At 35.8% G+C, this 481,795-nt stretch overlaps 3 protein-coding genes and 1 long non-coding RNA gene across 9 annotated transcripts in view; 2 read left to right on the plus strand and 2 right to left on the minus strand.

The window, feature by feature from the left end:
• Positions 1-292: 292 nt before the first annotated feature.
• LOC145673397 (uncharacterized) lies at positions 293-345,852 on the plus strand. The gene is made up of 23 exons (XM_081743057.1): positions 293-441; positions 22,403-22,466; positions 25,525-25,608; positions 27,080-27,202; positions 46,547-46,794; positions 62,821-62,983; positions 66,748-66,959; positions 69,555-69,702; positions 71,199-71,303; positions 75,798-75,908; positions 187,182-187,436; positions 190,827-190,988; positions 217,770-217,957; positions 222,708-222,840; positions 228,606-228,701; positions 235,295-235,402; positions 249,874-250,014; positions 261,398-261,532; positions 282,462-282,583; positions 307,177-307,372; positions 324,280-324,347; positions 328,501-328,738; positions 345,214-345,852. The coding sequence occupies exons 1-23, from the start codon at positions 412-414 to the stop codon at positions 345,216-345,218; spliced, it is 3,135 nt and encodes a 1,044-aa protein (XP_081599183.1). The 5' UTR covers positions 293-411; the 3' UTR covers positions 345,219-345,852.
• LOC145673396 (uncharacterized) lies at positions 102,912-167,139 on the minus strand. Of its 5 annotated transcripts, none has more exons than XR_014128749.1 (5): positions 166,537-167,139; positions 154,879-155,007; positions 125,006-125,277; positions 121,152-121,332; positions 102,912-105,316 (listed from the first exon to the last, which is right to left on the minus strand). It is a non-coding gene; the product is annotated as an uncharacterized LOC145673396 (long non-coding RNA). The 5 variants fall into 4 exon arrangements; XR_014128752.1 differs by having other exon boundaries at positions 125,006-125,273; XR_014128750.1 differs by lacking the exon at positions 166,537-167,139 and adding an exon at positions 166,378-166,525.
• Positions 291,602-293,257, plus strand: LOC145673321 (uncharacterized). The gene has a single exon (XM_081742917.1). The coding sequence runs from the start codon at positions 291,602-291,604 to the stop codon at positions 293,255-293,257; it is 1,656 nt and encodes a 551-aa protein (XP_081599043.1).
• Positions 345,853-359,831: 13,979 nt separating the features above from the next.
• Positions 359,832-481,795, minus strand: part of LOC145673398 (uncharacterized) — a 125,171-nt gene continuing 3,207 nt past the window's right edge. The window contains exons 2-16 of one of the 2 annotated variants that reach the window (XM_081743060.1): positions 473,801-474,790; positions 463,780-464,006; positions 456,227-456,343; positions 446,421-446,642; positions 440,434-440,599; positions 435,728-436,070; positions 432,868-433,033; positions 421,023-425,285; positions 417,656-417,872; positions 397,546-397,744; positions 394,897-395,173; positions 390,336-390,529; positions 386,787-386,992; positions 369,859-370,140; positions 359,832-364,498 (exon numbers count right to left, since the gene is read on the minus strand). In XM_081743060.1, coding sequence (XP_081599186.1) covers positions 362,322-364,498; positions 369,859-370,140; positions 386,787-386,992; positions 390,336-390,529; positions 394,897-395,173; positions 397,546-397,744; positions 417,656-417,872; positions 421,023-425,285; positions 432,868-433,033; positions 435,728-436,070; positions 440,434-440,599; positions 446,421-446,642; positions 456,227-456,343; positions 463,780-464,006; positions 473,801-474,779 — 10,035 coding nt within the window. In that variant the 5' untranslated portion in view covers positions 474,780-474,790 and the 3' untranslated portion in view covers positions 359,832-362,321. Of the gene's footprint in view, positions 364,499-369,858; positions 370,141-386,786; positions 386,993-390,335; positions 390,530-394,896; positions 395,174-397,545; positions 397,745-417,655; positions 417,873-421,022; positions 425,286-432,867; positions 433,034-435,727; positions 436,071-440,433; positions 440,600-446,420; positions 446,643-456,226; positions 456,344-463,779; positions 464,013-473,800; positions 474,791-481,795 lie in introns of both variants that reach the window. The other variant, XM_081743058.1, reaches the window with a different exon arrangement.

The following is a 481,795-nucleotide window of genomic DNA, read 5'->3' on the forward strand; positions in this document are numbered from 1 at the left end:
TTTTTTTTTTTTTTTTTTTTGCTGTTTTCTACACTGACATATAGCAAACTATTGCACTTGTAGAACGTCTTATATAGCTCTCAACCAGCTAACCATAAGAATATTGATGGTTGTCTAAAATTTCAGGATACGAAAAATGGAAGTGTGAATGCACTTTTGCTTGTGTGTATACATTATATTACGTAATCACTAAAACTAAAGACTGTAAATTAAGATCAGAAAGTAAACTAGAAGATTTATGCAGATAACGTTAATAAATAAGACTGACCTCTGTCTGTAGTTCATTTGTTTTTGCAGTCACTTTATCAGTTTAGCAGTCAGAATGCAGTGCGTTATTGCCAAATTGACTAATGAAATAGTACGAGTCAAACCACCAGTCAAAGTACATTGTGCAGTTTAACAAGAACAACAATGTATTTAGTCTTAAGGATAATCGTGCAGGTATGTGTGTTATTAAATACTTTAATTAACATAGTAGTACAGTTGGTGCAAATAGTATAACCTTATATTTTCATGTATCGCGTTAAATCTCATTCAGTTATTTAGTCGCTAGAAATTAGGCTAGCAAAAATATTATTTTTTCTACTATCACTGGTTATAATTTTGTATTAAATCGAAAAGTGTTTCTGACGTGTTGAATGAATAATAAAATCAATACAGAAATGGGGCGTTCAGAACGCTAGAGACTGAAGTTTAAATACTAAAGTTATGTTGAAAAAGTGATATTTGTTTTAAATAATGGAAAAGTGAACACTTCTGTTTGCGTTACAAGTGTTTATTTATAACATTTGGATATGAATATGTTCAGCATTCAAAGAAGCTTCAGGTATAGATCTTAGATATGACATACTTCCGAAATGACCTCGATCTACCTTCAAATAAGATTTGTTCATGCCACTTCGATTAAAGTTTTTGTTTACAAAGAAGGCAAGAAGAGAATTCATAAGTTATACTAAAATAGAGCATCTAAGGAGCACCTTAAGTTAGAAACACGAAACTCGGTAGAGTAACTCTCTATTAACTCTTAAATAAGCGTGCCACATTTTGTAAAGCAAGTAGGTTAGTGCGGAGTGTTACATACTCTCTTTAAATATTTAGTATGTCTTAGTTAATAATAATATTTTTGAATAGATCTATTTCAAGGTTAATCTTTCAAGATAAAGTATTTCCTCTTAAGAGAATGACTAACCAAATATTAATAACTTGACCCCTAATAAATCAAGCTGTAAATATATCGAATATTTTAATGTTTTCTTTGTCTGTGTCTTCCGGTTTCCCGTTCTTCACTTGGTGTACTTATGCAACCTCACAAAGTATAGTTTCCAAACGTCCACCATCTTGCAGCTTCTTCGGATATGGGCTATACCACTAACGAATTCCGTGTTCTCTATGTACCCCTTTTCGTTTAACCAACGTGGAGCACTTCTTTCTTTCGCAGCATGGCCGGGAATCCCTCAGTTCCTCTTGGGAATCTTTTGCGCACGTATTGCAGCGTATCCAAACATGCAAGTTTCAATAGAGAAGGTATGGCTTCCTTAGTGACGTTTCTAAGTGCACTCCCTAGGGCCTATTGTTTTTGAACTATTGGCCTCTGAAGTTCATGTTCCTACACTTCCGATACGCTGTCACTCCGCAACGGGATGGAATTTTCCCCACGTTCACTAGAACATTTTTGCTTCGTTTTGGATGTACTATCTTCCCTCCAAGTCTTTTCCCTTAGTTAAAATTCACCCTATATATATATATATATATATATATATATATATATATATATATATATATATATATATATATATATATCCATAAATACATTAAAATACGTTAAAAATATAAAACTGAAGTGCGGCTATGATGTGAATATAAGCCTATTAGTTCTTAACCCTTCCAGCAGATTTCCTCACAATTGCGAATGCTACTTTCAGTTGTCAAAAATGCCAATCAAAGGATTTTAGTACAGAAATTAGGTACAAGCACGTTTCTGAGTGTCTGAATGACAATCTGTCAGGTACTGAATTGCCATCTGTTGAATATATTGGAAATCACAACGTTTAAAATTAGTGTGTTCTCCACTCACAATTGTGAGGGTATGTGCTGAAAGGGTTAAATCTATAAACGAAAACACGAAATTTAAATTAATAAATAAGTAATTATACAAGTACAACTAACGAAAATATGTATACACGACTCCAAGAGTGCATTACCACCTGCAATTCTAATTTTCCAGCTATAGCAGGCAACACACAAAGTTCAGCGGTTGGGTTGGTTGCGAATTCCAAAGGCTTTGGACCAAACCTCAATCTTGTAACAAATATATCAGAGTGGCACACTGCAAATAAGAAATAAAACAAATTCTTAAGAATAACAATTTTGCCATCGCGACGGATTTAGATGCCAAGTTCTTACTTAAGCAGTACAAACAAGAAGAATGGCAAGAAACAGATATCAGAGGAAAGCATTTCTCTCCTTCCCGATAAAAAAAGAATCTCATAAAAAAGAAAAAAATATATATTATGTAAAGATTTAATCTAAAATCCCCACCCAAAATTTTGAAAGTTGAAACCCGAAAGGCAAAAACAAGTAAACCGAAATGAATGAAATTGTGAACAGATTTTGCAGACGTAAAATAAAAATACGGATTTCGTATTTTCCTGGAGAAAACGGTTGGGTGGGGCACGGGCCCCTCCAAACCTCTCATCACGATATATCAAAAGTGCTAGTAACAGTATGTCAGATGTGTGTAAAGGACATGAAGAATTGCAAGGAAACTTTTTAATTGACAATACGCAAAAAATAAACGAATACCTGTTGGTTTTTTTTTATTTTCTGGGCAAAAACGGTTTTAGGGGGCACAATAACCTACCGAAAATTTTGAAGCTTGACGCCCGAAAGGCAAAAGAATTGAACCGAAGCGAATGAAAATGTGCACAGATATTGTAGACGTAAAGCAGGGAATACGGGTTTTGTATTTTCCTCGAAAACATGGGTGGGTGGGGAAGGACGCCCACCAAACCTTTGGTTACGAAAAAAATGCTAGTAAGAGTATGTCAGATGTGTGTAAAGAACAAGAACAATTGAAACGAATTTTTTTGTATGTATTTTTTATACGCAAAAAATAAAAGAATACAGTTTTTTATTTCCTGCCGAAAAACGGTTTTAGGGGGCAATAGAACCAACCACAAAATTTTGAAATTTGACGCCCAAAAGGTAAGAACAAGTGAACCGAAGAAAATGAATTTTACACAAATATTGTAAACATAAAATGAGCGAATACGGGTTTCGTATCTTCCTGGAAAAAACGGTTAGGAGGGGCACGCATCCTCCCAAAAATTTGATCACGAATAATCAAAAGTGCCAGTAACAGTATGTCAGATGCGTGTAAAGGACAAGAAGAATTGCAAGGAAACTTTGTGTATAGACCTTACGCGAAAAATAAATGAACACGGGTTTTTATTTTGTGCGGAAAAACGGTTTTAGAGAGCAGAAGCTCTCACCTAAAATTTTGAAATTTGATTCACGGAAGTCAAGAAGAAGTGAGGCGAAGTGACTGAAATTGTGCACAGATATTGTAGACGTAAAATGAGAAAATACGGGTTTCGTATTTTCATGGATAAAACGCTTGTGTGCGACACGGACCCTCTAAACATTCGATTACGAAACATCAATAGTACTAATAACAGTGTCAGATGTGTATAAAGGACATGAGAAGTTGCAACGAACCTTTCTGTATGGACAAAACGATAAAAGTAAAAGAATACGTTATTTTCTATTTTCTGTGTAAAAAAATGGTTTTATGGGGCAAAGGCTCCAAACCAAAGTTTTGAAATTTCACGAACGAAAGGCAAAAAGAAGTGAACCGAAGTAAATGAAATTCTTCACAAACGTTGTAGACGCAAAACGAGGAATACGGGTTTCGTATTTTCCTGGAAAAAACTTATGGGTGGGGCACGGACCTCTCCAAACCTTTCATCACGAAATATCAAAAGTGTTAGTAACAGTATGTAAGATTTGTGTAAAGGACATGAAGAATTGCAACATAACTTTGTGTATAGTCAATACAAAAACAGTAAGCGAATACGGTTTTTTATGTTCTGCGGAAAAACGGTTTTAGGGGGCAAAAGAACCCACCCCAAAATTTTGAAAGTTAACGCGCGACAGAGAAGAAGAAGTAAAACGAAGTCAATGAAATTGTGCATAGATTTTGTAGACGTAAAATAAGGACACGTGTTTCATACTTTTCTGGACAAAACGGTTGGGTGGTGCACGGACCCCTTCAAACCTTTGATCACGAAAAATCAAAAGGGCTAGTAACAGTATGTCTGATGTGTGTTAGGGACATGAAGAATTGCCAAATAACTTTGTGTATGGACAATACGCGAAAAAAATAAGCGACTACGGGTTTTTGTGTTCTGCGGAAAAACGATTTTAAGGGGCAAAAGCCCTCACCCAATATTTTGAAATTTGACGCCCAAAAGGCAAGAAGTGAACCGAAATGAATGAAATCATGCACAGATATTGCTCACGTAAAATGAGGATACAGGTTTCGTATTTTCCTGGAGAAATCGGTTGGGTGAGGCACCGACCCCTTGAAACCTTTGATCACGAAAAATCGAAAGTGCTGGTAACAGTATATCAGATGTGTATAAACGACAAGAAGTATTGATACGAAACTTTTTGTATGAACAATACGCAAAAAATAATGGACTGTTTTTTGTTTTCTGCGAAAAATGGTTTAAGGGGGCAAAAGAACCACCCCAAAATTTTGAATGTTGACGTCCGAAAGACAAGAACAAATGAACCGATGTGAATGAAATTGTGCATAGATATAGTAGACGTAAAATGAAGATACGTTTTCCGTATTTTCCTGGAGAAATCGATTGGGTGGGCCACAGACCATTCCAAACCTTTGATCACGAGAAATCAAAAGTGCTAGCATCAGTATGTCAAATGTGTGCTAAGGATATGAACAATTGCAAAGAAATTTTGTATGGACAAAACGTAAAATATAAATGAATACGAGTTTTTTTATTTTCTATGAAAAAGCGGTTTTAGGGTTAAAAGAACACCCCAATTTTGAAAGTTGTCGGCCGAGAGATATGAAGAAGTAAACCGAAGTGAATGAAATTTTGCGCAGATATTGTACACATATAATGAGGGAATATGGGTTTCGTATTTTCCTGGAAAAATGGTTAGGTGGCGCACGGACCCTTCCAAACATTTGATCACGAAATATCAAAAGTGCTAGTAACAGTATGTCAGATGTGTAAAGGACATGAAGAATTGCTACGACACATTGTGTATGAACAACACGCAAAAAATAAACGAATACGGGTTTTTTATTTTCTGGGGAAAAGCGGTTTTAAGGAGCAAAAGCTCCCACCGAAAATTTTGAAATTTGATGCCGGAAAGGCAAAAAAAGTTAACCGAAGTCAATGAAAGTGTGCACAGATATTTTAGACATAAGATGAGGGAATACGGGTTTCGTATTTTCCTGGAAAAAAGGGTTGGGTGGGGCAGGAACTCCTCCAAGCATTTGATCACGAAATGTCAAAAGTGCTAGTAACAGTACGTCAGATGTCTGTAAAGGACATGAAGAATTGCAACGAAATTTTGTGTATGAAGAATAGTCAAAAAATAAACAAATATTCTTTTTATATTTGGGGGAAAACGGTTTTTGGTGGAAAAGCCCCCCATACAAAATTTTGATATTTGATTCGGAAAGACAACAACAAGTGGACCGAAGTGAATGAAATGTGCACAAATATTGTAGAGGTAAGATGATGGAATACGTTTCGTATTTTACTCAAAGAAAAAACTGTTGGGTAGACCGAAACGTTGATAAGCGGGATGAGTGGACGAAAGCAAATGAAATTTTAATTAGATATTAGATATGAAAAATATGGCCTTCCGTGTTTCACAAGTGTCGTATCTTTATCCGATTTCTTCAAATTTGGCAGATTAACTAGAAGCACAAACAGTATAGCGTATTTTATAGTATTTCAGGAAGCACCTTTAATCCTTACAATGTTTTAGCGCATAAAGGAAAGCACGTGATGATTTATTTCCAGTTTTCTCATCTTTCGAATTTGAAGCAAAAAGAATAGGGACATTTGAGAAACTCGAAAGGCCTTATTTTACATAGGGTCTATATAATATCTACACACAATTTCGTTTGCTTCAGTCCACTTCATCCTGAGTTATTACGGTGATATTTAGTTTTTTTCGGATGAGGCCTAGGCCCAAACACTATCTTTCCGTAAAAATTAACACACGTTTCATATAATGTTTTGCAAATTGTCCCTATACGAAATTTCGTTGCAATTATCCATATTCTTTAGAAACTTCTGACGAATACTTTAGATATTTCGTAATCAACGGTTTAGAAGGTCCGTGTCTAACTCAACCACTTTTTTCCAGGAAAATACGAAACCCAATTATCTCATTTTACGTCTAAAATGTCTGTGCGAAGTGTCATTCAATTCGGTGCACTTCTTTTCTCTTTTGAGCATCAAATTTCAAAATTTGGGTATTCTCTCTTGCCCCTAAAACCCTTTTTCCGCACAAAATAAAAAAACGAATTCGTTTATTTTTTGCGTATTGTCCCTACACAATGTGTCGTTCCAATTCTTTATTTCCTTCAAGCACTTCTGACATACTGTTTTAGCACTTTCCATATTGCACGATCGAAGTTTTGTAGGGCTCTGTGTCCCACCTAAATGGTTTTCTTTTTTTTAGGAAAATAAGAAAACCGTTTTCTCTCATTTTAAGTCTACAATATCTGTGCACAATTTCATTCACTTCAGTTCACTTCCTCTTTCCTTTCGGGCCTCAATTTTCAAAATTTTGGGTGGAGACTTTTGCCCCCTAAAATTGTTTTTCCGCAGAAATTAAAAAACGAGTACCTTTGCTGTTGCACAGCAGAGACCACATACGACCTCCCGGCTACTCAGACAGGCAGCGGTAGCGAACTTCAGTGTTTCACGGTCTGCTGCTAGAAGACGGCTTAGGACAGCGGGTCTTCATGCTTGTAATGCTGCAAGTAAGGAAGTCCTCTCAAAGGATCATATTCAACTGCATCTTAAATTTGCAGAGACGAACAGGCATCGGAATTGAAACGATAGGATCTTCATAGATGAATGCGTGCATGACCAGTTGTCGTGTGTAGACCAAAAGGAACCAGGCAAGACCACACATTATGTCTACGTGTTATGTTTGTGGGTTATCCTGGGGTTTCTTGATATCTAAGGGGTTAGGAGTACTCCATCATGTAGAGGGACGTCTAACGGGTAGACGGTCTGCGGAATGTCATGCTGCCATTCACCCGTCCATATGTCTCGGGTAGTTCAGAATTGGTTGGCGAAACAGGGCGATCTGCATGTTCTAGATTGGTTCCAACGGGGTGCGACATGACCCGATCAAGAACGTGTGTGAGGAACTTAAAAGAATACTGAAGGAACACTGGCCTAATCCGTCACCCACCACGAAAACAATTATGGAATTTAATATATGATGCCTGGGAAGAAGTTTCTGAGAGTGAGCGTTACCTTCGGACTCTCATTGAAGTGATGCCTAGAAGGATCCAGGCGATTGTTAATGCCAAGGGACATTGGACACCCTACTATTCGGATAATCAAAACAGCCCGTTTCAGGGCTAAAAAATATATTCCAGAAGATTTCTAACTTGATCTGAGTGCACAGGTTTCAATCACTATATAGACGAAACCATGTTCAATGAACTTAAAAGGTTTGCTACTAACTTCTGTACGTCTGTGTGTCCGTTTGTCGGTCTTTCTGTTCGTCTGTCAGTTATTTGCGATTTTTTTCAATTTTGGACCCTGCATCAAAAACTATTAGAGAAAGTTATTAAATTTTTAGCGTCACCCCTACCGTTCTCGAGATGTTGGCCAAAAAATTGCCGATTTCCAGATATTTAAGGAGCCATATCTCGGGAACCGTAAGTCATAGAGAATTCATATTGGTGTTGATCAATATCTAAAAGGATGGCAAATATTTTGGTATCAAATAGTAACCAGTGTACAAGGTCCAACTTGCCACTGTTATGGCTAATGGCCACCAATTAATATTTGTACCAAAATGTTTACCATCCTCTTAGGTATTGACTAACACCAATATCATCTCTCTATTATTTACCGTTCCCGTGATATTGGCTTAAAGGTAGTTCCGATTTCGGGAGATCTAAGGAGCCATCTCGGGAACCGTAGGTCACACAGAGATCATATTGGTATTGATCAATACCTAAGAGGATAGTAAAAATTTGGGTACCAAGTAGTAACCGGTGGCCACTGATTAACTGTCTACTGGCCAACTTGACACCGTTCCCCAGATATTGGCCAAAAAAGTTCGAATTTCTAGATATTTAAGCAGCCATATATCGAGAAGTGTAAGTCATAGAGAGATATTTTGCTAATTTTTGCAAGAAAGAGAAGAAGGTGCATATATAAGATTTACTTTTACATCTAGGAACAATGACAGTTATCCTTCCTGCTCCATCTCTCCTTCTTTTAAAGTTCGTTCTGGCAATGCTCTTGGAGCATTCTCAACTGTTCTTTAAATCCCAGCTATAGGGGAGGTTAGAACTATGCTGCCGAAATCGGTTTTCGAAAAACTGAAAACCGGTTTATGAAAAACTGAAATTTCATAAAACCGAAATGTCGGTTTGAAAAACCGCATTTGGGGCTTCGGTTTTGAAAACTGCTTTTGCGGTTGCGGTTCCCAAAACCGCATTTGCGGTTTCGGTTTGGGATACTGCATTTGCGGTTTTCGGTTTTCAGAAAACCGCTTTTTTCAAAAACCGAAAACCGCAAATGTCACAAAAATTTGATAGCACTAATTAGAACTGCAAATACCTTGATTTGAATCTCAGCGCCTTTTCCCTAATCCATGGCATCTCTGTCAAGATTTACTGGACAGAAGTATATTCTCCTTACCTGTGTCTAGGAAGACCACATTGGAATAGCTTGCAAGTAACATTCTTGAACGAAAGGCTACAGTCATGTAAAAGCAGACATTATCAAAAAAATAAACCTCCATTTTGGTTTAGCACTCTATCATTTTTCTCCTTAATTCTTTCACAAATCAATAGCAAACATAAGAAGCGATGCGCAGTTTTACTTTATTGTTATTATTCAATACAATATTTTACAATTCAGGTAATGTTATAATGATTTTGTCGTTTTTGTTCTCTCTTTATCTTCAACGTTTAGATCTATTCCGGACTTTAAAATAAGTAATACGATGTAACAAATTATAAGAATCTCAGTCAGATATTGCGTGATGCAATCAGTAATGCATGGTATTCTAAATCAGAAGATCGTTGTTTCGAATTCTGGTATGGGATCGTTGAACGTATTGTCCATAGCTTCTTTGAATTTTGTGCGTAATTCTCTGTTAATTTTGGTGAAATCACATTGATTAACATTAATACTAATAGTAATAATAATGATTTTCATTACTATTATCTGCATGAAACACCACAATCCCCTTTAATGTTTTTATTCCTCACTCAGAATTAGACTTCATATGAAACGCACACGGGGACATGGGTTACATTTGAATGGTAGGTGCTATTCTTTATAATTTGTATGTTACATGAACACAATTGCGAAGAATTATATTGTAAATTTCTTACAGTGTCCGCTAACAAACTTTAAATATGTTCTATTTCTGAAAGATCTGTTTAATTACCCCATACTGTAAACATCGACAACACCTAGTGGCCTATATGCTGGTAAACGTCGATCGTTGATATACAACCGTACCAAAGTATCACCTCTAGTGTGCCATTGGCGGCATGGTTCGTCGGGTTTAAACAGATATCTAGAGTCGGGGTGTTCAAGTTACCACCAAGAAACAGCGAGGACTTCATTTTGGTCCGCGCTCCATGGATTCGTCGCGAAGAATCGCAAAGGGATCGTCACGAAGTACCACCAGTCATGTGCAGGCAGTTATTATTACATGTTATTTTTCCTGACGAATTGTTTATAAAGTGAGCCCCGGGGGTCAAGAGTACCCCTGCCTCTGCATCATGAAGTAAAAAATCTTGAGATCAGTGTGTATAATTGTATGAATTTAAGTGCAAACTGTCGCCGATTATTAGAAAGTTAATATGGGAGAAATATTAAATAAAGTAAACAGACACGCGTCATTTTGTAATAAAATTAAGTGGCAAGTGCATTTTATATGATCCGAAGCTATTATTGTCGAATATACACGATTAAAGCAGCAGTGATTGGCCAAATTAAAAAGACTACAGCCATTTAACTCTCTACACGCGGACTTTTCTTCGTCGCCACCGTAGGGAGTACGGGTTTATTATTTTCCTGAAAAAAGGAAAACCGTTTAGGTGGAACTCAGACACCTCCAAAACTTTGATCGTGAAATATCAAACGTGCTAATAACGATATGTCATAATTGCTTAAAGGGCATGAAAAATTGGAACGACACATTGTGTAGGGACAATACGCAAAAAAAATAAACGAATACGGAAAAACAGCTGTAAGGGGCAAAAAACGACCCAAAATTTTGAAATGTGAGGCCCAAAAGGCAAGAAGAAGTGCGCCGAATTGAATGACATTGCGCACAGATATTGTAGACGTAAAATGTGATAATTGGGTTTCGTATTTTCCTGCAAAAAAAGCGGTTGAGTGAGGCACGGACTTACTAAACCGTTGATTACGAAATATCAAAAGTGCAAATAAGCATACGTCAGAAGTTCCTAAATAATATGGATAATTGCAACGCAACTTCGTTTAGGGACGATATGCAAAATAATAAGTTAAACGTGTTTAATTTTTGCGGAAAAACAGTATTGGGGCCTAGAGCCAATCCGAAAAATAAGTAAAAATTACAGTAATAGGGCAGGAAGGAGTGGACCAAAGCAAATGAAATTGTGTGTAGATATTATATAGAACCTATGTAAAATAAGGCCTTTCGTGTTTCTCAAGTGCCTCTATCCGTTTTACTTCAATTTGGCAGATCAACAGCAAACTGAAAATAAATCATCAAGTGCCAAATTTGAAGAAATATGATGGAGGTACGATTGTGAAACACGAAAGGCCATATTTTACATATCCAATATCTAAATATAATTTCATTCTCGTCGGTCTACTCCTCCCGCCACTCAACGCCTCGGCCCACTCAACAGTTTTCTTCCTTTCAGGAAAATACCAAAAACGTATTCCCTCATCTTACCTCTACAAGTTATGTACATATTTAATTCATTTCGGTCCACTTCTTCTTGCCTTTCCGAGGCAAATTCCAAAATTTTGGATAGGATCTTTCTCCGAAAATCAAACAAACGTATTCGCTTATTTTCTGCCTATTGTTCATACATAAAGTTTCGTTACAATTTTTCATGTCCTTTACACACAACTGACATACTGTTACTAGCACTTCTGATATTTCGTGACCAAAGGTTTGGAGGAATTCGTACCCTACCCAAACTTTTTTTCCAGGTAAATACGAAACCTGTATTCCCTCATTTTACGTCTACAATATCTGTGCACAATTTCATTCAATTCCGTTCACTTCTTTTCGCCTTTCGGGCGTCAACTTTCAAAATTTTTGGTGGGAGCTTTTGCCCCCTAAAACCTTTTTTCCGCAGAAAATAAAAAGCCCGTATTCATTTATTATTTTCATCTTGTCCGTACACAAAGTTGCGTTGCAACTAGTGCTCTCAACGGGTCGGGTCGGGTCGGTCTTCAATTGACCCGAATTGACTGACCCGAACCGTGATCCGACCTGATTGACCTGACCCGAAAACCCGGCCCGAGCTGACCCGACCCGACCCGACCCATTTGAGAGCACTATGGTCACGACACTGGGTGAACGCCAAAATGCACTCCCATTGGGAATTAAACCCGGACCACGTGTACCGAAGTCTTACACGTTAACCACTAGCTAGATCAAGCGGAGGATTTGTATATGCATCTTAATGAATATTTGGCACTTTTGAGGTTTGTTTATTTCTTTTTATAACTGATACCAATATCCAAAGTGGGAGAAATTTATTTTTTCTTGCTTTAGTTCTATGTGACGAAATTTTTCTTCAAGGTCAGTATTCTCACCTGCTCGGACGGCAGGGGGTCTTCTAGGAAGGCAGTAGCAAGAGGCTCTTGGCGGAGACAAAAGGAAATCGTTTAACTACAATGATAAGGGTTGAGGAAACACGAGAACACCTGTGATTTTTTTCCAACCTTTCAACTTTCATTCCAAAATAGACTCTTTTGATTTCGTGACCCGTGCCACTTTGATTTTTCTTTCTCGGTAATTAAAACGTATTTTACAGTATATATAGTTGCACGTAAGAAGATACATAGTATGAATTTTGTAATTTAAAATTTAAAAATACAGTATGATATTTAATTATAAAGTACTAATTTTATTTCATCACTTTCAGCCCAACAAATGAAATTCAAACATTTCGCTCCCTGGGTCTTGGACATCAATACTGCGTCTTATTCTTTTTCTTGCACAGTCAAGGCTTGGTCCTGCATTTCGTAGTCTTGGTGATCTTTCACGCTATACAAGAGCCAAGAATGCTCGCCTCATCGGCACAAATGAAGACCAATTGCGATTTTGATTATGGTCTTTCATACTATACGGAAAGCAAAAAAATACGCTCACCGCTACTTGGTGATCACCAAAACAATGCCAAGAGCAAGATTACTATGCAATTCGTCTTGCATATCCAATATTTATCTTGTTCTTGTATCGATGTCCTTGGGCTTGGTGAAATAAAATGAAATATTCAGTTCAAGGTCCCTCGATTCTGCACCGAGGCTAAGGGATATGGTGACTATGAGAAATGAATGAAATGGTGGAATGAAGAAAGTGGGAGGAAACATGAGAACCCCGAGAAAACCCACTACACGGCGTTTCTCCACCACAAACCTTACTTAGCACAAGCTGGGATCGAACTATGGACACCATGCACAGAGATTAATTCTCTACTACTGAGCCACCGCAGCCCTGCTTGGGCTTGGTCGTCCATATCCAATCTTTCTTTTGGCCTTGCTTGAACAACTTCTAGTTTTGTTCTAAATCCAGACTCCATATTGGCGTAGATATTAATATTACAGTCGATTGGTAAAAACCGCATTTAAAAATTAAAGTACACACAAGTACAAAAATAAGCATTTACGATAAAACACTAGCTGCAAGTGTTCAAAATAGATTTATGGTTTCTATAAAATAAATTAAAAATTGCTATTTTTTAATTATGCAACTAGTGAAAAACAGCAACTTTCGACTCCAGCCGAGTTTAAGCTCAACCTAAACTCAGTTCACCAAAGTGAACTGACCCGACTGACCCGACCAGACAACCCGACCCGAGCTGACCCGACTGACCCGACCCGATAACCCGACCCGAATGACCCGATCCGACAGCCCGACCCGAGCTGACCCGACTGACCCGACCCGACATGTAACCCGACCCAACTCGTTTGAGAGCACTAGCTGCAACTCTTCATGTCCCTTACACACATCTGACATACTGTTACTACCACTTGATTTTTCGTGATAAAATGTTTAGAATGGTCCGTGCCCCACAAAACTGTTTTCTCCAGAAAAATACTAAACCCGTATCCTCACTTTATGTTTGCAATATCTGTGCAAAATTTCATTCACTTTGGTTCACTTTTTACCTTTCGGGCGTCAACTTTCAAAATGTTGAGTGGCTTTTGCCCCCTAAAACCGTTTTTCCGCAGGACATAAAAATCCTGCATTCGTTTATTTTTTGCATCTGATCCATACTCAAAGTTATATTGCAATTCTTCATGTCCTTTACACACATCTGACATACTGTTACTAGAAATTTTGATATTTCATGATCAAAGGTTTGGAGCGCTCGGTGTCCCGCCCAACCCTTTTTTGAAGGAAAATATGAAACCCGTATTCGCTCATTTTATGTCTACAATATTTGTGTAAAATTCATTTTCTTCGGTTCACTTGTTCTTACCTTTAGGGCGTCAACTTTCAAAATTTTGGGGTGGGGTCTTTTGCTCCCTAAAACCGTTTTTCCGCAGAAAATGAAAAACGTATTCGTTTATTCTTTGCGTATTGTCCATACTTAAAGTTTCGTTGCAATTCTTCGTGTTCTTTACACACATCTGACTTACTGTTACTAGCACTTGATATTTCGTGATCAAAGGTTCGGAGGGGTCGGTGCCCCACCCAATCGTTTTTCCCAGGAAAATACTAAACCCGTATTCCCTCATATTACGTGTACAATATCTATGCACAATTTCAATTATTTCGGTTTAACTTTTTCTTTTCTTTCAAGTGTTCACTTTGAAAATTATCGGTGGGAGCTTTCGGCCCATAAAACCGTTTTTGCGCAGAAAATAAAAAAGACTATTACTTTAATTTTTTGCGTATTGTCCATACATGTTTCGTTGCAATTGTTCATGTCCTTTACACACATCTGACATACTGTTACTAGCACTTTTGATACTTCGTGATCAAAGGTTTTGAGGGGCCCGTGCCCCACCCAACCTTTTTTCCAGGAAAATACGAAACCCGTATCCCCTCGTTTTATCTCTGCAATATGTGTGCAAAATTTCGTTCACTTCGGTTCAGTTGTTCTTGTCTTTCGGGTGTCAACTTTCAAAAATTTGAGTGGGGCTTTTATATTAAAACTTTACATTATATAACTTTTTTTTCTTTTTTATGAGATTCTATTTTTGATGGAGGAAGGAGAAAAATGCTTTCCTCTTATATATGTTTCTTGCCATTCATCTTGTTTTATCTATTTAAGTAAGATCATTTTGTTACTTTTAATGTCATCCAACTCCGTCACGATAATAAAATTGTCATTCGTAACAATTTGTTTTATTCTCTTATTTGCAGTTTGCCACACTGATACATTTGTTAGAAAATTCAGGTTTAGTCCAACGCCTTTTGAATTCGGAACCAATCCAACCGCCGAGCTTTTGAGGTTTTCCTGCTACTGCAGGAAATGGAGAATTGCAGGTGGTAATGCAATTTTGGATTCGTGTATACGAAGTCAATGTCTTTGATACATTAACTGCGGCTGATACATTAACAAGAAGCGGCTCATATATGAATGAACAAGTAAATTTAATAATCTCGTTAGTAATATAAATTTACTTAATACGTCTATCAAATATTAGTAATACGTAATAACTTGTTTAGAAATCCTAATTGCTATTTGGATCTAGTCGCAATAATTGTTTTAACTCCGTAATCGTGACTACGTATGTCAAAAGCGATAGTCAGCTACTTGAAATCCATCATGCATTTCCGTTCTATGCAGTAGGAAATTTAAAGTCAATATTTGTGAATATAAACATGTCATAATCAAAATTATTAGCGAAAATCCTGCGTCTTTGTTGGCCGTCAAACAATAGAGAACTCAGCTGTAGTGTAAAATGATATTACGTCGAAAACTTAGTATATTCTTGACTTTTTATATCTATTCAGGAAAAGTATTCTCAGCATTAGAAAAGTGTTTTATTTTCGTTAATTATTATGAAACCCTTAATGTGGATATCCTTAGTCTTTTTTAAGATTCACGTTTCCATATTATCCAACTTTGGTACCGAAGAACGAGACCATATTTAATGTTCGACTATAAAACATAACCGTATCTAATTAACATCTATTAGTCGATTAGGGAATAATTAACTGTGCTTAGCACTGTACGTTTGACTCTATCGTTATAATGGCTATTATATTTTTTTTTAAATTTTCATTATTATTTATTTATTTTCTCTTTTAATTTTATATTTTATAGACTGCTATTTGATACAATAACTTTGTAGCTACTTCTGCTTGTATAATCAAGTTGCTTTCAATTCATTATTATTAATCTATATATTTTTTGTCTACGTCTGTCGTTCTCAACCTAATTCCTATCACGACACCCATTTTATCCGTCCTCCTGCAAGCGACCCCGTTATAATTTCTGGTTTGTAACAAGCTTGTGTTGGATTTTTTTAGATATCTGTTGCGGAGATCTCACGATGTTCATCTATTTTCTATAATAGTAGAATTCATTTCTTGTATTTAGTGAATACAGCAACTTCCCTAAAAGCGAATGGATTAAAACCAAATTTGATCAGTTCATTCATATTACAAATATCGAATCCGATCGTCATACTGTTTCAAAATGGATGCCGTTTGAAAATTTTGAAACTTCGTGACTCCCTTAATTTTGGATCATACAATAAAAAAAGTTATTTCTAATTTTGGTTAAAAAAACTTGGACAGTTGTTAAAAAAAAGTTTTTGAGTATTTTAAATGATTTGATAATGTGCACCATGAAGATTGAACTGACATTGCCGTACTAGTGAAATCACACCATGCTCAGGTATCTCATTAGCTTTCAATTTTAATTGTGTTTCAATATGCAGGTTTTGTTGCATTTGCATTTTTCTGGTATTTTAATATGTAGTTCTTATTAGTTTTATATCGTACTTATTTCATTTAAATTGATTTTCAAACAACTCTGCACGTGATGAAAATGTTAATAGACCTATTTTTTGTTCTTCTTAAAAGTATGTATTAAAATAAAAATATACCTGTCAGAACAAAACTCAAAACAAAACAATAATTAAAAATATTTTCCGGTATTAGATTCTAATTATATTTATTTCTTAAGCTTATCTTCGCGACCCCCACGAAACCCTCTCACCACCCCCTAATGGGACGCGACCTCCAGGTCTAGAAACCCTGGTCTACCATATTATAAAATTGTATAAATTATGTAGTTGTTCCGTCTAATACCTATACTTCTATATGTTGTTATCCATTTCTTCACATTTTCTTAATATCTATGAAATTAATAGTAAGCTAAATTGTCGAAAATTATTAAATATTCATCTTTTATAACTAAGCATTAACGTGATTTTGTTATGTACTTTTCTTATATTAATATGAAAATATATCATTCAATCTAAACTTAGTTCGACTTCCTGCAAACTATTCAAATTCATGTTTATATATCAAATGTTTACTATCCTCTTACCGATTTTCTAGGAAATCTGTAACATTCAATTTTGACCTATGGTATTCCACATACGTTTTTCTAGGTAAATAGGATTTTACATAATAAAAATTTACTCCTTCACAAGTAATCAAACAAGGCTATTACCCTATAAATCCCTTTGGTGCCTTTGGCGTCCTCTTCTAACGTTGTCGGAAGAATAATATGATTTTTTTAAAAAAAATGTAATTCTCATGGGAGTCAGACCCTACGCAATTTTTAAATTCTGAAAATTTGAGTTCTTGCCTACGTAGGAAACTCATCTTACGAAAATTTGTTCTAAACTTAATTGTTAAATATACAATATTTTAAATTTTAACTTAAAGCGACAATTAACTGTTAATAAGTCACTAGATTCCAGAGTTTTACCTTTCGGTTTTCAAGAGGAAAAGTCGTCTTTTAATCTGACCCTATTGGAGCTTTGGTAGAGACACCGAGCGGCTCAACTCGCTACGAGCAAATCGAAAACTACAGTCATATACCCTTAATTAGCTTAAATTTCGGCACTTAGATGTTTACTATTGTAGATGCTAAATCAATAGAAATGCCTTTGTAATCTACATAGGCCTATTTAAATTTCTAGCAGTAAACTTATAGTTTTGTTCTATTCAAATAACATATTTCTCTTCATGCCCTAAACACATATTACATTGTTGGTATGAATTGTCCTTCATAACCTACCGCATTCGATATTTTCTTAAATGTTAACATTACCTTTATTTGTTTTATATGTCAAGTTACATGCCATAAAGACATGAGTTTTCGATTTTTTTCATAAATACATAACTTTGTAAATTTCACTTCGTTCATTATGCTTATCTACCACTATGTCATGCTCTGTCTACATTTTTGTCTTGGAAAGTTGATAGTATTTCTTCTTTACATATTACGTTCTGCCCAGAGGAAATTATCTTCCTTTTATCGTCACTATGACGCTGCGTATTACCTACATGAAATTAATTTAAATAAATTTCTTACCACATAAATAATTTTTATAATTAACCTACGTGATAATAAAAAAAAACTATTTACAATTTCTTTTCGTCACCTATACATTATCATGATTAATTTTTGACTATGTGGTTAAAAATGACGAGTTCCAAAAATATGCACCCTGTTATCTTTCTAACTTCGAATATCTGTTACTCCAACATGGATTTAAAGCTAAGTAAATGTAATTTTCTACTCTTTATTGGTTTCCGTCGTCCGCGACGACTAGCACGAGCCTGTCGTCTTCTTTATACAAAGATAATTGCTTACATTAGCCATCGTAAATTATTAGTACTTAATAATCTAGGTGTAGCAACGTAATTAAATCCATCAATCATAGGTGGACGGGTGATATTTTATGTTTCTTCATCAGATCCTAAGAATCCAATTACACACTACAAATTGGGAATCGAGAAACTCAGTTCTCCTCCATGTCAACCTGAGCTGATACTCCTTCAAACTTGCGCATGGAATGTAACTGATGTTATTATTGAGCACTCAGAGTACTTCCAGATTGTCTGTATTAGTTCAAGATGCATTCTAATTCGAATACATTGCTAATGTTAAATGAACGCACCACTGATGTACTTTGAGGTACTTTTGGAGAACTCCACCAGTGTTTTGATAGCGGCAAAACAGAACCGGGTGTATAAATGTTAAACATTATTCAAAGTAGTAGTTAACATGTACTTTTCTTCATTCTTACTGTGTTGAAGTGTATGTTTGTGAAGCGAATGTTGGCTATGTAACTTTAAAGTGTATGGCAATTCTCAGGAAATAAAAAGATAGGTTTATCCATATCTGACAATGATGGTGATGTTGACCCAATCCAGAAGTCCACTTGGTAAGTGCAGCTATCTCTGATGTACACTATCAATATATTCCAGTAACTTTGTAAATGTTACATTTAAGTCTCCATTACCGCCTCTAATTAAGATTCGTTATGTACGGTTCATTATATACGCTCACAATCCTATCTCCAATTTCAACTCGCCGACTTCGAATATCCCACTTGAACTAACTCTGGCAAAATAGTCTGATGTATTTATACAACAAAGATGTCTGTACATCAGCACGTGGCTCCCAAAATTCGGTTGAAATCACCATACATGCGTATGAGATTTCTCTGAAAAAATATTAGTTAACCAACACCTCTCAAAGATGAGCATCATGTCAACATTTCAGAATTTACATCACTTATATCACGCTGTCGATAAAATGTTTTTGTGATAACAAAAACTAGAATTGCAAAATGCTTACTTTTACATAAAATCTTTCAGGCAATTTACAATATTAAAACATTCGCAGATTGTGTTTTGTGACATTACACATACCAAAACCAAAACAAATAAACTTTAATATTTCTGTACCACTGAAAATGAAAATGCACAATATTTCCAATTAATGGGAATAAAATATTCAGTTCCATTGACGCAATATTGGAATTATCCATTTGATTTCAATTATACTCATAGTTGGATTTGGTTGCTAGAACGAGTATTCCTTCGGAAATAACAGAATCCTCACTTGACATCTTATTAAATTTATTCCTTTGCTTCATGGGTTCTTCTTTATTGACTTTTACCTTTTTCATGTTCAGGTTGAGCACTGTCAGTATCTTGTCCTGATATTTAAAGAAATGAAATGAAATTTAACCAACTCAATAACATACATCTTGTTCATTATAGCTTTGCGAACTTCTACACTATTGATAAAACAAATCTGACAAAAGCACCAAATATGTAACAGTTTCCACAATGTCTGTGATCAAGGCTACGTTATATTGTCAAAACCGTTACACAAGTGTTATTAATATATATTTGGTGTTTTTGTCAAATTTGTTTTATTAATATTGACTATATAACACTATTTAAAGTACTTCATAGCACCAAATGTAACCTAAAATAGCTCGTCTGATGAATAAGTGTAATGATCAATAGCACTCTTACGTGCACTTGCACTATTAGCACGACAATGGGTGGATAAAGGAATACATTCCAGAAGAACTTGCAAATTATGGCAGGATGTTTAAGAGGATATATTTTGAGTTTGATAATAAATTCGCGCGTAGGTCGTACAATGTGGTTTTTCCATATTTTTCTGCATGGGTGCCTGTATGAGTCTTCAAGGATTTATTTCTTTTCAATGGTTATCTGGAGCGTTGTAAACAAAATCAAACCAATACGACGGTAGCAAGGTTTTGTATCGAGTTATATGGATAGATTGTGTTTTTTCTTCGGGTCCCACCGTCAATGACGAGCCACACGATACGATTACAACTGAACATTATGTATGGTGGTCTGATCGTCTCCAACAGCCTGGGTTCGGAAAACAACCATGTCTCCCATAGCCGCAGGGGATAATATACCAACTCTAAATATAAATAACTCGAATATGCAAAGGTTGTCTGGAAAGCAAGTGCAAAGTCGTACAGTACTACCTTGTATACACAATAAATAAATAAACATGGAAAGCACATAAACATATTCAAACCTTACCTGGAATATGTTTTTATCCAGAGCACATTACGAATACATTCCGATACTAAATAAACAACAGAGCACTTACGATACTTATTAATGACCTTATGGATATGAATTATAGAATTGATTTTTAACACTGATCTTGATAGAATACAAAAAATAAGATGATATGAAAGATATCGATTTATTATTAATATTTCACATTCACAACATCACTAAGATTTTACACACTGGTTATATATAATATAAGTATTTTTTCTCGTTGGCCCGTAATTGAACGAAAGACCGTCGCGCTATTCGCGTCGCCTAAATAAAAACGGAATTAAAATTCAATGATTTAAGAATCTAGAAACAATCCAACTATCGTCCCATGGTGCAAAGTTCCAAACTTCTTCACCATCCTGCTGCTTTCATACTTTGGGAGCTTATCACTTGCCCATACTTTAGAATAGGAAGATATATAAAATTAATAAACTAGCTTCTACCTCGTTTTGCTGTTATTTCTTCCAGAACGAATTTTAAATACACTGGTGAAAATTGATATATCACTGCTGGTATAATAATCACTACATAACCTAGAGAAGGGGTTGTCCTGTCAGACAATAAGTATAATTATCTCCACTTCAACATGTCACCCAATCCACTGTTGCCGCCTTTTTGTTCTTTCTCACACCACACGGGCTAGAAAAAAGGTGGAAGGAACAATTATTAACGATTCTAGCTTTTACATGTCAAACGATACTTTCAAATAGTAGCACAATTTCCACCACTAATTTATAAAATATAGGCACAAACTTTGTCATTTTGATTACGCGTTGATGCGTATTTTCTGGCAAGAAATACGCATATCTTCCTCTTCAATTTGAGTACTTAAGAAGCACTGCCCGCCTCTTTTGCCTCAACGCTTTTCTGCAGACAAAGAGAGCGGATTGATACGGATGTTACTAGGATATAGTTCCTATAAAACTACACATTATTATTAAACAATTTAGCCACTTAAACACCATTAAAGAAGTTATATTTCTGTTAATTGAATGACTAATATGCAGACACTGGATAGTTCATTAAATATCAATCAATAACTGATAATTGAACATATTAATACTTTGTACAGCAGACTGCGTAGGTGTGAGTGAGGGAACGAGCAAATACCTTCCCGAATACAGTTCGACGAGAGGTGCTGAAATGTTTTGAGAAGAGAGGCACCTTCTGGGTAGAAAAATTCCATGGTTTCACTCTTTTGCGAATTTCGACTGGCTAAGCACTAATTCCAAGAAATCTCTTGTGAATACAAGGGTTGGTTTAAAAAGTTATAATGATATCACTATATCAACTATTATGAACTGCTCGAATTTAGAAGTGAAAAAACAACTTTGAAGTGATGTAAGACACATTATAATATACTTTCTACATTATAATTTAAATACATTTTCTTTAAAATTTAAGTTTAGTGTGAAGTGTTGAGATAGTACCACGTCATCACTGGAAATTTCCGCAAAATAATTGCTAATAGATTATCATCCTTCAATATTATGATTTCCAAAATTTAATTGAAAGAATTTCAGAACAAAAGCATTAGATTTATATAGGTAATTGCAATAACATACAGTCGCACTTACAGTATTGGGAATAGGGAAATACTAATTCGTATAACGTTGTCAATGAAATAAGTGACTATATGTGCAAAACAAGGTTTATAATTCTTGTCAAGCTCCCAATCAAAACCGTTCCACCTTTACCTACATACGGCCCTGCAATTCCACTTATATCAATGTAAGGTTAATGAATTTACTTAATTCGCACATTTGTTCAGCGAAGTTAAATATGTGAAACGTTATTGTTGCTTGTAGACGTCTATGGTATAGAATTTCTATTTCAATTCTTAATTACTTTTTATACATTTTAGGTCATAATTATGAGGATAGTCCTGATATTTCTTGTCACCAATATGTCGCCCATAATTTATGGAGGTAAGCATACATCAATATTGTGTTAAACCTATGGAGTGGTAGATGATGCTATATGGAACTTCGATCATGAACAAATAAAAGCGGTAGCAAGACAAGTAAATAAGAAAAAGTTAAAAATGCCATACTTGGAACTAGTTTATATTAGTTATACAATTAGCTTTGTTATATCAAGGGCTATTTTGTCATTTGTAATGCTTAGATAGTAATTCCTAATATTTTCCTTACATAATATTGTAACTTTTATTATCGTCTTAGAATTGTAAGAAGGGGAGTAAATATTGTTTAAAGATAAAATAGGATGCAACATATAACGTTTTGATATCATAATTCCTGCAAAGATACTTATTGTTCGTGTTAAAACTACGCAGTGTAGCAAATAATTTCGAAAAATGTAAAAACGACCTCTGATACATTTTTATATTGCGTTGACCGGCATGTCATACCGAGTACTAAACAGATGTTGAATAAATAGGAACGTCAATGGATCTAAAGATCAATTCTGTTATATATATCCGATTGACTTGTTAAAGAACGCAGATGTAGTCTTTCACTGAGCTTGGGAATTGAATATACGTACACGTGATAGTGTACAAGATAACAAGATGCTGAGAATTATTAGCAAATACTTTTCAACAGATTCTGCAGCAATATCTTCCACATTTAAATATATATTTCTTTGAATCTCCATATCTACACTTTTTTTACTGGAGACTTAAAAAATAAACGGATAAATTAATTTTGGAATGAAAGATAGATATTGCTTTAGAAGTTTGAATTAAAGCAAATCTTTCGCGTAATGTACGAAGATAAAAAGAGATATAAGTAAGATGTAGAATCAGGAGTTCAAAATATACGTAGATTGAAATAAATTATTTTATTTATAACAGGACAGTTTATGTTTTTGATAAGAGACACGATGGAAATTTGATTTCAAGTTTATAAATATCAAATCATCAAATCAGATAGTTGTACTAAATCAAACTGAGAATGACAATATCATTGCAGTTGTGGAATATACACTACATATAGAGTACATAAATTCTCTTTCACCCAAACCACAAGAAAGAGAAGAAACATTTCTAACCCTCTCCGAAAGGTGTATAGGCATGTGCGCATAGCTTTTGATTGTTATAAAACGTCTCTAGCTTCAGGCGAATCGCAGGTGATCAACCAGATGAGAGTATCGAGGCTTTTGCTTACCTTCACCGAGATTTTGATTTTGACTTTGAGTTTAGCATCAGTATCCATTTGTGTATGAGCGTCACCATCCTGAAGAAATAAGCATTCTTCACTGAACAGAACATGCCGAAAGAAGGATGGTACAGCATGCAACTGCTGTGTTATCCAGTTACAGTATGTTCCCCTCGTCAGTGGATAATGCTTAACATGCTGTAATTTGTAGGAGTATGAAAGTTTGATGCTTTCAGATTTCTAGGAACATATTCTTCACTGATACTATTTTCGCGAGTCACAAAATGCATCTTCGCAAGGCATTTTAAGTCTGTATTGAAAATACTTATATAAATTTTGTTCTTCTGAAGCGGAGTTGGAACGACCATTCCATTTACCGATAAATATACTGAAAGTTGTCTTCATTTTAGACAATAATATCCCTACACTTTGTATATTTTTGGAATGTCCGGATGGCGACAATAAACTCATTAACAGCTTCTTGTGTTGTTCTGTGGTTGTTCCCAGAGAGTAATACTAATTCCACTGAATGTTCACTACTGAACGTTATCGTTTAATACTCTCAATCCGTACCACTAGGGATAATACCAACAAAGTTTTATTCTATATGGCAACTCCCTATGTATTCTTGCTCCACGCAGTAAACAAAATAAACCACAAATTGTATTGTCACTGTGCTGATTGTTGATTATCGAGATCTAACTTATACCCTTATTCCACAACAACTAATACAAGAACACCAATGAAATAGTTAAACTCCCGTAACAGAAGTCGTATCTGCTGCCATCTAACGGAAGAAACGACAAGATCACTCAGATCCTAGACATCAATGCAACTTATCATTACGTCATTTTGTACAATAATTATTATCTTATACAATTGTTATATACTATGTCTTATATCTTTTACATAGTGTTATAATTTGTCTGTTTTACTGTTTCCCATTTATTATCTGATTTCTGTATCCCACTGTACAGTATAATAATTCTAACTCCCCGTTTTGTTTCCACCTCGTAACTTTCCCTCTAAGTCAATCATTAAAACTACTGAAACAAGCGATTGGCCAACTATTTTAAAAGAATATTCAAAATAATATATTTCATATGCCTAATTTTAATTGATTTCGATATATGGACGCATTATTATATTTATAATCTTAACAAAATCCTTCTTCTACTATGTCAAATTTTCTAAAATTTTTGCTTAGTGTTACTCACACCATTAATCATAAAATTTCAAATTTCTAGCTTAAGCATATGACCTACATCTTTATGAATCAGGACCCCTTCTTCTATATACTGGAACTTGTGGACCAGCCTCAAAATGTGGTTTGTTCGAATCTAGCAATGTTAGAATAATTTGTAAAATATTCCAGGAAACAAACATAATATTTTTCTCGAAGGAATACCTGTAGGCTATGTTTCTTAATGAAGTTCTAGAAAAATCTGCAAGCATATAATATGATAAGATGTTTGCAGAGCCACAAGAAAATCGTGAAAATGCTGTTCATGAGAGATTTGCATGGATTTGAATCGAAAGAGGTTACCGTAATATCAGAGCAGTATTCTACCACGGTATTGACTGTACACTATCCAAAAATCGTATGAAAATTTTAAAGAACATTGACTGTTGTAGTATGCAGTGATATTGATTCATTACGTCGTCTAAAACATAACGAAGTAATTTATATTGTACTTGATTGTTTTCACATAAAAGCAAAGAGCAATATCTTATGATGGTAGTAATTCATGAAATAGATCAAATAACTAACACATTTCAAGATCACACTATATATGCGCTTTTTCAAATCACATTGAATACAAAATATCGAACTATCAGCTAGGCGTTTTATTTTTGTTAATTGCAGATGTCTTTGACGTGACTACCATTTATCGATTGACAGATGTGTATGATTTTTTGAACGCTGAAGAAGATCATTCATGGAATTCAGGTAAGAACGTATTTACTTCTTAATACCTTTTGAGTCCTCGCAAAGTTAAGATTAATTACGTAGCATCACAATGAATCAGGAGTCTCTGCTGTTAAGTTCTGCAAACTTCACTTACGTGAACTGTTTGCCTTTTGTATTACTGCTACAGTGATGAATTGTTTTAAAAGATTTCAGAGTAATCTAAGATAATGAAAATTGAATGGGAATTTAAGTTAATAAGTAAAGTTCAACGTACATTTATATATTTTGTAAAATGGCATAATATATATTTCGTTCCTGTTATGTTTGTTAATATGGTACCTCAGTGATGGTTGCTGGTTGAGCGCGATGGCGATCAAGTGTCAAACCAACATATCCCAAAATAGCCTACTTGATAAAACTAGGTGTATTGATTTAATAGCAGAGAATCGAGGTGGTTATCGAGTAAAGCACAATGGGGTTCGCGTTATTCTGCTAGAAAATGGACTCAAGCAGCGACCAGATAAGTTCTGGTTTATCTCTCTGCTAGGTTGATTTTTCTTTTCTGCCAGGAAACCTTGTACCTACACGTGTTGCTTAGTACGACTAACGTACTGAGAGATTCTTGTAAGCTAAGAGTCTTACATATGCACGTTTGATTGTGTATATACTGATATATCCGCTGCATGATTGCGGCAAGCTTTACTGATGTTTGTGTTTTAGTATTCTTACATATATATCATAAAATGATGGTTTGTGGACGCTATAACATTTAAATTTATACAATTATTCTTAATCTATAAGAGTTTCTAATAATAATTTCCTCACAATATTCGTGATATTGAAATATTATTTTAATGATTATTTGTGAACTACTTTATTGATTATATATATATATATATATATATATATATATATATATATATATATATATATATATATACCGCACATCAAAACTCTACATTGTTAAGAAGCATAATACAGTATATCTACTGTTATTTGATTTCTTTCGTCATTCACACACATGTTTCTAAACGCAACATACACAATTCTATTAATGCAATGTTCCTACCCATGACGCACATAATCCCAACACAATCACAATGTCCCACACACTACTACTTGTAAGTCGTTTTCGTATTGGGACATAGGATTATGCTTAGTTAGAAAGTAATAGCACATAATAACAGAAGATTATGAGATAATGATTAATGTATTTAATCAGAAAAATCTGTTTCAAACATTGTTACCTTCTGTGAATACATGAGCCAAAATTTATATTTTGTTCAAAGACTGTCAGGAATATACACATATTCACTTACATAAGCACTCAAGCATATTTAATATCAAGTACTGAATGCTGACTTTAAAATTATAATGCTTTGCTTAAAGATTACAATAAACAATATGCTAGAAACATGCATAATTTTTATTATCATGTAGCAGCTATTTTAAAAGTTATCAGTATTCGATATAATTACAGCATCTCTTTTTATTTTCTAACTTATCACAGATGATAGGACAACTGCTATATTCTGTACGGGTGACAATAATGGCTGTAAAGGGTGGACAATTGAAAATTGGCAAAGAATTAACCCTGTAGTATCCTCCACGAAAGCACCAATTCTTTATACAGGTAAGATTATTAGTTAAAATATGAATACGATTAAAGTAAAGAATGACATCTCTCACTCATAATATGTACTATAAAGGAATTTGATGTTATCTGTGTCGTTTTGTTCACATCGTCAGGCAACTTTTCAGGTGTGTTTATACTTCATTATAAGCTAAGTATTAGGTCGGTGCGAATAAAGTATACATTTGGACGTTTGGTGGAAAACTCAACGCAGTGATACAACACAGGAATGGATTAAAATCACGCGTCGAACATTTGAAATACTACAAGTCCAGCAAACAGAATGAAATCACCAGACAGCCAAGAGGCAATGCTTTGTTAAGCAGGGTTATATGAAAGTTCACCATGACAAATGATTTTTCTTTATTAATGGAAACTCAGATAGTCTACACAGTGAGCCGCGAAACACACTAACAGTGCATTTGGGCCATAAGTTCAGAAAATGCACCATGGGCTTTTAGTTTATTATACTTCATTCCGGTGACACAGCATCGAAAAATGAAAATTGTAAGCACCGACTAATGTCATGTTTGGAGGCGCTCTTCAGGAACAATGTGAAAGCGGACCCTCAAAACACTGTTTGTCCTATTGACGACGAAAAAAGCGAAATGAAATCTTTGAGTTTTATGTCCCACTGTTATGCTGACTAGGCTAAAGGAGATGGTGATGATGAGGAATGAATGAAATGGTGGAATGAAGAAAGTGGGAGGAAACGGGAGAACCCCGAGGAAGCCCACCCACACGGTTTTTGTCCACCATAAAGTTCGCTTGTCGCGAGCTGGGATCGAACCAGGGACCCCATGCACCAGAGGTGAACGCTCTACCACTGAACCACCGCGGTCCCCCTTATTGCTGACGAGTAAGGCATATACCTCACTATTATCGTTTGAGGGCTCTATGCAATTGTTTACATGAAAAAATTGGACTCATGGGTTCCACGTTAGTTAATACCGGTCAACATGAATCACCGTCTGCTGGTATACAGTTCTTTATGCTTAAGGAATAACCGGAAGAATTTCCTGCATTACTTGTCACTTTTGATGAAACATCAATTTGTTACAGCAATCGCAAACTACTAGGACAATAATTGGATCTTGAAGAAACTTAGGCACGGTTTCCAAAACCATCTGTTGGTACGGTGATTAATGGTGGAATTGTTCTGTCGTATCTTTCTCCGCCAAGACGAAGCTATCACTATAGATCTTTGATGTACTGAACTCTAAGAAATGCACCGCAACTTTGTGTGCAAGCATCCAGAAATGTTTAACTGCATGGTTTTCTTTGCACCGTTCTTCTACATGGTTCTCAAGACGAATCACGAACAAACGTAGATACTCCATTAGAGATGCGCACGAGACAAGATTTGTGGCTATCTCGTCCACAAAATGTGCTGTAAAAGTGATGTCTCGACTTGAAAAATGTATATTTTTCTATTGGAAGAGCTGTGTCTCGACTCAAATTTTGTCAGGAGAATTCTGTCTCGACTCGTCTCGTGCGCATCCCTATATTCCATTACATACAATACGAACTGTTCTTCCCCATAGTATTCCCCTTGACAATTCTTCCACTGACTAGCATCTCTTCCTATATATTGAACACTTTTCACGAAAGGAAGACCTTTCCTGATAATCGTGCAGTGCAATGTGCAATTGGAAACATTTTCATATCGCTATCTTCAGACTGCTTTCTCCACTGAATCCAATTGCTGTTCCAGCGATGACAAGGGTTGCAAATGACATTTTGATTGGCCACATTTTGTAGTTCTCATTTATATCATTTATATTTGGAAATGGCGCATTTATTATCGGTTCAACATAATACTATACCATAATGATCATAGTAGGTAGTAACTAAACATACATAGTAATTAAGTTATACATATTCTGATAAATTATGTTCTTAGGTTATCTTTTTAAATGCAGGTTCTTCTCATTTACGTAACGTAGGTACGTGTGATGACTACTCAGATAAAGATATGGAAAAGTGATACGTTTCTTTATTCTGAAGTTAACCCACAATACTCGTGAGTAAAAACTGAAGTAAAGAATGTAATAATGGAGATATATGTTCAATTCTAACATAATACTACGCCATATATGTATAATGAGTAACTGTAGTTGACTTATTTCACAAATATGGCATGAACAAGTACCTTTCTCTACTAAAAGAGGCTTTAACCTTTAATAGTATGAAATATCTTAACCCAAAATACTTGAAGAAATCACTCCTAAGATTTACAGTAGAGGGTGGTAATTTGTTAAGAGGAAGGACGTAAAGCATATCATGAAATGAAATGAACTTCCTCCGTTTAACGTTCCACGTTTATGCCCATTACGCTAAGTGATAAGCATGATTTAGTTAAGATGCCTTATCACTGCTAATTTAAAATGCCGCTAATTTTACAGTAATTATGTGATATCTTCAAATAGATAAAAGATAATCAAAATGTCGAACAAGATCGCTTTAGACACTATTATTTTGCATGAGGTATCGTTATCAGAAGTCACCTAGTACATTTCCGTTGGCAGCCATTTAAAAATAAATGCCGATTTTCTAAATGGCTGGAAATCCAAAGGAGATAAGTGAGTCGTGATAACGGTATTTCATGCAAAATAATATTGTCTACGAAGCTCTCGTTCCACTTTTTGATTATCTCTTATCTAGTTGAAGATATATAATAATTACTGTAAAATTAGCGGTATTTTAATTTCGCAGTGATAAGGCCTCTTAAGTAATGAAGATGGAAGAATTGGTGGATGATAATGTGGTAGGGAACAGGAGTACCGCAGGAAAAGTCACAGACACGATTTTGTCCACTACAAACTTACTTGGCCGGGAATCGAACCAAGGGCCTCAAGCACCAGAGGTACTCTACCACTGAGCCACCGTGCCCCCATATGAGGATATTATGAGGATATAGCAAGATAGAATGAAACCTAACGGAGGAATATGTATTTTGGGTATTGTCCACGATAGAGAGACAATATAAAAGAGTAAGGAGAACAATGCAATGAAATAACAAAATTGCTAGTCACAAATTAAGATCATATATAAGAATTAAACCTAAGGAAATACAAAATTGAGATACCAATGTTATTAGCAACAATAAAATAAGAAACAGAAATTAAGACAAATGCTATCGTCCCAAAAATTATTTAGTAGCTCTAAACGATCTTTGATAACCAAGTAATTTGGATACTCTTGTTCAAGATATTGTATACTTAAAGGAAAGATGGAATATTTACAACAAACCAATCGAATATGGCAACGTGAACTGCCATAAAATGTCTGCGAAACACAAATACTTATTAATTTTGTAGAAACACGTCAGATATCTGGGTTCACAACAATTAGGTAGCAACTTCATCGCCGTGATGTTGGTGGTGGTGCATTAGGATGAGCTCAGTACTGCGTCAGAAACATAGAACAATGGTGATACTGTAAAATGGACGATTTCAATGATTAACAAAGAAAATAAATTATTAGGGCTAAGTTATGTGGTGTGATCATGACAAAATTGGCAAGTGTACTGGGTGTGCGAGACGGGCATTGTCCAAAGTGATGCGATACTATAAAACTTAGGAAGAAAACCACATTGGCGGGTAGAACAGTGCTCAAAACAAAATCCTAAGTGACAGGTGTCGCCGAGCATTAAAGTGGATTGATAGTGCGAGTACGGTACAAGTGACGTGGTAACGGTATTAGTACCTCTCAAAGTCTGTTGACAAACACAGTCCCCCGCGAGTTACTTGACATGGATTTATGAGACCTGATTGCGCGGGTGAAACTGCTGATAAAGAACCATAACGTTTACCACGACACCACGGTACCACAAACATGCAACATGGCTGGCTGCTGCTAACTGAATATGTGTGATGCGATTGAATGTGTCATCATTCACCTTCGAGCCATAGGTCACATCTATAGCTGGCGGGCACACAAAGAAACGTATAATCCGCAGTATCTCTGTCCAACCGTGAAACATGGCGGAGGTTTTGTGATGCTCTGGGCCGCAATATATTCAAAGGATCTGTACTGATACTCACCAGTCAAGTTTCTGTGTGTGATCATGTCGATATTTTAGATTATCACGTACACTCGAAGAAACAGATAGTTTCCTTCTAAAAATAGGTTTGGCAACATTGCAGGCGCCTGAGGGTTAGAGCTTCAGAAGGTACTTCAAAATAGGTGAAGTATTGGTTTTGGCTATAAGCAGTGGCGTATTTAGGGGGGGCTTCCGGGCTTAAGCCCCCCCGAAATCTTACTTACTATAGTAAAGTATATGAAATATCTTGCAGAATTTTCACATTTTTAGGCAAAGCCCTCCCCGAAAGTTAGCAAAGCCCCCCCCCCCCGAAAGAAAATCGTAAATACGCCACTGGCTATAAGTATTTCCCTCCCAACTTTTCTGTATGCAAAGAGCTGTGCGTGTGTTTTGTATCACTTTCTGCCTGCCCCTGGCTGTGTTTGTAAAAATGTTCTTATTGTTGTTCCCTTTTTCATGTTTTACATTTTATTTGTCATATTGCGTTATCAAAGAACCTTCTTCTTCAAGTGTTTATAAAGTTTGTTAACAGGAGAAAATATATGTATTTAGTTAACGAATGATACGAAATACTAAATAGATAAACGATATTCATCGGAATCTGATGGCCTGAAAGCTTTAAAATTTACAATTTAATTGGAAGGATTAAGTAGAACAAATCCATTTCATGGTAACAAGGAACGAACAAGAAAAATACAACACAAAAGCAACAACTACTATGTAAACAGAGAATTATTTTCAGAACAGTGCTGACCTCATACAGGCACGTAGCCATTTGGGAGGGGGGTCTGTGACATGAAGTATTGTAGTTATCGCACCAGAATTCGATAATTCTAAAGTATTTTACTTGCAACATATATATATTCGTTCGTTTAGCCAGGATTTCGTAATCGGGAGCGTGACCCCCATGAAATACTGTAGCTATCACACCAGGTGCTCGATCAATCTAAACTATTTTACTAGTAACATATATTGGTTTGTTAGAACAATAAAATGAGGATATGTTATTATTTAATAATAAATTATGAAGAAATTTCGAGTACAAAATATAAAACAGTATTAAAAGACATTTTACAATATCTATGTTCCTTTCCTCTGTTCATTCAAACATAACAATTTTCCTTCTATTATGACCTCAACTATTATAAAAATACATATTGAACAATGTCTTGTAAAATATTTTACAATATCTCTCTGTTGAATCAAATATTAACAGAACTTTCTTTCCACTTATAACTTTTTGTTTTCATTATTCCGTCAACTCTGTCTGTTCCAAATGACAAGTTAAAGGAATAGTAGAAAAATGTTCATGAAATAATACGTTTGATACTGCAAAGAAGATATGATAAAAAAAAAAATGTCCACACTGTTATAAACGACGCTATGTTTTCGAAAGCTTGAAATTACCCTGACTTGTAGCAGAAACTCTGCGAATTCTGTAACTTTTCTAGAAAGTTCAAATTGCCTGACTTTTCCAGGATATACCGGTACCGTTCATTCGCTTCCATACATTACAAGTAATTCGGCTAATAAGAAAGGGTAACTAACAAAGGCTTTCTGTAGCTTTTTATTTTTAACGCTGAATCTTCTTTTTCTTGTTTCTTTTTGTTTCATCTTTACTTCATTCTTTTTTTCATTTCTGGTTTCAAAGGAAAGTTGCGCACCCCCCGCACCCGCCATGGCTACGTGCCTGCCTCGTATTACTTAACTATAAGCATCTAGTAATTTATAGGGGACCAAATCGTCAACTAGAAAAAACGGGATAACTTTTTACTTTTGGATAGGTTGCTTTCCTAAATATATGTTTTTGCCTCTCCATTCTCTCTCTCTCCCTATCTCTCACAAAAGTGGCAAAATTTCACTTTTTTCGTTTTAAAACCTATTGAAAAGGTTGTGGAATTAATTAAATAACTAGTAACTATCAGCAACTAACAAAAAATGGAATTTTGAAAAAATTACTAAAAACATATGAAACATTTATCAACATCTATCAATCAACAAAATCTGTCACCAATGGCGCCGATCCTGGGTGGGCCAAGGAGGCCCGGGCCCCCCAAAGCTCATGTGGGCTCTCGCATTGTATATATGAATATACAATATTTGGCATAATCTGAATGCAATTTGTCTTAAAACCCTCATATATATGCCTTGTGCGTCTCAATGGAACCCCTAAATTTACAGAGAAATCGGCGCCCTTGTCTGTCACCAGCAGAATTTATAACGGAGTGTGCCGGGTGTGCCCAGGCACACCCAGATGGTTTGCTTTATTAAAGAAAATGAAAAACAGTTATTTCAATAAAAGAAAAAAATAAGCGGAATCGTTCTTTGCCAAGGGCAAAATTATTAAAAATACAGATTGTTCGAAATATTGAACTCGCTGACTATATTTCCGAATTTCTCCTCTCTTCCTAAATATTGGTGTAAACTTACCTATATTTGAGAAACGTCACAAGTCAATAATGTCAATAATGCCATAAGCCAATAATTTGTGACGTTTTTAACTCAGGGATACTTGTTGCACTTCCATATTGAACGAACTATTAGCGTGACTTCTGACATATCACAACCAAACGGTATAACTACCCTTTAAGAATCAAAGCTACATGTAAACTCATTTTCGGCATATCGTTGGTTGACTTACAACGTTTCTGAAATCAGCGATTCATTTGTGGAAATATTGAAACTGATTCGTTTCTTTCCTGAACGCTCGAAATTAGAAACTGATATAGTACAGGGAAACAATACACTTGTATAACAATAACAACATTGTTTAGAGTAACATATTTGCTGCCAACAATCCTTCCCCTTCATTCTTACAATCAACTAAAAGCTTACCAGTAAACATTTGGACAATGCACTATATTTTTATGTTATTTCATGATAAATCTATAGGACACCAGCGCAGTTCTCGGTCAAACTGCAATAAAAATAAACCAATTGACGTCCAATTAGATGAGTGTAAGAAGGCTTTTATTTCAAAGCAAGAACAAACAAGATTGCAAATCGAGAAATCAAGGAGGGGCTAACAAACATAATTCTTTGTTTTACAAAAGGAGGTTGCCCAGAGAAACATACGACAGGGGCTTATTTCTAGATGTATTTGATTTAATTTCCAAACATTGCTCCGTTTTGAAGGAACAAATAACTAACGGGCCAAAAGATTGCAGGTACTCAAGCACACAAATTCAAAAGGATATAATCCGCAGTTTGAAAAAATGTACTTGTGAGGAAGTTGAAAATGTCTTTACTTGGTACAAAGGTGTGCATTATCGCTGATGAAACCAGTGGTTGTGGCCATCATGAACAGATATGTAGTTTTTTTGGATTTTTTTTAAATGCCAATAAACAGTCACCTGTTGAGCATTTAATGGTTCTTCGTAAGTTATCTTCTATAGATTTACAAACATTTTTAATACGTTAACACTAATAGTCTCTAGTTCGGTGTTGATTGGTTCAATGTTCTTTCAGTAGCTTCGGTGGAGCCTCAACAATCTCTAGGATACTATCTGGGATGCAAAAGTGTAAAGAAAAGAAAAGTTCAGTAATGTACGTTCACTGCTATGATGATTGTTTGAATCTTGTACTTCTGGACTCATGTAGCTCGCCACCCGAAAATAAATTAGTTTCAGACTTTTTCGGAACAATTGAATTTCTTTATTCTTTCATTAAAGGTAGTTTGTCAAGGCATGCAGTTGTGAAAAGTATATACCAGAAAATTTGTGTAAATTTGGAAACATTGAAGTTTTTGTCAACAACGAGATGAGTTGCCGTTCTGAAGCTGTTTCTGCGGTGAAAAGGAACTATTCTGCGATTATTTTGGCTTTGGAAGAAAGCACTGTCTCAAAACAGTCATCAGGGTGATGTGAGACCTAAAGGAAATGAACTAAAACAACAAGTCAGATCGTTTGAGTTCGTCTTATGTCTCACAATGCTACATCCAGTCCTACAAATGATCGTGAAGGTTAGCATGTTACTTCAAAGTCCATATGTAAATTTACTATCGGTCATACCTAAGGGAAGTTCTTGTGTTACGATAAAAGACTGGTTTCAGTAGTTGGAGAACGAAAATAGCTTATTTATTGCAATGCACTCTGTAATACAGAGCTTCTTCTGTATATCTGTCACAATCTGCACATGTGAGAGAGCTTTCTCCAAGCTTATTCAAAGTAAATTAAGAGCAACTCAAACGAAGGATAGATTGGAAGCCCTGCTCTTGTTTGTAGATCAGGAAAGAGCTACATCTATTGATGTAGAGGAAGTTATTGATGAATTTAAGAACATTGTGCGTTTTGATAGACGTCTCTTCTTACAGATTTATTGCATTTAGATGTATTTGTTTGTAACATTTATGAAATCTTTGTATGTGCGTGATTTCTTTGCACTTTAATTTTTTAACTACATACAAATACCTACCTAATTAACTAACTCTATGGACTATGGAACCCGGAGGTTCCATGCCGCGTTCACAAAAGCTCTCCACTGCCTTCTATCCTTAGCTAATTGGATCCAGTTTCTACTTTGTATTCCTATCTCTGGGAGATCCATCTTAATATTGTCCTCCCATCTGCGCTTAGGTCTTCCTGTCAAGACTTTGAAAGTGTTTCCCCTTTCTTCCATTCTAGCTACATGACCTGCCCACTTAAGCCTCCTAGACTTGACGAACCTAACAATTTTGGGTAAACCGTATAAATTATGTAGTTCCTCGTTATGAATACAAATACCTATATCAAGAAATTTTAATGCTATCATTTAGTGATTTTATACTTCTATAAAAACATTAGTGCTGTTAAAGATTCAAGTGATTGTATTACAAAACTACAAAGGCATTTAAAAAGCACAATACCTAATTTGTTTTCTTTGAACACGCTAAAATATGAAGTTCTAGCTACGCCTATGTTTATAACAAACTACTCTCAGCATCGGATTCAACTCCATTTATTTAATTTTTCTTAGTTTTAAAAATTATTTCAGTTACAACTAGTTTTCTTTTTACTTTCACTTTTATAGTCTATACTTTTGTTCCCCTCTCGTAAGTGACAGCATGTTACATCTTAGTCAAATCACGGAAGCACTGTATTGTACTGATGACAGCGCCTCAGTCTTCCATCGCCCGAAACAGAGTAACAACAGTTTCTTTTTCACGTGACTTTCAGCCCTTGCACTGACGTCTGTGGAGTGGGAGTCTTGGAGGGAGAGGCCTAGGAGGGAAAACATCTCTACATCCAATATCGCAAACTTTGTAATGAGTAATTAGACGTTGCTCAGTAATTAGATATATTCCAATATAATCACATAGCTTAGGAAATAATAATATAAACTAGGAAATTTTAGATTGTAAAGTTTTTTTGAACCCAATGTACGTAAATACGGGACATTTTGGCGTCCCAGGAACATTTTTCGGGAACCTTGAATGGTAGTGAAAAAACGGGACAATCCCGTTTTTACGGGACGGTTGGTCACTCTAATCTAGTAGGACTAGATATCCAGTAACAATATGCTGACAACGCATCACCCAACTAAAAGCTCTCTGATAGGCTTACTAATCCAGTAACAACGGCATTGTGATCAATTTGCTGTTCATACACCATTCAACTAAAATCATTCTGGTAGGCCTAGAAACTCAGTAACAATCGCGTTTAGGTCAATGTGGCGACTACACGAAACTCAAAGCAATCCGGTTTTCCTAGAAATCCAGTAAAAGTCTCGTTGGGTAGATGTGCTCACCACACATAATTCAGCTAAAAGTCGTTTTGTAGACCACAGTTCGAGGCTGTAATTCTACTAGTACATTATTATTATTATTATTATTATTATTATTATTATTATTATTATTATTATTATTATTATTATTATTATTATTATTATTGGTATAAAGTACAGAGTGATGGTTTTACGCAGTGGCGGCCGATGGATTGTGCTTTCGGGTGTTGCAGTACGAACGATAAGACACAGAAGATATAAAGTTGACTCATTGACTAATCAGCATAACTTTAGATGCAAATGCTATGTGACATGTTAAATTAAATAAAATTCTGTTTTTAAAAACTAAAAAATGCAGAACATTGTATCCGATTAATCACCTTATTTAATTAGTAAGTTCAATCTTCTCTCTTTGATTGGAACAAATCTGTCTAATACATACTGGTTGAACTCTAGTATTCTAATTGTCAGGTCTTTTTCGATGGAAAGCATAACCAATGGTGATAACCTTTCTTGGGACATTCAATTCCTTGAAAGTGTCAATTCTTTCTCATGTGGAAAAAACCTTTTCGTCTTTTGCTGACACCATAGGTACAGTTAATATTAATTTCAGAAGCTTTGTAGATTCACTATTTATTTTTTCTAGATTACTGCGAACGATTCATTATAGCAAACTCAGTCCCTGACAGTGATCCGAATTCCTCTTCAGCGTTGACTGAAGAGAGTTCGTAGCAGAGATTAGTGTTATAAAAAATATGTACATTGAACACACTTTATTACAGTTTATCCAGGAAAATTTAAAATAAATTGAGGAAATGTATCTGGTGCAAACAACACTACTGTCATATGATATCCTGTAAATTTAAACTGGATTTCTTTTAACACTCTCCTGAATTGCCCTTCGCTTGTTTTGTCTAAGCCTTAATTGCAAATTTGTCCTCAGTTGAAAGCTGCTCAATGTTTTATGTAAGTTATTTACAGAAGTATGGTATACATTTCATTCAGAATTTGTAGGTTATTTACAGAATTAAAGCACACACAATAAAATTAAACCTAATAATTAAAAACGAAACCAGCTGATACAAAAGAGGTACTGGTATATGAATTCCGAATGTCACATATTCATACATCAACACACACACACATGCGAGTAAAAGAAAAAACTACATTCCAAATCATCCGTCTTGGTTGTTACGCAATGCACGATGAACACAATATACTTCCACATGAGGCGAAACAACGCTTACCAATGTGATGTTCTGGAAAGGAAACCTCGAAACCCGCCAAATGAAGAATCAGCATATAACAGAAGAAAATCAAAGAACATCAAAACAAACAGCACTGCCAGTTCTACACCCAGAAATGTTAACTCGGAGGGGTCCAAAGTATTTGAGGGAAGTCCAATACGTCTACATAATATGGAACCTGTCTAATACTGCACCCGAAAAGACGATAAGTAATTCTTACTTACTGTCATCTATATTTTTAGAAAAAAATGATAGAACGATTATTTTTATAAGAAGAGTACATGATGAGGCGTAAAATAAAATATTTAGCCTACATCAATCGTTTCTCTGTTAAACAAGTATAGTTCGTTAAGAAAGTCTATAAATGTTAGTCAAATTTCGAAATTTTTGGGAGGTCCGAACCCTGTGGACCCCCCTCGTGGCTACACCCCTGAGCATTGCTAACTAGTCCCAAATTCAATGTGGCGTTCTCTATCACACAGTTTTATGTGGAAATTATCAAGAGTATAAAATATACTTATTTCATAAAAGAAATATGTTTATACTAAAATACTATCCACAGGGGGGAAGGAGCGATCCTACATACTGACTTATTAATATGTTTCACAAATTACTGAAGAAGAAGCCGTCATTATCAATATAAGCTAAGAATTAGCTTGTAAATGCGGGTCTACTTTCATTTGTTTTCTCCTCTACTAGATATTTTCTTTCTTATTTTGTAATTCTGCAATCACTTTTTTTTAAATTGTCATTATATTGATTTGCTTCAGTATGGTCCCATAATTTAAAAATATGAATGCATAAAAACAAATTCCATTTATTAATTGCTAGTGAAAGAAAGTTCAGAAATCTTATTTAGCGCGAAAAACCTTCTCGTTCACTGGAAACCGTGCTGTGTTGCAGAAACACTGCAACGACCAGTCCCTTTAACTTCTGAGATAGGGGAAAGGAGACTTAACGTTTGCTCCAACTGCCGCGCTGAAGGAATCTGGTCGTTGTATGCTTGCTGCAACACAATGTAAATTAGAGACTCTATGACGGATTATTTTTCGCTTTTTAAAACGGATTAACGGAACGGACAATTACAGAAGTAAAAAATATGTTATTTAAAGTGTATATATGCGAGTATTAAAAATTATTTTTTCTGTTCTTTACTACTATTGATAATATTTTTTTCTTGAAATACTTTGGTCGTTGCGCAACGCTGCAACACTAACATTAGCCGCCACTGGTTTTACGAATTGGATGCTAAAAAGAAAAAGGTATATATAGCAGTTTCCCCATAAATGTGTTTAAACCAAATAACTGAAACTATCCTTTCCTCCCTTCGCACGTCACTTCAGGTAGCCCTTTAAGTAATATTCTCAGGCAGATTATGCTTTTAAATACGCTTAAAGCTGTGTTCAACACTCGGAATGCGATAGAATTTCTCTATATAATAACATATCATATTTCTTTCCAAAATATCATGAAAACTATTTATTTTATACAGTTCAAAATTCGGCCAATTGTTTGTTAGTATTAATATTGCATGTTCAGTTTTACTTTTTCTTGCTAAGGTAATATTAGAGCGCGCTAATTAAAAATTAATTTTCTTCCATTTAAAAGCTGTTTGAATTTTGGCCTACAATTTTTGCAACAGCGCAGAACAGCAGATAGGATGGTAACCAAGTAGGTTTCTTTCATTCTCGACTACAGTTACTAACATCTTACATGTTCTTATTACCGTGATAATTTAGATTTGAACTTCCTATATTTGGGCCGCGAGATTTTGGTTGCGATGTTTCACCCGCAAATCATCAACAAATCAAGTATAACTGTTGTATTGGTTGATCAACTACAAAGTAGAAGTTTGCACGAATGTGGATACATCGACCAATATAGCTTTCTGTGGATATATTTTTATTGATCCCATGCAATTTGTGATCATTCCAATTTGCGACAAGACCATTACTTTTCATGTCTGGGCTAAATTTGATTGAGAGTTTGATAAGATTCCTCAGCGGAAAATAATATTTCCAGTTTGCGACTAACCAGTAGTTGATTCTTTGCATCAGGAGAGTAGAAGTGATAAGCGTTACCAGGTATTTTTCTCTAAAATTATGAAGTGTTATGAACTACCTAGGGATAACAAGAATAAACATATCTTTGTTCAAAAGTGACGCAATTGTAGATTCCTAAAATGTAACGTAACGTTCATCAGGAAACTGAGTCAAAACACTATATAACACACACACACACACACACACACACACATATATATATATATATATATATATATATATATATATATATATATATATATATATATATATATAATATTTCATTAGTAAAAATATTTCATTTGTTTACTCTTGAAATACCAATATCTGGTCCAAATGATCTAGACCCTCAAAAGTATCATAATATTTATTTTGTATATTACTGTTAGGCACACGTCTAAAATGCTTGATTTGTTCTTTCATCTTCCCAGATATTTCTTTTAAAGTTATGTTTTATTTTCTAAAGGTAACATTCCTTATTTTGGAATCCAAAATATTAATGATAATGCCTTTACAATAATTTTGTTTCCTCTGTCGTGTCTCCTTTTTTCAGCTCGCAAGAATCAAGATTTAGGATGAAAAATGGTTGAAAAATGAAAATAGGGAAAGTATACCCTGTTTGGCAAGTCATATTATAAAATACAAGTAAAAATATGTGTAGTTAGATAACGTTGTCTCATTTCTGACAGTGGCCAGTCTTGCCTCCCGCAACCCTTTCTTTTCCGAATTATATCGCAATGACTTTATAGGTAGAGTCTAAATTATTGTCTGGGCGACTTTTCTCTTCACTAAATTTCATTACAAAATATAATGAATACAAATGTTTCTAGTTCAATGTCTCCCTCTCAATGATCAAGTGAAGGAATATTGATGTTTTGCTGGGTGCTCCTTCCATTCATGGCAGTTTCCAGAACACTTAGCAGGTTGTAGATTGCATTAGGATTATAAGTTTAAGATGAGATTTCTAGTCCAGTGCGACATAAGGTAAAGGAAGAGGTGTGCTCCTAGTCCACAGCGACATAGGAAGGTAATGGTTTAGCGATCAGTTGGTGGACTGATGCCAGGTCCCTCGGTGGTTGAGCTTTTATCTGTCTTCTTTGGATTCTTTCGTGAGGTCCGCCTTCTTTCTGCGTTCCTCGGTGTCTTCCGTGCCGATTCTCGTCTGCTAGGCTTGTTTACAAGCAATTACATGTGTTGTGTTGACATGTGCTCTTGCCATGATGTGGGGATCCTTACAATATAATCAAATTGTCAACTAACATAACTTTAAAGATATTCATTCTCCACATTATTAGATGAACGATCTTTTCTCATTTCGTAACTTGTATCCCTCCCCTACCAACTTTCTGAAGATAAGTGAGGAACAATAGTGTGATTGAATCAGGAGAGCGCGTTCATTTCTTCACCTCCAAGAGCAGGAAATGAAATCCTGCGAGATTCTCCAATACCTGAATTTGTGTATATATTTATGTTGTTTCTAGCGCTGTCACATTTCCTTGTAAAAAGTAATATTAATGAACTATAAGAGCTAGTTTAAAAATTAAAAAAATAACGTGTAGGTTAACATCTGGAGAAATTTTGAAATGCATAAGACAAATAGTTTTCATAATACTTTGGAAAGAAGTTCATCGTGTTATTATATAGGCATTGATGATCTTAGCTCAAAACCATATGCCTTAGAAAAATCTTGACTTCTTGGGCTTCTGTTTGTCTCCGTTCGAAGCCAGTGCATGCATAGTGTGCTGGCAAGAGAGGGTTAGAAGTCAACTGCACAATCGAGCGGTGTTGCGAATAGTATATTTACTATTTTGAGCAGATATGCTTAAGCTAAAGGGAAAATATATATTTCTTCTAATATAGATCCTACAGGACAAATGTTGTCTCTGAATGTGAGGCATGATACTATGTTCCAGAATGATATTTTACTTATTCATAAAGTTAGAGCTGTTGCAGAAGGGTATAAGTAACATTATGATTAAGTCGATCACCCCCATTGGCCAATCTCCGGACCTGCACATAATTTAACATCTGTGGTCCGTTCGGTTATATGAATCTGGGGCAAATTTCACTTTTCACAGTCTCGCGGAATTGAGTGTCCAATGGGCTACTATTCCATTTCCTACTAATCAGCGATCCGGAAAACTATTAATTCGACGCTGATATTGGTCATTTCCGATCGTATTATATATATATCACACTCCCCCAAATTGCATGGCTTAACTTGGATTTAAACGGCATCAGTAATGTCACTCTTCATCTCAGTGACTCCGAAAACTATTTATTCGGCATTAATGTATATCATTTTCGATGATTTAATATATCGCTCCCCAATAGCGATTTATATATATATATATATATATATATGATCGAAAATGACCAATATCAGTGTCGAATCCATAGTTTTCGAGGTCACTGAGATGAACAGTGACACTTCTAACGCTTTGTCCCGCAACATTGGGGAGGGGCATATATAAAACCATCAAAAACAACATATATTAGTGCCGAATAAATAGTTTTCGGAGTCATTGAGATATATATAAAATACGATCGGAAATTACCAATATCAGTGTCGAATTAATTAATAGTTTTCTGGATCGCTGATTTGTAGGAAATGGAATATTAGCCCTGAACTTGGATTTGAACAGCATTAGAAATGCCACAATATATATCACCCTCCCCCAAATCACATGGCAAAATTTGAATTTAAACGGCATCTGAAATGTCACTGTTCATCTCAGTGACCCCGAAAACTATTTAATCGGTACTAATGAATGTCATTTTCGATGATTTTGTATATATCCTGCTCCCCAATATTGCCAGGCACGGCATCGGAAGTGTCACTGTTTATCTCAGCAACCCCGAAAACTATGGATTCGACACTGATATTGGTCATTTTCGATCTTATTTTTACATATATATACATATCTCACTCTCCCCGAAATCAAATGGCTAAACTTGGCTTTAAACGGCATCAGAAATGTCACTCTTCATCTCAGTGGCCTCCAAAATTATTTATTCGGCACTAATGTAGGTCATTTTCGATCATTTTATATAACCCTCTCCGCAATGTTGCGAGATAATGGCAATTTTTAATCATTTTTATATGTCTCCTTCTTCGTCATTCCCCAAGTATTGAAGATAAATTTGCATGTAAACGGGATCAGAAGTATCACTGTTCATCTCAATGACTCCGCAAACTATGGATTCAACACTGATATTGGTAATTTTGACCAGTTTATATGTCTCCTTCCTCCCCCTCCTCCAAGTTGTTTGGTTGAATTTTAATGTAAACGGGGTCGGAAGTATTACTGTTTATATCAATGTGTCCAAAAGCTATATATTCGACACTAATATTGGTAATTTTATCATTTTATGTCTGCCCCCTCCCCCACGTTGCAGAGCTGAATTTGATATAAACGGGACCGGAAGTGTCATTGACCAAGTCAGTGACTCTAAAAACTGAATTCGACACTGATATTGGCCAGTTTCAATCATTTCCATGTATATCCTCTCTCCCCATCACGAAACTTGTGGGGGTAAATTTGTATGTAAACAGGATCGGAAATATCAGTGTTCTTCTCAGTAACCCCAAAAAATGTGGATTCGTCACTACGATATTGGTAATTTTTATCATTTTATGTATCTGCCCCTTCCCCCAAATTACAGAGCTGATTTTGTGTGTAAACGAGACCGGCAGTTTCACTGTTCAAGTCAGCGACCCCGAACACTGTAGGTTCGACACTAATATTGGTCATTTTCGATCATTTTATATATTTTTCCCCTCCCCTCCCTGAAGTTGTGGGGCTAAATTTGGATTTAAACAGCATCTAAAGTGTCACTGTTTTTCTCAGCGACCCCGAAAATTATAGACTCGACAATAATATCAGTTATTTCCAATCGTTTTTAAATATCTCCTCTCCTCCTTTACCCTAAGTTGCACTGTCAAAGTGATATGATATAAACCATCCCAGGTCCGAACCTCATCTATCTAGAAAAGTTGATCGAGATCGATTGGGTGGTTTAAGAGTGATGAAGTCACAAGGACAGTCACTTTTCTTTTTCGTTATATATATATATATATATATATATATATATATATATATATATATATATATATATATATATATATCGCTCCTCCCCTCTCCTATGTTGCACCGTCAAAGTGAAATAACGAAAAATCCCATGCTCGAACCTTATCAATGTTGAAAATTTGATTGAAATTGGTAGGGTGGTTGAGGAGATATAAACTCACGAACATAGTCACTTTTGTTTTTATATTTATTGATTTTGGTACATATCCCCTCCTTTCCCCTCCCCTACGTTGTTCCGTCAAAGTGAAATAATAAAAAAAACATCCAGGCACGATCCCCATTCATCTACGTTGAAAATTTGATCGAGATTATTCGTTTGGTTCAAGAGTTATTAAGTTTTGTTTATTTTTTCTATCTTCCCCCTCCTCCTACTCTAAGTTACACATCAAAGTGAATAGGTATAAACACTCCCAAGCCGAAACCACATGAATGTTGAAAATGTTATCGAAATCTGAAAAAAAAAAAAAAATTAGGAATGATTCAAGAAAGTTCATCAAATGATTGCGATCTTGTCCAATAATTAGTTTTTAGATCAGGGGCCACAACATTTTTGAGCGGTTCCTAAATCGAGTTTTCGTCTTTTTTACGGAATAAGCACACCATACTGAGTTAAGTGATACTTTGGGTTTAGTTCTCCAGATATAAGGCCTACAAGAAAATTTTTATTTGAAATATGTTGAATCTTTTGATTCAAAAAACCCACACGGTTTTGAAGTTCCTGTTCAGGAGACATTAATGAATCAGCAAATCAGATTGTATCATGCGTTTCGTTCAACTCGGAAATATCAAAAAATGTTCACAATCGATGAGAGTGTCCTGAATTAGTAGCTTGAGTTTATCAAGATTACTGGCATTGTAATCAAAGACTAGTAGATGACACTAACAGCAGTTGATTCCAAGTATTGTACCAGCGTCTTCTGTATCATGAGCTCAACTAGATTACCGAGAAAACTGTAAGACGGATTGGTCTCTAGTTCGTAGGGAACGTAATTGTTCCTATGATTTCAGGGATTCATGAACAATAGCGTCAATATAAAGAAAGTTTATAATCCTCATTAAGTAAAGGTAAGTATTCCGATAATCCGATCATATTGATGAGATACGAGGCGTGTTTTTTAAGTAAGATCCGTTTGAACATAAGTACACAACGAAAGGTTATTTCAGAAAGTACATACTTTACTCTATTTTTCGACATAGTTGTCAAGTTTGTTCAAACACTTATCATACCTCTCAACCAATTTCAAAATACCCCTCTTCATAAAAACTTGCCGCCTGCTCCGATAACCAAGAGTTCACTGCCGTTTTTGTGGTCCTCTGTTAGGAGTTTCGGCACCCAACGGGAGCACAGTTTCCTAATTTTAAGGTGTTCAGAAACAATTTTGTAAAGCACTGATCTCGACACGTCAGGAAATTTGTTTGAGAAACCTGTTATTGTGAAGCGCCTGTTTTCACGAACCCTCGCTTCAACTGAAGCCACCAAATCGTCTGTAATAGAAGAAGGGAGACCGGAGCTGTCCTCATCATGGACGTTGTCACGGCCATTTTTGAATTCTCGTACCCACTTACGCACTTTGCTTGCACTCATAACAGTACACTTCGCAAATCTGTCGACGAATTTCTGCAGCAGACAGGTTTCTTGCTGACAAAAACCGTATCGCTGAGCGAACCTCACACGCGGCGGGCGACTTGATACCCTTAAACATTGTGAAAGCACAGAACACAACCGTACAGGTCAGCTACAGAGCTGAAACTGAGCACAGTTGTTCCAGAGGCATGCTGGTACACGACGCACACGCTCGTTGCGGTATATGCGCAAAGTACTAGTGCCTACAACAAAACGGGCCTTACTTAAAGAACACGCCTCGTATCATAAAATAATTCTAGATATGTGAAAGAAACCCTTTAATTAAAATAATGATTAACGTCGCGGAACTGTAATGAATATTGCTCAGAGTTATTAGCAGATTTCATTAGAAGAGCAGTAAGAGAACATGACCATTCATTTCTCTTACGAAATGAATCAATACTTTCCATACTAATAGTTAAAGAACATTCTTCTATAAGTAGTATTCTTCAACTCTGTAAAATGTTAATTTCAAAGAACCACCATTACTTTATAGGAAGGATATGAGAACTAGGAGAAAGGAAAGTTGCCTTTTTTTTCTGAACACATATCTACGATTAGACATTCTTTCATAAACTGATTGTTGTCATTTCAGATGGACACAATGACGTTTTGGAAAACAGCAGAACAACTCCAATGCAATACAAAGGAGGACTGTACGCTATCTCTAGCGACAAATTTGGGTTATACCTTTCTGCAGAAGCTGATATATCTAACTCCGACTTGTATTACATTCAAGCTAATGGAGGCAAACTAGTAGTTCTAAAATGTACTTATAGTGAAGAAATTAAGTATCCACTCTATGGATTGCTAGAGAGGAACTGCCTAAAACTGATAGAAGAGGTAATATATATATTCTTTAAAATTTTATTTACGGCAGTCCGTGTTTCTGGGTGATGATGGGGACTCATAGTCTCTATGATGACGCCCCCACTAAAATTAATTCAATCAATACTGAAAGTTAAGTAATGATAAACAAGGTGCACGATAGAAGTGAAGTAATTAATGTTGAAATGTAGTTGAAAGATTGAAGTGCTAATGTTTACTTACCTGCTACTTGCATTTCACGCCTGTTGACATCGTTCGACACTGGAAGAGCTTGCTGGAAAAGTACAAACAGGGGAAGTACAAATTAATAAAGTAACACATTAAAATACTTACCATCATTAAATATAAGCTAAACAACGCTTACATATTCTCCTTACCTAACCTAACTCTTATGCATGAAACAAAACTAACCTAATGGAAACTTATACATACAACAATTTGTCTACTTTTATAAAGTTCTGTTCTAAGAAATTTTCGTACTAGGCCTACTTAATATCTACAGAACCGTCGCGTGAGTTGTAAGCGCCCAGGGCGAGAATTCCCAGGCGCCCCCTCCCCAGGGTGTGCTATGAAAAACAACCAGAATTTATTCTGTACTCCTAGATTTAAATATGGAATGTAAGATAAAAGAAGTTAGTATTATGTCATTTTTTTTTTAAAGTGAATGACTTTTGTAGTTAAAACATAAAAGTTAATGAATACATGGTTTTTGAATTACTGAAATCGAATGCTGTTCTTGGTTATTTTGAACTTGATACATATAGAATATGGTGTGATAAGAATATGTCCAAATGTAAATCTGTATGTTTCACGAGGCAAGAATATCCAATTAACTTTACCTATATATTGACTGGCACTTCCTTGTCCACCCAAAATACTATCAAAGATCTAGGAGTTATATTTTATAGCATATTAACCTTTGCTCAACACGTTGACGCAATAACGAGTAGTGCATATATAAAACTAGGTTTAATTTATAGGATAGGACAGGATTTCTACAAAGACTCAACGTATAAGGTTATATTTTTCGTGTGTGAAGTCAAAATTAGAATACTCTTGTACTATTTGTACACCAAATGTCACTACATACTCTGATGCAAGAGAAAATATATAGTTTATTTTTTTTAATGGTTGCATACAAAAAAAAAAGTTTTCTTTTTAATCCTAAGTATGTCCCCTATGAAGACTTAGGAACGAATTTTAAATTAGAAACATTAGGAGAAAGGAGATGGGTGTTTAAACTGTTGTTCTTACATAAATTATTAAACAATAAAATTGACTGTCCAGAATTAGTTTCAGAAGTGTTATTACTTGTCCCAACAGATAAAACTAGAACAGAAAACACTGGGACATTCATTGTAGACAACAAGAACTAACATATTACATAAGTCTCCTCTGTGGAGAATATGCTCTTCGTATAAACGAAATGATTAGATTTCATGTAGTAGATGTATTTAGTAATGATCGAAAACAAGTTCAAAACAATTGCCAGGCAATAACTTTTGCATAATTAAACATGATATAAGTATGTACACGACATTATAACTGGGCGTTAAGTCTGTTGCGTTGTCCTTATGAAATAAATAAATAAATAAATAAGTAAATTTTACTTAGCCGTTGCCTTGAATTAACTTTAATTTTAAAAACTCATTTACCAACATAATCCGAACTCCTTGAGTTTTGTTGATTTGTCATCCCGGCACAGCCCTGATCAAGGCGCCAGGGCAATCGCCCCGCTCGCCCCTCCCACGCGACGGCCCTGAATGTCTATATACTATATACAATGCATGCAAAATTACTAAAGCGCTTAACATAATGTAAATTCAACCTACTCTTCTAACTTCTGGTTACATTTTTTTTTTTTAAATACAGTATTAACTTATTCAGCTAACTTCCTTACTTACCTCATCAAGTCTTCTTTCCAATGGAGGACTTTGGCTTCAGTGTTGCCAACAAGTTGATACAAAAAGTCGCTAAATAGGAGACGAAATGACTCCAATTTTGGGTGAAAATTTTCGTGGGATTTTGCCTCTTATATATATATATATATATATATATATATATATATATATATATATATATATATATATATATATATATATATGTGTGTGTGTGTGTGTGTGTGTGTAAGATACGTGATCAATTCAAGCCATAATACTATCTACGCTACAAGAACGTATATGAAATACTCAAAAAATCTTACTTCACTTCTACTCACGCTTCTACAGATAATCTATTTGCTATCGTTAATGTATTATTTGTGCCTCTAAAAGGAAGCTCTGTAAACTCATGGACATTAAAAGCTGGAGTTGGTACCCGTTAGAAGGTAAGAGTTAGCAGCAATCAAAGCGGAAATATAGAGATAAATGTTACGTAGCCTACTTTCCCAGCTCGTCAACATCTGAATTGATTCAAATAAGCAAAAGAAAAATAAACATATATCTGAACTGATTGGAGTTAATAGCCCTTATTTTAGGACAAGTTGTTCGCAGCGCCAAAGTCGCTAGATTTGTAAGTCGCCAAACCGTCATCCCAAAATCTCCAAAAAGAGTCGCTAGTCGGAAAAATTATTTTTTGTCGTTATCCTGGAAGGCGAATCCCCTAGATTTAGCGACTTTTCCCCCAAATTAGCAACACTGTTTGGCTTGCTTTATGCACCACAAGAATATATACATATAATATAATATATATATATATATATATATATATATATATATATATATATATATATATATATATATAGGCATATGGCTGTTTTCTGCATCTGGATTTTCATGTTCGATTTAATTCGAATGACAAATTGTATTTCAATAGATTCAATTTGCTTCAATTTTTCTTTACATTGTAACTTTTTAAAAATATATTAGTGTTGGATAAAAATGATTGCTCTAAATTGATTTAAAATTACTATATCAAAGTCGCTTGTTTTTTTCACTTCAGACACAGTAACATCACAGTAGTATTGGCCCCACTTTACCTAACTCTTAATAATCCAATTTTGGGTCCCCACGGACCATAGTGAATGAATCAGGGATGCTTTGGCCCGGGATTACGTCACCTATTGAAATTTTGCTTATGCTTATTCAGGGGCCATGCACGATGGTACGAATGAATCAGAGGTACCTTGGCCAGGCTATGACGTCATTGAATTGGGAGTATTGGATCAGAGGTCATGATGATTCTTTAAAATTACTAAAAATATGGTCTTGATGATTCATTACGTTATGAAATAGTACAGGTTTACGAATGCTTTCGTTCCCTTTTATGGCATAAAATTTGGAGATTGTTATATCTTTGATGAGATGGACTAACACGGGTGCAAATGAAATCTTTTAGTTTTACGTCCCACGCTTATGCCGTTTAGGTTAAAGGAGACGGTGACGATAAGAAAGGAATGAAAGTGTGGGAGAAAATTGGAGCATAATGTTGCCCACCACAAAACTATTTTCGAGGTGCTTTAAATCAGGGACCACATACAGCAGAGGTAAACGCTCTACCACTGAGCCACCGCACCTCTACTGGTATGAATGAATTAGAGGTAGTTGGTTCGAGCTAATATGTTCGTTTGACGTCACTGAACTGGGATTTTTAGCTTGGAACTTATGATGGCTTGTTTCGTTTCCTTTTATGGGTATAAAATTACCAAAACAAGGTTTGATCTCTTTCTTGATGATCTATTACGTTATGAATTAGTAGACACCAGTAATAGTATAAATTAGTATTAGTATTAATATGAAACTCGAAAACTTTGGAGTTCCTCCGTGGCTAACCGGTTAGCGTATGCGCCTTTAACGTGGGAGACCAGGGTTCGATTTCCGGCAGGAGCTCATGCGGTTCGGATTTCACGTTAATTAGTAGGTTCTATTTTTGCTGCTGAACTTTGGGAGGAATACTTGATTTTTGGTTGTTATCCCTTTGATGAGATGAACTAACACTGGTGCAAATGAAATCTTTAGTTTTACGTCCCACGATTAGGCTAAAGGAGACGGTGACGATGAAAAATGAATGAAAGTATGGGAGAAAATTGGAGCATAATGTTGCCCACCACAAAATTACTTTGAACCAGGGACCCCATACAGCAGAGGTGAACGCTCTACCACTGAGCCACCACGTCCCTTATTGGTGCGAATGAAGTAGAGGTATTTGGTTTGAGCTAATGTGTTTGTTTGACGTCGGGCTGATCCTATTTCACTTTTGGGACCCCACATGGACCATAGTGAATGAGTTAGAGATGTTTTGGTTTGGGATTGCATTACCTATTGTAATTTTGCTTTTGCTTATGTTTACTCAGGGGCAGGGATCACTCAGAACACATAAGATCACCTTAATTTACATCAGAAGTTGGGGGGGAGGGGAGTATCGGACCTCGTTCCCTTTGATGATTATCGATTTTGGAGCCTTATTACGTTATATGGAGGTGTATTTAAAATTATTTCCTTAAATTTGATAAGTACTTTGTGATCCACTTTGTTCCGTTTCAGGGGTGAACATGGATACCTTGCAATCGTACCGAGTTCGATTCTTGGTGCTAGTTTAGGAAATGTTGAATTTAACGTTCCCAGCGAAAACGATGGTGATGAGAAATGATAGGACGAAACAGGAGAAAACATGTTCCCCTTTAGAGGTACAAAATTGCCAAAATATAAACGTAAGCAATACGTTGTACCACGTGTTTGGTCTTTTGGCCCAATTTATCCTCTTGGATGAGGTCCTATTACCTTATATAGTTATATGGACTATACAGGGGTTCATTACCTTTCATAAGATATGGGTATATTTGTGCACCCCTTTAAAATTTGAGTGGAGTACTTTGGCCCACACCCTTCAATTTTGGAAATTGCCCAATTTAAACATTTGGTATAATAGTATAGGGCTCCAATATATATTATTATAAATTTGGGTGGTCCACCTCGTTCCTTTTAGGGGCACAAAATTACCAAATTTTACTGCAACCACGTGTTTGGTATTTTGGCTCATTTTATCACCTTGGATGAGGTCCTATTACCTTATATAGTTATATGGACGTATACAGATGTACATTTCCTATTATAAGACATAGGTACATTTGTGCATCCCTTTAAAATTTGGGAGGAGTACCATAGCCCACCCCTTAAAATTTGGAAATTTTTCAGTTTAAGCATATACTACTGGACTCTAATATGTATCATGATAAATTTGGGTGGTTCACTTCGTTCCGTTTTAGGGGTACAAAATTGCCAAAATATAAACATAAGCAATATGATGTACCACGTGTTTGGTTTTTTGATCCAATTTATCCTCTTGGATGAGGACCTATTACCTTATATGGTTATATGGTCATGTATAGAGGTCTATTCCCTATCATAAGACATAGGTACATTTGTGCACCCCTTGAAATTTTTGGGAATGGTACCTTGGCCCACCCCTTAAGTTTTAGAAATTGCCCAATTTAAACATTTGGTATAATAGTACTGGACCCTAATATATATTACTATAAATTTGGGTGGTCCACCTCGTTCCCTTTTAGGGGTGATTTTGTTCCGCTTTAGGGGTGAACATGGATACCGTACATGTGGTGCAATCGTCCCGAGTTCGATTCTTGGTGCTAGTTTCAGGAAATGTTGAATTTAACGTCTCCGCAAAACGATGATGATAGGACGAAACATGAGAAAAACATGAACTTACTTGATTGAGGATTGAAGCAGGGACCTCACACATTAGTGACAAACGCGGCTGGGATGATGTGATTTTGGACCTAATTAGTAACTCTCGTTTCCGTTCATGGATTAAATAAAAAGATGACTCTTTGCTTAAATCTGATTAGTTCATTGTTCGAGCGATTTTTAAACGCCCAGCGTTTGTTGATCAGTAAGCGCTTCATTGATGGAAACAATGTTGCCAGGTTTTGAAAATCTAAACTGCTCCGATTCTTTTTCGAAACGGTTCCGCTGAGTGCAAGAATTTTCAAAACTAAAAACTTTTCAAAAAAAAATTTCGAACTTAAAAATTTCAAATAAAAAAATTTAAACAAAAATTGTCAAACAAAAATTTTCAGACAAAATTTCAAATAAAATTTTGAAACAAATTTTGAAAATCTAAAATTTTTTAAACTAAAAAATAAAATCAAACTTTCTGGAACGAAATTTTTTTAAACTTAAAATTTTCGAACTCGAACCGAATTTGAAAACTAAAAAACTTTTCGAACCAAATTTTCAAACAATTTTTTTTCGAACTCAGAAAGTTTCAAACTTAAAACTTACAAATCAAAATTTCAAACTAAAAAGTTTTCGATCTAAAATTTTGAACTAAAAAATTCGAACTCAAAGTTCTCACTAAAAATTTTCGAACTCAGAAAGTTTTAAAATCAAAATTTGAAACTCAAGTTTCGAATTAAAAATATTTTTGAACTACAATTATCAAACTCAAACTTTTCGAAAATCTTAACAGAGATTGAAAGTGATCACTCGTTTCGCGAGCCGTAAGCCGTAACTTTTAGTAATGTAACATAGTTTACGGTTTAAGATTTATATTGTCTTGAGAACGATTGAGTTCGTTTATGTAATGAACCCGTTGGCCAGCCATAGCCTGATTTCACATCGTAGCTCATGAAAGCAATCTTGTTGTAGTTGTGTAGCCGTGACCATTTTTTCTGGACATATAGCCTGTACGATCACCAGGAATGAAATACTACTTACTTTAGCGACCATTAAGATGTGATTTAATAAATATTAGCCACATTAACACTTGAACTTGTATGAAACGAATAACAGCTTACTGATCAAAGCACAGAACGAAAAAATGCTAAGATGGACAGAATTTCATTCATGTGACGTCAAGCACGGAAGTATTTCCTTACCTCTCACTCCTCTCACTTGAAGGTCAAGGTGCTAATCAGCATTTTCCAGGTTGAATGCATTACAATAAAAAAAAATCTTTCCTTAAGCCCATTTGAGATTTCAGTGACTAAGTCCAGGTTCGATTTTTGGCGTTATTATTACGGGTTTAAGTACACAACCCACAGAAGTACGTTCAAGTCTTATACAGCCTAAGGACATAAACGCTTTCCATCTTATACGTAAAATAGAAACAAATATTTGGTGTTTATAGCTACATTTATGATGATTCGAATTTCACTTTGAACTGTAGGTCCACGTCCTATACAGCCTCGATATTGTTAAGTCAACATAAAACATTTATGGTTGTTCAGATTTTATCGTTCACGTCTTATGCAGTCTAGGAACACAAGATTTACGTCCTCGGTACTGTCAAGAGAACAAAAAAACACTCGTGGTAATTCAGAGAAATGAAATTAAATCTTTGAGTTTTACGTCTTACAGTTATGTTAACTAGGCTAAAGAAGACGATGATGATGAGAAATAAATGTAATGATGGATTAAATATAGTGGGGAGAACCCTGAGAAAACTCACGCACACGGCTTTTTGTTCACTACAAAGGAACTTGGCGTTAGCTAAGATCGAACCAGCGACCTTACACACCTCTGTCATTGAGTTATCACGACGTAAAACAGATAATGATACACTTAACATGAAACAAGCAAGGTCACTGAGTTGAGGAAGATCATTTTGCAGGCCTCAGCTTTTTCTCGAGGAGCAAATACCACAACAATAATTTAAAAACCATTTATGAAAAAGACTGTTGTTTAGACTAACATCACGCACACACACACACACGACACACACACAAACAGACAATGTTGTTTATTACAGTACATACTGATTACATTTTTTAAATACAAATATATTACTTATGTTGATTTCAATGAAAATGTAATTAAGTTTTAGCAGTAGGCACAGACTGTTCGTGCAATACTTTTATCGTATAAAAACTTCACTTAAAATAGTGAACGTCAGCAGAATCAAACTAGAATCCTTTTCGCATTAGATGCACTTGTTCACTTTTATGAAATTGTTTTCCAGCCGGAATCGATCTTCTTGTGAATGTTATTTAATACAAATCACTCGTATTACAGCACCATGGTACAAAACAATATGAGATCAAAACGATAAATCGTTCATTTCTTTTACACAAGGAAAGCCGTAACAGTTTTTTTTCTTTCTTCATTTACAATCTTATGAGGGAAGCTCTTCCACCATAGTAAATTGTATTCAATGTAGCATCATTCACTACTGGCACGATCTTTCATGAAATAAGTAACTGATAATCCTATAAGAACGACGGGAAGCACTCTAAAGGAATCGAACTGAAAACCTCTTGCACAAGAAAAATTGGATTCAATGCAACATTATAGCATCACTAGGTAACACGGTAATCACTATTGCAGTAAATGACAAGTTCAATGTTACAAACACAGGACTGATATCTTAGTAACTAAGCAACAGTAACACAATTTAAAGAGAGAGAATGCAATATGACAGAGCTGAATGATGTTATAAAGAAAAACTGCAAATTCTGCATTCTTCATCTATGACAAAGAAACTATGATACTGAAGTAATGAAATTCAATTCGTTACGAAACTTGTGCAAGAAGCCGCTCCTCTCTTTCGTCATCTTCGCCTTCGCATGTGATTTTTTTTAATGCAATTTCAATATGACAGAAGCTGACTTAATATTTTAAAGTGTTTGGCAATGTAAATGGAAAATTGATTCATTGCTTTTAACAACTAAGCAGACGTTGATTTTGAGGTCCGAGTTCCCAGCTCATAAGATATGAATCACTGTGCTAAACGAAATATGTCCTTTTCTTAAAGTTCTAATCGATCCGGGGTTCGACTCCAGGTAAGGAAACATACATTTTCGTTTGATTTATCGCAGGATGTCTTAACATTTGATGGTTCAGATTTCATCTTATTTCACGTCTTAATGGTCGCTAAACTAAGTAGTATTTCATTCCTGGTGATCGTACAGGCTATATGTCCAGAAAAAATGGTCACGGCTACACAACTACAACAAGATTGCTTTCATGAGCTACGATGTGAAATCAGACTATGGCTGGCCAACGGGTTCATTACATAAACGAACTCAATCGTTCTCAAGACAATATAAATCTTAAACCGTAAACTATGTTACATTACTAAAAGTTACGGCTTACCTCCACCAGGACCAGGAATGAAATACTACTTAGTTTAGCGACCATTAAGACGTGAAATAAGATGAAATCTGAACCATCAAATGTTAAGACATCCTGCGATAAAACAAACGAAAATGTATGTTTCCTTACCTGGAGTCGAACCCCGGATCGATTAGAACTTTAAGAAAAGGACATATTTCGTTTAGCACAGCGATTCATATCTTATGAGCTGGGAACTCGGACCTCAAAATCAACGTCTGCTTAGTTGTTAAAAGCAATGAATCAATTTTCCATTTACATTGCCAAACACTTTAAAATATTAAGTCAGCTTCTGTCATATTGAAATTGCATTAAAAAAAAAATCACATGCAAAGGCGAAGATGACGAAAGAGAGGAGCGGCTTCTTGCACAAGTTTCGTAACGAAATGAATTTCATTACTTCAGTATCATAGTTTCTTTGTCATAGATGAAGAATGCAGAATTTGCAGTTTTTCTTTATAACATCATTCAGCTCTGTCATATTGCATTCTCTCTCTTTGAATTGTGTTACTGTTGCTTAGTTACTAAGATATCAGTCCTGTGTTTGTAACATTGAACTTGTCATTTACTGCAATAGTGATTACCGTGTTACCTAGTGATGCTATAATGTTGCATTGAATCCAATTTTTCTTGTGCAAGAGGTTTTCAGTTCGATTCCTTTAGAGTGCTTCCCGTCGTTCTTATAGGATTATCAGTTACTTATTTCATGAAAGATCGTGCCAGTAGTGAATGATGCTACATTGAATTCAATTTACTATGGTGGAAGAGCTTCCCTCATAAGATTGTAAATGAAGAAAGAAAAAAAACTGTTACGGCTTTCCTTGTGTAAAAGAAATGAACGATTTATCGTTTTAATCTCATATTGTTTTGTACCATGGTGCTGTAATACGAGTGATTTGTATTAAATAACATTCACAAGAAGATCGATTCCGGCTGGAAAACAATTTCATAAAAGTGAACAAGTGCATCTAATGCGAAAAGGATTCTAGTTTGATTCTGCTGACGTTCACTATTTTAAGTGAAGTTTTTATACGATAAAAGTATTGCACGAACAGTCTGTGCCTACTGCTAAAACTTAATTACATTTTCATTGAAATCAACATAAGTAATATATTTGTATTTAAAAAATGTAATCAGTATGTACTGTAATAAACAACATTGTCTGTTTGTGTGTGTGTCGTGTGTGTGTGTGTGCGTGATGTTAGTCTAAACAACAGTCTTTTTCATAAATGGTTTTTAAATTATTGTTGTGGTATTTGCTCCTCGAGAAAAAGCTGAGGCCTGCAAAATGATCTTCCTCAACTCAGTGACCTTGCTTGTTTCATGTTAAGTGTATCATTATCTGTTTTACGTCGTGATAACTCAATGACAGAGGTGTGTAAGGTCGCTGGTTCGATCTTAGCTAACGCCAAGTTCCTTTGTAGTGAACAAAAAGCCGTGTGCGTGAGTTTTCTCAGGGTTCTCCCCACTATATTTAATCCATCATTACATTTATTTCTCATCATCATCGTCTTCTTTAGCCTAGTTAACATAACTGTAAGACGTAAAACTCAAAGATTTAATTTCATTTCTCTGAATTACCACGAGTGTTTTTTTGTTCTCTTGACAGTACCGAGGACGTAAATCTTGTGTTCCTAGACTGCATAAGACGTGAACGATAAAATCTGAACAACCATAAATGTTTTATGTTGACTTAACAATATCGAGGCTGTATAGGACGTGGACCTACAGTTCAAAGTGAAATTCGAATCATCATAAATGTAGCTATAAACACCAAATATTTGTTTCTATTTTACGTATAAGATGGAAAGCGTTTATGTCCTTAGGCTGTATAAGACTTGAACGTACTTCTGTGGGTTGTGTACTTAAACCCGTAATAATAACGCCAAAAATCGAACCTGGACTTAGTCACTGAAATCTCAAATGGGCTTAAGGAAAGATTTTTTTTTATTGTAATGCATTCAACCTGGAAAATGCTGATTAGCACCTTGACCTTCAAGTGAGAGGAGTGAGAGGTAAGGAAATACTTCCGTGCTTGACGTCACATGAATGAAATTCTGTCCATCTTAGCATTTTTTCGTTCTGTGCTTTGATCAGTAAGCTGTTATTCGTTTCATACAAGTTCAAGTGTTAATGTGGCTAATATTTATTAAATCACATCTTAATGGTCGCTAAAGTAAGTAGTATTTCATTCCTGGTGATCGTACAGGCTATATGTCCAGAAAAAATGGTCACGGCTACACAACTACAACAAGATTGCTTTCATGAGCTACGATGTGAAATCAGGCTATGGCTGGCCAACGGGTTCATTACATAAACGAACTCAATCGTTCTCAAGACAATATAAATCTTAAACCGTAAACTATGTTACATTACTAAAAGTTACGGCTTACGGCTCGCGAAACGAGTGATCACTTTCAATCTCTGTTAAGATTTTCGAAAAGTTTGAGTTTGATAATTGTAGTTCAAAAATATTTTTAATTCGAAACTTGAGTTTCAAATTTTGATTTTAAAACTTTCTGAGTTCGAAAATTTTTAGTGAGAACTTTGAGTTCGAATTTTTTAGTTCAAAATTTTAGATCGAAAACTTTTTAGTTTGAAATTTTGATTTGTAAGTTTTAAGTTTGAAACTTTCTGAGTTCGAAAAAAAATTGTTTGAAAATTTGATTCGAAAAGTTTTTTAGTTTTCAAATTCGGTTCGAGTTCGAAAATTTTAAGTTTAAAAAAATTTCGTTCCAGAAAGTTTGATTTTATTTTTTAGTTTAAAAAATTTTAGATTTTCAAAATTTGTTTCAAAATTTTATTTGAAATTTTGTTTGAAAATTTTTGTTTGACAATTTTTGTTTAAATTTTTTTATTTGAAATTTTTAAGTTCGAAAATTTTTTTTGAAAAGTTTTTAGTTTTGAAAATTCTTGCACTCAGCGGAACCGTTTCGAAAAAGAATCGGAGCAGTTTAGATTTTCAAAACCTGGCAACATTGTTTCCATCAATGAAGCGCTTACTGATCAACAAACGCTGGGCGTTTAAAAATCGCTCGAACAATGAACTAATCAGATTTAAGCAAAGAGTCATCTTTTTATTTAATCCATGAACGGAAACGAGAGTTACTAATTAGGTCCAAAATCACATCATCCCAGCCGCGTTTGTCACTAATGTGTGAGGTCCCTGCTTCAATCCTCAATCAAGTAAGTTCATGATTTTCTCATGTTTCGTCCTATCATCATCGTTTTGCGGAGACGTTAAATTCAACATTTCCTGAAACTAGCACCAAGAATCGAACTCGGGACGATTGCACCACATGTACGGTATCCATGTTCACCCCTAAAGCGGAACAAAATCACCCCTAAAAGGGAACGAGGTGGACCACCCAAATTTATAGTAATATATATTAGGGTCCAGTACTATTATACCAAATGTTTAAATTGGGCAATTTCTAAAACTTAAGGGGTGGGCCAAGGTACCATTCCCAAAAATTTCAAGGGGTGCACAAATGTACCTATGTCTTATGATAGGGAATAGACCTCTATACATGACCATATAACCATATAAGGTAATAGGTCCTCATCCAAGAGGATAAATTGGATCAAAAAACCAAACACGTGGTACATCATATTGCTTATGTTTATATTTTGGCAATTTTGTACCCCTAAAACGGAACGAAGTGAACCACCCAAATTTATCATGATACATATTAGAGTCCAGTAGTATATGCTTAAACTGAAAAATTTCCAAATTTTAAGGGGTGGGCTATGGTACTCCTCCCAAATTTTAAAGGGATGCACAAATGTACCTATGTCTTATAATAGGAAATGTACATCTGTATACGTCCATATAACTATATAAGGTAATAGGACCTCATCCAAGGTGATAAAATGAGCCAAAATACCAAACACGTGGTTGCAGTAAAATTTGGTAATTTTGTGCCCCTAAAAGGAACGAGGTGGACCACCCAAATTTATAATAATATATATTGGAGCCCTATACTATTATACCAAATGTTTAAATTGGGCAATTTCCAAAATTGAAGGGTGTGGGCCAAAGTACTCCACTCAAATTTTAAAGGGGTGCACAAATATACCCATATCTTATGAAAGGTAATGAACCCCTGTATAGTCCATATAACTATATAAGGTAATAGGACCTCATCCAAGAGGATAAATTGGGCCAAAAGACCAAACACGTGGTACAACGTATTGCTTACGTTTATATTTTGGCAATTTTGTACCTCTAAAGGGGAACATGTTTTCTCCTGTTTCGTCCTATCATTTCTCATCACCATCGTTTTCGCTGGGGACGTTAAATTCAACATTTCCTAAACTAGCACCAAGAATCGAACTCGGTACGATTGCAAGGTATCCATGTTCACCCCTGAAACGGAACAAAGTGGATCACAAAGTACTTATCAAATTTAAGGAAATAATTTTAAATACACCTCCATATAACGTAATAAGGCTCCAAAATCGATAATCATCAAAGGGAACGAGGTCCGATACTCCCCTCCCCCCCAACTCCTGATGTAAATTAAGGTGATCTTATGTGTCCTGAGTGATCCCTGCCCCTGAGTAAACATAAGCAAAAGCAAAATTACAATAGGTAATGCAATCCCAAACCAAAACATCTCTAACTCATTCACTATGGTCCATGTGGGGTCCCAAAAGTGAAATAGGATCAGCCCGACGTCAAACAAACACATTAGCTCAAACCAAATACCTCTACTTCATTCGCACCAATAAGGGACGTGGTGGCTCAGTGGTAGAGCGTTCACCTCTGCTGTATGGGGTCCCTGGTTCAAAGTAATTTTGTGGTGGGCAACATTATGCTCCAATTTTCTCCCATACTTTCATTCATTTTTCATCGTCACCGTCTCCTTTAGCCTAATCGTGGGACGTAAAACTAAAGATTTCATTTGCACCAGTGTTAGTTCATCTCATCAAAGGGATAACAACCAAAAATCAAGTATTCCTCCCAAAGTTCAGCAGCAAAAATAGAACCTACTAATTAACGTGAAATCCGAACCGCATGAGCTCCTGCCGGAAATCGAACCCTGGTCTCCCACGTTAAAGGCGCATACGCTAACCGGTTAGCCACGGAGGAACTCCAAAGTTTTCGAGTTTCATATTAATACTAATACTAATTTATACTATTACTGGTGTCTACTAATTCATAACGTAATAGATCATCAAGAAAGAGATCAAACCTTGTTTTGGTAATTTTATACCCATAAAAGGAAACGAAACAAGCCATCATAAGTTCCAAGCTAAAAATCCCAGTTCAGTGACGTCAAACGAACATATTAGCTCGAACCAACTACCTCTAATTCATTCATACCAGTAGAGGTGCGGTGGCTCAGTGGTAGAGCGTTTACCTCTGCTGTATGTGGTCCCTGATTTAAAGCACCTCGAAAATAGTTTTGTGGTGGGCAACATTATGCTCCAATTTTCTCCCACACTTTCATTCCTTTCTTATCGTCACCGTCTCCTTTAACCTAAACGGCATAAGCGTGGGACGTAAAACTAAAAGATTTCATTTGCACCCGTGTTAGTCCATCTCATCAAAGATATAACAATCTCCAAATTTTATGCCATAAAAGGGAACGAAAGCATTCGTAAACCTGTACTATTTCATAACGTAATGAATCATCAAGACCATATTTTTAGTAATTTTAAAGAATCATCATGACCTCTGATCCAATACTCCCAATTCAATGACGTCATAGCCTGGCCAAGGTACCTCTGATTCATTCGTACCATCGTGCATGGCCCCTGAATAAGCATAAGCAAAATTTCAATAGGTGACGTAATCCCGGGCCAAAGCATCCCTGATTCATTCACTATGGTCCATGGGGACCCAAAATTGGATTATTAAGAGTTAGGTAAAGTGGGGCCAATACTACTATCACGCACCGTGCACTGTGATTGTTAGACGTCAATAATGTCGCTCGTGGGTTGACATCGAATTGGATAATCTGATAATTGAATTTTTCTTGTATTTTTCGGGCATGGTGGGCCAAAGGCTTAACTTTCGGTACTAATTACCTGAACAATTGGAGTCGTTGAGAGAAAAAAGTAACGTTGTGCGAAGTTGTCAGTAGTAGCCGCAGTGCAGAACAGAGTGTATCAAAAGTTTGACACAATAGGCCAAGTGTGTTTGAGTAAGGATATGAAAAGCTGGAAAGAGAAAAATTATTTGAAGTATGTGGTTTTTCAATCTAAAACGTATTTTTTAAAAAATTTCATAGTTAAATTTGTTCAAAGTACACACTGGCAAGACGCACTATGCTAACTCATAAAACAATGTTGCTAATTCTGCATGTTCTTTCCTTTGTCCTTCATCACCAACAATACAGCATTGCTGCATCTTGTTCGAGGTGTTCTAGGTTTCCTCACACAACAATATGTACGTTCAGGGGCGTAAATAAGAGCCCCCAGACACCGCATTGCGGGGGGTCCTAGTCATCAGGAGGCCCCAAATCATGAAATGAGACGTACAGATGAGGCCCCACTCCACGTTGTCTGTGGTGAGGCCCCTAAGCCTTTAATTACGTCACTGTGTACGTTGCTCTTTGTACACAACAATATTGTAGTTTTCCCATGCTTTTCTTCTCTGTACTAACACTCTGCCGAACTAGAAACGTTGCTTTTTTTTTTTTTTTACATAAGACTCGTTACCATTGTGGAGCTCAAATTGCGGGTACAATTGAAAAAAAAATCCATTAGTTTAGATTGAAAACAAGCAATTTCCAAACCGAGTTGGTCTATAGACCCGAACTTTTGATACATCCATGTGTGTTTATACTTTCCTGAATATATGTTTATATAAATCAACACTCATGTAGAAGTAGCTGTTCATCAAATTTGTGTTGAATTGGAATCATGTTCCACAATTTCTTATTTGTGTGAATAAATATTCTTTATTGTTTCTTCAATTGATGTTGATTTACAATGTTCATTTTTCTTTTCTTTTTTTTTTCAGAATATAGTTCTTCAACGTTTGGCCTTCGAAGCTTCAGAACATCTTGTATTATTTAAAGAAAGGCAAACTTCTCTTGTAAAAATTTCTGACGATAATCCAATTCCAGTAAGGTTCATAACTCTTGCAGAGGATGCAGTGAGAACGAAGATCCAACATGGCTATGGTATTACATTTATTACTCTCTCTCTCTCTCTCTCTCTCTCTATATATATATATATATATATATATATATATATATATATATATATATATATATATATATATATATATATATATATATATACTCACTTTCATTATACGATTACGCTCTACTGTTGAGATAAATATTACATAGCCTCTTCATTCGTCATACAATTCAATTTCGAATTAAAACAGAATATAACAAACATTTCTCTAGGTACAAATAAAGCCCTTGAAAGAAGATATACTCGTTATATATTATGTTACTAGAGAATAATATTTCTTTTAACAAATTTAATAAACATTACTTTCGATTCCTTACTTCATGATAAAACATTAAAATCTGAGTATGTCGCTTTAAAATTATGGAGTGACACGCTTGGCATTTCTGGCAGAACTTCAAGAGCTTTACACAAAATTACACATTAAATTCACAAAAAATATGTCAAAAATTCCGTACTAGATGAAATAGTGGTTAAGAAAGAAAAGTTGTGGTACTAAATAAAATTAGTTTGAAGTATGTATCATTAAGAAGTTCATATCTTCTAATTAGATTTGTATTTACCATAGTTCATTAAAATATATGTATGTTTGCAGCACATATCAACATTTTAATAAATTTTTGGAGTAACCGATATACCATATCTACAGGGGCTTCATTTAGGGGGGCAGGGAGGGGCATTTGCCCCCCTGAGTTTGAGATGTATATAGATTTTATCAATAGAATAGCAATAAATCAGTTAAAAAAGGGAAATTTTGCTTATACCAAGGGGTCTTGCCCCCCCCCCAAGCAAAATCTGAAATGACGCTCCTGTATAGCTAGTGTTATCTTCAGCTCGGTTATCGCGACACCCTGGGGTGTCAAAAAGTTCTTCATTATAAATTCAAAATACGGAACGAATGAAGAACTTGTGATAACATAATAATACATTTCCTTCTTCCTATTCATCGTATTAACTAAATATCGAAATCAGTGTGTCTTCCAGGCATACAGTTGTGTCCGATATGTGAATAAATACTTTCATCGCAAGCATGACACCGACTACGTTGCTGCGACATGATATTTGCCCTCGCAAAAGAGACCATAACGGACCTTAGTAGAAAGAAATCGTAGTAGTTCCGGAAATAGATTACTTTGGTCGGAGGTTAAACATTAGGATTCAGCGACCAAAAAAGTACAGTAAGATTATTTCCCGAGCTACAATGATTTTTTTTTTTTAGGTAATATCCCTGTCCGTGGATTATAATTGAAAGAAATTCTAAGACAAAAAATATAGGGTTACTAAGAATTTTAAGACCTCTGATAAAGTTCAAGAAGATAGTTCATTGTAAAAATTGAAATGAAATCCTTCAGTGTTACGTCCTTCTCTTATGCCGGATTCTAATGAAAGGAAATGAAATCTGATTTTTACGTGCCACGATTATGCCGGCTAGGCTAAAGGAGACGGTGATTGTGAGAAATGAATGAAACGGTGGAATGAAGAGTGGGAGGAAACGGCAGTTTCCCGAGGAAACTCACACACACGGTATTTGTCCACCACAAACTTCACTTGGTGCGAGCTGGGATCGAACCAGGGTTCCCATGCACCAGAGGTGAACACTCTACCACTGAGCTATCGCGGCCCCTTATGCCAGATAGGCTAAAGTAGACAGTGATGATGAGAATGAATGAAATGGTGAAACGATGAAAGTGGGAAGAAACGCGAGAATCTCAAGAAAACCCACGCATACGGTGTTTGTCTACAACAAAGCTCATTTGGCGCGACCTGAGATCGAACCTAGGACTCCACGCACCAGAGGTAAAAGATAGCTTTAGATTATAATAAAAAAAAACTATGTTATCTCATCTACTTGAAGACAAAGCCATCATTTCGATTTGCTGTGCTATAGTAAAAATGAAATTTGAAATAGTCATCCCAATAATAAACTAAACTCAAATATTTTCTCAGGACAAATGAGCTATGCCTTGTTAGATCAGTAATGATATATTTATTTTTTAAAATATGAACAAAATTGCTGGAGTCATTTTTGAGTAATTTTTTAGGAAACTCATGCCAAGAGTAAACTACCCTTTTCTCAATTTTTCCCACAGATATGGCTTATAGCACAGTATAGGATTGTAATTGAAAAAATGATTTACGAAATATAAAGAAATTCGTTATAGTCTGTTTTAAGAGAATCGCACATTTTGATTTTCATCCTTAAGTAAACTAGCCTTAATTTTACGGATAAGAAGAAAATTTGAAATCCAACATTGGAGAGTCACAGGAAAAGCTTAAATTTAAAATTTGGTTGAGATACGTTGAACAGTATGGCCTCTGGACGAGTGTACATTAGGACGAACCGACGAACAAATAAAAAATCACTTTTCACGTATCTGTGGACCATGAAACGTGTAAATCCGTTAATATCTAGATTTTGATTTGTTTTCACGATCATCATACTTTTTTCTCTCCCTTCATCGTTTGCAAGTAAAAGAAAATCCTAAATTTTACTTCAACAGTATATATATTTACCAGGTGATTTAATAAGAATGTACCAGGCTTATATCGCAGCTAATACTGCGCGTAGAGCCTTCAAACAAAGAATTGCATTACCAAATCGTATGTGTAGAATGCAATAAAAATAGTAGTGAGACCAATGGCGTCTCGTGAATACCTCCAACGGGGGACAACTTCAAAATTTGAAATGCAAGTTTAAAACTTTGGAACTACAACTCTCAACTCTGTAACACTGTATAGCTCAATGTCTTCTACGGATTGATATCTTCATCATTTTTATTCAACGTTGTATTTCCAAAAATAAGCACCTATGGTTGATCATAATTTTGGGCTAGATATTATTCAGCGTAGTGTACACTATCATCCTCCTAGTTCATAATAAAAAGTTTAATGGGTGTGTGCCCCAGTATGTTTTGTTTTAATAGGTAGTACGATTATTGTACAGCATGAAGATTTTAAATTTGAAACAGATTTCTATATTTTCTCGAAAACTACGCATCATACCCATATCACTTTGATCAGTTTAATGAGAAGCGCAATTGATATATGTTTCATTTATGGATTATTTTGTTATACGCTAAAAATACTATAATTTTATTGAACAAAATAAAAAAGATCCTTACGAGAAATACCGTCTTTACTGCGGTAATAGTCGCACTTTTTGTACCATCTTTTTAACGCGAAAATCCAACTGCGACTATTACGCGAGGAAACTGCCATTCAATTATCGCTATGATCAAAACAATTTCGAATTTTGATACATATAGCACTGTGTCAACATAAAACGAAGGGTGGACATGGTGACAGATGGGTCACCATGTTATGTGTCAGTAAAGATGGAAAGTTCTTTTGCTGGGATTCGCGCAAGATAAACAATTTCGAAGGAAGTCTCGTTTTCAAAGACAAAAATCGCGTAGACTGAGACATTTATGCAGGGAAATATTTTGGCGAATGTTTTTACTTCAAATTTAAAGTGCTACTATTATGCGAAGGCGACAATTACGCGACTAAACACGGTATTCTTTCTATTCTTAATTTACTATTAAATATACATATGACCCTTTAATGGATGAAACTAATGATCAAAAACTCCATGGGAAGGCAGTAAGGTTATTCTAGATATTTTGTATTGACACAATCGAATTTTTAGGTGCTTTCACATACGTGTTCTGTTTGAGCGTCATTTTAAAATACGTTTCTTAGCATTTGTACAAAATAATTTGATATTTTATATATTCACTTTTAGTTTCTAGTGTTTTCAAGTTGACTGCATACAATGGTTTCCTGCAAAGTCCGGAGTTCGAATGGCTTCCTAACAACATATGTGTTTCTGTCACATACTTCATAAGCATGTCAACTGATAGCTTTGATCATGAAAGAAGAATAATAGTTTATGTAATATATGATATCGATCAGAGCATAGTGCTTGGAGAACTTAAAAACTATGCATATGATAAGGTAAGGCATACTATTAAATTAAATTAAATCAATATGTACTAGGAGAAATATAATAAGTAATTAACACACGCAATAATAAGAAAATTATTTGTAAGACCTATTTCTATTTAGTTTGATAATCCAATATTGAGTGCATCCTACAATCAGATACAAAGATCATACCAAGCAGCTAGAGGTTGGATGATAGACAAGTAAGAACATCCATTAATATTTATGATTTTATTTATCTACTAATTTTTTGGTAGTATATAACAGTAGATTGCTGTTACTTCTGTTTCAAATTTATGATTCTAATATATAGTATAACAAAAATCAAATAATATTTAGTGATCATTCTGAAACAACGAATTGATTTATTGACTTCACGCTGTTTAGAATACATTTATGTACAGTACAATATATTGAAATGTGCTCAGTGAAAGAGAATGTAAACATTAATCTATCATGCCTTCTCTTGGCAAAAAAGGGAGGATTGAAATTAATATGCGCACACACCAAACACAATGGTTATATGACGCCGAGTATTTTCACTTTATCACTCTCGGAATAACGCTAATTCCAAATAATAAACAGTCACTCTAATATACATCACTACTTGAGATGTCACTTATCAACACATGTGTGAAGTCCCTCCTTTCACTTTTTAATTTTGGTTAAAAACCAAAATCAATCTTTTGTTCTTTTTTATTTTGAAAATAAAATCCTTTGCTTCGAAAAGAATACAGATGAAATTCACATCATTCCCTTTACTTTTAAATTTCGATTCAAATCCAAACACATTCACTATAGTATATTCCTTTCTTGATCGGTTAAAAAAAAGTGTTTCGAAAAATATAAAGGTATATTTATAAGGCAAAGTTGGTGGTTAAAATCTCACCGGTACCTTTCAAATTTTGATTCAAAACCAACGTCAACCGTTTGTATTGGAAATATGCCTTTGTGTTTTCCGAAAGATTGAATTTTCTCTTCAAAACAATCAATAACAAAAGAGAAAGAAATGATTGGCTTGGATTTTAAGTCGAAATTTTAAAAGTGGCTAGTGACTAGTGTAGAATTATCTCAACCTTGTTTTGTCAATATCTTTTTGCAACTTTCATTTATAAGAACAATACTGTGTAAAGAATATGCATATGTTTTTATATGTGAAATAGAATTTACATATAAGAGTAGAAATAATAGTATGTAGTGCAGTTGCTTATCACGTTACATTTAAGTAATTTTCAAATTCGACTTACGTAAAATTAAAGTTCAGTAAATATTTACTAAAATCATTACTTTTGTCAATAAGGTGCATGGGATCTGCTCTCAGTGGATTAAAATATTGAATAGCTTGCCCCAGACAAAGGCATTGTTAAAATTTTATTGATAAGAAAATTTACCTAGTTTCTACAGAATGCATTATATTTTGCAACTAGCGCATCTTCATATGTGGATGAGATTATATTTTTATGAAATATGTAAAACTGTACAAACATCTGCTGGAATATAAGTGTGTGATACTACATTTTACTTGATTACACCAAGACAAGAACTCAACATTAAGAAGATTGCTCAGATTCCTCAAGAAGGCTTGAATACCCAATACAACAAAGAAAGTTCTGGTTTTTCGTTTGAACATATGCCTACTTATTATATCTTTTCACAGTTGTTTGTATAGCTCATTTAAGTACAAAATATGCTTTAGTATGAACGATGTTTCATATGTACGCTTGTTTATTTTTTTAGCCTATTGACATATGTGGAGAGTCATTTATTTATATTGATTACTGGAAATTTAATTGTTTCGTTTTTTTCTGATTTGTTCTTTAAATCTGAATAAATGTCACTTACTTCGTGAAATGTTTGAGTTTCTTATTTAAAAATTTTAACACAAATAATAAATTTTCATTAGGATAATATTGAATTTATATATAATACATTTGAGTTTTAAACATCAGTGATATTTAACTGACTTAATGAAGAAATCAGTATAATTACTATATCTGTTCACTTCAAAGAAAACAAAAGAAATAGTTTCCGTTAAAATCAATGCAATGGAGTAAAGAGCAAAGATGGCACAAGTACGCAATACTGACAGATAGTCATAGTGATTCCATATATGTAATACTAAGGTGATTGTATTATACAGTTTAGCGTTTTGTTGGTTACAAGCTAGGTTTATCATTAGTTGTAAAGACTAGAAACGTTTATCCTGTGTTGATCGTGGACTTAGAATTGTGTGTTTTCAATTAAGCAAGCGTAGCATTATGAGCACTGAATATTCGAAAAAGAGTTAATACTTCCAGATGGTAATAGATATTCAGGAGGGTACTGGAAATCCAATATTTTAAATGTTTTTGCGGACAGATTTTGATACTGAGTTGCGATTGGTATTATAGCACAGTCTCTTTAAAACATGAAGCCATAACCTGTACTTAAATATTGCAGAAGCTATGACGGCCTTGAGGTATATAATAAACACATATTTTATGAGATCGATTAAATTACTCGTTCATTTTGCAGTGTAAATTTTATTTTTCCTCTGAAAGTATCCAGAAATGTAAACAAAAACCACGTAATCATAAATCATCATTATATTTATTTATTCTTTTAAAGGGAGACCAGTGGATAGTACAAAAGTTTTGTCGATATCTAGGACAGAGAAAATCAACCGATATTCAACTTCGAGTAAATGCAACTCGCTCAAAGACATCTGAAATATTAATACGTGAGATATCAATCAATCATTCAGACAAGCAGCTCTGTGAGTAGTAATATTTATTTTATTTTTTACTATTTTATGGTGATAATTTGATCAATACATTTATATAAAGTGAGTTAATGGAATTAATACAATTGAACACAATTGAAAAACAATTCATTTTCTCATCAAATCAGTTAATTTATTACCTATTAATCTACAAGCTTAAAAAGTTATTATTTCTATAGCTTCTTCTAACCCAGAAAGTGTGATTGAAATCTTGAGAGCTACAATTTCTTGATATCCCAATGAAGGCTTCCTTATTTTATTTATTTAGTGATCAAATTGAAACCTAAAGAAATCTATACATATAGACAACTTTAATTTTTATTACAGTCTACATTTCAAAACAAGCACAAAACCTTATAACTTATTGTATTTATAACATAATAGTGTTATTTCTTCGTATTGAACTGAATACTTACGCATAATGTTACGTGAGATAATTCTGTTTTCATTCACATTAATGATTACTAAGTACAACTAAACTTTCTTTAAACGTTAGAAATTGTTATATTTGCCTAGTCAAGGACAAAGCTACCCAATCTTTACAAACTTCAGATCATAATGTCCTAAGGAGCTGTTGTTTCAGTCAGTCAAATGGCTGCATGGTGAGACCTTTTTGTGAGAAAGCAAATAGAAATTCATTCAATATTAGTGTCGGCAGAAGCAAGTAACGAACAGTTGGCCAAACCGCAGATGATGTTGCAAGTTTGGTTGTCGATGTTAGCGTCACATCCAAAACCTGATACCAACTTAGAAGTGCAGTAAGTTGTACAAGCTGACTATCCAATACAATAAGAGTGGTCAACTCAAAACCATATCTTATTAGATAATTCGCGTACACTCCTATGTATAGGCTGTTTCAACATATGGTGCCGGTGTCATGTCAAAAGAATTGAACAACAAAAACAACTCGTCTTTGCAAGGAACAAGGAAATTGGACGACAGATGACTAAGAAAAGCTTATGTTGGTTGGATGAATTACCCGTTTGTTTATGATTCTTTTCGTGAAACTTCATTATGACTGAGCCCACTTGCATCCTGTAAACAGTGTAAGCCGATGCTGGTAACTATGGTGTGGATACGTTTAAGAAGCAAGAAATCTGCATCGCAACACAGATCGGAGTTATCCTGTCGTGGTAGAAGCAGCACCACGAAAACCAAAATTTACGGATTTTTCTCCCAAATAAACTCAATTATGATTTTCGTGTAGAGGCTCTGTAACACAAACAGTGTTTCAATAGTTCCTGTTAGATTGTAACATATCGTATTTGCTAAAATATCATATTGTTCTGGCGAGGTGTGTATCTTTTAAATAAATACATGTATCGTAGAAATTTGTACTTAAGATTACATTTCAAGTCTATTCACAACTGATTATAAGAGTTAATCAATAGTATAAGGACTGTTCTATCCAATATAAAACACATTTCCATTTCATACTCTATGTAATGAAGTAATTCAAACTTAGTTTATTTACTTCAACAAACTTCCAGCTTCACCACATCATCTTCAAATCGGCAGCAAAGCAGACATAGAATGTCATTCCAGAACAAATGCTCTTGGTCTCCCTTTCATATCTCCTAGCGGGCAATTATTAGGTAAGAATTGTAAATAAATTTATTTTGGACATTATGTTTATAGTTAATGAAATAAGATAAGTCAGTAGGAAAGTGAAGTGGAGGTTAGCATTAAAACAAAATATATAGTATTTACACTCAGAAGTTCATAAAAAACAAAAATGTGTTTTGCAATTTTTGGTTAATAAATATTTCTGGCTTAAATATTGATTTTGTTAAGAAAAAATTGTTATGTCAATTTCGTCGAGAAATAATTTCATACTGGACTCTTCAGTTGTAAAAGTATTATCTTTAAAACTAAAAACATAAAAAATTACTATTTTGTCACGGTCTTTCCCGCATGGTGAAATACTATACAGCATATTATGCCACAACCAAAGAATAAATACACTAGAATCAAATGCAAAACAACATAATTATTTACAATATTGTTTGCAGAAAATTTAGAGTGTTGTTTGCAGAAAATTTAGAGTGTTACTTTGAGAGTTACCTCACATACAAACTTACAGCTCAAACAATTTCAACGTAGTTAACAACAACTACAGACAATAACTACCCTTCATAGATGCTTAGTGCCTTCTTCAGGTCAAATGTTTCAATATATGTAGCATCCAGTTAGCACGCAATAATAGATTAATCACTATTACAAGTTCACTAATCACTTAACAAGCTTTGACAATTGTTGTATGTGTCGACGTTGTAAACATGTCGAAGTTATGCGAAGTTACTTTATATAATTTTTTTGAGACTTCCACACTGTTAGATTGTAAGATAAACACGAATATTGACCATTCTTGAAAGCATGCTCTAAACTGATCATATATTTAAAGGATAGTAATGAAAATTTTGTCTAATTACAGTACATTATGAGAATTTTAAAAGTGAAAATATATGCATACAGACATCTTTCACGAAACTAACTTAATTAGACGGACTCGGCTTTCATTAAATATACTCTTTTAAACTCAGCTTGTACTTTTTTAAACTTTCTGATGTTTACACTAAAGATATATTTCTACATACGAAGAGTTATATGAAATAATTTACAAAATTTTACATAACATGATAAATTATTAACTTATGCAAAGAGCAATTAATTAATAATTCGAAGAGCAATTATATCATCTTCAACAAGTCTTCGTGTTTTGATGAGCACAATTTGGCAAATCTTCTAACATTTCACCTCGCTGACGAAAATAAATAAGAAACATAGTAATATTTGTAATAGCATCACCTATTTGGGGTCCTCCTCAACCTACCTGATCCTCTCACTTTTCAGGTATTTCGATCTTCCATCAAATCATCATCCATATGCAAGTGCTGATCTTGCCGTATTGTTTAGTTCTGTTCTTCGCAGTTTTTTTTTTCTTAAAGTACCACTTTTATTGATTAATCTTCTATCCTGCAAAGAACTATTTTCCTTTCTTCTGTTCGAGTTTCTGAAAGATCTGATTTGATGCTCATGAAGTCTCTGAACATTCCATCTAGCAATACTTCAAATATATTAAAACTAACCTTTCTTAACAAGACAATCTTTATGAATTTCGAGGTACTCGACTTACGATTCCTTACCCACAAGGATTCTCTCTTTGGTTGTTCCTAATTGTCTCTAATACAATTCTATCCTTTTTCAGTCACACTTTAATCTCTTTACATGGCAAAAAAATACCAACAACAAGGTAAAAACCAAACACGCTCATGCCCACGAAGTTCCAATTGACTCACTAGGAGCATGTAAAAGAACATGAACCTATCCACCGTAATCCACCTATCCATAATTTGTACACACTTTAACCTCATTCTAGATAAAACGTTGCCTTGATTACTTCTTTGCTGTTTGTGCATGCCTTCCAGCATAGCAATTACTTTCTGCAAAATAGGGTGGCGCAAACAACTGTTTTATCAGGTTCTTTTACAATACTCATGTATTTCCACACTTCAAAATGGTGATATATTAACCGAAACCAGTACGTTAGGAAAACTAACAAATTGAAATACCTCTTCTAAACATATCAGTGATACTCGAGCATGGGTGCTGTTAGCTTTTCAACATTTTACCGATTTCGAACATGCATCTACTATGATTAAATATAGGAAACCAGAAATGTGAAAATAACCAATATGCTACCTCTCCATAACTTTATTAGCTCGAGACCAAGATTGGTAGCATTCTTTAGGGGAGTTGTTAACTACTTCCTGAAATATCCCACAGTTAATCATCAATTGTTGAATGTCCTGTATCATTTCATGCTACCAATCTTGTGCACAAGCCAACTTAAGTATGTGTTGTAAACCCAAATGCTACCCATGTAACCTCTGTAAATATACGTGCTTCAATCCTTTGACGCTACTATACAGCAATTGAGAAAAATACAGTTAATGACACCTCCAACATGAATACTTTTCCTTAAAAAGAAGAAGAAGAAGAAGAAGAAGGTTTTAAAGTCCCTCATATCTAAAGATATTAGCAATTTTTTTGACTTTTCATTCCTCATACAATACCTTATTTTTGTGACAGTGGAATCTTCCTCTGATTCTTTGATCAATTCTTCCGCTGACAAAATGTTCATTGAAATCTCACTTACCTATTCCAGGGTCATATACTCTTCTTCAGTTGATCCTTTGGATGGAAAAAGCAGAAGATAATCTGCAGCTTCAATATTGTTAGAGTATACTAAATAAAATTCATATTTAGAAAGCAGCAAAACCCAGCACTGAAGTATAGATAGAGCCACATCATGCGAAGTTTTAACCCCGAAGATTCACTTGATGCATACCTACTCAATCTATAGATGCATTTGTCATCATAACTACCTTCTCTTGATCATCGAAAGCGTCCAGGATTTTCGCGATTCTAACCATATCTTTTGTTAAATCAAACACTTGCTGATGTATTTCAGTCCACTAGCAACGGTGTTCTTTCCTTAACATCTTGTGCAGTGATGGAATTTTATAAGGAAGTGACTTTAGGTGACGGAGTTCTCATCCCCATAAACGATTCCAGATGTATGGTGGTTTGATTTCCAGTATTACTGGTAGCTTACCCATAATAGGATTTATGCCATGTCAGGAAATGTAAAAATCTAGATATTTAATGTGCAAAAAATACATATTTATCTTTATGTACATGCACATTAACATCTTGATATATCCTCAAAGAATTAATAGTCCTGTAATAATACTCTTCCACCAAATCAATACAGCATCCCAATAACAACAAATACATTCCATATCCTGCAGCAAATGATCCGTATAAATATATATGCTGAACAATTGAGACTAAATGAATGCCTGTACTGCTTATACAGTCCCCAAGGAGTGTTGATCATTAAAAACTTCTGTACCTCTTCTATAACTTCCACTTACAGATAAATTTGCCTCATATCTATAAGAGAACAAAATATGCGCATTATTTACTTTATTTAATAGATCTAATATTTGCAGTAACGGTTAGATAACTTTCTCTGTAACAAGATTTAATGCATGTTTGAAGTCAAATCAATTTAAGATTTCTATTCCTTTTTCAAACTACAACCATAAGTATATCCTAGTTTTCTCTAATAGCCCTAATTTACAAGCTGTCGGATTTTTGTTTCCCATTATTTTCTAACGCATCAGGCACTTCATATACTTTCCTAAATATTGGTGTCCCTTTTACTTAATCGATACTTGGAGTTTAAAACCTGTAATGGGTGTATTAGATTTGTCAGAAACCTTTACAAATCGACTATATATGTCCTGAGTAAACTTAATTGGGGCCAATTCCTACAATGTCTGTATTATTCTATGTTATGTCTACTGTAACAGGTTTAAAACCGTTAATATTCAACTTGGTAGGCCTATTAATATGTACAACAAGTCTTCGCTCAAGATAGGTGACTCGTCTCTTTTATCAAGTACTATTAGATAAAGAGACAAACTTTCTCGTCCAAACTTCACGTCACAGGCAATTTGCCATTTCACCTGAATGGGCGATTTATCTGTATTCTTTAAAATACTATCGTAAGACTACAAAATACATTGTAGAGCTCCATCTTACTACCAATAGCGGAGACAATTGCCTAAGAGTATCCCACAAATACAGCTTCTCTATTGTCACAATACTCAAGCGGTTTTCTATACTCATTTTGTACACGTACACGTAATTTCTATCAAAAGAAAACTAATCTACAAATGTCAAGGCCGAAAATCTACCCAAACATCATCGCCATCTGACAAAATCGTCATATTGTAAGTTAGAAACTAACTTAATTAGACAGACCTGATTTTTATCAAACCTCTATACTTTCTAATCCTTCTAAGTTACACTGATATCTTTCTACATATGAAAAAACTGTATGAAATAATTTATCAAATTTTACATGATACTGATAATCACTAACTTATTCACAAACCAAATTATGGCTAATAAACTTTTCTTCTTTTCTTTAGTAAGCCTATGTTTATTTTGTTAAGCACTGCCAAATCTTGCAACGAAACCTTGCATTTCTTTTAGTACAAAAATGCACTTTTCAGAGCCCAGTGTAGGAGTTGAATATCTGAAGGATGGTTCTCCGTCGCAGACTGATTGGCCAAGGCTGGATGGCTGGAATATAGTAAATTTACATGACAATATTGACTCTTGGAGTAAGTATCTAGGACATAAATCCATTTACAATTTGGATACGTCTATTTAAGCCGCAAGAAGTAATATTAATTTTATCATATTTAAACATAGTATATTTTCCAGTTTATTTTGATTATGTATATAATAGTAAATATTAAAAATTAATTTCCTTAAACCTCATGGCAAATTTAAAGACAAATGGTTTTCATCTTTCTTACAAACAGTCAAATATTTTATACCACACTTTCTATTGTTATAATTATTTAGAAACCTTAAGAAATAAAGTCTATGCATGATATAGTTTATATAGTTTTTCGGAAATAATTATCACTTGATATAAATTATATTGCTTCTCTGCAATTTGAAGGAAATACGGCAGCTGGCAAATGGTGAACAGATTAAATATTAGTGATGTAATTTGGTCTAAGTTAATTTAAGTTAATTATATAATTATTATCAATTACTGGACTTTGCTAAAACTGATTGTTTGGGTATAGAGGGCCACGATAATCTGCACATCTAAGCTACTGTAGTTGTCAATCAGATAGCCTGTAAATATAGAATATGATAGAAGATATTGTAATACCAAAACTTTAATAAGAAAAATACTAACATTGTGAGAAGTTAATGAAATGATTCATATATAAGAATTTAGTGGAAGAGTCTAAAAGATATAATACAGAAGTCACATATAATTAACTGTAACTGGATTTAAGACTCTCATTAACACAAAAGATGTCAATTTTGAAAAAGTAGCAGTCGCGCAATGAAATTTGTACGGAAGTGTAGATTGGAGTCCTGCTGACTGTTACTTTAAAAGTTGGCTCTGTCTTATGTAACGATAATAAGAAACACAGCCACACTCAACTTCCTTTGACTTCTTTGTTAATTCTCTTCTAGACCCTTCTACAATACATAAATATATTAATTAATTTATTAACTTCTCGTAATCGTAATATTATTTCTAATTTTTTAAACCCTAAATCTTTAAATCTTCGTATTTCTTGCTTGATAGCATCTAAACTCTCGTTCTTACAACATTTTTTATCATGTCCTATATTTACAGCCAATCTGCTTAACCCTTACGTACTCGCGCTGGGTGTTCACAGACTCCCAAACGGTAACTTTTGTGTTGCTAGCCACAAGTCCTGACGAAAAAAATATTTTAAAAATGTCTCAAAACGAGTACAACAAATCTAATTGCAGCAAGAACTTTTGGAAATATGTCTAGAGTCATGCTACATTGTCTTAATTATTAACAAAATATATTTTTATTGTAAAAAAACTAATATCAATTTGGGGGTCTATTGAACCACCGCGCAAGTACTGGTGTCACAAAAAAAGGCGCGAGTACTTACGGGTTAAGAACTGCAATAGTAATTATGTGAAAATTTTCGTAGAACGTTGTTCCCATCCCAAATACTGATTTGTATCGTTAATTATTAGAATCAATGCTTAAATGAAACTAGATTATTATCACATTGATAAATGATATAGCATCTTTCTATCAAAAAGTCTAAAACAGGTGATATAGATTAAAAGTCACGAGAATTAATGCGTAGTCTTATTCTATGTAGAATAACTTTCAAAATGCAATGTTCCTAAAATTAACAAAAGTGCACACTGGCTTTTAACATTCTTAGTGAGTTCTATGTTATTCTCTATTACGATTCCTCATTTCTATAATTGTGACAGAGCATGATGTGCTTTTCTACCTAACTGATGAAAATTTTATTTTGATAAGTTTAGGGTTTAGGTACAACTGTGAGCAAAATAAATGACGCGTCTCTTTATTCTGAAGTTTTTTGAAAATATCTCCGTTTTCTTTATATGTTCAAAATTTCGGAAGGTTTCACCAGCAGGAAAGGTTAATAACAAACCCGTTTTTAATAATTGTGTTAGATTTTAGCTTAAAATAAATAAATTAGAAGGAAAAACTTTAAATCGACCGAAATTACAAAAATTACCAACTCTGCTAAAGTGGGAAATTTTTAAGATCGTGAGGGAATTCTGCAGTTTAACACGAAGCAGCGACATCTATGTCATTGAGATAAATGTGGATTAAATCTGCAAACCAAAATTTTAACGAAACATTTCTCGTATGTCTTATTATGTGCATTATCTGCGAACTCTACATATATGAATCTATGTAAGAATTAACGAACAGATAGAGATAACAGTTGAAATTGCCTATCGAAAAGGACGAATTGGTAGCACGATCATAATGAAAATCGTGTTTACCGTAGAGCTGGCTCATCTCACGTAAGAAAGTGAATAGCGCAATTTGTTAAAGCAAAGAGTCTGTATGCCGAAGGTAGTTGGTTCGAGTCCCATAGAAGTGCAATTTTCATTTATATTACTATGCTTATTATACTTTTTTATGTGGGAAAGGATCAAATTGTAACATATGTGTAAAACTCATAACGATACAAAATTTAAAAATGTCGTTGTCGCACTTGCAGTAGTGTCCCTAATTTTTGTTTGCAAAGAGTTTCGTAATTATTTCCTCTGTGCTCACTGCTCACTACATGCTCACTGGTGCATAACGAATGTTTTCCAGTAAATGTTAATTCTAATTTGGAGAATTTTATAAAATTTCACAATGTTTATCATTAAATAGTCTTTTATCTACTTTTTTGGACACTTTGATAACAGATTTCTCCATTAAATTTCCCTATATATATTTAATTACAGTGTTTACAATGTATTTGACTTAATGAAAAGTTTTACAATGTATTTGACTTAATGGAAATTGTTTTGAATTTACCACATGAGGTAAGTACCCCGAAGGAGAACTGAAGTAGCTGATATTCTACGTAAAAGCAACCTATTTTAGAATGATAATGCTACCAACTAACAAAATTTAAAATGTAGGAAGGGGTACGACGTTTAATTTGCCCCTCTCTTTTCAGCACCTTCCCAACAGAAAGTATATAATTTCTGACAAGCAGGGCAGACAAAATGAATAAGAAATATATATTTAGAGCATCCTTTCCTCCTTTGTGGATGGAATATCACGTAGCATTTTTTATTCTACCGAAGAAAACCCTAGGCGGTTATGGTTAGGTAACAAAAGGAATACCTATTATATTTATAGTGCCCCTTGACTGTAATATTACCGCTTCTTTATTTGTTCGAGGGTGCCCTACACAACCAAGGGTGACAAAAAGAAAAAGAAAAGTTTCTAAAGATTACAAAGCACTTAATATTTTGTCAGAAGCAAGGCAGTGTATACACGGTATTGCTTTCGTTAACAAGTGTTTCACCCTTGAGTCGCTTATAAAATTAGGCAGAATAAACTTTACGCTCTTTCGGAGTTCTCAATATCTTCTACCAGAATTTAAGGAAGGACGCAAAGCCCCCTTAACCCCCGTCTTGTAACGCCACTAAAATTAAATCTAGCTGATCTTAAATGATAGTAACGAAAGTGAACAGGGTCTTCAGGAGTTGACTTGGACACTTCCGACATATGTTTAGTGTTTCAAGTATCAGAAACAACTTGTTTATAAAAGGAATAACTACTAAAACGATGTTGTATTTCCAATTCAAACATTATTATCATAATGATAACACTTTAATATAAACTACTTTACAGTTGCTTCAATTAAATTAATTTTAACATTTTACATTATCACATCAATAAGAATAACAACGAATAATAATAATAATAACCTATAATCAGTTTTCCTCTCACTATAAGTTTCTAAGTAATATTAGTGGTGTAAAAACTGTTGAAAGTGTATAGAGAAACTTCTAATATCTGAATGTAACAATGATACGTATGAGGACAATGTGTTGAGTTATTTAATCCTGCAATATTAAAGCCTGAGAATGTAATGATTAGATTCTGTACTAAATTTGCTCTGTACTAAATTAGAAGTAAACTTTTTAAATAAAACAAAACATCCATTGTAGGCCTATAATTATGTCGGATGTCGATTCGAACCAAGAACCTCCAGATTACTAGTCAAGCACCTTGACTACTGAACAGCGATCACTACGCGGTAAACGATTCGTCTTTAATCTGACCACGTTAGGTTTCTTTGTCTCCGCTAGCAAAGTTATATTTCTGTTATATTTCTTCGATTCAAAAAGTCTTTCGTATTTGTTTTATGATGTTATAAGTGAATAATCTTCGGCAAAGTTTATATTAATAACTTGAGTTGTTCTTAAACGCTTGGTTCACAAGTTTTTTTTCTTCTCCACACGAAACTACAGATATGACACATTTAATTCTCATACTCTGCATTTGTTTCAAAGCAGTTACCATTACCTGGTCAAAGACTGATGTCCGCCACGATACATGATCCTTCCATCTCATCGCATCATATCTCATCCTTGAGCAAAGAAAATTGATCATTCACCTTCCGTGCAGCCATTATTTTATGTGAAAAAAGGTGTTACGTGGTGTGGAATCGAACCGAGGTTTTTTAGTTGGAAGCCCAGCATGATATCCAGTGGCGGCTTCAGAGGATAGGCACGTACCTACCCAAAAATTTAGAAAAACTTTGAAAGGCGAAGAGATGCGATAAAAAGTAAATAGATTTTCCACTTTTTATATTAATGGTAGATAATTATTTAACAAATAGCATCAACCACTACTGTAAAACTTATTTCCTCCTGTCATTAATCAATCAAATGTGTATATGTATCCATAAGTGAGGGAGCGGCCTACCCAAAATTAAAATCCACCTCTGATGATACCGATACCCCCACAGATTACTCTACCGAAAATGCGTTTTCAACAAATGGTGGTGTGAGAGGATACTTCAGATCAGTGAAGTTTCAAACGGCACTGGTAATCAAGGTAAGAGGTTGTTTGTCTTTTCCAAACCAACACTGTAAATCATCTCCATGATACGGTTGTGTGATTTTACCCTCTTAAGGATTGCCCGTTTAGTACGAGAAGTCACTCTTCGATTCTTCACGACTAACTAAAAACTAACTCTATGGCCTATGGAACCCGGAGGTTCAGTGCCGCGTTCACAAAAGCACTCCACTGACTTCTATCCTTAGCTAATTGGATCCAGTTTCTACTTTGTATTCCTATCTCTGCGAGATCTATCTTAATATTATCCTCCCATCTGCGCCTAGGTCTTCCTAATGGTCGTTTTCCAATGGGTCTACCAGTCAAGACTTTGAAAGCGTTTCTACTTTCTTCCATTCTAGCTACATGACCTGCCCACCTAAGCCTCCTAGACTTGACGACCCTAACAATGTTGGGTAGACCGTATAAACTATGTAGTTCCTCGTTATGAAGCTTTCGCCATTCCCCATTCTCGTTCCTCTTGGGTCCGAATATTCTTCTCAGGATCCTGTTCTCAAATACTTTCAGTCTATGTTCTTCCCTCAGAGTAAGCGACCATGTAAGATTCTTCACGACAGCTTTGTAAAAAAAATCTTTAAGTTGAAAAGAACTTGAACCTATGTTGATTAGCTTTATTACTCAGAAGTCCACCATGTTACCCCTACACTATCTTCCCACAGGAAACTATAAACCAAATAAGTTATTACTAAGTTCAGCCCTGATGTTTGGAGCGAACCGGTAATGTTCTTCCTGTAATGATATTTCTTCCACCAAAGTGCATGCCAAAACTCATTTATTCGATGACCTGGAGACAAATTGGCGCCCACTATTAAACCAAATAACATGCAATGCAGGAAAATTACATAAATATGATCATATTATACAGTAATTTCACCGTTCATATTCAAAAGTACGATAATAATAATAATAATAATAATAATAATAATAAATTATTATTATTATTATTATTATTATTATTATAAATATTGACCTTCACTGTATAGTTTTAACTTTTACGAACTACTTACGTTTTGGTGCGAGTGGACATTGGTTCGAGTCCGTAGGGAACTATTGAACACAGTGATTATTAACATAGTTTAGCCTCAACCGTAAGTCCTGACGTTAGAAGCTTAGCTGTTCCTTTTAGTGTTTCGTAGCAATTATGATTGTTAATGTTTAGTACTGATAATACTTTGTGTTTTTTTTCGTTTTGCTTTTATTCTTGTCCTAATTTCGAAAGAGAAGAATATCCGAACAAATGCCACCATAATTAAACTTATTTTGAATGTAAAGAAAAAGTAAACGTTCCGACGTAGTTGCAAAACGTAAAAAATGGAAGTGGTAGAGTTTGAATCCATACTCATAATCATTAAGAATACAATAACCACATGCCTTAAATCTCTTGACTACGATTTATACGATGAGTAAAATATAACTTATTCAATTGCTATACTGCTCCCATTATATCAAGTTTATACGGATATTTTTCTTTCCTTATTACAAAGAAGTTGAAGTTGTGGAAATAATTTTGATACTTGACGATCACTGACAAAAATACGAGCAAACACTGTGTGCATTCTTTACCATACTGTGAATATAGGCTGCATGTCTTCATTCATCTTTCTCTCTTCATGTCTTTTCTTTATCATGTCTTTGTTTCTCTCTCTTTTCTCTCTATTCATCTTTATCTCTTACTGATTACTTCTCTCTTTTAAACACATTCTCTCTTCTCGCACCTGTGCTGCGTCAGAGCTAAGCCCGGCCTCTTTGCAAAACGTATTGATCAGCCTAACTTAAACACAAGCCTCCCAGTACCCAACGTAGAAATCGTAGTCGAGAGATTTAAGGCATGTAGTGATTGTACTTTTAATGACCGTGAGTATGGATTCGAATCCCTCCACTTCCTTCTTTTTTTTCAGCTACGTCGGAACGTTCAATTTTTATTCTTTACTAATTGCAAATGGCGTTTACATTCAAAATAAGAGGAATCATGGTGGCATTTGTTCGGATTTTCTTTTCTTTCGAAATTAAGACAAGAATAAAAGCAATACGCAAAGACAAAAACTGTTACCAGTACTAAACATTACCAATAATAATTGCTACTAATGACTAAATACGATCTCTTTTACCATCTCTCATGAGCTGTATGAATTATTAACATTTTTTTTAAATCTCCTTCCAGGCGATTCGAACTGACGTCCTTTGTATTTGTAATCTAGCACCTTAACCACTACACCAAGATCATCGCTTGGTAAACGTTTAGTTGTCAGCGTATTTGTTCGTATTTGTATTTCATGTTCCCACTTCGACAATTTTTACTTTTTTTCTCAGTTTAGCACTTCTGTTTCTGGCTTTCTCTTTCGGAATCGTCCTTTATTTCCATTATGCACTATTCGTATTCGCAGTTTTGCCCCTCTGCAAAGTCTTTTTCAGATTAGACTTTTCTTCTTGCCCCTTACTAAACATTTGATTGATCTAATTTCCATATTCACCATGACTGGAGCGCAGGAATGCCAGGCTCAAAAAACAGATGTAGATTTACTTTCCTGACAGACTGTACATGGTTTCAGTATTTAATAAATACGTATTAAGAACATCTTAAAATTCAGAGTATACGAAATGAATGAATTTTCACTTTGACTTGAGATTTAAAGACCACAAATGGATGGTATTTATATTTGAAATGACAAATACCCAATTTTATATTTTAAAAAATCTCTAAAATTAAATAGAACAGTAAAGTTTCGAGAACACAGTGGTTCTATTTTCCTCCTGAGAAATGACGATCGAATTCATGTTGTGAAGTGTAACTCTGATACTTGTAAGTATACGACGGCGCCACATACATATATTCCAAGTAATGTTTCCTATATTTTTTCTTTCTTTTCCGTTTTTCGCGCCCCTTACTTCGGCGCCCGGGGCCGTCGTCCCGCTCGCCCCCCTCCCCCCACGACACGGCCCTGTGGTCAGAACTCAGTAACATGATGAATCAATTTATAAATCCAGAACTAAAGAGTCAGTATAGCGAAACAGCATGGATATTGCAGTTTTTCGTGGAATTGATGAGCTTATCTGCACCTATTGTCATCGGTGAAATGGACAGAAAATTATTAAAAAGTGTCGTAGCGTTGTGTAGGTAATTTACGTGTTGAAATTACATTTAAATCATATAGTGCGAATGGTAAGCTCAGATATTTAATATATGTAATGTTTTATATTGCAGAAATTATTTTACTATTTGTTATTTATTGGCTGAATAGGAACATTTTACAGAACTTAGGCTATAAGGCATACTTAACGCGGAATTAGAATCACAGTGGTTCTTACTACAAATTGAACATGGGTTTTCCGTGCTTAAGTTTTGTACTCTAACCACATACAAACGTGGATACAAACAGATAAGCAGGTAATAAGTAATTATTGAATTACGTATGATATAATCTATAATAGTTACTGCTTCAAAATGTACATCTTTTCTGTATGTTGGCCACTTTTGAATAAAACCTATGGTAGATAACATAGACAGGTCTCACTACATTATAAAGCGAAAAACAACTTTACTGTTTTTATCATTACTGAATACAGTTTCGTCATCAGCCGTGAAAAGTTCGCGAAAGACTTGGGTTCAAGAAACGAAAAAAGGGATTATAATTAGTGCAACTATTAACTAAAATACAAAATTAAAACAAACAAAAACCAATAGTATCAATGTTACAGTTCAACAGAGACCGTTTAGTTATAGAAACAAAAAGGTTAAGGCGTTGTAAATAGAATTTACTTCGAAGTGATATAATAATTGTACAAATAATAATAATAATAAATACATGGATTCTGGCTAGCATCACGTCTACACTTGAGAATGATTCCAGAGAGGATCGAAATATTGTAACGATAATGACTTAAACACGAATGAAAGTTAGGATGATTTTGATTGATTGATTGATTGAAAGGGTTTATATGGGCGCGTCGACATCGAGGTCTTTTGCACCCTCCTCTGACGGGAAAAATGAAGTACCCAAGAACAAAAAAGCATAGTATCACAGATATAATAAAGTAAAAGCAAAGTCTGGAGTACGTAAAAGGTGTTCGGTCATTTATGAATTAAAATGTCATAGAATTCAAGAAATGTGCAAACTCGATACACAGACACAAGGACGGGTTGGTACGCAACAGCATGTTAATCTTCTCTGCCGGGGCAGCTCGGCAATAGGTGCACACACGCAAGGCAGCCCATAATTAGTAATGAATATGACAGTGCAGTAAAGAAGATAAAAGCAAGGAAATGCTATGACAAGCATAAAACCACCATGAAAAAACACAAATGGTAGATAAAATCAGAAATAAATTAATTAAAAGAAATGTGAGAAATGCACTTACAGATCACGCAAGACGTGCAAAGGCTGCAAGTAGGTGAAAACTTGCTAGATCATCTGGACATCGTCTCCAAGCAAGGTAGATAGATCAGCTGGTAAGCCAAAGCGGGCTCGCTCAGGAGCAAGAGGAACACATTCCACAAGAAGGTGGCGGATGGTCAGGAATGCACCACACTGGGTGCAGGAAGGCGGGTTCTGACGACGTAACAGGTAGCCATGGGTCAGATGGCTGTGTCCGATACGTAATCGTGTCAATCGTCGTTCTTTCAGTTTTGAAGGACGAGAACTCGTGGCCCAAACACCAAGTCGCGGCTTGACAACATGCAATTTATTCTGAAGGTGCTCATCCCAGTTTGTCTGCCAGCGCTGAAGGAGAAGACGGTTGATTACAGGGCGAATATCAGAGCTGGGGAGCGGTGACGGATACTCATGTCCTGTAAGGGCAACTTCTTTGGCAACACGGTCAGCACGCTCGTTCCCTGGAATACCAGCATGGCCAGGCACCCAACAAAATTGGACATCGCAACCTGCAAGTCGTAAGGAATGGCAAGAGAGTAGAATTTGCTGAACTATAGGGTGCACAGTTGACACATCCGTGAGACTATGTAAAGCGCTGCTGGAGACAGAGCACAGGAGAACATGTCGGAGATGGCGTCGACAAATATAATGCACTCTCTCCAGAATAGCAACCAATTCAGCAATGAACACAGTGGAAGTAGGATGGAGCTTCAAGCCAGCGCTATGATCATCCGTGACGAAGGCACAGCCAACAGAATCTTCATGCTTCGAACCATCCGTGTAGAAGACAGCGTAGGTACGGTACGCATCCAGAAAAGAGAAGAACTCCTGACAAAATTGTTGATTGCTGGTAACAGACTTCTTAAATTGAGTTAGATGAAAGCTGACAACTGGTGGAAGAACTGTCCATGGAGGAATGGGCAGGAGGCCCAATAGATAGATGGCAGGTACATTGAGTCCAAGAGAAGCCCAAGGTCTATAGCACGAATGCCAAAAGGCCGGGTAGCAGTAGGTCGTGCATGATATCTGTCATAGCGAGCACCAGCCTCAAGGGCAAAGGCCGAAGGATGGTCAAGTACGGCACGGATATGAATGTAATAGCGCAGGAGCAGGCAGTCCCGACGGTGGGGAAAGATGGTTCATGAGCCTCGACATAGAGACTAGGAATAGGGCTAGTTCGGAAAGCTCCAAGCGCCAAACGAAGGCCAAGATGATGAACAGAATCCAGATGACGTAGGATGGAAGGTCGAGCAGAACCATATGCAACACAGCCATAATCCAATTGGGAGCGGATGAGGCTACGATATAGACGCAACATCACCACAAGGTCAGCACCCCACGAAAGATGGGACACCAAACGTAGTAAGTTCATGGAGCGGAGACAGCGGTACTTCAGGTCTCGAACGTGAACAGCCCAGGCAAGTCGTCGGTCAAACTCCAAGCCCAGAAAACGAACATGATCCACATAGGACAATCGAGAACAGCCAAGGAACAGCTCAGGATCATAGGCACAGTGACGAAGGCGACAAAAATGTACGCAGTGTGTTTTGGTGAGAGAAAAGTTGAAACCAGTAGTGGTAGACCATCGGTGAAGGCGGTTGAGCGCTAACTGCAACTGGCGAGTAACTGTACGGAGATCACGTGAGCGACAGTAGATAGTAAAGCCATCCATATAAAGCAGCCCATGAACAGAAGGGGAGAGCTGCGACATCACACTGTTCACTGCAACAGCAAACAATGTGACACTCAACACACTACCCTGTGGAACGCCATTCTCTTGTGGAAACGGAGCAGAAAGAGTAGCTCCAAGCTTCACTCTAAAAGAACGTGTTGGAGAAAATTCTGGATGAAGAGAGCCAAGCCCCAGAGATGGAGTTGCCGCAAAATGCCATATCGCCAAGCGGTGTCAAAGGCCTTTTCAAGGTCAAAGAAGATGGCTATTAGATGTTCTTGATGACGAAATGCATCCTGAATAGCACTTTCAAGATGCGCCAAATGATCAGTAGTGGAACGGAAGCGCCGAAAGCCACACTGAAGATTGGAAATGAGGCCATGGTGTTCAAGAAACCAGACTAAGCGGGTATTGATCATCTCCAAAAGTTTACACAAACAGCTAGTCAAGGCGATCGGGCGGTAGCTTCCACTGGTTGTGGCAGGTTTAGCAGGCTTCAAAATAGAAAAAATGTATGCTTCATGCCAGGCATCGGGGAAGGAGTCTTCAAGCCAGATGCGATTGTACAGGTCAAGATGATGTGGCTTGCCATCGTCAGGCAGGTGCCTGAGCATAACATAACAGATGCCATCAGGACCAGGTGCCGTGTCCTTCGCAGAATCCAAAACAGCAGCAAGTTCAGCAGTAGTAAAAGGCAGATTATAAGCTTCAGCGGTTGCAGAGCGGAACTGAAGTGGCGTACGTTCGCTGCGTTGTTTATAAGTGAGGAATCCAGCTGAGTAGTGAGTAGAACTGGATACATCCGCAAAATGACGACCTAATGCAGCAGCAATTCTGTCCTGATCAGTGACCATTACACCATCGATAATAAGGGATGGAACCGCAACGGAGGAAACATGTCCCTGTAGACGACGAATTTGCGACCAGACCGCTGTCATGGAGCTGCCAGCAGTAAGAGAAGAAACATAAGTGCGCCAGCTATGACGCTTAGCTTGCTTAATCAAATAGCGGGCTCGAGCACGAAGAAGACGAAATTGAGCCAAATTATCAGCTGTAGGAGCACGATGAAAAGTACGTAGCGCTCGACGTCGGGCCAGAATAGCGTCACGAATCTCCTCAGACCACCAGGGAACGGTGCGTTTACACCGGGAACCAGCATAGATAGGAATAGAGTCGTGTGCAGCTGCCAGGATACTCTGCTGAAAGGCCTCACAATGACCATCAACAGTAAAACGAGGTTCTAAAGTGAAATAAAAAGTGGCGGAAAAATGATCCCAGTCTGCTCGACGTAGATTGTAGGCAGTGAACGGAGCAGAATGGATGAGCGGAAGACCATGCACAAGAATAGGAAAGTGATCACTACCACAGAGATCATCATGCACGCGCCAAGTAAGATGGGCTCCAAGTTGAGGACTGCAAATGGAGAGGTCCAAATGAGAGTAGGTACCAGTAGCAGTAGTAAAATGTGTGGGACTGCCATCATTGAGGAGCAATGAGTTTGTGTTGTCAAGGAAAGTGGCAATCTCTTGATCTCGCGGCTCAGTACGAGGAGAGCCCCCACAGTGCATGGTAGGAGTTAAAGTCACCCACAAACAGAAATGGGGATGGAAGCTGTCGGACAATCTGTTCAAGATCGACAGCAGTAAAGACGTCATGACGCGTAAGGTAGATACAACAAAAAGTAACAGGTTGTCTTAAGACGACACGAACAGCTATAAGCTGGAAAGCACTATTCACATGGATGAGAGCAGAATGGTAAGCATCAGAGACCCCGATTGCTACACCACCTGCTGCACGACCTGCAGTAAGCTGATCATGACGATATACAGTGTAACCAGAGAGAACTGAGTTGCTAGTAGAGGTAAAATGCGTTTCTTGAAGACAGAATATGGTAGGATGAAACAATGTCAATAACTGCTTAAATTCCTAGTAGTGAGTGGAATAGCCATTTAAATTCCATTGAATAAGAGACATGTTCAACGAGCATCGAGAACAAGAAGCGAGGTACTGGGCTTGCCTTTTTCACGGCCTTCCACAAAAGTAAAATTATCGAGCTCCTCCTCCACCATATCATCCATAAGAAACTGTCATCACTAGGTGGACTACGTGACGTATGCTTCTGTTTCTTCGCCCCAGGTAGGCTAGAAGACTGGGTGCGTGAAGATTTCTTCGATGCCTTGGTAGAAGAAGCTGTTGAGGAGGGAGAGGCAGCCTTGGAAGCTTGAGCCTGGAGCTGTTTTTTCCGTTCCTTCTTAGTGAGGGGTTTGGTAGGAGGCTGGCTGTTTGACTGCTTCAAAAACTGGGTTATGGAGTGATTAGAGGCAGACGAGATAGAGCCAGCTGCCGGAGCGGCAGGAGGCTGAGAAGCAGGAATGGGCTTAACGATTCGTGGAGGCGAATGATCATTCAATGGAAGCTTCGGCTGCGAAGCGGATGATGATCGGTGCTTCGTGCGGGATAGTCCTGGGTTCACAGAAGAAGCAGTGGTACGGGACGCCTTGGAAGAGACTGGCGCACTGGGAACCTCAACGTCAGTCTGGGTAGCAGAATTGACTGTCTGAGTACCTTGTGATCTGCTGGTCTTTAGAAGGAAAGAGAAACTGGTGCCGAAGGTAACTTTTGGCTGTAGCCTTCGTTTAGCCTCAGCTGCGGAGATCTTCTCGATTACCATCAGTTCACGAATCTTCTTCTCAGCCGTAAAACTAGGACAGTCACGTGACCAAGCTGGGTGGCCACCTTTACAATTAGCGCACTTCGATGGGGCTGCACATGGGGCCGGACCATGAGCTGCGGAGCTACAATTGCCACAGATGGCAGAGGCATGACAAGAAGGGGCTGAGTGGCCAAAATGTTGGCAGTTAAAGCACCGTAAGGATAGTGGTATGTACGGGCTGGCCTTCAAACGGTGGTAAGCAAAGTTCAAATGCGTTGGAAGGTCAGGTAGAGCGAAAGTAATGATATAGGAATCCGTGGGCTGTAATGTACCATTTCTCTTCGTAGTAATTCGATGGACGTCTGTCACATGGCTATCCGTAAGTTCGGCACATATTTCCGCCTCTGGTAACTCTCTCAAATCGAAGCATGTGATGACTCCTTTGCTAGTATTTAACTGCCGATGAGGCTCAACCAGAATAGGAACAGGTCCTAGCAGAGTAGTAGCTAAAAGTAGTTGAGATTGTTTTTCTGATGTCGTTTGAACAAGTAGCGTCCCATTTCGTAATTTACGAATATGTCCAGGAGGAAACGTTCCTGTGGCTATATGATGAAGCTGACGATGAACTATAAAGGGTGACAATTTACTTAAGGCTCCAACTGTGTCAGTTGATCTGTCTTTGATAATTAAATATCTTGGTGCAAACCAAGCTTTTCCTCTCTCTCTCTCTATCCTGGGTGGGTGGTTGATGCGAAGCCATAACTGAAGAAAGCCCAAAATCCTCTCAGCTTCCCCGTCGTGGTTCGAAGCGGCCAACAAGGCTGGCAGGTCCTACCTGCACGACCCTTGTCAGCAAGCTAAGCTGTGACACCAAGTCAAAATGACAAGGAGGCAGAGCCACTTGCACCGCCGACTGATGGGTACTTTTGAGAGGACCCACGTCCCACCGTGTAAGGGGAGGGACCAATGGTTCATTGGAGGTTCCCGCACCGCAGACTCCCAGCATTCCCTTTCAGGGCATCACTCCTTCCGGTCCTGCTGGGTGCGCATGCGCTGCACTCCTCCGTTCCACGGCCCCGGGTCCAACGTCATCCAAGAAAATCCAAAAGCAAAACCAGTCCATAGCAAGGTTGTCTTCTAGAAAGAGCAGTCCATATCCGAGGCATATATTTTAACGACGCTCGATCGCAGGTTTTAAATGCCGGGTGATCGGCCCGGCACAACCCCCATCCTGGAGGACCAGTGGCTGATTGCAGTTCCGAAGAACTGGGCGATGGGGGCGCCACATCCCGACGCCGGGAGGATGATTTTGAGATTTAAAGTAGGTACCCAAGAGCATAGTTTAGTAATGAAGTAAATATTATTTCTGCAATATATAAACATTACATGTAATAAATACCTGAGTATACCATGTGAATTGTTTGACTTAACGGTTTTAATTTCAACATACTAATTACCTACCAAATGCTACGGCACTTTTTATCCACGTTGCTGTAGTGGCTAGAGAGCCTTTGTTGAGGGTGGTCCTGAGTTCAATTCTCGGTTGGAAAGCATTGAAATTTGAAAGCAATATAATGGTTTGGATTTCACTTTAAGCTGTATGTCTACTTTTAATATATAGTTTGGATGCTGAAAAGGGACGCATAACTTCCATAAATAAAGCAATATTGAACACAGAGAATCACAGAATTCAATAACTAGAATAAACAAGAGATAGTGCCACGTGTACACATGAAAGAGCTTTGTATGGAGTGATAGTTTATCAATTTACAGCCTTCCCCCCCTCACACACACATATATACAAAATAGAAGTTCCGTGCACCGGACCCAGGGTATGGATTCAATGTATTTTGTTACACAGAATCCAAATTTTAAAACCTTAGGACGATTGACCATGTCAATTTTGTTTTATGGGCAGAAAGCGTGTATCCTGCCTATCCAAAATCGTTCTGGTTTTTCGCCTGTAACAAAAAAAAAATGACACTGTTCAATAGTCCTAGAGTTTCGAAATTTGAATTCTGTGTAACAAAATAATACATCGAATCCATACTCTGGGGTCCGCTGAACAGAACTTTTGTTTTTTTACAAGGGAAGTATGAATGAGATCATATCGAAACTACCGTAAAATTTCATTCAGAAGAAGGAAGTCCCACAGAAAGACCACACACAAAAAAGCAGCTGCGTTTTCGAAGTGGAATTAACCAAAATGGCAGATTGAAACGTCGCATATCCATGTCGACAATTGCTCAATACGTTCAGTACCACCCCTTGTAAACGGCCTGTTAATAATAAAAAGTCAATAACAACAATGTGGATACATCTATACCTAAGGGGAAGTCGTACGAAGGTATACGTAAGGGTAAGGTGAACCTTGACAGTAGCCATCTTGAAATCCGCCATCTTGAATTCAGATCATTTTGTAAATAGGAATAGGGCAATATGATAAATGATTTTCGGGTAGAATTTAAGCAGAAAAACAATGGTAGCAATAGTTTTAAGATATGTGCATTTGGTAAAAAGTTACAGGCATATTTACTGTGTATGTTTCCATGTGAACAACTCTCGAATGAAGCAGTTGTCCAACAATTTGTAAAATACAAAAATATAGGAAACACCCTCTATATTTTTCCAATTTGTTCCAAATGTTGTTGAGCAAAGCTACACACTTGTAGGACATTAGTCTGCAAATTGGTCCAAATTGGTTGAATAGGGGCGGAGATCAGAGCCCTGCACGGGCCGGGCGCGCCCGATTCCGCCCGGCCCGACCCGTTTCAGGTAATATCAAACTGGACCGGGCCCTAACCGGGCCGGGCACATTTCGGGCCGAACCGGGCCGGGCACATTTCGGGCCGAATCGGGCCGAGCACATATCGGGCCGAGCACATATCGGGCCGAGCACATATCGGCCCGATACTCTGAAAGACGATTCGGAAACTAATGTTGTCAGCCTACTTGTTTTTTCAATGTCCTCCACTACCTCTATTTTTGCCGTGTTTGTACGGTCTTACTGTCAGTCTATGTTAATCGTAATGTGTTTGGGAAACTGACTCTTTATTCAAGACTGTGATGTACTGGTAATACTATTACTATTACTACTTCTACTACTACTATTACTACTACGACCACTGCTAATACTACTACAAGTGCTACGACTTCGCGTCAGAGTTGACATGTCTGATGGTACCGAATTTACCTTCTAAGTACAGAATAAAATTGAGAAATGCTAGTTATTATGGCCGGTCTGCGTAGAATGTGAACCGATGCTTGATCTACGAGGGAGAATAGTGGCTCAATAGAAAAAACACTCACATCTGGTGCTAGAGGTCGTCGGATCAATCCCTGCTCATGCTATGTGAGCTTTGTTGTGGACAAACATCGTGTGCATGGGAGTTTCTGGGGTGGTCCCGCTTCCTCCCACTGTTTTCTTTCCACCAATTCATCCCATCATCATCCATTCAGCCTGAGCCGTAGTTACCTAAAGAACGTATGGTAAAGTCAAGTACTTGACCTAGTAAGTAGAATTTGGTACGCTACCATTGGACCACGGAGGGCAAAACCATAAACTGGCGTGCTCATAAGATCAGTGCAATTTGTAGTAATGTTCAATTAGCAAGGCAAATATCGAATGGTGTTACATGTTCATGTATTGTTTATAGTATGATGCTACAAATATAACAAAATATAATGATCAAATAAATCACCAAATCGCCAGGGTCGATTAGGTGTTCCTGGAACGGTGGCTCAGCGGTTGAGCGTTCACCTCTGGTGTATGGGGTCCCTGGTTTGATCCGAGCTCTCGCCAAGTGAACTTTGTGGTGGACAAACACCGTATGGAGGGTTCGCGGCGTTCTCCTGTTTCCTTCCACTTTATTTACTCCACTATTTCATTTATTTCTCACCATCGTCTCCTTTAGGCTAGTGGGCATAACTTGGAACCACCTACCAAGAAGAATAAACTAATGGATTGGGAAGACAGACATTCAGTCTCTGCTCAATTTGATGATGAAGTAGACACCTACCTCAACATGTCATCATGTGTAAGAGAACTAGATATACTGCAGTGGTGGAAGCAACAAGAACAAACATTACCAAAATTGTGTAAATTAACGCGTCAGTATCTCGTCATCCCTGCTTCTAGTGCGTCTACTGAAAGAGATTTTAGTACTCAGGAACGGAGAAATGCTCTAAAGCCTGAAACTGTTGAATCTGTTTCCGTGCTATTCGATGCGTACAAGTACATACAGTAAAGCGATGTTCATTTTGCACTATTGGTTTCTTAGGAAACCTTATATTTTCATTTTCTTAATATCAACTATCCCTTCTATTATATCTGATGTTAAGAGGCATTTTTGATAGCTGATATCTATACATTTTTCATTCAGGGGACTTTTGAGGTATTTTTGATCAACAATGATATGTGAGTAGTCTTGGTGCTGAATCTATCCAAAACGGGGGTAGGAAGAGACAATAGAAACCCTTTGTATTCGTAACAGAGAAGCACCAGCGGGTTCCCCAGACAATGGGTAGAGAGTATAGTTGTATAGAAATACACTATTGTTTAAATGACATATGATGACAGGTAATATCTGATGTACTATTGTATGTATAGGAGTGACATAAAAGAGAATAATAAAAGATGTCAAATTTGTAAAGATAAATGATTTTTAAAAAAAGCATTGGAAACTTGTTGAACATTGCTAGCTTGTTATAAAGATTAATAGAGCTATAGAATACTTTGCAGCTGTATGTTTTAAAATAATAAAAGAAAAACCTTGGGAAAATTGTTGAACAAGGGTAAATTGTTATAAAGAAATAATAGAACTATAGAATACTTTGCAGCTGTATGTTTTAAAATAATAAAAGAGAAACCTTGGGAAAATCACTGAATAAGGGTAAATTGTTATAAAGAAATAATAGAGCTATAGAATACTTTGCAGCTGTATGTTTTAAAATAATAAAAGAGAAACCTTGGGAAAATTGTTGAACAGGGGTAAATTGTTATAAAGAATAATAAAAGAGAAACCTTGCAGCTGTATGCGTTAAAGATTAATAATTTAGGTGATGAACAATAGCGGATTGTTATAAAGAAAAATAACAGACTTTTTAAACCGGCGGCGGAAACGGGGACGCGGCGCGGGAAGGGGCAGGGCGCGAATGGTTGGGCGCGAACGGTAAAAGAAATGTGTACGCGGATGGTAATAAACTTGAAATAAAAGAGAGGATGATTTAGAATTTTAAAAGAAGACAATAGTATTTACCTTGAACGTATATATGAAAAGAATTTTGGGATTTTTTTTGTTAGTGTAAAAAAAGTTATGTTTTTGTATTGTGATAATGACATGTTTAAATATTGTTTTGAAAAGGAATAGGTGACTTGTATAAACTTGATGGTATTGGAAGACGCCATCTTGCTTGTTTGAATTGCTTAAATACGGGAGTTTTGGAAAATGTTGTATGTATTTTAGCTATGGATTTATCGGAATCTCCAGACAGAATCTCCAGACAGTGTAAAAACTATTTATTTATCATCTTCGGATGATGATGATATTGATATTGAAGAAGATGAAGAATTTGTGCCAGGATCACCATCCTTATTATCACGATCAGTACGATTTTGTAGATCACATTGTACGTGTGGAAATTTTAAAGTGGACAGGAAGTGCATTTTAAATGCTATAAAAAACTGGGAAACAAATAAAATTTTAATTTGTAGTGGATGTTTTGAAAGTGTTAACAATCAAATGGCCGATGAGTGTTTATTTATGAGTGAAGAAGAATTGGTGGAACGAGCTATTGCAACTTTAATAGAAATAGAAATTGAAGAATTGTTTTATACATATGTCAAATAGCATATAATAGGCATATGTACTCAGGAAATGTTTTACGAATTATATTATGATTTGATTGAAGAAAGGGATAAGACATTTTTAACTGAAGTGATTGAAATTTTTAGAATGAAAGACAGAAAACATGAGTGAACTAATGTACAGATGTAAAGTGACCTTTGTGTTTGTATATGTGTAAATAGTGTAAAGACACACAAAAAGTGAAAGAACAATTTATACTTTAAACTTTTAATTATGTATGTATACATATTACGTATTTGGAAAATAATTTTTGTGTATCATGTACTGAAGAACATATTAGTGAAGTTTGTTTTAAAAACTATAAGTGCATACTTACGTTTTAATAATAATATTTTTTGTGAACAATGTTTGCTGCATCTTGAACATGAATGTTTATTTCATCATGATATTGGAACTTTTGCTGTAGAATATTTATCGAACGATATAACTCTTATTGATTTATTTGAAGTGTTTGAAGAACATTATAGTGAAATTTCAAGTATAAACTTTATACGCAAAGCTGGTGAACACTGAATTTGTTGGACAAATTATACCATTTTTTAGAACGTAAACATAAAATATCACCATGTGTTAATGAATACATTATTGACATACAAGGTTTTAAGATTTGAAATCATGAATTTATTATACGTGAATCTTGTTTAACTGTGTGTAATGATATAGTAAATTTGCATTGTTTAATAAAATCACCAGTAGAATACAATGTACTTCCATTAGGTTGTCAAAAACAAATTGAATTGTTAACATTTAACTTACATGGATTAACTTGGAATGATAATTGTTGTTATATTGTTTTACACATACGTAACCTTATATATCAACTTTGTAAACAAGATGCAACCTTTTATTGTAAAGGTGCAGAAAAAACACTTTGGATTAAAAATATTTTTGCATTAACTAATATTTTTATAGCATTGAATGTATTGTATCCAAACAAGAAATAATAATAATTATTATTCTTATGTGTAATGATTGATAATAACATTAAGTTTTTTGGGAATGTAATTTTACAGTATTGTAATGTGATGAAAATATAAAGAAATAAACTTTTGCATTATAATAATTTTTGTTTTCTTTTTAAAAAATTGTTAATGAAATAAATAATTGGAAAAAAATAATTTGAAAATGATTGAAAGTAACATTTGTTTGATATTTATTTTGTTTGGCATTTTCTTATATTATATTGTGATTAGCATTGTTTCACATGTTTGCATTTTTTAAATTTTTCGTATTATTTTACACTTTAAGAAAATATTTAAAGATAAATACAAATAATAATAAAATACCTAAAAAATACCTACAATTTAAAATATACATGCATATAAACATATTACTTTAAAGTAAAATGAAACTTTAATGCTTAAATAATTTATGTATAAACTATTAAAAAAAGAAATGTTTTGAAAATACTAAATTACTTGAACACTTTGTATTGACGTGTTAAAAATTGGAAAGAAAACTTCATGTTCGTATTTTATCGTTTGTTTTGGAAACACTTTTAGTTAAAAAGTATGACTTTACGAATAATTTTTTCCGTTATTTGAACTAACACATTATGTAGAAAATGTTTGGAGAATTTGTTTTACTAAGTAATTTTTTTATTTTTAAACTTACGTATTATTAACAGAACTGTTTTACGAAAGCTATTTATTTATTTATTTAAGTTCGCGCAATAAATTACACGAACATTTCATGTGAACTAATAAAAATGATTTGAAAATAATAAAATGTGCAGACTTGGAAAAAACATATTATTTATTGTGTTTGCATATAGAATACAATTTTATTTTGTTTTGATGTTAGTATACTTTTAAATATATATACATATACCTACCTGCATAATGAAAAGGAAAACACATGGTGCAGTTGGAAGCTGTGATAGTTAATGGAACCTATATTTACCAATGGGAAGTAAATACCAACTTGTAACACGCATGCGCATTTGTTAAAAGTTTATATGCATGCGCAAATTTATTTATTAAAAGCAAAACACGTGTTGCAATTGGAAGCTTTGGTAACCAATGGAGGCTATATTTACCAATGGAAACTAAATATCAACTTGTAAGACGCATGTGCATTTGTTAAAAGTTTATACGCATGCGCAAATTTATTTATGTATACACAAGAACAATACTTAAATAGTATAGTATTTGTGAAGATGTGTAGTAGACAAGTATACCATTCCGAGTATATTTCGCCACGAGAGAAAGAACTTAAACTTGTTAATAGGAAGAAAGTTATTTGTGAAGTGAAATTATTCTATCCTAATGAAGAACATTGTAATTCGTTTAGAAGATTTTATCGAAATGTTGATGAAATACAATTTGAAAAAGTGTATCCTAATATACATATTGAAATTCGTGAATTAGATATTGTAAACTGTAAGTGCAATCGATTTAAAGTAAGTAAGTTGTGCATAAAAGACTTTTTTGAAAATTATGAACTGAATGAACTACTACTTTGTTCTGCTTGTTCATTAAGAATACCAGATGAGCGCCTTCATTTATGTTTATTAGCATATAATAATCGATTAAAACGTGCTGTGTGGGAATTCGTAATTAAGAAGACAACTCGTGACATAGTGTTTGAATTGTACTTGAAGAAACATTGTTTAGACGACAATTACAAACAAAACAAAACGCTTTTAAATAGATTTAATTTATCATATGAATCACATTTTGTGATACACACCTACAGGAAACACACCGTGTGTGTATAATTGTAGTTCTTTTTATGTGAATGAATAGTGTGTGTTGGATTGTATTTCAAGATGGAAACCAGAATATAAACTTGTATGTGAAGGTTGTTTTGAAAACTCGTATTATAGAGCACCATGATTGTATTACTGGTGAATATGAAATGATGTGCTTTAATGCATGGCGTGTTATGGTACGAGGGCGTACGTTTGATGAACTGTATGAAATCTTTTCATCATAACATAATATTGAAATAGATGATTGGACCTTTATTTATGTTATATAATATTTTATTAAACAAAAATTATGTTGATTTAATTACAGAGCTTTTCTTAGAAAAAGATTTTGTTTATATTTTTTATAATTTTTAATTTGTTTCATGTGTTAGTGAAATAAGTAAACGAAGTAAAAGTTATACAATGTAAATACAGTAAATTTGACAACAATACTTATTATAATTTAAAATAGAAAATTTTTAGTATGATGAAATTGTTTACATGTACATGAATTTAAAATTAAAATAGAATATAACATTAAATATTTATTTATATTATATAATTTGCAACAATTTTATTTATATGTAACCATTTTTAAATTATGTGAAAAATAAAAGTATTATTTTTATAAAAGTATTTTTGTTATTTTCATTTGTTTCTAATATATAGTTTCTAGTTTTTGTATACACAAATAGTTTGTAATGTTATATGCAATCGTATTTAGTTGTAATTTTGCACACATTGGAATTTATTTTGTATTGTTTTACATACATGTTTTCATTTTGTAATTGCGCATAAAATTGAATTACATAATTATTTTAATATCATTTTAATACATTATGTAAATTATAAAAAATGAAATAACATTTGTAAACAAAAAAAATAATCATGTTTGAAATACATACATAAAAAAACTTGAAAGGAAAGTAGAAAAGAACTAATGTTTATTTTATATTAATACTTTAATATGATAAGAAATTTTAACATTGAGTTTGTCCTTTAGTATTCGGAAATATTGTTAGGACATGTTTTTACAATGACTTTTATTACGCAAGAGAATAATTATTAATGAAAAAATAAGAAACAATGTTTACAAAAAGTTTATGGAAAACTATTATGAACCTTAGTGGTTTATGCTAATGATATTTTCGTTAACAGTTTATTTTGATATTTCCCTAAAAGTATAACAGTAGTGAAAAAAAAGATTTCTTAGTAAACATGTACTACAAATGCAATAATTTAAAAAGTTGAAATCGCATATTACATAGTAATAAAAATATTAACAAAAGTAAAATGAAAACATAAAAGATACAACATGTACACATAGACATATACATTTACTAATAAAATATAATATTGTATAATGAAAAACAAAAATAATGAAAAGTGTAAAATAGAAAACTAAGTGAAACACGTACATAATTAACAACAAAAATAATGAAAAGTGTAAAATAGAAAACATCAAGTGAAACACTTACACAATTAACAACAAAGTTTTAATAAAGCGAGCAAACAAGTTCACAGCGTAGCTGCTCTTACAAGTTTGTACAGGAATTTTTATTTTTTTGGAACATATTTGGTATGCTCACAGGAAGTGTTTGAGTAATTTATTACGATAGGTTAAATAAATAAGGAGTTTGCACAGCAAACGAACCAACAAATAAAATTTCTTTGGAAGCGATCCCTTAAAAAATTAAGAGTATGCAACGCATACGATTTAACGTTTATACATCAACTAAAAAATAAAAAATAAAATATAGAAACAAAACTTAAAACAGAATGCTGCAATCCAAATTGCAAAAGAAAATTAAAAGTACAACTTTAAAACAGGATGTTGCATTACAAATTCCGAACTAAAATAAAAATTACAAGTGAAGAAATAAAAATATAGAAAGGAAAATAAAAATACAGAAAGGAAAATAAAAATACAAGCATAAAACATACGAAACAATATGTAGTAATATAGATCATCATTTCAGCAACTTTGTTCGGTTATCTTACTATAGTAAATAATATAGTAATATAAATATTGACAAAAATATATATTTAAAAAATACAGGTACACATACAATTAGTAAAACATAGTAGTGTATACTGAAAAAAAACAATATAAAAAGTGTAAAATTGCAAACATTATTTGTTAACAAATACATACATATAAAATTTTAGTATATTAAAAAGAATATAAATACTTTAAAGTTATAAGAAATGGAAACACGTACAAAATTAATAATAATATAAAGTGTGTTCTTACAGCTTTTTTATAGAAAAAATGTAATAATATAACATTAATTGTGAACATTTCCTTTATTGTATTGAAGAAAAATACAGAGAAGTTAATTTTTAAGAAGTAGTCACAAAGTTTTGAATATGATTATACTTTAAATTGTGTTTAAAAAACATTATATTATATGATGAAATATAGTTTATATATGTTTTCTAATAAAAATAAACTGAGTTTTTAATAAAGTGAAGGAATAAAATCGCAATAATGTTTCTGCATGAGTATTATTCAAAATAATAACATTATTACGAAAGGTTAAATAAATAATGAGTTTGCACCGCAATTTAAATATGATCACACACTATGAGTGTTGTGTTAAAAAATTATTTATAACTTCACAACAATTTTAATATGCTGACATTCAACAATGATAAAAAATAAGTTGAGCTTCTAATAAAGCGAACGAATAAAATAATTGTAAGTATGTTACTTTGAGTTTCTATTGGAATAATTTTTAAGTTCACAACCATTTTTAATATATTCGGATCATGTTTGGTATGCTCACACGAAGTGTTCGAGTAATTTATTACGAAAGGTTAAATAAATAATAAATAATACTACAATTACAAATTAAATCACATTATGTAATATTACTGTTACTAAATTTAAAATATGTTAAAACACCTGCGTACAAGAGTACAAACTAATTGCTTTTGGGTACGAGATTACAAACTAAGTGCCTTTGAGTAAAAGATTATAAAACTAAACGCGTTTGGGTACGAGATTAAATTTCACATAAACTGTGTTACATTCTATACAAGTAGTACTGTTATACTACGTGTTAATATTAGAATTAATATTGTTATAAAATTACAATTACTAATGTTTAAAGTTACATTTACCAAACGTGTACTGGAATTGCTGATACATTCTTATGTTTATGTTCGGTTAACTTCGGTAATTTTCGGAACCATTCGTGTGATACATTTACCAACATGTACAGGAATTGTGGATAAACTCTTATGTTTATGTTCGGCAGTGTTCGTAAAACTTCGGGAATGTTTGGTAAAGTTCGTGTTAACTTGTTCAAATTTCCAATTATTACTATTTTATAATAATACAATATTTTAAAAATAACGTTTACTAGATTAATTGTAAATATTTTCAGTTATACAAATATTATAAACCTTATTACATATACTACATATCATTAATGCAAAGAAAACACATTAAAATCCAATCGCCATGTTTGTTTTTTAAAACAACGCCATCTGTACACATAACATTGACATTAGTGTGTATAAGACTGTGCGTGTGTGTACATGTACCATAGCAAGTTACCGAGTGTTGTTTGTTTTTATAACCGGCAATACGCCGCGCATTTTCCGGGCGGCAATATTTTACGCGTCCCGCGTCGCAAAAACCTCTTTCCGGGCGCAAATACCACGCGGCGCGCACCGGTAGCGGTAAAAAAGGCGCGAAAATGGTATTTATTTTAGTAATATCATTTATTTTATCTATTCATATAAAAATATATCCTCTAATAAGCATATTTCTAAAGTTTCAAAAAAATCGACGCCATATTGTTTATGCAAATTCACTAAATTTTTCTTTTAGTTACATTGTTCTATATAGTAGTGTTCCTTAGGTCCTAAGCTTCAAAAAAATACCTTTCTTTTGTTTCTACGACCAATAGTTTGCCATAAAAAGCGAAAAACAAAAAATTACTTTTTGAACAACCCCCGTATTAATTCGAAAAAAATAAAAGTTGTTCAAGTTTATCATGTAAGGTGTCTTTCTATATAGATTTTGACCTGATAAATCGATTTTTGTAGTCCATTTGGTCCTACGATCAATAGTTTACGATTTATGATCATTTAAATTTATTATACGGAAAAATCTTACTGTTTTTCCATCAGCGCCATCTATATAGCAACACATGTCAGTACTAAACAGGCTTTTGTGCAGTTAAAATTAAAACTTATTGCTCCGGTGTTATTTTTACAAACGGCAAAGCCTCATACGTTTACCGACAAAAAATTTTTCTCGCTTCCCGTGTTTTTTCCCGCCATATTTTAGTTGTTCGTATACAGTTCACGTATGTGCTTCAAACATCAAAGACATTTTGTCTTAGGTAAGTATCAACGTTTTAACATTTCTATAATGTGCATGTGCTTTCCAATACAGTATAATGTAGCTCTACATAGGCATATATCATACTCAAAACCTAATTTTTTCCCCTTTCAAATGACAAACATATCTTTAAAGTAACGCTAAATAGTTAAAAAATAATCACTCAAAAGCATTTACATATTCACTTACAATCTCAATTTATTCTCAATAAGCCGCGCGCATAGTCATATTCTGCATACGCCACTATTTTTAACAAACAAATTATTCCTTTTCGTTAATTTAAATCAATCATTTGCTATTCGTTTTAAAAATATATATATCTTACAAAAGTTTTGCAGTTTTGCTCTTGAAAAAACAAGTTGTCTTCCTTTAAAATGTCGTAAATTCCATCCCATTCACCTAACAATAAAAACCGCCTGAAGCATACATACCAAGTATGCTCATTCACGGTAACGCTCTCTTCCCCCGCCTCTCTCTCGCTCGCGCTCTTTCCGTCAAACTAACAACAATAATATACCCTCCCGCTCCCTTTTACCAGTTCCTATTCTGGTCTACAGTCAAACTAACTTTTTTTCTTCCCTCTCTCTCTCGCTCTCTCGCTTTCGCTCTCTTACGCGTTCCATAGTTGTTTCCAATGCTAGGTAATTTGTTTCTCCCCTATTCGCTTCTTGGCGTTTCAAATTGTACGTAAACCATTTTTTTCACCCTCATAAAACTATCCAGGAAATACATGGCACGCGTATTTTAATCTTAAAATCGTCACAAAAAAATCTCAATGTCTTTTTCGCTCATAACAACGGTTATATCCTACATTTGTCCAATAAATAAAAGCAAACACAAGTCATTTTAATATTCCCATTTATGTTCGTTTATGTGATAAGTTTCATTAGTGAAAAATGTACATAGGATTTTCTTTTTTAACTATCATACATATACAGTGGAGTCTTCTATAGTTAATAATTTTTTGCTTTAAATATCTGTTTATTTAATAATACAGTACCCTTATATAATATACGTTTATTGGTAACGTTTGGTAACGTTTATTCAATTAAAATTTGTATGCAAAACAAAGAGTAAAAAACATCATTTCAGTTTCTTTTTATAAGATATTTTTAAAATCAATCCAATAAAATACAACATTCGAGGGAATATGGAAATAATCCCTAAAACTGTGGGACATAAAAACCTATTCAAAAAATCCCATGGAAACCATGAGTTATCTAACAAAATTTTAAAGCCTAACAGCCTTACATTTTTACTTCCCCCTCAAAAAAAATTTCATGAAATAAAAATAAAATAAACCCTATAGCCAAACAAATAATCATTTTAAGTAAATATTGCACTTAGAAAGAAGTTGGTCTCGATCTTCAGTGCTCCTATAATCAGGATCAAAATACTTTAGCAATACGCATGTTATAAAGCTTCAACAGTGTTTTTAAGGGGACAAATAATCTGTATATAATGACAAAAAATATTTTAAAGAAACGGGTAGCAGAAAAGAGGTGTTTTATTTATCTTTCTTTTTGTTAATATTATTTTGATTGTATATAAAACTAACTAACTAACTTTATGGCCTATGGAACCCGGAGGTTCAGTGCTGCGTTCACAAAAGCTCTTTACTGCCTTCTATCCGTATTCAACTGAATCCTACTTTGTATTCCTATTTGTACAAGATCCATCTTAATATTTTCCTCCCATTTGCGCATAGGTCTTCCTAATGATCGTTTTCCTATCATCTACCAGTCCTTGAGGTCTACCAGTCAAGACTTTCAAAGCGTTTCTACTTTCTTCCATTTTAGCTACATGACCTGCCCACCTAAGCCTCCTAGACTTCACGACCCTAACAATGTTGGGTAAACCGTATAAACTATGTAGTTCCTCGTTATGAAGCTTCCGCCATTCCCCATTCTTGTTCCTCTTGAGTCCAAATATTCTTCTTAGGATCCTCTTCTCAAATACTTTTAGTCTATGTTCTTCCCTCAGAGTAAGAAATCATGTTTGACAATTTGATTGCATATAGTTTACGAAAAATTCTTTTTTTTCTTTATATTAGTATAAAAGGAAAAAGTAGAAGGAAAGCATAATTTTAAAAACAGACGAATCAAAATCATAAAGCGTAAAAAGTTATTTTCCAGGTCTGTCAAATGTATAATAATAATATTAATTATAATAATAATAATAATAATAATAATAATAATAATAATAATAATAATGAATATTTAGATAGCTGAATGCTTAGTTGGATTCCAGCTCGCACTACCTAAAATGTGTCTTTTATTTCTACATTTTCTAATTTTATTAGCGTTTTTCCAAGTTCAAAAAGCATCTTTAACCATCAATTGGTAATTATATTTTCAGCAGTCTTCTTATAAGGTTTCTATAGATTTTTTTCCTGTAATTTTAGCACCAAAACATTCTTAAATCCCTGTGAAACTAATATCTTTCGCTGGGTCTTTCATAAAAAATATACAATACCTTACTCCACTGCATTTGGTCGTTCCAGTCTTTCTACTGTCCAATGGAAAACTGAAAGAGAAAACCATAAAAAATGTGGTCGCTATAAAACTTTTCAACCAACCACCTAACCTTAAAACTTGATTTTTCAAAGTTCAAATTACCTAAAGTAAACACATCGGAATTAACAAAACACAGAAATTATATTTACTAATCTAATTTTCTTTTTTTTTCTTTTTATTTTTTCATATTTACATTTTTTTTCTTTTTTTACAGTTTTGGTTTTTTTTAATTTTAGTTTTTGCATTGCCTCGACTCTTTCCACGGCAAGTATTAAAAGTTTTTCTGTTTCCCCATCTATGGGAAACAACGCCCAAAGATTATCTTCTTCCTTCATTTTTTTTCTTCTTCTTCTTCTCCTCCCTTTCTTTTTTGTGATTTGCTGTCTTCATTTCCAACTTTGAATAGAATCCCATCTATTTCATTAAATGAATCAAAAATATCAAACGATGTACATGCTCGTGATCCATCCATCCTGCAAGAAAAAAAATAACTATTATAAATATCAAATAATACTATAAAATTTCACAGGTTATATTTAAGCAAGCGTGCTGTTAAAAATATATCAAAATAAGTATCACCTTATTTTTTTATCTCTCATCAATTCAGGCAATCAATTATATTACTATCAGTAACAATTCACTGTTCTATTCTCAAAATAAATAGCTACTGTACATTCAATACTTAGTTATCACTTTTATAGTTAATCGCTTAGCGCCTATAATTTAATCTGTCAAAGTTATTTCGATATTTAAATATTAGTTCTTAAAACCTGGATCTTCAATACAAATAATGACTTATTATTTTTTATTTGTTCTCTTCTAAACAAGCTGCTATTATTTATTTATTTCCCACCAATAAAAACTCTGGGGAGCTAAGCTCCCTAAATCATGTTTATAACGTAATTTACCTATATTTCCAACAAAATATTTCATTCCTTCAATTATAAACAAACTAATTTTTTCTACAATTTTTTACCTTAGTTTTAAAACTAACCTACATATAACTGTCCACAAGGCCTTAAAAACCAGCAATCTTAAACATATTCTAACAAAATTACTTTGTAACCCTCCCAACAAAAAAATTTTATGTGACTCCCTACATATCCAAAATATCAAATAACATACATCCTTATTACGATTGTACGAACATATTCCTATGATTTAACTTTTTCACATCATTTATATAAAATTCCACAAAAATTAAGCAAGAGTTTTTTCTAGGAAACATTCCTATTTACAATACTAGCAAGACAATATTCAATTATCATTACGTTTTTATTTTACTTTTGCTACACAAATCCTAAAGTAATTTCCTCTAGTACATTTGGTCCATAGTTCTGTTTTTTGGTTAAGTTATCATCATCATCATAGGTATTCTGTCTTTATTCACAGGTCACTTGCCACAGCAAAAAAGCTTCCATGCCCCACGGTCCTCCGCTAACCTTTTCGTCTTCGCGTATGATCTTTTTATTTTAATATCAGCCAATAAATTAGTCTTCTTCACCCCCTCCCTCTCTTTACCGCCATCATACCCTCTAGGACATTGCCTAACAAGAGATTTGGTTAAGTAATCTTATAATAAACTATATTATGTTCGTAAATTTTTCGGAATTCTTCCGTTTCCTTCCACATCCTAAATTATCATCTCCTTTTACCCTAACTCGCATTACCGTGCAATATAAAGTGCTAAGTGCGATAAAAACAATTCAATATTTTCAATAAATTAATATAGGGAAACAAAATTGTTTTCCTAAAAACTAATCTTGTTCATAAGCCTCTCCGTGGCTACAGCCATTAATTGTAGTCTTCTTCGCGCCCTCCCTCTCCCGCCACCATACCCTCTAGGACATTGCCTAACAAGATATTTGGTTAAGTAATCTTATAATAAACAATATTATGTTCGTAATTTTTTCGGAATTCTTCCGTTTCCTTCCACATCCTTAATTATCATCTCCTTTTACCCTAACTCGCATTACCGTGCAATATAAAGTGCTAAGTGCCATAAAAACAATTCAATATTTTCAATAAATTAATATAGGGAAACAAAATTCAGTTTTCCTAAAAACTAATATTGTTCATAAGCTCTTCCGTGGCTAAGCGGTTAGCGTACGCGCATTTTGCGTATAACACCCGGTTCAATTTCCGGCGGGAGCTCATGTCGTTCAAATTCAACGTTAATCAATACGTTCACTTCTCATATTACCTCGCTGCTAAACGGGATGTTAAACTAAAATCAACTCAACTCAAATCTTCTTTATACTTACATTTTAAATACAGTCATGCAATATATCTCATTTGATTTTTCTATACTCATATTTCTATAATATAAATCATGAATTTACTTTCAGTCTGACTAAATATTTTATCTTCTATTCTACATTCAAATCATTATTTTAATAATTATTAAGCAAATCATTATACTTTATCCCCCAATGCTTTCATGTTTCCTACATTTTCATTTTTTTATTGTTTCTGCCATAAGGTCAATTACATAAAGCTGTACAAGACGTATAACGCATCATATATTCCAAAAATAATAATAATATTTAAGTCGCGAGCACACTCCCCCCTAAATTTTTTCAGTCTCCCTTAAATACTGTAATTCTCAATAAAAGTTCTTATATGTATCAATTTAAAATAATTTTAGGAATTAAAACAATTCTTTCCAGATTATTACTTGAATCCATACTAATATTACACGTGGTGTGGGTTTGCCTAATTCTTTAGCTAACAAATATAATTGATTTCAGGACACAACAAATTACTAATAATTCGATTATCTCTTCTGCAAAATAATTATGGTACACTTGCACCTATGGCAATTTACATGTCATAAATGTTCATGGGTCTTTCCAATATTAAAAAACTCTCATCGGGAAACTACTACATAATAACAGGACTTTAAAGCCATGGCACTATTACGTAAGCCTCTATGTACATACAAAAAATACACGCCAATCTACAGTTTTGCAATTACGGTAGCGGTGCCTTTAACGTAAAACAATTCAGTTCAATTCATCACATTAACTCAACTAATTCCAATTCCACGTTATTTTCTAAGTCTTGTCTTACATAGCCTTGCTTTTAAATTTAAAATACAACTAAGCATTGCTTCTGTCTTTCCAATTAAACAATTAACTAAAAGTTTATATTTCATATTCTCTTTCTAATAATAAATTCAAATATTTATTAAGGGCAAGTTGCGATACTTCAATGCTATAATGCACACCTTCGGTACTTGGGGTCCCTCAATCAATCCCAATCCGCGACAAGTCAACTTTATGCTGCACAAACACCGTATGCGTAGGTTTTCTCGCGGTTCTCCCGCTTCCTAACACTTTCTTTATTCCAATATTTCATCTATACTCATCATTACCGTCTTTAACCTAACGCACATAACCGTAATACGTAAAACTGAAATATTTCATTTTGTTTACCATTCATAACACACACACTAACGCCAACTGAACTCTAAGATGAAAATAAGCGTGTTCTCCAAAACAACATATTTATATTTTTTCACAAATAAAGAGGTGAAACTAACGCCAAACATTTTACGCTTTCTTTTTTATTTCTTCAAACAATCTCCTTTTTCAAATGTTAGCGTCCCCTGCAAACACTTACGTCCAATTACTCTCTGTCTTAAAGCAACTTTTCTCTGTAAAAGGCAAAATTCTTTTAAAAGGCTGCCACCTACAAACCCTCTTCCATACAACACAAAATTTACGCAACTATCTCTCTACAAACAATAACTTCTCACATAAAAGAAACTCTACCCCTTAAATACAGCTTGTAGGGTCTAGATATTTCACAATAGCCAAAAAAAATACAATACACTTTTTGTAGGTTCTGCAAAACGAAAACGAAACCAAAGGTTTCCCCTTTTCAGTTTATTATCTTATTCAGCCAGTGCAACAGCTCTTTCCGTGTCTCTGTAAGTATGGCACCATAAACTACCATTTTTTTTCAACTAAAAATCTAACTTTCATTCCTATTGGTATGATAACAAAACGATCATTTTTTTATGTTTCAAAGTTGATATTCAATCATAATTTTCACATGAGTTTCCCATTTTCTCTCACTTTATTTATTCATTTTCTATTACTTCCTGTTAACAAAGTGCATCAAAATATCGCACTTACCTTCAGTACATTAGTATTTTCACTATAATTTAAGCAGTTTCATTGGCGTCCATAAACATATGTTTCCTTCGAATTTTCTTTCAGCTATAAATTACAACATGCTCCTTCATTACTAAGGCGTTCAGCTCTCGTGCTTGAAGTCTCAGCTTCAATCACAGCTTACATCATATACATATCCTAATACACCCATTATAATCATATTCTTTCACTAATACATTACATATCTACAATTCACGCTATACAATATTCCATCTAAGGTGGCAGGGGTTCAATCCCCGACCCCAACAATTCAACGTTGTGGTTGACAAACACCGTGTGAGTGGGTTTCCTCGGGGTTCTCCCGTTTCCTCCCACTTCATTCCACCATTTCACTAATCTCTCATTATCACCATCTCCTTTAGCCTAACCGGCATACACAGCAAAGGTGTGCGCCCTAGCTACTAGGTCAGTGTAAAAAGGCATCTAAGTATTCTCATCTTGCATTTTCTTATCTCCTTTACACTATATCAAAACACTGTGTGCACTGGTTTTTTTTTCGGAATTCTCCCGTTTCCTCCCACTTCATTCCACCATTTCATTCATTACTCATCATCATCGTCTCCTTAGCCTAGCCGGTATAACCTTCAAACGTAAACTCAAAAATTTCATTTTCAATATTCTAACTACATAAAAAATATGTTAGTAATCATCAGTATTATACCCATATTAATCACTAAGTCCACGTCTCATATAGCTTCGCTGTTCAAAACAATGTTAAACTAACATCAAGTCAACTCAAAATCCATTCAATTCATATTGTGTTCGTTCCAATTCTCAAAATACTCATGTTTCTTCCCAACAATATTATTCCATTTATCACATCACTAATAAAATATTTATCTTTAATGTTTCACACATCCATGATTCAATCCTCAGCTCGCACCATATATATTTTCTCACATTTTAATCTATTTTTTCTCAACTATAATATATTATCGAAACAATCTTATCTCTTCTCATCTTCATCTTTTCGACTATATGGCACAAAAATTCAAATAAATTAAAACTCCAAACAAATCCATAACCCCGAAATATCTATATTTTTCACGTAAGTTTCTCACACTCCTTTTCGAAACTACAAAAACCCATTCACGGCAGTAACCCTAACATCAACAATACTTTTTTTTCTTTTTTTCATTCTTTTCTCCCTCTCTTAAACCAATGACATAATACCATTCTTATTCTCAACCTCTCTCTTTTTTTTTTAAAGCAGTACATTCACTATTCTTTAAAGTTAACAAGAATCTTTTCCAGAAAAAGGTTTTTTCTTTCTTTTTTCATACTATTAGGGTAGGTACCATGGTAAATGAACATTTATCTGTCTAACAAGTCAAACAAACTTTTTTTTTCTTTTCTAAAAGGGTTACACATACAGGGGGGTCCCAAGTAACATGACGTTCTCTCAACAGTCAACAATAAATGTCACATACGTTTTCTCATTTTATTCTCTTTTCTTTGTAGCTTTTTCGCTTTCCATTGCAGTAATTTTCCACATCTCACTCTAGGTGCCAAGGTCCTTTACTCAAAAGGAGAGTACAGTTCCCCACATGCAATCCTATGTGCAATCCCTCACTATGTGGCAATGCAATAATTTTTACAAAGTGACATGTAACATTTAACTATCTGATTCTTAAAATCTCTGTCCTTCAAAATAATAAGTGCTATTTCTCCATAGGGTGCAATTCTCAGCACAATTTAAACAAGGTCTTTTACTCCAAAGGAAATCACACTTCGCCCCTCCAACAACCTGGAACACACACATACGAACAGGTGTCTATGTTACAATCTTTACTTCCCATCAAAGGATTTTCTCCATTTTTTAACTCTTAGCTAACATCTAGCTGTGCTTTTAACAATTGTTCTTTATTCACATTTCCCATGTTTTCTAAATACATGAAACTAAGTTATTTGACATGTTTAAAACACTCTTTTCGGACCCCTACAACTACAGCATTCACCAAAACCTATATGTCACTTTTAAGTGACTCTTCTTTCTTTTAATAACAGAATGATGAAATTACGTGACAGTGTTACACAAAGAGCCTATGTTGCACATTCTAACCTTTCCTATTGTGTTTCCCATGTCTCTAAAAGTTATTTGACATGTCTTTCTCACCTCCCACGGTTCGACTATTCTCATACACCTATATGTCACTTGAAAGTGACAGTATCTTCTTTCTTTTAATGACAGAATGATGAAATTACGTGACAGTATTACACAAGGAGCATCTGTTATGATTGCAAAGGGTTTCTATTGTTTCTTCCTCCCCTTGTTTTGGATAGATTCAGCACCAAGGCTACTTATGTGTAGATTTTGTTTTGATTTACTGCCTCGCATTCCGTCATATAGCTCTGTTATTTACTTGTTACGCACCGTTCCAGGAACACTTCATCGATCCTGGGGTCTGGGTGATTTATTTGATCACTGTTTTTTGTTATTATTATTGTAGCATCGAATTATAAAGAATACAGGAACATGTAATATGATTTGGAATCTGCCGTGCTAATTGAACATTACTACAAATTGCGCTAATCTTATGAACACGCCATTTCATGGTTTCGGCCTCCGTGGTCTAATGTAGCGGAACAAATTCTAATTAGTAGGTCAAGGACTTGACTTTCTCATATGTTATTTAGGCAATTACGGCTCAAGACGTATGAATGATGATGGATGAATTGGTGGAATGAAGACAGTGGACGAAAACGGTCTAAGCCAAAAACTCCCACGCTCACGATTTTTGTCCACAACAAAGCTCACATAACACGAGGAGGGATCGATCCGACGACCTCTAGCACCAGATGTGAATGCATTCTACTGGCCAGACTACGCAGACTGGCCATAATAACTAGTATTTCTTCGATTTTTTCTGTACTTAGATTGTAAAGTATGTACCACCAGACATGTCAACTCTGACGCTCGTACCAGTTGTAGTAGTAGAAGTAATAATAATAATAATAATACTAATACTAATAATAATAATAATAATAATAATAATAATAATAATAATAATAATAATAATAATAATAATAATAGCAGTAGCAGTAGTAGTAGTAATAAGAGTAGTAGAAGTACAGTACTTTACAGTCTTGAATAAAGAGTTAATTTCCCAAACACCAGTGGCGGCGGTTGGACGTTAAAAGTGAGGGGGCAAGACATGATCTGAATATTTGTATATAAATGTTAGTTTTCCTGGTTGTTTCTAACATTTTGTTTGACGAAAGGTTGTATAACTAATAGGATACTATATTTTCAGTTAAAATACCGTATATCGTATACAATAATTTATTAAGTAAATTGAGAAGAACAACGCAAGTAGATACTAGCCCTTTGTATTCTTAAACAACGAAAGTGTGAGAAGAGATTTGATTCCTTGCTCATGAACATCTTAAAATTCTGTCTGGAAAATTGTGTGATCAGATTATTTAATAAATTTGCAAAACAAATAAACAGAAAGGATAATATTAATCATAGTAATGAATAATGATGCTTGTTTTGCAAAAGTTATATTGAAACTGAGGATTAATGAAAAACTTAATATTTAATTCCACACATGCTATTAAATGTATGTTATTACTCTTAGAAAATGAAAGACAGTAAATACTACAAGCATATGCTACGACATTTAAAGAAATATTTGCTTTTGCAACTTCTTGAAATATGTTCGTTGCCATTAGGTGCAGATTTCACTTTCTTGAAACACATCAAAACACAACAATACTTACAATCCACACTTCAGTTATACAAAATAAACTTAAAACCTAGAATTATGTTCAATTTACTAAATTTTATTGTATATACACTCGTACATCCTTAAACACAACACTTCACTCGTATATTACACTACAAAACAATGGAAAAGGTAGAAGTTGTTTCTTATCACGCTCTTTTTAATCGATATTCCTTACTTTAGAAAGAAGAAAAGACATTTTAGGAACTGTCAATTTTTGTGCAATTAAAGAATAACTTGTGAAATAGGCCCTACTTTTTTGCATAATGTTCTTTCGATTAGCTTCAAAGCGGCTCACTAACATATCGAGCCCTTGTAAAAAGAAATGAAAGTATGCTGAAATTGTGCTCCAATAGGTTATTTTTGGGGTTATTTTCTGTGGCGATTAAAACGCAATTACTGTAGCTTTCTTTACTCCACGGGAAGACAACCAATACGTATTCACGCAACAGCAAATATTATATGGCAGCATTTTTTCCTATTAATCAGTAACACATACAAAATCGTTACATTTCCAAACGAAACTATATACATTAATTGGTTACTTAAAAAAATTGCGGGGGCAACTGCCCCCCTTTGCCCCCCCTAATCGCCGCCCATGCCAAACACATTACGATTAACACAGGCTGCCAACATTTGTTTCCGATCCGTCTTTCATAGTGTTCGGGCCGAGTCGGGCCGGCCCGGCTCGGCCCGATTTGTGCTCGACCCGTTTCGGCCCGATTTGTGCTCGGCCCGTTTCGGCCCGATTTGTGCCCGGCCCGTTTCGGCCCGAAATGTGCCCGGCCCGGTTAGAGCCCGGCTCGAGATTCGGGCCGGGCCGGGCCGGGTCGAGCCGGGCACAGAATTCAGATCCATTCGGGTCGGGCCGGGCCGTCTTCGGGCCTGGGTTTGCAGGGCTCTGGCGGAGATAGACCAGATAATACGAAAATTTAGCCAAAATCGCTGATAACAAGATCGTTATATTAAATGCTGTATGTGCAATTTTCCTCTGATCTGTCTCATTTCTGCTTTTCTTTCGTCCCTCATTGCAATGTATTGTGGAACTATCAAGTAGGAGTTACATTTCAACAGCGACAACTTATTTTTGGACAGCTGCTTCATTCGGGAATTGTGCACATGGAAACATACACAATAAATATGCCTGTAACTTTTTACCAAATGCACATATCTTAAAACTATTGCTACCATTGTTTTTCTGCTTAAATTCTAGACCAAAACCATGTTTCATATTGCCCTATTCCTATTTACAAAACTTGACTTGAATTAAAGATGGCGGATTTCAAGATCGCTGCTGTCAAGGTTCACCTTACCGTATGACTTCCCCTTAGGTATAGTATGTACCCACATTGTTGTTATTGACTTTTTATTATTAACAGGCCGTTTACAAGGGATGGTACTGAACGTATTGTGCAATTGTCGACATGGATACGCGACATTTCAATCTGCCATTTTGGTTAATTCCACTTCGAAAATGCAGCTGTTTTTTTTTTGTTTTTTGTGTGTGTGTGTGTGTGTGTGTGTGTGTGTGTGTGTGTGTGTGTGTGTGTGTGTGTGTGTGTGTGTGTGTGTGTGTGTGTGAGAGAGAGAGAGAGAGAGAGAGAGAGAGAGAGAGAGAGAGAGAGAGAGAGAGATATCTTTCTGTGGGACTTCCTTCCTCTGAGTGAAATTTTACGGTAGGTTTCGATATGAGCTCATTCATACTTCCCTTGTTAGTATGATTGTGTTACGTGTATTCTCCATATCCAACTTCGCTCAAGATTTTCGTCTATAAAAAGGAACTGACACGGTCAATCGTCCTGGGGTTTTGAAATTTGGATTCTGCGTAACAAAATACATAGAATCCATATCCTGTGGCCCAGTGCACGGAACTTTTATGTATGTATGTATGTATGCATGTATTATTATTATTATTATTATTATTATTATTATTATTATTGTGTGTGATCATGTTATTATTGAAAGCTGAAATTGTCGAAGGTTTCTACCACTTCCGGTTTTAGTAGAGAGAATAAAGTGGAGATGGAATATATTTTCACGAGACTAATTGATTGCAGAAAAAAATTCTCGTTATCTATTACCATTTTTACTCTATAGTGATCAACATTAAAACCAGAAGTAGTTGATTTATACCATTTCTGGTTTGAATAGAGGTTTAAGATAAAACATGATACCCAGCGTCGGTCTGTGGGGATAAACTGCAGGACTGCAGCTCCCCCAACGTAATTTCTTATTTCCGATCCGAGACTTAATAATCAATCTTTATGTGTATGCCCTTTTAACGCGCGTTTTGTTGTTCAATTTTTCGCCTACCTTTAGCAAATTTGTTATTCCACTTCACTCCCTGGGACTGTCAGTACAATCTCCTGGCATTTCTTACCATGTTGTGATTCTACTTCCTCCTCTTTCCAGCATGTCTTTCCTTATAACGTGTGGACTGCTTTCCCTGCAGTCCTTTCGGAATTTTGACAGTTGTTCTGTCTTGAGAAGAAGCGCGTTCTTCTCAATTTGTGTCCGTCTGCTTTGTTCGACGATGCGCGCGTATATTCAGACTCTAGGGAAATCTCCCCTGGCTAATCCTATATAAAATCTTCAGTTTCTGATTTTTACCTGCGAGTGGTGTAATCTCCCTTTCTTTGATTAGCAACGTCGAGTATACTTGTGTTGTTTGTCTGCTGGCGAGATGTTTCTAGTAGACAAGTGATTTATTCTGTGCAATAGTAGATTATATTAATTCTTTGAAAATGCGGTATTCCGTTCCGTGAGTATTTGAGTTGCGTCGTGCAAGTGATCTGGTGTTACTTGTGATTTTTGTCTTCTGTATCAGTGTTCCCAAAAGACAAGTGAAGAGATCTGTGAAATATGGAACTACACAATTAGAATTCCTGCAGTTCTTTTAGGGTGGTCTGTTTCGTCCTTGTCTTCTTGTGAGTGCATTGGTGTTTTGTGATGACGTGCGTGCATTTTCGTGCTTTGTTGTGGTCTGCGTGTTGTGCATTTCACATCTTGCGTCTGTATAGGGAAAATGAATAATTGAGTAGGATATTTAAAATCTATTCGATTTGGTAGTTTAACATTGGCAGAAAAGTGTGAAATTAAAGCACATGGGAGACAGACTCCTGTACTAAACATAACACAAACTGCTGTAAGCCGTCAAAAACAATACACTAGGTGTTTCAATACTGAAATATATAACAAATATGAGTGGATAAGTGGGTGTAAAAATAAGAAACGCACTTTTCTGTTTCCCTTGTCTTTTGTTCGGGATTGACGATGACGCAGCGAACATCGCGTGGGTTGAAAAAGGGGTATCGGATTTGAAGAGACTTCCTGACAAAAGCCATAAGCATCAAATATCAAGGAAGTATGTTAATAATATGTTTAATCTAGCCACACTTGGTTCTGTGAACGTCCAGACTTGTTTAAGTCAAGCCTATAAAGACTCGATAGAACGTCATAATACTCAGGTGGAAAAAAAAAAAAAAAGGACACTCTTTCAAAACTCGTTAACTGCGTAAAATTTTGTCGTTTTCGTGAACTAGCGTTACGAGGGCATGATGAGCGTGAAGGATCGAAAAATTAAGGCGTGTTCATGGAGTTGGTTAAATATACATCTGAACTAGATTCCTTATTGAAGTCTCATTTTGACAGTACATCAGCATTTAAAGGGACTTCAAAAAGTACTCAAAATGAGTCACTTCAATGCATGCTAGAAGTCACAAGAGAAAATATAATAGAAGAAATTAAAGCTGCTGAATATGTTTCTTTCATGGCTGACGAAACAACTGACATTGCAGATATATTTCAGTTTGTTATTGTCTTACGGTACTGTACTGCAGAAGGTATTCCTATGGAAAAATTCTGAGGCTTTTTTAATCCAAATGGCCAAAATGCCGACTCCATTGCTGAATGCATACTTTCTGAGATTAATCAAATCTTAAAACAAGAAAGTAAACTTATTAGCCAAAGCTATGATGGTGCACCTGTAGTGAGTGGGGCTATAAATGGAGTTCAGGCCAAAGTGAGAGAGGTATACCCTAATGCTTATTTTATGCACTGTTTTGCTCATCAATTGAATCTCGTGATAGAAAGAGCCACCAGACAAAACACTAAAGCCAGAATATTCTTTTCTAATCTTTCTGCTATCCCGGATGTTTTTCTCGCTCTCATAACAGAACAGCTGTTTTAGATTGCTGTGTTGCCAAGCGGATACCCACTGGTGGACCAACTAGATGGAATTTTAAATTTAGGACTGTTAATGTAGTGTATGAAAAGCAGGAAGAACTGAAAGAGTGCTTCCAAATGTTGTCAGAATCCGAGACCTCAAGCACCACAACAATTAATGAAGCGTCTGCCTTGTTGGGTTATCTTCAGAATGAAGAATTTTGTTTCTGGCTAAATTTCTTTCACTTAGTTATGGCACATCTAGATATTCTATATAACCAACTACAATGTCATCAAATAGATCCAGCAAAAGTCCAATCATATTTATCTGCCTTTACTACTGAAATTAATAAAATCAGGGAATCAGTAGGACTAATTGATACCGAAACGCAAAGTCAAAACAAAAGGAGAATTGTTTCAAACGCACAATCAAGAAGAGCCGCAGCCAAAGAAGTGTGTGATGTTATTTTAAACCAAGTGAACCTGCTCTTCCATTTTACAGACCACTTATCTATATCTTCACTTCTGCAGGAATCTAATTTTGATCAGTTTAGTGCTTCCTTTCCCGAAGAAATCTTCAATAAATGTACAGAACTCTTTCCTGTGTTTGATAAAGATAAACTTCATACAGAACTTAGTGTAGTTTATGCAAGAGAAGAGTTAAGGAAACTTGATGGTGCTGTGAATTTCCTCCAGTATATTATAAACAATAGTCTTGCTTCCACTTTTTCTGAAGTGCTAAAACCTTTGAAAATATTCATAACGCTGCCCCTAACTACTAGTGAACCTGAACGGTGCTTTTCTACCCTTAAAAGGGTGAAAACTTCACTGAGAAATACAGTGAAACCTGTCTTTAGCGGAATTGAGCGCGACTCGCAAAAATTTCCGTTGAAGTCAGGTTTCCGCTTAATGCAGGTAGACCTTTCCTTTTAAAAAAAAAAAAAAAAAAAATACAATTTCATGCCTTCGATTATGAAAGGTAGTTTAGCAACCCACTCATCAGATGTTTCACTCCTTACATCACACAATTCACCACCAAATTCTTGAAATGAAGAAAAAAGAAAAAAAAACTGATGTATTATGCGGAAACTTTCTAACCAACCATTGGCTGCTTTGAATTCAGTTTTACCTAGTTTCTCAGCTAGCATTTTAGCGTATTCCTGTAATATAGGGCCCGATATGCGGTGATTTTTCGGTTTGACACTAACAAACCACTCCACTCTATTTCACTAATGTCTTGGTTTTCAGTTTCCTTAAGTTTTCTCTTTATTTTTCCATTACTGCAGCTCTCTCACCGCTTCAAAATTTCCATTTTTTTTTTCTTTAGAATCTCGTACACCTGTGTTTTACCGATGTTGAACATCTTCATTATTTGCTTTACCTTCAATTATCTCGCTCACTAGCATGAATACTTTTACCCTGGTGTTATAATCGAACACACCCTTGTTTTACAAGCCTTAATGACTGCTGCTGAACTAATGCAAAAATGTAAATTTAGATATGTATTGGTAAAAGTTGGATTGCAAGCTGATTGACCAGGCGTAAAGCCGAGAGTTGAGAAAAGTCAAGGACAACAATAAACAGAAAATTATTGTACGTTTCTAAATATTGTTGGGTCAAGGAACTCTTTTGTTTCCTTAAATCTAATATGTCTATTTATGAGATTTCAGAACTATACTTGCTGAAAACAAGGGAGAGAGCGTATCGGAAAGCGCAAATGAGAAACAATTACATAATTCTCTCAAATGTTCTGCACATGAATTTTTGCTTCAGGCCAAGATGCATTTCGTTCATAACGTCGCGCATTATACTTCTGGAATTATGAAAGTCCTCTGAACTCTTCACAGCTTATCTTCAGGACACGTGATAGAGATTAAGACTCTTGCTTTGTTGCCTCAATTCCTTTTTTCCAGAACCTTGTTTTGTTAAGTCTTCTTCTCATTTTTGTCGGCTGTCACTAGTCGCTATACGATCGAAACAGAAATGCACCTACAAAAAAAAAAAAAAAAAAAAAAAAAAAAAAACACTGGCAGCTGTCATGCTTCGTAGCTCAAGCCAAAAATTGTGGGGGGTAAATATGAATAGTGGTTGGGGACAGTCAACACTGCCCAGAAGGATTTAGCAAAAGAACAAATAATTTATCGCAGACATTGTAGTGTATATATTTGTCCTCTCACAGGATGTCTAAAAATGCTGTAATCTGGAACTCAGAATTTTTCGTTAAAGGTTTATTTTGCTTTCCGTTGTCCGCATAACAGTTTCCGCTTAATGAAGGGGCTTTTAAATGTTTTTTACTCCAAAATTCATGGGGCCATGAAACCTTTCCGTTTAATAAAGGGTCCGTTGAAGGCAGTTTTTACTGTACAACGGTTAACAGCACTTGCCATGTTATCAATAGAAAAGGAAATGGTTGAAAAGATACCTAACTTTAATGATCGAGTTATCGACAAGTTTGCTACAAGGAAGGACCGTCGTATGGAATTAACTTTTAAATAAGTTAAGTGTTTTATTTTATGCAGCCCTCCTAAGTATAAGTAGCACGAGCTGCCATTGATGATATATATTGTTAGAATGCCGAATCGATTTTTAAAAATGCTTCTTGCTCTGTGCTCTAACCGAAAGTAGTTACGAATTTCTATCACCTCCGGTTTTAGTAGAATGTTACGGATGGGGATGAAATATATTCTTGGAATAATTAATCGACTGCACAAAACTGCGTCTCGCTATCTATGACTTCTTGTTGTATATTTATCAACGTTAAAACTAAAAATGGTTGATTTCTATTTCGGTTTGAACTTATCTCTATCAACGATTTTGATTTCCAAATAATATTGCCTTTCTACATTCTGGTCAAAATTGGTGATCCATCAAGTAACTCTTGGAAGTTTTGGACCCCAAGACTGGAATTACTTGGCTCGAGCGCGCGCACACACGCGCGGACGAACAGACAGGGTAAATATGTAAAGGTTCACCAAAATTCTTAAAAATGGAAAATCTTGATTGAAGTCTTTATTAACCAATGAACAGAAAATTGTTGAAAATTACGAGAATGATATCATGTTCAATTATACATCATATTTTAATATTTCTGTTCCAATGGAACTTCAGAATTCCGAAGGACCTCAATTAAACCGGGGAAAAAGATTAAACCTGAAAAAACCTACATGGACCTACGTGGGTTGAGTTTTCTTGGAACTGGCACCATATGACATTTTTCTTTTCCCGAGACTGAAGTCTGGACTGAAAGAGAACACGTTTTGCTTTAGCTATAATCAAGTCGAAAATAGCAGACCTTCTACGTGAATTCACCGAAAATGATTTTCAGTACTATTAGCTACAGTGGAAGCATCGAATGTACGTAGAAATGTGTAAATGCTAAAAAGAGAATTACTTCGAAGGTGATACCCACATCAGGCCGTACTGTGGTATGTACTAGAACTTCAGAATCCAGAACAATTTTGTATCACACCCTCATATATTCAACAGCTTTCTATATTTATCATAATCTCTTACATAACTATAAATTCATTTCAGGAATCGCAATTGTTCTTAATAAATTATAAGCCACAAAGTTACTAAAGCAAGAAAAAGGAGACTATCTTTAAAATAAGTAAATTATTATTACATAAACTACTAATCTTAAAAATGTATGCCCACGGAATACTAACAATAATTCCAACAATTATAGGATTATAATACAAAGAAAAGATATTTTATTTCTTCTCATATTCACTACACTTCTAATACGTAGTAACACAGTGAAATGTGGACGATGCAATAGGAAAACTCGAACCTCGATCTCTCGCTTGCCAAATGGAGAGGTAAGCACCACCTCGGTAAACGGTAGATCAAAGTTCGAATCTCCACCAACCTAATGTCCAGATTTTTCTGTGTAACTATGATGTATGTTACCTTCTGGCACTTCCATTTCATGAAAACTATGTACAGCGTTCTAGCCATCTCGCAACAGAAGTACTTCAATGACTATTCACTAGTTATTTTTAAAAAATCACCACATATCTCGATTGACACGAATGGATTTTCAGAACGTACATTGCACATATTTATTTGAGAGTAATATATATTAGCAATGCACATTAGTCAGTTGGAAATGTATGCGCTTGCACTGGTGTTGGACGATACTTCGACTACTAAAAACTTACAATAAACATGTAAAATTTTAAAAGCAAAGAAAAAAGAGGTAATGCTATTGTCTAGGCAAGAAAAGAACACACCTTCAGCACCAATACTTTCTCCACGTCCAATCCAGCTGCAATACAGGCACAAAATATTTTAATGATACGTCGGCACATATCATTCACTTCGCCGGCTTGTTCTTGTGGCCAAATTATTTTAGCAGTAAGAGGTTTTCTTGGATCTCTTCCAAATAAAGTACAACAGAGCACTTTCCAGCACCTAGGAAAATTAACAATCAAGCTTTAGTCGTAACATTTTCCAAATAATAATAATAATAATAATAATAATAATAATAAGAAGAAGAAGAAGAAGAAGAAGAAGAAGGAGGAGGAGGAGGAGGAGGATAGTAATAAAATGGTGAATCATAGGCTCGTGATGGATTTTTTTAACCCACTTGTTGGCTATCCCTGTAAAAGAGATAGAGGAACCGTATACCTTTCTTTCCCGGGTATTAAGTCTAACCAAATGTCCCTTCTCTTTCTTCTTTCATCATATTGTTATTACTATTCAATATCTTATATCTGGGTCAATCCATGCTAAGTGATGGAGAAAAAAGGAAAATTACCACTCGATCTTTTCCAAAAAAAAAAATCTAATTTCTTCACAAATGTTTAGTCGGTACAAAAGTACTTCAAAACCACGATTAGTTATTTTTTACAACATCGAATCGCGACGCAGCGGCTGTCGCCATTTTGCGTTTTCTCGATTTCAGGTGTTAACGTTGTTTTGAATATCTCAGCATATATTTGTCATACCAATTTGTAAATTGCTGAACGTTTCCAACTTGTGCAGAGCTAAAACTTTGATCTCTCAACATTTTTACCTAAAACCACTTGAAAGGGGTGAAATCAGGGCCTACAGTACCAACATTTTTGGACATTGAAGACATGTTTGGGAAGAGGAAATAACTGATGTAGAGGTCTGAATTTGTGTGTGCATATAGCCCGGGGTTATAAGTTTATACTCAAAAATTTGTAGATCTGTAGTTGCTCCCAAAGGCCTGGAAAAAAAATCGTAAAGTTGGGGAATTATGCCAATTTGGCATATTTCACTGTCCAATATCTCCTATGGGTGTGGTTAAAAAAATCTGAAATTTTGGGAATAGTTACTCCTTTATTATACCAAAACACACAACAAAGAGCGTATTTTGTTTTTGAGTAGAAGGGGGTCAAGTATTAAGGAATAACGTAGGAGGTGTTTTATTCAGAAATTTAACTGGAAATTCGTTGTGACGTAAAATAAAGTAAGATGAATGGTTAGTCCAGTCAAGGTTCTCTAGTTCGTTTCTTTCCTCTACTTGTGACTCACTGTCTTATCACACCCAGGTGAAGAATGCCACTATCAGCAGAAGGCGAGAAAAGTCAAAGTGCTCACTTGACAAAACGTCCGTAAGTAATCATTGCTTTTGCTGCTTGTTATATCAATGATATTCAATCGTGTTTATTCTTGTTTTAAGTGTCAACTGATGCAGGAGACTGATGTTTCATTTGATCTACATTCCCGAGTCCGTAAACACTCACTCACTATAAACACTCACTGGGGAATGTAGATCAAACGAAACAACAAGTCTCCTGCATCAGTTGACAGTTAAAACAAGAATAAACACGATTGAATATCATTGACATAACAAGCAGCAAAAGCAATGATTACTTACGGACGTTTAGTCAAGTGAGCACTTTGACTTTCCTCGCCTTCTGCTGATAGTGATATTCTTCATCTGGGTGTGATATGCTATTATTCATACCTGACTAATGTGTATTGCTAGCTAGTATTGCTAATAAACAAAGCGCGTATTTTGTTTTTGAGCAGAAGGGGGTCAAAGTATTAAGGAATAACGTAGGAGCAGCTACAGGTCTGCAAAGTTTTGAGTATAAACTTATGACTCCGATTTACACGCACATATAAATTCATACCGCTACGTCAGTTTTTCCTATTCCCAAATATGTCTTCAATATGTCCAAAAATGTTGCTGCTGTAGGCCCTGATTTCACCCTTTCAAGTGGTTTTAGGTAAAAATGTTAAGAGATCAAAGTTTTAGCTCTGCACAAATTAGAGACGCTCAGCAATTTTCATTTCGGTAAGACTAACTCATATGGAGATTTCAAATAGTCTGTAAATGCCTCAAATCGAGAAAACGCAAAATTGCGGCAGCCGCTGCATATCTACGAGATGTTTTAAAAATTCAATGATCGTGGTTTTCAAGTACTCTGATATAGGATAAACATACATGGAAAAATTAGATTATTTGGAGATGGTCGAGTGGCACATGCTTGATCACTTGGAATGAATTGACTCCCAGGTATTTTGCACATTTGGACAAGTTTCAACACTGATTTAGAATATTACTGAGTAACTGTGTAATCCTCACCTCAGAATAGATAAAAACACCTGAAAATTGGCGAAAAAAGGTCTTTGCGCAATTTAGAGAGCCCCCATTGAACATACCCTAACTTGTTGTCAATGCACCAATTCAATCAAAACTTGGAGGCATGATTTCCATCTTCGATGTCAATGTATGGATTGAGTTGCCATTGTCCAGCTACATCCAAAGATATGCACTTGTGAGTTGGTCAAAATCTCATAGACAATTTTGGGCATCTTTAAGGGTAATATCTCAACTGTACACTTTCCAATTTAATTTTTCTTTCTACGTTTGAAAAGAGCATGTTTCACGCTTTAGAAGCTAGTGTAGTCTCAAGAAGTTGTACTTGTGATTCTTGGTGAAAATTTACGAAAGTGCGGTTTACGAGCTCATTGAGTACAAGGCGAAGCCATGTCATCGAAAGTTATTTGTATTGTACTGAATAAGATACCGACAGATATGCATGTTAAATTTACAGGATGGCAACAACATTTACTTGCCACCTGACATTTTCCGATTTTCCAAACTTTTTTTTTTTTTTCTTTTTGTAATTTTCCCTGTTATGTACCTAGATAATTAGCCACAGAGAATTTCCCATGTTCATGGAAAAACAAGATAAAGAAAACTGTCAAAGATGATACGTAAGAATGTTTTTTTTCCTGTTCAACTAGAACAATAAATAATATAAAAAACAAATATATTTTGTTACGAAATTACGGAACATAAGAAATTAAACATCTTCCCTTAAACTTTAATCTATAATATTAGTCACATGGAAGTTTCGTCACAGTAAAACATTCACCGAAAACAGGCATAAAACTAATTGTTCTATATTACACTGTAAGAAACGAGGTGTTGAAACAACACAAAATGACTACCACTTTAGCGTCTTACTTGTGTGTTAATTCAGCACCAAGCACACCGCCTTCTGAGCATATCAGAAATAACTCGTTACTACCTGAGAGAATTTGCATTGTTATTTATCGCTTAACATGAGCAAAGCTTTGCGAAATATATTTGGCACTTATGTCGAGTAACGAATAATGTTCTATGTTCTCTGTAATCGGTCACAATAATATTGTTGGAAATCTGTGAATCGTCTGACAACAGTTACATAGGCAACAGTTCTGTCATCTTTTGTTCATACTTGCTAAGACACAAGAATAACATAAAGAAAATAGATGGAAGCAATGCTATGCTGAGGTGGTCGAGCTGTTAAGTACAAAAGGATCACCTTACTATTTCACTGCTTAAAGCACGTCCGATCGCCTAGTGTAGTTTGACCTTTATAGTTTTCGGTTAGAGAAGAAAAATGCATGTGATGTGAATTATTACGGATGAATTGGGACAACGCAAAGAAATTAAAAAACATCGAGGAAACACATGGATTATGTTCACTAAATATTCACTTAGCCTTAGATCGAACTAGCAACCCTTCGCAATAAACCACTCACTCTACCACTAAGCTACGTTAAGTTTATGATGTTTGTACTAAAGTCTGATAGCACTTCGTACTAATCATTTACAAACCTTAGTTGCCACAAAATGAAGTCTCTTTCCATAATATCTGCCAACAAAGACAACACACTAAAAAGATGAGACAGCTTCACGTCTTTGGAGTGGATTTTAAAATTTATTTCCTCCTCCTAAGCTTCTGCTGTTTGAAACAGGTGAAAAATATCATTTGAATCGAGAGACTCTTCTAGATAGAAAGCACTATTGTTTTGTTGTGTTATGCTTTTATCTTCTTCTAAAACACTTTCCAGCATATCTATTATTTCCGGGAATATCCCCACGTCTTCCTTAAAAAAAAAAAAAAAAAAACTGAAAATTAACAATTTAGCCACAAGCAATTTCTAGAGCCTATTTCTCTCAACATATGGTCCAATTATATATATCAGTTAAGCTTCCGATAATAATTATTAATAAACTTGATATTAAGTATCAGTTTAAAATCATTACTAATCCTATATACAGGTAGTGGACATTGAAAGTGAAACACTAGGTAGAAAGCCGTAATTTGTATTTAATAATTTGTTGGGTGCCTTCCGCGGTCAGTACAGCAGCAGCACAACTTGGAAAGGATTGATAGAGGTCCTGCACCGTTTGCAGAGGGAATTTCATCTATTCATCTTGCAACAGAGTAACAACTTCAACACGTGCACGGAGTAAAGGGAAACGTTTACTCACTCGATTCTCTAGCAAACCACATACAAGCTCTACAATGTTGAAGATCTGGCGATTGAGCGGGCCACGGCAGATGTTCAACCTTGCTGTCATTCTCATTGAACAATTATGTAACAAGTTTAGCAGTGTGTATCAGCCAGTTATCATCCTGGAACACTGCATCACCATCCAGGAAGTGGTCGAACCGTACGGTGTAAATAGTTCTCCAAAACGGCTTATGTTCCTTGGCAGTGTCACGACCCTCTAGAACAATTAGTGAGCCCAAAGTCTACCACGATATTGCACCCCAAACCATCACGGATCCGCTTCCATATTTGACTATGGGTATCAAACAGTCTGAATTGTATGTATTAGACGGGCTTCTCCAGACGAACACCCTTCTTGTTGTTTGGGAAACAGTATACCTGCACTCATCCGAGAATATGACACATTTTTTATCATCTAACGTCCGGGTTTTTATGCTTCTGGCACCACTGAATACGCTTTGCAGCCTTCGGTATAGCAACGATGAAATGGATGTTGGTCTTATGCAGATATCGATGGATCGTTTCCATGCACACAGGTTCTGAGATGTATATTCAACTGTGGTGATTGCTGATGCGATGGTTTTCCGTTTACGTGCAACGTCTTTACGTCCTTTCAAGACAACTTTCGTTTTCCCCTGCAGTTGCTCCGCATGGATGTGGTTCGTTCTTCCTGTTTACATGCGCATAACACCCTGGATACTGTAACTCGTGAAACGTCACAAAGTGTTACAGTTTTGGACACAGATGCAGCTACTAGATGCGCCCTACGAACTGCCCTCTTTTGATGTCTTATATGTCCTCCATTATTTCGCTCTACACACACGATTTGACGTTCACTGACGAAACCATTCTACTGGAGTGATTTCTGGTGTGCGAACATCTTTTGCTATTTGCACAGTTTTAATTCAGGTGTTTCAGTTTCAATGTACACTATATATATATATATATATATATATATATATATATATATATATATATATATATATATATATATATATATATGTGTGTGTGTGTGTGTGTGTGTGTGTGTGTGTGTGTGTATGTGTGTGTGTGTGTGTGTGTGTGTGTGTGTGTGTTCCAACCCCAACGTATAAGATCTAATTGTGGTAAGACAGATACTCTGTTCTTAAAAAGCTTGCTACAGAAAATCTTTATGCAAAATTATGCTAACTTGGTTCTTAGCAAAATTTTGTAAAACTAAAATTTAGGAGAAAAAACACTGCTCGTACACGTATGCACTTTTTAAAAAGAAATATGTAACAAAGTACAAAAGAGAAACAGAGAATCTAAATATGAAAATTATTGGAATATTCGATTTCATTTTCATGACGTAAATCCTGGCTACGAGTGCGGTGCAAGAAATTCACAGAAAGTGCTTTTTTCTTTTTTAAGTTAGTTAGTTAGAAAAGAACGAAAGAAAACAGCAAACTTAAGAGAACCGACTTTTCTTAATTTTGCACTTTTAGGTTTATGGAAGGTTTACAATACGGAGTCTGATCACTAATTAATGATAAGGATAAATAATATTTTGGATTGGTAATACGTAGAGATCTACTAGAAATTTAGAACGTGTCTTGAGAACTGAATACCACGTTGGGGCAGATTAGTTTACACCTACAGTTTCAATCTAAGGAAGATTTGTATTAATAATAGGGTAAGAACCCCTAATATGAGGATAGGCACCTAAATTGAGACCCCTACCTATCTTGTGAAGCTAGAGCTGCAATCTAGTGGAAGCGAGCTAAAACAGAAGGAAATATCCCGCCAAAGCACTGGAAGTCACGTGAGCTCGTTATGCGGAGAGTTGTTAGTATAGTGGAGGCTGGAATAAATTGTGTCCCTACAAAGTTTTTTTTTAACGTGCATGCATCAGGCGCTGAAAATTGTCAAGGTAAATTGATATTCATTCTATCTTTACTGTCTTTTATACCAGTGAATACGCGTATTGTAGCATGTAACAGGTTACGGGTTTTCTTCTATTTATATTTGAGATGGCGTTAATCATTTGTTTATCAGTCGAATGTCTTATTATGAGACCCTTAACGGGTTCAGTATATGAGACTGGTCTCATAATGTGACTCGTATAGTAATATTGGGTCTTATATTAGGAGCTCATTTGTATTGACATTTCTGTATTCAAAAAGTAGCCTCTGTCTAATATTTGACGTTGATGTTCATATTAACGTTAGTTCTCTACTGTGACAGTCGCGTTGTACGTAAAAACGTTATTTACCTTTACAATACATTGTTTTATGTAACAAAATACAAACAATATGGGGCGCTATTTGTGTACCAAAAAAGGAAAAACAACTTCAATTGTTGAAAGAATGTTCATATTTTATGGGACGCATACATTTTCAAAAATTGTTTCAAGTTGCTCATAAATCTTAACTAAACGCACGTACATATTCCTAATTGAAAACCAGTGGTGGAAGTTATTTTTCCTTTCTTTTGATGTAAATAATATGAAAAAATCGTCCTAGTAAATCTTTAGCAACGAGGAGTTTGTTAGAGCCAGTGATTTCATTGGCATCGTGCTCCATTTTGGACACATTTTGTACATATTTGCACATTAAAAGATGTGATCAAAAATCGTTGCTTTTTTTTTTTTTTTTTTTTTTTTTTTTACAGCGCGTATATTCTAAAATTGAAGAAAAAGAGGTAAATTGAAAATATAACGTTCTATATTTTTGTGCCATCACAGGATTTGGATTAAAGATAGTGTTAAATGGTGAATTAATAAAGGAACTTTTTTAAGATTACAGAAAAAGCCGGAATCTCTTATTAGGTGCCCCTCATAAAAATGGCAGTGTAGCAACTTTGGCCACATTTTTCATTATAATTTTTTATTATTATATTTTTACGTATTCCAATCGTTTGTATCTTAAATTAGACATTCCGCAGAGCGTAATAGAAATGAAATGAAATCTGTAAGTTTTACGTCCCACGGTTATGCCGGTTAGGCTAAAGGAGACGGTGATTATGAGAGATGAGTGAAATGGTGGAATGAAGAAAGTGGGAGGAAACGGGAGAACCCCGAGAAAACCCACGAGCACGGTGTTTGTCCACCACAAAGTTCACTTGGCGGGGGCTGGGATCGAACCCGGGACCCCAAGCACCAGAGGTGAACGCTCTACCACTGAGCCACCGCGCCCCCCCAGAGCGTAATAGAGTAACAACAGTATTTCTTTATGTTTAATTAACCAGTTTATAGCTTCCTATCTTTTAGGGTCTCATATTCGGGGTTCTTACCCTATTAGGAGCAAATTCTTGAGACAAATAATTATCTTGCTTAAGGTTTGCGGTCGTTGATTTATTCTATAACGTAACAGAACCCAGGTTCTTTTACCTGTTCATTTGATACAGAATAAATAACCTTAGACAAAAGAATTCGTGCATTTTTCAATGTGCCAATGATTCCAATTAGGAGACTCCACACTGCCAAAGTCCACATCTCACTGACTCTGCGATTACAATAGCTCGAAATATAAGTTTGCATTTCAGGACAATTCAATACGTGTAACAACAGACCCGAAGTGATTCAGAAAATCTTAATCTAAACAGAAATCCTTAGAAAAAGTTCCTCGTGTAGGACGACCACTAACCAACAATGATGCAATAATATAGCAGACTTGCTACATGCATTTACAGTAAACTGGTAAAGTATGAAAGCTGACCAAATGGATGACCTGTGAACAGAAACCACATAACGAACTCCAATGTTTCAAAATATATTTCTTACTACTATCGCAACACAACACATATCACTTTCTGCATAGTTTATAGTGTGTGATGAGAAACTGGTGCTGATGCCACAAAAATCAAAGTCTTTGTTACATCTATTGTGTGCTTGGTGGACAGGCGCCGGTATGGACATTTCCCTTTCTGACCAAAGGTTGTAATTTAAAGACACCATCGTGTAGAATTAGTCTTCAATATACCACATAGCAAAAATCTCAGAAAAATATTTCTTCGTTACGGAGATACAACGCTTCAAACAATGGAAAAATGATCTGCTTACGTCACGGCAGCACAGACACGGGTTTTGGCGTGACGTCACAGGTCTGTATCGCTCTGTGAGTTGCATTGGAAGCTTCAGGGAATCTTTTCATATTACAGTTTCTTACTGCAAACTAGAAATAAATTTAGTAGAATAGTGAAAGGAAAAATGGCAAAATAAGTAATACACTTACTCTATATAAAAGTAAAGTGTTAATAAGACCTATTTTCCTAGCTTGAAATACATTAATGGTAATTTGTAATGTTCTATCATTACAAATATTTTAGATACTTATACACCTAAGCAGGATTACTTTACTATTCTATTACCCCAAAAACATTAGAGTCTAAGCATTATATCAGTTCATGCGCAGATTGAGAATATCTAGACCATCATATTATTTTCTTTATTTTGAAGATTTGTTGTGAATCTTCATGCTATTATACTACGGCTACAAATAAGCACTTTCTGCACAAAAAAGCTCTTAATCCCTTTCAAAATATTCAAATCCTATTACATCCTTTCATTTTTCTATTATTTACTCTGCATATTAGCAGTTAGTCACCTCACACCATTGCTACAACTATTTTTATCTTAATACTACAAGAATCGTATTATATAACTCGTATTATAAGTCAGACACGTAGCCAGGATTTCGTGAGAGGGGTCCAGGGGCGCCCATCAGGGAGGGCAAGGTGGGGCGCTTGCCCCCTACGAGGAAATTGTACTTGGGAATATTGAAAACCCAATTTTACATTCGTTACAGCAAAATTTGAAACTATATTTGAAACGTCGTTTATACTTGCCCCCCCCCTTGGAAATTACACCATGGGCGCCCTTGGAAGGGGGTCCGTGACATGAACTACTGTGGTCACCACACCAGGGGCTCGATCATTCTAAACTATTATGCCGGAATATATATTGGTTCGTTTAGCCAGGATTTCGTAATGGGGGGAGAGGCGAAACATGAAATTCTGAAGGCCAAGGGGCTCGATCAATCTAAACTATTTTACTTGGAACATACACGTAAAATGAGGATATGTTAGGAAGTATTTTAATAACAAACTATGAAGAAATCTCGAGTAAAATGAAAAACGTATTGAAAATGTGTATACAATATTTACGTCCTTCCTCTGTTTATCCAAATATAATAATTTTCCTTTCATTATGACCTCAACTATTACAAAAAGTGCATATTCACTATTATAAAAAGTACATACTCAATAATGTCTTGTAAAATATTTTACAATATCTGCGTTCCTTTCTCTGGTGAATCAAATGTTAGCAGAACTTTCTTTTTACATAATTTTTTATTTCTATTACTTCATCAACTACTGTCTGTTCCAAATGACAGGTTAAAGGAGCAGTAGAAAACTGTTTTTGAAATAACATGTTTAATATTTCAAGGATGCGATGACGAAAAATTATGATAAAAAATGTACACGCTGTTACACAATGGCACTATGCTTTCGGAAGCTTGAAATTCCCCCTGACCAGTAGCAGAAATTCTGAGAATTCCGTAACTTTTCTAGAAATTTCAAATTCCCTGACTCTTCCAGGATATCTCGCTCACCTCGTCACCACGTATTGCAAGTAATACAAATCTTCTCATAAGAAAAAGTAACCAAAAGCTTCCTGTAATTTATTTTTAACGCTGATCCTTCTTTTTCTCATTTCATTTTGTTTCATCCATAATTTTATTTTTGATTTAACTTCTTTAGGAGACTCCTATTTCCAATCGCCTTGACTATCTGGCGTCCACGATTTTTCGAGCCTGAACAAGAGGAATATTGACAGAAATTCATTATGTGTTACTTATATTGTTACTCTGAAATTTCAGCTTTTTCTTTTCAATGATCTCACACGTAATGTTCTAAGTATACAAACATAAGTTTATTTATAATATTTCTCCCCTTCAGATAGGCCCGTATCCACGGGAAGCAGCCCCCCTAAATTTTTACTGTACCCTAAAATTTTCAAGGTAGGCTTGCAAACTAAACTATAATATGGTTGGATTAGCCCCCACCGCCCCCCCCTCCCTACATGTTTGTAGTAGCTACAAGCCTGCCCTTATCTCTAAGATGATTAATGTTTGGTATATGGTGGTACATTTGCAAAAGATTATAACGTGAAAGTGTTGCGTCTTGTGTTCTGAGGTCCACAAGAAAGAAATAAAAAGTCATAAAAGCAAACGTTTGAAGAGTTCAGCCTTTGATAAGTTTCGTCCAGTAGATTGATTCCTCTTATATTGTTTCACTCACTGGAACAGAATATTGTGTTCATTACTCGTCACGACATATTATAAACATTCATTATCAGAGGACACAGTGGATCAATAGTGGAGCGCTCACCTATAGTGTGAGGGGTACCTGGTTCGAATTCAAGCCATATGAATTTGTGGTGAACAACATCGTATCTCTGGGTTTTCTCTCGATTCACACGTTTCCTCCTACACGATCATTCCACCGATTATTTTATAATTATTCACTGTCATTAATCATTCGTCTCCCTTTGCCTACAGAACATATTAGTGGAATATGAAAGTAGAAATTTCATTTTATTTTATTCAGTAATAAGCCACTCTAACTAGTTTATCATTACTGTGAGACTACATCTGTTTATTAGTTGGTCTAAATCTTAACTCATGTGCTCAAAATACTTCAACCAATTTTTGTAAATGTTCACATGGAAATATAAACAATTTGCGAGTATGTTCCATGGGCTAAAGAAAACGACAGTAAGCGCGAAAATATTATGACGAAATAATATTGATAATGTGTAAAGTAGTTCGATAATAGCACTGGTAAATTATCAGAATACTCATGAGCATAATTATCATCATAAGTTTGTGCGTCCTGCGTTGAACTCAATAAAGAATTTAGATTATTTTTACTTGGAGAAATGTTTTTTCATGTATTAATTTCCTCGGGCTTCCCCTTGAGCGCATAACTATCGAATCCACGATGAACTTGCATATAAGAAATTAGCACTCTACTATCAAATAACTATGCTTTTATGTTGTTGATTTTTTTCTTAAGAATGAATAAAATTCCCTTCGTAAGGTCGGTCGGTGACCGAAACATGAGAATATTAATTAGTTTCTTACCTCAGGCTGCAAACAATGTCAATAATATAGCAAATTAGTACACTTCAACTTTGTCTTAAGATATTCAAATAATTGGTAATAAGTAAATAAATAAATAGCTTGCTTTTTAAATAAACCTTAAATTCTGCTACTTTTCTTATTCTTTGTGTTATTAGCAAGTCGTATACATTTGAAAAACATACACTGTATCTTTCGCTAAGCCGTTTCCCTAGCAAGCGGCGCAGATCTTTTCCCCTGTACCGACCTGTGAAGTACAAACATGTGGTCGTTGTTTTAAGCGCACGAGTAGCAGATCGGAATTCAATCGAAAATTTCGACTGGTTAGAATCGTCGCATGAGCGAAAGGAAAGGTTCTCCGTAATCAGCTATCTGAAGTGTTTTCTTCTTTTTTTTCTTTCTTTAGATCAATAAAAAAAATCAGTGGAAATGTCCATTGTGTGATAGTCAAACGATTAACGCGGATGTGCACTGTACTCAGGTATTATGGGTTGAGGATATTGGTTGGTTGAGTTTAGCGTTCCTTTCAGCTACGTGAGATGTGAACCAACAGTTTGGGATGGAATCCGAATCACTGTAATCCGTTCAAATTCAAGGTTTTCCCACTAGAAATCGAACATGGGACTCAAAGTTGCGCAAGCTAGCCACTAGACCGGCTGGAGTGCAGATATAATTCGACAAAAGCGTCCTGCACTGATTAGCGAAAGAGACATTCTCTCATCTTCTGGACAATGCACTCTCATATGGTGCATATGACAGAAAAAGGTTATAAAACTTGACTGAGAATTACTAGCTCATTGATAGTACTCTCAATATATCTTATAATTGCCACAATTTCCACTCCCTAAGTAACCGGCCCTAAGCTACTCGGCAGAAAAACATCTCTCAGGTGCGAAATCAATAGCAATATTAAATCATAGAAGTGTATGTAGTTCATATAATTAAAACTATAATGTAATGGTCTATAAGTTACTGTAAGTAAATATTTCCAAGAAGTTTGTTTTATATATATGTATGTATTATATTTCAATCAGAATAATGAAAACTTGATTTCCTATTTCAGCTAAGTGTTCAAATATTGTACGCAAGTTTTGAATGTATAAACATGTATACATACAATGATCCTTGACGTGTATAACTCATACGTTCAGTCTGTGAACAATGTGATTGATAGAGTATGAACTATAAATAAATGCAATACAATAATATAATGAACAGAAGCTTCTGAAACAGAAATGATCTATGAAGAACGAGATGTATGTCTTTCCGCTTCTAAAGACTTTTCTTTCTATCAAAAGGGCATTGAAATGCATATTTTGTTGGCAGAAAGTTGTATGCAGTCAATTACTTTCAGTGAATAATTTCTATGTAGTCATCAAGGTAAGGGTATTTCATTTCTACTTTCGAAATGGGACTGAACTTGTTTGGTTTCCTGATAATTAGGACATGGCTTTTAGTGAATATTCACAAATAATTTTTGAATAATGTCATTTCCAACCAATTATCAATGACAAGATTCGTATCAGCCTAACTTTCCATATTCCTTTGAAAACTCTGTAAATAAAAGTCACTATCAATGTCAAATCCACTAAAAGAACGAGTTAAAGCGAGTTCTATTACGTGGAAACTAAAAAATATATTGTTGAACAGAAAAACGGGGAAAGATTGAAAAATAATTCACATTTCCCTTCCTTTTGCAGGATGAAAGTTTGTAGGTACCTAATGTAAAGTTTACACTAAAGGTCGGTGTAGTTGGATTGCCTGCCGTCTTGGTGTAGGAAGTGTGATCAAAGTTACAGAAAAGTAGCGTTTCCAAGATAATTGTACCGGATAGAATGAGTTTTCTTTTTTCCTCTTTTCTTCAAATATCACATATTAGACAGGAGCCATGAGTATATTGCTCTGTTGATCTGTGCGCTCTTGACAAAGTCTTTATGTCTCTTGTGCTGCATATTGTCTCTTAGGTAGTACATCTGGAATAGAATGAATAATTATTCAATATACACGCTGGTAAGTGCTGAATCATTTCTTTATTCTTTTCAAAAAAGAAATGATTAGGCTATCTATAAAACTTTTTCGAAGAAGAAAAAAGTATGAGTTACTCACTTGAAAAAGGGCTCCTGAAAGAAATCGTTAGTTTTTTATATATGCTACTAATCTTCCATTACATAATCGGAGGTAAACGACGCAAGCGATATGTCCCAATGCTTGGCAACTTTTCGCTTAGAATTTTATTCATGTTGCGAACGGAGATGCACGTAGCCAAGGGGGAGGGGCTCCGGAACCATCTTTGAACCCAGAAATGAAAAAAATTAAGGAAGGATGAAACAAGAACAAACAAGGAAAAGAAGAATCAGCCTTATAAATAAAAAAAGCTACAGCAAACTTTTGGTTACTGTTTCTTATAAGAAGATTTGTATTACTTGCAATACCTGGTAGCGAATGAGCGGAATATCCTGGAAAAGTCAGGGAATTTGAAATTTCTAGAAAAAGTTACGGAAATCTCAGAATTTCTGCTACTAGTTAGGGAAATGTCAAGCTTCCGAAAGCATAGTGCCGTTCTGCAACAGTATGGTGTGAACAGCAGAGTTTCCTCTGTTGTTCATCTGCATTTTGATATGCAGATACGTGCACATTTTACTATCAAAATGTAAATTTGATTCTTTTGACTATTGCGATTTAATTAATTAAATTATTATATTAAATAATCTAAAGGATTAGTTAGGTATCACACAGTGACATACGGCAGTATTACTATAATATGTAGATGTGCTAAATTGTTATTTTGTTATATATATGAAAGAAAACGTAAAAAAAAAAAAAAAAAAATATGTAAACGAAGAAAAAATATGCAAAGTACTGGAGAGGAGTCGCTAAAATTAATTCTCTTTAACGAGGACGATTTATGAAACATCATCTACTAATTGAAGTCATAATTATTCTCCAATACAGTAAATTTCAATAAACTTTCTTGTTATCGTTAATTACTCCATATCGGACTCCCGAAGAAAACTCATCGAAACAACTTATTGACCGTGCAAATAGCGACTACTCTGTCATGACTCCGTTTTCTTTCATTCAGAAATAGGAAAGAAAGAGAAGAAAGTAGAAGGGTAAAAGAAGGAGGTAGGTAAAGAAGAAAGAAAAGAAATAGGGTATTTTAATAAGAAACAGATTACTGGATAATTCCGGAAATATAATAAGAAGTCGAGAAAATCGTTGAAAGATGAATCATTTTAAATGTTATTAACGACTAATCAATTTTGGAATGTTTCGGAATAGACACATGTTCCCTCATACCACCCAGACCTAGCTCCAGGCACCACGATCATGGGGTTGCCCAGACCTAGATCTGGAAATGAGAAAAGTGAAATTTAATTCTTTGTAATATTATTTCAACCGGTGATTGATAACCATCCAGCATCTGAACTTTGTCCTCTAGAATCGACCACACATATGAATTAGCCAAGAAAAAAAATCAAACTTATAAACTCAATATAAATTTATGTGTCGTATCAATCGAAGTCTCAACTTCCTGAAAGGAAGATGTCGTATTTAGGCTCATCCTGCTATTTTTGTTTCACTCCTAGAGCCGATTTAAACCATTAGTAGCGGTCCTTCATGACCTAGGTTATTTACCTTAACACATATATTAAAACATGACACATATATTACAGATGTTAATACAACAAATGATATCACTAAAATGACTTAAATTAAATCTATCATGCATTCACACGCTCACTCACTCAGGACAGTGTATATATGTTTAAAGGAAACCAACTAACTACAAAGATACAAATAATTTATTACATCCATAGTGAGAAGAAAAGACAAAACAAATAATTATGAAGGAAATATTAAAAGCACAAGTTCTTGGTCATATATTAATAGAATACATAGTGTTATATTTTAGTAAATTTTTGTATATTCAATCATATTGACAAATGGAAAGAAAAGAAAAAAAAATAATTACATGTATCATATCTTAGGCATGCTAAAGCAAAATTATGATTTGCGACATACGCAAAAAAGACACTTATTTCACTTTTAAAAAAATTTGACAAAGAGGAAAGAAAAGAGAAAAAAAAACTTTTTGGTGTATCAGAACTTATATGAGTCTCTACCTCACATCGGGTAATAAAATATTAATGATTTTGAGCGTTCAAATCACAGATCACGCACTACTCGTAGTGTCCAAAACATTTCGCTCCATTTGACTTAGTTTGTGGTCATTTATATATCTATATATATATCTAACTATCGGTTTACAAAAACCATTTATCGTCTATATTTGGTTTGTAACTCGTAACAGTTTATGTCTGCAATCGCACATTACGACGCTTTACCCATCTAGGGATTTTGAGAAAATAACTTTCACTAGAGGATGTTTCTCCTCTTAGACGATCCATTTCCAAACTTATTATTTGAATAGTTTTAATTTATTTATTTAACACAGGGACGTCATGAGACCTTTCTTCAGGATCACTTTCGTATATATGTGTATATAATTCGGATTTTTAAAAACGATCTCCCGCAGGTGTACGGAGTATGAAGGTTTAAATTGAGGATAAAAAAAACTGGTCAAGTCACAGGATACATATGCAGGTGAGAAGGATTCAAGGTGCACTTTACACAATAGATTTTGGGTTAGTCGTTCAGGGATAATATGCGTTATGATGTGAGTTACGTTTAGACCTGCCGTTACTTTCCAATACATGCCATTACATAATTACATAAGGTACCATTTACATTTATTCAAAAGAAAAGGAAAATTACTTAAGTGCACGGCGGTATTCTTAACAAAATCTACATTCTTACATTCGTCGGAGAACTTACTGGTAAACTATAGCAACCAACACACGTTTAGGGGGACAGACACGAGCGCTCTTACATATATTCATATAATACTTTTAATATCATACTTTTACTATAAAATCATATTCGTATACTAAGTGCATATACATCTCGACGTATTCATTTCTCTCTCTATATATATATATATTTATTATAAATGCGCACACATTTAAATTAATCACCCCCAACAATAAAATTTTTACAAGGTTGCAAACATTGTCCAAAAACAAATGACTTCCGACATTACATATGGAAAAGAAAATTGATTTTCTACCTGATACCGCGCATCTATAAATTTTCACTTTTATATAATCAGTTCGTGCTTAAATCATGGGGAAAAAAAAAAACTTTGTGAGGCAGGCACGTAACACAGAGCATTTCTAAAGATATAACTAGATAAACCAAAGTACAATTTCTGGGCCCAGGTTAACTACAAAGTAATCGAAAACCAAAACAGAAAGGAAAGTGACCAACGGATTACAAAAAAAAAAAAAAACTTAAGAGGAACGACGGTGAAAGAACGTAATCGAAGTGTCGTCAAATACTAAGTCTTTATTCATTTCGGCGATAGGTCAAAACGAGATGGAGGACTCAATCACTATCTACTCTATCCATGAATCGTGTCTTGCAACGTCTCAGCTGGTAATTTCAGATCAGAGTTGTATGTTAAATAAATCGTAAGCAACAAGTTCAAAATCGGGGGGGGGGGAAGGTTGGAAAATTAAAAAAAAATCTCGAAGTAAGAAGGAAGAGACAAGGGAGAGAAAGCGGCGCCAACGAAAGGAGAAAGATTAAAGTACTACTCACTACACAGAAGAGTGATCGAATTTAAATATATAACAACTCATAGCCAAAAATATTCACATATGCCGAAAGAGGATGGTTTACTTAAATACGTAAACTAGGAGGGAGGCCCTGCTGCCAAGGATGCAAGTTCTGTGTCCATCAGGTCCCAATCCCACAAGAATTTGCTTGTAAGATTGAAATCCGATCCCCGTATCCGACCCAGACCAGCAGAATAAAAGGAGAGGGGGAAAGGGACCAGGTAACTGCGTCCCTAATTTTGAAATCTCTAAGTAAGACAAAAAAAAAAAAAATATTCGACCCGTCAGAAGAACTAAGAAGGTTCTAGGACAGTAATGAAACTAGAGTAAAAGTAATAGCTAAGATATCCCTAACTAATGATTTGCCAAAATAATAAAAAAAAATTAAATAAACTGAATTTTGGATCGGTGATTTCTATTGCCAAACTTCACCGATAGCTCCCCTTCGCAGAATGCGCTAAATTCTGAGGCATCGATTAATTTCCATCACTATCTAGTTTGAAAACTAAGAAAAGAAAACGAAAATATTCAAGGGGGGAGAGGTCGATGCCCGGGTACGGGATAATAAATTTCAATAATTAATTGTTTTGCTTCTGTACCCCTGTCCGAACCGTCGCCTCCATGAACATTGTAAGCTAGCCTGAGTAGGTAACGTGAAGAAAAAAAAAATCTCACGGAGTGGTACATTCTATTTTTAAAACCGACCAGAAGATATGATTCACTACAGCCCTGTTGTATAACTACTATTGTCTTTTCATAATTTATTATTCAATATGTCTAGTCAACGATTATATGATGCTACCCCTTCTATCAGATGGTATTACTATGGTTGATTATTATTATAACACATAAAACTACAAAGTATTACCATAGTCCGACTATATATCGCCCTCCTGTCCGCGTGATATCATGGTGCAGGGGTCAGAACCTGAGATGTTTGTAGTTACACGTATCTATTCAATATCTATATATCAACACACGGCGAAGTATTCACTGGGCTACTATATATTTAACTATATGGGTGTCCTATCTTCTATATTCATCTACTACAATATTCATATACTTTCATATTATCATTCTTTTCATTTACTACGACGCTATATTTTACAAACACCCTGTCTCCTCTATCTACGCCCAGCCTATATACACATTTCATCATAACACTTTAAAATCTATAGTCACTACAAACATTTCCCATTCCGATCACCGCACGACAACCTCACTCGAACTCAAGACTCTTTCACCATACACACAATACTATGTAATACCTGGTAGCTTTATTAAGAACGAAAAAAAATCCTACGTATGTTCACTGAAAATAGAATTATCCGCGATAATATTTAATGTTTACGACATTTCTGCAGCAACAATGAAATTCTGCAGCCACGAAGAAAAATGAACATTTAATATAATTTCAAAGCGAAGAACTAGCATCATATCGCCCGACTTCTGTTAAGAAATTACGTATTGTTTATTTACTTAAATATTTCAATTTCTAGACTAAGCAGAATGTCGAAATTTTCAGAAAATATTAATTTTAGGTCACTTGACCTAACTGTACACACATATGGGCTGTGAATTATATCTTCTAGGTTTTATTTCGAAAAGAAAGGTCAATTTCAAGAAACCTAAATCACTAAGCACCTCGACAGAAGAATGGCGGTTAGTACTGACTTTTGACACTAGGGCTAGCGACGATATAATCAACCCTTGAACAACTGAATGTGACCTTGTACACGGAATTATTATACTATATTAAGTTCACTATTAAATATTGTGTATGAGTTCACTTAATGACGGAATAATAAAGAATTTATCGCATAGTAAATACTACACTGTCCATATTTAATTATCTCACACACTCTTTCATCACTTAACTACCACAATTACTACTACTATAACATGTTTCTACATTACGAACACATACATGCCACATTCATACTACACACTACATTAATACATGTTATACTAATAAATATATACAGAAAACATTCATATTTTACCATGTTAAATCGGCTCTATGAAAGGTAACGAAAGGAAAGAAATGAACAGGGCCAACTGGCCCTTATATTTACTAAATCACATTCTTTAGTCAACCTGTTTAATCAATGCCCTGAGGGGACATATCGAAGTATTAGCTAACAATAGGACCCCTGCCCTGAAGGGGCAGGAACCCGGAAACAAACTAAATGTTCAACTCATCCCGCTGGAAGCCGTACTCCCAATTTGGGAGTCAGATAGGAGCCCTTACTGTAAATTTACACGTGCATTATTCTACCTATCTTAACTACAAAGAAATTAAATACCGCCATGGTACGAATGAATAAATACAAACGAAATCACATCCACTACATAGACGAAAACAAACGGCAGGGGGGCAGGCCTAACGTAACTCTAACAGGAATAGTTTTAAGGATAAAAGTATTTAAAGGGAAAAAAAAAACACTACTCTTCCGAAACTGTCTGTGGATATTTAAGAACCACTAGCAAACTGATGCACTTCGTGGAACCTGTCCATCACTCATTATATCTGCTCAACATGGCGTTACTATATTGCACTTCCTATTTCAGCTTTTTAGTCCAGTTTTGTACTATGAAATTTAATAGTTTTTGGCTCCTAGAGACTTCCAACGATTTTACGTGTTAATAAAATCCCAAATGTTACCTTGTTTGCAGCTTTTCTAGCTCATTTTCGACCTTTTGAGCTGAGAAGATCTTAGTCCGGCGTCTTCAGTGGAATTCTTGCAGGGAATGGAATAATTGCGCCCTAATATCATAGCGTGGGTTTATCAGCCAATCAAAACTAAGCATTTTGGCGGTGGGGCTTTGAAACGAATAAAATTTGGTAAAATCTGGATTAAACTAGATTTTAGAAGGACCTAGGTATCTAAAAGAGAGGTGAAGGGTGGTCCTGAAATTCTGTCGAATTTTAGATTGGTTATTTGATCTGGAAAATTCCGTCCAATAGTGGATCTATATTTTCGGATAGCACTGACACCGTAAGAATTGTAATAATCCATTTACACATCCATATACAAGACTTATAACTAATTTAAAATATAAATAAAGATATTGATTCCCAAACTATAATTCCCAATGAATTTTTTACAGTTTTTCCATGTTAATTGAAATAGAATAACAAATAAAATTACGAATTATATGAACAGCCAGAAATTTTTTTGTTAAACATCAAGTACACTCGGTGCGAAAAATTTCGGGCACCCTCCTATTAAGAACATAATCTCATTAGACTGTAACGGCAGTATTACTATAATATGTAGATGTGCTAAATTGTTATTTTGTTATATATATTTATATTTTGATATACAACCCTGGATCAGTATTTTTTTTAATTGTGTGACATTTAATGAAGAAGAATCTGGATTGGATTTGAATATTATTTCAGCAATAAGGAGACTAAGGAGTAAATGAGTATACGAAATAAAACCTAAGTTTGGATATTGAATACAGGATAGAACGGGAAAGCTACAGAGAGCTAGAAACAGTTTTTTCTTTCTCTGGCGTACAGTTTATTCTGAACATCTGAAATCAATGTTTCTAACTACGAATTCACTAGATAGCCAGGTTGCCTGTAGATTAGAAGAAGAGTAAAATATTTCAGCATACTGGGACAGCATCAAGGAAAAGAAGTAGGGGCTGTGAGCACTTCTCCCTTCGTTGCTCTATGCTTTGTTTTCTACACATATATATTTTAGCAGAGAACTTCTCAACCTTTGGGGTTGGATTGAAGGGTCATTCACCTTTTTCGGAACAATGTGGCCCCTCCTGCACTCCTATCATCAGTGGAAGTAACAACCACTCTAGCTGGTTTGCGGAACGTGGCTTCCTTCTTCCCAGGATGCACTGCGTCTTTGAAAATTTGTATTATAGTTGCAATCATTTTATTGTAAAAAAAAAAAAAAATATTAATACTGTCGTATCTCGCTGACATGTTCTTGGAACTAGTACGAAAGTTCATACATCTATTTATTATCGTGGTTCCTTACGCTAGAGTAATTTTATTCCTCTATTGTCAAAATTATTTCTGCAGGCTGCAGAACCTCTCATCATCTCTCTCTTGGGGGAGTGTCCATGTTTTGAAAGGGCAGACGATACTTGTTGTCAACGGGAAATATTATATTAGCAGCTAAATAAAGGAATGTCATGCTTTGTATCTTGTTCAATTATCTTGTTTATTGCATATATACTTTAGTTTAATCATATTATAGTATGGATTATGTTTCATCAACCTGTTATAATAATATTTTGTATATAACAAACTTTGCGGCTTCAGCGGGCTAGAGGAGTGTTTCTCCTTTTCCCCGTTCTCTTAGCAGAGGGCAGCACCTCTTGATAGTGCTGGGAGGAGAGAGCTACATCTGTAAATTTTGCACATAGGGTTGTGCTTAAATGAAATTTTCTAGGTTAAAACTTCAGTGTTTTGAATAATGTTTGATATCTCTGTAAACTACAAAGAATGAGAAGTTACATGATCTACTCGGCACTACTCTCCGATGAATGTAGATTAAGTTACAATTAAAAACATTCGTATGTTTTAAAATGTCATTGTTCCAAAATGGCAAGGAACCACCCAGAAGGAATCCCTCTGGTAGGGGTGGATATTTGAACGATGGAGCGGCATAGCGTGGCTCTCTGACGTGGGTGGCCAAAAGAAAAGAGGCTTGTAAAGAGCGGGGGAAAGAAAGACAGTGGAAATTTCGCAACGGAAGACATCGCCACATGGTAGTAGTGACGTTTGGACTGAGGGATACTACAGTGTGGAAACAACGCCTGAAGATTATTTGTTATGTTCATTTGGAATTTCTTGTGGTTACCGCATTAATAATAATTATATAACAGTATTTAGAGCTACCGATTACGTGAGGAGTGCGTCGGAAAGTGTCTCGTCTCGACCAAGAAAATAAGACAACGAAAATAATCACCTGAAATGGTATCAATCCACGAGAGTTAAATTGTGACATGGAAAACTTTAATTCCAGTGGCATTTACCAGTAACACTAGTTTCCAGTCTAAGTAGTTCGTGGTAAGGCTAAAAAAGTAGTTTAGCTATTAGAGACAACAGTGGGGTGTTGCATCTTCTTAGCTAGTAGAGACTGTATGCAGGACTACACAGTTCAAACACAGACTTAGATGTCTAATGTAACGGAAGCAGAACAGCCACAAATTGTACACCTAGATGAACGGCTTCATCTTGCATACGTAGTGTAGCATTCTACAGCTTTGTTCAAGTGGAAGACCGGATACGAGGAATAGTGGACAGTGAACTTGTGTCATAAGTCGATAGAGAAAATTAAAAAAAAAAAAAAAAATCTTTTTTTCTGGAAAGCGAGAAATGTTACTAGCAGTTCTCGTAAAGTGCATAGGAGTGTGAAAAAAAAAAAATAGTTTGTATGTTTAGTGGAAACATATATCGCAACTACAAAGTAGTATTTTTTTTTTTTTTTTTTTAATGCTGTAATTAATCGTAAAAGTTAAGGGTGTTATGTAAGTGGTGCACCGCCTAATTGAGTGTGTATACCAATAGATCAGGGTTTTGCGTGTGTGTGTGTGTGTGTTCATGCATTCTGGAAATAAATGAAACCATTATTAGCAGTTTGGATGTTACTCTATCCCAGTGTGGTAAGTAATAAAATGATCTCTGCCATAAATACATGTACTTCTCTTTCAGAAAGGATGGCGTGAGTTTCGAATCAGGTTTCAGAAATCACTGCTGCCTACTCCAGTTGGGGCTAGGAGGAGTTGATGCCCATAGAACCAGGTCATATCTCTAGTGGGTAAGAGGAAATCTGAGATTTCTACATCATATGGTACCTTCTCAGATTCTGCACAACGGAGGCTGTAGAGTTAGCTTGTTTTTTTTTTTTTTTCTTTCTTTCGTTGAGATTTGTCCTATGACACCTCCTACCTCTTACATATTAGCCTAGCTGGTATTAACTAGAGATTATGGTTAAGATTAACATACCCTGAGATAAGATATTTCGTTATGCTAGAAGGATAGAGCCTTTTTCAGGCTGTGGTGGCTCTTGAGGGAAGTCAAGGTACATGGTCTCTCAATTGAACAACAGTTCTGTTATTATTATCGTAACTTTTATTATTATTATTATTATTATTATTATTATTATTATTATTATTATTATTATTATTATTATTAGCCTCCCACCACTACACAAGTCCTTCACAATGGACATTTTTTATTATAATTTTTCGTGATCACTTCCCTGCAGTATCAAACATGTTATTTCCGAAACAGTTTTCTACTGCTCCTTTAACTTGTCATTTGGAACAGACGGAATAATGAAAACGAAAATATTATGTGGAAAGTTCTGTTAACATTTGATTCAACAGAGAAAGTAACAAAGATGTTGTAAAAATATTTTACAATACATTATTAGATATGTGCTTTTTATAATAATTGAGATCATAATGAAAGGAAAATCGTTATATTTGAATGAACAAAGGAAGGAACGTAAATATGTAAACTCTTTTTCAATACCTTTTTTATTCTTTTACTCGAGATTTCTTCATAGTTTGTTATTAAAATACCTACTAACATATCCTCATTTTATTGTCCTAGTAAACCAATACATGCTGCCAGTAAAATAGTTTAGATTGCTCGAGCTCCTGGGTGATAACCACAGTATTTCATGTCACGCCTTCTCCTCTCTCCCCGCTCTCATACGAAATCCTGGCTGAACGAACCAATATTTGTTGCCAGTAAAATAGTTTAGAATGATCGAGCCCCTTTTCTGATGACCACAGTATTTCATGTCACGGGCACCCCCTTTACGAAATCCTGGCTACGTGTCTGGAACGGAGTAGTAGGGGCCGGCGTATATTGCGTCGAGTCAGCAAAAATTTCTCGATTCTGATTGGCTGAGAGAGGTCACGTGACGTTAAGCCCCGCCCACGCGGGAAATTCAAATTTTCAGGTCACGTGGTATGACGTCATGAGTCACCCTGCGGGGAAATCCCTCACTAATTTGTTCCCTTTTACGGGTAAGATGTGTGATTCTGATTGGTTGATAGCTGTCACGTGATTTTAGACCCTGCGATATTTGAAAATTCGTTCCCTTTTACGGGTAAGATGAATCCTTTGGTACCCCAATGCTAGAGGTCACGTGATCTTAAGCCCTGGGATTTTTAAAATTCGTTCCCTTTTTATGGGTAAGATGAGTCCTTTGGTACCTCGATGCTGATTGGCCGACAGAGGTCACATGATCTTAGACCCACCACACAGTGAACAGGTTACATGGGAAAACCCCTTACTTATTTGTTTTATTTTATGTGTAAGATGCGTGTTTTGGTACCTCAATTTTGATTGGTGGATAGAAGTCACATGATCTTACCCCCACACCACCCCACCCCCCTCAGTCCATGAGGGAAATACAGAGCGATATGACGGCGATCCATCCTAGACCGGGATTTTTTTTTTAATGGTTATGCGTAAAGTTCCCATGAAGGGTTCAACCTCCTCCTTAAATAACCCTTTTTTGGTATCATGATATTGTACTGAAGTTTACCTTAAATATTATCGTTCTCTTTGACAGATAAGATGATTACCAGCTTTTTTACCTAAAAAAATTTTAAACAAAAATTTTCAAACAAAAAATTTTGAAACAAAAAAGTTTCAAACAAAAAATTTTCGAACCCAAAAAAAAAATTTCGAACTAAAAAATTTTGAAACAAAAAAGTTTCAAACAAAAAATTTTCGAACTCAAAAAAATTTCGAACTAAAAAATTGAAACAAAATTTTGTCGAACTAAAACATTTTTAAAAACAAAAGTTTCGAACTAAAGATGTAAATCACATCTAAAAATTTTCAAATCAAACTTTTTATCGAACTAAACTTTTAAAATTTTCGAACTAGAAATTTAAACCAAGTTTAAGAAAAAATCCTAAGAAATGTTTTTTTCAGGAATCGAACTCAGGTCTTTCAAACCAAAGATGTGTATGCTAACCGCTTAAATGAATTCGGTTTTAATCGATCTTGGTGGGTTTCGAACCATGGTCCTTGAAAAGGATACACATATACTTTAAGAAAATAAATCTGACAGTGTAACACTTCTCAAATCAAACTTTTTATCGAACTAAACTTTTAAAATTTTCGAACTAGAAATTGAAACCAAGTTTTAGAAAAATCCTAAGAAATGTTTCTCCAGGAATCGAACTCAGGTCTTTCAAACCAAAGATGTGTATGCTAACCGCTTAAATGAATTCGGTTTTAATCGATCTTGGTGGGTTTCGAACCATGGTCCTTGAAAAGGATACACATATACTTTAAGAAAATAAATCTGACAGTGTAACGCTTCTCAAATCAAACTTTTTATCGAACTAAACTTTTAAAATTTTCGAACTAGAAATTGAAACCAAGTTTTAGAAAAATCCTAAGAAATGTTTCTCCAGGAATCGAACTCAGGTCTTTCAAACCAAAGATGTGTATGCTAACCGCTTAAATGAATTCGGTTTTAATCGATCTTGGTGGGTTTCGAACCATGGTCCTTGAAAAGGATACACATATACTTTAAGAAAATAAATCTGACAGTGTAACGCTTCGCAAATCAAACTTTTTATCGAACTAAACTTTTAAAATTTTCGAACTAGAAATTGAAACCAAGTTTTAGAAAAATCCTAAGAAATGTTTCTCCAGGAATCGAACTCAGGTCTTTCAAACCAAAGATGTGTATCCTAACCGCTTAGCTATGAATGAATTCGGATTTAATTATGCTTGGTGGGTTTCGAACCATGGTCCTTGAAAAGGATACACATACACTTTAAGAAAATAAATCTGACAGTGTAACGCTTCCGTTCGTGGATTAAAATAAAATGCTGATAGACTTCTTTGTGTGACGACATAGAAGCACATATGATTGAAAAATGCAAACGTCAGCGGATCGCATTACTTTTGTTTTACTACGAACGTATTCAGCATGATTCATGAAAAAAGCAAACATTGACATTCACGTGTGGAATATGAGGAAAATGAAATGTCGTCACAGTTACGACATGTAGTGACATGATCCTGACAGAAAGCATTTGGGTTCAGAACTGCGATACTATATGATGTAACTATTGAGAAACTTGAATGACGTCACGATCGATTGTTACACATCGTTTTCGTTCGTGATTCATGACAAAAGCAGCGAGCGTTTTGATTGGTTCGTTGTGATGTCATTTTATAAATTTCCTCGTTTCTGATTGGCTGACGGTGACATCGTTTTCGCAGCGACCTAAATAAAAATCTAAATTTCATTTTTCAAATCCTACATCGCTCTCAACTAGCGAGTGAAGAAGATCTCCTTTTAAAAGTGTTTTCATTTAAGCTTCATTGCACCGACTTTTTATTCATTGAATTGAGGTAAGTTCAGTGAGATTTTATTTGTCACCCAAGATTCGAAAATCATTTTTATTTCATATTTGTGGGCGGATCACGAATACACTGTTTTACTTTTAGTACGAAATATTTAGACTATGAAGAAATTAGTGGAATGGGAAAGTGGGAGTACGAATCAGGAACCTCCACACATTAAAAGTAAGCACGATAAATGATATGGTTTAGCGTCCCTTCAGCTTAATGTTGAATGTGAACTCCCGTCGGGAATTGAACCATGGCCAGAAAAATGTGTGCGCTTAGTTTTGAAAAGAATGCATTAGAAAATTTTAGAAACTATGTCTGAGAATAATATGGTTCGATTCCCTTTAAAAGCATTAGCGACCCCTTCAGCTTAACGTGATATTCGAGCAACCGCCCCGGGATTGAACCAAGGCCAGAGGCGTGTACGTCAACCATTTAGCTTAGTTTTGAAAAGAATGTATGATAACGCATGAGAATATTAAATTTCAGAAAAGACTTGACAGCGATTTGATGTGGGAAAGCAAACCCACCGAGGATTGAACCAGGACCTTCCACGTTAGAAGCATGTACGCTAACCACTTAGCCACGAGTGCATGAATATGTGGTTAAAAAGATTTACGTTATACAGATTTTGTTTTGACAATTACGTATGTGTTACGTTAACGGTTGGTGAATCTCTTCAACTTGCAAACGCATCATTTAAAGGTCGTTGTGAGTAGAAAAAATGCTTACGCGTACTTTATCACATCTCAGTACTGTTGAAACATTCATTCATTCATGCATTCTTTTTTATCACTATAGAATGGTAGGTCAGTTACATGCTACAGCAATAAAACACACATTTCAGTAACATAATTATTTTTAAAAAAACTTTGATTTCTAGTACATGTGCTTTCATAATGAGATTCTGAACGTCACCGCCAGGGGAATCAAACTCAGGACCTTTACATGAATTGCTTAGTTAAGAATTTATCATGAATGTTATCAGGTGATTAAGATTTTTCTTTCTTCTTTTCTTTTGTAGTAAATTCACGCTGCTCAATTCCTTTTTTTCCCCACATTACATATTTGTTTTACCGTACCTGTTTGTTTGTTTTCTCCTTTTCTAACCATGGCCGAATCGGGTTTTATTGTTCGCAATGAAATTACTCGTCATTATAGACGATTTAACATCGAGGGCAGAATGCTCGAAGTTCAATTTAATGCACCGCCCGTAGGAACCGATATCATACAGTATGTACATAATAGTTTCCAAGCAATGCTAGACCATTTGTTAGCCAATGTCGACGATGAGGCGATGGTTGGTTTATCGGTAATATCGCCACGTAACACGAATAAACCGTTTTGGGTGAGTTTTCGCCAAGCACGAAACTTGACACTGGAAACGATGTGGGCCTCCTTTGAAAGAGTGTTACAAAGTAACAATGCATTTCTCCTGCACGAGCCATTCACTGTTCATTTCCATCGTGTCGATATTCCACGTGGCTATGGCGGTGGTTTGCGGCAAGGAGTACTTCAAAATGAAGAATTGTTACGTTGCAAGCGAGGGATTGTACGTGTAAAAAATCAAGATTCAAGGTGCCTGGCGTACGCCCTTGTTATTGCTATTGGCCTGAAAAAATACAAGAATGTAGATGTGAAACGACATAGACAGTATCAACATCAGAGAAAATGTGTTGTGGACGATGAAGTCGATGCGTTATGTGCAAATGCAGGAGTGAATTTGGATCATGGTGCCAGTGTAAATGAAATACGACAATTCCAGGCATACCTCAAAGAATATAAAATTACTGTGTATACTAGTTTCACAGGCCATGACATCATGTACGAGGGGCCCAACGACGAAAATCGCACTCCCATAAATTTGATTTGTTTGGCTGGCCATTTTGACATCATCCAATCCTTAACTGCTTGTTTTGCAACCAATTTCTACTGTGAGGCGTGCCATAAAAAGTATGATCATCGTAACAGACATGTAAAAAATTGTCCTGTAACATGCTCCAAATGTTTACAGAGACCTCTATGCGACAAGAACCAAACGCTGATATTATGCAACGACTGCAATCGGCAATTTTACGGCGAAGAATGTTTTAATAATCATCGTAATATTGTATATCATCAAGGGGAACCTGTATGCAAAATGGTGCAGCAATGTACTAGATGTTACAGAGTTTATTCTTTTGTACGAAGTGGAGAACGCATGCATGATTGCAATGAGATCTTTTGCAATGTTTGTAAGAAGATTGTTCCGGGATCACATCAATGTTTTATGCTTCCTGATCGCCAATGCTTGAAACCAGGTGTTCCTTCACTCATGCACGCAAAGAAAGCCTTGTTGATATTCTATGATATAGAATCTATGCAGGACACGAATATTGGCGATAATACGTATGTACACATTCCAAATTTATTGGTTGCAGAACAAGTATGTTATGCATGTGTTGAAAACAATAATATCCAGCAGTCTTGCAGTACGTGTGGTCAGCGCCAGCATATTTTCCAAGGAGAGGATCCAGTTTATAATTTTCTCCAGTACTTGCGGGAACGGCGTCCCAATATAAATAGGATTTTCTGTGTCGCGCACAACTCGAAGGGATACGATGGACATTTCATCCTAAAGACCATGGTAGAACAATGCCAATGGAGACCTGACGTCATATTAAATGGGACCAAGATACTGAGTTTAACGTTGAATAATCTGACGTTCATTGACTCGTTGAACTTCCTACCTATGGCATTAAGTAAATTGTCAAAAGCGTTCAATTTACCCGCAACCAAAGGCTACTTCCCGCATTTCTTCAACACCAAGGAGAATCAATCGTATATTGGACCACTTCCGGAAACAAAGTATTATGGTGCAGATGAAATGGCCGTCGAAGACAGGAACAAGTTCATGCAGTGGTACAACGATCATCGTAATGATACGTTTGATTTCCAGAAAGAAATTCTCAAGTATTGTATTCAAGATGTCAATGTACTGCGACAAGCATGCGTTTCGTTTATGACGTCATTTGAAACAGAAACCAAAGTGAATCCCTTCTTGGAGACGATCACGATTGCCAGTGCTTCTAATTTAGTATTCCGCCGGAATTTCCTTAAACCCAATACCATTGGAATTCTACCGGCACATGGCTATCGATGGAGAAGTACCCAATCGATCGCTGCAATGCAATGGCTGGCCTACATTGAAAAAACCGAAGAAAAACAAATCTTACATGCGGCCCGACAAAAAGAAGTGTTTATTGCGGGATTCCATGTTGATGGCTACTACCAAGATCCTGAGACGTTAGAGGAGCACGTCTACGAGCATGCCGGCTGCTTTTACCACGGGTGTAAAGTATGTTTTACTACAGGCCGTAATCAGCCCATCTACAGCAATCCAGAAGACACCATGGAATTCCGTTATGAACGAACGCAAAGAAAAAATGCAAGACTGCGTGAATTGGGCTACATTGTACATGAAATGTGGGAGTGCGAATTTAATCAGTTCTTAAAACAAAATCCTGCAATGGCGACGTATCTGAAGAATCACCCGTACATGAACCGCAGACCTTTAAATCCAAGAGATAGCTTTTTTGGAGGAAGGACCAATTGCGTGAAATTGTACCACCAAGTCGATGAAAAAGCGGGGGAAGTAATAAAATATTACGATATTGTCTCGCTTTATCCTTATGTAAATAAGTGTGCTAAATACCCGGTAGGCCATCCTAGAATTTATCTACAGGGTGATGAAAATATACCACCAATAAATAAAGTCAATGGTCTAATCAAAATGACGATATTACCAAGTCGCCATCTTTATCATGGTCTCCTGCCTTACCGATGTAACAAGAAACTACTCTTTCCACTGTGTGCTGCGTGTGCCGAAGAAATGAACCCAGACCCTACAGCAACGTGTACGCACAACGATCAGGAGCGATGCCTCACTGGAACATGGGTATCATATGAAATCCAGAAAGCAGTAGAATTAGGATATCAACCAGTGGAAATTTTTGAAATTTGGGATTATGACATTGAACAATATGATCCCATCACGAAAACAGGTGGCTTGTTCACGGAATATATCAATACATTTTTAAAATCAAAAATGGAAGCGTCTGGCTGGCCTAGTTCCTGTGTGACCGAAGAAGACAAATCAAAATTCATACAAACCGTCCTGGAGCGTGAAGGTATTGCATTGGATCGGTCCAAAATTGAAAATAATCCTGCACGAAGAAGTTTATCTAAGCTCTGTTTGAACTCATTATGGGGAAAGCTTTGCCAAAGATCAAACTTTAGCCAGACCACAATTATTGATCGGCCGGAAGAATTTTATGAAAAACTCACTTCCCCCGACATTAAACTCCATCAAATTGTACCCATCAATGATACGATGTTGTATGCGTTCTGGGAGTACAATGAACATGTGCCTGTTCAAAACCGAAACACCAATGTCGTGTTAGGTGCATTTACAACATGTCAGGCACGTCTGGAACTGTACAAGTACCTGGAAATGTTGCAGGAACGTGTTTTATATTTCGACACGGATTCTGTAATATTTACGGAGAAGCCCGGGGAGCCAACCATTGAACCTTCAACGTACTTGGGATGCTTATCGAATGAGATGGAGTCTTACGGACCACGAGCATACATCAAGACATTTGTCAGTGGAGGACCAAAAAATTACAGCCTAGAAATATACAATCCGGATACCAACGTCACCAGTTACATATGCAAAATTAGAGGATTTACATTAAATTACAATGCAGGACAACAATTAAATTTCAATACGCTAAAAGAAATGATTACAAATCAATGCCGTGGACAAGTCACCATCACTATCCCCCATAAGATATGCAGGACCAAAGACCATACCATCGTCACACGAAAGGAAGAAAAAATGTACAGTATCCAGTACACAAAACGTCGATTTAAAGAAATCAATTCTTATGATACGGTTCCGTACGGGTACGTTAAAAAACAGAAGATGGAACTGGAAAAAGAAGATGAAGAAGAAAAAACTGTAAATACCCAATAAGGCCGCCATTTCTTTTTTCCTTTTCCTTTTTTCCACTCCTTAACCACAAAGCAGCAACACCAAGAAGAAAATGAAGTACCCACAAGAGTTCATAAATCACCACCAACACCATCAGTGGAAGAAATGTAGTCATCTCGTACCGAAGGAGGAACCTTGACCATAAAGCTGCAACACCAAGAAAAATGCAGTACCCAGAAAAAGTTCATAAACATCCATCGGTGAAAAAAAAATGCAGTGATCCTGTACCCGAGGAGGAAGATGAACCTAAACAGATCCATCATTTACGAGTAAGTTTTATTTCTCTCTTATCAATATTGACTCATTTTTATTGTTTCAGAAAAAAAAGAAATTCTTAAATTAATCCATCGTTTCTTCTTTTTCTTTCCAGGATACGGCTACAAGATTCGAAGATGATGACGCGTCCAATATATTCATTAACTAGATCCTGTATTTATTATGTTAATAAACATGTATAGGAAGACCACATACTTTTCGTTAAATACAACAAGTTGAAAAAAATATGTTTTATTATTTCTTGAAACCCTGAACACTTGTTTTCAAATAAATGGTAATCTTGAAAATTTAAGGTGAAAAATATATTCAAGATTTGGTTTACATGATTTTGTTCGAAAAAATAATTAAAGAATTTTTTAGTGTCCAAAATTTGATTTTTAATTTAGTTCGAAAAAATTTTTAATTTGAAAATTTTCAAATGTGGTTTACATCTTTAGTACGAAACTTATTTTTAAAAATTGGTTCGAAATTTTTTTTAAAATTTTTAGTTCGAAAAATTTTGATTTGAAAATTTAGTTCGAAAGTTTTTAGTTTAAAATATTTTTCGAAAAATTTTTAATTTTTTTAGTTCGAATTTTTTTTGGGTTCGAAAATTTTTTGATTTGAAAATTTAGTTCGAAAGTTTTTAGTTTAAATTTTTTTTTAAAAATTTTTGTTTCAAATTTTTTAGTTCGAAAATTTTTTGTTTGAAAATTTTTTAGTTTTGAAATTTTTTAGTTCGAAAAATTTTTTCGTTTAAAATTTCTTGCACTCTGCGGAACCGTTTCGAAAAGAACCGGAGCAGATTCGGTAAGAAAAAAATCTGGCAACACTGTTTCCATAATTGAAGCGCTTACTGAGCGTTTAAAAAATCGCTTAAACTCACAACAATGTGTTATAAGAAATCTACAAGCGACACCCCTCTTTCACCATTGTTACTTCCAGAGACATAGGCTACTAATTCAAGGACAGGATCTCCATCAAGGTAAGAAAGCTGGTAATCATCTTATCTGTCAAAGAGAACGATAATATTTAAGGTAAACTTCAGTACAATATCATGATACCAAAAAAAGGGTTATTTAAGGAGGAGGTTGAACCCTTCATGGGAACTTTAAGGATAACCATTAAAAAAAACCAGGTCTAGGGTGATCACCGACATATTGCTCTATATTTCACTCATGGGGTGTGTGGCGGGTCTAAGATCACGTGACCTCTGTCGGCCAATCAGCATCGAGGTACCAAAGGACTCATCTTACCCATAAAAAGGGAACGAATTTTAAAAATCCCAGGGCTTAAGATCACGTGACCTCTAGCATTGGGGTACCAAAGGATTCATCTTACCCGTAAAAGGGAACGAATTTTCAAATATCGCAGGGTCTAAAATCACGTGACAGCTATCAACCAATCAGAATCACACATCTTACCCGTAAAAGGGAACAAATTAGTGAGGGATTTCCCCGCAGGGTGACTCATGACGTCATACCACGTGACCTGAAAATTTGAATTTCCCGCGTGGGCGGGGCTTAACGTCACGTGACCTCTCTCAGCCAATCAGAATCGAGAAATTTTTGCTGACTCGACGCAATATACGCCGGCCCCTACTACTAACGGATAGTAATCCGATTTGTTTATTTTGTCCCCAACTCTATCATATCACTGGGAAATAAAGGATTCTTACGTCTCTAGTAACTAGAATATAACATCAACCTTAAGAAAGAAAGAAAAAATAAAGAAAGAACATACCGATTCTAAAGGATGAGTCAACAACCTGAAGTAGTATTCTTTCATTTCCGGTGTACACAGAGGATGCATTTCCAATATCTTACTAAAGGCCCAACTCGCTCTTACTACAAGCCTCATCTGTGGAACACCCTACAAATAACAACACACGTATCATTAGTTACTAAAGAAGACATAAACTTTCACTGTCAATAATAAAATACATAAATGACATGGCAGATATACATTTGTAGAAAATTAAAAATGAATACCCATGGAATCCTATGGGCATGAGTACCTATCGTCACAGATGAATGATACACACACAGTGTAAGGTGTGCGAGATACAGGTCCATTTGAACACGATCCAACTGTAATGGGCATAATATACACGATGTACCAAAAAAGTAAAATATATGACTGTAGTTTGTGTATCCTCTTCCACCTACAACGTAGACCTGTACTCTCGCATGGAGATAGTTATAAGGGTTTCGGGTGTCAACTTGGAAAATGGGATTTCACGTTCCATTTATCTATTAGCACAATTGGTCAAGGCTTGTCACTGGATTATACGCTGATGTAGACTCAAATGTCGTCCAATCGATAAATATTAAATCGGAACAGGTCAGGTAACCGTGCAGGCTAGGAGTTGATGCATGGACTGAAACACTCCTCAGATAATGCGAACGTGTGAACGAAAACTGTCCTACTCAAAGACCACATTTTCCTAATGGTGGAGGAAAGGCGCCAGAACAAGCTGGATGTTATTCTGGATGTATTCTGGACTACCTTTCTCAACGTTCCCTTCCGTTCACCCAATCGACATTGCATCCATAAACGAACGCCATTTGTGTCGGGGTATAATTGGATGTCACTACTAAATACGATGCTGCGCATTTCATCACTCCAACTGGTCCTTTCGTGACAATATTCAAATGGACTGTATTGAATATTGTCACGAATTCGTAACAGACAACTCGAGTGCGATATTGATTCTAATCTATAATGAAACAACCGCAGCTCATCTAGTGCGGATGTCCAAGCGCGGACGCGTATGTTGCTGATATCCAAAGACGAGCTGACGTATTTTCTCGGACAAGTGATGTCAACATTAATGCACAATAGGGTGGGCCGCAAATTCCATTTTTTCAAATCGTAATTCCGCAGAAAATTGCGAACTGAGGAGACAAAAAAAGATTTAAATCTTCTGGTCGCGCATAATAATTTGAAAAAAAAAATCACATTTCTACGATAATTTTTAACATTTTTAAATTAGTCTCTTCCGGAATGTAATAGCTCAAATTATTATGTATTAGAACCACAGAAAATAATGTTTAAAAATTATTTAAATCCATCAACATCTCTAGTCGCGCATTGGCTTCAAAGTTAATGACATTTTGAAAACAAATTTACAAATAAAGGCGCATCACAGTTCAAGGAAAAAACTACTAACAACTTTCATTTCTTTACTGAATACAAGTTTAAATGTTTAAAAACAAATTATTTTAGACCATTAGTAATATATAGACACTTTTTTATTGACCAAACTAAATTGCTGTGTGAAGAGTCGTGAGTCCAAGAAAGTCATGCTGAATAATTGAAGATCTCGGTTTTCACTCATTCTTAGCTGAAGATACCTTGAAATCTGATTTATGGGCGAAGTTACGCATGGTTGAACTTGACAGCATCATTCTGATTGACCCGAGCGAGTTACAACGAGTGCCGAATTTCTTAGAATTGACAGTCGTTGCGCGAGCTGAATACCTTGACCGATATGAATAATTCTCATTTTCTAAATCGTTATCAGTTAGAGTAAGATTCGACCAGCTATTACATTTAAATATTGACACGTAAGGTAGAACATTATCGTTGAAATGAGATTTTTTTTTTAAATTTCGGCACACTTTAGAGCACATGCATGACCGGAAGAAATAAACCGGTTTTATTTATTTTTTACTCCATTTTAGAATCCCCGATTTGCAACTTTTTCGCGGTATTACGAGCTGGAAAATAATTTTGAATTTTTTAGTCCCTTAAAAATACACAACGGGCACTTTTTAGTTTAACGGCCTAAGATTACTTACTGAGGCTAAGACGGTGATGATGAGATGGATAATAATGGTGAAATGACACAAGTGAGTGGAAACGGGAGAACCTCGTGAAAACTCACGTACAGTGTTTGTCCACAAGCAGCATTTCGTGGAAGACGAGTTCGAAACAGGTACCCCACGTGCCACAGGTGAGCGCTCTACCACTGAGCCACCGCGACCTCTAACGGACAATTCCCGCGCAATGGAATGAACAACTCATCCAGCCATTGCTGGGCCCACAATATTTCTTCGCTCGAATTCAATTTACTGCACCAATTGATACCGTGTACACTCCCAAGTACGAAGTACGAAGCTAGAGACATTCGATGACTTCTCTGCTCCTGCTTAGCGATGGGTAAATTCCCGGGAAGATATTTTTCGGGAATATTCCCGGGAAGATTTCCAAAATGGGAATTTATCCGGGAATTTATGTACAATCAGAAAGAAAATTGCATTCTATTACTATATTATGATTCCAAAGTTGAAATAATTTTTATATCACAGCATATTATTACTGTTGTCCACAGAGGATTCTTTAAAATGTATATTCTGAACGGTACTATGTTACTTTATTAACACTTTATTACATTTAGAGTACGCATAAATGTATATTTATTTACAATATGTTATATTAATTAAATATGTGTGAAAAAATTATATAGTAACAGTTTAAATTTATATGTAAGTGGATTTGCTCAACTTGACTCTATTACTGATATTATAAACCCATTAAATTTATAAATGTTATAAACCAATTAGATTGGGTAAATGCTAGAAGATACGTGTCTCACCATTTATCAACATTTGCGTATACATATTTATGTTTACAAAATTTGCAAAATACTTACTCATCTTTATATTTTAGCACGTAACATTGCCATACCCGTCCTTTCATTCTACCTATTTCTCGAAATTCCATACGTTAATTCACATGTAAAAGAGGTCCGGGTACTTCTTCAGAAATTCGAGTCAGAGAGAGGAGACAGACCGACGTCTATTACTAATGGTGGTTCAGGGTTTATTAATAGTACTTCATCTCCATCTCTACATAATTCTAAATTACTTTACAAAATGGTTCCTTTTCATCATTTGTAAATTAATACTTTGCTAATTTTGGCTGTTCTTTAGCATTGGAGCCCAGCTTTTGCACCTACTTTTTTTTTGCGATACTCTATTCCGATGCGGTTGTTTTATGGTTTCATACGTTAAATTACGTTACCAACGTTAAATTCAGACAGCATTGCAGAGCGAGCGTTAGCGAGTGGAGGCAGGTTAGAGCCCCGCATGGCACGTTGTTTTCTATCTTCGTTACCACCAATTAACTTTCTTTTCTGACATAAATCACTTCCACTTACCTTTACAGTTTGTACAAATCCCCTACTGCATTTAAAACAATGTGTTCGATACTTTCTCGACTACTTGAACACGACTATCAACTCATTTCTTCCGTAAATCATCCTACTTTTTGCTAGTTTTGGCCCCCCAATTCTAAACAATTAACCTACTTATTAGTGCAAATGGAAATGGAACTTAAAAAAATCATATTATTACTTATATAAAGTACCGTTAAAGAATTTTAAAATTTTTAACCTCCAAATTCTTTAAAACCTAGAAGTAAATCAAAATATATTAAAATAAAGTAGCCATATGGTTCTTATAATTTGGAAGATAAAGTAAAGAAATGGAAATAAATTCCTTCTTGGGAATTTATAGGCCAGGGAAAAAACCCGGGAATATTCCCATTTTTTAAATTCCTTCCCACCGCGAATATTCCCACTGTCCATCACTACTCCTGCTACGAGCTTGAGTTTACAAGGCCAGTACTCGCTTGCTTCCTACTGCATCCACAGCGCGGCGTTATTGGTCATCACATGTATAGCCCTCTACTATTACCTGACTAGCGAACGACTGCGGGCGGCCGATTTTGGAACTAAAATGCAAGCAGCAGTGTTTCTAACCGGATAGCTTGTAATTAATCTATCACAGTTCTTTTTGTCCTGTTTGTAATAAACCACTTTACGCATATGCTCAAGTGAAGACAAACAGTTTCAAAAGTTATTGAAGTTATTTGCAGAACATTTTAAGTAACAAGAAAGAAGAAGAAAAAAAAACTTGCGAATAAGCTAACTACAAAGGATCAAATGCTCTCTGTAGCAAAGAAAACGAATTAAAATTGGTCGATTAGACTCGTTACGAAGTTTTTGACGAGAGGATATGTAGGATGTGTACTCATTATTTTCTGGTGACTGTCTCTAGTATTTTTAAGTCTATAAAATATGCATAGGGACAAATTCAAGCAAAGTTCGGGACAAAAAAAAAAAAATCATCGGAGGAAACAAATTGTAGAGTACTCACAATAAACATTAGGAATTTCAGTAGACATACGACCTCCCGTTTTCAAAAATATAGAGTATGCTTATCTACGAATACGCTCCTTCTTTCGTAAATATGAAGTGAGATGTGAATCAAGAAGAGGCGAGAACATTGTCGAGTCTTGTAGGCATGACTAGTTCACCCAAATGTTACATCTCAATTTCAAACACTGTTTAGTGTTATATGATTAATAATTAGTGTATATATATAATTTAATAAGGTGATTGTATGAACACAATAAAGAATATTTATCAACGTTTAAAGATACGCGTCATTACACAATTTACTTCAATAATAAATATGATTTAAACGTTGTTATATCAATCTTTCGTGGACTCACCGTAACCTAGAAGAATTCTGATAAATTCTACATGAAACTAAGATGGAAATGAGGACACATTTTGTACAGTCTGCAGCAAAAAACTTGCAACATGAGCATGAAAGTTTATTGTGAAACTACGCCTTACAGCCCAGGGAATCAACATAACGTCTAAGTGGCACGAACCACGCCAGAAGAAACATCGGCGTCCTCCCATGCACACTTATTTTGGAGCAAAAGACTTCGTCATTTTTCCAATAAACTTACATGCTCATGTTGCAGGTTTTTTGGTGCGGACTGTACATAAATTTACAAAACGTGACGAGACTTTTACAAACAATTCGTCTCGAGGGCAACGCTATGAGCGAGTTATAAATCAAATATGCACGATCATGGTGCAATGGGGGGGCGGAGGGGGAGCGATTAAATTGGGATGCCTGATAATTGAAGGTTCCTTATAACTCCAGTGAAATTCAGAAAAAAAAATCTCTGAATTACGTAAAAAAGAAAACACTCAAAATACATTTTCAGGGTAACTCTTATAGCCATTACATTATTATAAGATTAATGCTACTTCTGAAACTGATTTGAGTGAATATGTATTTCAATAACGAAACTACTTGCATAAGTTTTTCAAAGTATCAAGTTCGAGCAGAATAAAGTTTCTTCCACTGTTGTTATCTCATTGATCATAGATACCAGTGATGAAATAATTGGCCAGAAATCATGCGGCCGCTTCTTACATTAATTCATAAGAATATGAGTCCCAATATTAAGTACCTTAGTTCAGTATTTAAAAAAAAAAAAAAAAAAAAAACTCTTGCAACTATGTGTAGCACATTTTAATACTTACATTTGAAATAAAAATACAACTGGATAAAGTCGATTGCCTTTATCTTTGAATTGCATATATGAATCACAATATAGAGCTTTTCACATAGAAAAGGGAGAGGGGCAGGTTTTATTAAACAAGACCGTGCATCTGATATGTTTTAACTATAGGCAACTTCTGCTTACAGGCTGAACTCAGTCCTCTGAAGTCAATCGACAAATGCCATTAAGATGTTCAAGAGAATAAAGTACCAGCACTGTTATATACTACAGACACAAAGATACCACTAGGCTCCCAAGTTTCGAAATTATATTGTGTGTAAAAGCACTTAGTAGATTAAATTCTTTGTCACATGATAGTTAGAACCTGAGAGAAATTCAGAGGGAGTCCAGGGGAATTTCTTTCCTCATAAATAAAAGTTGTGAATTTATTATGTACTGAAGCAATAATACACTTACACTACCTATACACTGATGTTTTATCTATACTTTTATTCGAACTCCACTAAAGGACTGGATTTCTATAATAATCCTAAAAGAAGGATGCACTAAATCAAGTTTTACAAATCAATCCCGAAAGGCAAACTATCCTATCCCAAAATCTTTAAGAAATGAAGGAAAAATTTCTTCACCACCTTTTCCCCCAAAGGATTCACTTCTCCAAAAAAAAAAAAAAAAAAGTCCCATGAGTATGTTGTTTATGCTAGAGGACACAGGTGATTAATGGAAGTGAAGAATTGTAAAATTAAATTTTGGTCTCTCCCTGGGAATCAAACCCAGAAACGCGTACAATAAAAGCACAAGCACTAGCCAATAGACCAACGGAGAGGACTTTCACAGTTCTCGAGTGCAAACATATCTGAATTCTTCCCTGGCCAAAACTCGAGAAAATAATTTATTTGTCAACCGATAAACGTACACTTAAAACAACCATAAGTATCGTGAGTCTTAACCTTAACGTGATTTAAACTTACAGTTACAAGGTATTTCGCAAATCTCTAAGCTGTCAACCTTAAATTAACCTTTTAGTCATTCACATTGTCATTCCTGAGTTTTACAGGCTGCTCCTGTTTTATAATGACATCGAATAACACGTAATCAATTTTTATACAATCTGCTTAATAAACGGTAGAAGCTCACTGAATCGTCGGAAATAATCAATATCAGTGTCGAATTCATAGTTTTCCGGCTCGCTAAGATGAACAATGACACTGCAGAGGCATTTTTATGTTTCCCCCTCCTCCAAGTTGCGGGGCTGAATTTGGATTTAAACAGCATTAGATGTGTCACTGTTAATCTCAGCGACTCCAAAAATTATAGATTCGCCACTAATACCGGTCATTTTCCGTTCTTTTTTAAATGTCGCTCTCCCTCCCTTAATTTACACCGTCAAAGTGATATGACGGAAACTATCTCAGGTTCAAACTTCATCTAGGTTGAAAATTTGATCGAGATTGGTTTGGTGGTTTAAGAGTCATTAAGTGTTATTTATTTTTATATATAAATCTCCTTCTCCCATTCCCCTCTCCAATTGCTCCCGTGAAAGTAAAATGATAAAAAATCATCTCAGGCCCGAACCTCATCTATGCTAAAAATTTGATCGAGATTGATCGTTTGGTTCAAAAGTAATCAAGTTTTATTTATTCTTTAAACTAATCCCTCCCCTCAACCCTAAGTTATATCATCAAAGTAAATAGGTAAATACCATCTTACGCCCGAACCTAAAATTTATATTGATAATTTGATGGAGATCGGTCGGTTGGTTCAAGAGTGGTGAAGTCACAAAGACAGTCATTTTCATCTTTTTTACACACACACACACATTATATCTATATATATATATATCTATCTATCTATATATATATATATATATATATATATATATATATATATATATAATATCCCTCTCCATGGCCAATACGTTGCACCGTCAAACAGAAATGATAAAAGTCGTCCCAGGTCCAAACCTTATCTATGTTGAAAGTTTGATAGAGATCGGTCTGGTGGTTCAAGAGTTATTACGCTTTAATCATTTTTGTATATTCCCCTCCTCCCCTAAGTTCTACCTTTAAAACGAAATTATAAGAAAGCTTCCCAGGCCCGAACATTATCAATGTTGAAAATTTGATCGAGATCGGTAGGGTGGTTCAAGAGCCACAGGGGGAGGGGTTTGATTGGGAGCCACAACTATAGTTACTTTCATTTTTATAATATAGGTTATTATTATTATTATTATTATTCACGTACTTTTGAACTAGCACGACGAAATTACTGCAAAATATGTTTTATTTCTGTAATTTTTCCTCGATTGTATGCTTTTCTTTTAAAAGTGGGCACTAATTTCTCTCTAGGCCGTCGAATAAATGAAATTCGTTGTGCAATTTGGTGCAATTAACCTTACAGGAAGAAGCCGGTTAGTTCCAAAGATCAGGGCTAAAGTAAGTAATATTTGGGTTGTAATTTCACGTGGCATGATAATATCGGGGTAAAGAACCGGCCTTATGAATAATACAGCTATCTGACATAGGTGCAAATCCTGTTCACACCATAGTTGACTTTTTACAAAGTGATTATAAAGAATCGACTCATCATACTGGACAAGCAATACGTAAGAATGTGGAAGCTAACAGCTGTATCATGGTAGAGACGATTAACGAATGTTGGTTGGGAAAGGGCAAGGGAATTACCAGGACGTTCCAAATACATCATTGATCTGCAGTGTACACTTTACGTGTTATCGTTCTCAGAAATACTACACCATTTGTTAAAGTTTGGGTAAAGCGATTGGTGGTGTAGTGATAAAGTGCTAGACTTCCAAATGGAAAATATTGGTTCGATTCCCCATCAAGTAGTATGATTTTCTTCGAATAAAATAGTGGCTGCAAACACAGATTCATCTTCTGTTAGAGAACTTATAAGGCATCACTGGCGACAATTCGAGTAAACAGTGTGTGCGTTCTATATCACACACTGTGATGATAAGTGTTTCATATTTATACTCGTCCCCCTCTCTCTCTTTCTTGATGTTTCCCTAACCTGTCTTTACATTTTTCACTTTTCCACCTCTTTCTCTCTCACACACACACATGCATTTCATTTGCGTGTGCGTGTTCCAAAATTAAAACGGAGCAAAAGACCAATATACCTGGTATGGAAAATCTTATTAACTAGGAACTTGGACGTCGTATTTTTCGTACTCTAGGGACAGAAATACTGTTTAAACACAAGGGGATAAGTGAAATCTCTTTTTTATCCTATGGGTTACCGAGTCTCAGTCGAATTACTGGGTCACTACGGGTTTGAATCCTCGACCCAGTGGTGATCTATAACCTAACCAACATCATCCGAATGACACGATGATCCGTTTGAACTCTAGAATGTTCATTCTATCTGTGTGAATTACTTATATATCCGCAAGAGATGAAATCGATGCTGGATGTTCGGAACAGAAAAATCTTTCGAAAAGACTAGAAAATGATAACCTCTTTGGTTATTTGAAAAAGAATTTTTATTTATACTAGTTCGACACAAAATTTGTTTCCATCCTATAATTCAATTTATTTTATTCACGTTGAAATTCGAAAATGCTACATCTATGAGGAAATTTAAATTTTTCCTTTCGAATACTTGTAAGTTTCCATTACGATACAGTTTGAACTTTTAATATGGGGTATTGCTCATAGAAATTTAGTGGTAAAATAGCACTCATTCAATTTTCTCTTTCTCTCTTTTTCTTTTTTTTTTTTTTTTTTTTCAGTTTGCATTAGTAGCCTGAAAAGGATTATATGACGAACGAGACCTACTGGGTTTATTAGAATTTATTATGGATCATTACTTCCAATGAACACTACCGAATTTGCAATCGAACCAAGCGGAAACAAAGCATGTGTTAAACTTTTGATATTATCTCGGAGATCTATAGTTCTACTGGAAGTTAAGTATGCTATCCTTTATGAAAGTGACTTAAAGAATGTTTAAGGCATCCTCTATATACTCGAATAGTTCTGAAAAAATATGTAAAAACAAACGTCATTTCTATATTACTGTTGCATTTCAGGAAACGGTTCTTTTCATAACTACGTTTGAATTCCACATTTTTATCTATTCTCCCTTTTCGTTTTCTTCTTCTCTCCTCTTCTTTCTTTCTCTTTCTCTCTCTCTCTCTCTCATATATGAATCTCTGTGTAACAGACATCCATTGGTTTCAATTTTTCATTATGTGTGTTTCAGTTTCTCCCTACATCAACTTATGAATCTTGTTTCGTCTCGGTTTTGTTATTTCATTTTATCGATACTAACACATGTGTAGTTTTGAATTAGAATTGCGCTACTATTTTAGCTAATTTTAGTATCGGAGAGAAGAGAGAGAGTGGTCTCTTTAAAAAACACGATTATGGAATAAGAAAATGTATATTGGGTGGCCTAGGTGTACGGCGTTAGATATCACTTTTTTTTTTATGCGGAGTGTACAACATAATATAGGCTAATACACAATTGTTTCTTCAAATTCAAAATTTTACTTAAAATTTTTAAAAAATACATATTATAAAATTTTGTAATTAATTCCATCAATAGATAGTATTGTTGTAAAGCAACTGGCAAAGTATAAATCTGGAATGATGATGGGTTCATTGTTTAAAGAAATTGAAAACTAACACCAGAGTTTTCATTAATAATTATACCTAGCTAAAAAAAAAATATATACAAGTACACAATGTTTTATGTTTTACTTGGGGTATAAATATGAAGAATAGAGTAATGGTTCTGAAACATATCATGCTGCACTTCTGCCCTGACATCTTGAGATAGCATAGTGGCCACCTAGCACGAGTTGGTTCGTGGTTTATACACTAGCTCCTCATTTGGTGCATGTTCTGCAAAAATAAACCGGACTGACCTAAACCTAACCTAACCTATCTAAACCATAAAAAAAGTACAGAAAATATAGCACGAATGTACAAAATATAAGCAAAATATTCTGCCCCCCCCCCCCAGTAGTTTTTATGCCATATGTGTACGCTGTTTTGATACTGATACCTGCTGAAGTCATTCTGAAAGTAGTAATGAAGCTCCTCATTTTGTGCATGCTCTGTTAAAAAAAAGAAATACAAAGCTGCACCCTAACCTCTGACCTAAACCAAATCAAAACTAACCTATCCTACCTAAAGAATAGAAAAATACAGAAAATACACACTGTATTGGTACTGAGACCTGCTGAAGCCATTCTGACAGTAGTAAAGAGGCTCTTCATTTAGTGCATGCTCTGCAGGTACGTACGCAGGAATTTATTTCGGGAGGGTCTAAAGCGTTTCGGGGGGTCCAAATACAATTTGAGGCAAAATTACATGAAAATTTCTAAAATTGCCCCTAAAAGTAGACTACATTTACAAAAAAGTCGGGATTTCGGAGGATTCGGACCCCCAAGACCCACCACTTGCGTACGCCCCTGATGCTCTGTTAAAAGAAAGACAGGCATTACTCGTGCAGACGGTTCAACCAAATTTGCACATATTTCTTACATTTCCAGGTTCGGGTACAGCTTTGTATTTCTATTAACAGAGCGTGCACTAAATGAGGAGCTTAATTTCTACATTCAGAATGACTTCAGCAGGCCTCAGTATTAATACAGTGTACACATAGGCATAAAAAGTATGGCATATTTTTGGTACTGGGGGGCCAGAATATTTTGCTTAAATTTTGTACTTTCTTGCTATATTTTCTGTATTTTTCTATTGTTTAGGTAGGTTAGGTTAGTTTGGGTTACTTTAGGTCAGAGGTTAGGGTACAGCTTTGTCTTTCGGTAATAGTTAAGAACAGCTACTTCTCATCTCCCGTGCACGAGGATACATCTTACTGTTGCACTACCTAAACACCCTAAGTACAAGGGCAAGAACTCAGTCTATTACCTACTTTTTAACATGCTAGATAGTCAATGAATAATTCCTGAAAGTGTGGCGTTTCTCGTCCTTCCCTAAATGGGAAGTACGGCTCCTTAACTATAACCGCCGCAATTATTTACTGTATATTCACACTCTTCTTTTACAAAAAGTGTTTTACATCGTATTTTACCTATAAATTTTTTCGGTAGAACCATCTCCTCGAGTGAATTTTTTTTTTCTTTTGTCATTCTTCTTCTTCTTCTTCTTCTGCGGTTTCAATTTGCCTTAGCGAAGATCGCTCTTGTCTTGTCTTGTCTCACTATTATCAGTGTTTTTATGGGCGCACCAGGTTTTTCACCAGTATGTGCTATAAATGTGGAGAAGATCGCTCTCCCGGCAATTACACTAGTTAACAAAGGTTCTCTCTCTCTCAATGTTTTGATGCTCCAGGAACTCGTCCGCTGAGCAATACAGACGGTTAAATGGGTATCTATACTTGTAGAGATGAATGGTCCAGGATCAATTTGGGAACAAAATAAACAAACACAATAGAAACAATCACTTCATGTGGAACACTAACTATGTCGAAGAAACTATATATTACAAAATGCGATGAATAACATGAGCACTGCACTGTTGATCACTTTGACACCATTACAAATCGTAGTTCTTCACTATGTAATATTGAAGCAGATGATACAGAACAAGGTGGTTTTTGTTAGCTAGTAAGAAAGACACTGTTACGGGGCTTGTGAAATAAACAGAATGAATGACTGTGTTGAGTATCGGACGGTAGCCAGGCATTAGAGAGCACTGAAAGGTCAGGTGGTCAATAGAACCTTCAGTTAGTCCACAATAACACAAGCGTGAGGGGCGCTGCTGCTGTTTATATTGCTGGATGGGAGCCTGAGCAGTATGTAGACGAAGGCGAAAATATAAACAATGATGTTTTCTTGTCCAATTATGAGGGGCCTTCCATTTTCTCGTGGTGGGAGTCGGTTCTAGTTGCCAATAATAAATTCCTGGTCCTGATCATTGTTGTTGTTGGTAGGTTCTTCATTCGGTTTGCCGTTTCTGTAGCAGCATCTCGGCGAAAGAAGATGCTGGGAGCCGGAGATCTATCGGTGTGCCATGTTGTGTTGCATATCTGCTCAGGATATCGCTAACTTCGTTCCCGGGGATGTCGCAGTGTGAGGGCGTATGAATTAACGTAACCACTTGATGATTATTATGTAATATTCGAAGCTGTTGGCGAATATTGATGTGTAACCATGTATTGGCAGATGCCCATGGGGTTCTACATATTCCTTGTAACGCACTAAGGCTATCACTACAAATTCCCACGTTAGGTAGTTTTCGTTGTAGGGCGACTTTCAATGCCGTGCGAATTGCCCAGCTTTCTGCTAAATAGATTGATGTATTCGGTGGAAGTCTGTGAGTCTCTGCGTAATTAAGCGCTGGTATATAAATTCCTGCTCCAACCACAGATCCATGTTCGGTATGCTGTTTAGAAGCATCCGTGTAAATTAAAATGGTATTTGAGTGATGAGATTGAATGTAGTGTTCCCAGAGATGGCGCACTATCTGAGGCTGATTGGATCGAAGACGTTTGAAAGAGACCACCGGTTGCTCAAGTGTGGGAGAAAGTAGAAGAGTATTGTATTGTGCGGTATAACATGGTAATTTCGGTCATCGATGTAATTGATTGAGCCAGTTATGAATACTAACGAATGCTCGATATATCCAAAGTAGCTGTTTATAATATGGAAGTCTGGTATGAACGTTGCTATTGTATAGGAATTGTAATTTTGGTAATAATAGGGAGGAGGTGCAGCATATGCGTTGCAGGAGGAATTTTTTAGCCATAAAATATGTTTTCACTGGGAAAGGAATTATTCCAGCTTCTTCTAAAAGTGCGGAGGAAGGTGCCGTCTTTGATTGTCGGAATATAATTCGCTGTGTTGTGGCTTGAAGACGGATGTCATGTTCGCTGATCCGTTTGGGTAATGGAGAAAGTAATATTCCGCCATATTGAAGTTTTGCATCCACACATTGAGTACTGACTTGTTGCAGGGAGGATATATCTGTTCCTCAACCCTTGTGGCTAATGCAAGACAGCAACTTAAAATAAGGTTGGACTTTAAGTGCTATTGTTTTGAGATGATGCTTCCAATTTAGTTTAGAATCGAGATGAAAACCAAGATATTGTAAAGTAGGTGTAACTGGTAAAAGAGTGTTATTTACCGTGAGATGGATGGGAGGTTGAAAACGTTTACGGGTGAAGAGAGTGCAAGAAGACTTCGCCCAGTTGACTGACATGCCGTTTTCAGAGGTCCAGGGGTGAAATTCTAAGAGAGCGTCGTGCAAAATGCGTATCCCGTCCACTATGTTGGAAGTTTTGACATATAACAACATGTCGTCACAGTATTGTTGAATACGAACCATTTGTCTAAGTCGTTGATGGAGAGAGAGTGTGTATATATTAAATAAAGTGGGACAGAGACTAGAGCCTTGAGGAATACCCAATGATGTTGAACGATAAGAAGAATATCTGTTATGGTATTTGACGCAGATGCGACGTTGTACCAACCAATTATGAGTATATCGGAGAAAAGGTGTAGGAAGGTGGAGTTGTGCCATATGAGTGATGAGGCGATCGAGAATGATAGAGTCATATGCATGTTCCAGATCAAGTTTAACGGCAATCAAATACTGTCGATGTTGGAATGTGTTCCAGATATCGAGAAGAAGAGCAGCAACCGAGCCCAAAGATGACATGCCTTTCCGGTAACCAGTTAATGTGGGTGGGAAGACTGAATAATATTCCAAGTTCCAGTTCAATTTAGAGAGAATGATCTTCTCAAAAACTTTCACGACGCATGAAATAAGAGTAATCGGACGATAACTCTGAGCCAACCCGATAGGTTTGTGTGGTTTAAGTATAGGGACTACCGCTAAATCTTTCCATGAAGATGGAATATGTCCTGTCCTCCATATCTGAGAGTAGATTTGAAGAAGTACAGATGGACCATATGGAGATAGGTCGTACAAGTGTTGATATCTAATCTGATCTCTCCCAGGAGCTGTGGATCGCCGAGCAGTTAACACCAGATTCAATTCTTGGATGGTGATATTCTTGTAGATTGGTGAATCACACTCCGGATCAAGAAGAGGTTGTATAGTTCGTCTGTCATTCAGTGGTTCTGGAGGCGTGAGAAGGCGATGAAATTCATCAATCCAAGACGGTGGACTGTCAGTAGGAACTGCGCGTGGAGGAGATCCTGAAATTTGGTTCTGTATAAACGTCCAGATAGAAGACGAAGTAGCCTGTGGGTGGAGCGTGCCACAAAATTGTTGCCAGTGTTGTTTGCGACATTGTTGGATGTATCGTTTATACATCGCTTGGGACTGGCGATAGAGTACATATGTTTGTTGACTCTTTTCGTTAAAAAATGCCTTTTGCTTCTGTTTACTATCATTTAGGAGTTGTTAGCAACGTCTGTTCCACCAAGGAAAATGGGAACGGGATGCTTGGGTTCGAGTCTGGCCAGGAATTTGAGAAGTAGATGGGGAGGCTTCTGATGCTGCTGCTTCTATAATATGTATGAAAGAAGAGGTGTTGATAGGAGTGACTTGTACTGAAAAATACCGGAAAAGTTCGTCGGTCGCATTCTGGTATGTTGTACGATTGTATGATTGAGGAATGCGAGAAACGGTTGGAGCATATGGCGAGAGGTGAGCCTTGGGCGTTCTCGGAAGAGTAACTCCTTCAAGTGTAGTTATAATAGGAAAATGATCGCTGCCACCTGTATATCCATAGACACTCCAACTATGGTTTGCATACAGAGCAGAACTGAGGATGGTGATGTCAGGCGCACTGGGATAACCATTAAGGTTCGGGAGGCGAGTAGCAGTCCCATCATTTGCAATGAGGTGAGTTGTATGGTCCATAGCAGCGAGAAGGTTCCGAGCAGCTACGTTGGTGTAACGATTGCCCCATTTTACACTTTTACATTTCGGATCACTCCCAATAACACAGGGACCTTGGATTGAAGTAAATAATTGTTGCCAGTAATGAGTTGTAGGAGGGCTGTCTGGTGGGGCGTAGATGTTGATAAAAGTGAGTCCAGCACACAGCACTCCGAGCACTTGTATTTTGGTTGAGCCGGTTGGTGGAAGTGTTGATATAACACGAGCCGGTAAGGAGGTGTGGATACCCAAGGCGATCCCTCCGTAGTGGTCATCCCGAGGACGGTGATAAACTCGGTATCCAGGAATTCTTAAGTTGTCTTCAAGGCGGGTCCAGGTTTCTTGTAACAGTATGATAGCCGGAGTAAAAAAAGCGGCATATTTGCGATAAAAACACCTCCTTGCCACGAAATTGTTGGAGATTCCATTGTAGTATTCTTAACTGCTGCAACTGAGTCATTCTTGGATATGTTCCAGAAAGCGAATAATTCGTAGTAGTAGCTCCTGTAAATCTAATGCGGTAAGTGGCTGGGTGTCGGACTGAAGTTTGGGAGTTAACTGATGCAATTCCTGTAATAGTTCTTGTTTCTTGGCATGACTAGTATCACGTTCTTGGTTCCAAACTGGCTTCGAAGAGCCGGTGTACAAGGTATCTCCTCTGAACGTGCGAGTTCGTCTAACCGGAGAGGATCCTGTAGAATCTAGTAAGGCACGTTCTTCTGAGGAAGAGTAATTGGTTGAGGTTGGAATAAACGATTTTTTCTGTGAAGCCGATTGGATAGAATCATGTCCAGTAGGTCGTCGTCGTTTTGGAGAAAGAACGTGGCGATGTTCGTCGGGGAGTTCTATTTCTTTACGAGAAGGAGGTCTTTGGGGTTTGGGAGAATAGTGGTAAGAAAGGTTGTTAACTTTCGTGGAAGAGGAAGGAATTGGCTGGCGCTCGGGTGTGAGCTGCTGAGCTAATGCAAGGAGTGGGGAGTAGAAATTAGAGGTAGGTACACCCGAGGAAGGGTTAGGAGATAAGCGCTGCAATGGAGGTACTCGTTTTTGCGCTTCGTTATAAGATAATTTTTCCAATACCATGAGTTGATTAATGCGCTCATGTCGTTTCCGGGTCGGGCAGGTGCGTTCAGTGGCTGCATGCGGTCCGTGACAATTAATGCAGCAAAGTGGCTTGGTGCAATTGTTAGTATCATGTGAATCTCCACATTTAGCGCATATAGTTTGTTTGGAGCGGCACCCAACTTTTCGGTGTCCCAGGCGGAAACACCCCCCTGCACTGTTTGACTGAGGGGATATACGTTGCTACTCGGAATTTCGAATAGTAGAGCGAGCATTCCTCTGGCAGATTTTGAGAGGCAAAAGTAAGTACCACTGTGGTGGTGGGGACGAACTCATTATCGTGCCGGCGATGAATGCGGCGGATATGCGTTATTTCTGCCCTACTTTTTATATCTGTTTTGAGTTCGGCATCCGTTATGTCAGTGTCCACCCCTGTGATCACGCCAACGGAATGTGTGGCGTAGGTTGGTAGTATGCTTTCCATCCGTTTCCTCGTAGAATGGGGTTAGTCAGAAAGTCATTAGCTTGCTGTCCGGTATAAAAAAGCACTTTAATTAGATTTCGTCCCGTAGGTTGAAAGGATTTTATTCCTGGAACCTTATTGTGAAATAGTAATCTACCCAGACTTAAGGGGTGTTTTCGTCCAATATTTGGATTGGTATTAGAAGAATGATCAGATGTCACATGCACTACGAAATCAGGAAAGTGATGGTTTTGGTACAGATTCACCGGTGGTATAGTTTCAACGGTGACCTCTGTCGCTATAGGGATTGCAGAATCAGCAAATGTAGTGTCTGTGGGAGGGTCCGTGACCATGGAATGTGCAGGAGGAGGGTCTCCTCCCGATTGTTCAGCCATAATTAACACTTCCCTATATCATATAATGTGTAATATGAATGATATGTATCACTGTCACTAGTAGAACAAATTAAGGAAACACGCCAATTAATAACACTCAGCACTTCACTCGCAATTATGTAATCACTCGACTACACAGTACCACGCGCGAAACCACTCTCGTAAAAATGCCTACTTCTCATTTTCACACGACGTAAACAAAACTGCAAAACTACGTTTTAATAGACAAATATCACATTAAATCACTACTGCTTGTTTCTATATAACAAAAGTTAACAAAGGTTTTGTTACATAAAAGGAAATACCTGTTCTTAAAGGAACTTTTTGCGCTGAATTCGAATATGCACTCGGTTTTTCTCCATCACGTACGATTTTCCCGTAACAGAGGGATTTTCGGGAAAATCCCTCAAAAATTTCCCTTTTCGTTTATTTTACACCCCAAGATCTTGTCCTCTTGCATATACTAACATAGAAATTATCCCTTAGTATACTTTGATTCATATTTAACAAACCCTCCAAGTTTCGTAATAATCGCTTTATTCTTTCTAGAGAAATAAATATGTTTGTATGTATACTGTGTGTACTGTTTATTGCACCTTATAGTAATGTTTTCAGATCTCTTAAGTTGAGGTAAAACGTTTTGCTTTATTACCACAAACACATATATAAAATATAATACAATATAATTTACAAGTGTGACAATTTACAATAAACAATAATACAAATGTACCAAAAGGTCATGAAAAGACAATCAAAACTATCACAATATATGAAACTTCCATTGGGTTACAAAAACGTACACTACTTCCTTCTTTTGTAAGAAATGTTGCATTCTCTAACAAGACCCCAACAATAGTCCCCCATCATTGAAGGATCCCATCGTCCCTGGTACCTTTTCTCCATTGCCATTATATCTTGGTGGAATCTTTCCCCCTGTTCGTCGCTGAGAGCACCTAGGTTAGCAGGAAAGAAGCTGAGGTGGGAGTGCAAAAAGTGGATTTTTAAAGACATCCTACAACCCAACTCTTTGTATTTCTGTATCATGTCCTGTACGATTTCTGTGTAACTCTCAGCTTTGTTATTGCCCAGAAAGTTGCGCACAACACATTTAAATGCTGTCCAGGCAGTTAGCTCAGCACTGTTTAACTTGCTGTCAAAGCTATCATCAAGCATTAATTTCCTAATTTGGGGACCAATAAACACTCCCGCTGAAATCTTAGCATCACTCAGATTAGGGAACTTATCTCGCAAATACTTGAAACCTTCACCAGATGTGTCCATGGCTTTGACAAAGTTTTTCATAAGTCCTAACTTGATATGAAGTGGCGGTAGTAATATCTTATTAGGATCTACCAAAGGAGCGTATTTGACGTTGCATTCTCCAGGTACGTAATTCACTCTAGGTTCCCATTCCTTCACTTCATAATGTTTGCCATCAGCTCGGCTATCCCATAAACATAAAAAACATTGGTACTTCGTGTAACCGCACTGCAGTCCTAATAAAATACCAACTACCTTGAGATCACAACATATTTGCCAACAATGGTCCTTGTAATTTATAAGATTTAGCGAAGTTGACATGGTGTCATAGGGTTCCTTAATCTTCACTGAGTGCGCAAGTGGTATAGAAGGTTTTTTATTTCCATTATGTAAAAGGACAGCTTTAAGGCTGACCTTTGACGCGTCGATAAATAACCTCTATTCTTCTGGAACGTAAGGAATTCCTAGCTCCGCCATCAACCCATTTATATCCGTACATACGCACACATTATCTTGCATTGAGAAATAGCTTGAAAATTGAACATGCCTTTTCCTGTACACTGATATGTACGTTTCTGCATCCAATAAGTTCCACTGCTGGAGCCTTGATCCCAGAAGTTCCGCCTCTTGTTTTGTCAGGTGCAAATCACGGACTGGGTCATTAAGTTCACATTGCCGGATGAAATGTGGCTCGCGAACACAGTCAGGGATAAACGTTGGATCCTTGGATGTACATGTTGATGTCGATGTTTCATCAAGGTCATGATCATCATCAGAGTCTTTTGGCCATATCTCTTCCCAGTTGGTAGGGGGAAGTGGAAGTTCATCCCCGTGCGGAATAGGTCTAATTGCGGATTTAACGTTGGGATAACTTATTGTGTATTTGCTTTTTTTAGAATGTCCCTTAACTACTGTGAGACAAAAATAACAATCATCCAGATGGTTGGTGGGTTCTCTCCACACCATTGGTACAGCAAATTTCATGAACCTCCGTTTTTCTTTGGCCCATGCAAGTAAAGTGACGTAGCACGACGCACAAATTATGTTGGGTGCCCAAGTTTTGTCCTGATCTCCCACACGACATCCGAAATATATATAATATGCTAGTTTCACCGATGGCGTAATGGATCTACACTGTCCTTTAACTACAAACTGGCCACACACATAACAAAAACTATTTGGTGAGTTAACACACGAACGCCGTCCTCTTGACGCCATTGTACTGATCACAAACTAAACTTCTGGTCTTAGTTGGGTATAATGCCGTTAAGATCAAACATGAAAGCACTCTTAGCAGGAAAGACAACTTTGAAAGTGAAGCAGTGTTAAACCACACGTCAATATAAAAATGTACAAAACTCCCTCACCAGGTGTCAAGAACACAAGAAAGAAAGAAATGCGCGGGGGGAGGGGGGAAACGATACCGTAGTGGAAAATTCAGACTGCATTAGTTCATTGTTGTCAACAATGAGTCTGTATTCCATTCTTTCTTTCTTTTGCATTCTGTTACATTTGATAACAAATATTGATAACCATTTCATGAACAAAACGAAAAAACTTGGAGAATTGTATATATATGTATTAAGATATACATATACTGTACGTTTAAAAAAATATACGTTGGAGATATTTACAGAGAGCAATACATGTGTGTTTTTGACTATTGTAAATATTCATTTTTATGTCTGTGTTTGTAGTAATAAAGCAAATCGTTTTTACCCCAACTCAGGAGATCTGAAAGCATTACTATCAGGTGCAATAAACAGTGCACACAGTATACATACAAATATATTTATTTCTCTAGAAAGAACAAAGCGATTTTTACGAAACTTTTAGGGTTTATTAAATATAAATCAAGGTATACTTAGGTATAATTTCTATGTTACTATATGTAAGGGGACAGGAGCTAGGGGAATAAAATATCTGAAAAAGGGAAATTTTTGAGGGAATTTCCCGAAAATCCCTCTGTTACGGGAAAACTGTACGTGATGGAGAGAAACCGAGTGCATATTCGAATTCAGCGCAAAAAGTTCCTTTAAGATCAGGTGATTTTTCTCATGTAACAAACAAAAAGTTCAAATTTGTTAACTAGTGTTATAGACGGTGTTATCAAAAGAAACAGATGATGAGATGAATCTTTAAAGCTGCTTATAAGATACTAAATAACGTAGATCTTTGTAAATAAAGAAAATAGGAAGTAAGAACAGGTGGGAATAAGGTGAAAATGAACGAATCTACATTAAAAGGACCAGAACCGTGAAATTTATGAAGAATAGAGAAAAATGGCGAGCGATACTGTTGATTAATAGGGCAAGAGAAAATGAGATGATCGATGGAGCCTGTATCGAGACCACAGTTACAAAGTGGAGTAGTACGTTTTCGGAGAAGATATAAGCGTTGGGGAGTTTACAGAATATGAAGTCTGTTACGGAGCAGAAAATGGAGGTTGGAGGGAGAGAAAGGATGTTGAATGGACCAAGATGGAGAGCGGAGAGTACAAGGATGGTGCCAGTACCAACGTGTCTTCGTACATGAGCAGTCCAGCGTTGATAATGAAGTGTAATAAGTCGTGGGAAAAGGTCAATAGGCGAGAGTGAAAGATCTATGGGAGTGCCGTGCAGGGCTCCGAAATGGGCTGCGGCATCAGCTAGAGAATTCCCAAGGATGTTGAGATGACCTTTGGACCAAATTAAGCAAGTAGTATAGTTGAGGGAAGTCCGACGGTATAGAAGAAAACGGATTTCATAAAGAACCAAGGAAGATTTGGAAGTCCAGGGGGAAGATTGTAGAGATTGGAGGAGAGATTTAGAATCAGTGGCGATACATACAGATGTATACTGATGCTGTAGAGGATGAAGAAGGCATAAGCTTCAGTGAGAAAAGTAGAGATATAATGGGGCAGTTTAAAGCTGAAACATCGCTGAAGAGAGGAATCGTAGAAGGCTGTTCCAAGATGCAAGCCCTGGCCAGAACCATCGCAGTACAAATAAACAGTGTGCTGAGGGAGAGGAAGAATGGATGAGGAAAAACAATGTTGGTAAGATACGCGACGGAAAAGGTGGGCGGGAGGGTATTGGAGAAAAATGATAGAAAAAGATTGGGAAAAAACGGATAGTCGTGCAAGTAGCAAGGGAGTGTATACGTGCGCTGGATGTGTAACAGATGTGGTGCAAGATCTAGGTAGCTGGTGTATATAAAGGAGAGATGCAAGATAGGGAGAACGTTTGCAACGTGGATGCAAAAACAAACTGGGTACGGGAAAAACCAAGTCAAATATCAGAGATAAGAACAGACAGTCAGAAACACTGGAACCAAGTAGACAACCGTATTGTTGTTTGTAAAATAAAAGGTGGTGTTCAGAGAACCATTGGAGACGTTGTTTCAAGAGATGTTCGAAGACCTTTAAAAGACATGAGGAGAGGGCAATAGGGCGGTAATGTTCAGCGATACCAGGTTGTTTTGTGGGTTTGAGGATGGGAATAATAACATATTTCCACGGAGGGGGAATTCGTAGAGAAGACCAGACAGAGTTAAATAAGGTGAGTAGGAAGTTCTGGTACAGTGGAGGAAGATGTTGTAGGTGTCGGTAATGTATGCCGTCTTTGCCAGATGAAGAGTTGGGTAGACGGGACAAGATGGGAGAAAGTTCAGACATAGTGAAAGGAAGATGGATAGGGGTAGATGGTTCCGGAGAATAAAGAGGAGAGAGCCAGAGAGGAGGGAAGAGACACGTGGATGGTGCTAACTGGGAATGGAATTGATGGAGCCAGGGAGAGGTAATAGATTCACCAGAGGGAGGACAACACGTCTTGCTACGAAGGAACCGGTAAAATTTCCAAATGGAGGATAAAGAGGAACCATAACGTAGGTTGGAACAAAATTGTCGCCAGGCATTACGACGTGTTTGTTGAAGAATACGGGTCGTAGTGGCTTGGGTTTGTTTATATACCAGGAAATTGGAAAAGGAGCGAGTGGGAAGGTATGTTTTAAGGGCTTGACGCCGTTGGAAAATGCATTGCTGACATTCCCTAGTCCACCATTTAGGATAAGGAGAATGGACAATAGAGGAACGAATTGAGGGAAAGGGATCAGGGTAGGAGTGTCATACTGCCTGGGAAAGGCGAGAACAGAAAGCAGTGTGAAGACGGAGAGGATCACTGGACGAGGGAGGGGGAGAGAATTGATCAAAGCAGGAAGAATAAAAAGAGCAATCGAGGTTAGTAGAATATGGGCGACCTATAGAGGATAAGGAAGGAAAGGGAGGAGAAGTAGAGTTATGTAAAATGATGGGGAAGTGATCACTGCCGTAGGGGTCGGAAGAAACAGCCCATGTAAGGTGGCTAGAGTAGGCAGGAGAACTAAAGGTAAGATCAGGAGCTGTAGGAAGTTCGTGGGGACGGGGAAGACGTGTAGGAGTGCCGTATTCAGAAGAGTACAGGGTAAGGTGGGAAGTAAGCGATACAGGGCAGAGCCAGCGGGGTTGGAAAAAGGAGCCCCCCAGAACCGGTGGTTACAATTTACGTCACCGCCTAGAATCCAGGGAGGGGAAATGAAATTTAAAAGATAGAACCAGAGATGATCGGGAAGGTGAGCGTGAGGGGGAATATAAACGTTAACCAGGGTGAGAGAGTGAACGGTGACCATTTGACATTGAACTTCTGGATATTGGATGGGAGGAGGGTGTAGAACGTAAGCTAAAGAATTATGAATGCCGAGAGAGTCCCCCTCTACCGTCTGGGCGAACATCATGAAGCCAATGGTAGGAAGGAGTGTTAAAACGGTAGGAATCTGAAGCCAGGTTTCTTGGAGGAAGAGAAAAGACGGATGGAATAGAGATATGAGGTGATGTAAGGCATACATTTTACTTCGAGAAATCCTCATGTTCCGTTGTAAGAGATTTAAAAAGGGAGAACCAGGTGATGTTATAGTGAATGTGATTATAATAGCTTGAGTGTAGTGATGCAAGATTTATAGTCGGGAGGAGAAAATTTATGTTGCGATTTTTCTAAAATAGAAAAGATAGAAGAAACAGCGGAGGAAAAAGAAGGTATAGGATCTGCCGCATGAGACGGTTTCTGAAAAGCTGTGACGGTGCTGGGAAAGGAAGAAAATGTTAAAGGGGATCGTACAGTTGGAAGAGATGGAGGACGGGCAGAAAGAGAAGGCGAAGAGTGAGGACTAAGAGAGCGCTTTTTTCTAACACCGGAAGGAGAGGAAGGAGAGTGAGAAGTGGAAGGCCGAGAGATAACAGCTGAGTATGAAAAGGAAGCATTGGTAGGGATAGAGGACGGAGTAAAGCTAGAAGTGGCAAGAGAGGACGAAGTAGACTGGGGAGGTGGATCTCCCTTTAAGGAGTGTTGTGCAGGGGTCGTGGTTAAATAACGTCGTTTAGCATCGGTATAGGAGAGATGTTCTGTAGCCATCAGGGTATTAATTTGAATTTGTATAAGGCGTTCAGGACACTGAGGGAATGTAGCCACGTTGTCACCAGCACAGTGCTTGCACTTGGGAGGAGCAGAGCAGGAGGAAGAGAGGTGGCCGGGTAGGCCGCACGTAACACAAGATTGTTTACCACGGCAGGCCTGCTTAAAATGGCCGTAAAATAGGCAGTTAGTACATTGCTTTAGTCTCGGGATATATGTTTCAACGGGAAGGTGAAAATAGAAAAGGGTGCAATGGGAGGGGAGAGTGTTGGCATCGAAAGTAACTACGATCGTTCCGGTGGGGATGGAAGAGGATGTAGAATCCGTAACAGAAGGGTGAGAATGGGAGGTTAGAGGTAAAGAGGAATCAGATGTAGGGGGAACTGAGGAGTCATCAGACGAAGAACGTTTACGAAACATGCAGCGAGCATGTAAAATTCATCGCGCAACGCAGTGATGAGTTCATCGTCCGTTAAGGACGGATCGACTCCTCGTAATAAACCCTGACAAGAAACGTCATTATTCGTAATGTAAGCACGCCAATTATGTGCCACCAATAAACGATGTTGAAGAAAATCTTTGGCAGCTTTGCCAGTATGAAAAAAGACCTTTAAACCCTGAGGGCCAAGAGTGCGAATATCAGTTACATCAGTTAGGTTATTATTGTATAAGAGTCTACCTAGTTTCATAGGATGCTGTTCGCTCAAAGCAGACGTGGAGGACACGTGGACGACATAAGGTCCTAGATGATGAGTTTTATAGCTGTTATTGTTAGTATGTGCATAGGGCACATTTGATACATGAGAATTGGAAGAATTAGTAGACGTAGAAGTATCCATATTAGTGGATCGAAGCACGTGTCCGTCTGAGGAGACTGCCATATTTGGCAGCGACGAAAGAGAAAAAAAAAGTATTTAAAAACCTTGCACTAATACACTACACAAGTAGAAAATAAAAGGTGAAGAACACTACACAAGTCAAGTACACAATAAATCGTCACTTAATAACACTCGAAAGCTGCTGTAGGCCTGTCACAGGTGTACATCCAGTCGAAGCGAAATCTAAAGTCCGATACGATATAATCATTGCTCTTATTCATCTGCCATGATGCATCAGCAAAAAGTTTCCGAGTAGCCAGGTAAAGCTAGTTTACCGTAAAATAAAGGTAAAGTAACACAAAATTATGGGAAATGTATGAGAAAATTCCTTAAAAATAAAGAAAACTTGTTTCCGATGATGGGATCCTATATATTTCTGGACACATCAAATCCTTTCTGATTTCTTACGGAAAGTGTCTTATTTTCGTTAAAATGGAGTTACGTTCTGTTAATTTGTCCAGAAACCTAGACTTTTCTATGCAAACTTTCCCCGAAGATGAGAATCCTTCCCGACATTTTTTACAGTGTGGTTAAGTTTATTCATGTCTGAGTTTACGCTCCATGTGTTTTATTTGATTAGATTTTTCTCCTACAATTAGCTCCATTCAACATTGAGTTTCTCTCCAGTGAACATAGACGATAGTTAAACACTTTTTTTTATCGGACTATCAGTAAATAATGGCTAAAACAGATTTCTCTCTGTGTCTTCTTCATTTATTTTTTTTACTAGGTTTCTCTCTCGTGATAGATTAAATATGTGAGCACAGAATTCTGTTACGGGTTGTACAGTCCGCAGCAGAAAAACCTGCAATATAAGCATGTAATTGTATTGTGAAACTACGCCTAATAGCCCAGGGAATCAACATTACGTCTAAGTGGTACGAATCACACCAGGAGCAACCTCGGCATCCTCCCCTGCACACTTATTTTGTAACAAAAGACTTCGTCGTTTCACAATAAACTTACATGCTCATGTTGCAGGTTTTCTGTTGCGGACTCTACCATCCTAATTTCCCAAACCACCCATCGCCAGTCAATTGACAGATCTTGGCTTTTTATTATTCTTTTGGCGCTTTTGTATTTTTATTGTCTTAAGTTGAAATGTGAAACTACTTTCAATGATAGTTTCACTATCTTATTAGCCTGTTTTCCACCTTGCTTTAGCAGCTGCGTAAGTTTCAACTGTATTATCAAAATCCAAAGTAGATGCTATTTCATTTTCGATAGAAAGAATGGCCAGATTCTTGAGTCTTTCTTGATTCATTGTGGAGTACAAGTGGGTCTATGATTTTATTAGTTCCACTTGCTGAAAGACCTGTCACGTAATGCGACAAATACGGGCAGTATTATCAAAATCTGAAGGGCGGTTGCCAAACTTTTGTGAGCTTCAATCCCCATTGAAGACACATATTTCAGTATGCTTTGTGGGGAAAAGTCAAGTTGTTCTTTAACTTTTTGAGCACACCTTAGTAAACGGATTATATCCTTACAATCCTGTAATAATTCTACACCATCCAGGTCATTCGGGAAGAACAAAGCCAAATCAGAGCAACATGCTTTTAGCTATTCCTCGCTGTTATCATCTAGCTGCTGCACAAAGTTGGCAAAGTATAAAAATAGTTCTATTTTATTTCCATCTAAATATAGAAGGGAGCAATATAACATATAGTTCACATAAATATTTTTTCTTTTGAATATTCGAATAATTGTTTTCTGATTGAACACTTTCTTCACTCTAAATTTGTGGGCTGAAGTGTAAATTCATATGCTAGGAAACAAAAGCAAAAAAGGGGAAACCAGCTAAGCGAAAGGGTTTCGTTCGCTGAAAATTCAAATTTTGAAGGACAAAATAAAAAAGACAGAAGTAAAATAAGTGAATCAACGACTATAGCGTCTGCACCAAAGAGCTTTTAGTTAGCAACAGAATGCTAGTACCCTAATAAATCATTATGTACGTTGATCCCTTGTTTGTGCACTTTATTTGAACTGATAAATAAATAAATAAACAGTGATGTTTTAGGAAGCAAGTTAGCAGACAGAGCCCTATTACTTGCAGCATAAGACCTTAGAATGTATACAATACAATATACAACCCTGTACTTCGACTTATCTTTAATTATATTTTAATGTACACTCAGCTTTTTCCTTTAAGTTTCTCTGAGGTTATTGAACAGAGTGCAACTTGTATTTTATTCCACATACAGTTTTCCCTTTAAATTTCTTTTGGGGCCCCAAGTTGGCCCCCAAGAGAGTGAAACGTTTGTACTATTTTGACACCTACATTCATTTTTTTCTTCTAAATTTCTTTGGGGCTTCCCGAAGAGCATGAAATGTTTACTTTATCTATTTTTCACCTACATTCAGCTTTTGCCTTTCAGTTTTTTTTTTGGAGGCCTCCAAGAAAATGAAACCGTTATTTTGTTTGTACATTCAGTTTTTTCTTTAAATTTCTTTTCAGGTCCCCAAGAGACTGAAGCCCTAAGCTATAGATTGTTTAGCTTATATGGAAATCCGGTACTGATTAGTTTTATTAGACTTATATTTCTGTTGTTTCATCTGTGTTATTTGGTGTAATATTAATTGACAATTAATTGCATTTACTTTTAGGGAAGGTGTGGATTATAAACCTTGACGGCCCTTGTACGGTTCATGCTAACAAGGTTCTTTAGTAATTATTTTTTACCTACCGTTCGGGGGACACAAAGTGAGGCCCGGGGCGGGGCACCGCTCACCCCGCCCTTTCGCCGCCACTGCTACAGATAATATTTTGTGTCTCTGTGTGTGTGTGTGTGTGTGAACAACGTTGTGTTCATTGGTTTTCCAGAGATTCTCTCCTTTCTTCATCTATTCTTATTTCACTAATTCCTTCATAATACTTCACTTTCCTTCTTAATCGTCTTCCTTTAGCCTACAGTCCACTAGCATTGGAAATAAGACTATAAATTGTATTTCACTTGTTTTCTTTAATTGTACTCATATATGTCTCATGGTTGGAGACTCGGGTTCGGTTCCCAGCGATATATTGGGTTGGCAACTAAGTTCCCGGCGTTTTTAATAATGTTAGTTAAGAGGTTAGTTTTTCAATAAATATATACAAGTAGTTAATCAAGAATGTATTCTTCTTTGTTTTTTACAACGTTTTCCCAACGTTCAACAAGTTTTTCAATACCTCATTGGTAGAAATCACCTGTTTGAAACTCGAAAAAGTTATCCAACCAAGCTATCATTTCTGCATCAGTTTTGAAAGAAACTCCCCGCATAGCATTTGAAAGAGATCGAAAGAGGTGAAAATCCGTTGGTGCCAAATCGGGAGAGTATGATGGGTGTGGCAGCACTTCCCAACCATGAGTTTGAATGGCTTCCTTGGGCATATTGCTGCCACACCCACAGCTAGCAATGTCTCTGCATGCATGGAAGTACAGAAATCCTCAATTTACTACACCAAACGCTGTAAATTCCGGGTCATGAAGAAGTACACCTTGGCCAGTTAGAAGTCTATAGGAGTATCCGAAGAAGCATGGTGGCTACTCTAGCGGTCACTGACACCTGATCTGATTCCCAGGAAATTCCTATCCTGGTAGTTCCACACACTTTGTTTATAATGGGAAGAGCCTCCATGAAGCTGAAAAAATTCGTTTAGTATGATCCTCTATTTGATGAAACTGAAGACAGGACGTCGTACAGCATCTGGAGGTATCGGTCGACATTCACCATGCCGTAGATGAATAATGGACCAATGATCGTCTTGCCAGAAATATCATAAAAACATAAAGATGCCCACTACATACCTTACGCATCAATCTAATGAAGGTTTCGTCGTCCCGAAACCCAGTGCTGCCTTTTCTTTCACGTTCAAGTAAAAATAAGCCTTACGAAGAATAACACGTAGGTAACAAAAGATAGGTCCGGATTAATTTCCAGTACCTTCCTTGCGCATTCGGTAAGCTACATCCGACAATTTGGATCGTCCTCTTTCAGAGAGTGTTCGTGTTAACGGATAATATCTTCCGTATTAATGCTCGACTCACTCCAAATTCCTGAGATAAACTATGTGTGCTACGTTGGGGCATTTTGCTTGAAAGGTTCGAAGGTTACCGTGGTTACTTTAACTAGAGATATTTTCCAATGTCCACTGCAAGGTTTATTGGCTAAGGATTCAGTTTACCGGAATCTGCTGATGAGATTACCCACAACATTGTCGGAAATATACTTTCTATCGGGGTGTAACACATTAAGCTGTGCTCTCACCATAGTGAGATGCGATTTAGTTCTGCATGTTTCTCAGTCGTCAGCAATGTTGTTCAGTGACACATGCAACATTAAACTGAGAACTATTAATGAAAGGTGAGTGATAACTACAAAACTGTAAGCGACATTTTTAGTTAGTGATACCTGCAAAGATAAAACACGATAAATAGCGAATGCTAATGTTAAGGCAAAAAGTCCATTTTATTGCACTCCTGGGAAAACACTCCACATAAAACACGTGTCGAACGCCGACTTATTTATTTAAAATAACTAAGGTTCAAGATAGCAGACTCAAATATGGTGAACGTATTCCTTATTTGTAGTTTTGAAGTCTCACTCCGTGTCATCATGTGTATTCAATTTGAACCTCTAACCTTACAGTCGTTTCTGTATCAGCACTATAACCTGGTATTTGGCCTATCCTGTCTATGATTGTTTTAGAAATTATTAATAGCTTAAATGGATAATATATAAAAATCTCTTTTGCTTAAGCAAATATGCAGCATTTAAACTTTAGCTATGTCTTCAATAAATTTCACTGTTGATATATTATGATGAATAACTAGAATCACAAATGCCTCCTAATATTCATACTCATCTAACATACAATTTTCACATAAATTCAATTCCTTTTGATTTGACGTTTCAAGTCTAAAGTTTGTAGTTTCTCTTTCCTCTAGTCTGTCCTACTTTTCCCGAACTCTTTCACTTTACCCATAATATTATGATTTGAAATAAAAGCTAAAACCTTCTTGCTGTAGTGATGAATATAGTAGTTCTCGGGGTAGCGATCAGGTGAATTTCACGTTTTCCAACGATTCGAGAATCGATAACACTTTAGGGCAGTGAAATTCAACCGGGGGTACGCGAAGATGTTTCTTAGGGTCCTAATGCTGCTTGTGGTGGTCTGATGAAAATGTCTGTTGGCAGTTCACTGCAAATGAAATTCGATAACTTGTCAATTTGTGACATTTGTATTTATGCTCGAGAATAGTACAATGAAATTAGTGCTATTTCAAAACTTCTTTCATATCCATCAACATATTTTGTGTGAAAAGGGTTTTCCTGCATTAACATCAGTAAAAACGAAGCACAGAATTTGATTGAATCCAGAATCAGCTCTGAACATTGTCCTCAGTGCACAAATTATCAGGGAGGATGAGAAGAAAATCCTGCTCAGTAGAACTGGATGTCTTTCATAAGTTTTGAAATTTTCCATGTTAATTGTTTCGGATGTGCATTTTATCCCCCTGTAAATAGTGTTTTGATTGACAGACACTCCTTTTGTTGGATCTCTATTTGCTCCAGGCTCGTAGCCAGCCCAAAAATGTATGGGGGCGTAGAAGGTAGGGGGGCCGATCCAACCATATTATAGTTCATCATCATATTGTGGTTCATTTGCAAGCCTACCGTGCATAATAGATAGACGACCAGTAGAAGGCTAGTCTTATCTATGGTCAGTGATTTAAAATAGTTTAGAACTGATAAAAGATGTGGATCTTTAATTGAATCAATAATTGCGAAAAGGCCATATGTCCATCCCCACTACATTTTCATTTTAGTGCAAAGTCGAGACGTACGCGAAGAATCGCGCATTCCCTGTGAAAAGACCAATTGTCTAGTCACAGTATGTAACATATCCTACACTATTGCCTCAGTATCATCGATGCCATTGTACAGGTCAAGTTTGCAATCCAAAGTTTTTCTCTCTCCTCAACAATTTACCTTGGTGGATATATGGCCTTTTCGAAATGACTTATTCAATTGTTATATATTCCAGGTAGATTGTAAGTGCGCTGTTTGTGTAGAATAATATTGGGAAATGATGATATACAGGAACGAAAGAAAATGAATTAATTTTCAATATATTTTTACAAAATAATCGGCATTGTCTTTAAGTACTTAGTAATTGAAATGCTCGTTCTTCACACACAGGGACTAGGTTTATGAAAAATATTTGAACATCTTCCCCACTTAGGATAAGGATGTGGGATGAATTTGATCTAAATCGATTCGGAAATATTAGCATTTAACTCAGCGACCCCGAAAACTATTAATCGGACACTAATATCGGTCCTTTTTTTATTATTTTAAGTGTCACCATTTACCCAGTCTCGTATTAATTGGAAACGAACTTCACTTCGACGGCATCGGAAATGACTTGTGTCAGCGCTTATCTCAGTGACCCCTAATCATCAGCCGTTTTCGAGTATTTTTAATGTTACTTCCCTCCCACCTCAAAAATCTTAATCCCCATAATAATGGGGGCTCAAGTTGGACTTTTTAAATCCCATTGAGAGTACCAATGTTCATCTGATCGACATCGAAAACTTTGTATCCGAAACTAATATGTGTCCTTTTCGATTGTTTCTCCTTTTCGATCACCCTCACTGTAATACGATGGGGACTGAACTTGTGCCTCAATGACATCGAGACTGTAACTACTTTTCTTAACGACCTCGGAAACTAGAGATTGGGTACTAATATCGGCCATTTGCCATTATTTTTACATGTTCTCATCTCTGCTCCTCCATACCGAAAATGTGCTGCAAACTTAAGTTATACCAGAGTTTACTTAAGTACCACAAATCATCAAAATCAGTGTAAATTAGAAGTTCGAGAGCAATTATCGTTATATTCTTTCTTATTTATAGATAAAATATCGACAGTGTTAAGGTAAAACGTCGTAAGCCTCATTTCCAGCTTTTTGTTTTCAGGAGAGCAAAGAAACAACCTCTAACTTCCATTTACATGCTTCCAATACACAAGTATAAAAAGTAGTTTATTTGCCTTAATAATACACACAAGCTTAAAATATTTTTCTCACCTATGGCCTGACCTATAGTGAGCTGAATAAGATAAAATTCCACATTTTCAATTTTTTGAAGGCTACGACCTTTTACCTTAACGCCGTCGAATCTCGAAAATAAGAAATGATTGGCATTGTTTGAAAACTGATTTTCGAGTAATTTAAACCATCTGCAGAAATAACCATGAGTTTGATACAACATAAATATTAATATTTTACTATACAATTCTCTAAACAAAATATTTTGAGTTATGACATTGAAAAATACTGAAAAACTCCACCAAGTTCAACATTTACATAAAACTAACAAAATTTTAATTTCTTACAGTTGCCATGAACGAAAAGATCCCAGAAGATTATATATATTATCCTGGTCTGGGTATCTACAAATTACACCAAAAGAGTAAAACATGGTACGAAGCTAAGGCAGATTGTGAAAGAGAAGGTGCTTATCTGGGTATAATTAATTCACAGGCTGAGGCGAATGCATTTCGCAGCATGATCGTTAGCGGCAAGGATTATTTTCATTTAGGATTCTATGACACATCTAAGACTACTCAGAGAGAATGGATTACAATATTTGGTACGTAGCCTTTAATATAGTACTAAATTATAGGCAATGTTGGAGAAGAAAAATATTCATGTTTTGAAACTAAATTATTGATGTATTGTTTACAATTATCAATACTAATACATGTAAAATAATTTATGTTCCTTGAAAGTTTTCTATTAGTTTAAGTTTTAGAGACAGTTGTTTTCTTTTGATTATTGTCTTTGTATCTACCATTATGTCTTCGCGTGTATGTCATATCTTTTTAAATTAATAGCTGAAATATATGAGTTGGTTTCTACCTACTCCAACATTACAGCGAATAAGCTTTAAAAAAATAGTGTATTGCTAAACGCTACAATTTATTTCGTTTCATCGTAAGTCCAATTTTGGCGAAAATTAGTTAAAGCCAGTTTTGTATACCTTTCGCAGGTCTGCAACGAATGGTTGGTTGTATTTTTTTCTATACGGGTTGATGACATAATTAACCAAGTTATAATGTGGTATGTCCAATATGTATTTAGTGCTTAAGTAAGTGTTTTTGCTATTTTCTGGAAAAGAAGGATTTGTGACTTACGCACTTCATGCTCTCAGGTACAGTATGTTATTACCAGGTTAATTCAATCAATAACTAGACAATTGCATAGAAAACATCTAAAACACGACCATGACTATCATGTGTGTTATTTTGAAGGTATATTCTAGATTTATTCATAGCTGGGGATGACATACATGAAACTTTGTTACATAAAATGGCAACATTCTTACTGGATTGATATAAGCTAAGACAGCGAAGTATCGTTAGAAACATGTCAAATTTCCAAGTCCTTTTAACTTTGTTCTTATTTATTCTGAATACCTGGTGCCTCCAACATTTTATATTTTTTTTTTAATCTAAACAAGTAGCATGTATGAATATTTGAATGATCTAAATCGTCAGTCAGTGGCGATTTATTTGAAATATGCTTATTGTCAAAATTGAGTGATGGTAGAGCTGATTTACAAATATAAATAACAAACATTAAAATAACCTAATAGGCTTTCGGATTAAATTTACACTGACAATCTAGTGCGGGAAAATATATCTCTGAGGATTGTCTTAATTTATACATATCGTAGCAAAAAAAGACGGAATTAAAAATTAATTCGTCAAGAAATCAAATTGTTGACGCTAATTTAAGGGAGGAAAAGTAGCAATCAATCATGCACTGAATATATATGATTAATTTACTTCCTTATTGTACAACAAAGGGATTTGTAAGATGCTGATACTTTAAAAACTCGTTAATCCGTACGCCGAACGCTAAGGTACTTCGAACGGCCTTGAGTCGTCGTCTGCACATATGTACTGTATTTTTAGATTTTCATGTCACAACAACGCAACCGTAAACGAATGTAAACAGAGTTGTCGTTATTATTCAGATCAGTCCATTTTCAGGGGTGTACACTGTACAGTATGTAGTACAATAAGTACCGTAGTTAGGTACAGTTTGGCGTGCGTTAACACGATGTCGAAAAGGTAACTTGTTACTCTAACTTTGGAAGACAAGAGCAAGATTATCAAGCTACTGGACAATGGAGAAAGTTTAGAGAAACTTGCTTCAGAATACGGTGTTAGAAAATCGACAGTGTTTGACGTTAAACGTAAGAAAGATAAGGTAATATAATACCTTACTGTTCTTGTACGGAGTGTGACCCGAGAAAGCAACAAACTTTGAGAACGGCTTAAAATGTGGATATTGAACAAGCACTTCACACATGGATAGTGCATCAGTGGGCAAAAATAACATGCTAAGTAACAACATTATCGCAGAGAAGACTAGATTTTTTTCCAGAGAAATGATGGGCAGTGATAACTATTGTCAGTAAATGTATGTAAATATTTTAAGCTTGTTTCAGGCGTTTTTTAAGCATTCCTTAGTAATATGAACTTTTTGATAATCCGAACACCTCAAGCAAACAAATATTCGGATTAACGTGGTTAAACTGTAATTGCGTTTGGAGTTTTGGCTTTTATTATTTTATGTATGAATAAATTTATACTTTTTTTAAATACTGGTGTTGGTATTTTTCCTTTCACAACTAAAGTTTAATAACCAATTTAACTTAACTGACTAATTTAACTTAGCTGAAGTTTGTAGTAATGTGCCGTTTTTACAATATCATTACGAAAATTACATAGCGCGAATAACTGCTTGGAGTTTCGACACTAATCCATACCGAATTAAGCTAACTAACTTGCATTTAACAGCGCCTAACTTGTAGCTTTTTTACTGGATTATAGACATACAGGAAAGTATCTACTACAGATTTTTTTCTGATACTGAGAGATATTTGTAAAAGACCCAGATTAATGTGTAAGGTCTTTTTAAATGCTTTTGGCAGCATCGCTTTTGATTTTTGGCTCACGTTTCGATTTCTTGCCTTGGACTTATTATTTGAGATTTTGCAGAAGTTGCGACTTTTCAAGGAAATCACTTTTGTGTTATTTATATTTTGGGCGTTGGAGGTAAATTATCTATCATATATTGATTCTGAAAGAGTCATATTATTGAAAAAAAGTTCAAACATCTTATATTTCTTCCTGGAAGCAAGGTCTAATATGAGAACGTTTATAGTGAAAAATTATCCTAAATAGTAGTATGATTGTTGATTGCAGAGAATAAGTACATTGGTTTTAGCTTGTTAGCATTTTATAATGAAACTGTTGTATTTGCTTATTGATTAGAATTCTTTCTATATCTACGCTTACAGACTTTCCCAGTAAAAGTATTAGTATGACAGTGTAATGGTATCAATATTCAACACTAAGGAATTTTTATATGCATTGCTCTGTGCAACACCCTTATTATTGTTGGAGAGGCTCCAAAGTTTGTCTTTCTCATATTGTAGTGTTCTTTTTTTCCGATTCTCAATATGAATGTAATATTAGTTTATAATTCGTTTACGATGCAACTTTAAGGGTATGTAATAACCTAACGTAGTACCATTTGAAAAAAGTGTTCAGTTGGCAACACTGTTAATATAGCGTATTTGCAGAGTATGTCAGACAATTAACCCCGTTAGTGTTTCCTTCGTACAAAATTTCAAATTGTTATCTATTAGTATGAAAGTCACAATATTTCAAATTGTTATCTATTAGTATGAAAGTCACAATATTTCAAATTGTTATCTATTAGTATGAAAGTCACAATATTTCAAATTGTTATCTATTAGTATGAAAGTCACAATATTTCAAATTGTTATCTATTAGTATGAAAGTCACAAGATCATTTCAAGGTAAATGGTCCATTCTTTATTTACATATTCAAAAAGTAGGCCCATATATTACGTTCTACGAGAGGTATTTTTAATGCAAGATATGTCATTATAAATTATACTTAACTGATGTTGAGGAAAAAGATTTGTTTGCTTCTTCTTTAGGTGAACCTCTCGACAGAACGGGATATACAGTTTGGAGCGCTAGAGAACCAAATAACAAAGAAGAGATATGTGGCAGTATGTACAAAGATGGAAAGTTTAATGACATATATTGCAATTATAAAACATACTTTGTATGTGAGAAGAAGCTGGACATTCCAAAAGGTAAGATAAAATTATAAAGTTAAATAACGAACTCTATGACCTATGGAATCCGGAAGTTCAGTGCTGCGTTCACGAAAGCTCTCCATTCATTTCTGTCCTTAGCCAACTGGATCCAGTTTTTACTTTGCATTCCTATTCCTTTTAATATTGTTGCCCCATCTGCGCCTAGGTCCCGCGATCCCTAATATGTTGGTTTTCTAGCCTTCTAGACTACATCGATATCCGGACGACTGAAAACGAAATGAGGTAGTAATAAAATGGTTATATTTCCAATGTGAACATAGTAATATTACCATACAGTGTACAAATATAATCATATGGTATATGGGAGATGAAGTAAAAGAATCTGTCACTTAACACGCTGGAGAACCAGTTTACAGAATTAGAAAACACGTGTTTCTTTCCTCGCGTGTATCATTTTGTTTTCGCGAGTTGTCTGCTTTCACCAGACTACAGATGCATAATGCGAAACCCTCACTCTTTTTAAATGTATTCCTTTATTATCTTTTGTCGCTACATATCTGACTTCTCCATTGAACATTTTGAGCACACGTAGCTTCAACAGTGTGCAACACTGTACCACTACACTTCACTGTTATATTTAGTCATGATAGTGAATTTTAAATCTGTGCACACCTGTATATCGTGCATTGTCAAACAAAATATTTTATGCTGAGTTGGCAACACTGCCTCATCTATGGCAACAGTGTTTGTGGTTTTCGATAAGGCATTTTGTTCTCATTATATAGTGGAAGTTTTCTTTTGATTGCTTTAACGGTTTTCAAGATATTTACTATAAACGTACATAAGTCCATCATATAATTTTTGGGATATTCAAATTTTGAAGCCACGTAGGTCTTATCTTTCTGGTCCATAGCACCTTAAATTTTGCTCATTTTCATTTCTCATGATGCTCTGTCAGATGTGTTATGTGGCAATTAGATTTGAGCGACTACTTGTGTGACCCTTTCTTGGTAGTATATTATTCTCGAACAGTTTCAGTCTGCCTTCTTTTATCAGAGTAAGCGACCATGTTTCACAACGATACTGCACAACAGGCATGATTGTCTTTTTATATATTTTAAGCTTCAATTCCTCGATAGAATTCGCGACGACAAAAGATTTTGAAGTGAATAATAACACGAATTCCCTGTTTGAGTTGAAAATATAAAACACAATACTGAATAATATTTTAAAGCAGTCTTTAAATATTATGAAAGAATTACAATAAATTTGTATTATTTGTGAGTGAAATAAAAAGTTACGGTCTATTATGATTATCTTTCAAGTACAAGTGTCAGCGTCAGATGTATACCACATTAAGGAACTTGGTTTGTGTGGCATGATATTTTCTCAATAATTATTCAAACCAGAAATAATAGTAGATTTCTTCCACATCTAGTTTTGGTAGAGTTTAGAGTAAACATCAAATATATGAGTAATGTTGGACTCTTAATTGATTGCATTAAACAGCTTATCACCGCCTACTGAAATTATTAGTCTATAACGTTGAAACCGGAAGTGATTCATTTATGCCAATTACAGTTTGAATAGAGGATAGAATAGAAAATGGTAAGTATTTTTAGAATTCTAAATCAATTCCACAAAAACGCTTCTCGTTTCATCTTATCGTTTTTGCTCTATATAAAGGTAACGAAGAAAGTTCGGTCGCTTTTTGTGGATGTTTGTGTTTAATTGGCCTTCACACCATGACTTGAATGCGAATGGAGATAAGGCGAAGGTCAGTTGTTAGTGTGGGTATATCCAACATTCTACCCGGTTGTGGCGATTCAGTTACACCGTGAACTTGCGTAAGGACAGAGTGAACATGGAACCTCCACAGTGCGTCATAAGGGCGTGTATGCTGTACAGGTTCAAACCGGAGTCAAACGCCACTGAAGCGAGGCGAAAGTTATGGCTGGCCTTTGGTGAGGGTGTCGTGATTACGCGGACAGTGCAGGGGTGGATTAACAAGTTTACGGACGATGACGAAACACTCGAAGACGCACTATGTGCCGAAAGACCAACACATGTACAAAATGAAGATATTCAGGCAGCAATTGAGGCGAAAAGTGGCCACATATGTGAGGAACTGGGGCTACAATTCAGTGTGAGTGGAGAAACCATTCGGCAGCACCTCCATCAACTTGGAAAACACTACAACTTGGGAAGTACATGATTTGACTCCGGGCCAGAAGGCAACGTGAGCAGACACCTGTGATTCTTTGCTGTCTCGGCTGAGGAAAGAGCCATTTCTGAACAGGGGTTGACATATGATGAAAAGTGGGTCCTATACGAAAAGTGGAGCCGTCATCATTGGTTAGCATCCCATGAACCGGTTCCAAAACAGCCGAAACCGGGACTACACGAGAAAAAAGCTCATCCTGTGTTTTTGGTGGGCTGCTAGCGGCATCCTGCACCGGAAACTGCTACCAGCTGGTTAGAGCATCAATGCAACTGTGTGTTGTCAGCAGTTGAGCCGTGTTCAAGAAAAACTCAAAACTCTGGAATCTTGAAATATTACGAAAGAATTACAATAAAGTTATATTATTTGTGACTGAAAAATAAAAGTTATGATCTATTATGATTATTTTTAAAGTAATCGCACTTCTGAACCACAAAGGGGTCCTCCTGTTACAGGACAACGCTAAGCCCCACGTGGCTACGATGATTCGGGACATCATTCTACGCCTTGGGTTGGAAACACTATTGCATCCGCCATACTTCCCGGACATTGCACCGTCCGATTATTACCTGTTGAATTCCTTGGACAATCACCTTAGAAGACACCAGTTCAAATCCTTAGTAGAGGATCAAAATGCACTTGATACGTTCTTCGCTTCACGGTCCATCAAATTCTACCGCAACTGTTGATGCCTTCATTGAACGATTGACTTACTTTGAGAGCAAGATGATAACCAGAAGTGTACACTGTAATTCATATCTGAGATGTAAAGATAAGTTCTGAATTTGCATATGAATTACAGCCCTCTGGCAAATATTTTCTCCGTCACCTGGGTGGAAGTATATTTCAACCAATTAACTAAGCATTTTATACGTAGCGAAGTTACAACACAAGCGAATTTGGAGTGTTATGTATTTTCATTAAGGGAAATAGTAGGAACTACAATGTGAAATTGTCTGAAATATCGGAACCAGTAGAAACAGCAGCACTTTAACAGAACACGTAAATTCTTAGATGTACTCAAATACGAATTGTTAGAGTAAAAATAATCAGTAGCAAGTAAACAAACTAAACCACTTGCTTCAATCACTCGTGACGTTTCCCGAAGACATTTCACATTAGGTACAGTGTACCTGGACAAACATACTTACGAAAAATGATCTTCATTTCCTTGGTCACCTAGATCATTCAACAACCACGCTGGATGTTCAAACAGCAGCGGCTAAGTATCCAAATCTGCATCGAACCGAACTCGATGTGGTCATGCGCTTACTACGTGGGTGCTCCGGTACTCAAGAATCCACCTGCACCAACGAGACTTTTAGTTTGATAGAAACAAACTAAAATAAATTTCTCACTTGCCATTATCAAAAGAATAAGTAATTAAAACATTGAGACGGAAGTTAAAGTTTTCTAACTTCTAAAACATAATTGTTTATTTCAATTGTGTTTGTGCAAAGGCAAACAATACCCCCCTTCCTTGCCTATGGCCTAGTCAAAGGCAGTCCCCACAATAAAAAAAAATTGAACTATATTGTGAATAGAATCGAGCACACCCGTTTATGACTGTGTTCATAAAACATGTTAACTACAAGGAAATCAATCAAAAAATATCGAGAGTCCCCTGAAAATATATATTAACTCCCGCCATTGATATACACTCACGTAAATTTTGGAAAGTCAGCGCTGTAGGATGTGACAAATATGTAGTAGCCAATATTAAATGTTTTCTTGGTGTTCGATATTTAAAATCTGTTTTTTCTTAATACCATGAATATTTACAATCTGTTTTTTCTTAGTAAGACTATTCATGGCTTTGGATTAATGGTTTTAACAAAAGAGACACTGACCAAAGCTTAAAACTTTACTTTATTTTAAATTATAATATAAATTTAAAATAAAGTAAAGTTTTAAGCTTTGGTCAGTGTCTCTTTTGTTTTTTCTTAATACAATAAATAATCTTTGGCCATAACTTTTGCTAGTCACTCGTTGTCCTTCCAAAATAATTATTCACCGAATATCGTTATGATAAAACTGGAAAAATAGTGCCTACTAGCGTCTCTTAGTAAACAACTGAACAGCTCAATGCACGTACTGCGCAGATTTCAGCTTCAGGAACCTCGAGAATTTTCAGCACAGCTTTTGACTATCTATTAAGTGTCTTACTTTAAATCCTGTTACTTATTGTTTCATTGAAATTCTTTACTAAAAATATAACTTTTTAAGGTGGTTACTAAGATGGGTTCCTCGTTGTACAAAGGCTAACTGAGAGATCCCAACAATAAATAATGGTACTAGGTAACAGCCAATCCTAACTGAAATCTAAAACCAAAGGAAACCGCCTCCAATCAAGGAAAGACACCTGTTCACGAATGTTACACAAAATATGTAATTAGTTTAGAACGCAGTTCCTAGAGAAGTTTTCAAGATTTTTCTCAACAAAACGGTTGGATTTTTTAATTAATAAATTATACATTTTTATGAAAGATTTTTTGTGAAATCTTGTAGTGAATGCTTGAATCCAATTTCTACCTCCAGAAATTATATATATATATATATATATATATATATATATATATATATATATATATATATATATATATATATATATATATATATATATATATATATATATATATATCGATATTGTTCTGTGAAAATTAAAAATTAATTAGCAAATTTAAACAAATATATAAAATTGCACTATACGATAATAATAACATAACAAATTCCAGCACTGCCTTATGCTTCAACATTTTTCTTCCATCTATATATATAAAAGAGAACGTACAAAATTTTGTCCGCTCATCACGCTAATACGGCTGAACCAATTTCTTTCATTTTTGGGGGGTTATTAGGATTTGGACCCTAGATGGTTTTTATCATATCACTTTAATTTTTAATTACCAGTGTCTTGAGATAATTGACCATTCAAGTGTCCATAACGTACAAATCCTTTGTTATTAGTTCATCATAGGTAAAAATAAACGTATTTATATGCAACCCGCATGACCGTGTCACTCGGCGGGTTAACATAAATGACAGGCGATATACAGCGGAAAATAGCTTGAATCTTCTGTTTAAAATTTTTTAATTGATTTGCTTATTTTTACAGACACTTTTACAATATGCCAGCACCGGGATGACCGCAGCGAAGCGGGGCGGGTTAACATAAATGACAGGCGATATAATGTTAAGATTTACTGCAATCTTCTATGGTTTTTATCATATCACTTGAAAGCGAAAAAGTAAAAATTATCTAAGTAACAAAGTTTATTGCGTTCCGGGGTGACCGCAGCGAAGCGGGGTGAACGCTGCTAGTGGCGAATAAATATCTTAACCATAACAACAATATTAACAATTCTAAAATTAAATATTCTATAAGGATCGATAAAAACAAGCTATACAGTAGAATTAAAATGCGACTGTCTTGACCAATTGTGTGTTGTCTTTTGGCGAACTAACTTTACACTTGGTGGGTAACTTTACTTCCCGAATACAAAAACATATATTAGTAATACTAATGATGATTTTAGCAAAAATAATGTAAACTAATGATATGGGAATGTAGTTTATGAAAGTCTTTAAGGGTAAGCTATCAACTTTAGCGTGCAACTTCATTTCTTAAATAAAAAGGTACATTTTAGCAAAACTACGATAGTCTTAGGGAAACTGACGTAAACTACTGATATAAGTTAGCTATTTAAGAAAATTATTCACGGACTGGCTAACTTCACACTTAGTGAGAGTAGTAATAGCAGCACCCTATCTTAATGTTGGTTATCCAATGTAAGGGCCCATGGACCATAGCGTTAGTGCGAATGGGTCAGAGGTAGTTTGGCCGGGATTGCGTCATCTATTGAAGTTTTGCTTATGCTTACTCAGGGGCCATGCAGGCTGGTGCGAATGAGTCAGCGGTACCTTGGCCCGCCTAATGCGTTCGTATTACGTCATTGAATTTGGGTTTTCGGAACAGAGGTTATGATAGTTTATTTCTTTTCTTTCATGAGTATAAAATTATTAAAAACATGGTCTTCGATCTCTTTTTTTGATGATTTATTACGTTATGAATTGGTACAGGCTTTATGCATGCTTTTCATTTCGTTCCCTTTTATGGCATAAAATTTGAAGAGTTATTACCCTATATCGTTGGAGAGTTATTACCCTATACCCTTTGATGATATGTTATTACCCTATATCGTTATCGCTGATGTGAATGAATTAGAGGTATTTGGTCCGAGCTAATGTGTTCTTATGACGTCACTGAACTGGGATTTTTGGCTTGGAGGTTATGATGGCTTGTTTCATTCCTTTTATCAGTGGCGGCCGGTGGATTGTTGTTTCGTGTGTTGCAGTACGAAAGATCGGAGACAGAAGATATAAAATGGACTCATTGACTAATCAGCGTAACTTTAGACTAATCCGCAACTTTAGACTCATTGACTAATCAGCAAATGCTATGTGACGTGTGAAATTAAATAAAATTAGTTTTTTTTAAAAAAAAATAAAAAAAATAGTGCAGACCATTTTCTCCGGCTAGTCACCTTAATTAATTAGTAAGTCCATTTTCCTCTTTTCGATTGAAGTAAATTTGTCTAATACATGCTGGTTGAGCTCTGGTATTCCCATTATCAGGTCTTTTTCGATGAAGAGCATAACCAGTGGTGATAACCTTTCTTGGAATATTTAATTCCTTGAAAGTATTAATTCTTTTCGATGTGGAAAAATGCATATCTCCGTTTGCTGACGTCATAATACAGTTAATATTAATTTCTGAAACCTTGTAGAATCACTAACTAGGGATGATTCTATATCGGGACCAAGTATCTGGGGAAAACCTATATATCATCTGAAAGCCCTGCCACTAGTGTTGTAAACAGAAAAAAAACGTTCGTATTTTTTCAGAAATATACGTTGTTTTTTTTGAAAAAACATTGCCTCTCGTTTTTTTCTAAATTTCGTTTTTTTTTCAAATAGTCATTTGTAATGCATCTTACGTCTATTTAAGTATGAAATATTTTTATGTAGGTGTAATTACCGTAAAATGCAACATAAAATAAATGCTAGATATTGGTACGCTGCAAATATTTTACAATTTACATGAATAGCATACCTACTAACAATTCGGGTTTCAGCAGTTTTCATAAATATTAACTTAGAAATAAAAGTGGAAATGAAATTTTGTTTTTTCGTTAAAGCAGGTCTTTAATAAGTGTAAAAATAATGTCACGAACAGTATAAAATTCAAATAACTTGTCTAAAGGTAAAAGCTAATACTAATTTGCCTACTAGTATTTTTCTAAAAATAATATATAAACAATTTGTCGACTAGATATACCGTATATGATATGCAGAGCCGGCTCTATCATATGTGCAACACGTACATTTGCATGGTGCGGCAAATAAGGACAGTCCGGCAAAATCTGTCATAAGTGTATTGTTTAAATTAAATATTTCTTGTTGGAAACAGACTTCATGATGATGGTATTTACATTTACTAAGCTGACCTAATATTTGAATACTACATTCATAAATAATGTTTAGGTCGCATTAGTTTAAGGTTACATAGACAATGCTAAAGCAAATGGTCAAATAAATCCCAGCACAAATTGCTTGGTTGTTGTCAAATGCAAGAACTCAATTTTCGAATAGTAGCGAATATCTGTTCCATATAGTTAGTTATAACAGTTCTGATATGACAACTAGTCTTGTTTTTGTCACAAACAAGTTCCTTATCATTGAAGATAGAAACAGGTTTTATTTTTTAAAAATGTTAACAGATATAGAAGAAAAATCAAGAAATAAAGATAAGAGAGCTAGTTGCATTGGAATTGCAAACTGATACATTGAGATTGAAGCTCGATATTGAATTCTGTAAAAAGGATTACCATCTTTCCTCTGCAGGTGTGTTTCCTTTATCTCTCACTAACATTACAGATTAATATTTAAAGAAAAAATACACACTTTCTGGAGAAAGGGGGAGGCGGCAAATTATGCCATTGCACAGGGCGACAAATTGCCTAGGGCTGGCCCTAATGATGTGTATATACAAGACATGAATATAGGATGACAATTTGAAGTAATGCAGGGTGTTTCAAAATGAATATTAGAGCTTTGAAACTTTGTAGTATCTATTACAATTAACTTACAATGATAAATATTATCAAATAAAAGAGCAACTCAAACAGTTTTGTACACACACATGCACAATCATTGTTTCCTCCGTCTGCCTTTAGAAAGAGATAGTAGTAAAGATGGAGACTAGAGAGCAGAAAGCTGTTTCTGTTTTAAAAAATATTGAATCTGTAGTTACAGTGCAACCGTCTGTGTGAAGAATATTAATGAGACGCTTGCAACTACGTCCTTGTCGTTTGCAGTTGCTAAAGGTCTAAAGCCTACAGACTACGGTTTACGTGCCAATTTCACAGATGAAGTATTGCTGCATAACAATGAAGATTTTCTAGATCGTTTCGTTTTCCGAGATAAATCGATATTTTACCTAAGAGCTAACATGAATACTCATAATGTTCGCATCTGGCGGTCAGCAAATCCTCAGGAGATGGTACAGTTGCAACGAAACTCCACTAAATTGAATGTGTTTTGTGCTATATGGCGGAAAGTTTATAGGCCTTTCTCGCCTATCGACTAGATGTGTCCCGTGTGACGAATGAAGCTCACATCGAACACGTGTAGCAAATACTGTTTGAGGTGCTCTTTTACTTGATGTATTGTTTCTAATTGTACGTAACATGCAATAAGTACTACGAAGACTTAAAACCTCGATATTCATTTTGAAACAATATTGGAAATAATATGTAAAAAGGAGAGAAAATTTTCCTTATAAAGTGATTGTTTACAACAACGATAGTATTATTAGTCGAGACTATAACTACTACAACAACACGAGTTATTAGTCAAGAAAATGTAATCAAATGTACAATAACCTTTCGGACCCAGGTGGCCCAAAGTGGCACATATGGATGTGTCACTTTTCTAATCCGCTCCTGTGTGGACACTAATTACGATATCGAGATATTATTTTTGCCAAATATGGTTGGACCATATTTATCATATTAATTTCTTTCTTTCTCAGGGTCGAATTTCCTTCTCGAATTTCAGCCCAGTCAAAACTTCGAGAATTTTCGAATTTCCTTTACTTCTTCTTTCCCTGTAGCTTCCTTCATTGTAGAGAGACCTCCTTAAAACTTGCCAGGTAGATACCTCGGATAGATACCTACTTGTTCACATCAATTGGACGGGCCTGCGGGCAGTGTTGCCAATTAAGTAAATTAAAATTTCCTTAAATTTGGACAAAAAATTCGAAATTTTTGTTTATAAATCCGTATCTATACATCCGAGTGCAAGTCAGCTTACGCCAGTTGAACATTTGTCCGTACTGAACAAACGTGTACAGGTCGTTGCAATGAGGTAATTAGGCGGCACACGGAAATTTTGTATTTAGGTTCTAACCCTTGATTCTTCCAGTTTTTCCATACTTTTCTGTTTACCGATATATATTTTTTGGTAATTAAAAGCTTTGTTCCTTAAATATCGGCATGATACTTGTAGGATATATTAGTGGTGTACCAATGTTTAATTTAAGATAGTTTTCGTCTATCTCGTAGCAGTGTTGCCAGCTACAAAAAAATTAATTCCAGATTTTATGGGGAAATTTTGGGAAAATTATTTGTTTTGTCTCTATTATTTCCCACTTGTTTGCTACATCGGAACAAACGTATCACTATCTGAAATTCTCGTCTTTGTCCTACACAACGCACTATAGAAAGTTTTAATAGGATAATTAGGGAAAGTACAGTTGAGGTTTACGGTAGACCTTGTTCTCTAAGTGGAAAGATAACTTTTTTTTTTTAAGGTAGAATGATATATTTTTTATTGACATGCTTACTTTATTAGATATCGTCACATTACTTGTATGATATATTAGAGGGATACCAAAGCTTATTTTAAGATAGTTTGTGTGTGTGTCTGAGAGCAGTGTTGCCAGCTACAGAAAATTTTAATTCCAGATTTTAAGTGGAAATTTTGAAAAATTCCACTTTTGTCTCTATTATTTCCCTCATGTTGGCTACATTCGAACAAAAGTACCAGTGTCTAAAAGCCTCATCCTTAGCCTACACAGCGCACTATAAAAGGTTTTACTCGAGTAATTAGAGAAAGTACAGTTGAGGTTTACAATAAACCATGTTCTGTAAATGGTAAGAGGATGGTGAATTTCTGAGGTAGAGTGAGACTTTTTTTTTAATTTCATGCTTACTTTGTTAGATATCGCCATGATACTTGTAGGATATATTCTTGGGGTACCACAGTTTATTTTGAGATTGTTTTTGTCTATCTGATGGCAGTATTTCCAGGCAAAACAATTAATTCCCGATTTTAGGTGAAAATTTTGGAAAATTTCCCTTTTCCCTCTATTATTTCCCTCTTGCTGGCTACATTGAAACAATTGTACCATTGCCTGAAAGCTTCCTCTTTGGCCTACAGAACGCAACATAAAAAGTTGCAATGGGATAATTAGAGAAGCTGTAGCTCGGGCATATCTGTTGATTTTTGCTTCTGAGGCGTAAAAAGTGTCAAAATTTCATGTGTATGATGAAAGAGAATTTTTTGTTTCCCTCTTTCAATGGAAGCCAGCGACTTCAGGATTTCACTGTATCTTGTAAACACACCAAAGAATTTTTTTAGGTGACTTGAACCCATATGGCAGCAGCGGTGCTAGATACAAAGAATTTTGAATTTCGGTTAGGGAATTTTTTGTAAATTTTCACCCCTACATTTTCCTCAATAATTTCCCACTCGTTGGCAAGACTGCAATGTAACTTACACCAAAATATAGCCACATCCATTTTCTAAAAAACAAGGCCTTAGCCATATCAATTGAATAAATGGTTTTTGAGCAAAAAGTCACTAACTAAAAATGTAGGAAAACGCCAAAAATGACCTGGGTCCGAAAGGAATAATAACACAATTTTGCTAGTATATAGGTACAAAGAAACAAACGATTTGTAAGTTACGAGGGCTTCGACTCAAGTTCTGTTGATTATTTCAATAATCTGCAACATAAATCAATAAATAATAGTTGCCAGAAAAAAAACAGTCATTTGAAAAAAACATGAAAAAGAACGAGGTTTCTTATTGAAAAAAACTTCACAGAAAAAAAACGTTTTTTTACAACACTACTTGCCACGAGAAGTACGAAACTGTTTTCAAATCACCGGTAAACCCGCAAACTGGCCCTATAAGGGGCATGTTTGTTGGTAATCGTGACCCTATGTTTGGAATAAACGACAGAAGTAAAAATGAATGTTACGATGCATCATGCATAAGCGCCTGAACTCTTCACGTTCCTTTTTGGCTCATACCTAGAACGTGAATCGGGCAAGGGTTTGATAATATCACTTTGCACCCAGACGTACCCATTTCGTCAGTGTTGCCAACGAATTGTAAATACAATTTGGTAGATGATTACTGTATCACTGGGTGTATATCCATGAAACGTAGCATAAACCTCATTCGTCACTAGAGAAAATATGCTGTGGGCGTATTCCTGTCCCAAAGATCCCAGTTTATCAGTGGTGCCAGCCAATTGTAAAAATGAGAAGTTGTAAAACAGGTTCCGTAGGATGAGACGTTTATACACCAAGCTTGGCAGAAACATCACCATGATACTATTGCGAGAAGATGTTGAGTGTGACCGTCTCCCAACCAGTCTAGATTGTCAGTGTTGCCAATCTATTTTAAACATCACAATGTTGTGAATAGCGTGCGTGCCATTGAACGAGTATAACAAATGCGACAGAAGCAGCATTGGAGAATAGAAAACATAGTGTGAATGTCCCTGTCTTCCAAGCACACCAGTTTGACAGTGTTGTCAACCAACGCGAACATTCAAGATTTTCGCATGAAGTCTACAGTATTGGCGGGCATAATTAGAGTGTGACCCATACTAGGTTCCTACTATGTTATTGTAAACGCTCAGGCACGCATATTGTCAGTATTTCCAATCATTCTAAAATACATTTTCTCGATAGGTTGCCTGACCATTGCATGCATCGAAACAGAACTTGGTACCAATCCAGTACGTTTGTTGTGTCGAATGATGTTTATACCAAGTCTTATCTTTATGCATGTAATGACCGGGCAACCTTTCGAGAAAGCGTATTTTAGAATGGTTGGAAACACCGACAGTATGGATGTTTGAGGGTTTACAATAACATAGTAGAAACCGGGTATGGGTCACACTCTAATTATGCCCGCCAATACTGTAGACTTCATGCGAAAATCTTGAAAGTTCGCGTTGGTTGACAACACTGTCAAACTGGTGTGCTTGGAAGACAGGGACATTCACACTATGTTTTCTATTCTCCAATGCTGCTTCTGTCGCATTTGTTATATTCGTTCAATGGCACGCACGCTATTCACAACATTGTGATGTTTAAAATAGATTGGCAACACTGACAATCTAGACTGGTTGGGAGACGGTCACACTCAACATCTTCTCGCAATAGTATCATGGTGATGTTTCTGCCAAGCTTGGTGTATAAACGTCTCATCCTACGGAACCTGTTTTACAACTTCTCATTTTTACAATGGTTGGCAACACTGATAAACTGGGATCTTTGGAATAGGAATACGCCCACAGTATATTTTTTCTAGTGACGAAAGATGTTTGTGCTACGTTTCATGGATATACACCCAGTGATACAGAAACCATCTGCCACATTGTATTTACAATTTGTTGGCAACACTGACGAAATGGGTACGTCTGGGTGCAAAGTGATATTATCAAACCCTTGCCCGATTCACGTTCTAGGAATGAGCCAAAAAGAACGTGATGGGCTCAGCCTCTTATGCGTGATGCATCGTAACATTCATTTTTACTTCTGTCGTATAATCCATACATAGGGTCACGATTACCAACAAACATGCCCCTTATAGGGTCAGTTTTCGGGTTTGCCGGTGATTTGAAAACGGTTTCGTACTTCTCGTGGCAAGGGCTTTCAGACGATATATAAGCTTTTCTCAGGTACTTGTCCCGGTATCGAGTCATCCCTAGTAAATAGTATTTCTAGATTATTGCGAACAAATCATTCTTGCAAATCCAGTCCCTGATAGTGATCCAAATTCTTTTGCAAAAATGTAAATTGAACACACTTTATTCACAGTTTATCTAGGTTTTTTTTTTTAAATGAATGTGCAAATATATCTAAGGCAAACAACATTGCGGCTATAAGATGTCCTCTGAATTTAATCCGGATATGTTTTCGAATATTCTTCTGACTTGCCCTTTGCTTGTTTTGTCTAAACTTTAATTGCAAGTTTTTCTTCAGTGAACAGCTTAGGAAATTGCTTTTTCTGTAAGTTATTTACAGAAATCATTGTATAGAATTCATTCAGAATTTGTAGTTTATTTACAAAATTAAAGCACACACAACTCAAGTAAATCTAATAACTAAAAACTAAAACATCTGATTTAGAAAAAAAACAGTTGATACAAAAGAGGTATATAAATCGTGAATGTCACATATACACCAACCTACACACGTGCGTAAAATAAAAAACTACATTCCGAATCATCCGTCTTGGTTGTAGCAATGCACGATGAATACAACATACTTCCATACGAGAGGAAACAATGCTTATCAATGTGATACATTCTGGAAAGCAAACTTTGAAACCCGCCAGATGTAGAATCAGCATGTAACAGAAGCCAAAAGTCAAAGAACATCAAAACAAACAGCATTGCCAGTTCTAGACCCAGAAATGTTTGCTGGGAGGTGTCGAAAGTATTTGAGGAGGGTCCAATAAGTCTATGTAATATCGAATCTGTCTTATTCTGTACCCGAAAAGACGATAAGTAATTAATTATTAGCAGCTATATTTCTAGAAACAAAGATAGAACTATTATTTTTATAGGAAGAGTACATGATGAGGCGTAAAATTGTAATGGAACATTACAATTTAATGTAATGATATTTTTGATGGAAGGGTCCCAGAAATTTTTGCACCGACTGTACTTCCTATCTAGCAAAAATTTCTTTCGATCCATATAAATTATTTATTTGATCGTTATTTTATTCCAAATTAACATGGAAGACGGTAAAAAATTGTTTAGGAATCGTATTTTGGGGATTCATATCTTTATTTATCTATTAACTAATTATAAATCTTATATATGCATATTTTAAATGGACGATTACAAATCTCACGGTGTCAGTGCTATTCGGAAATATAGTCCCACCATTGGATGGAAGTTTAGAATAACTAACCAATCTAAATTTTGGCACAATATTTTTGACTCCCCTCACCCCTCTTTTGGTACCAATGTTCATCTAAAGATCCGGTTCAATCCAGATTTTACCATTTTTTATTCGTTTTAAATACTCCACCGCCAAAAAAGCTTTACTTTGATTGGTGCAGTTACCCACGCTACAGATTAAGGCGCGATCATCTTCACTCTACCTCGTCGACCGAAGAAAGAAAGCTGTGCGTTCGATCGAATAGCAGATATGAAAGAAATTTAACAGTAAAACCGTGTGAGATAGGTAAATAGTATATCCAGGTAAAAAACTACACTACCAGGAAGCACAGGAGCTCAAATTTAGAAAATTTTAACAGTTAAAACAGGATAAAATCTTAGTGAAATATAGCCAGAACCACAGGACGCCATGCCGGATGTAAATATTTAGTGTGGACAGGTTCGACATTTAAGTGCGGTTAATTTGGTGTGATAAAATCTTCATTTGCTTTGACTCAGTAAATTCAATTCAGTGATTATCCTTTTCACCCCTCCCAATATCATTTACAGTCAAGACCTGTCCGTGTAGTAATTTATTAATATAGATAGTGATTTTTTTTTTACTAACCCACATGGCGGTATTTTGAGTTTTGCAATCTTGGTAAGATTAGAATGATGGCTTAGGTTAACTCTCAGGGCTCCTGTTTTCATCCCGAATTGAGATAGCTTCCAGCAGGGATGGGTTGAAAGCATAGTTATCATAAGGTTCTTTCCCTTCAGGAAAGGGGCCTATATATATATATTTTCCAATAAATAGTTTGGGTATTAACTGAATAGTTTGCATTAAGAATGTGATTTAGTGAATACAAGGGCCTGTTCCTTTCTTTCCCTTTCCTTTCGTGAACCGATAGAGCCGAATTAAAATGGTAAAAATGTGAAGGTTGTTTGTGTATATTTATTAGTATAACATGTATTAATGTAGTGTGTAGTATAGATGTGGCATGTAGATATTCGTAATGTAGTAAACATTTTCTTGTAGTAGTAATTGTGGTAGTAAGTGATTGGGAGTGTGAGATAATTAAATATGGACAGTGTAGTATTTACCATGCGATTTTCATATTCCGTCATTAAATGAACTTATAAACAATATTTGAAAATGAACGTAATATAGTACAATAATCCTGAGTACAAGGTCACATTTCGTGGTTTACAGTTCGAACAAATAGTTACTAGCGCCCTTGTGTCGAAATTTCGTACTATCAGTCGTGCATATTTTACCATTGAACCCAGTTAGTGATTTAGATTTCACAAAATTGACCTTTATTTTCGAATTATAACCGAGTAACCATAATTTTCGGCCCATATGAACAGATAGTTGGATAATGTGATTTGACACTTTAATATTCTGAAAACTACAACATTCTGTGTAATCCAGTAATGAAAATATTTAAGTAAATAAACTATGCATAGATTCTTAACCGAAGTCAGCCAATGTGATGCTATTTCCGTTCTGAAATTAAGATATTGAATTCCAATTCTTTTCTTGTAGTTGCAGAATAATTTTCATTGTTGCTGTCAGAATGCTATCACATTCAGCAATATTATCGCACATATTTTATTTTATTTTTTTTTTTGTGAATATTTATATATAGAGAATTGTCTTAAAACAGCTGCGAAGTAAGATATAGGATGGTTTGTGTGGCAAAGAAGTCTTGGGTTCGAGTAATGTTTCTTGCGTGTTGGTCGGGACGCGATTTATAGATTTTCAAAGTATATGATGAAATGAATGTATAGTTTCGGGCATAGATAGAAGAAACAGGGTGTCTAAAAAGAATACTGCGTTGGCAGAAATTAATAAATATATGAATAAAATGATAATATAAGTGAAATATAAATGTGGTGTAGTAAAAGTGAATAGATTAGAGGACACCCGTATAGTGTATACATGGGCCCGGTGTATTTTAGCCATATGATGATATATATATATATATATATATATATATATATATATATATATATATATATATATATATATATATATATATATGAAACGTAAATGTGTGGTGAGAATCGTTTCGAGTTCTGACCTCCACGCCGAGACATCACTCGACAAGGTAGGCGAGTTATATATCAGAATGTATTATTACTTCGCAGTTGAGCCATAACAGTAGTATTTATTTATAACAATCTCGTCTGACAGCAGGGTAGGGATAGCATCATGTAATGGCTAACTAAATGTAATTGTTCATCGATCATGATACCAAATAGTTGGTGTTGGGCTGTTGTGAATTGTGTTTACAGTCGGTTATGAAAGAGAATATCCTATGACTCTGAGATTTTTTTTCCACGTTACCTACTCGGGCTAGTTTACAATATTCATGGAGGCGACAGCTCTGACAGGGTTACAGAATTAAAACAATAGGGATGCGCTCGAGTCGAGTCGAGACAGAACTTTCCGGACAAAATTCGAGTCGAGTCACAGCTCTTCCAATAGAAAAATATATAATTTTCGAGTCGAGACATCACTTTTACAGCACATTTTCGAGACGAGACAGTCTCAAATCTTGTCTCGTGCGCATCCCTATAAAACAATTAGTTATTGGAATTTATTATTCCGTACCCGGGCATCGACCCCTCCCCCCTTGAATATTTTCGTTTTCTTTTCTCAGTTTTCAAACTAGATAGTGATGGAAATTAATCGATGCCTCAGAATTTAGCGCATTCTGCGAAGGGGAGCTATCGGTGAAGTTTGGTAATAGAAATCACCGATCCAAAATTCAGTTTATTTAATTTTTCTTTTATTATTTCGGCAAATCATTAGTTAGGGATTTCTTAGCTAATACTTTTACTCTAGTTTCATTACTGTCCTAGAACCTTCTTAGTTCTTCTGAGGGGTCGAATATTTTTTTCTTAGAGATTTCAAAATTGGGGACGCAGTTACCTGGTCCCTTCCCCCTCTCCTTTTATCGTGCTGGTCTGGGCCGGATACGGGGCTCGGATTTCAATCTTACAAGCAAACTCTTGTGGGATTGGGATCTGATGGACACAGAACTTGCAACCTTGGCAGCAGGACTCCCTCCTAGTTTACGTATTTAAGTAAACCACCCTTTTTCGGCATATGTGAATATTTTTGGCTATGAGTTGTTATATATTTAAATTCGATCACTCTTCTGTGTAGTGATTAGTACTTTATTCTTTCTTCTTTCGTTGGCGCCGCTTTCTCTCTCTTGTCTCTTCCTTCTTACTTCGAGATTTTTTTTTAAATTTTCAACCTTCCCCCCCCCTTCCGATTTTGAAAGTATAATATATCAATGAATTAATGTATAATATATATTTTTTTTAACCGAAATGACCAGCTGAGACATCTCGGGACACGATTCGTTTGATGAAATAGTTAGGGACTGGGTTTACATTATATTTGACCCATCGACGGGGTGAGTAACGATTCGGTACACCGTAATTTTCCACTTTCATTCCTTCACCATTGTCCGTCTGGGATTTTTTTTTATCCAGTGGTCACTTTCCATTTAGTTTATTTCCGTGAATGTTGTTGTAATATTGGGCCCAAAGTTAAGATAAAAATTGTTTGGTTTATATATATTCATGTGTTTAAGAATGTTCTGTGTTACGTGCCTGCATCACAAGTTTTTTTTCTTTCCTTGATCTACTCTCCAATTGGATACGTGAAAATTTAAAATTACTAGACGCGCGGTATAAATGAAAATAATATTTTATGATGATACGTCGGAAGTTTTGTTTCTTGGTGTAATGTTGCAACCTTCTTGGACAAATTAGTGTTGGGGTTATGTAATTAAATGTGTGCGCGTGTATTAAATATATATATATAGAGAGAGAGAGACGTCGAAATGTAAATATGTATGAAATATAGAATATTAAAGTGAAATGTAAAATGTTAAATTTATAATATGGATATATGTAAGAGCACCGCATCTGCCCCATACGTTTATTGGTTGCCATGGGTTTTAAGTAATGTTTTTCCGACGAATGGAATGATGTAGACTAATTTTCTTTTCAAGAATACCGCCGCGAACTTAAATAATTTTTTTTGTTCTGCATAAATGTAATTAGTAATCAATAATGTAAACAGTTTCAATGGCATGCATTTCAAAATAACGGCAGGTCTAAAACATAATCCAATCCCTCGACAAATATTATCCTTTAGTGATCAACCAGAAATTCTTTTTTTGAAAGTGTACCTAGAATCCCCCCCTGTTTTCCAATGTGTATCCTATGACTTAACCAGTGTTTTACCACGAAATAAATCACCACAATCCTCCCAACTAGTGAAGATCTCCTCAAATATAAATACTATGAGTAAAAGTTGTAAATAATTCACGAATAAAGTGTTATGATGTGTCCCAGTGATGAATGACTAACTAGTAACCTGGAATGGACTGAACCGAGAGGAGATTTCTCCTCTGACCAAATGTTGTTGGTGAAATCTTTAGATGGGTATAAACGTTGTAGTATGCGAGTACTGTCACAAACTGAAAATAGTTGATGAATGGTTTTATAAACCAATAGTCATATATATATATATAGATATATACACAAACTAAGTTAAATGGAGCGAAATGTTTTGGACACTACGAGTAGTGCGTGATTTGTAATTTGAACGTTCAGAATTATTAATATTTTATTGCTCGACGTGAGGTAGAGACTCATAAGTTCTAATACACCTAAAAGTTTTTTTTCTTTTCTTTCCTCTTTGTCCAAATTTTTTTAAGTGAAATAAGTGTCTTCTTTGCGTATGTCGCAAATCATAATTTGCTTTAGCATGCCTAAGATATAATATATGTAATTATTTTTTTTTGTCAAGATGATTGAATATATAAAAATTTACTAAAATATAACTCTATGTATTCTATTAATATATAACCAAGAACTTGTGCTTTTAAGATTTTCTTTGTAATTATTTTTTCCTTTTCACTATGAATGTAATAAACTATTTGTACCCTTGTAGCTAGTTGGTTTTCCTTTAAACATATATACACTGTCCTGAGTGAGTGAGAGAGTGAATGCATGATAGATTTAATTTAAGTAATTTTAGTAATATCATTTGTCATATTAACATCTATAATATATGTGTCATGTTTTAATATATGTGTTAAGATAAATAACCTAGGTCATGAAAGACCGCTACTAACAAATTTAAAGTCGGCTCTAGGAGTGAGACGGAAATAACGGGATGAGCCTAAATACGACATCTTTCTTCCAGGAAGTTGAAACTCTTATTGAGACGATACATAAATTTTATATTGAGTTTATATTTATATTTATTTTTTTTCTTTCTCTTAACTAATTCATATGTGTGGTCGATCTCAGATCATGGAGTTCAGATGTTGGATAGTTATCAATTATTGTTTGAGATTAAATTACAAAGAATTAAATTTCACTTTTCTCATTTCCAGGTCTAGGTCTGGGCAACCCCATGAACGTGGTGCCTGGAGCTAGGTCTGGGTGGTATGAGGGAACATGTGTCTATTTCACATCACTTCAAAATTGATTCTCCACTAATAGTATTTGTAACGTTTTACCGGATAATAACCATTCGAATTCATTACTATATTTCCTAAATCATCAAGTAATCCATTCTCCTTTAAAATCCTCAATCTTTCCTTTTCCCTCTCCTTTTCTTTTTCTTATTTCTTTCTACTTCTCTCCCCTCCTTTCCCTTCTCACTCTTTCTTTTCTTATTTCTAACGAAACTGAAAAACTAATTACGTCGTGACTAGGAGTAGTCGCTATCAGCACGGTCAAAAAATTCGATTCGATAAGTTTCTTCGGAAGTCCGATTTGGGATAATTACCTCTAAAATGAATATGTACAGAGACTAAGAATAATAATATAATTTATTCAAAATTTACTTTACTAAAAAATTTTTACAGTTTCAATTAGTAGTAGATATTTCATTATCACTCTTTGCTAAGTTCAGGCGACTCCTCCTTCAACCACGATGTTAGTTATCACGCCCAAATTCGTTTTTCAAAATAAAATATTTAGCCTATATCAATCATTTCTCTGTTAAACAAGTATAGTTCATTAAGAAAGTCTACAAACGTTAGTGAGTTTCGAAATTTTTGGGAGGTCCGAACCTGGTGGACCCCCCTCGTGTCTGCGTCCCTGAGCATTGCTAACTAGTCCCAAATTCAATGTGGCGTTCCACATCATACAGTTTTATGTGGAAAGTTATCAAGAGTATAAAATACATTTGTTTTATAAAACAAATATGTACAGATACTAAAATACTATCTACAGAGGGGGATTCTATATATTGACTTATAAATATTTGGTCCACTAATTGTTGTACAAAAAGCCTTCAATATCTATGTAAGCCAGTAACTAACTTGTAAATGAGTGTTTAATTTCATTTGTTTTCTACTCTATTACATATTTTCTTTCTTATTTTTTAATTTTGCGATTTTTTTATCTTTATATTGGTTTGCTTCAGTATAGTCCCGTAATTTAAATATATGAATGCATAAAAATAAATTTCATTTGTAATTGGTTGTGAAATAACATTCAGAAATCTTATTTAGCGCAAAATACCTTCTCGTTCACTGGAAACGGTGCAGCATTGTTGCAGAAGCACAGCAACGACCAGACCCTTTAACTTCTGAGATAGGGGAAAGGAGACTTAACATTCGCTCCAATTGCCGAGCTGTAGAAATCTAGTCCTTGTATACTCGCTGCAACGCAATATAAATTAGAGAATCTGTGACGAATTGCTTTTCACTTTTTTAAACGGATTAATGGATTTTACAATTATAGAAGTAAAAAAATGTAACTTAAAGTATATGGCAGTATTAGAAAGTATTTTTTCCTGTTCTTTACTACTAATGCTAATAATATATTTTTGCTTGAAATACTTTGGTCGTTGCGCAACGCTGCAACACTAACATTAGCCGTCCCTGCTTTTTATGGTTACAAAATTACTAAAAAAAAAAGGCCCTTCCTTGATGATCTATTACATTATAAATTAGTAGACTCCAGTAATATTATGAATTAGTATTAGTATTAATATGAAAATCGAAAACTTTGGGAGGAATACTTAACTTTTGGTTAAGGTTTATTTTTCATTCATGAGATCTGAGATTTGAACCACGATATTCAATTGTCAAAAAGTGTGCCCAGGAAAGCATACAATTATTCGAGACGCATAAAAGAGGAGTATTCCCGGACCCTGTTAGTACCTCTTAAATAACAACAATAATTTATTTCGCATTCGTTTCTGTTTTAATAAAACCGTTCCAACGTTTAAAAAGCTTCTTTGCGTATTGACTTATAATCATATGTTACAAGAAAACGTCAGTTATATCGTGTTACATGTCCTTACGTATTCGTTGTCAGTATTGTTGGCATTGTTTGTTCGAACTAATACGATGTTTACTTGTCAAATAGTGTGCAATGGTTTACTTTGAAAAGATATATTCATTCTTTGAGAAGATAAAAGAGGGCGGGATAGGGTGATATCGGATTAAAATAAAAATGACGTCACATTTATTCTTTGTTTAAATTTGATTGACTCATTGTAATAATGATTAATCATACTTATGTAACGAGATAACATCGAGGAGTTATTTCTTACGACAAAACATGAACATATATGTGTAATGGTTTACTTTGAAAGAATATATTCATTCCTAGAGAAGGTAAAAGAGGGAAGTGATGATGTTTTCGAACCTAATTATTACCTTTCGTTTCCGTTTCCGTGGATAAACAATAATGACGTCATATTTACTCTTGGTTAAATCTGATTGGTTCATTATAATAACTCTTCTAATGAGATAACAAAGAGTACGAAACATTGTTATTGGTTTGAGCGATTTAAACGTTCAGCGTTCCAGTGTTTAGTTTAGTTAGTAAGGGCTTAGCTGATGGAAAACTGTTCCGACAGCACTTGTTCTATGTCGTTTAGGTTCATGAATAAAATGTTCTCAATATTGTGTAATATTTGTAAGCTTGATTGGTTCTTTATTCCATTATATGCATAAGTGTAGGCTTTTATAGGGCAAAGGTACATGAACGAACACTAAAATTTCGTGATTGGTACCAACTTTTTGTGGATTAATTTGGAAGATCCAAAGCCATGGTCTCCAGAACTAATTTTAGTATTTGATCGCCTAAAATTGCTAAAGATATAATTTGGGAAGATTTCTAACCTCATGTATTCTCTTTATTACATTATAGGTATGCACAGTCCACATTTAGTCTCCGAAGATTATGAGTTTGATTCTCGATGAGAGCTTATATCACTTTAATATTAACTTAAATTCTTATGCTGTTTAGGATTTATGCTCTACATAGACGTTGTGTGAGTTCTTCCAAGTAGAGGTTGCTGTCACTTTATTTACATATAATGAGGATATGCATACCTTAATATAATCTTCTTAAGTCTTTTTGATAAGAGAGAACCACAGATGTCATATGATACTTTAAGGTCACCTTCTTGGTCCTGATGTTAGTTCGTGTGATTTATATCTTAAATAACCTTGATGGTTTAGTTTAAATCATCTCAAAATGTTTTAGCCAAAAATTTTCATTGAGTGCAGAGGGAATTGTTTCATGGTTAACCGTCAAACCGTATCCGGTTTTTAACTATTCGACTTAAGAATAAATGGCTTTTAACTATTCGATTACCAAATAAACGCTTTTTAACTATTCGATTAAATTTTGAGTCTTCTCTAATTTTCAGTTATTACGAAAGTTCAGTGAAAATTTGAAACCAAAATTTTTTGAACTCAAAACTTTCAAATCAGAAATATTCAAACTGAAATTTTTTGAATTAAAAACATCAAACTAAACTTTTCGAACAAAAACCTTGAAGTCAAAATCTTCGAATTCAAATTTCCAAACCAAAAAATTCAAAATAAAATTTTCGAATTAAAAATTTTTTAAACTAAAATTTTCAAACAAATACTTCGAACAAAAATTGAAATAAAAATTTTCGAATTCATATTTTCCAAAGCAAACAATTTCACACTGAAATTTTCGACAAATGAAATCTAGTTCGAGCTTCAAATCCATTAATTAATTTTATAACTTGAATTTTAAGATTATAAATGTAGTCGAAAACGCTCATTTGTTGAAAACCATTTATTTCTAAGGTGTATTCTGATTATCACTTTTAAATCTCTGATTTATTTTTTTCAAAATGTTTGTTTGAAAATTTCAAATTAATTTCTTTCGTTCCAAACTTTAAACTTTCAGTTCGAAAAATATTGGTTTGAAATTTTAGGTTCAAAATTTGATTTGAAATTTTCAAATTATATAATCTTTAGTTCAAAAACAGCTTGAAACTCTTAATTAGAAAATTTCAGTTTGATTTTTTTAGTTTATAAAATATTGATTTCAATTTTTTTGTTCGAAAATTTTAGTTTTAACTTTTTCAATTCTAAAATTTGGTTTGAACTTCTTTTGGTGCGAAAATAATGATTTCATTTGTCGAAAATTTCAGTGTGAAATTGTTTGGTTTGGAAAATATGAATTCGAAAATTTTTATTTCAATTTTTGTTCGAAATATTTGTTTGAAAATTTTAGTTAAAAATTTTTTAATTCGAAAATTTCAGTTAGAATTTTTTGGTTTGAAAATTTGAATTCGAAGATTTTGACTTCAAGGTATTTGTTCGAAAAGTTTAGTTTGATGTTTTTAATTCAAAAAATTTCAGTTTGAATATTTAATTTGAAAGTTTTGAGTTCAAAAAATTTTGGTTTCAAATTTTCACTGAACTTTTGCAATAACTGAAAATTAGAGAAGACTCAAAATTTAATCGAATAGTTAAAAAGCGTTTATTTGGTAATCGAATAGTTAAAAGCCATTTATTCTTAAGTCGAATAGTTAAAAACCGGATACGGTTTGACGGTTAACCATGAAACAATTCCCTCTGCACTCAATGAAAATTTTTGGCTAAAACATTTTGAGATGATGATTTAAACTAAACCGTCAAGGTTATTTAAGATATAAATCACACGAACTAACATCAGGACCAAGAAGGTGACCTTAAAGTATCATATAACATCTGTGGTTCTCTCTTATCAAAAAACTTAAGAAGATTATATTAAGGTATGCATATCCTCATTATATGTAAATAAAGTGACAGCAACCTCTACTTGGAAGAACTCACACAACGTCTATGTAGAGCATAAATCCTAAACAGCATAAGAATTTAAGTTAATATTAAAGTGATATAAGCTCTCATCGAGAATCAAACTCATAATCTTCGGAGACTAAATGTAGACTGTGCATACCTATAATGTAATAAAGAGAGTGCATGAAGTTATAAATCTTCCCAAATTATATCTTTAGCAATTTTAGGCGATCAAATACTAAAATTAGTTCTGGAGACCATGGCTTTGGATCTCCCAAATTAATCCACAAAAAGTTGGTACCAATCACAAGATTTTAGTGTTCGTTCATGTACCTTTGCCCTATGAAAGCCTACACTTATGCATATAATGGAATAAAGAACCAATCAAGCTTACAAATATTACACAATATTGAGAGCATTTTATTCATGAACCTAAACGATATAGAACAAGTGCTGTCGGAACAGTTTTCCATCAGCTAAGCCCTTACTAACTAAACTAAACACTGGAACGCTGAACGTTTAAATCGCTCAAACCAATAACAATGTTTCGTACTCTTTGTTATCTCATTAGAAGAGTTATTATAATGAACCAATCAGATTTAACCAAGAGTAAATATGACGTTATTATTGTTTATCCACGGAAACGGAAACGAAAGGTAATAACTAGGTTCGAAAACATATCATCACTTCCCTCTTTTACCTTCTCTAGGAATGAATATATTCTTTCAAAGTAAACCATTACACATATATGTTCATGTTTTGTCGTAAGAAATAACTCCTCGATGTTATCTCGTTACATAAGTATGATTAATCGTTATTACAATGAGTCAATCAAATTTAAACAAAGAATAAATGTGACGTCATTTTTATTTTAATCCGATATCACCCTATCCCGCCCTCTTTTATCTTCTCAAAGAATGAATATATCTTTTCAAAGTAAACCATTGCACACTATTTGACAAGTAAACATCGTATTAGTTCGAACAAACAATGCCAACAATACTGACAACGAATACGTAAGCACATGTAACACGATATAACTGACTTTTTCTTGTAACATATGATTATAAGTCAATACGCAAAGAAGCTTTTTAAACGTTACAACAGTTTTATTTAATCCACAAACGAATACGATATAAATCGTTGTTGTTATTTAAGAGGTACTAATGAGGTCCGGGATCGCCCCATACTCCTCTTTTATGCGTCTCAAAAATCTCAGTTTAGTGACGTCATACGAACACATTAGCTTGGATCAAATACCTCTAATTCATTCACACCAGCGATAACGATATAGGGTAATAACATACCATCAAAGGGGATAAAACTCCAAATATTATGGCATAAAAGGGAACGAAATGAAAAGCATACATAAACCCTGTACTAATTCATAACGTAATAAATCATCAAAAAAGAAATCAAAGACCATGTTTTTGATAATCTTATACTCATGAGAGAAAAGAAATAAACTATCATAACCTGTGTTCCAAAAACCCCAATTCAATGATGTAATACGTACGCATTAGCCGAACCAAGAACTCATTTGCACCAGCCTGCATGACCCCTGAGTAAGCATAAGCAAAAATTCAATAGGTGACGCAAAAATCGGTCCAAACTACCTCTGACTTATTCACACTAACGCTATGGTGAATGTGGCCCCTAAATTGGATAACCAAGGTAATCTTATGTACCCTGGGTGGTCCTATGCATTTCCTGGTCCCTGGCCATTGAGTTATCATAAGCAAAATTTCCTTATATGAAACAATCCCGGCCAAACTACCTCTGATCTATTCGCACTACCGCTGTGGTCCATTGGCTCCTACATTGGACAACCAATATTAAGAAAGGGTGCTGCTATTACTACTGTGAGCATCATTAATTTTAAAAATAATAAAAATTAGTATTTTTGGAAATGAAGTCTTTTTTTTTTTTGTAAAACAAATAATGGTTTTGGGAAAACTACCATAAACTAAGAGTGAATGACGTTATAAATTGGAAATTTATGAAAATCGCTAACTGACATGCTAACTTCATACACGCTGTTCATATGTATTCATGAAAGATCCTTATAGAAAGCATAGTGTGTTATGAGTTGAAATTAATTGTGTAATTACCTAATATATATATATATGGAAGAGAATTGAAACTTACAAACTTTAACAGATGCATGGTATACAAAAATTTTATATGTAATAGTGAAAAATAATAATATGAGTTTTTTACTTCTATTTCAGATACGTACTACATTGCTAATTTGGTCAACAACATTGGTGTAATGGGAAGTACATCATTGAAACGATCTTCTGATTCTGTATGCTTTTCAGTGCTCTACTATATGACACCAAAATCAAACACACAAATATTTATTAACATCCGGGATACACATGTAAATCTTTTGGATTTTTCAGCTCAAACTTCAGAGGTAATTCTTAACTTCTAATGTTCATAGATTTTGTTGGTTATAAGTAATTACTGTTTTCAATCTGAGTTGATCCGATACTATAGTTAAAGTATCTGTATATATTTTGTGAAATAATTAGATACTTGGATATCTCAATGGAAAGTAATATCGTTGGTATTAACATATTAGCAACTGAAAATACATTTTACTGTATTAGCTATATGTAACAACTACACCTGTCACTCGTCTGATAGAAGTCATATAGATAAATATTTTGTTAGATTTCATCCTCCTAAATTATTTCAAATTTAAACATATTTACACTGAAACAAAGCTATTTGGAAGATTTATGAATTCATTGTTTGTCAGCGTTGAAAGTACATATGGAAGGTTCAGTAGGAAGAAAAATAAATTCTACGATAACTAGTCGGATACGTTATTATGGACTTTTTTCTAAATTTCTTTTTACTAAATTTCTTGTCAGACTTTTTTAAATCTTGAAGTGATATTTTGGGCCTCAGAATTCATTTTTTTTACAGCATATTTAGAAAATACATATTGTAATGTTTACGTGGGTAGAGACAATGACAGTCCGAGATTCTAGCAGTTCACCTAAATTATTTAATAAAAATAATACAAAATAGTCTTTGTATCTACAAAGTGAATATCTTAAAATCTTCCTTATGACTAGTGAGGTGGAGGAAAGAAATGTTTTATATGAGAATCCTTTAGCTCATAGCAGCCTTCAGGGCGTCTTGCAGCGACTTCAGGATTCGGTATTTTGGTAACCTCCTTAGCTCATGGCAGCCTTCACAGGTTTTGTTGTGGTTAGGAATTCCCTTGCGACATCCGGAATAGCTATGTGGTTGACTCGTTCTTCTTCAATTCCCGTCGTTGTCTTCGTGTCATTCTTGTTTTATGTGATTTTGTCTCTTGTACTAATGCTTATATCAAGTCTTGCTTGAATAACATATGCTTTCACTGAAAGATGGGGATCCTTACAATATTCTCATGTTTGTTAATGTCGGAAACGGTAATGGAATTTGGTAAATTACGTTTAGGTCACAATTGATTCCTTATTAGATTCAATCAAAAAGACTTTCGCGAAGAAAAATCCACCCTATTCGAACCACATAGAAAGAATGGCGCTTATATCTCTGTGTATGAGAAAATGTTTCAAATCTTTACAAAGTAGTAATATTGATGTTAATAATAAATTGTGTTTAGGAAAATGAAAAATTCCAAAACTGTAAATCAAAATAAATTTTATATTAAAGCAAGCTCCATCAATGATTAAAATACACAAAGAATTTATGAATTCATTGTTTGTCAGCGTTGAAAGTAAATATGGAAGGTTCAGTAGGAAGAAAAATAAATTCTACGTTAACTGGTCGGGTACGTTATTATGGATTCTTTTTTCTAAATTTCTTTTTAGTAAAGTTTAATGTAAGATGAGAAAATTATTCCATTTTATAGCCATGCCATTCCCTTATTGCTACTACGACTAATGAAGACAATATTGTAATTAGAATTCGAAATTGTCACACACTCAGCAGAAAACGTTGCTTCCTGTAATATACATTTATACTGGTATTATAAAATAACATTTGTGGTACACAATTCCGAGATTCGACTTCCATTGTCTTACTTTAATCAAGGCATTCGATCAAATAATTGAGGGCGAGAGGGCTAAATATTAAGACAAATGAAAGTGCAATTAGTAATATTTAAGTATTGGATGAACTTATGCCAGCAAATAACAGCAATTCCTATTCGATAAACCAATAAAGAAACGTCATTTCTGTTCTATCTTTTGTTAAGTTTATTAGTTTTTCTCGTATGATGGATACTAAGAAAATTCCTGTTCACTAAAATATATTGACATACTTACAAAGCAAAATTACATATTTTTATGTATACTAATATTCCAATAGCTTCAATATGAATACGGTAAATAGCTGTAGAATTTCTTAACTATAGTGTTCTGATAGTAAGACATTCGGAAAGAATATTTGTAAGAATATAACCATCGGCTGCTGTAAAAAGCTTAAAATTCAGTGTAGAAATTATGACAAAGTAATACATATAATTCGTAGATAGATTAAAACAGAATCTACGTATAATCGTAATGAGAGATTTTGATGCTGTTGTAAAGAATCAAAAATAAGGTAGTGCCATAGTTAAATACCATAGGAGAACACGATGATAATTTGTAAAAATACAACATTCACCGATGGGACATTACAAACATGCCATACAAGTTGTTACAAAGTACTAATTTAGAGTACTTAGGTAACCCCAAGTAAACAATCTAAGGACTCATGCTTGCAGATGTAGTACCTGGTAGTAGGTCTACGTATGAATATCTGTCTTGAGTATATAATGAATACCTCTCTGGGTAGAGTATTGCATACTTAATATTTTCCCATAGCTGCACGCTAGTCGCGTTGGCGAGTTTCACTTGATGGTGTGACACCATACTACTATGTTTCAAGTGAGTTTGATAAAACTCTAAGGATTCCGGATTTAGCGTGATATGTGAAGATACATGCTGAAATTTTTCACTCATCTGCACATTTACGAGCACGCATAGGAGTAGAACTAGCTGACATTAATGTCCTCCATTAGCCTTCCCACTGAAGGTTTTTGTACCGCTCTATAGACGTTCTTGGTGATAAGTAGGTGTAAGGAGTAATAATGCAAGAAGAACTAAACAACCGATCGTTAATGTTCGTGCTTCCATATACCGAACCACAGGGACTTTATTGTCATGACTGATGATCTTATAGATATATATATATATATATATATATATATATATATATATATATATATATATATATATTGCTTTGGAGTTCTGGCTGGCCCTTTACTTTCCTGCTATTGTAGCCTTTTCTCTTCCACCGATAGCATGCTGCCTCAACTCGAAATCCGAGCGAAACTTCTGCGAAATGATTACCGTAAATGAGCAAAGCTATGGTAACATACGCAAATGTGACCTTTGAGCATTCAAATTAGGATCAGATCGTCTTCTTCCAATAGTAGTATATTACTTATTAGAAAAATAATCTATATGCAATATGAATAAATATGTGAGGTTACTTGAAGTTGATAAAGAGTCATTTAATTGCTATATGACATCATAACGTAATTTCGTATTAATAAAGTGATTTTGTAGGTTGCTGTAATGACATAGATGGATGTTCATTTGATTGATGGTGTTTAATTTGATTCTTGGTAAAATGGCTAACCTATTTATGATTAAAGTATATTAGGTTCAACGGTTTTCTAAGAGCCTTAACCATGTCGGTTCCGGAGTCCCACACAGGAGACGTAAAATATGACGACATTAATATTGCTTTACAACTTTAAAATCAGACTGGCAACATTGAAAACTGTTTACAGGGAATGATCATAGGTGGATCATCCCTTGTAAACAGTTTTCAATATTACCAGTCGGATTTTAAAGTTGTAAAGCAATAATTATGTCGTCATATTTTATGTCCTCTGTGGGGGACGCCGGAACCGACGTGGTTAAACTTGAAAGGATTACGGTGAACGAATTATAAATTAAGTACAGTGATGCATGTTATATTAGATTAGGGATCTTGGTAAAAGGGGTAGTTTACTTAAAGTTAAAGAATTGTGGGTTTAATTTTTGATGGTAGAGTCTTAAAATGTCAGTGCTTTAGAATGGAATCCAAAGGGCATGAGCTAACAGTTGGAATGGAGATCGAATTTCCGCTCAAAAATCATATTTCTGTTATCCACAATCGAACTCACGATTTTCTTTGAGTCCACTATTGTTGAACATCCGTAGCACCAGCTTGAACTTTAACACTCTCTCCTGTTATTACGATTTCTTGTGCGCTTTTAAACATGCACATCCCATGGGATGCTGTACAAGTATACAGCGCTAAGATGTAACTCTGTGTCTCGTTTACTTTGTAGCTTATGTCACGAATCCCTCCTGGACATTTCTGACTTCCTTCTTTTTAAGATCAGATATCGATTCCAGCTGCTAGCTCATACCCTTTAGATTCCACCACTGTTAAACCACTGAACTTTTAACACTCTACTATCAAAATTTAAAGACAAAACTGTTTCACAAATAGCGCGCTATCTTATTCCGCAAAAATCAAACTCGAGAATGTAAAATTTATTACTGTGCTTATCTTAGTATTCATAGTAATGATTTCAATTTAAAACTGGCCGAATATAGACAGAATATCCTTTAACTATGGGTACATTACCCGCTCTTCAAAAACCGAACCGGATACCTTTCAACTAAATGAGCAAACACTTACGTAACTGTCATTGTACAAAAGCGCTTTATCTATGTTAAATTACGTCGTAATATTGTAATATTGTACCAAGTATCTCCATACTGTACTTTCATTTTACAAGATGTAAAAGAACATGATTTCAAAATTGATACCACAGCGTAATTTGAGAGATTAAATGTTATATCGCGTCTAGCACCTCTGCATCTCCGTATGGAATTTATGAAGTTCAGTATATATGATCAACAAGCTGATTAGTTTTTTCACTATTCTGGCGTGATCATTTTAAACGCATGTCTAAGTGATTCTTTATTCACCAACTATATTCGTGTAACCTCATAAGGTGTTATGACATGATAACATGACAACGAAAGTTTCTTCTTATGTAGTCATAATTCCCCGTACGGCACTTTTAGTTCATATTGCTTGGATTACCTCATAGAAGTGCCATTCAACCTGTAGCTTGTAATTTAATTTTATTGTTGCAGGAAGGTTGGCACAACCATCGTATATTTACCAATGTTTCTTCAGTTGCACATGAAGAATTTCAGTTGAATGTTACAGGATTTAAACAAAACTCTATACTGTATATAAAATATTTTCGTGGATGCAACTCTGAAGGTAAGACTCTTCCTTAATAATCTTAATACGAAGGTTGTCAGGAAATCAATTCATTTTTTAATAAGAAATACTATGGTTTTGCAGATAAAAAATTTTCGCAAAACAAAGGCGGGAATCAAATCACTTCGCACGATGTCATATATTTTTTCATAAAGTTTCAGTAGAGATATTAAAATTGATAACCAACAAAAGAAAAGATAACGTTGCAACGAATAATATCAACGTAGAAACGTTAAAACATCCAGAGGCATAGAAAATAAATTATTCACTGAAACAAAATGAATGTTTTAATAATATTGATTTTTCCTTGGTATGTCTATTGTTATGATAAATAAGATCACTTCTAACTTTTTCACGATATCAATAGCACTGCAGATATTGTCTTCTTCCCGACTGTTTAATCGTTACAGAAACATGGATTTTATCCTGCTTTTTTTCAGTTTCATCTTTTGAACAAACTAAGCACTTGTAGAACGCCTTGCTTAGTTCTCAACTAAGCAATTCTCATACCAATATTGGTTTCCCAGAGTTGAAAGATGCGAAAATTGGAAGTGCGAATACACTTTTGCTCATGGTAATACAAAAAGAGGCTAAGGCGACAGCTGTGATACAATCAACAGTAAATTTTCACTTGGACAAAGCACGTGTGTTTTAGCATACGATTCGAAGTAGACTGTCACATATAGGCCTGGACAGCCGTCACCCCGTACTTATAACAATATTAACTGCATGGCATCGTCGATCACAAGTAGAATGGTTACATACTAGTCGTCATTGGACCGGTGGGTAACGGCACAACGTTGCCTGGTACGATGAATCAACATACTGCGTTCATTACATCGATGGAACTGTAAGAATCAGTCATGTTTAAGCCTTTTAGCAGGACAACGCTTCTTGTCACAAGGCCAACATTATGCTGCAGTTGTTGGAGAAGTACAATCATGAATTTCAATTGCTGCAATGTTCCCAATACTCTCCTAATCTTAACGCCTTTGGGATGTAATTGAATTTCAGAAGTGAGTTCATTGTCTTCCTTAGGGAATTTACGGAAATTAAGTGACTTGTGTATGCCTCCGGCCGCTAACAAAGGCCTTATTGCTTCCATGTTATATCACATTATTGCTGCCCTTTGAATCAAAGGTGCTCGTATCAGATATTAGGTACGTGGTTGTAATATTTTGGCTGGTGAGTGTATAATTAAACAAATTTGATTCGTTTCACAGTCTGAAACTACGGTAGCCTATCGAATTATGTGAATTCAAACTTCAAGTAGTACACCTATATCTACTGGTTGCAATAAATTAATAAGATCAAAGGTAGAATCTGTTTCTCGGACGCTGACTCCATATCAAAAAAAGCCATTACTCGCTATCTAATACATTTGCTCTTTGGATATTCATAATAAAACTGCAAGTGCTATTTGATGTATATTACTTCCGGTTGCAATAAAGGAATTGCTATTTGATGTATATTACTTCCGGTTGCAATAAAGGAATTGCTATTTGATGTATATTACTTCCGGTTGCAATAAAGGAATTGCTATTTGATGTGTATTACTTCCGGTTGCAATAAAGGAATTGCTATTTGATGTATATTACTTCCGGTTGCAATAAAGGAATTGCTATTTGATGTATATTACTTCCGGTTGCAATAAAGGAATAGACACAAAGATGAAACATTATTTCGGTACTGAATCCATATCAAAAAGACTGCTTGTCGCTATCGATTACCATTACATCCAGTATACGATCTATGCTGTAATCTGTAATCGTGGATTTTAACTACTTCTGGTTTGAACGGATGAATGAAATTATAGGCAATACTAAATCTTAAGTCAAGAACCCGATTTTCCATGTCGTTTATCGTTTCTGCTGTGTGAAAATCTGTATTGAAACTAGTGGTAGACAAAGAAACCAATTTTTTCGGTCTTCGGGCTTTAGAAAAAATTAAACCGGATGTTGAATTTTTAAAAAAACTTTTTTCGCCGTAACCGGTTTTGGTTTCCTCGAAAAGCGGTTCAGTTTTCACCGACCCGGTTATCGACTTTCTCCAAAACCAGTTCGGTTTTTCACCGAACCCGATTTCGGTTTTCTGTATGTACAGTCACGAACATTAATAAATGGAAGTTGGAACCATAAGAAATAATGGCTTCAGCCTCCATTTATTAATGTTCGTGACTGTACAAGGGTGCAGGTGAAGCATAGAGCCCCGTTTTTTGTGTCACCAGCGTAAGTTTCCTTTGTTCACTGGAGCTCGTTTTCTTCGTATTTTCCTGTGTGTGTATTTATATCGGTGAAAACCGGTTTCAGCAAAACCCTAACCGGCTTTTAGAGAAAACATAAAACGGTTTCAGCGAAGAACCGAACCGGTTTTGGAGAAACCGAAATGTCGTCTTTTCGGATTTCGGTTTTTCTAGAAATCGGTTTCCGGTTTTTATAAAAACCGTTTCTGCCCATCTCTAATAGAAACCGCAATACATGTAAATTTCAACTACTTTTGAATTTGGTGTAAAATTTCAAGTGGTGATCTTCAGACGCTGAATCGATTACCAGAAAGATTTTTTCTCTATTACCACCCTTGTATTGCGATCAACATTGAAACTAAGGACAATTAATTTCTACCACTTCTGATTTGAATAGAAGGTTAATGAAAGAGAAAATCTATTTTCTGAGACTGAACAGGTTACAAAAAAGCTCTTTTCGATATCCATTACCGTTCTTATTCTATGAAAATGAATATCGAAACCAGATGTAGAAGTAATTGTACTTCTTGCAATTTTAATATAATCTTATGCGGTGATTTATTATCTTGAGAAGCTGAACTGACTACAATTGTTACGTGTGCAAACATTTTCCACACTTTGAAAAAATCTTGGAATGTATTACCTGAGGAGTAGGCAACCTAAATAAAAAAAGTATATTTTCAGCTCCTCTGGCTGAAAGAATTTCTCATATACGAATGTGCCTGGGGAAGGGAAGTGGGTTTCGATGACCACTATGAAAGTGGGCACTATCTATTCTATTGTAGTCAACTGTAACGTAATTATATATCAAAATTCTCAAAATTAGTGAGTTTAACGGTTTCTTCAATGCAGAGAAATGTATATAATTTCAAACATAGTTACATAATTACATAAAAGTGTTAATCTTGTTTATGATATTGTGCAGTTAAAATACTGTGGTAAATATAGATGTTTCAAACATTTTGGCAAAGCACTATCTGAAAGTTCTTAAATATAAATTTATGTGAAATAAAATAACATTAGTGCAGTGTATTAGACTATATTTTGCTGATGGGTTAAATTTCTCAATTAGACTTTCTGCAAGGACGAGTTTGGAGTATATATATATATATATATATATATATATATATATATATATATATATATATATGTATACGCGTTGACTCGATGTAACAAGATTATTAAAGAGAATGTAACTAATTTTTGCTACAGAATGAACTTCGATTATTCTCCCAGTTTAAATACTTGTCCTGGTCATTAAAGACCGGTAGCCCATGACGAAGCTATACGAAGGCACGTTATACAATAAACTATTGAACATTATGTATTACTGTTTTTTCTATGGTGAACAACGTTAAAATCAGAAATGGTGAGTTTCTACCACTTTCGGATTGTATATAGTGTTAATTGAGGAGATAAAACTCATTGTTAGGACACTGAATTGGTTACATTAAACCGCTCTTCGATATATTACACAGTTTTTTACCATATGGAACTTAATATCAGAACCGGAAGTACTAGTAAATTTAATCTACTTCAGGTTTTGTTAAAATATTACGGGTGCTGATAATAAGTTATCTTCAGGCGCTGAGTTGATTTCCAAAAAGAGCTTGTAGCTAGCTATTACTAAATTTTCTCGAAACAGATAGAGATTATTCTTGGAACACTAAATTGGCAGCAAAAAGCTGCTTCTCAATAACTCCCACCGTTTTACAATAACTAAATGAAAACTACTATTGAAAAAGGAAGTACCAGTACACTTCAACCACTTTCAATTTTAGTAAAGTTTCAAGTGGTATGTTCTCTTGAGATCGAGAAGTGGTTGCATGAAACACTTGTCACTATTTATTACTGTTTTCCATCCGTAGCGATTAACATTGAAACCAGAAAGATCGATTTTTAACACTTCCGGTTTGAATAGAGTGTTCACGGACGAGATGGAAACTATTCTACGGATCCTGAATCCATTGCAAGAAAACAGTTTTCTATATTTCTTATCATTTTTTCTCTATCTGTCTAGAGGCAGATGGAGATAGTAATTCTAAAAGACTTTCGACACTGATGCATAAGATAGTTTGGAAGTCTAACAAGAATAAATTAGGAAAAAATTTCAGAAAGTTCTAGCTTCAATCCTACGATTATGCATTGTACGCTAAAGAAGACGAAAAACAAACGGAAGTGAATGTTTTTCAAAGAATTAATGGAATTCAAATGTAGAAGGAAACAGGAGACCTTCGACGGAAAAAGGTGCAGGCACGATGTTATCCACCCCAAGTGGATATCCACTATGATGTTATCCACCACAAGGTTATTATTGCAACACAACCACTAATCCCCCATGCCTCCAGCAAACGAAATACAAAATATTGGAAAATAATATGAATCTTGTAAGAGATGTAACTTATGAAGCACATTTATGCCAAAGAACATGGATTTCATCAATACTGAATCTACGTGGTATTTTTACAGAAAGTTATTCCGCATTGAGCTGGAACTTTGTATCTTCAGCTCTCAGAACACAAATTATAGGTATGCGAAGGAGGTTTTAATCATAACTCTCTATCAGAAAGAGTGTTTGAAAATTCACGAGAATTCTAAAAGTAACCCTAATGAAGAGTTGAGGGAAAGACTCATAAAACGCTTCGTGTGGAGTATTGTATTGTATGGGACAGAAACATTGACATTACACAAAAATGTTGAAAAACGACTGGTAGATTTTTAAATGTGGGTGTGGAAAAGAATGGAGAGAATAAGCTGTGTCGAGCGGGAAACGAACGAAAGGGTGTTAGAAATGGTAGGGGAGGAAATAACAATTTTAGATATTATTAAGAAACTGGTTGGGACATTGGCTAAGAAGGAACTGTATTATGAGAGACGTGCTAGATAGTATGTTGGCAGAAAAGAGAGGGAGGAGGCGAAGCAGACTACAATTCAGGGGCGATATCAAAACACAAAAATCGTATATGAGAACAAAGAGGTTAACGGAAGACCTTGGAGAATGAAAGCTTATCAGTTGCGGCAAGTGACCTGCCACTAATGGCAGAATGCCTATGATGATGATGATGATATTATTGTAATATTGGTATAATAGCTAACAGTAATAATATTAGCTGCTATGTAAGTCACTACACACTAAAGTGGGTGAAATAAAATCGCAAACAGTACTTTCAGTCCCTCTTCATAACTATCAAAGGTATTTCATCGCTAATAAATGCAATTCAAACGGCTGCAAGTATGAGAGTAATTTACGATTAATGGTATGAAATTTTTTAAATGAGCATTTGACACATATTGCTCATCTACCATACAACAAATTTTAAAAATGAAAGTATTTTCCTTTTGGAACATCTTACAAAAGTTATACCTAAGCCTCATTCAAGAAAAAAAATCATTTTTCCTATCCGTATTAAATACTACGAGGTTTTCAATTTTATTGCATCACTAGTTTATTTTTCATGAACAATGAATAAATTAATCAATTATGCACACATACTGATATTCTAAAACCTTATCTGAATTTCAGATCCAACTGAAGATATAGCAATTGTATCTACTGGAAAAGATGTTATACTAAATTATACTTGTGATGTAGATAGAAGTCATTTGAACCAGAAAACAGGTAACGTGTATATATATATATATATGCCAGTTCGTTATCTAACATATACACCTCTCAAGAAATGTATTCTCTGTTGTGTTACATAAATAAGGAAAATAAGAGTTCATTGTAAAAAATATCTTTCTTTATTTATTCGTGATGTTTTCTCGTTTATTAGTTTCGTGTTTTATTACTACGTCTGAGTTAAATTACTAGTATTCCTTTAAATAACGATGCGTTTTTCAGTAGCACAAGAAGTATTTATTATACGTTCCGTGTTTCAAAGATTATCTTGTATTTTAAAAATATACTACATGTATATATACAAACACGCCACCAATTATATATTGTCAACACACTATCGTGTCATGCCTATATGTGGGATGTGGCATGCTCTTTGACACGATATTAGTTGCTTCTGTCTATTATCGGGAATAGACAGGAATTATACAGGGTGCGGCACGTAAAACCGGCCCGTCGTAATATTCTGGTATATTGTGTTTTTGGCAACACTTAAATAATCTACCTTCCTACCAAGAGATGGCGTGTCGAGGTCGGGTCGACTTACGTGACCTGAAGCAGTCACGTGCAGCCGCAGCCAGTGAAACTTGTCGAAACCAGTTGAGAAAAAGGCCTCGTTGTGTTAAGCCGGGTGAGTGTCAGTGTGTGATAATGCCGTATTCGATACCCGAGCGTGTTGCCATTGTTGAAGGGTTCATTCTCACTGGATCTTTTGTGAAAACAAAGAATTTGTTTCGGGAGAAATTTCCAGGATGTTCTGTGCCAGCAAAAAGCACCATTCAGGAATTAATTGAAAAATGGCGGCGTACAGGATCGGTTCAAAATGCTCCCAGGAACAGACGTCTGCACACCTGAATTAAAGATGCAGGTGGAGGAGATAATGACAAGAAGTCCTCGAAAGTCAACCAGGAGATTGAGTCAACAGGTTCATGCGAGTGAGAGAAGTTGCAGACGTGTTTTAAGGGGACTGAAGTTAAAACCGTACCGGATAAGTGTTGTGCAAGAACTGAAGGAGCCTGACCTGCAGAAGAGGGTGCATTTCTGTTCATGGCTGTTGAGCAATGTTGCCAGTGGTTTCTTGGATCCACTAATGCTCATCATGAGTGACGAGGCGTGGTTCCACCTGTCTGGGTACGTAAATTCCCAAAACAACCGGTATTGATCGACAGAAAATCCACACGCAATCCACCAGGTACCCTTGCATGATTAGAAGATTGATGTTTGGTGTGCCATTTGCGCCACACGCGTTATTGGGCCCATATTCTTTGAGACGACCGTGAACAGTGACGTGTATATGGGAATCCTGGAGGAGTTTTATACACACTTGACCGAAGAGGAGCGTCAGTTATGTTACTTTCAGAAGACGGTGCTACATGCCACACATCAGCTGCATCATTGTCCCTTGTGCATGAAATGTTTACACCAGAGAGGACAATCAGCAAAGGCTTGTGGCCTCCTCGGTCACCAGACTTGTCCACGTGTGACTTTTACTTATGGAGACTGTTAAAGGGAAGAGTATACGAAACAAATCCACACACAATTGAAGAACTCAAGACCAGGATCCAGGATGTCACCAATAGCATTACAACACAAGAACTGACAAGAGTATATATGAATCTCCTCAATCGTGCTCACATGTGTGTTGAAGTGGGCGGAGGACACTTTCAGCACCTGCTCTGAAGGCTGCTATGAAGGTGAGTAGTCATATTCAAACATTACATTTCATTTATGTGTTGTAGTTAATCATATTCAATACATTACATTTCATTTTATGTGTTCGCTTTACGGGCCGGTTTTACGTGCCGCACCCTGTATAACAATCATGCAAGAGGTTAGATTATAAATCATGACCTAAACACTTACTATTAATTGGTCATTTATTGTCATTAATTGGAGTTGAATTAAGTGTATTGTGTATGTTTATGAGTCGTTAGATAATTGTTTGATCACATCAAATAGACTATTGGTTATTCACTCATCTGAGAGCAACCAGAGATGTAATAACACATACCTTGACGTTAATGGAGTCGAACTCATGGACTCTGAGTTAGATGTCAGCGGTGAACCACAGTGGAAGGGATTCCACTGAGAACGTAGTGTTGATCTTCTGAGACTGATACTAGGAACTGATCCTCCTACGGGTCTCCAGGAACTGATCCTCTACAATAGATCATCCGCAACTGATCCTCAGTAACTAATCATCCAAGACTGATCCTGATTCACTTTGACATTACCTTTTTATGTCCTTTACTAAACGATGATCTCGTGGTTTTCTTACTTACCAAATTTCGATGTTATTACATCTCTTTGCTGAAACCGTAGTTTCTACATTGTCTCTCAGTGACCAAATCTCCAAACAGTCTACGTTTGCGATTTCCACAATTTTACCCAACTTTCAGAATGTGTTGGCGTGAACATAAAATTTACAAAGTTTTACAATTTCATCTTGCTTCAATGTTTGTTTACACTGTGACGACATGTGCAGACTCGTGTCTGTCTCGTTACTTCATTCAAAACAAACAACCATAAGCATAATGTAATCTTGTTAGTTAATTCGTCTGTCTGCATGATTTCACATTTCTGAATGTAAGCCAATTTTAAAATATAATTTAATTTTCATCTTTTAGCCAAATAAATAAAATTAACATAGAAATTTATATCTGAATTTACCGTCCCTTGACAATATGTAGGTCATTAGAATAAGTTTTACTCTCAATCACTATGGTGCACTGTTGAGCTATAGGCGGTACGATTGAATCGGATCCGATCGAGTGATATCTCAGATGAAAAAAGTCGAAAAGAGGTGTATTTTTAAGGAGAATGTATATATTTTAGTACTTATGACACATTAAATAAACTCTATTTCCTTCAAACCAGGAAAGTAACGAGAAATTTAAAACTGTCCAAATAAAAGTAAGCAGTGGTACGTTTAGGATTGGTTCCCATGTGAACCACACTATTTAAAGGTTAATAATGATACGTATAACCAAACCCATAGTTAAAATTAAGTATTTTAACTTTAATACAACATGCAGTGGAAGTACATTGAAACTTTGCAACAAGAAAACATATATTCCTTTAAATACAGTAATTGTCAGAATTTGGGATGTCGCTTATTAAGAACTTTTAAATAGAGACAAGAGGTTCTTCTTAATTTGAGTTAAGGGTAATACATCAGCGCTTTAGGAACTCTGCAATATTTTAACTCTTCATACTGTTCGTACACGCTCAAAAGAATGTAGAACTTATAATATTTTGTACCAAGATTACGGATTTTTTATGAACTTTACTGCATTGGCTACAACGACAAAAACGCTTACTTTATGCTCAAATACCCTAGAACTTCGTATGTAACTCTTGTTCAGAAGCATTTACGGAAAACGAAAACAAGCACCGCATTAAAATATCGTAAGGTGGATGAAGCAATTTGAAGTGTAGACGACTTATGCAAGAAAAAGGCACTAGAAGGTCATTGGACAGCAGTTAAATTGTGAAAAACTATTCTGCGACTTTCCAACAAAACCACTAAAATCAATACATCAGCAGAAAACTTTCAATGACGCAAACTATATGAATTTTGTGTTGATCAAGCTTCTACAATGCATATCTTAACAGTTTTCAAATTGCACAGGCAATAAAAGTTTCAATCAATTGGCATTATTTGTTATTTTGTTGCATTCAAAACCTAGAGTCAGATTTCCGACTAGGCAAACAAGGCAAACTGCTGAGGGCCGCAGAACTCAGAGGGTGGCAAAAGAAAACATACATAAGAAGTCATTGTTGAACACCTCATCACAGGGAGTAGCAGGTGAGGAACATTGGACTATAAATTGCCGATTTCTGCAAGATGCCTAAATCCGCCACCGACTAATCCATTTGTCAAGCTTATAATGAAAGGATCCACGTAAGGTAATTATGATCCTTACCATAATTAATTACCGTGTATTTGGGCTTTTCTTGTTAACGGAGCCCATTATTGGTATTAGCTACCCGTACAAACTGTGCGAGTAGTTGTTATCACGGTTCGAAGGAAAGCTACCAGGCTTCAGTATGAAACAAATCAGTTTTCCACTTCATGAGCACACACAAGCACACGATTCTCTTAACCAGCATCTTCCCTAATGCTGTATTCACCACCACGAGCGTCATCATATGGTACTGAAGATCTGTTTTTCCTGTCACCTGACCTACCTCTTTATGACTTCTTTGGTGGTACTGATACTTGCATGTACTTGAATTTTGGTTTAAATTTTGAAGTTTATCAGGATGCTTATTGATCTTCAGGTGTTACATATTTAAAGCTATGCAAGATCTGCGTAATTGAAAAAGAAAGATACTCACTTGAAAATCTTCCATATTTACGTAATCTACTGTGATTATGATTTCGTTTCAAAAATCAAAAAAGAGACACTTCGTAGAAAGAGTTAGGGCACATGAGAAACTATATTATAAAGAGCGGTCTATGATAATGAGAACGATGAACGAGCTAATTAAACTCAGCAGATATGTACTAGATTGTTGTAAAAATGGCACTCGATGACATTGAAATAATACAACTGATACATACTTTGTCACCTAAAACAATTAAGAATCCCAGCAGTATTGCCAACATTTTCTTTCTTCCTACATATCTAAATACGTTCATTCTCAAATTATCCATTCACCGAGGATATAAAAATGTAATAAATATTGGTAGTGAAACATTTGATGCTCGGATAATTGAATGCACTATAATTCTACCAAATGCACACAAACATACACAACTTTTAAAAGTGCATTTCTTTACACAACTTAAAACATGGACAGAATGGATCACAAATTACTATATAACACTAGTTGCTACCTCGAGTCTATATCGGACATGTTATCTTTCATTGCACATTCCATTTCTTAATTAATAAACCATTATATTTTTCACTTCATATTTTCCAATAGTTTATATTTTAGCATTAGTGACAGTCATTTGGGTCTGAGATTCGCTTACTATTTCGACTATATAATTATCCCCGTATAATATTTCTTTTCATCGAAAGTGTGTAGTTCAATGCTTCTGAACTATCGGTTTTATTCTCTGACGCTGATCTATCTATATTCCAATTTTCAAATAAAAATATGTCAATTTCTAGGTGAAATTTTGGACAATTCTAGTATCTCCAAGTATCAGAAATTGGAATACCTTTCAATGTTCACACGCTGAATGGAATGTATCATATATTGCACGCCAAATTCTCGCAGCTTACTAGCTCTAATCATATACATATAGTAGATGTTTTGTGCGATGATTCTGAACCCAAATAGATGTTTTGTGTGACAATTCTGAGCCCAAATTTTCTCTTGAAATGAAAATACTTAAGTAAATTATCACTTTCGATCTGTATATTTTCAACTTCTTTTAGAGGGCGAAACTCTGCTCTGAATTAAGAGTACTATAACACAAATATATGAATTTTATAGCAACAGGAGAAAGAAAACAAGAGTAGTTCCCATAACTCTCATATTATTGTTTGTTGAGAAAAACTACTATGTTTTTGCAATCCTTTAGATACTTGCAATGTTTTCCTCACTGTATGATGAACGTAAGAACAACATGGTCAAAAAGAACGAGTGTAACAACTGTCTACAATATACTAGATGGACACTAGTTGCATATTTATCTCAATTACAAGCAAGTGATTGGCAGTTGAATGCCTAAATAGTGTTACTGCTCTCTCTGCTTGTGTTCTTCTCCACTAAAGGTACTTTTGAAAGATAGTTGTTCTGTAATTTCACTTCACTGACCGACTTCATTTCAAGTTAACTGGTTTGTAATTGTTGTAGCGGAACAGTTTATATTTTTGAATTAATATTGAACAAACTAAGGACAGAGAATATTATTAACAGTTATTAACAAAAATATTTTGGATTATTTTAGGTTTTAGAGTTTTAGTGTTTACCATACAAACATAAGTACACTCAGTTGTATATGCTTTCGAGCTAAAGAAGAATATAATTAATTATAACAATACATTGTCATTATAATAATTATTATAAAAATCATTTTAAATAAAATGTTATAAACACGAATTTTACTAATGACCCAAAAAATGCATCAAAAGATTGCGATTGTAAGAATTTTAGGAATGATCCAAGAATGCATAAAAACATTGCGATTTTGGCCAATAATTAGTTCCCACACCATTTTTGAACGGCCCCTAAATCGAGTTTTCGTATTATCTACGGAATAAGCATATCATACTGAATACAGTGATAATTTAGATTTGGCTACTCGATATGTAGTTCTCCAAATGTAAGGCTTATAAGAAAACTTTTGATTGAAATAAACTGATTCTATTCATCCAATTAAACATTGTACTATAAATTGTTTTCTAAGATGTACAGGTTTTTAATATAAAATTGAAAGATTACTTTAATCTATGTTCACATTTTAGGTAAATTCTATCATGTTATTTTTAATAATGCTCTTGTAGATATCTACAATCACATTTTGCTACTATTTAGAATCTTTATTATACTCTAATTTACTAAAAATCTTTATTAAAATATGTATACCTGTACCATTTAGTGCTTTATTTAGGTATTTTCCCTCATTTCAGATGATATTTTAGGTTTACAATTTCCTTGTGAAAACGGTGGTGTGTATGATCCGGAAGAGAAAGGTTGCATCTGTTTACCTGGATTTAGTGGAGCTCAATGCGAGAAAGGTAATGCCGCTGAAATATAATGAAAATAAATTATTCGTTTTGTTGCTAAATAGTAGGAAAATAGTGATTTTCTCGCCTTCATAATCCCCTTCTTATATTTAGGGCATTAAGCCGAGATTACCTTCCTGCATAGTCTTATTTCCCCAGCGAGCTAAGCGATAAGCGTACGATTAAGGCGGAACTTTAGTTTAAAAGGCGACATTTTATCATATACTGTGTTATACATAGGGTAATTACATTTTAATTGAAGTAATGAAACTGCAATTACATTGGATAATCTTGTTTTGTAATCGGTAAACCTTCCAGTTTATGACGTGTGTTAAGATGTTTCCACTGGCACCATTACTGTTTTGTTAATCGCGGGTTTTTCCTTTATAGATTTGCGCTCGCTTTGTATGACCGTCACCCGTTCCGCCCGCTGCGCCACGCGCTAATGATATTTGCCCACGTAAGAAGAGAAACTTGTCACATACCTTTTCACTTATGCTTTGTTGCTTTATCCTCTACTCCGGTGTTGCCTATTTTTTGGTTGCTTGTAGTTGCCCCACTGGTTCATTGATGTTGGTAATCCTTCTTGGGCCAGAGCTTGATCCGCGGACCGAAATCGAAGAAATATTGTGATGGCGCAATTGAAACTTATAATTTTAGAGCGGTTGAATATTTCGATTTAGATTATTAGTGAATTTAATAAATAATAATAATTAAGTGCATGAATATATAAATTTGATAATATAATTTTATGAAAAGTAAAAAGATTGGATATTTATGTATTGAAGAAAAATTATTGAAAAATATTGAAAGATATTTTACAATGTGAATATTTCCATGGCGCTTACACATATACTTCCCGGAAATGCATATTTCTACAAGCTTAGCTTGTTCCTCATTTTCATTCCACGGGATAATACGGGTTGCTTTATATTGATATAGCATTTGAATTTGATACCTTCTTATGTTTCCTTGTATAAACATTTTTTCATTCTCCATCTATTATTATTAGTATTGTTGGTAACAATCGTGATACTAAATTATATGAAAATAAATTTTCGTTGGCATTGCTCGGGGTACGAACTCCCAACTTTGTGTTAACACTCCGTCACCTTAGCAACTATGCCATTTTGTGGATGAGAAAATGAAACTTCTATTTGCTACTGGTGAAAAAGCGCTCGTACAGCCATATACCTTTTAAGTGTGAAAGCGTTACTAAATACCCTCAGACCCCTCTAACGGAGAAAGTTGGATCTTCATGCTCAAGTCTATTGCTGTGTTGTAAATAACGGAAGTACAGATTTATGCCAAGGTTAATTAAATAAAACTTGCCTTTAATGCTGAAATGATTAGATATAACAATATAGCTTTTTAATGGACTCATTTCCATACTTGTTTTGCTATCTGGGCTTTGATTTTTTAAACTACAGAAAATTAGATTACATATTTTATATGAACTACATTGATAACTTTTATGTGATTTTGTTGAATCTAGCTCTTAAAATAACACTCTATTGCTGTTTAGTACTCAACACATCCGTCCTCTTTTTTAACTTATTGCTAGATTATATAAATTTATTTCATTGATGGCGACTCCCCTCCCCTTTCTTAAAAGAAGAGAGTTCGGTTTACCTATTACATAATGGTACCAAGCTTATTTATTTGCTCAGAGACATTATTTGTTGTCAACATCTAAGCTGTAATTTGTAAATTAATAACGTGACAATTGATTTTTTGTGGGGCGGAAAAAACTCAGTGGAACCATTGATGATGATGCAGTAACAACTAGGGATAGAGTAATATTTTATATTGAAACTGATATTAGAAATTTTCGTCTCGAAAATGTAGACATGGGTCTGCTCGGCATAATTGATAATTATTTGTAGATTTATTGACACCAGGTGTATTATTTAAATTAATTTCGTGATGACAATAACTATTAATGAATACTATTTGAGATTGGAGGTAGTAATATTTGCGGAGGGGAGAATATTTTGTCTCAACCATAGGATTCGTAAATACGATTTTGTCTCGGGATGTTTAGTATTGTCATGTTGCATATTTTAGAATAATTTTATGGTTCTGGTTGAATTATGCGTCACACTATAAAATATTTGAGCAGTTGTCCATAGGACCGTCTCGAAAATGAAACAGTCCTTTTAAATAAATAATATTTAGATGTATTTCAATGTAAAAAATGAAATGAAATCTTTGACTTTTACGTCCCACAGTTATGCCGGTTAGCCTAAAGGAGACGGTGAAACATTCATAAGAAGAATTGTAACTTACATTTTCATTTTTGCAACCTACATTTTCATTTTTTTGCAACTCTCATTTTCATTTTGCAATTTGTATCTCTAATTTTGAAATTGTATTTCTGATTTGGCAACTTGTATTTTTAATTTTGCAAGTTGTATTTTTAATTTTGCAAGTTGTATTTTGATTTTGCAAGTCATATTTTTAATGTTGCAATTTGTATTTTCATTTTGCAAGTCGTATTTTTAATTTTCTAACTTACATTTTTTCATTTTGCCTACACGCATTTTAAATAAGAGTTTCATGTTTGCAAGCGTTCGTATTAAGAATTGCATTTTACTTTCGTATAATGTAACAATTTCAAACTATTGTTATAAGTAAATTTTATTAATTTAAGACATTCTTAATATTAACAGAACATAAATGACTATCAAAGTAGAAGATAAACATATGAGCAGATATTTAATGAACTAAAACTTTCACTGGTAGTGAACAATAACATTTTAGTAATAAAAATAATTCGTGCAATAACAACTACAAAAATACACTTACAATAAAACAAAATTTACAAATTGTATAATAAAAAGTGTATTAATTTATTATCATGAAAATGTTTATTGTGTATATTACTTTAGTTTGGTGATACAATTCATGTTATTATTTTACAATATACTATGTTAACTGTTTCCATTTCTTTAGTTCTTTCGTTTGCTACGTAAACTCTGAACAATCTTCGATTGTAAACTGATAAGTATATGTTTTGAAGTAACTATACTTTTTCCTAACCATCCGTCTTTTAAATCTGGCATTTTATGTTTTTTCCCTAAATTTGGTATAATTATTCTTTTTGCTAACTTTGCATCATTTTATTATTTGGTTTAATTAAGTTCTTTTAATCTCTGCTATTTTTCTACATTATTCTTATTCAAAAAATTTCTTTGCTGCGTTATGTTTTTGTTGATTACTATTTTTTTAACTGATTTGTAACTAATAACCCTTTCATTCTAACCGTGTGCTATTTTTCTTCTATATTTTTATTTGATAAAGAGGTGTATTAATTAAGTATGGTTAAAATCTATTTTCTATATTATTAATTTAAATAAATTTTGATGGTGTAGTCTTGTTTTTGTTTTGTTTTTTGTCCTAAAAATTTTCTTAAACATATTTTATGTTCGTTTGTTATTTTGTTTCTTTATACTTTTGTTATTGGTTATTTAATTTTATTAGTTATTATTTTTATGTGTTCTGAATTTTATTTCCGGAAATTAGTATGTGATCAGGATATTGTTTTCCTTGGGTTACACGTCATAATATTTACTGTCATCTTGATATAAGAAATCATTAACATATGGTTTTTAAAGCATTTCTTTTTGAAATGTCAAAGACTTACAAGTAAACCTTACGTTTGGGTGAATCAAGTTGCTGACTGAGACACATATGAGAAAGTAGTACTAAATGTGGTCAATATTTCAGTGAAGTTGTAGGTGCGAAGCTCCAGGGGTTTAGGAGATAATGCTACCAGAACAACACATGAAAGTACAGAATAGTCTTCATACAGTTGGAGGTAAAAGCTCTGTAAGACCTCTTGTAACGACAAAAGGTAAATAACAAATATATGAGTACATATTAAAACTAGGGAGAAGTCATATAGTAAGGGTATACCTAATGGGGGTCATCTTGAAATCCGCCATTTTGAATTAAGGTTAAGTTTTTAAAATAGGAATAGGGTCATGTGATACATGATTTAAAGTGCAAATTTAATCAGAAGAACAATGGTGAAGTTAATTTTGATTTACGCGTAATTGGTAAAAAGTTACAGGGAAATTAAATATTGTTGCGGCATATGTATTAGTCCTTTACCCCACCTTGTAAATTTTGTGTTAACGATAATAATTAAATAAAAAGCAGTTGGATAAATATTAGGTCTATGGTAAGAGTTGCCTTGATGGCGGACATGTTCAAATCCACCGTTTTGAATCAGACAAAAGTTTTAAACAAAACGCATAACATTGACACCTTATTAATAGCAAATTTTACCATAACTCCAACGGTATAACCATTTTTGCTTTATCATTAACTAGCATTTGTTATCATATAAACAAGTTGCTAATTTAAGGAAAAATGACCAAAGTGGAATTAAGTCATAATTGAACTTGGGTCTTTCTTCCAGAAAAGTCCTCAATTAGTACAATCAATATGTAGTTCAGAAAAGAGTGCATGACTTGCACAAATGCTCTGCTCATAGTGAGCACACTTGACACATTTATCGTTAACAATTCCGTCAAAGCAGTAGCAAAGCGATCAATTTAATTTTGTGCTGGTTAATGATTAAGCAAAAATGGTTATACCGTTGGAGTTATGGTAAAATTTGCTATTAATAAGGTGTCAATGTTATGCGTTTTGTTTAAAACTTTTGTCTGATTCAAAATGGTGGATTTGAATATGTCCGCCATCAAGGCAACTCTTACCCTGGACCTAATATTTATCCAACTGCTTTTTATTTAATTATTATCGTTAACACAAAATTTACAAGGTGGGGTAAAGGACTAATACATATGCCGCAATAATATTTAATTTTCCTGTAACTTTTTACCAATTGCGCGTAAATCAAAATTAACGTCACCATTGTTCTTCTGATTAACTTTGCGCCTTAAATCATTTATCGCATGACCCTATTCCTATTTTAAAAACTTAACCTTAATTCAAAATGGCGGATTTCTAGATGGCCGCCATCAGGTTTACCCTTACTATATGACTTCCTCCTGGTCCTAATATGTACCCATATATTTGTTATTCACCTTTTGTCGTTACAAGAGGTCTTACAGAGCTTTTACCTCCAACTGTATGAAGACTATTCTGTACTTCCATGTGATGTTCTGGTAGCTGTATCTTCTAAACCCCTGGAGCTTCGCACCTACACCTACACTGAAATACTGACCACATATAGTACTACTTTCTCATATGTGTCTCAGTCAGCAACTCGATTCACCAAAACGTAAGGTTTACTTGTTAGTGTGTTTTAGTACGAGATTTCAAAAAGTAAGTGCATCCGGGTTCGAGATTTCAGACTAAATGTGCCTGGGTACGAGATTTCAAAGACTAAATGCGTCTGGGTACGAGTTTTTTGTTTAAGGCATCTGTATAAGGCATAAGTAAAAATTACGCACCTGCCGCACCAAGTCACTATAAAAGCAGCAGCGATAGAGTAAAAACATTCCTGATTGTACTCTCCGTGTTATCATCTTGAAGACATGACATTGTCATTTAATCGTCGGGTGTGCTGGAGGATTTGCCGATAAACTTACTATCATCGGGAAATTACTTAGTAAATCATAAAAGTCTAGTTACGGGACTTCAACAAGAATTATCCCTAAGCTTATCTTCGGAGAACTTTGGATAGAACTTGCGCTTCTTTAAGTTTATGTAAGAAGTTCAGAATTGTTACGACTTCATTCTACAGGAAGCAGCCCTACCGTGGGACGTGTTTATGTGAGCTCCGTGTTATTTGGATAAGAAAATAAATTGACGCATACCGTTAGGGTACAAGATTATAATCCAAGAAAAGTAAAAATAGGGTCAATAGGTCGTGCTGAAAACATTTCGTCACAATCATTCGAGGAGGTATCATCATAAGAACAGCGGTCTGTTGATTCTAAGCTAGAGGATTCTTGGTAGCGTATTGTATATAGTCAACTCCAAAATTGTACAGCGCTTAGTTCAGAGAAGGAAGTACAAGAGTGCGGACGTGTCTAAGTGTACTCTGGGAAAAATTTATAGTGGCAAAATTATATAAAATTTGGAAAATCTATAAATTCAATTATACGTGGAAACAGTTCAGTTTGCTTTTGTACTTTAAGATGTAAACATCGTCTTTTAGAAAGTTCACGGATTTAGTGTTGACAAAAGCTAATTTAGTATTAACCGTATTATTGCATTATTATTATTGTTATCAAAATATAAACAAGAATACACTTTTCTAGTTAACGCAAAATATTTGAGGAATTTTAGATAAATTTTAACTTCATTTTGTAGTGAACGTATTGTAAACACTGCCTTACTAGGTAAAAAGAAAGTAATACGATTCCGGTATAATTTTGTAATTACAGATAACACACATGAAATAGCTTAACCAAGCTCAAAAATTGTTGGTTCTTCAGAACCAATTTGGATATGACGCGCCTCAAGTGCAATATTATATATGAGCAAGTTTGGTTCAAAATTATCATCTCAAGAGGATGCGTGTTTGCAATGAACAATACGAGCGTTTATTATACGCGTTATTGAGCTATTTAAAGCTATGCGGTATGTTATTATAGCAGGATATAAATATGCAACCGATATCAGTGATCTTTATCTGACAGGATTTGTCCGCGGGGATGATATCAGGCTTGCAAAAAGTTCAAGCAGATGATATTGGCAGGTAAGACAGACGGCTTATTTGCTGATACCGCTACTTAACTCTTAGGTGATCCTGTGAACTTAGCAGAACAAAGTTCTGAGTCCTGGGGAACCTATGAACTTAGCACGGCCAAGCTCTGTGAGTTCTGGGGAATCTATGAACCTGCCAGGACAAAGATCTGTGAATTCAGGGGAACCCATGAACTTGCCAGGACCAACCTCCGTGTATTCTAAGGATGAACTAAGTTTTGTGGATGTATCTAATACAATGGATGGTACAGGGGCACCAAAATTTAAGGTTGTCAGGAGTACATACCGTAATTATGCAAACTTCGGGCTAAAGGGAACAGAGGTAATAGTTTTGTGTATAGACCCAAATGGAGTAAAAGACCCAGAAAAATACATACGAGATCTGTTTGATTTCGTAAAGGCCCGTTATAATAAGGGATATTGATAAGAACACCTTTGTAGGAATAACTATCGAGAGCACTTCCTCGAAATTGAATAAGCCAATCTACATGTCATGGCGCAAAAAATCGGAATGAAACCCGGGGACCCTCTTCTCCGTACTGGAAAATATCCTCAATAGTAATGAGAAGTTCGTGATCAGAAGTGACGTGACTTTTAAAGTGCATAGTGTGCATCTCCGAAAGGGAAGACGAAAAAGGCGGAATCGAAAGAAATATGTACCGTTGGGTGAATTTGTAGGAGACAAGGTGATTTCCATGGAGAAGGATGTATACTTCCTCCCAAAGAGTATAATTCTATGGATGGCAAGGTCTGATCAAAATCATTCTCAAGAATACAAATTAAAAAATCATCCACAGAGTCTGTTAAATCAGGCTGCTAAATTATGTCAAAAATTAAAAATTGAGGCTATTGCACAAAAAGGGTGTACACTTGAGGATGCAAAAAGATACAGAGCCGCCTCGCATCCAAGTAACAAATCACTGTCTTTCAAAGGAAGCTTAATACTCGTGAATTTCATGTGTTATATACGGGTATAAAATATGGCAAACAGATATATATCCTATACGAAGATAATCACTACCAGCTGATTGGAAGCATTCTAAACTTACTAAGCAAGAGAGACTTTGTAAATCTTGGAAGCATTCTAAACTTACTAAGCAAGAGAGATTTTGTAAATCTTGTTTGCAGGGGTATAATAGGGATGGGATTTATCATAAGTGTGAATTCAAGTGTACAGCTTGTGAAAAATACCATAAATTATTTACCTCTGAGATTAAACGTGAATGTCATGATTGTCATAGGTTGTTTTCAGCGGATGAATGTTTCAACAACCATAAAGATGTAACAAAGCATGACAAAATTGTATGTGATTTAGTCAGGATTTGTAACGAGTGTGACGTTATGTTTGATTTAAGACGTCGAAAATCTTAGCATAAGTGTGATGAGCGGTTGTGTAAAGCATGTAATATGCGTGTTGACCGAAAGCAAGCTTCCTATGTTCAGAAACAAAGCCTTACTCGGGTCGAAAAGTATTTGTGCATTGTGTTTGCTGTAGAGACTATGCTATTGGATATGAATGCTGAGGGAGGCAACAGCATGATGTAAATCTTGTGTGTGCAGAATTAATTAGTCACTCATGCAAGAATAACTCGTTGGATGATACGTGCCATGTATGTGGAGATGAAAATGGAAATCGCGAGTTTTCTTTTACAACTCTTGTTGGGTTTGTTAAGTTCGAGTTAGCACCTAGTCAAGGGTTTGAGAAGGTTGTCGTGCTTTCATACAACAGGGGTCGTTATGATATATATTTTGTAGTTAAACATCTTGTAGAGACCGAGCATCTTTCCATACTTCTAACAATGACGGGGCAAAAGATAATTGAGTTACGGGTCGGGCCCAGGCATAGTGTAATCAGGGATACTTATTTATACATGAGAGTTAAGCTGTCTAAGCTCCTGAAAACTTTAGACTTATCTGGCAACTGGCGGAAGGGATTTTTCCCATATTTGTTTAATACACCGAATAGTCAAAATTATGTAGACAAAATTCTGGATCTTAAGTATTTTCATCCCGACAGTTTATCCCCTGAGGAGAAAATAAGCTATTCGCCTGGCACCAAGAACGAGCTTTAAGTGGTGAGGAATATGATCTCCAAAGAAAGATGCTCGCGTACTGTTATAATGACGTAAGAATTTTAGCTGAGAGTCTAAATTCTCAGACCTGGTCGAAGAAAAACTGGCGGCATCCAATGTTTCATTTCTTCAAGTACGACAACCAGTCTTGCTATGCATGTGTATTGTACCCTACATTTATCTAAAGATTCAATTGGTGTAATTCCACCTCTTGGATTTGATTATTGTCACCGTCAAATGTGGTAGCACTGCTATGGTTGCGATATATGAAATTAATAAGGGGTACTGAAATTCAGTGTTTGGAAAATGGCATCGAAAGACGCTTTGGGAAATATAAGGTTGATGGATACGAGCCAAGTAGTAAGACTGTGCTAGAGTTTTATGGATGTTTTTGGCTTTGTTGTGCAACTTTTTATCCAAAATTGCGTCATGAATAACTTGACGACCTCTCTTCTCAGCGTGCAATTATGCAGTAACGTTATGAGGAGACTCATTAAAGCAAATTATCTACGTACCCGAGGTTTTGACCTTATTGAAATGTGGGAATGTGAGTGAGATGATCAGGTGAAAAAGGACAACTCCATACAGGAATTTATCAAAACTCAATGCAAGGATATTTTTGATCATTTGATCCCCAAACACGTATTTATTGGCGGTCACACAGAATGTTTCAATGCGCTGTATGAGTGCAATGATGATGAAAGCTTTCAACATTTGGATGTTACGAGTCTCTATCCCTGGGTAATGGCTCGTAAGCTGCTGCTAATAGGTATACCAAAAATACATAAGGGGCCAGACTTTCAAGAAGTGGAAAATATCCATGGGCTGATTAAATGCACTGTTTTACCCCGAAAGAACTCTTTTTCCAGATTTTTCCGTATGTTGCGGGAATTCGAGTACTTTTCGGTCTCTGTCGAACACGTATGGAGGAGAAAAGTTTCAATGATTGTTTGCATTGCGATAACGATCGGGCTATTACTGGTACTTTTTGCACCCCGAACTTCATAAAGCAATACAAGGAATAAAGGATTGGAATAAAGGAAATATGGGAATTCGAACTAACCGGCTTCGAGGATCGTAATGCACGTAGTTTGATCCGCGACTACGTGAATTCTTTCCTCCCTAATGAAGCAGGAGGCGTCTGGTTTTCTTGCCTCATGTCAAAATAAAGGAGACGAAGAAAAACACATTGAAGACTGACTTGCCCATTAGGGCATACAGTTAAATCATAGCAATATCAGGAAGAACCCAGGATTGGGGTATATCGATAAGATATTTTTCAACTCATTATATGGAAAATGGGGGCAGTAAACAGACTTGCAGCAAACACAAATCAAAGAGTAATCATTATACTAAAAAGTATGTTTATTCTATATAAGTTAAAGGAAGAATACGCATACTTCTTGTCCGGAAAATAGAGTAGCAGTTAATATTATGCAATTAATAAACTCACGATATTTTGTCTATTTTTTAAATTATAATATAAAGTACATTAAATTAATAAAAACAACTGATTCTAAAAGGAGATATAAATTTGGTTATCAAATCTAAGTTTCTCCACGTATACTTACAATGTAAGAGCACATCGTCTCAGCTGAAATTGAGAGAAGAAAAAGAAGTAAAAGCAAGCGACTGCAAGAAAAACCGGAAACTGTTTCATGAAGATCAAGCGGAAACAACAAAATGTAAGCAAACTTTCTCTTCTTACGTGGGCTAAATTATAAACAAGCCTCAAATGTCATTAGCGCATAGCGCAGCGGGTCAAGCGGGAGGTCATAAAAAGCGGGCGGAACTCTATAAAGGAAACCCGTGACGTAACAAAACAGTAATGGCGCCAGCGGAAACATCTTACAAATCATACACTGGAAGGTATACCGATTACAAAAACAAGATTATACAGTGTAATTGCAGTATCATTACTTCAATTAAAATGTAATTACCCTATGTGCAACACAGTATATGATAAAATGTCGCCTTTTAAACTAAATCCCGCGTCAATCCCTTAGCTCGCTGGGGAGATAAGACCATACAGGGCAGTAATCCCGGCTTAAGCCCCTACATATAACGAAGGGATTATGAAGGCGAGAAAATCACACCTTTCCTACTCAAAATAAATGAAATGAGAGTAAAATGATAAAATTACACATCTCAAGAAGCGTCTAGCATTATTTGAAGATTATAATAAATATTGAATGATTTTTTATTTAGCCTCCCTTACAAAATACGATGAATTCAATAAGATTCTGTCTTTTTATCTATGATAGTTCGTCTTCATATACTCACCTTTAAACATTAGGTGATGCGTGCAACTTCTCGAGAACCAGAGTCAAACATGGAATATAAATAAATCAAGGGTTACAGAAAGGACCTGAGTCTATTTAAGTAGCTTTGATATATTAAATAAAAATTATTTAAATCCAAGGCTGCAGAATTTTATTGCATTCAACCCATTTACAAGCAAATGTTTAAACAAAAGTTTACACACACAGAAGACAACGAAACTTTAGAGCAGATCTAACTTTAGGGGAAAAGGAGCCAAAATGTATTATTAAAACCAAACTCGCCAAGTCTTAATATATGTATTAATAAAGTGCAATGTTTCTATAAAATTAACCAAAAAAGTGGTGTCGCTTTTTGTGGAGGTCTGTGTTCCATTGGCCCTCACACGTGAGTTGAATACGAATGGAGATAAGGCGAAGTTCAGTTCTTGCTGTGGGTATATCCAACATACTACCTGCTTGTGGCAGTTCAGTAACACCGTAAACGTGCGTAAGGACAGAGTGAACATGAGACCTGCACAGAGCGTCAGGGGTGTCTCCTGTACGAGTTCAAACAGATTAAACACCACTGCAGCAGGGCGGGAGATACGCCAGGCCTTTGGTGAGAGTGTCGTGAGTATGCAATCAGTCCAGCGGTGGTTTAACAAGTTTAAGGATAGTGACGAAACACTCGAAGACGCATCATGTGCCGGAAGGCGAACACATCTACAAAATGAAGATCTTCAGGCAGTAATTGAGGTGAACAGTGGCCAGATATGTGAGGAACTGGGACTACAATTCAGTGTGAGTGGAAAAACCATTTGGCAGCACCTCCATCAATTTGGGAAGCACTATCCATGGGTTCTACATGATTGACTCCGGGCCAGAAGGCAACGTGACTAGACATCTGTGTTTCTTTGCTCTCTCGTCTGAGGAAGGAGACATTTCTGAACAGGGTGTTGACATGTGATAAGAAGTAGGTCCTGTACGAATCTTCACAGCGCCGTGATCATTAGTTAGCATCCCATGAACTGGTTGCAAAACAGCGGAAACCAGCATTGCACCAGAAGAAGGTATTCCTGTATGTTTGGTGTACTGCTTGCGGCATCGTGCATCGGGAACTGCTACCAGATGGTCAGAGCATCAATGCAACTGTGTTCTGTCAGCAGTTGAACTATGTTCAAGGAAAACTCAAAACTCTGTAGTAAGCACTTCTGAATAGCAAATCTTACAGGACAACGCTAAGCTCCACGTGGCTACGATAACCCACGCCACCACTCTACGCCTTGGATGGGAACATTGTAGTATCCGTTATACTCAACGGAGATTTAACCGTCGGATTATCATGTTTACCATTTCTTGGACAACCACCTTAGGGGACGTAAGTTCAAATCCCTAGTAGAGTTGAAAAATGCACTTGATACCTTCTTCGCTTCTCGGCCCACCAAGTTCTACCTCAATGGAATCCATAGCCTTCCAAAACGTAGGCAGAAGGTCTTTGATGCTGACGGGGACTATTTTTGATCTTCGAGGTACGTCTTAGGTGATATGTCGATGTTCGAAAGTGATTGGTGATAAAGAACAACTTTCTTTGTTACCTTTATATTATGCCACATTGTCTTCATCAGAGACGCCATGAATTATGCAATGCAATGCTAGACAAAATAGAGCTGAAAGAGTTAAAATGAAATGAAATTGACATAGCCATGGGCCCAAATTCAGAACAGGTGTGCAACTACAGAAGGTGGTCCTAAGTATAGCTAGGTCATTGACCCTGGGCCAGGGACTTTGGGTCCTTAGGCAGCGACCCAGTGGCAAAAAGTGAGACCAAGTGCTTCCCTTACTACTACAACAGTCTATACACATCGGACGTTACAAAGAGAGGGGCTCCGGACTCTACGGTCAATCCCGTCCATAGCTCTCTTTCTTTCATTTCTGCTTTATGTTGACGTCTACAAGTTATCTATAGCTCGTGATTGACTACTTGACCATGTATTATTACTGTACAATTCCTCTGACGTCTTGCTTCTTTGTTTTCCTCAATTATATGACTATTTTTACTTGCGTTTATCCGCCCCCTCTTCTGTCGTTATGTGCTACGCCTCTGCCCTCACTTGTCAGAGTATTGTCGTATGTAATGTCACATTGTAGTATTTGTTTAACTGTGCTTCTATGCATATTTTCATCGAACTCGCGCCATATTTCGTCTCACTATCCACAACGTGTTGTGTTGGCAGTGCCCCTATTCTTCCCCCCATAAGTACGGAACGGTTGAGATCGAGAGTTTTTCCCGCCTATGGATTTTCTTGTTCACTAACACAAGTCATTTGACCATAGTCTCGTTCCACATTTCGTGCGACACCAGAAAAGGTTTCCTCGTCAGCCACCACGGTCCCTGACAAATAGGTCGATCCCTAATATATAGATTGTCTACGAATGATATTTCACTCATGTTCATTTAAAGCTTTTGGAGCACTCATGTTGTTTCCTCAATTGGGAAAAGTTCTGAGCGCTCAGGTATGTGATGGAGTTCTGCATATCAGTGCAACGAGCTGAGGTGAGACGGTTAACACTGAACGGTATTGCGACACGTTACGAAGTCTTAAACAAATTGGGCAAAACAAGTGCACCGTTAAACTCTCGAACAGGATATTGGTGCTCCAGGTCAATGTTAGGCTACACGTGGCCAAGAAGATCTTCGATGCTTGAAAACATTTCGATGGAAAGTTCTCAAAAATCCTTGATATAGTTTCGATACTTTTTATGTAACTTCCATATGTGTGACTATTTTAAAAAATCACTAAAAGATAAACGGTTTACTTATGACAAGGAAGTGCAAATTCTGGTGGAATATGGATTGGTCAGGAACTCAAGAGTATTTACACTGAAACCACCCACACCATTCGTACGCGCTCCGATAAGTGCATCAGTGTCAATGGCGATTTTCTGTAGATGCCATGTTACAAGTTAACTGTACTGTCCATATTCTGTAATAAAGTATTCTTTAGATGGTAACTGTAGTTTCCTTTCCATTTAAATGAACGTTATATTATTATTATTATACCTTTACTAGAGAAATTCTTTTGTTAATGTAATAAAGAAAATTATTCTTTAAAATTCGTAAAATAATAACAATAATAATAATAATGGCTCATGTGTAGTTAGCATATCCGACCTTCTCCCAGTGTTTGAAAGAGTTATAAAAATGATAAAATTTTCATAGCTTTGTGGAGTTAGTGATAGAAACTGTTCTTGGCTTAAAATATAGACTTTTGATTAAATAATATACGGTGTACTTCATTTCTCAATCAATAATTATCTTTTTCTCCACTGTAGAATTTCTAAATAATAAATTTATTTCTATTTAAAATGCAATACTTGGCATCGATATTGTCTAATATTTTCTCATAAATCTCCGGAAAGTGATTTGATCAGTGTTCATTGTTGTAAAAGTTTCATTATGTTTTAGCGTGCGGCGAGAACCGATATGGAAATGATTGTGGCGGGAAATGTTCTTACACATCTTTTGGCTGTAAAGGAATGTTCTTATGTAAACCCAAAGTGGGTTGCCACTGTGGTCCCGGAATATACGGAGAATATTGTCATAAAGGTAAGGCCAACAATTTGAATATCTTCTACCTACGTTTGTATTTAAAATAATATTTCATAATATTTCATTAAGTTAATATATATCTCTATAAATAACAATGAAAGTGATTGTTTGTGACTTAACTGTTGAACCACCCGCCCGATCTCGATCAAATTTTCAACATAGATGCGGCTTCAGTCTGGTATAGTTTTGATCATTTCACTTTGGTGGTGCGACTTAGGGAAGAGTGAGTGTATATATATATATATATATATATATATATATATATATATATATATATATATATATATATATACAAAGAATCGAAAATAACCGACATTAGTGTCGATTACACAGCTTTTGGGTCGCTGTCTGACTAACAGTTAGTAATATATACTTTTTTTTATTTTAAACCAGCGATGTGAGTTAATTGACGATAGTTTTCATATGTATTTATACTGTAGTCATTTAAATTTACTAAGTATCAACGAAGGCACTTAATTTAGGAGAAAATATATTCTTTCATGCATTAGCAACAATTTACTCGGAATATCATTTCGTAGTTAGAGTGACGCTATTACAAACGTATGAAAAACTATTTCAGCAAATACTGTATATTACCAAAATTTAAAGGCTTAAATTTATATTTGGAAATTATTCCTTGCTTAATCGTAAAATATATTACGAACTTTTGCAACACTACGCTTCATAAGGTAAAGCTTCTCTCTACTTTTTTTTTCTTTTTAATTTTACTGAGTGACTTAAAAGACAATGAAGAGTGCCAAAGATGTAGAAAGTGAGCCAAGTAGTATCTACAAAACGCTATTATAGTATAGTGTATAGATTTGGGTTCCGAATAGTTATGACGTCATATGACATGACCAAACTTTCCCATGTCGTAAGCGTTGGTGTACAACCGATAGGCAACTAGCAACATCAGAGCCCTGCAAACCCAGGCCCGAAGACGGCCCGGCCCGACCCGAATGGATCTGAATTCTGTGCCCGGCTCGACCCGGCCCGGCCCGAATCTCGAGCCGGGCTCTAACGGGGCCGGGCACATTTCGGGCCGAGCCGGGCCGAAACGGGCCGGGCACAAATCGGGCCGAAACGGGCCGAGCACAAATCGGGCCGAGCCGGGCCGGCCCGACTCGGCCCGAACACTGTGAAAGACGGATCGGAAACTAATGTTGGCAGCCTGTGTTAATCGTAATGTGTTTGGCATGGGCGGCGATTAGGGTGGGGCAGTTGCCCTCGCACTTTTTTTAAGTAACCAATTAATGTATATAGTTTCATTTGGAAATGTAACGATTTTGTATGTATTACTGATTAATAGGAAAAAATGCTGCCTATAATACTTGCTGTTGCGTGAATACGTATTGGTTGTCTTCCCGTGGAGTAAAGAAAGCTACAGTAATTGCGTTTTAATCGCCACAGAAAATAACCCCAAAAAATAACCTATTGGAGCACAATTTCAGCATACTTTCATTTCTTCTTACAAGGGCTCGATATGTTAGTGAGCCGCTTTGAAGCTAATCGAAAGAACATTATGCAAAAATGTGGGGCCTATTTCACAAGTTATTCTTTAATTGCACAAAAATTGACAGTTCCTAAAATGTCTTTTCTTCTTTCTAAATTAAGGAATATCGATTAAAAAGAGCGTGATAAGAAACAACTTCTACCTTTTCCATTGTTTTGTAGTGTAATATACGAGTGAAGTGTTGTGTTTAAGGATGTACGAGTGTATATACAATAAAATTTAGTAAATTGAACATAATTCTAGGTTTTAAGTTTATTTTGTATAACTGAAGTGTGGATTGTAAGTATTGTTGTGTTTTGATGTGTTCCAAGAAATTGAAATCTGCACCTAATGGCAACGAACATATTTCAAGAAGTTGCAAAAGCAAATATTTCTTTAAATGTCGTAGCATATGCTTGTAGTATTGACTGTCTTTCATTTTCTAAGAGTAATAACATACATTTAATAGCATGTGTGGAATTAAATATTAAGTTTTTCATTAATCCTCAGTTTCAATATAACTTTTGCAAAACAAGCATCATTATTCATTACTATGATTAATATTATCCTTTCTATTTATTTGTTTTGCAAATTTATTAAATAATCTGATCACACAATTTTCCAGACAGAATTTTAAGATGTTCATGAGCAAGGAATCAAATCGCTTCTTACACTTTCGTTGTTTAAGAGTACAAAGGGCTAGTATCTACTTGCGTTGTTCTTCTCAATTTACTTAATAAACTATTATATACGATATACGGTATTTTAACTGAAACTATAGTATCCTATTAGTTATACAACCTTTCGTCAAACAAAATGTTAGAAACAACCAGGAAAACTAACATTTATATACAAATATTCAGATCATGTCTTGCCCCCTCACTTTTAACGTCCAACCGCCGCCACTGGTGTTTGGGAAATTAACTCTTTATTCAAGACTGTAAAGTACTGTACTTCTACTACTCTTATTACTACTACTACTGCTACTGCTATTATTATTATTATTATTATTATTATTATTATTATTATTATTATTATTATTATTATTATTATTATTATTATTATTATTATTATTATTATTACTTCTACTACTACAACTGCTACGAGCGTCAGAGTTGACATGTCTGGTGGTACATACTTTACAATCTAAGTACAGAAAAATCGAAGAAATACTAGTTATTATGGCCAGTCTGCGTAGTCTGGCCAGTAGAATGCATTCACATCTGGTGCTAGAGGTCGTCGGATCGATCCCTCCTCGTGTTATGTGAGCTTTGTTGTGGACAAAAATCGTGAGCGTGGGAGTTTTTGGCTTAGACCGTTTTCGTCCACTGTCTTCATTCCACCAATTCATCCATCATCATTCATACGTCTTGAGCCGTAATTGCCTAAAGAACATATGAGAAAGTCAAGTCCTTGACCTACTAATTAGAATTTGTTCCGCTACATTAGACCACGGAGGCCGAAACCATGAACTGGCGTGTTCATAAGATTAGCGCAATTTGTAGTAATGTTCAATTAGCACTTCAGATTCCAAATCATATTACATGTTCCTGTATTCTTTATAATTCGATGCTACAATAATAATAACAAAAAACAATGATCAAATAAATCACCCAGACCCCAGGATCGATGAAGTGTTCCTGGAACGGTGCGTAACAAGTAAATAACAGAGCTATATGACGGAATGCGAGGCAGTAAATCAAAACAAAATCCACACATATCATTGTTGATCAAAAAATACCTCAAAAGTCCCCTGAATGAAAAATGTATAGATATCAGCTATCAAAAATGCCTCTTAACATCACATATAATAGAAGGGATAGTTGATATTAAGAAAATTAAAATATAAGGTTTCCTAAGAAATCAATAGTGCAAAATGAACATCGCTTTACTGTATGTCCTTGTACGCATCGAATAGCACGGAAACAGATTCAACAGTTTCAGGCTTTAGAGCATTTCTCCGTTCCTGAGTACTAAAATCTCTTTCAGTAGATGCACTAGAAGCAGGGATGACGAGATACTGACGCGTTAATTTACACAATTTTGGTAATGTTTGTTCTTGTTGCTTCCACCACTGCAGTATATCTAGTTCTCTTACACATGATGACATGTTGAGGTAGATGTCTACTTCATCATCAAATTCACCAGAGACTGAATGTCTATCTTCCCAATCCATTAGTTTATTCTTCTTGGTAGGTGGTTCCAAGTTATGCCAACTAGCCTAAAGGAGACGATGGTGAGAAATAAATGAAATAAATAAAGTGGAGTAAATAAAGTGGAAGGAAACAGGAGAACGCCGCGAACCTCCACACGGTGTTTGTCCACCACAAAGTTTACTTGGCGAGAGCTCGGATCAAACCAGGGACCCCATACACCAGAGGTGAACACTCAACCGCTGAGCCACCGTTCCAGGAACACCTAATCGACCCTGGCGATTTGGTGATTTATTTGATCATTATATTTTGTTATATTTGTAGCATCATACTATAAACAATACATGAACATGTAACACCATTCGATATTTGCCTTGCTAATTGAACATTACTATAAATTGCACTGATCTTATGAGCACGCCAGTTTATGGTTTTGCCCTCCGTGGTCCAATGGTAGCGTACCAAATTCTACTTACTAGGTCAAGTACTTGACTTTACCATACGTTCTTTAGGTAACTACGGCTCAGGCTGAAGGGATGATGATGGGATGAATTGGTGGAAAGAAAACAGTGGGAGAAAGCGGGACCACCCCAGAAACTCCCATGCACACGATGTTTGTCCACAACAAAGCACACATAGCATGAGCAGGGATTGATCCGACGACCTCTAGCACCAGATGTGAGTGTTTTTTTCTATTGAGCCACTATTCTCCCTCGTAGGTCAAGCATCGGTTCACATTCTACGCAGACCGGCCATAATAACTAGCATTTCTCAATTTTATTCTGTACTTAGAAGGTAAATTCGGTACCACCACACATGTCCACTCTGACGCGAAGTCGTAGCACTTATAGTAGTATTAGCAGTGGTCGTAGTAGTAATAGTAGAAGTAGTAATAGTAGTAGTAGAAGTAGTAATAGTAATAGTATTACCAGTACATCACAGTCTTGAATAAAGAGTCAGTTTCCCAAACACATTACGATTAACAGGCTGACAGTAAAACCGTACAAACACGGCAAAAATAGAGGTAGTGGAGGACATTAAAAGAACAAATAGGCTGACAACATTAGTTTCCGAACCGTCTTTCAGACTATCGGGCCGGCCCGAAATGTGCCCGGCCCGGTTAGGGCCCGGTCCAGTTTGATATTACTTGAAACGGGTCGGGCCGGGCACCGGGCCGAATCGGGCGCGCCCGGCCCGTGCAGGGCTCCGAGCAGCATATCGCCAAAAATTGGCGGCCCCGCAGCAACGATCCGCGGTGGCCCCACTTCCGTTTTGAAAATTATACCACCAACGGCAGAGACGCGACGGAACGCCAATGAACAACAAAATTACTCCCCCAAAATATGTTAAATATCCAATATAAGAGGGATTGTTATTGGATGAGAGAAATGTTGTCTTCAAATGGTGTTGGTTCATTTCAGGAACAAAAACAGATTCAACAAAATAATTTCTCGTACCCACAACAACAGCAAATCAGGAGCCAGCATCCCTCAGCCAATCAGAAGCCCCTATTCATAGGTCTGCTGCTAACTAGTCATCATATATATATGCTCACACTTCCGATCTCTTCATTACAATCCCTGAAAATGAATGCGATGTCTGTAGGATGTCAAAACCTTCACCTGGCTAATTGCCCGAGAAGACTTACTCAAAAGGTTGACATATTTTTAAAAATATGTTAATATTTGTTAACAGGTTTTGTTTCAGTAGCTAAAATATAATGGAACAATTCGTAGGTGAAGGAGCTAAGACGTGTATATCGATTTTTGTATCTCGATTTTGCAAGAGAGCGATTCAGAATTTTAATTGTATGATATTACAATGTGCTACTCATTTCAAAAATAATATGAAAGGGAATATTTCAGCCTAACGTCCCACCTTTATGACTTTTAGAGTACTCATTTCAAATTTGATTTTAGTCATAAGTCAAAATCACGTTTTCAAGTTACTTCATATCGACCCTTTTCTTATGAATTATTAAATGAATGGAAACTACAAATAAGAAAATCAAATAGTTAATATTATAGATTTTTTTGATTTCATTTGATTTTTAGTTTATCGTTCGCGATTTCAGCAGCGAGGCTATATGAGACGTGGACCTACAGCTTAACTTGGGATCCAAACCACATGAGATTCCGTCAGAAATCTAATCTGGGTCTTCCACGCCAAAGGCTCTTAATCTAACCACTTCGCCACAAGGGAGCTCTTGTAAATTTATTAATACTTTAAAACTGGAGTAGTGTTACAAGTATTCTTAAGGATTGTAACACTATTATTGTATTGTGAAAGCCAAATCAGAAAATCTGTCTGTGTTTCCTGAAGTTCGTCATCCAATTCGCAAGCCATTTACACCTAAATCAACATCTCACTTACACGGGTAGTTGTCATTTCGCATAAGTATTCGATTACACTAAATTTAATTTCCAAATTATTTCGGAATCTTAATTATGAAGTCAGTATTATCCTCCCTAATAAATTAGTGTTGATGCTAACTATTAAGATCGCAACTCATTCTTCAGCACATTTTTAGTAGTTTCTATAATACATGATGGTTATTGCATGCTTTATGAACTTCTCTATATTAGTTTTAAAGTCTATCCGTGTCCATTCACATATTATTTTTCTTGTTTTTGAAGTCATTTGAATATGTTTTTCTCCACTCATGTCATGTGCAGTTCCTAGATTTGCAAAAGTTCCAAGACACTGCCTCTATCTCATATATTCACAGAGAAAGAAAGAAAGGACATTTAAGATTTAAAAGGTATTTTACTGCAGCATAATTGTTTAATGTACCACTCACATTTACTGTAAATATAAATATCCATACTACGTTGTAGGCAGATTGAGCTAAAGTAATTTCATCACTCATTTTTTTACTCTCCAAACTAGGAAAAGATCGCTTAATGAAACATTATAGAAATAATACTGCATAGTGTTAGTTGCAAAGTGAATTAATATTTTTGAGTGCGAGTGTAGTATTTCATTTACCAGTAAAAGGTTAATAATGAGAACACTTTGTTCTTCCCGGGTCAGAAATCTCTCGATTGATTTCACGAACCTTTTCACTCTTCTCTGTCCTGAGCCAGACTTTTTCATTTTTCTTCTGTATTATTTCCTACCCACATCTGGTGTTATGTGAGCCTTGTTCTAAGTATTGTTTTTCCTTCTGCCTTACTCTCCATAGCTAATAGTGTGATTCCTCATTTATCATAATGTGTCCAAATTATCCTACCAATTATTCTAACACTAGTTTTCAGTATATTCTTTTTTCTCTCTCCTACCATTTTCATACCTCATCCGCATCCTTTTATTTTCAATATCCTGCTATAGCACCATGTTTTCTCTAATCTCGTAGAGTCCATGCATCCCATCTGTGTAACGTTTCACTTCATCATACTTTTTCATCAACCCGTTCTTCAGTTCTATGATGATACTTGCAGGTAGAAGATTTTATTTTCTTTCGGAGTTTTTATGGATCCGTGTAACGCGGGTTCCTGTCACCACGGCATGGCGCGTCCTCAGGTTGCGGATCGAGGAGAAGACCTCTAGATATAGAGGTTAGCTGCCAATATACTGAATAAGCAGTCGCGGACAGCCGACTAGGAGTGGTCCTCCAGCTTGGGGGTTTGGGTAGGGCTAACAACCTCATCCTGTAAAAGAAAAAAAGCACTTGTTCAGAAATATTCACAAAAGCCTCGGACAAGGACTGATAACTTGGCACGACCTCAGCAAAAGAAAATGGACATGAGATTTGGAACATGGAATATTAGGAGTCTTTATAGGGCAGGCGCGTTAAAATCCGTAACGAGTGAGTTAGAGAAATACAGGATGGACGTAGTAGGAGTTCAGGAAGTTAGGTGGGAAGGAAATGGATCTGAGAATTCCGGAAATTTTACGTTCTTTTACGGGGAAGGAAACAAAAATCACCAGTTAGGGACAGAGTTTTTCGTTCATAAACGTATATTACCAGCAATTAAACGGGTTGAATTTGTCACTGACAGACTTTCTTTTATTACTCTTAAGGGACGGTGGTGTGATATTATTGTTTTAAATGTACATGCCCCAACCGAAGATAAGGATGACGATATAAAAGACAGTTTTTACGAAGAAGTGGAACGGATATTTGACCAACTCCCGCGATACCATATGAAAATTCTATTAGGGGATTTCAATGCGAAGGTAGGACGAGAGGATATTTTCAAACCGATTATAGGGAACGAAAGTCTGCATAAGGAAAGTAATGACAACGGTGTTAGACTCGTAAATTTTGCAACATCCAAAAACCTAATCGTGAAGAGTACAAAATTCCCACATCGCGACATTCATAAATACACTTGGACATCACCAGACGGGAAAACACATAATCAAATTGTTCACGTTTTAGTAGATAGAAGAAGGCAATCTATCATAATTGATGTCCGGTCGTTTAGAGGGGCTGATTGCGACACCGACCACTACCTGGTAGCAGCGATAATACGAGAGAGGTTATCGTTGAATAAAGGTAATATTCATTGTCCGAAAACGGAGAGATTCAATTTAAAGAAATTAGAAGAGAGCCAGGTAAGAGAGAAATACCAGATTGAAGTTTCGAATAGATTCTCGGCTTTAGAAGATTCGGAGTGCACTAGTATTGAGGATACCTGGATTGAAATTAGAGATAGCATTAAAATTTCAGCAAAAGAAAAATTGGGACACGCGGAAATACGTAGGAACAAACCATGGTTCGACCAGGAATGCATAAAACTAGCAGAGAAGAGAAAACAGGCAAAATTACGCTGGCTACAAAATCCGAATGAAATAACTACACAAAATTTCGCAGATATCAGGCGGGAAACTTCCAAAACTTTTAGAACAAAGAAACGCGATTTTTTGAAAGCTAAAATTAAGGAACTTGAAGATAATAGTAAAAATAAAAATATCCGGGACATGTATAAGGGAATCAACGAATTTAAGAAAGGCTATCAACCTCGTGCTTACATATTAAAGAAATCTGACGGTACAGTTCTCACTGACACGGATAGCATCTTAAATAGATGGAAATATTTCTTTGACGATTTGCTTAACACGCAACCGAAAACTAGTGTGCGTGGAGAAAAGGAGATACACACCGCAGAACCGTATATTCCAGAACCCAACCGAATAGAAGTAGAAACCGCTATAAAGAAATTAAAGAAACACAAATCTCCGGGTGTAGATGAAATTCCGGCTGAGTTAATTTTAGCTGGAGGCGAAAAATTGTGGAACAAGATACACAAACTCATTCTCCTTATCTGGAACAAGGAAGAATTGCCACAAGAGTGGAAAGAATCAATCATTGTTCCAATTCACAAGAAAGGCGACAAAACTGACTGTAATAATTATCGAGGCATCTCTCTTCTGTCAACATCCTATAAAATTCTTTCAAATATTCTATTAGCAAGACTGACCCCATACGCAGATGAAATTATTGGAGATTATCAATGCGGATTTAGACGGAATCGATCAACTATCGACCAAATATTTACTATTCGCCAAATACTGGAAAAAAAAGTGGGAATACAATACCCCGGTACATCAACTATTTATTGATTTTAGAAAGGCGTACGACTTGGTTAGGAGAGAAATATTATACAACGGCCTTATAGAACTTGGAATACCGAGAAAGCTAATTAGATTAATTAAGATATGTTTAAATGAATCCCAAAGTAAAGTCCGGGTATGAAAATTTTTGTCCACGAGCTTTCACGTCGAAAATGGCCTGAAACAAGGAGATGCGTTGTCGCCATTATTATTTAACTTCGTCCTGGAATACGCTATAAGGAAAATCAAAGATAGTAACCAGGGCCTAAAATTGAACGGTATTCACCAGGTTATGGCATATGCTGATGACGTAAATTTAATAGGTGATGATAGGAGAACAAAAGAAAGAAATGCAGAGATCTTATTAAACGCTTGCAGGGACATGGGTTTAGAAGTAAATGCAGATAAAACTAAATACATGGAAGTGCGTCGGGACCGGAATACAGCAAACTATGGATGCTGTAAAATATTAAATAATACTTTTGATAAAGTGGATAGTTTCAAATACCTAGGATCAATATTAACAGAGGAAAATCACATTCACGGAGAAATTAAATGTCGACTAAAAGCAGGGAATTCTTGTTACTATTCGGTTCAAAATCTCTTGTCGTCGCGAATTCTGTCGAGAAATTTGAAGCTTAAAATATACAAAACGGTAATCTTGCCTGTTGTTTTGTATGGCTGCGAAACATGGTCGCTTACTCTGAGGGAAGAACATAGACTGAAAGTATTTGAGTACAAGATCCTGAGACGAATATTCGGACCCAAGAGGAACGGGAATGGGGAATGGCGGAAACTTCATAACGAGGAACCACATAATTTATATGGTTTACCCAACATTGTTAGGGTCGTGAAGTCTAGAAGGCTTAGGTGGGCGGGTCATGTAGCTAGAATGGAAGAAAGTAGAAACGCTTTCAAAGTCTTGACAGGAAAACCAATCGGAAAACGACCATTAGGAAGACCTAGGCGCAGATGGGAGGACAATATTAAGATGAATCTCGCAGAGTTTGGAATACAAAGTAGAAACTGGATGCAGTTAGCTAAGGATAGAAGTCAGTGGAGAGCTTTTGTGAACGCCGCATTGAACCTCCGGGTTCCATAAGCCATAGAGTTAGTTAGTTAGTTAGTTTTTATGGATTTTATATCTTTTTTTGCACCTATTATCACTTGTTACTTGTCCAATGCAAAAATGCATGGCGTTAAAATATGTATATGAATCAATAACTCATGTATCCATTCTATAATGTCTTATATTAATATCACTTACTACAGAGTTTGTCCGGAAAGTAGTAGGACTGACTATTTCCCGCAAAAATATGGTGAAGAAGGGGATGTTACTGCGCTGGTTGGGTGTGGTGGGATCTTAGCTAACAGCGTACCAGTCGCCAGTCGTCTTCAAGCCTTCACGGGGTGTAGATCGAGTTTAAGGTGAACCTCTTTTAAAGCACCTTATAATCTCCACTATGAATCGTTTGTTAGAGCAGAGTCACCCGGTGAAGTTTTGCATCAAACTGGGTAAAACTGTGAGTGAGACCCATACGATGATCAAGACTGCTTATGGGGGTGATGTCATGGTCGATCAAGCGTTGTTGAGTGGCACAAATCATCTTTCTTTGGCTGAAAATGAGTGGTTCACACATAGTTTGTATCGCCTAGTCAGACTGTGAATGTTGTATTCTACGTGGAAGTACTTGAAAGACTTAGAAAATGAGGCGACCGCGTCCGTCCACCATTCGCTGGATCATGGGGACTTCAGCCCGACAATGCACCGAGCCACACCACCCTTGTTATCATGAACTTTCTGACCAAACATGGCATCACACAGCTTCCCCAGCCACCCTACAGCCCAGATATCGCTCCTGCAGACTTCTTCTTCCCTCAACTGAAAAGGGTCATGAAAGTACAGCACCACGGCTCGATCCAGGCCATTCAAGAGGCCGTAACGAGGGAGCTGAAAAGCATTCCAGTATTGCGTTCCAGGGAGCCTTCCGTGATTGGCACAGTCGCTTGAAACGCTGTGTTGATGCAGAAGGGGCATATTTTGAAATATATTAAGTCGACGTGCCAAAATTGTCAATAATTTTTTTTAAAAAAGTTCAGTCGTACGATTCAGTCCCGGACAAACCCTGTATTTATAATAGCTTCAAGTAAAGTGCGTGCTTTTCTCTCTTTGCAGATTGCGAACAAGGGAAATATGGTTCAGATTGTAAACAAGTGTGTGGAAACTGTGCCAATTCATCATGTGATAGGTTTACAGGGATGTGCCGGGATGGTTGTATAAGTGGATATTTTCTACCATATTGTACAGAAAGTAAGTACTAACTTTTACTAGATAAAGAATCTGGTATATTATCTGTTAGTATGTGTTTGTATATTTGTATATGAAATGAAATCTTTAAGTTTTACGTCGGCTTGGCTAAAAGAAACGGTGATTATGAGAAATGAATGAAATGGTGGAATGAAGAAAGTGGGAGGAAACGGGAGAGCCCCGAGGAAACCCAAGTACACCCAAGTTTTTTCCACCACAAAATTCCCTTGGTGCGAGCTGGGATCGAACCAGGAACCCCAGAGGTAAACGTACTAGAGGTGCAACAGAGGTGAACGTTCTACCACTAAGCCACCACCGCGGCCCAATATTCGCATATGAACACCACAAGGAAAAATGAAGAAGTCAAGAAATGGCCGAAAATGATTGATTGATTGATTGATTGACTTGGAGTTTTACGTCCCGTTCAGCAGCGATTCTATATGAGACGTGGACCTACTGATTAACGTGGAATCCGAACCACATGAGTGGCCGAAAATGAGTTAACAGCAGAATTATGTACCTGAAACGTGTAGTTTGCATGGACTAAATAACACAGTGAGAAGAATTTTAGTCACTAACGTAAAAAATGTAATGCTAATGATTTCGCCTACAGGGGAAGAAGATGGTGTCAGTGAAAAGTAGGGCAATTGTATAAAGTTATAAAAAAAACTGACTTGCCTCCTTTTCCCCATGTAGTCTTCATATATTATTAGTTTTATTATTTAATGGATATATTTGTAATGGTATTTATTATAGCCGAAGTGTTAAGGCTCATGGACATGGATATGAACTAGATGTGGACGTTGAGTACAGTATTTTCCTGTAGCCAAACTTGCTACGAGGTTCTACGTAAAATAAATTTCCTTTTTCTTCGTATTTTCAAATTTACAACTAAAATAATTATAAGTGAATCTGACTTGATTTGAAACCACCATGTAAATGTACTTTTTTTTCGTTTACCATTTCGTATAGCCATAGAAATTAGGCTATATAATCATACATTTCCGTAGAGCTTATTCTTATATTGCCAAAAAATACTATTTAACAAACATGTATATATCGTTTTGAAACGGAGCTCCTCATACATAGAATTCTGTAACATACCAGGCAATTATTTTCGATATTGATTCAGCGTGAGATGAACAAGTTCCTGGTCTCATATTATTCCTCTGTTGTAGCCTTAAGTTATAGATCTGTTCCAGCATTCATTCTCATAGTCTGGAAATCTACAGTAATATCAAAACTATGAAATGAAACTCATTCATGAAGTGAAGCTGAAATTGAATTTTAAACTGTGATTTCGGAATTTATCGGAATTTATTTTCTGTTACCTATCGGCTTGTGCTGTACGTATTTTTACATTGTACCGACGCTGACGTGACGCTTCCAGTGAATTCTTGTACAACGTCTTTACTCATACTTTTTGAGGAGGTATTGCAGGCACTCACAGTGGTTATTACCTCATCCGCCATCTTTTAATTTTCGTGTATGAATTCTGACCTGCCACGTAGTATTATTTCCAGACAGTGAGACGTCCTTTACATGCTCTTGTCCACTCAATTTACATCATAAAATGTCCGGGAATCCCTAACGTCCTTTGGGGAATCCCTTGCGACACCATTACACAAATCTGAAAACTGCAAATTTGGATAGAGCAGGTTAGGATCCTTTGACGATACCATGCCGCATTATGTCTACAGTCAGTAGTGTGTAGAATATTTAACTGTAAAGTTTGTTTTCCCACGCTTTCGGCAGCCTATAAGACGTAAACGACGCGGTTTTCGCGCTATATTTATTGGAACTTTTTGTTTGTTTTCAGGAATCACTCCTCTGCTTTTATACAACGAATTTAGCACCATACTATATATATATATATATATATATATATATATATATATATATATATATATATATATATATATATATATATATAACTGTATGACCTATAGAACTCGGAGGTTCAATGCCGCGTTCACAAAAGCTCTGCACTGACTTCTATCCTTAGCCAACTAGCCAGTCTATCCTTAGCCAGTCATTTGCATCGAAGCCTTATGACTGTTTTGAGTGACAATCAGCCTTAATAATTGACGGGGCCTGTCACAGAGGAATTTCTTCCGATTACTGTTCCTTTTCGTCGATATGGTTTTGCTGATAGTTTTGTAGGGCGTAATCAGATAGAATACTGTCTCACATGACACACGTTACATCTTGCCACTTTCATCATGCTCACACTGTATAAATAAGCACCAACAATTTGTCCACCTTGGAGACCAGAGAGGTCACCCATTTTATACTATCTCCAGTGGCAGGTTTAGACGTTTTGGGGCCCTGAGAAATTTATTGTCAGACATCCCTCACCCAACACAACATCCACTATCATTCAGTTTTGCTTGAGCCACAGACTGTTTTGCAGTACATTGTATTTTAGTACATAAACTTATCTTTGGAGTCAGCAGTTTAGTAGACGAGTCATGTAACGCTTTCTGACCAGTATTGAATATGAACTATGAAGTCATTATTTTAGAGGAAGTTCGGGTATTATGGAATACCACTTTTGTTTCGCTTGTAACTCAGTTAATAATTGCACATTTAAGCAAAAAGAAAAACAAGTATACGCCTCAAATATTTGGCATTATTTATGCGTATCTTGATAAAGAAGTTTCGATACAGGGGTGGGCAAAATTTATAATTTGTAAAGAAACCACTTTTGGAGGGTAATATGAAACAGTCGGGTAATATGGAATACAAATGCTATATGGAAAAGAAATGAGTTTTCTGTTGAACATACAATGAATACAGTGACAATATATAAAAATTCTGAATGCCAAGCCATAACTGGATGTGATTACTTGCAAAAGTCACAAATATAATACTCTGCTTCAGGATCGGCACAGTCATTCTGTACTCTTATTAAACATGATGATCGAAGGACCCAAGCTCAACCCTTGTATCATCAGAAAATTTGCTGTAATAAAAAATACACTTAGCATTGTTGTCATCATAAATGTATTTTAATTGGCCAATATCGATAGATATTTTTGTAATTGGAATACCATACGGAATACAGAATAACATGCTTTTCTTGCGGGTATTCCATATTGCCCTCCAAGCCACCTTGGAAACGAAAGAGCTGTTAAACGCATTCGAAGGCGTATCGGATATTGGCGCTTATCAAACTACCATTCTCTATATCCAACGTCATAGTAAACAAAGAATTGTTGTTCTACTACATTTCAATAGGAAAATATAGGTTGTAAAACACTTACCTGTAAAAGTCTTCGCGAATAAGAAATCAGATTTTCACATCTACCAACACAACGAATGTCACAATCACAGGGAGACTGACTGTAGAACAACATGGGAACGTGAGGTAGTAGTTTCTTTCCTCTCCGCTTGGAAGCAACATATCACAGGCGAGATAATGAGGTATTACATATTACCCGACTATTCCATAATACCCGAACTTCCTCTATATTAAGTGGACCGCTGGGAATACGTGTGGTAGACCAAAAGAAAAGAATATTACCAAATCTTGTTTAAACGAATAATCTCCTTCGATAAAATACCCTTTCTTATGTATGACTACCTTATCAAATTCTACAAATTCACTCTCCCTAGTACTGTATCGGTGGAAACCATTTTGCATAAGATAAAAGAGAATTTCCGGCCATACAAAATATGAAGAAGGGAAGTCAGCACTTTATTTACCATAATATATGGGGGGCGCGGTAGCTCAGTGGTAGAGCGTTCACCTCTGGTGCTTGTGGTCCCTGGTTCGATCCTAGCTCGCGCCGTGTGGACTTTGTGGTGGACAAACACCGTGCTCGTGGGTTTACTCGGGGCTCTTCCATTTCCTCCCACTTTCTTCACTCCACCATTTCACTCATCTCTCATCATCACCGTCTCCTTTAGCTTAACCGGCATTACCGTGGGACATAAAACTTAAAGATTTCATTTAATTTTTACCATGATATGAGAGGATTTAGCGAACATCATGATAATTGTCACTTTTGGTAAAATTAAGTAATTAGGTGAACTGGATTGGTATTAAACCACAAGGGAAACTTGTTTGGTATGTGTCATTGTATCGAATTGCATAGGAATGATAAACTTTCTCTTCATACTTACTCGAAAGTCAGAAAATCTGGCATACAATTATGTTTCCACGAGCTGCCCAGATTATACAAATAACAACATTGTTATCCGGAATAGGCTTTTTACAAATATTGGTAATAATAATAATAATAATAATAATAATAATAATAATAATAATAATAATAATAATAATAATAATAATAATAATAATAATATAGAAACTAGATTACTATTATTCTTCTCGCAAGAAATTCTAACTATGACGAATTTAAAAATACCATAGGAAAATAATACAGCTAAAGACAATATAGGAATATTACGAAAGAGTATTATGAAGATAATTTAAAGTTAAGTATGATTTCTTTTGTCACTGGAATTCTTTATAATAATTGATACTAACAGAAAAACAGACTAATAAAGCAATATGTTGATACTGAAAAATTAGTAATTTCTCCATATAGCCAATGATAAGATATTCAGAAAAGTGATCAATTTTGAATTATCCCTTTCATTAATCATTCATAATGGGAGCCATTTCAACACAGCTAAATACAGTTACATATATAAAGACAAGGAGATTTAATGTTGATAATTATGGTTGGAGGGGGTAATTCGATATACCCATAATTTCCAATATATATTAATTAATAATATATATATATTAATTATGTATTAATTAATTAATTACGAGTATTCATAACGTCAGAGCTGCTTCAACACGGCTATAGCATAAAGGTGTATACCAGGAGATAAATTGATACCGACATTAATTTGATTAAATAGGGGTTACATGAGACACATCATGTATAGGCCTATATCCATCTTAGAATATCGTGGCAACCCTGTTATTTTTTGTTCTGGAGTTAGCAGTTATCTGAATCGCCGCTGTGCTCGGTCCGAGTTTAGGGTTGTCAACGGATCGAGTGGCTCGGCTCACAGCTCATCTACTATCGAGCCGAACTGAGAAATGAGCCGAGTCAACACCTCACCTAACCGAGACGGCAAAAACCGATGGCTTACCTGAGCCGAATCAAACCGATTCGGTATCTCATCCCGAACGAGCCGATGGCTCATCCCAACCGAGCCGGCTCGAGCTGTTCGCTCAGTTGAACCGAGCCAAGCCCGTTGACAAAACTTAGGTTCAGAAATACGACCGTGCAGGTCATCCTAGATGGTAAAAACTACAGTATTACATATATTGGTGCTCATGACATTCGAGGCTGTCCTTTTATTTTTTTAAAAAATCTATTGTGGTCTCGTTATCGAGACGAGATGAAATGCAAGCAGTGTCCCCTCTGGTGAGCAACACTAAAGGTTGTTTTTTTTTTTTTTTGTATTCCACATTACGGTTTACATTTCTCATGGCTTTCGTTTTCCAGTTTAATCAGGCCATAATTTTAAAATGAGCTAAACGAGCGAGTCATGTATCAAGCTCGACTCGACTCGAAACTCGATCTCAAAAACAGTAACTCGGCTCGGAACTCGTCTCGAGAAAACTACCTTTGACTCGGCTCGACTCGTGCCCATCCCTAATCGTAGCTCAGAAGCCAATACGCTCAATGGCCAATACGCACCAAAGGTTTCTGGTTCATGCTATTTTGTGGTGGGAAACATCATGTCATTGAGTTTTGTCGGAGTTACACCGTTTCCTCCCACATGCTCATTGCGTCAATTATCTTACAATCATTTCTTACCATTAATTATCCTTTTCCTTTATTCTAAACAACATGAGGTGTAAAACTAAGTTTCTTTTCATTTCAACAAGGTAGTTCGATGACCTGGTCGACTGTTTTCCTTTTATGTAAGGTAAAGTGAAGATAATTCACGCACAATTCATTAAACGTCTATAAAATGGCTAATATTGAAGCAATATTGCTAAGAATGACGCAGTGTGTTGTCGGGTACCTTGTGCACAATACCAGACCCACAATCATTGTTGAGAGTGATAGTGCTTGCATGTTGGCCACTTTTCAAACCCCTATTTTGTGGGACATCTCCTACAGGGTAGGAAAATTGCACACACGGGTAGGTGAGATTGCGTATGACGTAGATATTACAGAAATCACCTAGTATGATGAGGAAAACTTAAAATATGTTTCGGAAACAACACAGCTCACAGCGAACACTTGCATGCTAGTGAAAATGCACTACTTTATATCGGTACTATGCAAACATAGACTGTGATCCAAAATAACAAAAAAAAAAAAAAACTAAAATTGACAGTAACTCAACGGATAAAACCACATTGAAAAAAATTACCGTAACCAGAGCGCCAAGAGGAGAAGCTGGTACTAGTTTTGGAGGGCTAATTTGAGTTTACGCCTCATCCATAGAAGCTACATTTCAGAAAAAAAATTGCAACTTTCAGTCGGGCTGAAAGAGGTTGCTCAGCCCCTGGCCACCATGGGCTCTGAAAAGATGGCAGTGGGGGGCCCCTGGCACACAAAAATATGTACGTAATAAACCAAACCACGTATATTATAGCAAACCAGAGGTAATATAGCAACCAGGGAGATGGACCCAATTTGAAAATTTTCTTCGGGCGCCCATGTTGGCCACCACTAGTTAGGGGTCTGATGTACTAAAAGAAACCAGCTGTACTTATTGCATATTTTCTCATTATTCTGTCTAGTATCAAGTGCACGAAAAATAGTGTTAGTTATCTCGCATGTGTTCTATGAATGCGCGATCTCTCCTACTTTATGGTATTGTGAAAGTAGAGTGGCGTCACCTGACACCCGGTAGCTGAAAAATCGCCCTTTTTTCCAGGGTCCCCTGAGAGCAAGGACTCAATTTTCCAGTGTCTCACGATACGCTATGACCCACGCACCGTCAACCCACGATCTTTTACGACCTCCATTTTAGGGGTGTATTCATTCCCTTTTATGAGCATATTTTAGGGGGTGTACTTGTTCCCTTTTATGAGCCCTTTTTAAGGGGGTGTACTCGTTCCCTTTTATGAGCATATTTTCCACCCCCTATTTTAACACATAAGATTACGAAACATATAGCATAGCAGATAATACATGACTCATTCCCTTTTATGATCACTTTTTCCAACCCCTATTTTAACATAGCAGAGACTACGAACACATTCTCCAACCCTTATTTAAACATAGCAGAGAATACATGGAGATTACAAACATAGCACAGATTACATAGCAGAGCTAACCCCTAGCAGACAAACACCTATGTAACATAGCAAAGAGGGTGTACTCGTTCAACCTCTATTTATACATAGCAGAGGTAATAAAAGAGTATGGCATATTATTTAACCCTATTTTAACATAGCAGGGGTGTACTCGTTCCAACCCCTATTTGAACATAGCAGATAATACATAAAATTCATTTTTTTTCAACATAGCAGACAATGAATACCAACATAATAGAGGGGTGTACTAGTTCAACCCCTATTTATACATAGCAGAGGTAATAAAAGAGTATGGCATATTTTCCAACCCCTATTTTAACATAGCAGATAATAAGGGAGTGTATTCATTCAACACAGCAGGGCTCAGAAAGTGGTGGACAATCTAACACATTGAAAACTTGTTCTTTTGTATGAACAAAGCAAAGTCAAAAATTTTGATTTCGAAAAAGTTGAAAGTTGCACGATGTTTATCAAACTCGGGTAGATGATACGTTTGATGATCTTAAATCGAATGCTGTTAAAATTTTATTTCTATCTCTCACCGTTTTCCAGATATAACGATTCGAATTTTTCAAAATTTTACTAACTTCGACCCATCTGGTTTCTGAGTTTTTGAAACTCTGTATATGTGTACTCCACTGGAAAGACCCGTCAAAAATGTGGTTATGTTTGCTCTATCTCTTACCGCTTTCGAGATATGACGGTCTAAAGGCAAAAGTTTCGATTTTCGAAAAAGTTGAAAGTTGGGCGATGTTTACCAAACTTGGGTAGATTATACATTTGATAATCCTAAATCGAATGCCGTTAAAATTTTATTTCTATCTCTCACCGTTTTCGAGATATGACGATCCGAAGGTTTTTTGGCAACTTGGCCCACCCTTGTCGTACAAGATTGAAACATGGTTCCATGGGTTCTTCGTGTGTAAAAACGGCAAGGGCTGGGGTACGGGGAGATTTTTCGATTATTTTTTGATATTTTTCACCGTTTTCGAGATATGGGCCATTTTATGATTTTTGGACACTCAAATGGACTTAGAAAATATTTAGCACATATCTTAACCGTTTTTGTTAGGAGCCAATAGTAAATAGTTTTATTTTAGCCAATGAGATACTTGACTTGCAGATTTTGCTCCAATGAAAAAGAGTTTTATTTTAGCCAATCAGAGGAAAGCAGAACAACTATATAAGGGCTGAGGTTCGAAGCAATTCTTAGTCAGTTATTCATCGGCTTGCAAAAAGACAACATCGTGTGCAGAGTGAGAGAACATTGAAGTGAATTTTGTGTGTGAATTAAGGGTAAGTATTTTTGAAATTTGTTAAAATTTTGGGTGGTGAATTTTAAGTGTTCCTTATAACCTCACCCATGATTAATTATTTTTTGAATAATACGTTGTGGTGAATACGTTCATGAAAACCAGAGGTCACAGCGGTCAAAAGTAAGTGAAATATCGATTTTTTAAAAATTAAGTATTTTTGGACCGTCAAAATTTTCGGGTGGTGATTTTTAAGTGTTCCTTATAACCACACCCATGATTGATTATTTTTTGAAATATAAGTTGTGCTGAATACGTTCATGAAAACCAGAGGTCACAGCGGTCAAAGATAAGTGAAATATCGATTTTTAAAAAAATTAAGTATTTTTGGACTCAAAATTTCGGGTGGTGATTTGTAAGTGTTCCTGATAATCACACCCATGATTGATTATTTTTTGAATAATACGTTGTGGTGAATACGTTCATGAAAACCAGAGGTCACAGCGGTAAAAAATAAGTGAAATAATGATTTTTTTTAAAAATTAAGTATTTTTGAACTCAAAATTTTGGGTGGTGATTTTTAAGTGTTCCTTATAACCTCACCCATGATTGATTATTTTTTGAAATATACGTTGTGCTGATTACGTTCATGAAAACCAGAGGTCACAGCGGTCAAAAATAAGTGAAATATCGATTTAAAAAAAAATTGTCAAAATTTTCGATGGTGATTTGTAAGTGTTCCTTATAACTTGCCCTATAGTTGGTTGGTTGATGAAATATTCGATGTTTTCGATCATGCTAATTATGAATATTATATCTTCTTTCCCATAAATAATAGTTTATGTGGGATACGCCTAATAAGCAATTTTTTGATGATTTTGCAATGTAAGAAATGTAATAATTTGCTTTTTCTCTATTTTCAGGTTTAGAAAATATCACTAAAAACGTTAGGAAGAATACGTTATTGGAAAAAACACTTCTTGGTCTTCTATAGTGGGAACAGCCCCAATTACAGTAAAAGCATCAAACAGCGGAAATACGTGAGATATAGTTTTTCGTAAAAAAAACTACTTCTTTTACTACTAATAATAATTGCTAGTTGATAGAATACTATAGTACTCTAAGCAATAAAAAATGGAAAGTTCTAGTAAAATTACAATTATTAACAAAATAACTAGAAAGTACAAAAAATTCGGAATGAATGGTACAATGATAACTGCACAACTTGCGAGAACCCCTGAAGGGAAAAACCCAATTACCTGGTTGCGAAGCGGAATTGCTCAACTATTGAATATGTTGATGGTAGATGTAGATTCCCACCATCAGGTAGGGTTGACATTATGGAATCAGAATAATCCAGATAGATCGTTTTGGTTTTCATTTCGAGAAGCAGCGAATGTCGGTGAAGACTTCGTCTGGGAGGCTCTGAATCGAGTCATACAGTCTAATGCAAAATTTATGGAACAAGATCGTTTTGTTATTGATTTTCACCATGTGGCTTTACCTATAGGGGAAGGGAGGAAAAGTCAAAATTTTACCTCTGATGAAGAATATATGAAAAAATGCAATGGTATAGTCGTTATTAAAAATAAAGATAGTAGTTGCCTTGCTCACGCCCTTGTAGTTGCTAAAGGGCTCATTGATAAAGGGGATAAAAATGCGTCTCAACCCTATTATAATCAAAAAAAAGAACTTTATGTCTTTGGAAGCTAAATTATTGTGTAAGAGTTCTGGCGTTAATTTGATGCATGGTGGTGGAATACCTGAATTAAAACTAATTCAAACATATTTAACTGATTATACGATTACAGTGTACGACGGTGACGGGGGAGAAAACATTTTTCGAGGGCATCGGTGGTGAGAAAAAAATTAATTTACTCCTGATAAATAATCATTATAACGTTATTACCAATTTATGTGCTGCATTTAGTTGTGTGTACTTTTGCGAAACATGCCATAAAAAATATGATCATAAAGAAAGGCATATAGGGCACTGTAAGGCATTATGCCCTAAATGTCAAAAAAATCGTCCATGTAAGAAAATAGATGAAGTATTAAATTGTAATAATTGTAACAGATGTTTTTACGCTAACGAATGTATGGCGTATCATATAAAATCAGGTTTGTGCTCACAACTAAAAGTATGTAAAATATGTCTTAAAGCGTATGTTATCAAGAAAAATAGAAATCCTCACCAGTGTGGGGAAACATTCTGTATAAACTGTGACAATATGATGCCCCCGTCATTTATGTTACATGCAATCACGAAAATATTCAAACGTAGGAAAATGGATGATGATATTCTATGACATTGAGTGCAGGCAAGATGAAATATTAAGTGAACATTTGCCTAATTTGCTAATCACACAGCAAGTATGTTATCATTGTTTTAAGAATAGCGAGGGTAATTCATGTACTATTTGCAGCAGAAAGGAAAACATTTTTTATGGTGAAGAGTGTGTTACTGATTTTCTGGAGTATTTATGTAGTAAGCCATCCAATATTAATAAAGTTATATGCATTGCACATAATGCAAAAGGATATGATGCACATTTTATTCTGCGTGCAATGATATCAGCGAAACGATGGACTCCAAGCGTCATAATGAAGGGGTGTAAAATAATGAGTATTGATTGTAAATATTTAAAATTTATCGATAGTATTAATTTCTTTCCGATGGCTCTATCAAAATTATCTGATGCATTTGACATAGAAGAAACAAAAGTTATTTCCCGCACTATTTTAATACGAAAGATAATCAAAGTTATGAAGGGCCTATGCCCGACCCTAAATTCTATGGTTTTCAGTATATGAAGGAAAAAGAACAAAAACAGTTTATAGAATGGTATGAAAAATCCTCAAATCAGACATTTAATTTTAAAGAAGAATTAATTCGTTATTGTCGCATGGATGTTAACCTTCTACGGAAGGCATGTGCTAAATTCGTAGTAGAATTCCATCAAATAACTGATGTTAATCCATAAGTCGAAGCAATTAGTATAACCTCGGCTTGTAATCTGGTATTTCGACGAAAAGAACAGACTATAGGTATTATTCCTCATAATGGTTATCGTTGGTCAGATCAACAGTCCATCGAAGCGATTCAATGGTTGGTTTACGAACAAGAAAGACTAGGTATTACAATCAAGCACGCAGCAAATGGAAAGGAAATGGTTCTAATGGGTGTTTTTAAAGTATATGGTTACGCACGTATAGATGAACAGATCCATGTATGGGAATATGAAGGTTGTTTTTATCATGGATGTGTTAAATGTTTTAAAACAGGGCGTAATAATTCTATATATAATGATCCACATACCACTCTTGAAATACGCTATGAAAACACCATTAGAAAAATTAATCATTTAAAAAACTTGGGCTACGTAGTTCATGAAATGTGGGGGTGTGAATGGAAGAATGAACTACGTAAAAATCCCCAAATTGCAGAATTGGTGGCACATCACCCCCTATGTAGAAAAGATCATATCAAACCTAGAGATGCTCTATATGGGGGCGATGTTCCGCTGTTAAATATTATTATAAGACTGCCCCCGGGGAGGAGATGCACTACGTGGACGTCATTTCACTATACCCCTACTGCTGCAAGGTGAAAAAATATCCCATAGGACACCCAAAAATCTATGTGGGTGCTGAATGTCCACCAATAGATAAATTTGAGGGTATCGTGAAATGTACAGTACTTCCTCCCCGGGATTTGTATCATCCTGTTTTACCATATTGCAGCAAACATAAACTTTTGTTCCCTCTGTGTCGCAGATGCGAGGACACTTTAAATACAGAGAAATGTGAGCATAGTGATGAGGAGAGGGCCCTCACTGGGACGTAGGTGGTGGACGAAGTACGTAAAGCCCAATAGAAAGGTTATAAAATGTTAGAAATGCATGAGGTATGGGAATATAAAGTAGTGCAATATGATCCTGTTAAAAAAGAAGGTGGCATTTTTACAAAATATATAAATATGTTCATGAAATTGAAAGCAGAAGCTCATGGTTGTCCTAAATGGTGTAAAAGTGAAGAACAGAAAAGTAAATATATTAAGGATTATTATGAAAGAGAGGGAGTACAGCTAGACAGTACTAAAATTGGAAAGAAAAACAAAGCAAGAAAAGGTATATGTGAATTGGCATTAAATTGTTTATGGGGCAAGTTTGCTCAAAATGATAATATGAGTCACACTGAAATTATTCGAGAACCTGCCATATTTTATGATAAATTAACAGACAGTAATGCTGAGGTAACCCAGGTAATTCCAATCGATGAGGATGCGTTTTTATTAAATTACCAGATATAAGATGACGCAATTGTTCCATTAAAAAATACTAATGTAATTATTGCGGCATATACCACTATGCATGGTCGATTAGAATTATACAGTTATTTAGAGAAGGTAGATAAAGATGTGATATACATGGATACTGATAGTCTTATTTATATAGTAAGAGCTGGAGGTGTAAAATTACCTCTTGGAGATTATTTTGGCGAGTTAAAAAATGAAATAGATAATGTAGGTCCCGGTCCCGATGCATATATTAGAGAATTTTGTAGTGGCGGGACAAAAAATTATGCTTACGAGGTCTTCAGTGGAGGTACAACAAAAACATGTTGTAAGGTGCGGGGAATTACTCTAAATAGTGAAACAATGAAAATTGTTAATTTCGAACAAATTAAAAATATGGTTCTTAATGATGCTCCTCCTGTAACTGTGTTAAACCCTTGCAAAATTGCTCGCACAAAAGACATCAAAATTATCAGCAAAGTGGAAACGAAAACCTATCAATTGGTACATACAAAACGCAAAAGAGTTGAAGGAAGTTATGATACAGTGCCTTATGGTTTTAAGAGAAATAGACTATTGTAAAAAAAAGAATAAGTTGTGTAAATAGATAATTATACATTATGGATAAAAACAACTTTTAAGTTCTTTCTACTTCATCGATAATTCCACAGATCTTTGTGTATATTTGAAATATAGTAGTGATTATAAATTTTACGTGTTTGTAAAATTACGCATTGTTAATGAATGTATTGTGTTATCAATTAATGAATGGTCCAGGTTTTTATCATATTCCATGTATATAAATGATTATTTTAGAGAAGGTGAGAATGCAACTGAATACGCACTAAGTGAGAAAACGAAAGTAATACTTGACGCTAATAATGACGATGTTAATTTAATGTATATTTGTGCAAATGATGAAAATAGTAGAGTTGAAATAGATTTTTCTACATGGAAAAAAATGTTACTATTTCCCATGTATTGATGAAGCAATTTCTTCATGTTCTACACTTGCTCCTCTAATAAGTAAATATCTATATGAATGTGTTGTGAAGGGTAAATTTTCTAAAGTTACTTTTGTTGAAGATACTGACACAGCAAATCGTATTCAACTAGAATTAGTTTCTATGTTATTGGGTGATTGATAAATATTTTATTTTTTTGAAGAAATATAAAATAGAGAGAAAAAATGGAGTTTCGCCATCCTTTCACTTGCATTATTGCAGGCCCCACTGGGTGTGGTAAATCATATTTTGTAAAAGAGTTTTTAAAACATTATGCCGAAAAATGGAAAAATATAGTATGGTGTTATGGTGAGTGGCAACCTCTGTATGAACCTATCCTCAGGTTGTACATTTAAAGAAGGGCTCCCCAAAATAGCTGATTTTTCAGCACAAGCTGGCCCACATCTTGTAATTATTGATGATTTAATGCGAGAATGTGATACACAATGGTTGACTTTTTTACTAAAGGTAGCCACCACCGAAATTTAAGTGTTATTTTTATAACACAAAATATGTTTCATCAAGCTAGAGGTATGCGAGACATCATTAAATTGCCATTATATAATATGTTTTAAAAACCCCAGAGACCAGGCTCAAATTAATTATCTAGCACGCCAATTATATCCGGGTAACACGAAATTTGTGCAGGAGGCCTATCAGGACGCAACACGAGATCCTCATAGTTATTTGGTTTTTAATTTAGAACAGGGCACTCCCGGCGAACATCGTGTTCGAACAAAAATTTTCCCCTCAGATTCTTACAATTATGTTTATGTACCAGTAAAAAAATAATCTCAATAACTTATATTTTAATACTCAATTTTAGTATAATAGCTACAGAAAAAAATATGATTAGCAAAGAGACTGCGCATTTACTAAAACTTTTAGCAAAGGCAAAACCTAAAGTACGCCAAGAAATTTTACAGAATGCTGATCCTGAATAATTCGCTTTATTTGTGAATGTTCCTATAACGTATTACAAGGAAATGTTCCGTTAAATAAAAAAGAGAAAAATAGATTAAAAAGATATAGAAAGGAATTGAGGTATTTAGCGAAAAAGGTCCATCATTAAAACAAAAGAAAAAACGAATAATTGTACAAAAAGGTGGGTTTCTTACTGCTTTGCTTGCACCTATTATTGGAGGTATACTATCTACTTTAATTAAATAAGTATGCAGCATGCACAAAAGCTTGTTTTAATTGCACCAGAAAAATTGCACCAATATCAAACTATATCTAATTTAGATTAGATGAAAAATATTTTAAATAATAAAAATATGAGTGTTGAAGAAAAATGGATACGCTATAAAGAGGTGTTACAAAAATATTTACACATTGTGCAAAAACCTATTGCAACAACATCAACTAGTGTTGGTACTAAGAAGGAGGAGGAGGACGAGGAGGAGGAGGACCATGAAATACTATCTACTCTCCCCGAAAATTGTCTGCGTAAAGCAAGACCTTTATTACGTAAATTAAAACAAAATTCCAACATTCATTGGGATGACAATGGTAATGTTAATATTTATAATAAATTAATTCCTGGAGCTAATATAGTAGATCTAATAGCAGATTTTGTCAGGTGTCGCAAGAAAAATATTCCCCCTACAGGTTGGGAACCCTTTGCTGTACTGTTAGCAAAATCCAATATACCTTTAGAGTATATAGGTAACCCACAGCGCATAGAATATATTCGTAAGCTGACATCATCATCATCTGCCGCTGATCCAAAACAGGAAGAGGAAGAGGAGGAAGAGGAGGAGGAGCCACCACGTAAACGTAGAGTTGTCAACAGATGGCGTGATTATAAAATATGAAGAAGCTGGCCGATATTTATTATAACCCTTCACACCCTGCCTCGTTTTCAACTGCTACGTCATTATGGAGAGCTGTGAAGAAATCAATTCCTTTACACAAGGTGCAACAGTGGGTAAAAGAACAGCCGACTTATACTCTGCATAAACCAGTACGCAAAAAGTTTCCACGTAATCCCTATTTAATGTTCAATATTGACGATCAGTGGCAAGCTGATTTAAACGATATGCACAGTCTGCAAAAGTATAATGATGACAATAGGTATATTTTAACAGTGATTGATTTGTTTAGTCGTTATGCATGGGCTGTGCCTGTACGTACAAAAACTGGTGAAAACATTATAAAAGCATTTAAGCAAATATTTGCATTTACCCGTCGTAGACCCTTACGTCTACAAACAGATAAAGGTACAGAGTTTGTTAATAAACCATTTCAGTTATACTTAAAAAAGCAAAATATTAAATTCTTCACAACACAAAACCCCGATATTAAGGTAGTGTAGTGGAACGTTTTAATCGAACTCTTAAGGAACGAATGTGGAAATATTTTACAGCAAAGAAGACTTACCGGTACATAGATGTGCTATCGAAACTTGTTCAGGGATATAATTCTAGACCACATGGAGCTCATCAATTACCACCTGCCAGTGTGAACCAAGACACTTTTCAACAAGTTTGGAATAAATTAATAAAACCGATGCCACATACTAACATTGCAAAATATAAAAAAGGTGATACTGTACGCATTACTAAAGCAAAACGGCATTTTGAAAAAGGGTACAAAGAAAAGTGGACTGTAGAAATATTTAAAATAAAACAGGTGATACATAAGGAAAAGAAAGTGGTTTATGTGGTGGAGGACTTAAATGGTGAAGTAATTGATGGTACATTTTACGAAGAGGAATTACAAGGAGTGCCTCTGCCGAAACTTTATGAAATAGACGAAATTTTAGAAGCTAAAGGTAAACGTGTACTTGTTCGTTGGCGGGGGTACCCCCCTTCCTTTAATTCATGGATTCCTGTGTCACATTTAAAAAACATTTAGCCACAATACAATATTATAAACGACTGTTATATTTGTGAATATAGGAAAAAAATAATAATGAATGATCCATACTTTAAATACTATACGCATCAAGCAGGAAGTGGTTATAACGTGTATAGGGGTGCACCATATCTGGAAGGTTATGGTATTGGAAGTTTTTTAGGTGGTTTATTTCGAAGTGTATTTCCGTTAATTAAACAAGGAGCAAAAACTGTTGGTAAAGAATTGTTACGTACAGGAATTAATGTAGCTGGAGATGTATTAGGTGATAATAGACCTATTGATGAAGCTTTAACATCACGTTGGTAAGAAGCTAAAAATAATTTAAAAACTAATGCTCAAAATAAAATAAATCAAGTGTTGGAAGGATCTGGAAAAAAAGAAAAAAGTTCATTTTGCAAAGACTGGTGGTAAAAAGAAAAGGAAGACGGAGAGTGATATTTTTGATTAATATGGAACAGACTAGCTTTTATCTTACATTACCGAGTAACAGTTCTATGGAGTATTTTCCACAAAATACTTTGTCATGTTATACTACCAAATTATATCATCCATTGGTGCTAGAGAAAGGTGAGTGGGAGACGGCAGTTGTTGAAGTACATTATACAAATTCATTTCAGAATAATACACTAATAATATTTATTACCGTCTCATGAATACAAAAAGCTGGAACATAACTAAAATCTTACCAGGACACTATTATAATGTTGATGATATTCTATCTCAAGTTAATCATAAAAGTGATATATTAAATTTACAATTAAAAGTTAAAGCATCAGTAAAACGAATCGAAGTCAGTAGAGTAATAAAAGATCAAGAGAAGCGTATAGAAGTACGTCTATCTTCTGAACTAGCCAGAATACTAGGCTTTGATCACATACAGCAAGAAGATATTGCAGTTGTGCATCATGCTCGTTATCCACCTGATTTACAAAAATCGCTACCTACACTTATGTATATTTACGGTGATATTGTAGAACCACAAATGGTGGGTGACACCATAGCTCCATTGTTACGTATTATAAATACAAATATTACAGAGTATGGTATTAATAATGTACATATTTTTGACAATCCTCACTATGTTCCCGTGCAACGTAAAAATTTGATCAAATTATTATTGATTTAAGAGATAGTACAGGTAATCCACTTCCTTTCCAACATGGCAGTGTATGTGTAAAATTACATTTTCGCAAACGTAATACGGTATTATAAATTTTACCATGTGTGAATATTAATAGTAAGAAACAAAAATGCAGTGTGAGTGTATGAAATCAGAATTAGATTTATTTGCGGGTTTACCCACTCAAACCAGTATTATAGGTAAAAAAATAGTTCCATATAAGCCTGTGGCTTCGATAGCTGATAATGCGCCAATAGAATTTGTTGTCCCCGGCCATGTGGATGACTATATTGACTTACCACACACAATGTTTTATATTAAAGGTAAAATTACTAAATCAGATGGTTCTAATTTAACTTCTGCCGATAAGAAAATCGGCCCTGTAAATGATTTTCTCAATGCAATGTTCAGTGAAGTGCAAATATATTTAAATAATCAACTTATTTCCTACTCTTCACATACATATCCATATCGATCGTATATTGAAAAACTACTAAATTATAATGCTGAAGCTAAATCAACGCATCTTCAAACATCAATGTGGTTTAAAGATACTGCAGGGCATATGGACAGTGTGGCCGATAGTAATGTAGGATTTAAACAACGTTTTCTTCTCACTACTTTAAGTCAGTCATTTGAATTATTGGGTTATATTCATGCTGATATATTTAATCAGGAGAAATTTTTACTGAATGGTGTACAACTGCGTATTAAACTAATTCCAGCTAAACCTACATTTTGTCTAATGGGTGACGCAGATGCTGATGGAAAAGTTGTAATTACAGATGCAACATTGCTTGTGAAAAAGGTTGATGTGTCACCAGCCGTTAAAATAGCCCAAAATAAAGTATTACAAAATCCTAAATTTAGAATAAAATATCCTATAACAAAAGTGCAGGTGAAGACAGAAAATCTGCCACAAGGAATTATGGATAGTACACTTCCAAATCTGTTTTCAGACATAGTGCCTAAACGTATTATTATCGGATTTGATAGTAATACTGCTTTTAATGGTACTTATCACACAAATCCGTTCAATTTTCAGCATTTTAATATGTCATTTTTTACATTGTATGTTGATGGAACGTCTGTGCCATCCAAACCACTACAACCTGATTTTGATAATAAGCTATATATGCAAGCATATTCCACGTTATTTACAGGTTCAGGTATTTATTATTCTAATCAAGGTAATAATATTTCACTCCCGAATATCCTAATGGTTATACTCTACTGGTGTTTGATTTAACTCCCGATTCTAGTGCTAGTGCTGCATTTCATACTAGTCCACAACGGAAAGGAAGTGTACGCCTAGAGGTTCATTTTAAAGAAGCATTGCCATCTCCTGTAACAGCGATTATTTACGGTGAATTCTCCTCAGAATTAGAAATTGATTTCCAGAGAAAAATATATATTAATTAAAAAATGTTAAATACACTTGAACTTTATGAGGCGCTGCAACAAAATCTGCCTAAAAACCATTTTATTGAAGTATATGCTGCAGATAAGCTACCGCTGTTTATTCATACATTTCCAGCAGCCATAATTATAAATACACATTCTAGTGATAAGTCTGGAGAACATTGGGTTGCTGTTTATATAACTAATATGCGTGTGGGGGAGTATTTCGATAGCTATGGTATTCCACCGTATATACATCATCATATAAGGTTTTTAAAACGAAACTGTCTGTATTATACATGGAATAATAGACGAATTCAAGGTGATTTATCTCAATTTTGTGGACATTATTGTTTTTTATATCTAGCATGCCGTGCGTCTGGTTATTCACTACGCAATTTCTTAAACAAATTCTCATTTACCACTATTGATGTTAATGATATTATGCTTTATTCATTTATGAGATGGTCACTGGCGCGAAATTAAGTTCTCCGTAAACCGTGTATGTATGATGGTCACTGGCGCGAGATTAAGTTCTCCGTAAACCATGTATGTGTGATGGTAGTTGACATGAGATTATATGTGTGTGTGTGTGTGTGAATAACCAGACGTCGTTATTTTTTTTAAAACTGCTAAAATGTCTACAAAATGAATAACCTAACCTTTTAACTCCGCCATTGCCAGTCCCAAGCCCGGGATGAGAAAGGAGGAGGGAAGGTTCTGCTAAATTATATAGGGGTTGGAAAAGTGCTCATAAAAGAGTACGAATACACCCTTGCTATGTTACATATTCTTATGTTCTCCTGTGTGTTCATAGTCTCAGTGTAATTTCTGCTATGTTAAAATAGGGGTTGGAAAATATGCTCATAAAAGAGAATGAATACACCCCTTACCTGATCTTCTATGTGTTACGTAGTCTTATGTATTATCTGCTATGCTATGTGTTCGTAGTTGAAACGAGTACACTCTTGTTATGTTACATGTTATTTGCTTACGTAGTCTTATGTGTTATCTGCTCTTCTGTGTGTTCGTAGGGGTTGGAAAATATGCTCATAAAAGGGAACAAGTACACCCCCTAAAAAGTGCTCATAAAAGGGAATGAATACACCTCTAACATGGAGGTCGTAAAAGATCGTGGGTTGACGGTGCGTGGGTCATAGCGTATCGTGAGACACTGGAAAATTGAGTCCTTGCTCTCAGGAGACCCTGGAAAAAAGGGCGATTTTTCAGCTACCGGGTGTCAGGTGACGCCACTCTACTGTGAATTGTCCTATTTGGCTACGGGGGAGTAAGCTTTCATAGCTTGGGTGGAATTTTCCAGACTAAGGGTAAACTACAAACAACGCTAGTTTAGACAATGAAGTAACTCTAATACGCATCACTTCTTTATTTCTTCCCACTACAATCTTTTTATGAATTTGTAGCGAACATTTGGGAATATTTGCGTACTTGCAGTATTCACTTCAAATGTGAAACATTTCTCAGCAAACAGCTTCTATCGACACATAATTTAACTGATGACTCTATTAGCAAAGTTGTCAATTCTCCGTTCGTTATAACTATCTTTTCTTTCCTTAATCCCGCCCATCTGGTCCCCACGCAATCTCCTGACATTATCTTATATATCCATCCCCTGCTTTTGTAAGAAGTGTGAAATATATATATTTCACACTTCTTACAAAAGGAGGGGATGGATATATAAGATAATGTCAGGATATATATATAAATTAACTAAAGCATATTTTTCAGAGTACGCTTCTTTGAGGTCGCCCCCTTCAGTTACATCTGGCTACACGTCGATAACCATCTCATTTGATGCCAATCAAGTGACAGGGAAGGGAGTGCCTCTCAACTATCAAGTACAATATAAGGTAAGTGAAATTACCTTATGTATAGAAGAATAATGTGGTTTCCTTAATTGAAAATATGCACAAATGACTCAATTTTATTATTGAATGAACAAAGCGATCGACTGAAGAATCTTTCATTTGACTTGTAAATTCTTTTAAAAAATTATATATATATGAAATATTACTTAGTTCGTGTTTAACACTAATTTATAGGACTTCCTTTCTTGTCCACCAAACAGCAAATTATTTACAATCGCAATGTTTTTTTCAATTTTCAGCAACATTACATTAAAAATGTTTAACTGTGTTGAGTAGAGTTTCATTTTTTTTTCTAAATGTAAAGCGAGACACAGTTATCATGATGTTTAGATCGCAAGTTTCTCATACGAAGATGTATATAGAACAATTAATTGGGAATAATAAAACAAAATACATTCATGAATGAAAATTAAAATGAAACTTAAAACCAAACACATGCGAAAGAGAAAACTTGTATTTTTTTTCGGTTATTTGAAAACAATTTTATAAACCATTGGACCGGTACAAAGAAATAATAACACCAATTGACAGCAACTTCACTGCTGCCAACAGAAAAGAATTTTAGTGATAGAACCATATCGATATCTCAATACTCATAAACCCAAGTCATGGGTTAAAATTTATAAATATCACTAAGAATTTATGTTGCACTCTTGTACGATAAAGCTAACTGGGAGCAGTATAGAACTGATATTAATATCGCGTTGGATCAGATGGAACCACCAACATCTGAAATTGATCTCAACAACGCCCTTCATAACATAACCACTGTACTTGTTGACAGTGCTAACAAGAATATCCCTACCTACCATGGTAAAACGTATCAACCAATATTACCACCTCAGTACCTCACACTTGTAAGAAAATCCAGGCAGTATTTTCGTGAATACGAGAGGACACGAAACCTTGAATATTTAGCTCAAGCGCGTCGTTGGCAACGCACAGTTCACAACTACATTGTTGCCCATAAAAGACTTAGTCGGAGTAAAGTGTGCAACAAGTTGAACACGGAAACGCACCCTACAAAATACTGGAAACAATTTAATCTATTGACTGGACAGAAAGTTGGTACTACTTACCCTCTGGTACAGGACGATCATCTTTTGCAGACATATCTCATTTGAAGCAGTCTTTACACCGCCTCTATCCACACACCGTTTAAGTCCCCGGCTATCTGAGCCAGCACTTAACCGATTGCTCCAACCTTCTACATCGCATGAGTTAGATAACTCTAACCCTTTGACTCAGAAGATTACTTCTGATGAAATACGTGGAGCTCTTAAACGTAAACGCAATACTGCTCCTGGATTTGATTCTATAGCTTACAGAATTCTTAAAGAATGCTCAGTAAAATTTTTTGTCTTCTTAGCAACAATTTATACGTTTATTCTACGAACTGGCTATTATCTGCAGGACTGGAAGATGTCTAAAGTTTGTATGTTTTTAAAACCAAACAAACCACCTTACTCCGTGACATCGTATCGACCCATACAATTAACATCTACGTTAGGTAAACTATTTGAAAAAATCCTAGTACACCGTCTCCATTCATATCTAAATGAGCATAACCTTCTACCTTCTCACCAAACAGGATTCCGGCCGCTATATAGTATTAATGACCAATTACTTCGCCTTACCACTATTATTACAAATCATTATAACAAAGCACTACCGTCTTGTCTCATAGTTATGGATCTGGAGAAAGCGTTTGACCGCATTTGGCATTACGGCTTATTTTATAAACTTTTGAAACTAAGAATTCCTCTTACTTATCTCCGAGTTATATATTCCTTTATACTCAACCGTATTGCCTATGTGAACATCAACGGCTCTCTATCACACCCTATATTTCCATTCACCGGTGCACCACAGGGTTCAAGCTTATCACCTCTTCTTTACATCCTCTATGCCTCGGATTTGCCATCTCCAGCACCTAATACATATTTATTCCAATATGCAGATGATACCGCTTTTCTCACTCTTGGTAAAACAATCCAGCAGATTAACGTCCACTTACAGGTTACAATTACAGCATTTCTTCACTGGTGCGATAAATGGAGACTCACTGTTAACGAAGACAAAACACAGGCTATAGTAATTTTACCACCCAACCGCCGCAGCAGGGTTCATCGAAATCCAAATTTGCTACGGATACGTGTTGGCGATCATCATTTACAACCTACTAAAACTGTTACATATTTAGGTATTGTTTTCGATGATAAATTGCGGTGGACAGCCCAACTCCAGAAACTTGTTGTGAAAGCAAAAAATCGATTACAGCTTCTACGTCGTCTTGTGGGTCAAAACTGGGGTTTAAACTCTAAATTATTACTAAATACTTACAAAGCCTTTATGCGTAGTGTCCTTACTTTCGGTCATATAGCCTGGTGCTCTGCTCCGCAGAAGTTTTACAATAGATTAGAAATTCTTGAACGTCATGCTATCAGACTAGCATTTCGCATAAAACTACCGTACCCCAATAATGACCTTTATAATAAGATTGATTTTCCTCCGCTCGTCCACCACATAGCTCTCTTACGCCAAAAATTTATAGCTAAATGTCTTCATTCATATAAAGATATATTTCTCGACACAATATTCACAGACTTGGAACAAGACTCTCAGTACCGATATTGCTATACACCTCTCAGTATCCTCCTTTCCATTTATGCTCGACAACTTCCAGATGATCATCATCATGCAAGATTTTTCCGACGACAGCTCATCCATGACGACATTCCTAATCTCTTACCATTATATCACTGTCTCCCACAACACTAATAAGGGCTTCCCCCTGTTTTACATCAGTCTTGAGTCGCCCCAAGACAGAAGAATAACCAGCATTCGTCTCACTAACTTGTTTCATTGTGTTGTGATGTGATGTGCACTGCATTCATTATCATGAGGGGGGCGCGGTGGCTCAGTGGTAGAGTGTTCACCTCCGGTGCTTGGGGTCCCTGGTTCGATTCCAGCTCGCGCCGTGTGGACTTTGTGGTGGACAAACACCGTGCTCGTGGGTTTTCTCGGGGTTCTCCCGTTTCCTCCCACTTTCTTCATTCCACCATTTCACTCATCTCTCATCATCACCGTCTCCTTTAGCCTCACCGGCATAACCGTGGGACGTAAAACTTAAAGATTTCATTTCATTTTTCATTATCATGAGCATAACAATCTTCCCTTACAATGCGCTTATATTCATTAGCACTTTTGTATACACATATTTTGATTATTCATTTATTTTGTTGCTTTCTCTGCACCTCTTATGCACATATTCTCTTCTACTGTTTATGTATTAGTTTAGATATTATTACTGCTCATAATGTCATATTGTTATTTTTTATTATTATTATTATTTCAAATATATTCGATTACTAGCAGCGTTCACCCCGCTTCGCTGCGGTCACCCCGGAACGCAATAAACTTTGTTACTTAGATAATTTTTACTTTTTCGCTTTCAAGTGATATGATAAAAACCATAGAAGATTGCAGTAAATGTTAACATTATATCGCCTGTCATTTATGTTAACCCGCCCCGCTTCGCTGCGGTCACCCCCGAACGCAATAAACTTTGTTACTTAGATAATTTTTACTTTTTCGCTTTCAAGTGATATGATAAAAACCATTATAACGCCTGTCATTTATGTTAACCCGCCGAGTGACACGGTCATGCGGGTTGCATATACATACGTTTATTTTTATACCTATGATGAACTAACAAAGGATCTGTACGTAATGGACACCTGAATGGTCAATTATCTCAAGACACTGGTAATTGAAAATTAAAGTGATATGATAAAAACCATCTAGGGTCCAAATCCTAATAACCCCCCAAAAATAAAAGAAATTGGTTCAGCCCTATTAGCGTGATGAGCGGACAAAGGATTTGTACGTTCTCTTTTATATATATAGATATTAATGTACGTATATATGTTTGCACCATTTTCTTTTTGTATATTGTTACAAAAATTTTCCTTTGACAGCTCACTACCCAACTAAAATGCAATCAAAAATAATTTATGCTCCCACATCCCAGGCCAAGAGAGAGGGCGAAACCCTCTAGTGGCAGTTCTTCTTATTACCACCCGTTGAATGACAATAAAAATTCCAAACAAACCTGTCTCTCAAAAAAAAAAAAAAAATGTTGCATGTTTTCTAAGTGAATAGAATCCCGTAATATAACACATTCTCTTAGGCCTAATTCGGAATGCTGAAAATTTTCTTCAAATTCAGGACCTCTCGCCTAATTCGGGACAGCCAGCAGCAGTAGTCGTGAGTCCCCTAATTTACTCTAGTAACAGACCCTACGTACCTAGTGCACAAAGCATAAATTATTCTCCTCAAGTGGTGAATAAACAAATCATTCCTTATATTAAGAAAAATTAATTAGATCAGGTCTGCTAGAAAATCTTATCTATGGTTTCAAAATCGAAATGTGAGAAACCTACACTGAGACGTTATTTACTAAAGAACATACCGGGAACAAGATCAGCATGTAATCATAATTTAATTTAGGCTAACTCTAGGATAGAAATTCCCCTATCCCTCCGAAGTAAAACACTGATTGTAATGAGAGGCTGTAATGAAACTGACATAATGAAAATTTAGAAAATGATAAAATTAAAAAAGGGTTTATTAGAGGTGCGTGAACTTGACCCCCCGACCTCGAGCACAAACGATGAGATTACTGTCATTGGTTAGTGCGTCGTTTGTGCTCGTTTGTGCACGAAACCCCATCATTTGTGCTTTATTAGTTCCGGAGATATAAGTGAAAAACTGGTAGGAGAGCCAAATTCATGCTGGCCCCCAACTTCAAGCACAAACGATCAAAATAATGTCATTCGTTAGTGCATCGTTTGTGCTCATTTGTGCATGAGACTTCATCGTTTGTGCTTTATTAGTTCCAGAGATATAACAGAAAAACTGGTAGGGGGCCAAATTCACGCTGGCCCACCGACTTCAAACACAAATGATGAATGTAGTGTCATTCGTTACTGCTTCCTTTCTACATCAAACTCCATCGTTTGTGCTTCAATAGTTCCCGACTTATAAGTCAAAAACTGAAAACAGAGTTGGAAACCGGATACAAATTTTCGATATTTCTTTCGAAATAAAATGTTTGCATTTTTCCCCGCATGTGAAGCACAAACGATGAGACAACTGCAAATGGTTAGTGCATCGCTCGTGCTCGTTTGCGCACGAGACCCCATCATTTGTGCGTCATTAGTTCCGGAGATTGGAGCGAAAAACTGGTAGGGAGCCAGCGTGAACTTGGCCCCGACCTCAAGTAAAAACAACGAAACCAGTATCATTCGTTAGTGCATCTTTTGTGCATTAAACCTCATTGTTTATGCTTCAATAGTTCATGAGTTATAAGCCAAAAATTTGAAACATACTTGGAACCTGGATACATATTTCACATTTTCTTTTGAAATAAAATTTTTGCATTCCTTCCACATGTAAAGCACAAACGATGCGATTAGTTCCATTGGTTAGCGCATCGCTTGTGATCGTCTGTACACGAAACCCCATCAATTGTGCGTAATTAGTTTCGGAGATTTGAACGGAAAGCTAGTAGGAAGCCAGCGTGAACTTGGCCCCCCGGCCTCAAGTAAAAACGACGAAACTAGTATCATTCGTTAGGGCATTGTTTGTGCTCGTTTGTGCACGAAACCCCATCGTTTGTGCGTTATGAGTTCCCGAGATTTGAGCGAAAAACTAGTAGGGAGCCAGGGTGAACTTGGCCCCCCAGACCTCAAATAAAAGCGACGAAACTAGTGTCGTTGGTTAGTGCATCGTTTGTGCTCATTTGTGCATCAAGCTCCATCGTTTGTGCTTCAATAGTTCCTGATTTATAAGCCAAAAACAGACTTGGAACCTGAATATAATTTTTCACATTTTCTTTTGAAATAAAACGTTTGCATTCCTCCCATATGTGAAGCACAAACGCTGGGACTAATGCCATTGTTTATTGCATCGTTCCTGCTTGGTTGTACTGTACATGAAACCCCATCATCTGTGTGTTATTATTTCCGGAGATTTGAGCGAAAAATTGGTAGGGAGCCAGCGTGGACTTCCCCCCTACCAGTTTCTCGGTTATATCTCCTGAATTAATAAAGCACAAACGATGTGGTTTCTTGCATAAACGCGCACAAACGAAGGACTAACCAATGACTATATATTCGTTGTTTTTACTTGAGATTGAGCGGAAAAGATCACATTGGCCTCCTACCAAATTTTCGCTCATAACTCCCTAACTAATAACGCATAAAATATGGTGTTTCCTTCACAAATGTGCACAAACAATGAACTAATCAATGGCTCTAATCACATCGTTTGGGCTTCGTATTTAGGAGAAATGCAAGCATTTTATTCGAAGGAAACGGCTATATTTTGTATCCAGTTTCCAACACTGTTTTATTTTTTGGCTTATTAGTCGTGAAATATTGAAGCAAAAACGATTGGGTTTCGAGGCAGAAAATGGCACAAGCGATGTATTAACGAACGGCACTATTTGTTATTGATTATTTGTCCTTGAAGTCGGGGGGGAGTATAAACCTGTCCCACCCCTTCCAGTTTTTCCTTTATATCTCCCGAACAAATTAAGCACAAACGACGGAAACGAATAACAATATTTTTCTCGTTTCTGCTTGCTGTCTGGCGGACAATTTGACGTTTGCTTCCTACCAATTTTTTGCTCATAATTGAAACTAATAATGATCAAACCATAGGGTTCCTTGCATAAATGAGTACAAACGATGCACTAACCAATGGTACTAATCCCATTATTTATGCTTCAAATGTAGGAGGAATACAAACATTTTTTTTTTTTTTTTTCCAAGTGAAAAAGAGAAAAACTGTATTCAGTTTCCAATCCCGTTTTCAGTTTTTGGTTTATAAGTCAGGAACTATTGAAGCATAAACGATGGGGTTTGATGCGCAAACGAGCACAAACCATGCACTAACGAATAAAACTAGTTTCGTTGTTTTTACCTGAGGTCGGAGGCCAAGTTCACGCTGGGTCCCTACCAGTATTTTGCTCAAATCTTCGAAACTAATAACGCACAAACAATGGGATTTTGTGCATAAATGTGCACAAATGATGCACTAACCAATGGCACTAGTATCATCGTTTGTGCTTCACATGTGGAAGAAATGCAAACATTTTATTTCGAAAGAAATTTCGAAAATTTGTATCCAGTGTCCAACTTTGTTTTCAGTTTCTGGCTTATAAGTACACATCGAATTTTTAGGTTCTAAAACAGTATATTTTAAATGCCTATAAAATTGGTGCCAAAAATACTAAATTAATCATTAAAAATGAAAAATAGGTTCTTATAAAAGATACTCATTTTTAATGGAATGATGCAGTCCGATCTGAATACAAATTTTAAGATACAGAAATTCATACACACATGTCATGTTACCTTACATTTTAACCTGCTTAATATTGAAATACTGCTGAAATTAAGAATTCTAAATAAAACTATATGTTTGTAGATAAATCTTCAATATAAAACACAATACCTTCACATTTCGACACCACATAAGCCGTATTTGGCCTCACAGTAAATAACAAGCACCGTTTCAAGGTTTTATATGGTGAAACGGTGGTGTTTGTTCTTGTTGGTGAGGATGTGCTTGTACGCAGAGAATGAACGTTCAACATCAACTGACGTAATGGGGGCAAACTTCAACTTGGGTACATGTTCGATTGGTATTTCGCATTTGTATTCACTTTGTTTTCCAGCCAAAATATCTGCTGCTGCACACAAACTCTTGAGTCCCAAGTTCTTTTCCAATACACTTTCAAGTTTTATCTTCACTTTCTCTCCAACTTCACCGAGCACTTCCACGATTTTTTGCTTCACTTCCTGAATAAGCTCAATATTCTTAGAAAGTGGTATTTCCGAGCCCTTTTACTCTGCAAATAACGCGAACAAGAAATGTGTAGTGCTATCGGATGTATGGCAAATCAGTAGGGATAGAAGAATCATTCATTTGATCTGGTCTAAAAATGTTTCTCCATATTTGCCACCCTGTCTACTGTGGCGACATAACATGTTGGTACAACAGTTTCCTGGTGTTTAACCCTTCGAAAATTTTCACATGTTTAGTTTGCTCAAAATAGCCAAAAATAGGATCTAACGTTGAATTAGACATTTTTAGCCAAATAAAACTTGGTGCTAGTGCTTTAATTTGTCATAAAAACTTCATATACGACTTTATTTTTCATTCTCAGCTAAGGAAAAAATAGGTTTTTACCTTAAAATCCGATGTCTACTTACAAATCAGGAACTATTGAAGCACACATGATGGAGTTTGATGCACAAACGATGCACTAACGAATGATACTGTAATGATCCACCATTTGGTGTACGCATTACAATTCTGCACCTACATAAATGTGTTAATGTTTTGCTCAATTTTCGTTTATTATATTTGTTATTAGTTCTTTAAGATGACATTCTTAATCTACACCAGGAGACTGTGTAAACATAACTTGGAGTTTGGTCCGAATCTTTTGAAACTAAATAAGAAAAAGAAGAAAATAAGATACTTAATTACATTGATACAAGACAATATATGTCAGGTGGTGCAAGATGGCGAACGTGAAATCAAACTATTATTTAACGTAGCGAATATATGTTGCCATATTTATTATTTAGTGTAGTTAATTATCTCAATATACAATATTAAGTGATCTGAAGTTCACCTACATACCCAGAAACTGAAGTGGAAGTGGGGAGGGTGTAAAAGTGAAGTTGTGAAACCCAAAACTGTGAGGATTCCTAATAGTGACTGCATAAGCCTAACAGGAATCCTGAATTTTGCAATCGGGTGAGATCTCAGCAATACTTTTACGTTCTTATGTGCATGTTGATTTGGTATTTATGGTGGCAATAGTTTAATTTCCTTTTAGTGTTTAGGGTTAAGAGTTTAAGTGACATTGATTGTGTATTTTATGTGTATAATCTGTAATTCTTGTTAGCAATTATTAAGATGGCGGATAACCAATTTAATGATACTATGAACTTAGAACCAACAAACTCCAAAGACAAAGAAATATCCGACAATTCATCAGAAATGGAAATTACTGATAATGCAAATAACCAAACCATTTCAAAGCTAAAAAAAGTAAGTTTAGACAAGAAAGAATATAATGAGATGGATCATTTAAAGTCTTATGGTGATTTTGTAAATACAAACACTTCATTAGAAAATCGTTACACGGAAGAACATGTAGCACCGTATTATGTTTTCATAAAATCGAATCAAGAGGATCTGGGAACGAAACATGTAATGGCAATTAGCCGTAAACTCTACTTAGCTTCAGTAGAAGGTATTACTACTTTCAAAAAAATCGGAAAAAATTTATTAAAAGTCTCTTTTAATTCTGCGAAAGCAGCAAATGCTTTTCTAACTCACCCAATATTAAAATCACAAAATTGGATGGCATATATACCAAATTTTGCAATTTATACAACGGGGGTAGTAAAAGAGGTTGATCCGGAAGTACCGGTAGAGGAACTGCTACAAGAAATAGTTTCTGATGTTCCAATAATCTCAATTAAACGCATATACAGGTCACATGAAGGTAAAAAAATCCCAACTTCTACAATAATAATAACTTTCAATTCGCAACAACTACCACTCCACATTAAAGTTTTCTTCTTAAGATTGCAAGTGGAAACGTATATACCGGCTATAAGACAATGTCATTTATGCCTACGATACGGTCACACTTCCCGTACTTGTAAAGCTAAAAATTCCATTTGCAAAACTTGTGCTCAATCTCATGCAGCATCACAATGCTCTAATGTAATAAAATGTTTTCACTGTGGTCTACCGCACGAAGCGGATAATGTTGAGTGTCCGGAAAGGGCTCGTCAAAAACAAATCATGTCAATAATGGCTACACAACATATTTCATTCAATGAAGCAAATATGCAAGTTGGTAAATTAAATTCAGATTCAAGGAAATGGAATGCAAGTAACATAACTATCAAAGCATCGGAAAATGTCATCATCCACTCTCAGAACAGAGCTTCAGCTCAAACAATACAAAATAAAGATACAAATGCTGTAAACATCCCAAACTACAGAAAAAAACCTAAACTGACTGAACAAGAAACTCCTCCCTGGAAAAGGAGGAAAAGTACGGAAGAAACTAGTGGTAAATTTACTGTTAATAATGGGAAATACTTTGAACGCAAGGGTTACGATTTTTCATCAGCTAGTACGAGCGGACAATTGGAATCAGTGGCAACTGCTTATAGAAACAGACATACAATGATGGATCAAAATCCTCAACAATTGTGTGAATTGAAATGTATTACTAACGATAATAACCCACGTTGCCAAGAAAAATTCCCTTTGTACGTAACTCAAAATCAATGCAATTCTACGTCCTTTGAGCAATGTTTGAATACAGCAGTGGTTCCAATTCAAAAATCAAGTAAATATAATTCTCAAAAATCTACGGAAAATTCGGAAAAGAAAACCGATATAGATTCGGTAAACTCAAAAACATTATTTGCAATTAAACAGTTACTAGGTAACATACTAATGTCCTTAAATTGTAATGTAACAACTGAACATATGGAACAATTATCGCAGCAATTTTATCTGCTATTCAATTCAATACTTTCAAACTAATTCACGTGCCGGTAAAAAAAAAAAAGTTTTTTTTTTTTAAATTTAATTATGGAGCATAAACAAAGTTTGAAAATTCTACAGTGGAACTGTCAGAGTATTTACAATAAAAAATATGCAATTCTACATTTAATAAAATATTTTTCTCCGGACATCTTACTTTTACAGGAAACTTGGGCAAAACCAAAATTTTCTTTGAAATTATATAATTACAATATCATTGAACACTTAAGGGATGATGGATATGGTGGTTTAGCTACATGTATCAAGAAAAATATTCCTTTTCGTACTTTCAATATAGCTTTAAGTAATACATATAGTGATATACAAATAACTGGTTTTGAGATAAATAATACTAAATTTGTTAATATTTATATACCGCCTGATATTACTCCGCAACCACAATTCTGGAAAGAACTGTTAATAAATAACAAGATTGATTATTTGATGGGAGATTGTAACACCCAATCCTCAGTATGGGGAGCATCCAAAGGGAATACTGCTGGTAAAATACTTAACCAAACCTTAACTGAATATCCTTATCTTTGTCTAAATGATGGTACTGCAACTCGTATTACTATGGAAGGTAATAGTGTTCCTGACATAACTATCTGTAGAATTCAATATTACATTTTAACACACTGGTCTGTCTACTTTGATCCATTAGGAAGTGACCATCGCCCTATTCTGACGATCACTCACCCCTTTCTAGAAAAAGCATCTTCTAATCAGAATTCAAATAACAATGATTTCACATCCAAAATAAATAAAATTAGTAAAGAAATTAATTGGAATAAGTATCAACATTTTATTTCAGAAAACTTAAATAAATCTAATAATTACAATTACTCGATATCTAAGTTAAACCAAATATTAACGCAAGCTGTAGCGAGATCAAAAAATGAAGAATTGATACAGAGTCACAAACTGAAAAATTCCTTTAAGTCTATACCACAAGCCAAACCTAGTTGGTGGAACCGTGAAGCACAACAAGCAATTAATAAAAGAAAAGCGGCTTTTTTGCAATTTATTAGTACAAAAACTCCTCAAGACTTTAGACTTTATCTCAATAGTAAGGCAGTAACAAAAATCATCTTAAATAAAATTAAAAGAAAGCACTGGAAAGCATTTTGTGACAATTTATCATTTCAAACGCCTAGAATGAAAATTTGGAAATTTTTACATTCTCAACTCATTAAAAACTCTATAAAATCTGTAACAAGTACTTGGAATTCAACAAAAAACGATTGGATACATCAATTTCATGCTATGTTAACTCCTGATTTTGTTAATTCAAATAATTTAATAATAGCTAACTTACAAAATAAGCAAGAACTTAATAATGATGAGCTTTTTAAATTAGAAGAATTGGAAGTGGTGTTTAAAACTACCAAGAAGAACACCTCTCCAGGTATAGATGGATTTCAATACGTCCATTACATAAACCTACCGTTAGAAGCAAAAAGAATATTCCTAAATTCTTTAAATTCAGTTTGGAAAACAGGTAACATACCTGAAATATGGAAAAAATCGATCATCGTGCCAATTCTTAAACCTAATAAACCAAGTCATATTGCTACAAACTATAGACCAATAGCTCTACTCTCTTGCAGCCTTAAAATTTTCGAACAACTAATGTTAAATCGTTTACAATGGTACATAGAGTATAATCACTTGTTACCAGACAATATCACAGGATTTCGTAAAAGTAGCTCAACTTTTGACTCTATCGGCCCTCTGATTATTGATATATGGAGAGCTTTCCAACAAAAGAAATATCTTATTTTGATTAGCGTGGATTTTCAAAAAGCTTATGACTCTATAAATCTAAATTTATTAATTTCCAAATTATATAAACTACATATTCCGCAACAGTTCATATTACTTATTTACAATTTATTATATGATAGACATGTACATATTAAGTTGAACAATTCTTATTCAAAATCTAGACGTACTTCTACTGGTCTGTTACAAGGTAGTAAACTAAGTCCAACTCTTTTTAATCTCTTCATGTTAGATCTTATTAATGGGTTGAATAAAACTACAAATACCTTCTTGTATGCTGATGACCTGGTTACATACGAAATAGTGGAAAATCTAAAAATTGGAGTGGAAAAAATACAACACAATATGCAAAATATACACCAATGGAGTTTTAAAAATGGATTGGATATAAATTGGGAAAAATCATCTTTTACAATTTTCACAAAGAAACGTATAAAAATTTTACCACAAATAAGAATTAATGGCAAACAACTAAAATTTATCAAACATTGGAAATATTTAGGACTTAATCTTGATACTACCTTATCCTGGAAGTCGCATCTTCAATATTTAACCAAAGAAGCAACTAAATATCATAATATATTGAAAAGTTTGAGTGCCAAAAAATGGGGTATACAACCTCATGTGTTGAATATGATTAATCAACAAACATTAACAGCTAGAATTTTATATGGTTCCATGTTTTATAACACTAATTATACAATGTTTTACACAAAAATTCAACAAATTCATTATGATGTGATTAAGACAATATTATCTCAACCAGCTTTTTGTCCAAGGAATGCTATCTTAGAAGCTACAATGAATATACCGATAGAAATAAAAATATTCCAACAGACGGCAAATTTTTTACTTTCTCGGATGGCAAAAACTTCTTCAATTATAATTAAAAAACTAGGAAACATGGAAATTATAAATCAAAGTAAAAAACTTCCTTATCAAAAATCATTGCCATGGATCTATACTGTTTTTAAGAACATAAAAGAATTGCAAAATAGTATAGCAAAAGCTCCAAGTATACCAGCATACTTATTCAGCTACAATATAAACTTAATAAAAATTCCAGCTGTAATTCCACAATATATACAATATCATAAATTTGAAAATTTACATAATATATATAAAAATATTTGGCAATTTTATATAGATTCTCTTCCTAAAGAATATATACTTATATTTACTGATGCATCAAAACAAAAAAATAAACAAGTCGGCGCAGCCTTATTGATTCCGCAATTATGTATACAGAAACTATACAAACTACCTTGTAACATGTCTGTATTTGAAGGCGAAGCCTTCGCCATAAGACAAGCATTTTTACTTATCAAAAAACTCAATCTTAAACATGCATGTATATGTACGGATGCTTTGAGTGTTATTACTGCACTGAATAATACAAGATGGAATATTCAAACTTCTTGGAATATTTTATTAATTAAAAAATTATTTCAATCATTACAATCCAATGAATTCAATACTATCTTAATGTACACCAAAGCTCATGTAAACATAGAATTTAATGAATCAGTAGACCAATTAAGTAAAGCTGCAGCTAATTCAGGCATCAAAACTAACATACAAATTCCTTACTATAATTTCAAAAATATTATCAAAAACAAAATAGAAACATTAACTACCCAATGGAAAAAGAAAAATAGAGAAGGTCCTGGCAAGTACTACTGGAGATTAGCGGATAATTTGGAATTTAACAATTGGAAAGTATTAAGCATGTGGTCCAGATCGAAAATTGTGCTATTTTACCGAATAATATTCAACACAGCTTTAACTCCAAAAAAACTGTTCTGTATAAGGAAAAAAGATACAAATATTTGTTGGTGCGGAAAAGAAATTGGCAATCTAAATCATTTAATATTCTACTGTGAACTATTACAGAACAAAAGAAAAGAGTTTATAATACATGTATTGAATAGCTTCTACACGTTCCCAATCACAGTTGAAATGATAATCACCTCAAGAAATTGGATACTTATTAAAAGACTCTTACAGTTTATACAGGACAATAACTTAAATCTATAAATATAAATAAATAAATAAAATGAAATGACGTATAAGGTGTTACATAGATATATCTAAATCACTTCAAATACTTGGAAAGTCTGGGAAATAACTATTGCCACTATAATCAATTTGTAACAGCATGATCATGAGAAATTGAAGAACTAACTTGAACGTTTTAACAAAAAAAAAAACCGTTTAAACTCCCAGTTTTTTCCTCTAGCATTCAAATGTGATACAATTCCATTAATTCAATCTTATTTTGGACATTTATAGGGAACAGGCCATTTGAATCTATGTTTGGGCCAAACTACACGGCATTTTACAGATGCCGAATGGAATGGAATGGAATGGACAATATATGTGATCTGTGCAAGACAATATCAAATGCGATACAACAGTTACGTCAGCCAGACGAATATTCAAAAAAACCCCAAAGGGTGATTTCTAACGTTTGACTCCCAGCAATTACCGAATGATATTAAGTTATATTACATAAAAAGAACGGTTCATACTTACATACCGGCCATTAGACAATGCATATCAGGGTGTAATAAATTTGGGCACCGCAAGATTAATTGTAGATTAAACAAAAGTCTATGCATAAAATGTGGTGATCCACATCCTTCTTCAAACTGTAACAATCCTCTGCGATGCATTAATTGTAATGGAAATCATGCAGCAGATTATAAAGAGTGTCCGGAAAGAATACGACAAGGGAAATTAATGGAAATTATGGCAAAAGAAAAGATTTCTTTCAATGAAGCGAATGCGATCTTAAAGAAAAAGAATCCGAATAATGGAAATTTTAACTCAGTTCATAATACTGTTAATCTTCGTTCCTCCGAGGATCAACATCTTGATAAGAAACTCTCAACTTATGCTTCCTTGTTTAACATAGAACAGATGCCTCCACTGGTAACTCCAGTGATGAATAAAACAATTTCAAGAACCCAAGTTGTTAGTGAACTTCCCAGTTCACCTCCGGAGAAAAGGCGTAAAAGCCAAGGAGAATGGCTTTCTCGAAATTCTTCTCAATTGTTTACGCAATCAGACAAAGATAAATCACATAATAAAAATGTTAAATTTAACTCTACCTTTACAACAACCGATGAGTTGTTTACGAATAGAACACCATTAAATGAAAAAGAAAAGTCATATAACAAAGTCGACTACTCTTGTATTTCTAAAGATAATTCAATTTCATTTAGGAGAAAAATGGCTGTACAGAACCCTGAGTGTTCTGGAACACAAAAATTCCCTTTGGCTGATGCAAAGGGTATTGATAGACTGAATTCTAGCAAATTAGAACTTCAGGAAACAACTTCTCCACTCTTTGGTAAGGACTTAGAGGTTCCTTCAGCTTCAATATATTCCCCTCAAAGAATAAATAAAATAAAAGAAGGGATGAAAAAGATAATATTTTCTTCAATGAAAATAAATGAGGGAGATAGTACATATATTTCACCTGAAACAATTCTCAATAACCTATATTCTCTATTTCATTAAAAAAAATATATGGGTATTGATAGGAAAGATAGACTCATCTTTATTCAATGGAACTCCCAAAGTATTTACGGCAAATTATTTCATCTAACAAACTTAATAAATATCTTTTCCCCGGATGTTATATTATTACAGGAAACATGGTGTAATCCTAAAATTCCATTACGCATTAAAGGATATCAATGCATAAATCAAATACGTCATGACTCACATGGAGGCATTGCCATATGTGTGAAAAATAATTTAAATTTTCAAACTATAAATGTGCAATTTCAAAATTCTCACTCGCATATTCAATACCTTGGTATAAAAATTGGCAAATTAAAAATTTTAAATCTATATATCCCTCCAAAAATTGATGTTAATACATCTTTTTGGATACAATTATTTGATTACAATTTTGATTATATAGGTGGCGACTTCAATATTCATTCTGTAGTATGGGGGTCCAATAAAACCACCAAAGGAGGCAGCGAATTTCTCTCACATTTAATGAATTCATCTTATATTTTTCTTAACAATGGTTCCCCTACAAGGATTCAATTAAAAACATTCTCAGTACCAGATCTTGCAATTACGAAACATGTATATTATTTGGAAACGGTTTGGCAAACTTATCATCACACATGTTCTAGCGATCATTTCCCTATTATTTTTTATTCTCATTTAATTTCTGACGAAAAAGTAAAGGATAATTCTGTACAAACATTTACTAATAGCTTCAAATCTAAATTACCAAGAATAACTACAAATATATCTTGGACAGATTATCAAAATAAAATACAAATTTATCTCTCAAAAAATAATGACCCAGACAATATATTTAAAATCATCAAGAAAACAGTATCTGATTTACGTAAGGAGAATCATAAAGAACATTCTAGAGAGTATAGTGCCAAGAAAAATCAGAGACCCCGTCCGATATGGTGGAATAATAATTGCCAAAAATATGTAAATAAGACAATAATATTATTCAAACAATTTATATCAATACGGACTCCAGATTTATTTTTTGAATATCAAAAACAAAAAGCGCAAACTAAAAAAATTATAAACCAGACGAAAAGATCTTGCTGGCAGGAATTTTGCAATAACTTATCGGACAGAACATCACCTCATAAAATATGGCATTTTTGGAAAAAATTTAAATTATATTATGATCGACAGGATACTCAAATTCATTTGAAAAATTTAGATTGGTTGCCATTATTTCATAATAAATTAACTCCATGCTCTGTAAATAATGATCGTAATCTTCTTTCTCAATATCTAATATCAAACAACAACGTAGTCATTGATAAAAATTTCACATTAGATGAATTAGAAGTGGTACTAAAAAATATTTATAAAAACACCTCGCCGGGTATAGATGGAATTACATATTCACATTATAAAAATCTTCCTCACTTAGGATTACAAAATTTATTGGAATACTATAATTATATATGAAACACAGGACATATCCCTTCAACTTGGAAAAAAATCTTAATTCTACCGATTCCAAAGAATTCCAAAGATATAGCTCTTTATAATAATTTTAGACCAATTGCTCTACTATCATGTGCTTACAAAATATTTGAGAATCTTCTTCTTAACAGATTGAACTGGTATTTGGAAAATGAACAAATTTTTCCTCCACAAATTACAGGTTTTAGAAAGAATTTCTCCACATATGATGCATTATCTAATTTAACATTAGATATCTATAAAACCTTTCTATCAAGAGGAGCTCTTTTGGCTATATCGTTTGATATTTCTGGTGCATATGATCATGTAAATTTAGATATCCTAATAGAAAAGATGCATAAACTGAAAATATCTAGCAAAATTATTAGAATAATTCACAATACCTTAATTAATAGACAGGTATTCATTAAAGTCAGAAATTCCTACTCAGAATCAAGAAATACCTCATTAGGCCTTCTACAAGGTAGCAAATTAAGTCCACTTTTATTTAATATCTATATATTGGATTTAATCAATAAAAAATGGCAGAATAATAACATTACTAGTTACGCTGATGATATTTTGTTAACTTCATTTACTAAAAACATTGAAAGAGCTATTCCACAGGTGGAAAATCAACTGCAAGAAATCAATATCTGGATGAACAAGAATGGATTGGAATTAAATTGGAAGAAAACTAAGTTTATTATATTCTCCAGGGAAAAAAAATAGAAATTATCATTTAACATTTAAAAATAACGAACTATATTGTGAACAATATATTTCTTATCTAGGAGTTAGAATGGACCAGAAATTAAACTGGAAGGCTCAATTTCAATATTTAATACAAGATCAATTCAAACACCAAAATTTACTAAAGTGTCTGTCAGCGAAAAAGTGAGGAATTAATCCTTTCACCTTATTGAAAATTTTACAACATGGCTACATATCTAAAATTGCTTACGGCAATCCATTGTATAATAGATATGGTACATACTATCACGAATTAGAAAAAGCTATATATAATATCATTAAAATAATTTTTTCACAGCCAGCATTCTGTCCTAGACAAGCCATGTTAAAAGAAGCAGAAATTATACCGTTCCCAGTTCTTTTCTCTAAATCAGCGTCAACGTTTTTAATAAAAATCTTTGGTAAGAATTCCTCTACAATCCCAAAGCAGCTTCAACAAATAGAATTACTTCTTCAACAAAGGAATACACCATATATCAGGATTTTCCCTTGGATCGTACAAGCGTACCTCAATTTCAAAAAATTTGCCTCAATGATATATAAAGTACCTTCATTACCATGCTTTGTTTGGAGTTATAATACAAATATGGCACAAATAACAGTTAAAAATCCTCATTACTTATCAATATCTAATGAGGATTTAAAGGAAAAAATTTATCAAAATATATGGAAAGATTTCAAACAACGTTTTGATGATGAAACATTTTTCATTTATACAGATGCTTCGAAGTATAATGATAGAAATGTCGGAGCAGCAGTTTACATTCGAAGAATAAAATCTCCCTCCAATACAAACTACCGAAAGAAGTTTCTATTTTTGAAGGAGAAGCATTCGCTATTAGACAAGCCTTATTATACATAAAAAAACACAAAATCAAAAAATTTGTGGTATGTTCTGATTCGCTGAGTGTGCTCATGAAGTTACAACATACCTATTGGGATAAATCAATGACATGGATACTCTTAAATATAAAACATCTATACATAAATATGTCTAAGAATAATTATCAGATCTATTTTGCATTTATAAAGGCACATGTAAATATCGAAGAAAATAGCAATATAATTGACAATCTGGCAAAGCAATCATATTCAACAGGAAATCCTACAAATATCAAAATTCCGCCATGTAACCTTTTTCGCAAAATCAAAGAATTTCACGATAAAGAATTAGGGAAATGGTATGATGTTGAAAAAACCCTACCAGGAAAATTTTACTGGTCTATATCGTCATCATCACAAGAACAACTCAAGAAACACATAAAATCATGGACTCGGCAAGAAATAATTTTGTATTATCGACTGCTTTTAGGAACGGCTTTAACTCCTGTTAAATTGTACCAAATTAAAAAAAAAACCAACTTATCATTGCTGGTGTGATAGAGGCATTGGAACTATGAATCACATACTATTCGAATGTGATCTATTTGAATCGTTTAGAAATCAATTTCTATTTCACCTTTATAATCATTTAGGTTGTGCTCCGTTTTCATATAAATATATTTTAGCTTCAAATCAACGAATACCAATTAAAGCTATTATACAATTTCTTAAAAAAACCGGAATCTCGATATAAAAAAAAATTTTAAAAAATAAAAGTGTGTTGACATATTCAAGAAGGACGATTAGTACAATTTCTACTGAAGAAATTATTTAACTTACTACCATATTCCTTGTAGCATTTATGGCACAAATTGGTCATTTCCTGGTGACCTTCTTATTTTTCCAGCACTTTTAAAAGTGAAGACAAGACAAGACAATAGGCAGGATTTTCTGAAGTTTTGAAAGTTAATCTTCTGAATAACATGAACCTGTAAGTAATACATTTAGGGGCTCTGCCCCTTTTCTTCGAAACTCCAGGGACAAATATTAAATTCAAAATTCGTGTAAATGTAATCGTTTTAATACTACGTTCAAAATCTATATGAAATTCAATTTTCTGAACTGTTTAATCCTGCAACCAAGCAAAATCACGATCAAAGGTTTAGTTGTCATGCATCATTTAATACGTCTATATATATATTAAGGAGTGTAAGATTGAACAAATAATCAATGAAACGAATAATATCATGCGCCGTTCATTAACATTATGATATAGTTATTATACAGAAGCTTTGCACTAAAATACCAGGATACCGGTTGCTAGTGTCTCATGCCTGAAAGAAAGGACATTTGATTTTGTAGCATAGGTAATAATCACAGTACTACAATGATTATTATGAATATAAAATGATTTAAGAATATTTATGATAAACATAAGCTATTATTATAAATGAAATATAAATATGAGGATAGATGAATTAGAATTAGTGAATTATTACGATAATAATGTTTATTAAAGGAATTTTATGATTTTCTACGAAGGTGATTTAGCTTACCTATGTTTATTCATGTATTATATATCAAGGCTAGAAGACAATTCATTCAACTAAATGTCCATGATATTCTACTCATGAAGCTAGCTTATATTGATTACTGGTGCAAGACAAACTTTTATTGTCCAGTCTGTCGTTTTACTTATGATCGGGAGGCAACTTCACACTGGCTTAATACTGGTTTTCCGCTCAAATCTCCGAAACTAATGACGCACAAATGATGGGGTTTCGTGTACAAACGAGCACAAACGATACACTAACCAATGGCACTAATCGCATCGTTTGTGGTTCACATGTGGGAGAAACGCAAACATTTTATTTCAAAAGAAAATGTGAAAAATTGTATCCAGATTCCAGTCTGTTTTCCGTTTTTGGCTTATAAGTCATGAACTATTGAAGCACAAACGATGGGTTTTGATGCGCAAACGATGCACTAGCGAATGATACTAGTTTCGTCGTTTTTATTTGACGTCGGGGGGCCAAGTTCACGCTGGCTCCCTACCAGTTTTTCGCTCAAATCTCCGGAAATAATAACGCAAAAGCGATGGGGTTTCGTACGCAAACAAGCACAAAAGATGCACTAACCAATGATATTAGTCCCATCGTTTGTGCATCACATGCGGGGGAAATGCAAACATTTTATTTCGAAAGAAATTTGGAAATTTTTATCGAGTTCCAAGTCTGTTTTCAGTTTTTGGCTTATAAGTCAGGAACTGTTGAAGCACAAACGATGGGGTTCGATGCACAAACGAGCACTAACGGTGCACTAACGAACGACACTAGTTCCGTCGTTTTACTTGAAATTGGGGGCCAAGTTCACGCTGGCTCCCTCCCTACTAGCTTTCCGCTCAAATCTCCGAAACTAATTACGCACAAATGATGGGGTTTCGTGTACAAACGAGCACAAACGATGCACTAAACAATGGCAGTAATCGCATGGTTTGTACTTCACATGTAGGAGGAATGCAAACATTTTATTTCGAAAGACAATGTGAAAAATTGTGTCCAGTTCCAACTCTCTCTTAAGTTTTTGGCTTATAACTCAGGAACTATATAAGCACAAACGTTGGGGTTTGATGCACAAACGATGCACTAACGAATGATACTACTTTCGTCATTTTTACTTTAAGTCGGAATGCGAAGTTTGCGCTGGTTCCGTATCAGTTTTTTGTTCAAATCTCCGGAACTAATAACGCACAAACGATAGGGTCTCGTGCACAAACGAGCATGAACGATGCACTAACCAACTGCAGTTGTCTCATCGTTTGTGCTTCACATGCGGGAGAAATGCAAGCATTTTATTTCGAAAGAAATATCGAAAATTTGTATCCAGTTTCCAACTCTGTTTGAATTTTTGACTTATAAGTCGGGAACTATTGAAGCACAAACGATGGAGTTTGATGTACAAACGATGCACTAACGAATGACACTACATTCATCATTTGTGCTTGAAGTCGGGGGGCCAGTGTGAACTTGGCCCTCCTATCAATTTTTCTGTTATATCTCTGGAATTAATAAAGCACAAACAATGGGGTTTCGTGCACAAACGAAGCACTAACCAATGACACTAATCTCATCGTTTGTGTTCCAGGTCGGGGGGCCAGTGTGAACTTGGCCCCCCTACCAATTTTTCTGTTATATCTCCGGAACTAATAAAGCATAAACGATGGGGTTTCATGCACAAATGAGCACAAACGAAGCACTAACCAATGACACTAATCTCATCGTTTGTGTTCCAGGTCGGGGGGCCAAGTTCACGCACCTGTTTAGTAGTACTATGTAAATGAATTGTTGGTTTTTTTTCGATATGTAGAGTGCAGCACGGGAAACAATTTTTCATTGCGATGCTGACAACACTAAGTGAAAGTTTAATAATGTAAAGATACGGTAGTTTGATGTTCCTTTATCCGAAGCATTCACTCAACATGAAACAGAGGTCGGGACAACAATCAACGTCGTACTTTTGTCATACAAGGAATTTTCAAAAACAATGAATTTGTGGTAGCTACACAGTGAAGTTTTCAGCGACATTTTTACATTCGCCGTAATCACCGTGTTCCCATGTGAAACACCATTTTGCTATAAGCCAATAAACTCATTCGACGGGATCTGTTCGTAGAAGATCACCACCAAGTGAATAGCTTACAGTTTCCACTTCCGAGAACATTGAACGAGTTCAGTAGTTCGACGAGTTCAATAGTAGTAGGTGGTCGGCGAGGACTTCACATAACTTTCACCCTTTCAAATTTTATTGTTGTCTGAATCTTCGATGTTCCCGACAAAGTCAACAGAAGAAACATTTGTACATGTTTACTAACAATTGCGACCTATACTGTCTTAAGTCATTTTTCTGTCACAGACGTAGCATTATTTCTGCACGGTGACGTAAATATACAAAATTACATGTACTGGGAGAACACCCTCACCAGTTGCATGAAAGACCTCTGGGCAGTCCAAAGATTACTCTGTGGCATGTATTACTCTGTTCGCTGTTATTGGTTCTAACTTTTCTGAAGACAATTACTGTAGGCTCTATACAGGAAATTCAGAGCGACACAAAAATATATTAACCACATTTTTCGAACCTGAGTAGACTCGACGAGGTTATAATGAAGATAGAGCTATGTCCTATTTGTCTATTCAAGTTACGACCCCGCTTCGCAACATGTTTCCGAATAAAATGATCTCACATCGAGGAAACAATAAATGGTCTTCAATATCCCCAACTTAAACCTGTGCGATTTTTCCTCTGGATTTGCGTTAAAAAAAAATAAGATAAACACTTAGGTAATTGAGATAAGTGTCCTAAAAAAGTCATTTTCCAAAACTATTGGAAAAGCAAAGATAAGGAATTTACTAAATAAATATTCTAAAGTACACATATTATAGGTTACTTTGTAATGGTTTGAGTACGCTCGAAAAATATTAGTTTTTAAATCAACAATACTATACATAGATATGTAGAGTATATATCAGTAGTGGTAGATTTTAGGCTATGCACACAGATGAAGAATGATGCAAATAAAAATATAAATCTACGGGATTATAGAACATGAACAACAACAAAAAATAGATGAGATTTGTAAAATATATTTATTGGACTAGTTTTATGACGACTCGCGTCTTAGTGCTAAAATATCAATTTTCTGAGGAATGCTAAGTTACAATGAGTTGGTTATGCAATAGAGACAGAAAACGCAAGAAGTAAAATGTGGGGTAGGCCCTATAGGATCATATTGTAACACAATAGGATCATCCTTTTTTTTTTGTCTTACTATTCGTAGAAGATTATGTTTTGCAGAAACTTCTTTTATGTTTCTTTTCTTTGTTATTCCTGACGATACTTATACCAGAAGCAGTTTCAAGAACAGGTGTGAAACCATCATAGGAACCTTTGTTCCACATAACAAGTAAACTTTTGCACTCGAGGTCCGCAATGAACGTTATAGTCTCGTCAGTAAGAGAGAATATGAATCACTAAGTAAAAGATTTTTGTAAAAGTACTGATTAATTGTAATTAAGTGACCTAACTAGGCAGCTAGTAGCATAATTCGGAGACTGGTTGACCTATTAAGAAAATATTCACTTTTGCTTCTCAATTGCAAAGTTTTTGTTCATCCAATCGAAATCAGAATTATTAATAATAATAATAATAAATATTACACATTTTAATTATGCTAATATTTTTGTTATGTTTAGCCCATTAGTGCATGAAGTTTCCTAGAGGTAATATTTGCGTACAATTTGTTATTTTGGGGTATGCTTAGAGCACTTTAAACGTCTGTAGCGGAGTCTACCTAAAATTTTCGATTGTAGTGGGCAGCAAGCGCCATAAAAAATATCACATACACGGGAAATACTTGACTAATAAGCCTATATTTCACCAATGTTTTTATAATAAATAATATTTTATTCTTCATACAAAGTTAAGGCTTGGTTACTTTTGTTAACGGTTTTAGTTATTGACAACGAATTCACATTTTTTCGGATCATATGCACTAATGGGTTAAGACTTTAATCTATCGAATTGTTTCACAGGAAGAGTACAAACGTGATTGGTTGGAATTGGAACCTACAATAATTAGCGAGTCGCCACAAGGATTAGTGATATCTAACGTCACTGGTCTTCTACCTGGCCACCTATACCAACTCAAGGTGATCTTGATTGTTGCTGATGGGAATTCATATGATGGAGATGATGTACCAATTGCAGAGGGTCGAACAAGTTGTGAGAGTATGTATATTCATATTTATAAAGTAACTTGCATAAGAACCATGAGAAGAAATTTAATTTTTTAAATGTATATTTCATATATTGAGTCCAAATTTAGAAGTCCTTGTTATAGACATGCTTTTATTCTCCTTTCAAATAAGTTTTTACATTGAAATGTGCCTTTTTTGTTTAAAAATAAGACTCGCATCCAAGAGCGACCATCAGGGGGGGGGCAAGGTGGAGCGCTCGCCCTCCCTAGAGGAAATTGTACTTCAGAATATCGAAAATCCAATAGAATTTTTACATTAGTTATAGCAAAATTTGAATCTATTTTTGAAACGTCGCTTATACTTGCCCACCCTTGGAAACCACAACATGAGCGTCCTTGCTCGCGCCATAATGTATGTAAAATTGTAAGAAAATAATGTACTACTCCAATGATACACTATTCATAAAGTAACAATGATATTGATTCAACTTTCAAATCTACAAGAGTAAATCTACTGACTGACTCACTGGTAAGTAAGCCATTAGTAGATTTCGAAACTATTTCCAGTTAAGCCTTGGGATCTTGCAAAACAATCTTCTTATACCTAGATTGCCATAAGGTGGATGTTTGCTAGATTCGACTCCCGAAGGGAGTCTTTTTCTGGCATTGTCCACGTCTCCGAAACTATTAGGAATAGAACTTTGAAATTTGAAGAAATAATGCCCTAGGTTGCAAATATTGTGAGTTGCAAACCTAAAGGTTAAAAAAGGAATCCTGAAAATTCTATTTCTGTTCTTCAGAACTAGAGGGATACAACTTTGAAATGTCGTATAAATATTTCCTATGCAATCTAGGCTAACGATAATATGTAGTTTTTTTTTCGAAATATGATCCCTAATGGGAAAAACGTGAGTGAGCTTTTATCTAACCCCAATGAAACTGAACTTCAGTGCAATGAAAATCAACAACTCGTTTGAAACCACAAAAAGTATGTATCTTTCAATCACTCTTCATAAACTTTAATTATTTCCTTAACAAAGAACAGGCATTCTACCATTTAATTTATAATTGGGACTAGATGTAAAGAACATTATAGAACATAGTTATTGTTTCCTAGAAAATCAAAATATTTTCATTATTCACCACACCCTATACGACGAATTTTCTGAATTATAATTATAACTCCTTTGGTTCTTCTTTGATTTCTGTTTATAAGAAATCAATCTTAGGGACATATGTGATGTACAGTATATATTTGATCTGGACGAACGGCATGAAGATAGACCTTGATCTGCTTAGTAAGCATATAAAATATTTTCTGTTGCAAGTTCTTGTTTCCGAGCTATTATCCGTGAAATTTGGCCTTTGAACTTAGTCAAATTTTCGGAAAAAATATCACTAATTCGTGTTAAGAACGATAATTAGCATGGAATAAAATGTTAAACGTTAAGTAAAATGCAATGTGCATTTATAACAGGTTTGCTTTAAAAAATAATAAAACGAAGGGCATTTTTCCGTAATCGGGAAACTAATGTAGTTATTCAAATGTAAATGACAAGCAGAAGGCCGGCCAACCGAGACAATATGTAGAGTGTACACAAACTATTATTTAGGCTACAAAGTTTGTCAGCATTTATCACCATACCAAGTTTGAACAAGATTGATGGGTTTTATCGATCGTGATTTAGTGAATTTTCTTAATTTCATGAAGTCGAAACCCAAATTATGTAGTCAGTAACTTGAGAATGAATGGTCTGTATATCATGATATTTCATGAACACATTAAGGTACAATAGATCCAATGTCATTCCAAATTTGGTCAAGATCGGAATAGTATCGTTCACAGCATATCACACATAATGTTTCTCAAAGTCACTTTGATGACCAATAGCTCAGAAACAAAAGACCTGCACAATAAATATCTACCACTATTCCACTTCCGATTAACATTGGATTACTTCAATCAATCTTGCTTTGGTGAAGTTCCTTAATACCTACTTGGACGTCCAAAATAACTTAAACAAGTGTAAAATGTTTCCAGTATGGAGTTCTGAAGTACAAATTTTTATAATCTTTCCTGATGAAATGCGAATGAAGAACAGCTTTTCTATTGTTCCCAGCTTAGTACCTTACATCATCGGCGCAAATCTGTCTTCAACATTGGGGGGACGGGTAAGAACTTTCCCATATTATATATATATATATATATATATATATATATATATATATATATATAAGCGATGCTCAAATATTTATGAAGTTGAAAAACAATGCTCTGGAGGATCAGGAGAGCAGAATTGTCTTCTGTGGCCGTATTTCGGGGGCTGTCGGGCTCAAGCTCTCCCCGAAATAAATTTGTTAGTTTTTCGCATTCCACGTACAACAATAATCCTTCTTACCATTTCTAAGAATTTCATTGTCTTTCCATTTTCTTATGCTCTTTGTTCAGGAATAACACCGTATTTGTCAAATTTCATTCCATGTAATCCAGACTCTGTCCATAAGAGCTGTAGAAAAGTCGGGGATGACAGCAGATCTCTTCAGAACCTGTTAGAGGGTGATCAATTAATGAAAAAAATCGAAGGTAACACTTCCGCAACCGGGGCTTTCATTGTGAAATTCAATATTCAAAATGGCGCCCGCGCACAAGTACCAAATTATATTTGAACTGAAATATCTTCTCACAGAAACAAGTTAGAAACGTCATTTTTGTACCAAATTAAAGATAATTGATAGTAGAAGTAAGAAAACTGGATATATTGTTTGCATGTTGCCGCAATATTTAAAAATAAAGGTTATTTGGGTCAAAAATGAGTTTTTCTCGTTTATCTTTTTTCATTTCATAACAAATACCTATGAAGTTATTAAAAATATGAAAACGCAGCCCAAACTAATTAAAGGAGCATAATCTTAGCTTTCTATCATTACCAATATCTTTAGTAGATCTTAAAACATGACGGAGCTATTTAAATTTAAGTGGCGCAGGGTGTAGCGTTTTTTGGACTGTTTAATAAATTACCGAAAAAACTTATTACGCGCAAAATTCCAAAGCTATTACTTTTCAACAAATTAAAATAGTCCATTCATTTTATCGATAAATTAAAGGTAATAGATTGCTGTGTCGTAGGAAGTGAAATAATAATGTTATTGCATTTGTCAAATATTATTATTAACATGTTTGTTCATATAATAAGTAGCTAGTAATTATTATATTCTTTTATTTTGCAGACTTTGATGTCATGAGAACTTACTTTAATTTGATGGTAATATCATGTGTGCTTGTGAGAGCTAGTAATAGTTAACTAAGGTTTTCTACAGTTTCAAAATTTTTACGAATATATGACTTTACCTGTGCTTTTGAGTATATTTACACATTTCTTTTCAGAGCATAATGTAAAATTACCGACACCCAGCATGAAACACTCATGTAATTTTTTGAACAATTGAAGAGGCAGTGACAGATATAGCAGGAGTTGATCCATTTTCAAGCAGTAATTCACTCTGACACATTTCAAAGACGATAAACTTTGCTTTTGTGCAGAGGGAGTCTTTTAAGACATCTTGAATTTCAATTTTGTTTTCCGAGAAAGCTCAAAACCTCTCCATTTGCACCGGTAGGAATATGTACATGACAGATTAGCTAGTAGTATAGGTAAGGTTGTTATCCTTTGCTGTCTTTCCATATTTTTGACCGAGGTAATTAGATAGTAACATAATATCCCTGCGAGTGCGTGTTTAAACATTGCTGCAGCTCCTGAAGAATGCATCAAACAGACCAGCAAATCAGCTATACCCTTCACTCGAGTTTTACGAAGTTGGTTCATAACATCAGCAATAATTGCTGTATTCATTGATGAATATCCTTCGAAAACTCACTCAGACAGTCCCAACAACTTTTGCAAAGTAGACAAAGTAGACTACTTTATTTGCTTGACGAAACAGTGGAAGTTTTCGTCTGTGAATGATCTTCGACAACGGAATTGTTTTGTACAAAAATGGCTCGTTTCGGAGTGCCACATAAGCTTCATGGCTACGTGTCAGGTAATTCAAGATTTCTTCTGCAATAGAATCTGGTACAACTTCATGCGACATGAAATGGTACAACTTTACAGGACGGTGAACTTTGTACGGGATTTCCCTGCGCTCCATAAAATTTTACCATTCTGTTAACAGAGTTACGAACTTCATCAAGTACATTACCAAGGAACTCATGGTCTGTGATATACCAAGAATCTGACTGAAGATTTGGCATGTCGAAAGAACTTCGTGGTACGGCAGTTCCCGCTCCGTAATAAAATTCTTTCTGCGCGTCTGACCCATAATTCCTTCCAATGATTTCTTAGATCTATTTATAATCTGTCCAAGTATCATATCAGCACCAATTGCGCTAAATACATTGTTCGTTCTTCTGACTACGAAGTGCCCGTTCATGTACTGAGCATTTATTTCCGGGTGTTGAGTCTGCAAATTTCTAATTTGTTCAAGATAGAGGGACGCGCACCACAGGAAATTGATTCGATTGAATGCCATGAATATCAGTAGCAACTGCTGTACAATATACAGATGCAGCGGCCAGTATCCTTCCCGGTCAGCTCTTATAAGGCTTTTCAGCGGAAACAAAGCATGTAAAAACTGTTCAAGGGAGTGGCACTGCTCTGAGATTGAGCTGAGTTTCTCTGAAAAATTCTGCAAAGCTTCGATATTTCAGCTGAATTAATGACCAACTTCAAGAACTGATAAGAGCACGTTAAGCTTGTCTTTCTTTCATAATTGTAATAGTGTCAACGAACTGCTGGATGACAGGCGCACAATATTCAAATTCTTTCTCCAGGAAAGCTTTCCCTTTAGCATAAACACATCTACAATCATAAACATACCTCTCACAGCCCTAACGTAGATAGTTCTCTTTAGAATACTCTCGGTTACTTTGGACCCAAAAATTTTCTATGAAAAGAGTCTCCAAACCACTACCAGAAATGTACTTTCTTGTACAGACAAGAAGGTCATGTGGAATGATCCTAGCGTGAGGACAATGTTTGAAAATTCACTGCTCCTAAGTTGAATTTCGGCATCAATGTGATACACTCCTTCGTCATATACTACAGGCATTGAAGATTGGTTTGAGTGTATAAGTAGGCTCTGGAAGTTTTTTTCATTGCTGTGTATACACGATTATATTCCGTTACTAGATACGTCAGTACTGGAAGAAAGCCAACATGTTTCTTGGAAACATCTGAATCCGTTATTATCGCATTCATAATACCCCGCGTTAGAGTGGATTCTTTAGTTTCGAGGTCGTATGCAGCATGCATTATGTCTTGAGTAAACTCCTTCTGACGCAGATTATCGATGTCCAAATCATACAGTTTGGGAAAAATTGTCAGCGTGTTTTGAATCGGTATAGGTTGTACCTTCCTTTCTTATTTCTTCAATTGCTGAGATGGAAGCAAGGATCGAAGATGACTGGAGGTCTTGCTAATACCGACTTCGACAATTTCGGTTTCGATGGGACTTTTGTTGGCACTTCCCGGTATAGCACCATGACTGTATCGTGGCTATCAGGGATTCCTGACAGAGTAGCCTCTTAATGGTCGAAATTGTTCATAGCTCCTACCGCGAAACTACCACCCTGAAAGTGGCTTGAGAAAGACAAGGTGGAGGAACAGGTCTTTAGTGTATATTGTGCAAGATTGCTTCGTCCTTGCATGATATCTTTATAGCCAACTGACACACTTAATTTATTTATAGTTGAGATCAGTTGTCTGATTTTGCATTTCTCATGCATTGAATGTGCCACCATCAAATGCATGGAGGTTGCTTTCCTACTACGATATATATTATAGAATACAGTCTGGAAGATTGATTTCAATAGATTCTGAAAATTTAGATTTTGTTGGTCGGAAAATTCTTAAAGATCATTTCCACTATCTTCGTCAGTGATATGTAGATCTTTGCATGCGTCCCAGATATAATGTTCAGCTTCACCACTTGTAGCACTTATGCTAGGAAATCCAAAAGAGGTTGAAGAATTCTAGTTGTTGGCCAGGACTTACGAAGTTGCTGACTGTCCCCAAATTCTCCTTCAATACCTAAATATGTGTGAAGGAAAGCCGTTCGTACTTCTTTCGCTGCACTCGTAAGTATGTTAATCGATCTCATTTTGTCAGCTACTTATTCAGCACTAAATAATGAGTTGAAACCTAGAATCGGTTTATTTCTTTTCGAAGGCTTCGTAAACTTTACTTTTTCTCCAAAGTTCAACTTCGTTGTTATTAAAAGTCAGTTCACTGTTTGCATTAATGAAGTCGAATTTCCGACAATGGTAATACACACCCTTATCCAATAGTTTCTCGATAATTGGCGCCACTTTATTAAACACTGCACTTTTATTAGTTTTCTTGGACTCGGTAGTTGTGCCATCTGATTTCTGAGAATATTTATTGAACTTCAGAAGATAGTGCTCAAGACAGGCCTTATGATAATAGAGATCTGCACCGAAAACAGGTAATTTATCCTCCAAATCACAAGTTCTCTTAAATTCGTCATCTTTAAAGAACATGGTTCCGGATAAAAATGTAGTTGCATGATTTCATTCACATATTGTGTACTTTTGTTTAATTTCGTTGTTTTTCTCTTCCCACATACTACACATAAAACATTTCTTGCTTTATTGTTTGAAGATGTTGATTGTCGAACTGGAATATCTACTCTCATTTTCTTTGCCATTGGCTCAGATAGAGATTTTATTGAACTTTGATCCAGCTCCTCAGTTTCACTACGTTCTCTTTTCTTTTTCTTCCGTAACAACACATTCTTGTTTGAATATAACATATTGAATGCGTCATTACAATGATACACAAATTCTGCACCTCGCTGAAGATCCTTAAGTCTTTTCAGAACACCATCCTTGCGAATTTCAGCCGCAGGTATAACGTCTTCTCTCCCTCGGACAGACGACATTGTTTTACCTGAAGATTTGTCACGATTCTGGCAAATGATCAAGGCATTTACGTCTAATACTTATGCAGAGGAAGAGGTGTCTCGGGATAGGGAGATGCCAAACAGGTTTTCTATAGTCATTGTCTAGGATATTGGTGCCAATTATGGATTTTTATTATTCCACTGTCCACATTAGAGTCTGCAACATTAGCTACATAATATATGAACAAACATGTTAATAATAATATTTGACAAATGCAATAACATTATTATTTCACTTCCTACGACACAGCAATCTATTACCTTTAATTTATCGATAAAATGAATGGACTATTTTAATTTGTTGAAAAGTAATAGCTTTGAAAGTTTTGCGCGTACTGAGTTTTTTCCGGTAATTTATTAACTAGTCCAAAAAACGCTACATCCTGCGCCACTTAAATTTAAATACCTCTGTCATTTTTTAAGATCTACTAAAGATATTGGTAACGATAGAAAGATAAGATTATGCTCCTTTAATTAGTTTGGGCTGCGTTTTCATATTTTTAATAACTTCATAGGTATTTGTTATGAAATGAAAAAAAGATAAACGAGAAAAGCTCATTTGGCCCAAATAACCGTTCTTTTAAATATTGCGGCAACATGCAAACAATATATCCAGTTTTCTTACTTCTACTATCAATTATCTTTAATTTGGTACAAAAACGAAGTTTCTAACTTGTTTCTGTGAGAAGATATTTCAGTTCAAATATAATTTGGTACTTGTGCGCGGGCGCCATTTTGAATATTGAATTTCACAATGAAAGCCCCGGTTGCGGAAATGTTACCTTCAATTTTTTTCATTAATTGATCACTCTCTAACAGGTTCAGAAGAGATTTGCTGTCATCCCCGACTTTTCTACAGCTCTTATGGGCAGAGCCTAGACTAATGTAAGAAGTGCGTTCTTTTGTTCTTCTTTCGTCATTTCTACTCTTCTGTTTCTTTTTCTAGATGTTACTTTCTTTCGTTTCGCCTGTCATACTTTATCGACCGCTGTTATTATAACAAAGAAAAAAATATATCGTTTAGTTATTTTTAAAATAGGGAAATGTTTGAATTAAAGAAAATCAAAACGGGAGAATAATTAGCCCAGGAAATTAGGTAGGCCAAGAGGATGCTTTCTTTTTCTTGTATGAATAGAAAAAAAGGTTTACTTTCACTCCTAAATTTTTGTATTATATTATATAGGATTTATCGGTCTGCAATTCTTGCCATTATAACTTCAATTTATGCATAAATTAAAATATATTTTATTCTCAAACTCAGGTGGGCAATTGCCCACTTCCTTCCTTGTATTGGGCATAGCCCCTCGAAACAAAATCCTAAATACGCCATTGGTTGTCTTCAACATTGGGAGGTGGGCAGATTTGTGGTTTATTCTAGGGAAGGGAGATGAAACTCATATTACGGTAGATGAATCTGATTTCTTAGGTGAAAATATTATAGAGTATATTATATATTAGGCGATGTAATTGAGTAGTAGTACATACTGTATCAGTATTACAAATCAGTGACGTGAAATCTGAAATCTGAAAACATGCATTGTGAAATCTGAAAACATGCATATTTATAATTGGTATGTTTCTAATTAGGCATCCACAAAGATCCACGTTAAAATTGTTTTAAAATAATATAAATAATGACTTTCCCAAAACTATGAAGATAGAATATCAATGATGTATGACGAAATAATACTCGTATTTGAGCAAAATGATGATAATCTCAATAACATTACAGGATTATAGAAATCTGACGCATGTCATATATTCTTCAATTAACAGATGTAACCTTAAGATTGGAGAAAAATATTCCAGTAATTGAATTCTTTTCTTTGCTTACGAAGCATCCTCTTTCTAAAGCAAAATTGGGACACGCGGAAATATATAGGAACAAACTATGGTTCGACCAGGAATGCATTAAACTAGCAGAGAAGAGAAAACAGGCAAAATTACGTTGGCTACAAAATTCGAATTAAATAACTACACAAACACAAACAAACTGTTTGCTGAGCAAAACAATATATTCACATAAAAAACTACAAACGTGTTAGTTGGCGAAATTGTAACACATATGTAGTTTTTATGTGAATATATTGTTTTGCTCAGCAAATAGTTTCTTTGTGTTCAAGTATATACAAAGCAAAGCTTCTATTTATGAAAAAAATACACAAAATTTCATAGACATCAGGCGGGAAACTTCCAAAACTTTTAGAACAAAGAACGAACAAAGAACTTTTAGAAGATTTTTTTAAAGCTAAAATTAAGGAACTTGAAGATAATAGTAAAAATAAAAACATTCGGGACATCTATAAGGGATCAATGAATTTAAGAAAGGCTATCAACCTCGTTCTTATATATTAAAGAAAGCTGATGGAAGAGTTCTCACTGATACAGATAGCATTTTAAATAGATGGAAAGATTTCTTTGATGATTTGCTTAACACGCAGCCAAAAACTAAGGTGCGTGGAGAAAGCGAGATACACATCGCAGAACCGTATATTCCAGAACCCAACCAAATAGAAGTAGAAATTGCTATAAAGAAATTAGAAAAACACAAATCTACGGGTGTAGACGAAATTCCGGATGAGTTAATTTTAGTTAGAGGCGAAAAATTGTGGAACAAGATACACAAACTCATTCTCCTTATCTGGAACAAGGAAGAATTGCCACAAGAGTGGAAAGAATCAATCATTGTTCCAATCCACAAGAAAGGCGACAAAACTGACTAATAATTATCTTGGCCTCTCTCTTCTGTTAACATCTGATAAAATCCTTTCAAACATTTTATTAGCAAGATTGACCCCATAGGCAGATGAAATTATTGGGAATTTTCAGTGCTGATTTAGACGAAATCGATCAACTACCGATCAGAATTTACCATTCGCCAAATACTCGAAAAGAAGTGGGAATACAATACCCCGGTACATCAACTATTTATTCATTTTAGAAAAGCTTACGACTCGGTTAGGAGAGAAACACTGTGCAACGTTCTTACAGAATTTGGAATACTGACAAGGAAGGGTCACGCAGTGGCTCCGCTGAGATCCGAACGAGACAATTGTGTTTGCATTTGATATGCTATAATTAGACGAATCCCAAAGTTATACGTGCCACCGGGCGGAGTATCGTGAGTTACAACATATTTTGTAATATTAAAGCTACAAAGCTGGCAGAATAATTTGAACCGAGTCATTTGTTCGGAAACAGTTGGGTAAATGGAAAACTCGGACAATACGTATCCCATCATTTTCAACGACAAACATTTTTGGGGTAAAAACTTTGTCCTAGTGTCCCCCGCAGGGTCCCAGACGGGGTCCAACTCAAAATTTTCAAATGGCAAGGGTGTTAGGTGGCACATCATTTGAAAGCTGTTGTAAAATGAAAGAAAATGCAGCAAGTCTCGTCTCTCTACAACAACACTGTGCAAAATGGCGGTGGGTAAAAAGGTAAACAAAAACTTAATTGAAAAGTCCATGGTTACCCCTATAAATCGGAAAAGGTGAGACAAATATGAAAATAGGAAAGGGAGTGTGGCATTATTTTCAAAGTACAACAATTTTGTTGCGTTTTTGTACATTTTGCATATTTTAGTCATTTACTAATCAACATTAATGCCAAATTTGTTTTCGTAGCTTCAGCAGTTTGGTATGCTTATCCTTTCGATATAGGTTTTAAGCGGCCCTCTTGGATTCAAGGTGGCCATAGATTTTCAATTAAGCCTTTGTTTACATTTTGACCCACCGCAATTTTGGACTGGGTTGTCGTAGAAAGTCGAGACGTTCTCCATCTTCTTTCACTTAACAACAGCTTTCAAACGATGTCGTACCTCTCTTGCCATTTGAAACATTTTAGTTGGACCCCACCTGGGACCATGTGGGGACCCTGGGACAAGACGTTTTCACTTAAATTGTTATACTTTGAAAATAATGCCACACATCCTTTCCTGTTTTCACATTTGTCTTACCGTTTCCGATTTATAGGGGTGACCATGCACTTTTCAATTAATTTTTTGATTACACTTTGACACGTCGCCGTTTTGCATACGGTTGTTGTAAAGAGTCGAGACTTGCTGCATTTTCTTTCATTTTACAACAGCTTTCAAATGATGTGCCACTTAACCCCCCTTGCCATTTGAAAATTTTGAGTTGGATCCCGTCTGGAACCCTGCGGGGGACCCTGGGACAAAGTTTTTACCCCAAAAATGTTTGTCGTTGAAAATGATGGGATACGTGTTGGCCGAGTTTTCCACTTACCCAACCGTTTCCGAACAAATGACTCGGTTCAAACTATTCTACCAGGTATTTTTTTGTAGTTCTTACATTACAAAATATGTTGTAACTCCCGATATTCCGCTCGGTGGCACGTATAACTTTGGAATTCATCTAGTTATAACATATCAAATGCAAACACAATTGTCTCGTTCGGATCTCAGCGGAGCCACTGCGTGACCCTTCCTTGTGAGAAAGCTAATTAGATTAATGAAGGTATGTTTAAATGAATCCCAAAGTAAAGTCCGGGTAGGAAAATTTTTGTCCACGAGCTTTTACGTCAAGAATGGCCTGAAACAAGGAGATGCGTTGTCGCCATTATTATTCAACTTTGTCCTGGAATACGCCATAAGGAAAATCAAAGATAGCAACCAGGGCCTAGAGTTGAATGGTGTCCACCAGGTTATGGCGTATGCTGGTGAAGTAAATTTAATAGGGGATGATAGGAGAACAATAGAAAGAAATGCAAAGGTCTTATGCAGGGATATGGGTTAGAAGTAAATGCAGAGAAAACTAAATACATGGAAGTGCGTCGGGACCGTAATAGGACAAATTATGAATGCGTTAAAATATTAAATAATAATTTTGATAAAGTGGATACTTTCAAATATCTAAGATCAATATTAACAAACGAAAATCATATTCACGAAGAAATTAAATGTTGACTAAAAACAGGGAATTCATGTTGTTATTCACTTCAAAATCTCTTGTGGTCGTGAATTCTGTCGAGGAATTTGAAACTTAAAATATATAAGACGATAATCATGCCTGTTGTTCTGTATGGTTGCGAAACATGGTCGCTTACTCTAAGGGAAGAACATAGACTGAAAGTATTTAAAAACAAGATCCTGAGACGAATATTCGGACCCAAGAGGAACGGGAATGGGGAATGCCGGAAACTTCATAACGAAGAACTACATAATTTATACGGTTTACCAAACATTCTTAGAGTCATCAAGTCTAGGAAGCTTAGGTGGGCAGGTCATGTAGCTAGGATGAAAGACCAATCGGAAAACGACGATTAGGAAGTCCAAGGCGCAGATGGGAGAACAATATTAAGACGGATCTCGCAGAGATAGGAATACAAAGTAGAAACTGAATCCAGTTGGCTAAGGGCAGAAGTCAGTGGTGAGCTTTTGAACACGGCATTGAACCTCCGGGTTCCATAGGCCATAGAGTTAATTAGCTTACGAAGCATGAATAGATGCCTAGAGTGATACTACAAATAGATGAAATGCGCATTTACTGAAAAGGTGGGTTCTACTGACATTGGATAGTGTATATACTCTTCGTATGCTAGGGCCTAGGCAGACGAGGATATAAGATTTCACATCAGGTTACGTCACGCACAGTCGCACACCTTCATTTTCATTAAAAATGGAAAAGGCAAGAGAAACCAATTTCATCTCACTTTCCTTTGTGGCAGTCGGGCACAAATCATCACGCTTATCTGCAAAAAGCACTTTTCAAACCGGATTATTGGGAGAGCCCCCAATTCCAATGTTGAGGGGACATATCCCCGGAATTTGTGCCCGTATCTACAGCTGAGACAACTTTCCAGCTTGAGGAGAGGGACATATCCTCCTCTGGCATTTATTGCAATTTGTGCCCAATTAGCGGAAATGGAATTAATACATATTGATGAGACTACTAAACGCACCACAGCACAAAGTTCAGTTTGAAATACTACAGAATACGATTCTTTTTAACAAATAAAAAAGCCAAGAGAAATCAATTTCATCTTAAATTCCTTTGTGGTAGTCGGACATAAATCATCACACTTATCCCAAAAAGCTCTTTTCACGTCAGATTATTGGGGGGACAGTCCCCCTCAGGTCCAAGATTGGGGGGACATGTCCCCCTCGTCCTCCCGGGATTTGCGCCAGTTCCTTACATGACAATATTATATCAACAAAATTTAAGGTTCGTCGGTAAGTGTGCTGCCCCGAAGATGAAATAGAAATCATATAAACACAAAGCACGTGATAAAGAGAAAAGAATATAACATTAAATGTATACTTTTAATAAAAGAATGCCAAACATACTTTTGTTCCGATTTACTACAAACTTCAACAACGATTATGCACAAAATGAATCCTGTGTTACCATTCGAACTACAAAAATAGTTTTAAAGACGGTTGTAGGAACATACGAGGAGGAAATATTACTAGGAAATGAATTTGAACGCAGAAGTTACTAATACATTTATTATCCACTTACAGTTCTAGACTACTTCTCACGGAATCCTTAAGGAAGGTGTATTTTATATATAGAAAATTTCACCTTTTCTAACTTCTATCTTCTGTTTACAATTAGGTACAATTTAAGTTTGTAGCGAATATTTTGGTGTTAAAACTTAGGAAAGTATAATATGAGTTTTCACAAATATCTTACTATTATTTCTTCTCATTGGGTCAGTAACCTCTAAATTATTTTCATGCAGATAAACCAGTCTTCTCTATTCTAAGCCAGACTTCTCATTTTCTTGTAGTTGTTCTTCCCTATTTCGTATATTATTTGTTCCGTATATTTTATTTGCGAACTTCCTATTAGTACTTTTCTGTCTGTCATTCCCTCCATAGTCAATAGCGTGATTCCTTCATGTCCCGTAATATATCCAGTCATCGTAAATTATTCCTTTTGAACTAGTCCACAATTTATTCCTTTCCTCTTCTGCAATTTTCCACACTAGACCTAACTGCACGCCCTTTCCACCCATTTAATTTTCGACCTACTGTTGGAACGCATTTCGAAGGCTTCCATTCTCCCTTTAGCATTGTCCACTGCTTTGCCTCAGTGACGTAACTAGGGGGCAAACGGGGCTTGTACCCCGGTTGACGGATTGGGGGACGCAAAACTGGGCAAATATTTATTTTCACTATAAGGCAAGGGAAAGAGTTTTACCATAATAAAGAACATAAAAAATTACATCACAAGGGAAGGTCCAACAAATAGTCGCTCAAATCACAACGTAGTACATCTGATAGAGCACTATGAGAAATGAAAATGAGCAAAATTAAAGGTGCTATTTAGCAGAAGAATATGACTTACGGAGCTTTAAGATTTGAATATACAAATATATATATATAATGGAAATATATACGTTTTAAGTATCTTGAAAAAAAGTTAAAGCAATCAAAACAAAAGGTGCACAATGCAATGAGAGAAAAATGTTGTATCGAAAACCACAGTGTTGCCATACATGAAGCAGTGTTGTCAACTCAGCATAAAAATATTTTGTTTGAAATAGCATCATATACAAATATGCACAAATTTAAAATGCATAATTATCACTAAACATAACAGTGATGTGTAGTGATACAGTGTTGCACACTGTTGGAGCTACGTGTACTCAAGTTGTACAATGGTGAAGTCTGATATGTGACATCAGAGGGTAATAAAGGAATGTATTAGAAAAAATGAAGGATCTGCATTTCATTTCCGTGGCCCCGGTGAATAAGCAGACAACTCACGAAAACAAAATGTTACACGCGAGGAAACAAACCCTTGTTTTCTAACTCTAAAAATTGCTTTTCCAGATTATCTTAACCAAATTTGGCACAGTACTTTCTTGGTTTATGTCTTTCGTGTTAAGTGACACATTCTTTTACTTCCTCTCCTACACATCACATGATAATATTACTGTAATATTACCATACTCACACTGGAAATATAATTATTTTATTGCTACCTCATTTCGCTTTTAATCGGCCTGGATAGTAATGTAGTTTAGAAGGCTAGGCCATCAACTTATTAGGGATAGCAGGTTCCAATCCCGCCTCGAACAAAGAGGTCTTTGTTGTATTTTTTACCTTGGATTTCATTATCATTTTTAGTCTTTCATAGTGGCTCGGATCCCACTTTACGTTGTAGGTCCCGTCCTATATAGCTTCGGTGCTGACAGAGGACATAAAAATGGCATCACTAAATTTGTTTGAAATGAGAGCTGGTCATCGACACGTTAGCATAAAAGACAGTAACTTCATTCACTTATGTTAGGGTTCAGGTAAATGGCAACGTTACATTTTCATTTAATATTGGGCGCATAAAGAGTGTAAAGTCCAAACAGCCCATTCGATTTAAAAAAATTACTTAGATTGAAAACATATTTGGAGACGGTTTCTCCTCTTGCATTTTGTTGTAACTCTGATAATAACATAGTTACCCCCTATGCGAGGGGACTTTTCAGACACCCTATATATATATATTTATATAGTCGCGTAGGGAAGGGGGGCCCAGAGGGACCGGGCCCCCCCAAAGAGGTCCGACAATGTACTTTGGTACTTAATGTTTGTAATTTTTTTATATGTTTTTATGTTTATATATTTTTTATTTGTAATTTTTCTATATGTACCTATAACAGCACTTGTTCCCCCCAAACGCACATCCTGGCTACGCTACTGTACATATATATATATATATATATATATATATATATATATATATATATATATATATATATATATATAGTATATTCAAATCTTGAAGCGCCGTAGATCCTATCATTTTGGTCCACAGCATCTTAAATTTTGTTCATCTTTTGAGGGAATTGTAAAACATTTGCAGCTAAAAGAGCCCAAAAAGTTAAATTTTAGTTCCACATTTTTGTGTTTTGATTTAACTTACATGGATTTAAGAGAAAAAAATGAAATGAAATCTTTGAGTTTTACGTCCCACGGTTATGCCGGTTAGGCTAAAGGAGACGGTGATTATGAGAAATGAATGAAATGGTGGAATGAAGAAAGTGGGAGGAAACGGGAGAACCCCGAGAAAACCCACGCACACGGTGTTTGTCCACCACAAAGTTCACTTGGCGGGAGCAGGGTTTGAACCCGAGACCCCATGCACCAGAGGTGAACGCTCTACCACTGAGCCACCGCGGCCCCATGGATTTAAGAGATTTGCAACATGTCCGAATATAATACTTGAGACGACAGCTTGACTGTTTCTCATAATTACATATTATATTCTAAAAGAATAGACTGTTGATTCATTCTACACATATGCAATCCCGATATAATTCCACCGTGAAGCATGCTACTCTCAGATTATTTGGCAGTCAAATACTAATTAGTTTGGTGTTTTGTCTTGTACAAAAAATTAGATTATGTACTGCCACCTGAATAAAGTACCTGAAGTTTCATCACCTGAATAAAAATTGGAATAGGAGAACTACTGTGTGATGCCAATATCATGTGTAGTCGGGGAGCATTTTGGTTTGGTTGGTCAGGTGGGAGGGGAGCGTTAAGGCGAGTTCTTGCCCCGGGCGACAACTATCCATGTTCTCGGTGCTTTGCCTTATTTTACACAATGTAGATCGTATATTTTCCCCTTTTTGAAACCAAAATATCTTAACTAGATTTCAGAATATCTCTTGTCCATTTTGATCAATTTCTAAACATATCTTGCTTCTATTACAATCCGAAATTGTCCCTTGCTCAGAAATGATTTTCAATCTTATAAGCAAAACATGTATATTTTAGCTAATCTATGCTATTTAACATGTTAAGGCATTTATTTTGTTTTATAAAACTTATTTTGTTTATTTTCAGGTATAGGAGTTGAAGTGATAAAAACTTGATTTCCCTAAAGTTCTATAAAGCGGACAAGAGATTATTTGGAATCGGCCAACTTGTATGTTAAGTTAAGAAGTGAACAAATATTTAAATAATTATGTTCGTTATTTATTTTTTTAGGTCCTTCAAGAGACTATGATTTAAAAGCGACAAACATAACAAGCAGTTCAATTGAAGTGACATGGAAAGTGAGTATAGCTAAGTTCTACAATGTTATCACCGTTTATCGAAAGAAGCGCCAAACATGAGACAATGATAAACCTCATAGAGAACAACAAAATTATATATATCAGTGTGGAAGCTCATGTGTAGAGAAAAATTAAAAAAAAAAAACAAATTATTTTGTAAAACCCAAATTTTATGCTGACCAAAACCCTGTCACCTATTTAGGCAAGACGAATACTGAAGTATGTCCCCAAGAAGATATTCATTATGACACTAACAATATGATATCCACGAGCTCCTTCGTGGCTAAGCGCTTAGCATACGTGCCTTTGGCGTGGGAAACCCGGATTCGATTCCAGGCGGGAGCTCATGTGGTTCGGATTCCACATTAATCAGTAGGTCCTGTCTCATATAGGCTCGCTGCTGAAAGGGGCGTTAAACTCAAAATCAACTCAACTCAAGATGACATCCATGTAACTAGGGATTTTTTTGGAGGTCGCTTACTTGCTTGCAAGAACTTTCTAGAACACATTGTTATAGTAATGTTTGTATTACCTTCTGAGCCCATTTCCCCACCTTTAATGTAATCTCTTCAATTTCTTTAGTTCTCTTTCTCCTTTGTTTGTTTTTTCTATATTCTTTTGAATGAAGAATCAAATTGCATACCTTTCAATTTAAAATTTTAGGGTGGTCCCGGGACCTCAAGATAAGAGGCCCTGTAGGGCAAGCAGAGTACTCAGTACGATGCGCCTTCTAACATTCTCCTATTTCACCTTTCGTTTCATTCTTTTTAGTTCCAGCCACAGTGATTTACAACCATTGCAAGTTTTATTTGATTGCACAGGAGTTCATTAGTAATTAAATGGTGCTGTAAACAGTGCTCCCGTGATATTTTCCCTATAAAAGTTGCTTGTTTTACAATGATCTTTTCAATGATATTAAAAAGTACGTACCTTGTTACTTAAAATTCTCGGAAGACTCCTCGGATACCTATGATAGAGGCCCTTGTAGGATAAGCAGAATATTCCATTCGATGTGCTCTCTGATATTTACCTTTTTCATTGTTTGTTTTGTTCTTTTATCTCCAACTGTTTGTGATTTATAAAGCATTACAGTTTTATCTGGAACACCCGATATAGAGTCTATATAAAAGATGGTCTGTTAATGCATATTTTGGATAAACTTATAGGTGAAATAGTGATTTTCAAATTTGAACCAAAAGACATTCAATGACATCGTTTAATTTAACTAATAGAAATGATTGATAATAGTGAGCAAAAGATTTGGACAGAGTAAGAGAGTGACTTACACATCGTCTTTATTTTCCAACGATTAAAGACAAGATGGTGAGTAAGTAACATATACAACATTTTGTTGTAAATATTAGGCAACTCTTGTAATATTCATGAATTAAGTGTCAGCCTTCTTAGTGTAGTTCTTGCATTGTTACCATCAAACGTTGGGAAATACGGTTACAGCTTACAACCAATTTATCTTGAAAACTCTAAGGACTAGGGTTGATAACTCTTAAGAAAAAAAAAAAAATATTACCGGCACTTGCTTCTAATCTTCAAAACAAACTTAAAATTATTGCATTTTAAATCGTGAAATATACAAAAAATGAAATGAAATCTTTAAGTTTTACGTCCCACGATTATGCCGGTTAGGCTAAAAGAGACGGTGATTATGAGAGATGAGTGAAATAGCGGAATGAAGAAAGTGGGAGGAAACGGGAGAACCCCGAGAAAACCCACGAGCACGGTGTTTGTCCACCACAAAGTTCACATGGCGCGAGCTGGGATCGAACCAGGGACCCCAAACACCGGAGGTGAACGCTCTACCAGTGAGCCATCGCGCCCCCCGTGAAATATACAGTTGAACCTCAGAAAATACCCGTCAGTTGGCAAAAATAAACCACAAACAGGTTAAGGTTCACAAACGATGATGATGATGATGATGATGATGATGATGATAATAATAATAATAATAATAATAATAATAATAATAATAATAATAATAATAATAATAATAATAATAATAATAATAGACTTACTTCAAGTGTTGAGAAGAAAAGTAAATGTTCCAAAATGATAACAGGGTTAGTAGCTTGAATCTCTGGTTTCAAAGTTCAGTACCAAATATCCGTCAGCAGTAACAAAAATAAAAAACTTAACTTTTCTTATATAAATGCATACAGTAATTACAAATTAACTGATAAAACTTTTACAAATACGTTTCACACCCTGATTGGATATTTTTTTCCTTTGCTACTTACATTTCTGGATTAAATAAAATAACAGCAATTAAAACTTTGTTTTTCTTGATACTCCAACGGTCTCTCTGCTAATGTAATAGCATATCCTTCATCCTTATCAACTCTTAATTCGCAGCACTTATTTAAGATAGAAAGTAGAGAAACAAAGGGAAACAAGCCTAATAGAATTGAATAGCAATTAAGAGATTAAAAAAAAAAAGCAACAACCGATATTGAATAGTGTTTTTGTATGGGTATAAACGTCCAACACATGGGCACCCGAAGGGAAGGGCAGGGTTGGGCTCGATCCCCCCCCCCGGCTCACGAAAATGAAACGAAATTTCTTAAAATTTTCTTAATACAAATAAAAAATACCAAACGTAATATAGCTACCAGGGATTTGAGGCCCCCGCTAGAAAATTTTCTTCGGCCACCCATGGTCCAACAATCGCTTTACTTGAGATTAACAGAAGAGTTCTTTTTTCTGTTCTTTTCTGAAATATATAACTTTATAATTTGCTTTGAGAATAAATATTTAAAAAATTATGGCCGCCTTAAGTATTGTTGTTTAGTGTTCGTTTCACCATCCTTTTCTCACCTTTGGAAGACACTAACCACGATAGCTCACGAACAACCGAGAATCCGTATTATTTCCCAGATAGCACAGAAAAATTTTTAAAAATGTTTAAAAATTTGCAAAGGCAAACTAAAAAGTTTGCAAAAAACTTGCCTTTTCAAATGAGAAAATTTGCCGAAAGTTCAATGCAAATAACGAAGTTGACGCTGGCTGAGTTTGCAGCAAAGTTGCCTCAGAAAATGAAAACATCTGCCAATACAAACGAAATGTTTGCGACTGCACAGCAAGAAAGTTTGCCAGGACTTTGCTGCAAATATTTTGTGCAAATTTTCTTTGACAAAATTTCCGAAAATGAGCTGATAAATTTGATGAAAATATTAAAAGGTTTGCAGCAAATTTATAAAGTGAAACCTAACTTTATGAAACATCAAAATTTTTTATAATGTGGATTCGTCTTTTCTTAATGGCAAGCATTAAACATCTTTAGCTACTTGCCAAAGATAAGAAACTTACGAACGATAAACGCACAGACAAAGAATATCGCAATTTATCTACTTACTCAACGATCATATCCCTGTACTTACTCCCACACACATTCACAAAATAACGTCAGGCTGCCTAGGTCAATAAAAACATGTGATAAGAAACCAGTGAGTTTATTCTGGAGTCCTCTGATGTATTGGCTTTTCTCGATTTTCACTTCCGGCTTGTTTTGTCACAGTTGATGTAGCGAAGTGAATTCTGGGTACGATGCGCGCACTCGGATATATTATCACATATTTGCTTTCAGCAAATTTTCAAAACAAGTTTTTTAAAGAAATGCAAACTGTTTGCGACGGCAAACTTTCAACGCTATATTTTCAAAAAATATGCAAGTTAATTGCAGTGGATAATTTATTTTTACAAATCTGTGAAAATTTGCAGATCATATTGAAAGATTGTAATAAATATTCAGAAATTTTGCCTTCGTAAACTTTCAGATTGTTTGCTCCACTAAACGAGGCAAAAATTTGCCGCAAGTATTCGTGCTATCTGGGTTCTGAGATGCTCATTCCCGGCCATCTGACCATCACAATCGAGATCCCTTTGAACTTTGATATATCACCCGGTTCGTTTCACATCAGCCAAACTTCAAGAAGTTGCATATAGTGATAATGGTTCGGCTGATTAATATATATTATCTTAGACTTATTGCAAAAATGTATTTTTACGAGTAGAGTCGATTATCAGAAAATGCTATGTTAGTAATAAAATAATAAATCTTCAATGAAAGATAAAATTAATATCTTTTGATTCAATTAATAAGAAATAATTGTTTTCTATTTACTTTTTTATTTCTTTACAGTCCAGGGAAGAAAAGTCCAGAGAAGGTCTTGAGAGTAGTTTTTTGTGTCCAATGTTGTATTACGAAGTGCATGTGAAGGAAGGTTGGAAGTGGGTATTATATACTAAACGATACGTTGCCAATGCAATTGTTACTAATAGGCGTCCTAATGAGAAATACCAGGTTCGTGTAAAGGAAGTAACTGTTGGAGAAGCCAGTCAATGGTCTGATGTACTGACAGTCATAACGGAAGCTGAAGGTAAAATTGTTATCTACCATAAAAATATTTCGAAATAAAATGGAAATCGTGGCCAACCTAAGCTTTCACTGACGTAATTTCAGTAGCTCCAAATCACTAACCATAAGTAATTCCAAGTAAGCAAATAATCCCACATTTTAAAGATGATTACCCTTTATGTAGAACAAATTGTGCAGTTATGATTTGATTAAAGACCTATAATATATCTGTGAAGTACAATAATTCATATATATGTATAAAATTGCTTGTTTTGTCGTCAACGAGCATACGGTTAAAACACTGACATCAGAGCGAGTTGTATTCTGCTGTGGATGTGCAATATGACGTCTTAAGCGAGGGAAATTCAAAGTGTATGTTCACTTGCGTGTTTATTTCGATTACATAGAGATGACAATCCATTAAATTATCAAGCAAGGCAAATTGTTTTAAACGAGTATACATACTCACGACGTGCCGATCTGTAAGAGTCTGAGTGAAGTTGTTAGTCTTTCTACTGATATAATAGGTGTCAGTGAGCGTGTGATTTTCTGGTTGGAAAAGGAACTCTTGGAAGAAGAGAAAGTATCAACACTCGCAAAGACAAGAAAAGAACTGCACTGAGCTTCGATGGAGGACCAATTTACATTTCAATGTATGTGTGTGTTTGTGTTCTAAAGCATTTTCCGTATATTTGCTGTTCTTTCGTTCTGCTGTTTCTGTCCTACTGTCTAATTGACCCTCGAACTTGACTGACTGCTGTGATCGTCAATCGGAAGCTCTATCTCGATTCCTACGCATTGCTTCACACCCTATACACATTGACTTCACATACTGGCTGTCAGCTGTAGAAAACTCACTTGAACGCGTGCATGAATACCAGCGGCGAAGGTACTATGAGGCTCCGAGGCCGGGCCTACCCGTTTTCTACCGTATATTTTCTTTATCTTTGGTTTCTTATAAAATAAATCAACACTTCAACATTTCCGGTTTTTCAGTAACAAAATAGTAGGTTGGGAACACTCGGAGTCCCTTCCGTCTGAGCCTCACCAGCACACTAGACAGGTTTACGAGCTATGCTGCTCACGGAGCGAAACTATTATCGCTAGGGATTGCACGCATTGTTAGGAAGGTGCGAAGGCTCGCCTCTGAGAGTTTTGTTTCAGCGTTGAAGGTATCTTTCAATGCTACTACGTTATAAAACGATTTCCTTAACACAGAGTAAGAAGTTTCTGTGTAGAATTATGTATTTCTATTAGTGATAATTGTTTAATTTAGATATACAGGGTGGTAGGTACCTCCACCGAAAAACTTTGAGAGGCGGCTCCTTATACGAGATGAAAGGAAAAAGTTCTAATAAACATGGGTCGAAAACGTCTCCTTTCAGAGTTATGAACTACCGAAAATTCGAAATATCACGTTTCAAAACTCCCTGGGTTAGAAACTATAGCCTATCCCAAGCGGTTTAAGGAATTACAAAGAAACTGGTATACGATCTATCTAAATATTTATGTTTCAAAATTCACCGGTACCAGCGAAACGAACGCACCAGTAGTACTTAAAGGAGTATCCCTATACTTCAACTTCCTTTTTACAGTTCTTTTCACTGATAACGGAGGATGGTAAAACATGGATATTTAGATAGAGCACACACTAGTTACTGTGTAATTCCTTAAACCGCGTGAGATAGTCCTATATTTTCTAAGTTAGGGATTTTTGAAAATTCATTTTTCGAATTTTCAATCGATCATAACTGAAAGGAGACGTTTTTCGGCCCATGTTTATTAGAACTGTTTTCTTTCATTTCATATAAGGAATCGCCTTCCAAAGTTTTTCGATGGAGTTACCTACCACCCTGTATAATCTCAGGAGTTTTTCAGAGTAACTTTTTCCCACTACATGAGGCCTTGTCCGTAATAGCTTGTAGAATGTAAGTCTGGTACATTAAACATTACATTAATTGGAACGGATTACGCTTCAGCTTCAATACAGTAATGTAGACGATGATTGTAAGATTACATTCTTTTGGGGGGATTACGGACAACTATAGGGCTGTTATAAAGTCCTTGTTATAAAACAAATACTTATAACTTGTTTTCTTAAAATAATGATATTGCAGTGTGATGGACTGTATCACACAAACGCTGGTTCGTTCTGTAATAGTTCGATTTAATAATATTGTTAATATTTCTTACAATTCCCGAGTTAAAATAAAATGCACATTGAACACTACGATGCTGCAGCTTTAGGATACGCGCTCACTCACACACTGCTGCTATGCACAGTTTCAACAAGCAACTATACCTTGCTTCTTCTTCTTCTACAGGTAACCAGTTACATTGAACAAACACCTTTAAACAAAACTAAACAATTTAAATAAACAAGTTAGGACTAAACATAGCCCCCACCCTTGAACGATCTAGTTCAAGATACACACAAAAATGAATTAGTAATATTTGAAATGACATATAAAAAGTAAAACAAAACGGTAAATGAAAAATGTCTTTCAATCAAATGGCAATGGAGATACTTTCACAACTGGTCTTTTGTAAACTCCCTCTGAGGTCTTTACAGTCACTGCACGTACAACGTTATCGCTTCCAGGATGAATATTTACAATACGTCCCAACTTCCATTTTAAAGGAGGTAAGTTATCTTCCACAAGTAAAACTAAATCACCTTCCTTCACGTTGTTGTTTCTTTTCCACCACTTTGGACGCTGTTGTAACATAGAGATATATTCTACACTCCACCTCTTCCAGAAGTTTTGCTGAAGTCGTTGCACGAATTGCCATCTTGACAGTCGATTAAGTTTCTTTTCTGTATAATCTGGTTCAGGTATTGCCAACATTGGAGCTCCAATGAGAAAATGTCCTGGAGTTAGGCTACACAAATCATTGGGGTCTGAAGACAAAGGGGTGAGTGGCCGTGAATTCAGGCACGCTTCAATTTGACACAACACGGTTGACATTTCTTCAAAATTTAACACAGCATTGCCTACTATTCTTTTCAGATGATACTTCACGGATTTGATTCCGGCTTCCCACAATCCGCCAAAATGTGGTGCATGAGGTACATTAAAGTGCCATTGTATGCCTTCTTTACTAAGATAATCTGTGACACTAATATTATGATGATCAGATTTTAGCAACGTAACAAAATCCTTTAGCTCTTTGTTAGCTCTGACGAAGGTTGTGGAACAGTCACTAAATATATCTGTTGGTTTTCCCCTACGAGCAACAAATCTTCTTAGAGCAGCTAAGAAGGCTTCAGTTGTACAGTCACTCACAATTTCTAAATGGATTGCGTGAGTAGTAAAACATACAAATAATGCTAGATATGCTTTGTAAGTTGTTCGCCCTCTGCCTTTAATTGCTTTGAGATGAATTGGCCCACAATAATCTATTCCTGAACGACTAAATGGACGACTTGGATTTACTCTTAAAGCAGGCAAATCTCCCATAAGCTGTTCTACCGTTAACTTTTTATGGCGATGACATGTCAGACATTTCCGAAGTAATTTGCGAACAAAATCTCTTCCATTTATAATCCAAAATGTCTGTTGTAAAGAAGATAATACCAGTCTTGGTCCACCATGCAAACACAATTTGTGTTCATTCCACACAATTAATTCTGTTAAATGGCTATCCCTTGGAAGTAAAATGGGATGCTTTCGATCTTCTGAAACATTGGCATTTTTAAGTCGACCTCCCACACGTAAAATACCTTTATCATCCACAAAAGGGTTCAAGCAAAGCAATCGATTTTTGGAAGGTAATGATTTTCCGTTTTTCAGGTACTCAATTTCTGATGCAAATGACCTTTGTTGAACAATCTTTATCAGACATATCAAGGCATTAGAAAGTTCTGCCACTGTAAGTGGACCTGTATGCTTGTTTCCTTGCGACACACGACAATTATTACTAAAGCGCTTACAATATGCAACAATTCGCTCAAGTTTCACCAACGATGAACAATTGTCAATAATGGAGGTATCAACATGAACATGCATACAAACTATATGTTTTCTTTCCTCTTGGTTGACTAACTTTGAATCCACTGTATCTTCATTACACTCTGGGAGAATGGGGTTTTTGAGCCACTCTGGACCTGAGAACCATAAGTGATGTGCAAGTAAGGCAGAAGGTAATAAACCTCGAGAACCACAGTCTGCTGGATTATTCTTTGAATCCACTTTGAGCCACTTCACTGATGGCAAAAGAGTTTGAATCTTTGCTACACGATTCGCGACAAACACTTTCCATCTGCTTGAATCCGAATTCAACCACGATAACACAACAGTAGAGTCAGAATAGGCAATTACATCATGCACTTCCAAACGTAATGAATTTAATATGAGATTCATCATTTTAGCTAATAGCAAGGCACCACAGAGCTCTAATCGGGGCAAGGACACTTGTTTGATTGGAGCAACCTTCGATTTTCCCATAACAATGTTCACACTCACTTGGCCGTCTTGAGATACAGACCTCATATACACCACTCCACAATAGGCTTTTTCGGAAGAATCACAGAATCCTATTAACTCTCTTCTTGTAGCTTGAGTGATACTGATACACCTGTTGATTTTGATGTGTTTTAATAAAACAAGCTCTGAGTAGTAATTCCTCCATTTCCTCAAAATCCATTCAGGAACTGGACTGTCCCATTCTAAATTTAGTTTCCAAATTTCTTGCAATAATATTTTCGCAATAATAGTAGTTGGAGAAATCAAACCTAATGGATCGAACACTTTTGCACTTTCTGATAAAATATTACGCTTAGTTACAACTGACTTAACTGACACAAGATTGACATTATACGAAAATACATCATTTGATGGATACCACTGAATTCCTAACGTTTTCACTGAATTACTACTATCAAAGTCTAAACTACTCGTCGCTTGTTTCAAATGAGAGGGTACGGAGTCCAAAACGTTGGGACTCTTGGATGCCCATTTTCTCAGTTCAAAACCTCCTTTCTGCAATAATGCACTGAGTTGTTCTTGTAACTGAATTGCTTCACTAACTGAGTTGGCACCACTGATTAAGTCATCAACAAAAAAGTCTTGCATCACTACAGCCGATGCAATAGGAAATGATTCTTCTTCATATTTCGCTAATTGCTGCAAACTTTTCACCGCTAAATACGGTGCTGAAGCTGTACCATAAGTTACCGTCACAAGCCTGTAATTTTTGATCGGAAGATTAGGTTTTTCACGCCACACAATTCGCTGGAAGTCTGTATGTTCTGGTTGGATTCTCACCTGTCTATACATTATCTCAATATCAGCAGTTAATGCCACATTATGTTGTCTAAAACGCACAAGTAATGGAATTAAGTCACACTGCAACCTAGGTCCGACAAGTAACTTATCATTCAATGACACATTAGATGAAGTTTTAAAACTACCATCAAAAACTACTCTCAGTTTTGTTGTAGAACTGGAATCTTTCAACACTGCGTGATGAGGTAAATAACACACTTCATTGGTTGGTTTCAGTATTTCACTCTCTGGAATAATCTCCATATGCCCAAGTACCTCATATTCATGCATAAAATCTACATATAATTGACGCATTTTAGGCCTCTTTTTCAAACGACTTTCTACTTGCTTAAGGCGTTTAATTGCCACTTCACGTGACTCACCAAGTCTTACACTGTTGTCGCGAAACGGTAACTGCACATGAAACCTACCTGTCTCATCTCTTTGATGGGTCTTCTCGAAATAAATTTCACACTGCTTTTCTTCTGACGACATTATTTTTTGTGTAGGAATATCTTCCAATTCCCAAAACTGTTGCAAAATTCTTTCACTGTTGCACTGGATATGATACGTTGACGCTGTGAATTCTTTACGTCGCACTTCATCGTCGCCAATAGAACCAAACAACACCCATCCTAATTTGGTATTCACTGCTACGGGAGAACCATTAACACCACTACACACACCCGCCAATAGCAATTGAGGGTAAATATCTGCACCCAATAACAGATCGATTCTGTCAGGAACATTAAAATTCGGATCTGCTAATGTTAACTTGTTAACATGCGACCACTGCTTGCTTTTATGAATATACCGTTTTGGTAACATACCTGTTACCTTTGGCAGCACTAACGCTTCTATAGAAAATTCTGATTTAACATCATAACTTGATGTAAACACAATATTAACAACACCTTTTGCCCGAGCAACATTACTGGAACTCAGTCCCGAAACATGTACATACACAGGCTGTTTTTGTAAACCGAGTCGTTGTATGCAGTTTTCTGACACGAAGCTTTTTTCACTGGCTGAATCTAACAAGGCTCTCACAGGTTGTAAATTACCATATGAATCCTTCACCATCACTACTGCAGTTTGTAATAACACAGCAGATTGCACATGAGTTTCACTTGAAAAATGAGTCCCCACTGAAACACCTGAGTTCTGTTTATTTGGAAAATGAAGTAAAGTATGATGACGTCTGCCACACTCACGACACGATGCTGATTTGCAACTGGATAGTTTATGATTAGATTGTAAACAATTAAAGCACAATGCTTTGTTTTTCACTAAGGAATGACGTTCGTCAACTGACAGCGAAAGAAAGTCATCACATTTATGCAAAGGATGATTTTTGCTTTTGCACTGGCAACACGACAATTGAGCTGAAGCATGATGCGCTATTGTTGATTTTTTATTACTCTTGTTTGGCTCACTGGGTGGGGTTGATTTTGCATTTGAAGTGCTACTTGCTAATGCACGACACCTATGATCTATGAATTTCACCAATTGGTCAAATGTTGGTAGTTCACTGTCTGACAATGAAAGTTCCCACTGTCTTTTTGTTTCACTGTCTAGCTTCTCTGTTATATGAAATATAAGCAAAGGATCCCATTCGTTTACTTTTATGTCCAACACTGATAACGATCGCACACACTCAACACTTGTATCCAACAACCGACGCAACGTGCCAGCTGATTCTTGCTGCATTTGACCTTGACTTACAAACCGCCGCAAGATAGACGTGACTAATTCTCGTTTATTTTGATACCTTAAATTTAACAGGTCCCAAGCTTCTTTATAGTTATCGTCAGTTATTTGTATAGATTGAATAAGTGTTGCTGCTTCACCTTGCAGACTAGTTTTTAAGTACTGGAGTTTTTGTGCACCCGTCAATTTCTCATTATTATGCACTGCTGCGATAAACAAATCACGAAACGAAAGCCAATCATTTAAGTTCCCGCTAAAGCATGGAAATTGCAATTTTGGAAGTCGAATTTCTGTTGTGTTTTTTTGATTATTCACATCACTAGAAGAAGCGTGAGATATTTTACCCTGCACTTCCACTAATTTCACGTTAAGCTTTGTAAGTCTATCTTCAATAGCAGCAAGCTCTTCTTCTTGAACCAAATAAATTTCTTCTTCGGCATACAAGTTACTGGCTAGCAACAAAAGCTCATTTGTTTCACGTGACAGTTCACTCACTTTGTTTTTGTAGACTTGAACTACACTAATATCTTCCTGTTCTGTGATATTGTTTATGCAGTTTTCAGCACGAGTAACCTTGCCTTTTAAAACACGCTTTCGGGAATTGTAAGTTTCCATTGTCGCCCACACAGTTTTTTCTTTCTTGTTAACACACAAGTCCTAGCACGTAGGTCACATAAAACACATAAACACGTATTAACATCCGGCCCGGAGGACCAAATCTTTATGATGGACTGTATCACACAAACGCTGGTTCGTTCTGTAATAGTTCGATTTAATAATATTGTTAATATTTCTTACAATTCCCGAGTTAAAATAAAATGCACATTGAACACTACGATGCTGCAGCTTTAGGATACGCGCTCACTCACACACTGCTGCTATGCACAGTTTCAACAAGCAACTATACCTTGCTTCTTCTTCTTCTACAGGTAACCAGTTACATTGAACAAACACCTTTAAACAAAACTAAACTATTTAAATAAACAAGTTAGGACTAAACACAGTGAAATAAATGTTAAGATCTTCATTGAGACTTACATCTTGTATCATCACCCGTAGATAGATCGTCGCCATCATCGCCACACCTCCAGCTGGACTCCGTTGACATCCGTTCATTCCTGCAACCTCCAGCGAAATCCGTGAATGATATTCCATTTGACGTCGTCAGAAGTGTCATGGATCACTTCAGTAATCTTAACTTTCAGGTCCTGTACGTCCTTTGGTTTTTCCGTATACACCTGTGTCTTAACGTGATCCCATAATCAAAAATCACAGCGTGCCAAATCGGGGGACCTGGGGTCAAGGGGTGGAGCCACGGCGCCCAATCCACCTGCCAGGTAGCTCACTGTCATGGTGGTCCCTAACGACTTGTGCAAAATATTGGGAGGGGGCGTCCGTGTTGCTGGTAGTGGATGCGATCCTTGATTTTCAACCTAACCAATCCAGGCATCAGGAAATTTGTAAGCATTTGAAGGTATGTTTCCCCCCTCACAGTGGTTTCGCCGAAGAAAGACGGGCCTATGAGGTGTTTCGTTGATACCGCACATCACACATTCACTTTCAGGCTGTCTCTTTCGTGTGTTTCATATTCATGGGAGTTTTTAGTTCACTAAATAAGACAGTTGTGACTGTTTACTCTCTCTCTGGAACATGGAAAGTTGTCTCATCTGAGAACGTGAGTAACTGGAGAAGTTCCCTGTCATCATATACTCGTTTCAGTATCAGTTCACAGAACTCCAGTCTCGCGTCTTGATCTTCTTCTGTTAGTTAATGCACAAACTTAATCTTGTACGGCCTGGCTTTCAAACGTTTACGCATTTTCTTGCGTGTTGTTGACTCAGGGATTCCCAATCCCAGCGACGCCGCGAAATCGATTTTCTTGGACTTCTCAACATGCTGTCGACAACTCTTCGCACCGTGTTTGGGCTCACTGGTGGTTGACCACTTCTTTACATACCACAAACACTCCCATTAGCCAGAGACTTGCTGAACCAACTCTTTATGTTCCTGACATCAGGAGGTACTTTTTTTTTTTTTTTTTGTATACAATCGTCTGAAGTTTCGCTGCACCAACACACCTGATTTCCGTTCTACATACAAACACAGACACACTGTGCTTTCTCTTGTACCGTCACCATTTTCATGACCTTTGTTGTCACCAGTGTTAGCAACTTCATCATTGTGATAGTGTTGCCAACCAAAAATTTAGAGATCATCTCACAACTTAGAATATATTTCACTGCAATATATTTACTTTTTTTTAAAAAAAAAAATGCTATAAGCAGGGATAAAATGAAGAGGACGCGGGAGGTCACCGTTTCCCCACTTCCAAAAAATATCTATGGCGTTCCCCACTTCCTAAACTTTACAATAGCAAAGATAGGCACGGGGGACAGCGTGATGTCATCCCTCCCCCCTTTTCAGATACACTTTTACCCTGATTATAAGCATTTGTCTTATAGCAAAGACTTTATAACAGCCCTGTACTTCAGCTTCAGTGACACCTGAGCTTAATAACGAAGATGAAGATGATGGTCAAATTTCACTCTTTTCTCGGAATTATAGACAACTGCTTTAGCTTCAATGCCACCCACGCTTAATGATGCAGATGAAGGTGATTGCCAGATTTCTTTTTCTTTTTTGTATTTTTCTTTTTCTTTTCTTTTTTTTTTTTTTGTATTTTTCTTTGGTTGCTGGTACATGATTTCAAATAATATTGAACTTAGACAGTGTTATTTAGAAACTTACATATGAAAATAACAGAAACTCTTTTTAATGTGACTCTAATTTATAGTCGTCTACCTATGCTATGGTTTAAGCGTCAAAGTTGTAAGAATAATGATTATACACAACACTAAATTCAGTATGTTTAAATGAAAGGTGGTGAAATATTACAGATATAAATTACAATTGAAAAATATACATACCTAAACACTAACATTTCACCACCGTAATTGGTAGGCCTATCGTAAACGTTTAGTTCTAACAAGGGACATCACCCAATTGTCCGGCTCCGATTTCAATTAAATTTTTATTGCTGATAGAGGACATGTATTCATTACTTGTGATGACAGAAATTTTTGCCATGATGCATGTTTTCTATTTTTTAATAATTTTTAAAGGTTGTGATGTGGTTAATAGAGATTACTGCAGAAGTCCCTTACTACCCTTTGTAAACGGAGTGTTAATGAAAGAACAACCATGTAGATACGTATAGGCAGGCCCGTAGCCAGCCTCCAAATTTAGGGGGGGCTAAATGTAAATTAGGGTGGGCACACACACACACACACAGACAGACATTATATATATATATATATATATATATATATATATATATATATATATATATATATATATATATATATATATATATATATATATATATATATATATATAATGTCTGTCTCTGTGTGTGATGATGAATAATTTTTATGCTCTTGAAACTAAAACTACAGCGTGAAGAAATTATTATTAAAGTTTTCTTCTATAGCGTTACTACAACTGTACCTGAAAGCTAGAATACTGTGTTTCCTTTTTATTTATTTGTTATGGTAACAAAATATTTCTTCCGTTTTCTCATTTTCAAGGAAATAAAAAAAAAAAATAGTTGGTAGAACGAACCAATCATTAAAATTTCCAAAAAATTAATACGTTTTTCTTTAATTTTTGATCGACTGAAAAAAATATTTGTGAAACTTGAAAACATCTAGAGAGTAATGAGATTTAATACTATCTTCAAAGAGATTCTACAGAGAAGGGTCTCAAAATCTTAAATCAATATTTTGAAATACATGTGGCCTAAACAAATATATGCATATTGGAAAAATGAAATTAACATCTTACCTGTAATATTATTTACATCTCCTTAGATATGAAACTTTATATTTCTTGAAATATCACGCGCTTTATTTTACACTTGTACTTTTAAACATTTTTTGATCAGTTTTTTATGGTGGTGGTCGAAAGAAATAATGATATGTTTATGGATTTTTGCTATCTACAAATTTATAAATTTCATAAGATTAAGAAACACAAACACAACACGCATATACACACTCCTCATGTTAGCACACTATAGTAGAAACAAGTTGAACATTTGAACAATCACTAACAACACAATCACAGTATAAGTCTCCTTGTTTTGGATGCTGCCAATCTTAAAACAATTCAGGGGTGGATCCAGGACCGACTTCTGGGGGGGGGACGGTCTGTTGTCATACTGCTACTTTCAAGGGTTTTGAACTTTGGGATGGGTTTTATTTATATATATAAAATAAGAAAGTTTCCTCTTCTGGGGGGGCGATCGCCCCGATCGCCCCCCCCCCTGGATCCGCCCCTGAAACAATTGTGTCCAGATCGAGGTTTCTGGTGATGTCCTTGTTGTAACTCAACAAAACAAGATCGGCGCGGTGCAGTTAATGTACAACTCCTTTTCAAAAAAAAAAAAAAAAAAAAGCCCTAACAAAGAAGGAATTCCTCTCACCTAAAGTAGTCCTATATAACGGTTGACCGGCTTCAGGGCAGAAATTTAGTAAAGAAAATATTCAAATTTACAAACGTAGGTATAATTTCTGATTGCTTTCTTTTTAGTAACTGAAAAATACTTTTGGCATAACAGCTGTGAGTTCCATTTTATCACCACACATTTCAATTTTTAGACGTCGCGGATCCCATAGGCAGGATCCCATAGGAGTCCTGGGATCCGCGGACTCCAGTTTGAGAACCACTGCTCTAGACTCTTTGGAACATACTATCAACAATCATTTACGAGGATTGCTACTAAAGTCATGTTTAAGTAAAAATAATATGTTAAGTTTTGGTACTCGAGCATTCAAATTAGAAATAAGGGGCCGCGGTGGCTCAGTGGTAGAGCGTTCACCTCTGGTTCTAAGGGTCCCGGGTTCGATCCCAGCCCCCGCCAAGTGGACTTTGTGGTGGACAAACACCGTGTGTGGGGGTTTTCTCGGGGTTCTCCCGTTTCCTCCCACTTTCTTCATTCCACCATTTCATTCATTACTCATTATCACCGTCTCCTTTAGCCTAACCGGCATAACCGTGGGACGTAAAACTCAAAGATTTCATTTCATTTCATTTTTCAAATAAGAAATAACTCCAAAAAAGTTCTCTGTTCTAGCGCAGTTACCTTGTTTCTCGAAACGAAATTGATAAGAGAAGTAACAGTTCATTAAATTTTCTTTGTATAGTACAGTTCATATCAAAGTATACGTGAAATTCTTCTTTACATTGTACAAATAAGAATTCGAGATCAGTTGCTTTCGTAGGTACTAAAAAAGTTTAAGTTAAGAACTAATGATTTGAACAGCTATTTACGTATTTCTATTGAAGATATCTCTTCTTCAAAATGAAACTACATTAACAAATTGTTACTTTTGTGGGCTACCCCGTAGCCTCATGGGTACAGCGCTCGCCTTCGGGGCGTCTGCTTTCGGGTTCAAACCGTACTGGGAGTCCTCGGATTCAAACCGATAGTGATTTGGATGTTACTTTAAGCTATAGATCCCGTGTCTATATAGCCTCCCTGCTGAAGAGAGACGCTAAACTCCCCAACGTACCCTGTTTTAAGTCAAAGGTCAAATTTCAAATTTATAAAGGATTATGCATATTATCATCCAATAAGGTTCAATTTTTAAGTGAAAATTCTGTTTTTCGTATAAGTGCAACTACTACCTCCGTTTAGTCCGCTGTATTTTTTGTTTACGTACCAGAAAATTGCAAGGTATTCTTTTACAGAATAATAACTTTGGATGATTAGGCTTACGTCTGATGATCTGCATGAACATTTGATTCTGGCATCAAAGATTGGCAACAATTATTAAATTATTTTAATATAAGTATCTAATAATTCATCCCCGATAAAGATTAAGTGAATCGAACTTATCTTTAGTTTAAAGATATATTAACAATATTGCTTACCTATTCCAAGTTATTTAACAAATAATCAAGTTGCTGCTACACTACAATTCTCATTCTTCAATTCAACTTCGGTGCATCTTCAGAAACCAGCATCGATCAACTTTCAATTACAACCATGTTCAACTCAACAGAACAAGAGTAAATACATTTCAGAAAAGAATACTTTTCTTACTCCGTTATCATGTGACATAAAACGTAGTCAAAATCGCCCGTGTGATTTAGAGCGAAACAGTTGCGACCCCCTGTTGAGGGACGATGTCTTTTCAATCTCTCGCATATTGACCGAAAGCCAATGACTCATAGCAAAAGGATGTTTTCAGTTGCAAATTCCAAAAAAGACAGGAAGAAGGTAAGAGTAAGGTAAAAGTATGTTGTTTCTGAACATAAATGCATGTTTGCCGATATAATAACCATAAATTATTTTTCTCCTGCAGCGAGGGTCGTTTGCACATGAAGTATTAAAACAGTCTCAAAGAAATATTAGCAATTCAAAGAAGCGTAGCTCATAAATAGATCAATACTTTAAATGAGGATAATAAAAGTAAATTTTAATTTAGCACTCTAAAGTACACTTGGAAATACAATTTCTTCCAACATTTCAGTCAGTGCTCGAATTAAACTTTCGAACGCGAGGGGGATGCTTATGTGTTGTTGCTGTTTATGTAGAAGGCGAAAATTTATCCCAGACAGGGATGTTATGTTACTTCTGTGATACGAGCCGGACATAATTTTTTACCGAAGAGGAATTTCCCCGGCATCCCCCGTTAATTCGAACTATGATTTTAGTTAGGGGGGCTGCAAAAAATTTAGGGGGGGCTGAGCCCGCCCTAGCCCCCCCCTGACTACGGGCCTGCGTATAGGGTCTAGGGGAAGTCGTACGGTACGTATGACCTTGACGGCAGCCATCTTGAAATCCGCCATTTTGAATTAAGGTCAAGGTTTTAAAATGGGAATAGGGTAATATGATACATAATTTCGGGCTAGAATTTAATCAGAAAGACAATGGTGAAGTTAGTTTTAAGATGCGCCCATTTGGTGAAAAGTTACAGGCATATTAATTGTTTATACTTACTACGTGCTGAAGTCCCTTACCTCCGCTTCTAACCCGCGTATTAATGATAATAAGTGAATAAAGGTTTCGGTAATACATATTATGCCTAGAGGAAAGTGATACGATAAGGGTATCATTGATGCCAGCCATCTTGAAATCCGCCATTTTGAATTAAAGTGAAGATTTGAAAACTGAAAACCATAGCATGTGGCACCAAATTTTAATACTAAATTTTCCCCAAAAGCCAATGGTATGCTTATTTTTGTTCTATAGTTAACCAGTATGAATTTATGACTCTTCTAATGTACACGAAACGTCCATCATTCGGTCTTTCAAACTGGCAACACTCCTAATTTTTACCGTATGTTTTAAGATTCCAACTGGCATTTTGCAATTGTTTCCATGGCTCATGTTTTCTAAATTTATTACATTTTTTTAAGAATTGCAATTTGTCAGTTCATGAATAGTGTTGGGATAAGCATCCAGCAATCTTTCTGAATTTTGAACACTTGCCATGTAATTATTAATTTCATAGGCAATGTAATTATTTATTTCCTATACCTGCTCTTCAAAAACTCGTTTACTGACATGAATCATCGCAGAACGAAAGAACTCCAACTTTGCATTCAGGTAATACCGGAGACGTAGCTTGTAATGGACAGTAGATGAGACGAGAAATAAGTTGAAAATTCACTTCAAAAAAGGAAACGAAATATGATTGTTGTGTAAATCAATGGTCTTTTGTTTTGTTTTATATTTATTTGTTTATTGTATATTTATTTATTTATTTATTTTCTATGGCAATATTTTAGCTAGTCAGACAAAGTCATAGGTTTTCTAGCGATTGTTGTCGATGGTTCATGTCGATTTATAATCAGTTTCAATCGGGAACTCACTTAAGTTACACCTCTTTATAAAAAAGTGACCTTGTTTTCATATTTTGTTCATGGTACAAACAGTGTGTTGGGAACAGTCATATTATATCTCTTTGATATTTTCTATCATTGTTGCTGTTCCTTTGTAAAGTTGTATTTCTTTTTTTTTAAAAAAAATACTGTTTGTCGTTTGCGCAACATGTAGGCTACATTTCATGATAATTTTGAGTTCGTGTTACACCAATTTCTTATAATTTCATTTGTATTTCTTTACATCACATAGGTTCATAGGTTCCTCATGTACTCTGGGTTAAAACAAATAATTACACTGCCTAGGAAATTAATAATTACATGGCAAGTCTTCAAATTTCAGAAATATTACTGGATGCTTAACCCAACACTATTCATGAACTGACAAATTGCAACTCTTAAAAAAAATGTAATAAATTTAGAAAACATGAGCCATGGAAACAATTGCAAAGTGCCAGTTGGAATCTTAAAACATGCGATGAAAATTAGGAGGGTTGCCAATTTGAAAGATCGAATAATGGACGTTTCGTGTACATTAGAAGAGTCATAAATTCATATAGAACAAAAATAAGCATACCATTGGCTTTTGGGGAAAATTTACTATTAAAATTTGGTGCCATATGCTATGGTTTTCAGTTTTCAAAACTTCACTTTAATTCAAAATGGCGGATTTCAAGATGGCTGCCGTCAATGATACCCTTATCGTATCACTTTCCTCTAGGCATAATATGTATTACCGAAACCTTTATTCACTTATTATCATTAATACGCGGGTTAGAAGCGGAGGTAAGGGACTTCAGCACGTAGTAAGTATAAACAATTAATATGCCTGTAACTTTTCACCAAATGGGCGCATCTTAAAACTAACTTCACCATTGTCTTTCTGATTAAATTCTAGCCCGAAATTATGTATCATATTACCCTATTCCCATTTTAAAACCTTGACCTTAATTCAAAATGGCGGATTTCAAGATGGCTGCCGTCAAGGTCATACGTACCGTACGACTTCCCCTAGACCCTATACGTATCTACATGGTTGTTCTTTCATTAACACTCCGTTTACAAAGGGTAGTAAGGGACTTCTGCAGTAATCTCTATTAACCACATCAAAACCTTTAAAAATTATTAAAAAATAGAAAACATGCATCATGGCAAAAATTTCTGTCATCACAAGTAATGAATACATGTCCTCTATCAGCAATAAAAATTTAATTGAAATCGGAGCCGGACAATTGGGTGATGTCCCTTGTAAGTTATATTATGCTTTCTTGCTCTAGAAAATGAAATGAAATGAAATCTTTAAGTTTTACGTCCCGCGGTTATGCCGGTTAGGATAAAAGAGACGGTGATTATGAGAAATGAATGAAATAGTGGAATGAAGAAAGTGGGAGGAAACGGGAGAACCCCGAGAAAGTCCACGAGCATGGAGCACGGTGTTTGTCCACCACAAAGTCCACACGGCGTGAGCTGGGATCGAACAAGGGACCCCAAGCACCAGAGCTGAACGCTCTACCACTGAGCCACCGCGGCCCCCATCTTGCTATAGAATTAAGAGGTTTCTCGGATAATACATATGGTAACTCTAGTTTACAATAAAATATTCTAACCGTAACTCGTATTATTTTTTCAGATTGACCTAAAAGCAACTCCAAGATTTGCTCTCAAGACCAGTGAAAATATAAGGAATCCTTTTCAAATCCTCGAATAGTTATTTCTCTATCAAGCGTAACATGTCTCATAAGCATGAATGGGCTTTATAAACATAAATAAAGTATTCAATATTCCAAAATTGATTTATACAATAAGCGAATACTAGTTGTCTTGTAATTTCCTTGAAAGTGATGTATCATTTCAAAATATTCTGTACAAATATAGGGGAACGTGGGGCATAATGGGGAAGCTAAGATATTTGCCTTACTAAATTGGTAACCAATATCTCAATTGCAGTAATTTTTCTGCGGTAGACACGTTGGACATTTATTGTGATATTTCTACCAGCAAATCCTTTCAAAACTATTGTTTTGCACCTTTTTGCTTAGCTTATTCCAAAAATGGCTCTTTTCCCCATTATGCCCCCTACGTGGGGCATAATGGAACATTGGATTTCAGTCAACCCCATTATGCCCCTACCCCATACTGCCCCGTACACTATTACATCTATAATATCCAGCTCTAATATAGACTTATCATAAAACAACAATATATATGATTACTATTATACAACACAACTTGAATTTTATGAAATATATATTAGACTCAATAATCAAATATAACAAAAGATGAGTACTATTTTTTTTAAAAAAAATGTTGATAATTACTTCAAAAGGTACATTCTGAATTAGGCATTATTAAGAAAAAGAAAAAATGTGATCATTGGGAATTGTACTACAAAGTTTATGCAGATTACATCGAATTATTGACCGTTAAATCTTAATATTTCCTGACCATATCAACATAACCAAATTTTGAAAATTCAGCATGAAGAACTTAAACAAAACTGCGCAAATGCAATCCCAGCATTAACAAGAAATGTTTCGAGCTGGATAGTAAACTAGACAATCGATACTCTTACGGGGCATAATGGGGTAATGGGGCAATATGGGGTGATTGCAATACCGTTTTGCCCCACCCCGTTTTGCCCCAGATGAATTGTAGTGTTAAATCAACGAGTATCTCTGTTATAACTTACAATCCGTAAACCTCAAAAACACACAACAAACACAGAAGAAATATTCTTTCAACATATCAATAGTTTAAAAGTGTTTAATAAATAACTTGCCTTACCTTGACCGAAGTAAAATCCCAATCGTTATATGCCATAGCGCGAAAACAAAGAACTGACACACAGCACTGTTCCTTTTCAACTGATAAGAACGCTGCTCAAGCGCAACAGCCCTTCGTCCTTGAGAATCTTGTTTAGGTACTTATCGCTAGATTGCAGTTAATTACAGTTCAAAAAATACCGATACCCCGTTATGCCCCCTACCCCGTTATGCCCCACGTTCCCCTATTAAAATTAGTAAAGAATATTTCATTTCTCTTTTATATAGATTTATTATTTTTTTTAAAAAATATGAAAATTAAAAATATGTACGAAGCCCATGTATTTGGTCTAGGAATTAATTCGTGCGGGTGGACAAGAGATGGCGCAACGAACGGAGCGTCCCACAGTTCCGTGTATCCACACATGTGTTGCAAACCCCTGTCATCGCGTATCATTCGTAGTATAGGGCATTGGATTAAAGCGTCAACAACACCAGTTTGTAGTTAAGTGAACATGGCGCAATTTGTGCCTGATAAAGTGTTTTTGCGGGGTGTCCTGCTGCATTACTTTAACATGCAGAAAAGTGCGACTGAAAGTCATCGTATTTTGGTGGAAGTGTATGGTGACCATGCTCTAGCTGAGCGAACGTGTCAGAAGTGGTTTGCACGGTTTAGAAGTGGTGATTTCGGCTTGGCAGACCAAGAGCGAGCTGGACAGCCAAAAAAATTTCAAGACGAAGAATTGACAGCATTGCTCGAGCAGGATTCGTGTCAAACGCAGGAACAACTTGCAGCAGCATTAGGCGTTGATCAAACAACAGTCTCCAAACGCTTGAAAGCCATGGGAATGATTCAAAAGATGTCACATTGGGTTCCACATGAATTGAAAGACAGAGACGTTGAAAGACGAAAAACCATTTGCGAATTGCTGCTTCAACGACAGAGCAGAAAGGGGTTTCTGCATCGAATTATTACGGGTGATGAGAAGTGGATCCATTACGAGAACCCTAAACGAAAAAAGACCTGGGTGAAACCAGGTGAACCAGGTCCATCACAACCAAAACGAGATATTCACTGTGCAAAGGTTATGCTGTGCATATGGTGGGATATGAAAGGTGTGGTGTACTATGAGCTGCTGCAACCGGGTCAAACTATGAATGGAGAACGTTATCGACGACAATTAATGCGTTTGAAGCAAGCTCTGGCCAGAACACGACCAGAATGGGAGAACAGACATGATAAACTTATTGTTCAACATGATAACGCTCGCCCACATGTCGCAAAACCGGTCAAAACCTATTTAGAAAATGTCGGATGGGAAGTTTTACCCCACCCGCCGTATTCACCAGACGTTGCTCCTTCGGACTACTACTTGTTCGATTGCATGAACAACGATTTGATTGGACAGCGGTTTACTTCTTCAGAAGATATCGAAACATGGGTCTCTGACTGGATCGCTTCCAAGGATGAGGACTTCTTTCGCCACGGAATCCGTACATTGCCTGACAGATGAGCGAAAGTGGTGGCTAGCGATGGACAATATTTTTCTTAAGGTATTTATGTATTTTGTGTTTGTACTACAGCTTCAATGTGTGCGTACCAGCCGCACGAATTAATTCCTAGACCAAATAGATTCTTCGGATTCAATAGTGACCAATGGATAACCGGGTTATTTTTCTTCTTCAAACATGTTAAAGTAGTTGCTTAAATTAAGTTATTAGTGATAATTTGAAAAAAACATGATGGAGGTATGCCTTCGTATTCCAAAAGTGTATTCGCACTTGCAATTCTCCCTTTCCAAGAATAGTAGGCAACCCACAAAACAGGGTAGTTGAGAATTAGAAAGGCGTTGGACTAAACCTCAATTTTGCTACAAATATATCAGTGTGGCAAACTGCAAATAAGAGAAAATAAATTGTTAAAATGACGATTTTATTACTGTGAGGGCAATGGATGACATAAAAAGTTACAAGAAGATTTTTTTTGAGCATTTCATGCAAGATGAATGGTAAGAAATAGATATAAGAGCAAAGCAGTATCTTTCCTTTCTCTAAAAAAAATATCGTAAAAAGGTTACATAATGTAAAGATGTATGGCCATTTTGGATTAACGTTTCTTATATTGTCGTGATCTATTCGCAATCATACAATGTACAGCCTCATACCAAGCCGAGCGGTCTACGGCGATAGACCATCGGCTTGAAGGCCCCCGGGTCGAGTCCCGGAAGGGTCACGTGTATGGATTTTAACAGAATTTGTTTTTTCGGATTGTTGTCAGGGGGTGAAATCGTACGGGATAAAAGGATTTCAGTCTGAAAAAAATGGAGAGAATATCCTCCCCAGGTTACTTTCATGGGAGTAAGGAATTAGTAAAAATATAGGATATACATTTTATAGCAGGTTTAAAAGTATGGTTTGGGTATCCTATTTCTTTTCTGTTAATTATGTTCTTCAATGTTCGAATTTTGATCATTCTCATGGTATTCTCTGCTTTCAACAGAGTTCCATGAATATTATACCAAATGTTCTTTACATTTATCGAGTTCGAAAGGTTTTATGCGTCTGTAAGAAACCATTTCTGAAGATAATTCAGGTCCTAATGAATATTATTCACTAGGAAATGGAAGTATTCCCCTCCTCTCAACATGGAAGCAGAGGACAATTTCGCACTCTGATCGGATCAAACATTTCCGCGTAACAAAACGAAGGTCCCCCTGTAAAACCTCTTCACCTCCAGTGTTATTGTTAGTATCATAAATTTGCTGAAAGCAAACAATTTAAAGGGTTCGTCGATAATATCTTTGCTTTCTTTATCCTTCGCCCGCCTTCCAAACGAAGAGGTGAATTTTACAACATGACTGCTGTACAATAAGCGAGCGATTGGTAAAATGGTAAAAGTGTTTTATGTGTATGTGTGTGTGTGTGATAGAGAGAGAGAGAGAGAGAGAGAGAGAGAGAGACAAAATTTTAGTTGCAAGATGACGTACTTCAATTGCCGTTTTCGGTTCATATAGCAAAAAGAATACCGCAACCAGGGAATAAAGACAAATGTAGTCTCTTCCGCTACCTCAGCCAGAACTTTCAACTACAGCCTGTAGTGAGTGTAGACCTTACCCAGTTTTCAAATTGAGTAGATGGTGGTGGTAGTTCGGTTTCTTGACCTTGTAAAAATCTTCGTTGTCTTTGATTTTGTTTGTCATCATTCCAGCCAGAAATAATAAAATGAGAATTACTCCGTTTACAGCAAGGGGAATTGGGGATTCCTGGAAGCTCATGTATCACGATTGTTTCATTCAATAGAGGAGACTTTTCTATGAAGGCTTTTCAACATGTTTTTCTCACAAAGGAGATTTTCCTTTTGCAATCTATAGGACCACTGGCAATTTCAATCTTGGCCATTCCCGCCAGCGTTTTTATTTTCGAGACGAGATGAAACATTTCACGAGACGTCCCATCTCGTCTAAAAGGGCTCTGCCTCGTCTCATGGCAACACTACGTGGAATACTAAACTAATAATTTCAGTTTTTTGTACAATCAAAAAACGATAAAATAAATATCTACCATCCCAGCATCTTTAACAGTACTAACTAACTAACTAACTAACTCTATGGCCTATGGAACCCGGAGGTTCAGTGCCGCGTTCACAAAAGCCCTCCACTGACTTCTATCCTTAGCTAATTGGATCCAGTTTCTACTTTGTATTCCTATCTCTGCGAGATCCATCTTAATATTATCCTCCCATCTGCGCCTAGGTCTTCCTAATGGTCGTTTTCCTATGGGTCTACCAGTCAAAACTTTGAAAGCGTTTCTACTTTCTTCCATTCTAGCTACATGACCTGCCCACCTAAGCCTCCTAGACTTGACGACTCTAACAATGTTGGGTAAACCATATAAATTATGTAGTTCCTCATTATGAAGTTTCCGCCATTCCCCATTTCCGTTCCTCTTGGGTCCAAATATTCGTCTCAGGATCCTGTTCTCAAATACTTTCAGTCTATGTTCTTCCCTCAGAGTAAGTGACCATGTTTCGCACCCATACAGAACAACAGGCATGATTATCGTTTCGTATATTTTAAGCTTCAAATTCTTTGACAGAATTCGCGACGACAAGAGATTTTGAACCGAATAGTAACACGAATTCCCTGCTTTAACAGTACTAACTGCGCTAAACAGTTTCCCGAATTCATTGTAGATGTTTTGTTAAGTGCTGAGTAATAGCACTACCTGCTAGCTATCAACTCCTTTACCCGGTCCTACGAAAATTAACTACAAAATGAGATAAGCTCTGATGTTCTTGCAATTTCTTTGTTTGAGGTGCTTTGTATATACATATTTTATTTCTATATATTTTAGAGCACGATAAAAAGCTGTATATGTAACGGTCTATTTCGTACAAATAACAATTTGTCGTGGCGTATGTTTATTATATATCTATATCTATCCATCTATCTATATCAGTGTTGGGAAGTAACGTAACGCAAGTAACGCGTTACTTGTAACGCGTTACTTTTTAAGTAACGTTTCCTAGTAACGCGTTACATTTTTTCCAAAGTAACTGTAACGGTAACGCGTTACAAATTTTTAAGTAACGTACCTAGTTTGTGTTACTTTTTTCGCGTTACATTTTGGATGAGTAGCTACATTATATGTATATTTTTTTCGAAATGTTTCAGTCCTGTAAGTGAATTTCTCAGAATGGAACAATGGAGCATGAACAATGTCAGTGACCAACAATTCCTGCACTGTTCGCCTTTTCCCGTTTCGCCTTATGACCTCTAGCAATGAAATTTGCATGTAAAACCTGTTATCACTTTTCACCTTAATGTAAGGCGGAACGGGAAATCTCGATGTGCATTTTCCCGTTTCGCCTTACGAACTTTATGTTGGTAGGCTTGCAAATGCATTCATAGATACCACTTGATTTGTTTATTAACATAACAAAATATAGTGCCATTTGCTGTTTTTGGAAGATGAGGACAGCCTCAGGGAAATCAAGTGTACTCATTGCAAGCACCTGGAAGATTTTGTCTTAGATTTTGACAGCTCCATATCAATACATTCAGTGAGTGAACTACGAGTGCAGTGGTACTGGTAGTCTATTTTTCTTTGATTGGTGTTGTTTTTATAAAGATGAAGAACGAAAATATTTTATCGTTCGAACATGTGAAAGAATACTTTTTCCTAAAAGCTGAAGATGATGGTAAACAGAATTTAAAAGTAAAGTGGTGCTCCGGTAGTTAATATTTATCAACAACTAGGGTGCCATAATTAACGACATTCAGTAAGGGGTTAATATGAATAAACTGTGTTCTGATGAGCAGGCCTACTTTATTGATGTAATGTTGATGGTATGTAATATTAGTTCTTTTAGATCAGTTGCATATCCTAAAGTCCAGTTGATACTAGCTTTAAAAAGCATGTATCGATTTTAGTTATTGGCAAATTTTGATTCACCCCCAGTTCATGTGTTCTCATTTTGTCAGTTGTAGTGTAATGTTTCTCTATATTCTGTATTTTTGATTTTACATAGCAACATTGTTATTATTATATAATTAGTTTAGCAGAATAATAATAAGCAACCATTTTTTTCTAACGCATGGGGATGGGCACGAGTAAAGCTAAAACTCGACTCGAATCCAAGTCGAGTTTCGAGTGGAGTCAAAAGTAATATTCTCGAATCGAGTTCCGAGACGATTCACTGTTTTTGGCGTCGAGTTTCGAGTCGAGTCGAGTTTGATAAATGGCTTACTTGTTTTAACTCGTTTTGAAATCATGGCCTGATTGCACTGGAAAGCGAAAGCCATGAGAAATGTAAGCTAAGCAGTAATATGGAATACTTTTAGTATTGCTCACGAGAGGGGACACTGCTCGCATCTCGTCTCGTCTCTATCGCGAGACTACAAGAGATTTTTTTATACCAAGCTTAGCTCTGCTCGGCTTAACTGAGCCGATGGCTCGAGCCGGTTCGCTTCGGGTGAACCATCGGCTCGAGCTGGCTTGGTTGGGAAGAGCCATCTGCTCGGTTCGATTCAACTGAGCAAAGGGCTCTAGCCGACTCGGTTGGGTGAGCTGTTGGCTCAGCTCACTTCTCGGTTTGGTCGATAGTGAATGAGCTGTGAGCCGATCTGCTCGAGTCGTTGACAATTCTAAACCCGGGCCGAGCAGTTTTGAAGATATTTGGCCAGTGTCCTATAACTTTTAACAATGTTTGGCTCGAGCCCGAATACTCAACCTAGACCCTCAACCCAAATTCAGAAGCTCGTGAACAACGTCCTTGACTCCTAGACTTCACGACTACCGAGGTTGGCAATCAACTACTTTTTAGTATTCATATAAACTGCCTATCTTTCATGTTTATACACACTGTTATAATAATAATAATAATAATAATAATAATAATAATAATAATAATACTGTAATAATAATCAGAAGAAGAAGAAGAAAAAGAAGTTGTAGTAGTAGTAGTGCCATTAATAATAATTATATTGTCTATGTAAGATACTTGAAGAGAGTACTTGAAACTATACACCAGATTTGGCTCGACTCGACTCGAAACTCGACCCGAATTCGAGTCGAGTTGGAGGAAATTTTTCAAACCGAGTTCTCGGGTCGAGCTCAAAGATGTCTGTTTCTAGTCGAATCGAGTTTCAAAGAAAACTTGCTCGAATTCACTCGTGCCCATCCCTACGAGTAACGCAGTATGGCATTTTAGTCAATGTTACATTACATTATGTTCATATAGTTGTCAAGTAAAAATTTGTCCTTGCATTTACATAAATCGATTCAGAACATGCAATAATAATAATAATAATAATAATAATAATAATAATAATAATAATAATAATAGCGGTAGTAATAGTAGTACGGAAAACTGAAGTAATAAGATTTTTTCATATATTAAAAATTTCGGACCTAAAAGTAACGCGTTTGTAACGCGTTACTTTTGAAGTAAAGTAACAGTTACTTTTTTTAGGCAAGTAACGCGTTACTAACGCGTTACAGTTTAAGAGAAAGTAAAGTAACTTGTAACGCGTTACATTTTTACAAGTAACTTACCCAACACTGATCTATATCTATATATATATATATATATATAAAATTAGTGGTGGACACAAAAACCGGTTCGGTTTTTCACAGGATCCGTTTTTTTTTTTTTTTTTAATTTGTTCTATCTCTAACCAGAATAGTGTTTCATTGTTCTTCGGAAACCGAATTCGTTTAAACAGAAATAATTTTATGTGTTTTCCAAGTTTTCACCGAAACCAGTGAAAAACCGAACGTTTTTGGAAAACCGAAACCGGTTTTTGAGAAAACCGAAATGTCGGTTTTTCTAGAAACCGGTTTTCAGTTTTTATTTAAAAAACGGTTTTGCCCATCCCTTATATATATATGTACAGTTCATTTTCAAACGTGCGCCCCTGCTCAATAAAATTTTTAACCTGTTCTGAGATTCTGATGAAACTTATATGGGTGCAACCTCATTAAAAAATGTCCAATCATAACGAAATTATACGTATGTGCACCTCAGTTTACGAACCCATGAATTCGCCCCTGAGATATTCTCAAAATTTATTTGTAAAGAATTCTCTTTCAAGCAAAATAATAATAATAGTAAATCGATACCAATAAATGTATTACGAGAATATAGTTGACCATACATAAATGTATAATCATGACGTGGGTTAACGACACAATGCATTTTACACTATTCAGGCTTATGCATACACGAGTGTATTACTTCATATGTTAAAAAAAGAGAAAAGAATAGAAAGAAAGAAAAGAGAAAAATGTAGTGAGCAATATTAGTTTGTTCAAACTTCCAAGTTGTTTGACATGAACTGATATTGCTGTTTCTTTTGCTACTGTAAATATCTTCCTTTGAATTCACTTAGCTTAAGCATTGATTACATTACGTTTATATAATTACTGTTTGTACTAAAATTTTCACTTCGTTGAAGATCACTACAAATACAAGAGTAGTTTGAATCTGAGGTACCAGCGAGTAAGCGCTTGTTAAAAGTTCATTTGTTTCTCGTTGACCACGTCTGCGACCAAGATGACGTCATGCGCCAGAGCGACAAGAATGTAGCACTGCATTGCATCCACCTTGTAGTCTTTCCACCATGGTATTAACTAATACTCCGTTAGGAACAATTTATAGAATATTTTGTACTCAACTCTTTTCAACTGCATCTTTACACATACCATTGAAGTTTTTCCGCACGAAGGAGTTCTGCAACGCATGAAACAGTTGGTAAATAGTTTGTGGCGGCTAAAAAAAAAAAAAAAAAAAAAAAAGTAGGATAGGGCACATATGTAAAACCTCCCAAACATTTAGATTTTACATGTGATGACAGCAGCATGTAGTCTGGCGTTATCATGGTGGATGAAAATTCCATGGCGATTGAGTAGACTTGGCTGCTTCTATCACAATAATGCTCGCAGTCTGTCCAGTTGTTTATGGTAGGTGGAATTAATGGTTTAATTAGGATCAACACCTACTCGGGATGAAGCTCTACCATGGATATCGATGGCGGCGTTTCAGAAACGCAAACTAGTGTCCTGCGATGCTTAACGTTCCACTTTCAATCGCCCGTGATAATGAGTGGAAACAACTGGTCTTTCTTATACCAAGAAAATAGAGATAAGTAGTGACTTATTCCTGTCCTTGATTAGCACTCAGATGTGAAATCAAATAATCGAATTTTGTAGTGAAATCCAGCACTTTCAGCACTCCCTCGATTGTTGTCCTGCGAGTAGTCCTATTCCCTGTGGGAACACTTGGTCGCAAGTTTTTTTTTTTTTTTTTTTTTTCTCAGGTCAGCTTCCTGAATCAGGTTTCCCTCATTCACAACAGGCGAATATCGGGATGATACCTAACAATGGTTCCAGGCCACTAGCTTCCTTCCGCATTCATTTCTCTTCCTCTCCAATTCACCGGGCAGTGTGATCGCCGAGAGGCGTTACCCCTTCTTACATTAAGGCTAACATGGCGACAGATGCCGAAAGCTCAGACATCTAATTCCTAATCGATCGTTGTCCTGTGTACCTAGAAGGTGACCACAAACTCCGCTACAGTTGGCTTCAGGACTGTTTCTTTTGGCTTGATCATCATCATCTTCAGAGAACACTCGACGGTTGATCTTGACAACAGCTGTCTCCGCCTCTGAATTTTCGAAACCAGCGACGTCATGTGCTATCTCAACTCCATCTGCCCGATACTATTGCCATCATACATTTCATTTGATATTTGACACGGCTTAATTGTATAATCTTCATATTAACTGTACAATCTTCATCGTATATTCAATGCAAAGACTTCCTTACATCCGAAATAATATAATTTCGTTCGAGTACCTCTGTAATTAGTTTCGAAAATATACCAAAAGTATAGATTTTAAAAAATCTGATACTAAGGACACTAATTTCGTTTCAGCTTCCTGTGAGGAAGGGGTTCCATGACAGAATATGAAAGAATTTTAACCTCGAGTCTGCACACAAACAAAACCAAAATTTTTCCTTGAAGGGAAGATTCAACATTAACATTGTTCAAGAATCCTCCTTGTGCCCCTGGGGACAATAACAAGTGCCCAACCCTACGTTACGTAAAGATACATTCGACTCATTAAAAATCCGTGCCTGGCCGTAAACGTTTTTCTCACAGTTGCACTCTAATAAGAGAAGTTGGTTGAGTTTGTAATTTCACTATACAGCCTGGCCGGGAAGTCCCTTTGCACTCAATATTACATTATATTATCAAATTGTATAAAGGTTAAAGAACACATTTATTATTAAACTGGCAGTCATAATTTGTTTCTCTTTTCTTCATAGTGCGATTGGTACTACTGACTTCGTTGATGTTCTCTAGTGACAAAAAAAAAAAAAAAAAAAAAAAAAAAAAAGTGGAACAGTTCTATCCAGAGAGTCCTGAGAACAGATAAAAATCATCTTCACAGTGGAGGAGTCTTTGGTGGCTTGAATGTTGGTTCACAAATGGAATCACAAGAAAAGCAATGGAGCACACACTGAACCACTTTGTAGTGCATTTTGGCAAAGCAGAACCTTCACCACCACCATCACTAGGTTGAAAAAAAGCACACCTTTTTTTAAAATTTCATTTTAAGTCTAACGCACAGCGGTTTAGCCCTTCAGACTAAAGGAGACAGATAATTAATAAAAGTATTGTGAAACTAATTTTTTGTTCTCTCCCACTAGGAATCTACACCGGGACCACGTGCCCTAAAGAACAGAAACTGTTCTTGATACTTGAGATGGAATGCCGATCACTCGTTAAGAAACTGGTACCGTTGTGGAACCATCGATTGAACGATCACCTACTAAAAACAAGCAAATGTTCTTCCGAGTTACGATCCCAAAGATCAACAATAAAAGACCATATGGAGAAGAATTGGGACATTAAATGTTTTCGTCTAGTCTCCGTAAACGAATTGGCAGATGTTGACCTAGAACACCGTGTACGTGGATGTCTGCGGTTTTCGGGTACAAACGGCGAAAGAAATTAATTTTCTGATGAATGTGCAATTCACCACAGCTCTCGGAATCGGAGCAATTTCTTTTTCCTTGTCGAAAGAAGATCCTTATTTTTTCGTAGAAATTCAACACAATTCACCTCACATGAGACTTGGGTAGGAAGACCAATCAATAAATGCTTCCAAAGTTCACAGGAAAAGATATCACCGATACCGAAATTTTTCGACAGAATAACGGATCACTTTATTACGCTTTGTACGTCCGCAAACGCCTGAACTACATATTCCCAAATCTCTGGGTCGGACATCAGGCTTCCAGTTTCATTACCTTGATCCCCAAGAAGCCCCGATATCACAACTCCTGACATTGAATCTTAAGGTACTGTGGAAAAAGTGCGAAAACCCCGGACGGTTTGGATCCATAGGAGGGAAACAGAGTGAGTGTGAATAGACTTCCGGCCGGCTGTGTATACATAATATTGGATGCTGTAGCGAAATAAGCCTGGAGTATGCGATACAGAGGACTCCTCAACTACACATTGCATCGCCCGAACATCAGGGAAGATCCCTCCAAGAGCTGATAGAGATGCCGCAAGAGGTGGTAATAATAATAATCATCATCATAGGTATTCTGCCATTATTGGCAAGTCACATGCTACAACTGAAAATATTCGATGTTCCACGGTCCGCTGCTAACCTATTCGTCTTCACATACCATTTTTCCATTTTGATATCGTCCACTAATTTTAGTTTCTTTCGCCCCCTCCCTCTCTTTCCTGCTACCATACCTTCTAGCACATCCCGAGTTCGATTCCCGGTGGGGTCACTCGGTCGAAAAAGTGTAACACGCTTTTTCAGGCCAGCCACCCTGAACGAGGTTTTCCTGGGTTTTCCTCATTCACACCAGGCAAATGCCGGGGTGGTACCTAACTTAAGTCCCAGACCGCCTCCTTCCTTCCCCAATCCTTTCTTCCTTCCCTTTCCCTGGATTGTGTGCTCGCCGAGGGACGTCATCCCTCAAATCGTGACGGGCTAAATGGCCTTAGATGCCGAAAGCCCAGAAATCTAAATCCTAAATCCCTAACCTTCTAGCACATCTCTCATGATACAGTTCCTTTTTAGCCAATGTCCCAACCATTTTCTCTTCCTCTTCTTAATAATATCTAAAATTGTTCTTTCTTCCCCTACCATTTCTAAGCCCCTCTCATTAGTTTTCCGCTTGACCCAGCTAATTCTCTCCCTTCTCCTTCATACTCACATTTCGAATGCTTCTAGTCGTTTTTCATCATTTTTGCGTTTCATTATCTGTTTCTGATCCATACAGTACAATACTTCACACGAAGCATTTTATGAGTCCTTTTCTCAACTCTTTATTCAAGGTCCCACAAAACGGTATTTTCTTCCTCCTAAAGGCTTCTTTCGCCATTCCTATCCTTGTTTTTATTTCTCGTCCGAAACTTCATGCCATTACTAATGACAGTACCTAGGTATCGAAAGGTAGTCCTATTTTCTTCCTTCCTACTTTTATATTTGACACCGACGCCTTTGTTCTAATCATCATGGCTTTTCTCTTTTTAACATTTATTTTCGTTCCATATTCTTCACAGCAGGTGGTAGTCAGTGGAAGAGATATTGGGGAATGCAATGGGTGAGGAAAGGTTTCATATTGATACTCTTGGAGAGTCTGTACCGTCCTTTGCGCGAGCAATATTGCGTTTAACATAATAACTCTGTCTTGGCTATTGCTGGATACTTGTGACGAACATAATTGTGACGCATTTCATGGAGTTCAGCAGTATAATGACGTGTTCTGATGGTTTCACCTCGCCTGAAAAATACAAGATGGATCATTCCATCATGCAGTAATAACCTTCTGTAGGAGAGGTAGTTTAGGAAATCGTTGTGGAGGTTGATCATAATCCAACAATTATCCTGACCGTGTATGTTGTCATATCAAATACATTTTCATCTGAAGTGACAATTCCATGCAGGGAACATGTCCTGATACTCCTTACTCTTACGAGAACTGACCACCACCACACGGCGAGTCTTGTTGGTGGATGTTAACTCAATGACACCCACGATTCTAACTTTTACCTTACAGATTGTATGCAGCTACTGAACGACAGTGATATGATGATGTATACTCGTCTCCAATGGCATGAATAGTTTCTCAAGAGTCCGCTTCTAGTGTTCCTGAAGACCTCATCCAAGCATGGTGTTGGCCAGTGTCCATGGGGTTCATTTTGCAATGCTGTATCACCGGATCGAAATGTGACATACCAATAGCTAATCAACGATTCATCATTCCTGCTCCAGGTGCACTGTTAATGTTCTTTTTGCAGCTTGCCGCGTAGAATGTTGCAGTTTGAAATGGTAAAGGAAAATCGCTCAAAACCATGTTATCCACACTGCACTTTCATACGACCCTGTTCAACAACACAATACATCCTGACTCCACCAGGCTGTTTGTTGGACGTGTATAGTTTGTGAGACGTTTGATGCGTGACCTTAGGCCCTCTTCACTGGTTGAGTGGCTAGCGCGTGATCCCAGGTTCAATTCCCAGTTGGAGAGCACTACAAAATTTAACTTCACTTTCATTAATCATCACTCTCCTTTAGCCTAAGGTATATTGCCATGAAACGTTAAACTAAAAAATATTTCATTTTCATTTGTGTGACTATAGTCAATCTCCGTATTGTTTTGCTGGGGTGAATTTCCCACCAGACGTCGAATCGGACATGTCAGTCATACCAACATAATATTTGTGGAAATGTAAGACCGTTATTTATTTTTTCACTCGTCGAAGATCGGTGAAACTAATTTTACGCTTACTGGTTTTAACGCTTGTCCTCTTAGGGTATATCAATTCCCACACACCCTACCAACACGTCCTATACCACACATGAAAATGATCGGCTGTGATTTTTCCGTTACACAAAACGTACAAAAAAGAAATGAGGTACCAAGTTACAAGATTCGCAAAAAACTCAAGTTGAAAGACAAATATATGTATATATTTTTAAATACAGTTTAATTACTTCGATAATGGATTAAGCTGCCATGTTCACAACTTAAGAACACACACCGATGAATGATGAAGTTGACGAATTGTTTAATTTTTATTTTTCTTCTCTTTGAATGTGTCACTGGACTCAGAAACTATTTGCACTTTTTTATACATAGCTACGATGAATCCTGACTCCATACACAGATTTATTATCGTCAAAGAGATTGATTTTATCACAATAAATCGAATTGTTTACATATAGTAGTAATAGTATCTTTTTTTGTTTTCAGAGAGCTTTTACAGAGCTTAGATGAAGCATGCACACTTGGCACATTTGCACAGTTAATCTACTCTTTTACAGCGATTCCATTCGTACAATATACAAGTTTACGTATACAATTTTCTCTTTCTTTTTTTCTTTTTGTTTAAACATCATGCTCTATGAATACATGAAGCAGCATCAACATAAAAGGACATAATTATAAACGTTCTGTTAATGATTTATATGAAATGCAATACATACATAAACTTACCTTACATATATATTTATTACTACACTCTATTTTTCAGTTCTTATTTAAATACATATATATCTTTTTTACTTTTTATCAGAAATGAAACCAGTTTTCAAGAAACGAGTAGCCATAATCGATCACAAAAGTAACAGTAATTCAGTTAATTAGCTATAATTACTTTTTCAGAATGGATTGCAATAGAATTGTGTCCAGAAGCTATTATTGAAAAAGAAAAAAAAAAATTACGGAATTTCTTTTACTTTTGTGGTCAATTATGAAGGGAAGATTTCCATGTGCTTAAGTCTTACACTCACACGCGTACACTAAAAGTCACTCCATTTTTTTTTCTTTCTTAAATTTCTTCTAAAACATACGAACTGAATGTTCAAGTTATCAACTGTAGTGTAGCACTCTTCATAAAGCACCTTTCGTTTTCCTTCTATTCGAAAATTTGGCATAAAAATAATAAATAAATTGCACACATTTTACTATAATTAAAAAAAAACTCAAAACATATTTGTGCCATTTAAGAAGTTTCCTTACTCAGTTGTTTGTATACATAACATACACACACATACACACATACATAGAAAGATGTGGTGCACATGTGAGCACAAATATAGGGAAATGTGCTAATGTGCTACTGCATGATATCGCAATTGTCTACATGCCTGCATGCGCTCTCACAAACACGTATACAAATATACACACCCAGACACACACACAAACACACACACACACACATACACACGTGCGCACGCAAAAAACACTCATATACATACATACATACATATTGTACACATATACATACATTCATATATATATATTTTTGTTCTACTCTTTTCTTAGAAGAGATAAACAACTTTATTTATTTATTTTTACGTTCAATGAATGATAGTTTTTAAAAAAACAATAAAAGTTACTCAATAAAAAATGAATCCAAATCAATAATTTGTACCTATATACAACAATAAACAGAATATATCTATTCAGATTTTAAAAAAAAAGAAAAAAAACATAATAATACAAAAGAGAATTCCTTCCCTCAGGAACTTTCAAGAATAATAAAGCATTAACGCTAATTTCATGTTTTGTTTTACAATAAATTTATCAACTTAAGATACACGAGAAACGTCAACTATACATAAGAAAGAAGTAAAATTCCAACAAGATGTCTTTGATACTTACAATTAGTATATATAATTATATGTATATATATAATGCCTCTTAAGCTCTAACAGCATTTGTCAAATAATGCTTTCATACAAAATACAATTCTACAATAACAGCAAAAAATGTACTTTACTTCGAGGAACACAGAATGGGAGGGAAAGAGGGAGCAGGGATATAATATACGTTAATAATAGCCCAAACACTACTGAAATTCAGTACACAGGCAGGCATTTACAAAATATAACACACTGATGATGGATTTTTCAGGTCGTCAAGTAACTTGTAAATGCTTTCTCTTACATAAGCCACACACATCATTCCTTCTATTTACTTACTTACTAGTGGTTGTGACTAGTCATTTAACAGAGCAAGAATACTTTTAAGTTTAAATAAATTACTAAATGTTACCGAAATATTACATCAGTAACAAGCACCGAACAAAGATAATTGAAAGCTACGCTTTTCTCTGCTTGTTCAAGAAACGTAAAAATACAATTACTTTTTCATCACTCACTTTTTGCTTCGCTTGCGGCTAAATTTCCTTTTTATTAAAAAAAAAATGTAGAGAAAAAAGTTCATTTCACAGAAGGTTACGACAAAATAACAATTCTTACATCCTAATTCTGAATGTTCAACTTGACAGTTATATATATGCCTACCTCCATATGGAATTTCTACTTTTTTCTTTAACCGCCTAAAGCACTACAACTGTTTCCACAAAGAGACTAACCGTGTTTATGGAAACGGACAAAGCTAAACGGACTTTTTCGAGACTGCTCTTGCCAATTTATTGTGACTGGCCACCTTGTGGCTCTCCGTGCGTGGCTGGACTCACTCCAGCATTTTGCGAGGAAGACAGCGGATATGGGTGATGGACATTGGGCATCGCCGGCGGGCTCTGAGGTATCGAAGGGTGCATAAGGAATGGACTAAAGCCTGGCATTTGAGGGACAGAAGGTGAAGAATAAGGATGGCTATAGCCTGGCAAGTTTGGATCTGGTGCGCCGTAGCCAGATCTGCTATAAGGAGAATACATATTTTGACCATAATAATTGGTCGCCTGTGAACCTGAAGGTGGGAAGTGGGGAGGTCGAGGGAGAGAAAATGGTGATGGGGGAAGGTTATTCGGAGACATCTGTAGGAAAGAGCCAACGTCTGTTGATGGTGCAGCGAAATGAGGTTCAGGCCTATGGAATGCACTATACATAGCTCCTCTCCCATAATCAGTATCGTGTTGCGGGGGTGGGGGACATCCAAATTGTTGCATGTTGTTGTAACCAGCGGAGGACACTGAGTAACCGGATGGGTATGGAGGAGTTAAATGTGAAGAGGTTGGTCTCAGAGGCGAATAACTGGGGACATTTGGAAATGGTGTAGAGGGAACACTCGACGATGAAGGAATTGAATACTGACAAGGGTTATAATTCATCATACTACTGGAATCCACGTTTCCGTAATTTTGTGGAGGTGGAGCTCCTGAGGTAGATGTGTATGGTGTAGCGCTGGTTGCTGCAGTTTCTTCACTTCGGGAACTTGGTGCTGCGCTCTGCGTCTTTGAGGATTCTCTCTCATTGTTGCTAACTTCCATGCTACTCGCCGTATCTTTTCTGCTGCTTTGCTCTTCTTGCCTAGGAAATTGGTTTTCATAGTAAGATGGGGTGCTAAATTCCTGAGAACTTTGAGATCCGTAATACGTAGACTGATACTGGTTATTACTGTAGTTGGTGGTATTATAAGTCTCCGTCTGGGCAGCTTTATTTCCACCTGAATCCATGGTAGTGCTATTCTCTGCCACTGGAGCATTACACGGTGGAACGTTGGACGTATTATTTATAGGAGCACTTGTGCTACTGTGGGATGATTTTACATTCTGTGTTTGATCCGGGTAATAGCTTTGTTTGACTGGTTCTTTAGTATGCGTATTTGCAGATGTTGCTTGAGAACTGTTGACATTTGTATATGAAGTAGACTTGGTAGGTGCCACTTGATTATTCGTATTATTCATTGCATTACTTGTGTTACGCATGCCGCCATGTACATCATCTTCAAACTCATACGGATCAGATTTAGATTTGGAATGATGCTTTTCTTGCCTGTCAGGGTATGTTTTAGGCGTAGGCATCGAGCCATATACTCCAGACTTACTAACATTCGATTTCGTTTGACTAGTGTCCATATTCATTTGCACTGGTTCCACTTTACTAAAGCTACTTGATTTAATATTTGACTGACTGCTATTGTAGTCATGTTTCATTAAACTATCTGATTTACTTAGATGGGGATCAACGCGCATACAATTTGTATTATACATTGATGAGTGGTAATTCCCGACATCCTTACCTGTATCTACCCTATTGTACTGATAGTTTACATTCATTTCAGAGTGTTTACCATACATATCGTGTTTCACACCACCACCACTACTACTACTACTACTACCACTGGCGCTATTATTACTCGTATTATTTCCTTGGTTTCCATGTGTCATCATGTGATGTTCTCGATGCGAACCCATATTCTCATGCACTGCGTGATAATTCCTGTAATCTGTCTTTGAATTATACTGACTCGACTGGCTACTATTGTACGATCGTGGACTGCTGCTTGGTACTGTATTAGTAGAACTCTCAAAATACTCAGGTTTCTCCATCGTCTCCCTATGATTCTGACTGCTGTGATGGTAGTACGGTTTCGCAGCTGCTGTAGGCTGACTTCCAGGTACAGTAGTTTTGGGACCCCCACTTGACGCAACACCAACACTCCACGTTCCGTGTTTACCATGTGTACCCATATGCACCATAGATTTAGTCCCTGAACTATTCGTGTCCATACCACTATTCATATTGGTACTAGGATGCACGTTCTTTGGCGTAATTGTAACACTTGCGGTCTTTTGCGGTGGAACAGTGCCCACCCGTTGGCTTGTGGTCATGCTGCCTGTTGATACAGATGAAGAGTTCATACCTGCGAAAATTTCAAAAATAGAAATTTAGAATTTATCTGAAATTAAAATATCTGCTTACTCACTCTCATTCTTCTACATTAAATAGATTATAATTTAAATTATTAAAAATGATGAGTGAAAACGCTAACTCAGGCTTCCACCTATTTGGCGAACACGAATTCCCTGACATTTCCAGGCTTTCCAGGTCATGATTTATAAGTTTTCAGATCTAAATATAATGCAAGAAAAGACCTCTATTTTTCGCGATCTTCATAGGATATAAGGGATTTCTCATCTATTTAATATATATGTTGTGGTGTGTCGGTGAAGACGTTTTGCAAGACGAACTAATTTATCTTATATCTCTACATAATACCCGAGTAAGGCAGAAAGAGAAATGGGTTCTGAGAAAAAAAAAAAATCCCTGCTTAAAATTCGCTGACTTTTCCAGGACTTCTTATGAATAAGCCGAATTCCCTAACTTCTCCAGGTTTTGCAGGTCAAAGGAAGCTTTATAACACTGTTGATTACGTCACTAGACGGTTTGGACTAGTCAAACTTTGCACCTGTTAACTAAGTTAAGTTGCTCACCTATTGATCGAATATTTTATAAACACATTTTCCAGTTTTAGTGCAAACGTTTACAATTAGAAAGAGACCTCTTGTTAAAGTGATTGTTGATTTAAGAAAGAAAAAAGGAAAACGATAATTTCTTAATGAAAGGAGTGACAATTTAATATTAAACCTGTGATAGATCTGTAGACACTAACAAAACATGAGAATTTTTTCTCAAATTATGCTTCTTTTCTTTCTATAACTAATTCACTTCTCATTAGACTTGCTTGCAAAAAGTAAATGTAAATCGGTAATATAACAAATTGTTGATTATATTATCATTAGGAAACATTAAAATTCAAGTTTCTCTCTTTCTCGCTCTCTCTATTAACCTAAACATTGAATGTAGAAGCTGCAGATGTAGTTAAGTTTTATTTAACATAACTAGTGTTTCCATTCATCATTTTTAACAATTTGATTACAAATGAGTCAATTTCAGTTTTTAAGATCATATTCATTACTTCAGTTTTAAGTTTATCAAGGAGTACTAAAAAAGGTTTTTCTCAAATTTTACAAAAAAGGCTAGGGTCGACTCAAGTATTGATTTCACAAACAATTACTGTATGAAACGAAGTGAGGTAGTAGTTTCAACATTCCCCGTTACGACTTTTTAGGGGATGGGTAAGTGAATGATGGTGAAAAAGAAGAAAAAAAAACTTGATGAAACAAGGAAGTGAGATGACCCCCCCCCCCCAAAAAAAAAAAAAACTGATGTGGGACAGCACTGAAGTACAGCCTTTACGCACTGCAGATGAACGATTTACCACTGAATCCCCCTTTACCATTTTGAGTGTCTGCAAGTTTGTTCAACAGTGTCCTTGGTGTGATATTCAATACTGACAAAAAGGAGACCCAACATTTTTTGTGCGGAACCAGATTTCAACAGTACTTTCCCATAACCAATTTTATGAAGAAGTACCCATTGAAGTTCGATTTCCAAATGTGAATACACGTATTTGTGTGTCTTAAATCTTATTAATCCACTATCAACTTTGCAAGTTTTCAAAATAATAGTAATAAATTGATCTACTTTTCTAGTACTTTATGGGATGTTTTTATTACCAACAAATTTTTCGTCAAATCGCACTGATACATATAAATGAGATAACTAAGCTCATCTCATTCACATTGTATGTGTCGTTTAACAATAACTCTATATTAATCGGTAGAGCGGCGTAAATAACATCAAAACTTCCTATCAGCGAATTTCTAATAAATTTACCTACCATATACAGGGTGTCTCAAAAGTCCCCTGACATAGGGCAACTGTTATTATCAGAGTTACAACAAAATATAAGAGGGAAAACCGTCTCCAAATGTTTTCAATCTAAAGTGAAGGATTTTTTTTTTTTTTTTAAATCGGACGAGCCGTTTGGGCTGTACACTCTTTATGCGTCCAATGTTAAATAAAAATGCAACGTTGCCGTTTACCTGACCCACAACATAATTGAATGAAGTTACTGTTTGAATTGGGCTGGCCATCGACATGTTAGCATAAAAGACAGTAACTTCATTAACTTATGTTGAGAGCCCAGGTAAATGCAACGTTGCATTTTCATTTAACATGGGTCTCAATAAGAGTATACAACCTACACGGCTGGTCCGATTTAAAAAAAAAAAAATATCTTTCACTTTAGATTGAAAACATATTTGGAGACATTTTCCCTTCTTACATTTTTTGTAAATCTGATGATAATAGAGTTACCCTATGTCAGCGGACCTTAGAGACACCCTGTATATTGCAAAGCGTGGTCATTAAGATGTAAGATGAATTGCCAGCGTACCGGAACCTTTTTATGTTTAGAAAACACGGACCGTAGATGAGTGTAATGTAACCGTACAAAGACTAGTAAATTAAGTTCTATCATGTTCATAAATTTGTTTATTTTTAGACCCAACCGTCATTGAAGTCAATTATATTGTGGTATATTCTAACAATAATGGATATTTCGTTCTTGAGAGTTATTGGTTATAAACTACTACAGCAATTATACACATTCCGTTCTTCTTATCTCTAGTCAAGTTCCGAGTGTAACATTTATTATTTTTTTCTTTTTTTTTCTAATTACAATAAGTTCGTTTCTATCTAAATAAGGTATACAGACATCCTATACCAACATCTGGAGACTAAATGGAGATAAAACGCTGCAGGACATAGTGTGTGTACTTAAAACAAGATGCAAGCTGGATTTATTGCTATTCAAAGTTTCTTAACAGTATAGTAGTGTAATGCTATGTTGTATACCACGTTCGTTTAATGGCACTAACGCAAAAAGGTACACATTAAAATATTACGCTATGCTGTATATACAGGCTGTGCAGACGAAATTTGACACTTTATATATTGTACATAAATATGTGGTGTCGAGATTTGTTCGCCGAATCTAAATATGTTTTTACCCTCTAGGTTCAGATATGGAAAGGGACTGCAATAGTGAGTTGAAGCCACAGGCATGATTTGGGTACAAAACCTCGCGGACCAAAACCTCGCCTGGCCAAAACCTCACCTCCCAAAACCTCGCCTGGCCAAAACCTCGCGGGACAAAATCTCGCCGGGCCAAAACCTCGCCGCCCAAAACGTCGCCGGGCCAAAACCTCGCGCCCCAAAATATCGCCATACCCAAAATCTCGCCTGACCAAAATGTAAATGTTCCAACAGATGATAAGGATGTCGCTATACAAGACGCTGTTTCAGAAGAAGTATCACGGGTATTTGACCAAGTCCCGCGATACTATATGAAAATTCTATTTCATTATTAGAGGATTTCAATGTGAAGGTAAGGCGAGATGATGTTTTTAGACTGGTTATAGGGAAAGAAAGTTTGCATAAGGAAAATAATGACAACTAACGGGGTTACTTTCGTGAACTGTGGAACATCCAAAAACTTAAAATTTTAACAAAAATCTAATAATATTTATGAAAGTATGAAATAATATATGAGTTTTTGCGACGTCCCTTGATTATGTCCTGTAGATTAAAGGAGACGTAGATGGCCAGGATAAAGGAAATGATCGAATAAAGAAAGTGGGAGGAAACGGGAATAACCCGAGAAAGCCCACGCACACGATGTTTTGTTTCTCCTTCTTCTTCTTCTTCTTCTTCTTATTATTATTATTATTATTATTATTTTGATGATTATTATTATTTGTAATGTGGAATTGCATATTAAGAAACTCAGAGTAAATTTTAAAGAAAAGTTTCATTCGCAGCGAGGTTTTGGCCACGCGATGTTTTGGCCGGCGAGATTTTGTCCCGCGAGGTTTTGGCCGGCGAGATTTTGGGCAGCGATGTTTCGGCCGCGAGATTTTGTCCGTATCTCCACAGGCATACTAGAAAAAATTTACCTGCATCATGAGATTCGTCCTAGCATCCAAATCCCGCAATCAAGAGAGCTTTTCAATGCTACGCGAACACACTTAAAGCGATAAAACGTGAAATGCAGAGCAAACTGAGACTACGAAGTCGTAGCTGGTAAGAAAATGCACAAACATATTCCGGCGTCTACCACACAACTAGCTGTAAATGAGGATTCCTGCTATCACTTCAACAAGTGGCGTGAAAGCCAATACCTACAGAAAAAGCTGGAGCAAACCGACTGATCACGGCAAAAAAGTAGCTTTGAACCAGAACATTGTAGTTCTCCTGTGATGAAAGGAAAGAAAGTGTCAAAAACACGTATACAACTTCCAGAGCAACAGATAGATGTCTACGTTATGCACTTAAATTTCTGCAAAATATGATGGTATTTAGATGTGTTTTTAGTGAAGGTGATGTGTTCCATCACACCCCTTTGAACAGCACCTTAAGTGTTCAATTCGAATGGCTGTGTGGACTGGGCAACTCTTGGGTTGGGAGTGTCTGCTGGAACAGGGTGTCTAATACAATTCCAAAATGAAATTTCGTGACTTTTTCGTGACCTTTTCTTTACCAAATCATAAAATTTCGTAACATTCTCAAGAGCGAATTTGGGTGCGAATTAAGCAGAATTACCATGCATGCGATAGAAGTGCTTTGCTTGCGATTTGGTAGCATCTAAAACCGACCATAGACATTTTTGATGATGAATTTTGACGTTTTATAGAACAAAATTTCCAAGTCGTACTTATATTTGTACAGATAAAGAAAATCGTGACCGGAAAGCTAAATTTTGTGACTTTTTCTTGACTTCCATGACCGTTTTCTGATTTTGTGACTTTTTGGTGACTTTCGTGACTTTCATGACCGATAGACACCCTGTGGAAAACTCTACACGTTAGAGCAAGGTTCACCACCACCACAGCAAGGTTTCCAGCTCTCTTGGCGTACCACTGGAAAGATTCAGAAGTGGCTGCCTCAAATTTTTCACGATTCCACCAGTTCCAACGTGTGGCTCCTCTATGGATTATTATTATGTTACACACCTAACATATGGTACACGCGTGAATATGGTACACACGTAACATATAACCGTCACACCAAGACCCACCTGATCGACACGGTTCAGGTGGAGTTCGTGGATCTTATCTCGAGAGAATTTGCATGTCACGTGAACCAGATTAGACACACCTCGAGGCAGTTATGGATTTTTTTTTTTTTTTTGAGTGATTTCTCTTTTCAATGTTGTCTTCTTTATGTCACTTTTCCATGTTTCCAATATATTTCGTTTTGACTCAGATATTACCTGTTGTTGTTTTTCAACGGCACCTGTCAAATTTAGCCCTAAAATCCTGTACATTTCAATGATCTGAGCTATACATATATGCGAAACAGATGCTATAAACCTACCTTTCTTAAATTCACCTCCTGTTTGCTGCTGCGAGTGAGTATTAGACATGAACTGAGTTTTGGCGTCCATTCCTTCTGTTTTCTCCGTCGATATTCCTTTATTCTGCGTTTCGTGCCCTTTTCGTTGTTGTTCTCCCATTTTAAAAGCTGTTCTGATCGCAATAATTTTTCCATTTTCCAGCTGCATATAAATACCTTTCGGACTCTTCAAAACCATCACTCTCTGTCCTGCTTTTAATACTATGGAAGCTCGATCAGGTGAATTTGTTGGAATTACAACGTCTAGGAAGAAAGAGGAAAAAAATTAGTCAAAGTTAATACATATAAATTCTACAATGTGTTCAGCCTTTAATAAAAAAAATAATAAAAAAAAAATACTCGACAGAATTTGCTGTGCTGAATAAATTATATATATGAGTTTTAGAGAAAATGGAGGATAACGAATTCCTTTGTAAATCTAAAAACTGATACTGTATGAAATCCATGCTACTCACTAAGGTAGAACTTTTATTGATATACAGTATATCCTCCTTAAGTTCTTTATTATGATACCAGTACAATGACGATACATAACACACAATGATATATGACGGAAAATGATTTATATGACGGACATTTTTTAACCCTTCCTTGGTGGGCGGTGTTACGCGTAACCCCTTGGTGTATGTAGAGTCTAGTCTTAATTTCTAATTTTTGTTTAACTAAAGTATTATCCATAGGTAAGACATATACCAGTCATTAAATCACAAAGAGCTGAACAAAATGACATTGCTACAGGTAAAATCACATGCGCCATTTTCGAGAAAATAAACTTTTGTGACGCTAAGTTGTTACCAATATTACGCAATTGAGTTTTTATATTACTGAAAAGCACTGTTATTTATGTAGTATACGTACATAGCAAATTACACTATCAACATAATAGATTCTATCTATTGGTGTTTGTCTTTTCCAAACGGTAACGCACATACTACTTGTAAATAAATTTTTAACAAATATACGAAGATAAGTCAAAAAGTTCGTTGCACTGGTTAAGCAAATAAAACAGGGTAGAAATTTTACAATAACTTTATTTGTATCGTGAAGATCCATTCACAATCTACCAGGATGGATTGATTTAAATCAGTCTGATTTAAATCACGATTTTAATCAAGATTTAAATCACTTGATTTTTTAAATAAAAATCGTTGATTTAAATCAAATTCCGAAATAAATTAATTTGAAGAGAAAAGAAGTAAAATCTCGTTTCTGTTCTGTTATTTCGATTATGGAAGATAATAATCATAATGCAATGAGACTCAAATGTATGTAAGCACAGTATGAAAACGAGTATCATGCAGAGAATGGTTAAAGAAAATCCCGTTTTGAACGGGTAACGAGTGAATCCTGCTTTCTTCTCTTAGTAGCATAGGGTTTTTAAACTGTTAACTCGTCCAACGGGGAAATCACCATGGACATTTAAGACGAAAATTCTTTTTGCCCACGTCTATTTGTGTTTCCAGATAATAGGGGCGTATTTAGAGGGGTCCGATCCCCGCTTCGAAAAAAAAATTAAAACTTTTAGGCGAAATTTATGTACTAAATGGGGGAGAGAGCCAAAATCGCACCTTTTTTTTATATTTTTTTTTACACAAATTGCTTTAAATGGGAACTTTTGAAGAAATTTAAAATGATTTTTTGATCGTATTGAACCTTATAGTTTACAGTTTTTCTACAGTGATTTCATAACGATATCTTGATGTGATAAAAATGATGAAGCCTGCGATTGGTGCGATTTACCCAACAGGTTTCCCAAATCGCACTATGTGAAGCCAAAGTCGCACCGCCATTTGAATACACGCAAATTTTACAGTAATGCATATGGGTAATAGTACAGTAAATGAAGGTCCAAATTTTAGGCGAACTCGGAAAAAATTCATACAAGCAAGAAACTTTTCAGAAAGTTTCCTTATGATGTCCTAATCAATATACTAAAAGTACCCGAAAATTCATGCTGTGCTCTGGCCGCCATCTTGGAAAATAGCGGATTTTCTTAATATTTACGAAATACGCTATAACTTCCTTGCTAATTGACATATTGTCCTGAAACTCCCACTAAATTAAAGAGAAGTAAATAAGAAATCTGAAAATAATAGTATTATTCATATGTTTTGTTTTAGTAAGTGAAGAATAATTAAATAATTAAGATTTTGAAACGTACGAAAACATATTTTAGGAAATAGCACTAAAGATGTACAAAATACGCAGATTCAATACATAACACAAAAGATAGGTACAAAATTGTTCTTTTATTTGACGCAATTTTGGTTACATTATGACAAACCGTAAGAAATATATGATGGTTCTTCTAAAAATAAATGGATATTACTTTGCTGGTTGCATAACCATATACAAATCTTGAGTTGTTAAACTTTAGTATAATTGATTTTTTAAAGGAAAAAATAACTAATCCCTTAGAGTTACACCCAAAAAGCTAACATTTAAACTTCACACTTGTTTGTCCTTTTTGTCTTATGTAAATAATGTCATTTTCTCAATATTAACCACATCTTGTATAATAGATCGATCCGTAATTAAATGAAGAATAGAGGATAAAATATCTCTGGGTCGAGAATATACCTTTACGTACCTTTCCTCAATTATATTTTCTGCAAAATATTGGAGTATAAAAAATAAGTAGTACTGGAAAGACATATTAAGATTTGAGATCTTCATGTCACCAGCACTGAATCAAAATACCTCGCCTACATCCTCATTCAATTCGTTGACATCATTACAGTTTTCACACGACCTTTCTTAGCAGTTACTACACATTGCTGAACGGTGACCTTTTCTAGCACATTCACATTTTTTTTCGGCAAGACAACTTGCATTAACATAAAATAAGTGTCATAAGAGTAACTGGTACTGGTTCCAGAGTTGTGGTAACGGATTCAGTGAACCATCAATATAACTCCATCCCCATTCGGTAGGATCTAATGTATTTCCCAGCCATTGTTGTATTTGCAAATAAACTCTGAAAGAATGTTGAGCAGCAGCAGCAGCACCTGTTGGTGGTAATAGATACTCCTAATTCCAACTTAGAATGTAGCTGCTGTTTTCCAACGATACAATTACACTAGAAATACTGTATTCATCTAATGACGTGCATCGGCCAGCTCCATATCATGCAAGAAGGAATTTTTCTTTAGCATTTAATATTTCTTCTTTACTTGAGTCTCCACAGTTAAACACTTCCATTTCTTTTCGAAGGGGTTCGTTCTGTTTCAATAAACGCAGAACTTTTACCTTCCCTTTCCAAAAAAGCGCCGAAGTAGTATCACAATCACTCATTGCATGAGCAAATAATAAAACCTCACAAGCGTCTTTGAGAGCAGATTTTTGTTTCGAGATGTTAAAAACTACAGTTTCCTTTTCGTTAGCATGTTTTGTTCCAGGCTTGAGGAACCAAATTTTATTTTCAGGTGTAGATAAAGCAGTCAGTAAATCTAACAAGTCACTATCCCAACTACAACAACTTCACTTCCCATAGCAGCTTCTCGTAGCGCGACTGAAACAATGAGAATGTCTGCGTCAGTTTCGGCTTCTTCAAATGATACTTTGTTTCCCTCTAATGTTTTGAGGAGATTTATGAAATAACGTTTGTTATTTTCATTTGCAAGAAACTCCTTTGAGTAGTTGTCGTAAATATATGGTTCTCCATTAGAATATCAGTTGATTAGTGCTCTCAACGGGTCGGGTCGGGTCGGGTTGAAGACCGACCCGACCCGTGACCCGAATTGACTGACCCGACCCGACCCGACTGACCCGAACCGTGACCCGATCTGATTGACCTGACCCGATAACCCGACCCGAGCTGACCCGGTTGACCCGACCCGAGCTGACCCGATTGACCCGACCCGACAACCCGACCCGAATAACCCAACCCGAGCTGACCTGACTGACCCGACCCGACAACCCGACCCGAATAACCAGAGCCGACAACCCGACCCGAGCTGACCCGACCCGAGTAGCCTGACCCGACAACCCGACCCGAACTGACCCGGCTGACCCGACCCGAGTTGACCCGACCCGTAACCCGACCCGAACTGACCCGATCCGAGTCGGATCACACTATGAGAGTACTATGGTCACGACACTGGGTGAACGCCAAAATGCACTCACATTGGGAAACTAGTTTTAAAAGTATAATTTTAGAAAATAAAGCATAAAGCATAATTTAAAATATATAGCACAATTCTTGGAAAATTCTCTTTAACTGAAAGTTTAACATACTGTGTTAATATTTTTAAAGCCAATATTTACAATGCAAAATCATTGAGAACATAACAATGCAACAATGAAAAGCTTATTTTCATTTCTGTAAACTTTTCGGTGTAATCCTTTGATGTGGAGAAAAGAAAGTAAAAGAAGAAATTTTTCCGCCAACAATGAATAGTATGCAAGAACTCCATACTATATTGTTACAGTGACGACGCAAGCTTTAAGTTCTTAGGGGGGCAAAGAAGGGGCAGATAAATTTTCGGAGGCGGCTATTTGCCATACCAAAAATGACATATTTATTACGTTTGACTTATTTTACATTACATTGTGTATTTCGTTGCTGTTTTTATGTTAGATCTATATGATTATAAATTAAACTTATTTAAAATAAAATTTGTAACTAACAAATAAGTAACGTCTGCACATGAAATATTTTTCAATGAAACTTTTGAAGCCTAAACATAAATTGAATTACTTTCGCGTATGCTACAAGTAACACATTCGTCTATATGCTACGTATCTCTCTCTCTCTCCCTCTCTCTCTCTCTCTCTCTCTCTCTCTATATATATATATATATATATATATATATATATATATATATATATATATATAGAGAGAGAGAGAGAGAGAGAGAGAGAGAGAGGGAGAGAGAGAGAGACAGAGAGAGAATTTACGAGGAGCTGCTGAAAATGTCGTAGTCCAATCCAGGAGTGTAGGTACTAGGTAGAAAAATGAAACCGTAGTTTAGAAAAACATATCTCTGTATGTACAAATATAAATTTTCATATTAATAATGAAATTCTTATTGTTTCTCAGGCCTCTGAAGTGATTATGTGTGCCCAAACAGATAATTTCACGAACATCCAGATCCTTACTGTTATAACATTTTTGTTCCACCAAGGAAAGTCACCGAAGTAAATTAATTAGGAAATCAGTGAAACACCACGGGACTCTCCTCCGTTATATATAGTGGTGAAGAAGTAAGTGGCTTAGTATAAACGTAGCAATTTCTCAACAAATTATGCTTTACATCCAGGATGATTAAAAGCAACGACTCTTCCTGAAATTATGGATGAAATTTGTGACATTATTCTTGAAAATTGCAGCATTTCAGCCAGTGGTGGATATAGCCCGGGGCCGGAGGGCCTAGGCCACCCAGTTTTTGTGTGACAAAAATAATTTAAGCTATTTATATTTTATTACAGTCTGAGGTCTGCACCCCGCTTTCTCAGTTTTTACCTTCTCAGCAAAACTTGTGTCAGGGATTCTGGGCATTTCTTTGGAACTCGTCGGTAGCATAATTCAGAATGGCTTGGGTATGCGCAGGGTATAATGGGTTCCCAAAATATATGTCAGGAGAATAAAAGGGTAACGGCATTAAGAGAAGTATTCTTCCAATTTGACCGTAATGCTGATCAATTTCGCTGACGAATAGTAACCATAGATGAAATATGGTTGTACCACTATGATCCTGAATCGGAACAACAGTCAATGGAGTAGTAGCACTCATTTCTCCATCGCCCCAAGAAGTTTAAGACACAGAAGTAGGTTGAGAAACTGTTTGGAACATTCTTCTGGTATAAGTATGGAGTGGTAGACTACCTCCTCAATGGTCAGATATTTAATCCAGAATCTCTACATTACTTACAAAACTGAAAGAAAAATTCAAAGTACAACGCTGCGGAAAATGAAAAGTAAGGAATTCTGTTCCTTCAGGAGAATACACCTGTCCATCAAGCCCCTGCGAACATAACTGACATTGCATAATCTAGGATTTCAATGTCTAGATCATCATTCTTATTCTGCAGATTTAGCTCCGTCTAACTATTACATGTACTTATTTCCCAAACTTAAATAACACTTGAAAGACGCCATTTTAGATCTGATAGGGGTAGTGCTACGAACAGTGGTGCGAGGAAATCTAGATTTTTTTAACTTTTCTGCGAAAGCTGGAGCACTGTACAAGGTAGTGCTCGGGGGAAGAGAAGAAGAAGTAAAACCTCACCAATCCACGTGCACTCCTTCTGGGTTGGGCTACGAATTTTTCAGCAGTTCCTAGTCAATATGGTAGACGTCACGTCAGTACTTTGAAACAAAATAAGTAAAGGAGCACTAGTATAAACCAAATACTAACTAAAGATCAGCACTCTGACAATACATTTTATTGGGAATCAATTTCATTCCATAATTTTATTATTATCATTTGCAGGAAGGGAAAACACAACTCTTTTTATCTCCTTCAAAAAATTAAGCCCTGGTAGTTGCAAACTCAAGCTGTTATAAGCACATCCTCTGAATATTGGAAGCCGAGAATAATGTTTCAGAAAAAAGAAGTTTTAAATAAAACAAAATATGAAACTGAAAACTTCAAACCTGGACAAATACAAACAAGTTACGTAACTGGTTTTACCTTTCTTTTGTTTCCAATCGAAGTTGATCCAATGAGAAGAAAACAAGTCGACCAAATCTACTATTATTCGCTAGGCACAATTATTAAAAATCAAAAGAAAGAAGTATAACTAAAATTTACCTCAAAAAGGGCTAAATTAGAAAACAGAAGTATGCGTGCATACCCAGACGCTCAAAGAAGAAAGCTTGAGGATTAATCTGCCACATACTAAATTCATTGAAAGTAGACTACAATTTGTCAATGAGATTGGTTATGATACTGATATATAATACTACATGAAGAATGTTTAAAGATTGTACGAGTCTGGGGGGGCAGTCTAGGTGGCAGTCAGGGAGGCAGAAGTAGCTACTAGGGGGGCGCTCGCCCCCCTTGCCCCCCTCTGGAGTCATCACTGTATTGTTATGTTTACTTTTTGAACTTAAGCACTTTCTGTATTTTTTGGTGGCATCTTTTACTTTCCCTTTCTGTATATATGTACCTGTAAGGCGCACACAAATGATAGAAAAAAATTATTCGAGCAAAGCACATCTCTTTACAAAGAATTAAGTAGAAAGTTCATTAAATATGAGAGAAACTAGTTGCAAAAAAATATCAATAAATAGATCAAGATATTTAGAATATTTGATGTATAATAAATATACATTATACACGATTAATGTAAAATAATCATTGAAATTAACAATAAAGCATAATTTTAAAAAAAAGTATAATTAAACAAGAAATAAAGCATAATGTGGGTTGCTCTAACAATTAAGTTGTATGAAGACGAGAAGAAAACGAAAGCTGATTCCTTAACGAATTTCGTTGAACTTCTTTGTGTCTACAAAAACGCATTCCTAGAAACCTACAAGCTAGGTATCATCTCTGTGATTATATCAGTTTCTAGTGCTACATGTGAAAGGTCATTCTCTTCTTTGAAAAGATTAAAGACTTGTATACGCAAGTCAATGACTCATGATAGGTTGAAAAACTTAGTGTTACTTTATATTGAGAAGAAAATTGCTAAATCGTTAAATCTTTAACAAGTTGTGGATATGTTTGCTGCTGCCCACACGAATAGAAAGACCCTCTTCAAGTAGAGGCATGAACCTATAAGTTATTTTCTTTACCTGTAAAAGTGTATTTGCTTCCACTTAAGTCAACCAGCTACACATATTTTAAACGCCATGATTAAATAACTATTTACTTATATTAGAAATCAATTGCATTAATGAATCCTAGTTGTTTGAGGTACTAAATTCTTATATTTTCACTGTTTTCCAAAGAGTAAAATCATGAACAATAAAGATGGAAACATTCACCTTGAATACACACACTCACACACACATACATATATATATATATATATACGAGGGCTATCCAGAAAGTAGATTACGTTTTGGAATAAAAAATCAACAAAGTATAGGAAACAAATTTTATTATATACAGATGAAAGCCACACACAAATACTACTTTTCGACATAGTCACCATTCAAATTAAGGCATTTATCGTAGCGATGTACGAGCTTGGAAATTCCTTCGTCGAAAAATTCGGCCGCCTGCGACTTCAACCACTTCGTTACCTCTTCTTGCAGCTGTTCGTCGTCATCAAAACGCTGCATAGCCAGCCACTTCTTCATTGCTGGGAATAGGTGGAAGTCGCTCGGTGCCAGGTCGGGACTGTACGGTGGATGAGGAAACAACTCCCACTGAAAAGATTCAAGAACTTCACGCGTGACATTTGCCGTGTGGGGCCGGGCGTTGTCGTGAATCAACAAGATCTTAGAGCTCAACATTCCTCTGCGCTTGTTTTGAATTGCTCTTCTGAGGTTTTGCAGAGTTTGGCAATACCTTTGAGCGTTTATTGTAGTGCCTCTTTCCAGGAAGTCCACCAAAATCACACCTTTTCTGTCCCAAAAAACAGCCGCCATCATCTTCCTTGCCGACATTGTTTGCATGCATTTCTTGGGTTTTTGGGGAGAACCTGTGTGCCCCCACTGCATTGATTGCAATTTCGTTTCACAGTTCACGTGTTTCACCCATGTTTCGTCACCAGTAACGATGCGATCGAGTAAAGAGTCACCATCCTTATTGTAGGCGTCCAAAAAGTGCAACGCTGCAGCCATTCGCTGATTTTTGTGGTCCTCTGTCAAGATTTTTGGAATCCATCTTGCACAAAACTTGTGGTAACCAAGCTTTTCGCTGATGATTTCGTGCAACAAACTTCGCGAAATTTGTGGAAAACTCAAAGAAAGTTCCGTTATTGTGAACTTTCGATTTTCACGGACTTTAACATCGACTTTTTCGACAAGTTCGGCAGTCACTTTGCTGGGTCTCCCACTTCGATCTTCGTCGTGAACATTGGTTCGGCCATTTTTAAATCTTATGACCCACTGTCGCACTCCACCTTCAGTGATAATGTTGTCCCCATACACTTCACACAGCTGCCGATAGATTTCTATCGGTTTACAGTTTTTTGCTGTCAGAAACCTTATTACTGCACGCACCTCGCAGCTCGCGGGATTTTCAATTAACGCAGACATTTCAAACCGTCACAGTATCTTAACGGAGCACAGCACGAACCTCTCACTAGCACGGCTAGATGCCGACTGAGCTGCGCAACGCTCTGACCCCAAGATGGCCGCGCTAGCCCCGCCCCTAGCGGACACAGACGAAAACGTAATCTACTTTCTGGATAGCCCTCGTATATATATATATATATATATATATTGAGATGTCCCCCTCAAAATCCTCTTGGGCCCTTCATTGCTCCCCCCCTGAAAAAAACTCTAGCTACGCTACTGGACACCATGCACCAGAGATGAATACTCTACCACTGAGCCACCGCGGCCCTGCTTGGGCTTGGTCGTCCATATCCAATCTCTCTTTTGGCGTTACTTAAACAACTTCTAGTTTTGTTCTAAATCCAGACTCCATATTGGCGTAGATATTAATATTACAGTCGATTGGTAAAATCAATCTTCCACATTTAAAAATTAAAGTACACACAAGTAGAAAAATAAGCATTTATCATAAAAACACTAGCTGCAAGTGTTCAAAATAGATTTATGGTTTCTATAAAATCAATTGAAAATTGCTATTTTTAATTAGGCAGCTAGTGAAAAACAGCAGCTTTCGACTCCAGCCGAGTGTAAACTCAACCTAAACTCAGTTGACCAAAGTGAACTGACCCGACCCGACAACCCGACCCGATAACCCGACTGACCCGACCCGACAACCCGACCCGAGCTGACCAGATTGACCCGACCCGACAACCCGACCCGAGTTGACCCGATTGACCCGACCCGAATAACCCGACCGACAACCCGACTCGAGCTGACCCGACCCGACAACCCGACCCGAGCTGACCCGACTGACCCGACCCGAATTGACCTGACCCGACCCGTTTGAGAGCACTACAGTTGGTGTCCTTCTACTTGCTCGTCACTGCTGTTCTTGTGTTTTAGTGGTAGAATTGTCTGGGTAACCGTCAAAAACTACGGTGCAAGTTGCTCCATACTGAGAAATGATATGTGAGACATACATACTTGCAATGGCTCCATAAGTTGAAGGCCTAGACCATTGACATGAATGCAAAATATGTCCACCATCTATAACAAACTTGCAAATCGATGGTAACGTTTCAAGTGTTAGTTTTTCTGGTTTAAACAGTTGAATAATTGGTGATTTCTTCGTTTTATGCATTGATACGTCATCGAATAATGATGGAGGTTTCGGTGCTAATTCAAATTTGAAGCAATGTTTGAGCTCACTTTCAGTTTTTACGGTGCGCACGATTCGATTAAAGATTTGTTGCTGATGAATGACTACAGTCGTATTCTTAATTTTCACTCTTGAGCTAACTGCAGCTAGAGGTCTGTCTTTTCTCCGTAAGGAAGCAATAAATACATCCTTGCCTTCAAATGCTTCCATTGATATTTTTCCCTTCGTGAGTGCCTCATCGCAAGTTACATCAGATCCTCCGACAAGTTTTCTTGAGAGACAAATAAGGGTCCCTGATTTCTGGCTAAAGAGATTATGTTGTGTTATCCACTGTATTAAGATACCTGTATCAGACGCATCATTGTTCTTTCGGCTCTCTCTAAGTTCTACATGATATGTTGACAAAGGAATAATTCCAGCCAAACTCTCAACAGCATGAGCAACTTCTATGTATGTTGGTGCATATAGTATCCACTTCATTAAAGTGTTCTCTGTAATACTACGTCCACGTGTTAAGCCGGCTGTTGAATTAAGGTTCTTCATTAAAGATTATTCTATAATCATATCGCTCCATATTCCTGACCAATAACAGTTACTTCTTCTAATTGTAAAGTATCCTTCCATGGTGAACTTTCGGTAATCTTCAGGAGATAGGCGAGACTCCAATTCAAGCATTTCCTGTGCGTTTAAATGTGCTGATTTTGCGCATAAGATGTTTCCTGCCGCAAGGAAGTATAGTATCATTTTCATAACTGTTGGCACATAAAGAGGCCAGTTTCCTGTTCTTTCTGTGCGAATGAACTGATATATCAAAGTTACTTGTTCCAAATACGACAACTAAAGAGCGACCGTTCGACTCTCGGCTTTTATTTGCTCGCATACAAGTTCAAAATTTTGAATAAACTGATTAAAAAAAAAAAAAAAAAATGAAAACTGCTTCATTAGGTGATAGTTCCTTTGCAAGCAGTCTTTGGAATAACTTCGCAAGTTCTAAGACGCCTTCTTTAAGATCTTCACTCTCATTAATAAGAACAGATAGGAGCGCTGTTGCTGTTAAAATATGAGCACGTACAGCTCGAAAGAAAGCATGTCCAGATAACATATGGACAACTGTATTTTTCGCATATATGGTCTCCCACAAAATTTCCAATCCACAGCCAATTCATTACATATCCTATAGCTCCCAGAAAAGACATAAGGAGATGAAACCCTCCTAGTCTTAGTAAGACAGACGATAAGTAACTCGTGCACTCTGCTATTGCTACTATTTGAGACGATTTCATATGGAGTGGTTGGTCAAATATAACGATACAAATTTGTTCTATTTGAATGCATTGTCACGCAGCAAAATTCAAAGATGAATATAAATGTTTTATTTGACTATCTTGAAGCTTCTTACCACAATTTTATAAAACTAAGGTTAACACAAGATGTAATTTTCACTGTATCGCACTTTCAACCAAAAGAAATGTTATCACTTCAATGAACCTCAATCCACATACACATATTGAATGACTACAGGTCCCACAGACTTCCTTCACTTTGTTTATGCAGTAAAACAAGAAGATCAGAAACTCTTATTGAAACAATGATATTCTATTCACTTTCCAGCCTCTAAAGAGAAGAATCAATATAATAAGTAACTTTCTCACAACTGTCTAAGACGATATAGTACATGAAAATAGAACCACATATTAAAATATAGATTCAATACAAATGAAAAATAACAAAAGTAATGCTGTGAAATTTCCAAGGTAATTTAAGGAACGCATAGTACCTCACGGTGATCATTTTATGAAATAAATTTAACACCTATTTCGATCTACTATACAACATGTTTTTAATATGGCGAAACTATAATTTTAGGTAATATAAGAAGTATTGAAGATTATATTTAAATTTCCCTGAGTATTTCTGATGGGATTACTGAAACTTTCATTGATACATTTCAATTATAAGGGCGTTATTACAAATTTTAAGATGTCAAGTTTATGTATGTAGTTATGCAACCCGTAAATCAATGTTCATTTATGTTTAGAAAAAGAATCATATCTTCCTTACGGTTTGTCATAATGTAACCAAAATTGCGCCAAATGAAGAACAATTTTGCATCTACCTTTTATTTTATGTATTGAATCCGGATATTTTGCACACTTTTAGAGCTATTTCTCAAAGTATGCTTTCGTACGTTTCAAAAACTTAATTATTTAATTATTCTTCACTTACTAAAACAAAACATACAAATAATACTATTATTTGCAGATTTATTATTTACTTCTCTTTAATTTAGTGGACGTTTCATGACAATACGTCAATTAGCAAGGAAGTTATTTTGCAAATATTAGGAAAATCCGCCATTTTTCAAGATGGCGACCAGAGCACAGCATGAATTTTCGGGGACTTTTAGTATATTGATTAGGACATCATAAGGAAACGTTCTGAAAAGTTTCTTGCTTGTATGAATTTTTTCCGGGTTCGGACCTTTATTTACTGTACTATAAAACAAATCATCATTTCCATGGAATATCGCATTATTTTGTTTATGTTATATTAAGATGAGGTATAATATATCTTTAAAGAGAAAAAATACTGCAATATAAATAACCGAACACAGAAATAACACCTTAGAAATAAGCTAAGTAGAAATGCAACCTAGAAGTAAAACAAATTAATCTATCTATGATATATCACATTCTTTTATCTGTGTTATTAATACGAGAATACGAGGAAGAACATGTCGTTAAAGAAAAAATATCCATACTGTTGATCCAATGAGCAATATTGTTCATAATCCTATGGAACGTAATGTATGTATGTATATTTATGGAAAACAGACAGCTACACCTTATGTGCACAAAAATCACATTGGAATGCACGTTCATCTCCTGAAACACCCGCACAAGGCTCATGTATCCAGACTTTACACAAAACACTCTGTACCATATCTTTGAGTAAATTTTATTGACAAAGGACGCAAAACCAATCTTGTTCATTGATTTCAAAAGCTACATTTGAAACACTGCGAATATGTAGCTCGGAGCATCGTGATTTGGATGTGTCTACTTTTCGAATACACTTTTTGGTGTTAAGGTTTCCTGAAGCACATACAGACCTAGCTGACGGTTCAGAAGGATTAGATCTATCCACATGTTTGGATATTCTTGATTGCCTTTGCCGTTATTCTTCAAAATGTTTTTTGTAAGGACTTGATGAGAGTACTTCTGTTCTTTGTGGTTGCATGTTGGTAGTTCTATTTCCTCCTATTATTGGGCTGGGCAGCGTCACCTTATTTTCTATATATTTTTTCAAGGCACGATTCATAGACTCCGGAGATCATTTTCCATATTGCCATGTGCCCACCTTGTGTGAATTGTAACCGAAAAACAATTCATCATGGGAGCCAAAATCGCACTCGTGCGATTTCGGACACACGGTAGTAGTGCGATTTGGGAAACTACATCGTTTTTTTAAAAAAGAATTCTTAACATACCTCACAAATTAAAAAAAAAACTTGAGTTTGCCACTATAATATTAATGGTATTTTGTTTATTATTACTTATTGAAACAAGCTAATTCTCTTACCTTAATCTCTATTCTACTGTGATATACCCCGAAAATTAGTAAGGAATACTCCAATTATATTGTACTGCAACTGCACACATACATAACTTACTGAACGTCGTCACTTTACTCTGTAATTATGGAAATATGTTTAAGTACTTAATTTAACTATTAGATGGCTTGTTAGTACTACGGTTCTTTTTAAACTAGGGGTGGTGCGATTTAGAACCCGGTGCGATATCGGGAACTCTCCCCTACATAGAAGTTCCTCGGGAATTGTAATACAGGAATTTTGGATGCGTTAAAATGTCGAATAATACTTTTGATAAAGTGGAAACTTTCAAATATCTAGGATCAATATTAACAGACGAAAACGATATTCACGAAGAAATTAAATGTCCACTAAAAGCAGGGAATTCCACTTATTATTCAGTTCAAAATCTCTTCTCGTCGCGAATTATGTCGAGGAATTTGAAGTTTAAAATATATAAAACGATAATCGAGCCTGTTTTTCTGTATGGTTGCGAAACATGGTCGCTTACGATGAGGGAAGAGCATAGACTGAAAGTATTTGAGAACAAGATCCCAAGACGAATATTCGGACCCAAGAGGAACGAGAATGGGGAATGGCGGAAACTTCATAACGAGGAACTATATAATTTATACGGTTTACCACACATTGTTAGGGTAATTAAGTCTAGGAGACTCAGGTGGGCAGGTCATGTAGCCAGGATGGAAGAAATTAGGAACGCTTTCAAAGTCTTAACTGAAAGACCAATTGGAAAACGACCATTAGGAAGACCTAGGTGCAAATGGGAGAACAATATTAAAATGCATCTCGTAGAAATAGGAATACAAAATAGAAACTGGATCCAGTTAGTTAGGGATAGAAGTCAATGGAAAGCTTTTGTGAACGCGGCATTGAACCTCCGGTTCCTATAGGCTATGGAGTTAGTTAGTTAATTTTAGTCGAAATTTATGTACTTTATATGTATTTCATGCCGCTAGGTAGTTCTGATTTATTATAAAAATATGCCCCTGCCAAATATCAGTAACCTTTGTTATAAAAAAAAAAATGTTGATAAACGTTGCTGTACTTTGTCCATAATGCATACAAAACATTGGGATTGAAATCGGTTAACGATTGGGGATGAATTCAAAATTAAACCCCAATACTTTCACTTAAATGGCATAATGGCATCAAAAATGATTTTTAAAAAAAAAATCATTATTTTTTTCCACCCTGCAATCTACTTTTCAACGTAATTACCTGCATATGTTGAGACATGGTACAAATTATTCTATGCCTTCTGCACAGAAATCCCGTCCAATGCCCGATAACCATTCTTGGGCTGTAGCTTTCACCTCGTCTTCCGTGGTATCGTTGCTTTGAAAGTTCGTCTTTCATGGGACCAAAACATGGAAGCCACACGGAAGAATGCATCCATTTACGCGTGCAGCGATTTTTGGATTTGTCGCAGTTGATGGCCTTTCCTCGCGCTCAGCATTGTCAATACCTGTACGTCCGTTCTCAAACATGTTGCACCACTTCGCGATAGCCTGACGTGACATTGCATTTCATCATGCACCTCATGCAACTGCCGATAAATTTCAGTGTAGTTACACCTTTTCGCCCACAAAAATCGAATCACTGCACGCATTTCCAATTTGGACGTCACTTTCAGCTGTCGAGACATGTTTACGACTGATTATCAGAACATCTCTACTTGCTTCGTGAAAGCCGCTACGTTACACGATACAACTACATGTCTGAAGTGTTGCCACACAGTTTAATCAAAATAGCCTTTGACTGAAAACATTTACGAAGGAGTGCAACTAATTTCTGACTGACCCATATATAATTCCGGATACAGCACGTTTGACCATTTCACATTGGCGACATGTAACAACAGCAGAAAATGTCATACTCTGAAGAAAGAAAATCAGACAAAATAGCCAGTACATGGAATAGTAGACGTAATATTAAACTTTAAGCTATATGAACCAAGAGACTAATCTCGGTAGATACTACAGATCCTTCCTCACCAATTAAGATGTTGTCACCTCCAACTCTCACCTCAATTTCACCTTCACCATTAGGACTTTGCTTATTCCCTAACCTGAAAAATACTAACAGAGAATGCCTTTCGCTTACCTGTAAAGAAGTATAGAATTTCACTACATTAAGCAGACTCCTAAAGAGGCTGCTATTTTCACACACTGTAGTCCAGACAATGTCCGATGTATGAACAGAAAAGGAAATTTCCTCGTGAAATATACTCAAACAAGTTTACTTCATCTTCATTCTTATTTATTTATTTACTTTTTTAAGAAACAAAACCGCAAACGGCATATACTTTCAGTTTGTATTCGCATATAGCTCATATTACGGAACATAGGAGTCACAATCTCCAAGTTTAACCTGAGTTTTATAAATGCCGAAATATGACATTTTTGGTTTCGAAACGTTGTAGCTTGAGAATGGCTGAACGAGTTTGAATGAAATACCTACAGTTCAAAAGAGGAGTATTTAGGTTTCTTTTGGTTGGCAAGAGATGTCTCTAATGTTCAGGAGCGATGCACACTAGTGACACCTACAACCAACTAGCAGTCAACTCGACAGTTTCCGTCCGTGTTCGAAGTATGGGAAAAGTTCGACAATTTGCCTGATGTGTGCCGCGCGTTTGGAGGAGGCTATATTGAACACTTGTGAACTGTAATTAGAGTTATTTTGCACTTTCTAACAAATTTGTATTTATTTATTAATTTTAGCCAACACAACACTTTGGAATCGGAGAGTAAGCACATAAACACTTACCCATTTCGAAGTGTAGGCGTTTTATTCAAATAGGATTAGCCCTTTTCAAGCTATAATAATTTGAAATGGGATGAAGACGTTAAATATATATCCCGTATAACCATCTTATTCAGGAAGCCTGGTGGTTCTTGATACTAAAATCATCTTGCAACAATACTATAATGTCAACTTACCTAACGGCAAAGTCATTTCTTGGGCGCTCATTCCTTGCCGCTGCCAAACTTCAGCTGGAATCCACCGTGATCGTCCTGTAGAGATGGTTGTTACGGTGGCTCTCTGCGACATTCCACCTTTCTCCATTTGACTTGTCAACTCGGACTGCATGGGTCTCACACTAGCCACTGGCTTCGGTATACTCGTTCCGTCAGCTCTAATAGCCCTGGAAATAAAGTTACAGTTTTGTCACTACTCAAACTGTCCTTCATGTGCCAAGCTTGAGATATCCCATATCAATGTCATTTGGGCTAAAGAAGAGGACCAGAAATTAATAACGATCATGAAATGAGTGCCAATACGTGCCCATGTCAAGCTGAAATTGAATCCACAAAGGACAAGCTTTGCCATCGCCAGCCTTACTCACTTATACAGCTAGACCCTGCTGTCATGTTAGTTCCACAATACCAGAATGTTTCTATTGGTCTACTGCTAAACTATACGCTATTAACAGTTGACTAAATTTAATAATGATCCATTCAAAATGATATCTACTCTTTGATGAACTTAGTAGTCACATACAACCCTTGGAGACACAACTAAAGTTACCATTAGAACTGACAAATGCTAATGATCCTAATACTTCGCAAACAAATCATAATTATTAATCTATTACTACATCATAATTATAACCAATAAACTGCAATTATTACTAACAAACTACAATTTCTACTAAATATACTTTATTTGCTTACATGTTTGGGCCTAACTTTACTACAATTAAGATCGGATCACATGTTCATTAAAATTTATATTCTGCTTGTTCTAAACTGAAATTTAGAGTAATAATGTTGGTGAAAAACTGGACTGGTTACAGTACGGAGAAATCTAAACTAATTTAATGTTTCTCTTTTGCTTGGCACAGCTCTTACGGCATTTCAAATTCACAGACTGAGCAGAATACAGAGCTCTTGCCACAAATCCAGAAACTGCAACAATCGAAACTAGTTTGCTGATCACACAATTAAGAAGCCGTCAGAGTATAGCCTATACTATAGATAGACTATCAGTACAAGCTATAGTATATTACTTCCATAATTACATGTATACTAGCAGAAGTCTCATTCTTCGCAATGAATACTACTTTTATGTTCTCACGTATCCATGTATCCGAGTTCATCTCTTTGTGAACTATCGGTAAATTTCTGTCGGGTTCAGCAATTGAAAATGGCGACGCAGCGCGAGCTCGACTCACAGTCTAGCTATCTCTTTGTTTCTATGTCAAATACTAACAAAGGAATTTGTGACATAGAAAGGCAAAGTTGTTCGAGGTCTAATAACGAAACTCTCAGATTATTAAAAGTGTTTTCATGATCCACAGCTAATTCACAGTTTCACGGATTTCATGGTTGGGTGGGTACCCTGATATTTCATGTCTCTAACTCCCACCGTCACAGAGGAAAATTGAAAGGGGTCTTTTTTTTCAGTTGAAAGTCCTGCAATTATGCCCTTTAGGCTAGGAAAGACGGATGATTAATAAAAAGGGATGACTGTCAAATTATTTACTTTTTGTCTTCTACCGGGAATCGAACTCGGGGCTACGTGCAGCAAAAGCACACGCGCTACCCACTAGACGGGTGAGGAGTGCTGCCGACAATCCAGTTAACGCCGTTTATTTTCCGATCTTTTTACTTTAACAAACAATTACATAAAGCACAGACATTACATTTCTTTAAGATCATTATTTCACAAGTAGAAATTCATTCAAAATTTTATCTATATATACACTTTCGTGGTTATATTACATTGAATAAAAACAAACATCATGAATATTCAAAGGATGGTATTTATTTTTTTTTCTGAGGTTTTTTATCTCCCCCCTAAAACGGTTCTGTATCAGATCCATGAGAAAAATTAGTTCAATTGAATATGTGCCTCATGCGACCCCATGTTTTGAATTAATTTACAATATAAAGTATGAGGCAAAAGTACCTTGTAAGTCTGGAAAGACAGTTGTAGACAAACAGTTAACAAACATATATTATGAAGATAACTGCTATTAAATAATTAAAGGTAAGTAAATAATCAAAGGTCAGATTGTGTGTGTGTGTGTGTGTGTGTATGGTGCAAACCAATTGTAAAAGACCTCACATACCCCCTTTCCTATTACCAATTTTGGGTCTGAATCCAAGATGGCGGAATTCAAAATGGCCTCCATGAGGTATTGTACAGTAATAGATGCGGTTCTACTTTCATTACTCCTATCCAAGATATGGTATCACTCCCTCCCGTAGTTCCACAGTTACACGGTATCCTTGCCTCATATTGTATATAGCACATGAATTTCAAAACTTACGGTCATTTGGAAAAAAATAAAATGAAATAAAGTCTTTGATTTACGTGCCATGGTTATGCCGGCTAGGCTAAAGGAGAGGTGAAGATGAGAAATGAATGAAATGGTAGAATGAAGAAAGTGGGAGGAAACGAGATAACCCCGAGAGAACCCACCCACACGGAGTCTGTCACACAAAGCTCACTTGGTGCGAGCTGGGATTGAATCAAGGACCCCATGCACCAGACGCTCTACCACTGAGCCAGCGAGGCCCCTTAAGGTCGCTTGGAGTACTAATTAATATTATATTCAGTTGAGATAATTTTTCTCATTGGTTGCTTTAGTCAGATATGAAACCATTTTAAGGGTTGAGGAAGATATAATTCCGTAAATAGAAAAAAATATATTCAAACTTTACCCATATACAAGAAACTTAACTTTCGAGTAAGAATCAAATTTTTACCTAAGTCAACACATCAACACATAACACAGGATAAAAGAACGATATAAGTTTATAAATTTGTAAAAATTAGTAGCTCAAAAACAGACGAACAAACAACTAGAATATTAATTAATATATACAAAAATAAAATACGCAAACATATATATATATATTCATTTTTACTTTCCCTTACCAGAAGTAGCCAGCTTTAATTATAATCGAGGGGGCATTTCAAATTTCCATTCGTGATTTCAAGGCAGTAAAAGATTATTATTTAATAATGATAAACTTAAGTATACGTAATTTTTAAAAAAAAAAAAATCGATGTGATTGCATCCTTCGAACCTATAAAATAGATAATACAGCAAATTTAAAAAGGTTCCGAGACATGGACATCCTTCTATAATAATTGCAACTCACTTCTTCTTCTTCCGAAATATCAAAAAGAGCTGAAACACATATTTGATCATTTAAAATACACAGTCCAAATACCAAACTTCACCTATCACTAAGGGATCCTGTGATACGGACATATTATAATAACTACACCCATATTTCCCTCCCTTCGACGTCGAATTTTCAAATCTTAGCGTACCTTATGTACTAATTTTACATACAGACCAAATTTCTGTTTCTAACAAACAATTTGGCCTGGGCGTTGACGAGTCAGTCAGGATTTCTTTCATAAAAAGAGATTTAACACTTTAAAGGGAACAGAGATATACGGTACTGCAAAATATCGCCGACTATAAGTTAGTCGAAGAAAGGAAGAAAAGAAGAAAAAAAAAATCTTACCTTATCTGCAATCCGGAAACTGGAATAGAACTTGATCCAGTCGCTGTTGGATAATAAGCGGTGTACATAGGTCTATTATAATTTATACTAGCTTGTTTCTCTAACTCATAACTACGTTTTGCTAGACGCTTTTCGGCTTGTGACAGTTTCTTATCTTTTCTATCTATGAGAAGAGATTCATGTTGGAATGGTTCCTGAAAGAAACACAATTCAATTGTTAACGTTGAAAGTTTTAGACAGAAAATTTAACTGTCTTTAAAACTATACACAATAAATAACGTAAGTTACATTTAATTGCGCCGTCCTTGGCTACATTTTCCAGTCTGAGAAACAATATCAATATAATACTTCTTTTTTCGGTACGCAACGATATGCAATACCGGCGATTTTTTAAATACTGTTTTAACTCTATCAAATATCTAGACTTACGGCTGTTCCGACATAGTCTTTCTGCAGTTGATAGGAAAAGTAAAAAGCCATCTAGAGAAGACGACGAGGTTATTGGTAGGTTGATTTGGAGTTTAGCGTCTCGTTCAGCACAGAAACTATACAAAACGTGGACCCACAGCTTAACGTGGGATCCGAATTTCATGAGCTCATCTTGAAATCGAACCCGGTAAATTGCTCCAGTAACATACTCACAGTGAGTCCCGCACCTTTTCTTCCAGCACTGAATATGACTACAGAAGATCGTTCGCTTTACATCCGACAGTTTTGACGGGCACTCACGTTAGAAAGATACCGCGCCGCCCTCACCGATCATATTCTATCGGACTCCCAGCATGGTGAACTATCACACGGCATCGCAATTTCCATTGCAGCAAACTCCGGTACAGGACAGGCATGGGAATTCTGTTCCACTCCTCCCAGCACGCTTTCCATAGACCATTCAGGGTGACGATGTTGAAGACTTCGTTTCAACAGTGCAAATGCTTAAAATTCCAATGGACTGGCATCTGGTCTTTTCAATGGAATGTCTTCAAACGCAATGACACGAATTTTTAATTTATCTACCATTTTCTGATAAAAATGTAGTGAGAACACCATTATAGGAACGTAGTGTTCTCGAAGCCTTGTCCATATGGATCATCACCTGATTCTCGTCCATTCCATACAATTGTGGGGTATCTCTCCGATATGTAGGTGTCAGAATGGATTCTTGGAAGCATCTTGCATTCACTTTTACAGAGGTTGTTCAGCCTACGTTTGGCTGATTTCGTTCCTTCCCCCTCCCAGGCAGAATGGACTCAACCGACCTGGCTCATGGCGTCCTGCAGTATTGTGCAGTGGCTTATTGGGAACGGAGTTGGTTTTCCACGCGGACGACAATAACGCACAAAACAGGACCATCGTTGTGAGTGTTGTGTTAAATTTGTTTCCAAGTGTGTGGGTTTCCACTCTGTGACCAAAATGCCGCCCAAACTAAGCCGGTTTTGGGAAGGCTATGTTGCGGCTCTTTATGACGCCCACTTCAGTATTTCTGTCATTAGAAAATAGTGCAAGAAGAATGGTTGAAACATCAGTTTAAGTGGAATAAAAACTTTTATTAAAAAGTACAAGGGCAACGAAGCTCCACCATTTGGATCACCAACGACGTTGCCTAGGAAACGGGAATGCACCAAGGCCACCTCCACCATGCAGAGGAAACTTTGCAAAATGGCAAATGCAAGAAAATCCGCCAAAACAAAGGTGTATGGCTAATCGTCTCGATGTGTCTTTGGGGACTGTGAGCCGGACGTTACGCCATCAACTCAAGCTGGAAAGTCATGAAAGCTCGCGGCCATCTTCTCACGCATGCACACCAAAAGAAACGAAAGTGTAACGCCCGGAAGCTGTACGAACGGCATCTGGCAAAACAAAGGTGGATGTACGTCGTAACGCTCGATGAAGCATGGATTTACCTTTCCGACTGCGGAAAACCGAGAGCCATCATGTACAGACGAGCGAGCGAGTGAAAGGCGCGAAAAACTTCAGAAGGTGGGTCCGTGTCTGTAAAGAATTCTTCCCAAAAGGGTTCATGGTCGTTACTGGCTACTGTTACCGAGGTAAACTGAACATTCGTAGGGTGGCGAAGAACTGCAAAATAAATTGGCAGAATTTTCAGGAGCAGATCATGCGGCCGATCTACGAGCATGAGATTTCAACAATGTACGGAAATGACGCCAATCTGGTGCGCATTCACATGGACAAGGCCTCATTACATACCTCACGATCGTCCCTCGCATTCTACAGGGAGATGGAGAAGGCAAGTGGTATACAAGTGATACCTTTCAATGAGGTACCTGTTAAATCTCCAGATGCAAGTCCTATGGACTATTGTGGATTTGGATTGCTGAAGCGGACTTTGGGAAAACGGAGTGTGACAACTGTGGAAGGACTTTGGAAAGCTGTGGAAAGGGAATAGGACAAGATTCCCCTCCCAGTTCTTCAGAGAAGCCTATTACAGTGGAAATTACGCTGTCGGGCTATTGTTAGGAACCAAGGGAAACACATCGAGCACTTACGGACCTAGCGCCATGGATTCTTCTATATTTTTAGGTAAGTCGAAATTGGCCAAATGTAGACTGAAACACCTTTGTACTTTTTTGTCCACCCTACGTATCAGCAACTTACCGTCATGTCATATCTGAATCCCGAAACAACCATAAAGCCACGGCGGAAACTTTCCCTGCACTGACGAACAAGTTGTTGCGCCCCTTGCCGTCAATGTCACGGTATATAATCGCCCGAATGAGACCACCAGCAGTGAGATGGGCATATGATTCATCCACTGCGACAACTTTCTTCCATTTGGAACCCGTCAGGTACTTCTCATACAGTTTCCTGCACTTCGTCTTACGTTGATCAATGTAACGTGGCAGCAAGTGGCATATACGGACCTTCCACACTCACTTCAACCTGAGATGCTTGCGAATTGTTTTGTTCATAGTTGACGGTGCGAGATGGAATCTGGCACATATCACGCTGCGTCGGAGGATTTTATTGGCACACCAATTGACGGATCCCTCGTAGCACTACGGGTGTCACTTTGCTGGTAGTTTTCGTGGGTGAATGTTTCGCAACGGGAGTTTGTTATATGTAACGGGCCACAATAGCTTTCGCAGTAGTCACCCAGAGTGTTAATCCATTCTCCCGACACTATTTCACAATGCGTACGTACGAAAACTTAGCATGGAAAAGAGCCATTACGTAACCCCCCCGATACCGGTTGAGTTTCGGTGCCATTTGATAACACTACCAACACTGACGCACCCACAAGATCAGACACAACACTGCTCCCGCAAGCAAACCCAGCATGATGCACGATGTAACAGTACCGAATCTAAAATGGTCGGTATATAACTCACAACCTTCCGTATTTAAAATTTATACTTTTCTACTTTTAATACATAATGAAATAGAAAAGTACTATCCAAACACAAGTCAAAAAACCATACTCATCAAGTATAAGAATGTTACATGCTTACAATACTTACAATATGTTACTTTATTGCTTATTTGGAGGACTGAATTAACAAAATGCTAACTTGCATAGTGTGGCAATGTAGTATGCAACTCCTTGAATTTGTCGTGTTTGTTCTCGTGTTTACACACAGCAATGTCTATAGCATGCTAACACGAAGACTCGTCTGATATAATCGATTGACAGGAAGAAGCAAGAATTGGGGTGAAGATGTTATACCAGTAGATATCATATTCCTTGCTTACATGTACTGTCTATTTTTATCCCAAAATTTATTTGCTTAAGTTAGTGAACTAAAAAATAATATTCAGGAGTTTCAGAACTTACAAAAACCTCAATGACATCTTAATAAAATAAATTCTTAGTATTTTTCGGAGCAGTAACACTCACGTCATGTGCTCAATGTCAGATTATTGGTACGACTCCCTTATTTCTAATGAAGACGTCCTATTCAGAATCTTGATATTAATTCGTTTGGAGCTTTGTTCCCATATCCTTGAAATATCACTTCCTTTGAGATTGCTGTCATCAGTATTGATTAACGATGTTCTGTCATCGGTATTTGTCAATTCAAATGTTTGGATCTATCTATTCAGCATTCACTCAACGCTAAAAGTGCTTAAGAAAGAAGCAAAGTTACCTTGAGTTACTTCTGACTCAGATAATTTCCGGATTTGTATTCTTCAATAATTTTTAGACAGATAACAAAATTAAAAATAAAATCTACAGAAAAATTATGTAAATGTATCCGTGAAATATGATGCGTTTCTTAAGAATTATTTCTTTCTTCACTTCTGCTATTATTTTATTGAGCAAAGGCTTGAGTTGGACAATATGTATACCTATGATAGTAAGTTAGCACGATTGAGAAGATAATTATGGCACCAGTTGCTACTCGAATGATGAGAAGTAATGACAATTTTCGATTTCTAAATTGTTACTGTGGAGTCCTCCACGTTAATCTCATCTTATTAATACTACGAATACGATACTTGGTGCAAAAGAATAAAAACTGGAAACAACGTATTCACAATTTGAAAGAAAATTAATTAATAAAACAGATATTTTTAGTATCATTAGTAACGGAAATTTACTCACCTTAGACAAGCGAGTGCTCAATTTCTCAAGAACTTTCTGCAATACTACATCAATGTACTTGTCCTTTTCTTTGCTGAAATCTTTTATTTCAGTTTCCTCTTCGTTGTCCCAGAGTAAGTTACTCACTTCTTTAATGGATAAATGAGCATCTGGATTTAATTCATCTACAACACGATCAGACATTCCTTGTTTATTAATTTGTCGATCGTAGATCTTTTTCTCCAAACAATTATCCATCACTAGACGATATACGAAGCAAGGTTTCTTCTGACCATATCTACAGAAAATCACATTATCATGAAAAAATATTAGAACTGTTGTAAATCTAAGATATAAAATTGAAAGTGACTATGTTTGTGACTTAATAACTCTTGAACCACCCGACCTATCTCGACCAAAATTTCGGAAACCAAGGACTCAACACGTCACAGATAAGTGCGCTTCCTTTGAGCCGCAGTGGCCCCTCCAAATATTTGGCTATTTAAAAAGTTTTACCTTCAATCCCCTAATTTTTGTTAACTGCCGTACGTGCATAATTGTACCATCAAATGAAACCTTGAACCTCCTGTTTTACAAATACAAATATGTTTCGTTTCTTTAGGTCATTTCACTGACAATGACGCAATCGCAGGATTAGTGATGATACATGAATATCCGGTTAAAACAGCGTGCAGTCATCGAATTCCTGACTGTGGAAGGTATGATATCCATCAACATCTACCGCCGCATGAATGATGTGTATGGGGAGGCATGTAAGGACATTAGCACATTGAGGAGAAAGATTTGGACTGTACGCATCGTATCTGACTCCAGAGAACGATTGTATCCACTCCAGAGAAAGTGAGACAGATTGGTGCACTGGATAGCAATGATCGGCGTATTAAGCAGAGGGTGACTGCACACATTACTGGCATATCACTCGCAACCTGACTCACATCACACGCGACAAGTTTGGGTTTTAAAAAGTATGTTCGGAGAGTTCCGCGTCATCTCACCTGCAAAACTACAGGTCAGAAAACTTTGGCCTATTTGAACACAGAAAGAAATAGCTTTCTCATGCGTTTCTTTACTGAGGACGACTCCTGGGATCATCGCTTCGACTCCAAGATTAAACGGAAATCCGTGGTGTACAAACATCCTTCTTCCCGTTTTTAAAAGTTCAAAACGCAGTCTTCAGTAGAGACAGTAATGGTACCGTCTTCTGCGACAGATGATGTGGTGCTGACTGATTTTTAAACGTGCTAAGCTGAACGAATTTTAGGATATGGAGCCACTGTCAACTCTGAGCGCTACTTACAGACATTAACGAAGTTGCGTGCTCAACTGCATAGAGTTCGTCCTCACAAAAGTATCATCCTTCAACATGACAACGCAAGCCCGCACACAAGCGGAAAGAGTACCACCGCGTTGCAGAAGCTCCTATTTAGGAATGTTTAGCCGCACCCTCCTTACAGTCCTGATCTCACCTCCTGTGACTTTTGGCTGTTTCCTAAGCTTAAGGAATACCTGAAAGACCAGTGTTTTTCGCCCAACATGGAGGTCAGCAAGTTAGCGCGTTCTTAATATCAGCAATTGGTCTTATTCTTCACAGATGGCATGCAACAACTAGTGCATCGTTGGGCAAGTGCTTGACACCTGTGAGGACTATACTGAAAAATGAGACTTCTCAGCAAGTGGAAGGTGCAAGTTTTCGTTTGAGGCTAAACTTATCAATTTACAACACTTAATAAAAGTACAATTAGAGGGTTCAAGGAAAAACTTAGTGGATAATCCTTGTATTTGGCTATTATTTTTTAAGTCCATGCGAAGAATATACAAGAACAGAAAAACAAAACTATTCTTCTAAATCCTAGTTTACACCAAATTTACTATTAAAAACATCAGCAATATTATTTAATGAGGACTATCGACTGAAACCCGTTTGTTGGCCATAACTACAATATGATATGAAAGGCTTGTTTAGTTGTAGTCGTGTATCATGACATACGCCCTTGGTTCATGTGCAGCAGAAGTAATAGTTTCATGTTTCTATCGTTGCAGGAGTAACTCTTGACAGATGGCTTTCGCACCCACAACCTGTCCAAACAAACACAATTTCTCGCTGCTGACGGGTGACAACCAGAAGCGTTTAGTCCGATAAAGTACGTATATGGTGACGCACACATATCAAATGCAATAACGGTCGATTGGACAATTTTCACCCAGACCAAACTATAACTGTTTTAACAGACGACAGCCATGCAGCGGGGAATAAAACAATCCGTTTTATCTCGAAGCCACTCAATACGAGCGTTAGTACTGCCAAAATGATACTAAATCAACTTGGTTCTAGCAAGGTTCCACTCAGAAGACGAGGTGAATGTCGCCGTCCATCGAAGATTTGAACGCCAATATGGACGACATTCGTACATTGGTCACACAATAGAACAAATGTTTGAATGCTTATGGTGACTTTTCTTGAAGCAGAAATGCTGCGACACAATCATCATGGATGCCTTTACATTGTGCACACAAGATAGTTAAATACCACTAGTACTTTCGCAGATATTGTCTGCAAATGGGTTTCAGTTAATCACACTATATAGAATTTACGTAATATACATTCTTAGTGACCTCTTTCTATTAACCTGAATGAAAAATTATTTTTACCTGTACACCCGGCAGACAGCTTGTGTATCGTGACATGGATTCCATGATGCATCGAATACCACCACTCGGTTAGCACCTACCAAATTGATACCTAAGCTTCCAGCTCGGGTGGAGACTAGGAATAAGTGGATGTTTGGATTTGAGTTATATTCATTGATCAGCTTCTCTCTCTCCAAAGCCGTGGTACTTCCATCAAGTCCTGAAAAGATTAATTTAGTATTTCAGATCAACAATTACGAATGAAAAAAAAAAATGAAAAAAAAACAAAAAAAAAAAAAAAACACCGAAACACCTTCAAGTTTCCAGAATATCCTAACTATATATAAAACTACATGAGCTGGCATAAATTATTGAGCACTTCCTGTAGGGCTACAATGATTAAATTTGGCATGATTGTAGCTTTCCGGAACTAACCCACAGGAAAATTGTCAAAAGTGAATATTTTTAATTTTTAGGGGGTCTAATGAGGGGATAAAAAATTTCCCCATGTTATTTAAACGGACCTTTTTTTGGACTTATAATCTCATGTTTTAGGTACATAGAATTGGAACAGAAACATGAAATTCGGTATGCTTACACATTTTCGTTAGCACTACCTAAGTAAATCAGTAAAACTAAATAATTTCAACTTTAGAGCGGTTTATAGGGAACTGAAAAATCTTTCCCATGTTATTTATATGGGACACCTTTTACACCCTCAAATTATTGAGCACTTCCTGTAGGGCTACAATGATTAAATTTGACATGATTATAGCTTTTCGCGACAAACCCACAGGAAAATTGACAAAAGGGAATATTTTTAATTTTTAGAGGGTCTAAAGAGGGGATGAAGAATTTCCCCATGTTATTTAAATGAGACTTTTTCTGGACCTATAATCACATGTTTTAGGTACTTAGAATTGGAATAAAAACTTCAAATTCGGTATGCTTGTACGTTTTCGTTAGCTTTACCTAAGTGAATTATCAGAAATGAAAATTTCTAACCGTAAAGTGGTTTCATGGGGAACTGAAAAATCTTTCCAATGTTATTTATATGGGACGTCTTCTATACCCCAAAATGTTTAGGCACTTCCGGCAAGATTAGAATGATGAAATTTGGCATTCTTGTAGCCTTCCAGGACTTACCGACAGAAAAATTGCCAAAAGTAAAAAATTCCAACTTTAGAGTGGTTTTATAGGAATCCTAACTATATATAAAACTACATGAGCTGACATAAATTATTGAGCACTTCCTGTAGGGCTACAATGATTAAATTTGGCATGATTGTAGCTTTCCGGAACTAACCCACAGGAAAATTGTCAAAAGTGAATATTTTTAATTTTTAGGGGATCTAATAAGGGGATGAAAAATTTCCTCATGTTATTTAAACGGACCTTTTTTTGGACTTATAATCTCATGTTTTAGGTACATAGAATTGGAACAGAAACATGAAATTCGGTATGCTTACACATTTTCGTTAGCACTACCTAAGTAAATCAGTAAAACTAAAATTTCAACTTTAGAGTGCTTTTATAGGAAACTGAAAAATATTTCCAATGTTATTTATTGGGACACCTTTTACACCCTCAAATTATTGAGCACTTCCTGTAGGGCTACAATGATTAAATTTGACATGATTATAGCTTTTCGCGACAAACCCACAGGAAAATTGACAAAAGGGAATATTTTTAATTTTTAGAGGGTCTAAAGAGGGGATGAAGAATTTCCCCATGTTATTTAAATGAGACTTTTTCTGGACCTATAATCACATGTTTTAGGTACTTAGAATTGGAATAAAAACTTCAAATTCGGTATGCTTGTACGTTTTCGTTAGCTTTACCTAAGTGAATCATCAGAAATGAAAATTTCTAACCGTAAAGTGGTTTCATGGGGAACTGAAAAATCTTTTCAATGTTATTTATATGGGACGTCTTCTGAGTGACGTATTCGCTCACGGCCAACTGTACGTCGCACTTGGACGTGTCCGATCAAGGGATTCAGTTGTGTTACTGGTTCAGTCTGAAAGAATAATTGTAGGAACCACTTTTGTGAAGAATGTTGTATACCCACAACTTCTACGATAGTTCCTTTTAGTGAGTGATAGCTATGGAATTACCCAGGGAACAACACCATTGGACTTTCATTTCGGAGTATGATACATGTTTGCTGCAAAAATTCCTTTTCACTTTTACTTGATAGTAACATAAGAGTCTACGCAAAAAGAAATCGCTTTAGGCTTCTTTATGGAGAATGCTTGGTGCCTCTCCAAATACAAATCATATTGAACTTCATTTTCACACTATGATACGAACCTTCCCAGACACAAATACCACTTAAGTTCCAGTCTTTTTAGTATACGAAAGACATGACGAAGCAAAAGCTTTCATTCAAAGGAGTATGCGTGTAGCAGGATACCACAGGGGTGGTGTGGAAATACTACAAAGTTACAAGAAAAAGAATCGACCTTTGTCTTAGAAATATGCAAGAGTTATGGTTGAACAAAAATCCCAGATTTCTTTTTTGAAAATTATAAATAAGAAAAAAAGATCTCTGAAAATGAGAATCCAACATCATCATTCATTATATAATAAGTCGATAAATTGTGGTTGACAAAACAAAGGTTGCTATGAAAAAATAAACTGAGAGTTATTAAGCAGAGTATTAAGGAGCAAAGGATGATAAATATGAGATCTGGGGATGTTGGGCCGATTTAAGGAAACATTAAGAATAAATGCACGAACATATGACATGCGAGGCCGTAGGCCGAGCAAATACGGGGGTCTGGGGGCGAAGCCTCCAGCTTGCCAAAGGCTAGTCGTCGCTATAAAACTAATCAGAAAATTAACATTTTTTGACACTTTCAAAAATGAAATGAAATCTTTCAGTTTTATGTCTCACTATTATGCCATGTATGTTAAGAAGACAGTGACGATGAGAATGAATAAAATGGTACAAAGAAAGTGGGAGGAAACGCCTCACACACGGTGATTATCCACCAGAAAACCCTTTGGCACAAGTTGATATCGAACCAGGAACGACGTGCACCAAGATGAACGCTCTCAGACACAGTGATCCCTTCTGAAACTTTCAGACAAACTAAATAATGCAATGTTTAGAGATTTTAATTAAATATTTAATTATCAAGTGTGAACGTAATACAGCAGTTCTCGAGAAATTAGTTGTTTAGATTTCAAACTACAATATGCATAAATGTTGGAAGTCTTACAGAACGAGTTTATCTGTCCGTCTGTCGATAGGTATCAAAGCAAACACGGTAACAGAATATCGAGATACGGCTTATTGCAATCGATTCAGCGTTCCAAGGATAGCTTTCATCCCCTCCGTTAACTCTACCCAAATCGGAAGTGGTTTAAACTAATCATTTCCGGTGTCAACAATTATTGCCACAGAAAAATTAAAAAGATAACAGTCACTGGCAAGCAATTTTCTGCAATCGATTCAGTGTCTCAAAAGAACATATCGTCACAACTCTCAACACTATCAAAAGCAGTTGTTGAAATTCATTAGTACTTCCGGTTTGAATACTGATTTTTATAGAGCAACAACTGTAACAGATATCGAGATGAAGTTTCTCGCAATTGATGCAGAGTTTCAAGAATAGGTTCTATCTTCTCTGTTAAGCCTCTATTCAAACCAAGGTTGGCAAAAACCATGGTTTTTATTTAAAAAAAAAAAAAAAAGTTTTTTGGTTTAAACACGGCCTTTTTGGTTTAAATAATTTGCTGTAAGTATTTATATTACATATTGACTGAAATAAGTTTGTTTTGCCTTCGTGTTATTATGCAGCAACGGGGTTTGCTGGAAGGGGTCACATCAGGGTTGTTTTGTTTAAAACAAATTTTGTATACGTTTTAAGCATTTTGCTTTAAACACGTGTATTTTTTAAGGCTTGTTTTAAACATATTTTTATTTTTATTTTATTTTATTTTTGTAAAAAATCTGCCAGAGAAAGAAAACTGTCAAAAAGTGCTCTCCATTCAAAAGACTACTTTCTTCCCATGTCAATGTTTTGATTTCTCGTGGCTTCAACGGATCAATGTGGTGATCTACAATTAATTTTGTCTCTTGTTTCCCCTTATTTTTAATGTATATTGTGTTGTTTAAATGTTTCTCAGTTAACTTGTGAGAAAGTGTCATAGTCGAAGGTTGGACTACTTGTAGATACTGATATTAAAAATAAATGAAAGAATTATTATGGAAACAAATTTTTGTGTTGTATTTACAAAGCAAACAAAATATTATTTGCTAAATTGCAGTTCTGAAATTAAAATATCGCAGGCATTCGTTGATACAGTACATGTTGGTTCTGTCTCCGTACAACTTGGAATCGTTTAACATGAATTTTACGGGATGAAGAAAAAAAGTACATCATTTGGAGCAAATTTATTAAAGTAACTCAAACTCCATCAGATAAGAAAACGACCATACGAGCTTGTTACAAGACGTGTAAGAAAGAAATGGCTGGTTTAGTTCAAAGAATGAAAAATCATTACGAAAAATGCAATGCCGTGAAAAAAATGGAAACCCAAACAAATGGTAAAAGTGTTGACCCGAAAATTGCTTTTGATGATTCTAACGTCAGCGATGTGGTCGTGATGCAACTGGAAACTTCAGGTAAGAATTAATTTTGTATCAACAATATCTTTTTCATATATTATGAAAATTTTATTTCGTCGCTCTTCCCCCACCTCATTTCTAAATTTTCTTAAAAACTTTACATCTTGGCATAGCTTGTGTGAAGGGATCAGGCGGGAAAGCGCAAGGTATGGCAGTCACTTCGTAACTAACCATTAAAGTGTGATACTTATTGTAACGTCAGTGCTGAACGTCAGTCTCTGGGATAATTTGATTTCAATTTGTTTGTCTGTCTTTATGTATCCACAACGCTACAGGGCGCAATTCTCGGTCTTTTAACATTAAATTCTGAGGGTAGAGGCAGGAGACGTCGGAATTTGTTGTATAGATTTTGACTACGATCCCATGTAAAATTTCAAAATTAGTGGTTCGGATCCCACTCATACAACCCTGTCTCATACAACCTTGCTACTGATGCAAGACTAATCAATCAAACTAAAACTAATTTTATGCGCTTCGAACAAACTTGGGTTGCAGGATAAATTTGGCTCCAACTCAGTTTTTGTAAAATATTTTTAGATATGGGGCGTTCAGAGCACAAGGGATCCATGTCTATTTTCACAAAGATTCACTTTTGCTCAGCAAACGTAGTATCTTCGAGCCAAGGGTACGAAATAAATGAAACAAAAGCCACGTAAAAGGGTGTGGACTAGAGTTTCATAGGGCAACCGCTAGACAAGGGCGTTGTTGCAATGGGGGAGGAGGGCGAATTTCCCCCCTCCTTGCTCATAAATTTAAGATATTAACATTATATTGTGTACGCTGCAGCGTGGGAATAATTAACAAGTCAAGCTTCGAATGTTATAGTCAATGATGCATAATTACCTTAAATAAATGCAGACTGTGTCCAAAAGAATACACCGACGGAAAACGTCACATATTCACAACCACGGAACCGAAAAGAAAGAAAGAAAAAAAACTACATGACAAGATGCAATCTAGAATTGTATATGATTGACTCTAGAAAGGGACGTTCGTTCAGAGGTCATCCGCCCCTTACTCTGAATTTCAGATTTTGACGGCATTAATGCAGATTTAGAAAACTTTTGCTGAGTAAAGTCCAACATAAAAAAATATTGAAGTCCTTACACCGAATAAATATGGATTTTGATCAGTTATAATCCATTTCCATTCACTGTAAGGAGCTATAGGCTTATATTGCTCCCTTGTACATTTTTTGGCCCAAGGATTCCAAAACTGGCTCTACTTTCGAGTTTCGAGCCTGCTTAAAATTCTGGAAATTGGGACTAAGCAACTTTCCCGTTTTAATCATCAGTATCTTCTCCGTATTTATTCGGTGTAAAGACCTCACGCTTGTTCTGTTGGACTTTGCTTATCAAAAGATTTCTAAAACTGCCTTATTACACCTAAAACCTGAAATTCCTCCTGTCCCACAGACGCCCCTGTCTAGCGGCTGTTATATGAAACTATCTCACGCCCTTTCGCATGGTATTAGTTACATTTGTTTTGGACTCGACTGCGAAGACATTACGTTTTGAAATAAAATTCATTTGCTGAGTAAAACTGAACTTTATTAAAAATGGATTTGGATCCACTGTGCTCTGAGCGCCCTAAATATTACCTTTCTTCAATAAATTATTGACCCAGAAAACAATTACATAAGACTTGCAGAAAATCTTCTAAAGTTAGCACATGAAGTATGCTTCATATATTACTTTTCGAAAATGTATTATTTAAAAATAATTTTATTAGCATCAGTGTTATGAAATAGTAATCAAATTTTGCAACAAAACTCTCACCCGCCTCCACGAAAGGCGAGCTTCGCCTCTAAAGACATCATCAGAAAATTTTCATCAGTGGTAACTCCGAAAGTACTTGCTTTAGGGCTAAAATAACCGCACAACCGTATTTCTGATAAAATTCTAGCCTTAAAACATGCAACATGGCTCCCTTTGCATTTGAAATTTCGAGTACCAAGCACAGATGTCCGCCATGATAGCACCACCTGATGTGTCAGACCACTTCCAAGTTTCATCATTCTCCCTTAATCCGTTCTCAACATACAAGGATGGTGAGGACTTTTGTATCGCAATGTGTATTGATGGATTGTGGGAAATCTCTATAGTAAGTAGATTTTACAATCTACCTAAAATGCTTATTATAACCAAGAAAGTACGAGAGGCACTGGCAAGAGGGTGTAATAAAAGGGGGTCGTGAAGTTGAGAATTACCAATCTATACTGAAATATTCTGTACCCAACACTGTATAGTCATAAAGAGAATAAAATAAATGAAAAGACCGATTGCAAAGGCAAAAAGGTCTTAATAAATATGTTATTACACGATTTTGGAATATGTTTAAAATCATGTTTTAAACTGTTTAAAATTTTTAAAACATGGTTATTCGTGTGTTTTAAAACATGTTTAAAACATTTTGAACACCTTTTTCATGTTTTAACACACTTTGTTCTTTTTTTTTTTTTTTAAAAAAAACTATTTTTTCTATCCCTGGGTCACATACGCTTAAAGCGGAATCCAAACCGCTTCTCGGCTTACATCCGAGATAAATTGTTTTCCATTTGGACTCGAAACCAGGACTAATTGGCCAGAAATGCGATTAGTCTGACGACTCACTCACGGATTCCTGATAAAAATACGTTGTACTGATCTTGACATACTCGTTAATATAATCGTTAAGAGTCATTTCAAGAAAGATAAAAGGATAAACAATTGCATAAGTAAAACCATTATACAGAATTATACGGGAAACTCCCGCCTTAGCCATTGGAAAAATTCTGTTATTACTTTAAATGCAAATCAATAACGGAAAAATTCCGTTATTGCTTGGCATGCAAAATTTTATGATCAACGTATCATAATAAGTACGCTAAAAGTGAGGTATTAAATTACTAATTCAGTATCTAGATGTCATTCAATTAAATTAAAACTGAAAGTCCAATCCAAGCTAATGTTGGACGCTACATAGGTACTCGATAAATTTTACCAATTTTATCAATATAAGCAACCGTGGCTTCCTTATAAAACAACAGTATTCAGGCATACAATTTGGTTTCGTTTCATCTGTTTAGGCTTAACATTATGTAATACCGAGGTTATCAAGGAGAATACTTTCACATAAAGTGACATCCGAACCGCTACTTGGTTTATACTTGAAAGAAGAGTTACGGTTCGACCGAGAATTGAACATGGGACGGCTTGATTAAAAGGTGAAAAGGAGATAAAACTAATGTACATAGGTATATGTGGAAACGTCACCATGAAGTTCATACGATTTAAAGCATTTTTCGCTTTTTTTCGGGGGCGGGGGGGAGTTAAACCAGTGTTTTTAACCAGCTGATTTAAACCAGCCAACCCTGATTCAAACCGGAAGTGAATCAAATTAATCATTTTCGGTTTAACATGAATCGCCTGAGTACAAACCAGAATTAGATGGCGACAAGCCGTTTCCTGCAAACTATTCACCGTCTCACGAGAACATACCATCACAACTGTCAACACACTACCAAACCGGAAGTGGTTGAAATTTACTACTACTTCCGGTTTCAATACTGATTTCCGTAGAGCAGAAACTGTAAGAGATATCGAGATTAAGTTTTTTGCAATCGATTCAGTTTTCCAAGAGTAGGTACTATCTCCTCATTTAACCCTCTATTCAATCCGGGAGTGGTTTCAATTATCTATTTCAAGTTTCAACATTTATCGCCCCACAATAAAAACAATAAGGCATAGCAAGTAATGACTTTTTGATATGGATTCAGCGTCTGAGGAACAGGTTCATCTTTGATCCTATCAATTTATTGCAACCAGTGGTTACAAATGCACTACTTTCAGATTTGTGTATCAAGTTCTCAAAGTTTGGAAGTCTACTGTAGTTTTGCATTGTGAAACGAAACAATACTTTTTTTCTTTTTTTGTAATAAACTACTTTTGTATTTTGGTGTAGGAATAAAATTCAAAAGAATTCCTTTGGAAAACTTTATTGAAATAATGTTTTAAAATAGGGTCTTGGTATGTCGAGCGATGTGGCTGTTGAACGAATAAAATACAAAAAGTCTATTTAGGAATATACAGGTTATGAAACGCGTAAATTCGACGAGATCTCTAGTTTTTCATAATAACAAGAGCTGACTAATGTTGTCCCTCAAATACTCAAAAACTCTTGTCCACCTATAAGACCCCTTCTGGTATAATGTGAATCGCTTAAAGAGCAATGTTATGAAGGAGCACACATAATAACCTTTGAGCTTAATGTCACTCCTTCTGGCTTTCTCCAAGGAAAATTATATAAAATAATGTATGATTGTCAATGAAAGAAAATTACACGAAACAAAACAACTCACTTCCCAAGAATAAATTACATTGAAGAATTTTATTATTATTATTATAAATTGCTTACAACATAGTGTTTTCTTGTTCATCTCAATCATAAGTTGGTGGGCAACATGGAATTTTTAAAACTTTTCTCTCCCTTGGGAGAGCTGTTTTACACTTTGATAAGGTCTCTTCTTCGTTAACATCATATTGTAAGGTTCTTAATGAAATATTAATTTATGAATACGAACAAAACTGCGCAGTTATTTTTCAGAAAAAAAATAATATTTAGAAAATCTTCAGAAAAATAATCAAGAGAAAATTAATCTCAACAGTATGGAAAATACTCGGAAATTTTAACTATTATCTCACTTTAAATTCTGATTTCTTAAAAATCTTTGCAATTGAAGATTTCGGCCCTCCAGGGGTTTTGTTCACGAGGATAAAAGTGTGTGTAAAAGGCAAAGAAATATGAAACAGTGAACTCACCGAAGAAGAGCGGTGAAGATAATCTTGTCAATTGTTGCTTGTCCATGTCGGAGTCAAGTAGTGCATTCTTCTTTTCAGACAGGGAAGTATACCAACTCATGATAGTGTTTATATTGTTGTTGTGCCAACATTGGATGTAGTTTTTAATTAACGTCTCTCATTCCTTACTAAGTCAACCCCTATCCATACTAATTTTCAGATGTTTTCAAAGAGTAAATAACTTTTTCTTCTAAATGGCCCGGAAGACCAGAAATCAGTTACCTTTCGATTTCTTTCCGTCATGCTTATATAACCCTATGCAGTTGCATTTTACCTCCTTATAGATTCACATTTTCATTGAGATTTGTCACTGCTTGACAAATGCTAAGGAATAGTGCCATTTTTCGGAACAGACATTGAAGGAAGAAATGAAATGCAGTACATATGCAATAGATAGAGACAATGTGCAATTATTCTAATGGAAAATGGTATAGATTGTGCTATACCGAAAAAGAAGAAAACGAAAAAGAGAAAGATGCTCTTTGGAACATGTCCAAACAGCCAAGCAAAATGAGTCTTTCTGCCAGGACACAAACATGAGTACCACAGATATGTGCAGACACTAATGCACATTTTGCATCTGTTATAGATGTCCACTAAACTAGTGAGGAACCCTCGGGGGATATTGTCTCCCTCCTCTCGCAAGGCGTTTGTCAATTCTTGCACGATTTCGGAAGAGGGAGTTCGATGAGAAACACGTCTGCCAAGGATATCCCAGGCATGCTCAATAGGATTAAAAACCGGAGAATATGAAGGTTATTGCATTCGTGTAATATCTTCACGTTTAAGTGTGTCACTTCAGCGGTACTGTACGGACGCGCATTGTCGTCCATATTGCACTCCAAAAACGACGAACATGATTCAGAAGAATATCTCTGCAATACCGCTGAGATGTTACGCTACATCGCTTAAAGCGGGATTCTGCCATTGTGCATAATGAATGCCCACACCATCACGCCTTGGCCATGGCGATCACGTTCATGAACATTATGTTGTGAATAACGTGTTTCCCGCTTTCACCACAATAACTGATGGATTGAATCATTTGTCACAGTGAAACGGTATTCGTCGGAGAACATCGCTCTTTACCACTGTTGCTGATCCCAACCCACATGTTCCTGACATCACTGTAATAATTAGCGACGATGGCGTGGTTGAAGTGTGATCTATTTAACAGGTTTCCTTGTATACAAACACTTAATTTAAGCGCCACGAAATGGTTCTGGCATATACGTGGGTACCGATAGTGGTTGCAAGGTCTGCAACTATCTGACGTGGAGTGCGATGTCTGTTCCTCTTCGCCATTAAGGATGCACATTGATCGTCTTGAAGCGTGATCTTAATTCGACGACCACCAGCATGCTTTCGCATCGCATTTCCACTTTCCGCGGCCTTTTTCAATTGCGAGATGACACATTTTGACACTCCCATTGCTGTCGCCACAGTAGTGACATTTTGACCAGCTTCCAGCCGTCCAACTGCATGTCCACGATCGTACGCACTCAAATGGTGTCTTCAAGTAATTTTGCATTTAATTATTGCTCCACCATCCTGAATTTCACAGAACTGAGTTCCACCATCTACGGCACTATTTACATCAAACACCTCACTGCATGCACTGAATACAGAGCTTTCGTGCATTGCCTTTTATTTAAAAAAGCTGCTCAACTACGTCCTCTCCATTGCATTTTACTGTAGTTGGTCGGCTGCGGGATTTATATGTCGCAGAAATCAGTTGTTCCTTAGCAAGTGTCAAGCAGTGTATATACAGGACTCCACGGAAACATCTTGAAAACTATATACCGCCTAAGAAAAAAAAAAAAAAAAAAAAAAGGTTGTGACTGAAATTTGTTCGTCTCGAAATGGTCATCCAATAATACTAAACTTGATCACACACGTCCACCCTTTGAGTGTAACTGGGGCAAATTTGAAATCTCAAATGGAAGATCCTATTTTTTATTGCAATCTAAGATTCTCCAGAAAAAATTACATTAGTCTGGCCTAGGACGAGTCTCACCTAAAACAACCACCTCAAAGGTCAGGGGTGGGAAAATTCACCAAAAACAAGCACCCAATCGGAACAGAAAAGTACTGTGTCCATGTCATTCTTCCTGGATAGCGCTAAAAGTAGTTTAATTATTTCGACTAATTATAAGTAAATTTATTTATTTATTTATTTATTATTATTATTATTATTATTATTTTTTTGAGACCACATCAGAAATAAAAAATTAAGATTCCCAATAAAGATTTCAAAGCTGATCTCCCACCCTAAGTGATGGGATAAGGTATTAATCGTAGGTCAAACTAATTGTATTTTTTTTCTGGAGAATCTAAAGCTGCAATGAAAACTATGGACTTCTATACTTCTATTTAAAATTTCAAAATTAACCTTCCACCCCACCTGGGGGTGGGAAGGTTCATCAGTTTTGTTTTATTATTATTATTATTATTATTATTATTATTATTATTATTATTATTATTATTATTATTATTATTATTATTATTATTATTATATATAAATCTGAAGTGAAATCTAGGGGTTTCCATTAAAGGTTTTCAAGTTATCCCCAGTTCACTCACAACTTTTTCCGAACCGGTGTGGAGCTTTCGAGATATTTCTTTGAATGGATTAAAATGGTCCACCCTACATAGGTCTATTTAACAATCACATGGGTCTATTTAATTTCCTTCTCTCCTATTATTGTCCGAAAGTAGAACATTCAAGTAGGACTCGCTTGCCTAACGACACTGAAGTCAACCATTAAGATTTTAAATTCTCACCAGATACGGAACATGAATCACAGGGGGTGTCCGAACTCTTAAATTATTATGAAGTCGCTCTTCCAGGGCGGCTATAAAAATTACAGGGAAGAATTAATACACTTCCTCCAGTTTTCCAGAACATTTTTTCTTAATTTTTTCCTGATATGTAATTAGCCCCACAGATTTTCCCATGCTGATAGAAAAACAAGAGCAAGGAAACATGACTACGATTACACGTAATTTTTTCTATTAACTACAATAATGAATAATATAAAAACAAACACAACATATTTTCATTATGAAATTACAGAACATTTACCTAAGAAACACTCCTGCAGAAAGCAAGAAATTAAAGATCTTTCCTTAAATTAGTCTGTAATTTTAGTCACATGAGACTCGTCAGATATGAAAGCGAAAAGTCACAGCGAGACACTTCTCGGAAAAGAGTGGATGTATGTGTACCAGGGTTGGAAAAAATAATTAAAAAACAAGTGTTTAAAACATGAAAAAGGTGTTCAAAATGTTTTAAACATGTTTAAAAAAAAAAAAATGCATGTTTTAAACATCTTGAACAGTTTAAAGCATAATTTTAAACATATTTCAAAATCGTGTAATAACGTATTTATTAAAACTTTTTTGGGATCTTTACATTTATTTTATTGTCGTTAAGACTACACTGTGGGTAGAGAATATTTCAGTATAGATTAGTAATTCTCAACTTATTTCATATCATGACCCCCTTTTATTACACCCTCTTGCCAGTGCCTCTCGTAAGTACTTTCTTGCTTAAAACAAGCTTTTTAGGTAAATTTTAAAATCTATTTACTATAGATATTTCACACAAGCTATCAATATACATGGCAAAACAAAAGTCCTCACCATCCCTGTGTGTTGAGAAAGGGTTGAGGGAAAATGATGAAACTTGGAAGTGCTCCGACACAGAGTTGAATTCAGACCTGTGTACAAGGGGGAAAATAAAAATTTAAGGAGGGCTCTGTTCTAGACTGCAATACGGCAGCAAGAATCTATTGCAACAAAACTCACAACTTCTTGTCTGGTCGGTTGCAATAAGCAACATTTTGCCATTTCCCCAAACTAACGTTGTAAAGCGTTTGCGTGATATCTATATTTAATTTCGAAGTTTTTATTTAACTTGGGACTTTATATGAGAACGCGGTTTGTTAATTAGAACAATTAGATTGGGCAAAAAAAAAAAAAAAACTAATGTTCTTTTAAAAAAATCCTTGCTTTTAAGGCTTTATTTCCGAAAAAATTAAACAGAAAAAAAATATTTCAATGCATGTGTATAGATTTACTCTAGGGAGGGCGTATATATCCTAGGGGGGCTTAGCTCTCTCTTGAACATGCTTGAATTTAACAGTGCTCTGACACATCAGATGGCGCTACCAAGAATCATGGCGGACGCCTTTGATTCGTATTCGAAATTTCAAATACAAATAAGTCATGTTACATGTTTTAAGGCTAGAATCTTACTAGAAATATGCATGTGCGGTTATTTCAGCCCTAAAGCAAGTACTTTCGGAGTTACCGCTGCTGAAAGTTTTCCAGTTATGCCTTTAGGGGCTAAGCTCGCATTTCGTGGAAGCGGGTAAGATTTTTGTTGCAAAATTTGATTACTATTTCATAACACTAATGCTACTAAAATTATTTTAAAATAATACATTTTCGAAAAATAATGTTTGAAGCACACTTCATGTTGCACTAACCTTAGAATATTTTCTGCAAGCCTATGTAATTGGTTGTTTTTTGAGTCAATAATTTAAAGAAAAAAAGGTAATATTTCGGACGTTCAGAGCACAATATCCAAATCCATTTTCAATAGAGTTCAGTTTTACACAGCAAATGAATCCTATTTCAAAATATAATATCTTCGCAGTCAAGAATCCAAAACAAATGCAACTAAAGCCATGCGAAAGGGCGTGGAATAGTTTCATACGAGAGCCAAAGTGGGACTGGAGGGCAACCGTCCCCATTCCCATCCTGAATTTCAGATTTTGGGGGCAGTAAGGCAGTTTTAGAAATCTTTTGATAAACAAAGTTCAACAGAACAAGCTTGAGGTCCTTACACCGAGTAAATACGGAGAATGATTACTGATGATTAAAACTGGAAAGTTGCTTAGTCCCAATTGCCAGTATTTTAAGCAGGACCGAAACTCGAAAGTAGAGCCACCTTTGTAATCCTTGGACCAAAAAATATACAAAAGAGCAATGCAGAACTATAGCTCCTTACAGCCAATGGAAATGGGTTATAAATGATCAAAATCAATATTTATTCGGTGTAAGGACTTCAATTTTTTATGTTGGACTTTACTCTGCAAAAGGTTTCTAAATCTGCATTACTGCCTCCAAAATCTGAAATTCAGGGTAGGGGGCGGATGACCTCTGAAAGAACACTCCTCTAGCAACAATTATATAAAATTCTAGATTGCATGTTGTCATGTGGTTTCTGCTTCTTTCATCTCGGATTTGTGGTTGTGAAAATATGACGTTTTCCGTCGGTGTATTCTTTTGGACATACCCTACATTTATTTAAAGTAATTATGCATCATTGACTATGACATTCGGAGCTTGACTTGTTAATCATTCCTACGCTGCAGTGCACACAATATAATGTTAATATCTTAAATTTATGAGCAAGGAGGGGGAAATTAGGGGGGATCATTTCATCAACGCCCTTATCTAGTGGTTGTCCTATGAAACTCTAGTCTACACACTTTCACGTGGATTTTGTTTCATTTATTTCGTACCCTTGGCTACGAAAATACTACGTTTTCTGGGCAAAAGTGAACCTTTCTGAAAATGGCCTTGGATCCCTCGTGCTCTGAACGTTCCATATCTAAAAATAGTTTACAAAAACTGAGTTGGAGCCAAATTTATCCTGCAACCCATGTTTGTTCGAAACGCATAAAATTAGTTTGTTTAGTTTGATTCATTACAGTCTTGCATCAGTAGCAAGGCTGTGAGAGAGGGCTTTCTGTTTAAAGTGGGATCCGAACAGTAATTCTGAAATTTTACGTCAGATCGCAGTCAAAATCTATACAGCGAATTCCAAAGTCTAATGCTTTTTCCCTCAAAATTTAATGTTAAAAGGTCAAAAATTGCGTTCTGTAGTGTGGTACATACAGACAGACAAACAAATTGAGATCAAATTGTTGCAGACACTGACTTTGGCACTGATATTACAATAAGTATCACGCTTTAATGGTTAGTTACGCGGGCGAGTGCCATACCTTGCACTTTTCCGGCTGGCCCCTTCATACAAGCTATGCCAAGGTGTAAAGTTTTTAAGAAAATTTAGAATGTTGGTGGGGCAGAGGGACTAAATAAAATTTTCATAATATAATGAAAAAGAAATTGATGATACAAAATTAATTCTTATCTGAAGTTTCCAGTTGTATCTCAACATCACTGACGTTAGAATCGTCAGAAGCAATTTTCGGATCAACACTTTTACCATTTGTTTGGAAATGAAATCTTTGAGTTTTTCGTCCCACGGTTATGCCGGTTGGCCTAAAGGAGACGGTGATGATGAGTAATGAATGAAAGGGTGGAATGAAGAAAGTGGGAGGAAACGGGAGAACCCCGAGGAAACCCACGCACACGGTACCATTTGTTTGGGTTTCCATTTTTTTCACAGCATTGCATTTTTTATGATTCTTCATTCTTTGAACTAAACCAATCATTTCTTTCTTACACGTTTTGCAACGAGTTCGTATGGTCGTTTTCTTATCTGATGGAGTTAGAATTACTTTAATAAATTTGCTCCAAATGATATACTTTTTTCTTCATCCCGTAAAACTCATGTTAAACGATTCCAAGTTGTACAGAAACTGAGAACCAACATGTACTGTATCAACGAATGCCTGCGATATTTTAACTTCAGAACTGCAATTTAGCAAATAACCTTTAGTTTGCTTTCTGAGTACAACACAAAAATTTGATTCCATGATAATTCTTTTATGTATTTTTTAATATCAGATCTACAAGTAGTCCAACCTTCGACTACGACACTTTCTCGGAAGTTAACTGATAAGCATTTAAACAATACAATAAACGTTAAAAACAAAGCAATAAAAAAAGAGAAATTTAGATCACCACATTGACCTGCTGTAGCCACGAGAAATCAAAACACTGACATGGGAAGAAAGTCTTCTGAATGAGAAGCACTTTTTGACAATTTTCTTTCTCGGGCAGATTTTTTTTTTTTTTTATAAAAATAAACATATGTTTAAAACGAGTCTTAAAAAATACACGTGTTTAAAACAAAATGTTTAAAACGCATACAAAATTTGTTTTTAAAGAAAATCAATTGTTTAAAAAAAAAGTTTTAATCATTTGTTTTAAGTATTTTGTTTTAAACAAAACAACCCTGGTTTGTACATAAACTGGCTGCGGTATATTAATCTTTAGGAAAAAAAAACAATAGTACGAGGGAGGATCACAAACTAAGGTTACAAGGACGATATTTCTGGAGTTTCGTCTGCTATAGAGGAATAAGGTGTGGTCGGTAATTCTAATACATGCATTGGTAACTTCGGAGTTTAAGCTACCCGCCACCTGCAGCGCTAGTTGTAGGTAAACACAAATGGTGACTCGTTTGAAAAACTGTTTTCGCTAAGTCCGCTCAATTATTCGATTTCTACGTAACTGCGGCTGAAATTCACCGGCAGCTGGTAGAGGTTTACGGAGAGACTGTTTAATGTCTCGTGAGCATATCGCAGAATGGCGGCTGGTAGAGAAGATGTCACCGACGAGGAATGCAATGGCCAACCCAACACGGCATCAACATTATCGACCACCCTCCCAACAACCCGGACCTCGCTCCAAATGACTTACACCTGTTCCCGAAATTGAAAGAGCACCTTGGACGCCGTCAAGTGACTTTCATTTGTTCCCATACTTAAAGGAGTACTTAGGAGGCCATCGCTTCGCTTCAAACGAAGAGGTGAAACACTTCATGACAACGTGGCCAAACACACAAGGACATAATTTTTTACCAGAAGGAGTCTTTAAACTTATCCTACGACGCGATAAGTGTCTCAACCAATAGGAGATTGTGTCGAAAAATAACCTAATGTATGTACTCTCTGTTGGCTGTATTGGTTGCAGGGTGGAAAAAAAATCATGATTTTTTTTAAAAAAAATAATTTTTGATGATTTTTTTTTATTTAAATCGATTATTTGATTTAAATCAAATCTTTCTCATCGTATAATACAAGTCGCGAACTGAAGAAAAAGCATTACAAATTAGTATTAAATGCCAATTATGCCATTTAAGTGAAAGTATTGGGGCTGAATTTTGAATTAATCCCCAATCGTTAACCTATATCAATCCCAAACAATGTTTCTTAATTTTAAATTATGGCTTTTTTTTTGGGGGGGGGGGTGAATTATAGACTTTCAGTCAAGCATCATCCCTATTTATCCTAGGATGATGGTTCATACCTCATTCTCTTCAGAATAGAACAGCCTTTAAAACGGTAACACTCACATTTTCCCTATCATGTCCCTGAAGCGGAAAATTTTGAGATGTCGGGATTTTTTCTGATTTTTTTTTTTTCAAATTTTGATCCCCTCTGGATTCCCCTGTGTTAACGCACAGATCTCAAAATCAACTGTTAAATACTAAGGGTGTACTAAACGTGTGTACAAAATTTCAAGCTTCTATCTTGAATAGTAAGGGCGGGAAAAATATTTAACAATGAGCTAAGAACATCCTCACCATACCCCAGATGACCCGGATGTAATATAAAAATTTCCTCAGACATCCCTATTTATCCTAGAATAAAACAGAGTTTCAAACGGTACCATTCAAATGTCTCCATCGTGTAGGCTACCTGGGGCTGGAAAATCACGAAGAAAAGGATTTTCTGTTAAGAAATAACCCCCTTTTTTATTTACTTTTTACCCCTCTGTACCGCCTGTGTTTAAAGACAACAATCTGAAACAAATCTGAAAAATACTAAGGGGTGCAGTGAATGAGTGTCCAAAATTTCAAACTTCTAGATGCAAAAGTAAGCCCGCGAAAAATAATATCCCCAAATATCCCAGATTCCCGTATAAAACAGGATCTCAGGTAACAGTTTTCTGAGCCATCCCTATTTATCCTAAGATCATGGTTCGTACATCATTCTCTTCAGAACAGAACAGCCTTTCAGATGGTACCATTCATATGTCTCCATCTTAGGCGGGGAAATCGCGAAGAAAGCTATTTTTTGTTAAAAATATCCTTTTGTTTTTACATTTTTGCCCCTCTGGACCCCCCTGTTTTCACGCAGAAATCTGAAATCATCTAAAAAATACTAAGGGTGCACTGAACGAGTGTGCAGAATTTCAGTCTTTTGAATGCAAAATGTAGGCCCGCCAAAAAATAATAAAAATAGGCACAAAAAATATCTTTTAAAAAAAAATATGACGTCCTCACATCCTATGTCTCGACGCAGAGACGTGAAAGCATATGTAACGTGCTCTACAATTCCTTCAATCTTGAAAAAACGAAGTAAAAAGCTTTATTGGTACTTTTTTAATCAAATAATGAAGATTTTATCCTATCACCTAAAAATTGGTGATATAATTTAAAAGGTTAAGCGTTAAGGAAAAAGTACAGCAACGCTTATCAAAGTGGCACTTTTTTCCACAAAAGTCACTGATATTTGGCAGGGACATATTTTTAAGGAAATTGTAACTAGCTTGCGGCACGAAATACATAAATTTTGCTTAAAGTTATAAAATCTAAAGAAAAAATCAGAGAGGGATAGGACACTTCTAAATACGCCCTATTATCTGGGAACAAATATATACACGCGCACACAAAAGAATCTTCGTCTTAAATGTCGAAGGTGATTTCCCCGTTGGAATAACTAACGATTTACAATATAAACCCTATGTTACGAAGAGAAGAAAACAGGATTGCCCTGTTACCCGTTCAAAACGAGATTTTCCCTAATCATCCTCTGCATGACACTTGTTTTGAAAGCTGTACATACTGTATATTTCAGTCTCATTGTATTATGATTATCATCTTCCATAAAATCGGAATAACAGAACAGAAACGGGACTTTACTTATTTTCACTTTAAATTATTTCGGAATTTGATTTAAATCAACGATTTTTATTTAAAAAATCAAGTGATTTAAATCGTGATTTAAATCAGACTGATTTAAATCAATCCACCCTGATTGGTTGTATGTAATAATATATACACACTTCACTGCAAGCTTTGTAACTACTTTCTGATCATCCCTCGTATTACGCAATTCATTTCACTATCACAAACGCTTTATTTCCTCAACAATATTGGACAAATTTTCCATTATTTTAGTCTTCTTAACTTCAACCTCGTTAAGAATGATCTTTATTTCCCTGTCTTGAAATTCTTTTCCTCACGTTACTGATTTATTGCTTCTTCAAATCGACTACAAGCATTTCCTGCATAACAAATCATTCATCTGCTTATAGTTAGTTTCTCAAGGTCACCAGAAGAAGCTACTGAATCGTACACAAGTCTGCGTGATATTAACCTTTGTTCTTTTAAATTATCTACTGCACCTTCTGCATTGACTGAAAATCTTCCTTTTATGTTTGAATTTTCTTGAGAGAAAATAAAAACTACTTTAACATATCTTAAATCATTGTACTCTGAAGTAACAGTTTTTTTTTTTTTTCTCATTATTAATTGTACATTAAATATTAGGAGCAGTAAATACGAGTATGTTTAAAAATTATGCATCACACGTCCAACACGTTATGGGAGAGCATATTTCACATTTCTTCAAGACAAAGCCAATATTTACTGGTGGGACTAAATAGCGTCAGCCATGGAAATATATATCATATGAGAAACAAAATACTAAATCATTTAACTTACTGTAGTAGTTCCAATTGCGAGCCCATTTCTCCTTCTTTCCAGGCATGTTGTTACGCTGAAGGAAGTCTTCAATGAGATTAAGCGTAAAAAGAGACTGACTGAAAACTAACATTCGATCTCCTAAAGCCATGGCTTCTTCAAGAATACAGAAGAACACTTCCATTTTTGCGGAATTTTCTATTGATCCTGGGACGTAGCCCTTCAACAGCTCCGTTGCCTGTGAAGTAACAGATAAAATATTTATAATTAGGGTTCGGGTATCAATGACCTAAAAACTGAAAATATAAATAAATTTATGCACAAAAAAGGTTAAAGCAGTGATTCCCAATCTTTATTCACGTATGATACTCTTCACTGAATAGCCACGACACCGTGACACATTGATTTAATTTTCTTATTAATAAAATTTTAATCATAGTCGTGTAAACCTGTAAGTTTCTTTAAAGTCTTTATGTAATACTGAGTACTGTTGTCACCGCTGGAGGCGCTGACTGGAGTATGTTTCAAAATTTATTTTAACTAATTATTAAATGAACCACGATTTTCAAATCAAACTTTTGCATCACTTCATATTGGATGGTTGGGAGCCACTGACCTAAAATATGAGAGCGTCCACAAAAAACACAGGTGGAAAAAATCATTCTTGTTGATTTTTTTTTTTTTTAATATAAATCACATTTTTCTCCTCGTATAATAAAAGTCGCGCACTGAAGAAAAATTAGGAATTAGTATTAAATGTTAATTATGGCATTTAACTGAAAGTATAGGGGTTGAATTTTAAACTGAACCCCAATCGTTAACCTATTTCAATCCCAATCAACAATGTTTCTTAAGCATTAAGGAAAACGTATAGCAAAGTTTATCAACATTTTTTTTTTTCAAAAGTTATTGATATTCAGCACGAATATCTTTTTTAAAAATCGGGAGATCCAGAACTAGCTTGTAGTACGATCGACAAATGTCTAGTAAACCACACATTTCAGAATATTTCTATGATATTGCTGTAACTGCTACCAAAAGTTGTGAACAAGAAATTGAGTGCTGTGTGTGTAGTTCAGAAGAGATAATGCAGCAAACATGGCCAGAATGTGAAATGCATTAAGTGAATCAGAAAATCTCGACGTTATTACATATGGCTGTTCAGTTCATCTTAAATTCTACTTCATTTGTTAACAAAAGATCTAGTAGTTGAAAGTGTAAAGGAGCATGTGTTGTCTCTTGTGAAATATTTTAGAAATTATCATTTTGCATCCAGTAAATATCACGAACAAGAGGGTAAGTCTTAATTATACTTTCGGAAGTTCGGTGGAACACTTTCATTGAATGTTTGGCATTATATGTTAAAACTGGTCGTTTTACTGAAAGTTTGTGAAGAAGATCGTCCACAAATTGATCCAATTACACAACAGAAAATAAGCAATTTAAATACGAAAGGACATGCATACGATATGCTTAAAGAAGACTTGCATGATATGCTACAAAATAAGGAAATTAAAAAAAAAAAAAAAAAAAAAAAGCATGAAAGCAGATACGAACAATGTTTCATCTGGTTTTCGATTTTAAATGACACAAGTCATTACTGTAATTATTTGAAATAATGCTACCTATTGCTTCAAATATACATAGAAAGAACTCAGTGTCACCACAAGTCCGCGTTGCATACCGCCATCGAACACTCACTCACCAACTTCTTTCTTTTTAATGTTACCAGGTCTAATGTTCCAACATTTAACAAACAAAAAGTTACTAAAAATGACATAAAACCGAACAACAAGTTTTAATTCAAGCCCACTTCTTGGCTTACATACTGCATCCACAGCTACAGAAGCACAATCTTACCCCAGAAGAAAGTGATTCCGCTATGCAGTTTGCTGAACAGTCATACAGTGGCACTTCATTCTTGCCTACATTAATTAAATTTCAAGCTAAAGTGAAACCATTTTCAGGTATCATGTTTTCAGATAAAGCATTGTTAAGTGTGTCTGCTGCTGACTGGTGAAATTCATAAAAGAATTTTGTCGACGATAACGTGCTACAGGCACTTTTTCAGCTTCTTATAGCATCCGCTTCATCAGCAGAAATAGAGAGAATCTTTTCACAGTTTTGGAATGATCCATTCTAAAATTAGATATCGTTTAGGAACAGAAAAAGCTTATTTTATTTCTTTTTGTTTGTTTTTGTTTGTTTAAAAAATGCACAAAGCGTAACTAAATGTGAAAAGTAGAATATGAATTATACTTTTCTTTAAGTGCTAGTTTCACTCATACAGAACAATCCTATCAAATGTTTTATATCATATACGCTAATACTAATGTTCTTTATATTAGGCAATATATGTAAAGCTAATATAACAAGATAACAGTAGCGGTGAATTACGTGGCTCAGAACCAAAGCTGAAACAGAAATTTGGAATGGTAAGTTACTTAATAGATTCCAAATAGTTATTCACGCGTAATTTTTTAGGAATGTTAGAGAATTTGGATGTTAGACAAAATTGATCAATCCACCACTTTTCACAATTTAAAGTTTCCAGAACTTAAAGAGTCAATGCCTTACCAACTCCGTGTACAGAAACTATTCACTGAAATAGTTACTATTGTCGAAATATCATACGAAGTAGGCTTCACATTAATTACGATATACCTTATTATACAAGTACAATAAATGCATTGTAGTTTACGATCTTCTTGTTCATTTTCAATAGTTAGGCTCCCGCCTCCTGGCAAGTTTACAGCAGAATTGGGTTTTAAAACATGTACAATTATAAGATTAGGAAAAAAAAATCAAATTTTAAAATGAACATTATACAATAACAGATGAATGCGCAAATGATGCATGATAGCAACATTTTCATCACGTGACTATAGAATTTAATACTTGTTTTCTTTTTATTCATTAAAAACACCTAACCTTCTACAAGAAGGTAACGGAAAATAAAGCTGTCAATTTTAAACAAGATGACATTTAAGACGTACGAATTCTCAGTTTGTTGTGAAGATAAACTGCTCAACAACAAATACTACAATATACTTTTTATTAATAATAAAATATACGTACTGAGTAGGTACGGAAAGGAACTGTTAGATTGATTAGTGCTATACTATGTATCTTGTTATACAATTTATGCATTCTATATTTTGTAAATCCTACAAAGTCTCACTATAAAGTGGACAAGGAGACTAGTAACACACTTGATATCATTCACCTCATCTCAAATTGAAATCGAATTCTGTTACTTTTCATATCTAAGATTCATGAAATATGTAGGTGTTATGCGATAGAACACACATTTTAATTACAATGCATAAAGCCCATTTGTAAATTAAGGGGCAAACACTTAAGTCTAATGAGTTTCAATAATTCTTACCCAATCATAAGGAATTCCAGGATCTTCCCGTCCAGTTCTGAAACCTGGTGCGCCTATGTCCACTTGGAATCGTCCTTCTGGGAAACCTTTGATGTCCTGACTTGTTTCGATCCCGACAGAAGTGCTAGTTGCAGTGCTGGTAACTGAAGTTGACATACTGGTTGTTGCTGTTGATGAGGTCTGAGTTCCGCAAGCTGCGGAAGTTTGTGTTTCACAGGATGACAATGTCTGAGTTCCACACATCGTAGACGTCTGAGTTTCGCACATACTTGAGGTTTGTGTCCCGCACATTGCAGAAGCTTGCGTTTCACCCAACGAAGACGTCTGAGTTCCACACATAGATGTTTGTGTCTCGCACATTGTTGATGTTTGAGACTCACACATGAAAGAAGTTTGAGTTCCACACATCGTTGATGTTTGTGTGCCACACATTGCTGAGGTCTGAGTACCACATACAGTAGATGTCTGAGTTCCACATGCCAAAGAGTTTTCACATGTTACTGATGGCTGTGTCTCACATGCAGTAGATTGAGACGTTTGTGTTTCACACACAGTTGATGTCTGAGGTTCATGTATTCCGGATTGATGGGTTTCAGTCATTCCAGATGACTGAGTATCACATGTCATAGAGGTTTGTGTTCCACATATTGAAGAAGATTGTATTCCACACATTGAAGGTTGTGTTCCAGACATTGCAGATGAATGAGAACCAGACAATGGAGAAGGCTGTGTTGCAGGCATTGAAGACTGCTGATTTCCACCCATTGTAGAAGGCTGCATTCCTCCCATTCCAGAGTTCTGACCACAATTCATAGAAGGAAATTGTGTCCCAGATAATGCAGTAAACTGTGTTCCGGACATTGTGGAAGGCTGAGTGCCTGTCATCGTAGATGAATCTGTTCCACACATAGACTGATTTCCGCTAATCATAGAAGGCTGAGTTCCATTCATTGCTGAAGAATCAGTTCCGGACATTGCTGAAGGATGAGTTCCTGACATGGAAAATTGAGATCCTGACATAGCAGATGACTGATTTCCGTCCATTGTGGAGGGCTGAACTCCGGACATTGGAGAAGGCTGGGTTCCTGACATAGTGGAAGAATGAGTTCCAGATATTGGTGGTGAAGACTGAGTTCGAGACATTGGTGATGGATGTGTTACAGACGCTGGTGATGGGTGAGTTCCTGGCATCGGAGAAGGGTATGCCCCAGGAATTGGTGAAGGATGTGTTCCAGGCATTGGAGATTGCTGAGCTCCAGTCATCGGAGAAGGATGTGCTCCAGGCATTGGTGACTGCTGGGCTACACCCATTGGAGAGGGATGTGCTCCAGGCATTGGTGACTGTTGAGTTACACCCATTGGAGAGGGATGTGCTCCAGGCATTGGTGACTGCTGGGCTACACCCATTGGAGAGGGATGAGTTCCAGGCATTGGAGACTGTTGAGTTCCAGTCATTGGAGAAGGATGTGTACCTGGCATTGGAGACTGCTGCGTTCCAGCCATTGGAGAAGGATGTGTACCTGGCATTGGAGACTGTTGCGTTCCAGCCATTGGAGAAGGATGTGTACCGGGCATTGGAGACTGCTGAGTTCCAGGCACTGGAGAAGGATGTGTACCTGGCATTGGAGATGGTTGAGTTCCTGGAATTGGTGAAGGATGTGTACCTGGCATTGGAGACGGCTGAGTTCCAGGCATTGGAGACGGCTGAGTTCCAGGAATTGGGGAAGGATGTGCTCCAGGAATTGGTGATGGATGAGTTCCAGGTATTGGTGAGGGATGTGTTCCAGGCATCGGAGATGGCTGAGTTCCAGTAATTGGTGAAGGATGTGTTCCAGCTATTGGAGATGTCTGAGTTCCAGAAACTGGTGACGAATGTGTTCCCGAAATTGGTGAAGGATGTGTTCCGGTCATTGGCGATGGATGTGTTCCAGGCATTGGAGATGGTTGCGCTCCTGGCATTGGAGATGACTGAGCTCCAGTCATTGGAGATGTCTGAGTTCCAGACACTGTAGAATTCATGCTAGAAGGTTGTGTTCCACACATCATCGTAGACTCGTTCCCACACATCGAAGATATTTGGTTTCCGTATATACTAGAATTCTGATTTCCACAGATCGACATAGCTGATGATACACTGGGAAATTGGTTGTTTGTTAAGTTTCCATAACAATCAGTGCCACTGACTCCTGACATACCAGCAGTTCCATTCGAAGATGAATTATTTGAACCAGTTTGGGTTACTAAAGAATCTTGGTTACCTGTTGACAGAGAATCCGAAAGAGTAGACTGAGAAGAAAGTGCTGTTGATGATGAAGTCGGAATAGGGTTGTCTGGTTGTAGAAGACTATTATCATCATTACCAAGTGGTGGAAAGCCACAATGAACTTTATTTTCTGTCTGCATAGAATCATTAGCACTCATATTACTCATGGACATACTAAGGTCATTTGATGACATGTCAACTGATGTACATGTATTAGAGTTCTCAGAATTAATGTCTGTGTTTTTGCTAATTGACAAAGGAGATTGCTTCGTCTGATTTTCTAAAGCTTTGTCAGACATCATCATTTGGTTCGATGATCCGTCCACATTGTGTGATGTATTTGGAAACATGTTGTTGCATTCGCCTGACGATTTTACATTTGTTGTTTCTGTCATCTGCTGTGACGGAGCAATATCGCTACTTGTGTTGTGTGTTGATGTCATATTAGCTACATTTTGGTTTGCCGAAGACATTGGGTCGCCTAAGGTATTATGAGAAGAATACATGCTAGATGTGTCTGTTGACATTTGACTACTTGGCATTTGACAAGAAACGGATACTGGCGGCAGCAATGAGTCACTCGTATTTTTTATCCCTGTACCAGGTGCTCCAGAAGCTGGCATAGAGCTAGTAGTTGACGATGCAGAGTTATCACAATTGCTGGGAAGCAAGTCACTGCACGTGATATTCGATTGTGACGTTCCGGAAGTTCCAGATACAGGATCGCATCCTTGAAGTCCAGAAGACTGGGTCGGAGGAAGTATGCCGTTACTAGAATTATTCTGCAAACCTCCTGGAGCACATAATGGATTCTGCATCGGTGGAGCTTGTGTTGTTGAATTAGAAGCACACATTTCAGATGATACCGACTGAGAAGCTGTAGCATTAGAGCCAGTGTTACAATGCATAGTTGTGGCAAGATTTTCTTTGCACTCTGTTGAACCTGAGGTGCCAGAGTTGGCTGCATTGCCCTGCATACTCTGCGTTCCTTCATTTGGTACTGTACAATTCATTTGATCACGTGAAGGCTGTTCGCAGGTATTATTAGTTGTCTGTCCATACGTTGATGGATTAGAGGGACCGTAAGACCCATCCTGCATTGGCTGATTGTAAGGTTGATTTGCTGGATTTGAAAATGAATCATACTGTTGGTTGTTTGACGGCACGTTACAGTTCGTGTTGTTGTACGTAGAATTCATGAGTTCAGGGTTGGAAGCATTGTTTGAATTTGAAGGTCCATACATGTTGGTATTAGTGTTTGGATCGCCATAAGAAGAATTCATATACGTAGAATTCATATCACCGCCAGAATATGACTGCCAATTGTTGCCTGCAGAATTATTACTTGGATTCGGGCAGTAATTTGTGCCATCGGGATTCGGACAATAAGGCTGCTGATTCGTAGTGTTAGAGTAATATTGATTATTTCCCGTGTTCTGCCAATAGGACTGTTGAGGATTTGGATTGCAGTAACTATTTCCTTGATTTGAATTTTGCCAATAGGAAGAACCATTATTTTGCCAATACGGTGGATTCTGCCAATAGGAATTCTGATTATTTGGATCATTACAATAACCCGAATTATTTGTGTTTGAATAATAGTTGTTAGTATTATTCGTATTCGGGCAAGCTGCTGCATTGTTTGTATTCTGACAATACGAGTTCATTTCATTGTATGTTTGTGAATAGTCGGTAGAATTACTGTTATACATAGGCTGATTATTATACATAGGTTGGTTATTCATATTTGGAGGAACCATCATGTTCATTCCTGAAGCACAGTCATTAGCCATAGTTTCCGTTTTCGCACTAACAGCAGGAGTGCTGTCATTAGACACTTCTTCCTTCTTCGGTATATTCTCCGTTTTAACTGTACCCGGCTCCACCTTCACACCTTTTCCTGCTTTTCTTGTGCCATCAGCAGTTTCCTCCAATTCAAGGTCGCAGTCTTCTCCTCGCTTCTTGAGAAAGTAGTACAAAATATCCGGATGATTCCATATCTGTAAAGATAATTAAAGAAAATTAAAGTTACTGTGCAACATAGTTATCTTACTACATGTATTAATAAAGAGTTTACCAATAACAGCGTCAGAACTTTGAATATGTGTTCTAGCAACACTGACTAGATTGCAGCATTAAACTGTGACAACTGTGTGAAGTAGTCTATGGCAAATTAGCACAGACAGATTCACAATTCAACAACGCATAGAAATTATTCAACTTTACCATCAAAATAGTGATGTAAACTATATGCGTTCTGTCGGGAAGTGGTGATGTAAAATGTCATATGATCTCTCCCCCATGGATTTCAGTGGTAGAGCGTTCACCTCTGGTGCTTGGGGTCCCGGGTTCGATCCCAGCCCCCGCCAAGTGAACTTTGTGGTGGACAAACACCGTGTGTGTGGGTTTTCTCGGGGTTCTCCCGTTTCCTCCCACTTTCTTCATTCCACCATTTCATTCATTTCTCATTATCACCGTCTCCTTTAGCCTAACCGGCATAACTGTGGGACGTAAAACTCAAAGATTTCATTTCATTTTTTCTCCCCCATGGATTATTTTCTAATGGCTCACGTCTACGAGACGAAGCACGAAGAATTCATGAACTGAAAAAGAATATTGAACGCACAACTGTGAATTTAACTTTCAATATGTAGGCAAAAGTTGCGCAAAATTGAACCATCCGGATCCATTCCACCCATCGAAGCAGAGGAGGAAATTTGAATAACAATATATTCAAAACACAACATTATTAATGTCTTTTTACAATAAAAAGATATTTTATTATCACCAGCATTTTTCAATCTATCATTTTTTAAAGTTCTGACGTTCTCATTTGTAAACTCTGTGTAAATATTGAAAACCGGGAAATGTCAATAACATAATTTTATGCAAAACCATGAAATCATCGACGATCGTAGATGAAGTCCAAATGTCTACACTGTGCCTGTAACAAAATTTTATTATTGATCTGTAGGCATTAAACATAGCTCGAAAAATGTTGTAAGCCTTATCCTCTGTCATTATTCATTGCAAGCTGCTACATTAAACTCATTGACTTCAAAATGCAATTTGACATTTGTTAAATATGTATTTTTCTTCAAAACATAAGCTGACATTTGGTCTACTTGGACTCCAGTCACATTCAAAAAGAACTTGAACTATTCATATATCGCACCCCCGCAATAAGACTGTTGTAATTCTTAAATTTCAATTTTACAGGTAAGCCAAAAAGAAATCGTTGTAGCTTAAGAAACCTTATTACCTTTTCTGTTTTTGGGATATGTAACGTTAGTTCAATATCTACAGTATTAGTTATTGTAAAGAATTTTTCTCTTAAATACACGCAAATTACAATTATTATTATTATTACACAATAAAAGTTTAAAACAATTTAAAACCTATTTTAAGTTACGATAGTCTTAAGCGATATTTCTGGAAAGATCTATACTCCGTACATGCGCAAAACTGAAAGTGCTCCTCCTTTTTCCTTTCAATTATTTATTTTAAACCTACTGTAAATATTGAAATATCCTACCTACGGTTGAGGTGGTTTTAGGAGTGAGTGGATTAAAAGGAGAAAAAAAAAAACAGTATAGTAGGATTTTTTTGTTCATTCAATTAAAGGTGATGAAAACAAACCATTCAATTAACGTTCTTCGGTAACTGTACAATTAACTTAATTTTCGTTCAAGTGTTCCTTTAACTTCTATCTCAAAATAGCCTAGCTAAGAATGGACACACACACATTAAAAGAAAAGTGAGTGTGTGTGTGGGTGTTAACATGTCCGTAAAATTAATAGACAAAAGTAGTTCAGGTTTCAAGTTACAAAATTTTGAATTGTTTCTTAAAACAACGACTGACTAGTTGTTCCAGCAATTCAGAGAAATCCTTCCTAAGCATATACCTATTTAAAACACTAGGGCAGAAACTTATTACGATGAAACAAAGTCTGAAGACCTAAATTCATTACCAACTCCTTTCAATGTTGAAGTGAAGCATTCTACTGTACCACGTTCATAGTAAATAAAACTTGGCATTTACAGGATCACTGATGTACAAGAATTTTTCCTACAGAAACCTTATAAGGATTGACAGATTTTACTTTACGTCCTCATGCACCACTCAGGTTATGAAAAATAGAAGCTACTCTAAAACTGGAAGCAGAACCACTATTACAAGGTAACGAAAGAACGTCTACCGTTGTTGATGTCCTATTTGAGATGAAACGAATTGACTTACATGCCGGAAAAGCAAAGGAGGGAGGGGAAGGTAATGTGCCTTTATTGTTTGCTGCATTTACTTTCAAGTGGGTCTGTCAGCAGCCGCATCAAGTCGTCTAATACGTCAGGTGTTTGGGAAAGATGCCGTGAACGAACGCAATGTCAGATATTGGTTCCAGAAGTTCAAGTCGGGAGATCTGAACTTTTGTGAGGAACCCCGCTGTAGGTGACCACAGGTATTGCATAAAGAGGCCTTGAATGCAGCTATAGAGGAGGGCAGCAGTCAAATATGTGGTGAACTTACCGAACGCTTCCAGGTTTCGGAGGAAACAATCAGATTTCACCTGTACATAGAGAAGGTACATAAGTGAGCAAAAGAATACTCGACACATTGGCGAGAGCCACGAAGGATCAACGAGTGACAGCTAGTTTGTAGCTGCTGTTTTGGCACCGCAATATACCCATATTTGATCGAGTATCCACAAGTGACGAAAATTTGCACCAGTACGACACTTTTAAGTGTATCAGACATTAGTTGTCACCATGTGATTCTATGCTTCACACCTTAAGGTCACCCCTGCACCAACGCAAGATCATGCTCGGAAACTAGTCGTCAAGTGGTGCATTACGAGCTCCTACCACCAGGCCACACTATCATCAGGCAAACCTGTACTCGCTGCAGTTGCAACTTACATTACAGCAGAAAGAGCCAGTGGGTGTGCTATACTTCCACGACAATGAGAGACCACATGTACCAAGGACGGCCGGGAACGCCATTCAGCGACTTGGCTGGGAAGCACTGTTTCATTCCCTGGACAACTATTTCTGTGGGAAATCCTTCAACAATGAGGCAGACCTGTAGTACGCATTCAAGACTTCTTTGCGTCCAAGACCTCCGAGTTTTATCGCCAGAGAATTGGGCATCTGCAGGAAAGTTGGCAAAGGGTGCAGGATATGTTGTATGTCTGTCTGTTTCTGACAATCACAAATAGTTTTTTTTTCTTTTTTTTATTTATTTACATATTTAATACTAGGTTGGTGATGTCCGCTTTGACGTCTGGTGGGAAATTCAACACAATGATGGACTAGGGTCACGCATCTAATGTCACGCACCTCAGTACATGTTCAGCAAATAGGCCAGGTACCCAGAGAGTCAGAAGGCAGTGCGTTATTGAATATATCAACGAACATGAATCGCCGTTTCGAGTGTAGTTTTCGGAGTGTAAAGAATAACCGTAAAACTTTCCCGCCTCGGGGGGTAGTCAATCATGCCTTCTCAGGCGAAGTGAAACCATCCAGGCAGATATTTAAAGTGATGAAACTCATAAAATAAACCTCAAACTTATCCGCAAGTATCCAGCAGTGGCCAATAGACATGGTGCCTCATGTTTACGAAATTCATGCTCGCATGCCGCGCAAACGGTGTAGGCTTTCAATGAGCTGAAATTTGAAACACTTCCTCACCCACCGTATTCACCGATATCTTTCCTACACACCATCACTTCTTTTAGAATTTAGAGCACTTCTTGGGTAGAAACATTTTCCCTTACTATTAAGCGGTGCAACGTGCAGTTGAGGAGTTCCTCGCATCACACACTTCAGTCTTTTTTTGCCACGGAATCCAATGGCTGGTTGAGCGATGTCAAAAGCAGATGGTTGCAGATGACAACTATTTTCACTAACCAGATATTAAATCTAATTTAAATTACTCGCTGAGCAAAGTACGTTTATTGTAAAAAATATTACCATGTAACAGTTTCGCCAACTATCCACTTTGGATTCATCAAACACTATCTGATAAAGCCAAAGTGTATAGTTGGAGAAACTGTTACACCTTAATATTTTTTACAAGAAACTAGTGTTTTGCTCAGCGAGTAATTTAAATTAGATTTAAGTCTGATAAAACCCGACGCTTGTTCAATGAAAAAAAAAAAAAGTATTGTACAAGGTGACGCGCGGGAATGGGAGATTCTGAATCGCGTAGTACACGGTCATTAATAAATATGAAAACGCTATGAGAACACGATAATGTAGCATATAGTATGCCATTTCAGTTGTTATGGAACAGTGGTTAGGGGAACAACGCGTTTTCGCGGTGAAAGCATATTCAAAAACAATAATAGCTGTGAAGCTCCACAGCGTGAATTTCGGAGTCATTTTCAACTACACCGTCATGATACGGTTGCGGCGGGCTACGTTGTGAAGAAATGGATGAAAAGATTTGAAGAAACAGGATCAACATTGAACATGAAACATATAGGACTAAGAAAAACGGTTTGAGTTCCAGAGACTATCCAAGCAGTAAATGCAGCTATCAAGCAACGTCCGCAACGTTAAGCACGACGACATTCTAAGTCATAAGGTTTAGCACGTCGGAGTTTGGGTAGAATATTGCATGCAAATTTAAAACTGCATCCATATAAGCTCCAGGTGGGGCTATTTAAAGGATCGTGTATTTGCTGATCGTCCTCATACATAGGATGAACTCAAAGCCGCGATATGTGAAGAGATTCGATCCGTTACTGCGGCCGTATTACAGAGAGTTACACGAACGCAGGAATATTACCTCAGAGAGGGACGACATTTAGACATCATCATCTTCAAAATGTTAGTTTTGCTTTTATGTAAATGACATACATGTACCTTCTTTTGTCCAGAATTACGTAAGAATATATATAATATTATTGTGTATTACGGCATTTTCAAAATCTCTTGCGTGCCACCATGTAATGTTCATTATTTTGGCCTTTGGAAATGATATACAAAAACGGACACTTCATTCGCACCAATCTAATACCAATCACGTCCGAACCTCCACCAAAAGTGACAGTGTCACACGAAGGCTACAAGAAAGGCTCACAAGAACACAAAAATCGTAACGAGTTCTTTTTAATGTTCTGAATCTTCACGATATACCTTGCAATTTTCATGCTAGAAAGCACTATGAACAAATAATGGTGAGAGCATTCGACGATAAAACGTGAGAGACAGAGCCAAGGTATAACATTAATTAAATTATCAGCTGTAGCACCTTAAGTAAAACCCGCATTCAGAATCAAATATGAGGATATTATGCATGTTATAGCATCGATAATCACAACAACACAGTCTACATTAACTACTGGTTGGAGCACAATACAAGCTGTAATCAGTTTCAAATGATATGCATCAAATCCTTTTATCTTGTAACACTAACATGGACTGAGAATTACATAAGCACACAGAAAGGGAAACATGATGCCGGAGGACTAATCTATTAGCGTTCTAAAAATGACTCTACAGTCGCTGTTTTCTAATAATTGTCTATGATCATAAACATACATAAATCTGCCGAAAACAATAATAATAATAATAATAAATGTCCACCGTGTAATTTTTTCTTACAAACATTGTTTAGTTCAAATAAAAATAAGATCTGACCAAAATAAGCACTTATACTAATAGTCTCTGTTACCATTTTACAAATATATCATTGCCTTCATCAAGATGATCTCATGAAAGCAATAATATATTATCGAAACCTTAACACAGACTATTAACCTTTGTACACCCGCCAGGAATTTAAACAAAATTGTAGACTCTCACGTTGGGGACTCTGGTGACCCCCTTAAATATCACAGTCATGATTGATATATCGTTGAAAAGGTTATGGAACACAGATTCCAACGAGGTAACATTTCTGCAATTCCCGGCCTACTCGTAGAAGAAGAAGAAGAAACAAAAATGTAATTTACGTCAAAAAACAGACTCAAAAAATTGGCCAACTTCGCCCCTTCCTCCCCCCACTTAAGCAACAAGTACACGTACACGATATTACCATGTAGTGGACTACTTCATTGCTTCACATACCAATTCTTAAGAGTGTACCCCCAAAAAGCATGATGAAAAAAAAAAAAAACGAACTTTACCCTCCCTCCATTCCACTGTAGTACCCCCATATACATAAAATGCATACCGGCGGAAAGCTTCAGGAACACATTGGTACCAAAATTATCTTCCTAGCTTAATTAAGGGCTGAGTTGTTGAGGTTTCAAGCCTCGACGCAGCAGTTGCGTCAATGGGCGTTTAAAGATTAATGCAAATGTTTGCTTTGTCACGTATTATTTATGTGTGCTATACATAGTTCCAAATCTAGAATGAGTAATATTCAAATCGACTGGCTCTTCTAAATTAACTACTCAACTAATAATTGGTCTTCTTACTTGAGTTCAATCTTATTAAGTTCTTATCTGAGTTCAACCCTACTAATTTTTGAGTTCAATCTTATTAAGTACTTATTTGTGTTCAGCCTTAAGTTATTTTAGTTCAATCATAAGCTCTTGCTTGAGTTCAACATTAAGTTCTTATTTGAGTTCAACCTTATTAAGTTTTTATTTGAGTTCAAGCTGTTTAAGAAGACCAATATCAGTTGAGCAATTAACTCAGAAGGACGAATGGTTTTCTAGCTAGTGATTAAAACTTAAAATCAATGAAGTTGGACATTAGTAATTTTTGTGTAAAGTTACAGAAATAGACAACTTTTATATATTTGATTATTGCAGTACACTTAGATAATCTCGAGACGGGAACAAGTTAATGCATCTATAATTCGTTTAAACTTAGAACTGAAGAACTAATCTCTAAATTTAATATTCGGGTACCTGCAAGAAAAACTAGAAATAGTAAACTATTTCATTGCGACACGCCTCGATTATCAATTATTCAGCGTTCTTTGTTCCATAAACTGGCTTCTGAATTTAACTCCATTGCTTCTGACGTAGATATTTTTAAATAATCTGAGAATGTATTCCGACGGGAAATTATTGCTCCATTTATAGAACCTTAGTTTTATTTAAATTTGTTATTGCTACACTTATGGACCTTTATATAGCTTTTGTTTACACTTGTTATTGTTAATTTTATATTCTATGTTATATAGTTTCACTGTAAAATGGCTGCCTTGCTGTATCTGAAACTTTGGCAAATAAATAAATATCTAATAACCATCTACAATTCGCACCCCAGAATACGACTGTCGTAACTCAAAATAGATTTTAAATTGTTATCAATTTTTAATGTGTAATAATTGTAATTTATACGTATTTAAGATTCTTTTTTTACAATAATTAATACTATATATATTGAAATAACATTACAAGCCTTAAAAACAGAAAAGTTAATAAAGTTTCAATTGGATACAACGATTTTTTCTTACTTGTAAAACCGACATTTTAGAGTTACGGTCTTATGCTGGACATGTGAATTATCCAGTTATCATTCGACACAGCAAATATCACATAAATACTGATATACACTGAGAGCAATACAAAACCCTACCTAATACCTTTCATAAGTAATAAAAACATGGTAAAGAACACAAACCTTACAACACACTGCAAATGCTTTCAAAGGATTTGGCACTGCCTTCGTTCGAACCACTTCATTCATGAACTTGTCATACAGTTGTCGTTGAAATTTGGTCATTCTCAGCAGTAATACATATTCTTCTTTTTGGGGCAAAGATACTTGCAATACTGAATGACTTCGCCTGGAACAGGAAGTAATGAAGATTAGTTTTCCATTTATGTTCTATTTTTTAAAAAAACAATTCACGTTCAGTTTCAATAAACAAATGAAAATTGCACAAATTGTAGATTTAACCAGAATTTGTGCGAATCAAGGCCGCGTGCGAACATAAACCGTATATGACTTCTGACAGGAGATTACAGAAAAAAAGTAAATCTCGAATATAGGCCGCACTACTAAATTTACGAGAAAGTTCAATTACACAATACTTTGAGTTGCATCTCTCTCCTTCCCTTTACTCAACTCTCGCATAACTAAGGGTGACTCATCACCAACAGGACAGGTTTTGCGTATTGGGAGGTCTGGTGACGTGACTAATTCCAAGTGACAGTGTAAGGAAGTTCAAAGTTAATTTATTCGAGTAAAGTTGATCATTTGGTTTCTGGGTGACGATGGGAAAGGAGTGTACTAGGTACACAGTGAAATTTAAACTTCAAGTCACTAGCTTGCAAAGGAACACGGAAAGCGAGAAGCTGGACGCAGGTTTGATGTTGATGAAGTCGGCGGTATACAAGTGAAGAGAAACTCTTAAATAATTTGAAAAGTCGGTGTTCATTTCGAGGACAAAAGTGCAAATATCCAGATGTGGTAAAAGATTTGCTTGAGTTTGCAGTTTAAAACAGGAAATGTGGGTATGCTGTTACAACTGAAATTATTTAAATTGAAGGCTGCAAAATAATACGTATACATGTAATTTTGAAACAGACGATTTATAATCTGAGGCGCAAAATCTCGATTACAGGCCAGCACCATGAATTTTCAAGCCAAAATGGAAAGAAAAAATGCGGTCTATATTTGCGCAAATACGGTACTTTGTTATCTAAATACGGTACTTCCAAAAGAGGAAAAATATTTTATACAGAATGAGTTAAGCACTAGCCACTTATCTGCTTTCGATTTCCAGCCATTTAGAAAATCGGCATTTATTTTCGCGTTTCTAAATGGCTGCAAACGGAAAAGCTACTAGATGACTCGTGATAACGGTTCCTCATGCAAAATGTCTAGCGTGCTCTTGTTCCACACATTTCGATTTTCTTTTATCTATTTGAAGATATCACATAATTACTGTAAAATTAGCGGTATTTTAATTTCGCAGTGATAAGGCCTCTTAAATATACTTCATTTAAAAGTTCTCTATTATAATTACGTTAATATTCAAACTGCGGGATTTAGCTTTCCATTCGTTGACGTACTGGATTCTTTATGGATACGGTAATATTCATACGAGCTGCCGAAGGAAGTGATAGCTCCAACACATGCTAGGGTATCGTTCTTTAGTATACATAGTAGGAGCTACCGAAGGTGAAGACAAAACTGGGAGCTGAGTGCTGTACGGGGCCAGGAATTTAAGCTAGACCTTCATCGCATGTTCTTACATTAGCACTATTCACAATTCCTCCCACTTTCCTTCAAACTCCTATAGTTGTTATTGTTGTAGATTATTAATAATTTCAACGTAAATTATAATTTCAACGTAAATTAAGTTATCGAGATGTAACTAGAAGTTTGATAAGTAAATAAACAATATTTCTGGTAATTCTGTACGCAATATTTTTTTCCATATGAAACAAATTCGTGAATTTTATAGCACAATGTTTATTCTAGCAATCTACGTTGGTCACATTGTTACAACAATAGTGCTGAAGCAGTAGTTATGAGAAACTGAAAGACTTAATTAACTGAAAGAAATTTTCTTTTAAAAAGGCACACGTTAAAACACACATTAAAGAGAAAAAACATTCATACGTAGAACTTTTTCATGTGAATTCAGCGTTTCGAGAAGCGGTTCCAATTCCAACTTTACCTCTCTCCTGCAGCCCATAGTGATAGATAATTTACACGTTTAGTTTGAATATTAAATCCCCTTAGTTTAGAAGTCGACCATAGTTTAACAATGTAGAACGCAGCTTACTTCACGTATATTTTTAGTTACGTATCTGTTCTCGGTATAAAATAAGACCTAATGGCACAACAAAGATAGTAGTTAGGAACTATAAGATACGAAAACTATGAAGTGATTTAGTTATGAACAAAAGAATATATATTTACAATCATATTGTTTCAATTGCGTCCGTACTCAGGGTGTCTACTAAAATTCCAAAATGAAATTTCGTGACTTTTTCTTTACTAAACCATAAAATTTCGTAACATTTAAAAACTAATACCAATACCTATATTCTTCAGCACTTATCTTTATCTTATCTCTACTTTCAAAGGCTGTTCCTTGGAGTGATAAAAGATTAGTCGCACAGTTGAATAGACTGATTAAATGCGTAGGTGGTATCGGCGACGAGATGCGATCTGCATCGCCACTGTTCAATGATGCCAGCTGAAGGACAGTCTCACGAGCGAATTTGAATATGAATTAGGTCGAATTTTCATCATGCGATAGAAGCATGCTTTGCTTGCGATCTGGTAGCGTCTAAAGCCGACAATAGCCAATTTTCGCGATGAATTTTCAAGTTTTATACAATAAAATTTTCTAGTCTGCACTTATATTCGTAAAGATTTAAAAAATCGTGACCATAAAGCTAAATTTTGTGACTTTTTCATGACTTTCGTGACCGATAGACATCCTGTTATTGTTTTAAGCATCTCTACCAAAATTCAAAACACAAACAGCACAATGTTGAAAATGTGAATCTGCATTACGTACCTTTGAACAAATCCTTCCAGTAACGAATGTAATACATGAGCTCTGTATCTCATAAGCCTGATATCTTGTGGCGTGCTGTCTATACACTGCCCATTCTGGATTGGTCTTTCGAACATATTACAAAATTCTGTCTTTGTTCCTAGATAATTTGGCCTGACAAAGTCTACCATGCACCAATACTCGAGTAGATTGTTTTGCAAAGGATATCCAGTAAGGACTACTCGTCGTTTACTTCGAATTTGCTTCAAAGCTTGTGATATTGAGGCATGGCTGTTCTTGATTCTATGCCCCTCATCACATATAACAAGGTCTGGACCAGGCCGAACCAGTGCTTGGTGGATTTCTGAAAATAAAGTGATACAAGATAATCAATACTCGGAAATTTAATCAACTTTGGTAAGTAGTAAAAAGAACTACGCATTATAAGTTTCAATTTCGTCCTGTTTATGTTAACCGCTGGAAGATGTTTGTTACCATCTAATGGTGAGATGTGGAACTCTTACTACATGGTTTCTACAGGTTTTGAGCAAAAATATTTCCTGACTTTCCATGACTCTCTATAGAAATTCCTTGATTACAGGAAATTTCTATGGAATTCGCCTTCTCTCCCTACAGCCGACTGTTCCTCACCAACGTGGTAATGTTTTCTTTGATATGATAATTGATTTATTATTGTTATACATATTCATTACATATTCTACATAATCAGGACGGCCACAAATATCACAATACAATAACTATGCAAGAAAGAATAATGTTTAACAGAATCGTGTTCAAAAACCCCTAACAAAGAAAAAAAAAACTCACTTTTCAGGTTGTAAGAACCCTGTACTAACTTTACCAGTTAAGATGTTAACAGATTGACTCTACTAACAAACTCGACAGAAACAATCCCTCTAGCTATCTACTGTGAAAAAAGAATTGAGAAGTTCGCTTCCGTCCAAGAGTTATCGTGCAAAGTAACAGATATATAAGCATTACATTACTATAACGTAGAAGAGTTATGGTCTAAAGTAACCGATGTATTAGCATTACACTATTATTCCGTTCAAGAGTTATCGTGCAAACAGATGTATTGGCATTACACTATTATTCTGTCCAAGAGTAATTGTGCAAAGCAACCGATTGTGTCCAAGAGTAATTGTGCAAAGTAACGAATGTATTAGCATTACACTACTATAAGTCCTACTTGCGTGACCCTAATAAACACTTTTGGCTAATATTTTTTTTGTATGAGCTACACAGAAATGGAATTAAACACTGAATGTCTTCCCACGCTCAATTCTTGAGGCTAATGGAGATCATGTGCCGAACAAAAATCGATATCACAACCAACAGCTGATACAAATAATCATTTCGGTACTTGCGATATGCACTCGTAAAGATAAAGAAAGCAAAATTGATTATGCCTACACAACTTGTGAAGACACATTTTTATTTTTTATTTTTTCTTAAAGACGTCACTACTATTACGCTACCACGCTACTTAATTATTTGTTCAGTAAATTTATAACTGCATAATTCAAACTGCAAACTTAAAACATTTATTTGCTCTGGGACCTTGAAACCAACATACAATTCATTGCTAATATCATCGTTTTCTTAAAATTTGAAAACAGGAAGGAAAAGTCTACTGTCTTATGATATTAATTGAAAACATTTTCACCATACGATGAAACGTATCAACGAAACTGATCCTTCGTTATGGCAATGTTCCTTCATCCTACATCATTATTTATATTTTTGAGCTCTCTCTTGACTAAGCGTTTAGTGTATACGCATATGGCGTAGGAGACTCGAGTTCAACTCCCGATGCGAGTTCATTGGTTCGGATCCCACGTTAAGCTGTAAGTTCACTCTCATATACAAGTTGTAGTATAGCTGCTGAAACGGACGCCAAAGTGAACATGAACTCAAATTATTTACATGTATTTACTAGCAAAAATCCTCATTCTTTGCATGGTTATAATTAGGTTAATGAATGAAAAACCGGAAATTTGATTATGGAAACTTTCCCTCTTCTCTTGGCGGAAAAAGGAAATTTTTACCCCTTCAGCATATGTAATTTTAAAAATTATTTCTTAATCCCAGTTCTCGTAAAAGAAGTTTTCTGTCCAAATCATAGTACTATGGCTGGGTGTTGGTTAATAAGTCACATTTACTCTTTCATATAGATTGCTCCTTTTCGCTTCAGGAGCGGAATTTTCATATCCGCTGAAATATCTGGATTCTTATCTTTAATCAGAACCGAATTTCAGACCTACAAATTAAACCCACATCTGACATTTTCTGGTTAAAGAATCGGAAATTCTAATATTAAGAGAAATTGTTCTCTTTCCTTCCTTAAGACCCGACAGAAAATTAAAAGAAAAATATTTTCTACTAATACTAAAGTAAAATTTTTAACTAACGCTACTTTTAAAATACTTATACTGATATTAACACATGCTCAAACGACCTTTTGAAAAAAAAAAAAATCTATAACACATGCTCAAACGACGTTTTCAAAAAAGGAATTAATCTATTTTCGAAGAGGACAAATACAGGGTGATTACAAATCATTCACCAGGTTTTAAAGTGAGTCATGTCGAAAGTTATTAATACAATAAGTTTGTGCTTCGTGCTAATGATGAAACGAAGAACATATCTGAAAGTTTAATTTCTCATATTCGAAATCTTGGCTCGTGACGAGAAATGGCAGCACAAGCCTAGTTTTCAGATGGTGTCTATGCAGCAAAAAGCATTGTGTTTTGAATAGGAGTAGTGTTTATCCGTTGTTACCGTACAGTATGCATTCTGTAGACAATTTTCAACAGTACCGCCAGGTCACCAAAGCATTCTAAGATGGTATCGAAAGTTACAGGATACTCACTCCCTGAGTAAAAATAAAAGTACAGGACAGCCATGTATTTCTGATGAAACAGTGGCGCAGGCGTGGGACGAAGCAGACTACAGCATGTATGTATGTGTATAGTACTGCATAGATGTGTGTCGTGTGTCGAAAGGAAGCCACATCATACATTTGTAACAGTATATATGAAGCTTAAACACTTTTTGTATATTTTTATGATATTCATTATTGTAGGCATTATATATATATATATATATATTATTACAGTGCTTTCAAACTCAATCACTTCTAATCATCCTGTACCTGACTGTAGTACATTTGAGAAAGTTTGAAAAACGCTGCATTATACCATTTACAAAGTTCCATATATACCTGTAAGAGGTTCTTCAGAGCTCGACATTTCCACCCAACTTAGGTGTGCGACTAACATACACAAAATCCTCACCCAAATTGTTTCTGCAAGTGTGACTCCCTTTCAGTTATATGCTCTCAAATGGCATCAAAGAATTTTAACATTTTCTAGTTTTCAAAGTTTGTTAAATATTGCTGCACAAATAATGTTTGATTAATTAAAAGTCTTCACCATCATTCTAATATACGTATAAAGTTAAGCAGTTTTCTAATAGATTCACTCGTTAATCCCTTATTTACAATCGGCATCATTGGCCTCTATTCATACTCTCCCAGTAAAACTTAATATCTCTTGCACTTTTTTTCATTTTTAATTAATATTATTGCATAAACTACTGTATTTATCATTTATACATCCGATGAAAATCTTAAAAAATAATTCAGAAAAAAATAGTTCTAAGCTCACGTTAAGAACTGAAATAATATTAGCAAAAGTAACATTTTTCTTAACCTATTTATCAATTTTTATAACGGTTCACCGATAGTTACTAACTTCCAAAACCTCATCTAGTTTTTAATCGTACACATCATATTAGTATAGAACAACGACAGTACTGGTTTCTCCGTCTTGCTTTGATCATATATATATATATATATATAAATTAATATAATGAGATGCCTATCTAGTACCAGTAAATAAAAATTCTCATACTTTAAAACCTCGAAAAAGCACAAATTTGGTGTACAACTTAAGGCACTCATCGCTTCCTCAGTGCATCTACAGATAAACTTCTTGCTACACAGAAGACATGTAGTATGAAATTCATTGTGGATGCGCTGAGATGAGAAAGAAGTTAGGAATGCTGCGAAGCCGTACGCCGATTTCATGTGTTTTTGAGTGCTTTAAAGTATGAGAAATTTTGTTTACTGTTAATATATACTGTCATTTCCTTAGCTAAGGCTCGAACTATCCCAATCTCGCGAACACGAAGATTCCCACGAACCATTCAGAATAGATCCCCAAAATAATTTTAAATTAATACACTCGCAGTAGTATCAACGAACAGTTAAAATTTATAATAATATTTTTTCAGAACATTACAAAAGTATAAAACAATTACAAAAGGACAAAGAAATTACCATTCAGGGTGCCAAAAGCAAGGAATTATTTCTAGCTAGAAATTATTATTTTCGCAATCTTTTCAGTTTCCCTCTTCTCCCAGTCACAGTCGATATTTTTTCTGACTCAATTACTTTTCTTGTTCTTTCACTAAAATATTTCTGAAGCAAACAAATTTACTAATCTACTTCATTTTCTCTAATCAATGACATCGTGATATTTTCACACCGTAAAATTTTGAATTTTAATGACCACTCAAGTATAAAACAATAATAATGAAGTCTCTCGAATACCAGTAAGTACAAAAGTTAGTTATCATTACTCAAGAAAACTATAATTTGAGTTTTTAACTCACTTATTTTCGGAATTTCACTTCTAACTTACCGTCCAGCAAAATCTTATTTCTGTCATCTTCCTCGACGTCAATAACTTCAGATAACCTTTTGCGTTTCTTCTTCTTTGTCTGGTGAGCTCTTCTAAGGCTTAGCTGTCTGTACAATTCGTATCCAATCAGCAATACTCCACCGTCTTTATTCCAATCTTTTATCACCTGCAAAGTGAATGTAAGAATGTTTATGTGAATCACATGCTCTAAGAAAGATTGTTGACTGAAGTATCATTTACCAGCGCAGACTAATCACAATGACGATCTGCTTATTAATTAATAGGAGAAAGTCTTCAGTTATTACATTAAGCAGTGAAAAGTAAACAGATAAAATTAAATTTTTCCTATTCACCAAGTCTAAAATTAAAAATTAATCATATCTAATATTCCTTGTTTACACCATCTCCTTTCGTTGGACGTAAAACTTACAGATTTCATTTCATTTCATTTCCCCTGTTTACAGAAATCATTAACAGCTGAACTACTCGCGTTGCCCGAGAAAAATTCTACATATTCTGTTGCCTCTCGAAATTTGCTGAGAAAATCCTGTATTTATAGTTATAACTATTACATCCTTTTAAGATACATCTGCACTGAAGAATGTGATGTCGCCTATTAAAACTCCTACCATTTCTGAAGATGTTAAGAGTCAATTGTATGGAAAAGGTAGGAGATATGTAATGGTTGTATATTGACAGACCTATGCTTAATCTGCGCAAAGTACCCAGCACTACTCGCGAGAAATTAAAATTAAATGCTCTCTTGTAGTAAATCTGCACCCACAAATGCAGCGTCGTTTGGAAGACATTATTTCTCAATATACTAAGAGTAGATTTTACCGAATACGCAGATGTAAAGATTTTGTTTTGGTACATCTTATCCTACACCAAGTACCAGCGTGCCCGCGAAAAATAACTTAATCTCTTTCCAACAGTAATCCAGAACTATATACAAACCAACGGTGTATTTGTAAAGGGATAAATAAACATACAGCTTTATACGTATAAGATTTCAGATTTAAGTAGGGAAGTGGGAACTATTCACTCCTTCGTCCAGATGTTCTATGTTGCTTTGTTTTATAAGAGCCACAATATATAATGAATATTATACAAAGATTAGTTTTTTAAATATTTGAATTGTGTGTGGTGCTTTCCACAGACTAAGATTTTTCACTTTTGTCTTTATTCTTATATAAATTCTTTCAATGCGCATTTGAGTATACTCTTAACAACATAGAAAAATTCATTCAACTAACCGTCTTCTGCTTATCAAGGAGTTCAACTCAAGACTAATTAAGTTACTCATTTCAAAATTTTCTGATGACACATATAAAAATATATCTGACAATTTTAAGTAGATTTCAGTAAATTATCAACTTCATTGAATCAGTTTGTGTTGCACCTGATTCTATATTATAGTGGTATCCATACTAATGATATTATTCAGTGAAATTCAGAATTCCTATTACACACTTTGAGGGGTTATAAATGGGGTCTAGTAGATCAAGATTTTGTAAAGGAACCCATATCTCGAAAAGTACAGTTTTGGTATAATTCAGGCGAACACAGCACAAAATTGTGCATCTCTCACTTTGCCTACATCACTACAAGAGCTGTTGGATATGTCACCCTTAAAGTTCGTTGCACACAGTGTACTTCTAAAGAAAGATGTTTGCATACACACGCTCAAAAATACTCGATGGTCGCAAACCTTGTAGGCCAGACCCAAGAGCCAAAAACCTAACCGAAGCCATTTTGGTGCCAATGAGTAGGTTTGGGAAACTATACTCCCTTTGAAATTTTACACAAATGAAAATTGTTCGTGCTCAATCGCTGCACAAACGACTGAGACCATTTTGACGCCAATCGAAGATTGGAGTAGACAGCCTGTCTCCAAATTAATTTCTAAATTCCTTAAAAGTACTTTGCGGACAAACGCCAGTTTTGCGTGCACAAACAATTGGGACTATTTTGATGAAATTCGAAAAGGTTCGGGGTGGCTGTCTAAATGAACGTCCCAAACAGTACGTTCCGGGCATGAGCTCCTTATTATAAATTGATCTACTAGGCCTCCTCCCTCGAAGTGTGCAATAGGAATTCTGAATTACTATGTAAATAAACTCACAATATACTCAGTTTGCTCTCTCTAATCATATTAAAGTTTAAAAAATCATACTAAATGTCTATTGTGGTTGGTTCACATTTTTGATTTGCGACTGCACTATAAAAGAACACGGAGACCGAATTCTTAATGACTTTAATGAAAACTCGGCGAACATTTATCCCATCATCTTCAAGGGCACACGTTTTGGGGTAAAAAAAAGTTTGTCTCAGGGTCCCAGACGGGGTCCAACTCAAAAGTTTCAAATAGCAAAGGGGGGGGGGGGTTAAGTAGCACATCGTTTGAAAGCTGTTGCGGAATGAAAGAAGATGGAGCATGTCTCGACTCTCTACGATAACCCTGTGTAAAATGGCGGCGGGTTAAAATATAAACACAATCTTAATTGAAAAATCTATTGTCACCGTGAATCTATAGCCCCCTCAAAACCTCTGTCGAAAGAATAGGAACTTCAAACTGCTGAAGCTAGGAAAACCAAATTTGGCTTGAATGTTGATCAGTAAGCGTAGGTGAGGAAAAGATATGAAATGATCAAAAACGCGACATCTTGAGTTCACAATGAAGGACTAATTTATGTATGATACAAACAGAACAGAAAATGAAAGTAGGAATAACAAAGAAGAAAGAAATAATCGAAATGGTAAATAAATAAATAAATAAAATCTATTAAACTTCAACTATTATGTCATTTCGTACGAACAACTCTTATGTTTTATTCCTAATGCACGTTCGTCACGGTTCTCTCGATATCATTTATGTGAATATAACGAATACGTGATGAATACAACACTATTCATACTGCTGAACAAAAGTGGAATTCCTTCGGGTAATTTCTAATTTTATCATACGTAGTACATACATAAAGGACTTGCTGTATCGTTGAGAAACCGAATGTGTGACGATATAGTGTGCCGTCTCACCATACGGCAGGGCGGAAAAACATTATTTTTTTTATTTATTTATTTATTTATTTTTTAATTTTAAATACTTAACCCTTAGTCGGTAATATCCATCTCCCAGACGGATATATATGTTTTCTTCAGAGTTGGTACGCATATTCGCGAAATGATCTGATATTTCATATATGCTTTAGTTGTGAGTTGACTGTGCTGTTTTGTGCAGGTAGTCGCGTGTCTAGCTCACTGTTGCAAACTTCGAAATGTGTAAAGTTATTCCACGCCGTCTCGCGAGCGGATATTACTGTAAAAGAAATATATTTTGTCCGTCTAAGGAATGGATATTACTTTATACGAACAACTATTAATATTTCAGTGTTTTCTTTCGTTTCGAAAATCTCAGTATTTTAAGTTGTCAAATAGCAAAAGTATACGACAAAGGAGTAGTAGGGCTATACTACAAATGGCTATAGAATAGTTAAGAAATGGCTATAGATTAGAAACTGATTATGATTACGGATTCGATGATTCATATGTTCCTGAACAAGATCATTTTTCCAAAACAGGTCATGTCAGCTATCCAGAAAGAGATTTTAATGATGTCACGCCCCGATTTTCAAGTCGGAGCATAAGAGCTTGGTGTCACTTTTTTCAACTGACTGCACTGAACGTTTTTCGTACAACCATGTCTCACAAGGTGTGAAGTTTTGCTGGCGGGTTTTAGGTTTGATGATTCATCTACTCGTAAGTGAAGGAAAAGAAAGAATCTTCCAGCAGCAATGTCTTTGTTTTCAAAAAGTTCATTTTTAAATGCCAGAAGGCATATTCTATTGGCATGCATATATGTGTTGATACAATTCTACAAGGTATATGTTTAGAAATAGATTCTCAGCGGTGAAGCACGTAGTATTGCATTTATGGGTACATCCACAAGTGAATGACGATGTGCTTCACTATTCAGTTTATGAATTTTGTTACGTAGAATCAATTCTCTGCGTGTAACTATATCTTATTGAAAACTGACTTACACCACTTTGGCTTCAAGCGTCTCAATTGTGAGTGTCCATCTCTCAGGCGGATGTTACTGTTATAGCTTATTTTTTTGGATGTTACCAACTAAGGGTTAAATCGATTTTTTGATTTAAATCAAATCTTTCGCTTCGTATAATATAAGTCGCGAATTGAAGAAGAAACATTAAGAATTAGAATTAAATGTTAATTATGCCATGTAAGTGGAAGTATTGGCGTTGAATTTTGAACTAATCCACAATCGCTAACCTATTTCAATCCTAAACAACGCTTCTTAAGCATTAAGGAAAAAGAACAGCAACGTTTATCAACATGATTTGTTTTTTTTAAGTTACTGATATTTGGCAGGAGCATATTAAAAAAAAAAAAAAATCAGAACTGCTTGCGGCACGAAATACATATAAAATACATAAATTTCGCCTAAAGTTATAAAATCTAAACATATTTTCAGTTTCGGAGAGGGATCGAACTCCTCTAAATACGCCCCTATTATCTGGGAACAAACAAACGTGCACACATAAGAATTTCCGTCTTAAATGTTGGTGATTTCCCCGTTGGAAAAGTTAACGATTTACAAACTATATCTTAGAAGAGAAGAAAGCAGGATTCCCCTGTTACTCGTTCAATCGTTACCCTTCGATTTTCTCTAATCTCCTATGCATGACACTTGTTTTCATACTGTGCTGTACATACATCTAAGTCTCATTATATTATGATTATTATCTTCCAAAATCGAAATAACAAAACGGAAACGGGATTTTACTTATTTTCACTTTAAATTAATTTATTTCGGAATTTGATTTAAATCAACAATTTTTATTTAAAAAATCAAGTGATTTAAATCTTAATTAAAATCAGGATTTAAATCAATCCACCCTGCTTGGAACTTTCTGAAGTGTTCCTTTAACCTAGTGCTACTATTTTTAGTAAGTTCCTACATACGTCGCTTCACATGAATAAGAAATTGGTAAATGTCGCTTTATACTTTTTTTTTTTTTTTTAACACAAAACAATTTTTCCATTGGAACATAAAAAAGTCATTAAGGCAATACATCAAACCTTACTAACCATTCTTCACTTCAAAAAAGTGACAAAATCTTTATACATTTATGGTTCCTCAATCGCGTTCATTAGCTTAGACTAGGGCGCTACGTCTCTGGCTCTGACAGTTTTACACGTGGACAAAACAATGTTGCTGATTTGTCGTGGGTATAACCGTACACTAAGAATAAACAGAAAAAGCAAGTAGACACAATCGAAATGAACTGCTTAATAAATGCTAAATTTTCATGGATTTTTCAAAATTTTCGGATAACCAAAACTGCAGAAGGAGAATTAAGTTCTTCGGAACATTTTTCTTTTGTTATGTTCTTAACAATAGATTTTCCCACACGTAAGGCATCAGTCACTCTGTTCACCACCCTGGTCACAGGAAGAAGAGGACCTCCATTATCGCGCTCATTCTCGAAATATTCACGAAGTCTGTATATCAATTCTCGGCTTTGTCCTTTATAAACTCCTATTTTCTTTGGCTTCGGTTCTGAAGAACTAGCCATTGTCAATTAATTACAATAATATTCTTAACAGCACACCCAAACACACAAAAAGGAAAGAAAACACCACAGTTGCAATAATCGAATACAATCTCAAAGAACTTTTCACTCAACTACGCACAAACAAAACTAAGAAGACAGAGCGGCAACAACGTCTGGTTTCCATGCTAACGCGGTGACAGCTCGGTCACTCATTCGACCTTGTGGGGGGGGGGGGGGGGTCAGTGTAGTATCAACCCTCGCTTTCTTTTTTGCATAGCTGTCAGAGGCAGAGATACAGCGACTACAGTATACATTCAAAGATGTTTAGTGCATGAACAAAGTTTATTCCATTTCAAGCAGATCTTACTTACTCGTTCGAAATGCCAGTAAGAATAGTAGGACACTAACCTTAGATCTTGCTCCAAGAGATTTATGTGAATCATTCAGAACGTGAAGTGGAAAACTCCGGGGCTTGACTTCCCCATGAGCTGCCAATGGGCTATTAAGAGGATCACTTGGCAGCCAAATATTAAACTCTGCTACCCAATTCTGCAACGTGTTAATAGGCATAATACAAAGTACGGTCCGTGCTCCAGTATGTGTTAAAAATACGTCGCAAAAGGACACCACCTGCAAAGAAAAACAATAAATTTACAAAGAGCGCATAACAAATTAAAAATACGATTTCGTACACTCATATTGATACATGCATTTTAATTCTAGTAGATATAATTCAATTTGGGAATGGGATACAACTATTTGCTGATTAAGTATTGAGATTTCCAATCGAAAGCTCACTACCTTCTTTTTATTTTTTTATTTTATTTTTTTCTTTTTTTATTTTATTTATTTTTTTTAATTACACGAGAAAATACCATAGGAATAAGTGAAGAAGTTTTGCTTTTTATCTCCCACACTGCTAAGATATTGAGATAGGACTTGAACCTTCCATCATTTGCTCATTTCCTAAATTCCGAAATATCTATATTCAATGATAATAAGGGCAAACGAGCCCACATGTGTCCCCATTGTCCAGAATATTTCAATTCTTTACGCCTTCGAGTTAAATCGACTTTGTGGTCAAAATTTTTGATCTACTCGATTGATAGTTCACTGAAATTAAGCGATCTGTATCTTAAAAATTGCCATCATTACGTTAGGAATGTAGGGAGAAAAGTGGTGAAATACGGTAGGTCTGTCTTCTAGCAGAACCTTTCAGAGTAAAGTATATGAAATCTTCAGTTCTCAAAATTGTGTTGTACTTGGTCTCTTAAGAAAAATCCGTTTCAAAGTTGGTATATCTTAACTAAGTTTGAAGATTATATATTCCTCCTGATCATAAAGATATATATGATCATAAAGATGATCTTAAATACATAAAATTTGTATATAAAAATTATGGTCGACTTGGAAATTGTCTTATCTGGTACCTTCATTTATACATCTTTATTGTTTTTACTGCTTTCTCGTCGTCAGGTATTTTTTTGTTTAATTAATCTAGCGTTCATTCACATTTATTAGAAGAAATGAACCATTGTTGCATACTGACTTTTTTTCTTCTTTCTTTGCAGTGGTGATGTTCAGTTGAATCCTAATCCTCCCTTTCGTAATATCTGAATTTATGTGTATTATCAAAAAACCTGAGCATCAAAAATAAGTTAAGGGATTCTCTAACTCACAAAATTAGTTTAATATGACTTACCTATTTCCATTTGAAATATGGCTGAACAATTTTGCCAAAGATGAAGAACTTCCTTTTTCATTTCATTTTAATGTTTACAGGAACCACCGTGTAACTTCATGGTTGGTGGTTATTTGTATTAACAAAAAACGGGCCAACAAAGTGCGATATCATTTAACAAGAAATTGGAAAATTATCTCGGTTGAACTAAGCATTCACAAAGGCAAAAAGTGTTCCATATATGTTACTATAGCACAGGAAACCTCTCTTGTAACCATTTAGGAAACCTGCAGACCCGATACTGGCAGCTCTTTCCGTAGATGATTTAATGGGTGGTTTTAACCCATTCATTGATTGGATATCACCGGACATGAGAGTTGGGAAATGTGGTATTAATAGCTGTTTTTCAGAAACATTTATTCATACTGTTGAACACGCATCAATTTTATATCATCAATGTAATATGTTGAACACGTACGGATTATTATATATAACCCCACTTTATATATATATATATTACGAACTTTTAATAGACAGTTCAGTCCAGTAAAACGTATGATTCGGTTTTTGAGGCGGCTCCATGCGATGGCATTTATTGTGCCTTTGATCCGTTTCCATAGTGCTTGTTGAATAATGTCATTATTGATGATGTTTCAGCATTACTTACAAATACAGTTTTAGTTGCTGTAGAAATCTTTATTTCCGAAGAATCAAAGTCATTATCTAAGTTCCCATTTTCGTTTGATGCTGAGATTCGATTTGCTCTTAAAAATAAGAAGCTTGCGTGTTACTCTGGAAACAACATCCTAATCAGTATACAGTACTTATATAGTTTCCGGAAACTCGTATATATGCTAAGTTTTTACTTAGAAAGAAGTACAAAAACTTCATTTACAACATTTTATTATTGTTTTGTTCGAAGCCTAATATTTTCCGTTTTCTCATTAATTCACGGATAGCCCTCCACGGAATATCCCTCATGATAGTAGCATTGTTATTGGTGAACACAGAGCAAAATCTTTTTATTATTATTTTCATAGAAATTTCTCAATCTAGCCGGTATCAAATCCTCTTCCTTGTCTTGAAGATGTGTGTTCGTATTTTTTATCCTCGATTTCTACTACGCCCGCTTCTTTTATCTGCTCTCCATCATCGTGTCATTGAGTGAGAGAAAACGAATATAATTTTCCTACGGAATACAGATGAATCTATTACTTATCCTTTAGTACTTTTGTTTAATAGATGTTTTGAGGAAGATGTTTTTCCTCAGCTTTGGAACCAGGCTAATATTGTTCCAATCTCCAAATCTGGCATTAAAACTGCTGTATGCTTTCACAGGTCTACTTTACTTCTCTGTTTTTTCAATTTTTTGTGGGGAAAAAAATCATTAACTCAGCTTTTGCAAGTTCACAGCCCTTCTTTTTTCAACTCCTTACAGCATGGTTTCCTGCTAACAGAAACTATGTTTTGCTAACCTATATGAATTTCTTATACATGCTACTTAACTGTGTTTCAGGCAATTCTCAGTTGAAGGGTTGGATAATTTTTAAAAGAAGTTGACATACATCACCATCTTTATAATCTATCAAATAGATTTAATGTACATGGACAATTTCTTTCTTTGTGGAATGATTATCTTATTAATTGCAAGCAACGTGCTGTTTTCCAGATTCACCATCCAAATCTGTCCCAGTTCTTTCTAGTGTCCTGGCGTGTTGTTTGCCACCGTGTCGTTTCCCACGACTCGATTTTGGTGTTGTTTGCCACGATTTTGCCACAGTATTTGCATTTCGATTTTATCAGATCTCATTATCGTGAAGATTCACATACATCTGGAATAAAAGGAAGGATTGCCAGGCACTGTTTTATATTAGGATTTAGATTTAGATTTCTGGGCTTTCGCCACATATGACCATATTAGCCCGTCACGTATGAGAGATGACGTCCCTCGGCGATCACATTATCCAAGGAAAGGGAACGAAGGAAGAGGTCTGGCACCTGTATGTTAGGTACTGCCTACTGGGAATAAGAGAAATCTGTACTCAGGATGGCTGGAATGAAACAGCTTTTAAACATTTTCGACCGAGTGTCTCCACCGGGAATCAAACCCGGGACTACTCGCACTCTGTTTTAGATCTATAGAATAACATACTATAGAGTAGAATTTATGCGCCCACAAGCATGAAATAAAGTAATGAATATAACACCACATCACATTGGGTTCACACTCCAAGGCAGCTCGATTACCGGCGGAAACTCATGTGGTTCGGATTCCATGTTAAGCTGTACGTGTAGGTCCAGGTCCCGTAGTTTGGTGCTGAACAGGACACTTAACTCAAATCCACTCCAATTCGTGCACACTCCATCTTGTCTTAGAAAGGCTAGGTGAAGGGATTGCCCACTCGTATATTTTAATAATATTTGAGGCTTGACAATACGCATGTAACAACACAAAAGTCACTAAATTTTTGTATTACCAATAGACTAAATTTCCTTCCTCTCACAAAAGGTGTTTCAAAGATTGCTAAATCCATATACAGTATTTAAATTTAATTTCGTTTAATCTATGATGTAAGAAAGTTACGAAATATTAAAAGACAAAAAATTATCACGCCCCCTCCCGAAGGTGCGGGTCTCTATTTGTCGAGATTGCTACACCCCCATTTGTGGGTGGTCCTGGTGATATGCCTAGATATAATGTTAACTACACATTCGAAAACACAGAAATTGTACGTCATATCAATTTTCAACATGCATTTGGGGTGTTTCTACCCACATAAATGATTACATCAAGTGCTTGAACTCAACTTGAATAAATTTAACTGTGGCGTTAACAGCCGACAGCGCAGTACCCAATACTGTACTTGAAACGGTTTGTATTGTATGTATTCTGCATACAAAAAAAATATATTGAATTGTTATAGCACAGTCATCTGGGAACCCTCAGCTTATGAAACGATTTTGTGTAAATCTTCAAGATTATGATATTAGATAAATCACAAAGAACAATACCATGGCAAACCCCAACACCAAAATAGAATCAGGGCAAACGACACCGTGGCAAACAACACGTAATCGGTGTCCTGTAGGGTAGTGTTTTAGGGCCCCTTGTTGTTCCTTTTTTATATGAATGATCTCCCGTACTACTATTCTTCACAATTTACGAGCATTCTTCTCTCTTTGCTGGTGATTGTGAGCGTTTTCAAGAAATCTTTTCCATAGATATGTTACGTCAATGTGTTTATTTCTGTTTCTGCACACTATTCGCAATTTGTTACTGTTGCTATTCACATTTATCTTGAAATAACGTTTTGAACCGTATAAAAAAAAAAAAAAAAAGAGAGAGAGAGAGAGATAAAAGTAAAAAGGAAACAGAAGCGATATTTGAACATAGAAAGTTCATTTGCCAGTCACACATGCAACCACTACTTCATGCCAAACAATAATGATGTTTTCTTCTGTTAGACACACATCTTTCCAGTGTCGTGCGGTGCTGCCACATCACTATATTTTTACGAGACCCTACCGCCGAAATATGGCCTCAGAAGTTCAATATAATATATTTTTGCCTTCTTTCTTTCCTCTAGCAGCACGCTTTATTGAACATGGACACAGTGTTAAAACGCATGCGAACAGGAAGAACATATAATAACCTTCATATAGTAAAAATATCTACCAACTTTATAATGGATTTTCCAAGAGACCAAGTCCAAAATAGTTTTGAGAATTGGAGATTTCATTGGGTTTACTCTCTGAAGGGTTCTACTAGTAGGTAGAGACCCACATACATGTTACCTACCAAGCTGTAACAGAAGTCACGGAAAATATATCAGCGAATACCGATACAGTTTGAATTATACTTTAATTGACTGGGAGCAAGGTACGATTTTCTTTATTTTATTCACATGTGTATTTTTCTCCGCTTGTAAAGTTTACAGCTCAAACGCTACTGTTCACAACTAATGAACACTACACTTATTGTGTCATGTATAGTGTTGTAAAATTTCCGGAAATTTTGAACCTGTTAGTAAAAATCAGTTTTTTCTGGTTTCTTTCCGTAAAAATTGGGAAAATAATAAAAATCTTTGTTCTAGGTTAATTGTACTAGTAATGGAAGTTTTTTTTTTTTTTCGAACGTGTGAAAAATGTAAGTTGAGAAATTTCAATTTTGCGAATATTAAAAAAAAAAAAAAAAAAAAAAATCGAAAATAAAACTGTTGTAATTATTCTTGAAAATTAATAGTCTGCACTCATTGCCTTTATGTGCTTTTTAGTCGTAGCTGTGCATTAATTACAGAACTTTTACAGCTGCATACACATCTACCATCATGAAGCGTTTCTGTTGCAATAAATAAGGCTCTTGAATAAAACTGAGTTCTTAATGTGTTCTTTGATCTGGTGAAATTTTGTTAATTTTAACCAAATTACTTCTTAAAAGAGAAAGTAGTAGGAAAATTTCACTAATACTCATGCACTAAAACATATAACTACAATTATTTAATATTCTAATATAAATTTTATATAAACTTTATGTACAAAATTTTGTATGTAAACAAATACCTGTTTTCTAGTGCGACAAATTATCTATAAGATGAAAGTGACTTAATAACTCTCTAACCACGAGACCGATCTCGATAAAATTTTCCACATGGATGAGGTTCGGGTCTGGGACGGTTCTTTTCATTTCACTTTGAAGGTGCCACTTGGAGGAAGGAAGGGGGAATATATATTGAAAATGAACGATATTAGTGCCGAATCCACAGTTTTCGGGGTTACTGAGATGAACAGTCACACTTCTGTGCCGCTTAAATCCAAATTCAGCACTACAACTTGAGGGTAGGGGGAAGAAAGATACATAAAATAATCGAAAATGACCGATATTAGTGTTGAATCCATAGTTTTTCGGGTCACTGAAATGAACGGTGACACTTCCGATGCCATTTAAATAAAAATTCAGACCACCAACTTAGGGAAGGGGGATATATATATATATATATATATATGTGTGTGTGTGTGTGTGTGTATATCCAATATCACACAAAATTCTCTTAAACTAGAAAGATATGCAATAAGGGGTATATAGCTATCTTGATTTAGCAGTTATTTGAAAGACAGAAAACAGGCCGTCCAAATACGTAATTTTCAAAGCAATTATTCATATGTAAAACACGGAGTCCCACAAGGAACTGTATTAGGTCCAATATTATTTTTAATTCATATAAATGATTTGTGTAATTTAAAAATGGACGGGCATATACAATCATTTGCTGATGACACCTCTCTTATACTTACTGGTAAAACATGGACAGATGTATTCAAGAAAACTGAAGCAGAAATGAAGAAAGTAAAACAATGGCTTGATAATCATCAGTTAGTATTAAATGCTGAAAAAACCAGGTATATAACGTTTTCGCCAACTTTAACAGGACAGCCGGAAAACATGTCACTAAAATTGCATTATTGTCAAAATACTGAAAAATGTAACTGTAGTCCTCTTATTAGTGAAAAAATAAAGTAAAATACTTATTTATTGATAAGCAAAAATGAAATGAAATCTTTGAGTTTTACGTCCCACGGTTATGCCGGTTAGGCTAAAGGAGACGGTGATGATGGTAATGAATGAAATGGTGGAATGAAGAAAGTGGGAGGAAACGGGAGAACCCCGAGGAAACTCACGCACACGGTGTTTGTCCACCACAAAGTCCACTTGGCGGGGGCTGGGATCAAACCCGGGACCCCAAGCACCAGAGGTGAACGCTCTACCACTGAGCCACCGCGGCCCCCTTATTGATAAGCATCTAAAATGATGATCTCACATTACACATATCGCCAGAATACTAAGAGAATTATTATATAAACTTGTTCAATTACGAAACATTATAAGCATAAAAATATTACGTACTGTATATTATGCTCTTGTAAATAGTGTACTTACATATGACATATTAATTTAGGGGTGCTGCTTACCCTACTCATTTAAAACCTTTGATTGTTCAGCAAAATAATATTGTAAGAATATGTTTAAAAAAGGGACTTGAAAGTAGACTAAATAGACTCTATAACCAATTTTCAGTGTTACCACATGTTAAAAAGAATAGTAACAAATGGGATGTAATAAAACATATGCATATAACTAGAAATGTGACAACCAAAAATTTAGAAATTAAAGCAACAAGTAAACCTATAACTCAATGTCAAACATATTACAGAGCTCCGAAGATCTATAACGAACTCCCACTCCAAATCAAACAGGAAAGTAATTTCAAAGCATATAAAAAGTTAATTTTACAGTGATTAAAAGAATCAAGAAGTATTTAAAAAACTATTGTTAGCTAAAAGTAAGAATTATAAACCTCATATGGTACGGTAAGAAAATAAATAAATAAAACATGAGAATCAGGCTCACACACAAGCATTTGCTTATGTGAGACATTTTCCATATTTTCTTTATTCTTTGCATAAGAAATATAAAAATTTCGCAATATAGAAATAAGTGCATTGAATTAATCTGCCCGATACCGGAAGATTGACATGACTTCTGGAAGACCGAAGTCCTGTTGTCTCTGAATACTGGGTACGTTAAACTCTATTAATAAAGGGAATCTAGGAAGTCCGTTGACTTGTTAATTTCTGTAGCAGTTAATTTTTCCTTATACTTTTTACTTTATTCCATTAATATTTTGTATATTGTTATTTTTATAATTTAGTATGTTTATGTATATTCTTTAATATATTGGATACTTCCAATATATTACATTTTCTTCTTTCTTTAAATAAATAAATAAATAAATAAATAAAATAAATAAATAAAAATTATTGGAATAGCCGATGTTAGTGTCAAAGTCATAGTTTTCGGGGTCGCTGAGGTGAAGTGACACCTTTGAAGCCGTTTAAATCCAAATTATCTCCGCAAATTGGAAGAGGGGGATATATATATATAAATGATGGAAAATGATCGATATTAGTGTTGAATCCAAAGTTTTCGGGTCCACTGAGATGAACAGTGACACTTTCGATGCCGTTTAAATCCAAATTTATCCCCGTAAGTTGGGGGCGGGCAAGAGGGAAGATCCAAATAATCGAAAATAGCCGATATCCATAGTTTCTGGGGTCGCTCAGTTCATTGGTGATAGTTTTGGAGCCCTTTATGTTCAAAATGAAACGTATTCTCTCCGTGCGAAGAACAGGTATTCTGCTAGTCTTTATTAATAACGAACGGAAGTTGCACATGCTAAATTCTTTAATATATTTCTTGCTGCTCAAATTTACGCACTTGTGCGGTTTGTGTGTGTATGTGTAAATAAGATCATCTCTCTTTTTGAGTTGTTCGAAAAATATACAAATAATAAAGAGGGATTTTTACCAGAAATCAAAATCTGTTGCTTTAAGTACTTTACAATGTTAGCAATGTTAGCGAATCACATTGTGTATATATGCTGCAGACATGTTACAGCAAATAAGATTAGTATCAGGCGAAGGATATTATTTTTTTATATTATATTATGAAGGGTAAGGAAAAAAAAAAAAAAAGAAATGTCCATGTATGTGCTTTTTGGGGTGCTTTGCCCTATATGTTGGTGACTGTTGGTACTATTTGACTGTATATGCCATGCATGCGTAGATGTAGAAATGTCCATGTGAAATGGGCAAAAGATTTAACTAATACTATTCTTCTTACGCAGTTTTCAATATTAAAACGCCGTTTTCTCGAAAATGCAGTTTTGTGACATTTCTTCTTTTTTGCCCTTACCCTTCATTTATAAATTATATTTATAAATATAATATTATATTTAATAAAAAATATTTTTAAATTATATTTTCCGTTTTTGCCAATATATGGGAACGAAGTTCTTCTAAGGTTCAAAATTTCCGGTAATTTTACACAGCACAAGGAAGATACGTATCTCAATTTGATTTTACGTACCGGTAGTAACTAAAATGATTCTGGCCCCGTTAATATAACACTTCGGTATCATAAAGTGGGAGCTTCATAAGATTGCTCATCATTTAAATGCATCTATATTAATTAATCCAACTTGGATTATATTTTAGTAACTTTTGTAGCCATAAGTTCATTCTATCAAGGTGCTAACTTTAAAGAAGTAGTGCACATATATTTGTTGCTGCAAATTTTCCTATTTTAATACAAGTAACATAAGCACAATAATCTTAACTGTAAACTAGTAAATATAAAATAGTTTTCATTTTAAAAACATAATGTAGTAAAATATTCGAAAATTTCAATTTTTCCCAAATTTTGCGGTTTTTTTTTTTCAAGCACGGGGGAAAACGTTAAAAATCTGGTTTTTTAACCAAAATTTCCGGCTTTTTTTTAGACCTTCACAACACTAGTCATGCATAGAATTAATGAGAGAGAATGAAACGGTCGATATGCATCAGTAGTAAGTACATATAAATCTAGTTTGCCTCCTTTAGTTTTGGTAAGAATGAGACCCCTGTGTCAAGAAACCTTCCTTGCAGTAAAAGACATTTGGCACATATACTGTAAATGCAGTTGTAATCATGTACTTACCTGCAGTGTTTTACCCAGTCCCATAGAATGGGCTAAAATGCAGCCGAAGCCTGTAGAAGTGTTAAATCTTTCCAAAGACTCTACGACGTTGTCATATAAAAATCTTACACCACCGATCTGCAAATAAAAAGTTTAAAAATCTTATGTTGTGGATCTTTCGTCATAAATAACTGAACGGCTGAGTGGGAAGTATGCTGCATTTTCTTTTTTTAACGAAACAAGAAAAAACAAAGAAAAGAAAAAAGTATAATGCATAGTTTGAGTACGAAATATTTTTTTTTCTTTTCTTCTTCTCAGAAACAGGTTTGATGGAATGTTGCTTGTTTCTCACTCAGCTGTTCCATAAAGTTAAAATCATTACACACAATGTATAACATACATTTAAAAATAACAACACATTTTTAAAAAATAAAATATATGATAAAAAAATAAGATGTACGACCAATTCTCAACATCTAATACGTATTTGAAAAAGGTGTCAATTTCTCGGAAAGCGGTGAAAACGTACAGTGACTTACCAGCATAGCATAGAAATTAGTTTCAGTCCAAGTCTTCTTTGCAAGATGTTAACAAATTTTGAACAAAATTATTAATCATAAAATAAATTAATCGAAACAACTTTGTTCATATTTTAATCTGCCGAAAGTGCGCAAAATATTTATTATTTGGCATTAATTAACAAAAAGGAGAAAAAAAAAATAAAACAACATACACTTACTTCCTAAAGTGTATTAGCATTACTTTAGTATTGACAAGCACATAATTTTCGGATTTATTGTAGCATATAGATTGAACATAAGCAATTCAGTTTCTTTGTTGCATCACGTCTGGCAAACAAACTTTTACCATTTTACATGGACAATAGCTTCTTCAAATTTTTACACTTGTAACCTCTTTTATTTGATCATTTCCTATATTCTTCAAAAATTCTGAGTCCTTTGTCCACTTGAATAGCAGTTTTGACAACTTGCATTCTGCATTCAAAGAAACCGAAGGTTCAAAGAAAGAATTCAAGGTACGAGTGATCTGAGAATTTTTACAGACTGACGTGTAATCTTAGTATCCCCGATCTAATAAATAGGACGTTTTCGGCCAGTTTGCACTATCTAATCGCCTGAAACGCTGAAAGAATAATAATATATAGATAGTTTCGAGTTTAGCCTACCTTTCAGTAGGAAGCTATGCAAGATCTACAGCTTAACGTGGATTCGAACCACATACGCTTTAGCCGGGAACTTAACCCAGGTCTTCCACGCCAAAGATACCGAATATAATAAATACTAGAACGTGTCAGTTAACAGTGTGAACCCCATTAGGAATAAGTGCTACTTAGCATAGCATAACATTTCATTCTCGGTGAGCTCCCTAGTGTTTACATGGTTAACGTACACGCCGCGGGACACGCACGTTCGATTTCCAGTGGGAACTCATGTGGTTAGGATCTCATGTTAAGCTATAGGTTCACGTCTCATACAGCCTCCTCAATGCTGAAAATAACACTAAACTGCAATACAACCAAACACCCATTTTTTTGTATCTCGTTTAGCCTGTCGGGCACAATCATGGGACGAAGATTAAGTTTTAACGCTCTTTGTTTGCGTTCATTACTCACACTTAAATTTTTAAAATTCATACAATCTGTTTCAAATAACTGCCTAACTTTTCCGACCTACTGATGAAATTAAAGCTGAACTTTTGCAACAAATTCCAAGAAACCATATCCAGATATTAAACAGTCCTCCCAATCGTGATAAATTGAACGAATACTATAATAACAATTATACATCTCTATTATATAATGTAACCAAATTTAATTAAAATAAATTATCCTTTAAAAAAAATTTTAACTGCAATTATAGTCATGAATTTTAATAAATCAATACATTCTAGACTTTTACTTGAAACTAACAAATGTCTCCATGTGTTACCGTAGATAATATTTCCAACGCTTCTCCATACTCGAATAAAAGCCTCCATATACACGTTATTCTTTTTCTTTCACAGAAAATACATAATATAAGGTAACAAAAAAGAGTTCTTGCCGTTTCTGACATCCCATTAATCGTGTGCTCATAGAGCGGAAACGAAATGACGCACGTGCCTGCCAAGCAATCGGGAGTTAGTCTAACCATCGACCTTCAGTAATACAGGCACGTTATGTACGTACAGCAGTCATAACTCATCCAGTGTCAAGAGAAATGATGCTATCGAAGCACTTGTTCGCGTGTGTTTCTTGTATGACTTTAAAGTGGGCCTGTCAACTGTCGCATCAAGTCGCCGTATATGCCAGGCATGTGGGAAGAGTGCCATGAACGCACGTACCGCCAGGGATTGGTTCCAGAAATTCCTTTAAGAAGATATGAGCCTTTGGGATGAACTTAGCAGTGGACAACCACATATGTTGGACGACAAGGCTCTGAAAGCAGCGTGTGATGAAATTACAGAATGATTCCATTTCTCAGCTGAAACAGTCAGACTCCACCTGCATGGGAAAGAGAACTGATTTGATTTGATTTTAACGTCATTTCAGCAGCGAGGCTATACAGGACCTACTGATTAATATGGAATCCGAACCACATGAGCTCCCGCCGGGAATCGAACCCGGGTCTCCCACACCAAAGGCGCGTACGCTAACCGCTATGGGGTAGACAAGTCAAACAAGTTAAGAAAGCGGATACACCACACATTGTCGGTAGTCAATAAGGAAAAATGAGTGAAAGCCTGTTTATATTTGCTCACTCGGCACCTGAACACACCTATCTTTAATCACTTGCTCACTGGTGGCAAAAAGTGACTCCTCTATGACACTTCCACGTGTAACAGACATTGGTTGTCGCCAAGTGACCCTTTTCCTCATACTTCAAGACCACTTCTACACCCACGAAAGGTTATGCTTTCTATTTGGTGGAACTGTCGGCAAGTGGTGCATGACGAGCTCCTTCCACCTGGTCAGACCATCATTGCTAGCCTCTGCTCTCAGTAGTTGTAAATGATGCACAGTACATTACGGCAGAAGGGGCCGGTATTGGTGATCACAAGGGTGCTGTTCCCGCACGACAATGCCAAGCTACATGTGACAAAGAGGACCCGGGAGACCCTTCAGCAACTTGGCTGGGATACACTGTGCCATGCACTATATTCATCGGATCTTGCGCCAACATATTACCATCTGTTTCATATCCCCGAGATCTATCTTCGTGGGAGATCTTTCGCAAATGTGGGAGATCTGTGGAACGCACTCACGGACTTCTTTGCATTCACGACCGCAGTTTTATCACAAGGGTATTGTCTAGTTACAGAAACGTTGGGCAAAGATGTTGGATGCTGAGGGAGATTATCTTGAAAACTAAAGGTATGAACCGTCCACTGTATTGCTCTTTGTTTATCACTGGTCTAGAACGACAAGAACTTTTTCAGTTACCTTGTAACAGTAAAACGACTCTTCTTTCCTTCAGGATGAACTTCCAATGTATATGTAAAAACTTTCCCTTTCCGTATGTTCAACACACTGAATTCCTTCCGGAGAATGATTTGGCATCCCCCATTTTTTTAAGGGGGGGGGGGGGGTAAATTTTCTTCCAGTGGCTATGTATATCGCATAAGAAATTATCATACAGAAACAATTCCAACCTAAAAATACTTTCGGCTTGATGACGCCCCGAAACTGACATTTTATAACATATTATTATCTAGACCAGTGATGGCTAAATGTATAATGCATTGGCGTCCAGAACAAAGTAAGAACCGTATTTGGGGGCTATTTTTCCTGGACCTCTGCCTTCTTGACGCGACAGTGTGCTGAATGTTGTAACTTATGCATTTCCGAATCTTTGTTTTGTTCTATGTATCCTGCTTCCTGTTTCAGGTCAGCGTAAAGGCTCGACTATAGCCGATAGACAGCAGCACATTTCTCTTACCTTTCGAATGTAATCTGTAGAATGAAATAATAGTTAAAATAATTCAATCAGTGCAGTTTTTAATTACTTTTGTTTCATTCATTATTGAGAACTTTAGAACTATGCTCCCAATAATGAAGCTCTTTCAACAGTAAAAGAAGCAAGATATATATATTAAAAAAACTGCATGGACTGTTTTCTGGTTATTGATTCAATTCGTTTTTAAGCAAAGTTTTGAAATCCAAATCTTGATTTGGGTGATTATTGTCTCTTTCTACTGGCCATCATAAACTGAGCTCTGACAGATCTAATATCGTGTAAGCTGACGACAGTGTTGCGAACTGTCATAGCAACTAGAATCAAAGCGAACACTCGACAGAACGATGAAGGAATAGAATTATTTTACCATTGATTGAATCAGATTATAAGTTGAAATATTTACAAACTAGATGTTTTAAAAATAATCGTACTTTCCTTCTCAACGTTCCAGCACAACGTAGTTCCACTAGGCCTCACGTTGCCACAGTAATATTTTTTTTTCTTTTTCTTTTTCCACTTTGATACAATTCTGTCCTTTTGACAAGATTGCTACGGAAATATAAGGGGAATTACGTGGAACAACAACCGGTCCACCTCTCCCTGTCGCCGCAGGGAGTAGGTTTTCGTGGAACTGAAAGCGAGCAGGGTGGCAACTGTGTATATGGCTCTTCTATAGTTCAAGAATAATGATACTTGGTTTGGAATGTAAAGTTGAAATTTGTAAAATTTCTAGTAGTCCTTGTAGGAAGTTTGTCGACATCGGAAAAAAACAAACAGTCTATATATTATGAGCTTTTCATAATGATGATTTAGAAATTGAATTTAGTCGGAAAGTAACGAACGTGGTCCAGCTATGTTTGTCTTTTCGTAGATTTATTTATTTATTTATTTTTTTAATTTTTTTTTTAAATCAATATGCGAAGAGGAGGATAGGTTTAGATCCACAAAATCACATTTGAGAACACTAGGTTGTCTCCATGGTAACAGGACAGTGTTGTTGCATTTATATCTACACATTATTGTGAAAGTTTTTCTGTTGTCAGATGTTTTGATTTTTTGTGCTGATATCATCTCAGTGCATTGGTGTGAATATTGTTGTGTAATAGTTGTTATTTTCACGTTCAATGAAACGTTTGTATTCGTATTATTCAAATAGACCTAACATATAAATTTAACATGTGTGTGTGTGTGTGTTTATGAACACAATGACTGAAGTGCGTAAGAAGTGCAGAAAGGGAATGTCCTTGACAAGTCAGGCACGGGAATTTGTGTTAGGACGGGAACTTGGGACATATTTCGAAAAAGAACGATGCTTTATTGCCATTCAATAAAGTGACTGAAAGAGTAGCTCCAGCTTTAAACATCAGGCCTACAACTGAGAAAATAATAATAAAAAAGAAGTGTTCGAAAGACCAAGCTCAACCGACGGAAACTTTTATCTACCCCTGGGAAAAAAACGTAATAGACCATGTAGAGTCACAAATTTGGATGATTTTGACATAGATTCTATTCGGCGTCATATCTACGATTATTGTAAGAGGAAAGAATGCCCAACAAGAAAAAAAACTTCTGGAAGAAAAGTGGGATGTTCAAGCAAGGGAAAAGTAGTCTGAGAAAAATTTTGCACAACTTATGCTGGAAAAAAATTCCGGAAGAATTGCAGGGTCAATAAATGAGTTTGTTCCACATGCATGCTTCTTTTCCAGTCGAGAAAAGCAGTGGACTACCACGAGGAAATGACATTTGTCATGGTTTCAGGACTCTCTTCTCGCGAATATTCCTCCTCGCTCCACTATTGTTTTGAACAATGCATCGTTTCACAATACAAAGGTAAATAGAGCGCCTACCACGTCTACAAGGAAAGAAGTGTTGGTAAAATGACTTGAAGAAAATCGAATTCCTCGCTTTTGTTCTTCAATGAACGAAGCTAAATTACTCCAGCTTGTTCTAGGTTACAAAGACATGGTAGAAGGTTTTGAGATCGATGGGGTAGCCAAGATAATAGGACATAAAGCTTATCAGGTTGCTCCCGTATCATTGCCATTACAACCCACATGAGTTGATTTGGGCACAATTATGATTATGTTGCGGAAAACAACAAGACATTCACTATGCAAAGTGTTCGCGGTTTAATATTGGACGCGATTAAAGAAATTACTCCAGCAAAGTAAAAAAGAAGTCGTGGATCATACTTGGCAAATAATTTTGAACTCCAAGGAGGAGAAGGTTTACTTGAAAACTTGTAGAAGAAGAACTGGTGACATCGTTGCAAGACAGTGATAACGGCAGTGAAGACGCAACAGATGATGAAACTATGAGTGATAATTCAGAGACATACGGAAGATCTTATGTACAGGCTTTGATGGACTACTGCGAAGTAGGATCTCTACAGTAAACAGTATTAAACTGTACAATAGAAAAGCCATTCTCTAACGTAAGTAGTTTTCATTTATATATATATATATATATATATATATATATATATATACGAGGGAGGGGTGAAAAGTTCTCGGCCTGACCCAGAGATGGCACTCCAATTAGCAAAATTTTATTGTTCTTGCCATGGGCGCTTTTCAGTAGTTCGTATAACAAGTGTCAACTTGTTCTCTCAAGTAGTTTGTCTGCAGGCATTGTTGCAGTTAGACGTCTTGCGTGTTAGTTGTGAAAATGGATAAACTTGAATATCGTGAATATCGTGCGGTAATCAATTTTTTGGATGAATTAACCCTACGGAAATTCATCCGAAGTTGACAAAAGTTTACGAGGACTCTGCTCCTTCCATGTCAACCGTTAAAAAGTGGGCAGCTGAATTTAAACGTGGTCGTACATCCCTCGAAGATGACCCACGTGAAGGAAGGTCGAAAACCGCAAACACACCGAAAACAATCGAAAAAGTGCATGATATCGTGTTGGACGACAGGCCAGTGAGATAGCTGAGAATATGGGGATATCGGAGGAACGGGTGCGAAACATCTTGCACAAAGAACTAGGGATGCGAAAGCTCTGCGCAAGATTGGTGCCGCATTTGCTGACTGCCGACCAACAGCAAATGCGAAAACGATTTTCGCAGCAATCTTTGGACCGATCCGAAAGGGATCCGACCGATTTTGTGCGGCGATTTGTGACAGTGGATGAGACATGGGTTCACCACTTCACGCCAGAAATGAAAAAGCAGTCCAAGCAGTGGGTGGAAGCCGGTGGTACAGCGCCGAACTGGAATTATATTACAGAATGGTCTTGGTAATCAAAGGTTAAATAAAACATTTTCAGTTAAAGTGAAGTCCCAATTCAGGTTTTTTTAGTGGACATTCAGTTCCTTCCTCTTACGAATGGAATTAAAAGAAAGGAACAAACATACAGTCTCTTAATTCTTCTTCGCGGACTGTGTTTGTGGCCCATCACTGATCTAGACTATTCTTTCATTACTTTCCAGCAAACTCACTGGGATCTTTCCTGTATTTCGATGATGACCGCCAACGATACTACTGCCAAAATAATAACAAAAATATAGAAAGCTCGAAATATATTTAGTGACTGGGTAAAATTACTGCATTCTGTAATAATACGAAGTACAGCACGTATTATGTTAATTATACACTAGTAATGAAAATAACTAACCTGATGTGGTTTGATAACCCTTGCAATCTGCGGTGCAAGAAATATGTCTGGTTCGTTCGGAGGATGGCCAACATTCACCAACACTCTGCCTTGCTCATCAGGTACATTGTATAAATCATTCGTGTGCATACCAGAGTTACTGGGGTCCTCTTCAGCCTCACTCTCCTCTCCAGATGGTTCAGAGATAAGAATACAATCATCATCCTCATCGCTACTACTGATAGTAACTACATCTGAAACGGATAATCACCAGCATTGCATAAGAAAATTACAAGGATTCCTTACAGCAACAAAAAGAACAAATCAAAAAACAATAGTTCCTTATAGAAACTGGAATTTTAGCTTTACAAAATCAAGTATTATATTTAGTATTTACTGAGAATAAGTGTTATAGGAGTTTACAGACACGTAAAATTAAATTTACATCTGAGGTACAGTCCGCAGCAAAAAACCTGGAACATGCGCATGTAAGTTTATTATGAAACTACGCCTAACAGCGCAGGGAATCAACATAACGTCTAAATAGCACGAATCACGCCAGGAGAAACCTCGGCGTCCTCCCTTGCATACTTATTTTGGAACAAAAGACTTCGTTGTTTCACAATAAACTTACATGTTCATGTTGCAATTTTTTTTTTTTTTTTTCTGCGGACTGTATAACATCACTTGTTAACTAGATTCAAGGTACCTATCCACTTACCATTACAAATTTATATGTGGGATTTTAAAAATAAATGAGAATTATTAAATATTACACTTTCGTCTATTGTTAAGTACTAATAGTAATTATGAAGCGAAATCAGAAGTGATTTGAGGATACCTACAATGTTCATTTTGGAAGCCTTTAAAGAAGACAAAATAAACATAGCCATTTCAGTTATTATTATTATTAATCGTTTGCTACCTACTTTGTACAGTATCGATACATGTTATGGACTATTCTTAGTGACTCAAAATTATCGATTTTCATTATACCGATATAATTCTAATTGAATATGCACTAAGCCTAATATTTCCTTGTTACATAAAAATAAGAAGTAATTTTATTTGTATGGCTCCTTGCTTGTCATTATATCGGGTATTCTAAAAGTGGCACCCACAGACCACAGAGCATTATTCTACAAGTCAAAATAAAGCTATACATATACTTGTATACCTTTCAAGTTCTCGTCTGAAGACACAAATTGTACTATGTGACAATGTCCCAATATCGATTCTTTCCAGATGGCAGCTAAAGTCGATATTGATTGACACTAGCATCACTTATTAATGTAGCAATTGATTCAACTGCTTGTTATATTCGTAGAGTAATGCTAATAGCTCCAAGTTAATCTGTGACGTTGCCACATTGTGAAATTTGGATTCTCCATAACGGCTGAAGATGATCCCGGAGGGCATACCATCATATAACATTTTCGTTTTATTTTGGCCTGAATAAAATAGTGCTCTGTGGTCCGTGGGCGCCATTTTTAGAACACCCGACATTGTTGTCCTCATTATAGAACAAAAAGGTATGTCTGCCAGTAACGCTCATATCAAAACTTTAAAACATTTAATATGAAATCTTCCAGTTTTACGTCCCACTCTTATGCCGGCTAGGCTAAAGGAGACGGTGATAATGAGAAAGGAAGAAAGTAGGAGGAAACGGAAGAACCCCGAGGAAACCCATGCACACGGTGTTTGTCCACCACAAAGTTCACTTGGGCGGGAGCTGGGATTAAATCTGGAACCCCATGCACCAGAGGTAAACGCTCTACCAGAGGTGAGCCACCGCGGCCCCGCTTAAAACATTTAATAGTGAAACGTTGCATAAACGTCTAGGTGTAATTATTTATATATTCTTAATCTTCATAAGAAACGCAAGATGTCTTCGTCTTTCAGTCATGCTAATTTCCAATAGTTCGCAATCAGGCTAATAGTTGTCGCTACTGTGCAGGTAATTTGGAGACTACCCAAAAACTTAGAGAGAGAATATTAATGCGTTAAGCTGCTGTTGAACATCAATATCTTTTTCTATTGGTATATTACGCGTTATAAATAATACGTATGAAGCCTCCTTCAGTGGAAAGGAACCTCAGCGATTATTATTATTATTATTATTATTCGATTCCAGATCTTTCAAGTCTGACAAGAAACGAACATGAGCATGTCATCCGGACATCCGAATCAAACCTAGTCCATTCGATAAACGTAACAAAGATATGTTCATGCACAAAAAATTAGATACCATGGACAACGGAGTAAGTCCCTGGGGCCCATTAACCCTGTTAGTATAAAGAAAATCGTCGACTCGCGGTGAAATAGCAACTATATCAACACTGTTCATTGGAAAGTCACGGTTTATAGTTCATTGTTTTCAGCATGAAACAAGCTTTCCAGAGATGCTATGTATCGGGCTCCATAACGTACTTGAACAGGCAAAATTAGAAGGTCGGGAAAATTCCCTCGCATCAACTTTGGCCTCCTCTGGATTGGCCCCGGGTAAACACACACAATTCAAATTTATCTCGAAAAATACTTTTTTTTAAAAAAAAATATAACTTACATTTTTATGAAGCGAAAACACAGCATCACTAAACAAGAATTATCAAGAAAGGTGCAGGTGTTTTGGTGGTCATTTCTGTCTTCAGCTAAACGTAAAGCTCTGACAGGAGGGGACCCAAGTACAGAGATGCAACTTACCGGACACTTACTTCTTATAAATAAATAAATACAAAGTGTCTCTGCTCATTCATTTATTTATTTTGAAAACCAAATTTTACATGTTCAACGCAAATTAATATTCGGTGCTAAAATAGGTAGATATTTGAGATGCTCAGTAATACATATGCACATAGGCTATAGGCAATGTGCTGAATAGTGTTGCCGCCTTAAGAGTCTATCTGCATTAATTTAGACATCCTACGACACCTACTATTTTAAGTGTTTGAGAAATTTGATACCTGTTTGGATGTTGGATACTTTATTTCTGTCCCCAACTGGAATATTCTAGATCCTTCAAGAAGAATATGAAACTTTCAGAATATTTTAGAATGCTTTGGAACAGTTTCGAATTTTGCAGAATATTGTAGAACTGTATTCTACATTGCTTTTCCTTTCAAAACATTCTCGAACTATCTTGAATGGCTTATGCTATAAAAGCCGTCCTCTTGGTGCAGTGGGTTCAGATGGCTAGAGATGGGGAAGAATATGTCAGTACCGTGCATTCAACACTGATTTGCTAGTACAGTCTGTTGTGTAACATAATTAATTTTACTTGCGGCACTAAGTAATGTGTAGGTAATTCGATAATTGGGTTGAATCAGATTCAAAGAAGGTGTACTGAGTTAAATGGTTCAATCGTTACAGCGCTCTGTATTTGAAATAAAACTATGACCATTAGTTACAAATTCTAGCTATGTTCTGTTGGAAGGCAAAATCGTAGTGAGTTACACAAATAGCAAGTGAATTACAAGTGTGGAAACATTATCGCCAGAAAAACAAATCCTTCTTGTGCTAAGGATAGGTATATCTAAAAAATATGATCTGCAGACAATCTGTTGACATTACGATGCATTGTATTTAAGGAAGTATGAACTACTTCAGGGATCATGCTGCGACCCCACGAAATTACATAACGTTCCAGTTAAGCATTCTCTTCATACAATCACTTTACAGTACTGGAAAAAAGTAGCAGACAAGGCAAATGTTCATTTAATCTGTAGAGAAAATATATCGTGTAAGAAGTTAAATATGAACATTCTGCAAGCTGTTGAAATTTTATCTCAGAAATCAGAAGGAAGTGATCACTGAGGTGCTGAACGCTAAAGTAATGAAAGAAGAAACTAGAGCTCTATTTGAGAACTTTAGAAGGTTTACAAAAGTGACCACTGAAGCTGCATTCCGTACTAAAGACCTAAATATGGAAAACGTAAAGTACAGGAGCTTGCAGAAACTATAGCAGACAAGATATCCAGTTTTGAAGTTGAATTTGATGATAGCTCAAGCAACGATAATGACAAACGTGAGCATAATCTGGAACAGAAGTCTACAAATTTAGATTACTTGGTTTCTTTAATGAAGCAGAAGTTGCCCACAGTGAATAGACAACCAAATTCTCGCATTGCTCCCTCAATTGTCGGCCAGAAAGAAGGCTGCTAACGAATTTGATGTTTCAGAGTATATGGTTCAGCAGGCTTGAAAACTTATATTGAAACACGGAATCTGTGCAGTACCTCATCCCACACAAGGGAAGAAACTACCTATGTCAGTAATTAAAGATGGATTCAGCATATCCAGAAATATGTATAAACAGAAGAGGCTTCTGCTATGCAACTTACGTGAGCTTTACTGTTCCTTTAGGGAAAAGTATCCTCAATTCAAAACAGGGTTTTCAAAATTCTGTACTCTACGCCCAAAATGATATGTTTTGGCAGGAAATTTGGAAACTCATGCACTATGTGTCTGCGCCATCCATCAAAATGTCGAGCTGCTTCTTCATGCACTAGGTACGGTATCTACAGAGAATTTATTTCATTTCTTGCATGTGATGATGAGAATCCTGCCTGCACGCTCTGACAATGCGAACACTGTCCTTTACCAGATATCTCCCCAGTAAGCTGGATTGTAATCCAGATAATGTATTGAATATCACCGGTGGGTCAATACCGACAGAACAGAAGTGTCGATGATTTTATAAAAACAGTAGTGTCAAAGCTTGAACTCCTTGTACAACACGCATATATCACAAAACAACAGTCAAGTTTATTTAAAACGCCTGAAAGGAACAATCAGTGTTACAGCAGTTATTGTTTTGTTGGATTTTAGTGAAATCTATCCTTTGTTGTTCATAAAGAAGCACACGCATACGACTCAAGGCCGCTGTACAGGCCGGTTGTGATGTATTACAAAAGTCCAGATAATGATGCATTACAACAAGCAGTCACTGCTTTTTATTAGATGACCTAGATCACAATAGTTCAACGGTGTACAAAATTCAGTCAGAAATAACCACTTACATTAAAGAGTATTGTATACGCTCGCATAATGTCCGCACCCCAACTTCAGAGAAATTGTTTTGGGGAAAAAAAGTGACCCACGTAATCTCCGCACCCTAAAAATCACAGCTTGAAAATCAAAGTTACGTCTTGTGGTATTTCTAATACGGTATCAATCTTCGTACTTCTGGCACCAGACACTCTATTTAAAAATTCAGAACAAATTATACAAAATAATTCTGAATTATTTTATTTTGTGTAAAATATAATTTTAAACTAAATAAAATAACTTATATACTACCTACATATTCTTTATGTGTTTTGAGTCAATCCCTTAAATCCAACCTTAATAATAATTCCTAGAATAATAATTGAGTATCGGTAGTGTATGAGACATAATAATATCTATAATAAATACGTGCTTTTTTTCTTTCTTTTTTACAAAAGAGTTGTGTTGAGTTGATTTTGAGTTTAACGTCCCGTTCACCAGCGAGGCTATATGAAACGTGGACCTACTGATTAACGTGGAATCCAATCCACATGAACTCCCGCCGGGAATCGAACCCGGATCTCCCACGTCAAAGCCGCGTACGCGAACCGCTTAGCCACGAAGGAGCACTGTTTTTAAAAAAGAAAAAAGCACATTTTCGTATTTCTGGCACCAGACACTATTTAAAAGAGAAACTTTTCTTTACATTCTCGTGCAGGTGTCCGTGAGTCATAACGTCGGCACAAGAAATCCGGTCACCAAACAGAGATAAGAACGAAGTGCAGTCCAAACACGTTTTCTGCGTACCTGCATCTTGGATTTCGAGGAAATGCTAGCTTTAAAACGACATCCCTTTCCCCTCCTTCCATCCTCTAATGAATCGCGTATTTCAAGCTTTAGTTTTCACTCATTGTAACAGTGGCGATCGACTGTCTTGCTAGTAAGTGGCGTGGGTAGAATAAGTTATGGGGAAGTACAGCAGCTATACAGCGGCTATTAAATTAAAAGTCGTTGAATTTTCGCAAGAAAAGGAAAAAGATCTGCAAGAAGAGAATTTAAGGTGAATGAAAAATGCGTGCGCAACTGGTGCAAGCAAAGAGACGAACTGACAACAACAAACAAAAACCGTCGCGCGTTTCGTGGTGGAAAGTGCAAGTTTCCGAACATCGAGCAAAAATTGGTTTCATATGTCCGTGATATGCGTCCGCAGGGTTATTCGGTGACGCGGGAAGTGTGCCAAATAAAAGCTCTTGCTGCAGCACAAGAAGAAGAAATTCCTACTTCGCAATTCAGGGCAAGTGAAGGCTGGATGCGAAGAATGATGAAGAGGAATGGGTTTCCCTTTCGACGGCGTACAAGAATTTGTCAAAAAATGCCTAGCGATTACGAAACAAAGTTAATAAGACTTTCATCGCCTCCTAATCGCAAAGCACAAAGCTAATCAATATTTAGCCTCGCAAATTGCAAATGCCGATCAGACACCCGTTTACTTTCATGCTCCCGATAACTACACAATAAATGATCGTGGGGCGAAGTCTGTACCAAATCGCACGAGTGGATAAGAAAAGCAACGCGCTACTGTTATGTTAGCCATAACTGCAGATGGAAAAAAAAAAACCTCACCGTATGTGGTTTTCAAAAGAAAAACCATGCCGAAAGAAAAATTGCCACCTGGAATTGTAGTACGAATTCAAGAAAACGGGTGAATGGATGCCGCTTTAATTTAGGACTGGTTACAATGTGTGTGGTGTAAGCGAACTGGCTCACTATAACGGCTACGTTTTCTTGTTCTGGACAGCTTCAAAGGGCATCTCACAGAGGCAGTGAAGCAACATCTTATAACTTCGAGAACTGATCTTGCTGTAATTCCAGGAGGCCTAACATCAGTTCTTCAGCCCCTTGATGTTACCGTCAACAATCCATTTAAGATTGCATTCAGGCCCAGCTACCGTGATTGGATGCCGTCTGGTGGAGGAGGTACAAATGAACGTCTAAGAAGGGCGTCAATCTCAGAAGTTTGTACGTGGACTCCTGCTGCGTGGAAAAGCATATCCAGTGACCTCATTGTTAAAAGTTTTAAGGTAACTGGTATATCAAACGTATATGATGGATCGGAAGACGATCTCCTTTGGGAAGATAAAGTGAACGAAGCAAATGCCGATAATGGCTCGGACTTCACCGACAGTTCGTCAGATGACAAGCGAAAAACAGAAGGAACAAAAGTGCCGAAACTGCTTGTGTATTAACATTTGTTTCTTTCGAGTGGAAAAAACTGCTTACAAGTAAAAGTAATTTCAATATTTTTACATTTATGATTGTGTTGTGTTTCTGACTTTACATCAAGTGTGTGCTGGCGTGGTTGAAAATTATGTTCTTGGAGAAAATAAAGGTAAGATTTAAATAATTTGTTTATTGATTTTAAATGCCATAAATTTGTTTCAATTAGTGGTCCTCATTTGTTTTTCGTTTAATTATTTACCGATATTATGTATGAAGTTTAAAATGAAATTTACTTCGAAATAAATGTGACTGAAAATTGCGCGTTTTTTGAACGACCTGCATCATATCCGCACCTGCATTTTGACACTGCGATTTTAGTAAAAAAAAAGTACGGACATTACTCGAGAGTATACGGTAATTATCTTGTGTTGAACATATTTCAGCGATGGTTGTGCTACGCAATACAAAAACTGCAAAACTTCGTCAATTTATGCCATCACAAGAATGATTTCGGGGCTGACAGCTTCTTGGTCATTCTTTGCCACAAGTCACGGCAAGTCTTCTTGTGATAGAATCGGTGGCACAGTCAACTGACTTACTTCAAAAGCTAGCCTTAAACGACCATTATAAGATTAAACTACATACGTTGTTAAAGTGTTGCCTACAGCAGTGCACACATTGGTGGCATTATTTTCCATAAGACTGTAAACAGAGGCACAAAACACATTAGTTCAAACCTAATGCCACAATTTATGCAAGCAAAAACTATTCCGGGCAGGAGAGGTTTTCATAGTGTATTTCCACTATCCAACACGAAGTTGGATTGAAGAAAATAAGTCAGGATAGAAAGAATTCTTTAGTTTCAATTTTGAAACTGAAACCACATGTGCTGTCTGATAATGTTGTGTCTAAACTGTATACCTGCTGCTATGTTGCATGTGTCTCAGGAGAAAAGTGGTTCATTGGTAATACATGACATTAGCAGGTCAGAAGGAAATGCCGAGGTTAAATTAATTCACCCGCTTGATCCAAGTATTTCATTCTACTGGCCTTCAACTCAAGAGGATGTGTGCTAGATTCCTTTCTCATATTCATACTATTTTAGAAAAGGCATCAAGAGCTGGCTGTACATACCATTTTTTGACAGCAAATTTAAAAGTGTATGATACACAGTGGAAACTTCATCGGAAAAGCACCTCTTACTACAACTAATTCAACTAGCCGCAGAATCTGAAATTGTTTCTGAAGGTACTGTTCATTACATGAACGTATTAACACGGTAAAAATAGTGATACATTGCATATTATATATAATGAAATGAAATCAGAGTGGGAAAAAAATCATGATTTTTTTCAAAAAAATCATTTTTGTTGATTTTTTTTATTTAAATCGATTTTTTTTATTTAAATCAAATCTTTTTCTTCGTATAATACAAGTCGCGAACTGAAGAAAAAACATTAGGAATTAGTATTATATGTTAATTATGCCATTTAAGTGAAAGTATTGGGTTTTAATTTTGAATTAATTCCCAATCGTTAACCTATTTCAATCCTAAACAATGTTTCTTAAGCATTAAGTAAAAAGTACAGCAATGTATATCAACGTAACACTTTTCTTTTCACGAAAGTTCCTGATATTTGGCAATGCTGCGGTTCCGGAGGTTCAATGCCGCGTTCACAAAAGGTGTCCTGACTTCTATCCTTAGTCAACTGAATCCAGTTTCTATTTTGTATTCTTATTTCTGCGAGATCCATCTTCATATTGTCCTTCCATCTGCGCCTAGAGTCTTTCTAATGGTCGTTATCCGATTGGACTTCCAGTTAAAACTTTGAAAGCGTTCCTACTTTCTTCCATTCTCGCTACATGTCCTGACCACCTGAGCCTCCAAGATTTGATGACCCTAACAATATTTGGTGAACGGTATAAATTATGCAGTTCCTCATCATGAAATTTTCACCATTCCTCATTTCCGTTCCTTTTGGTTCCGAATATTCGTTTCAGGATTTTATTCTCAAATACTTTCAGCCTGCGTTCTTCCCTCAGCGTAAGCGACCATGTTTCACAACCATACAGCACAACAAGCATAATTATAGTTTTATATATTTTAAAGCTTCAAATTCCTCGACAGAATTCGCGACGATAAGAGATTTTGAACTGAATAATAACATGAATTCCCTGTTTTTAGTCGATATTTAATTTCTTCGTGAATACCGTTTTCTGATCGGTGCCTATTTTCATATTTTTGTGTCTAAACGTACGGGCTCTAGTTATGAAATACATTATAAAATATGTAGGTAGGTAAACCTATTCGGATAAAAGGTTTAGCGCCCAAACGGCCGCGTCCAAATGTCTGCGCCCAAACGTTATGGAACCCATTTCTCGCAGATAACATTTGTATTTTAAATTCAAAACCTCCACTCTCTCTCTCCCCCCCCCCCCCCCTTCCATTTTCAGTCAGCACACGTCAAGAGGAGCTTCTAACACGATACTGTCTAATTCCATCATCAGGCTCATAATTTGATTTTCACGTCCTCCACATTTCGGCAACTTGTTTTTCACATATGAACAAAAAGCAAGATTTAATGTTTTTCTTCATCTTTAATCAAATGAGAAGTTCTCAGATGTAAGTTACTTATACAGATAGGCATAAAAGGGACAATATACAGAAGGACAACTACATCAAATTAAATTTGTGTTATTGTGGTGTCTATATCAGACGAAAATACTTCAAGCTTTATCACAGAGAATTACTGACTACATTTTTAGTGCGAACTAGAATAGATATTTGATTGCTTAAGAGATAATTGCAAGAAACTAGAAACTAAAATTACCGTACCTTTTCTTTTAGCTTTCCCTGAACTTGCTATTCCGCCATCTGTTGACGAGTCTTTTTCACTGGATTTGCCATCTCTACTTGAAGAGGTATGTACATCAGAGTCCGATTCATCCTCCTCTTCTTCACTCTCTGAGTATTTCTCTGGAATTAACCTTGGTTTAGTCACAAACCCTATAGTTCTATTCCCAGGTCCTGTCACGGGCGTTCTGTTCAAGGTAGGCTTGCTAATACCAGTCTTTTTCACGGTTAACAATTCAACCACTTTTTTATTACCTTGCCCGGAGGCCAATTTCACTAATACTGTGGAAGGAATTCTCACCTGCGTTGCATTGCCGGAGGTACTAGCAACGGTAGTTCCTGAAGGTACACACTGGCGTAATAAGGAGTTCGACTGTAACAGCGATATTACTCTCGGTTTTTGTTTATTGAGCATAATTTGCTTTTGCACTTCGCGAATTATACGTTGCTGTTCTTGTACACGACGAAGACGTTCCAATTCTTGTCTCTGTGCCGCTAAAGTTTCTTCATCGAGCTGATTTTCGTTCATCACCTCTCGAATATTTCTTCTCATGTTAGATAATTTTCGCTGCATCGTTGGTTTACCACTATCAGACACACCGTCACTATCATCACTGTCCGACGACGAACCACCATCTTCCCCCGGCTTCAACTCCCTTTTCTTCTTCTTTTTCTGTGATCCCTGAGCACTGCCATCCTGCTTTCTCTTCTCCCGTCGCTCGCCATCACCTTCACCAGATTTATCTTCAGATAAACCCCCAGCTTCCGAACCAACATCGCTTTTGCCAACTTTCCCGCCAGCTTCCTCTGGTTTGTCCAGAGGCGGCTTCAAGAAGATTTCGAGGTCCATATTTTCAGGTACACTTTCGTCTCTCCTCGTCTCATCCTTCTCCCGTCTATCTTGCTTTGGTAACACACGTTCTATTGTTACATCACCAATCCTCGTAACAAATGGCTCCATGCTACAAAATTCTGAAAATAAAAATGTAAATTCAATGATAATACATATATTTTATGTTCTTGATAAATCAAGTTATAATTAGATTCATCAGCATAAATTAATAACAAATTAAGAAACATAAAAACTTTAATATTTTTTGTTATGTATTTTATTTATTTATTTAGCCACATATTTCAGCTCCGGACAATAATGAAACCATCAAGAGCTCTTACTAAGATATGGAAGATATTTCATACCGGAAATGTCTTACGTCTATAATATTGTGAGAATCCGAAATATATCAGTGGAAAACACATACTTAGAACATTAGCGAGTTCTCTTATTTCTTATTGAATTATCTCCCATGTGTCAAGCATTACCGGTAAATTATTCCTTAAGAAACACGAAACTCAGTGAGGTATGGTGGTCCCGTCCTCCCAATACGATTTATTGCAATTTGTGGTTGTAAACATTCAGCCGCATCTTGCAAACGATCTACAGAACTGACACTTCCATCTCTTGATCTAGTGAAAAAAGAATGTAAGGTTGCAACTCCATCAGGCAGATATATAAAAATTGTCTGCACACAGACAAAAGTAACTTTTTATTTTTCCTCGAAGCTCATGATCTAACGGTAACATTATTCAAGGGCAGAGCAAGTCAGCCTGTCTGGTCTCTCTCCTGATAACAAAGAAAATCTCTTAACTCTTTGTAATAGTGGCAATACTTGACGACTCCTTTTGTTTTTGTTTGAGACGGGGATGTACCCTCCGTAAATCCTCAGTTAGGCATTCCCTAAGACAGTGTTAGTTTCATTAGGTTTCAGGGTCATATTACGTTTATGCCCATGCAGCGCCTAAACTAGGCCTATTTACAATCTTTCTGAGCCGATCACTTCCACAAGTCTGCAACATACTCACATGATCTTGTGTACTGTGGAATTCTAAGATATGCAACTTACTTTTTAATTCATGTATCAATTACTTTACATGCTTGCTAACAGATGCTATAGGGTACAAATCTGTAATTGAATAACAAGCACTAACTTTGTATACATCAATAATGGTTATTTCTTCTTGTTTCGTTTCGGTCCTCTCTCGGGCCTTACCTTCTGTTGCTTTTTCTTTCCTTACGTATTCATTGCCGATATTTGATGAAAACAGAGTCATCTGAAAATCTTTTAAATTTTGTACTATCATTAGCAGATACTCACACATTCACTAATAGACAACTGTTCTTGAAAATTAATACTTTCTAATGCCACTAACAGAATACAGAAAACTATTTACAAATGTATGCTACTGATGAGCTGAGAAAACTAATTACAAATGTTTGAAGAAACATGTCCTTCCATCCCAACGACGCACACTTGAGTTTTGTTTACAAAATAAAAACACATTTCTCTTTTCCCAATTCCGCTTGTCGAACTGAAGACTGAAAATCTCTTCTTTCCTGTGTAATTTTCATTGTTGTTAGTAAAATATACACTGTTAATTTTGAACATTGAAATCTTAACCATACGTTTTAAAACTCTTTGTTAAATGACTTAATAACTATGTTGCGTATTTGAGTAGTCTGTGCTACGAAAATAAAAATCATCTGTTGCTCAACGACCTAATAAAGCATCGAGAAGAACAACTAGTCAGAATTTGTTATTTCTGTACTGTGCAAAAATTATTGTGAAATTAGTTGTAATGTAGATTTTTCTTTTTTCTAATTTAGCTATAACAGGGTGTCTACTAAATGTTCATTTTCAAATTCCAGGTTTTCTCAAGGTTTTCAAGGTTTATTTTCCCTTTTTTTCCAGGTCTATTCAGCAGAGTGACATTTATTGTAACACGTATAAGTTAATACAATTTTATATAGTTCTTAACAAAAACTGGTTATAATTAGGGAATGCATACGGCAAGTGATAGTTTCTTTAAGTGACAAGATGAAAAGAAAAAACTGACTGAAATGTAGATTCTTAAGACACAAACTTAATAGATCATGAAATTTAATTTTTTAAATTACCTTACTCTCATCATCGGGGACTAATTTTGCTCTTTTTGTAGTCACCGTTATTCACAACGACCATGCCAAACAAATAAAATCTTATTCAGTCTCTTCTTGTACCCTCAACATACTTTCCAAAAACATTCACCGCCTGCACTCTGCTCACGTCTGTCTGTCTTTCACAACTACGTCTCCACTGAATAAGTTATTATTGGCTTTTACTGTAGTATATAACTTCCTTGCATTTTACAAAAATATACTTATTCCATATCAACCCCAAAAACAATTTTAAAACTTCCAGGTTCCTCGTCCAATTCCAGGCTATTTCCAGGTTTTCCAGGTACAAAAGTAAATTCCAGGCTAATTCCAGGTTTTCAAGGTTTTCCAGGTCAGTAGACACCCTGTATAATGCCATCCCTTGAATCTTTTTATCATTCGGATAAAAGACCCGCTACTCAAACTAGATAAAGACAGTCTAGATCATGAAAGGGATGCCATTACACACGGAAATTAAAAGCAAACAAAAGCCGTTATTTTTTTTTCTTTTCTTTCATAACGAATTTCACAATATTTTCTCCACATTACAAAAATAAATTCTAGTTCTTTATTCTCCCCAAAGTCTTCGTGGGTCATGCACCAACATATGGCCTCTCTTTCGGAATACAGGCTGCTAAAAGAAGCAGATACTTAGCATTAAGTAATTTAACGAAGAATTCCAAAACGTTAAGGCTTCACTATTCAAAATTTCAGCGTATAATTTACTAGAAATTAACGAAAGTTACATAGGGAAATTCTTTTACTGGAAAAACTGAGTGTGGAAAGGTGAAAAAGTATTTTTATCTTGTACGTAGGACTCGCTATGCATCGTACAGATGGCAGAACATATTTAAAGCTAAAGCTCACCAGTAGCCGGATGACTGTGTTCTTCAAATATTTCAAGAAAGCCCTTTTCAAGAATGAGTGTGAAACGAAAGAAAATTAACAAGAGGTAGCGTTACTTACGAAGGTCTCAGAGACAGCCGAAATGAAATAAAAAATAATCATTATTGGATACAGCGTTAGCGTTTCCTATTTAATTAGTTTATATGCTGTTAGAGAATCATTATTATTATTTTACCAAGTGCTTATATCTCAGGCCGATATCCGATCGCGTAGCAAACAAGACAGAAGATCAATGTAAAAATATAGATTATTTGGAAATAAACGTCTTCCAAAACTCCGAACACAGACTATCAACGTAACTTTGAGCTGAACAAGTCCCAAAGGAAAATGAAATAATGCAGCCTTGATATCGTGTTCTCACATGCATACAGTATAATCTGCAAAAACATAACTTGTAAACTATCTTCCGCAAATGTATTGAGATATGACAATTTCAAGTGCTATATACCTGCTGTGAAAAGGCAAGCTTAAATTTTGATTACGCAGTTTTCACCGAAGTGAAGACTGGCTCCTCTGTTACAAATTGCCTGGCTAAGCATTCACTGAAATGAAAATTAAGCCTTCATGTGAATAGACTATTGCAATGCAAATTTTGATGAGATGTGAATAACTTTAAATGTTAAGTGTTTCATTTCTCAATGTTCTAGACAGCCCCAGTCACTATGAAAATGAAGGAATGAGTTCCTGTACTCAATCTGGCGTTCTCGATACGAAATCGCCGAAGAGCACATCGCTTCACCGAACGTATTCAGTAATTGAACTAAGTATTGATATCTAGCATGGAAGATGTTTAAAGAGTACGCAGATATACAATGAAATTTCACGATAACTTCATTGGTAGGTGAAATTTCTAGAAACCACTAAGTAAGACTACAAGAACTGATGTATGTCACATTTTGAAAACTAATTAATATAGATACACGGTTACGTCCGTCACTAGTAACCAGAAAGTTACGAGATCAAATCCCGCGACCTAAGTCCAACCAGAAGAATGCTGGAATAGCGAATGAGAACTCTTGGTTATAATTTCAGTGTTCCGTAAATTAATTTCATACGCGCATGATGTATTGGATGGATATAAAACATTACTTATCTCAAATGCTAATAAACACAAGAATAATTGTAACATATTTTCAGGACTTCTACCACTCTGTTTTTCTTCCAAATTACTCACCTAGTCATCCTCAGTTAATTTTACTTTATTTCTATTCTAACACTCCGACACTTATCCTTAAACATACAGAATCGTCCAAGTTTTTTTTCTTTCTTCCACAATATGATCTTCATATTGTTCTCTTGTATGTCAACAAAGGTAATTTACGAAATATTCCTGAATCACCATTGTTGAGACACAAAAGAACAATATGAAGACCGAGCTGTGAAAAAAGACTTGGGCGATTGGGTGTGTTTGAGTATGTCCAAGATGTTATACTCGAAATATTCCATACGTTCGTCAAGTAATTACAGCAACCTAGTAACGTTTGTCCAATACAACAGTGGAATAAAAATGGTATAAATTTTCATTTTATTCGAGTTGGAAGATTTTCCGGAATGAAATATTCCTGTATCATACGTTTATCAGTGAAGAGGAACAATAAACGCAGAGGAAGTGACGAAAGGAGTCTTGAATATGTGTATACTGATAGAAGAATATTAAGATATGATGTCTAATTGTCTTTTAATATACCGGTAGTCTGTAACGGTCTGCTCTTATTTCTTTCCACATGAACACTCTGAAGATAACTGTACACCATCCGCCATTGTGCTAACATACTTACCAGGAACATTTATTAAACGCAGAGAAAGACTCATTTTAATCTAACTGTTAAAGTATCTTTATGAGTTTCTAATATCACAATTACATTGAAATGCGTATCTACAGGGGGGGAGGGGGAAGAGAGATCAAAGATTTTCCATAATTTACTTTCTCCACGCGAAAAACGAGTATTTCCGCTAGCTAAATCAATAAATTAAAGAATGAAAGAATGGTCATATTCGTTCAGTCCTCCTTTTCGCACATTCACACTCGACATCATGTAGCTTCTGATTTCCCTCTCTTATGAGCACGGTTGGCTGTTTTAAACCAAGGTGGTTTAAACCAGCTGTTTTTTTTTTAAAAAAAAAAAAGCCAACTGATTTAAACCAAAAAACGAAAAATGTTCGTAAAAGTGTAACTATTCGTAAAATCTTGATGAACACACATTTGTGGGTTATCACGTTTCACTCCCATATACTACTCGTACTATATTCAGACCTAAATTCCACATTCATTACTCAAAGATTATATTACAAAAGCAACCTTTTTTTTATGTAACTTCATGGATGTTTCTTTTGTGATTTTTTTATAGTTTGTTATTATTGTTATGCAACCAAAGGGAAATTCTAAACATTGTTTCGTTTTAATAAAGTTTACTATTGATAAAATACATCGAAATGCCGTACTTTTTTGGAAGGGGGTCACACAAACCCCACGAGAGGCAATTATTGAAATCATAAGAATATTTGGTAACTATTTATGTATAAATGGGTCAGAGCCAAAGTGGACTCAAATAATTCGTATCTTTATTCATTTTTCTTACTGATATGCACATAAAGTCCTTATATTTCTTTAACTTGGACTAATAAAAGTCGTAGTGAACTGACTTGGCCTAAATCAGCTCTTCTGTACTCTGTAACACTTTAAAATTGTCCATATGTAATTCTGTATAGTGGTTTCACTTGTGCAATTGTTTATCTTTTTGTCCTTCTGAAATGACTGTTGACGATTATATTAACAAATATGTACAGATTAGTCCAATGTATTTTTATCAGGAATCCTTCGTGAGTGAGTCGGCAGACTATCGCATTTGTGGCCAATTAGTCCCGGTTTCAAATTCAAATGGAGGACAATTTCTCATGGGTGTAAGCCGAGAAGCGGTTTGGATTCCGTTTTAAGCTTATGTGACCCCTTCGAGCATAACCCTGTTGTTGCATACTAACACCAAGGCGAAATAAGCTTATTCCTGTCCATATGTGATATAAATACATAGATCAAATTATTTAAACAAAAAATCCTGGTTTAAAATTAAAAAAAAACCGCGTTTAAACCAAAAAAAAAACTTTTTTTTTCTTCAATAAAACCAACGGTTTTTGCCAACCCTGCTTATGAGTATAGTAACTTCCATCAATGAAAAACTACGAAAATACAATTAAAAATATTCAAGAGCACGTTACATTTGGAACAAGACTATATCTTCACAAAGAGCAACATAAAAAGATTCGGAAACCATTCACCATGGAAACCGGCTACTAATTTCTACCTAGGTGCAATGGGAGACAATATTTCTGGCCTATGTTGAGTTGAAAAAATGTAACAACCTTGTTCATTTCTGTTAATATTAGGTTAGTTTAGAGCTAATTACTTCCATCATTCTATTCATATTCCCATTATGTACGTTTCCGGTAAGTACCGGTACATATACGTAGTCTCTACAGCATTTTGCATTTCTCATTTCTACAACATAGACTTCAATTCAATTCTTAAATGAGACACAAATCAATTATGGTTCCCTTACTTTAACTCATTTCTCCTATACATAATCTTTTTTCTTTCTTTTTTTTTTTTTAACCTACTTTTGACTCCTTTCATCTAAATATAGTTTGTGTTTATTCACAACGTTTTACTATTATCTTCATTTATATAAATCTTTAATAAGAAAGAAAACTTTCATTCACACTGACGTATTTTTTGGAATGCCTCTGTTTACCCACAAAGTAACGAGGAAACTGCACAAGATACAACCATTAAGAAACGATGTTCAATAATCAGTTACAACTGTGAACGGTAAAGGAGCGAGTTCTTCTTACAATTTCATGTAACGTTAGAGCAGCGTTTCCCAACCTTTTTCAACTTGCGACACCGCACAGGTGTAACTTGAATTCTCGCGGCACACTCATAGATATTATTTGTAAATATAAAATACCGTGTTATTTTTTCTGTGATTATTGATCTCCTTCCCACAGAGAAGCAAGCTCTATCACGGGTCCCCCCCCCCCCGTGATAAATCATTATGCTTATTTTTTATTCTAATTTAAAAATAAAAAACAATTGCAATGAAATA

The sequence above is a fragment of the Thermobia domestica genome, chromosome 16 (genome assembly GCF_964235325.1).
Source record: "Thermobia domestica chromosome 16, izTheDome1.hap1.1, whole genome shotgun sequence".
Lineage (NCBI taxonomy): Eukaryota > Metazoa > Arthropoda > Insecta > Zygentoma > Lepismatidae > Thermobia > Thermobia domestica.

Bases quoted from the DNA above. Each gene is read 5' to 3' on its own strand.
- LOC145673397 (XM_081743057.1), top strand. From the start codon at position 412: ATGTATTTAGTCTTAAGGATAATCGTGCAG. The intron at 187,437-190,826 runs GTACGTAGCCTT...CTTCTTCTTTAG, and splicing joins AGAATGGATTACAATATTTG to GTGAACCTCTCGACAGAACG. The intron at 217,958-222,707 runs GTAATTCTTAAC...TTATTGTTGCAG, and splicing joins TTTCAGCTCAAACTTCAGAG to GAAGGTTGGCACAACCATCG.
- LOC145673321 (XM_081742917.1), top strand. From the start codon at position 291,602: ATGGCGGATAACCAATTTAATGATACTATGAACTTAGAACCAACAAAC.